The sequence below is a fragment of the Pelodiscus sinensis genome, chromosome 8, assembly GCF_049634645.1.
Source record: "Pelodiscus sinensis isolate JC-2024 chromosome 8, ASM4963464v1, whole genome shotgun sequence".
NCBI lineage: Eukaryota > Metazoa > Chordata > Testudines > Trionychidae > Pelodiscus > Pelodiscus sinensis.
In genome coordinates, this window is record NC_134718.1 from 43,782,249 (window position 1) to 44,358,964 (window position 576,716).

The 576,716-nt window shown below is 42.4% G+C and overlaps 2 protein-coding genes and 2 long non-coding RNA genes across 12 annotated transcripts; 3 read left to right on the forward strand and 1 right to left on the reverse strand.

Moving 5' to 3' along the window:
• The first annotated feature begins 11,535 nt into the window (after window positions 1–11,535).
• Window positions 11,536–203,018, forward strand: DNTT (DNA nucleotidylexotransferase). 6 transcript variants are annotated; one of them, XM_075935207.1, is made up of 13 exons: window positions 11,536–11,604; window positions 26,746–26,808; window positions 27,148–27,384; window positions 42,661–42,835; window positions 59,847–59,975; window positions 80,609–80,779; window positions 82,237–82,308; window positions 90,270–90,393; window positions 93,162–93,294; window positions 153,861–153,963; window positions 162,321–162,584; window positions 168,948–169,031; window positions 202,466–203,018. In XM_075935207.1, the coding sequence occupies exons 2-13, from the start codon at window positions 26,771–26,773 to the stop codon at window positions 202,550–202,552; spliced, it is 1,617 nt and encodes a 538-aa protein (XP_075791322.1). In that variant the 5' UTR covers window positions 11,536–11,604; window positions 26,746–26,770; the 3' UTR covers window positions 202,553–203,018. The 6 variants fall into 6 exon arrangements, with proteins under 6 accessions (XP_075791322.1, XP_014437311.2, XP_075791321.1 ...); XM_075935206.1 differs by lacking the exon at window positions 11,536–11,604 and adding an exon at window positions 16,716–16,883; XM_014581825.3 differs by lacking the exon at window positions 27,148–27,384 and having other exon boundaries at window positions 202,466–203,014.
• Window positions 199,289–236,503, reverse strand: LOC142830421 (uncharacterized). The gene is made up of 4 exons (XR_012905642.1): window positions 236,388–236,503; window positions 209,901–209,966; window positions 201,925–201,979; window positions 199,289–199,423 (listed from the first exon to the last, which is right to left on the reverse strand). It is a non-coding gene; the product is annotated as an uncharacterized LOC142830421 (long non-coding RNA).
• A 1,690-nt stretch (window positions 236,504–238,193) lies between these two features.
• On the forward strand, window positions 238,194–369,481 carry LOC112544130 (uncharacterized). 2 transcript variants are annotated; one of them, XR_012905643.1, is made up of 4 exons: window positions 238,194–238,528; window positions 356,723–356,870; window positions 359,256–359,392; window positions 360,972–362,133. It is a non-coding gene; the product is annotated as an uncharacterized LOC112544130 (long non-coding RNA). The 2 variants fall into 2 exon arrangements; XR_003087451.2 differs by lacking the exon at window positions 360,972–362,133 and adding an exon at window positions 365,856–369,481 and having other exon boundaries at window positions 238,196–238,528.
• An 84,587-nt stretch (window positions 369,482–454,068) lies between these two features.
• Window positions 454,069–556,274, forward strand: LOC102460581 (heparan sulfate glucosamine 3-O-sulfotransferase 1-like). 3 transcript variants are annotated; one of them, XM_075935209.1, is made up of 2 exons: window positions 454,069–455,051; window positions 554,075–556,274. In XM_075935209.1, the coding sequence occupies exon 2, from the start codon at window positions 554,179–554,181 to the stop codon at window positions 555,121–555,123; it is 945 nt and encodes a 314-aa protein (XP_075791324.1). In that variant the 5' UTR covers window positions 454,069–455,051; window positions 554,075–554,178; the 3' UTR covers window positions 555,124–556,274. The 3 variants fall into 3 exon arrangements, with proteins under 3 accessions (XP_075791324.1, XP_006121083.2, XP_025039386.2); XM_006121021.4 differs by having other exon boundaries at window positions 454,070–455,042; XM_025183601.2 differs by lacking the exon at window positions 454,069–455,051 and adding an exon at window positions 455,583–455,726.
• Window positions 556,275–576,716: the final 20,442 nt, after the last annotated feature.

Consider the following 576,716-nt stretch of genomic DNA (forward strand, 5'->3'; position numbering starts at 1 on the left):
CTTCTGGCAAGTCACTCAAGGGATACTGGCTAGCCTTAAAATGTATATTCTTTCTTTGTTACTAACTCTGTAGAGAGAGACAGACCCCTGTCAGGACTTCTGGGCTCTATCTCAGCTCTGGAAAGGGAGTCTAGTGGGATATAGAAAGGGGGGCAGATACATTTTAGCTCTTTATAAGAACATCAGAATGGAAATATTGGGTTAGACCCAGTGGTGAAGGTAAATGGGTGCACATTGGTACACAGCTCCAGCAAGAGCTGGCTGAGTTGTGGCAAAAGCCAGCAGGGAGCTAGTTAAAGAGCTGACAGGGATCTGGGTTGCAATAGGAAAGTAGCTGTAAGAAATGTTAAGTTACTTTCACCACTGGTCAGACCAAAGGTCTTTCTAACTCAGTATCCTATCTTCCATCAGTGGCCAGTGCCATGTGGTTCAGAAAGAATAAACAGAAGAGGCTGTCATCATGATCCATTCCCAGCTTCTGGGAAAGAAGTGATGGACACCATCTCTGATTATTGTGGCTAGTAGCCATTGATGCACCATGACCTTATTGGAACCCTGTTATGGTTTGGGCCTTTCCACCATCTCCTGGCAAAGAGTTCCACAAATGGATTGTGGAAAGAAATAATGTATTTAGTTTGTTCTAAATCTGCTGCCTGTAAATTTAATTGGGTCAGTTTCTTGTGTTATGATAGTGAAAGAATAAATAACATTGCCTTATTCTATTTTTCCACAGCATTCATGATTTCCTAGACATCTAACATATCCCCACACCCATTAGCCATTTCTTTTCCAAGCTTAAAGGTCCCAGTGTTGTTAATCTCTCCTCATAGAGTGTGTCTAGATTACAGGGTTTTTTTTTTTTTTTAAAGTGACCTTTTTTTAAAAAAAACTTCACCTGTGTCTAGACTGCTGCCATGTTCCTTCGAAATTAAATCAAAAGAATGCATCAGTTTTTTCAAACCCAGAAAAGCTCATTTTACGAGGAATAATGCCTTTTTGAAAAAAGGCATTATTGAACGCAAACAGGGCTTTTTCGAAAGAGAGCATCCAGACTGCATGGGTGCTCTCTTTTGAAAAAGCAGTTCTCATTTTTAAAAAACTGGTTGCTGTCTAGAAGATCTCTTCAAAAGAAGCTTTTTCGAAATATTCTTCGAAAAAGCCTCTTTCGAAAGAGGCTTGTTGTCTAGACGTAGCCCTAGGGAAGCTGTTCCTTACCCCTAATTTCTGTTGCCCCTTCTGTACGTTTTCCAAATCCAATATATCTTTTTTTTTTTAGATGGGGTGGCCAGATCTGCATAATGTATTCAAGATGTGGGCATACAATAACTTTATATAGGGGCAATATGGTATTTTGTCTTATGTATGATTCCCAGTAGTGTTAGCTTTTTAGTTTTTAGACCACTACTGCACATTGAACAGATTTTCAGGGAACTATCCACAAGGATTCCAAGATCTCTTTCTGGAGTGGTAACTGCTATTTTAGACCCTATCATTTTTGTATTTATAATTAGGATTATATTTTTCTATGTGCATTACTTCAGGCTTATCAACACTGAATTCCACCTGCCCTTGTGCTGCCCTATCACCACCCAGTTTTGTGAAATCCCTTTATAACTCTTTGCAGTCATCTTTGGATTAGTCCCTGTTCTCCCCTTTTTGAAGAACATTTATAAGTTAACACAGTGATCCAAATGCAAATCCCAGAAGCACAACAGTCATTCCTTCTCTTTCCCTCCTATCTTTTATTTAAATGGAGTACCCTGCAATGTTTCCAGGATGATCTAATGATCCTTTAACCACTTGAATGACAAGTCTTGACTCACTCTGCCTCCCTCTTTTTGTAACAAACTCTCTGCCCCGAAGGCAAAGCTTCAAACAGCTGAAACTCTGTTGCACTGAAGAACTGCCTCTGGAGTCAGAGCATGGGCTTTAAGCAAACCTCAAGCATGAAATCCAGAGGTTCCAATTTCAGGGGGGCTACTATCCCTCTATCCCACCATAAATGGCACCCTTGTCTCAGACATGTAAATTCTTCCTACTCTGAGATTCTTTCCCTTTTCAAACACAGGTCTGCCTTCTCAGTTTTAGATTGGCACGTGTGTTCTTCCTCACTCACCTGCTTTCCTTCAAACATATACTAGCCCTTTATTTCCACCCTGCAAAAAACAAACAAAAACACAGAAAAAGACTCTTTCAAACTTATTTAGAAAGTTCATTTAACTGTTTTCAGTACATGTTCATTATTTATTAATGTTTTTCTCCAGCTCTTTCAGTTAGCACACTGTTCGATTTATGCAAGAAAGGCTATGATAATATTGGCCTGGAACTTTATCTGCTAGACCCCTGAAATGGGAGCAATGGTCCCACAGCCTTCACCTAAAAGATTAAGGAGCAATATATCCAGGATGCATCTAGACCCAAATGGCAGAGAAATACATTAATGGTAAACCACCGGGCCTGCAATAAATTTTACTTGTGGCACTTTTAGCTTTATTTTTAATGATGCATGAAAACATGCCATAGAGAATTAATGCTTCCAGTGTCCCTCCTCTTCAGGAGGTACAACCAATTTACTTAGGTATTTAAGACACCTACGCAATGTAATAGATTGGTCAGTTATTGCAAATCATCCATTAGCTAGCAAATCATATTTTTCTAGATAATCTAATTAAAATGGAGTACATGGCATAAAATTATAACATTTAATTTAGTCACGTGGGTTTCCTAGGACAGGTAGCTTAGGCTGTATGTGTGTTTTCTATTTCAACTCCCATTCTAGAAACCAATTCAGAAGTGATACTGGATTTGTGTGTGTTAAGGGTTTTGTTTGGTTTGTGGTTATTTTTCTATTTGAGAATATTTTCCATTTTCAAATTAAGAATTATTGCATTGGCCAATTTGTTAAAAATATCAATATAAAAGAGAAATTCAAATGCTGCTCCCAACAAATTTTTTTTAAAAAATCCTAAAGCATTGAAAATATCAAAATATATGAAATAATATTACTAACCATGTAGTAATAATCCAATAGACTGTAATAGTGATGAAACCAAGAAGGATCTATAAAGAAGGCTCTACAAACTTGTATTTAATACAAAATGATAGTTGTCTCATAGGCTATGTCAAGACTACAGGATTTTTTTGAAAAAATTGCCCTTATTTAGAAAAAACTTCACCTGCATCTAGACTGCCACTGTGTTCTTTTGAAATTAAATCAAAAGAATATAGCCTTTTTTTCAACAGTGGTTAACCTCATTTTACGACGTATAACACCTTTTTCGAAAGGCGTGTGTGGATGTGGGGGAGCCAGTTTTTTCGGGAGGGGAAAGGCCTCCAGGAAAAAGCTCTAGTGGACACTCCATTGCCACTAAACACCCTTGTTGTTCCTGTCCTGTCAGGTGAGTGCTGTGAGGTTGCCACACACACAGGGCGGGGAGGTGGGAGCACAGGGGATGGGACATGATCTTCATGTGTCATGTTTGGCTTGGACAGCGTGCAGCTGTCCGTGCACGTGCAGTCCCAGGGCACACATGGGCAGCTGCTCACAGCCTGGGGAGGGCCCCACACATGTCTGACCCCAGGAAGGGCCGTCCTTCCCCTGCCAGGCACTGCAGGAAGCAGGCTGGGCACAAGGGCGTACGCATGACACCACACAGACTGACAATGTCGCACGTAGCATTCGGCCATGTGTGCACGTGCAACACAACAACCGCTCCCGCAGACAGTGCTGCCACGTGAAGGGTGTGGGGGACGTCCCTGGGAGGGCCAAGCTGCTCCAGGCCTCTCTCCAACACCTGGGAACCCACCGTGGCTGGACACTTCCCTGGGCTGCTTGGCTGTGGTGGTTGTGGTGGTGGAGAGGGGGGTAGGATGTTGCCCTGGACACCGGGGCTGCTGGCCAGGCCACACGTGGGCTCACTGTCAGAACATTGATGTCTCTTGTTCCAAGGACAGTTACTCATTGCTCACAAGCAGTGACAGTGTGTGCATGCATGACTGACCACTTCTCCCTCCTGTCCTCCACAGCCGGACCGGCTGTCCCTGACCGGCGAGCAACACCTGTCCCACCACCCAGCCAGGCCCATGGAAGCCACAGACACTGGCGTGTTTATCAAGACCTCATGTATCAGCACATTTGGGTCCTCGAAAGACTGGAGGAGACCATAGCCAAGAGGACATGGGCAGAGGCTTTGTGGCATGACTGCTTGCTGGACAAGCTCATCCAGCAGCAGACAACAAACAGTGTCACAATCTGGGAGGTCATGGCCTTCCCAGATCCTGTCCCCATTGCCGCTTCTCCTGCTCAACCTGCTCCTGCCCCCCCCCCGCCCCTCCGTTCCCCCTCACTCCCTGCCCCCCCCACTCCTCCCACCCCCTGCCATCGCAAATTCAGCTGCAGCCCACCCGCACCCAGCCCCCTACTGTCCCAGGCCCCACTCAACCCCGATCACATCTAGGTCCACAGACCTCAGGTGGCAGGACTTTGCAGTCCAGGCGATGCCTTCTGCCCTGAGCCTCCCTCCACCCATCCCATCCTCCGCAGTTAAAGAAACATTTTTATATTTAAAACAAAGTTTATTTTTGAAACCAGCACTGTGCTTTTGTTATTTACATTGCTTGTTCTTTAATGCAGTTTATTTTTCAAACAAAACCTGGTGTCTGTGTTTAATGTCCTGAAAGTGGGGCATGGATGGGTTGTGGGGGGAAAGGTATTGGGGGGGGCAGGCCCCAACGCCCATTGGGGAGGCCCTGGAGAGAGTCATTCAGCTCCTTCTGAGAATCTCTCACTCAGGGCCTCCCGGATGCGCATTCTGGACTGGTGTGACTGGGGGATGGCAGCTGTCCGGGGCTATTCGAACTGCCTCCCCACAACATCAGTCCATGTCCCCCACCCTGGGAGGAAGGCCCTCCCTTTCCTCTCCACCAGGTTGCGGAGCACGCAACATGCAGCCACCACCTCGGGGATGTTGTGTTCCCCCACGTCTATGTGAGTGAGCAGTCACCTGAACCTTACCTTTAGATGCTCGATGGCACATTCAACCTGCAAGTGAGCCTAGTTCAGATGCGCATTAAATTGTTCTCTGCTCGCATCCAGGTGGCCAGTGTAGGGCTTCATGAACCAGGGCATAAGGGGATACACCCAGTGGCGGATTTAGGGCAGGGCGAGCGGGGCGGCTGCCCCGGGCCCCGCGCTTCCTGAGGCCTTGCGCATGCGCCTTGGCACCACGGCGCATGCGCTGTGTCAAGGGGGGGGGTCCCCGCAAAATTTTGCTGCCCGGGGCCCCGCGGCGCTACCCTGAGCCCCGCGGCACTCTCATCCGCCCCTGGATACACCGCATCAGCCACGATGCACATCGGCATCTGTGTGTCCCCCAACCACAAAGTTGCGCTGCAAGAAGAATGTTCCAGCCTGCAGGTACAGGTGGGAGTTACAGAAGATGCAGGCATCACGTGTCTGGCCTGACCACCTGACACAAATGTCTGTAAACTGTCCCCGGTGGTCGACCAGGGCCTGCAGCACCATGGAGAAGTAGCCCTTTCTGTTTATGTACTGGGCTGCTCAATGGGGCAGTGCGGGATCGGGTTGTGAGTCCCATCAAGCGCAGCTCCGCAGATTGGGAATCATAGCCCAGCAAAGTCGGCCATGATGGTGTCCAGGTCTCCAAGGCGAACAATCCTGTGCAGCAGTTCTGAGTTGATGACCCTCACCACCAGCAGAGACAAATAGAAACACACAAAACTGGAAATTAGAGGGTGTGCCTGAGCCCCTCCTCACACAGCCCCCCCAGCAGCAGGGCAGGGAGAGGTCAGGATGCCGCCCCCACTCCCTCTGCCCTTTCCTGACAGTCCCCCTTTTCCAGCACCGCAACCCCACAGGGACTGTCCCCCAAGAGTGACTTACCTCCATCAAGGCAGCACCGACAGTAGATCTCCCCACGCCAAACTTGTGTCCCACCGAGCGGTAGCTGTTGGGGGTTGCCAGCTTCTACAGGGCAATAGCGACCCGCTTCTCCAGGGGGATGGCGGACGGCAAGTGGGAGTCCTGTCGTATGGCAGGGGCGATCCAGGTACACAGCTCCTGGAATGTGGCCTTCTGCATACAGAAGTTTCGGATCCAACGCTGGTTGTCTCACCACTCCATGATGAGATGGTCCCACCAGTCAGAACTGGTGTCCAGCCTCCTAAAGCGCCTCTCCACGAGGAAGCTCGGTGGCAAGGCCCTTGGTGCAGTACTCTGGGCGAGGGACTCCAGGCTGGGTTCTGAATCCAGATGGGGCAGGAGCATCATGATGGTGTCATGGAGGTGCAGCAGAATTTCCAGCATGGCAGCGTGGGGCCATCATCTGCCCAGGGGCAACTCTGGCTCCCTGGCGAAAAAGAGATGCAAAACCAGAAAAACCAACAAAAAACCAAACTGCTATGGTGTCCAAGGAAGCAGGGCAACCACAGCACACACTGCAGAAGCTTTGCTGTCTCTCTGAGAGGTAGGCAAGCCAGCTGCAGCAGCAGAGAAATGGCTGTCAGGGAGATCCCTTTAAGCACGTGTCTCTGCAAAGGGCATGTAGCAGCACCCAGAAGTAAATGCTGCTCCCATATCTTGGCCAGAAGTGGTTCTGGGTGCCCTTTTTTTTCTATCTGCTTTATGTAGTTTGGATGCTCTCTTTCAAAATCTTCTTTTGAAAGAAGTGTGTAGTCTAGACCTACCCTTAGGATATAAGCTTTCCTAAGAAATAGAGTGTTATGTCTGGGTTTTTTTAAGGGAGCCTAGGGGAACTGAGCATCTTTGAAAATACCTGAATTTTGTCTAGCTTAGTTTAAACATTCTGTGCAAAAATTATATTCTATTAAATTCTATAGACCTTTTTCTGACATATACTTAGGAACTCATTATAGCATGAGGGCAGAAATCCTCACGGGAATAAGCATAGTTAAAATAAAATTGTCAGATATCCTACATTTGAGCAAAGGCATATACTAAAATCAATCTTTTCATCCAAGGAGGTATTTAGCATTTCAGGAAGCCAATCCTTTTAAACGGGAGCAGCTACATTTTATTGTATGAAAATCACCAGTATAGCTACCAGAACTAATAACAGAAATCAACTTGATGATATTTTTCTATACCATGAAGATGTGTTTATCCTACTCCATAATTCAATAATCAAACTTTAAGAGTTTTCTTATTGCTAACAAAAGAACTAAAAATCTACCTCCCTAAAACAGTTTTCTGAAACACTACTTTTGCTTTATTGCATAGTGTTTTCTATAGGTGAGTTCAGAACTGTCTTATATTTATATGTGAACTAAAATTTGATTGCCTAATGTTTAATTTGTTTGCTCTGTTCTGGCTGTGCCATCCATTTTATTACCTGACTAGGATTTTTCTGACCACAGCCTACACGTCATTGGGGTGCTTAGGTTCTTCTCCTGCTTCTAAAGTGTGTCTTGTATTACTACGTCTATCATAATACCTCTAAAATTGTCTGTCTCTGTGGCTAACCTACTAATTCACCTCCTCCTCCTTGCTCTTCTTGACACATATTTTGGATGGCCAGGAGTCAGACAAATGCTAGTATCAAATTCATAGCAGTTGGGCATTGTTATGAACATGTCATCCATCTTCAGAAGACCATCACTTCATTGCCCTATATGTTATGTTCAAGCTTCTTAAACAATGAGATTTACCATGGGTCTCCACATGACAGGCTGACTGATTAATGAGAGATTGTAATGGAGAAATGTTACTATTTTTATATCTTCCCTGATAGTTTGTAGAATAAATAAATGGCAGAGATGACTCTCAGTCTTTGGATAACTATCAAGAAACATATACCAGCAATGCATGTGAAGGAGAATTTCTCTGAAATCTGAACCACCGTTTGAGATCAGGTGTTGGACAGTGCAAGTTGTGTGTAATCTTTTCTGGTGTTTGAAAAGTAGGATGGGCCAGCCCAGCTTAGATTCACTGGAGATAACTTCAGTAGGCAGAGTGACTGCAGCATTTGAAGATGTATCTAAGCTAGCTTTGACCTAGTTAGCTGGAATACTACTACTACTACGAATTAATAGTAAGTATAGGTCACTTGTGGTAGCAATTGGGAGGTGCACCCCCCCCCCCATGCTCTTGCCAAAATTGTAATTGCTAAATGGGGTGACTCCACATACACTTTCTCTGTCCCTGTGGGTGGCCCTCCCTGCACCCCCTTGTCTTGTAGACACCAGTTGCCTCTGATAATAATGAAGTTGCAACTGGGCTCTACTACTATTGTTGCTGAAGTTAGCTAGCAAAGCTAGTACATGTGCTGCAATCCTGCCTCTGACTGCAGTGTAGTCTTTCCTGGGACTTAGATTTGAAAATGGGTATTAAAAACAAAAAAAATCTTTCATGCAGGAGTTCTCAGCTTTTGTGTTCAATGGCCACAACAGATATTACGGACCCAAAGACAAGATTATCTTCTGTCTTATTAGTGTAAAAAACAGACTGTGGTTGATTTAAACTGTTCTCTATAATTTATGCCACTAATGTGTTTCGGCATTTCTTTCTCCTCTTGATGCCAGTTGGGAATTTCAATGGATTGTATGACTCATCATATTTCAACCAAGAGCAAAGGAAAAAATCACTTTTGCTGACTTATGAACATATCCATATTAAACCCATGAAAACATGTTAAGTCAAAATGTATCTAAAGTATAAGCATGTACGGTAGTGAATTATTTGAGTTTAAACTAGATATATTTGCTAGTTTTAAATGTATTCATACTCTCACACTCTTCAAAAGATGTTAATAATCATTGTAATTAGGAATATGGGAATCTTTAACACTAAAAGCCAAAATGTGACAGGAAACCAAATTTTTCATTTGTGCATGATATCCAAGTCTCTTATTGATTCTTAACTACAGAATAGACACCATGTTATGAGTGTTGTGAGCGAGACATGAAAAGTCCTTCTTCTGCTCTACTCTGCACTGATTGGTGCTCAGTTCTGGGCACCACATTTCAAGAAAGATGTGGAAAAATTGGTGAAGGTTCAGAGAAGAGTAACAAAAATGAAGGGAATGAAAGTGCCATATAAAGTCACCTATGACAGGTCCCACAAGACTTGGTTGCTTTAAAACAGAAGTGATCTTCTAATAAAGGTGAAATAGAATACGTGTGCTGGTGGTGATTGGGGGTACCAATCCCAACACAGGCTATGAAAAGGCTCATAGCCTTTCTGGAGATAGGACTTACGAGAAGTATTAAGTCTAGGTTTTAATGTTGCAGGATCTGGCTGACAGAAGTTCCTGTCTCTAGGAAATAGAGTATATAATTTAAAGTTTGGAATGTTAGTTCATGTTCTACATTTCAGAGAGGAACTTTCAAAACAAATGTAATAAGAAAGACTGTTTACAATGCTGAACTTATTTAATACTCAGTTTAGGATGAAATTAAACTCTGGGACACATTTTGAGTTAACATGGAAGAGGAATTTCCAGGGCTTTGAGAAATAAATTAATGTTTAATGGACTTTTTTTTAAAAAAAAAAAATGAGTTTTCAGTGTAGCAAAAGGTAGAACTAAAAGCTGCATGGCAAAATAAATTATTTAAAAATATTTCATAATGCCACAGGTAGTTACAAACTGAAGATGAAGTTGGATAGAAATCAGAAAGAAATGGCTCGTTGGAGATATTGTGCTCTGTGGATATAAAGGAGGAATGGCTTTGGGTTCAAAAATATCCAGCTGAATAAATCAAACACTTTCTCACTCTGGGTACTTGCACAGCTATGTTTCTTTGACTTGACAGATAGTTCTGAAGTAACTGAATGCAGTACTTCACTAAATCAAAGGACTGAGAATTCTGAGCAATAGCAGTCAAGTAAGCCATAGAAATTAGGAAAGTGACCTTAATAGCTCATTTTCTGAGAAGCCTTTTGGAAGGATGGTTGTTTTTGCCCTACACTGTGTTTTCGGACTTCCTTTAGTTCATTGTGTTTACAGAATGAAAAAGACACCTAATTGATTTTTTCATCCACCTAGAAACCTCACATTGCATTGTTCAGATGAACAGCTGTTATGTTTTTCTCTCCAGAGGTAGTGAGAAGATGTGTGTAATCTCCATTTGCAGAAGTTCTTTCAACTTCTTTGTTGCTGGTTTCAGTCTTTTTTTCTGCAGCTTGTATCAATGGGGAGTACAGAACAAGCACTATTCCTCAGAACACATGGTATTAACCATAAACTGTCAGTTTTGCTTAGTAGCCGGAAAGATAAAATCTTTATGCAATTGACATAACCTGCTATAGGAAAAAAGAATAAGCAAAAGTCTTGCTTCCTCTTCCTTAGTTACTGATATTCTAGAAAAAATTCTTTTAAAACTGTAATGTACATAAGAGAAACTTGTTCTTTCAGCTAGGGACTTGGCTACCTGGTGGTTTAGGTCACAGCGACCTGACATGCACTAGGTAGTGTGCAAAATATATAGTGCCCACATAGGACAGTGGTGCCTCTTTCAAGTCATATTGTGTACATATAACAGGAGCTTGGTATGCACTAAGTGCATGGCATTCTGGGAGGCTATTCTACAATCATTTGCTCTGCTGGACTACTCTTGCTGTGGCTTGTGGGACGCAGAAGCTAGGTGGAAGCCAGATAAATGATGGGACTTGTAGTCAAATTAAAAAAAAAGCCTACAAATCCACTCACAGCATGGAGCCAGCAATGCTCTGTGCTGCTTTGCTGGCAACTGTGAATATGCAGAGGCTGTTTGGGTTCTATCCAAGTTCTGTCTGGAAAACTTCTTGTCTTTTCCCCTGTCTGACCTAAAAAACAACCTCCAGTTCTATGTACAGTGAGTCCTCGCTACTTCGCGGTTCGACCATCGCGGATTCACGACTTCGCGGACTTTTTTCAAAGCCTCGGGGGAAGCCGGCGGGGGGGCATCCCAGGCGCGCCTGGGCTGCTCCCCCGCCGGAGCCCCTCCGCGGCTTTCAAAGCCTTGGGGGAAGCCGGCGGGGGGGCATCCCAGGCGCGCCTGGGCTGCTCCCCCGCCGGAGCCCCTCCGCGGCTTTCAAAGCCTACTTCGCGGATTTTCAGCTATCGCGGTCGGGTTTGGAACCTATCTACCGCGATAAACGAGGGTTCACTGTATAACCTTTCTACCAGCTTGAGCTAACAGCTCAATATCCAGAGATTCCTCTCCATCCATCCATCCAACACAGGACTGGCTCAAGCCCCCACTTAGTAACCTGGGAAATTCATACACCACCCATGGGTGCCTCTGAGAGGCAATTTTTTCACAAGCACAGAGTCTGAGCATAGAAAAGAAACTTTTAATAAAAGGGAGGAAAGTAACTTGGCATTAATTTGGGAAAGCCCCACAATCAGTGTTCATAAACAATGTCCTTTTCCTCTCAGGTTCTTAAATCCAGCAATCTAAATGTCCCCTTCACATGCCCAATCCTTCTCTGTACCCCACCTAGGGTCTCTCCCCACGTTCAGTTAGCTGTAAGGGATGCATTCCTTCATATGCTGCTTACATATTTGTTTTTGTTTTGTTTTTGAAGGAACCTGCAATAAGGTCTTCAAACATCTCAACCCAAGTTCTCAGTTTCTTCCCTCTCAGGTGAGCCAGTCACTCAGTCTTTGTTAATGAAACAAAAGACAGAACTATGTAGCACTTTAAAGACTAACAAGATGGTTTATTAGGTGATGAGCTTTCGTGGGCCAGACCCACTTCCTCAGATCTTTGTTAATGGCACAGTCCTGGAGAGTCTAGTCACTTCAGGTGTCATAGCTGGGAAAATATGAGAAAAAACTCAAATAGTAGTTGTTCACATTCCAAAGAGCCTACAGTGGTATTTTAAACATGTTTCTGATTTCCCCTGCCTGAGATTGTTCAGTCTTGGGGAGACATTAGAGATGAATGTGTATCTATGTAATGCTAGTGGTATATGCTTGGGATTTTGGGGCATGCAAGATTAGCTGTTGGGGTTTGCAGTTGTGCTTTGGAGGTTGGTGGAGGAGGTCCTAGCAATTACGTTCCCAGTTTAGCTTTGTCACTTACGTTGTGACTTGCAGGTGTTTATCTTTGTTAGGAGGAGTAAAGGGAGGTCATCTGAGGGTAGGCTGGATAGTAATTCCCTGGGCATCCCATTTAGGCTGCCCATAGTCTTGATGAGATTATACTGATGTAGGTAAGTAGAAGGCAAAAAATGGACTTTTTTAAAAATGGAAAGGGCAGATTAGCAAGACACAATGGGAAGTTATTCACTGAGATGGTCCTGTCCTCCCCCTGCCCAAAAGTGCTGCAGGAGTAGAAGTGAGTTGCAAACTATACTGCAGCAACGATCCCTCCAGAATACAACTGAGAACTTTCTTGGTTTTGATTCTGCTTTATCTCCCCTGCACACTGCTGAGAGTGCAGAGAATAGTCTGGGTTCCACACACATTGTTTGAAGCCTTAGCTGCTCTCAGACTTTCTGTACATAAGCCTGTGAAAAGCCATTAGAGCTGTATAGATATGCTGTCTCTAAAGCAAACTTATTTTCCTGTACAGATGTGAAAACAGTCAGTCAATGGTCAGGGCTTTAGCATGCAACAAAAGCCAATTGCCCAGCCAGTTTAGCTGCCATCTTGAAATTTGTGGCGGCAGTGGGGCTGAATGAAAGGCAGAGTGTATCCCAGGGAGTTGGGGACTGGAGATTCCGAATGCTCCTAGCTCACATCCATCAAAAATGGCTGCAACCGTGGGGTCTCCCAAACAGAAGCTAGTACGGCAATACAGTATAATAATACATTAAAATGGTAGTTACGTGCCAGAGTTTTCTTGATAGGATATGCCTCATGAGTCCCGACTTTTTCTTCCTTCAGGGTGCTGGATGCCTTCAGGGTACTGAGTCCTGAAGAGAGCCTGGCTTTCCTGGTAGAGCTCTTCATTGCTCTTCTTGTGTTCCTCCTCTAAAGACTCTTGCCATTTGTCCTTGGGGCGGGGGAGGGAGGGCCATGCAGTGGGAGTGGGACTGCAGGTCCACGACCTCCTTGGGTTCAGAAATGGTGTGTCTGTAGTGACATGGTCAGATCTCAGGGCTGCTACAGAGTGTAGGAAAGGTAGCCCAAAAAGGGAAAAATGCCTGCTAAGTAGGGATGGAGGGCTGCAGAGCAATTAGGAGCAGCTGGCAGAGAGCTGGTTCAGGCATATTGGGGCCAGCTGACTCCACTTCAGGCCTGCTTGGGGGCCTTTAAAAGCCTCCCCAGTTAGAAGGTGGGGAGAGAGTGAGAAGACAGAAGGAAAGATAAGAGGAGGGACAGAGAGTAAGAGACTGAGATTAAGGCTATGTCTAGACTGCAGGCTTCTTTTGGAAGAAACTTTTCTGGAAGAGACCTTCCAAGAAAAGTCTTCCTAAAGAGAGCGTCTACACAGCAAAAGAGCATTGAAAAAGCAATGAGCTTTTTCAAAAGATAGCGTCCACACTAAATGAATGCTCTCTCGCATTTAAGCTATGATTACTATGGATGGGGTGACCATCAGGGCACCTGTGCTTTTTCTTCTTTCCTCTCCTTTTGAAAGAACTCCCTCTTCCCCATCCACACACGCCTTTTTCCGAAAGAGTTCTTTTGGAAAAAAGCTTCTTCCTCATAGAAGGAGGTTTACCAATCTCAGAAAAACCCCTGTGGTCTTTTGATTTTCTTTTGAAAGAATGTGATTGTGATGTGGATGAAAGTGAATTTTTTTTTTGGAAAAACAGCTGTTTTTCTGAAAAAACTCTACAGTATAGACATACCCTAAGCTATAGCAGCAGTGGAAGGAGTCCCAGGAGGATTGACTGGGCTCCTTACTCCAAAAACCAACTGAAAGCTCCAACTCCTGGAAAAGGGGGAAGGTTGGTGGCCCAAATACTGGCTAGGGAAAGAGTGACCCTTGCCATACTGCATAATATCTTGTCTGGCTCCTAAAAATATTTACGTGTTATATGTTTGCAGCTGGCATTCCTGGTTTTAATGTAAATCCTACCAAGCTTTTGTTCTTTATCCAGCACTGCCAGTGTCCTACTTGGGATCCCTTCTGGTGGCTTGCTGCACCACTGCTTCTCTACAGATGACAAGGAAAGCTAACACCTCTGCATGGCCCCAAGTGGCTGCTCAAGGCATGTCCTAAAGGCTGTGTGCGTAATATTGGAACAGTTCTGATATAGTTGAATTCAGAAACAAATGGGCTGATTCTGCCTCTGTGCCAGTCAGTAAATGGGGGAAGGACCACCTGGTAAACTTGTTCCCCAAACTGTAGAAGGTACGTCGGTAAATAGACAGATTGGTCATGGATGCCCGCAAAGCATCTGGATGCCTTTTTTGTATACCTATTAGATTCCAGTCTGCTTGTTGCAGCAACTTACACAAATTGCATGATATTTTTTAGTTTATAAAGCTTTTATTATTTCTCTGATCTTAAATATATTCAAGATAAGTAATTTTAACTTCCCGGAAGATCCTTCTGCATGTTCAGTAACATTTAGTAAACTGCAGTTAGACATCTGTGGTAGGTCTGTGCCCTCTGACTTGTGCTTGCTGGACTCAGGCTGAACGGCTGCTTAATTGTGGTATAAACATTTGGGTTTGGGCTGTAGCCTGAGCTCTGGGACCCTCTTTCCTTGCAGGGTCCTAGGTATGTCTACACAGCAGTGTTATTTTGGAATAATGGCAAGCTGGAGGACTTCTTACTCTGACTCCTGAAACCCTCATTTCACAAGGAGTAAGGGAAGTTGAAGGAAGAGTGTTCTTCCTTCGAATTCTTGCTGTGTAGACAGCACCAAAAGCTGAATTAAGCTATTTCGACTTCAGTTACGCAATTTACATAGTTGAGTAGTTGTGTAGACGTGCCTCTGGAGCCCTAGTTCCAGCCTGAGTCCAAATTTCAATTAAATAGCTCCTTGCCTTGTGTCAAATAGCCAGAATCACCTGGCATAGCCAGCACCAAGTTTTTTTTTAGTTGTAGAGCGCATGTACCTTGAATTTGATTCACAGAATTCATTAAAATTGTGCTGGGAGTAGGAAAGGGTCCACCACTGTAATGTCTTTCTAACGTGCACAAATATAAAATGTAACCCCCAAGGAGATTACTTGGATTCCTGGGGCCTTGTCTGCTGGCAGGTCAGGGTGAGGCTCTGAGTTTGCCTTGGCTCCCCCTCCCTACGAGGGCCAGAGTCTGCCCGGCAACCCATGGGGAGTGAGATGCCCCCCCAGGGGGAAGGAGAGACCATTGTTGAGGGGAGTCTGGAGCCAGCCAGGGCAAGGGCAGGACTGGCTGTGTGGGAGCTAGTAAGCCCCAGGCCTGCATGCAGGGTTCCCCCTGAGAACTAGCCTCTAGGGACCTGAAGGCAGGATCCCTCAGCTGGGTTTATGTCTCCACTGTTGATTCCCAGTTGTGGAGTTTGCTGGGAGGTTTCCCCAGCAAGGCTGAGTTGGCTCCAGCTCCCTGGGTGAGACGAGTCACCGCATGGTCAGTTCGGCTCTAGCAGCAAGTTCAGGGCTGCTGCCTGCTGTGTGGGTCTGAATGCTGGGCTGGGAGGCTATACAGTGAACCCTCGTTTATCGCGGTAGATAGGTTCCAAACCCGACCGCGATAGATGAAAATCCGCGAAGTAGGATCCTCAAAGCCTCGGGGGAAGCCGGCCGGGGGGCATCCCAGGCGCGCCTGGGCTGCTCCCCCGCCGGAGCCCCTCCGCGGCTTTCAAAGCCTCGGGGGAAGCCGGCGGGGGGGCATCCCAGGCGCGCCTGGGCTGCTCCCCCGCCGGAGCCCCTCCGCGGCTTTCATCCCTCCGGGATGCCCCCCGGCCGGCTTCCCCCGAGGCTTTGAAAGCCGCGGAGGGGCTCCGGCGGGGGAGCAGCCCAGGCGCGCCTGGGATGCCCCCCCGCCGGCTTCCCCCGAGGCTTTGAAAGCCGCGGAGGGGCTCCGGCGGGGGAGCAGCCCAGGCGCGCCTGGGATGCCCCCCCGCCGGCTTCCCCCGAGGCTTTCAAAGCCGCGGAGGGGCTCCGGCGGGGGAGCAGCCCAGGCGCGCCTGGGATGCCCCCCGGCCGGCTTCCCCCGAGGCTTTGAAAGCCGCGGAGGGGCTCCGGCGGGGGAACAGCCCAGGCGCGCCTGGGATGCCCCCCCGCCGGCTTCCCCCGAGGCTTTGAAAGCCGCGGAGGGGCTCCGGCGGGGGAGCAGCCCAGGCGCGCCTGGGATGCCCCCCGGCCGGCTTCCCCCGAGGCTTTGAAAGCCGCGGAGGGGCTCCGGCGGGGGAGCAGCCCAGGCGCGCCTGGGATGCCCCCCCGCCGGCTTCCCCCGAGGCTTTCAAAGCCGCGGAGGGGCTCCGGCGGGGGAGCAGCCCAGGCGTGCCTGGGATGCCCCCCGGCCGGCTTCCCCCGAGGCTTTGAAAGCCGCGGAGGGGCTCCGGCGGGGGAACAGCCCAGGCGCGCCTGGGATGCCCCCCGGCCGGCTTCCCCCGAGGCTTTGAAAGCCGCGGAGGGGCTCCGGCGGGGGAGCAGCCCAGGCGCGCCTGGGATGCCCCCCCGCCGGCTTCCCCCGAGGCTTTTTAAAGTTTTGGTAAGGATCAATTTTATGTTCACAGTACAGTGAACCCTCGCTACTTCGCGGTTCGACCATCGCGGATTCACGTATATACATAATGTAATGAAAAAAGTCCGCGAAGTCGTGAATCCGCGATGGTCGAACCGCGAAGTAGCGAGGGTTCACTGTAGTTTGAATTTTGGTGCAGTTGTGTGGCCTGCACCTTGAGCCCTGCGCCCCTTCGCAGTGAGGGGAAATTCTAGGACTGAAGCAGCCTGATTCCTGCCTGAAGAGGATCCCTGTGAGAAGAGAGCAGCCCTTTGCAGAGACTGAGTCATCTCTCAACATTCATGGAGTGTGTGAGTGCACCAATTTTTAGTTAGGCAGGCAGGGAATTTGTTTGGGGATTTTATTACCTGCTGTACATTAAACCTGTGGAGGGATTTACTGCCTTCTCCCATTTGTGAGTCCTTTGGGCTGTACTGGACCTAGTCAGCCCCACTGCTAAACTACTGCAGAGAAGGATTTTGTGGTCAACAGTCATCAAGGGCCCCATCAAAGTACGCGTACCAATGGGACACTAACCTCACAGTTGCTGGGCACCGGTGACCCTAAAAATAGTGTTTTACCCTGTTCTGTTATAATTGTCTCTTGTTTAATATAATTGTGTTTATTATAGTGTATGTGTTTGTGCTATTTTCTGGGAGTCTCCAACTATCTGGCAAATATGTGGGGATTACCCTGGGCTAGAATTTTCCTCCCAAGCTGCCCTGGTGACCCTGCTAGGAAGGAGTGAGGGGGGTGGAGGCACCGCCAAGTACATCAATCAGAAAGATTAAAATTGAGTGGGTGGCGGGATCCAGAAGAACCCAGACCTATCCATCCAAACCTGAAAGGGAGATTGGCTTTAAAAAAAAAGGTAATCAGGTGGAGAGGGGGCGCCACAAAAATAACCAAAATAATTGAAGCTACAACACAGAAATAAAAAATCAGTCCAATAGAACTGGCTTTGAGGGAGCACTTTTGTGTGTGATTGTTTATTGCCCCAAAATGTAGTTTTGATTTACATGGAACTATTTGTGAATGTAAATGGACAATTTTGAACTTGCAGGACCATGTTTCAGGGTTAGCAAACTTTGTGTACATGTCTTCTCTCTGTCTGATTTTCTCTGTCTTGTCTACCAGGAGACTACCTTAATCGCTCGACTATAGTAGCACCTTAATAGGGTTACCAGGTAGCTTCAGAAAAAATACCAGATACACTTGATCAGGGGGAGGGAAGGGAGGAACTGGCTGGGAGGGGAGCAGGGCTAGCCAGGAGGAGGGGAGGGACAGGAAGCAGAGCTGGCGGTGGGGGGCAGGAGGGTCAGGGGCAGCGGGGATGGCTGGCAGAGATTGGGGGGGGCAGCAGAAAGCAGAGCTGGTTGGGGGTGGGGGCAGGGCAGCGGGGCTGGCCAGGGGAGATGGGGGGAGTCAGAGGGAGCGGGACTAGATGGCAGAGATCAGGAAGAGGAGAACTGGCCGGCAAGAAGCAGGGCTGGCCAGGAGAGGGTTGGGGGGGAGCAGGACTGGTCGGGGGGAAGGGTCCGGGGGGAGCGGGGCTGGCCAGGGGAGGAGTGGTGGGGAGAGAATCGGCCAGTGGGAAGCGAGACTGACTTGGGCACATGCAGATCCCAGGGCGCTGCCTGTCCCACGCTCGGTCCCAGCAAAGCACGAGCGAGTCCGCCTATGGTTCCACAACGCGCTTGAACAGTGCTCAGGAGCAAGGACAGGGCTTCTCCTCCTCCCCAAGGCGTCACTCCTACATCAGATGCAACCAGAGGCTCCCAGTGCCAATCACGCCCGGCCTCCCAGCCACTCTTCCCGCCCCCGCCAGGCTTCCATCGGGAGCTCAGCTGAAAAACCAGAAAATATCGGCCATCACACATGGCCGGTATTTTCTGAATTTTTTTTTACCAGACAGAGGGCCCAAAAACCAGAGTGTCTGGTTAAATACCAGATACATGGCAACCCTACACCTTAAAGAAAACAAAACATGTAGATGTTAGTCTTTAAGGTGCTACTAGTCTATTTTGTTTTTTAAGTTTTTCCTGTTACAGACTAACTCAGCTACCCCTCTGAAGCTTTTAATCACTAGAGTCCTCCTCACTCTCTCTTTGTTATAATGAATACTTAATTATTTATGCTAAATGGAATAGCTTCAGCAGGAAAGACTGAGAATAATCTACCCCAGGATAGCTAATAGTCTATGGCTGTGTCTAGTTGCTTTTGCGGAAAAACTTGCCAGCTGTCTACACTGGCCGCTTGAATTTCTGCAAGAACACTGACTTCCTACTGTCTGAAATCAGTGCTTCTTGCGGAAATACTATGCTGCTCCCATTCGGGCAAAAGTCCTTTTGCGCAAAGCTTTTGCGCAAAAGGGCCAGTGTAGACAGCTCAGATTTGTTTTGCACAAAAAAGCACCAATCGCGAAAATGGCGATCGGGGCTTTTTTGTGGAAAAGCGCATCTAGATTGGCACGGACACTTTTCCGCAAAAAGTGCTTTTGCGGAAAAGCGTCCGTGCCAATCTAGACGCTCTTTTCCGCAAATGCTTTTAACGGAAAACTTTTCCATTAAAAGCATTTGTGGAAAATCATGCCAGTCTAGATATAGCCGCTGTGTGTGTGTGGGGGGGGGGGGGGGGGGGAGAGATTTGATTTTACAACTCTGCTCCATTGGAGGAGTTCAAACCAGTGTTTCCTGCAAGCCAAACAAGTGCCATATCTATAGGTTTTAAAAGGACAAAAACATATGATTCACTTGCTTGAAGTGAACATTTTCATTTGCTGACAGCTTATGAACACTTTGGAAAGGAACCAAAAATTTTCACTGACTTCTTAGTTTGTTATCTAAACCAAAAAGTCAATTATTCCCCGGTTCTAATCACAACAAAAAGCAGCAGAAACCATTTGCAATATGGTAGAGTTACCGTGTATGTGAAAACAATCTTTAGTGAACAATTACAAGGTTTGTCATGCACCCACAGAAGACAGAGCATTACTGGAGTTGAGAGTGGCCTGGGAAAAAAGGTCTTTGTGGGGTAGAGCTGAGTCAGTGTGGAAAGGGAAGTAATCTCTTCCAGTTATAGGGCTGATACTGATGAATTTTTTTCCTGGAGCAAGTGGAGAATGAATATGAATATTGTCTTGCTCTCTGAATCACTCTATATCCCCAGTCTTGTATAAATTCTTGCAGTAGACTTAAAAAAAGAGCATTTTTCTAAATTACAAAGAAAGCAGTTCGTGTAAAGAAACCTCAAACTAAACCTCAAATGGAAGTGAATTATTCCAGGATCTCTTGAGGCATCTAGATAGACCTATGTGTAGTGCTGGGGAGGAGATGGTGGTCGTGGTACATATAAATACCAATGACATAGGGAAGGATAGCAGAGATGTCCTTGGGGCCAAATTTAGGCTGTTAGGAAAGAGACTGAAATCCAGGACTTCTATGGTGGCATTCTCAGAAATGCTTCCAGTTCCACAAGCAGGGCCAGGCAGGCAGACAGAGCTTCAGAGTCTCAATGGTGGATGAGATGATGGTGTAGGGAGGAGGGGGTTAGCTTTATAAGGAACTGGGGAAACTTTTGGGACAGGGGGAGCCTATACAGGAAGGATGGACTCCACCTAAACCAAAGTGGATCGAGACTGCTGGCACTTAACATTAAAAAGGTTGCAGAACAGTTTTTAAACTAAGAGAGGAGGGAAAGCTGATTGGTGCAGAGGAGCATGTGGTTCGGACAGAGACGTCTCTTAGAGGAGAGTCTATTGATAGAGATTCTCTAGGTTTTAGTCAGAAGGAGAGGATGGAAGAGGATAAAGTATGGGCCAGATCAGACGAAAAACATTCACATAAAAAAGAATCTGACACATCAGAAAAGGACAGACAAATAAACAGAGACAAGGAAGGACAGAACAGGTCGTGTGGGTGGGGGAGTGGCACTATATGTGAAAGAAAATTTAGAATCAAATGAAGTAAAAATCTTAAATGAACCAAACATGTTCTATAGAATCACTATGGATAGTAATTCCCTGCTCTAATAGGAATATAACAGTAGGGATCTATTATTGACCACCTGATCAGGACAGTAATAGTGACTATGATATCCTAAGGGAGATTAGGGAGGCTATCAAAATAAAGAACTCAATAATAGTGGGGGATTTCAACTATCCCCATATTGACTGGGTACATGTCACCTCAGGACAAGATGCAGAGACAAAATTTCTTCATACCTTAAATGACTGTTTCTTGGAACAGCTGCTACAGCCGTGGTCCCCAACATGGTGCCCGCGGGGGCATTCGTGTGCGCCCGCCACGTGCTCGGGGCTGGCCTGGCCCCGGGCACGTGGCGCATGCACAGTGCCGGAGCCGGCTCCAGGCGCATGGTGAACGCCGGCCCCGGGGGGGCGCCGGTGCTGGGGGGGAGGGGGCGCCGGCCCCGGGCGCTTGGAGGAGGGGGGGGCGCCGACCCCGGCCCCCAGCACTTGGAGGAGGGGGGGCGCCGGCCCCGGGCGCACGGAGCTTGGGGAGGAGGGGGCGCCGGCCCCGGGCGCACGGAGCTTGGGGGGGGGCGCCAGCCCCGGCCCCCGGCGCTTGGAGGAGGGGGGGCGCCAGCCCCGGCCCCCGGCGCTTGGAGGAGGGTGGGGCGCCGACCCCGGCCCCCGGCGCTCGGAGGAGGGGGGGCGCCGGCCCCGGGCGCGCGGCCCTTGGAGGTGGCCCCAGGCACTTGGAGGAGGGGCGGGGGGCGCCGGCCCCGGGCGTGGCTATGGGGGGGCGCGGCTATGAGGGGCCCCGCCTCCGTCCCCGCCCCCTGACACCCGGCGGGCGAACGGCCACGCCCCCTGGCGCCCGGCAACCTCCACAGGTTGGGGACCACTGTGCTACAGGAACCCACAAGGGGAGAGGCAATTCTCAATTTAGTCCTGAGTGGCGTGCAGGATCTGGTCCAAGAGGTAACTATAACAGGACTGCTTGGAAATAGTGACCATAATATAATAACATTTAACATTCCTGTGGTGGGAAGAACACTTCAGCAGCCCAGCACTGTGGCATTTAATTTAAAAAAGGGGAACTATGCAAAAATAAGGAGGTTAGTTAAAGAGAAATGAAAAGGTACAGTGACTAATGTAAAATCCCTGCAAGCTGCATGGACACTTTTCAAAGACACCATAATAGAGGCTCAACTTAAATGTATACTCCAAAATTAAAAACATAGTAGAAGAACTAAAAAAGATCCACCGTGGTTTAACAACCAAGTAGAAGAAGCAGTGAGAGATAAAAAGGCATCTTTTAAAAAATGGAAGTCAAATCCTAGTGAGGTAAATAGAAAGGAGCATAAACACTGCCAAATTAAATGTAAAAACATAATAAGAAAAGCCAAAAAGGAGTTTGAAGAACAGCTAGCCAAAACTTCAAAAGGTAATAACAAAATGTTTTTTAAGTACATCAGAAGCAGGAAGCCTGCTAAACAACCAATGGGGCCCCTGGATGATCGAGATACAAAAGGAGCACTTAAAGATGATAAAGTCATTGCGGAGAAACTAAATGAATTTTTTGCTTTAGTCTTCACAGCTGAGGATGTCAGGGAGATTCCCAAACCTGACCCTTTCCTTGTAGGTGACAAATCTGAGGACTTGTCACAGATTGAAGTGTCATTAGAGGAGGTTTTAGAATTAATTGATAAACTTAACAGTAACAAGTTACCACCCAGGTGGCATTCACCCAAGAGTTCTGAAAGAACTCAAATGTGAAATTGTGGAACTATTAACTATGGTTTGTAACCTATCCTTTAAATCAGCTTCTGTACCCAGTGACTGGAAGATAACTAATGTAATGCCAATATTTAAAAAGGGCTCTAGAGGTGATCCTGGCAATTACAGACTGGTAAGTCTAATGTCAGTTCCAGATAAATTAGTTGAAACAATAGTAAAGAATAAAATTGTCAGACACGTAGAAGAACATAATTTGTTGGGCAAAAGTCAACATGGTTTCTGTAAAGGGAAATCATGTCTTACTAATTTATTAGTAGGGATCAACAAACATGTGGACGAGGGGGATCCAGGAGATATAGTGTACTTAGATTTCCAAAAAGCCTTTGACAAGGTCCCTGAACACAGGCTCTTACGTAAATTAAGTTGTCATGGGATAAGAGGGAAGATCCTTTCATGGACAGAGAACTGGTTAAAAAGATAGGAAACAAAGGGTAGGAATATATGGTAAATTTTCAGAATGGAGAGGGGTAACTAGTGGTCTTCCCCAAGGGTCAGTCCTAGGACCAATCCTATTCAACTTATTCATAAATGATCTGGAGAAAGGGGTAAACAGTGAGGTAACAAAGTTTGCAGACGATACTAAACTGCTCAAGGTAGTTAAGACCAAAACAGACTGTGAAGAACTTCAAAAAGATCTCACCAAACTAAGTGACTGGGCAACAAAATGGCAAATTAAATTGAATTTGGATAAATGTAAAGTAATGCACATTGGAAAAAATAACCCCAACTATCCATATAATATGATGGGGGCTAGTTTAGCTACAACTAATCAGGAAAGAGATCTTGGAGTCATCATGGATAGTTCTCTGAAGACATCCACGCAGAGTGCAGTGGCAGGCAAAAAAGCAAACAGGATGTTAGGAATCATTAAAAAAGGATAGAAAATAAGACGGAAAATAGCTTATTGCCCTTAAATAAATCCATGGTGTGCCCACATCTTGAATACTGCGTACAGATGTGGTCTTCTCATCTCAAAAAAGATATACTGGCATTGGAAAAAGCTTCAGAGAAGGGCAACTAAAATGATTAGGGGGTTTGGAACGGGTCCCATATGAGGAGAGATTAAAGAGACTGGGACTTTTCAGCTTGGAAAAGAGGAGACTAAGGGGGGATATGATAGAGGTATATAAAATCATGAGTGGTATGGAGAAAGTGAATAAGGAAAAGTTATTTACTTGTTCCCATAATATAAGAACTTGGGGCCACCAAATGAAACTAATGGGCAGCAGGTTTAAAACAAATAAAAGGAAGTTCTTCTTCACACAGCGCATAGTCAATCTGTGGAACTCCTTGCCTGAGGAGGTTGTGAAGGCTAGGACTATAACAGGGTTTAAAGGAGAACTAGATAAATGCATGGAGGTTAAGTCCATAAATGGCTATTAGCCAGTATGGGTAAGGAATGGTGTCCCTAGCCTCTGTTTGTCAGAGGGTGGAGATGGATGGCATGAGAGAGATCGATTGATCATTTTCTGTTCGATTCACTCCCTCTGGGACATCTGGCATTGTCCACTGTCGGCAGACCGGTACTGGGCTGGATGGACCTTTGTTCTGACCCAGTATGGCCATTCTTATGTTCTTATGATTCTTTGTGGGTATATTTTGAACATCAGAGATAAGAGGTTAAAAAAAATAAATAAAAATAATTAAAAAAAAAGGTTGATGAATTCATTCTCAGGCTATGTCTAGACTGCAAGCCTCTTTCGAAAGAGAGCGTCTAGACTGCACGCGGAATTTCGAAAAAGCAAGCCGCTTTTTCGAAAGAAAGCACCCAGTGAGTCTGGATGCTCTCTTTCTAAAAAGCCTGTTTGCTTTCAAGAACGCCTTCTTTCGAAAGAGCACTTTCGAAAGAAGGCGTTCTTCCTCGTGGAATTAGGTTTACCACCATCGAAAGAAAAGCCGCATTCTTTCGATTTAATTTCGAAAGAACGCGGCTGCAGTCTAGACGCAGGTGAAGTTTTTTCGAAAAAAGGCTACTTTTTCCGAAAAAACCCCTGAGTCTGGACACAGCCACATTGTGCAGTTTTCTTTCTATTTATGCAGTGTTGACATACTTTTTAAGAAGTCTTTCTACTTGTATACCACTCATATTTTAGGCACTTTATGACATACGTATAAGATTTTTGTCTCCTTTATAATCCTTCCTTATTTTACAGTCCAAATACCACAATATAACTAAGCACAGTCAGGGCATACTATCAATTCATCGCTTTCTCCACTAATTCTAATCTCTCTTTGCAAAATTACTGATATTAGGGATAAATGAAAGAACCTTAGTTAAAAACTCACATTTCTCATGTGAAAACTTGAACATGAACATAAGATAAGTAAGTAAATTCAGTTGCTGATGCAAGTGAAAACTAAGGACATGTCTATACTAGGAAACTATCTCAAAATTACTAAATTTGACTTTAAAACTTCCCATTTAATATGTTCAAACTAGCGTGTCCACACTACGGGGAAGCCTCGAAATTAGTCTGAGGCAGGCTCCGTTAATATGGACAAGCTACCTCAGACTTAGATCCCCAAGAAGCACTGGGGAGTAATTAGTTTGAATTAGCAACACCGGAGTGTCCACACTACCATTATTTCGGAATTAATGTTACTCCTGATGAAAAGCAGGAGTACAGACTTCAAATTACACGTCCCGTTATTTCGAATTAATGGGCTTGGTAATGTGGATGCTCCGCTTATAAATTATAATGTGGATGCTCCGCTTATAAATAACCTTGGAAGGGTTATTTCAAAATGAAGTCCTAGTGTAGACGAGGGTTAAAGGGGCATGGATATTGCTGTAAGTGAACTGATTTATAATTATTCACAAGAATTCCACATGCAATAAGGCAAAGTGACCTCTCTCCAAGTGTGATATGAAGGAACTACTACACTCTGCTTGGTGGGTGAGCTAAGGCAGCACCATCCCCTGTGTCAGAAACAGAGGGGAGGCACAGGAAGTATAAGACTCAGGCCCTTCAGCTCAGTTGGGTACTGGGCAGCTGACCGACTTGTCAGGCCGTGGGCATGGTGTGGAGTCCAGTTCTGATCTCCAGAAGATATGGGGCTTTGGGCAAAAGGGGCAGTGCTGGGAGCAAGCTTCCTTTAGTCAGCCCTTTTGCACCACTTGGTGCTTTGTCTGCCATTTAAAAGGTCTGGGGCTTTGGCCATGGCCATAGCCACGGTAGCGGTGGATGGAACTTCTGGGTTCTTTTAAATGGCCAAGCCCCAGGGCACCTGTCCCCTCTGCTTCTCCCTCCAGTCGGTGGGCCTGGTTGGGCCCAAATCAGATTAGCCTCCCTCTGTACTTGAGACTAAGCATGGTTACACCTGGAATATATTTTGCAGGATTTGCCCATCTTTAATATTATCCCACCTATTCTAAACCCAGAGGTCTACATGATGCCCTGGGAGACTATCTCTGTTTGCAAATAACCTGAATTATTTTATTTTATCCATTTTCTACAATAACTGTGGAAAAATTTACAAAGATATTGGCTTCAGAAATAGCTTCAGATGAAATATATTTAAACAATGGCTGCTGCTGTCCAGAACCTCTCATCAGAGTTCCAGCTGTCATTTTAAATGAGCTTCAGGCCAGAAGGGAGCATCACAACATCACATTTGACCTCTTGAATATCACAGGCCATGGATGCAACATCTGCATGCTAAATCCAAAAATGAAAACTAGACTGAAGAATTATAGACCACATGAGGTGAGACTAATATGTGCCACAGACAACAAATAAGAGAGACCAAGTTGCACCAGTGCCTGAAGTTGCACCATTTATGGTGGGTAAATGACGAAGTGAGATACCAGATATTTTACCATTTGGTTCAAATGCAATGGAAACATTTTGCTGCAGTCTGGGCCTGCCTATTTAATAATGACACCATCTACAACTAATTAACAACCTATTTAGATACAGCCTAAACAGAATATGAACAGAAGCATGAAGCTATAGTGACAATCAAAGCAGATAACTGAAATGTAGTAAAATGGAAAATACTATAAAAATACCAATTTTATCATTTTATGTTCTTAGTAGAAAAATATGAAAAAGGAGACTTTTTAAAGGTACATCTTATTAGGTCTTACACTTTGGTTATATATGTGCTGTTTTATGCTTTTGCACTGTTCAAATGTAAAATAGAAAAAAAGAACCATATCACAAATGCATTTCAAAATGTGTTCGGATTTTAAATCTATTCCAGAGAAACTTTACTAGAAGAAGAAGGGAAAAACCTTTATTCTAAAACATCTTCACCTATTATTTCTAAACATTTTAGAAATAGCAGTGACAGAAAATAGAATATTCAGGAGTGAATAAGCACCCCCTCCCAAACAACAATTCACAGCAACCTCTTAAGAAAAACAAAGATCAAAAGGTTTTGTTTTTGTGTTTTTTGTTTTTAAAAAGCCAGAGGTATCATCAGGACTGAAAAATGCTGAAATTCTGTCCAAGTTCCATCACCTGGCAAAGGTAACACATTTTAAACACTTCCTTATGCCACTGTACAAAGCTAATCCTTGGTGTGTGTGTGGGTTATTTTTTTTTTTTTTTTTTTTGCCAAACTATGGTGGAAAGGTCATTGTGTGTATATATATTGCTACTGGGAAAAAAATAAAAATTGCCCAGATTGTGGGTGTGTTTGTGTGTGGGTGTGTGCGTGCGTGTGCGCGTGCATATGTTACATATAATTTTTTTTAGCATGTATATGTTTGTCTGTCTGTGAGTCCATTTGTTCAAGAACTTCTCCTAAGTGGTAAGAGGTATGGTCACCAAATTTGATATGCAGCTTCCTTTTCTCCTTACTTAAAGCGTGGTCAGCGTCCAGTTGTGCCAGGACACCCAGAAGCCTAAGGAAAAGGAGATTTCCCCCCATAATATACAAAGGGAAGAGTTGCTGTTCCAAGGGATGCTAAATATGAGAGTGGTCACTGGGGCCAGTGAGCACAGAGGAGAGCAGTCTTGCAGAGTGACCACTGGGGGTAGCCATACCAAGAAGGGAGCATCCAGCAAGGCTGGCACTCTGCCATCTTGCCTGCCAGCACACCAGTAAGTAGCCCTCTGCCCCAAACTCTTCGCCCCCAGCCATTGACCGCTGTCTTGGAGGGGAGAGAGAACAGGTCCCTCATGGCTGGGTGGGATGTGACTGGGGTGGAGGAAGAACAGGTCCCTGGCTTCCAGCGTCCTGCACCTCTTCATATATATCCCCAAGGCCCTGCCCTGAAGGACCCAGACAATACTGAGTATGACTTCTAGTAGTTAATAGTTTAAAAGTGCTGCCCATTTGAATTTCTTTCCACTGTACTTTGAGGGCTGCAACTATTCACTAAAATCATCTGATAGCACTTTCTTGGCCTTAATATAAGAAAGCTAGATGGAATGTGCCACAATATTCCATAAAAATATTTTAAAATCTAGTTTGTGCAAACAAACTGCTGAAAATACTAGATAAAGCACAATGAAATTATACATTAATACAGAGATAAAGTGGAACTGAACAAGCACTTCCTTGCTTTACAGAAGCCAGCTGCTCCTGCTCTTTTTCTCCAGGCCTAACTCCCATTGCTCTTAGAGCTGCATAAGGAGTGCAGGATCATACTGAGTACTGCTTGCAGACTATTTCTGTTACTATGATTGATACAAGCAGTGTAACACACTGGCACTTGTAGGACAATCATTTAAATATTAAACAATGTTTGTGACTGTCTCATTCACACTGTGGCCTTGATCCCCTTCTGATGCTGTTTCTGTAGAAAAGGGTGGAAATGTTATTCCAAAAATCCTAAAAGATTGTGTTTCCATATTACACTTGCCAAACAGTTCTCTCAAGTGAAATGCAGAGTGCCATGCTCTTGGGGAACAGTACATAAAAGAGGAATTGCACTTAGTTGAAAACAGTGCTGTGGGTTCTGTGGTTTTTATGCCACTAACCATGGGTAGTGAAGAGTAAGAAGTTACATATGGTATCATGACTCAGATAACGGGACATCTTTCTCCTGAAACTACGGCTCCTATTCAGTATAAATCACTAGTCATATGGCTGTTACTATGGTAGAAAGCCATCTTCCAGTTGTCCATTGTTCTGATGAAAAATAAAATATGACAAACTAACGTTTGTGTCGACTTTTCACCAGATGAATACAGTTGTGAATCAGGCCACCCATTCTTTTTATTGAACATATAGTTCATTGCAGTATGGTTTGTGGTAATACCTTTTGGATGGTCAATGAATCAGTCACTTCCAAAGTATCAGAAGTCAAGTACAAAAAGAAGTTAGACTGGTTCTTTAGACAACATGCTTATGTGTAACCTGCACCAGAGCAACAGAGTAAGTTACTCCTTTTCTTAAATAGAATTCAGCATATTGACCTGAAACTGGACTTTCAGTTATGTGAAAATGACAAAACTGGTGTTTAATTTTGGGGCTATATTATATTCACAACAGGGTCGGACCCAGGTAGGCGCTTCCATTTTTTGTGAAAACTCAAATGTTTCAGTGGAAAACTTAGACAAAAATGAAATTTGTTTTAATGAAAAACAAGGTGAAGTAGGAAAATGGGAGGGCATTTTCTGACAATCTCTAGTCTAGATGGTGAAATGCTCAGGAATTTTTTTGCTACACTGAAGTGTCTGTGTTCCCTGATTAGTATCTTTACTAGTATAGCTTTTTTAACTACTTCATACGAATTGTTAGTTCACTGCAAACACTGTGAAAAAAACCCTGTTGAATCTGAGGCCTGGTGTATATTAGGAAATTAGGTCAGTATTGTTATGTCAGTCCAAGGTGTGAAAAATCCGGATCTATGAGCAATGCAGTTAAATCGTTCTCAATGCCTGTGTCCACAGCATTCTGCCAGCAACCTGGCCCTTCTTCTCAGGAATGTGGATTACTTACGCAGTGAAGAAGCCCTCCTTTTGCATCAATAGTATCTATATTGAAATGCTAAAGCTCCCTGCCCACAGGGGCTGCTGCTGCCCCATGTTGTGTCTGCAGTTTTTAAACTGGCTCCCCACACAGACCAGCTCCGCCTGCCACCCCATGCTATTGCCTCTACCACAATCTGGAAATGGCTGTTTTAGGGGGATGACATTTAACTACAACTTTGCTTTAGCAACTCATGAAATTAAATCCTTGCTGCTTTGTTCTCTTTTGGCAAAGTAACCACAAATGTGACTGCCAGCCAGATTGTTTTTTGCATACTCCAAGTATATATTCCACCTCCTGAGTTGTTGTCAACAAATATTTTTATTGTAAAATTGTGGGAGAATGAAAATTCAAGTGGGAGGTGAAAAGCCAATTATATTCAGAAGTTATGTCTGGTAAAATTGGATCATTGACTGAGACCTTTACAGAACATCCATGCTGTGCTTATTGGAAAATAAATATGTTTCCATTAGGTTCAAAGAACACCTGTAGAAAAAACAACTTTTGAAATTCTCATTGGGATTCTATCTGAATCTCCAGGCATGCTAAATACCTTTGAAAATTTGTCTCAAGGTTTATTAAGGGGAACAAAGGTCTAATGTAAAAACTATTCATCCCAGAAGAGTTGTTTACTGGCACTGGGCATCTTGGTGCTGCCCCGAGAATAATTATCTTTGCATGTTCAAGAGCACTGAATTCATTACAACATAACATAAGACTTTAATTTAGATGTAACTCTATTTTCAAATATATTATTCTTTGTAGGAAATTGAGGGATACGTGAAGTGCCAAGATTGGGAATGTGGTAAATAGGGAGATTTCCAATGCTTTAAGGTTCAGGATCAGGAGACTGGCAAAGAGTAGTGATGCCATCGTAACAGATTGCCTAGCACCTTAATGCCAAGATCATCATCCTTTTTCCCACTTTGCTGCAATTTTTTTACATATAACCTTTTAAAGTCATTTTTTTCCACTTATCTATCACTGTTAAACTTTCAAAATAGTTTAAAAAGAACAAATTATTTGTTTTGTTAAAATTTATGCTACAAATAGTAAACAGGAGTATTGCTGCTATTTTGGCCATTGGGTTATCCTCAGGCTATGGAAGAAATGACTGCTGTTTAGCTTATGAACGAAAATGTGTGTGTTTCTATCACGGACTGAGAGACGCTCCAGAGCTGAAAAAGCTAGTTTAATTTTTGATGTCTCATTTTTATTTTAGAAATAACTTTTAAAAAATATTTGTGACAACTCAGTTGATGCAGCAAGGTTGGGCAACGCTGGGAAAAATGTCAATTTTTCATAATTAAACTTTAAATAACTGCAGAAAAGTCTTTATTCTGTAACAACATGGTTGTATACATGGTGACAAAGTGACCATTCAACATTTGGGGATTGTATCAATAAGGTCTGATTTTCCTGCGTCCTTTCTCTCACTGGTATGATTGCTGAGATACTCAAGCCAGGACGTTTATAATAATTTCCTGCATAACTGGTGAAATTAGAGTTTCCAATTATTGAATAAAGATTGTCTTTTCACCCAAATGTTTTCACGTTTCACAGCAAAGTAGGAAAAGCCCTGGTGTGTGCTTTATTTAATTTCACGCCTACAATGGACTCTATGCTTCAGCATGGCTCAACTCAAAAAGCCCATTTTGACATGCTCCCCATGTTATGGGGATGCAACTTGCTTTGGTGAAATAACAATGTCTGTGTGTGTGGTGGACCTGATTCTACACTCGCAGCCCATGTCTATAATACTAGGAAGTGGTGTGATTTCCAGCTTATGTATGTATTCTTGTGCTAGTGTTCAGCAAGCTAGGGGGCACTAAAATAGTGTAGCCATGGTAGTGTGGGCAGTAACAGTCATGGCACATAGCACAGCCACCCCAAGTATAAACCAATCTGAGCTCCCTGAGGTAATATTTGGGGCACTTAGTCCATGATGCTATTGCCTGTGCTAGCACAGCTACACTACAATTTTTAGTTCTTAGCTCAGCTGAGAAGCAGTGTGAGTTAGGGTATGTAAGCAAGGATTCACTACTTAGTTTGTAGTGTAGCAGTAGTCTCATTTTGCGCTGGCATAGATGACTGCAAAAGGTACAGGGTTACATAGCGTGTCCATAAGGGTATGTCTACACTACCCTCCTAGTTTGAACTAGGAGGGTAATGTACGCATACCGCACTTGCAAATGAAGCCCGGGATTTGAATTTCCCGGGCTTCATTTGCATAAGCGGGGCTCCGCCATTTTTAAATCCCCGCTCGTTCGAACCCTGTGCCGCGCGGCTACACGCGGCACGAACTAGGTAGTTCGAACTAGGCTTCCTAGTTCGAACTACTGTTACTCCTCATTCCACGAGGAGTAACGGTAGTTTGAACTAGGAAGCCTAGTTCGAACTACCTAGTTCGTGCCGCGTGTAGCCGCGCGGCACAGGTTTCGAACGAGCGGGGATTTAAAAATGGCGGAGCCCCGCTTATGCAAATGAAGCCCGGGAAATTCAAATCCCGGGCTTCATTTGCAAGTGCGGTATGCCTACATTACCCCGCTAGTTCGAACTAGCGAGGTAGTGTAGACATACCCAAAGTTTGTTGAGATCTGGTAGCTCCACCTCTGCACATAGTTGATAGGAAGTGCAGAGACAGTTCAGTTCTCCAAAGTAAATACTGCAGTGTCTTTCACCAGCAATTTACAGGCAGATTTAAAGAGTCTGTATTTAACCACTCTCAGGTTTTGCTCATTTGTTTCCTTCAAATTTAAATTACCAAGGGATTAATTGTATTTGATAGTGTTTCAAAGTGCGTTTCTTTTTTAAAAACATTCTTTTTATGTCAAAGTTTTATGAAGTTAAGAACATAGCCCCAGGAAACAATTGCACAAAATACATAAGCCAGAACAAGCCCCAAAGTGAATTGAATAGAAATAACAATATAAGCCACAATCACAAGAAATTAGTTAAACCTTTCCCCAGAAGAAGTTTTGTAAGTAAAAACAAGAATAATGATTTTAAATTTTCTTTGTAAGTTTGAGAAAGTGTATGTGACCACAAAATGGTGAAATTGAGGGGGAAAAAAAGTCAATGGAGCTATGCCAGATTCTACCAGCTGAAGATCTGGCACACATTTAAATAATTTGCTATGAATAATAATATTATCTGGATCAAGTCATTAGAGGCAGTGGCCACATTCAATACCAATTCATTTCAATGCATATGCACCTGTCTGATGTAGTTAAAAGTCTTCTCACATGTAAGTTCAAAGAAGTATTCATAGTCATTGTAAAGCAACTAATATTTCTGTTCCTGTAGATTCTGTTTCTGATTTCAGAAGAGAAACAGAAGAAAATAACATCAATGGGTGGTGACATCAGATACAGCTATTGGCTGGCAGTCTGAATGTAAACTCACATGTAGATAGTCAAGCTGAAAAAATACTAACTTGCATCATGGATAAGACTAGAACTCCAAGTCTGTTCCCCCAAAGGAAAAAACAGAAAGGGATGCATCCTGCAGTTTCTCTCAGCAGTTGCAAAGTAAAGTTCAATGAATTAGTCATTTTTATTATGGAGAGGAAAATGGGGGTTACTAGAAGGACATTCTTGACGCAGCTGGCAAGAAGAAAAGGTTTCAGGGTAGAAAATGAGTTAAGGTAGGAAAATCTTTATGTGAGCAGAAATCATATGTCGTGATGATGCTTAAAAACTTGCGGATTACCTTAAATAACTAAATAAGATATACTGACAGCTAACCTTAGTATGTGCTGTAGTTAAGGTATTTCCTATGACAAAGCTTATGGAGTTACACAGGAGTACTCCAGTTCTGTAGTAATCTGGTAAAATTGTCAAGTTTTTCTGTAGTATCTTTAATCTGTACTGCAAAAATGATGATAAATGCATTTGTTCAAGTGACTGCGCTTAACATTTTTATGTATTTGATTTATATTTTTTATTATATTTAGTATTATTATTTAATATTTAGAAGATAAATTCATGTTACCTTAAGGAAAAAAAGGCCTAAGAGACAATAGGCCACATACAGACATAGGCAAATATTCTTGTCTTTGACCTCCAAGATCCGTGGTTCAAATTTGTCTTAATGTGTCATGCTTAATAAATTTGGACTTCTCAATGGATTTCTCCCCTATGAAAAATCAAATAAATTTAGGATATCATCCTACAAGTGTTACTCATGAGACTTATTCTTACTCATTTGTATAGTTTCATTGTCATCAATGAAACTGACATTCAGTGAGTGCTGATGTTGAGTTATGCTGATTTACACTAACTAGTGATTTGCTATTTCATGTTTTAGCCAATGAATTCCAGTTATCGTTTGGAATGAATTTAAATGTATTCCTATGTCTGAAAAGGAAGATACTGATATGCCTCTGCAGAAACTGCAAAAGTTTGGCAGGGAAATATTTCTCTTCAGTAGTTCTGGTATTCCATTAAGTAATTCTTCCTACTTGACCTGTCCTACTGAGCAACACTTGGGAAACATTAGATATTGGCACATGATTTGGGACAATTTCCATCTCTGTGTAGAAAGGCCCAGTGCTAGAGAAGCAGGGATGTTGCATCTGAACATTAAGGTGTATGGTCATTGCCAAATTTATGTAGGGGGTTTCACATAGCATCTTTTCCTCTTGCACTGTGCCTGTTTTTAGTTAGTGCAATCAGCCTCTCAATTTCATGAACATTTAAGTTAAAGAAAACTTATTGTTGTTGGTGTTTGAATGAAATGTCTGTAAAACAGAATAAGTATGGAAGAATAAGTCTGGGGTTTCCCTATTCCAGCTCCCAAATATCCCTTGTGACACCCAGTCTTGCAAACATTTCTGACCTTGTAACTTTGAAAGGCAGAATCAGAAAAGAAGAAAACCTGTGGATGTAAACAGTTGTTACAAAACAAGATACACGCAGGTATGGTGTGGAATTATGCAGTTAATGTCTGATCCAAAACCCACTGAAGTGAATAAAAAAACTTACTTTCATTTAAAAGGATCAGGACTGTTTTTGGCAGCTGAGACAGAGATATTTTTTTCTCAGAGTTTCAGACTTTCTGAGAGGACACCCATGGAACTCCTGTGGATGATAGGAGAGGGATCACATGCTGATTACCTGTTGTGTTCCCTCCCTCTGGGGCATCTGGTTTTGGCTACTGTCAGCAGACAGGATACTGGGCTATATGGACCTTTGGTCTGACCCAGTATGGCCAATCTTATGCTCTTATGACACAGCTTTTGTCAGGAATAGGTTAGTGTGATTAAATTCAGTCTAGCTGCAACTGGAAAAACAGAACTATAACTGTTGATTTTTGTTGTTGTCAAGAATGCTAGAGGAAACTCTAAATTTGTTACATTTTCTGCCAAGAATCAAGCACAGCTGTAGAGGTACAAGAGGAAACTGGTGCACAGCAACTAAACTGCTGCTGTGAGTATAATGATGGCAGAGTTCCCAGATCTGCAGCTTGATATAAATACATTAAATATGAATATTTTATATAAAGTGAAATAAACCACAGGAAGCAGAAGTTCTGTGTCTCTAACTGAATTTTTGTACACAAGTAAAAACATAAGTTTTAATTAAAGTAGCACCTAACGAGTTTATATAATAAAAACAATATTGCCCACGCCCCAATAGACTCACCTAGGTTTGTCATAGGCAACTTTTCTGATGCTGTGCTCTTCAAGCTGTGTGATGTGACAAAAAGGGATTTTCTTCCACCATGGAATCTTTTAATTACTCTTTCAAAACACAGCACCCTGTACAATTAATGCATCGAAATAATAACAGTATTTAGAGGGTGGAAATGCAGGCTTTATGCACAGGACCAGCCCACTGAACTTCATGAAGTCAATGGCTTACTGATGTGAATAAGGGCCATAAGACTTGAATCATATTTAAGGTTGTGGCATGCTAATCTCCAAAAAAATTTTTATGGAATCTTGCTCTGTGCTGAAACATATGATGTCTTGAGTTGGAAGTGTGCACTCTCTACCCTTGTTTGAGAAATAAATGAAGCTAGTACTTGTGTAAAGGTGCCTGCCTGTCTGAACTGGAGAGAATCATGTTTTATTTTTCCATTGTCTTAACAATTTCAGATTTCAGTCTACAGCTTTGCAGTGTACTAACCTGTCAAGTGATTATATTTCAGTGGAGCTTTAGAGTGGTTGCCCTTACAATTTTCTACTAGTTTATAGATATTTCCTCTACATAATAAAGAATCCTAGCAGGCCTGGTAGAGAGCCCTTATGTGTTTAGGGTATATATAGCATGTAAAGCAATTTTTTCCTAAGCAACTAGAGATCATATTTTGGTCCTTCTCCAAGGCATTCCTACACTTTTCCCTGTTCATCCTGTTCAAAGGGAACAGTTCATCCCAACCAGACTTTCTCAGTTTACCTGATGACAACCAGAGGTGACACATGAAGGGACCCATGGGGAAGAGGGGCAATGGACTAGCAGCTGGTGAGCAGGACTGTCCCATCCTGTGGATGGTTTGTGCAGTTGCCCATGGCTCCACACTTTGGCCCAGGGAACTAGTGGGTCCTGGCACCAGCATCAGGGGTTGACCTTTCCATCCCACACTTACTGGCTCTGCTTCCCCAACTGCTCGCTGAGTTACTCTGCCTTCCCCCGCTGGTGAAGTTGGAGAGCAGTATCACCCCTTTTCCCTAGCTTCTGTCCCAATGACAACCTGGGGGATAAGTAGAGGGTCTAGTGCAGACTGCAGGGGTTGGGGGCAATCCCTAGCCTGCTCTGCTCCCTTGGCTCCTCACCGCATTGCTTGGAGGAGGAGATTGAATTGCTCCCACAGTCACTGGCAGTAGGAAGCAGAATGATGTGGCTGGGAAAGGGGAGTAGACTGGGACCAGGTTCCTCCATTTCCCCACTCCCAGTGAGTGTGAGGGGGAGTGACCCCTGCTGCCAGTATCAGGCCAGTGCTAGTTCCTTGGGTCACACCGCTTGGGGGAGGAGGATTGGGGCTTGAAGTGCAATAGGGCAGAGAGGGAGAGGGGGCAGAGCAGGGACAGGACTGGGAGGAGGGGTGGAGTGGGGATGAGGTGGGGGTATGAAGAGGTGAGGACCTCCCTTGAGCTAGGAATGGTGCAGGGAAGAGTTACATGGGGAATAGTAACCTGAACGCTGTTGCTGTTGTGTTCCTTCCTTTATAGTATCCTCAATATTGGATAGTGACAAGCATGCAGGGTTAGTTGAGGAACATCATATCCCAAATCTCCAATGTCTTATTGAGTTTTAGACAATTTGTATGGTCAAGCCTTTTTTATTAGTCGTACCCATTATTACTGTCTCCCAGGATATTCAAGAAGATGTGAAAATACTTGTACTGATGTTTATGAGAGATGGGAACTTCAACAAAAGAGGAAATATCAGGAAACAGCTGGGGACTGGGAGGAGGGCAAGAGAGAGAATGATTTAAGCAAAAACCAGGGACCTAAGAAGACAAGTGCCTGACTCCATCATTCAATTTCTTCTTGCTCTCTTTACCTTCACTTTTGCTTGTTCTTCATTTTGATTGTGAGTTTTGCAGGGTTAGTCATGAAATAGCTGATGTCAAAGTGCTTAGCATGCTGCTACTGGTGCTACACAGATAATCACAGTTGATTATCTGGTTGGATAAGCATGGGATCAACAGGAAAGTATGCTGCCGAGAGTGACTTCTTCCCTGCTCTGACCCTACCCACCTTCAGCAGTGTTTTTTTTTTAGGACAGCAGGCTTTAGATGACAGGTATATAGACTGTAAGTAGTATTATAGCTGTGTCAGTCTCAGGATTTGAGATACACTCTGAATACCTTTCCCAAACCTGAAGAAAGGTCTGGATAACCTGTCTCAATGATAGAAAATGGTCCAGTAAAAGATATTACCTGACCCACAGTGTATAATAGCTAAAGGAACTGCTTCTGTATCTTCATATGTATTGCTGGAGAGGCAAAGGAGAAACAGAAGGTCATCAAGCATAGGCAGTGTGACATAACTGGAGAAAATCCAACTTAGTGGGGACTGTCATCTTGCCCTGCATCTGTGGGTGCCTTCTATGCTTTTGCTGTAGTTTCCACATTGGCTGCTCACAAACAGGCTTTCAATATGCAAGCCACACCTTGAGTGTATGTGCTGTCAGCCACACACGGGCTTTCACCAGCCTTGGATGTACTGCAAGTGACCCCAACATCCTCCCAGTCCTGGATCTTCCTTCAGAAGTGCATGTCCTATACTGTCCAGTCTTCTCTTGGACAGTACAAGTACATTAAGTCTGTTATTCATTTAAGGGAATAACATGCCAGTTAACTTAAAAACAGACTGTATTTGATAAAGTAGTAAAACAAGTTTATTAACTGCAAAGAAAGATTTTATATGAGTACAAGTAATGAGACAGAAAAATAAAGATTAAAATGCATATTAGTACATAAACATAAGAAACTAAATTAGTTGCAAAGCAAACTTTTTCACCTCATGCTCCAACAAAATACTGAGCAAACTCTCAGATTGGGATCCCTGCTCCAGGGTTCAACACCTGTTTCCCTTTGCCTTCTCGGGTACAAAAATGAGATGGGCAGAGGGCAAGAGACAGGTATCATGGGTGTTTGCCTCTGCTTTTTATAGTTCTGGATCCCCCTTGGAAAAACATTTCCAACAGAGAACCAAGAGTAAAAGAGTCTGTGTGGAAGGATGTTCTTTGTTGGCATTTCTTCACTTGTTTGAGCTCTCTTTCTGCTGAAGGGAAACAAATTTATAAATTTTCAAATGATATATTAGAAGGAATGCTTTGTACTAAGATGATTATGATAGTGTGCAAATATAGTGGTGCATATTGTCAGAAAACCATTTGTTGATGAGAATGACTGAGTGGCCCATCTGCTAGATTTTGCATCACATTTTAACAAGTTTATTCAGAGCTTCTGTGATCTACTTAACAATTTGTACAACCTTGATTGAATATATTATGTACTAGCTATTTATGCTAAATTATCTTTTCAATCTTATATTTGGTTGTGACACTGAGTGGCTGTGTCTACACTGGCAAGTTATTCCGGAAAATCAGCCGCTTTTCCAGAAAAAACTTGCCAGCTGTCTACACTGGCCGCTTGAATTTCCGGAAAAGCTCTGACGATCTAATGTAAAATCATCAGTGCTTTTCCGGAAAAACTATTCTGTTCCCGTTCGGGCAAAAGTCTTTTTCCGGAAAACTGTTCCGGAAAAGGGCCAGTGTAGACAGCACAGTAGTGTTTTCCGCAAAAAAGCCCCGATCGCGAAAATGACGATTGGGGCTTTTTTGCGGAAAAGCGCGTCTAGATTGGCCATGGACGCTTTTCCGGAAAATCATGCCAGTGTAGACATAGCCAGTATGTTTCCCAGAACTGAAGAAGAGCCCTGTGTAACTTGAAAGCTTACCTTGTTCATCAAGAAAGTGGGTCCAATAAAAGACATTGCCTCATCCAGATAAAAAGTTTTTCATCTAAAATACAAAGCAATTAATAAACCAAATATATTTGTTTTGGCAAATACTAATAGTCAAATATAATGAAAGCTGAGAATATAGACATTGAAAATCCATTCTTATTTTTTGTAAGCAACTAATCAAGTTGTAAGAATTTGATAAGCTGTGAAGATATATAAATAGTTTCTTTTCAAAGGTCAGGAATAACAAGCTGTACAAGCATTTGCCATCTGGGTGTTTTACTTATAAAAGTCTTAATGCTCTTCTAAAGTTGGAAAAAAACCTTTCCAACATAGCTTTAAAGTAGGGAGCATTCAGAATTAAGGCAATTTGCTGACCTCAGAGAAGCAAATATGTAAATCCAGCATATAAATAGTTCTATATAAGTTAAATGCACCTTCTCCTTGCAATTGTTTTGAGTTATATGTAGCAGTTTGGAATTCAAATGATTATAGTAAAAAAAGTTTAGATAAGATGTTTCCTGAGTTTCAAAAGCATCAGTTGGAAAGTGTGTTTTGAACTTCCCATGAATCTTGTTGGATTCAGCAACTGAACTAATTTAATTTTTCTCTATACTTTTTAAAATTGTACCAATAACTGCCAATATCCTTGAATAAGGGACACTTATATGTCACTTGGCTTTCTCTTGCTCTTTTTTTCCTGAGGTTCATGTGCAACTAGTGCCGACACCTCTAAAACTTGGCAAACGTATGTTGCCTTTAATGACTTAGCTCTGTCTTACAAATCTCCTTAACACAAAATCTATTATCTTACATCTTGATTTGAAGAATATCAAATTTCACTTCTGTTAATTCAAATACATCATTGTAAAAACAAAACAGAAACAAAGTGAAAATCATGGAGCATGGTCAGAAAACCCTGGCTGAGGAAGAAGACTGAGCATGGCAGTCTGGTAGATTTTTTGCACCACATATTTGAAGAATTCAATCAGACCTTCTCTGCTCTGCTTAACAGGTTGATTGTTACTAATATCAGGAAAAGCAGCCAAGCATTCTATTTCACTACCATTCTTGGTCACATAATACAGCACAATCAAAAGCTGGGACTTTCTGGCAATATCTGAAGTTTTCTCAAGCAAACTAGCAAGAAAAGTTTGTACCGCTAGCTCTGTTGTATCATGAATGATTCAGCTGTACACTTGCATGCCTTAGCTACTTTTTTCTGATGTGCAGCCAGCCAGGAAATCAGCTGCCTGAAGATTCATATTGCCTAGGCAACATGATGCAACTTAAAGTACTGCGTGCCCTGCTAGCACAACAAAAAGACAGCCAAACGTGAACAGATTGATTACATGCAGGGCTTTTGTATGCTTCTAGCATAAAACATTTCGTTGTGAATTCTGGGGCATACAATACATGTATTGCATATATACATATATGGCATTGCACTGACTCCTGGACCTTGATTTTTACTCTGTAGAGCTCTGTCAGGGCACATCTACACAGCAGGGCTAAACTCGAAATAAGCAACCAATTTGAGCTATGCTAATTGCCCAGCTTATTTTGACTTTCGGCTCTGTCTATGCAGCAGTTACTTCAAGAAGGAGCGTTCTTTCCCCAACTTCCCTTATGTCTCATACAATGAGGGTTACAAGAGTTGGAGTAAGCAGTTCTCCAGCTCAACATTATTTTGACATTGTCAAAATAACTGCTTGTGTGTAGACATAGACTATGTTATTTCAGAATAATGTCAGTTATTCCAAAATAACGTTGCTGTGTAGACAAAGACTCAGTGCCATGTTCTGGTGAAGAAATATTCTCCTGAGCTGTGGAAAGAGAGAAAATGCCAAATTTCCACATGCTGTAGGGAATAGCCACTTAGCTGGCTCACCTCCACTCACGGGAACAGAAGAGACAATTGAGTACTCTGTTAACATCTATGCATTATATTTTGATGGGAACTTATGATAGTTCCTTATGTGATGAAAAAATTGGCATCTCCTTCATGCTCAGAACCATAGACAGAACTACAGTTGACTAAGCACTGTTATGTTTTTAAAAGTTAATTACAGTGTTATCTGGCATGCTTGGGGATTAGGACGTTCCGGTTATCTAAAAATTCAGGTTATCTGAATGTCCCCATCAACCTAGGAAAAAACAATGGACAATAATAGTAAAACTCAGGCTTTTAATATTGGTAGTTTTGTAATGTGATGCAGTGGGTCTCACATTTCTATTTTGAGTTGAAGATGATTAGTACTTCTTAAATAAAAAATTAAGCCAATCATGGTAAACCAAGCCAGGCCTGTGCACCTGAAGATGTGACAGTATTGTGCTTGTGGCCAATGCCAGTTAACAGAGTACAGGATAACAAAGGTTTCACTGTATACGATTTTTTGTCTTTTTGTTGCCTTACATGCAGTAAAAACATAACCGTGTAAGGATAGTGATAGAGATATAGCCGTGTTAGTCTGGGGTAGCTGAAGCAAAATGCAGGACAATGTAGCACTTTAAAGACTAACAAGATGGTTTATTAGATGATGAGCTTTCGTGGGCCAGACCCACTTAAAGTGAGTCTTAAAGTGGGTCTGGCCCACGAAAGCTCATCATCTAATAAACCATCTTGTTAGTCTTTAAAGTGCTACATTGTCCTGCATTTTGCTTCTGTGTAAGGATAGAATGGCTGAATAGAACATAAAATCTCTAGAAGCTGAGGTGTATAGTCATTCTTCATACAATGTCTAATAATTCTTTATCACATATTTCAGGTACGGAAAGTAAAATGTTATTGTATTGTCTTTTCTGGTCCCACATTTCTATGACAATCTAAAAATAACTATCATATGGTATATTAGTGATATATTGTACAATCTGCAGAGCAGTTGTAGCCATGTCAGTGCCAGGATATTAGAGACAAGATAAGGTGAGGTAATATAGTATATTGAACGAACTTCTGTTTGGTTCAGAAAAGCTTTCAAGCTACACAGGTTAACTTATCTCTCTCACCAACAGAAGTTGGTCTAATAAAAGATATTACCTCACTCACCTTGTCTCTCTTACATTAAGCTGTCAGTTTTAAGATAAACTAAACCTAGATAGGTTTAAGAAACTACAGCTTGAACCTCTCTTGTCTGGCACTCTTGGGACCTGACAGGTGCCAAACCAGAGAGTTTTCAGAACCACAGGAGGTCAATAGTGTCTAGCAGCATTACCAACACTTCCTCTGCCAACTGGGCTCTTAGAAAACAATTAGATTTTAAATTAGAGCTAAATAACAGCACAGAACACTGAGAGCCAGGACTGGTGGCTGTAAACAAACTTATGAGACTGTGGGAAACTTGGCCATATCCGTGATAAGTGGATATTAGGCTAATTAAAATCATGCCAGACCACAGATTATGCTGGACTAGAGACTTTCAACCTATAATATATTAACAACCAGGAAGTGGCCTTCTGACAAGATTGATAATTCATAAGATTGCTGTCATATACACAATTGCTAATGTCCTTTAAGTACCTTATTTAGGTACAGAAGATATAATTTTATAAAAAAATATTAGCAACTGTGGAACTTTAAGAGGATGTTATTACAAAGTTCTCATTCTTTAACCTGGAATTTTATTTTTCCCAGGGCTGGCAGGTAACATAAAACAGCTCTTCATTATAACATTGGTTGTGTAATATCTTTCAAGTGGCAAAAAATAAATGTAACAGAAGAGCGTCTCACAGAAGGTAAATGATGCTGAAAGGACCAAAGTGCTGCATTTATAAAAGATGCCATGCTAATTTTTTCTTAAGCTAGGTTCATTGAATGGAAAACATATTTTGTGATATGAAAACATGACACATTTCCTGCTTCCTGACATATGATACATATGACAATTTTCAGGGAGTGTATATCAAGACTGAAATAGCAGCACTGTAGCTATCTAGAATTGGATTCAAAAAAATAAAACTTCATCTTAATTTTTCCTCTTTATAGTGATTCTGTCACTCACATTGTGGCAGAGAACAATTCTTATGCTGAAGTTCTGGAATGGCTGAGAGGACACAAGATGAGGGACAGCTCAAGGTTCAAACTCCTTGATATCTCTTGGTTCACGGCTTGCATGGAAGCTGGAAAACCAGTGGATTCAGAGAAAAAATACCAACTTATTGTAAGTTAGATATTTCAGTATGAGTGCAGGCTGTTTGACAATAAGCTTAAAAGTTAGACTAATCAGGCAACTTTCACTGTGCTTTGGTGTAAAGTTGATGTTGTAGAGCATTTTCATTTAAATATATGAATGTCTATTTTAAATGCTTTCTTGAAAAAATACATAAATTAAAAGGAAAATCCTTTTAGAGATAGTAATCTGATATATCCTTTCAGAGATAGTAATCTGAGAGTAGTGATCTGATATATTAGTATTGAAATAATATTAATAATTAATATAAATTTGGTGACATTAAAAGAAAACCTTACTTCACTCAAGCATTTATCTTGGCTATATGTGTTAAGTACCTCAGACAGCATGGTAAATGTAACTAAGCTGGGTGATACATATCCCATTTTAATGACTCCTGGAATATTTCCCATTTTCAGCATAATATACAAATGTTAAAATCTGTATTGTTTCAAGTTGATTTTCATGCCCTGAGAGTCTATGAAGGGACTGGTAATGTAATCTCTGTGTAAAAGGGTAGTCATTGTTCCTTACTATTATTACAGATTTGTTACGTGTGAGGAAAAACGTGGTAGTGGAACTTGGATAATACACTACAATAATACATGTATCACAACAGGATCTGTACTGAAGACGATACTATAGTATCCCCTATTATGTGATCCTTAATGTTGTGAAAAGTAACATAAGTAAACCACTCTTAGAACTGCATTGTAGATGATGAGGTAATACTGCAGTTTGGGTTTCAGATTAAATAGTGTTATTCTGTAGTACCACTTCAGGCTGCACTCTGTGAAACTACCCCTACAAGCTATGCACTCTAGATGGTTGCTTAGTACCACTGTAAGATTTGCAGCAGTAAACACTCAGATCTCAGTGGTTCAGAGTGAAATTAGCAATCCACATTACTCAAAAGAGCCACAGTAGTGTGAATTCATTGTTTCATGTACTGTACTGCTATAAACAATATCACAGAGGAAAAATTTGTGCACCCCCCACCCCCCAAAAATGACTGACCAAGTATTATTACAACATAGTCAAAAAAATCTGTCAGCAGAGCTAGTGGCCTGATCCAGATCCCTTTGAAATCAATAAGATATCAATTGACTTCAAAGGTCTTGGATTAGATAACTGTAGAACCATTGTAGAGCTATATTAAAGAAAATGATGGACAGTGGGACCACTACAAAGATCTGCAGTGTATAGCTTAATAATATAGGGTATGTCTACACTACCCCGCTAGTTCGAACTAGCGGGGTAATGTATGCATACCGAACGTGCAAATGAAGCCCGGGATTTGAATTTCCCGGGCTTCATTTGCATAAGCCGGCCGGCGCCATTTTTAAATGCCGGCTTGTTCGAACCCCGTGCTGCGCGGCTACACGCGGCACGGGATAGATAGTTCGAATTAGCAAGCCATTCCGAACTATTTGTACGCCTAGTTCGAACTATCTAGCCCGTGCCGCGTGTAGCCGCGCGGCACGGGGTTCGAACAAGCCGGCATTTAACAATGGCGCCGGCCGGCTTATGCAAATGAAGCCCAGGAAATTCAAATCCCGGGCTTCATTTGCACGTTCGGTATGCATACATTACCCCGCTAGTTCGAACTAGCGGGGTAGTGTAGACATACCCATATATAGTATCTAAAAATGAACCAGCAATGTCTGTCTTATTTTTCTTCTTGATTATTAAAATATGAAGAATGATCTATTTATTAAACACTCCTGAAATATTGTGGTTCCTGGGTCACTTTCCAATGCCAGACTCCAAAATCTGATATAGAATCTAGACTCTGATGAGATTTAAGATGTTTAGTAAGATTTTAAAAAATGAGTGCACCAGATGGCACTATTGCTCTCAGGCTCAGAATAATACCGTAGCATGTATTTATATGTTCAATACTCCTTTGCCACTGAGCCTGAAGAAGGGAGAATGTAAAATACATTTATACTGTTCAGAAATAAAAACAAAATCCCGTATAATTAAAACATTATGCAATCTCTCAGAGAGGCTGGTCACAAAGATATGAATTCTGGATTACTTTCAAACTTAACTTAACTGAAATTTTCCCAAAAACTTAGCCTTCAAATTTGGTTGAGAATTTAACTGAGAGATACAGTTTTAAATCAAAAGCTCTCTTATTCACTTTCATTTTTTAATTTTGGCAATTTCTAAATCTCCACAGCTTCAGATTTTCAAGAAAATATGCTTATATGAGCTGTGATTTTTAAGGGCATTCAAATATACCTGGGAATACTTGTGCAAGAGGGCTTATCCCTGAGCGGGAGCATCAGAGTATTTGTGCAAGAAGCACTGATTTTGTACATTACAACATCAGTGTTCTTGCGCAAATACTCGTGGCCAGTGTAGACAGGCGTCAAGATTTTGCGCACAAGCACCTGCTTTTGCACAAAATTTTGCCAATGTAGACACAGCCCAGGTAATAAATTAAATAAAACCTCTTTAAAATACTGTTTTCTCTGGTTGTGAATACCTTATAAGGTACTCTGATACTTTCTGAAGTGACGGATACAATAGAAAAACCAGAACTAAGCTGATCGGAGCTCTCAGCTTTCCATACAGTAATAATTAGCATTTGTGGCTGCAAGTTGCAGTCACATTTTCTAGGCTCTTCTGTTGGACTGATTAAGCCTTATCTGAAAAGGAAAAATAAAAATATTTCTCAGTTTTGTAAACTACTTATTAGGCCTTCTGCTGCATCTACAGTAAAGAAATCCTCAATGCACCCCACATGATCATCCTGTTTAAATAAGTTTTGTTGACAAAGGCATCAATGAGGTTCTCAGGTTAGCCTTCTCAGATGTTCTAATGCAAGTGGGGGGTCCTCAAATGTTGGGATGTAGTGTTGTTTTCTGGCTAATGTCAATAAAACACATAAGATAGTGAGGAAGCTTTAAAGACAAAGAGGATAAGAAGAAAAATAAGACTGTCATGAGGCATAGTAAATGGAACGGAAGAAATATTTCATGTGCTGCTGACAGACAGCATCCCCCAAAACAAAAGGAAACCTGAAAACTAGCCTGAGGGGCCAATCCCAATCTTCCCCTCTTCCCTCCCACTCATACAGCTCTGGAAGTAAGCAGAGCTTGTTAGTATGAGTTTTCCATCTCGATCTGTGCAGCCTGGATCAACATAGCTAATAAAAATGTGTCAGGCTGACCTTGCTGCTGAATTATCTGGCCTGCCATAAGGTCAACAATATCTGTAACTTCTGATTATTTGGGGGGGAATTTAGTCGTTAGTTGGCAAAGTTTCAGCACTTATTTGCAGTAACTTAATTTGAGAGATTTAGCTTGGACTGTGGTAGACTTCATGGTGTACTGCAGTCCTGTAAAGATGGAGAGCAGTAAAGTGGTTATAAAAGGATTAACTGGGATACTCAAAGTATTATGGGTTGGAGTCATGCACCACTCTTCCTTTATTTCCAGTTTAGTTAATGTCTGTCTTCACCCCCTCTGTTGCAATATAGTTGAATAAAGCAACAGATTCCTGGGCTGCTATCCTCTGCACTGAGCATTCCCTTTACTAAAGAAAGGTACGAGCATATCCTCACAAATAACACAAAAGTATCCATGGTTAAGCTAAGCCACACCTATCATGGACGCTACTCAGAAATTAGGGTAAATTTAGAGATGATTTAATATTTAAGAAGCTCCCTTGCTCTTTGCAGCACATTGTAAATTGCAGCTTTACCCATTACATTTACTCAAGGTTAGCGCTCTCTTATGTCTTTCCTTTTTGAACCAATATTGTAAGATCTCTAACATGGCACTACATTTGCAAAAAACGGTAAAAACTGTTGTGTTGCTGTTTTGAACAGTAAATATGTTGAATCTGAGGAGATCAGCCAGAAGAAATGGAGGATTTTCAAAATCACTATTGAGATTTGGATGTCTGAATCTGATTAAAGTGATTATCTAAATCTCTTAGGTGGATCTGGAAAATTTCAGCCATACTATCCATATTGTATGAAATGTCCAGGCATTGGTGCTGATCAATAACTGACTGCAATGTGTTCAGACTCTAGATAACCCAAGACTTGAAGACAGAAGATAGAAAGTGAAAGACATAATAGAAAGCATCCAACTGAGCATGGTCACTCTTCAGTTTAAATACAGTGACCAGCAGAGCTTAAGGTTGTGTGTCTAGTGGTTATCTTCACTTGAAAGAGACTGAAATGAAATCATTCATGTATAACATATAAAAACTGTTATTGTATTAAATCAATGAACAAGTTGCACTCATTCTACTAGTACATTCTTGCATAAGAGTTGTAAATGTACTCCTTACTCCACAGCACACTCTTACCATTACAGTACAACTTGGCTTATGTTCACACAATACACTGTGTATAAAAATTTGAAATCTTTTTGGGTACATCTACACTTGCCCCCTAGTTCAAACTAGGGAAGCAAATGAAGGTGACCAAAGTTGCTAATGAAGCGCGGGATTTAAATATCCCGTGCTTGATTAGCATAGTAGCGGCCGGTCGCCATTTTGGAAATTGACTAGCCCGATTTAACTTGCCATGTATAGATGCGATACTCTGAGAAAAACCCCTTAACTCGAATTAACTGGTACCCCTCATTGTATAAGTATCTAAATCTCTTAGGTGTGAGAAGTACCAGTCCTTGTAGGAGGAGTACCAGTTAATTCGAGTTAAGGGGTTTTTCTTGGAGTACTGCCTCTATATGCAGCAATTTAAATCGGGCTAGTCAATTTCCAAAATGGCGACTGGCCACAACTCAGTTAATCAAGCGCCGGATAGTTAAATCCCATGCTTCATTAGCAACTTCGGTCGCCTTCATTTGCCTCCCTAGTTCGAACTAGAAGACAAGTGTAGATGTACCCTCTTTCTTTCTCTCGCTCTCTCTCGCTCTCTCTAATATTCTGCTTTACTTTGTGCAGATATTCTGCTTTACTTTGTGTGTCTCTTTGGGCACATCTAGACTACAGGCTTTTGTCAACAGAGGCTTTGTTGACAGATACTGTCAACAAAGCCTCTGTCAAAAAAGAGCATCTAGACTGCATTACACGGATCAAAAAAGCGATCCGCTTTGTTGACAAAAACCATCCAGACTGCTGGATGCTCTATTGACAAAAGAAGGCACCCGGAAGTGCTTCTGGCAGGTCACAGGGGCAGCCTTAGGGTATGTCTAGACTGCATCCCTCTGTTGGCAGAGGGATGCAGATTAGGCAGGTCTACATTGCAAATGAAGTGTGGATTTAAATATCCCATGCTTCATTTGCATTAAAATGGCCACTGCTTTTTGCCCATGCGGCACTTTGTCAGCAAAAAGCGGCAGTCTAGTGGGGGATCTGTTGAGAAAGACAGCCTTTTCGACAAATCTCTTATGCCTCCTCCAAGGAGGTTTACAGGATCTGTCGAAAAAGACTTTCTTTCTCGACAGATCCCCCTCTAGACTGCCGCTTTTTGCTGACAAAATGCCATGTCATCAAAAAGCGGTGGCCATTTTAATGCAAGTGAAGCACGGGATATTTAAATCCCCACTTCATTTGCAATGTCAACCTGCCTAATCTGCATTCTTCTGCCGACAGAGGGATGCAGTCTAGGCATACCCTTAAAGTCCAGGTGCTGCTGCATGCTCTTTGCAGAGACGCGTGCTTAAAGGGATCCTCCTGGACAGCTGTTGTTCTGCTCCTGCTTCTGGCTTGCCTACCTCCTAGAGGGAAAGCAAAGCTGCTGCCATTTTTGCTGTGGTTGCCCTGTTTTCCCGGACACCACAGCAGTTTATTTTCAGGTTTGTTTTTTTGCTGTGGGGCCTGAAGAGCCTCCTTCTCAGACCAGAGCTCCAAGAGGACTTTTATCTTGGGCCCAGACCAGAAGGATGCCTGGTGTTTGGCGCCCCGGCTTCCTGTGGGCATGTGTCCTTGGAAGGGCCAGGGAAGTCTTGGGGGGCTTGTCCCTGGGACATGGCTCCGAGTTACCTGACCAGAAAGGGCAGCGCAGTCTCAGGGTCTTGGCTGCAGCTGGGTTGCTGCCAGAATGCTAATCCTGGGTGCCTGTGCCTTTTAAAGATGGCTACAGGCAGGAACAATAGAGCTGAAAGCTGTGGCAGGAGTGTCCACCAGAGCTTCTTCCTTGAGGCCTTTATTGTAAACATAAATTCTTCCTTGCATCCACACTTAACTTTTGTCGACAGAACTCTGTTGACAAAGGTGTTATTCCTCGTAGAATGAGGTTTACTGCCGTCAACAAAACTGCTGCGTTCTGTCGACTTACTGTCGACAGAATGCGGCGGTAGTGTAGATGCAAGTATAGTTTTGTCGACAAAAGTGGACTTTTGTTGACAAAACCCTGTAGTCCAGATACACTCGTGGTATCTGAGTAATTAAAAAAAAAAAAATAGAACAAAATAGGTCTTTCCAAGGCCAGCCATGAACCAAGGACTCTTTCACATGATAACCAATTGCAGTGAGACCAAGCCATTCTTTGGCTCAAGATACACTGAAAATATCACGGTAAAAGGAATGACCGTGAGTTCCTCTGTTCTGTATGCGGCCATCCCTAATGATTCACTTCTGCTACATGGGCTTATAGGGTCAAATTCAGCTGAATTTTTCTCTCTTTCGGAAAAAAAGACGGAAAATGAGAGCAGCATTAACTTGTACTTATTTTGGGGAAAACCTGAAGACTCAAAGTGGGCTTCTCTAGTTAGATATTTTATATTTTATATAAAGAATCAGGAGTTCAGTATTTATACTTCTGTAAAAGAGGAAAGGAAAGTATGATGGGCTGGCATTCTTCCCATACATAGAAGCAACAAGCACCATAGCAGGGAAATTTAAGGAGAAGACACAGAGCTTTCATAGATTTAAAACCCTTTTCTCACATGCACCCTAATGGAAAATATTTGTAAATATTCTGTAGCAGTTGCATAGATATTATATCAAAGCAACCAGGAGAACTACATACTAGAGCATTTTCAAATTGTTTTGGCCTATATTTAATTGACCATAACCTGCATTTTATGGGCAAGAGAGATCTGGCTATGGAACAGAGATTAATAGATACTCTTCATTCTTATGGGTAGCCGTTTCTTCACATTACAGTAAATTGGCTGGCAGTGACAAGGCAAAATGTGTGAGGTTGGGGAACTGCAGTGTAATTGTTGCTGGACAGAGATATTTGGATTTCTCCTATAATCTGTATAAACAATAATCTCCCATCTGTTCTCCCCACTAAAAAGCAATATAAATCCTGCTTTTATGTTTCGTTGATGATAGGAGACAATTTCTTTAGTATTCATGCTGGCACCTTAATAGTCCCTACAAATCAGACTACAGTAATTATAGTTGCATACTTTTTTCTACTGATTTCTGTCCCAGGTTTGTTCTGTTAATTGTATAAGCAGGTCTTGTTAATTAAAAACATAACCTTTGTGGATACTAAAGATGGGGAAAAAGCTCAAATAATTTTCCAGAGGCAGGAAGAGGATGTTTATGTGCCAGCTTACCATTCTCTTAGGGTACATCTACACTGCACGGCTAACAAGCTGCTCTTTATTTCAAAATATTTTTCAAAATAACAGGTGCACTATTTCTCCATCCTGGTAAATCTTGTTGCACAAAGGATAAGGGATGGCTTGAAATAGCGTGTTATTTTGAAATTTGGTGCTGTGAAGATGCACCAAATTTTTAAATAAGCTATTTTGAAATAAGTTTTGAAATAAGATACGCAATTTGCGTAGCACAAATTGGGTATCTTATTTTGAGTTTAGGATGCTGTGTAGATGCACCCTTAGATACTCAGAAAGAGTTTCTTCTTTATTATCAATCCCAGTATGCTCTCAATCTACCTGCCTGCTACCTGGATTCAGCTGCACTATGAATTATTCTTCTCAGGACTATAGTTCTTGGAGAGCTGTCTTTATAGCAGGGGTGAGCAAGAGGTGGCAAGCAGGCCAGTTCCGACCCACTAAGCTGCTGGATCTGGCCCGCGGCCATCTTGCCCGCACCCTTACTCCATAGTAGCTCATGCTGCTGGCTTCTAATAGCTCTGGATGGCTGGGGAGGAAGAAGGGTAGCTTTGCACACTGTACCCACCCCCTAGCAAAATTCCTCTGCTCCCATTGGTCAGGATCTGTCCATAGGAGCTGAGAAATTTTGCTGGAGGCAGAGGCAGCAAGCGAAGCCTCCCTCCCACCTCCCCGTGCTGGAGCAGAACCACATGGAGCAGTCAGCCCAGTAAACAAGCATAAAGCCTGTCTCAGGTTCCTGCAGAGCTGCTGGCTGGAGCCACCAAGTTTTGCACCTCCCACCCAGAGCCTGCCTCTGCCACCCTATCTCCCCCCTAAACTTTCTGCCCCAGGTCAACACCTAAATCCTCTATATCTCCTCTCCCCACATCCTCCAGGTCACAAGTCCCTCCCAGACCCTGCACTCCCTCCTATCATCCTTCCCCAAGCCAGAATCCTCTGCTGGACCCATAGCCCTTCCTGGACCTCAAGCCCCTGCCCCAGATCATAACCCCCTTCTTCATCCAAAGTCCCTCTCAGACTCCACACTCCCTCCTGCACTCCAGTCCTCTATCCTGAGCTCCCTTTTACACCCCACCCACCGTTCTAGACCTCACATCCCCTCCATAGTAGTGTGGCCCTTGACCACTTACCCCATTACAAATTATTGCCCACCCCTGCTTTACAACCTAATAAAGCTGATGCCTTCTTATATATTCCATTCAGTAACATTCTTTTTGTTCACAACCTTCCCAATGGTATTGTAGTGCAGGCAGTATATTGGCTATAATCAATCACAGTGCTTATGATTTTAAAATCAGTTTTAAAGTATCATTCGTGAAAGTATGCAAGAGTAGCAGAGAAATGCTGCTGACCCTCACTGAAACCCTTCGCTATTCACTAGAATAGCTTCAGACAGACAGACAATAACTTCCTTTCAAAATAGACAGCGAAAATTGTCAGTAAATTCTCTTTTTCTTCAGTAGCATGAAAATCACCTTGAGTTGCTGAGAGTATCATTACATAACTACATTAATCCTTAGTCTCCACTGGCTCAGATCCTATGACAGCTTTTACATGAAATAAAAAATATATATGAAAGCTTACTTAGTGTGGATGAAATTGTCCCTGCCTATATGCATTACAGAGAAAGTGGTCATCTTTCCATAGTTCAGGTGGAAGCAAGCTTCCCATTATAAGCCTAATTTTTGTCTTCCTCTCACTTCTCCAATGTTAACCCAGTTCAGCTTGTATGTGAGGAATGACTGTCCATTTTCTTTCAATCTTAACGTTAAAAAAAAAGAAATTCTAGTTTGGGAAACTTGCTTCAGTAACAAAGGAAGCAGTGGCATTTAGCTCCTTTCTACTGGAGATAGCACAGCAGTCTAGATGCTTCCTATATTGATGGAATGGCTTTCTCCATCCATGTAGATAGTCTGCATTCCTGAGTGGCAGTAGGTAAGCCAAATAATTCTTTTATCAACCTTGCTGCATCTACTCTGAAGGTTAGGTTTGTGTAACTACAGTTATACTTGTAGAAATAGAACTAGCAGAGTCTTGTTAGGGTGATAAGGCAATATGCCACGTTTATTGTAAAGGCAGAATTCATTTACTATTGCTAATTACTAAAATTACCTGGCACTCATACATACAGGAGGCCCCTGACTTGCAACTGACCGAGTTCCGACCCCCCACACTTACAACCATTTTTGTAAGTGCAGAAGGGGTGGAAACTTACGTCTTTGGCCCACATTTACGATGATGCATGGCACCTATCATAAATAAGGGTTCGAGTTACAACACCCCCGACTTGTGACGCTTCCCCTGGAACCAATTGCGTTGCAAGTCAAGGGCCTCTTGTACACAGTTCTACAGATGGAATATAATTATCAGCCTCAGTTGCTCATGCTGTTCCACTGGCCAGACTGTCTAGACATGAGGAGGGAAGCTAGGTCGTGTCAGTGTGCACTGATGCTCCTGGAGGGTAACTGTAGAACAAAAAGACCCAATTCTATAATTTTGCTCCCATCTTTTATTATGTTTTAGTCCATGGAACCTGTCCTGTTCCACTGTCCCAGGACACTGTAGCACCATGAGTCATCAGTTAATGGCAGAGGGAACTTTGATCTTTACTTGATGGAGATTTTGTCTCGCTTTCTCTCTCTCTTTCTTGGGTGGTTTTTTTGGCAGGCCTCACTTGCACTGTTCTTCATCCATCAAGGTAGTGCTGGCAGCTGGGCTCCAGACAGGCTGGCTTCAGGGACTGATTTCTTTACATACACATCCCACATTCACACTTTTGCATAGACTAGCGGTGGGCAAGATTGTGTCCATGGGCCAGATCTGGCTCACCAAGCTGGTTGATCTGGCCCACAGCTACTCTACTGCTTCCCCATCCCCAGGTCAATTGAGACTTGGGGATGGGGGAGCATACAGTCTCCTCCCCCCTCCCACCAGAGGTGCACAGCACCATAGGAGCCACACACCTCTGGCAGGGTGGGGAGCATCAGATTTTGCGTGCTTCCTTGCCCCAGGCTCTCATTGGCCTGTGAGCAGGGGGAGCACACAAAGTCTCCTCTCCCTGCCAAGGATGCACGGTACCAGAGGAAACCATGTGTCCTTGGTAGGGCAGAGAGGGGAGTGAGAGACTTCACCCCAAGGCCCTTCCCATTGGCTGGGAGGCAAGGTGAGGAGCCTCCCAAACAAAGGGAAAAGCCTCCCTTTGGCTCCTTCCTGATGCAGCTTCTGGGCCGCCAGCACTCCACCCCCGAAAGGACTGCCCAGAGGGAGTACGTCTGGGAGGAGAGAAAGAGAGAGAGAGAGAATATTTCCCTAAAGTCCTTCTGTCCCCCCTCTCCCTCCACTCCGCCATCAGTTTTTGTTTCTTTCTTTGTGTGATTCTTTGTCTCTTTCTTGATGGGGCGTGGGAGGAGACTTCATGGCTCTCCTGTCCCAGGCCCTCATTGGCTTGGGGATGTGGGGAGAATGCTCTAATCCTCCTCATGCTACCAGGGACGTGCAGCGCCTAGAGCAGTAGTCTCCAACCTTTTTAAGCATGAGATCACTTTTTGAATTTAAGCCAGTCCAGGATCTACCTCTGTCACAGCTCAATCCCCCAAACTGATACTCTGCGTGCAGAGATGGGGGGCCTGCTAGCAGAATAAACACCGCAAAACCTGTCTCTGTGATTCCCAGAGACAAACTTATTCAATCTCAGTCCCCCTGAGATGAATAAAAAGAAAAAGAAAAGACTGGTTCCGTGCTGCCAAACACATTTTAAAGTGATTAAAAATATATAAAATAAAAACCTTTCTTTCAGGGAGAGAGATCACTTGGGAATCTTTTCCACTAAGGTAAAGCTCTCCCTCCTGCCCCAATCTCTGTTTTGCTTGGAGTGGGGAAAACAGAGGGAATCCACAGAGAACAATGGACTCTGCCCTAGCAACTAGGCACTTAATCCTAAGGACCCAACAATCAACCAATACCAGTTAATTAAAATAAAAAGAAAACTCCTTTATCATCAAAACAAAACTACTGTTGCAAGTACAGAAAATTGGTTAGGTGGTAAATAGCCACAATTGGTATAGACTCAGGGAAAGTCCCTGGGCTGTAATCGTTAGTTACAAAAGAGAAAAACAATTAGCCAACTCAGACACGATTTCCAAACCCCCAAACAAAGAAACCAATAAACCCAATGGACTATCTAAATCAGGCATGTCCAAAGTCCGGCCCGCGGGCCAATTGCGGCCCGTGTTCCGATTTAATACGGCCCCCGCTTCCTCCCCCTCTCCTGGCTCCCCGGCGCTCTTTTGAACTGGCACGCCCAGCGCGCCGCTTCCGGCCGCGCCGCCGCCGCCGCCCATGGCCTCCGCGGTCCTAGAGCCTGCCCTGTAGGGCACGTCCGCAGCCCCGCTCCCCCGCTCGGCTGCGGGTTTGCCCTGCCCCCGGGCCGCCATGAGGCCGGCGTGCCCTGCGCTCTCCGCCCGCCTCCGACCCGGCCCTCACGCATGTTCACTTCTTCAAATCTGGCCCTCTTTGAAAAAAGTTTGGACACCCCTGATCTAAATGTTTCCCTACTTACACATTTCAAGAAGTCCATTCTTGGAGAGAGAAAGTATGTCCCATCTCCCTCAATATCTGGGAGAAACTGCTCTGATCTTAAACAAAGAAGAGAGAGAGAAAAACCCCTCTTTTCCCATTTGAAATTCCTACCTGCATTTTTATTGGCTAATTGCCTGAACCGCCCCCCTGGCTGACACCTTTGTTAGGTACCTGAGCTAGCCCTTAGTCACCGGGTGTTGATCAGCACTCCTTCTGATCATTACAACCTCAAACCCAAATATCCCTACCCTGTTCCTTCTCTGAGGCCCTGCCCGTACCCCAGCCCTTTGTCAAGGCCCCACCCTTCTCACTCTGTGAAGATGAGGTACAGGGGAGGGGGCCAGAGTGACATCAATGCCCCCCTACCTCTGTCTCCCCCACCCAGCAAGACAGTTGGGGAGGAGCAGCTGAAGTGCCAGCACTTGATAGTCTCCCAGCCAAACCAGTCAGGATCACTTGTCAGAGGCTCCAAGATCTACCGATAGGTCCTGATCTACTGGTTGGTGCCCACTGGTCTAGAGGCAACTGCCAACTGTTCAAAACAGTTGGCGGATCTCTCTATGCACTGCATAACGCTAGCAGGACAGGGGCCGTGGGCAAAGACTTCATGCACTCCCCCACTCTCAGGCCAATCAAGGCCTGGTGGGTGGGAGAGCACTTGAATTCTCCTGCCCATACCCCTTTTGCCCAAGGCTTTCCCCTTTCTGTGGTGACCCACAGACACTTCTGAAACTTGCAAAGTGACCCCCCTTCAGAAATTATTGCCCACCTTTGACATAGACACACACCTAATTTTAAAGAGAGTTAAGGCAGTGCAAAGTTTAAAATGGTGTTACATTTACAATGTCAAAAAAAAGTTCCAGAAAAGAAAAGTTACAACAACAGATTCTCCAAAGGCAATTCTTAACAGGTTACTAACAAATCCCAAATCCCATTCCTAAAAACTGGGCTGCAATTCATGAGGTTACATACATAATGTCACACTGGTAGATATAATGTATTAAAAGGGTGATTTCATGCTGCAGTCCTACATTGTCCTCCTTTTGACCCTTCAACTTTTATAAGTTGAATGGGTCACTTTAATACATAATCACCTTAGCAAATGCAGCATAGTACCAATACAATAAGCAAAGGGTGATACATAATAGTATGCCCTTGGGAGACCAACCTGTGAAAATATTGTACCAATGATATACAGTGATTTTTTTTTTTAGATTTAGCAATTTTTAACGTTTCCATTTTCATGCAGTATTTTAATGACACATTTCCCTACAACTTGTTGTGTCTGTTGTAAAAACTGAATTATCTGTGTTTCTTTAAGTGAGTGATTAGTCAAATCATGTCAGTCCAAAACAAAGTTAACAGAAAACTTAACTGAATTGGTAGCCATTGTTCTCCATACTTTTTTAATGTTGGTAAGAAGTCAGTGTGGTTGCTCACATACAGCACACTGGCATTGCATCTACATTCTTCCATCTTTACATTTTCCCAGGAAGTATTTTGTAACACATACATACTAACACTGTTCATTATATAAAGCTCATGTTACATATTTTTAATTTATTCCATGTATATGTTCCCAGTGACATATTTATACTACATGGTTCTGTGGTAACACCCACTTCTGAGGGCTCCTCCGAGTATCCAATAGTTTATTTTCTTTCCCAGCCCACTGATTTATAACCTGAGGTAGCCAAAAAGATCCCACGGTCATTTATGGGAGTGGGCTTATCTTCCATAGCTCTGTCTGCACAGACTGTTGGTGAGCAATTAACAGCAATTTCACTTAGGCTGTGTCCAGACTCAGGGGTTTTTTCGAAAAAAGTAGCCTTTTTTTGAAAAAACTTCCCCTGCGTCCAGACTCAAGCCGCGTTCTTTCGAAATTAATTCGAAAGAACGCGGCTTTTCTTTCGATGGCGGTAAACCTCAATTTACGAGGAAGAACGCCTTCTTTCGAAAGTTCCTCTTTCGAAAGAAGGCGTTCTTCAATGTAAATAGGGCTTCTTCAAAAGAGAGCATCCAGACTCACTGGATGCTTTCTTTCGAAAAAGCAAGCCGCTTTTTCGAAATTTCTCCGTGCAGTCTAGACGCTCTCTTTCGAAAGAGGCTCTTTCGAAAGATGCTTTCGAAAGAGCCTCTTTCGAAAGAGGCTTGCAGTCTAGACATAGCCTTACTAACAAGTCAGGTTTTACCATGTTAGATATATACTGCATCCATTCGTATCTATATGTGTTCAATAATGATCTTTTCCCTTATTTTAGTGCATGTGCTAATACCATCACATCTCCAGATATCACTCAATATATTTTATGTTCAAGTGTTGCCAAGCTGAGGATTTGCATTTCTGTCTATTGCAGTTTTATCCCCTAATTCCATTTGTATTTTATGTAACAGCCAGCTAGAAATGTTTAGCCACTGCCACATATTCCATGTAGCTTTCAGGCTTTTCCAAATCCATATTGGCATGTGCCTGCTTCAGAATGAGGCTGTCTTGAAATTGTGATAGGGAGTTTATCTTATTTTGTATTACCTCTACATCCATGGTATTTATAATTCCTGTGTTAAAACCAATTTCTCACAATATTTTGACTATAACAAAATTCCTTAGATAGGTCATAGGAGGCCTTCACATGCAGCATCTAATTCTCTGTGTAGGGTTTTTTTTATACAGTATGGACCCTTATTTTAAAGGCACAACATATATATGACGCAGAATAGCGAGAGGAATAGGCACACGCAGAGTGAACTCTTGTAATACTTACAAACAAGCAGAACAATGAGGGATCTAACAGCAGTATGAATTCCTGCCTCACCTCACAGAAACTCCACCTAGGGATAGAAGCGTGCAGAGTTAATTCCTGATGTGCTGAGAGAGAGAAAGGCAGCAGCACACAAACCGTGCCCACAAGCAACAAAAAACAGAAAAAGGGCTATGAGGGCACGCAGTGCAGACACCTACTATGCACACAAGCACATTTAAAACAGCAAAGGGCTATGAAAGCATACAGTCCAACAATAAATCCAGAAGAATTCCTGAATAAAAAGGTTACCTAAGAGTCAATTTGCTATACTACTGGTGTCTCTCTCTCTCTCTCTCTCTTTTTTTTTTTTTTTTAAATCTCTTAGGCTATGTCTGCACCGCAAGGTTTTTGCGTAAAAATGGCTGTTTTTGCAGAAAAACCTACAGAGCATCCACACCTCAAATGTACTTTTGCGCAAGTAAATCAGCAGTAAAATGGCAGAACAGAAGGCTTTTGTCGGTGTATGTAAACCTCCTTCTACCAGGCATAACTCCCTTTTGCACTACAGCTATTGCACAAAAAGGCAAGTGTGGACACTCCAGAGAGAAAAAGCACAGGTGCTCTGATGGCCATTCTGCGACTGGCCATCAGAGCACCTGTGCTTTTTCTCTCTGGAGTGCGAATGGCCATCAGAGCTTTCTTGCGCAAGAACGTCCATGCAGTATGGATGCTCTCTTGCGCAAAAGCACATTGCTTTTGCGTTGCGCTTTGAGGTGTGGACGTGTGTTTGCACAAGAACTCGTCTGCAAAAGACTTCTTGCGCGAAAACCTTGTAGTGTAGACGTAGCCTTAATGGTGTGTGCACCAGGTTCAAAGAAATCAAGACATATACCAATATTCCCCTCACCCGTCTGTAATTCTCCACCAAAAATGGTATGGTTACATGGGATCTTTTACAGGGGGGAAAGGCAATATGCTGTGTTTATTGGAAGTACAAAATGAAAAGCACAAAATGAAATGCATTCACACATACAGGTCCTGCAGAAGGTATATAGTTACCAGTCTGTGGTGGCTCAAATCAGTCTTACTAGCCAGGCAAGATTGACTGAGTGAGGAGTTGAGGTTTAGTCCTGCAAGCCAAACCTCAGAGGAGCCTCAGATTGTGACTGATGAACCCCAACTCCTCACGTAGTCAACCTTGCCTGTCCAGTAAGACTGATTTGAGCCACCACAGACTGGTAACTACCATCTGCCCTGTGTGTGTGTGTGAATGCATATGCTGCTTTTCATTTTGTATTTTCAATAAACATTGTGTATTGCCTTTCCCTCTGTAAAAGATCCTGTATGCTTCTTTTAAGCATAACACAGTGCACAGGGATGTGAATTTTTCATATGCTTCAGCAAGATAGCTATGTCCACTAAATTTTAAGCAAAAACCAAGGCCTTCATGTTTACAGTGAATGTGTATATTTTATTCCAACTCTGCTACTGTCCTTCTATGCAATTGTGTGAAAATTGTTTAAATTGTTTCCCTTTTGGAAATTAAGGATAATAATATTTACTTGTTAATATTTTAATGGGGGCAGAGAGATCTCTGAAGGTATTTTATATCTCTTGCTTCTATTAGGCGGTGGGGAGGGAGGAGGAAAAGTGGGGGAAAGTTTCATGAGATAGAAGAAGAACCATCACATTTTTCCAGGTCAAGCATTGACTTTATATGTAAAGTGTTTTGATATTCTTGGACATAAATCATAGGTAAGTGTAAAGTAATGTTAATAAAAATATATGTATGGCAGCAACTAGACTCTAAGCTGATTTAAGCCATTGCTTAATGGCTTGCCATTACAGTATTTGTCTTCTCTGCAATATCACTGTAATCCAGCGTTGGTTGATTTGAATGATCCATAGTTTTCAAGTAATCTCTACCAAGTAGAAATCTCTGTCTCTGCAGAAATTGAACACTCAAAATAATTGCCACAGACTCAGTTTTCTTGGCAGACTGTAGGAAAGTGATTTCTTTTCCAGGAACATGTTAAGTTAAAGTATTGCAAATGAAATTAATGGACGATTTCACTTTTCTGTTGATCTGGTAGCATATTTTTGGTGTTCCAGACAATTTGACAGACTCAGCAGTTTTTTTCCCCTCCCTTCTTTTTTCAGGTACAACAGACTTATCCTGCTACTTCGTATACACCTGAATTAGAAACTTCATCATTTGTTGCAGGCAGAGTTTCCCAGTATGCATGTCAAAGAAGGACCACCTTAAATAACTGCAACAAAAAATTCACGGTAATAGTTTTTCCATGAAACCTACAGCTGAGGAGAGTACACTAACATAGTTCTTGTGTCAATGTCATCCACATTACAGTTGGCAAATTCACAAGTGAAATGTACAACACGAGGAGTGGAATATATATATATAATTATAAACCTGACATGTCTAAAGTCAAATTGCTCTTACGTGTCAGAAGTGAGGCTCTTCAGACACCCTACTAATAGCTTGCAATTGCCCATGTAAACACATTACTTTCAATATACTGTTTTTGCAATACATTTAATATTCTTTTGACCTTTCATTACACTGTCAGAGGCTAGAACAAGGGTCCAGCTATAAAATTCGGTTTTAGGACCTTTTAACTAAAATGGATTGGTCTTGGCCAATCAGAATGCAAAGATACTGTGGAATTTCTGTATTTTTTCCATTATGCAATTCCATGTATTCTGGTTGTGGACCTCTTATTTTCATAGTAATTTGAGATATGAGTGATCACTTGAGCATATCTTAATTTATCTAAACATTTGATGATAAGAAAATAAATTGAATTACTTTCTAGTTAAATAGGCATCTCAAAAAAGATTATATGGTTTACTTACCTTCTTAATATTATAGATTTGCATGCCTTCCTGTGTGCTCTATGTATTTACATATGTGTAACTAGAAAACATATCTAACTGCAGTTCTATTAATAGTAATAGACACTTACATTATAAATATTGTATTTATTAGATCCAGATAAAATATGTTAAAATTGAACTAAGATTGAGAATATATACACATTATTTAAGAGTAAAAACACTATCGTGAAGTTGTATCTAATAAAAAATCAAGAATTACAATATTTAATTTAAAAGAAATCCAAATATTTTCTTGTCTGTAAATGCAATTAGGCTACCTTAACAATCTTATAGCCTTCCTATATTGATGTTATGCAACAATCATATGATTATGATTAGTACATAATAGTGTTTGTGGTCCTAGATAAGATTGTACAAACTTTAAGGATACATTCTTTTTCATTTTTCTCTCTCTTAGCATCATGACTAAGTGGTGTTTGAGTTAATGTTCTTTCTTGTTCTTCTTCATAACTGAGAGATACTTTTTGAGCAGAAATTAATGAACAACAGTTTTCTATGGAGAATATTAAAAAACTTGCTCTTTCAAAAAGACTACTACCTTCTATTTTGACCCTCAGTGCTACTCATAAGCAGATATCCTCGTTCAAAATGATCACTGTCTTCCACTGTCCCTAGCAGGAGTGAGTCCAAGATGTGCTAAGGGAAGTTTGCAGGTCCTTATGTTGTCAGGACCTGTAATCTCCCTCAAGGGCATTGGGAGCAATGGTGGTCATTCTGAAAAAGAGTGCCTTACTGGCCATAGTGTCACACTCATTAAAAGCAACAGCAATCATTTTCAAAGATGCAATCCATGGAGTGTTCTGTGGGATAACTTTTGCCAGACCATCCTCAAGGAGAAAATTCCAGTTAAGAATAATTGCAAAAAATGACCATTAATTTTCAAGTGCACAAGATTTTAGAGAATTTTAAGTATCTGGGAGGTGTTATTTTATCATTAAAATATTCAGGACAAAAAGATCGGGCAGAAGATGCTTAATTTTTTTAAATGATACATTTGAAAATGGTCCCTTTACTCTTATATTTTAAATTTCGTTCAGCAACTAGTGATAGCTTTCTTGGCAATACTGATTTTTTGCTTTTCCTACTACTAGGTGGTATAGGACAAATGAATTATATTTGTTTATGGAAACTTGAACGAGCTAAGGAATTCTTCCTTTACCTCTGTCTCGTTAGGCCTTAGGATCTCATTTTAAGTTCCTGTTTTGGAAGCGTGATTGCTGAGTAGAGACAATTAAAGGTGACATCTCTTATACTACCTATCAGAGCAAGAAAACTGATGTTTTGTTAACATGGCAATGGTATGAATGTTATGAAGCTTAGGCTATGGTTTCTTAGGACTTATGGCCCTTGGGCCTGGTCTGCACTACATGGAAAGGTTGAAGTAAGATACACAACCCCAGCTACATAAACTATATAGCTGGAGTCGACATATCTTACGTTGCATTTCCGCTCCTCCAACGCAGCAGGAGGCTGATGGGAGCAGGAGTACTGGTATCAAAGGGGGCATCCTTTGAGTTTTATCTAGTGGATCTAAACTACATCTGCTAAATCAAACCCCAGAAGATTGACCACAGCAGTGCTGATCTTACATGTAGAGTAGATGTGCCCTTGGTAACTTCTTTCTAGGTAGTAAAAGTTTATTAGTTTGAATACTGAATCTCAACCCATATGCACTTAGCAATGTAGATCTCATTTATTAAAAATGGATGTCAAATATTTTGATTTGATCTTACAGAGGCAATTCTTGGCATAGTGTAGGCCATGTGCAATAGATATGCTTGACTATCTCATATTTCCTTGTTATTGTATGAGCCAATGACTTTTGGTTCTCCTTTCTGTAAATTGTTCAGCTAGGTTTTTATATAGGATTTTTCTGGAAACCTGGGTTAGTGGCATAGAGGTGTAGAATCATAGGTGTTTTATTTGATTTACTGCTGCTTCACCAATCAAGATTTTCTGATATTTTAGAAGCAATTTGGTCACTTTTTTCCTCTCATTATCAACACAATGATTGTGTGCTTAATTGTCTGGCACAAAACATTTTGCACATTAATCACCACCTTTATATGTTCTTTCATACCAGCAACTGTCTAGCACCCCCAACCAACTTATTTGGCCATATTTTACCACTCTTATACATGTATTATGTTTGATTCTCTAATATCCTATAGAAAGGGAAGGCACCATGATTCTCAGCTGCCTGCTCTCAGAACAAGTTACAGCTGTAGGGGAGCAACTTTAATTTTTACAACTGATATAAGATCCCTCAGTACCCACTCCACCCTGCCTCTTCCCCTTCCTGAGGGAGTAAAAGGGATTTAGTAGCACCCCTTAAACTTCTGCACAGACTACCCACATCTTGGGGCCAGGTGTACAGGTAAAAGTACTTCCATAATCCTATTTATCCTACCATCAAGCAGATGTAGGGGAGGGGAAAGAAAGATCAGGAGTGGGGTATGGTGAGAGTCTTGGTTTTGCATCACCATACATGAGTCCAATGATGGGTATTGTTTTTTTATTCATGGCTTCTACTAGCAGCCAACTACTACTTCCTCAGGAGCTGGGGACAAGCAGCAATGAAATTATGGCTCCAATCAGCATGTGAGGCCAAATGCCTATTAGGACTACCTTGGACAGTTTAATTATTATCCATTGCTGAAATCTGTGCCTAAAGACATAAACTATCTCATAATATATCACAGACAGGAGACATGAACATTTTTTAATTTGCAGAAAATGGAAGAAAAAGAAGGGGGGGAATGTACTATCAAATCCATGAAATGATGTGATTGCCAGACAATCAGCGGAGCTAGTATATATACTACAGATTAGTAGAGAGTGTCATGATTTCCTTTACTTATTCAGACAATTAAAGGCCTGATCTTGTAACCATGACTCCTTCCGCAGTCCTGTAGTCTAATTGTGTGAATATGGATAATTCAGACAAACAAGGCTGCAGGATTGCAAGATGGCATGTTTGACTAGAGGATTTGTTTAATACATTTTCTTTGGTTCTGTCTTAATCATTCATATAATGACAGAATAAAATAGCAAAGTATTGTTCTAAAATTAATGTCTGAATAGTTAGTTACCTTCCTTTTCCCTCTAACACTGTACCTGGGAGACTACATCTTATTTTTATGTGGCAAAATAAATAGTCATTTGGTTTTGCCTAAGAGGGAGTGTTGATTTGAATAGTAATAGTGGGCAGCAATAGAACTCAAGATAGACATTTTTCTTACAGAATAACATGATGTAATTCTTCCAGAAGAGGCAAATAGTTCTGTGCTTCTGAGATTTGTTGTTGGATAGCTTCAGAGGGGTACCCGAGTGGGTTGTGCCCACGAAAGCTCATGATACCATCTACATGTTTTGTTAGTCTTTAAGGTGCTACTAGACTATTTGTGGATTTTGTTGTTGTTGGATGTTACTCAGCTCTGGCTGTTATTTCTGAATAAAAAAATGTGAAAGTGTAGCATGGAGAACACCTGTAGAACTTAAGGTCAGAATGGACTGTCTAACTTCCTGCACATTGCACCTCACCAACTGTCTGTCTTTCCATTTTATTAGTGGAAAAAAAATGGTTGTTTAATTTTCTTTTCTGGTCCTTTTGTATATGATTATTGTGACTAAAGAATACATTACAAAAGTTAGCTGTCTCAGTGACTCTAGTAGCTTAATACATTTTTAAATTATATTTTAAATCAGTCTAAAAAGGTCTTAGCTTTAATTTTATAATGAACTTTGGGTTCTTGTAGGTGGAAATACTTTACATTAGACATATGTCCCAAAACATCTTCTGGCTCCTAAAAACATAACATTTTTAGAAGAAAACCTTCAGGCAATGTGTCAAAATAGCAACACAAGTTATGCTCTCTGTGTACCTAACTAAACCGAGTAGGTAACTTGCTCAGATGAGGAAATATCTCTTGTTTGTTTTTGAAAATAATTTGGAGGAAGAATCCTATCTAGAACACAGCTAGGATATAAAATACTTTTAGACCTTTCAGCAATTGCAATTCATACCCTGCCTCTGAATTTATGCTACTTCCTCTGGCAATATACTTAGTACATGTGATTTCCTTAGTGTAAGTGATTTCCTTTTAGTATTTTGTGTTTTACATTGTAGTATACACTTTCAGCTGCACAGTCAATAACCAAAATCAATACAAACAACAGTGCTGATGCTTTTACAGCATTGTCATGCTCTCAGTGGTCTCTGTCCTGAGTGCCTGTTTGACCTCCTCTACAACTGTTCTTCCATACTACATGGAACTTTGTGAGGCCACTGTTTTGTCCTTCAAGTTTTTCTCAAGATCTACTACTACTGTTATAGCTAGATGAAAACAAGCTTCGACTTTTGAAAATAGAGTCTTGTGCCACCTTAGAGACTAACAAAAATATATAGTATCATAAATTTCCATGAGCAAAACCTACTTCCTTGGAGCATGGCCAAGAAAGCTGATGATACTATATATTTATGTTAGTTTCTGAAGTGCCACAGGACTACACCACTTTTAAAAGTTTCAGACTAACACGGCCACCTCCTGATATCTAATTTTGATTTATTTGAGTGCTGATATTTATTTATAATAAAAAGTGTAAATGATTCAGATCCATCTGTTACAGCTACCCACATCATCTCTCCCCACCCCCTTCTATATATTGCTTTAAAATTAGGGTGTAAGCACTTCGGAGCTCTTCCTAGATGTTTGCACAATGCCTGGTACAAAGGGCCACTTCTTATGACCAAGGCATCTGACTGCTACCTTGATACTAATAAATAAAATTACAATCCTGGTTAGTTTCTGTGAATATCAATGCATTATTTATGACCATTCAAAATTGCAGGGTCTGATAAAGTATGATTATTTAGTAAAATCAAAATTACTTGTTAGGATTAATATATATATACATATTTTGCTTGAGTCTCCTAATTGACTCATGGTATAAGGAATGATGTACATTCTAAATCCTATTTCATTTGTATCTATTTTCATTGGATAAAAACATAAGAATGGAAAATACCAATGATCCATCTAGTATCCTGTCCTCAGAAAGTGGCTGGTGCCAGATACTTTGGAGGGAATGAACAGGATAGGAAAATTTATTAAATAATCCATACCCTTTTGTCTAGCCCCAGCTTTTGCCAGCTGGAGATTTAGAGACACCTGGAACATGGGCATACTTAACAGATCCATATGCAACATTTTCTAAAGGGGCTCTCCAAAAGCTATTAAGTTATATGAGGTGTGGCTAAAGTAATATATATGTATTGCCCTTACACAATAATGACTCTTCATAATAGCTGACTCACAAGAATAGTCAAATGATTGTCCTACTGCCATTTAGTGTAGTCTTTCATAGAATCATAGAATCATAGAATACTAGGACTGGAAGAGACCTCGAGAGGTCATTGAGTCCAGTCCCCTGCCCTCGTGGCAGGACCAGATACTGTCTAGACCATCCCTGATAGACATTTATCTAACCTACTCTTAAATATCTCCAGAGATGGAGAGTTCACAATCTCCCTGAGCAATTTATTCCAGTGTTTGACTACCCTGACAGTTAGGAACTTTTTCCTAATGTCCAACCTAAACCTCCCTTGCTGCAGTTTAAGCCCATTGCTTCTTGTTCTATCATCAGAGGCCAAAATGAACAAGTTTTTTTCCCTCCTCCTTATGATACTCTTTTAGATACCTGAAAACTGCTATCATGTCCCCCCTCAATCTTCTCTTTTCTAAACTAAACAAACCCAATTCTTTCAGCCTTCCTTCATAGGTCATTTTCTCTAGACCTTTAATCATTCTTGTTGCTGTCCAATTTCTCCACATCTTTCTTGAAATGCAGTGCCCAGAATTGGACACAATACTCCAACTGAGGCCTAACCAGCGTAGAGTAGAGCGGAAGAATGACTTCTCACAACACACCTGTTAATTCAAAAGGTGTTGCTGAGTTAGTGACCTATGACTTAAAGATCCATATTTTTTCAGTGCCCATATTTGGAGTTTCATGCATCAAGCTAGTATGATGATCTATTAGAGTGGTTCATGAGAAAGAGCGCTTCCTTTGATGTAAGATCAAGTATGTGTACCAATAGCATCACTGTATATTGTGCTGTGAATTTCTGTTCTGTTTTGTTCATGGACCTTGGCTTATTTTAATCCAGCCTGAGAGGAAGAGAACAGTATGGGCTATTGTGCATACTTTACATGGATCCTGTTCTACTAGGAAGAGGAAAGTAGAAGACTTTGGGCCTTCTTGTGGGATTTCAATTTTTTGTTTTGATTGAAGGATGGACTGTGTTAGAAACAGCACACTCTATGAAGAAACTATGATTGTGTATTGTTAAAAGAAGAGGGGGCTGCTGGGGAATTGGCCTTGAAAAAAAGTGAGTCTCTGATTTTAGGCCAGCATAAAGAGCCTACGTTAGAAGCAAATAGTTAATCCTTAATGACTGGTGATTGTCAAGAGAACCAGACAGTGAGTAGGTCATTCTAATTCATTGATTGTCATTGGTAGAAGACAGAAAATTCAGGCAGCAAGTAATGCTAGAATTTAAAAATCTAGAGCAAAGTGATATTTATAACTAAGAAAGGTGACAGAAGGAACTATTTCCAAAAGTCTCAAGAAAATATTTACTTAAACTGAATTTACAGAGCTATTATGTGGCTCCAAAGTCTATTCAGTTGTGCTTGTAGGTAACACTCCAGCTGACTGTTTAGAGTGGTTGCTACACTGTTGGGGATTTTAAAACTGAATACCAAAGGATAGGAGACACAAATGAATGTAATCTTTGGCCAAATGAGGTGAGCTCTGTCACAACTGCTAAATCTCTTCTTCATGTGGGAAAGCCACCAAGAATGACACAATTGTCTCAGGCTGTGTCTTGACATAGTGAAATAGGTGACACGTCATTTCTACATCAGAAGTTTGAGAGGAATCCAGAGCAGTCATGCAAGATCTTTTCACATATTTTACATATAATGCAAAAGTGGACCAATTTTTATTAGTTTTAACTAAACTTTAAAGCTTCTCCCCAATACTTTCCACCCCTTATCTTTCCACATAGCATAGTGAAATGTGTCTGTGCTTTTATGTCAGAGCAGAGTGGGTCAAAAAAATCAACAGGTGAAATTCACTTGCAGCAACTTTCTTTCACTTTCTGAATTTTACCCATGTCACCAGCATGTACTAGACAGCAGACTGGGTAAGGAAATGAAATTCTGCAACGAAAGCATTTCACAAAGTGAAGAGATGAAATTTTGCCCAGCTTTCTTTCACATTTGATTAAAACTGCATCCCCTAGAGAATACCCTGGAGGTGATGAAAGTCCTAAATCTATTAGCGTTCTCTGGACAATTGGTTTTTCACTAAACTATTTTTATTTTAAAAAATCAAGGTGTATTTTTTTATCAATAACCAGGATTGGATACATAAGCCTTTTAAGTGAAGAAGCCCTGAAGGTTTAAAATTGGTCAGTGGCTAGTAACATTTTCCTGATTATATCAGTGCACACAGATTTCATCAGTGGTATCCTACTAGACTGCAAGCTTCTTTTGATTCAATTTAAGAAAATAAAAATCTGTTAATTCAGAACTGTTTCATACCTTTCCCCTCCCCACTTCTCAGGAATATTATCCAGTGCAGACAGATTATATTGAACAGGTAGCTACTATTCTTGGAAATCAATTGCTTATTTAAAAAGTAGAATAATTTTATATAAAAATCTAGTTTTATGTAAGTAGACTGGTCTATAATTAATTGCACTATTTGCAGGCAATGTTTTGTATGGAGAAAAATGCATATTCAACGCTAGTTTAACTGTTTATTTAAAAGGGCTTAATGAGCTCTGCAAGGGCAGGAAAGCACTGAATAATGCAAAGTAGACTGAAAGAAAGTGCTTTGATAACTTTTTCTCATTGATTGTCAACAACCCTTGACTAAAATGCTACATCTGACTGTTGTCTTAAATAAAGTTGGTGACACAGCTTTTCCAAGAGCTGTCCACCTACTAGCAGAAAGCAGTAACTACCTACTTAAAATAGAAGTGCTATTGTTTTATATATAGATACATTTATCATGATAGCTGATGCCAGCTCAGTCTGAAATTCTGTGGAAAATGTATCTATTAAAATGTTCAGGTGAGAGCTTGCTATTTGAAGTAAGAAGAAATATATTTAGACTTGATTAGCTTGTAAGTCAAAGGAGCAAGAAAACTCCTTTAGTCATCACAATATGGGTTCTGCCCTCTAAGTACTTTTTGGTGGCTAGGGGTTGTACTGCAGGGCTGTTTTCATACTCCTAGTGCCTTGTGCAGGTTGCTAGCTGACATTGTTTCTCTTTAGTACCTTGGTCCTCCAGACAAATCACAGAGCAAATGAATCCCTTCCAGGGTAATAGAGTCCAGTAAATGAACAGATTTGTTGCCCTTGCAAAGGTCTTCAGCCCTAGCTCTAAGTCCTTTAAATTCAGTCCTTTGTTTGGATTTCAAATAAGCCCTGTTCCCCTCTTGAGGTTTATGCCACTGTGGGTATGTCTATGCTGCAGAGTTTTCCGGAAAAACTTCACTGATGTCCACACTGCAATTGTGCTCTTTCGACAGAAAGTCGAAAGAACGGAGGGTTTTTTTCGACAGCGGTAAACCTCTTTCTATGAGGAAGAAGCCTTTTTCAGAAAGAGCTCTTTCAGAAAAAGGTGTATGTAGACAGGGAAGAGGATGTTTTTCGAAAGAAGAGGCCTCTAGGAAAAAGCACAGGTGCCCTGGTGGCCACTCTGTCTACAGCAATCAGAACTTAAATGCAAGATAGCGTCCAATGAATGTGGATGCTATCTTTCGAAAAAGCACATCACTTTTTTGTTGTGCTTTTGCTGTGTAGACACTTTCTTTCTACAGAAATTTTTCTGGAAAATCTCTTCCAGAAAAGCTTCTTCCGAAAGAAGCCTGCAGTCTAGATATAACCTGTGACTGGTAAGGGAACCTACTACTCTGGGTTTCAACTCTGGAACCTTATAAATAGTAGCTAGGCTCTGCTTGATGCCAGTTCATTGATGCTTTTATTCCCCTAGGCTTCTTCCTACTTGACTTTTTTCGCTTCACACTTTACCATAGGATTAAATTTTTTAGGTCCTCACTCTCCCTGCAAACCCAGACTAAGCAAATGCTGCCAGAAACAAATTTGAGCTATCCCTTATGTTTCTTTGGACAGAGAGCAGCACCCTGCTCTGCCCCTCTGCTTTCAAGCCCTTTAGCTCCTTTTTCTGAGGCCGCTGGGTGCTGATTGGCTGCTTTAACTATAGCGAGGCTTCTCTAGGCTGGTTCTAAGGACCTTCTGTCATTGCATCTTTCCTGTCAACTTTTGCTGCTTCCTGGGCCTGGTTATAGTTGGAGCATGGGGCCTCCTGTAGGGAGTTGCAAAAGCTAGGTGCATCCTATCATAGTCATGTAAAATAATGATGCAGTATACAGCAATTACCTGCTGAGATTGTTTTCTACCTATAGCTGTCTGTCTAGTTCCCAAAAAGGGGGGGGGCATGAAGAAATTCCAGGTAGAGCGCGAGGCGACCCAACCCCTCCCCCCCCCCATCAAGTTTTGCTGCCCTGGTAAGTTCCTTTTTTTTTTTTTTTTTTTTGCTTAACAGGTTTTGCTGCTATTTTGGGGGGGGGGGGGCTTGAGGGTTTTTCAAAAATGAAAAAGGGGGCGTGATGCCAAAAAGTCTGGGAACCACTGGTCTAATTTACCTACTTCACAAGCAGCAGGAAGCCATACCTTTAGGTTCTGTTCTCTGCGTAAATCTGTTGGGGTTAATCATAAACAAAATTATCTCGCCAAGCAAGCCTTTATGTAAGCTATATTCTAGAGTGTTAATGATCACAGCCTGAATTGAGTAAAAAAATGGGGGTGAGGCAGAGGGCCTGGTCATGTCATTGCTTTGGCAGACCATCCTTTACTGAAACTCCCCTTGCTAGTGTTATCCTTGCCCCTACCTGATTCCCAGCATAACAATTCCAGTGTTGCCAATTCTTGAGATTTTACTGTGAGCTTCATGATGCTTGCACTGGTCCTGCAGTTAAGTGATTACATGATACTCTCAGGTTTAATTACAAATGAAACAATAGGATTTTAGTAGAGCTGTCTGGAGAACAGGTTATTTAATTAATGGAGATGTTTGACTTTTTGTCAAAACAAGAAAACACTCTCCACAAAATTTTTCATTTAGTCAAAAACTCAATTTTCTTTCTAACAGTTTTGACATAACTCTTTCTACTAGCTTTAGTTCTGACTCCTCATTGTTGAGGAAAAACACTTATTTCACATTTTCATTCTGTCCTAAACAGTTGGAAACCAGAGGGCAAATAAAAAAAGCATATTTTTAATCTCATGTTTTTTAAGCCATATTCATAACTTTTGAGAACCTGACTCATGATATTTGAATGGCTAGGAGTGGCAATACAGTAATACCCAGCCTCACAGTGGCTAGTTTCCTATCCAGTACAACCTTCAGGTTTAACTTCTATACTTGGCCAATTGCTGTACTTGTGGGGAAAAGGACAAAATTCTTCCCTTAGGGTACGTCTACACTGCAGGCTTATTTCAGAATAAGCTATTTTGAATTTGTTTATTTCAAAATAGATCATCCATGCAGCAAATATCTGTTGAAATAGCACTGAGCACCTCCAGGAGGCCCTGAGGGAGAGTTTCAGCCAGGACCAGCTGTGAAGGCTGAGAGAGGAGCATGCAGCAGCTCCTCACCATCCACTGGTTCCACCTGTGTGTGTCTAGGAAAACTATTGGAACTCACCTGATGGGCATTCCCCGGCTTTGGACACAGCCAGGGAGACATCCTGGGATGGAGGTACAGGCCCCATGGTGAGCATGACTTCCTGGCTGGTGGGCTGGCCTCATCCAGCTCCTCCTTCACACTCTCTCTGCCCCCCAGGAGGGCGACGATGGGTGTCTCCCACCCAGAGTCTACAACAAGGTGAGGGGAGGTACTGACCCCCCCTCCAGGATATGGTAGAGCTGATCATAATAGGAGTCAGAGTGGGGTGCTGCCCCAGAACAGTAGCTGAACTCCCTTACCTTGGCATAGGCTTGCCTGAGCTCCTTGATCGTCATGCGCACCTGCTCCTGGGTACACACATGGCCATTGTGGCCCAGGCTGTCGGCCATCCGACCTTAGATATCGGCGTTCCTGCATCTAGTGCGGAGATCCTGGAGGTTTGTCTCCTCTCCCCAGATCTCAATGAAGCCCAGGATCTCTGCACCAGATCAGGAAAGCGTGTGCTTCTTTCATCCCCAGGCAGAGTCCTGGGAGATGGCTGCCTGCTCAGCTGCAGCCATGGTGGGCTCGGGCGAAGCACAGGAGTGACTCAACGTGGCAGCAAAAGCTGTGAAGGCTGCTGCAATGTAGAACAGGGCTGGCAGGGTCTGTGTTGTGCCACAAGCCCTTTCCCCTGTGGCTGTGGCTTTAAGAGTTCTCTGGCTAGCACTTGGAGGCCCCTTATTCTGAAATAACTTCAGCTGCCCTGACTACACACACCCTATTTTGAAATAGCTATTTCAAAAGAGACGTTATTGCTCGTAAATGGGAGTTACAGATTTTGGAATGAGGTGCCCATTATTTCAATATTATTCTGAAATAATGGGCTTGCTGTGTAGATGCTCACTTTATTTCAAAATAATGCTAGTTATTTCAAAATAACACTGCTGTGTAGACGTGCCCTAAGTGACACACAGAGAGACTGGCTTAAATCTAAGTTTCTTTACCCATCCCCCTCTACTTTCTGCCGCTTGATGGTCATGATTCTACTTTTGTTCAGTGCTAATTCTAACTTTAATATTGATTTTTTTCTTAGTTTACCACTTTGTTTTATATTTTAAACCAAGTAACAGAAACTCTTGGCAGAAAATCCTTTGACCTCATTAACAGGCTCACTGGTATAGAAATTTCACCCAGACAGAGGCTGCAGTGGTGTAATACCCCGCAGCTTCCATCAAAGGAACTACAGGAAGTAATAACTGTAAAATGGTTATGATGGGCTGGTGAGAGGTTTGGCTAAGGATGCATGGAGTCAGTGGCCTACCCTGGAGTTCCCAGAAGAGGTTAAAACTTTTTTCTCCTGGTGTGAAACTAGAAAATAGTGATGGAAACTAGCAGTGACTGTGAATTTAACAAAACCAAAACTTTAATTGATATTTATTGCTTAACACAGAAGTTTTGTTGGCAAGGTTTCTTAGGTCCAGAATGCACTTGATGAGAGAGCATGAATCCAGAATGGCCAACAGCCTAGTGATTAGGGCACTCATACATAAGACCCAGGTGCAAGTCCATAATCTGCCTGCTTTGTAACAGAGATTTGCACTGGGATCTGTCATGTCCCAGGTCAATATCCTGATCACTGGACCATTCTAGAGGGGGCATTCTCTGGTTTTGATCTGAAATTCCTTCCTGGACTTCCCAAAGAAAACATTGATAAAACTGATATCAAGGTTTTAAGAGGAGTGCTCTGCTTGATTTGGCTGAAAACCTGAAATGGATATACCACATTAGTGCTCGAATTACCAAGCTATTAGTTAATTCTATCTCATATACACTGTATCTCTCTCATCCCAAAAATCTCAACCTTTTTCATGAAACAGGATTCTTGTTTTCCAGCCTGTCTAATGAAAACCCCTCCTACCCATCTCACCCCAATTTGGGCTGAATCTCCTTCCAGCTGCCAAAACCCCACTGGTATGTGAAGGTGCTATATATGCCCTCCCTCACAATAACTAGAGTGTGACCTCCCATTTTTTAATATGCACAAATGGGATGTGTCCCCTTTTCTAGGTTAGTTTTCTATATATATATATAGTTTCCTTTAAAAATCATGTATATAACTTGCAGCCTGTTTGTTAAAAACATATGTTAAGAAATGAAAAAAACCAAGAAATTGAATTGAATTGAAATGAAATGAATGAAAGTGTAATGAATGAAGTGATTTCTCTGATTAGAAATTAGCTTTACAGCTTTAGAGAAGGCTAATAGGAAATTACAATTTTGTGAATTGCTTTAATAGACTGTCTTCTCAGAAAAAAAAATCTCCCCCTCCCTGTGAATTTTTATACCGGAGGGTTAACTAATGATAAATAGTTACAGAGGCTACCAAATCAAACATCTTCCTAAACAGCTCCCTATCTCAAGAGGTCTTTCATGAAATGTTCTGAAAACAGAAGAGTGCAATGCTTATTAGTCTGGGTAGCTGGAGCTGGTAAAAATATATAGGTAGAAATAGGATTCCTCTGGTGAGATGGATTAAAGGTGACTAAGCTTTAGGGAGAGCAAGGAATAAGGTTACCGGGCAGAAAAGATATATAGCAAACAAAATTATTTGTAACAAGATGATGCCCTGATAAGTTTGTATTATAAGAAGCTTGTGCTTGAAAACAATAGCGGAAACAATGAGAGATTCAAGAGGGAATTTGTTCTGGACCTATTGTGAGAGAATGCTATTAGCTAAATAAAGAAGGCTTCAGGAAAGCAGGAAGACTGTTAACATTCAATCCAGCATATCAGACACACAAAAAGGCTACAATGTGCTTCATAGAATTTTCCTTAGTGGTAGATTTAGGGCTATATGTCTATAATAAGGTTAAACATGGTCTCCTCATGGAACAGTGTCATGACCTGGCCTATAGATGGGACCTTTATGCCCACGCAGAGCCCCATTGACTTTCACAGGCTGTATATGAACTTGTAGATCCAACCATACACAAATGAATGCATTATTGGAGCCTTGGAAGGTAAATCAATTTGTTGGAATCCTCTTGATTCCAGAGAAGAAAAAGAAGGCAGAACAGTACCAAGTGGTTCTTTCCTGAATTAGATAATAATTTCATTTAATGTAAAGGAGGCTGGACACTAAATAAAACTATTTTTGAATTGGAGACTATTTCAGTGAAGTCCTGAATTATGGTATTATACAGGAGGTCAGATAAGATGATCGTTATGGTCGCTTCTGGCCTTATTATCTATAAATCCATGATTGGGTCTAACTGGAGTGAAACCAATGCCTGATTAAACAAAAGGACAGAAAGAACCAGAGATAGCAGAGCAAATACTATTAAATCAGAATGTACCCCCTGAGCAAAAAATCTGCCATCACAGTCTCTGAGTTAGAAAACATGAACAGGTGTTCAATGAACAAAAAGCAAGGCAAAGGAGAAAAAGCTTTTACTCAATAAAAGGATTTTACAAATTCTAAAGTCAAAGGAAGTGTTTCAATAACTTAAAGAAAATGCAGTGAAAATAATTATTTTCTTTCACTTTAAACTCATCCCTGCTTTTGTTTGCATCCCTATCACTATGTCATTCTAACTAATCTATTGTTCAAGCTGAATGAAGTGTGAAATGTAATCAATAGTAATTGAAATATGAAATTAATTTTGAAAAATTCTTTCAGTTTTAATAAAGTAAATTATTAGAGTCCAGCTAGGGACATCTTTTTAAAAAACTTCTAATTTTTAAAAATTGGACTTTGTACTGAGTCAAATTCAGTTCTTTACTCTGTTGTAAAATAAGATTAACTCTGTATTTATCATGGTGCAAATCAGTGGGGCTGAGAACGGGCACAGTATATGTGGGAATATTAAGCAGGTAGAATTTAAGATGTAAGAGTCATTATGCTTTAATTTGATTTTTATCTCTATGTTGAATTTTTTATATATCAATCTAAAATTAAAACGCAAAGCAAATTTAAAGTTCCTTTTAATACTAATTAATTATCAGTAGTTCCCTACAAAATTCAAGGTCCACTTTTGTCAAATTCATGGTCATAGGATTTTAAAAATTGTAATTTTCATGATTTCATATATTTAAATCTGAAATTTCACAATGTTGTAATTAGAGGGCTCTTGACCCAAAAAGGAGTTGTGGGGGATTAACAAAATTATTGTAGGGAAAAGGCTACAGTCCTGCTATCCTTATTGCTGTGCTGTTGCTGGTGGTGACACTGCCTTCAGTGGGCATTTTCTGGCCACCCAGCTCTGAAGTAGGTGCAGAAGTAAAGATGACAATACCACAATTCTCCTATAATAACCTTTTTGCCCCCTACTGGGCATCATGAGAGCTGCACTAATATACAGGGGGTGGGGAAAATCTTGTTCTTCCTTATTCTCAAGGTGCCTCCTGCCTTCTGAAGACACTTTGAATTAGAGAACAGTGGAATTTAATTGGCAGCTCCCTGAACCTGAATGATGACAGCCACTCCTTCATTTTTCTCCGAAAACTTAGTGAGCAATGGATTAATAGAGGAAGGAGCAGAAAGAAAGGAGTTAGGTTACTGCTATGTGAAGACAAGAAAAATAAGTAGTGAGGGTTGCCAACATTTGAAGGATTAGGGCTTGAGCAATTATCAGTAACACAAAGTATACAAATTCTTACCTGTCACCTTAGATCTCCCCAAACACCCTTCTCTGAGATTTTGAGTAGGGTCTCAAGAAGCATTCATACAGATTGGCTGCTAATCATCACTAAGCCTTCAGAAGTTTTTAAGGTTATTTGGCTTCAGATACTATTATAGAGCTTGTTTTCCTCTGAAACTCAGACGTTCTATATTAGAAAAGATTGTCATCAAGAGAACATGACCTACGAAGGAAGACTGAAAGAATTGGTCTTGTTTAGTTTGGAAAGAAGACTGAGAGGGGACTTGATAGCGGTTTTCAGGTATCTAAGGCTACGTCTAGACTATGGGGTTTTTCCAGGATACCATAAAAACCCTGGCACGTTCAGGGAGCATGTTTGCTCTTCCTCTTTTTTTCGCAGAAGAGCAAATGTGCTCTTTCAGGGAGCCCTGTATACCTCATTCCACGAGGAATAAGGACTCTGATGAAAGAGGAGGCTTTTCTGCCATTTGGCCCAGTCTAGACAGGGCCAAATGGTGGAAAAGCCTCTTTCAGAAAAACGATCGGAAAAAGCAATGCAAATTGCAGAGTACAATTTGCGTAGCTTTTTCAGATAAAGCCCCACACTGTAGACCTAGCCTAAAAGGGTGTCATAAGGAGGAGAGAGAAAAATTGTTCTCCTTGGCCTCTGAGGATAGGACAAGAAGCAATGGGCTTAAATTGCAGCAAGATAGGTTTAGGTTGGACATTAGGAAAAACTTCCTGTCAGGGTAGTTAAACACTGTAATAAGTTGCCTTGGGAGGTTGTGGAATCTCCATCTTTGGAGATATTTAAGAGCAGGTTAGATAGACAGCTATCAGGGATGGTCTAGATCAGTGGTCCCCAACCTTTTGAGGTTGTCGGGCGCCAGGGGGCGTGGTCGTTTGCCCGCCGGGCGCCAGGGTGCGGGGACACTAGCGCGCCCGGGGGCGGGCCCCCCCCCAGCTGCGCATCCGGGGGCGGGGCCCCCTCCAAGGGCCGCGCGCCCGGGGCCAGTGCTCCACCCCCCGCCGCCGAGTGCCGTGCAGCCGGGGCCGGCACTCCCCCCCCCGCCAAGTGCCGCGTGCCCGGGGCTGGCACTCCCCCCCTCCCGCCGAGTGCCGCGCGCCCGGCGCTCCCCCCCCGCCGAGTGCCACGCGCCCGGCGCTCCCCCCTCCCCGCCGAGGGCCGCGCGCCCGGCGCTCCCCCCCTCCCGCCGAGTGCCACGCGCCCGGGGCCGGCGCTCCCCCCCACCGCATGCCCGGGGCCGGCGCTCCCCCCGCCGCGTGCCCGGGGCCGGCGCCCGCCCCCGCCGAGTGCCGCGCGCCCGGCGCTCCCCCCGCCAAGGCACTCCCCCCGCAAGTGCCCGTGCGCCATGTGCCCGGGGCCAGGCCAGCCCCGAGCACCTGGCCGGCGCATTGAAATGCCCCAGCGGGCACCATGGCGCCCGCGGGCACCATGTTGGGGACCACGGGTCTAGATAGTACTGGGTCCTGCCATGAGGGCAAGGGACTGGACTCAATGACCTCTTGAGGTCCCTTCCAGTTCTAGTGTTCTATGATTCTATGATTCTTGAATTCTCTCAGGATCTGGTCCCTACATTTCATTTTTTAAATAATTTTGCTGTTTTTAAAGAATCAACACTGTTTTCTCAAAGCTGTGCAAATTATATGTGGATAGTAACCACCACTATCCTGTCAAGCAGCTTGTCAATGCAGGAGCTTCAGTAAAGCAAACCAAGAATATGTGAAGAGTCATTAAAGAATGCCTTTCCCCCTTTGTATGGGCTGAAAAGTTGAGAAGGAGGGGCAAGTTCTGTTACTTGAGCTAGCTGATAGAAATGTTGCTGCAAGTTGAAAAAAGAAAATGAACTTTTGGGGCTGCTGGGACTGCTACAGACTTTTCTTTGATTATACCCGAGAAACAAAGATGTCATATGGTGACATGTTAAACAAAGTACATTTGGGCATATTTTTAAAACTTGCAGAAGCAATTTCACCTTGTCAGGCTCTGGAGAATTTTCTTAACTACATGGAAATGGTTAAATCATCTCTATAACTCAAGTACCTTATGGCAGTTCACTGTCAGGTTGCTTATTAAGCACACATATGAAAGTATGCGCCTCTAGGTCCTTCACCCTGTGTGGAGGACAGAAATTCCATTTAGTAAAGGATTTTGAATTTTGGTTTCATTCTGAATTGGACTGAAACTCAAACTTAAAATTCTCTGAAGGAAAATGTTAAATTAGTTTAAACACTTTGTTTTAATTTTTATATTATATTATTAAAATAAAAATATATCCAAAAACATCAAAATGTTTGGTTTAAAAACACCAAAATGGGACATTTTGTCATTGTCAAGACTTTTTTATCTCCTCAATGCTCTTTTCTCAAAATTTATACAGTTTCATAAAGTGTTTTTAATTTTGATTAAACTGCAAACTCCAGCTGAAATGGTTCTGTCAAAATGTTTCAAGCCAGCTTTACTGTTTGTGTGCCATAGTAGAGAGAAATCAGTTGTGAATCAGTTTGCAAACTGTAAGGGTCATTTCTAAGGGACATTGTCGAGGGTTGTCCTATCCTTGGAGGCCCCTCGAGTCTAGTCCCCTTTAAGGGTGGGACTTTTCCCAAGACTGGAAGCAAGCCCCAAGAATAAGGGTTAACATGGCCTGGTGGTCAGAATCTATATATACATCCCCTTTCTTAGGGGAATTACAGCCCCGAGGCCTAGTCCGAACTCCCGGCGCCTCTACTAGGGCTAATATGGCCTAGCGGCCAGAATCCATATGCCCATCCCCTTCACTAGGGATTATATGGCCCAGACGCCTGGCCCACAGATGAATCTTCTTCACTAGGGATAATATGGCCTAGAGGCTTAGTCCATAGGTGGGTCCCCTCTACTAGGGATGATATGGCCCAGAGGCCTAGTCCATATATAAGTCTCTTCTACTAGAGATAATACATCCCAGGGGTCTAGTCCATAGGTGAGCCGGAAAACTTCCCCCACAGATTAGATAGGGGAAGGTAGGAGGATCTGGACCCTATTGGCGCCCAGAGCCCTGTTGGAGGTGGTGCAATCCACTGCCTGCTCAGCGGAGAATCCTACTGCAACTTGTTGAACACCCAGAGAACAATTCCCCACCCTGGGCTACTTCCTAACATCCCTTGTTTGCCGAACTCTCCCGTTGTCTCGCTTAGGTGGTGTGGCTCTTTGGGTTGCCTCTCTCGCCCCGGCTGCTACTAGTTGGTCCGGCCGTGTCTACTCCCCTTGATCTGGAGCTCTCCCTGCACTTCCTTCTTCTTCTTCCACAGTCAGCCCAGCCTGAGCTTCTACAAAGGCTATTATAGTCTGCCTCCCCTGAGAGCATGCCCAGCAGGGCTGTGGTGGTGGGGCCATTTCAGTCAGCTGGATCAAGACAACTCCATGATCCCCAGTTCTATTGGGGTCTGGAAAGTGGGTGGGCGTTAGCCTGCCCACATCTAAAGGATCCTCCCCCAGCCTACAGGAGGATCCAAAAAGCCCTGGACATCAAGTGATTCCAGGGGACAAAGAAAAAGAAAAAACAGAGACTGGTATGAGGTTCAAAGGGCTAAAACAAGGTAACTGGATGGGGACACCAAGCAGAGAATCCTGGACAGTGCCCAGTGCCCCCTCCAAAGTCTCGAGAGAGCCAGCAAATGCCTCCCAGTGGAACTGTGCCCAGATGTGTGAACGGATAAAGAAGTAGAAATAGGCCCCACAGTCGCAGGCCCCTCCCTCAGCCACCACTCTCTGATTTGTAAATTGCCATCTTTGGCTATAGCCAGGAGGAAGTTGACCAGGAGGTCCTGCAACTTTGTGGGGACACTGATGGGGTGTGCACAGATTAATAGGTGAGGGTAGAAGTGCAGCCAGAATCTCAACAAGAGGTTCTGGAGGAGCCGAAAGAGGGGCTGTAACCTGGCGCACTCAAGATAAATGCGCACCAGGATTTCCCTTACATCACAGAAGGGGCAAGTGTTGGGGACAGAGGTGAACCATGCCAACTACACATTCATACTCACAGTGCCACGGAAGATTCTCCAGCTGATGTTCCTGTCAGGCAGGGGTGGATATAGGGCAGGGCAAACGGGGCGGCCGCCTCGGGCTCTGCGCTTCAAGAAGCCCCGCGCATGTGCATGGCGCCACTGTGCATGCACTGTGTCAAAGGGGGGGCCCCGCGAAATTGTCATCTGCCCCTGCTGTCAGGCCATGGAACCAAGGTGGAATAGAGACTGGCTCACTGGGGCTCCTCACCCTCTATTGGTGGTAGGAGGTCCTGCCACTTGGTACCTGGGAGAGACATGAGAGTGGGGAAGTGGAGAGTGCAAAGCATGAGTGTGTACAGATGACTCTTTGATGCGGTTTGAAAGGAGACTGGCTACAACGCATGCAGCTGGCTCAGGTGATGAGGGGGCAGGTGATTGGGAAGATACGCAGGGCAGGGAGCTGATGGAGAGATCAGGAGGACCGGGGTCCCTGATCCTCAGTAAGGGGTTGATACATCCCATCACACACATCTAGAAAATTTAAGCTTTTATTAACTTTGGGGGTTTTTTAGTATATATATTTTTTTACCCCAGGATGCTTTTGAGATATTGGCTGGAAATTATGAATTCAAAGAAAATGCAGTACTCTGCCTTGCATTTATGAGAGCAGCCTCGGTGCTGAAATCCCTTCCATTTACTATACTCAGAATGCATGACCTAGAAGGACTGCCCTGCATGGGAGATGAAATCAGAGCTGTCATTGAGGTAATGTTACAATGCATTCCTTGCTGGATGTTTCTTTTACAGATCTAATTTTTGTAGGGGTCAAGTGGGTGAAGATGTTTGTCAGTGGGGATAACTCTGTATATCTCCCGATTAGAGAGATTAGAATTGTTATCCTCTATTATTAAAGAGTCAGAGATTTCTGCATATCTTTTATAATGATCTGACCCGTAATGCATTCCTTAAATTGACAATAAACTTCTGTTACAGAAACACATTCCTAATGAATTAAGGTAATTTAAGACCGAATAGTGAGAGACCATGTATGGTGTGACACTTTAAAAGACATTTTCTCAGTTAGATGACTTAATATCTCTGTCTGTGTGACTTCTTCTGCACAGTACTTAACCACATCATTTTGTTTGTTTAATGCTTTATTACAAATATTATTTTGACAAACTGGTAAATATTGTAGTAATTTAGGCCCAGATTCAAAGAGGTACTTTGGTGCTTAAATCACATTTATACCTAAATAGTTTTGTTAATCTGGGCCTTCATATTAATCTTTTCCTTTCTCTTTTTTTGAGGAGTAATGTTAGTTTGAACCAAGGGGTTTGATTCGAACTAACATGGCCCGGAGCGCACTTTCACTTTTGAATCAGATGGCATTCAGAATAGCACGCGGCTGAGATTATGCTAATGAAGCGTGGGATATTTAAATCCCGGCTTCATTGACTATTTTGAATGCTTACATTTGCATCCCTATTTTGAACTAGGGTGCCAGTGTAGAGATACCCTTACTTACAAAACCCCCTTTTCCCCAGGTGAGGTGTAAACTCCACATTCTGATTGTAGCCTTGTGAATTCCCTACATTTTTCATTGTTTTAGTTTTTGGCACTTTCAGGACCCCATATTTCCACCACTATTATTTCAGGCAACAACAGAGCAGAATATCTTTGTTATCTGTAGAGGTCACTGCAAATATTGTGATTCACTCTTTTCCCCTTTTCTTCACGGGGTGAGAATATTGCCTCCACAGTGCTCTTAGCTTTTGCTGGCTTGGGGTATGGGAATTCAATTCTGACCTCCTGCACAATAGAATAGAAATTTTATCTCTTGTTACACTGAGCAAAAATATATCCATTGCCACAGTGCTTCTGGGTCTGTTTGATTGAAATAAACTGAGTCAAATGCTGAAATATGATTTTTAGAACAGCTCAATTAAGCATGTGACATAATTGCAGTCCAATTGACAATGAGTGAATAATCCCATCCCCAGTTGCTAATAATATGGAGTATTTTATGTGGGCCAAATCTTGACTCCATTCTTGAGTTAAAGGAAATTTTGCTTAAGTAAGGTTTGTAGTATTTGGTCCTCTGGGAATAAAACAAGTGTGCATGCTCTCTCTTTCTTTGCTGATAAGAGTTCCTATAGGACTGTTGTAATACAGCTGAAATAATTTCAGAAGTAATCAGTAACCTATTATTGTATGTACAGGAGATTATTGATGAAGGAGAGAGTTCTAGAGTTAAAGACGTGTTAACTGATGGACGATACCAATCATTTAAAGTAAGTATGTTTTAGCCTTAGTTTTGTAGTTGCTTAAAAGTGTGTGTGATCACTTTTTTCATGAGCTCTCGATGTCACAATGTCTAAATATTTAAAGGAGCATCACAAGTATTACATTTTATTTAATTCGGAGAAAAATCATCACTACATAGACCATGATAAAGTAAGAGGGAATAATTCTGAATCGGTTACCCATCATCTTTTAATTAATGTGATACAATGTACTTTGCTGTTGAACTGCAATTTTTCTCCCCAAACTGATGACTTTTTTTTGCCTGAGATTTAACCCAATTTACTTTTGGTTGATTAGTCATGGTTATGGCACCACACAGCCTTATTCTGATTTTATGGAAATGTCAGTCTGAGGATAAGGACTAAGATCTCTTTTTCATTCTGCTGAAACATGCCTCACAGTAAGAGCAGGCAGGCATGGAGGGAAGGCTTTGTTAGCAGGCATGTTCAAGACTCAGAGCTATGATGAGAATGCAGCTACAACTAAAAAGTAGTTCAGAATCAGGGAGGTAGTAGAACAGTTCCCGTTTTAGTGAACTTTCAGTACATTCTGCACCAGAGAAGCTCTCCATTTCAATATTTTATCTCTGAGAATTTTAATTTGGCGGGTGTGTTTCCATGCATAGCAATCTTTGGTTTCACAAACCAAAGGGAACAGTGGTTTTTTTGCTAAGATCTATCTCAGCCTGTTCCCGCAAACTTTAAGTTAAGGCAATAATACAAGGAGACAGATGAAGAAGATAAGCTGTACTTATGTGGCCATTACTTGTCACAATACAGTTTGTCAATACTTCAATTAGACACCCATGGCTGGCCCATAATAGATGACTCAGGCTTGCAAGGCTTGGGATGTGGAGTAGTTTAATTCTGGTGTAGATCAGGGGTGGGGAATAATTTTTGACCAGGGGCCACTCCAAGAATTTGGAAAGTGGTCGAGGGCTGCACTTTTCCATGATATTAATGGAGCAGGTGCGGGGTCTGGGATGGAGGTTGGGTGCAGAAGGGAGTTCTGGGGAAGGCAGGGAATTTTGGTGAAGGAGGCAGTTGTGACCTGGGGCACTGGACTGGGGTATAGAGGGTTAGATTGTGACCTATGGAAAGGAATTGGAGTACAGGAGTGCAGGGGTTTGGGTTGTGAGCTAGGGCAGGAGGGGAATGTAATCTGGGGCAGGGGATTGGGGTACCATATGTGGGAGGAGGTATGGGTGCAGAAGGGAGACAGAGGATTTGGGTGTGTGGAATAGGGGGCCGGAGTGGGGGGGGCAGAGTTTTGGGGAAGAGAGGGGCTGGGGTGCCAGAGGCAGGCTCTGTCCAGGAGACTTACCAGCCAGCAGCCTGTTCCTGAATCAGCCTCCCTGCCTGCCCAGCCCCCTGCACTGGCTGTAGCCATGTGCTCTGTGAATAACTACAGCCCCTTGTGCTTCGTGGCTGCCTATTATTGAAACAGGCAGCTCCCTTTGGCCAGTTTCTGGCCAGAAGCTGGTCAATGGGATTGTTCTGGGAGAGGGAGTAGCTCCTAATGCTTCCTCCCTCCCCTCTGGGATCAGTTTTTAAAGTGAAATTGCCTCACAGCCACGTTTCTGAGTAGCATGCAGGTGGGGAAAGGCAAGCAGGAAGCCTGCTGGGGATTCCTGCAACATCTACGGGCCAGATCTGGTGGCTTGGTGGGCCAGATCCAGCCATATTTCTCCCAGCTGTGGTGTAGATTGGGCGGAGAACCATTTTTGGGTCGGGGCTACTGACTCACAGAAAAATGAGAAGCAGAAGGACACTCCCTATATTCCCCTTGCACACCAGAGCCTAGGAGGGCCCAGTTTGAACTATATCAGTGTACACTAAATTGCAGCACTGTAACATGCCCATGTAGGTTCTGCAGGTGCAAACGAAAAAGTTCCCAGTTTCTGTGAATGTAATCCTGGCTGAAGAACTATGGCCAACTATGACCAAACTTCCCAGCCTACACTGCTCTGCTAGTGTACCTCAGTCCTGCCCTGCACTCCCACTGTAACTATAATGCTGCTCCTCACTTGCACACAGACTATCAGTCATTCTGAATGATTCCAACAATAATAGGAATACCACTTTTTTACTTAAATATTTTAGATGTTGTATACATTTCCAAACATGCTGATTTCAATTACAATACATAATACAAAGTGCTCACTTTATATTTGTTTTTATTTACAAACATACACACTGTAAAAACAAAATAAATAATATTTTTCAGTTCCCCCATTACAAATATTGCAGTTCAACCTCTTTGTCATGAAAGTTGAATTTACACACATATATTATGTAAAAAAAACTTGAGGAAGAACGGCTCTTGCGCAAAAGGGGTTTTTTGTGCAAAAAGGAGCTGTCTACACAGCTCTTTTTTGCGCAAACTCCTCTTGTGCAAAAGAGGTCCGAAGAAGAAATGCAAATGCAAGCACGACATATGCAAATGAGCGCTCCATTTGCATTTCCTCCTGCAGAAAAGTCTTGCAGTATAGACATAGCCCAAATGCTATGAATGACCCATTTCCACCCTGACTTGGCCCTGGTCTAATACTAGGTAGTTATTTTGAAATAACTCCGCTTATTTTGAAATAACAAGGTGAGCATCCACACTACCAAGCCACTTATTTAAAAATAAGGGACTGGTTATTTTGAAATAATAACTCCTGCTTTCCACGAGGAATAACGCTTATTTCAAAATAGTAATTTCAAAACAGCAGTAGCGTGGTCATTCCAGTGCTGTTATTTCAAAATAACTACTCTCCAGGGTCATTCAGAGTAATTACTCCTCATTGCTTCCTGGGACTCTGTGTCAAGGTAGCATATCCTCATTAAGGGAGCCTGCCTTGGACTAATTTCAAGGCTTCCCTGTAGTGTGGCTGTGCTATTTCAAAACAGATATTTTGGGAGTTATTATTTCAAAATAAATTATTTTTAAAATAATTTCCTATGTAAACATGCCCTAGATTAGCTTCATTAACACAAGTAACTTCTTCCTTTTATATACCCCTGTTTCGGTAATTATTTTTAAAATAATTTCCTATGTAAACATGCCCTAGATTAGCTTCATTAACACAAGTAACTTCTTCCTTTTATATACCCCTGTTTCGGTAACTTACACTCAAGTCATCTGAATAAGTGCTTTTTATCCATGAAAGCTTAATCTGGTGGGGTATGTCTATACTACCCTCCTAATTCGAACTAGGAGGGTAATGTAGGCATACCGCACTTGCAAATGAAGCCCGGGATTTGAATTTCGTGGAATGAGGAGTACAGCTAGTTCAGATTAGGAAGCCTAATCCGAACTATCTACTCCGTGCCGCGTGTAGCCGCGCGGCACGGGGTTCGAACTGCCGACATTTAAAAATGGTGCCGGCCGGCTTCATGCAAATGAAGCCCGGGAAATTCAAATCCCAGGCTTCATTTGCAAGTGCGGTATGCCTACATTACCCTCCTAGTTCGAATTAGGAGGGTAGTGTAGACATACCCTTAGTCTCTAATGTGCCACAGGATTCCTCATTGTTTGTGCAAATAATTGTAATTCAAAACAATAAAAAGTGAGCACCGTACACTTTATATTGTGTGTTACAACTGAATCAATATATTTGAAAATGTAGAAAAACACCTAAAATATTTAATAAGCAATATGATTAAAACTGCAATTAATTGTGATTTTTTTCTAGTTAATCATAGGAGTTAAGTGTGATAATCAACAGCCCTAATTCCAACCTGTGTGATAATTTTGTGAGGCATGCAAATTTCCACTGCAAAGTAGGATGAGACAACAAAACTCCTGGACAAACTCTGTTTTCAAATTCATTTGATTGAAACCTGACTTGTAAGCTAGGTTTGTAGTGTTGCCTACCCCGCAGCCAATGCTTCCATTAATATTGGGCTTGCCCCACCCTGGACTAGCGGAGAATGAATTCAGACAAAGGGTTAACAAGAACAGTTCTGAAAGTTGTTTATTGATGTAAATTCTTAAGAGCGCGGTAATACTCACACATGCATTACACTCATACTAGCAGTCTGGAGGCAGGCTACAGGTATGGCGTAGGTTTCTTCTGATTTCACAGGTGGATGGAGCTAGCCAGGCAACAGCTTCCTGGAGATCGACTGCAAGGCCACAGTGATCCCTGGAGATCCCTTTGGATGTATGGGAGGATTTCCTTCTTTGGGACAGTCTCAGGTTTCTGCTGTGATGTTACATTTTGTCTGGAGAGAGAGAGCAAGAGAGAGCGAGCCCTGGCCACTCGTCACATTAACTTATATACCTGCAGAGTCCTTCCTTGCCTTAAAAGGTCACAGAGTTGGACTGCCTTGTGATTGGATGTTTCTCATTCACACTTCCTCACTCATTCCATAGATTTCATGCATATTCATAAGCAAGAATACAATTGCAAAACGTTTAACATTATAGAGACCTTTTGACATGACAGGAAGCTGCTTAAGCCACATTTGCTTAGCTAGAGAAGTTGTCTAAACTGCATCAGCTTAACATCTTCAAAAACAAGTGCCTAGCTTCAACAGGAAACTTGATTAACAGAATCTGTCTAGACTGTATCTGCTGACACAAGTCAAGTTTTAGCTGAGAGAGCTAGAGACACAAACAAGGCATTTTGTGTCCAGCCAGCCATCGCTTCAATTGGAGGGCCATGTGTCCAGCTGACAACATGTAGTGTGAAAACTGGTGCACGCTAAGCTCAGGGGCTACCCATGTATTTTTTTATTCCCAACAAACCAAGTCATATATAAATATGATTTTTTTACAGTTACAAAATTGCAAGAATGTTATGTGGCTATTTTTTTAGCAACTCAGGCTGCATAGCATGTATTTTAGCTATGCTGTAGAGGAATGACAATACATTTTATTGACACTAATTCTTGTCAATACTAAAATTAACTGTGGTACAGCAAGAGTCAATGTACAATGACTTTTACCAACAGAAGCTCAGTACTGACCACATATACAACAGTGAAATAGGAATATTTATAACCCAAAAGATCCTCAGGGAGTAAACTTTATGTATCTAACTTCAGGGAAGTCTAAAGAACTGCAGCTTGCAGAGAATAAAATGTTAATTTTGTTTTCCTTCACTGACAATGATATTGAGTCCACTTCCTACTGATCTCTAACCAATGCACAGTGTTAATAGTTTTTTGGCATCATTCTACAGCCGCTAACAGTCCCTTTTGAAAATGCAGTACTAGCAAAACATTAAAAGATAAGAATCTAAATGATTTTTAAAATGAGATTTAAATGCAATCACATTCCCCTACAACCACACATGTTTTAGACAAAGAATAGGTAATCTTACCCATTGTATGCAACATGTAGTATAATTCCTATTTAAAATTATCCAGTTTTTCATCCTTCCCCTTTTTTTACCTAATTCCAAATAATTAATCTCATTAGAAAAACACAAGATAAAATTAGCATGGCTTGAAGTCAAAGATTATAGATTCCATAGAAAAAGACAATTGTGTGGCCAATCATGAAATCTATGATTGTGCAATGAAACTACTCAGAGATACAATATTGGCACAGTATTCACAGCTCTGTTTTATAGGCATCGAGATCCATTTCCATTCCCTTAGTCCTTAAAGAGTCAAATGTTCTCACCGAGTGTCAAGTGGCACAAGCATTTCTCTCTCTGGGATCCCTTGAATCGAGTAAGATTTCCCTTGGATGCCTATAATTGATGAGTGCGAAATCAGAAATTAGGCCAATTCTGGCAAGGAACACTCTCTGGCAGTGGCAGTGCCGTGAGGTCTCTATCGCCATCGGCACCAACACCAGTGGTGCTGATGTCGGCCTAGGCACACTCCTTATGTTGGGCTCTGATCATCTTCATAGAGATGACACTTAGGGTATGTCTAGACTGCAGCAGTCTAGACGCAGATCGGTCGACAAGGGGTTTACAGAAGCGGTCGACAAAGGCTTCCCTTGTCGACTGATCCGTATCTAGGCTGCTGCGCTGAGCCAGATCACCTGATTGTCGGCACAGAGCAGCGGCCATTTTTATTTTAATGAAGCGGGGATTATTTAAATCCCCACTTTACTGACTATGTCGGGTAAACTAGTTTACATGGCTCTGTCGACGGAACCATGTAGTCTAGATATACCCTTAATCTCAAAGGGTGTGTCTAGACTACAGGGTTTTGTCAACAAAACTATATCTGCGTCTACACTGCCGCTGAGTTCTGTCGACATAACGTCGACATAACTCAGCAGATTTGTAGACAGCTGTAAACCTCATTCTATGAGGAATAATGCCTTTTGTCGACAGAATTCTGTTGACAGAAGGAATTATTGCATCTACACTGTCCTTTGCATCTACGCTGTCATGTCGACAAAGCGGCTTGCTTTGTCGACAGAACTGGATGTAGTCTAGACGCTCTTTGTTGACAGAAGCAGTATCTGTCGACAAAAGCATGTAATCTAGACATACCTAAAGTATCAGGCACCCTTCTTGATGGTGTTTCTCCAAGTTATCCGACCCTCCACCTGCCTCTCCCAGGTGTCAGCATCAATGTTGCACTTTGCCAACGTGTTCTTAAGGATGTCTCTTTAGCGCTTCCTCTGCCTGCCATGAAACCTCATCCTGGTCCTCAGCTGAGCATAGAAAATCTGTTTAGGCAAACGTGTCAGGCATACTGACCACCTGTCCAGACCATCATAGCTGCCTGTGGGTGATTATTGCCTCGGTGCTGCAGGAATCAGCCTCTGTGAGGATACTAACATTGTTCCATCTGCCCTGCTATGTGATGCTCGATATTGTCCTTTGGTGCCTTTGGTGGAATTTCTCCAGATCTTTAATATGACATCTATGGGGAGTCCAGGCTTCAGCTTCATATAGCAATGTTGGAATGACTACAGGATTGTAGACGTCGATCTTGGCCTGCATCTTGATGTCGTGGTCATCAAAGACTTGCCTCTGTAAATATCCATCAGCTGCACTGGCACTGGAGATCCAGTGACAGAGTTCATCATCAATGTCAGCATTGCTGGACAGATAGCTTCCGAGATAGGTTGACATTCTCCAGCACTTGGTCGTCTGCTGTGATGGTTTGTTTGGGTAACAGTATAGGGGGGTGTTGGCTAAAAGAGAACCTTGGTCTTTTGTGTATTGAGAGTCAGTCCCAACTTGTGGTAGGCTGTGGCAAAAATGTCAAGAATTGCTTGGAGATCATCTTCCGAGGTGGCACTGACTTTGGCATCATCAGTGTACTGAAGTTCTACCACTGACGTTGTTGTGGTCTTGATCTTGGCTCTGAAGCAGCCCAGATTGAAGAGAATACCATCCATTCTGTAGGTGATATTCACTCTGCTTGGGAGATCATCATCAATAACCTGGAGCATGGCTGCCAAAAAGATATTAAATAGTGCTATTACACAGCCTTTACTTGACTTCAGTCCTTACATCAATTAGAAGATATACAAGCATGTAGCTTGTAGTTCAGAAACAGTAAAATCAGGATGTCACATGCAATGTGGTGGGAGTTCTTCTCCTTTATGCTAGGAAGTCAATGCAGTTATTTGAAAGAGGGTTTTTAAAAATTGAAATAAAAGATTATTATTACTTAAGCAGTTAGTTGGGTGAAAAAATATAGATGCTTAGTATTACAGAAAATCCTACATATTTAGTTAAATCATGCCAAGATGCTGAGATGCTGCTGCATGGGGTTTTTTTAGATTTCATGTTAATGAAAATGTTTCTGGTATAATAACCATTTGACTTCATAGGGTAATTATGGAGAAAAAAGAGAGAGAGAGAGGGAGGCCACCACCATATAGCAAATCCGAAGATGAATTTTGGTCTTTGTTTTAGTTAGTCACCTAACCCTTGTTTTTTTTTCTGTTAATCCATTTTTCTTTTGAAATCAGCCCTGTGTTGTCTCAGCAGATGCCTGAAGTTACACTGAAATGTGTGTTGTTCTGTTTGCTTTAGGAATTTAGTTCTGTTTTTGGAGTGGGATTGAAGACATCAGAAAAATGGTATAGAATGGGTTTTCGGACACTAGAAGATGTAAAAGCTGACAAGACCCTGAAGCTATCAAGGATGCAGAAAGCAGGTAAACCATCCACTAAAAGGTCTATTTCAGTGCTTTAATACATTGAAAACAGCATCAATTACAGCAGTGGTTCTCGGCCTTTCCAGACTACAGTACCCTTTCAGGAGTCTGATTTGTCTTGCATAGTTAGTTCTCTATAAATCATGCCAGAAGTGAAGCGCAGCCTTAGAAAGGAGGTTGTGATCACAAGTGTCTCAGGGCAGGAGCTTGAGTCCAGGACTGAAGGCAAGGAAAAATCCTTAGGGAAAAGGACTCAGAGGTCTAGGATCTATAGTGAGAAGCTGAGGGCTTAAGGAAGCATTCTACAATCAAAGTACAACTCGAAGAAAAGAAGGATGTAGATATAGGTGCCATCTTCTTCAGCTGGGGAGGGGGCGTGTTCTTGACATCCCCATTTAATCCCTTTCCCCAAGCTTCCACCTCTGCCCCGCCTCCTTCCCTGAGCATGTCCATCCCCTCCTGCCCCTCTCTCCTAGCTGAGTGCACTGGGAGGCAGTGCTGGGAGGACAGGGCAGGAGTTAGTCAGCAGGGATGTCATGGAAGAGAGGTGCAAGGTAGGCAAGGAAGGAAGCAGAAGTGGAAGCTTGGCTGCTGGTGCTCAGCACCCACTAATTTTGGAGCACTCACGAGTCAGCACCCATGACCAGGGGCAAATGGTCAGGAAAAACCACTGGCCACATGACCCCCACCCGAGCTCAGGAACAGACCAGAACAACCCTCTTCCATCCAGACCCCTGCACTACCTGCTTCTACTCTGCCCCCGCCTTGCTCTTCCCCCTGCTGTGGGAACCCGAGGGATTAGAGGAGCTGGTGATGGCAGCAACAGTTCCCCACCACCACCACACACACACTCATCGGCAGCAGCAGAGGAAGTGGGGGAAGGCAACTCTGCTGCTTTGGTCTCCCAGCGAACATGTTGCTTCACTTTCCACTGGGGAAGCTATGGGAGGGAAAGACCATGAGTCTGAGATAAGGTACAGACAGCTCAGTTACGCAGGGTTCTAGCTGAAGGTAAATGTGAGTTTCTCCCTATGTAAGCAGCGTACTGGGGTGTAGATCAGCCCTTGCTCTTAATGGTGAGGAAGCAAAGAGTGTATGGAGTCCATGGGTGGGTGGAAATTGAGCACAGGAAAAAAAGAGCCAAGACTTTGAGCAACAGGACAGAGAGAACCATCATAGTTGGGGGAAACTGAGGTACAGTGACAGGGATCATGTACTGGGATTGCTACATGGTTCATATACCAAACACCCCATTTCTTAACACACACAGATGTGTGATTCTTCCCCTCCCACAACTATCTTAACCTTCCTCCAATTCTCATTCTGTTTGTGGGTCTGTGTTCTTAGTTTCAGTGGCAATTTCAGTACTTCTGACTTGGAATTAGTCACGTTTTCTAACTAAACCAGAAAATGTTTTAGTATGTCTGTTCCTTATGGACTGCAAATAAACTTTATTTAGATTTGTGAGTTTGCTAAGGAAATTTTTAAGGGAACTTCCTTATTGGAAGGTTGTTGCAAACTCAGTCAAGCCAATTTTAACATTGTTTTTGTTTGTTTCTGCAGAAAAGCTCCTAATTCTCCCTTGAAATGGAAAAATGTATACCCAGTTGTATTTATGCCAGAGGTGTAGCCTCTGGAATTTCAAAATAAATCTTGGTTTGGTTTTAAAAATACACTGCATATCCTCGTTATCCACGTCTCTGTAGCCATCTGTCCTTTAGCTTGTGTGGCAGAGTCCTGAGCATTTGTTGCTCTATATCCTGAGTTTAACTCCTCCTCACTGATGATTTTGGTGTTGGCCTGAGTTCATGATAAACAGTAGCAATTTTTGAGAAAACTAAACTGTATTCTCCTTTAAAACTGGCTGTCAAAATGCTCTAACTGGGGAATGCAGGATGCTTTCAAATTCTTCGCATAAATACAACTTTTTTCCCCAGGTAGCAGAAATGTATTATTTATCTGGATATACTCTTTTTCTCCATTCCCGGTGAAGTGAAGAGCTTTTTCTCCATGTACTTCCTTTTATCTCAAGTGGTAGGAGCTTCTGTTTTCATTGCCAAAGTTTCCAGCCAGGTTTGATCATCTAGGGTAGTTCTAGACTACAGGCTTTTTTCGACAGAGGCTTTGTCGAAAGATACTGTCGACAAAGCCTCTGTCGAAAAAGAGCATCTAGACTACAACCAGTTCTGTCAAAAAAGCAAGCTGCTTTTTCAAAAGAGAGTATAGATGCTCTCTTTTGAAAAAGCACAGTGTGGATGCAATAGTGCCTTTTTTTGACAGAACTTACTGTCGACAGAACGCGGTGGTAGTGTAAACGCAGGTATAGTTTTGTCAACAAAATCCACTTTTGTCGACAAAACCCTGTAGTCTAGACACACCCCTACTGGCTATGTTCATTAGGCAACTTTCAGTTTGTTCCATCCTAAATATTGCTTTGCCTCTTGCATTTAAATTTATAAAAAGTGTTTTCAGTTCATAAGGGGCAGATCACACTCATAGGTTTGCTGTGTTAAAGAGGCCACCAGTACCAAAGTTTTGAGACCCACTATCCTACATCAAGATCATATCTTCTGGTTGAAGTAGTAAAACACATATTTTAGAAAGACATCCAGTCTTAATTAGGGTCAGATTAAGAATCCCATGCTCTTCACACAATGTAAGAGTTTTTGATGCCCTGCTGAATAAGTTATTAGCAGCCTTATCTTGAACTTGTTTAATGCTGTGTATTTTTTTATATTTGATTTTTATTTATATAAAATTACTTTTAGGTTTTCTCCACTATGAAGACCTCATTAGCTACGTATCTAAGGTAGAAGCAGATGCAGTAAGCGTGATTGTTGAGGATGCTGTACGGACATTTTTACCAGATGCTTTAGTGACCATAACTGGTGGCTTCAGAAGGTAAATGGAATAAATAATGTTTGTCTTCACTCCCCCTTACCCCTGTAAATAAACAAAATGCTCATTTCTGAGCTGTCGAACAAGCAAAGAACCTAAATGGGAGAGCATGAAAGCTTATTACTGTTCATCATTAATCCTGTAAAAAATCTATATGGACAAATCCTAGGAAGCCAGTCTTCCTTTTTCTGACCACATTTCCAAGGGTTTAGATTCTGAAAAGTATGGATTCTTTTTTTATCATTTTAAAAATCAAATGAACAACATAAATATAAGTTATGTTTGGATTTTACATTATGGTATCACATAGGTGGTCTGCTGCACCCATATAGCGCACGTTGGGAGTCATCATGGGACTTCACACATCCACCTGTTTGTTACCCATTACAGGATCAGGCCTAAAATTGCTTACAGGTTACCAGTATGCACCCACAGGGTTCTATCTCTTTGATTGTGATGAGTATATTTCATCACTCTTGTGCTATCTCCTGATCCCTTTAATAATTATTCCCTACCTTCGTAATGCTAACAATATGTAGCTATCTAGTACATATTTTAATATGTATGGTATAATGTAAAGATGGCCAAAGTGTGGCTTATGGGACAAATGTAAACCATGATCAAGATGCATCAACAAGATAGGGTGTTACATTCTGGGATCTCAAGTAATCTTCCTGCTGCATCTCCATTTTTAAGATGATTGTGACTGCAGTCTGGTCAGTTTGATGCCAATTAATCATGGACCTTGTGTTCCTGGTATGCTTTGTTTTCTTAGGCATAAACTGATTAACATGTGCACTTGTTAGGGCAGAATTATGAATATGGAACCATCATCACACTCATAACAATCATGGTTTCTTCTGATGTGATGTGTACTTAGGGCTTATTGGTAACCTAGATATTTGCAATGGGTGAGTCTGACATTCAAATACAGACCTGTTTTGCTGTTCTTTCTTTACGGAGCTCTTTTCTGCTTTTGTAATTGCCATTAGACTTTAGCTAGCTAGCTAGCTATAAAAGTTTTTCCTGTGGGACAGAGTGACATCATCATGTCACTCTGCATCCTGCAGCCCCTCCTGGCTCAGCCTCCTCCTTGATAATGGGGTGGATGGCAGCCATGTAGCTTCCATGGTCTCCCTGGAGCTCCAGGAGGCAGGGTTGGGTCTGGCCTTGCCTTTTGGTGTCCTGGCAGCTGGGGGGAGAGCTGGGACAGGCCAGGGCAGGCACACCTCAGCCTGGCCCTCTTGGGTGGTCGGGAGGGTGGGGAGTTGGGTCTGCCTACCCCCAGACAAAGGGGAATTGGTGAGCATAGAGAGCAGGGGGCACTGCCCCTTAGTATCTTAACATGGTTATATAAAGATCTGCAGGTGACACATTCAGAAAAGTATGTAGTGGAGTCTTAAGAAAGCAATCCTATATAACACTGATGCCAGAAGGGCACAGGAGCACAACCTCCCCCTCATAAACAGTAGCCAAACTGCAGGGAATAAATGACAGATTGCAGGATCTTTGAACACTAGCTCATGTGGGCTCTGAGATTAGGTACTGGGAGTGTTTTATCAGTATAGAGAATTGAGAAGATTAGATGTTGTTTCTGGAATGTCAGAAAATTCTTTTCTGCTAGGCACACTTTTTTGGATAAGTTTGAAATACAAATTGCAGTGCTGAAATTCAAGGATAAATTTAGAAACAGAGCAGCTGTACTTACAGAATTAATCAGTTATACTTCCACACATGGTGTCTATAGGAATGCGTTTTCTAGTCTAACTAGTGAGTGCTACACAGCTCAGTGTTGATGAAGCTGATAACACCATATTAAGAACATCATAAAATGTGTTACAGGAAGGACTTGGGTTTGTGGTACAACATCTCTGAATTAGCATAACATTATAATAATAAGAAAATGGTCATGAATAATATAGTTTTGATTAAATGTTCTACACATATAAAACAATTTTGTTGCTCTGTTATCTTGAAATCTAATCTGAGAGGACTTAAGCACCCTCTGTTCTGATTGATTGCAGTGGGAATTTAAAGTGTTTAACTCCTCTCAGAATTTGACTGTACATTAAAACATCATATGCTATTGGGGTCGGGACAGGGAATATAAGTTACAGTGAAATGATATTGTAAGAGTGATTTAGTTTTAAGTGTGTGCATCTTGAATACCTGCTAAGAATAGAGCAGTACATAAACTTGGTGGGTGTACATCATCACACATTTTAAGTGATACTTACAACTGAATTCCTTATACATTGTAATTGCTGTGGTCATTACAAATTCCACTTCTCCTTATTTAGAGAATTTTGTTTGTAATACTGTATCTCATATATAACATGAGATAGTATAACTTGAGTAATGAGATGCTACTATTGGCGGTATAGGTGTTTGTGCTATAATGAGCTAATGCTATTAACACAAGATTTATTAAAAATGAGATTTTTAATGATCACAAGGTGCTCATATTTAGGTCTCAAACAAAAATTCCAGAAGCACAGTGTCCAATATTTGTTCAACAATGTCTCAGAAAAAGTTGTCATGTGGTGAATCACTAACACCATATACTGCAGCATCCTGGATTTTCATTGATTTGATTTAGCTGATGAAATCGGATGATTTCACAACCAAAGGTTTTATAGCTTCAGGCTACCTAGGAGCAAGAATACTTGCTGAAGGAAATTTCTAATAGGTGGATCGATGCTTCACTTTTTGGGTAGATAATTTGTAACTAACACCAAAATATTTTTTTAACCAGAATTAAAGTGACTTAAAATTAGATCTGGAAAATAAAATCACGCTGTTCATATAGTATCTGCCAATGCAGTGTTACTTCTCACTATATAGTCTCAGTGCTTTGGCTAGATTAGTTGTACATTACTTGAGATGGGGCTTCAGATATCATTAATTCTGTGCAGTGTACTTAGAGCATGGGGGAGGGGTGGATAAGGGAGAAATAATGGCCCGTGAGCCAGATCCAAATTGCCAAACTGCTGGATTTGCCCTGTGGAAGTAGCAGGAGCCTCAGCCTGGCTTCCTGCCTGCCCTGCCTCAACATGCTGCTTAGAGCAACTTTCTGAATGCTGCAAGCCCAGGGGAAGATGAGGGGAGAGGCATCATCCTCTGCCCCTGCCCCTAGCCAGGCAGTGTGTGAAGGACCCTTCACCCCATGCTTGCACATTCAGAGCAGCACAAATGGCCCCCACCTTGATGAGGAACCTGCTGGGCAAGGATGCTGGGCAGGAGTTGCTCAGGTAAGTGCCTCCCAGCCTGAGCCTCCCACTGACACTTCAGCCCCACTTTCTCCCAAACCTCTGCTTTCCTCCTGGACCCTACCCCATGTAGCCCAAAACCTCTGCACCTCCCTCTCCTGCACACTTACCCCTTCCCAGACCATGCACCCCACATCCACCCCTCTTCCAGGTCACAACCATTTCCCAGAACTTGCACCAGAATGTTCTAATCCCAGTCACAACCCAAATCCCCGCATCCCCTAATGGATTTCTGACCCACAACCCCTTCCCCCACCCACTCTGCATTAGGATCCAAATACTTATTCTGTTTTTACTCAGTCAAATTTCCACTGACTGGAATTTGCCTGAATGTGAACTGAGTAAAAATAGACTAAAGGCTCAGGAGTAGAGCTAAAATTTGAGAAGGATGGTTCAGTCTCAGAGTTGGGTGACCTTCCCTTGTCTGCTACAGTCTTAGATAAACCACCTAGGTCTTTATTGGACCTGGGAAGTCGGCTTAAGGTATGTAAATAACATAGCTGGAGTCAACATATTTTAAGCTGAGCTTGGCACCGTCTTCACAGTGGAAGGTCCATGTCAGGAAATGCTCCCGTCAGCTTCCCTTACTCTTTGCAAATCGAGGAGTATCGGCAGTGACCGGGGGCACCCTAAGTGTTCAATTTAGCAGGTCCTTACTAGACCTGCTAAATCCAATGCCAGAATATCAATCTCTGGCACAGCAAGTGGAAATGTGGCCTTAGTCTTGCTTAGCCTCAAAACCCACAAGAATAACAGCACTTCTGTACCTAACAAGGATATTTCTATGATAAATACCTTAAAGGCTGTGAGGTGTTCAATGCTGGGCAAAAGGGGTTCATAAAAGTACTAGCTAGGAATATAAGTGCTAGATAGGGTAAAAGCAAGCAGATTTTAACAAATTCAGAGAATTGGTAGGTAAAGTCCAATGGGGATGAAAAATCTAAAGGATACAGGAGGTCAGGAACACCAGCATTATAGTATTAAAGCAGAAGTGGGAAATAATTTTTGACCGGGAGGGCCATTCCAAGAATTTGGAAAGTGGTTGAGGGCCGCATTCTTCCATGATATTAATGGAGCAGGTGTAGGGTCTGGGGTGGTGGTTGGGTGCAGAAGGGAGCTTGGGGTAAGGGAGGGAGTTTAGGTGAAGGTGGCAGTTGTGCCCTGGCACACTGGACTGGTGTGCAGGGAGTTAGACTGTGACTTAGGGCAGGGAATTGGGGTAGGAGAGAGGGTTCAGGGAATTGGGTTGTGAGCTAGGGCAGGAGGGAACTGTGATATGGGACAGGGGATTGGGATGCCACATCTGGGAGGAAATACGGGTGCAGGAGGGGGACAGAGGATTTGGGTATGTGGAGTAGGGAGGCTGGAGTGGGGGGGCAGAGTGTTGGGGAAGGGAGAAGCTGGGGTGCCAGAGGCAGGCTCCGTCCAGGAAACTTACCAGCCAGAAGCCGGTTCCTAAATGAGCCTCCCTACCTGCCCAGCTCACCACACAGGCTACTGCCATGAGCTCTGTGAATAACTATGAGTCCTTTGTGCTTTGTTATTGAAACAGGAAGCTCCCATTGGCCAGTTTCCAACCAGAAGCCAGCCAGTGGGTTTGTGCTGGGGGCAGGAGCAGCTCCTAAAGTATCTCCCCTCCCTTTGGGCTCAGTTTTTAAAGTGAAACCACCCTGCCACCATGTTTCTGAGCAGCATGCGAGTGGGGCGAGGCACGCGGGGAGCCTGCATGGGGCCCCCTGCAGTGTCTGTGGGCCAGATATGGTGACTTGGTGGACCATATTTTGCCCAGGCCTGTATTAAAGCCATTACTGGAAATTAACCCTGTGAGAAGGAAGAATCAGAATAAATGTAAGAGGCCAGTACATCTTTGTCCACAGCTTTTTAATCAGCTGAAAACCAAAAACTTGGAAACACAGATGAATTGCTAAGGAGGAGTACAAAAGACTAGCACAAGGAGGGACAAAATCAGAAATGTTAGACCCAAAATAAGTTACATCTACCAAAGGGCATAAAAGGCAATAATGGGGTTTTTTAAATACACTAGGAACAAGGAAAAGATAAAGAAAAGTATAGCTCTTCTATTTAGAGGGGACAGTGAATTAATAACAGATGACATCAGGAAGGCTGAGGTATTTAATGCCTATTTTGCTTCTGTTTTCATAAAAAAGATTAATTATGACAAGATAAGCAGCACAATTAATAGTAATATCAAGAGGGAAGGAATGCAAGCCAAAATAGAGAATGAACAGTTAAAGAATATTTAGATAATTAGATGTATTCAAGTCTGCAGGTCCTGATGAAATTGATCCTGAGCTACCTAAGGAACTAGCTGAATCAACGTTGGAACTATTAGCAAGTCTCTTCGTTTTTTGAGGAGTAACGTTAGTTCGAACAAAGGGGTTTGGTTCAAACTAACGTGTCCCAGCACGCACTTTCACTTTCGAAACAGCTGTTGATAGGAGTAACGCGCCAGCGAGATCATGCTAATGAAGTGTGGGATATTTAAATCCCCTCTTCATTGACTATTTCGAATGCCTACATTTGCATCCCTAGTTTGAACTAGGGTGCAAGTGTAGACATACCCTTCAAGAATAATGAAGCATGGGTGAGGTTCCAAGGGACTGGAAAAGGGCATATGCATTGCCTATCTTTAAAAAGGAGAACAAAGAAGACCCAGAAAAATCCAGAGAATTACAGACCAGTTAGCCTAACTTTGATACCTGGAAAGATAATCAAACAAATTCTTAAACAACCAATTACAATTAAACAGTTACAGGCCAGTAAGTCTCACTACAGTAAAGAACAGAATTATCAGACACACAGATTCCCTGATTTGTTGGGGAAAGAGTCTGTCATGGCTCCTTCCCCACTCTGGCATGATAAATGCAGAAGTGGGGGCCAGCAAGTGTACCCCAAAGCCTTATCTACCAGGCTTTGGTATAAAACTTCCCCCAAAATTTTAACAACCTAGATCTTGGGAACAAAACTTCCGCTGCCACCACCCAAATGTTGATAAAGAAATCAGGGGGAAGATCATTTGGGAAATCTCACCCCTAAGATAAAAATCAAGGAACACAATTAACCACTGCCAGGTTAATAAAAAGAAAAGAAAGAACTTTTATTATTACAACAATATTCCTGTTGCAAACATAGGGTATGTCTACACTACCCCGCTAGTGCGAACTAGCGGGGTAATGTATGCATACCGAACATGCAAATGAAGCCCGGGATTTGAATTTCCCGGGCTTTATTTGCATAAGCCGGCCGGCGCCATTTTTAAATGCCAGCTTGTTCGAACCCCGTGCCGCGCGGCTACACGCGGCACGGGCTAGATAGTTCGGACTAGCAAGCCATTCCGAACTATCTGTACACCTCGTTCCGCGGCACGGGGTTCGAACAAGCCGGCATTTAAAAATGGCGCCAGCCGGCTTATGCAAATAAAGCCCGGGAAATTCAAATCCCGGGCTTCATTTGCACATTTGGTATGCATACATTACCCCGCTAGTTCGCACTAGCGGGGTAGTGTAGACATACCCATAATGACTAGATAGGGAAGTAACAAAATATACTCATGGAGAAACTCCATGGTTCTAGAACTTAGTTACAAAGAAAAGCCAAAACATCTTTTAAGCAGTGCCAGATCTCAGATCCCATACCCAATCCTTAAAACAATAAAACCTAACGAAACTACCTAAGCTTTACCCTACTTACAGAAAATGAAGAATGGTGTCTTGGAGAGAGAGAGAGACATGCTTGTCCCTCTCTGTAGCTGCAGAGAACTCTCACAGAGAGACAAAAGGAGAAAGGAAAAAAACCCAAATTCCTTTGTCCCAGGTTGAAAGTCCCACCTACATTCCTACTGGTCACTCCACCTGGCTAGGTGCAGTTAACCCCTTAATCCCCAGGCTGCTGGCTAACCCTCATAATCATGACAGAGTCAACATGGTTTTTGTAAAGGAAAATCATGCCTCATCAGTCTACTACAAGGGAGTCAACAAGTATATGGACAAGGGTGATCCACTATGATATAGTATACTTAGAGTTTCAGAAAATCTTTAATAAAGTCATTCACCAAATGCTATCAAGCAGAATAAGCTGTCATGAGAAAAGAAGGAAGGTACAGAAAAGGGTAAGAAAAATGAATATGGACATGACGGGGTGTACCAATCTTGCACTGGGGATTAACACTGACCACTAGGCCTTGCCATCCTGAGGGAAGGGGGCAATTACTGACTCTGTGTGCTGGGCCTTACTATCCAGATATTGGAAAAAGGGTGTAGTGAGAGGAGCTGGGCCCCAGAGACTGAGACATTCACAGAGTGGAGCATGCTTTGAGAGGCCTGAAAGGCCTACAGCCCTGCCTCAGAAGGCGCCAGGAACATCCACCCTGTGACAATGGGTCTGGAACCCTGTTCTGTGCCACTGCATGCTGAGTCCTAGAGAGAGAGAGGGGTTGGTGGTGAGAGCAAACAGAAGTGGGTGTCAGAGCTGGATGGAGCTAATCCTCTGAGCAGCCAAGAGGAGGCATCCTAACAGTAAAATAACCCTGTGTCAAAAACATTTCTATGAAATCTAAATTATGAAGCTGTTAGCACCTTATCTTAATATAACCTTTATAGCCCGGTGATGTAGTTACTACAAAGGCTATCAGGGAGTCCTCTGAGGTACTGAATCCTTTGGTAATATCATGAATATCAGTACTTCTGCCTCTGGCTGGTCACACATTTTACCTACATGATCCACATTCATAAAGTACACCACCTCATCCTCCCTCATCTGCCTTATCCATGGAATGGATGTACCCTCAGAAACAATGCCCTGCAAACTGGCTTTTAAAAAGCATATGAAAGCAAGAAAATAATATTATTTAAATCCACGTTAACGTAAGTATTTTGGTTTCTGCCAGAAATGTTTCTTTGCTTCTTAGCTTAAAATGAGTGTCTTGTGGCATTCAGTTTAAGCCTTGTGCCTAAAGCAGCAAGGAGCTCAAATAAAATGGTATAAACCTAGTGAACAAATCTATTGGTGTGTATCATCTGGATTTAAGGGATTCTTCAGCTTTGCTGAAGTTTTTGATGCATTTCAATAGATCTTAGTGGGGGCAAAAAAAAGATTATAGGCCTACATAGTCTGGGACATATTTGCTACATATGAAGGAAGTATTTTGGAGGCTTTTTTTAAAAAATCAGATATTTCTGATTTTTGGCCACAAATAAAATAGAATAATTGTGTTAAAATACTTTCACTAATGGTGTTGCAACATTATGTAATGTTGATTTAGCTAATGTTTTTGTGGCAAGGGTGCCTATGACTTTTTAGAAATGGAACTGCTAGGAGGGTCCTGTTATTCCAACAGTGTTACTTTAGTAGTGGTTTCTCATAAAAGGAACAATATATTTTATAATGTATTCGGTATGAGAGAGAATATATGAAGTATACAAATACTCTTCAATCTATCTTCAACACATTTATGGTTGGATGAACTGAATCACTTGTTGGATCTCAAAGTATATTCCTTGATAAAGCCTGATAAAAAGGAAGCTCTGTTTGATTCTCTGTGTAGATGATAAAAGCATGTGTTATACAGCATTAGTGCATGAGATGGTCTTACCTGAAAACTCAGGTTCAAATCCTGGTTAAATTATTAATATAGACTGTGCAGTGTCTTTCTAATTGCTATATTTTCTTTCTGCTTTGGAGAGGTGTAGGAATGCAATGGTATTAGATTTTTGGATTGATACACTAAGGAGGAAAAACTGCTTTAATTAAGTTTTCAGTCAAGATGCAGGGGTTCTTTATTCTACTCAAATCTTAGCAATATAAAATGTATTGGGAAGTAGCATTGTACCTTAGACCTACTCATTTCTTTATGTCTTTTCAGTCTAAAACGTTAGTTATAAATCAGGAAGATGTAACGTGTATCCAGATGCTCAAGTCCAATTACATTAGTTTCTGCTTGCTTTCTCCCAGTGAAGTTAAAGGGAGGACAAATGTTTTATCTGCTGTTATTTCTCATTTTGTCAAGGACAAATGTGCTTTAGGGTAGCTTTGAGGCAATCTGCTCACTAAGCATTTAGTTGACCAAACAGTTTGCACATTTTCTAATTTAAACGTATCCTAGGTACATTTGGCAGCAACATACTGAAGAAAACATTTTGACATTATTGAAAAACTCAGGTTTGCCTTTAGTAAACTTTATTTTGCCGTAGATGAGGTTTAAAACTAGAGATGAGCCAATCTATTCCGATCAAATATCCTTGGCTTACAGGATTCCTTTCTTCCTCAAAGCTTCCCTGACACTTAAATTATCAGTAAGCAAAGGAAGAAACTCCTTTCCTGATTAACTACGCAATCAGCTGAATAAGTTGCAATGGGCAATGTTGGTGTCTCTGATGGTATCACTCAGAACTCAGACTGTTTTTTATGGCACCCATCACAAATCACTTGTAAGCCAGGATAAGCTGTTAGGGTGAAGCCGAGGAAGAAAGTATTTGGGAGCCACAGTTTCAATATGGACAAAATATTTTCTTAATATCACACCAGACCTTTCAGAGAGTGGTTAGTTGGAAACAGACATCATTCCCTCAAAGCCTTCTGGAACCTATCCAGTTCCACCAGTATGCTAAGTAGATTATTAAACAGATCCTTCACCCTAACTACATGAGAGTGTCAGAGCATTAGACTGGAGGTGGTCACTGCATAACAGTGTTATAATCTCCATATTCTCCAAAGCTATTCTAAACACTAGATCCAGAGTAGTGTCAGTAATGGGATCAGGATTTTACTCTTTATGTAGAGCCAGAAATCCTATGGTTGCTATTGTAGCTTTGGCCTCATGAGTCAGTCCAGAAGGAGCATTGTCATGCACCTTAAAGTCACTGACTGCTATCACTGCCACCACAGTGAGGAATATGAGAAACTGAGCTATAGGCTCTGTGGTGTGTAGAGGAAGAATTTATGCAGAAATGTATTAACTTCAATGTAATGTAATTCCAAATTTTATTCATCCACTAGACACTGTTTCTACAATCACAGGTGCAACAGCAGTTATTTTTTAATTCATTTGAAAGAAAGACTATGCAATCCCAAAACGGAAACAGATAGCTTTTGTTTTCAAAGAAAGTACTATATGAAATCTTGGTTGTCCATTGACACATAACCTAATGTATTCTCAGTTTAATCCTACATTTTTTATTATATTATAAACAGATGAAAAATACAATGGACTAAAACAGGACTACTCAACACGTGGTCTATGGGCCACGTGTGACCCATGGCCTGTTTATTTGCGGCCCGTGGTTTAGTTTGGGTTTATGCGGGGCTCAACACATGGCCAGTGGGAAGGAGCCAAAACAAAAAAGTAGTCAATATAATGGTCTCTTCTGTTGATATGCATTTTAGTAGTTAAATTCCTGGACTGTCATTGCTCATTAAAATAAGTTATATGAGTGGAAATTGGGAAAATATAGCATTTTATTAATATCAGCAGAACTGACTTAAATGGGGCCTGCGTGTTGTGTAGTCTTGCCTTAATGTTTGAATTCGTGCCCGTCAGTGTGAAAGAAGGTGTTTGCATATATTTACATATATATTTGCATATATATGCAGCCACAATTAAGTTGAGGACCTCGTCATGTGCTGTGAGTATCATTGTGGCCCCTGGAGCTTCCAAAGTTGAGTAGCCCTGGACTAAAGTCTTAAATGCCTCTGCAAGTAAGTGTAATATTATTATAAATATTTCTCAAGTTATGTTGTCAACTTGCAAAGGTAAAATAGTAAAGATAGTAGTAGCACAGGTGACTTGCTAAGAGTAACATTATCTATTGACTTAATGAATTATTTCTTTAGTAATTAAATCTATTATTATATAAAAAAATCATATTCAGAAACATTGTCTGCATTTAATACATCTGGTTTGAATAGAATCCTGAGATGCTAATAGTTCAGCTGTCTGTTAATGGTAATTGGTGAGAGTTGTGTACAAATACACCACACTGGTACAAAGCTACAGATGAGGTTCAAGCGAAAGCCAACATGTGCTCAATTAGTATAAAATACCTAGGGCTTTTTAATGAAGATATCACCATTTCTGACTAAAATGCATGTCATGGCAATTGTTCTTGATCATGTACAACAGGTGGTTTGTCTACTTCTCCACAAAATTATCCTAAAATAATGTAAGAGGGGGCATTTCTGAATAACCATATACTTCTAAATATATACTACTAGTTTGGCAATTATCAGATGCAGAATTGCCTTGGTAGAGTTTCATTAAGTATCTCAAAGCTGGCTGCTGCTGGTGGAGCAAGTAGAGCTAAAGGAGAAGGCTTATTGGCATGTGAATAATGTATTATATGTCTCTATATATCTATATCTATATCTATATCTATACATATAAATATAAATATATACAGAGAGAAAGATTTTTTTAAAGTGTATGCATCCGCAGAGTCCATCAGATCTCCATGGGATTCAAAAGTTGTTTACATTTGATTCTTTTTATGATTTGCCACTCATAGTCACATTTAGTAATTTTTCTATATAAGACTCATGCACTTGATAAAATTTGGGATTCTGTGTTATACGGCTATATTTTTAGAATGCCTACTGGTTCATAAAACTGAACTGTTAATGGCTTTACTAAGTCAAATTAAATTTTAATGGCCTTAGTTTAATTTTTCCTCTAGCCTGTTCACATCCTTTTAAATAGCATTAAATGTGATTCAATTGTCTTCTAATATATCAGCTGACCTGAAGAGCCTTTTCAGTTAGCATTTTCAAATGCAGCAAATCTGATACATTTTAAATAAATATATTTTTGATTGATTAAATGCTGATATTTACAACTCATTTAGTTCATTTATTGAGAAGCAATGTCAAAAGAACAACAGGATGCACAGAGACAGGACAGAAATTATCATGGTTTCTCTGCCACTTTATAAGTGAATAGATTTAAGAAGAAGAATTTCCATCTGTTCTATTTAAAAATCAAAAGAAACAGATACATTGTTAGGTAATATCAAAGAAAATGATTTGCTATGCAATTATATACATCAAACCCATTTTAAGATGCATTAAGTGGGGAAAAGTAGCAAGTTAACAATGCAGAGCTCTTATGAGTTTATTTTCACACCTTGAATTGGTCTGATCTCAAAACAGTGTAAGAATATCCCCTGTGGTCTTTAAATCCATTTATTCTATGTTAATGTAATTTGAAGAAATATAATCTTTTCATGGCCAATTTAAGTGCTTATAAAATTATATGCTTATTACTTATATGAAGTAATAGAATTCTGATTCTAGTTTTAGAATTGCTGCACAACTGGAGTACATGCAAAAGCATTTTTTGATGTGTTCATAATGAAGTTGTTTGATTATTTTAAATGTTGATGACCATTTCTAAAATAATTTCTCCACAAATCGTTGACCCCTTTTAAAATAAAACCTCCATTGTACCTGGGGATGAATGTGCGAAAATACTCTTAGCTGAATACACAGCATGATATTCAACCAAAGCCATCAGTATGTTTATCACATAGGTATACTGGAAAGATGCAACAAGAATAGTTTGCTACACAAAAGATGGGAATCATTTCCTATTGCTTTGGTCAACTAAGTATTTCAAAATTGGTATTGTCTTTATTAGTTAGTGTTGTTTTCATGATTGACTCAATTTTTCCACTCTAGGGGTACGTCTACACTAGCTCATTAGTTTGAGCTAGGTAGGGTAATTAGGGCAAGTGGAGTTGCAAATGAAGCCCGGGATTTAAATATCCCAGACTACATTTGCATATTCCCGGGCACCGCCATTTTTAAATCCCCCTTTGTCCGAATTCCGTGCCCGCGGCTACAGAGTAGGTAGTTCGAATTAAAGATCCTAATTCAAACTACCATTTGCAATTCTGCTTGCTCTAATTACCCTACCTAGACGTACCCTAGATTCTTTAGAGGAGTATCTGATTGTAGGTATGTTTACTTTACCTGTTTGACCTGCTTGTGAAACAGGTGCCTATGTACCATGATGATAAGCTCTCAAGAAATACCTACATAGAAAGACATGCCACCATTTTGAATGGCATCTTCCCAAATTTGAAACTTTCAGTTGTTTATGCTTTAACACTCTTTTAAAAAAATCTGTGACGGGATGTGGTCACAGAAGACCCCTTGGGCTTTTCCCCGGTGTGCTGATTATGCCACTTGAAGACACCTTCCTGCTTTCTGGGGCTCCTCACCACCCTGTCCTGCTGGGCTAGAATCTCTGGTCTTTCCAAGACAAGGCACAGAGTTGGTGTTACTGCCTTCCTGAGGTGCAATGTAGACTACAGCTCTTGGGAAGATGTAATTCTAGGACACAGCACCAAGGAAACCAACCATCAAAAGGGATCGAAATAATTCAGGCTTTTTGTGAGTAAAAGTTTTACACAAAGAAAGCTCATGAGGATGTTTGCCCTCTTTATCAATGAAAGAGAAATGCACATTGATTCCCCTCCCCCCCACACACCAGTTATTTACAATAAACAAAAGTGTTTTTATTAAGTATAGACAGTAGGATTTAAGTGGTAGCAAGTGAAAACAGACAGATCAAAGTTAGTTACTAAGTATAAAATGAAAAGAAAACACATAGTTAGGTCTAATTCACTAATGACTGTATTGCAAGAAGATCCTTACCCTAAAGAGCTGTTCTTACTTCAGGCAAGACTTCAAATCAAAGATCTTTTACTCTGACTTGGGTGTCTGGTATTCTTTGTTTCCAAGCCAGCCAAAGACAGAGACCTGATAACTTTCCCTTACTTAGTTTTCTCCCCAGGATGGGAATTTTTTCTTCTATATTTCCCCTTCCATGGAAAATTATTTGTGTCAAAAATGAAATATCAGTACCAGGTAGTATGGTCATATGTCTTACCAGTTCAATCACCTTTAAACAGCCTTGTTGAGTTGATCACCCAGTCATTAAGGTTTCCAGAGCACCATTAATGGCTCTCATTAGCACATTTAAAATGATACACAATCTCATACTACATATTTCTGCATTTACATAAAATGATACATGCACCAAAATAGGATATATAGATCTAGCAGGTTATGCTATTAAAATTGATAGATTACATTAGATATTTTGTCCAAAGCATATTTTGAGTTATGCATATATATCTATTTATAAACTAATTTTTTCATAAAGAATGGGGGAACACCGCAGTGTAGTTAGGATATTTTTAGCATTTAGAAAAATATATTTTTTCACTCTTCTGTTGCTCAAAATGTTACAGGGGATTTTGTTTATTTTAAAGCAAAGATAAGTTTTAGAAATGTTAACCCAAACGTGAATGATTAAGACAGATAAACCAGGGATTATAATGAAAACTCATTTAAAGAGAGATTGGCTCTTCCCCACTTGTGACCCAGTTAACTCACTTTCTTGGTGGTGAGAAGCAGTAAAGTTGCATGATTTGTGGGCCATGTGATTTAGTTGGGTCTCATAGGAATGTTTAAACTGTAGCTGGGAGCAAGGTTCTTGGCCTTATTAGGCTTCAGCTGGCATGTTACAAATGATAGTGTGTACATAGTGAGTCCAACAGAAACTTGGCTTGTCGAGTTCGGGCCTTGAACCCAAACCCAAACTGTCACCCACACCATGTCCACGCTGCTATTTTTAGCATGCTAGCTCCAGCCTGCTGATTTAAGATTGTCTGCTCATGCTGGGAGGCTTGCACCCAGCTTCAGTGTAGACATATCGTTAGGGAAAGACAAGAGGGCTTAGGACAGGAGTAGGGAATCTAAGGCCCGGGGGCCAGATGCAGCCCCTGGGTTGCCTGGATCTGGCCCCTGAGGCTTAGGGCCTTCCCCAGTATTAGGGAGCCAATGCTGGCACTCCAACCCCCCCTGCCACCTCCCTGCAGCCCCTGGCTCAAAAAAATGAGGTTTTCAGGCTCTTGCGCAAAAGGGGGTTTTTTTCTGACAAATGGCCCTGTCTACACGGGGCTTTTTATTGCAAAAACCTCTTCTGCAAAAAGGATTGGAAGAAGATATGCAAATGAGAGCATGAGATATGCGAATGAGAACCCCATTTGCATTTCCTCTTCAGCAAAAAACACACAGTGTAGATTTATCAGTGGCCACTGACTCAAAAAAGGTTTCCCACTCCTGGCTTAGGGAAAGGCAAAGGGTCTTTCTCTTCAGGGGGCAAAGTCCCATGCAAGTGAGTTGTTGGTAGGTAAAAGAGCAGTAAGACAAACCAGACCCTCAGGACATAGGGACTCAGTCCTGTTTTGAGACTGGGATTTAGTCAGTGAGGATTTTTTTTGTTTGTCTTTTAAGTGACTTGGTTGGAGAGCCATGTAACTGGAGTTGCCAAACCAGATTCTGGTGGTGCTGGCCTTTTTTCAGAGAAACTCTGGAAAGGGGAAAATGAGGCAGGGCACCCTTAATACTATCACTAATAGTATGTGAAACCTGGGACTTATTTAGTAAGTTAATGCATTCATTACTATAGTCTTATAATCTTATCTTTGTACAGTTGGATCTGAAAGATTCAGCAGTTCCACTATGCTAGATTAATTCAGGGCTATTTGTTTCAGACCAGTGAACTTGCACAGATACTAAACAGAACTATATATTATTAAGCTGTTTTCTTAAAGTATTCTGGGCATGAAACATCAAGTTTAGTGATGGCCCAGACCAAAGATAGTAAAGTGAAATTGTGGAACCTCTCCATTCTACAGCAGTGGAGAGTCCTCACTAGTGTTTAGCCTGTTCTAGAAAAGACTTTCTTGAAGAGTGAAATTCACCCTAGTGTTGAGGGAAAAGCAAAAGATCTGTGCACTGTGTACTTTCCACATCATGCCTATTGCATGGTGTGTAGGGCTTGTGCTGGCTGTCTGGACAAGGATGAATATCATTCAAACATTTTTTTTCTTTTGTTAGTGAAAGCTAGTTGCCTTAGGCACTAGCAGAACACACAGTATGTTGCGCCATCATTCTGCGGATTTTGCCACCACAGTGCATGCCAATAGCACTAAAATTGAACTATCTTGATGATTTTATGAATTGGAAGATCTATTTCCTACATAATGATGATTCACTGCTCTTGAAATGTTTTGGTAATGTGTGAGCATGTGACTACATGACAGGAATCACAACACTATAAAAACCTTCGTAATTAAAAGGAAATTGTATAAATAATCGGTGTCTGCTGTTAACATGAAAGGTTGTGTACACAATATAAAGTGTATTTTCAAAATCTATAGAAAGAATGTCAAATAATTCTTTGCACAGACACCTCCAACAAGATCAATGATAACCACATTTGAACTGTTTTGTAGCAGTTACAACATATGGTTTGCTGGTAATTGGAAGGGTATAAAGTGATGTGTGTTAGTCTACAATTTTGTGAATCCTTTCCTTTGCATGCTGCTGGCAGCTGGTGAACTGTTTTAAAATAAAAACATGGCATAATCAATTACCTTGGCATCCCTAAATGAATAGTGATAAAAGTCAAGCATATCATGAAAATGAAACAACTAAAAGATTGCTTATTTGTTTAGTTTTCATGATGTACTTGATTTTATCACATTTTATTTGTTGAAAGAAAGTTGAAAATCATCAAGATTTTGGTTAATTGTACCTAGAATTTTCCTGATCTTGGCCCTTTTTTCTGTGATTGTCATGAATAGCGAAAAGAGCAGCTATAGAAACCATTCTGTAGAAGGGGCATGATGAGGGCAATAATTAGAATTATTTATTGAAAGAACAAAGCATCAGAAATATTTTTCAGTTCCATTGCCTCTCTGCTTCCCAGTTCTATGACATAAAATTGTTCATAATGAGTTAAAAGAACAAATCAATCATCATAAATGATGTAATTAAGTTTTCATGTGCAACAAGAAAACCAGGGAATAAAATAGGGAGTGAACGAATAAGTGAGGCTGATTGAAAAACTTTCTATTAAAACTGATTCACTTCACTTCTGAAATACTTTCCCCATTTCTTGTTGAAACTGTTTATTCACATAAAATTGATTTTTTACTAAATGCACTCTTTTTGTTGTGTTGATTTTCTGTGGAAAACTTCATATTTTCATTGAAAAACTGAACTGAATTATTTAGATTCTGAAATGCCACTAAGATGCCTCAAGAGAATTGTAGATTCCTGAGGCTTCCATTCTATATTCTGGGTGGGGCTACCATACTCATTTCTAATTATGTACATCTTTCATACAGCTGCTATGAGACCTAACCTCACGAAAAGAGGAGACCATGGGACATGATAGGATATGCAGTTTAATGGGAGAATGCATCTATGCAGAAGAATGGGAGTCAGGGAAACTTGTCTGCCCCCCTCGCGGCCCCGGACCCCTTAAAGGGGCACGGGCTGGCTACGGTGCCCGTGCCAGGTGCAAGCCTGCCAGCACCCAGCTAGCAGACCCTGCACCTGGCACTGCTCGAGTCAGCCACCCAATGCCCCCCAGCCCTCCCCCTCTTCCCGGGACCAGGATGGCGGCTCCCGGGAGCTTGCCCGGGACCGCAAGAGGCGGGCACCTGCCTGGTCTAGTGCGGACATCGTGGACCTCGTCCATGACCTCCGCACTAGGCACAGGAAAGTGGCCGTCTAGGGCAGGAGTGCTGCCAGCCTGGCCACCCAGGAGCAGGTATGCATGAAAATCAAGGTGGTCCACTGAGACTCCCGACCCTGAGCCCTGAGCTTAGAATGGCCGTACTGGGTCAGACCAAAGGTCCATCTAGCCCAGTAGCCTGTCTGCCGACAGCGGCCAACCCTAGGGACCCTGGAGGGGATGGACCAAAGACAGTGACCAAGCCATTTGTCTCGTGCCATCCCTCTCCAGCCTTCCACAAACTTTGGGTAGGGACACCACTCCTACCCTCTGGCTAATAGCACTCCATGGACCCAACCTCCATCACTTTATCTCACTTCTCTTTAAACTCTGTTCTAGTTGTAGCCTTCACAGCCTCCTGCAGCAAGGAGTTCCACAGGTTGACTCTTTGCTTTGTGAAGAACAACTTTCTGTTACTAGTTTGAAGCCTGCTACCCATTCCTTTCCTTTGGTGTCCTCTAGTCCTTCTATTATGGGAACTAATGAAGAACTTTTCTTTATGCACCCTCTCCACCCCACTCATGCTTTTATAGACCTCTATCCTATCCCCCCTCAGTCTCCTCTTTTCTAAACTGAAAAGTCCCAGTCTCTTTAGCCTCTCTTCATATGAGACCTGTTTCAAACCTCTGATCATTTTAGTTGCCGTCCCCTCTCCCACCCTCTCTCTTCCCCTCTCCCACCTCTTTTTCCTAGTGTCCCCGAGTTTTGTTCAATAAAGAGAGATTCTATTTTTGACCACACATTTTCTTTATTTTGTACATCAGGAAGGGGGGCTAGGGAAGGGTAAGTGGAAGGAGGTGAGGGAGGAATAGGGTACGAGCCCCCGATGGGGAGGACTGGGCTGGCTCTGCGGGCTTCTGGGGGTGGAAGCTCTCCTGCAGTCCCCCAATTGGCCCCTCTCCCCAGATGGCAGCCTGCGGCAAGTGCAGCTGGTCTGATGGCCGAGTGCTGTGATGTGCCCAGTGTGGGCACTCAGGGCACTCTAAGCCAGGACTGCTTTGCAAGCGGGGCACCCCTGAGAACTGTCTGTCCGGGTTGGGGGTTGGGTCCCTTTAAGCACAGCCCTCGGCTAGCCTGAGGTAGCAGCTCCACACTCTTAAGTCCTCATCTGATGCCCTGCTGGCACTGCTTCCGGCCATCCTTAACCCCGGTTCAGGGTCCACTTAATGTGGACATGCTAGTTCGAATTAGCAAAACGCTAATTCGAACTAGTTTTTTAGTCTGGATCCGTTAGTTTGAATTAGCTTAGTTCGAATTAACTAATTCGAATAAATTAGTTCGAATTAGCGCTGTAGTGTAGACATACCCAGAGTGACCTGGACATATTAGAGGATTGTGCCAAAAGAAATCTGATGAGGTTCAACAAGGATAAGTGTAGAGTCCTGCAGTTGGGATGGAAGAATCCCAAGCATTGTTACAGGATGGGGACCAAATGGCTAACTAGCAGTTCTGCAGAAAAGGTCCTGGGGATTATAGTGGATGAGAAGCTAGATATGAGTCAACAGCATGCCCTTGTAGCCAAAAGGGCTAATGGCATATTAGGTTGCATTAGGAGGAGCATTGCCAGCAGATCCAGAGAAGTGATTATTCCCCTTTATTCGGCTCTGGTGAGGCCACATCTGGAATATTCTGTCCAGTTCTGGGCCCCCCATTATAGAAAGGATGTGGACACATTGGAGAGGGTCCAGCGGAGGGTGACCAAATTGATTAGGGGGCTGGAGCATATTACCTATGAGGAGAGAATAAGGGATTTGGGCTTGTTTAGTCTGCAGAAGAGAAGAGTGAGGGGGATTTGATAGCAGCCTTCAACTTCCTGAAGGGAGGTTCCAGAGAGGATGGAGAAAGGCTGTTCACAGTAGTGACGAATGGCAGAACAAGGCACAATGGTCTCAGGTTACATGGGAGAGGTCCAGGTTGGATATTAGGAAAAACTATATCAGTAGGATAGTAAAGCACTGGATTGGGGTACCTAAGGAGGTGGTAGAATCTCCATCCCCAGAGGTTTTTAAGTCCTGGCTTGACAAAGTCCTAGTTGGATTGATTTAGTTGGGATTGGTCCTGTGTTGGCCAGGGGGTTGGACTTGATGACCTCCTGAGGTCTCTTCCAGCTCTATGATTCTATGATTCTAAGCTATTTTGGAGGAAATAATCTAAAATATCTTATTTTGAAATAGAGCATCTATGCAGCAAATGCTCATCAAAATAGTGTGGAGCTATTTTAAAATAGAGAGTCCACTCTCATTGGACACTGAATTGCATTTAAGGCCACCCAGAAGCACTTCAGGCAGGGCATCAGGGCAGCAGTCACTTCCCATTGTTGCTGCCTGAGGCTATCTAAGGCTCATGTTTAAAGCCCTGTATAGCTGTGTCTCGGGCTCTTCTCCTTTGCCTACCTCATTTTCTCTGCCTGCTCTGGTTGCCCTTGCGGACATCTCAGCTATGGAGCCGGACCTGCCTCCAAGCAGTCGATAGCTCTTATATGACTTGCTGCCCTTTCTGCTGCAGTTTCTGCGGGCTGCCTTCTTGGCTCTGCAGGAATAGAACCTCCACCTCATTATGCAGCAATTCCTCACCTCTCTCTGGGTGCTGCTCATGCAGCTCCACCCCATCTGCAACATCCACCCCTGCACATCGTATACCACTACTCCTGGCAACTGGACACTAGCTCCGACTGGTGGGAACAGATTGTCCTGGAGCGGTGGGACGACTAGCAGTGGTCCAGAATTTCCGTATATGGATGGACACCTTCATGGAGCTGTGTGAGTGGCTTGCCCCTGCCCTTATGTGACAGGACACCCACCTGAGACCTTCCATGCCCCTGCCATCGCCCTCTGGAAGCTTGTGGGGCCCCAGGGTGGCCAGGCTTCCTTTCATGCTGTGCACATGCTGGGTCCTGCCGTGGCAGCGTCCCACAGGAAGAGGATTTGTATCCCTGCCTGCTAGAGGAGAGGGGGACAGGATTTTGGGGAGACGTGTATGTGAGCGGTAGATGCTCCTGCACCTTGCTGTTCACGGGAGCGGGTGTTGCGTCGAGAGGGCGGGTATGCCCAAGTGCCGTATGCAGTACTGCTGTGTGAGTATGTCTCCATGTCCACAGCCTCCTTCTAGTGTGGGTTTGTGGTGTAAGGGTGTCCCACCCCAGTGTCAGAAGTATGGCAGACCTCTCCAGACACCCTGTGAGCAAGGGTATGTCTACACTACAAAGTTAATTCGAAATAACAACACTTATTTTGAATTTACTTTAATAGCGTCTACACAGGCAAACCGCTATTTCGAAATAAATTTGAAATAGTGGAGCACTTATTTCGAATTTGGTAAACCTCATTTTACGAGGAGTAACACCAAATTCGAAATAGCTATTTTGAATTAAGTGCTGTGTAGACACTTAATTCGAAATAGGGGGCCTCCAGCGCTTCCCAGGGAGCTCTGGTGGCCACTCTGGGCACAACCAGGAAAGCTTACTCTCCTTTCCCCCAGCCCTGGAGACATTAAAGGGGTAGACCCTGGCCACAGTGCCTATGCCAGCTCCAAGCCTGCTAGCCCAGATCCAGCAGTGGCCACCGGGGCCCCTGACCCAGTGGCCCCAAAACATGAGCCAGCAATCCACTGGAAGCCAGCCCTCCACCACTCCCCAGGAGCAGTCTGCCAGCTTGCAGGAGCCTGACAAGGGCTGGAGAAGGTGGGCGCCTTCCTGGCCCAGGGTGGAGATCATGGACCTTACTCAGGTTTGGGGGGATGCCCCAAATGTCCATGATCTACGCACTAGACGGAGGAATGCAGCAGTCTATGGCAGGATGCCTGCCAGCCTGGCCACCAAAGGCCACATGCAAACCCAGGAGCAGGTTAGCATGAAAGTCATGTTGGTCCGGCGAGACCCCCAACCCTGAGCCCTGAGCTTCCCCTCCCACTTCTTCTCTTTTCTTCCCCCTTCCAGCTCCCTCCTCCCAGGTTTCCCCCTCCCCTCTCCCACCCTCTCTCTTCCCCTCTCCCACCTCCTTTTCCCAGTCTCCCCAGAGGTCCATCCCCTCCCCTAGTTTTGTTCAATAAACCCAGTTTCTATTTTTTAACATACATGGCTTTTATTTGACATCAGGAAGGGGGGGCTAAGGAGGAGGAAGTGGAAGGACGTGAGGGAGGAATGGGGCATGAGCCCATGGTGGGGAGGACCAGGGAAGCTCTGAGGGCTCCTCGGGGTGGACGCTCTCCCTCAGGGCCTCCTGGATCCTGACAGCCCCCCGATTGACCCTCCGGATAGCAGCCTGCAGCAAGTGCAGCCGGGCTGATGGCAACGACCCCCACGGGATGCACTGGCATGCTCAGAGGCAGCTCTGGCTCCATGTGGCCGAGTGCTGTGGTGTCCTGAGTGTGGGCACTCAGGGCACTCCAAGAAAGGACTGCTTTGCTGTCCCTCATCGAGGTAGACAAGCAAGCGGGGAACCCTGAGAACTGTCTGTCCAGGGTGGGGGTAGGGTCCCTTTAAGCATGGAGCTCAGTTAGCCTCAGGCAGCAGCCCCCACACACTAAGTCCTAGCCTGATGCCCTGCCGGCACTGGTTCCGACCAGCCTTAACTTCTGTTCAGGGTCCACTCATTTTGAAATAGTTTTTGTGTATAGATGCGTTATTTCAAATTAGCTTAATTCGAATTAATTATTTTGAATTAAGTTAATTTGAAATAGTGCTGTAGTGTAAACATACCCCAAGAGCACAAGGATCCTCTGTTGATGCCCCTGGGGCTGCGTGCCCTGGACTGGCGCTCCACATGCACTCACGTGCATAGGCTGATGCACGAGTTGAGCAAAGACCACAAAGCATCCTCTCGCCACCCACTACCTCCAACCGTGTGTGTCTAGGGAAAGTATTGGCACTCACTTACCTGATGGGCCTTCCCTGGTGCTACCCTCGTCTGGCTCCTCCTTGTCCTCATTGGCTGTGCCTCCTGGGAGGGCAACGATGGGCATCTCCAGCCCTGAGCCCACAATGAGGCAGGGGAAAGGGACTGACCCACCCCTAGAAAGTGGTAGAGCTGTGTGTAGTATGGGCAGTCCTGCGGTGCCATCCCAGAGTGACAGCTGTGCTCCTTGGCCTTGACATACATCTGCCTTAGTTCCTTTTCCTTCATGTGCACCTGCTCCAGGGTGTACAAGTGGCCCTTGGTGGCCAGGCTGTTTGCTGTCTGGCCATACACATCCACATTTCTGTGTCTGGTGAGATCCTGGACGCCTGCCTTCTCTCCCCAGAGCTCAATGAAGTCCAGGAGCTCCACACCTGCCAATGAAAGCACATGCCTCTTTCATCCCCGGGCAAGGTCCTAGGAGCTGGCTGCTGGAGGCCACTTATTTTGAAATAACTCCAGCTGCCTGTATACACACGCCCTATTCCAAAATAGCTACTTCAGAATAGCTGTTGTTCCTCATTCAGGTATGTCTACACTTGCACCTCTTTCGAGAGAGGGATGCAAATGAAGACATTTAAAATTGCAAATGAAGCTGGGATTTAAATATCCTGTGCTTCATTTGCATATTTGCATTATGACGCTATTTCAAAATAGAAGTATTTTGAAATAGCGCCATAATGTGAATATGCAAATGAAGTGTGGGATATTTAAATCCCGGCTTTATTTGCAATTTTGAATGTCTTCATTTGCATCCCTCTCTCAAAAGAGGGTACAAATGTAGACATACCCTCAGTAAGGGTACGTCTACACTACAGCGCTAGTTCGAACTAACTTAGTTCGAATTAGTTAATTCGAACTAAGCTAGTTCGAACTAACGCATCTAGAACTAAAAACTAGTTCGAACTAGCGTTTTGCTAGTTCGAACTAGTAAGTCCACATTGAGTGGACTCTGAACAGGGCTTAATGATGGCCGGAAGCAGTGCCGGCAGGGCATAAAAGGAGGACTTAGAGCATGGAGATACTGTCTCAGGCTAGCCGAGGGCTGCGCTTAAAGGGTCCCGACCCCCACCCCGGACACACAGTTCTAAGGGGTGCCCCGCTTGCAAAGAAGTTCTGGCTTGGAGTGCCCTGAGTGCCCACACTGGGCACATCACACCACTCGGCCATCAGCCCGGCTGCACTTGCCGCAGGCTGCCATCTGGGGAGAGGGAGTAATTGGGGGGCTGCAGGAGAGCTTCCACCCCCAGAAGCCCGCAGAGCCAGCCCAGTCCTCCCCATCGGGGGCTCGTACCCCATTCCTCCCTCACCTCCTTCCACTTGCCCTTCCCTAGCCCCCCTTCTTATTGATGTACAAAATAAAGATAACGTTTCTTCCAACATTGACTCTGTCTTTATTGAAAAAAACTGGGGGAGACTGGGAAAAGGAGGTGGGAGAGGGGAAGAGAAAGGCTGGGAGAGGGGAGGGCAACTAACATGATCAGGGGTTGGGAACAGGTCCCAGATGAAGAGAGGCTACAGAGACTGGGACTGTTCAGCTTAGAAAAGAGGAGACGGAGGGGGGACAGGATAGAGGTCTCTAAAAGCAGGGGTTGGGTGGAGAGGGTGCATTCAGAAAAGTTCTTCCTGAGTTCCCATAAAGAAGGACTAGAGGACACCAAAGGAAAGGAATGGGTATCAGGCTTGAAACTAGTAAGAGAAAGTTGTTGTTGTTGTTGACAAAGCAAATAGTTAACCTGTGGAACTCCTTGCTGCAGGAGGCTGTGAAGGCTACAACTAGAACAGAGTTTAAAGGGAAGTGAGATCAAGTCATGGAGGTTGGGTCCATGGAGTCCTATTAGCCAGAGGGTAGGAGTGGTGTCCCTGCCCAAAGTTTGTGGAAGGCTGGAGAGGGATGGCACGAGACAAATGGCTTGGTCATTGTCTTCGGTCCATCCCCTCCAGGGTCCCTAGGGTTGGCCGCTGTGGGCAGACAGGCTACTGGGCTAGATGGACCTTTGGTCTGACCCAGGACGGCCATTGTAAGCTCAGGGCTCAGTGTCGGGGGTCTCAGTGGACCCCCTTGATTTTCATGCACACCTGGTCCTGGGTGGCCAGGCTGGCAGCTCTCCTGCCCTAGACGGCCACTTTCCTGTGCCTAGTACGGAGATCGTGGACGAGGTCCACGATGTCCGCACTAGCCCAGGAAGGTGCCCGCCTCTTGCGGTCCAGGGCAAGCTCCCGGGAGCCGCCAGCCTGGTCCCGGCAAGAGGGGGTGGGCTGGGGGGCATCGGGTGGGTGGCTCTGTGCCGTGCCAGGTGCAGGGTCTGCTAGCTGGGTGCTGGCAGGCTTGCACCTGGCACGGGCACCGTAGCCAGCCCGTGCCCCTTTAAGGGGTCCGGGGCCGGGAGGGGGGCATAGAGTTTCCCTGGTGTTGGTCAGAGTGGCCACCAGGGAAACCTGGGGAGGGCTAGCCTCCCACTAGTTCGAACTAAAGGGCTACACAGCCCTTAGTTCGAACTAGCTAGTTCGAACTAGGCGTTAGTCCTCGTAAAATGAGGTTTACCTAGTTCGAACTAAGCGCTCCGCTAGTTCGATTCAAATTCGAACTAGCGGAGCGCTAGTGTAGCGCATAGGAAAGTTAGTTCGAACTAACGTCCGTTAGTTCGAACTAACTTTCTTGTGTAGACATACCCATAGGGTCATAGAATCCAGAATAAGACACCTGTTATTTCGATATTATTTCAAAAAACCAGGCTTGGTGTGTAGACACTCGTATAGTTATTTTGGGATAATGTCTGTTATTCTGGAATAACGGTGCTGTGAGATGTGCCCTTACTGAATCTCATCAGAATATATGTTAGAAAAACACAAGGAGCTTGGGGATTTAGAGTTGTAAAGTAAGAGTGGAGGGTAGGTTTTTTAAAGACATAGAGGAGATAAATTAATATGTGCCCAAGGGTTATATGTACCATCATAAAATAAATAGATGAAAAGTAAAATATATCCACTATGGAATGGAAAAATGTAAATGAAAACTTTAAACATGTTCTAAAACATTAGGAAACCAGAAGAATTGTAAAGATATAACAGAAAATAAGGCAAAAATATAAAACATAATACAAGAAAATAAAGGGAAGATAGAAGATTTCAAGTACAGTGAAGAGATACAAGAATGTAAGGAACAAGAAATCAGATAAAGGAGACTGTGTGGCCTTGAAAAGATGGGAAAGATTATTTACTATATAGAGAAAATCCAAGGCAGCATGAAAGCCATAAAATAGCCTCCTTAGGGTTTACCTCCTGAAGATCTGAATCATAAATTAACACAGTAACTCAAAGTAGGAATAGAATAAAAGAAAACTGTTTAGAACAATTTAAATTCTTTCCTGTGTTTTGAAAAAGACTATATATAATACCAAAGGCTTACTAAGGGTGTTGGTGTTGAAGTGAAAGCTACAAAGTACACGTCTCTTGTGGGAACACTTTTTAACTGTGTTCTGTCTTTGAAAAATAGCCATTGGCTTTATCTCACAGAGTTTTCTTTTCCTTCTTTCCAGGAGGAGATGATGTGGCTTTGGTTTGGACACTGTGAAAAAGTCAGGAGTTCCACCTCCTTGACTTACAGATGTCTGTTTTGCCCACTTCGGCTATCTCTACACTTCTAGGTTATTTCAAAATAAGTTAGTTTGAAATAACTCCCAAAATAACTATTTTGAAATAAGCTTATTCTTCACAAACGGGAGTTATTTCAAACTAACAAACTCATTCTTTTGAAATAACAGGCTTGGTAGTGTGGTTGCTCGCCTTGTTATTTGTAAACAAGGGGAGTTACTTCGAAATAACTCTGTAGTGTAGACATGTCCTTTGGTACCTAGCCCCATTAGCTGTTCCCTGCCCCCTGGGCAGCATGGTTCCTTTGTTACTCTCCCTGTAAGCCTTAGGGGATAGATGTATGTATGTGTGTGTGTATGTCTAGCAATGAGATAAAAGCATTAGAAATGAATACAGTCTTGGATAGCATTAACTTCTACTGATTCCCTCTGCGAATTATGGAAGGTCAGAGTTTGTAAGAGCCAAGTACTTCCTCTGCCCATATTTTCCTCTTTCCCTCCCTCCAATTCTGCAGATCATGGAGCATCAATTAAATGGATTTGGTAAGGTTGGCACACAGACTCACACAGTTTTACAGGTAGTATTTGCACTCTAGTTCGTGATTGGTTTGTAGGAGGGGAAACTTGAATGGAAGAGAAGTATCACAAGATGTCTCTGGAGAAATACATAGTATTTCATTGCATGCTCAACTCTTAGTTTAACATGTGTAGAGGTTTTTTTTTTAATTATTTGGTTTTAGAAACAAGGACACACATTTGAGGGTTGGAGTTGTGGAAAAGAGAGAAGAAAAATCCTTCTTTAAAATATGGAAAATTCAAAGTAGGATTGAAATGGGAACATGACCAATTAGCCATCTGGGATACCATAGAGAAAATGGTATTCCTCTCTCTATGCATTTACAAGATGTGCTGCTCCCTACAAAGGAGAATAGTAACTACAGAATCTTTCTAGCAGATGTGGTAATTTCTGGCTCCAACTCAGAGGCTTCAAGGAAGAATTAGTGGCAACCAAACACTGGCCTGCCATATTCCAAAGGAGAACATATTCTTCCCTTATGCCTTTACTAGAGTGTATGTTTGGTATACATGATATATGAGCAAATATACGTATACAGATGCATCAGCAGACACAAGACCCTGCAGAGGTTCCTCTTTAACTCTGCTCTTGTGGCCTGCAGTTTTGTAACATGGAGCAGTTGCCACAGAACGTATCACCTTGTGTAAAGCAATGGAGTTGGGATCCTGCCAGCACTAGTGGCTTAAGCTCCTAGAAATAAAGCCAACATTAATGTAGTACTCACTGCAGTGCTTAGTAACTAGGACTGATTAAGATACTTAATTGATTTATTAAGAGAGAGCAAAGGCAATAATTTTTAGCTCTCACTGTGACATGTCTAAAAGAACTTGCTGGTACCTTAAAAATGTTTTAAAATATAGTTTACTGTTTCATATTATTTATATAGCTAGTGTAGTTTTGGTTTAGAGTTAAGCGAATTAGATAAAATTCTACTATATTTTCTGCCTTTCCCTTGCCATATTTATTATTAGAAAATAGGTCTGAAAAAGGATCTTTGTGGCTATTTCTGTTTATTATCTGATAATTAGTTGCTGTAAAGATAGTTTGACATCACAAGCTGAGAATTATGATTGTGTGAGAGAAATAATCATGAGGAGAAAAACTTGTAAGCACCAATGATCTTGTGATCATGTTTAGCCCAGAATAACACACAGTTTGGTTCAGGCTATGTGGTGTACAGCTTCATAAGTCAGAATGACTGTAATGTATTTAAGCCTGACATCAGAAGAGTGATGAAGAAATCTTTATGTGTGAAGGACAGGAACTGAGTGCTAACTAACTTTAACGAGTTGGTAGCAACATGGAAAAAATATTCCTGAAGGTTGTTAAATAGTCTGAAAGAGTTGCAAGTGCAAGCACTGCTGTAGTTATGGGGATGCCTTAAAAAGGATCACTCTCTCTAGAGAAAGTAAAAGAAGCACTGAAGAAGATATAGAAAAGTAAAGCAGCTCGTGGAGAAGAGGAAACTTCTAATATAATCAGGGCGATTGGAGATAGTAATTGTGGAGGGAGAATCTGACAAAAGGTAGATAATATTTAGCTAGATTTTTTTATAGGCTGTTACTCACAAATGACACTTCTGCATGTAGTAGGGTGGACTGGCTGAATGTGAAACTGCTTTCCAGGATCTGAAAGCTGCCCTTTGTAGTGAGTCCATTCTGTTCAGCCCAGACTTCTCCCGACCATTCATCGTCTAGACAGATACATCTGACTGTGGGCTAGGAGCAGTGCTATCCCAGGAGGTGGAGGGAGAAGAGCACCCAGTGCTGTATGTCAGCCTTGGTGAGCTTAAACACAAAAAGGTAGATTACAAGAAGTGGAAAATTGGACAGATGACTAGGGAGGAGTATAAATATATTGCTCGAGAATGCAGTGGAGTTATCAGGAAGGTGAAAGTGCAGTTGGAATTGTAGCTGGCAAGGGATGTGAAGGATAACAACAAAGGTTTCTACAGACATGTTATCAATAAGAGGGTGATCAGAGAGTGTGTGGGGCCCCTACTGGATGAGGGAGGTAACCTAGTGACAGATGATGTGGGAAAAGCTGAAGTACTCAATACTTTCTTTGCCTGTGTCTTCACGGACAAGGTCAGCTCCCAGACAAATGCACTAGGCAACACAGAATGGGAAGAAGGTGGACAGTCCTTGGTGGGGAAAGAAGAAATTAAGAACTATTTAGAAAGGCTAAACGTACACAAATCCCTGGGCCCAGATTTAATGTATCCAAGGGCACTGACGGAGTTGGCAAATGTCATTGTGGAGCCTTTGGCTATCATCTTTGAAAACTCGTGGAGATCGGGAGAGATCCCAGATGATTGGAAAAAGGCAAATGTAGTACCCATCTTTAAAAAAGGAAAGAAGGACGATCCAGGGAACTACAGACCAATCAGCTTTACCTCAGTCCCTGGAAAAAACATGGAAGGGATCCTCAAGGAATCCATTTTGAAGCACTTGGAAGAGGGGAAAGTGATCAGGAATAGTCAACATGGATTCATGAAGGGCAAGTCGTGTCCTGACCAATCTGATTAGCTTCTATGATGACATAACTGGCTCTGTGCATATGGGGAAGTCAGTGGATGTGGAGAGGTCTAGGTTGGATATTAGGAAAAACTAGGAGGGTGGTGAAGCACTGGAATGGGTTACCTAGGGAGGTGGTGGAATCTCCATCCCTAGTGGTTTTTAAGTGTCAGCTTGAGAAAGCCCTGGCTGGGTTGATTTAGTTGGGATTGGTCCTGTATTGAGCAGGGGGCTGGACTTGATGACCTCCTGAGGTCTTTTCCAGCTCTATGATTCTATGATATCATCGAGAGCCTTTTATAATCTTGGAGACAATCCCCTCCTCCCAGCATGTCTCAGTCGGGAACTGATCCCAGGGAGGGCACTTCTGGCAAGTTCACATTTTTTATCTTGCTAAAAGTGGGTTAAGGCATTTGGGTGTGATTTGTGGCAACCACTGTGCCTACAGAGAAGGGGGTCCCCAGAACAGTTTGTTAACATGTCTGGAGATGGAGCAGGACTCCTCCCTGCACATCTTCATAAAGCTCTTTTAGAGGAACTTTTAAATCCTTCTCACAAGTTGTCTAGGGAGGCCTGCCTTATTCCATCCTCCATGATAGGACACCTTTCCACATCAAGCCATTAGTAAGTGGTCTGGCGTCATTGCAGCACAAAGCATTGCAGCATAAAGTCCACGTTTCTGGCTACATTCAGTCAGCGTCTGCCCCTTATCATTCTGTGTGATTTGGAGAAGACTGATGCTGTGCATGGCAATCTGGATGAAGCAGGGGTAACATTTAGTTGATGCCCCTGCAGTAAACCAGAGTTTGCTGATCCCTAATGAAGCATGGTTTGAGCCCTTCCCCTGCCCTGCCTCCATGCCCAGACCCCTACCTCCCACTATCCCCTCTTCCTCCCACTCTCAGGCTCCTGCATGAAGGGAAAGTTGCATTCTTCTAGCAAATAGGGGATGCTGAACACACGGGTGCTGTGTGAGCCCCTGCCCTGCTGCCACACCCAGACCCCCTCCCACATCCTGCCCACTCCTGCAGGAAGAGAAAGTTTCATTCTCCAAGCAAATGGGTTGCCAAACACACGGGCACCACATGAGCCCCTGCCCTGCTCTGCTGCCATACCTGGGCCCCCTTCCCATGCTATACCAGACTGTCCCTTATCATGCCTGCCACCAAACTGAGTCCAGATGCTCTCCTGAGAACTCTAAGGTGTACCTGTTACATAGTGGCCACTTAAAAGCATAACTATGGGGGCTCGTCTACACTGGCCCCTTTTCCGAAAGGGGCATGGTAATTTCAGAGATTGTAATAGGGAAATCCGCGGGGGATTTAAATATCCCCCGCGGCATTTAAATAAAAATGTCCGCCGCTTTTTTCCGGCTTTTAGAAAAGCCGGAAAAGAGCGTCTACACTGGCCCCGATCCTCTGGAAAAAGCGCCCTTTTCCGGAGGATCTTATTCCTACTTTGATTTCCCTATTACGATCTCTGAAATTACCATGCCCCTTTCGGAAAAGGGGCCAGTGTAGACGTAGCCTGGCTGTGTACAGAACACATTCCTTTTGTCTTTGGACAGACTTCCCTTTATGCTGAGAGATTAGGTTTTATGCTCCAGAATGTATCCCCTGTGAAGTCAGCCCTTTACTTTTTGCTACAGTGGGTACAACAGTGAGTCTGCTGCCCACTATCCCAGCTCCAGCTCCAGCTCCAGCTCCTACAGCTGTTGGGCTATCACTCATCTGAAGGCAAAAAGCATGCTAGGGATGACATGTTCCATTAACAAATATAATCCACCCACTTGGACAGGGCGAGTTTAAGTGAGTGGAGGAAAACACTGCTGCAGGAGATGCAAATGGCACATGAGGATAGGACAGTATGCACAGAATGTGAATTGAAGACACAGGAAATTGTCTTGATGGTCATGGCAGATCTCATGACAGATATGGTGGACTCACAAGGCAGCCAGATTCACAAGCACCCTCTCCTGTCCATACGGACCCACATTCCCTCCTCACCAAGCTCCATAGTCTCAGCTCCCAGGGGCTTTAGAATGTGGAGAGGAGAAGGAGACATCAAGGGAAGTCTCACACTACACCCCCATGGATATGTCCCAGAACAAAAGGCTATCATTGTCACACTTGTCTGATTGCTAAACAGGGGGACTGTACTATGACTTTTTGCCTTTTCCTCTCCCCTCCTAAAGCTCGCACTCTGAACTACTTTTCTGTCCCTGCCTTCTTGTGTTCCCCAAATAAAAATACATTATGTCTCAACAACATTATCTTTACTGCTTGTGTTGCATGGAGTTGGGGGGTTTATAGGCAAGCACACTTAGTGGAGGGACACCTCGTTAAGAGCAACATCCATGACTATCTTGCTGTCTACAGATTTGCAGTGCCACTTAGTGTGCTCTCCTGATTGCCTTGGTGTCTGCTCATAATTAGTGACTAGGCACCATGCCTCAGCAAGCCATCCTGGCATAAATTCCCCCTTTCTTTCACAAATATTATGGAACACACAATAGGTTGCCACAACAATGGGGATGTTGCTTTCTCTGAGCAATAAACTTCAGAACTGTTTTAAAGCACATTCTACCACCATTCTGCACTTGTTCAGCCTATAGTTGAACTTCTCCTTGCTGTGGTCGAGTTTGCTTATGTATAGCTTCATGACTCATGGGAGCAAGGGGTAGGCTGGGTCTCCAAGGATCACTATTAGCATTTCAATGCTTTCAATGGTAATTTTCTGGTCTGGGAAAAAAGATCCATCTCACAGCATTTTGAAAAGGCAAGAGTTCCTAAAGATGCATATATCATGTGCCTTTCCCAACCATCCCACGCTGATGTCAATAAAATGTCCCTTGTAATCCACCAGCACCTACGATGCCATCGAGAAGTATATCTTGTGGTTTGTATGCTCTTTCGCAAGGTGGTTGGGTGCCAAGATAGGGATGTGCGTTCCATTTATTGTCTCACCACAGTTAGGAAACTCTATCATGGCAAAACCCTCCACTGTATGTTTCTGAGTCACTACCCTCCATAGCAGAAGGGTATTGATTGCCTTGGCTACTTTGATCACAACAGCCCTCACTGTAGATTTCCCCACTCCTAATTGATTCCCAGCTGACTGGTAGCTGTCTGGCATTGCAAGCTTCCACAGGGATATTTCCACTTGCTTCTCCACTATCAGAGTGGGTCTCATTCTTGTATTCTAGGGCTGTGTCTAGACTGCACCCCTTTTGCGGAAAAGGGATGCAGATTAGACACAGCGCAATTGCAAATGAAGCGGGGATTTAAATCTCCCCCGCTTCATTTGCATGAACATGGCTGCTGCTTTTTTCCGGCTCGGGGCTTTGCCGGCAAAAAGCGCCAGTCTAGATGGGGATCTTTCAGAAAATAAAGCCTTTTCCGAAAGAGCCCTTCTTCCTGATTTTAAGAGGAATAAGGGATCTTTCAGAAAAGGTTTTATTTTCTGAAAGATTCCCGTCTAGACTGGCACTTTTTGCCGGCAAAGCCCCGAGCTGGAAAAAAGCGGCAGCCATGTTCATGCAAATGAAGCGGGGGATATTTAAATCCCTGCTTCATTTGCAATTGCTCTGTGTCTAATCTGCATCCCTTTTCCGCAAAAGGGGTGCAGTCTAGACACAGCCTAGCACTTTAGGGTGGGGGGAAAAACAATTCACAAACTTCCATGAAAGTGGCCTTACACATATGAAAGTTTTGTAGCCACTGCTGATCATCCCATAGCCACATAACTATGCAGTCCCACCAGTCTGTGCTTGTCTGATGGCACCATAACCAGTATTCCACTGTGTTTAGAAGATCAAATGCCGGTGGCATTGGCCATTCATTCAACTCAAGTGCTTTGTAGAAAAGTATGTTCATTACCTCTCAAGAATTGTTCTCATTCCCTGTAGACCCTGGATATGCTCTGGACATACTTCAGCATTAGGCACACCAAGGTTAAAATCATCATTATAATGCTTTGATCCTCAATGGGATCCATGTTGGGTTCCATGCTTTTACTGCTATGGGATCTATGCAGCTAGCCAAGGGAAAAAAGGGCGCAAAAAAGACTGTTTGCTATTGCTGTCAAGTGGGGGGGGGGGGGAGGGGGAGGGAGGAAATGAGTGTATTATGGGATGCTGACAACATGTATCCAGAACCACCCACTGCAGAATGTTGGTCCCAGCATGCATTGGGAACATAACCCAGAATGAAATGGGGAACAGGCACTGTTAGGTAGCTACTCACAGTGCATCACTCTCAAAGTTGATGGTAGCTACCCTCCTGAGGTGCCCTACTTTGATCTACAATGAATTCTTGTTCACAGTGGGGACACACACTTTAGACTTTACATAATCTAAAATCAACCTTAATAAATTCAATCTTATCTTGTAGTGTAGAAATGGCTTAAGTATCCTTAATTAATGTTGACAGGAAAATCAAAGAGGGAACCATTGATTAGTAGCTTACTGATACATTCTGGCTTAAAGTCAATGAAACTCCTGTCATTGATTTCAGTAGGAACGTGACCATATATATTCCCATCAATGTATGAAAGAATTTTCATGTGCAATTTTTGATGCTACAATTATACATATCTCCAGATGTAGGCCAGGGATGCCAACAGTAAGGTTAAAACAAAATAAATGCTGTTATACAAATTTTCTAGATTCTATAGACCAAATGAGGTTCAGAAAAGGGCAACAAAAATGATTAGGAGTTTGGAATGGGTCCCATATAAAGAGAGGTTAAAAAGACTTGGACTTCTCATCATAGAAAAGAGGAGATTAAGGGGGGATATGATAGAGGTCTATAAAATCATGACTGGTGTGGAAAAAGTGAATAAGGAAAAGTTATTTACTTGTTCCCACAATATAAGAACTAGGGGTCACCAAGGCTGTGTCTAGACTATATCCCTCTGTGGGCAGAGGGATGTAAATGAGGTACTTCGAAAGTGCAAATGAAGCAGAGATTTAAATATCTCATGTTTCATTTGCATAATTGCTTCATGGCGCTCTTTCGAAAAAGCACCATTTTGAAAGTAAAACTGCGGTCTAGACACGGTTCTTCCGAAAACAGCAGGCTTTTTTGAAAGATTCTGTACTCCTTAAAAAATGAAGTTTACAGGATCTTTCGAAAAAGCCTGCCATTTTCGAAAGAACTGCGTCTTTTGAAAGTCATTTTACTTTAGAAATGGCGCTTTTTCAAAGGAGCGCCATGACGCATTTATGCAAATGAAGCATGGGATATTCAAATCCCTGCTTCATTTGCACTTTCAAAGTGCCTCATTTACATCCCTCTGCTGACAGAGGATGTAGTCTAGACACAGCCCAAATGAAATTAATAAGCAGCAGGTTTAAAACAAACAAAAGGAAGTTTTTCTTCATTCAGTGCACAGTAAACCTCTGGAATTCCTTGCCAGAGGATGTGGTGAATTCTAGGACTTTAACAGGATTCAAAAAAGAGCTAGATAGATTCATGGAGGTAAGGTCCATCAATAGCTATTAGCCAGGATGGGTGGGAATTGTGTCCCTAACCTCTGTTTCTCTGGAGATGAGTGATGGTGGGGGGAGGGGAATCACTTGAGGATTACTGTTGTGTTCCCTCCCGCAGGGGCATCTGGTATTGGTCACTGTTGGCAGGGGCAGACAGGATACTGGGCTGGAATGACCATTGGTCTGACCCAGTATGGTCATTCTTATGTTCTTAATGAGATCTCAAAAACAATTCAGCTTCATTGTCTTCAGATTTGCTTCTGTGACACTTTTCCATACCCATTATTTTCACCCAATATACATAGGGACAGCTGATTAGAGATTATTTGCACCTGTCCTGTAAACACTTACGTGTATGCTCGGTTTCAAATATGTAAGTATTGCTATTGACTTTAATGGCATTGCACACATGCTTACAGATAAACAAGCTCATAAGCAGGGCTCACCGAACCGCGGCGAGCCCCTCTCGCCAGCCACGCTGTCCAGTGATCTGCGCATGCACAGATCGTTCTGCGCATGCACAGATCGCCCGAACCTGGCTCTTCCGGGTTACAATCTACTCGCTCATGGTGAGTAGATTGTATTATTTGTCGAGCCCTGCTCATAAGTATCTGCAAAAATGGAATCTTGACAACTTTTATTGCATTAATGCACAAGAAGGAATGGACTAAAGCTCACTGTTTTAGAGCTGCATTGTGTCTGTAATGATATCAAGAGCAATGGAAAAATCTATAAATTAAGCAAATATGGCTCTGATGCACACGGAAGAAACTTGAGAAATAAATTATAATTTTTACACAGTCACCTTTTGGAGTAGAACTACAATTTAGATCTCTGGTTCCTTCACCTTCCTCCTACCCACCTTGCCCCCCCCCCCAAATATTAGAGACCACATAAAGATAGATGGATAATTGGCAATATCACATCTAAAAGTTTTGCTAGGAATACAACAGTAGAAGATCTCATTTCAAGTTCATGAGAAGTTCTGGCCATCTGAAGTTGGGTTTTGATAGTCCCCCGAATAGTCACTGAATTCAAGCTTCTATCAATGTACAATACTATTAATCAAAAGAATAATCTCCTTGAAGTCACTTAAGACAGAAAGGTCGTTTTTTATCGCTAAATAAAAAAGGAAGGCTAAATCTTTTCTTAAACTTAAACTCAGAAACAAACTAGGAAAAACAAGACAAATTAGCTTTCCAAGACATATTTTTTTCATGTCTTCCGGACTTCACCACATGTGTGACCAGCAGTCTGCTCCTCTCAGCTATTGCTACACTATCTCACGTGGAAGAGACTGGATACCATTTTACATCAAAAGACTGTCCAACAGTTTTTTCTTCTTCATCATCATTTGTTTGAATCTAAGAAATCCAGGTCTCATTTCAAGGAGTGCTACTGGCAAAGCTTTCACTTTTACACAACTTTGGGCTTGTCTATGGTGGACTGATGCTGCATCAATTGTACTCTAAGCTCTCTCCCCTCAGCTTTGGTACTTCTCCAGGATGAGAAGAGTAGCCGGAGTCAATGGGAGAGCATCCCCATGTGACCTTACTGCATGGAAGACACTGCAGTAAGTACGTCAACTTCAGCTACGCTATTTGCCTAACTAAGTTGTGTAAGTTAGATTGATGGGTGATGTTAGTGTACACTAGGCCTTCAAGTAGAGCTGAGCAAGAAGCTAGTAGCAACCTTTCTTTTCATGGTGATTTAATTCTGCAGATTGTCCCATCAATGCCCAAGGAAGTGAACCTCTAGCCCGAACATTTCATATCTTTCTGACTCCTTTGAAAATGTGCATGGGTCCTTTCCTACTAGTATTGATGTTGTCTTTTAAATTGCTCAAAGTGAATGTTTTGATTTTAGAAATGCTGAAATGATAAACATCGGAAAAGAACATTTTGTTAGAAGTTTCAATGCTAAATATAACAAAGAAATAATACATTTAAAACACTCAACAGAGTTATCTAGAGAGAATTAAATTGGGTACAGATTAAAAGCACATTTATTTCAGCTGTGCTATCAGAAAGTGTTAGCCCAAAAAATATGGTGCCATTAAGCCATTTGTTAATTTTATTACAGTTTCAGTAAAGAAAAATATTGTCTTCTCCTTTCCTTCAAAATAAAATATAATCTCTCAAACATATTAGTTTATATATATTAATGAGATTCTGAGCAAGTAGAATAGGAACATAATTTGAAACCAAACAACTCTCTTTTGGATAATAAAAATCTAAACTAGTAAATGGAAACTGCATGAGCCACAAAATCTTTTTTCCTGTTAAAAAATATAAGTGCAAGAAATAGCTTCATAATGACATTTTTTGAAATATAAAGCTTTCATAATTAATAACCTAGACTCTTGTCTACTTATTTCAGTAAATAATTTGAATGCAGCTGACCTTTCTCTTTTTCCCCTGCTACATTATTAATGAAGCTGAAGAGATCACTGGGTTATTGTTCTAGCAAATATATCTAGCTTAGCTGCAGCTTGGGTTTTCCACTAATGCTTTTTAAAATATGGCAGCTGGGTAGTTTATGTGCCAGCAGGGATGGAAGAAATAAACAGAAAAGTTTTTGACTCTACAAACTTGGAATGTCAAGGCATTTCACAAGTTCAGCTTAAATCTCTGACATTTTGGACAAAAATATCTTTTGGAATTAAGTGTTGAATATCTGCATTTAAAATAAACAGATATTTAAAAATAGTTCATAGTGGGTAAAATTTACCCCTGAGCAGAATACCAGAAAAAGGCCTTTGCACCACTTCAATCTATTTAGTCAGGAGAATGTTGATATAATCTCTTCACCCCCTGATGGCCTAAGTTTCTTTTTATGAGGGCAGATCTCTACTGGATCACTTCCTGAGTTCTGATCATCTGCAATTCTCATTTAAGTCAGTCAGGAGTTGTCATGGGTTATACCACTCAGGATTGGGTCTAATGAAGGGGTGGGCAATAGTTTTTGATGGGGGGGCCACTTCAGAAATTTTTGAAGTGTCCCCAGGCTACCCTGGAAGACCCCAGGCCACTTCCGCACTCCCCCCCCCCCGATTAGTCTGGGTGAGGGAGTGTGCAAAGTCTTTGCCCAGCATGGGAGGAGACTCAGGGCCAGCCCAAGCCATTTGTGCACCTCGGGCCCCAAGAGCACGACGCCATCCCCGGGAGTGCGGCGCATGCTCGGCCCGGCCCTGCGCGGCACCCCCAGCGCATGCACGGCCCTGCCCCAGGGCACCAGCGTATGCACGGCCGCACCCCCAGGGCACCAGCGCATGCGCGGCCCTGCCCCTGCCCAGTACGGCAGCCCCGCACAGCGCCCCCTACAATGGGGCGCCCCGGATGGTAGCCCAGTCAGCCCATAGCTTGGGCCGGCTCTGAGGAGACTTTGTGTGCTGCCCCCAGGTCAATCAGGGCCTGGAGAGGGAGAACTTGTGAAGTCTCTAGCTCCATGCCCCCACCCTGCAAGGGAGCGCCATGCTTAGAGTAAACCACCAGCTGAGCAGTAGCTGGTGGTTGACTTTAACTGCTGAGCCCCTTGTGTGGTGGGAGGAGACTTCATGAACTCTCCCCGCCCCAATCCCTGATTGGCCTGGGGCGGGGGGAGCACGTGAGGTCTCCTCCCATCCTGCAAGAAGCATGTGGCACTTAAAAGCACCACGCCCCTTGCAGGATGGGAGGAGACTTCACGTGTTCCCCCCACCCCCAGGGCAAATCCGGGATTGGGAGTGGGGGGGGGCACATGAAGTCTCTTCCCACCCTGCCAGGAGTATGCAGTGCTTCCAAGTTCCGTTTGCTCCTGCCCCCAGGCCCTGATTAGCCTGGGGGGCTGGGGGAGTGGCAGGACCTCCATGGGCCAGATCAATTTGCTTGGCGGGCCAAATTCAGCCCGCAGAGGTCCTTTTGCCCACCCCTGGTCTAATGTGAGTTTTTCCTGGGTAAGGACTGAATTAAGATTTTTCAGGATTTCATCCTACTTTTTATAATCCTACCTCAGCTTTTTGTTGCAGAAAATATGTTACAACATTATATTAGTTTATTCCTGAATAAGTCATAAATATGGGAGTTCAGCTTAACAGTGTGATAGAATTTTGGAACCTTTTGGTCCTTTGCAGTGTTCTTTACAAGCACAAATCACTTAAGAATTTCCCCACCTTTTTACCTTTGTTAAAATAATGCTATTAATATGAAAATGTCTTTGTTAATGCTTGCGTTAGGCCTAAGATGTAGGCCAGCACAAACTAATTCTTTACAGACATCTGAACAGATTTTGTCTGAGATTAATGTTCTTGCAAGTAACAAAATCCAGTGTCTTCTCTCCAGGCAAATTTGTATCTTGAGGGCTCACTATTACAACTAATCACTCTTTTGCATGTATCAATATATATAAAACATAATAATTCTGGATAACCAAACCTCCAGTGCCATTGTCATGCAGAATATTTCTCAAGAGTGAAGACATTTGCTGTATGTTTTTGTAAAATACGCTGACTGTTTAGTTTGTGCGGCAAAACCAGATAGATGTTTTAAGACTAAAGTTATCATCATCTGCATATTCTTTCATTTCAGCTGAGTTCATCAGACCCCAAATCCACATCAATACTCATTGGAGTGTATATCTTTTTTGAACAGTGTAGAAGGGTTTTTGCTTCAGCATTGATTGGCACTTAAGCAAATTTATGCATGCAGGAAGTTGCTATGATGTCATTTGAAATGCTTGATTGAAATGGAATGTAATTTACAAGATTTGCCAAGACAGCAAAAGGAAGCCTTGAGCAATGTATTTTATGACTAAATAAAATTGTGGCGGATTGGTATGGTACATTTCATAAGCTTTAAAAGCTTGAAATTATGTGGACAGCTTCCAGGTAGAGTTGCATTATTTACATGAAATTGAGACTAAGCTACCAGTGATTCAGAGCTTAAGCATAGTTTTGTTTTGGATGGTGAAGTAGTGGATTTATTTCAGATATAGAATTCATTGAGTCTGGAGCTATTAGTACTAGAAAATCATTTTGCACCAAAGCTAAGATAGGGGCAATCTTCAGCATCAGGATGCAGTTAAAACAGCTAAATTCACCACAACCTTCTGCCCCAGCTTGATGAAAGTGAGTGAAGATGAGCAAGAGAGGGAGGACTGAGTGAGCAGGGGTGTGGCTTCAGAGAAGGGGAGGGACGGAGGTGGGGCAAGGGTATTTATATTTGAAGTAGATCTTGGATTGCACTTAAATTCAGAAAGTGATCTCGTGCTTAAAAACGTTGGAGACCCCTGTATTAGCCTGTCCCTCTCCCACTTTGCAATTGACCAGGAGTTGGTTTACTAACACTTTTAAGCATCTCTTTTTATGGTACCATTAATTTAAAATGAATGTGTTGTAATTATTTATTTCCATGGAGAGCTTAATACATTTCAATGTATTATGTGGGAATTTAACTTTTTTCCTTTTTGCAAAATATTTACTGTGAGATTAATCCAGTTGTTAGTGTTTTGTTGTTGTTAGAGTTTTTTTTTGCTGTTTTTCTTTTTTACTAAGGTACATTACCTTTACTGGTTCTGCAAATGTCTCATTACTAATGGCAGATAATGTTAATATTTCCTTTGGTAATATAAACTAATGCAGAATATAGTTCTGTGAAATTCTTGTGATTAAACATATAGGGCACATCTGCACAGCTCAAGCTGAAATAAACTACGCAACTTCAGCTATGTCAATTGCATAGTTTAAGTCAAAATATCTTATTTCAGCTTTTGGCATTGTCTACACAGCAGGAAGTTCGAGTTAGAGCACTCTTCCTCAGAGTTCCCTTACTCTTTATAAAATTAGGGTTACAGGAGTCGGAGTAAGAAATTCTCCAGCTTGACATTATTTTGACATTATGTGTAGATGCAGACTGTTATTTCGGAATAATGCTGCTGAGTAGACACAGCCATATTGAATAAAACATGTACAGGAAATGAAGATTGATAATCCAATGTTCTGAACTTCTAAAAAAAGAAAAGTGAACTTCAATATTTGCCTTGCATAAGGCCCCCTCAAAAATCAAAAACAAAAAATGAAATAATCACTTGCAAACACAAAGACTCACAGCAAACTACACAGTTAAAAAAAATGTATGTGTTGTTAGTAGAGTGACTTTGTTTCCTGATTCAGGAAAGAAAAGTTTTCTGCAACTACAAATCTTCTATTATTGACTTGGGTTAAATTCCCCAGATTATTGCATATCACAACAGCATGCTTTTCATTGTGCCCATGTATAAAAGAGGCCTCACACTGATTTAAGTTTTCAAATCTTCACTGAGCATGCTCTGAAAAAAGTGATATAAACACATGGGTAAAGTTTCACAAAAATTGACACACAAAGTCTATGTGGACAAGGGCCCTTAAAGGCAGGCCCACCAACAGGGGAGGAGAAAGGGGGCAATTTCCCTGGAGCATAGCGACTCAAAGGGAATTAGGGCACCTGGCTGCCAGGATTTCAATGGTTAAATGATTGCAGGTACCATGCAATTTAATTCCCCCCTAGTACTATGGGGAATTAAATATATATATCTTATATATGTGATTCTGAAATGTGCTTACAGTGACTGCCTCAGGTTTTTTAAATGGCCCTAGAGTTTATGAGGGATTTACATGATCCTGTAGAGGTCCTGGGTAAATACCTGATAATATAATTCATATAAATTACTAGAATGAAGAGTGATCCTTCCTGCTATATCAGGTGGCATGTATTTATCCTGGATTGACACAAGAAAGACCATTTTTAAAATAACACTTTATTCTGAATTCTAATTTTCAAAAGCATAACTCTTCCCCCCCCTTTTTTTGCACCTCTCAAAATTGGCACTCTCTTGTCAGACCATGGATGCTTCTGGATCAGAGAGCCTGTGGGGGGGGGGGGGGAGGGGGAGGGGGCCTAGCAGCAAGAAGGCTGGAAGCGTGGGACTGGAACCCCCGACAGCCCCTGACATCATGGGGCCAGGTCCAGAGCCCCGGCAGCCTGGAGCTGGGGCTGGAACCCCCAGCCGCCTGGCTAGCATAGGAGTCAGAGGAAGCAGGGTGGCAGACTGGCCAGGACAAGTGGTAGTGGGGACTGGAAGCAGGAGTGGACAACTGGGACCGTAGTGGGGCCAGTAACATTGAGGGGCAGTGGGCTGGAGGGCCAGTGGCAGGGGACATCCCCTGATCCAACAAATTCCCTCGTTCAGCACATGTCAGGTCCCGAGAGTGCCAGACCAGACAGGTCCAATCTGTGCTATGCTCTGAAATGACTGATATCCTGCTCTGTTGGATGATAAACAGTGTATATAGTATAAGTAAAGTTTCTGTTCCTAAAAGGGATTTTCTGTGTCTCAGAGTTGAATTAACTTTAAATATAAAATAAATACCTTCCACAGACATGTGAAATGAGTGAATCAGAATTAGTGTACCCCTGAATCAGAATTAGTGTTCCACTGGATGAGAAGAGTAGCATTACCATTAAATCTCCACCCTCATGTAACTCTTTGGAGATTACTGAGTTTTGTTGAGGAAATTAATGTTGACATGCAGAAGTTGCCAAAAGTCACCAAAGCGTATTTACATTTGCTCCCTCTGTCAACAGATTGTGTCCACATTTAAGTTCCCCTGTCAAAAGGGGGAGCAATGCACTGTGGGTAGGTACCCCACAGTGCCTGATGGCACCATCTGTCATTAGGTGTTGTGGGACCTCAGAAGAGAGTGTGAAGCATCTTGGGGCCATGAGAAACATCCCATCAGGCAACGCTTTGTTCAGGGTCTGATGGTGTCTTTCACACCTTTTTTTCTAACCACCATTCCTGGCTGTGCACTCTGGAATTACAGCAAGAAAGAACAGATTCTACAGTTCTCTCACATGCTGTTAACTGTCATTAGGACCTCACACATAGCAGTAGAGATTATCTTGAAATTACTGACAGAGGAAGACAACTTGGAGGAACTTGACAGTGTGCATATTGACAGTGGCAACCTGTCATTACATTTGACACTCATAGAGCAGCTGTACAGGGTAGACTGTCACTTCTGGGCTAGGGATATGAGCACTGATTGGTGGGATTGCATCATCATGTAGGTGTGGGAGGAAGACCAGTGGCTACAGAACCTTAAAATGCCTAAAGCAACCTTTGTGGAGCTGTGTGCTAGGCTGGCCCTTGATCTGTGGCACAAGGTTACCAGAATGAAAGCTGCCCTCTTGATGGAGAAGCATGTGGCAATTGCTGTTCGAAAGCTGGTGGTTCCCAATTGCTATTGGTCAGCTGAAAATCAGTTTGGAGTGGAGAAGTCTACCGTTGGATCTGTACAGCTGCAACTGGGCAGGGCAATAAATCGCATTCTGCTGCAGGAAACCATGACTCTGAGAAATGTGCATGACATAATGGCTGGGTTTGTGGGCATAGGATTTCCCAACTGTGTGTGTGGGAGGAGCATAGATGGCACACATATTCTGATTTTAGCACAAGCACACCTTGCCACCGGGAACATCAACAGGAAGGGGTACTTCTTGATGGTGCTGCAGGCACTTGTGGATCATTGTAGGCATTTCGCAGATATCAACGCAGAATGGTCATATCTTCAGGAACACTGGCCTGTAGAAAAAGCATCAGGTGAGGACTGTCTTTTCTGACCGCAAGATTACAGTGGGGATGTGGAAATGCCCATTGTGATCCTAGGAGACTGGCCTCCCCTTGCCGCCCTGCCTCGTGAAACCATACATGGGGCACCTGGACAGAAGTAACAAGCATTTTAAAGCAGGTGTCACAAGTGGTCGAATGTGCCTTTAGAAGATTGAAGATGAGATGGGAAGTGTCTCTATGGCAGGCTGGACTTTACTGAGGGCAATATTCCCATGGTTATCACGACAACATATATTGCAGCTAGGGCTAGAAAATTCCCTTTTCAGGAACAAATGTAGTCCTAATTATACTGTCATTGTCCACGGGTAGATAATTTGGTAGCAGACATCTCCCTGCTCAGAGTAAACAAGGAAATGAGGGCACACATTTTCTGGGCTTGTGGCTTTTACCCTGCTCTTTATGCAGTCCAGCTATGCTCTGCTTTGGATCCTGCACAAGTGATTGATGAATGGTACAGGCAAGTCTCCTACAACCAGGGAGGGGACAAAGCATCACTGTCATGGAATCTTAAGCAGAAAATGTACAAATACCTCTCTAAAAGTTTCACTAGTCTCTCTCTTCGGGATTCCATTGAGATCAACATGCTGCTCAGCCATATGAAGTAGCTACACAAGGATACATGCAGCTCACAAAAATACAACCAGCCTCCCACTTTTACAAGCCCTCAGCCCTGCACTCTGCAAATCACTGCCACTCACCATTCCTTGCTTCCTGGTCCCTGGAAAGCAGTCGCTCAGACCAGCTACGTCCATAAGCAGTGGAGAACAGTTCTTGGCTGCCAGACACAGCTGACATCCCCAGAGGGAGGCCCTGGTCCTCATCTATCTTGACTTCTTCATCTACAATTTCATCCTTTGGGTTAGATCCTTGATGCATTGCTCCATGCCCTCTAAAGTATACACAAGGAGTTGGTGGTAGAGGGTGGGCGGGGGGGGGGTCTCCTCTAATGATTGTATCCAGCTCCTTATAGAAATGGCAGGTCTTTGGTGAAACACCAGAGTATCGGTTCACCTCATATGCTTCTGAAAATCAAGCCCAGTCTGAAAAACTGAAATCTGAATCACCCATAATCAGAGGTCATTTTCAAAATGTTGGCCTACGTATCATACTTAAAATCACATTTCCTATTTTAGCAGACATTGTATATAATATCATCATCACTCCCACGCTGGGGGAGAGGAGGTGACCGGTCAAAGTGCCAGCAATGTTCCCTCTAATTTTTCCCTTTGTGTGCAGAATACATTTTGTTCTGTGCACCAAGGCATTTGCAGATATGCACCAGCAGTAGAAATACATGCTACCAGCTTTGGGCAGTCTGCTAATCAGCCAAGCGGCATTGGAATCTCTCGTGGGTGGCCTCTCAAACGCTCAGCTTACAGGGAACATTGGTGCCAAGCAGTGAATCGGGCAATTAGGTCCCTAGTCCCCAAAGCAAAGTGTAGGGGCACACACTGGACCAAAGAACTTTTCTGCACCTTGATGAGACAAAGTAGGCATGATTCTTTTCCTCATTTCCCATAAGTCTGTTATTTTATTTTGATTCTTGAGAATTAAATGGATAACATTTATTTGCTTTTCCTAAAGCAATAAATGCTATGTGCTTTAGTCAAATGGAGACTATATGGTGAACAGAATCTTAAGCATAGGGAGGCTGACATATCTTTGAGCTAAATTATGTGCTTGCATATGCAAATATAAGGTTACTTGTCTCTGTGTCCTCCTGTTTACATTTCCAATAGTGCAATGGAAGTCTTCCCTGAGTTAGGGGTCTAACATGGACTTTGTGTGATTTGGATAGCTACCACACTTAAAATGTTTATTTTACTTCACTTTTGACATGATGAACTGTCTATGTTTGCCTTCTGACCATATGACTTGATGAATTACAAAGGAGTGTCTTGTTTCTGGCTTCCTCGTCTATTCTGTATCTTTGTCCCTGTTCGTGGATAAAGGTTTAAAGACCATACGGTAGTTTGCACGTGAACTTGGTGCAAAGCTTACATGATTAAGTACCTGGGATTTCTTCTTGTTGAACACACTCTCCTTTCACTTTAATTTTGTTAACAAAGGGAAGAGACATTGCACAGCATAGATCAAACCTGAAAATGGTAACATTTGCACTCTGCTCTTTTTGAGTTTTCCCCCATGTTGGTGTTTTTTGGGCTATTAACTTCAGTTCACTTCAATGAGCCCTTCTTTTCCTTCTACCTTTCTGGTGTGTATGTGAGCCAACATTGAATCGACATTCTTGAATCTACATGCAGTCTTGAAAAATGCAAAGCTGACATGAATATTAATAGGAACTCCTGAGCTAAAACTGACACTGATTTGAAGAATGGCTTATGTATGGTATCTAGGGTTTCGCTTGTCATTTGTGTTAGAAATGTACCAGTATAATAATTATGTTGCCACTGAGGCTGTTAACATTTAGTATGGGGTTGATCAGATTATCTAGTTTACATTTTTTGATGAAATGACCTTTTTGGCATGAAATCACAAAAAAGTATTTTATTACAAACTGCAAAATATTTGTATTATTGCTAATTTGTGTGCTTTCCTGTTTCCCTCACTGTAAATGCTGGGACACATTCCTTTTATTCAAAAAAGCTCTTTGGCATAAAACTTCCATCATGAATTCATCCTCACACATGAATTATTCTGTCTGGAAAGCACCTAGTTCACTGTTGGCACTGAACTAATAATAATAATAAATATCCAGCAAAATCAATAGTCTTTCTAGTCCCTTGGGTCCAGATTCTTTGGTGTTGCTGCCAATGGTGAAAGTAACTTAACATTTCTTACAGATACTGTCCTATTGCAGCCTGGGTCCCTGCTAGCTCTTTAAATATCTCCCTGCTGGCTTTTACTGCAGCTCAGCCAGCTTTTACCGGAGCTATGAACCTGGGTTTACCCACTTACTTTCTCCTGTGCTGCAATTAGTGTTGCAATGCTCAACTGATGTAGGCATCTAAATCTCATTTTCAAAAGGGATTGAGTCATGTAGAAGCCGAAATCTCATCAGCTGTCAGTGGGATTTTGTCTTCCGAGCAGAACATCAAAATACCCTTTTTAAAACCAGGGCCTGAAGCAGGTCTGGATGATCTCTTCTGGGGGCCCACAGCTATTACATTTTGTGAGGCCCATGAGGCTCTGGGGTTGGGCCAAAAATGAGGTGTTCAGTGTGAGGGAGGGGACTGCAGATAGGAGCAGGAGGGTGAGTACAGGAGGGGGTGAGGATTCTGACTGGGGTTACAAGCTGTGGGATGGGTCTGGGAATGAGACATTTGTGCTGCAGTAGGGAAGGGGCTCCCAGGCTGGGGCTAAAGGGTTTAGAGCCAGGAGTAGGCTCAGGACAGGAAGTTGGGGAGGGGGTGTGGATGCTGGGTGGGAGTTAGAGTGCAAGAGGGGGCTCAGCGCAAGGGATCAGGGGTTGGGGTGTGGGATATTTACCTGGGGCAGGTCCTCTTTGGAGGTGATGGGGAACAGGTGGGTTCCATGTGGCTTGTGCTGCTCAGTGCTCACCTGCAGGCACCACCCCCTACAGCTCCCATTGGCCACAATTTCCAATATTGAAGGGGCATTGAAGAAGGCTTAATGGGAGAGCATCTGAGAAGGGTGTGAATGTATATGTGTGTAATTATTACGTATGTATCCTTACCCATGAACACTGACGATACTTTAATGTGAATGTACATGTTTAATTTAACAACAATAATATGTATTGTATGGTGTCAGCAAATGAGTCAGTTGTCATATATAAAAGTAACTCCTGCCTACAAAATTTGTTTGCCACTTAAACAAAAAGTGTTTGTACTGTACCTAAATTTATTAGTTCCATGAATCACTTTTCAATGTTCGTTCCCTTTCCCATTGTCAGATTATCACAACTTTAGGAATTGTGCTTGGTTTTCATAGACCATTATTCATGTGGTTATCTATATTCAGGGGATTATATAGGTGGCATCAGACATTTTCATGCCACTTGAGGATGTCTCTGTCTATAACTCTCCTCCTTGCTTTTCCCAAAGAAGGGACATGCACTTAATTTAACATACAGTAAATTCCCATATTTCTTCCCACAATTACAGAAAGTAAAATTAGCACTTTCTTTTGTATCTGCTGGCAGCATCTCAGTTGGAGTCCTGGTCACATTACAAATGACTTTCAGCAGGATTCATTTTAATTTAAGTTCTTTGAGAGTTTTTTTAAATCTTGTGATATTGTGTTCACACACTCCATATGCTATCCTAAATCCATGCTCTATGCAGTTCTGCACTGAGATTCCTCTTTACTAGTTATCCCAGCTTTCCCTATCAGAAAATGATTAAACAAGAAAAGGACTGGAGGTTTTAAGAATTCTCTCTCTCTGTGTATATGTATATGCATATGCATATGTGTGTGTATAATGTATGTGTATTTATAGATATATGTGTATATATATTTAGAGAGAGAGAAAGAGAGAGAGAAAGAGACTCTGTATTGTTTTGTAACAATTCCTGATAGGGTGATTGTTGCACTGTCTTTCCTGATAGCAATCATTTTTGATAGCTATTACACAGCTGAAGTTTCTTCTTACTCAATGAAAATGCAGGGAAATTATATGGATAAAAATACCCATTAGCATTTTATACAGTTTGAATGTGTGTGAAATGCGAATATATTATAAATGCAACTCTACTATTTTGGTAAGTATGGTCCAGTTCTCTCAAATTGTAAATTCAGAACATTATCTAATATCCAATGCTTATTAGTTCATGTACCCACCTCCAAAAACTGTTTTTCTCTTAATTTTAGCTGAGAAAGGAAAGTCTAGTGAAAGAGCAAGAAAACTGACATTGTACATTCTAAATATTTCTGAAGTCTATTTCTATTTTCTATTATTCCTTCCTATAAAACATTACTATGACATACATTAGACAAAGTCTTTCAGGCATGTTAATGGTATCTTATTTTGTTGAATGAATGTGATATTTGATGCTTGATAGTCTATTATGTAATGGACCCTTATTTCATTCACTGGGACATTGATCAGTTTATCATCTTTGTCATGTAATGCTGTTTACCAGATATTGAAAATGGCTAGCTGGTATTCTCATAGGCTGTGATTCTAGAAGCTCTTATACACATGCTTAATAATATGCACATGAATAATCTATTGGAACACAGTTGGAATACTCACACGTGTAAATAAAGCATGTGCATAAGCAAATACAGGATTGGGCCTTAACAGATCACATTCAGCATTTATAATGCTACCGTGCTGTCAATGACAGTTTTGCCTGAGTATGGCGTAGGTAATGTTTACTGAATAGACAGTCACTTGGCTGTGATATGAATGTTGCAAACTGAACAATTTTTAAAATGAAACTGTTCCATCTGTTTCTCTGAGAAACATATATAGAAAATGGCTGGCCTGCCTTTAATCTAGGTGTTGAGGATTTAGAACCAGTGGGTCAAATTCATCCTTGGTGATTTGTCGCAGCAACTACCTGAAAAATCTTTCTACTCTTAAATACCGAGTGCCTTTTTTTCTCTAGTGAGAACATTCTAGTGCCCTTCACAAGATGTATTTGAGAGCTGGTTAAATTACAGTATATGGCAGCTCTGAGGAAAGATTTCTTTGACTGGCCTGAAAACACTATTAGTAAATCACATTCCTGCCCCAAAACTTCCAAACAGCAGAACAGCATTTGCTGGCTTTCTAATTATAAATCAGTCAAAAAATCTGCTCTCTCATAGAGAGGGACAGGTCTGAGGTGAATGTATATCAATTCATATACACTTCCTTCATATACAAATAAAATCAAGCAGGGTCTTGCCTAAGAAGGATTTGTGTAAAAACCCAAACCCTGTAATAATCCAATCATCAATTAAATATGTGCCCAAAAGATTATTTAAAAAAAATTGACTATAGAGAATTACCAAGTGCTGACATCATATAACTTAAAAATAAACTGAATACCTATTGCTCACAGAATCGTAGATTTTAAAACCAGAAGGGACATTTATGATATTTTAGTCTGACCTCATCTATAATAGAGGCCATAAAATTTCACCCAGTGGTGTTTTCATCAAGCTCATAATTTCTGATTGAGCCAGAGAATAACTTTTAGATATCTTAATTTTAAAGACTTCAGGTGATAGTGAATCCACACACCCCGAAGTAAATTATTCGAGCAGTTAATTAATCTGACTTGTTTTAGATAGCAGGGGTGGGGAACCTTTTTAGAGCTGGGGACTGCTGACCCAAAGATAAATCCCCAAGCCCCAAACCCTCAGGGTATGTCTACACTACCCTCCTAGTTCGAACTAGGAGGGTAATGTAGGCATACCGCACTTGCAAATGAAGCCCGGGATTTGCATTTCCCGGGCTTCATTTGCATAAGCAGGGAGCCGCCATTTTTAAAACCCCGCTGGTTCGAACCCCGTGCAGCGCGGCTACACGGGGCTCGAACTCGGTAGTTCGGACTAGGATTCCTGTTCCGAACTACCGGTACACCTCGTTCCACTCCCCTCGCAGAGAAGAGCCTGGGGGGAGGGGACAAGCTAGTTGATTTTGTATGCTCCAGACCCACAGAAAAACAGTGGGAGGGCTGGAGAGCCAGTGTGGGCTCCCCAATGCTAGGGGGAGCCCTAAGTCTTGGGGGTCAGATTCAGGCAAGCTGGGGACTACACCCAGCCTCTGGTCTTTAGGTTCCCCAGTCCTGGTTTAAAGGAGCTTTTAATAGGTAATCTGGTCAATATTTTTTCCAACTTCAAGGCAGGACTGATTTGGTTTCCTCATTCCTAAACTACCCTTGACTCTTTAAGATGATTCTTAAGAAAGTTTTGGGTACATTATGGAGGATTCTTAAAACACTGATTTGTGGTTGGGGCAGAAGTTTGTATTTAGTTCCTGATTCAGTAAAGCTCTTAAGGTTACTATGTTTTACATAATAGTCTTTTATGCAAGTCCTGACCAATAGTAATAGGCTGTGTCTACACTGGCATCCCTTTCCGGAAAAGGGATGCTAATGAGACACATCGCAATTGCAAATCCGCGGGGGATTTAAATATCCCCCGCGGCATTTGCATTTACATGGCTGCCGCTTTTTTCCGGCTTGGGGATAAGTCGGAGAAAAGCGCCAGTCTAGACGTGATTCTCCGGAAAATAAGCCCTTTTCCGGAGGATCTCTTATTCCTACTTGAAAAGGGCATATTTTCCAGAGAATCACGTCTAGACTGGCGCTTTTCTCCGGCTTATCCCCAAGCCGGAAAAAAGCGGCAACCATGTAAATGCAAATGCTGCGGGGGATATTTAAATCCCCCGCGGATTTGCAATTGCGATGTGTCTCATTAGCATCCCTTTTCCGGAAAGGGATGCCAATGTAGACACAGCCATACTGTTTTGATTGCCAACATAGATCACTCAGGTTTGTTCCACAACATACAACAATATGTCTTGACCAAACAGGAAATATCTATGGAGATTGGAACAAGTTTCAGAAATATCAAAACAATTATGTACATTTTGAAAGATTGTCAGGGGAATCAGAGAGAGCTAGGACCAAGAAAAAAATGTACAAGTAGGAAAGGATACTTCAACATTAATGTAAAGACAAATCTCAATGGAGAAAACATCTGTTTTTTTCACAGCAATAGCGCTCAGAATGGTTCAAAATAGAAAGTGATTAGTAGCTAAAGTGTGCAAAAAAAGCAGAGTACCACATCTAATGTAATAATTCCTAACAGAAAAGTAAAGGTGGATGAAGCCAGTGAGAGAAAGAAACAATATGGCAAAGAGAGATGGAAATCATTGGGCTGTGTGTATGAAAAATCTAGAAAGGAATTGTAGCAAGGCAGAGTGGCTTCCATTTAAGCCAGTGGAGAGGAACCACCCTCTGCTTCACAGTGAGCAAAGCCAGGCAAGGCCCGCCCCGTGCACTGGAAGCTGAGAGATGGGAAAGAAAATATGAGGCAGGGCCCCTGGCTCAATTGGGCCAGAGTGAGGGGAGGAGACAGATGTTTCTGCTGTAGGCCTCTGTCTGTGCTACTGAGTCAGTGTGATCCTAGAGGAGAGTGTGTGCAGAGGGGAGCTGCTAGCAGGCTGCTGAATACCACAAGGAGATGGGAAGTCCTTGTACATTCCCCAGAATGTGGTGGGAAATAGTCCTCGAGAACCAGACTTTAGTGAGATTTTGCTGTTAGAACATAATTTTGCTGTTGTTTCGATGAGATCCCTGTTGACACAGAGGTGGAACTCTCTGTCGCTGTCATTGCCCTGGGTTGCGACCCAATAGAGTAGGGTGGGCCCAGGTCCTCCTATTCGCTGCTTCTTCATTCCTCTTTCCCCTGCATACACATTTGGGGGTGGCAGCCTCTCCACCTGAGGATGAATGGCCTGTGCTTATTTGTGGTCTGCACAGCCAGAGAGCTGAGCCCTAAATGGCTTCATGTTCTGCCCAGCCCAGAGCCTTTAAAGTGCTTAGTGTCCTACTTCACCCAAAGGGCCAGGGCTCATTTCCCTTGTGCTTCACTGTGATTACTGTGATGTAATGAGGCAGAGTGACGTCCCACCGAGCCAGAGGAGGAAGCACATCTTGCAACCCAGTACAAGAATAATGAAATAGAGAGTTAGATGATACCAGAAATAGTCAGCAAGAGACTTGGTAACCAACAGGAGCACCAAGGAGATGGTGAGAATGATGGTGATGGAAGAATGTATCAGTCAGAAGAAAGCTTTGGAAGGCAGTAACTATGTCTTCCTTTTTTAGTGACTAGTGTGTGTAGCACATTGTGGGCTCTGCTGAGATGCTAACAATAGATAATCACATTTAAGCACAACAGAATATCTCTTTAAAGGCTATGATTTGGTTCTAGTCTAAAGCCATTCAAAACTGTATCAGCTCTATCTGAAGATATTATATAGTATTTGATTTTACGTTCCTATTGTTCTGACAATCATAAGATGTTGCTGTTTGTTCTGTGTTTCATGCTGCAAGGGCATGAAAGGTTAAGATAAGCTTATATTTTACCTAAAGGGAGCACAGAAATGGAAATCTAATATCTTCCTCCATATCCATTTGAACTCTATATAAGCATAAAGATTACTAAATGGTTTCCAGAGTTTGACACATTACTCTTCTCTGCAAAAAGGTTGTTCAAGCCATTCCATTAGTGGACCTTTTGTATATTAGCAAAATGCCATTCTGTCTAACCTTAATAAAATTCAGCAACAGCGTGCTCCATTCTTTGAATTGAATTAAAAACAACTAGTTGTCAGGATCAGTGTTGATATGACATAGTCATTAAAGTGAAATAAAGAGGTCTCAAAATATACTTTACATGTAACTCAAAGTATTGTATATGTTGTCTTTATTGAAACATATCATTTGAGGTGTCTATTACATTATACTTTCATCAATATTATTCAATGTTCCATAATGATGCTATACCAGAATGGTGACTTGAAATCTAGATTTTATATCTTTTTAAAAAAAGCAAATCTCAGTAACCAAAAATTAACTGAATAGTAAGAAACACTTATCAACATTACGTAAGGTTAGCATGACAAGAACTGAATACGTATTTAAGCATTCTGCCTTTTATATTCTTACAGCTTGCCTTCATATCAGCACAGATGATTAGGACAGTCCTCATTAGTGTGTGTTCAATCTTGTAACATGCTCTGCACTATAGCCTCAATCCAGAAAAGTATTGGAGCACAGGTTTAGCTTTAAATCTTGAAGTCTCAATGGGAATATGCACATGCATAAAATGAAGCAGTGCATAAGTGCATTGTTAAGTTGGGACCAGAGTGCTTAGCAGCAGGAGTTTTATTTGCTGTGGAGCAAAGAGGGGTGGTTCTCCCTGCCCTGACTTTGGTTTGCTCCTTTCACAGACTTTGAGTAGATACATATGCCCCAGACTTTGGGTCTGATCCTTAGGAAAGCAATAATTGCCCAGTTTTTTCCTCATTTGTGGTGCTATTTGGGACAGAAAATGTTCTGTGTTGCTGGCACAACACTGCCTCACCACCCAGTTATTCTGAAATGAGATCTCTACTCAGCATCTTGCACAATCAAGCCACATATGCACCAGCTGTACACTGCCAGAAACTCCCATTGCCCCATATCAATTTTATGGGTGAAAATCTGACCCTCTTTAATCTATGGCATAATTTTCATTGGCTTTAGGATGTCATCACTTAAGCACTTTACTGAGCCCGTGTGCATAATTTTATAGGCCTTAAAAATTTATTAATCTTAAACACGCTATGCAAAATTTGAGCCTACTAAATTATTTTCCTATTTTGAGGGAGGAACAGCAAACAAGTGTAGAATGAAATACATTCTTTGGCAAATATTGTAGAAGGAAGTTAGCCTCAGAGTCATAGTAGTGTGATGTTCCCTCTAATTTTTTCAATCCATATGTGGAATACATCTTGTTATGTGCACCAAGGCACATGCGGATGTGTACCCCTAGTAGAAACATGGGCTGTTGGCTGTGGGCACTGTGAGTTCTCTGCAAATCTCCTGGGCAACATTTGAATCTCTCCTGGACAGCTGCCCCCCAAGCACTCAGCTAACAGGGGAACAATGCAGTAGTAACTTGACTATGTCAAAAAGAGGGTAAATCCACTGAGAGTTTATTTGCTGGTATAACAGTAACTTGTATCTTCCATAGCTTAAGTTGTTCCCATAAAATATATCACTTTTCCTATCTTGTCTCTCTAATAACAATCATAGTAATTTTATTTTTTTATTTTGTGTTTTTATAGTAGACCTAACAACTATAACATCATGTGTGATAAAGCATTTTAATAAGTACTCTGTGTCTGGCAAGATAGGAAAGGTAATATATTTTATGGGAACAACTTATGCTATGGAAGATACAAGTTATTGTTATACCAGCAAATAAACTCTCAGTGGATTTACCCTTTTTTTTGACATAGTCAAGTCACGTAATATATTACCGTGGTATCCTCCATTGACCTCCCTTATTTCTTGTGACCCGGTGGAGTCGATAGCAGTGTGATCAGCGGTCACTCTAGCATGTCTTTAATAGACCTGCTAAATTGACCCCCAAGAGATCAATCTCTGCAGCATTGATCTCCCAGTAAGTGAAGACAAAGCCTGTGCCAGTGCATACATTGGGATAACAGCAATGGAGAAATGGTTTCAGTCCCATAGTTTGTCATAAGTAGAGAAAAGAGTAAGGTTCTTACCTCTCAATTCCCTGCACAGAACATTGTTATGCAAAAATAATGAGTTCCCTTAATGATATTCAAAGGGAGGAAATATGGACTGATGGCTAGGGCATGGACAGTAGTCAGGAGACCTCATCTCTGTTCCTGGCTCTTCAATGACTGGTGTGTATGACATTGGGCAAGTCATCTTTCCTCTCTGTGCCTCACCTTCCACTTCTCTAAAATTGGGAAAGCCTCCTCTGAAAAGCATTTTGAGATATTAAATGAAAAGTTCTATATATAACTCTGCACAATTATAGTTTGCAATGTTGTTGAAATCATATTGGTCCCATGATATGAGAGTGACAAGACCTTTTATTGGACCAACTAAAAGAGAAGTCTCTGAGCTCCACTGTGTTGGTGTGACATGAAAATGAGCTTTGTGGAGTTGAAAAGCTTTGTATGTTTCACCAAAGAAATTGGGCCAATATTACCTCACGCACCCTGTCTCTCTCTGTATAATAATAGTAATTTGAAATGTAATGGATTCCATCTTACAACATACACTAAAGTCTTTTGCATGGAATATTTTAAAGTTATTTTAACTTCTCAAGATTTGAACGGCTGTTCTGGCTTAGTGCCTAGACTCATGCTTTATTTTAAATTTATTTTTAAATCATTTCCACCCACTTAAGAGATTTTGACTTAGTTTGTGCAGCCACTGCACAATAGTTGCATTATTGTAAGTTAGACTGCTTGTCAAATGTAAAACTGGTTTTAATTTCCTTATAGTTCTCTGCTCTAGCATCTTGCCTATCATAAATGATTTTCTGTCATATGGATGTCAGTTGACATGCCTGTCAGCCATATCAAATACTCCAGGTTTAAGGAAATCTGAATCAGTGTCATAGCACTGTAGGAGACAGGAATATTTGGTTAAATCATTACACTAGCTCCCACACATTTCAAATGAAAATCTTTTCTCTTGGATATTTCCAATTTTCAAATGTAATGTGCGATAATTATTTCACATTGTTTGTTTCCTCGAGGTCTGTCAGTTTACTTTTGAATGAATCATTTCTCCATGGTTTCATTGAACTGATTGCCTTGAAGCTTTAATGTGATTTAGAAGGAAAAAATTCTCTTTACAATGTGCCACAGGAACCTGGACGCCAGCTGGGAATAGTGCAGAACTGAAAATCACACCTCAATAATATATGGAAGTTCCATACTGTAAACTATATAATCTGTAAAGTATTAAATATGAATGCTTCCAGAATATAATTCACATATCTTGCACCATGTTAATAAGGCTCTCTGTGGATGATGCTATACTTAGGAGGTAAAATCTACCCCTTCAGCCCAGTGCCAGGATTTAGGGCTTCAGTAAATTGCACTCCACCCAGTTGCTACTATGCCAGGGTATGAGATAGAGAATAATGATTCCAGCTGCCCTGTACTATCAGCACAGATATGGGGGCCACTAGATCTATTGTCAGTACAGATCATATGACTTCTGAGCCCCTACCTGCCTCATCACAGACCTTTGAGATGTCCTAGGAAGGGACTATGTGGAGATGTGCAAGCAAGCCCTGTGGCAGAGTTTAAGCTGGAATGAATACCTCATGCGGGTTAGGGATGTCAAAGGTTAACCAGTTACCCATTAAGCATTAGTCTTACCAGCATGCTTCCTTGGTAACCAATTAACCAGAGGGGGTGGGATGCAGCCTCCCTCCCGCTGTAGCCTGACAGGACCCCAGCCAACCAGAGCAGTTCCCCACCTGTGGTATCACAGGACCCCAGCTGGCTGGAACAGCCCATGGTGCAGCAGAACCATGGCTGGCCAGAGCAGCCCTTCCCTTTGCCCTCCCCAGCACAGCGAGACCCCTGCTGGCTGGAGTAGCACTCCTGCCCTCAGCGCAGCGAGACCCCAGGCAGCCAGAGCAGTCCCGCTGCTTGTGGAAGGCTGTAGGAGCAGGTTGGCTGGATCTCGGTTAACTGGTTAAATGATTAAAATGATATTGTTTAACTGGTTAATTTTTAAAGGGGTATTTAGAGCCCTAATGTGGGTTCTATTCTCCACAAGTGACTGTCACTATCAAATATGTTACTGAATTTTCAGATGCTTTAACAAATACCTTAAGATGACCTCCATATATCTTATTCTTTATCTGCTAACACCAGTGAAGCTCATTGTGTTCAACAAGGACATTACTGGGCCCTTATTTGGCACAAGTATAGTTCTTTTACTCTCCAAAACTCATTTATAAATATTACTTTATTAATCCTCCCAAAAGACCTTCAGAGAGATGGCATGTTCTAGTTCATGCTTATTACCCCTTGTTATGTGGAGTTGTTTTGATACATTAGCCTTTCACGTTTACACCATAGTATGCACTTGCCAAAGTGAATCAAACTTGAATGTGTATAGAACAAGCTGGACACTTGAATTAAGGCAAGAAAGACAAGAGACCGTTACATGGGATTCTTTTTCCATCTAAATACGATTCCAGTTAAACACCATTAATGTGACAGATTTCAGAGAGGTAGCAGTATAAGTATGTTTTAGCAAAAACAAATAGACCAATGGCACCCTATGCCATAATAAAATTGTTAGTCTCTAAGGCTATGTCTAGACTGCAGGCTTCTTTCGAAAGAGGCTCTTTCAAAAGCATCTTTCGAAAGAGCCTCTTTCGAAAGATCGCGACTAGACTGCAGGCGGATCTTTCGAAAGAGCAATCCGCTTTTTCGAAAGAGAGCACCCAGCGAGTCTGGATGCTCTCTTTCGAGGAAGCCCTATTTACATTGAAGAACGCCTTCTTTCGAAAGAGGAACTTTCGAAAGAAGGCATTCTTCCTCGTGAAACGAGGTTTACCGCCATCGAAAGAAAAGCCGCGTTCTTTCAAAATAATTTCGAAAGAACGCGGCTTGAGTCTGGACGCAGGGGAAGTTTTTTCGGGAAAAGGCTACTTTTCCCGAAAAAACCCCTGAGTCTGGACACAGCCCAAGGGTGTGTCTAGACTACATGCCTCCGTCGACGGAGGCATGTAGATTAGCCAGATCGGCAGAGGGAAATGAAGCCGCAATTAAAATAATCGCGGCTTCATTTAAATTTAAATGGCTGCCCCGCTCTGCCGATCAGCTGTTTGTCGGCAGATCGGGGCAGTCTGGACGCGCCGTGCCGACAAAGAAGCCTTTCTTGATCGGCACAGGTATGCCTCGTGAAACCAGGTTTACCTGTGCTGATCAAGAAAAGCTTCTTTGTCGGCGCGGCGCGTCCAGACTGCCCCGATCTGCCGACAAACAGCTGATCGGCAGAGCGGGGCAGCCATTTAAATTTAAATGAAGCCGCGATTATTTTAATCACGGCTTCATTTCCCTCTGCTGATCTGGCTAATCTACATGCCTCCGTCGACGGAGGCATGTAGTTTAGACGTACCCTAAGGGTACATCTACAAAGCAGTGTTATTTTGAACTAACTGATGTTATTCCAAAATAACATAGTCAGTGTCTACATAGCAAGCCATTATTTCAACATAATATCAAAATACTGTTGAGCTGGAGAAGTTCTTACTCTGATTCCTGTAACCCTCATTTAATGAGGAGTAAGGGAAGTCAAAGGGAGAGTGCTCTTTCTCAGACTTCCTGCTATGTAGATGTAACTTTTGGTTGGGCTAGACTTCACTGCTGTTCTCCAGTGTCTAAAATAAAGAAAACCCCTTCACTCCCATAGAAAGTAACTGCAGACCCAGAGTTCAGTCTAAGAAATTTCAGCAAGTAGTGCACAGTGTCACATTCAAGTGCTAAAAGAAACGAAAGAAATGAATTTAATTAAATAACCTTATAAAATCTTATGATAAACAAATAATCTAATGTTTACAACATAACAACCATTGTCTTCACAGTTACAATGAACATAAAAAAAAAAGAAAACCAAAGTAAGATTTGAACAGTTCAGTCCACACGAAACACAAGAAGAAGAAACTGGGAGAGCCCAAAAGCTTAGATTTAGTTCACCAAAGTCTCAGTTTATGTGTCTCATCATCAAATCTGTACCATATGCTGTGTCTGAACCATCTCTCCACTTTCTTGTAGGGATCCTCAGTTGGAGTCCAGGCGGACTCTTCCTCTGCTGTGGATCACTGCTAGACAGACAGCTAACTGATTAACTAGTCAGTTAACTCACAAGTGAACGTATTTAAAGAAAATCCTGTTACAAGAAAATACAAAAACTGAGAATAACAAATGAGAAATTACTTTTTTTTCCATTACTACATTTAAAGAGGAGATGAAGAATCATACTGACAGAGAAAGTGAACTAAAACAGTTTGGCTAAAATCAAAACAGCATTTAAAGCATGCAGTTAACACAGAAGATGTTATTTTCCCCTCCCAGTTTTCCCTTGATATAATTAACATTGCCCATGTGCTCTACTGGAGGGTTAACTGCAAAGTGCTTCAGAGTGAGGAACAGCCTGCTCTCTGCTCCTGGCTCAGCTACTCCCAGCTCACACAGGGCACAAGGCCCTTAGAAAAGCAGCTGCCTGGCTTGCTTGCTCATGGAGTCTGACCCCAGCAACAGAGACAGAATCTACTGGGACAGACCCAAACTACCACACCCATTTCCAGAAGCTTCCGTGTGTGGAGTGCTAAATCTGCCTTGCAACAATGACCTAAACATAACTCACTCCTACCTCCCCACCCAGGGGTCTCTCAGGCTACGTCTACACTGCAACGCTATTTTGGGATACTGGAGTATCCTGAAATAGCTATCCTGCGTCTTCACAGCAAGTCTGTTATTTTGGGTTCGCTATTCTGACATTCCTGTAAACCTCATTCAATGAGGAGTAAGGCACATTTTGGGATAGCTCTTTATTTCGAAATTTGGCGCTGTGTAGACAGCGCCAAAAGACAAAATAGGCTATTTTGAAATAGCATCAAAATAAGGTATGCAATTTGGAGAGCGCAAATTGCATATCTTATTTTGATGTAAGGGTGCTGTGTAGATGCACCCGTAAAGAGATATCTCCCTGTTAGGTACATGGGTTACATAGACAGTGCCAAAAGCCAAGATAAGCTATTTTGACTTAACTACGCAATTGACGTAGCTCAAGCTGCATAGTTTATTTTGGCTTTTGCCATGCTGTGAAGACATGACTTAAGATGCCACTGGACTCCTTGTTGTTTTCTCCATTAATATGAGGCCTGATTGTAGAATCCTTATTCACTGCAGTAAACAATCATATGTTAAAACAATTTATATTCTGTTAAAACAAAACACAAAGATCTTAAATAAAAGAAATGTCTTACATGCAGATATTTTATTTCCTTCATAATAGGGAGGAATAAAATTACCTGTAATCACACTTTTTGTTAATTTAAAATGTTCCATCAAAATTTAAAGAATGTTAATCTACAGCAGTTAGATTGGCAAGTTTATCAGCTGTTACTGTCTGGATTCATAATATGTACTATTATGTCCTGATTATGATTTCCTCCAAAATGACTGAAACCTTCCTTTCTAAGATTTGAAGAGAGTGATTTAACATCTCAGATTACCAAAAGAAGCTGTATTATCTAGTTTGAACAACAGAAGAAATACATCAAATACTGTAAATTATTGCTTAACAAAGAACAGTGACAGGCCAGATAAAAGAAATAGATTCCATTTTGATTATGTTTGAAGAAACACTGCTATCATTTTATCCTGCAAACTCTCCTTATAATGCAGCAAAATATTCTCTTTGAAAGTAAGACTGAAATCAGCAGGAGCTTCATTATTTTGTTCTTCTATCTATTTATTATTGCTAGGGGTAAAAAGATTGGACATGATGTCGATTTTCTAATCACCAGTCCAGAGCTAAGAGAAGAGGAAGAAGTTTTACACAGAGTGATTGACTTATGGAAAAAGCAGGTATGTAGCAAAATAACATTTGGATACAAAAGATTGTCATTAATAGCACTGGATTCAGCTCTGTAAGCTGATATAGACATTGGTGACGAGTGGCTTAGAAATACATATGACACTAATATTTAACTCTCAAGGAAGGATTTGAATATTAGATAGTGCAGGTGCCTTAAACAAGTTTAGCTCAATAAATAAGTTCCCCCAGGAATAATCAATCTGCTACTTCCTACATTCATTGCTAGTAAAAATATCTCCATACAATTAATTTCTGTAATATTTAAGTGATTTGATTACAAGTCAGACATATTCTTTGTTGTCTTTCATATGAAATGTAATAATGACATACATATGGCTTTGGGTCATTTTTCTTGGCATTGAATTAGAAATCATTTTGCTTCATGTAAAAGAGCAACTTTCATTGTGGGGTGAGTTATCAAAAGCCCAGAAGCCTAAGCAAGATTGGCTGTCTGTTCAGATGGCTGGAAGAGGGTAATTTTAAATCAGTTCAGGAATCATATGTCTTTTTCAATGTGTTCATGAGAAATAGACATCAAACTATTCAATGGTTTGGAAAAGCCTTCAAATAGACAGATAACTCTGAACTAACTTCACGGTTTGCGATCAGACCAAACACCATCGTACCAACTTTCTCAGTAGATCCTGGCTCTTTTTCCATGGGCAAATCATATAGGCATAGCTCCCTTCCTCCAGTCCGCTTCCAATCTCCGAAGAAATTCCAAGCCTCCCTTCTGAGGCCTGAGCTTCCACCTTAGTTATGCACAGGCAGATCCTCAGCAGGTGTAAAATGTCATAGCTCCACAGAAATCAGTGGAGGATCTGCGCTGTTATTATTGTTGTGATTTATTTAAAGCTTCTTTCATGGGCACCCCGCTCACTTTATACCAGGCAAAGTACATTGTCTTCAGTCACCACACAAGTAGGCCATGCAGTTCACCCTGTGCTGCTTTATTTAAACTAAGAGATAAGGAAGTGAAAAATAGAAAACTATTTTTTAAAAGTGAAATAACTAGTCAGATGAAGCTGCAGTGAGAAAAGAGGGGATGGTAAGTAACAAGAAAGTGTTGATAAATGGATTAGGCTTGAGTTGGGAAAGCCACGATAGTGAAGAGATGGAAGAAATGGCAAGTAGAGACAAGTAGAGGAAGAATGTAATCTGGCAAAAAAATCCAAGCCTAAATATACAGGGAGTTATGGTGCTAAGCAAAGGGTCCCCTTCCCTTCTCCCCTTCTAAAGAATCCTTGGTGGTTATAGCATATAAACCTTCTGCCTGCATTGATGTTTATGCTGCTATGTCACTTCTAATATGCATATTCCTACCATCAATGCTGGAGAAATTGGCTGCCAGCAAAATCAAAATGCAAAAACAAAGAGAGAAATTATACTTCTCCTGATTTTCTTATTTCCTTCGATTTAGAAAAAAAATTGTAAAGCACTTTCATACTTTTTGACAGTGAACCTGTCTGCCTTCTTGCTGCTTTTCTGCTTTTGTGCTCCTGCTTCAAAGCTCAGATGCATCAAAGAACATCACTAAGGTCATGATGTTGACTTTCTTTCAACTGCTTTTAGTGAAAGATTCTGCGATGTTTAACTTGTAAACTAAGAAAAAATGAATTTAAATAGTTTAGAAGAAGCTTTTTTGTTGTTGAAAAGTTTAGTGTTGCAGAATCTTTCTTCTGAGAGCTGATGGAAAAACTAAGTGGGTAAGTCAACACCGTAGTGCTCTTTGATGCAGCAGTACCACAGATAAGTGGGTCTAGAAACAGAAGACATGTCTCCTCTGAGCTTCAAAGTGGAATGGTAAAATGGAAAAGCTGCAATGCGGTAGACAAGTTATCTTTTAATAGTTCACTAGTACTTCATTTTTAAAGCAAGTGTGCTTCAAAGGCCGGGTAAAATGACTTCCCCTGTGGGCTGCATTTTAGAAGTCTTGGGGCTAGTAGTTTCTTAGTCATATGTGTCCATACAACTTTTTAATGCATCTAGACTGTATATTGCTTTCATTTTTATTTTTGTAGAAGCATATCTAAATACATGTTGTTAAATATATACCAGAGATAACATTGCTGTAAGAATTTTAACTTTTGAATTATCTCACATAACATTTCTAATTGTACACACTTAACACTGCGTTAACACAGCTTGGCTCTAATTTCCTTGTTGATATTTTTAAGAAAGAGAAAGTATAACCAGCCTGTTCTGAACAATCTTAGCATTTAAATGGTCCTAATCATTCTCTATCATTCACAACTCATTGGGAGGAATGGATGGGAGAAGAGAAGTCTCATTGAGGTGAATGGCAGGGAGCTAAATGATAGCACTAAGTCACAACTGAAGACAGTTCTATGCAGATTTGATTTTTAAAGAGCAGCAGCACATTTATTACCCTGTGATGCCTGTATCTTGGCAATAGAAAAAATAGCTTGGTTGAAATGAAAGTTCAAAAATTACATATCTTGTAACTTTCCCATACCAATAATTTTCTCCAACTTTTGAAGATAAGGCTGTTAATTTTTACTCTGTGTCCATGTGTCCGTGTGTGTGTGTGTGTGTGTATATGTATGTACTGCTGAGACAATTATAATCTCTCCCATGCAAACTGTTTTAGCAGAAGATGAAACTATGTCTCCACTAAGCAACTTTTAGTTACAAGGCAAAGACAGCGCATGTGAATAATATTTGTTAGTAGCTTTACAAACAAAATGCTTCTAGCCCCCATGAGCAGCTTTCAATTTGACCGCATGAGAGCTGTTCTGCCAACAAAGCAGCATTCACATTTGTCCTTGCAGTGGGAAAACTTCTATGGTGTATGTGTATATGGTGTAAGCATCCATGAACAACAAAAGTTTTGTGATCACTTGCAAATGTAGATAAACCTCAGAACAGCAGCACTTTCAGGCTTGGAAAGAAGAATGTGTTGTCAGATCCTTAACTGGTATACAGGCAGTCCCCGAGTTATGTCGGATCCGCAGTTACAAACAGGGTTTGCTCTGCGTCTCCCTGGTCTGCTGGAAACCAGCAGACCAGGGAGACGTGGAGCAAAGCCGTGGAGCACGCGGGCTGGTCGGTTTCAGCAGCGGCTGAATCTGGATGCCAGTTCCGACTTACATACAGATTCAACTTAAGAACAAACCTACAGTCCCTATCTTGTACATAACCCGGGGACTGCCTGTATACTGGCCTAGTTCATCTTCAATAGAATGCCAATTTCTACCACCTTCAAATCATGTCTATGTGATGTCACAAACGTGGTCGGACTTCATTAAAGTCCTGCTTAAAATCAATCTACGTGTCTACAGTGCATGTTCAGAAGAGATACATATATTATTGTCCCAAACTTCTGGATTTACTCCAAAATTAAAACTTCTTTTGACATGCCAAAATTCATGTTTAAAAAAATAATACCACACTTATTTTAAGAAGGAAAATTGTTCTACCCATAGTCTTACTACACCTTTCCACAAAATCCCCACTTGTTCTGACAGTGCAGAATATCTGTGTGATAAAATGTCTTTTAATCTTCATTTAATAATTGAAACCTGTAAGTAAAGACTAAAGGGCTGTGTCTAGACTGCATCCCTTTTTCAGAAAAGGGATGCAAATTAGACATATCGCAATTGCAAATGAAGCGGGGATTTAACCCCCCCCCCCCTGGCTTCATTAGCATAAAAATGGCTGCCGCTTTTTTTCTGGCTCGGAGCTTTGCTGGAAAAAAGCACCAGTCTAGACGCAGATCTTTCAGAAAATAAAGCCTTAACCTCATTTAAAGAGGTATTGGCCATTAGGTATTGGCCATTGCCATTGCTCCATTAAAAAATGCAGGTGAAACAGCACATCTCTAAGTTCAAAAACAAACAAACAAAGACTGTTAAAGAGTGCAGTCAGCCATGAAGTTCTAGTAGAGCTCTGGATACTACTGGTTTAAGACAGCACATTTGCATTACACAATATAAATTAGTGCATGTGCAGTTTTCTGCAAACCCCAGGGCTGTGTCTAGACTGCATCCCTCAGTCTCCTCTTTTCTAAACTGAAAAGTCCCAGTCTCTTTAGCCTTTCTTCATATGGGACCTGTTCCAAACCCCTGATCATTTTAGTTGCCCTCCCCTCTCCCACCCTCTCTCTTCTCCTCTCCCACCTCCTTTTTCCAGTCTCCCCCAGTTTTGTTCAATAAAGAGAGATTCTATTTTTGACCACACGTTTTCTTTATTTTGTACATCAGGAAGGGGGGCTAGGGAAGGGTAAGTGGAAGGAGGTGAGGGAGGAATGGGGTACGAGCCCCCGATGGGGAGGACTGGGCTGGCTCTGCGGGCTTCTGGGGGTGGAAGCTCTCCTGCAGCCCCCCAATTGGCCCCTCTCCCCAGATGGCAGCCTGCGGCAAGTGCAGCCGGTCTGATGGCCGAGTGCTGTGATGTGCCCAGTGTGGGCACTCAGGGCACTGCAAGCCAGGACTGCTTTGCAAGCGTGGCACCCCTGAGAACTGTGTGTCCAGGGTGGGGGTCGGGACCCTTTAAGCACAGCCCTCGGCTAGCCTGAGGCAGCAGCTGCACACTCTAAGCCCTCATCTGATGCCCTGCTGGCACTGCTTCCGGCCATCCTTAACCCCGGTTCAGGGTCCACTTAATGTAGACATGCTAGTTCGAATTAGCAAAACGCTAATTCAAACTAGTTTTTTAGTCTGGATACGTTAGTTCGAATTAGCTTAGTTCGAATTAACTAAGCTAAGTTAGTTTGAATTAGCGCTGTAGTGTAGACATGCCCTTGGTGTTCACACCTCTACATCAGCTGCTAGAATTGGGCCTCACCCTCCTTGACTGAATTAATCTCATTATCTCTAGCCTGCATATTTACACCTGCCTCTGGAAATTTCCACTACATGCATCTGACGAAGTGGGTCTTTGCCCATTAAAGCTTATGCTCCAATACATTTGTTAGTCTATTAAGTGCCACAGGATTCCTTGTCGCTTTAATATATAATCCAGAGATTCAGTCCTGAAATGGATAGTAGGTGTGATTAGGAGGTCAACACTATCCGTAGATACTTGTTCACCCGATGATATACTCCAGGGGTGGGAAACCTAAGGTCTGGGACCTGGATGCAGCCCCTGGTTTGCCTGGATCTGGACTCTGAGGCTCAGGGCTCCGCCCCCCAGCCCGCCATGGCATTCCAACTCCCCTGCCATCCCTCCCCCGATGCAGTCCTTCAGCAAGGAAAAGGCCAGGGTGCTCTACTATAGCAGAGCTCCAAGAATGAATTACAGCTCTACGATTGCATGATGGAAACCAAAATGAGCTGAAAAATGTTTTCTTCAAATACCTAACATGAAAATAGGACAGGGGTTCTCAGACTTCATTGTACTGCAACACACTTCTGACAACAAAAATTACTACACAGCCCCAGGAGGGGAAGGGGAGCAAAAAGCTCCACTACCCCGAGCTGTGTGTGTCAAAACAGAATCCCAAGGGCCTCAGACCCAGGCACGGGGCCTGCAAACTGAGCCCCGCCATGCAGGGCTGAAGCCTTGGGCTTTTGGTTTCTGTCCTGAGCCATGGAGCTCAGGCTTTGGGCCCACCAGCTTTGGTGACAGTTTCCCTCTAATTTCTGATGTCCATGCACAGAATGAATTTTGTTGTGTGCACCAATATAGAGGTGATGTGTGACACGTAGTGTCCATATTGGTGCACATAACAAAATTCATTCCACATAGGGATGTTGTGTGCTGGGATGGGACAGCAGGGTTTGGAATTTGGGAGGGGTCTCATGGCTGGGGCAGAGGTTTGAGGTGCGGGAGTAGGGGCGAGGGCTCTGGCTGGGTCTTTGGGTGGAGCTATGAATGAAAGGCTTGAGGTGCAAGCTGACATGGGTAGAGAGGACTATCCCCAGCCCTGTCTCACTGCAGCAGCTTGGGGGCAGATGAAAGGTGCCTCTTCACAGCTGCAGGAGCACCAGTAGGGCTGGGCCAGGAGAGGGTTGCATTTGCCCTGGCTGCAGTAGGTCTATGCTGGGGCTGGATTAGGTTTGGGGAAGAAGCACCTCTTCTCTGTCTGTGGCAAGGCCAGGTCAGGTCTGTGCTGGGGCCAGCAAGGAGATGTGCTGATCCCTGCCGCAGCAGTTCTGGGGCTTGGAGAGAGGTATTTCTTTCTGCTGCAGCCATGAGCCCCTGCGCAGGGCTTAATAGACCACTGTGTGGCCATTCAACTGTGCATTTTGGAGGGAACTTAGGCTAGCAACCCCCAATCCACAGTTTGAGAACCACTGAAATACAAAGCAGACGATCAGACAAGAAAGACCCCTCCCTTAAATTGTAGGCGGTAGCTGTACTTACAGGACTTTTCCCCATTTTTCAGAACAGTTTGGGAGCCTTCTATTGAGGCTACATCTAAACTACACTCCTCTGTCAGCAAAGGGATGTAAATTAAACGTATCGAAAGTGCAAATGAAGCTGGGATTTAAATATCCTGTGCTTCATTTGCATAATGACGGCTGCCACTTTTTTTCTAAACGTGGTTTTTTGAAAAACCCCTGGCAGAATAGACGGGGCATAGAATCATAGAATAATAGGACTGGAAGGGACCTCAAGAGGTCATCGAGTCCAGCCCCCCGCCCTCAAGGCAGGACCAAGCTCCGTCTACACCATCCCTGACAGATGTCTATCTAACCTTTTCTTAAATATCTCCAGAGAGGGAGATTCCACCACCTCCCTTGGCAATTTATTCCAATATTTGACCACCCTGACAGTTAGGAATTTTTTCCTAATGTCCAATCTAAACCTCCCCTGCTGAACTTTAAGCTCCTTGTCCTGTCCTCAGAAACCAAGAGGAACAAATTTTCTCCTTCCTCCTTGTGACACCCTTTTAGATATTTGAAAACCGCTATCATGTCCCCCCTTAATCTTCTTTTTTCCAAACTAAACAAGCCCAGTTCATGAAGCCTGGCTTCATAGGTCATGTTCTCTAAACCTTTAATCATTCTTGTCGCTCTTCTCTGTACCCTTTCCAATTTCTCCACATCTTTCTTGAAATGTGGCGCCCAGAACTGGACACAGTACTCCAGCTGAGGCCTAACTAGTGCAGAGTAGAGCGGCAGAATTACTTCACGAGTTTTGCTTACAACACACCTGTTGATACAACCTAGAATCATACAGGATGAGAACAGGATCTTTCAAACTGGGGCATTTCTGTCAAAAATGCCCCGTTTAAACTACCATTTTGTTTTTGTTTTCGAAAAGCCCATTTTGAAAAAAAAGTGGTGGCCACCATTATGCAAATGAAGCATGGGATACTTAAATTCCGGCTTCATTTCCACTTTTGATACGTCTAATTTACATCCCTCTGCCAATAGAGGGATGTAGTTTAGACGTAGCCTTAAAGAGCTACTAGAAATTCTTCTCCAGAAAACTGAGGGTACAGGTTAGACTTACATTTCAGAACCTAGAAAGCAAAGTTGAAATCCTAGCAAATAAACTCACTATGATAGATAATAAACTGGGATGAATGGAAATTAAAACTAAATGAAAATTTATGGAGGTCAGAAAAAATACAGCAATGTAGGTCATTGCTAGAATGAAAGTGATGATAAAATGGGGAACATGGGATAATCACAGGACAAAGGAACTTAAAAACCAAACTCATGCAAAGAACACTAGAATTATGAGCATGTGTCTGAGCTTTGTCAGATTGTGGAACGTCTCTCAGAAAATGGAATTACTAATAGCTGGGTATGATTGCTAAAGATAACTGGATGTGTATGATGCAGTACTATAGTAGCATAGGTTGTGCATCATTTCCTTTCTGAAAACCCTAGCAGGTATGGAAAAAAACAGGACTAGACCCCCCTGAAGCTCCTAGCAGGTATGAGAACTCTCCATCTCCCAATTTAACAGCTCTGTTTGGAAATTGTCAGTTAGGACTAGACCCTGGACAGTGCAGACTTAATCAGTATTCCTTTATGCATAGCAAATGGGGATGCACCAATCCCCAATTAGGAGTAACTGTGTGACATCAACTGCAAAATGTTTGAGGGAGAGGTTAGAGTAGTAAACATTGCCTCCTGATCACAGAGCAGAGTCTGTCAGCCACTGAATAGTGCATGGTCATTACTAATGATCTCCCTCTCATGATCTGCTAAGCTCTCCCCAATACCTATGCAGCCCAATTAATAAGAGCTGGTCTGCTGGGCTTCATGTGCTCAATATACTGGGGTTTAGCCTCTGATGTACAGTCCTGTTAGAACTATAATGACTATAAGGTGTGAGTTTATATTAATATAAGACTATCTGGAAACTCTGAATTTCTCGCAAAATCAAAACCAGTAATTTACTGTAAGCAGTGCTTTCTCTTTTTTAGGGCGTGCTTTTGTATTATGATCTTGTTGAATCAACATTTGAGCAGGCAAAATTACCAAGCCGAAAAGTTGATGCTTTTGATCACTACCAGAAATGCTTTGCAATTTTAAAATGTCCTCAGCAAAGAGTGGACACCAGCAATTGTGATACATCAAAAGAATCTGATAAGGCAGAAGCCAAAGCTTGGAAGGCAATCCGCGTGGATCTGGTTGTAAGCCCCTTTGAACAGTATGCATATGCTCTGTTAGGTTGGACTGGCTCCAGGGTAAGTAACCTTAAGAGCCTACATATTTTCTTTGAGTTACTAACCTATTTTTGGTGTTGCCAAATTATTCAGAGTTGGTGGACTTTTAGAAATGTTCCTCTCTCCACATTTTTCTATTATCTTCTTTTTAACCAGTCATTAACCCATTATCCTATCTTATGGCATCACTGACATTTATATATTATTTCCTTAATAAAAGAGTTAACAATTTTGTTCTTTGAAGTTTAATTTATAGGTGCATCTACAGCCCTCATTTTCCACTCCAAAATTGCAGAAGGTTTAACTTGCCAGTTGGGCTAAGGGGAATTCCTTAGGTGCCAAAAATGTTAGGGCTTAATAATTATTTAATAGCTTTAAAATAAAATTATTTATTAGGGTATTGGTAGTTGATCTTGTGGTTGGTAGTTACTTTGCTAATTGGTAACTAGGACTGTGATTGGTGGTATAATTAGGATAATACAATTTTTTAAAATAATGAATTAAAATAAATATAAAATTCAAAATGAAAATGTTATTTCAAAACTAAAAATCAAAATGTAACATTCTGGGAAGGTTTCAAAAATATTTAGTTTTTTAAATTAAATTTTACCAAAATCAATATGTTCCAACACAATGTCATTTTCTGAGGGAAACGTGTTCCATTGGAAAGCATTTGACTAACTCTGAACTTCATTACTGCCCTCTGATGTCACTTATACTAGTGTCTTGAAAAGAGCCCGATTCAGCATGTCTGTATCCACATTTGGCACTCTAGTTCACACAACTTATTATTTATACTTCTAGCATTTGTATATACACACCTTAAAAACTTGTCACTTTTTAGCTGTCTGCCATTACATCAGGGATGGGCAACACCATGGCAGCACTTCACCAGGTTAGCCTTGGTGGGCTGTGCTACTATATTTACCTGAACGGCTGCTGGTACTGGCAATCGCAGCTTCTGTTGGCTGCAGATTGCTGTTCCCAGTCAATGGGAGTGGCAGGAAGTGGCCCAGAGAGGAACACCACTTCTCGCAGCTCCCATGACTGGGAATGGCAATCCGCTGCCCACGGGAGCAACAGTTGTAAGTACCTGCAGCCGTGCAGGTAAATATAGCAGTAGGGACCTGCCAGGAGCTAACCCTGGTGGACCGGATCCATCCCACAGGCCAGTATTTGCCCATCCCTATATTACATGATGTTATTGAATTCAACTCTTTTTCATTTGATTGTCTCTCCTAAGATCCCACCCATATTTTACCATCTTCCATCATCTTCTACTTATTAGGACATCTCTATTAACAGATCCTTCCTAAGGGAAAATGCTGCCATGAAAGTCCTGGACTTCAGTCTCTCACCTAGCGGCCTAAATTGGCCTCCTGGACCTCTTTGCCTAAACCAGGTGCTCTTCCGCACTTGTTGATTTTCCCTCCAGCCCCATGGATAGTGGGTATTATAGGCTGGGGGAGACTGCACCTCTCCAAACAGCCAAGTGTGGCCTCACCCACACTCCACCCTCAGACCTCCATGTGCAATGGACCTGGCTTGGGCTGGGGCTGTACCATCCTCCCTCCCTGCGTCCTGGAGTGGGATGTAAGGCTGGGGACATGTAACTACCCTCTTGGTGCTCTGGGGTAGGGGGTACCGGGGCCATGCCCCCTCCCTCTTGGCACTCTGGGGCTGGAGCCATGCCATCCACTCTTTTGGTGTTCTGGGGATGAGGGAACTGGGATTGCAGTGCCCATGAACTTGGTGCTCCAGGGTTAAGGAGACTGGGACCATGCTGCCCGCCAACTGAGCACTTCAGGTCTGTAGTCATGCCAACTGCCCTTCCAGCAGCCTATGTATCTCTCTCTCTTTCTCTTAGTTCATCCAGTTCAGCCACTCTGGTCTCCAAAGCCTGTACACGGTCCCTGAGGGCCAGGAGCTCCTTGCACCAAATGCACTTGCCACCTGCCCATATTATCTCAATTTTACTTCTGTAACTCTGTCAATGTAGTAGGTGCTAAGCTGGATTAAGAGTGTTCCAGAATCCTGTAGATATGTGATGTATTAACTTACTTTTTCTGTCTAATAGAAATTCAGTGCAGAGATAATTTCACCATAGAAAATACTTACTTTTCCCTTCCACAGCAATGTTTTTCACTTAAGAGCCTATTGTGCTCCTATGTAAAACACAAAAAGAAATCCAGTTGTTTAGTAAAGAAAGAGAAGACTGACTAATAGGTTTCCCCTTCCGTTTACCATTTTACAAACCTTTTCAGAAAAGGCATTTGGAACACCAAATTGTTTACCTTGCCCTCTTGTAAATCTCTATATTTTTAATTTCCTAACCTTCTGTATCCAATCCTTGAGATCTTAAATTAATCCTCTGGTTTGGGTTTATAAATTGTATTTCATAGTTTCATAGATTTCACAGCCAGAAGGAACCAGCATGATTAAATCATCTGAGCTCCTGTATAACACAGGCCACAGAACTTCCCCAAACTAATCCTAGAGCAAAAAAGTCTTGATTTAAAAATTGTCAGTGATGGAGAATCCACTGTGACCCTTGATAAATTGTTCCAGTGGTTAATTACTCTCCCTGTTAAAAATTTATGCCTCATTTCCAGTCTGAATTTGTCTAGCTTCAATTTCTAGATATAGACTACAAATAGATACAGACTAACATGGCTACCCCTCTGAAATGCCATTGGATCATGTTATATCTTTCTCTACACAACTGAAGAGCCCATTTTTAAGTATTTGTCCCCCTCTGTAATTACTTACAGGCTATATCCAAGTCACCCCTGAATGTTGTTTTTTCTAACTTGTGTCAGACCCTGCAGACTCAGACTCTCTCCTACCCTGGAATATTTGCCATGTGGGAAAGGTCTCTTTCCCCTCTCTCCCCAGGAATGATGCTCCTACACCACATTGCACCAAGCACATATTTTTGTCAATCAGCATAAACCTCCTTAGGCAGGAACCCAAGTTCTCTCTACGGGTGCATTTACACTGCACCATAAATCAAAATAAGCTATGCAAATTGTGTATCTTATTTTGATGCTATTTTGAAATACAGGCAGTCCCCGACTTACGTCGGATCCGCACTTACGAACGGGGCTTTTCTCGCCCTGGAGCTCGCGGGCGGCGGGAGCACCCAGAGCACAGCGGTCCCGCCACAGTGTCCTCCGGGGCGAGAAAAGCTGCTCCGGGTCTCCCTGGTGTGCTGGGAGCACAGCAGGGAGACAGGAGCAAAGCCGCAGAGGCGGGGGACCCCGCCGCCTGTGCGGCTTTGCTCCGGGGCAAAGGAGCAAAGCCGCACAGGCAGTGGGGTCCCGCCGCCTGTGCAGCTTTGCTCGGGTCTCCCTGCTGTGCTGGGGGGGACTCCCCCCCAGCACAGCAGGGAGACAGGAGCAAAGCTGCAGAGGCGGGGGTCCCCGTCGCCTGTGCGGCTTTGCTCGGGTCTCCCTGCTGTGCTGGGGGGGACTCCCCCAGCACAGCAGGGAGACAGGAGCAAAGCCGCAGAGGCGGCGGGACCTCTGCGCCTCCACGACTTTGCTTGGATCTCCCTGGTCTTCTGGGGGGGGAGGGGGCACAGCTAGTGCGCCCCCCCCCCAGCAGACCAGGCTTTTGTTGCGGGACGCCTGGGGTAGAGCAGCTGGGGTGCTGCCAGGTTGGTCCTGCGGGGACCTACCCGGCAGTGCCCCAGCTGTTCTGTCCCAGGAGTCCAGATTCAGCCGCTGTTGAAACTGATCAGTGGCTGATTCCAGGAAGCCAGGGGCAGAGCAACTCTGCCTAGGGCTTCCTGTAGTCAGCCGCTGATCAGTTTCAACAGCGGCTGAATCTGGAGCCAGTTCCGACTTACATACAAATTCAACTTAAGAACAAACCTATAGTCCCTATCTTGTACGTAACCCGGGGACTGCCTGTAGCTTATTTTGTTATTTGTTGCTGTTTACACAACACCAAATTTCAAAATAAAACACTATTCCAAAACATCCCTTACTCCTCGTAAAATGATGTTTACAGGGACATCGGAATAGTGAGCTTGAAATAACAGACATGCTGTGAAGATGCGGGATAGCTATTTCAGGCCATTCTGATATCCCAAAATAGTGTTGCAGTATATATGTACCCTAAAGCTTTGTCTACACTGCACATTGTTGTGCAAGAAGATATGCAAATGAGGTGGAGTGATGAATATCACCATGCCTTATTTGCATACCTAATGAGCCACCATTTTGTGGAACGGGCTTTTGTGCAAGAAGGAGCTGTCTACACTGCTCCTTCTTGCGCAAAAAAACCCTCTTGTGCAGGAGCCGTTCTTCCTGAAAAGAAGTAGCAGAACGGCTCCTGTGCAAGCGGGGATTTTTGCGCAAGAAGTAGCCATGTAGATGGTGCCTTCTTGCGCAAAAGCTCCTTCCATAAAAATGGCAGCTCATTAGGTATGCAAATGAGGCATGGTGACATTCATTGCCACACCTCATTCGCGTATCTTCTTGCGCAACAACGCGCAGTGTAGACGTAGCCTAAATGTCGCTATACCACTAAAAAAGCCTCCAAGTGTCAAGCCTTTCTTGAGTTAGAAAAAGTGGGTTATTTGAAAACAAACTGTGGGAGTCCAGTACATGCTTAATAAAAGCTATTTCTTGTTACAGTGCTATACCTTTACTAAGGCAACTAGTTTCAGGCAAACTTAATATGATGCAGTATTGTATGTCAAAATAATATGCCTGTGAGTGTTCATTCTATATGGAACAACCATGAGACTTAGAACCAGTAAGGCTACATCCAAACTACACCCCTCTGTTGGCAGAGGGATGTAAATTAGACGTTTCGAAAGTGCAAATGAAGTGGGATTTAAATATCCCACACTTCATTTGCATAATCGCATTCTGGTGCTGTTTCGAACAAGCACCATTTTGAAATTGAAACCGCGGTTTAGATCCGAGGAGTACAGGATCTTTCGAAAAATCACCCCATTGTTGGAGAAACCATGTCTAAACCACGGTTTCAGTTTCGAAATGGCACTTGTTCCAAACAGTGCCAGAACACGATTATGCAAATGAAACACTGGATATTTAAATACCCGCTTCATTTGCACTTTTGAAAAATCTAATTTACATCCCTTTGCCGACAGAGGAGTGTAGTTTAGACGTAGCCTAAATGAAAGGTGATGTACACATGAATACCAATTCAAATTTCTGTATGTTGCATGTACAATAATATTGGCCTGAAAAACTTCCTTGTAAATGGTGAGTAGGCATTTTCATATACTCACTTGTTTTAAAAGTAATTTTAAATGTATCTAACTTACCTGGTACATCAGTTGGTAAGAATATAAATCTTTGTGCAGCCTCTGAAAACATTCATGTTATGAAAGTCTTGTTAAGCTATAGTGACTCTGTCCAGAATATGTGTTTTAGCAGAAGATTGTTGTGAATCATGCCATTTTAAAATCCATTCATTTATAAATTGCATTGGTATTCTAAAACTTACCCATATTAAGCAACAAAGTAGGTACTCACTTGGATAAAGGATAGGTATGTAACTCAGGGATCAGCAAACTACGACACACCTGCCACAAGTGGCACGCGAGCCAATTTTCATTGGCACGTGAGGTGAGAGCTCAGCCCTGCCTCTCCTCCCTCGTGCAGCCGGGAGTTCCCTTAACATGCTATTGTTCCCTTATCATGCATGCCTATGCAGCGACACACACAAAATTCTAATCTAAGCCCGCCACCTCCACAGCAGCACTCACTTTCCTCCTGCTTCTGGAAGGTGAATGTTATAGCTGCTCCTACGGGCAGGGATGGGGATGGAGACAGCCCGGGGCTCCGTTGGGGAGTGGTTGCTTGGGTGGCCGCTCTGGCAGCCATGGCCACGTTGGGGGCCAGCTTCCGCTGGGGCTGAGGCTGCATTGTAGGGTGGCTGCCGCCTGCGTTTCAGGCCTAAAATACGTGTCGGGTAGACAGGTTGCTGCTACGGTGTGTTGAAACTGCGGGTGGGCGGGTTGCTGCTGCCGGGGGTTGGAGCTGTGGGTGGGTGGGCCGGAGACGGGGATGGGCTGTGGCTGCATTGGGGGTGGCTTCTCGGGTGGCCGCTCTGGTGTGCCATAGATTGCCGAACTCTGACTCAGAGGCTTGAGTGCTGCATAAAGTGTCAAACTACAAGACTGAGGTCGGAGAACTCAGCAAGGCAAAGAAGGCCAGAAATCACATTAAATGGTAAGATCTGCATCTTAATTGATTATTAATGAAGCTGCTGTAAGTAGGACTATTATTGACTTTAAAAAGTATCACCGGCATGCTGACCCATAAATACAAGTGTATAAGTTAAATCTTGGCACACCAGTTCTGAAAGGTTGCTGACCGCTGATGCAACTTATGTTTTGTACAGCAATTTGAGCGTGACCTACGAAGATATGCCACTCATGAAAGGAAGATGATGTTGGATAACCATGCCTTATATGATAAGACTAAGGTACAGTTTGCTCTTTGAAGTGAAGCAACAGTGTCATAATTTATAAGGATGTATTTTTAGTTTGTTTATGCTATCTCAGTGCAGTGAAATTCAGCTTGCAGTGAATTTAAGCTTCAGCCCATTATTTGAGGAACAAAAAGTTCCCTTTCCACAGAACCTTCTTTCATATTCATTGCCACATAAGCATACAGGTTCCTTGGCTATGGCCAAATTATGGATGGCTCAGTTCAAGATTTTAGGGTATTAAAGCTGCTTTAACTTTCACAGGTGTCTAAATATACCAAAAGCACATACATCAGCAAGAACATATCAGTGGAGACCTTTAGCCAGGCCTCCTTTTCCTTGTGGAACTCCCTTAAATGGATCAAAGTGGACATCTGGGATCAAAGTCACTGTGCAATAGTCTATTCCAGTACAGGAGATTTCAGACACATTGCCACTTTTTCACAGTGCTGTGGCACAAAGCAGACACAGCATAGACCAGAATCAGAATATTTTGTTCTGATTGTTGTGCATGTAGATTGGGATCTACTGGTAGATCTTGGAGCCTTTGACAGGTGATCCTGACTGGTTTGGCCAGAAGACTATCAAGTGCCAGCACTTCATTTGCCCCTCTCAGCACTGCCATGCTGCTCCTGCCCTCTGCCTTGGTGCTGCCTCCCAGCCCAGGGAGCCTCTTGCTCCCTGTGCAGGGCTCAGGAAGAAGAAAGGGGGGAGTGCTGATGTCAGAGTGCTCCTTCCCCCACACTGTACCCCATCTCCACAGAGCGAGGGGGGGGGGCAAAGATGGAGAGTGATTGCTGGCTGTTTTGGGGAATGGTACAGGGTTAAACCTGCCTTAGTCCTCTGCACTACCACCCAGAAGCTACTTGTGATAAGTGATGCACAGCTGGAGCTTGCATTCCAAACCCCGGCCACAGTCCTGAATTCCTTCTGCACCCCAAATTCCTGCCCTAGCCCTGAGTCCCCCTTCCCAGAGCCTTCACCCTGAACCCTTTTCTGCACCTCAGCTCCTTGCCCCAGGCTCAGCTCAGAATCCCTCCCACACTACAAACCCTTTAGCCCAAAATTAGAGTCTACACTTTGCTCCCCTGCATCCCTAGCCTGATAAAAGTGAGGGAGGATGGGGAAGGGAGGATGGAGTGAGCAGTGGTAGGGCCCCGGAGAATGGGCAGGAAGGAGGTGGGGCAAGAGTGTTTGAGTTTGAGGTAGATCCTGAATCGCACTTACATTCTAAAAGTGATCTCATGCTTAAAAAGGTTGGAGACCACTGACGTAGAGAGTGTGTGGGATGGAGGGGGTGGAAGGGCCATGCAGAGTCAAGCTAATTATGGATCTCTGTATTTTTGATGAACACCAAACCGACAAAATCCCTTTCTTTGAAAACACTTACCTATGTTAAGTTTTTAAAAACTCGTACAATATTGCAAATATTGTACAAATATATTGTGATTTCTAAATAAACACAAGAGTGCTTAGAAGATATGGAGAATATTTGAATCAATTTCTTATTAAAGGCAGTACTTTCCCACTCTATTCTTCATATAGCGTTAGATAGCTGTGCTTTATTTTTCATTAATATTCATGAACACTTTGATACTGGAGAGTCTATTGTGGCCCTTTGCCTGAAATATGAGCCATGTCAGAGTCCTGTTTTCCAATATAAAGAGGTTATGTCGGGGTGAACACTGTATACTTTAATATATTTCCAAAGAGACTTTGACAGTAAAAGGCAGCATTAACATGTCAGTCATTAATCAATTACATAGCTTTGCAGATGGGAACAAAAAGTACAGATATTTCCTCCGGGGTCTCATTACAAAGTTACACTCTGAAATTATTCCTCCGACTAGATTTTTCAAGTGAATGCATGTCCATACTGTACAACTCATTTCTGTATGCATATGTCTATTGAAAGATATTGTGCAATTGTAAAATCACTGAATTTTTTATTTTTCTCAAAATTTTTGGTGGTGTTTACTGAATCTATCATGAGTATGAGAAATTTCCAAATGAAAAATCAGAATTCCATAAATTTTACTGGTATCAGAAATGTGTATTGAAGGGAAGAGGATTTTAAATGATAATGATAGAAAGAAGATGAGTAAATATTCAAACCTCTCATTAAACCAGCTGAAGGGACAGATCCTAAATGGATATAAATGGACTTAATTTTGTTGGCTTTGAAAATGAACTTTGATATCTGGAACTACAGTGATTTACAGTAGTGGAAAACTGAGTCAACAATGTTGAGGTCCCATTTTCAGCCTCAGGGAAGCAAAGGTTTCTTTGGCACATAACCAGGGAGGACAAGATACAACATATGCTCAATGTTTTACAATATATCTTCTGTTGCTGCATCAGTTACAAATTGTGCATACACTTATAAACTGTGCCAATAACATCCTAAGCATAAAACTTGATTTATAAATCCTTCCTCTGTATTTTGACAGTGTGTGGTGGATTAGTAAATTGGGGCTTATTAACCCAGCCATTTTGATTTTTGTTTAGTTTCACTTTCTTATGTAAATTGCAGATCAGGTTAACTATGCTGTATCTTATTCTTCAGAAAACTTTAGGTTGAAATGAGCTTAGCGAAATGTGGCATTATTGTAAAATGGGTGTCACTTTTATTCTGGAACAGGCAACATTACTTAAAAGTGCTCCCACAGATTGCTGAAAGTCCTGTATGGCTATGATTAATGTCTTTTCTACTTCATCTCTCTGCCATCAGAGCTGCACCTTTAACCTTAACTTTTTTGTATATTGTAGACGCTTATCTATGCACTTCTTTTATGTCTTTAATAACTGTTCTCTGTACTGATTGGGTAACCTCATAACTATCTCTTGTTCCTGTAGCTCTATGGATATGTCTACAGTGGAACTGGAGGTATAATTTCAAGTATGGATAGACATACCTGCGCTAGTTCTGATTGCGCTAATGTGCTAAAAATAGCTGTGTGTAGCTGAGGCTCCATATATGACAGGATGGGCTAGCCACACTGAGTACAATCCCATCTGAAATCCTACATATGTATCTGGGAATGACAAAAACCTTTATGTTTAAGTGACAGTGAATATGAAAGGTGGTTTTGTATGAAATGGACTTTTCATTTTTTTCAAATAATGGGCATGTGCAAGCCCCCTTCTGGCTGAATGTGATATTGCAGGAACTCCATGCTTCAACTCCCCATCATGTGGGTTTTCTCTCTCCTGGAGTTTCGCATGGCTCACCCTGCAACTGGGACACTCTAAGTTCAGTTTCCTTTAGTGGCAATAAAAGTCCAAATAAAACCACAAATGCTTTTATTGCACTGCAGTTCAATATTTGGGCTGAGTTTTTGATTGGTTGAGTGGTTTAATGGGAGCCAAGATCAGGAGCTATCATGCAAGCCTAAGCTTTGGAAAAACTAGTCTGTCATGAGAGTTAGTTTAGCTACAGGACTCCTCCAACGTTGGAAGATTTAGTCAGCCTGGGATTAAAGTTAGCCTAGAAGCCAGGTTTAAAGAGATATTGATGCTATCCTTGAAAGACTGAGTTTAGCCTGGAAGCCTGGCAAACAGCCACGCCTGCCTAGAAGATTTTGATTAATCTGACCAACGTCTTGTCCTAGCTTCGGGAACATTTTCAGTCGTGAGGAGCTACATTATTCTGAAGTTTTAATAGCTTATTTCAATTCTTTTAGGACCTAAAAGTATAAGTATATTTTTCTTATATATTTAGTGCTCTAGAATTTGCTTCTGCCCCTTTTCTCATTTATGGTAGCTGGGTCTAAAATCCAGAGTTCACACTTGTCAGACTGGCATTGCTGTATAATGATACTCTGCTAACTCCTCGTTCATTTTAAGACCCAGTCTAAAGCCTCCTTACTTGTGTTTTAAGAGTCCGATGACTTGATTCACCATACTTCTGCATCCTCCATTCATTAGCCTCCTCTGAGTGCTGCTTCATCATACAATCATTGGAGTTCAATGGCCTTCTCCCTTGTTTCTACATTTGGCTAACATGTATGATTGTTTTAGATGATGGCATATTTATGTTATTAGTATCTGATATGTGTTTGTACTGATGGTGGTGGCTAAATGTACACTGTGAACAAGAGGTGTGATTCCCCTGTTCTAGTACACATTCTTCCAATAGCTTGATAAGGGCCAATATGTCTGTAAATAGCAGTGTAGCTAGAGCACCAGTGGAGGCATGGATAAGCCAGGCCAAGTGTAAACCCATGTAAAGCCAGTGGATATATACTTGGTATTCCTCAGCTGTGCCTTTATTGCCTCTCACCTGAGTTACCACAGCTACAGTACTATTTATATTCATACTAACTTTCACTGAGCTACCACAAGGATGTGTACATAAGCAGAAGACACACACACCTTGATTGTAATGTGGAAATAGCTTTTGTATTTATGACCTACTTTTCTTGTAGACAATCCTGGCACATGCTCTCATTCTTATGTGAAGGGATTATAGTGTAGATAATCTAAAATATTTACAGAAAAGTTCATGCCTTTCTGCACAATCAACAAGAATATTTTTTGCAAAGGGTGCTGTTCTACCAAAAAAAAAAGTCATATATTATTTTTGGAGCCCCAAGAGCTATGTCAAACCAAAACTTCAGGCTTATCACCAGAAATGCACAGCAAAGCAACTTAAAACCTTGTGTCCTTATGTGGAAGGTTTTGCAGATGCTGCTGCCACGCTAGTCAGCAAAGAGAGAAAAGCTTTTGACATATGGGGAAGGTATTCATATGCAGACTGGTAAAATCTCTGGAGAGCATCAACTTTACTTGTTCCTGCTTTCATTCTGCACCAAACCCACCATTGATTTGTATATGTATCTGTCTGATCAGTTTGTAATTGGTCACAATGCCTTGCTGGCAGATTGGGATGAGTTGGCAACCACAACATTATGCATGTGCGTCAAGTGTGTGGCATTGCAGGAAGCAATCCCAGGTGGAATAGTTAACTCTTAGAGTTCATCTTAATTAACTGTAATTAATAGGCTGTGCCACCAGTGTTCTCTGATCAAACTCTAGATTGGATTAGGATTTAAAAAGAACACTGTAAAGAGGAAAGAAGATAAATGATTTATGCACTTGAAAAGGAGTGAGCATTGCATGAAGTGAGGCCAGTATAAACTGTAGTAAGCAGGATTGGAAAAAAAGGATGGTCCAGTGATTTGGGCAGTAGCCTTGAGGTTGGGAGCCCTTTGCTTCACCTCAGACTTTATATGTGATCTTGACCACGTAGTCTCTCAGTGCCTCAGTTCCCCACCTATAAAATGGGGATAGCAATATTTCTCTCCCTTCCAGAGGTGTTGTGAAAATAAGTACTAAACCTGTGTGGAGAAAGATAATTAATTCTCAGTGGATTTGATATGTCAACACTTGGTTTCATTCCAATTCAGAACAATTCACCCAAATATTGAAATTCTCCTTGAAAGAGAAAGCTTGAGTGTCCCCAAGTCTGAGAATGTTCCCATGAAAGGCTGTCCAAGTGCTGAAGACCTGGAGTCCCCAACTGGAGACAGTTCATCTAGCTGGTGACCTGGAAGGCCACACTGCTCAGCAATTCACTGAGCTGACAGGAAATGAGGCAGGTTTCAAAGCTGCTTTGTTTCCAGAGGAACTTTGTCAAACTCTGTTTCTGTGGAATTTTACAATTTTGATAAATTGGCAAGTTCTGACCAAAAAAAAAAAAAAAAAGCCCTGTTTGTATCAGATTTTTTCCACCCAGCTCTAATTACTATATTTAAGATTCTGACTTGCTCAATTTCTATGGTAAAGGGGGCCATATCATAGAATCATAGAATACTAGGACTGGAAGGGACCTCAAGAGGTCATCGAGTCCAGTCCCAGGGGCAGATGACTGTTTTGCGGAGCCCTGGGCAGTGTAACTCTGCGGGGCCCCCCTTTGCCACGGCACATGCGCCGTGATGCCATGTGCATGCGCAGTGGCGCCACGGCGCATGCGCGGGGCTTTTTTAAGTGCGGGGCCCGGGGTGGCCGCCCCGTTTGCCCTGCCCTATATCCGCCCCGTCCAGTCCCCTACCCTCATGGCAGGACCAAATACTGTCTAGACCATCCCTGATAGACATTTATCTAACCTACTCTTAAATATCTCCAGAGATGGAGATTCCACAACCTCCCTGGGCAATTTATTCCAGTGTTTGACTACCCTGACAGGAAGTTTTTCCTAATGTCCAACCTAAACCTCCCTTGCTGCAGTTTAAGCCCATTGTTCCTTGTTCTATCCCCAGAGGCCAAGATGAACAAGTTTTCTACCTCCTCCTTATGACACCCTTTTAGATATCTGAAAACTGCCATCATGTCTCCCCTCAATCTTCTCTTTTCTAAACTAAACAAACCTAATTCCTTCAGCCTTCCCTCATAGGACATGTTCTCTAGACCTTTAGTCATGCTCGTTGCTCTTCTCTGGACCCTCTCCAATTACTCCACAATACTCCAATTGAGGCCTAACCAGCGCAGAGTAGAGCAGAACATAGATCTAACATAGATTGTCCCCCGTCATTTTCTTCACTCTGGCTGTCATATGGAATTACATTCCACTTATCTTTTCACTGTGAAGTTCAGCTAGTGCAACCCATATTACATGTCCGTCTGTGGAGCTAAGTACTAGGAACAAATTGTTCCTAGGGTGGGATTTACACTGTATGCACCCTTAAGCACAGTATTTTCAGTGCCCCTTCCCTGCCTCAGCTGCCTTTTTGTGTTTTCAATAAAAACATATCTGAAAAGTAATAGAAACAATAATTTAAAAATTGTAGAACCTCAAAGATGTGAACACCAGAGTTATGGACTTATTGGGGACACCTTATGAGACTGGAAACTATTAAGCAGGTGACAGTACACAGAAAAAAAGCAAACAATCCCCCCACATACTGTAAGCCTCGAGGCTCAGAGTTTAAGCCATGGGGCGCTAGCATAGCAGCCAGAAGATAAGGGAGGGGGTAGGGATCAGGGCTCTGAGCGTCTGAATCTCATGAGCACTAGGACTCAGGGCTTTAGACAGGGCGAGGAAGCACTGGGGCTTGCAATTTCAGCCCCATGGTGGATGCTGGGGCTCAGGGCTTTAGCGACAAGGGCAGTACCGATTTCAGTCCAGCACTTCTCCCATAACCCCAAACTCTGGCATCCCATGCAAGGCTAAAACTGGTAGTGGACAGTCCTGAAGTGCTGAGCCCCAGTGCTCCTGAAGGGCAGAAACTCTGAGCCCCACATCCAGAACCCCAGCTTTCTTAGAATGAGAGGCACCAAATGCCCATCCAGCCCAGAGCCCTGACTCTACCTGTGCTTCAGCCCTATCCCCCCATTTCCAAGATGCCAGTTACTCTGAGGTTCTACTGTATTAACATTTAAGCCACATTTAACGTTCAGGTGTCCCTAGAATGTACACCAAGGCATGCACCTACTGTGTCTAGTTGGAAATTGGGTCCTGATTGTACCCCAACATCTGCAGCTGCAGAGCGATACTTAGGAGTATCATTGGTGCCATTCCACAGCATAAGGCAGGGCTACTCAACTTTGGAATTCCCGGGGGTCACAATGATACTCACAGCACATGCCGAGGGCTGCAACTTAAGTGTGGTTGCATCTACATGGAAATATATATGCAAATAGCTTATTTCACGCTGATGGGCCAGTGTGAGCCTGTCAGCACCTCTCAGGCTCTGCCCACAAGGCTAAGCAGCCTGCACTTTCCACAATGCCCCAGTGCTCCTGACACCTCCCTCCCTGGGGGCTAGAAACACTGACATCTTGTACCTGTCTGTTCCAGCCAGCCCATCCACTTGTGTCTTTCAGTGCTCACTCCACCTGGGAGCCGCCTTGTTGTTGCGGAGCGTGTGTTCCTAGTGGAGGCCATGTTCAAAGGATTCCACCTGCGGGCCGCATGTTGAGCCCTGCATAAACCCAAGTTGCACTGTGGGCTGCAAACAAACGGATCTGCGGGCCATGTGTTGAGTAGCTCTGCATAAGGTGTAAGATTTGGTGGACAGGAGTAAAGCATCCACTGTGCAGTTCAGAGTCCAGCTTCACAAATGCTATCTGTGTCACAGTGGCTAAGGGTTATATACCAATTGTGAAGGATGCAACCAAAGGAAGGGGCAAAAGGATTCACTGCTGCATGAATTTTCCAGCCCTTTCCTCCTTGCCTCCTAGAGAGAGCATATTAAGACTGGAGTGACTTGTGTGGAACAGCTCCACTGATGTATTGTGATTGGGTGAGGGGAGAAGGATTCTTCTCACTCAGCCAAGATCCTCAAGCTGGGTGCTGAGGGCTGTATTCACCCTGTAACAATTACAATTTGACTCATGTATTTCCCTATATTGTCAAAGTGACTTGTCTGACAATCACCTATAAATCCATTCATTACTTTCTGCAATTACAGAAAGTGGAATAAAATACTGGAAATAATTAAAATTGCATTTTTGTAAGAGAGCAGATGGGGTTCCTAATGGATAGCATACAATAAACTGGTTAAATCATTATCATGTTAATGTTCCTGCGGCTAACATTGTAAAGTTTTTCCCCCCAAGCTCAGAGCTGTTTTAAAAAGTCACTGAAGTAGAAAACAGTTATTAGTTTTATGTCCTGTGAAAATTTTTAAGATGTGGAATAGCAGCCTTAATGATTTCTATTGTTAAAGAAATATTGGGGGAAAATGATACTCTATGCAGAGCACTAGATATGATTGATGACAGTTATGTATTTAAAAACTATTGTGTGATTCTGAATTGCATAAAATGTTATTAGTTTCTGAATAACTAGGAGGAGGTGTACATAACTACCATGAATAGCAAAATCACAAGATGTCTTGAGAACCCTTTAATGGGCGCAGTCCAATGAAATTCTGAATGCTAAGCATCCTCAATAAGAACTAACCACAGTAAGAATGATTTGTGGCTAAGTGGCAAACTAATATAAATATGAAAGAGGGGAAGTATTTTTTTCCAAGTTGCAAAGATAGTGCATGCAGTAACTGCTATGAATGCACACATAACTTTATTTGTGAAAACCCCAATTTTGGAATGTATCCCTATTCAGGAAAGTGCTTAATTGCTTTTTTGAATAGGGCCTAAACAATCTTTTTTCATTTTAGTTCTCTTCTCTCTCTAACAGTTTGATAGAAACCACATTTATGTGATTGGTATAATCCACCTAAATAAAATGAATCTTGTGTGAGATAAAAAGGAATGCTCCCCTACTAGAAAAAATTCTAAAAGAATGTGAGCGCCATATGTGATCACTGTATCCCAGATAGTAATGACTGATGCAACTTATGGTCTAAGTAATCTCTTATTATTTAACTTTTGAGGGTGACCTTAATCAGCTTTGGCTTGTTTCCCCTTAAAGAATAAAACTTAAAGAAAATCCCTGTAATAGCTGTGCATGCTAAAAGTCTGCCCATAGAAAACTGAATGATCTAAATCTAAATAATTATCTAAAATGTTTGTTGTTTCCCAAACTGTCCATAATTATTGTTAAGGAATGGAGTTCTGGATACTATTGTGTGCCTGCTGTAGTGTGTAGGCCAATATTGTTGACTATAGAACTTTATCAAAATGAATTTTTAAAATATTATATCCTAGTATTAAAGCTTCATCTTTTTCCAATCTGCTTGTTGGAAGAGGTTTATGTGAAAGACAGGAATAAACAATGGGGCATAATAGAAAGTTATAGTATGTTTCTGTCATGACACCTGATGAGCCTTAACTTTTTTGCAGCTGGTGAACCTGACAGAAGGCAACCAGAAGCACTTTTAGTTATTTTCTCTCTATTTTCTAAAGCCAAATTTCCACTGCAAACATTTTCCCTTTTGTGCTTTCCTCTTCCTCCCACTGTATTTGTTTTGTTGTGTTTTGTTTCTTTGGATGTCATGATTTGAGATAAATTGGATGAGAAGGTATTTCCTCCCTTGGGTTTTATATTTACTTGGGTAAAATACTCTCCCATTTAAAGTAAAAATGGGAGTTTTGCCATTAATTTCAGTGGGACCAGGATTTCATCCCAAATGTTTTTCTTCCATTTTTCAAATCTCTGCCTATCACTACAATTGGGGAAAACTGAGACATTTTGGAAGCTTCTAAGGGAGAAGCAGCGTGAGGACAGTTTAGCCCAGTTTAGCCAATCTGAATGATTTGGGAATAGTCAGCTGGTTATATATATATAAAAAAGTAAATCAGTGTCATAGCATACTTGTATTTCTATACTCGTTCTTGTGCAAAATACCAGCTAACTTTTATCACATGTCATTGGAAAGATCTCAGAAGAAAGATGTGTATGCTACTATATATTCATTTTATTACATAAATATATACAGCATGCACACGTGTGTTTAGCTATAATGTTAAACAGCTATATTTTAAGTCAATTTTCTTGGTATAGCATCTGAAAATATTTATTTCATGCCCTCTTTTATTACAGGGAATGTCTGCAGTAGTTTACTTGCAAAGTTAAACAGATATTTTTTATGATTCTTTAAAAACTGGATGTTATAGTCTTATGTTGGCAGATGCTATGCTAAAATTATGAGGATATAACAGTAAGACAGTCAGCCTTGAGAACATCTTGATGAATTAAACATGCTACAGCTGCAAAGTTTGCTTTAGATGTTTGCAATAATGACTTGAATTAAAGATAAAGTAAACATAAAGATCCAGAGTTTATATTGATTTCCAATGTGATCGGTGTTGTTCACTTCGTCATTGCTACAATTGAACACTGAATAATTGTAAACAGATGCACATACTTTCATTTACTAAATGCTTCCCATTCTTTTATCTCTTTTGGCAAAGAAGCAATTACACGTGTGACTCTGGGGATTAGTTTTTCTGTGCACCTGGTCTTTTTTAGAAATTAAGATCTAAAATCTCTTTCTTTCTTCCTGAGAGATCATGCATTTTCTCCCACAAAAGTGCCCTTTAAACAATATTTCCTTGTTAGTTTAAAAGTTTAATATATCACATAAGTCACATTTATAAGCCATTGTGCAAATACACTTGCATACAAAACTAATCAAGATATTGTGTAAACAGTATTATAGGCATTTAGCCACTGACTGCATGTCCAACATTAAAGATAAATATGGGTCCTAAACACGGTCTCCTTTTGCCTGGTGTGTTTTCCGAGTAGCATAATGAATCTTGAGTTAATACTGAGAAGAAATGGCTTTTAAGTTATACAAATAATTGCTCAACCCAAACTTTTTTACTGTTTTTCTTTACTAATGCTAACTTGTAGTGCTAATTTTGTGCTGTGACAGTTCAGTTATTAATTGATAACGTGCACGCTCAGTTAAATGTATAATAATATAAACTGAAAAAATCTATATTGCATAAAATTCAGACATCCATCTATGTAACTTTCTGTTAGTCATTCAGATGAGACTTTATTAAAACAAATAGACTATGTCAATCCAACAGTGCTTGACAAAACAGGGCTACTGTAAATATTATATTAGTCAGGCAAAACAAGAAAAATACTAAATTGAAAGACCAAGTAATAGCTAATAATCAATGTCAATGCCTTTTTGATAGAGAATAGATTGTCAGAGAACTATATGGGGATGTAAGTGAGCACTGCCTGGTATTTATAATGGAAATTGTATTCTTCCTGTACAACAGTTTCCTATTCAACATGCTAAAACTTAATTCTGGGTGTCAGCTGGAAATTTACAACTTTCCACTTCCTCATTGATTGCCCACAAATAAACTTTAAATGTTCTCTTCCTCCAGATGCTAATTCATAACTGAATTTCTGCTTTTGTTATACAGTGTTTTTAATTGTAAAAGCTCTATGAGGTGGACATGAATTCTTGTTCCTTATGTTAAAACTAGACATATATATTGCATCAATATTTTGATTTTATGCAGAATTTTTTTTATTTAGTACATAACAGTTGTTTTCAAACAAAATTTAATGCAAATGAAAATTGCTTTCATTTATGTGTGTGGATAATATTAATTTTTTCTTGGAATTGTTGGGATTTTGTGGTTCCCAGAGAGTCAGGTGCTGGGCAGAATCAAGTGTCTTCAATTCAATTCAATTCAATTCAATTCAATTCAATTCAATTCAATGTGCACAAAGGGAGAGCCCCTGGTACTAAAATCAGCCAGAGCCCCTCGAGCAAGGAGCCCCTCCCCTTGCTGTTTTATAGCACATGGTTACAGGTTACATAACACAAACTTCTAAACCAATCAGATTCAACCTTTCCATATATGGCTTTGTTTGTCACATGCTTGTACTTCTCCACTCCACATGTTGAGTTCACTCCCCTCCCCTTGGCCTTTTCTAGGCTGTTGCTAGGGTGGCGAGCCACAGCATGCTTCTTTATGCATACCTACTTTCCAAACCACATTTTGTTTAAAATGAACACATGCATACCCTTCAGAATATTATCTCATTTTTTCTGCCATGTGACAGAATGATGTCATCCGGCCCTCTGAAAAGGGGGCATTTCACTACAAGTACATATTTTTTTATGTAGACATACTGGCTACGTCTACACTGGCCCCTTTTCCGAAAGGGGCATGTTAATTTCACAGGTCGTAATAGGGAAATCCGCGGGGGATTTAAATATCCCCCGCGGCATTTAAATAAAAATGTCCGCCGCTTTTTTCCGGCTTTTAGAAAAGCCGGAAAAGAGCGTCTACACTGGCCCCGATCCTCCGGAAAAAAAAGCCCTTTTTCGGAGGATCTTATTCCTTATTGTAGGAATAAGATCCTCCGGAAAAGGGCTTTTTTTCCGGAGGATCGGGGCCAGTGTAGACGCTCTTTTCCGGCTTTTCTAAAAGCCGGAAAAAAGCGGCGGACATTTTTATTTAAATGCCGCGGGGGATATTTAAATCCCCCGCGGATTTCCCTATTACGACCTGTGAAATTAACATGCCCCTTTCGGAAAAGGGGCCAGTGTAGACGAGCCTACTATGTGTGCATACAGGAAAGGGAGAAGAGATGATACCTTAGGTATGCAGCTATTTTGTTAATTTGGGTTTTAAAATACAGTAACAGGACAAGTATCTGGTACATTCCAATATTAGCATGATTAATCTGTTCTAGACAGTGAAAGTACTTCTTTTGACTATTCAAAAATTTAATACTAACACATCTGTTCCTGTAGCCCTGGACAAAATCTTTCAGCTGTAGTATTTCTGACTGAGAATAGAAGATATGTCCGATGGTAAAATGAAATAAGAATTTATCATATCATGTTCTCTTACTTTCAAAATTAATTCATGCCTGGAATTATGAGAATAACTTTTTACTGCAGTATTTTGCATCAATACCATTATGCATAATTTTGCCTGTGGGCATTGAGCTAATAGGTAATGCTTGCAATACTGCTTTTTCAATCATGGCTTATTATGATGTCATTTCAAAGAGTCATTTTCCCCCCTTTGATTTATTTGTCATCTCATTTATAGCTGTATTAGGAATAGATTAGTTCTTATTTTGGAGCAGGCATAGTGATGTGAATATTACCTCCAAAATATCAGTTAAACATGGAATGTACATTCCTACCATAATATAAAGTAAAATACACTTCTGATGGTTTGCCAAAGGAAGTTTTTATGCTATTATCAGAGAGATAATGCACAGCACATAGATAGTGCTGTGGGATATTACCATTTTGCTTAGTGAAATACTTCACATAAGCAATACAATTAGTTCCATGATAATATAATTAGTACTGTGATGGTTATAGTTTATAATTATCATGCAACTATATGTAGGCATGATGGTCTGATTATTCATAAATATATGTAAGATTAAGAATTAAATATGTTTATTAATGGAAATTCACACTTAATAATTGTTTAGGGCCCAATCTTGGCACATTTTTCTCACTAAATAATAGCTTGCTGTGAAGTTATCTCACTAACTATTAGTGAAGTATGGTATTGTACAGGAAGTCCCCGGGTTACATACAAGATAGGGACTGTAGGTTTGTTCTTAAGTTGAATCTGTATGTAAGTCGGAACTGGCGTCAGCCGCTGCTGAAACTGATCAGTTTCAACCGCGGCTGAATCTGGACGCCAGTTCTGACTTACATACAGATTCAACTTAAGAAACCCAGGCATCCCCAAGTCAGCTGCTGCTGAAACTGATCAGCGGCTGATTCCAGGAGGGCTGGGGCAGAGCCTCGGGCTTCCTGTAGTCAGCCGCTGGTCAGTTTCAGCAGCGGCTGACTTGGGGACATCTGACAGCTGGGGTGCTGCTGTGTTGCTCCAGTAGCGCGGCTCCTCGGTGCTACTGGAGCAACCCAGCAGCACCCCAGCTGCTCTGCCCCAAGCGTCCTGATTCAGCCGCTGCTGAAACTGACCAGCAGCGGCTGAATCAGGACGCCTGGGGCAAAGCAGCTGGGGTGCTGCCGGGTTGGTCCGGAGCGGCGCTATGGGACCAACCCGGCAGCCCCCAGCTGCTCTACCCCAGGGGTAGGCAAGAAAAGCCTGGTCTGCTGGGGGGGGGCACTAGCTGCACCCCCCCCCCCAGCAGACCAGGGAGACGGGGGTGGCGGGACCGCCCAAGTCCTCCACGGCTTTGCTCCGTCTCCCTGGTCTGCTGACTTGGGAGACGCGGAGCAAAGCCGCAGAGCACGCGGGCAGCGGGACAGTCCAGGCGCGCTGCGGCTGTCCCACTGCTGGCGTGCTCCGAGGCTTTGCTCCCCATCTCCCTGGTCTGCTGGTCACTACAGGCCAGGGATCAGGACAGCACTCTCTTCTTGGAGCTGCTGCCTGAGGCTATCTGAGGCTCCAGCTTAAAGGGACGCCCCTGTACTGCTGTGTCTCAGGCTCTTCTTCTCCTTTGCCTACCTCATTGAGGGACAGCAATGTCTTGTCTTTGCCTGCTGTAGTTGTCCTTGTGGACACCTCAGCCATGGAGCAGGACCTGCCTCCAAACAGTCAATGGCTCTTATATGTCTTGCTGAACCTCCTGCTGCAATTTCTGTGCACTGCCTTCCTGGCCCTACAGGAACAGGACCCCCAGCTCCTTGTGGGGCAATTCCTCACCTCTCTCTGGGTGCTGCTCATGCAGCTCGATTCTACCCACCCTCCCCAGCACATTGTACACTGCTGCTTCTGGCAACTGGACACCAGCTCTGACTGGTGGGACCAGATTGTCCTGGAATGGTGAGATGACCAGCAGTAGCTTCAGAATTTCCAATATGCATAACTTTCTGGAGCTGTGTGGGTGGCTCGCCCCTGCCTTCCAGTGATGACACATCCACATAAGACCCGCCATCCCCTTCTAGAAGCAGGTCACCATCACCCTCTGGAAGCTCACCATGTTGGACAGCTACCAATTCATTGGGAGCCAGTTTGGCATGGGGAGATTGATTGTTGGGGCCCTGGTCATGCAGGTATGATGCTCTCATGCTATTGTCCCAGGAGGTTGGTGAGCTGAACTGCTGGGGTGGGGTTCCCTAGGGAAGGGGTGGTAGTGGTGGAAGCCCTGGGAGGTTTTTCAATTTTGCCTTTACAAAGCCCTAATGGGGGATGAGGAAAGTCAGGGTTATTCCTGGTGTGTGGGGGAGATAGGAAGTCAGACTCAGGACCCTCCTGAGGGCACTGGCAACCCTGTGATTCTCTGTTTGTCTCCTTTTACGGGTGGTGAGGGCCATCAACACTGTCCTGGGCTTGTATCCTTGCCTGACTGAGGAGACGGGGGCAGGGTCTTATGGGGAGATGTGTGTGATCGGCAGATGCTCCTCCACCTCGTCACACTGTCCCCAGCAGTGGATGCTGTCCTGACAGTGTGGACATGTCTGTGTGCCATTTGTGGCATTCCTGAGTGTATGTTGTGTATGTATGTATGGGTCCATGTCCCCTGCACTCACGATCCCCACATGCACCCGCAATCCCCAGGCCGAGGAGTGCACAGCTGCCTCTCACTGCCCACCACCTTCACCCGTGTGTGCCTAGGGTAAGTAATGGCACTCACCTGAGGGGCCTTCTTCGGCTTCAGATGATGCCCAGGAGACATCCTGCAGAGGGATTGGGGGGGGGGGACTTATTGGATCCAGGGTGAGCATGACCTGGCTGGCAGGCATTGAGCTGGTGCTGGCCTCTTCTAGTTCCTCCTCCTTCTCCTCACCAGCTCTGTTCCCCCTATCCCCCCCCCCCCGTCTCCAGCCCTGAGTCCACAATGCTGGAGGGGAGGGACTGACCCACCCCCTATGATATGGTGGAGCTAGGTGTAGTAAGGGAGCAAGCCTGTGGTGCTGCGGTGGAGCAGGAGCTGCACTCCCTGGACTTGGCATAGGCCTGCCAGAACTCTTTTACTTTCATGAGCACCCGCTCCTGGGTGTGCATATGGCCCTAAGTGGCCAGGATATCGCCCATCCATCCGTAGACGTCTGCATTTCTATGTCTACTGCAGAGATCCTGGAGGTTTGCCTCACCTCCCCAGACCTCAATGAGGTCCAGGATCTCTGCACCAGACTAGGAAAGCACATGCCTCTTCCATCCCCGGGCCGTATGTTGACCTTTTGGGTTAGGAAAATATCAATTTAGTTATAAACTTGCTGCAATACATAATTGGTGAACAAAGTCTTCCCCCTTTATATAATTCACTGTCTAGCATTTTACAGTTATAATACTCTGCTCTAATGTGGCTTCTTTTAAGATATGTGTGTTTGAACTTTCAGAGCTGTTGCACAGGTGCAGCTGATGCCTTAGTTACCAATTCACAGGTGTCAGTGAGGGCATTGTTTGGTTGCAGGATGTTATTAGTGATGACACGCCAGAAGCAAAGCTCAGCCTGATGCTTGGATCCCAGAGGCTAAGTCTAGACAGCTGCTTTTTTTGGAAAAAGGTACACAAATTGTGCTCCGTAATTTCTGTACCTTTTTCCGATTCTTTTTTCGGAAGAGGCTTTTCCGACCTGTCTACACTGGGCCAAATTTCGGAAAAACTTCCTCTTTTGGAAGAGCCCTTCTTCCTCATAAAATGAGGAATACAGGGCTTCCAAAAGAGCGCGTCTGCTCTTCTGAAAAAAAATTCGGAAGAGCAGCCACGTTCCCTGGATGCGGCGTTTTTCCTGGATACCTCTGATACACCAGAAAAACTCCATAGTCTAGACATAGCCAGAGTGATTATGTAGGGATGTATGCAGTGTTGTAACAGTGTTTGTCCCTGGATATTAAAGACAAGGTGGATGAGGTCATGTCTTTTATTGGACCAACTTCTGTTGGAAATAGAGAGTAGGTTTGGGGCTTACAGAGAGCTTTTCAAGTCTGGGAAGTAAGAGAAAAAAACATCTTGTATAATAAGCATATTGGAGTTGGAAAAGATTGAGACACAATAAGCCTACAACCCCAGAGTGCTATTTTAACAGTCACTTTGCCGAGCTGAACCATGCATGTATCCCTTTCTCTAGGAACTGATGAACCCATTCGCGTAGAATATACAGCAGCCTGAATCTTCCGTTCAATCTGTAACAGAACCCTTCCTAAAATAAGAAGTTTGGCTATCTTTTCCCCACTTTCCTCCCCATAATTTATTGTGTGCACTCCTTCATTTCTTGGTTTCAGCTGGAAGCAGAGGCAGACATGCTAACGTTAGTGCTGTGAATGTCCAGCCTCATGAGATTCCAGCCTGATCTTACACATTGTTGAGCCAAAGAGTTGGGAAACCTCTAAGTGAATATCTAAAACTTCTGACGTTAGACTATCTTCTCTATTTCCTGTAATCTTATTTCCTCAGCTCACTCTGGCTACGTCTATATTGGCAAGATTTTGCGCAAATACTCTTTAACGCAAGAGTTTTTGCGTTAGAGTATTTGAGTAAGAGAGCGTCTACACTGGCATGTGCCTTTGCGCAATAGATTTGCTTTTGCGCAAGAGCATCCATGCCAGTGTAGACGCTCTCTTGCTCAAGAAAGCTCCGATGGCCATTTTAAACATCGGGCTTTCTTGAGCAAGAAAATACACTGGCCTCTTGCGCAAGAACAGTTGCACAAGAGGGCTTATCCCTGAGCGGGAGCATCAGAGTATTTGCGCAAGAAGCACAGATTTTATACATTGGAACATCAGTGTTCTTGCACAAGTACTTGTGGCCAGTGTAGACAGGTGGCAAGATTTTGAGCAAAAGCGGCTGCTTTTGTGCAAAATCTTGCCAATGTAGATGTAGCCTCTGTGTTTCACTTGCTTGTGAAAAGATACGGCAACAACTAAAGGAGCCAATAATTATTTTTAGCATGATAAAATGTGATGTATATCAAAAACACCACCTCTTTATGCTTTCTTTGGTGGGCTCTCTCTTAAACAGTTATATATGATTTCCTTTTTGCCACAGCTGTGCACTATGATTTTACAGATAATCTGTTCCCCAGTATTGTTTTATTCAATCCAAATGTTTTCCTATTGTGTTCTCTTACTAACATTCTCTCTGTTTGAACTTTTCATCACTATTGTTTTTTCTTAAGTGCTTTTTGGGGTGGAGGGGAGCAAAAGCCAATTTCCCTAGGCTCCTGAGTCTACAATAAGCTTAATTGAAATGAAAAGTGACAAGAAAATAATCATTTCAAAGTGCTATTTTGAAACTTGTAAAACTTGAATGTCAGTAAATAAAATGTCCAATCATTTGTGCTGTGGCCTTTGTTTAGTTAACATTTCATCACTCAGTCCGCATAGCCTGATTGCCTCTGTTCCAAGTGACCCTTCTCTGGGAAGAGAAAATGTGTGCAGCTGATATTGAACATATGTTCGCTTTACGCTTCCTTTTCTCTCCTAGGTACCCCGTCAGAGTCATTGTGTTTGACTGTGGTGCTTGCCTCCTCATATCTAAAGCCTCCTAATCCAGGGGTCTCAAACTCAATTTACTGTAGGGCCACTGCCAGTCCTTAAATCCTCCTAGTGGGCCAGCAGGCAGCCCAATCTGGCTGGGCCCCTCCATCCAAACTGGGCCATTTAATCCCCCACCCTCCAACACTCCCCCTCCACCACAACAGCAGCGTAATGGGACTAGAGTGGCTTCTGACTGCTACCTCCGCACTGCTGCTAGCATATCCCTGTGGCCCAAGGGAGGTGTGCGCAGAGCTGTCCAGTTCATAGGCTGGTTCAGGGTGGCTGCTGCAGGATCCCTGTGGTGGCTGTTCCAATCGTCCTATGGACAGGATGGTCCCCCATATTCAAGTTAACCTATCCATGGCCCCACTGGCTGTGGCCGACAGAAGCGGTTACCCCCCGGCCACATTCATCACAGTAGCAGGAGCCACAGTGAGTGCAGAGGGCTTCAGTTCCTACTGCTGCCCTATGCCAGACCCCCCCCCCCCCAGTAGTCCCCAAGGCTGTGTCCCTCACAGTAGGGGGTTTGAGGGAAGGGGTGCAATGTGGGGGAGAGGGCAAGGAAAACATGAGATAGGGTTGGAGCAGGGCTGGCCTTGGGGGGGAGGGTACAGATGGTCACCCTACCAGGGCCACAGAGACTCATGGGCCGGCAGCCACGTGTAGGCTGGATTGTAGAACTGCTCAGGTTGTAGATGGACTGTTGGTGATGAATTTGAGACCCCTGTCCTAGTCAGCTCTGTGCATTGATCTGGCTTGGAATGTTACCTTTTATTTGAAGGAACACCATTCTTGCCAGAGGTTGACTTTTCTGTCACCTCAATATTTAATGGTTTTCCTTCTTGCATTTGGTAATGAGCCTAATGGGGGCTTGTAATGCAGAACAGGCCTCCCAGCTGAGCAGCACAAATTTTGCTTACAGCTTCTGGGAGGCTTGTTTGCTAGGATTCACCAAAAAGCTATGCCATTCACTGTAGTCTAAAGAAAACATTTTCCCGAGTTGATTAGCTTTTAATTATTTTGCAATGACAAAACATAGGTACTCGTCGGGCAGTGTAACTTTTGGTTTCCTTTCTATAAGTGTTTACAAGGAGCACAGCTATCTGAGATGACATGTGTCATGCATTTTTAACAATTTGGTGTTATCTGCATCTTTTGGAATTTTTTCACCAATGGACAAAATAGTCAATATCAATTCCTTCTCTCATGGATATATATATGCTGGCCTAGTTTGTCTCACTAGAAAAGTGACCTGATTTATTTTTTCTTAAAAATTAGGAATTAAAATATTCATACATAGTTTAAAGCACAGAATGTTGAAAATGTCTACCACAGCCAAATTCATGTATAAGCTTTTCTCATTTTCTTCTCCAACTTCCCCTTATGTACATCTTGCTACAGTCTTGCCCATGGTAGGCCACTGCATTATTATAACAGTTCCATTCTCACTGTTGTTTTCAAAGTCATCCAGCAATGTGTTCCATTTGTGAATCTCTCTCCAAACAGAAAGACATCTAAATCAAGATCTTTTTCCTTTCAGCTCCCAAAACATAATTTCTACATGAGAGAGCATTTTGCACTGCTTAGTAGCATATTGTTTTTACTTTACTCTTTCTCTCTGCCTAGTGGATTTATATATTGTCAAGCATGGGAAATTCATTTGGATCTCAAAATGTGAAATAACAGTAATTGTATTAGTATAATTGGTTTATGAACACAGTGTGTGTTTGTGTGTTTTGTATATACATATGCACACACACACACACACACCAAAAACTGTTTCTAATTTCTGTTAGGTAGAAATCCTCCCAGCAAAATGGAACCTTCAAATTATTTGTTTTCACAAAGGGGGCCAAAAGAACGTTGGTTTAATTTTATATGTGAAACTTTTCATGCACTTTGGTTAACTGCTAAGATAATAAAAAAAACGTCTATTTCTTGTTCTGTTTTTCACTATTACCCTCCAGCAAATTTCATCTGTGTTTTTGCAGAATTTGATATGTAAGCCTAATACTCTTTCTTCCTTGAAAGTCTGATAAATGAAAAAGGGACTAAATTCAGGCTTTTGAGAAACTGTTTATTTATTTATTTCTCAATCTTTGCCATGTTAAAAGAAATGGCTTTAGGCTAATGTCACATATTACATTTAATAACAATAGATCAAGCAAAAATGTATGAACTGCAGTTATGTTTAAGAAAAAATGTGACAGTGGCTGTCTTCTCAGTTCTTTTAGATAAATACACTGATAATGGTGACTCTTATACCTACTGAAGCTTTCTTTCTCATGTCCATTATTGTTATATCTAAGATTTTTACAAATGTTAAGTGGTATAAGGAAGCCACTTTGTTGCCATAACCTTACTCTGAGCTTGGTAAAATGTAATTACTGGATACTCTGAAGAAAGCTGCAGCGATTTTATAAAAATACTAGGAGAAAGTTGCAACCCAACATAAAGACTTCAGTGCTTGTTTTGAAGACAAGCTATTTTCCTCATACTTTGCCTGCAAAATAAATAAATGAAAGAATTTTTATTTTAGTTAAAGATCTGTATTCCTTTGAGGTGATTTTCAGGAAGGTGAATGTGGATGGTATGAAATTAATTACATTATTAAATATATGTTTTTAAAAATCTCTGTATCAAGTAAAGAATTTATAGGCTTGCACACACTGTTCAAGTATTAAGTTAATCTTTTATCTGGAATAAAAAAGAACATTCACAGGAGAAAAAAAGCTGGTGCCCAAACAAATTACTTATTTCACTATGATCTTTTCTTCAGCAAATACATTTCACATGTCCTGAAATGAGCTAAGTATATTTTTTTGCCAGTTAGACTATGATTGTAGTATAAAACTGATCATTTCTTGATCGCCTTTGTTCAGAATGAGGTGTAACAGTTAATCTGAACTAAGGACTTAGTTCGGATTAACTTTAAACTGCCGTGTGTAGCCACGGGCAGTTCGTTCGAACTAAGGGGGATTTAAAATGGTGGCCAGACGGGAACATGCAAATAAAGCCCGGGATATTTAAATTCCGGGCTTAATTTGCAACTCTGGTTGCCTGATTTGCCTACCTAACTCGAATTAACGAGCTAGTGTAGACATACCCTAACAGATTTTTTGGAGCATAAGCTTTCGTGGGTAAAGACCCACTTCGTAAGATGCATGTATTGGAAATTCCAGAGGCAGGTATAAATAATGCTCCACTTATTTTTCTTCATCTATGGTCATAAGAACATAAAAAAGGCCATACTGTGTCAGACCAATGGTCCATCTAGCCTAGTATCCTGTCTGCTGACCTTGTAATGTACCAGATGCTTCAGAGGGAATGAATAGAAAAGAACAATTATTGAATGATCCGTCCCCTCTTGTACAATTCCAGTCTGACAGTCAGAGGTTTAGGGACAGCCAGAGAATGGGGTAGCCCTGACAATGTGGACTAATTGCCATTGATGCACCCAACCTTCATGAATGTTTATAATGTTTTTTAACTCATTATAGTTTTGGCATTCACGATGCAATAAGCTCTATAGGTTGACTCCATGATATGTAAAGAAGCATTTATGTTTGTTTTAATCCTGCTGGCTGTTAATTTCATGGGATGAGCCCTGACTCATGTATTATATAAAAGGGTAAATAACACTTCCTTAATAACACTTCCTTCCTTCACATATAGACCCCTGTCATATCTGCTAATGGTCATCTCTTATCTAAGCTGAACAATCCCAGTCTTTTTAGTCTTTCATCATATGGAAGCTATTCCACACCCCTTTTTTTTGTTGCTATTCTCTGCGCTTTTTCCATTTCTAATACAGGTTTGACCTCCCTGGTCCAGCACCCTTGGGACTTGACCGGTCTCAAACGAGGGGATTTGCCAGACCAGGGGAGGTCCCTCCCCTCCTGGCCCATGCTAAACCTCTCTTCCTCCTTCCCTCCCCCCCCCCCCCCGCACTAGGGCTCCAGCCCTTCCCCTTCCCACCCACCCTCCTCCTGCTGCTGCCTGCCCAGCTATTGCTCCCTGAGCTGCAGTTCTCCAGCTCCCACTGGCCCCACTGCTGCAGGGGCCAGAGCTGTGCAGCCGGAACCAAAGCTCCCTGGCTGACACCGGGCCTGGAGCTGCACAGCCCCCTGCTACTGCCTAACTGCTGGGGCTAGATCTCCCTACTGCACCATCTTTCTCCCCCTGCTCCATGGGGCTCCCAGCTGAGTTGCCACCCTCTCCTCCCCTTACCTCCCCTCTGTGCTATGCTCCTGCCCCATGGCCAGACCTCTCTATACCTGGACTCTGTGGTTCAGGAACATCTGTGGTTCTGCTGGACCGCGAGTGTTGGCAGACCAAAGTCCTGATTAAGGGAGGTACATCTTTTTCTGAGATGGGGCAACCAGAACTGCAGTATTTAAAGAGTGAGTAAGCCATGGACTTATACAGTAGCATGATATTTTCTGACTTATTATCTATCTCTTCCTTAATGGTTCCTATGAAGGAGCCTAGCCTTTCTGACTTCCGCTAAGCATTGAGCTGATGTTTTCAGACAATGATCTATAATTACTCCAATTCCCAGACTCCAGTTTTTATGAGGACATCTTGATTGATTCCACCGGATGACTGTGCTTTGTTTTATGTAGCTGTACTGCATTTATATGAGAATTACAGTGAGTGAATAGATAATTTGTAGATATTTGTAATTCTGTCAGTGGTGAGAATGCTATTTGTACAAGGAAGTGGGGGGGGGCACAGAAAGTACAACTAACCAAACAATCTTGCACTTTTGTGCTATCACTAAATCACGGTCTAATGTTGAAACTGTAGATCTCTGAAGATGGGTGTGTGTGTTACTCCTCTAACTTGCCATTTAATGCACTAGCCTTTCACATCTGGATAACTAGTTTCAAATCTCAAAGATTGCAGGCTCTTTTTTAAAGTTCTGAACAGAGATTATAAAGGGATAAACTGGCACAGTGACTTGAAGTGAAGACAGTGCAAATTGTTGTGCAAAATCTATTTGAGGTGCATTATAGTATCTCTCATTGTGCATGGTTTTGCTGCTGCTGTTGTCTTCTCACTTTCATCAGGGCAAATTCACCTACAAAACTGATTTGAAAATAGCTCATTTCCAGGCACCCCAAGCAGTAGACTCCCAGGTGAGCAAATGCCAGTCCATCCACTTCTTTTTCTATATATTTATTTGTCACAGTCTTGCCTACTCACACTGTAAGAACTTGAATAGTGCTGGAGCTATATAGGCATACAGTCTGCCTGCTGTTTATCATCCAATATATTGAAAATCTTGTAAAAATAGTAATAATTATACTGCTAATTAAATTTTACTTTGTAATAATTTTTAAATAAAAGGAAAAAGTGTACTACTGTAATTAAGTTAATGTAGGTGATGTCTCTCACCACACTCTACATGAAAATGAATGAATACTGTACAAATCAAATGTAAATGAGAAAATCACTAAGAATGCTATACATGAGAGTTTATCATTTAAAAATATGCAAGCATTTTGGGATTCAAAGGAAAGACTGAAATGAATACAGGGATGACATTCTCTAATACAAACCTAAAAATTAATGCCAGCCAAATACTGCATATTTTCTTTGATATTCCCAAAAATATTTTATCTGCTTTCCTTCCACAATCTGCTTTGTGAAAATAAGTATGTGAGAACCAGATATTTTATAGGCCTTAAAGCTTAGGGCCTCAAAAGGTCTTAATTCCCAGGTGCCATTCTGTCTCCAACAAGTACATGATTATAGATTCCATGAGATAATGAAACCCAATAGTGTGCCCACTGCATTTTTTCAGGACTAATAATTGCAGCAGCTAAACAGCTTATTGTACCGTAATGGAAGGAACATGAGGTATAGGACCGGATGCTTCACTCTCCAAAAGATTTTGGCTATATTAGCCAGAGAAAGATAAAGTGTGAGCCTCCAAATTAATGTTTAAGGGTAGTGGTAAAAAGCAGTACGTATAGTGGAAAATGAGAGCTGATGGCTTTTTGGTGGCCTATGTGAATGAAATTGGTGGTCTTAGTCTGCTATTTCCTAAGGAACTAGGGTCTAATCCTAATTGCAGATGGCAGTGTCATCTTCATTAGCAGTAGCACTTGACAACCCAGTGATTTAAATAACAAATATAGACAAAAAATGGAACAGCTTATCCTTCCACCTGTTCAGGATTAAAGAATGTAAGGGCATGTCTACACTAGGAAATAATTTTGAAATAACTTATTTTGAAATAACTCCCTAAATAACTGTTTCGAAATAGCATGTCCATACTACAGGGAAGCCTTGAAATTAGTCAGAGGCAGGCTCCCATGATATGGTGAATTAGAACCCCAAGAAGCAGTTGGGGGTAATTACTTTGATTCTGGGGAGTAGTTATTTTGAAATGGCTGCAGTGGAACATCTACACTACTGCTATTTTGAAATAAGTGTTATTCCTCATGGAAAGCAGGAGTTATTATTTTGAAATACCCAGTCTGTTATTTTGAAATGATGGGCTTGGTAGTGTGGACGCTTTGCTTGTTATTTCTGATATAGGGTGTTATTTCAAAAGAACTCCCTAGCATAGACCAGAACTAAATGAGAAATGTGTGAGGGCCTGCTCTGAGGACCTCACTTTCCCGTGCGGTTAGTTTGACATCTTTTGCAAGCACTACATTCACTTTTATTAATTAAATGATATCCTTTGAGTGCTATGGAATTTCAAGTGCTAAGTGGGTATTTCAGAGTTAAGTCATGGCTTCTAAGCCTGGGAACTGCTGAAGTGGAAACAATCTGAAGTAAAGCCTATAGGGAGGGATCTATAGCTTATATAACGTTTCCTAATATCTCATTTGCTCCATTTAGTATTTTTACTTTGTTATTTATAATTATATTGAGATATAGTAGTAGGTTTGCAAGGAACACGTGAATTTGAGTCTATTTTGAATGATGAGTTGGTGAAACTGAAATTGCAGGGTTCCTTAAACACTAGACCTGTTGGACCATATCTACTGGCTAGTGTTCATTTGCACATTTTAGAAAGGCCTTGGCTTTTTATTTGTTTAAAAAAATTCCACTTGGTGGTGCTCGTCAATCTCTGCTTTCTTTGGGCTGTCTTACCCTTCTACAGGTATTGGGTGAGGAAATAGCCAAAGGTGTATTGTCCCTTACATGCCGAGGAACTAGCAGGTCTTTATATGTTGTTGCCTAGTCAAAAGAGTAGAAAAAAAAGGCAGGTTTAATGTTACACACAAAGGTGCTATGTAAAAATGGAGAAGGAAACCTGTGAGTCACATGCCTGCAAAGAACCAGAATGCTTTATAACTCTTCATGTTATTTAAATGATACATATAACCCACCACAAAAATTGCCTCTCACTCCAATGCATGCTGGATTGGCCCATCCTGATTTAACTAATACTAGAATTCTTATTTAGATATTAATGTTTTTGTCTAGCTCAGCAGTTCTCAAATTTTAACAACCCAAGGACTCCCATTACAATTTAAAAATGTTCAAGGACATTTTTGTTTTGTCCTTCTTTGGGGCCTTGACTCTGCTCATTCCATCCCACTGCTGTGTGTTGCTCACTTTGCCCCGCACTCACTCACTTTCACTTGGAATTGAGATACAGGTTTCAGGACTGGATCTGTGGGCTCTGGGGTGGGGTTGGGAATGAGGAGTTTGGGGTATGGAAGGGGTCTCTGGGCTGGCACAGGGGTTTGGTGTGTACAAGGGAGGTGAGGGGGTCCAGCGGAGGGGGCAGGCTCTGCATTGGGACCTGCCATGAGGGGTTTTGGAAACAGGAGGGGGCTCCAGGCTAGGACACGGGGTTGGAATGGGGGAGGGAGTGAGCGGGTCCTGGCCGTGCTTACCATGGCTCCCAGGACAGAGCTGCCAGGTCCCTATGGCCCCTCGGTGCAAAGTTCCTGGCCAGTGGGAGCTACAGAGCTGGTACTTGGGCAGGAGTAATGTGAAGAACCTTACTGGCTGCCCATGAGCCTGTGGGCCTTAAGGATCTGATGGCTGCTTTCAGGAGTTGTGTTTGTAGGTAGCCTGCCTCAGCTCCAGGAAGGGAGGAGTTGACCAGCGGGGCATGTGAACCCCAGTTTGAGAAATGTTGGTCTAGCTGGCTCCATAGAATTGAATGAGTTTAAACAAACTAACAGTAAAAATAACATGCTATCTGATTGAACTTTGGGAATAGTAATAGGAAATCATCAAATAGTGCTAGCTGAGTGAGTTGGCTCTCTTCTTCACTTTTATTAAAGATAATTAATGCCACAATGAAAATAAGAAGTAGCAATTCATGCAAGAAAACATTTGGAAGGCAGATGATCTATATTAAGTGTACTTAATGGTCATTTTTTCAACCATGAATTTAATCTTTCCGTACACTGAAATAACAGATTTGATCAGATGGGATAAGAGGCAGGAAATACCAGTTGCTACAACCCACTGTTTTTTGTAAGTGTAATCAATAATGATGATTGGAAATGCATCTTGGTTCTGTTGAATATTGGTAAGGAGCTTTAAAAACTTCACAAGGAAGCAGGCAGTTCATTATTTACTTTTCTTCTTAAGCAAAAAGGAGTGGGGAAAAACCCGAGGTGGGTGAGGTAGGGAAACAAAAAGGAAAAGAACAGTGTTGATTGCTGATTGTAATAATCAAATATGAGTCATAGTATTAGTTGTACAGATTGACAAAGAAGCAGCATAATAGGTTATGATTTACATTAATACCAGTCATACAGCTAAAGTATTTGGCAGGTGCCAGCTAGAGATTCATTTAGAGACATAGGTTGTAGCTACTGAAAAGAGTTGTCAGCATCAACTCCTTGTATTAGAAAATTCCTGTCAAGCAAATGAGATGAGTAGTACTCACAGAAATAGCATCTCTATACGTGGGAACAAAAGTGGGATTCTATTGTGTAACAGAAATGCGAAATAGTTTGAGGTTCAGAAGACGTGAAATGCTTCCAATAAAGAGCATCCGTAACAGATGGCCATACATTTAGGAACGCATTTCAGGTTTCTGCAATGATTCATGCATGCTAACAAAATCATCCAAGTCCTGTCCTCCCACATGGAGCAGTGGATATCGTTGTATCAACTGCTTTTTGATTTTTTAATTGGATGATTTTAACAGTTTATTAAACTGAAAAATCGTTATTATACAATCAAACCAAAGCACACTCCACCTACGTTGACACAGCAGTGTTATTCCGAAATAACATAGTTCACATCTACACTACAAGCAATTATTTCAACATCATGTCAAAATAATTTGAAGCTGCAGGATTTCTTACTCCGACTCCTGTAACTCTCATTTTGTGAGGAGTAAGGAAAGTTGGAGGAAGAGTGCTCTGCCCCAGACTTCCTGCTCTGTAGGCAGCGCCAAAAGCCTAAATAAGCTATTTTGAATTAAGCTACACAATTGATGTGGCTCAAGTTGCATAGCTTATTTCGGCTTTAGCCCTGCTGTATAGATATGCCCTCAGTGTTAACAGAAAATTAATGTCTGATCATCTTCATCTACTGTGCTGCACATATGCCATGATCCATTCATGTTTTGCTTCCTATTATTATCCAGAAGTGAGTGACACAATTCTGCTTGCATTTTAAAAATAACTCAATAAAGGAAAAGTAATGAGGAATCTGGTGGCACCTTAGGGTACGTCTACACTAAAAGCTTCTTTCGGAAAAAGCTATTCCAGAAGATATCTTCCGGAAGAGCTTATTTCGAAATAGAGCACCCACAGTACAGGGAAGTCTCAAAATTAGTGTGAGGCAGGTTCCCCGAATGTGGTTGCCCCAGGAGGCACTCGGGAGGAATGACTTAGAATGGCCCTGGTGAGGAGCTATTTCGACATAGCAGCAGTGGAGCATTCTCACACACCCTCTTCCAAAAGAACTTTTTCCGGAAGAGGTGTTATTCCTCATGGAATCAGGTTTACCAATGTCAGAAAAAGCCCTCCAATATTTCGATTTTCTTTCAAAATAACGCAATTGTTGCGTGGACAGTAGTATTGTTTTTCCAGAATAAGTCATTATTCCAGAATAACAGTGCAATGCAGATGCACCCTTAAAGATTAACAAGTTCATTTGGGCATAAGCTTTTGTGGGTTGCAGCTCATTTCATCAGACACATGAAGTGGAATCTTCATTTGGCATGGATTTATACATACATACAAAGATGGAAGTGCTAATGAGGCTAATTTAATTAAGGTGGACACTTGAGCAAAAAAAACTTTCAAAAACAGCCTTCAGCTTGAAACTGCAGAGCTGGAATTCATATGAAAACTTGACATCATCAGACTAAGTATGAATAGGGACTGGGAATCCTTTTTTACCACTGGTCCTCCATATAATGTAATGTAATGGGGCTCCTGGTTATTTTTTCTTAAACAGACTAACACTGCTCTCCCTCTGAAACTTGTCTCAATAAACAAAGAGAGAGAAGAAAAGTAGGCTTTGGAAAATGGGAGTCCTTCCAATTACCCTGGTGATCATAATACTGAGTTGGTTACCCCCAGCCATTCTGAATAGTAGTGGATGATGGGGGCCACTAGGTTTTTTATATTATTCCCAGAAGCACTGCACCTGCCCAGAAAGCAGTGATACTGCTTGCAAATGTGTTGCAGTTTTGGAAAGCTGTGCCCAGCTGATGTTTTGTACCTCAGTTGCAGTGTATCATTCTATGGAGGATAAATATCCGGAATGCCATTATAGTGCTGGGTAGAGATTTAAGGGATATGTGTGGGTATTCTCATTTTTCTGTCTTCTTAGATTTGTCTTTTCTGGCATGCCTACATTTCTCCCTATGTAGAAAAAAATATCTTTTTCTAATGAGATTTTTTTGTATCCCTCTCTTATTTCAGAACATAGCATTTAAACTAAATTGAAAAAGTAATGGAACATAATGGGCTGGTGTTTGAAACCTCTGTTACTGCAGATATAATTTGTAACTTACAATTAATAGTTGATGCAAGATAATTGCAGCTAATTCATACTGTCAAAAATACATTTCCAACTCTGTGACCTGTGGGCGCCTTGCCAGAGTTTGGATGCTTTATATGCTATAAATTTCACATGGAAAGATTGGAGATTGGATGATCTCCCTTTTAAAAAGTAGAGCTCCATACTTGCTCTACAATTACTAAAGAAAAATTGAGTGTCAAGTTTATTTCATTTGGAGTGAAATAAATCTCTGAATGAGTGGGCCAAATTCTACCCTTGAGTTTTAACTTGGCTTGTTTGTAATGGAATCTCCTTAGCCACACAGACATAGCTATGTAACAATTCTACATTGTGATGTTTTGCTACTATTATGTACAAGTGATGTACCATCAATAGCCATAGTACCAGGTTTAAACTTGGAGAAGCATTATTGAAATCAATAGATCCAGAGCAAGTAGAAAGACTGCTATTATCATCAATGGGCGTAAGATCAGGCCCATAGTGCAGTACGGTTGGTACACAAAATTTCCCAGCAGCAAACCTGTGGCATATAAATTCCAAATAATTGGGTTGTAAGATCTAACCAAACAGCTCCCATGTCTTGTAGGAAACCAGTGTAGGCAGGCCGCTCTATGGAAGCAGAGAGAGACAATAGGTATGTGCGTTGGCTATAAAATTTAGTGCAGTTTCTAAAATTATCTTTATATTCAAAGTTATAGTTAATTCAGAATAAATACTAATGTTAATTAGATTTTTTTATACAGAGCACTTGCACATTAAGGGTTCATGCCACTGGGTCAGAAAAATGTTAAACACACTATTACACAACATAGCAGTAATTTGCTGAAAGAGAAATGACTTAGGCATGTTGAATGCATTCAACTGCATATTGGGTGAGCTTTATGTAACTACTTCATGAGCAAGTTGATAATTTTGAAACAGTGAAATGGAAATCATATATCTTTCCCCAACGATCTGGTCCAAGAGATAAATGTAACTGGACTGCTTGGAAATAATGACCATAATATAATAAAATTTAATATCCCTGTGGTGGGAAAAACTTCTCAGCAGTCCAACACCATGGCATTTAATTTCAGAAAGGGGAACTACACAAAAACAAGGAGGATAATTAAACTGGAATTAAAATATACAGCAACAAAAGTAAAACCCCTGCAAGATGCCTGGACACTTTTCAAAGAGACCATAATAGAAGCCCAACTTAAATGTATACCCCAAATTAAAAAACACAGTACAGGCAGTCCCCGGGTTACGTACAAGATAGGGACTGTAGGTTTGTTCTTAAGTTGAATCTGTATGTAAGTCGGAACTGGAGTCCAGATTCAGCCGCTGCTGAAACTGACCGCCAGTTCTGACTTACATACAGATTCAACTTAAGAACCCCAAGCTTCCCCAAGTCAGCTGCTGCTGAAACTGATCAGCGCTGATTCCAGGAAGCCTGGGGCAGAGTAACTCTGCCTCGGGCTTCCTGTAGTCAGCGCTGGTCAGTTTCAGCAGCGGCTAACTTGGGGACGCTTGGGGCAGAGCAGCTGGGGTGCTGCTGGGTTGCTCCAGTAGCACCGCTCCTCGGCGCTACTGGACCAACCCAGCAGCACCCCAGCTGCTCTGCCCCAGGCGTCCTGATTCAGCCACTGCTGAAACTGACCAGCAGCGGCTGAATCAGGACACCTGGGGCAGAGCAGCTGGGGTGCTGCAGGGTTGGTCCAGTAGTGCCCAGAGCGGGTGCTGCAGGACCAATCCGCAGTGCCCCAGCTGCTCTGCTCCAGGGTCCAAAACAAAAGCCTGGTCTGCTGGGGGGCGGGCACACTATCCACGCCCCCCCCCCCCCAGCAGACCAGGGACACGGGGAGCAGAGCAGCAGCGGCAGCGGGGTGCCGCGCCCCTGAGGCTTTGCTCTGGCAAAGTCTCAGAGGCGTGGGACCCCCCCGCCCCCGCGGCTGCGGCTTCAGTCCCGGTGCCTGTGGTCTGCTGGGGACGGTCCCCAGCAGACCACAGGCACCCGGTCTCAAGCGGCAGCAGCGGCGGATCCCGCGCTTCTGAGGCTTTGCTCTGGCAAAGCCTCAGAAGCCCGGGAACCCGCCCGCTGCTGCCGCTTGAGTCCCGGAGCCTGTGGTCTGCTGGGGACGGTCCCCAGCAGACCACAGGCACCCGGTCTCAAGCGGCAGCAGCGGCGGTTCCCGCGCTCCTGAGGCTTTGCTCTGGCAAAGCCTCAGAAGCGCGGGAACCCGCCCGGTGCCCCTGGTCTGCTGCAGACGGTCTCCAGCAGACCAGGGGCACCGGAGCAGCTTACGAACGGGGCTTTCTCGCCCCGGAGCTCGCAGGTAGCAATCCGCTACCTCGACCTCCGGGGCGAGAGCCCCGTTCGTAAGTACGGATCCGACATAAGTCGGGGACTGCCTGTAAAAGACTAAAAAAAGTGCCAATGAGGCTTAACATCCAAGTAAAAGAAACAGTGAGAGATAAAAAGGCATAATTTAAAAAGTGGATGTTAAATCTTCGTGAGGAAAATAGAAAGGAACATAAACTCTGTCAGATTAAGAGTACGGCTACACTGTGGGGGTTTTTTTTGGAAGAGGTATGCAACTAGTGCTCGCATTTGCATACCTTCTTCCGTGCTTTTTTCCAGAAGAGGTTTTTCTGCCATTTAGCCCCGTCTACATGGGGCCAAATGTCGGGAAAAAAATCCCTCTTTAGAAAGGCCCTGTAAACCTCGTTTGGGCCCTCCTAATGGGACCCTAGTTTGATGTCTTTTAGATCTGGGGTTCTGGTTGTAGCACATCTAATCTATGCAGGACTCTCGGGTGATAGTGGTTAACTTCTGAACAACTGTCTTACTTCCAAACTTCGCCAAATGGTAGGCTCCACAGTTTGCAAGCTTTGTATCTTTAACTGATATTGCACCACGCTTGTGAAAGTGGTTGGTAACTAATAAAAGTGAATGCTTTACCATACCACTTAGTTGTCACATTGTCTGGTTTTGTTTCTTTTTTAAAAGTAAATGTTGCTCCTAGTTTTTGTGCCACCATGTTACAACACCGTATAAAGTACCCACGTGTAAAAACAAATGTGAATTTTACTGTAAAAAGTTTACTGGGGAAAAATTGTAACTATACCTTCCTGGTCCCACAAAATTTCCAATCCAGTTTTCCAGGCACATGAAATTTCTTTCTGTAAGACATAGAAATTAGGGGAGCTCTAATATTGCTGAGTTTTGCCCATAAATAATTAGCGTAACTGTGTGGAATTGGCTTGAAAATGTCTTTGAGAACATGTCACATTCATATACATATGACATTGATGAACTTGTTAGGAAAGTCAACCCTGGAGGAAAACATGAACTTCTATTTAAAAATATTAAGCCCTAATACCTGTGCAGTTAGCCTGGGAATGTAAATCAGTATGAAAATATGTAAACTAGTCATGGGAGCTGAGTGGAACAAGCAGACTGGTCCACTTCTATAACATAAGGAATCATTTTGCTTACCATCTCCCAGAGGTAATCACTCTGCATATGGATGTGGTAAAGGGAAAATGAGTCACTTATGGGAGTCAGAGTGGACTAGTCAAAAAATGACTAGCTTAAGTTTCAAATAGCAAGAACATTAATTCAAATAATCTTCAATGCTCAAATTAACCTTTTTTCTCCCTTTGCAGAGGATATTTCTCAAAGCCAAAAGCGAGGATGAAATTTTTGCACATCTTGGCTTGGATTACCTTGAACCCTGGGAAAGGAATGCGTAAAAATATGCTTTCTTCAGTACACAGCTTTGGTATATCTTTGTGTTTGTATTAGCGTATTATCTTTGTGTTTGTAGTATCCTTTTGAATTAGATATCTAAGTTAAAAGCATCAAATGTCTTTATTTATAAAGACAATTACCAAATAAAATATTAGTTAGAATTCACTATAGATGTTGATGTTTTATGTGCTCCTAGAATAAAGATCTATTGTAGCCCTGCAAACTTCTGTGCTTAAGTCATGCGCGCAAAATGTGAGTCTCCACGGTATTACTCCAGTTTTATGCTGATGGAGTTAAACTACAACTATCGGACTAAAACTATAAAGTGTTGCAGCGTGAATCAGAATGAAAATATATACTTGGTTGAGCTTGTGGTGGACTTACACTGAACTCTCCTACATGTCGCTGTTTGTCTTTGACTCAATATATTTTGAATGCCACATCCGCTCAATTCCAACATTTCAGATAATGTTCTAGGTATCAGTGGCCTGAACCCTATTGATTTTGGGGGAAAATTAGAAAACCAAAAGGGAAAAAAATAAGGGAGCCCTTAGGAGTAAAAAGAAACACCAGGAGTTACTGGTACATTGCAAAAACCCTGTCTGCCCCAGGCTAAGTAGGGAAGGGTGGCAGGTGGCTCTGGGCCCCTAGACTGCTTCAGCTAGCCCAATAGTGGCAACCAGGAGCTCTGAGACTGCAGCAATGGCAGCCAAGAGCTTCTGGGTTCAGGCAGCAATTTGAAGGGCCCAGGGCTCTGGCCACCGCTGCTGCAATAGTGACAGGCAGGAGCACCAGGATCTTTTCAATCACCAGACCCTGTGGCAACTGCCCTTTTGTGTCCCTCACCCCCGTCATCAGTCCTGCCAGTAGGGCCCAGCAGCAATTGTCTGTAGGTCAATAGCTCTTTCCATCTTAACACCTCTCATCATCTTCCAGCATGACAATACTCCACCTCACCCCTGCCTATGCTCCCAATAAAGTTTAATGTATTGACATTCTGAACGATTTTTCTGCCAGGTAAGTCTGCTTCCTCCCTCACAAGTCTGCTTTCTGCATTATGCTGATTCATGAAGCACCCTTCCATTGTGTTTTGCATTGTGATACTGACTCTTAAGCAGCAATGGAGATTTTTCAATCCTAGTGCAATAGAATAAAAGCTACAGTTGCTCATCTAAATACAATGCTTAATTCAGGGCAAAAATAATCAGAAATTAAACTTTAGGATTGTGCCATTTCTGCATACTTCATACCATAGCGGAATTAATTAACATCCTGGTGTCCGCATAAACTACTTGCATCTTATAACTCCCATCTTGCCTGCAAATACATTTCTCTCAGTTATGTCACCTGAAAAAGTATATGACAAATATAGTTATACTAGTCAGCTACCCTAACACTGGAGAAAACATAGCATCATTTTTATCTCATTTTTCTGTCACTTTTTCTCAGACTTTTTTATTATTTGGCACATGGAAAATGAATATATTTCTTGCAAAAAAATGACAAGGTGAAATAACTAAGATTCACAGAGAATTCATGAGTTACAAAAATTACTATTATTGAGTGAGGTTCTAATTCCTGGGAGAGGTTTTCTGATTTGAGTTATACTGGAATCAAACTAGATCTGGGTGGGAAACCTTTGGACTGGGGCCATTGACCCACAGAAAAATTGGGCGGGGGCCACACATAAATAAGAAGCAAAAAACCCAAATAAAACCTCAGACATGGCCTCCAGGTGGTAAGCAGAAATAATTTTTAAAAAGTTACACTCACCTCACTTATGTATCTCGGGGCACCAAAGTTCCCCTCACACTCCAGCCCTGCGAGGAGGCGCCAATCCCCAAGGGCCAGATTAACTCTTCTGGGGATCCTGGCTATTGGATTTTATGGGCCCACCCTAGGCTATGGCATATGGCCAAAATCAGGGGTTTGGTGTGTGGGTGGAGGCTTCCAGGGAGCGGGCTGAGGGTGGGGTTGCAGGTTCTGGGTGAAGGTAGGGTGCAGAAGTGAAATGGGGGTTCAGGGTGTGAGTGGGAGCTAGGGTCTGGGTGGGAGGTAGGGTGCAGGAGAAGACTGGAGTGCAGGGTGAGGTGAGGGTTCAGGGTCTGGGCAGCAGTAGAAGTGCAGGATCAGGCTAGAGTGAAAGAGGTCTGATTGGGAGCGGGATGCTGAGTCTGAGCAAGAGGAAAGAGGCGCAGAAGAAGTGAGTTACAAAGGACCTCGGGCAATGAGTAGGCTCAGCAAATAAGACAAATAGAAGCAAAGTCAGAAGATAAAGTATGTGTTGTTTTCTTGTACAGCCTTTGCTAACAAGAACAAGCTGTATAATTATGAAGCAAGAACAAAGTACAGGTACACTACTCCATTGGAAAGACGCCAGCAGATGGCAAGGAGAAGATGGAAATGCTTCACAGTTACTCTGCTTCAGCATTCACTAAACAGTTATCAATTATAACAGGATGCTTATTGCATTAATAGAGGCCAAGCCAACAAGGTGTGGAGTTTCCTATTGATTTCAAAAGCACTTGAAAGGGCTCAGCACCCTACAGGATTGGCCCCTCAATTAAGAAAGGGAGAGGTCCTGAGGGGGACTTAGGATGGAGCAGGTTAAGGAAAACAAAATCTAAATCACATATTGTAATCAAGACAACCTGCTACAATCCCCTAAAGTGTTAGTGAGACTGCCAGAGCTACTGGTAATAATTCTTGTGAACTCAAGAGGAGAGGTGAGGCCCAGGGGATTGGGAAAGGAGAAAGTGTAAAAAGGGCAGACCTGTGTTTATGAAGGGAGGAGGCTAAGCCAGAATTTCAGATCAGTAATCGTAATATGTAATACGTTGCTGGGATGATTAATAGACTTTATTTTTTTAAAGCACCTAGAGGAAAATAAAGTGATAAATCATGGGTAACATAGGCTCATCAAAAACAAATCATACCAAACTAATCAAGTGTTGGAGTCCCTAGAGGTTGTTTTAAAAATGTTCCTGCTGCCATGCCAAAGCAATTTGGTAAAGGGTGGGGAGAGGAGAGCATAGTAATTTTTAATAAGCTTCTGAGGTCTAACAGTTGATTGGTGACTCCGCCTTTGGGAAAACCAGAAGCCTTTACAAAGTAAGAGTAAAAATCACAATATGCTTAATATTTTTCATATAATTCAGATAATTTTCAATGGCTATCAAATATCCAGGAATATCTGGTGTCATGTTTACGAGCAATAAACAGGTTTTCATTTCCCACATTCTTTAGGCATTGTTCTGTTTTAGTGACAGATGAAGAAAAAAAATGGTAAAGAAAATTATTGCTCCAGACTGTCTCTTTCAATCCCTTTAAAGCTATCCTAACAGCAATGAGCAATGTCAGGGCATGCCTTACTTAGGCTGTAGATAACAGCACCAGTGGACCTGAATGACTCTCCACAGAATTTTGATAACAAACAGCGTAGCTCTTTGCACAGATTGCATTATGTATAAATAAACTCAGCAGTGCCCAAGGTTTCTGATGCTGAGATTGCTCTGCGAACTTGTCAGAAACCTGAGATCTATCTGTAATTTGTGTGTGGATATGGATACACACACACCATTTAAAAAAAAATGAAAATCAGCATATTTCTCTGTATTGTCTTTCTGAGCTCTGTAAAGTTGTGTTTTACATTGCACACAAACCCTGATTTTACTTCTGCCAAAACTGCTGGACATTATACTTTTAGGTTATGTGAGTTTTCTTGTTATTCACAGAGTTCTGTGCCAGTGTGAAATGGACTCTCCCACCTAGAGTATTCTCCCCATGACATACTTTGTTCCATCAGCAACAATTTAACATAATATACTCCTGGGACAAAAAACATTCAGGCTGTGTCTAGACTGGCAAGTTTTTCCGGAAAATCAGCCGCTTTTCTGGAAAAACTTGCCAGCTGTCTACACTGGCTGCTTGAATTTCCGGAAAAGCACTGACGATCTCATGTAAGATCGTCAGTGATTTTCCGGAAATACTATGCTGCTCCCGTTTGGGCAAAAGTCTTTTTCCGAACAGCACAGTACTGTTTTCCGCAAAAAAGCCCCGATCGCGAAAATGGCGATCGGGGCTTTTTTGCAGAAAAGCGCGTCTAGATTGGCCACGGACGCTTTTCCACAAAAAGTGCTTATCCAGAAAAGCGTCCTGCCAATCTAGATGCAGTTTTCTGAAAATTCTTTTAACAGAAAACTTTTCCGTTAAAAGCATTTCCGGAAAATCATGCCAGTGTAGACGTAGCCTCAGTGAGGAAAATGAAGAGTTCCATAAAAAAAATGAACACTGAGACCTTGGATAGTTTTGCAGGACCAACAGACTTCTGTCTGAATGACTGTTGGTGCAATAACATTCCAATATGAGCATTGCCACTGGTTTTGCTTGCTGGCAGGAAGTGACTTGAAATTTGGAAACAGGGTAACCAACGAGCGGAGGTGCAATCATTGTAATAAGATGGACCAACTAGTGTTTACCCAGCTGCATTTATGCATTAGATCTTAGTCTTTCCTGTACTTTGCTGCAAACGTGGCTGCTATCCTTGCCTACCAATTGCCCTTGTTTCCAAATCTTTGTTCATCAGACATCTTTTATTGTGATCAGTTAACACCAGACACACTGTGTCTTAGCTGATTAGATAGTGCCTCAAGGAACAGCACCACTTGATAAGTTCCCCCATCCCCGCATCCAACCAATACACTGTCCTGACATCTACCCACATGCATTTGCAATTTATCTTGTACAAGCTGTTGTGTGGAAGGAACTATATGTTCCCTTTATCAGACTCTCAGTTTAATCCGTTTCAGTCGTAACCTTTGTAGTTTGGAATGATATGGATCTCAAGGTACCCAGAATCTCTACCTGGGCTCTGTTCCAACTCTGAGGCAGTTCCTATTCAAACAGTTCCCTTGTGTGCTGGCTCCCTTCCCCATCTTCTTCACAAAAGTGATGCTCTCACCCGGAGGCTTGGATTCTTGTTCTCTTTTTCCCACTTCATATCTTCTGTCCCTTTTCAAGCACATTAGATATTTGATATTACAGTTCTTGCCATTCAGTAAAGTAGGGCACTCTATCATTCCAGTGCCACTCCTTAAGTTAGTGGACAATAGGATAAACAGCAAAACCAGGAATGTTATTGGCTGAACAGATCATCCTTTATTTCTCCTCCTTGATACTCACGCCACCCTTTCGGCTCTGTCCCCAGCCAGATGCCACTGACACCCTTTACTTCTTTCTGTGAAGAGGTGTTCCTGGTAGTTCCTCTCATTGAAGGCTTTCTGAGTGGATCATTCTGAGAATCTGTCGAATATGGGTAGGGGCGGGGCGGGGCAGGGCATTCTCACAAGTTGCATAGTGCTTACAACTCCTACTAATTACTAATTTGTCTTAGAGTGTTAAATACACAAAGACATCTATCCTAGCCCCTTTACTCACACAAAGTGGCTCTAACCCCAGATGATCGCCACTATGTAGAGAAATCTAGATATACCACAAAACTGCTATAGTGGCTTCTCCGCATCCCCTGTTCCCCATGACTCCACTGGAGATATTTAAGAGCAGGTTGGACAGATATCTATCAGGGATGATCTAGATGGTGTTTGGTCCTGCCGTAAGGGCAGGGGACTGGACTTGATGATCTCTCAAGGTCCCTTCCAGTTCTAGTATTCTATGATCCTATGAATGAGGATCTCATGTGCCCTAGCAATCCTTGGCTGTATCTAGACTGGCCAGTTTTTCCAGAAAATCAGCAGCTTTCCCGGAAAAACTTGCCAGCTGATTACACTGGCCGCTTGAATTTCCGGAAAAGCACTGACCGTCTCATGTAAGATTGTCAGCGTTCTTGCGGAAATACTATGCTGCTCCCATTCGGGCAAAAGTCCTTTTGCGCAAAACTTTTGTGCAAAAGGGCCAGTGTAGACAGCACAGATTTGTTTTCCGCAAAAAAGCCTCGATCGCGAAAATGGTGATCGGGGCTTTTTTGCAGAAAAGCGCGTCTAGATTGGCACGGATGCTTTTCTGCAAAAAGTGCTTAAAAGCATTTCTGGAAAATCATGCCAGTCTAGACGTAGCCCTTGACTTCTGTAACAGGACCTTGAGGCTATTCACAGTCCTGTGAAGAGCTTCCTTCAGGACCAAAAAAATGACAAGGGCATCTTTGTTCCCCCTTGCCTTCAGCTGCACCAACCACTCCTTGGGAACAGCATCAATTTGTTTTCAAAATTGTATCCAGATTGCTCTTGAGGGAATACAGCTGCTTCAACTTGGCCCTTGTTGTGTGGTGAATGCAGAAGATCAAACTAGTGATCCATTAAGTCTGGTATGTTGTCCAAGGCTGCAATTAACACCTGATTCTTGGAAAAAATGGGAACCTCCCCCCAACAGTGTCCCTTCATAAATTTCAAATCCAGTTATGCTATTTAACACAAGAGGCTCGTATTGCCTGGTGAATGAGAAAGAGTTAATAAAAAATCCTTTATTATATAAAACAACATCCCCCGTCCTCTTAGCTCGTACTCAAGGAGTTGCCTAATCACTCACAACACAGATCAATCCATAATATGTTTTGGCCTAAGGCTGTTTACTAAAGTCAAATTGTGTCTGTTCCAATATCACCTCACTCAATGTCAAAGCACTACTAGAAAAGGTTCCGCTCTATTCAGTCCTTTTTAAAATCCCACATTAAACAAAAATTTAAAAAAAAAACTTTCTTCGGTCCATATGTGTAAAACGCTAGCCAAAAAACCCCAATCCTTAAATTCAGCCTTTAATCCAATACTTTCCAATCCAAACATTAAGATTTTTTTTTTATTTTAACTGGTTACATGGACAATCTACATTGCCTGCCTCAAGATTACTACTAAACTACATATCCCATGGGCTCATTGGGTGGAAGTCAAAGATCAGAGTATTCCTCAGCTAAAACCCCTCAGTGTGCAGCCAGTCACTGTCATTAGTGAGAGAGGGCCAGCAGTGAGGATACCATGTGTGCTACTTAGGTTACCATGTGTGCTACTACTTTCACTTGCTCCTGTTAGTATTAGCAAACAAAGTAATTTGACAAATAAAAAGCCACAACCTAAACTAGAACTTGGCTCACCAATCTAGCACAAGCTTTGTTAGAGCACACTGGTCTGCTCAAAACAACATGAAGGTTCAAAAGGATTGCTCGAAGCAATAAGCTTTTGAATGCCTTTCCCATTCAACTTCCACATCCTGAGGGACAAATGTTCACATAAAGACATGTCAAAGGCATTCATTACAACAAACAAACAAATGCCACTCACCAGCTGGGGTTAGGAGAACTCCTTCACTTGCCCACTGGTATATATGCAAGTACTTGACACATACCTCTTGTGTGTTGATTTTCCTCTAATTGCTTCAGTCCTTCATTGCTAGGAGGTTATTCATTAACACCTAAAAGAAAGAAAATAGCAGACAAGGCAATTTCAAATGAATACATTACATCTATATTCCTGTTGTAATGGAGCTCAGTACTACTACTTTAATGTCAGTTATGGGCTGGAAAATGGATGATGTATAATATAGCAAAAAAAAAAAAACCCAGTGCCAACTGTTTGAAGATTCATCAATCAACCTGTATAGAGTATATGTCAATATTTGAAGTGTATCTTCCATAACAGGGATAGGTAAAAATTTTTATTGGGGGCCATACTGAGATTTGGGTAAGTGGTCAAGAAGGGCCAAACTTTTATGCCTTCTTCTACACCCCCGCAAAATCTCTCAGCTTCTATTAGCAGGAAACCAGCCAATAGGAGCTGAGAAATTGCTACAGCATCCCACATCCTTAGCAAAATCTTTTGACTCCTAATGGCCAGTTTCCAGCCAACAGGAGCTGAGAGATTTGCTGGAAACAGGGGCCGTGCATAAAGCCTCACCTTGCAGCACAGAGAACTGCAGGGAACAGCTAGCTGTTTTGAGTGGTGCTGCTCCATGGTGCAGACTGGGGATATAGAGTAAAAGTCTTGGCAGGCTGGATCCAGCCCACTTCTGTTCTATAAGTGTGCTTCCCTTCCTGAACTATTTTTATGCTTGTATAACAATAAGAAGTTCAATGGTATTATGCTTTATTTATACCATTGTAACCAAAAGTAGAATCCTGTGTTAAATTTAGGCCCTAACCTTCAATCTGATCTATATGGAGTGATCCTTGAACCTGGATGAAGCCCTACTGATGTTAGTTGGACTCCACATGGATACAAATTTCCACTACAGGGATCCAATTACAGGATTAGGCTCCTGAGAGCCTATGTTCCTGGTGGCAGAAATTGTGTCTTCTGTGTTTCTTCTAGTACAAAGCCAATAAGCAAATAATATAATCAAACATGGGACATAACTTATAGCTTAAGACCTCTTACTTCAAATGCATGAGATGCAGAGAAGGTAACCTAATTTTTGTAGTAGTGAAAACATGAACCAGGGTTGCAAATAGGTCATGGGTATAGTCAACAAGTTGAGCTTTTTGAAAATACTACAAGGTGCTCTGCCACGTGATTGTATGCAGGGCAAGAATCTAAGAAAGGCACCAAAATGAGGCAGACTCTGGATGAGTGGGCCTCTTAACTAAGACTGTTAGCAACAGATGGCTGCTTTGACAATTGGGATGGCATGCTAAAAGAGTGAATTTAAATGCCTACACAACCCAAATAAGTGCAAGAAAGTGCCTACATGAAGGAACTTTATATTTGGACTCATTTTGAAAGGCCATGTGAAATCATTAGCAAACAAAGCATTACAATGTGTTAAAAAGAAGACAGGATAAACCAAAAAGAAATAGCCTTTAGAAAAATCAAAACCCACACATGTAACCAATCAGCCGTGGAGTTAATATTGCACTAATACCTGTCCAAAAGAAAACACAGGAAGAGCCTCTGAGAGATGCAATATGTCATTTGGTAAGAGTAGGTAGTTCCCTATGCTCAACAACATGCGTTTACAATGTGATTCGTCATTGTTATTGCAGATGCAGACTAACTCAGCTACCCCTCTGAGACTTGTCAACATGATTTTAGTTTGTGGCACATAAAGCCACTATGTAAAGCCTAGAAGAACTGATCAGCAGTGATGTAAAGTGTTGGACAAATTAGCCACAGGCAAATGGATGAGAATAGCGAAGACAAATGATGATGAGCTATTATTAGTTGCACATGTCAAAGATCAGGGTGTAATATTTGTAAAACACTAATTGATGTCTGCTGCATGGGTTGTTTTAAAAGCACATTTGGGAGTTCAAATAAACTGCATTACATTACTGGAGTTCAAGAAAAATAAATGGAATAAAATCTCACTGCATGATGAAAGAGCTCTCTAAATGGGCCTGTGGAGGAGAGTATGAATCCTGCACCAGGCAGGAAGGAAGGGTTAAGGAGTTACTCTGGGCTGAATGGCCTTCTCTGTTGCCTCTGCAAGTCATGTCAGCAGGGGAGGAAGAATTCTAAAGGGGGAGAAGCTCAACTCAAAGACAGTCAGCCCTACAGGAAGATTATGCTGTCAATCATACCAGCTCCCAGGAGAAGTTTGACAGAGGACAGAGCCTTCTCCCTCGCCTAGAAAAAGACCCAGACTCCCTGAGGCAAAAGTGGATTGGATCATATTCCTTCAGGGAACAAATCAGCAGACTTGGAGAAAAACTAGGCCTGTTCAAGGCCTCCCTGAAGGAGGAGACACTTAGGGTTGCCAGGTGTCCGGTATTGAACTGGACAGTCCAGTATTTTCACCTCCTGTCTGGTAAAAAAAAATTCAGAAAATACCGGACACCTAAAATGTCTGATATATTCTGATTTTTTCCCTGGCCAGGAGGCGAAAATCCTGGGTGCTTACCGGGTTCCACAGGGGAGCTATCCGGCCCAGCGTAGGGAGGCAAGATGGTGAGTGGCCACCAGCAGCCTGTTAGGGCCAAAAAGCCTCAAAAGTGTTTCTTAAAGGGGCCACACTTTTTTTTTAAATTTATTTATTTGTTTATTTATTTTGCTTAACTCTCAAGATCCTTTTTTTTTTCTAAAGAATTTTTTCCCTGGTAGTTTTTTTTGGGGGGGGAGGAGGAGTCAGTATTTTTGGTTAAACCATCTGGCAGCCCTAGAGAAACTGGCACTGACTTCTCATTTCCTTTTCCTTTACTTATTTTTCTGCTCCTACTTTGTGGCTGTGTCTACATTGGCCCCTATTCCGTAATAGGGATGCTAATGTAGCACTTGGGAATAGGCAAATCTGCGGGGGATTTAAATATCCCCCGCGGGATTTGCATTTTCATGGTTGCCGCTTTTTTCCGGCTTGTAGATAAGCCGGAGAAAAGCGCCAGTCTGGACGCGATCCTCCGGAAAATAAGCTCTTTTCCCACTTTCAAGCTGGAAAAAAGCCGGAAAAAAGCGGCAGCCATGAAAATGCAAATCCTGCGGGGGATATTTAAATTCCCCGCGGATTTTCCTATTCCCAAGTGCTATATTAGCATCCCTATTATGGAATAGGGGCCAATGTAGACGTAGCCTGTTAGTTTCCCTTCTGGGATCCTAGAGAAAGTACACATTCAGAGAGACATGGCTGGGGGGCTGAGACTCTTTCCCTGTGACAAGACTATTGTGTATCTCCATCTAAGGGTATGTCTATACAACAGCATTATTTTGGAGTAACTGACCTTATTTCAAAATAACAAAATGCGCGTCTACACAGTAAGCCATTATTTTGAAATAATATCAAGCTGGAGGACTCCTTGCTCCAGCTTCTGTAACCCTCATCTCATGAGGAGTAAGGGAAATCAAATAAAGAGCATTTTTCCTTCAACTTCCTGCTGTGTAGACAGTGCCAAAAGCCAAGTTAAGCTATTTCAACTTCAGCTATGCAATTGACACAGCTGAAGTTGCGCAGCTTATTTAGACTTTTGCCCTGCAGTGTAGACGTGCCCTAAGTAACTTGTGATACCCCAAGCATAGAAATACTGGAACCCTGACAGAGTGATTAGTGTGTAATTGTCATCACAAGGTATTGTCATAGAATCATAGAACTATAGAGCTGGAAGAGACCTCAGAAGGTCATCAAGTCCAGCCCCCTGCCCTAGGCAGGACCAATCCCAACTTAATCAACCCAGCCAGGGCTTTGTTAAGCTGAGACTTAAAAATCTCTAGGGATGGAGACTCCACTACTTCCCTAGGTAAACCATTCCAGTGCTTCACCACACTCCTAGTGAAATAGTTTTTCCTAATATCCAACCTGAACCTCTCTCACCGCAACTTGAGACCATTGTTCCTTGTTCTGCCATCCGTCACTACTGCGAACACCTTTCTCCAGCTTCTTTGGAACCTCCCGTCAGGAGTTGAAGGCTGCTATCAAATCCCCCCTCACTCTTCGCTTCTGCAGACTAAACAGACCCAACTCCCTCAGCCTCTCCTCATAAGTCATATGCTCCAGCCCCCTAATCTTTTTGGTTGCCCTCCTCTGGACCCTCTCCAATGCATCCACATTCTTTTTGTAGTGGGGGGCCCAGAACTGGACACAACACTCGAGATGTGGCCTCACCAGAGCCAAATAAAGGGGAATAATCACATCTCTGGATCTGCTGGCAATGCTCCTCCTAATGCAACCCAATATGTCATTAGCCTTCTTGGCTACAAGGGCACACTGTTGACTCATATCCAGCTTCTCATCCACTGTAACCCTCAGGTCCTTTTCTGCAGAACTAGTACTTAGCTGGTTGGTCCCAAGCCTGTAACAATGCTTGGGATTCTTCCGTCCCAAGTACAGGACTCTGCACTTGTCTTTGTTGAACCTCATCAGATTTCTTGTGGCCCAAACCTCCAATTTGTCTAAGTCACTCTGGACCAGTGGTTCCCAAACTTTTCAGCATCACGCCCCCTTTTGCTCAGCAAAACTTGTTAAGCAAAAAAAAAAAAAAAAAAAAAAGGAACTGACCGGAGCTGAAAAACAAAAATAGCACCAAAACTTGGGGGGGGAACACCAAAACTTGGGGGGGGAGGGTTCAATTATATGGGGGGGGTGAGCTGGATCACCTCGAACCCCCCCTGGAATTTTTTCATGCCCCCCCAGGGGGGCACATGCCCCAGTATGGGAACCCATACTCTGGACCCTGTCTCTGTCCTCGAGTATATCTACCTCTCCCCCTAGTTTAATGTCATCTGCAAACTTGCTGAGGGTGCAATCCATCCCCTCATCCAGGTCATTAATAAAGATATTGAACAAAGTCGGTCCTAGAACTGAACCTTGGGGCACTCCACTAGAAACCGACCGCCATCCTGACATCGAGCCATTGGACCCGACCTTCTAGCTAGCTTTCTATCTATCTTACTGTCCCTTTATCCAAACCACATTCCCTTAACTTGCTGGCAAGAATATTGTGGGAGACCGTATCAAAAGCCTTGCTAAAGTCAAGGTATATCACATCCACTGACATTCCCATGACTACAGAGCCATTTACCTCATCATAGAAGCTAATCAGATTGGTCAGGCAGGACTTGCCCTTTGTGAATCCATTCTGACTATTCTTGATCACTTTCCTCTCTTCCAAGTGCCTCAAAATGGATTCCTTAAGGATCCCTTCCATGATTTTTCCAGGAACCGAGGTAAGACTTACTGGCCTATAGTTCCCTGGATCGTCCTTCTTCCCTTTTTTGAAGATGGGCACTACATTTGCCTTTTTCCAATCATCCGGGATCTCTCCTGATCTCCACGACTTTTCAAAGATAAGGGCCAAAGGCTCCTCAATGACATTTGCCAACTCCCTCAGTACCCTCGGATGCATTAAGTCCAGACCCATGGATTTGTGTACGTTTAGCTTTTCTAAATAGTTCCTAACCTGTTCTTTACCCACCAAGGGCTGTCCATCTTCATCCCATCTTACGTCACTTAGCACATTAGTCTGGGAGCTGACCTTATCCATGAAGACAGGGGCAAAGAAAGCATTGAGTACTTCAGTTTTCCCCACATTATCTGTCACTAGGTTACCTCCTTCATCCAGTAGGGGCCCCACACCTTCTCTAATCACCTTGGGTATGTCTACACTACCCTCCTAGTTCGAACTAGGAGGGTAATGTATGCATACCGCACTTGCTAATGAAGCCCGGGATTTGAATTTCCCGGGCTTCATTAGCATAAGCGGGGAGCCGCCATTTTTAAATCCCCGCTGCTTCGAACCCCGTGTAGCGCGGCTACACGGGGCTCGAACTAGGTAGTTCGGACTAGGGTGCCTATTCCGAACTACCGGTACTCCTCGTTTCACGAGGAGTAACGGTAGTTCGGAATAGGACCCTAGTCTGAACTACCTAGTTCGAGCCCCGTGTAGCCGCGCTACACGGGGTTCGAAGCAGCGGGGATTTAAAAATGGCGGCTCCCCGCTTATGCTAATGAAGCCCGGGAAATTCAAATCCCGGGCTTCATTAGCAAGTGCGGTATGCATACATTACCCTCCTAGTTCGAACTAGGAGGGTAGTGTAGACATACCCCTTCTTCTTGCTAACATGCCTGTAGAAACCTTTCTTGTTATCCTTCACATCCTTTGCCAGTCACAATTCCAATTGCACTTTCATCTTCCTGATAACCCTCCGGCATTCTCAAGCTATACATTCATAGTTCTCCCCGGTCATTTGTCCAAGTTTCCACTTTTTGTAAGTTCCCTTTTTGTGCTTAAGTTCACCAAGGATTTCCCCTGTAAGCTAATCCAGTCTCCTGCCATGTTTGCTTCTCTTGCTATGCATCGGGATGGTTTCTTTCTGTGCTTTCAACAAGGCTTTAAAATACTGCCAGCTCTCTTGGACTCCTTTCCCCTTCATGTTAGCATCCCAGGGGATTCTGCCCATCAGGTCTCTGAGGGAGTCAAAATCTGCTTTTTTGAAGTCCAAGGTGTGTATTTTAATACTCTTTTTTCTTCCTTTGGTCAGGATCCTGAAATCTACCATCTCATGATCACTGCTTCCCAGGTTGTCACCCACCTCTACTTCCCCTGTTAGTTTTTCCCTGTTTGTGAGCAGAAGGTCAAGCTGAGCACGGCCCCTGGTCAGATCCTTCAGCACTTGTGTCAAGAAGTTATCCCCAACATTCTCCAAAAATTTCCTGGATTGCCTGTGTACTGCTGTATTGGGCTCTCAACAGATGTCAGTGTGATTAAAGTCCCCCACGAGAACCAGGGCTTGCAATCTGGAAGCTTCTCTCAATTGTCCAAAGAAAGCCTCATCTACCTCATCCACCTGATTCAGTGGCCTATAGTAGACACCAACCACAACATCACTGCTGTTGTTTGCACCTCTAAACTTAACCCATGGACTCTCAACAGGCTTTTCTCCCTCTATATACTAGAGTTCTGAGCAATCATAGTGCTCTCTTACATATAGTGCAACTCCTCCTTATCTCCCCTGCCTGTTCTTCCACAGTTTATACCCTTCCATGATAGCGCTCCAGTCATGCGAGTCATTCCACCAAGTCTCTGTTATACCAATTAAATCATATTTCTTGGACTGGGCCAGGGCCTCCAATTCTTCCTGTTTGTTGCCCAGGCTTCTCGCATTGGTGTACAATCACCTCAGATTACCAACTGATTGCCCTACCTTTTCCATTAAAATCAGGAGTTCTCCTTTGTTGCTCGTACCTCTTTGCATTTCTTCCCAGTACCTGACTTTCCCACTCCCCTCAGGGTTTTGGTCACCGTTCCCCAGCAAACCTAGTTTAAAGCCCTCCTCGCTAGAAGTGCAAGCCTGCCCACGAAAATGCTCCTTTCTTTCTTTGTTAGGTGGATCCCATCTCTTCTTAACAATCCATGTGCCCAGAACAGAGTCCCATGGTCGAAGAAACCAAAGCCCTCTCTCCGACACCACCGGCACAACCACGCATTTACTTCCTCAATTCGACGATCCCTGCCCAGTCCTTCCCCTTCAACAGGGAGGATGGACGAGAACACCACTTGCGCTCCGAATTCTTTGATCCTTCTTCTCAGGGCTACATAATTTGCAGTAACCAGCTCAAGGTCATTCTTGGCCGTATCGTTAGTTCCCACATGGAGAAGCAGGAAGTGGTAGTGATCTGAAGGTTTGATCAGTTTTGTAAGACTCTCAGTCACATCCTGAATTCAAGCTCCCGGTAAGCAGCACACCTCTCGAGATTCCAGGTCCGGACGGCAGAGAGATGGCTCAGTCCCTCTTAGGAGGGAGTCCCCGACCACCACCATCTGTCATCTTCTTTTGGGGGTGGTGGTTGTGGAACCCCCATCCCTAGGACTACGCATCCCATGCCTTCCAGTAGATGGTGTTCCCTTCCAGTTTCTTCCTTGTGAGGTCCCTTCCAAAGCATTCACAACTGCAGAGCCTGTGGAGAGAGCCTGAAAGCGATTACTTACCTCTATAGCATTGGGGGATTCCTGTGCTGGCCTTTTCCCCCTTCTAGAAATTACATGCTGCCAGTTCTCTTCCTGGTTCTGTACTGTCCTCTCTGGCTCTTCTTCCTGCTGTGCTTGCAGGATTAAATGCTGCCTTCTATCGAGGAAGTCTTCATCCTCTCTGATCGAACGTAGGGTCAACACTTGGGCCTCCAGTTCTCTCATTTTTTCTTCCAAAATGGCTACCAGCTTGCACTTAGTGCAGATGAAATCCGTTCTTTCTTTTGGGAGGAAGACAAACATGGCACATGCTGTGCAGGTAACAACAGCAGACCTATCACCATCCATACCTGCTGTCCTGAAAAAAGGATTTAAAAGAAAGGCAAGAGAACCTCACCCCCTTCAATCTCCCCTTCCAAACTCCCTCTCTAAACTCCCTGTCATTACAGGACAAGTCTAGGATTCTGGCAGAGACTTGCCACACATGCACATACTTTCAAATGAATAATGATGACCCCTTAGAAAAGTTGCTAACAGCCTTGCCAACACAGAAATCTAAATTAAAGTATAGGCTTGGTAAAAGCTAGTGGGAGTTGTTTAAAAAGGATTTAGGAAATTTGAGTGTCTGGTGAGACCTTGATGAAGAGTGAATATTGCAAATTGGTGACATTAGAGGGCAGGTCATAATTAATGTGGGGGGGGGGGGGCACTGTGTGCAGCAGTATAGCTACAGAGTCAGGTTAAAGAGAAATTAGGATGAAAAAGCAGCTATATCACAATAGTCAAATACAGCATATGGCAGCAGCATTAGATTTTTTGACTGCTCTTCAGCATAGTCTTGACACAGAAAATTGTATAGCAAAGGGCACACAGAGCATCTAATAGCTTTAGAGATTTACAGCGTTGCACAGCACCACACAGAAGTTTCATGGCAATCAGCTGGTCATCTAAAAGCAAGAAGACAACAGACAAGGTGATCTCAAATGCATACATCAGCGTTTGACACTCACCTTGTATATGAATTATTTGAACGCTACTTTCTTTGAATGTAACTTTCCACTGCTGATTCTTGTCCATGCCAGTGATAGTTCATGTTCTTGTTATCCCATGCAGTAATTACCAAAATAGGGTCAGGAACAAGTTTTTGTGTTAATTTTTGGGTTCCATATACGTCTTATCCACAGAGTACTGTATATTTTAGAAATGTGAGACTTGCCATACCAGGCTGGTGGTATTCCTAGGACAGAAACTTTTCTCCACGTTCTAGATTTTCATACCTTATAAGAGACAACCTGAATTCTATAGGGCTTAAAAAATTATGACATGGTCTTGACTGTGTAAAAAGAATATGGGGGGAGCTGAGCAGGGAAGTAGTAATTCCATGATTCACAAAGTTTCATGTCACCTAGCTGCTGCCTGGTAATGAGCTATGGGTGATTTGTTTGTGTGATGAGTTTTTTGTTCCCATTTACACAGCATGATGCAGACATTATGCTTGAGTGTCAGAAGGATTAATGCTGCTCTAATTTATGATGGCATCGCCCCAGCATAACTCCATTGTCTTCAGTGTCACACTTCCTCACTTATGCTTGAAAAAGTGTTGAATGAGACCCAGAATGCCAGTGTGGAGTGAATACCATATAGGAAATAACCTACAGTTATTTAGTTTCTTGAAATGAGGGGAAGTATGCAAGGGATGTATACAAGATCAGCAAAGAAATTCAAACAGAATTCAGTTATATGAAGATGAACGAGCACTTTGATACCATAGGGATGAGCAAGGTACAAAACCCTGCATATAATAGAGTGCATATTCTATAGGAATTCAGGATACTTTGTATTGGCTTTTAGATTTTAAAATACCAAACTAAAGAGCATGTTAATAAAAGCTGTGATCATTCTCAGAAAAAAAAGAGTAATTCTTTGTTCAACTGTAATCCAGATCTAATAGTCAAGGTATTGTCTTTATAATGGACAGTAGAGTATCATGCTGTCAGACATCAATGCACTTAGGCCTGGTCTACACTACGACCTTAGTCTGAAATAAGCCCCCCCAAAGCTGATTTTGTAAGTGATATTTCCAAACTACCAAGCCCGTTATTCTGAAATAAGGGGCCATGGAATTCAAACTCTGTAGTCCTGCTTTTCATGAGGAATAACACTATTCCTAAACTCATAAGTCCAAAATAGTGTTAGTGTGGATACTCCAGTACCACTAATTCAAACTAATTGGCTCCCCGCAACTCCCCAGAGTGCTTCCTGGGACTCTGAGTCTGAGGTAGCACATTCACATTAACGGAGCCTGGCTCAGACGAAATTCAATTCTTCCCTGTAGTGAGAACACAGAACTTCGCATTTGTAAAAGCGGGTGCCCAGAAGTAAAACTTAGTAAATTCAAAATCATCTCCTCGTGTAGACATGGCCTTATGCTGGAATGAGCTGCATGGGGAAATTAACGTCATTTCTCTTCTCTGAGAAGAACTAGAGTGGGCAGGAAATTCTTTTGAAAAAACATTTTTTCAGTGGAAAAACTTTTTCATTTCATTGAAAGTGAAACTTTTTGCGGAGACATACTGGTTTAGATGAAACTTTTGTTGGGAAGATTCCTCCAGTCCCTGAAGCCATTTCAGGTCACACCCAGAGAGAGACCCGTCCAGAACAGTCCATAGCATTCCACAAGGAATTGCTCTTCCAAGTCAGAGTAGAGATCTGAATATGGATCTTTCACATCTCAGACAAGTTCCTCAATCACTGCAGAGTCAGTCTCTTCTTTTGGGGGCTTTTCCACTTTGTATAAATAATTAAATATTCATTGGACCAAACAGACAGTGAGCGGACACTTTAATAGTCTTGAGGGGCACATTTAGGGATCTGGGGGAAATCTGTAAGGGATAGTACTTGGTCCTGTTGTGACTGGACTCAATGACCTTTCAAGGTCCCTTCCAGTTCTATGAGATAGGGCTCTAGAGGACTTGAAACTAAGGCTCTGACATCCCAGCTGAGTGCTCTAACTACTGAGCCATACCTAAGGGTCTAGACATACCTAAGGGTTTATCTAGACTGCATCTCTCTGTCGGCAGAGGGATGCAGATTAGGCAAGTTGACATTGCAAATGAAGCAGGGATTTAAATATCCCATGCCTAATTTGCATAAATATGGCCACCGCATTTTTCCGACTCAGCACTTTGTTGGCAAAAAGCGGCAATCTAGAGTGGGATCTGTCGAGAAATAAAGCCTTTTTCAACAGATCCCTTATGCCTCCTGCAAGGAGGTTTACAGGATCTGTTGAAAAATGCTTTCTTTCATGACAGATCCCCTTTTAGATTGCCACTTTTTGCCGACAAAGTGCTGAGTTGGCAAAACGCGGTGGCCATTTTTATGCAAATTAGGCATGGGATATTTAAATCCCTGCCTCATTTGCAATGTCGACCTGCCTAATCTGCATCCCTCTGCCAACAGATATCCTAAGAGAGACGATGGCTTTCTTTTGTGAATATTTTTTAAAAGGCCTAATTTTCCCTCAATGTGAAACAAAAACAAATGATAAAACTTTGAATTTTTTCACAAAACAGTATTTTCTTTTTTTTTTTTTTGGACAGCCCTAGTCACAGCATAAGACTGATTTTGAAATATCTTTTGAAAACAATTTCTGTCTTCTAAACTGTTAAGGATGTTGGCTACTTAACAAATGAAAACAGAATAATCACACATATGTTAAATGAACGTGAAAACAAAAATGCTCCATTTTTTTGTCCACTATTTTACTGCAGGTATTGGGCTAAATTCTGCCTTGAAGTATGCTCAGGCATCTGAAAGCAGAATTTGGTCCAATGACTGCATTAACTTAGTTTTATGAAGATGCTAAAAGGGATTATACTTCCATTGCTTTTGCTATTAAAAATGTCTTAGCTAAACACAAAAGTGAGTTTACAAAATGCATTAGCATTCATGACTGATAATGCAAATGTGAATTATGTCACGGTACACTCAGTATACCATCTGCTCCACAAAGAAAAACAGCTGCTGGTAAATGTAAACTGCAGAGCTGACGTGGTACACAATATGTTTAAATGCTATATGGAATAAATAAATTAGATGTTGACAATTTATTCTGTTAAAAGTATTCAACTACTTTCTTAAGTCTGCAAAAGGAAGAGCTCAGCTGTAAGTATTTTTTGAGATGATGGAGAAAATTATTATTCCATGTCCCAACCAGATGGCTTTTGCTGAAGCCAGCCATTGACAGGTTGCTGCAGTCATCATAGATGCTTCAGAAGCATGGACATAGATGAATGTTCTGTTCTATAGGAGAGGCTTCTGTGCTTGAATTGTCATGATTCTGATGACACTGCATTATGTGTTGACATTAAAAAAACTGGTTGAAAAATGTTGCTTAAATATTTGCTGATTTTTTGATCACACACTTCTGAACTCTGATGTTGTAAAAGCTAGTGTAATGGAAGTCTATAGGTTAATGAGTAATGTTAAGTGTAAATCACACGAATGGTGTATTTTTGTGTAAGGTAGGACAAAATAAAAATAAGAAAGGTAGTCTTGCTTTTCTATGTTTAAATATTTGGATAAATGATTCAAGAAGGGCAACATTATGTTCCGTTTGGCAGCATTTGAACAAGCTGTTATTCTTCTATTTATATTGCCATATAATGATGACAAAGCATTACATTTCGGATGTATGAATGATATAAAAGAGTTTTGCATCCCAATTGTTCTCAATATTTAAATGTATATTGAATTTTACATTTTCAAAGGACTACACTAACAAATTTTCAAAACAAGACACTAATACAATTCTGGCAATGTTTTTAAATGAAAAAGACCATGCAAACAATCTTGAATTTAATGCTTTTGTATCGAGAGTAGCCAGATCCTGTCAGATAATTTAGCTTAAACAGGGTATTGGACTTCACTGAATTAATTTGTCTGACCAGACCTGACTAGACCATCACAATGGCCCCATCTGGCCCTTATAAACTATGAGATCTTTAAAATCCAACCGCTGTGCCTGGTGTCTCCAGCAAAGAAGGATTTTGTTTTTGGCTTGCAATTCACCTTAAACTTCAAATTCATACTACAGTTCTCATACTTTCTCATAGAGAAGGATGCTAGTGACAACATTTATGGCCCAGGCATGTAGTCTTTTGAGGTCTTTCATCCCCGTATTGACAGACAGTCCATCCCTGCTTATCTTGTGAAAAAAGACAGCACACAGCAGAAAAAAGGTAATATTCCAGTTATTAAAATCAAATATAGAAAATTCTTGTAAAAATTGAGGATTTTAGTTTTAAATTAAATTGTAAATTGTAATTATTCATTTAGTATTATTAGAAAGGAATTTACCATATATTCTCTGTCTAATCAAAGATAAACTATTACTGCTAGTGATGTGTTGGAGATTCACTTTGAATAAGCCTCTAAGATTGTTAATGCTTTTTTCTCACTAGAGCACTTCAGTAGCCTGCAGGTCAAATTGCCAAGTAGCCTTTCAGACTCCTACTTGCTTCTTTTCCATCAGCCCTCCAATATGTCCTTGTTCACTTTCAGTTTATATCTAGAGCCAAGCAGACTCTGAAAAGATATATTTGAATGTATATTCATTCAATTAAAAACTATGAATTCTCATCAGTGCTATTTGAAACCTTCTTTATAAATTTTTTCTCTCATGTTTGTGTGAGTAAAACTTTTCTTTTGGATTGTTAACAAGAAATGTGGGTGGAAAGTGAAAGTCTACCGAACACTATGGGGATGTGGGTGCAGCAGACAATACAAGTGCCAGTATCTGGACAAAGAATAGAAATTATAACATATGACTGATCATGTGACATGAACAACAAATTATTAATGACAATTGCTCAAAGTAGTAGATGTTGCTCAAATAAAGTTTTGCACCCTGGGGCATGTGCTTGACTATATAGTACATCTAAAAGCAATATAAGCTTAAAGATATTTATCCCTCCTCTGAACAAATACTAATAAACTACACTGGTGAACATAAATAGAATACAAAATAACAGGGATATTATAGGCAGCAAAATTTTAGATTAGCTGAAATTTGCCAGTAAAGAGCTTAGGAAATACAACCAGCTTTTGCAGTGATCTTGTTTAAGTATTAAAAACATAGACTCAAGGTATCAATAGCTGATATCCAGATAACAGAAAAAGTGAACTTTTTCCTTAGTAGAACTGGTTGGTCATAGAAAGAACATGAGTCTCAACTATCAATTCTACATCCAAAAATGTGCCTTTGTTTTAATACTTGGACTGCATAAAAGATATAGCACTGACCACATACTAAAGAACAAAAAAGATAATAGACTTAACATAGCCAGTAGCCCATAAGGAACGCTTTTGTTTTTTCTGCCAAATTTAGATGCAAAATATTGCAACTCATCCAACATCAGAGATCAGACAAACAAAGCATCAAAAATGCAAATGCCTCGGAGACAGAAGGTGTTAAAGAAAGATATAGCTGGGTGGCAACATTAATGTAGGCATCACACAATGCCAGGGAATTAGGCCTCATAGTGCCAGCATATAGATAGGAATATTGCTGGGCCAACAATGGAACCCTCTAGGGAACATCAGAGCTGGGCTTATGTTCTGCAGAAAAATAAACCAATACAAGGTCATAAACTGACTGAACTACAGTCTATACTGAAACTCAACAAGGCTAGTGTAGCAAATGGGGCAAGAATTTGAGCCAAGAATTCCCCAAGAATTTTAATCTGCTCATTTGTATCCCAAGATCAAAAGCAGCAATCATATCTAAAAGAACATGCACAATGAGAGAAAGAAAGAAAAATGCTAAATCATGATGAAGTTCAGAGGGAATCAACAGGTCTCTTGTAATTTTGATACAGGGATTGTACAGTGGTGTAAAGAGACTAGAAAGCTTATAGCAGATCTAGGTAAAATAAGTCAGTCCTGGTTCTTGAGACGAAGACGAAAGAAAGTTTCAGTAAAAGTGAAGTGAAACTGCAGATGCCTTGAAAGCCAATTCAAAATGGCAGTTACCTTCCATTACTTTCACAAACTAAATATGAGTCAGTGTAACACTGTTTCAAAAAAGCAAATATCACTCTGGAATGTATGAGGAGGAGTGTGGTAAGTAAGACATGAGTGGTAATTTTTCTGCTGTTTTAACCAGATTAGGCCTGAGCTGTCCTGTTTTGGGTGACATATTTCAGGAAATGTGGACAAATTGGAGAAAGTCTAGAGAAGAGCAACAAAAATTATTAAGATTAAGATTAGAGAACATGGTCTATGAGAGAACATGAAAAAACCTGAGGTTTGTTTAGTCTGGAGAAAACGGACTTGGAACATAACAGTTTTCAAATACATGAAAGGTTGTTACAAGGAAGAGAGAGAAAAATTGTTCACCTTAACTTCTGAGGATAGAACAAGAAGCAATGGACTTGTATTGCAGCAAGGGTGCAGAAGGAGACTGAAAGCGAGGAGGTATTTGGGATTATTGTTGGTATCAGATAAACAAATTAAAATTGTGGTTCTGAGATAAAAATAGGCACAAATGGTTTTACCTTTTTTTACTATATTGCTCACATTGTGCATTTGTGAACCTTAAATAATTGTTTGCATTTCACAGTAAACGTGGAAGCTGTCCTAATATATACCGGTCCCTACAATGACAATACAATATAAAATCAGATCATTGTTGTAGTGGGGTACCCCTCCCCCTTTGTTATGGGGTACTCCCCCTTCCCATCACCCACGGGGTCGTTAGTTCAAACCCCTTCTCGCGGTCGCCTATGTGTGTCCCAACTAATTAGGTCATAATTCGCCGGGTCTCCCCGAGACGTCGGCTGAGCGGTTTCCTCCTGGTGGGGAGAGAGGGGTCTGGGCCCGCCCCCTCTCATGGACCCCAGCCCAGGGCCCTAAGGACTCAGACGGAACTTTCGTCCGGTCTGGCTGACGGGGCCGTAGCCACAACTCGTCAGCCCGCAGGCACCCTTTGCCCGCCCTGGGCTGCTTCCTCTCCCCACTCCGGTTCACTCTGCTGAGCAAGGATTACCCCTTCGGCTTCGGGCCCCTCCACTTAACGGCCCCGGGGAGGGAGGCCATTCCCGGCCTGCTTCCTCTCACTCCCACCCTGCCGGTGGCGTTTAAATCCCCCGGTGTGGCGTGGTGACGTCTTCCGCCGGCGGCCAGAGTAGCGCGATGGTGTCATCCGCCTGGCCGCCTCCCTGAGGTCCTCCGGCATTTCTAGCTGGAAGGCCACCGCCGCAGCCACCGCCAAACAGCTGACGCAGTGGTTGGTGGGGCGTGCAGGGGCTGCGCGGGCGGCTGTTCACGGCGCGCCCCGCTCGGGGCTCCCAGCCTGACCCTTGAGAAGTGCCGCGTATGCGGTCGGGCGGGTCATCGCAGTGCGGGGCACCCCTGCCCCGTACCACACATTTCCCCCTTTAAGGGTCCCTTTACCCCTGGGTCCGGGTTTCCTTCGGGGCCGTCTTTTCGGGAGAAGAAGTCTGTGTTCATGTGCCTGGATCCGGTGTGGTGCACCACGTCGAATGCGTACGGCTGCAAAGACAAATACCAGCGCATAATCCTGGTGTTAGAGTCTTTCATACTTTGTAGCCACCACAATGGGGCATGGTCTGTCATTACCGTAAATCGGTTGCCCCACAAATAATATCGGAGCGTTTCTATAGCCCATTTTACTGCCAGGGCTTCTTTCTCTATGGTTGAGTATTTACACTCGTGAGGGAACAGTTTGCGGCTTATGTACATTACCAGATGCTCCGTTTCTCCCCGTCCTTGGGACAAGACCGCCCCCAGCCCTTCCTATGATGCGTCTGTTTGGACGATAAATGGCTTATCAAAGTCTGGCTGCGTCAGGACCGGGGCCCCGGTCAAACAACTTTTCAGAGCCCGGAATGTGGTCTCGCAGCGTCCGTCCACAGCACCTTAGTAGAGCGGGCTTTCTGGGTTAAGTCCGTTAGTGGGGCTGCTAGTGATGCAAAATGGGGTACGAATCGTCTATAATAACTGGCTAGCCCCAAGAATTGCTGTACCTGTCTCTTAGTTTTCGGGGGTGGATAATTTCGGAGTGTCTCTACTTTATCGACGAGAGGCCTTACCTGCCCTCGTCCTACAGTGTAACCGAGGTAGGTCACTTCTCGTTCTCCGAACCGGCACTTATTGGGGTTCGCCGTAAGGCCTGCCTCCTTCAAGGTTTTCAGGACGGCCCGGAGCCTTTCCAGGTGTTCCTCCCAGGTTTGGCTGTATACCACAATGTTGTCGATATATGCAGTGGTGTACGAACTGTGGTCTTTTAGCACATTATATACTAGCCGCTGAAATGTGGCTGCCGCCCCATGTAAGCCGAATGGCATGCGTACGAATTGGTACAATCCAAAGGGGGTCGAGAAGGCTGTTTTCTCTTTCGCCGCCGTGGTGAGGAGAATTTGCCAATATCCTTTGCTGAGGTCTATTGTGGACAAATATCGGGCATAGCCCAAGCGGTCCAATAATTCATCGACCCTCGGCATCGGATAAGCGTCGAACCGGGAGATACTGTTAATCTTCCGAAAGTCGATGCAGAATCGTACTGCGCCGGCGGACTTCGGGACTAACACGATGGGGCTCCGCCAGGCACTGCGGGACTCCTCGATCACTCCCCACTGGAGCATCTTCTGGATCTCCTCTCGTACTGTCCCCCAAACCTTCCTCGGCAGGGGCCAGATTGGATCTCTTATCGTTTTTCTGGGTTCCGTATCTATATGGTGGTGGGTGTGGGTTGTACACCCTGGCCGGTCAGTCAACACTTCTTGGTAGGCCCTGAGCAGCTGCTCTAGGTCCTTCTCCTGGTTAGGGGTCAATTCCTGGCCTACCTTAGGCTTTGGGGCTGTGGCGGAGGTCCTCCCCTCAGGGCCCAAGTCCACGTCGGCCTCGAGGCTGTCCCCGATCAGGCTTTTAAGAGGTTGACGTGATAAATTCTCATCTCCCTCCGTGGCCCAGCCAGGCGTACTTCATAGTCGACGTTGCCCACCCGTCGAACCACCTCAAAGGGTCCTTGCCACTTCGCCAATAGCTTCGAGTCCTGTGTGGGTAACAGAAGCAAAACCCGATCTCCGGGTTCAAAGGTTCTTAAGCGGGCCCCGACATTGTAATGGGTGATCTGTCGGGCCTGGGCCTCCTGTTGGTGTAGTTGGGCAAAATCCCCCAAGGTTTTTAACTTCTGCCGGAGTTCTAAGATATAGGGTATTGATCCCCTCACTCTCGTCTCCTGGGTCTCCCAGTCCCCCTTCACGATGTCGAGGATCCCATGGGGGTGTCTCCCATAAAGGAGCTCGAAGGGCGAGAACCCGGTGGAAGCCTGGGGGACTTCCCTTACTGCAAACATCAGGGCTGGTAACAGCCGGTCCCAGGCTCGGGGGTCTCTCTCGGCAAATTTCCTTAGCATACTTCTTAAGGTTCTATTAAAACGCTCGACCAACCCGTCCATCTGGGGATGGTAGGCGGACATCCGTAGGGTACGGATTTGCAATAGCCGGCATAGCTCTGCCAGGAGGCGGGACATAAAATTTGTTCCTTGGTCCGTGAGTATCTCCTTAGGGATACCCACTCGGGCAAAGATCTTCACCAACTCGGCTGCTAATACTTGGGCAGTCGCCGTTCTCAAAGGGATCGCCTCCGGGTACTGAGTGGCATAGTCCATGACCACCAAAATATATTGGCACCCGCAGGTTGTCTTTTCTAGGGGGCCGACTATATCCATGGCCACCCGCTCAAAGGGGACGCCTATAACTGGTAGGGGCACCAGCGGTGCCTTTGGGAACCCCCTCGGGCTCACCCGTTGGCATTCGGGGCAGGATAGACAGAAATCCTTGACCTCCCGGTACACGCCTGGCCAATAAAACAGTTGGAGAATCCTACGCATGGTTTTTTCGTAGCCCATGTGCCCAGACCACGGGTTCGCATGGGCCAGCCCCATCAGTGGGCGGCGGTACCACGTCGGGACTAGCAACTGTCTAAGGGTCCCATATTCCTCCACCCCCTGCGTCACCCGGTTCACCCGGTCTCGGCATACCTCAAAAAAGGGCCTTGCTGCCAGGGGGTGTCTCCTTCTCGGGGCTCGCCGGCCACCTCCCAGGCATGTTGCAAGGTAGGATCCTCCCTCTGATGCTGGAGGAAGTCGCCGCCCCAGAGGTCATGTTCGTCGAGCGGCGGGTCCTCCCCGTCCCGGGGGTTCTCGGCCCCCATTTCTCTGCTCTGTTCTCGGCGGGGTGGTCTCCGTCCTCCCCCAACAGGCCTTCGGTGCTCCTTGCCCGTGGCGGCCGGCTCCACTCGGCCACCACGTGACCAAACCCTTCCCAGTCGCGCCCCAGGAGGGCGGGATAAACCAGCTTCGGGGCTACCACCACAAAGACCCAACTCTCATGGGCCCCATCCACTATCTGTGCCCACGCTGTTGCATATGGGTGCACATCGCCGTGAACGCATTGGACCATCACCGGGGGTCCGCGGGGTCCCTGGGTCCCTATCAAGTCTTCCCGGATGATGGTTTGGCTGCACCCGGAGTATATTAGGGCCTCCACCGGCTGGCCGTCGATCCGCACCTGCTTCGTGATCCGGGCCGTCGCTCTTCCCTCCTGTGTGGAGCCTCCGGTCAAGGCCTGAGCGTGGGGGCAATCCATATAGGGATACTCCCGTTGGACCTGCCCCTCCTCTCTGCAGCGAGAGCCGGCCCCCTCGGGTGGGGCGGCCTCTCTCGGGGCCTCCTCCCTCGGGACCAACTGTGGAGGTTGTCTAGGCGGGGGTTGCCTTCCCGGCATCACCCAGGCCGGAGCCAGCTGCCGCGTTTTTGTCCCTCCGGCCCGCCATACCGGGGTCTCCTCGGGGTGGCCCCGGGGCCGGGCATTCAAAATTTGTTCCCTCCACCGGACCTGCTGTGCCTCGAATCGCTCTGTCAGGTCTTGAGCGGTTTCCTCCTGGTGGGGAGAGGGGGGTCCGGGCCCGCCCCCTCTCATGGACCCCAGCCCAGGGCCCTAAGGACTCAGACGGAACTTTCGTCCGGTCCGGCTGACGGGGCCGTAGCCGCAACTCGTCAGCCCGCAGGCACCCTTCGCCCGCCCTGGGCTGCTTCCTCTCCCCACTCCGGTTCACCCTGCTGAGCAAGGCTTACCCCTTCGGCTTCGGGCCCCTCCACCTAACGGCCCCGGGGAGGGAGGCCATTCCCGGCCTGCTTTCTTTCACTCCCTCCCTGACGGCGGTGTTTAAATCTCCCGGTTCTGCTCCGCCGCCGCAGCCCCACCCGGTGTGGCGTGGTGACGTCTCCCACCGGCGGCTGGAGTAGCGCGATGGCATCATCCGCCTGGCCGCCTCCCTGAGGTCCTCCGGCATTTCTAACCGGAAGGCCGCCGCCGCCGCAGTCGCCGCCGAATGGCTGACACAGCGGTTGGCGGGGCGTGCAGGGGCCACGCGGGTGGCTGTTCGCGGCGCGCCCCGCTCGGGGCTCCCGGCCTGACCCTCGAGAACCACCGCGTACGCGGTCGGGTGGGTCGTCTCAGTGCGGGGCGCCCCTGCCCTGTCACAATTGTATATTTGTATAATCTGATAGAAATCTTGTTTGACAGACATTAAAATAAAGGAAAATATGTGGAGAAAATAGGCAAGGGAATGGAATCAAAGTGGCAAGAGTGATTTGGAGGAGAGAGAGAGGCAGTATTAGAATTCACAAAAAGCTGATCTCCTCTGAGAGAGAATGGAATTGCTGGCAGTTGACAGACCAAGATAAAGGGCTGTCTGACATGCCTGATAGTAGTAGAAACAAAGACATGGGTAGGCTGAGGAACATGGGTTTGAAAAATAACATTCTGGTGCATAATGCCTAGAAAAAGGAAGTGGGTATAAAGTTAAATTATACAAAAGAGGAAAAAAGGATTAAGTAAATGAAATGTGTGTCAGGAATAATAGCAGTGGCAGTGATTTTTCCAGATTTCAATCCAAGGTCCATGCAGTGCAGATGTGAAAAGGACATAGGGGTAGATATCCAGGAAAATGTTTTCTTCCCATTATAGGGTTAGATTAACAAAGGAGTTTGTCTTATTAACGAAGGCTCTGCTGTGATCAATAGAATCAGAAAAGAGAATGATCTGATGATGTTACACAGCAAAATCAAAATGCATCTGAAAGCATGAGTGGTGGATATAAAAGGTAAGGGGGCAGCAATGCCTTCCCTTAGTCCTAGGGTGTGTCTAGACTATGCTGTTTTTTCGAAAAAAGGTGTCTTTTTTCTAAAAAACTTTACCCGTGTCTAGACTATCGCCACATTCTTTCAACAGTAAATTGAAAGAACGCAGCAGTTTTGTCAACAGCAGTAAACCTCATTTTATGAGGAATAACGCCTTTTTCGACAGAGATCTGTCAAAAAAAGGCGTGTGTGGACATGGGGATGGGAGGGGGGGGGTCGAAAAAACAGACCTCCAGGGTAAAACACCCTGGTGGACACTCCATCTGCAGGAAAACCCTCTATAGTTCCTGTCTGTAGCTATGTCTTAAAGGCACAGGCACCCTGGGCAGACATTGTGGCAGGAGGGCACCCAGAGGAAGCCTCTGACCATATGGCTCTCCCTGCCTGTCTACTAAAGAAGCATGGCACAAGCCCAAGACACCCGAGGTCCCCAAGGACCTTCCAGGGAGCCATCCCACAAGGCTTCTGGGGGCACCAAGAGGCGAGCTCCAGCCTGGTCAGGGCCAGAGGTCCTGACACTTTTAGAACTTTGGGGAGAGGAGAACCGCTGCAGACGCTGCATTCCCGACACCGCAATGCAGACATTTACACCCGCATGGCCAAGGGGCTGGCCAAAAAAGGACACCGCCCCAGAACCTTGGACCAGGTGCAGGCCAAGATAAAGCAATGGAGGCAGGCCTATGCCAGGGTCCGCGAGCGCAGCTCCACCTCAGGGGAAGCGCCTCACCACTGCGCGTATTTCCAGGAGCTGGACAGACTCCTGGGTGGTGAGGAACCCCTCTCTGCCCCAGTTCTTGTGCAGTCCAGGTTGCAGACACCGGTGCAGCAGTGCCAGGAGGGGGCTGAGGACAACCCGGAGGAGCAGCTGCAGGATGAAGAGTTGGAGGAGGTCCCCAACCAGAGTCTGGTCACCCTGACCCTGGAACCGGTCCCCCAGACCCAGGAGACCTTATAGGCATTCTCTGATGCTGGTGAGGGAACATCAGGTGAGTGCGGTCAGGGTCACACACACAGAATGGGGGAGGTGGAAACACAAGGGATGTGGGCCAATCTGGACTTGTCATGTTCTTCCTGGACAGCTTGCACCTCTCTGTGCATGTGCAAGCATGTTCATTCCCAGGGCACACATGGGCAGGTGCTCACAGCTCGGGGAGGGCCCCACACATGTCTGACCCCAGGGAGGGCTGTCCTCCCCCCGCCAGGAACTGTGGGAAGCAGGCTTGTCACAAGGGCGCACGCACGACAGCACAGACCACAAGTATCATACCTAGCACTTGGGCATGTATGCACAAGCGACACAACAATCGCTCCTGCAGACAGTGCTGCCATGGGTAGGTGGTGTGTGTGTGTGGGGGGGGGGGGGGGCCTGGGAGACCCAAGGTGCTACATGCCCCTGTCCTGCATCTTGTGACCCATTGTGGCTGGACACTTCCCTGGGTTGTATGGCCATGGTGGGGGGTAGGACGGGACATGGCCCTAGTCACGCTGGGACCCCTGTGAAGCCGGGGCTGCTGGCCAGGCCTGACGTGGGTTTGCAGTGAGAACATTCCCATCCCTTGTTCTAAGGACTTACTCACTGATCACAAGCAGGGACAGTATGTGCATTCATAAAACTGACCACTTCTCCCTCTTCTCCTCCACAGCTGGACCTGCCGGATCAGAGCGACATGCGACACCTGTACCACCACCCACCCGGTCCTACAGAAGCCTCAGGCACTGGCGGGTCTATAATGACCTCATGCGGAGGCATGCAGAGGTCCTTGAATGGATGGAAGAGTCCATGGCTGAAAGGGCACGGGAAGAGACTCGGTGACACAACTGCTTGCTGGAGGATTTCCTCCCGCAGTGGATGGCAATGTGTGGGAGTATCAGTGAGGCCCTGGGTGTCCCAGGTCCTATCCCTATTGCCACTCCTCCTGCTCAATCTGCTCTGGCCCCCTCTGCCCCCCCCTTCCTGCCCCTCAGCCCCTGCCTCCCTTCCTCCCCCTCATCCTCTGCCCCCCCTTCATCCCCTGCTATCGCAGACCCAGCTGCAGCCGCTCCCACACACTGTCCCAGGCCCCACTCAACCCCGAACACATTTAGGGCCACGGACCCCTTTTGCGGGCCAGGCGACACTCTAAGCCCTAAACTGCCTGCCCTCCCTCTCTCCTCCAGGTTTACATCCCCCCTCCTCCCCAGTTTTAAAAAAACGTGACTAGTTGAACAAGAAAGTTTATTTTTGAAAACATTTTGCACGCAGTTTTATTTTGTTACAAAAAGTTAATTCTTTGCACATTGTTTGATAATAAACATAACATTTTGATATAAAACATAGTGTGTGTGTGTGTGTGTGTGTGTGTGTGTGTGTGTGTGTGTGTGTGTGTGTGTGTGTGTGTGTGTTAACTGTCCGGAGACTGGTGCAGAGATGGGTTGTGGGAGGAAAGGTCTTGGGGCTAGGAGCCCAGGCCAACAGGTCCCATTGGGGAGGGCCTGAAGAGAGTCATTGGGCTCCTGCTGAGAATCTCTCATGCAGAGCCTCCCGGATGTGGACCCCCACCTGATGGGCTTGGCGGATGGCAGCTGTCTGGGGCTGCTCGAACCGCTTCCCCTCGACAACCCGTGTCTCTCACCCTGGGAGGAAGGCCTCCCCTTTGCTCTCCTCCAGGTTGTGACTCACGCAACATGCAGCCACCACCTCAGGGATATTGCGTTCCGCCGTGTTGAGGCAAGTGAGCAGGCACCTAAACCTTCCCTTCCGCCGGCCAAAGGAGCATTTGACCTGCAAGCAAGCCTGTGTCAGGTGTGCATTAAATTGTTCCCTGTTTGCGTTCAGATGCCCAGTGTACGGCTTCATAAGCCAGGGGGTACGCCACATTGGCCACAATGCAGATTGGCATCTCCACATCCCCAACAGCAAAGTTTTACTGTGGGAAGAATGTTCCAGCCTGCAGCCTGTGGTAAAGGTAGGAATTTCTGAAGATCCGAGCATCATGTGCCCGGCCTGACCACTCCACACAAATGTCAGTGAATTGTCCATGGTGGTCATCCAGGGCCTGCAGCACCATGGAGAAGTAGCCTTTTCTGTTGATGTACTGGGCTGCTTGATGGGGCGGTGCACAGATTGCGATGTGAGTTCCATTGAGTGCTCCTCCACAGTTCGGGAATCCCAGTCCAGCAAAGCCAGCCATGATGGTATCCAGATTTCCAAGGGGACAATGCTGTTCAGCAGCTCCGAGTTGCTGGCCCTCACCACCTGCAGAAATAGACACATACGAACACACAGAATAGGAAGTTAGAGGGGTTGCCCGAGTCCTTGGGAGGTGCCCCCTCTTTCTCCCCCCCCAAAAAAAATCCCAGGAGCCCCCCCCTCAGGCAGCTGCTCCCAGCAGTAGGGCAGAGTGAGGCCAGGAGCCCCTTCACTCCCACTCCATTGCCCCCCCGCCCTTTCCTGTTACACTCCCCCTACTCTGCATGGATTGTCCCCCCAGAAGGACTTACCTTCATCAACATGGCGCCAACAGTAGATCTTCCCACGCCAAACTGGTGTCCCACTGAATGCTAGCTGTCGGGGGTGGCCAGCTTCCAGAGGGCAATAGCCACCCTCTTCTCCAGGGGGATGGCAGGGCGCAGGTTGGTGTCCTGTTGTTGCAGGGCAGGGGCAAGCCAGGTACACAGCTCCTAGAAGGTTTCCTTACATATCCTGAAGTTTTGGAGCCAAGCCTGGTCATCCCACTGCTCTATGATGAGCCAGTTCCACCAGTCTGAACTTGTCTCCAGCCTACAAAATTGCTTCTCGTGGTACAAGTTTGGTGGCAAGAACAGTGTTGCTGCATCCTAAACGAGGGGCTGAAGGCTGGGGTCAGAAGCCAGACCTGGCATGAACACCATGAAGGTCTCGGAGCTGCAGCAGAACTTGAAGCACTACAGAGTGGGGCCATCGCCTGCAATGGGGCAGCTCCGGCTCCATGGCAGAAAAACAATTCAAAGCATGAAAACCAATGAGGAAAATAAATGCTGTGGTATCCCAGAAAGCAGGGCACTCAAAGCAAGCACTGCAGAAGCTTTGCTGTCCGTGTAGGTCCAGGAGGTAGGCAAGCCAGCTGCAGGAGCCAAGGAATGGCTGTTCAGGGGGGCCTCTTTAAGCACGTGTCTCTGCAAAGAGCACACTGCAGGACCCGGAAGTAAAGGCTGCCCCCATGCCCTGGCAGAAGTGCTTCCAGGTGCCCTTTTTTTGAAAAAGCAGCTCACTTTTTCGATCTGCTTAGTGCAGTGGTCTCCAACCTTTTTACACCCAAGATCACTTTTTAAATCTCAGAACAGGCAAAGATCTACCGCCCCGCCCCTTCCTTGAAGCTCCGCCCATTCCTTGAAGCCCCGCCCTCTCTATTCTCCTCCTGTCCATCACTTGCTATCCCCAGCCCTCACTTACACACTCTGATCAACAGTTTATTTTTAAATTATGCGATACATACAATTAAAATCACATGTTCATAGTTATGAAATAAATGGTCTGTTTTGTATTCATGCTATTTAAATCTAAAATGAAGCATTTATAATGATACATTTTGTGGGGACAGAGTACTGTGGCTGGGGGCAGGGGAGAGGGGACAGGGTGCTGGGAGGGCAGAGGACAGGGTGCTAGTGGGGACAGGGTTCTGCAGCTGGGGACAGGGTGCCAGTGGGGAAGGAGTTCGGGGAGTGGGGACAGGAATAGGGACAGAGTTCTGTAGCTGGGGACAGGAGAGTGGGGACAGCATTCTGTGACTCGGGAGAGGGGGCTGGGGAGTGGGGTGCCAGTGGACGCAGAGAGTCCCCTGCATCTCCCTTCTCCCAGCATACTCCCCCCCGGCAGGGAAACCAGCGCACGCCTGCCCTGGGGCCAACCCCTCCGTCCCCCCCGCACAGGGAAGCCCCGCGTGCGCGCCTGCCTCGGGGCCGACCCCCCTGTGCAGGGAAGCCCCGCGCGCGCCTGCCCAGGGGCAGCCCTCCCCTCCCCTGAAGGGAAGCCCCCCGCGGAGCCGGCCCAGGGAGCCAACCCTCCCACCGCGCAGTGAAGCCGCGCGCACGCCTGCCCCGCGGCCAGCACTGCCCCCCATGCAGGGAAGCCCCGCGCATGCCTGCCTCGGAGCCAACTCCCCCCCCCGCCCCCATGCAGGAAAGCCCCGCGTGCGCGCCTGCCCATGGGGCCAACTCCCCCTCCCCCCGCGCCGGGAAGCCCCACGCGAACACCTGCCCCGGGGCCAACCTCCCGCGCCCGCCGGAAACCCTCTGCGCACCTCCCACAGGGCTGACTCACCCTCCTGTGCGGTGCAGGGGGCCAGCAGAGCAGCTAGCGCACTTCTGGCATTGCCGGAAGTGGCGCTAAGCCATGGGATTTCTGAAGCCGACACTACCTCTTGAGGTAAGTAGTGGGGCTTCTGGGGGGTGGGAGGGAAATGGGGGCGGGGCAAACAGGACGCCTCGCGAGCTACTGGTCGAGGCCTCGAGATCGACCAGTAGCTCGCAATCGACCTGTTGGTGACCACGGGCTTAGTGCAATCTAGACTCTTTTTCAAAAGAGGCTTTTTCTAAAGTATATTTCGAAAAAGCCTCTTTAGAAAAAGGCGTGTAGACTAGATGTACCCCTGGTGCTCAACCTCTCTCCTCTTCCTATCTCTATTCTGACTGTTCCTGAAGGCTCTCACAGCAGGCTGTTGCTGCTTGCTAGTCTACCTCCCCCCGCAGTGGATCTGTTAACTTAAAAGTGAAAAGCCTTCCAGCTAGCCAGGACTATTAGCATAACATCAAACCTGTGAAAGAACCATTAAGTGGTAATGAAAACATTTAACAGGAATGTGCCGAGCCTGAATTTACTAACAAACACAATTGTGCATTACTATGTCTACAGGACCTTAATTTAAAATTTGCTTTAAATATTCATTAGTTTGTTGCTGAAGATTATACAATCACATTTCCAAAAAAATCTGTGCATAGATACTTGGATGCACAAGCTGAGTATTCAGCTTTAGCCTTAAATGCTTGGCTCTTCAGATATATGGGGTTTTAATAAATTATTCAAAACACCTCCCTTATCTAAAATACACATTTTCATTTTAATTACTATAGTACAAAAACTTGCTTCCTAACTCTTGCTGTCCTTTTTATCCACCTCTGCTTTCTCTTCACCCCCATGTTGAAGAGAGCTCTTAAAGGGACAACATTACTTTTCTTCCAGATATCTGGTTAAATAAGTTTCCCTTTCTTCTATTTGATGAACTAGTTTTAAGAGAATCCTCCACCAAAATCAGTACCTTACTAAGATATAAAATCCTTTGTTATGTCTAAAATCTTTGGAAACATATTTTTAACATAAACGTAGTGTGAAATTTCATAAACATCTCTTGTTATGAAAATCACAAATTAATGTTTCCTTTTTCTAAAAGCAATGAACTTTGTTATGAGCACACTACACTACTCCAACTGATTAATTTAAAACAATGTCTTTGTTTCAGTGAGTTTAAATATGTAGTAATCTGGATGATTATTTTATGAAGGTGTAAGAGCATATTTAAAATATAAAATCATCTTAGAAATACCGATGAAGAAAATGTAAAACAAAAGAAGGGCTGCATCATGTATTCCATAATATTTAATGGTGTTTTTGGCAGGACAACTGGCTTTCTCTCACACTAAAGCTTTTGGAAACACATCTCTGACAAACTTCAGGGTATATAAAAAGCCTATGACTGACATTTTTATTCCCAAATTTAGTGCTTTTAATTAGGTACCTTCTGCATGCCCAGTCTTCACAAACTGACATGCAATTAAAATATCCTCCATTTTCTTTAGAAAGAAATTTCAGAAGAGTGTTTTTTCCAAATATCATTTGCTACATTTAGATTTGGAGATTTGACTGGAATGGGTAGGTAGAGAAAAGAGGGAGACAGTGGGGAAGGAGTGGAGCCCAGGTAAAGCAGGGGTGTAGTATTGGCAGTACTCTATGTCTGGAATGTTCGAATGGGGAGTTTAACCCACACCAGCCTTGAAAGGGTTAATGAGGCAGCGATGAGGGCCGATTAACTTGTAGGCCACACCTGAAGGAATTAGGCTAGACAAGCAGCCCCTGATTGGGAACAGAGCCCAACTGAGAAGGATCAGGCAACACTAAAATACAGCCAGGAAATTAGTAGTAGAAGTAAGTCTCTAGTCGCTATCCTGGTGTTAAAATTAAAGGAGGAAATCCAAGGGAGAGGGGCTATCCTGGTCCTGAAGGAAGAATGTATTAAGGGGGAAAAATAGGTGGCTAGGAGTGTTGGTCTGTGTTCCCCTAGCACTGCTGGGGAAGTGGTAGTTGTGGAATTGAACATTTCTTGGTTAGTCACCTGGCTGGAGGCCCAAAACATGAAGAGGATGCATGCTGAGTCCCACAGAGCAAGAGGATGGGAGAGGAGACACCAGGTAAGGGCTAATTGCCCCCTCCCCTACCCCACCCCTTGCCTGAGCAGCTACAAGAAGGTACCATCTCCGGTGAGCAAACCCATTTGCAAGTGCACAAGAGTATTCCTTAGTAAAGGTAAATTTCAGTTATTAAAATATGCTGAATGAAATTAATCAGTATCATGCAGTTTTCCTCTTATTGTAAAGTGCTACCAGACCATTTGTTGTTTTGTAAATGTTTTTAATGTTAGTTTCATTTTGCTGCTGAAAATACTTCATGATTTATAGTATGCATAGAACCTCTGAGGCTTCTGAAGTGCCTTTTCCAAAAAAAAAAAGGCATCATTGCATTGCATTTCTCAGTAGCATGTCACCAGCCAGAACTACACTTCTGAGTGCCTCTACCTGGTCTGTTTGTACCCAGATTACATCTAGGATTTTCAGATTAATCGGTATTTTAAGAGACTGTTATAAATTAAAACATAAAAAATGATAAAATTAAAGGTGAAAGGTGAGCAACATGTCAAAACTGTACATTTTAATACACACAGCAGTTAAATTCACCAGGGTATGAGTTGTTTTTTCCATTCTGAATAAGGACAATACTGTGGCTTCTGGTTCTAGTAAATACTGTGGTGTGGTGAATGGTGTCCGTAATACAGACTTCTCTCTGCCATTGCCTATCACCCTGCTCTTATTTCCTCTTCCTGCCCCCTCTTAATCCCTACAATCTGCCCATGCTTCTATCCTGACTGCTAGTTCCTGTATCAGAGTTAATTGCCTTCACTGCCATTTCAGATTATAAACTCTTCCTGTCTCAAGTTTCTAATAACAAATCCCCATATTTTTATTGCTTAAACAATTGTAATAGTCTGCTACCATTGGCTTATGTTCTGAGCTAGCCACTTCCTTCACTCCCTTCTCAGGCTTTTTTTTACCACATCAGTTTGTGCTCCTAATACGGTCTCAAATTCATCCAAATGTCATCTAATTCAGGGGTGGCCAACCTTTGGCTCTTTGCTCACAGAAATGCGCTTCTCAGGGTTACGGCTTGTTTGGAGCCACATACCTGCTTTGTGCATGTGCCCCAGTTCCTGGAGAGAGAAGTGCGTGGCTGTGGCATCTCCTGTGAGACCCAGGCATTGGGTTAGAATGGGAGGAGTCTGGGGCAGCCTGGCTCTGGGGAGGGCATTGGGTTAGTATGGGGGGGAACTGGAGGGGCCTGGGTCTGGGGCAGGGATGTGTGACTCTTTGCACTATTATCCACAGCTCTTTTGGCTCTTTCAAATCTTCCATCGCTTGTGCATGTTCCATAACTGTCTGACAGGCCGGGGGATGAGGAGGGGAGGCATGACTTCTCATGTTCTCTGTGTATTAAAAAAGCTTTAAAGAATTCAACCCATTATAATGAATCAAATATTTTAAGTGTTGCTGTGGTCTTTGGATTGTTAAGGAATTGAATGAATTACACTCTGGACAGCAAACAACATCTTTGAGATTATAAAGAATTTAAAGTAAATAGGCAAAGTAGTATCTAAAACCTCCTATTTTTAAATGATTTTTTTCCATGTAGAAAGAGTTTAGGTGGCATGGGTTGAAAATCTGGCTCTGATGTCAAGAAGAGTTTGTTGTTCACTCAATAGGGTCAGGCTTTCATCCCTTTAATCCAAGTCTTATATTAGTTACTAAAACTAAGGAATAATAAAATGCTATCTGGGATTTACTTGTGACTTTCACAGGTGAAGGTTAGCTAACAAATTATTTAAAGGAATGAGCAGGTTTCCTTCTTGTTACAAAGTTTAGCCAGTGTTCATTAACACTCTGGCTACATCTACACTGGCGGCTTCTTGAGCAAGAACTCTTTTGCAGAAGAGTCCTTGTGCAAAAAGTCTTCCACAAGAGTGTGTCCATGCTGCCATGTGCTTTTGCACAAGAGCATCAGTGGCAGTGTGGATGCTGTCTTGCGCAAGAAAGCTCTATTAGCCATTTTAATCATAAGGGCTTCTTGCACAAGAAATTCATGTTGCCTGTCTACACTGCCTTCTTGTGGAAGAGATCTTGCTCAAGAGGGCTTATTCCTCATGGGGAGGGGAATAACTCTTCTGGAAGAAGCCCTGTTTCACAACACTATATTGTAAATTTACTAGCGCAAGAACGCTCGTGCAGTGTAGACAGCAGGCAAGTTTTCTGCACAAGAACAACTATTCTTGTGCAAGAAGCTGCCAGTGTAGACCTAGAGGGCAGATAGGGTTGGTCCTCTCCCCCACTTGGTGCTTGGCTTATACAGAAGTTGCTCAGTAACATTGCTGAATCCTCTGTCCTCAGTCCACCCCCCCCCCTTGCCCCATGATCTCACTCTCTTCCCCTCCCATCACATACACAGGTTGCCCCCCACTAAAATCTGAAATGGAGCCGTTGACCGCCACCGGTTAAGGCAGACTCTCCAGTCTCCTCCAGCAATGGCAGAGCTGGGCTTTCAGCCCACAGCTAAACCACACAGACACTGAGATCAACTCAGCTCTGGTAAGACTCAAAGGGACTTGACACAACACCCACATGCACTTCTCCTATGGGACCAGAATCCCAGACAAATTCATTTTATTTTGCATAAAGTTTATATAAAGCAAGCTCTCAACTTTTCTCCCCCCTTCTCAGTGAGAGTTGCATACCTGTTGCCCCACTGAGGTAACCTTGTTGATTAGTGATGAACCAGAGGTTCGAGGATTGTCTAGGGGTAGTTTTTTGTGGCAAGGGACTGGGGCTGCGAAGGAGGAAGGCCCAAGACTTAAATGCACTTAACCAATTACAAACTTTATTAACTGCAATTTGATTGTTAAATCACTGTCTCTGATTAGTCTTAGACAGCGCAGCATGCAAAAAAGAATATAACAAATAAAACTAATACAGCAATAATAAAAACTCCTCCTGTAGCCAATCCTTCTATGGTTATCTTTGAACAGCTGGTGGAGTTAATCATTAATCTACATATACTTAACAACCGCTAAATATGAAATGGTTAATACAATATAGTAAGCAATACTCACAAGCCCAGAAACGATTACGATGCACAGACACAAAACGTGTAGCATGCTCCAGATTTGTACACCCTTTTGTGATTCAGTGGGTGGGAGGCGACCTTGGGTGATCAACCCCTCAGCCAGGATGGACGAGACGTGCCTTCTATTTTTTTGATACAGAACCTTCTCCAGCTTAGTGCTCAGAGTGCTATACTATAATTTTGACATCCGGTGCCATATTACGGTTCAGCTTTAGTTGATACTATGATTTGATATCCGGTATCATATTAGGGTTCCTTCCTAATATGACGTCTGCCTCAAGGTATTGTGGTCAGTGCCTGATGCTGACATGACTGGCACACGTGAAAGCTAGCTATGTTTTTTCTTGCCCTGTTCCAGGTGCTTGTTAACTGGTGTATTATGACAGCTCATTTCCCTTATTCCTATCTTGTCCTGTTTTTAGTGCTTGTTAACCTAACTTTTTTTCCCTACTCTTATCTTCCTGGCTTGGGTGCTTGCCAAGTCCAGTTCAGTTTACTGAGAACTGTGCTGAGCATCCAAGGGAATTCAAGCTCTGTCTCTGGATCCGCCTCAGCGGCCTGTGTTTTCCTTGTGAGGGGCTTTTGTGTGGCAGTATGGGCAATAAGCGCGAGGCCGTGGTCAAAAGGACTTGCTACACGACAGTTAGTAAACCCAGTATAAATAAGTATTAAAAAATAGGATTGAAGTAGCTGCAAGTGATAGCAGTCAGGTCAAAGTAAGTCACTAAACAAACACACCAGCTAAGCTTAGTACACTAAACATTTTTGCATGTAACATCTCACCCTCAAATGCTTCTAATTAGTTTTTTTTCACAGATTTGGCCTGTCCAGGCCCAATCCTCCTTAATGTTCAGTTCCAGGTTTTTGCAGAAGAGATCTTAGATGGTAAACAGGGATGCTGGAATCTGGCAGCAGCAGAGCTATGCAGAAGACTTCAATATATTTTGCTGAAGGTGGGAATCCTTTGTGTGCTATTCAAACTTATCTCACCTTCTGTGGAAAAGTACAGAATCCAAAATGGGTTCTAGCGTCATGTGACCTAGCCACATGCCTTGGCAGAGCCAACCATAGTTTACAGCAAAAGCAAGATTATTCATATATAATAGTCCCAAGTACCAGGCCATTAATCTCCTTGAGTACTACTAATGGCCTTCATTTAGCATATCTAAATTAGTAAACAGGTTTATACTTCATATTTCTAACTTCAAATACAAGAATGATAGGTAGATGCAAATATACACATCCAGCACATAACTTTTTAAATGTTACAAACTATTCTGCATAAAGCATACTGAGTTGAATTATATGCTTATGAATAGGAACACTTCCATAAAAAATATGGGGTGCTACGTGTCACACTTGTTTCCTGAATGAGCCATCACAAGTAAATCTTTCCATGGAGTGTCTTGAAGTATAACAGATTGTAGTTTTTCCCCATTGAAAGTCCTCGTCCAAAGGAGAATGATATGCAAGGGACAAGAGCAATTTTGGCCGCCTCATTTGCTCATTAAGTCCTTGGGATGACTCCTGACATTAATAATAATAATAATTAATAATAAAAAGAGTGCCCTCACTTCAAAGGGAAACACTAATGTGGGATATCTCTACACAAATGACATTGGTCTGAGATATGGGAAATGAATATTCAGACTTTGATTGCTTTAAGGTCTGTGACAGTCTTGAGGACTAAGATCTAGTGGGTTGTTAGGAGAAGAAATGGACTTGTCTTACTGGAATGTTGAGACTGCCCCATGTTCAGTGGCCCCAAGCTTTCACTTCTAACTCTGGACAATAGATAGGTACTATGTTGCGTTGGATGTTGTGTTCATAAAAGGGGTTTCTGAAATCTCTATATTTCCCCCCCCCCCCCCCAAGGCTGTGTGACTGGATTTATAGTACAAACAGACCATGGCTTTAACGATAGAAATGTAAAAGAATACTGTAACATTTTTAAAATACTTTAAGAACTGCTTTTTAAAATGTGGCTTTTAGTGAATTATTCACAAGCCTTCCACTACTGCAGAGCTGTGCTCTAGAATCCAAGTTTTTGTTTTTTAAAAAGGAGGGGAAAAAAGCAGCAACATTTCTTAGCTTGTGGTTGTATAAAGTCACTCATGTGAGCTAGTCATGAGCTTTTGAATCTACATCCTTCCAGTCTCATGTTAATGAGCTCCTCACTCATCAAAGCTTCTATCTTCCCTTGGAGCACAATGTGATTTACAGCTTGCATAGATAAGGACTTTGTCTAATATGATAAATGTGAGGAGATCCTGTACAACTACCATTGATTTTTGTGTTCCATTGTTTACTCCCTGTTCAGTGCTAGAACTTCAGGTGGGGCCCTTTGACCCTGCATATATAGCTGGGCTCCCTGCTGCAAAATTCGCCTCTACTGGAAATCATTTTTCTTTTATAAAGAAGAAAACCCCAGCTGCCTAGTCTGGGAAACTAACCCACAGTGGAATGTGGGTTGCCTATATGCCCATAAATAATTGTGGATCACAGGTTAAAAATTAAAAATGATGGTAACTCATCTGAAGCTTTATCATGCTCCAGCAAAATTGCTTAAACACATGAATTAAAATGCAAAATACGTGAGCACTGTGACAAATACTTTTTATTTGTGCTTTCTGTCCATCTTCAGAATCTGCACTTGTAAATCCAATCTGTTAGGAATTATCCAAAATGTTGTTAAAAATTTAATAGCGCTTTTAATGAACATGTAATTTGTTTCTTCAAATGTAAACAAACATCAATAGGCTTGGGGCGGGGGAGTCCATGAGAACTTTTAAATCAAGATTGGGTGGGTGGGGGGGGGGGGTTGTTCTCAGGTTCCTAAATTTGAGAACCACTGTTATGAGTTCTTAAATTTCTGTAGGATCAACTGAAGTGGCATTTACAAGAACAAAGCATATTTTTAAACCACATATTGTTTCCTGTATCAGAATGCATGGTGTAATCTTGAAAGATCTAAATCATGTTTGTTCTTCATATGTTTCATGCTCATCGGTACCTGCGTGGATGATCATTTTCTATTCTGTAAATATTAACAATGTTGGCTTTTTTTTTTGAGATGATCCTGTTGACTATAAGTAGTGGCTCTTAGTACACTTAAATGAGAGATGATCATTGACTACATCCCTGTCATCCAATGCCATTTTAACATTTTTACAGTTAACCTGTTATAACAAATCCCTTGAAAGTACTGCTTTTACAGTCTTGCTACTAGCCAGCATGTTAGAGGGTAGCAAAAACACAGCTCTGAGTGTGGTTGGGGGTTGGGAGGTGGAACCTGTTATACTGAATGACTGTTCGGCAGCACTGGTTATTTTAACAGATGGATTGTTTAGTATAAAAACTTTCACCATCTATCATGGGTCTAACTATATAAAGGCAAAAAAAATTCAAAAGCATATCCTAAAGAAAATATAATCTCTGTATTTGTTCCATGCCTCTGTTCTCCTTTGCATTTCCCCCATTTTATGTATTAAAGTGTGTAGTGACTCCTTCATAGCAAATACACAAGGTTACATCTACACGGCAGCATTATTTCAGAATACTGATGTTATTCCAAAATAACATGAAGGTGTTTAGTGTCAATGGATGCTATTTCAAAATGTCAAGCTGGAGGACTTCTTAATCTGACTCATGGTAGCCCTCACTTCACGAGGATTAAGGGAACTCAAGGGAAGAGTTGTTCTTCTTTCCACTTCCTGCTGTGTAGACAGTGCCAAAAGCTGAAATAAGCTATGTCAATTGCGTAGTTTAATTTAACTTTAGCCCTGCTGTGTAAATGTACCCCAAGAGATTAATTTTGCTATATGGGAGGGAAGGGGGAAAGTGGTGCTGACCTCCTTTTGTGAGGGTCTTTGAGATCCCTATAAAAAGGGGTGGTGGTGGTATTACCTGGATAGTTTATATTATTTCTAGAGATCCTAAAGTTCTTTTAGGTGCTGAGATCAGTGTCAGATGCTAGAAAAGGGTGAGAAGGATGGATTGCCTACAAAGCAGCAGAGAAAAATGTGAAGTTACCACAACCAACAGCTAGGAAAATCTTCTTCATGCTTTTCTGTATTTAAATCCAGCCCCATCTATACAGTAGCTTTTAGCCTTTATGGAGGCATGTTTATCTGTACAAAAAACTACTTGTGCTGAACACTTAGGCTATGTCTAGACTGCAAGCCTCTTTCGAAAGAGGCTTTTTCGAAAAAGAGCATCTAGACTGCAAGTGGAACTTTCGAAAAAGCAAGCCGCTTTTTCGAAAGAGCACCCAGGCAGTCTGGATGCTCTCTTTCGAAAACGCCCTGTTTGCAATCAAGGACGCCTTTTTTTCGAAAGAACACTTTCGAAAAAAGGTGTTCTTCCTCGTGAAATTAGGTTTACCGCCATCGAAAGAAAAGCCGTGTTCTTTTGACTTAATTTCGAAAGAACGCGGCTGCAGTCTAGACTCAGGTGAAGTTTTTTCGAAAAAAACCCTGAGTCTGGACACAGCCTTAGAAGGAAGTAGACTGAACAGTCAAGTCTACTCTTGTCTCCCAGCTAGACTGTTACTCTGAACTCATTGAACCTGGGCTGGAAATTAACCCTTGAAGTTTCAAGTTTTTTCAAGTGGTGTCCCTGGGGGTGCTCCACTTAGGGTCTTGGTGCATCCTCACCCTGCTGATCAGAGGTTTTTGGTAATCAGTGCCCCTTGTACCATGCCCCAGCGTCTTGCGCTCCTTCTGTTTGCTGAGTGCACGTGCGACGCAAGTCCCCTCCGTTCGTTTTCTACCATTCTCTGATGAAGACCGAGTCAGAGCAGTGCTCTTCTTTCTGACAGAAAAACAAAGGAATACCATAGATAGCTTAGAATTTCTTCATAGTTTAGTCAATTAATGACAGTTTTCAATGGTTACCTAAAAGAGTGAGAGAAGTGCCGCTGCTGCAGCTTTTTTTCCTTCAACATGCTGGACTCTTCTGGTTTTAAGAAATATGACTCAATGCCTGTTTCGGATGGACATGAATCCTGCATTAAAGGTCTTGGAGAGACCCATGCAGCACAGGACTAACACGGCTACATCTCTATTATTTTCCTCTAATTCAGGATATCGAATTATGCAGCCCTCTTAGCTAACTATGGTCATGTGAACTATGCTAAATCACAGGAGCTGGCACAAGACCTTCCTGAGAATGAGACCACACTTCCAATCCATTATTAAGGTGGGGGGTCTCCGCAAACTGCCCTCCAGGCTGCAATGGATGTCATTGACACAGTGTCCAGGGCCACAGTTACAGCAATTGTAACATGGAGAGCTGCATGGCTGCAATCATCAGGGGTCCCAAAAGAACTGCAATCTAAGGTGGAGGATCTCCCTTTGTTCACCACAATGACAGATGGAGTCCTACACTCCTATGAAGGACTTCCGTACCACACTCCGGGGATGTACACTCCACCTACAAGAGACACAAATATGTTCCCTACCAAAGGCTAAGGGACTATAACTATTACAGACAGAGGCCATACAACATGCCTAAGCAGCACTCCAACAGAAGGAGGATGCAACAGAACCAGTCCTTCAACACTCAATCAACTTCACACAAGCAACAAATTTGAAGTCTTGGATGAGCGACCACCCCACGGATCCAGTGCATTCAAATGTCATCTTCCATCACCACCTGAGATCTGTCTACCAACAATGGGCCCACATCCCTACCGATAAGTGGGTCCTGGAAATTATCAAATTGGCTTACACAATCCCCTTCACATCCATATACCCTACCCCTCTTCAGGGACCCATCACACGAGCCCCTACTACAAGAAGAGGTACAAAAGTTACTCACCCAAGGGGCAGTAGAACCTGTTCCCACAGAATATCGAGGAAGATGCTTCTACTCCCATTATTCCCTAACTGCCCTCTTCCCCCCGCCTACCCCCCTCCAAAAAACAAAACAGGGGGATAGAGACTAATCTTGGATCTCAGGAAACTCAAGTTTATCCTTAACACAATTCAGAATGGTCACTCTTGCAACTATCATAACCGCACTGGACAAAGGGGACTGTTCTCACCCCTCAACCTTCAAGACACATATTATGTAACCATCCACCCTGCCCAGAGGAGACTTCTCAGATTCATCATAGAGGCATACCACCAGCAAGTTCACTGCTGTCTTCCAAGGCCAAGGAGGCCTTGACATGTGAGTGCTATCGCTGTCCCCTTGGCTACGTCTACACTGGCCCCTTTTCTGAAAGGGGCATGCTAATTTTCAACTTCGGAATAGGGAAATCCGCGGGGGATTTAAATATCCCCCGCGGGATTTAAATAAAGATGTCCGCCGCTTTTTTCCGGCTTGGGGGAAAAGCCGGAAAAAAGCATCTAGACTGGCCCGATCCTCCGGAATAAAGCCCTATTCCTGAGGATCTCTTATTCCTACTTCAAAGTAGGAATAAGAGATCCTCCGGAATAGGGCTTTATTCCGGATCGGGCCAGTCTAGATGCTTTTTTCCGGCTTTTCCCCAAGCCGGAAAAAAGCGGCGGACATCTTTATTTAAATCCCCCGTGGATTTCCCTATTCCGAAGTTGAAAATTAGCATGCCCCTTTCGGAAAAGGGACCAGTGTAGACGTAGCCCTTATGCATGGTGGGAGCTCAGAGACTGCGCGTGTGGGCCTTGCTGACCACGGATCACGCAGCAACCTGTGCATGTGCCGTGCCAGCCGGGGCATGTGGCCCCAGCTAGCTGCAACACAGGGGCCCTGACCCATTACCCAAATGTATGTATGAAGGCACATGACATGCTCTGTACCCCAGGGAGGGACACTGCACAATGTCCTCCCACCATAAGCCCCCTTTACGCAGAGGCAGGCCACATCCTTTGCCCCCCTCCCCACACACTATATACAGCACAGGGGCATGGGTACAGTCCTGGGCCAGAACACAGTCCTGGGATAGCAGGACATGATGGTGGGGAGACCTGCTGTCCTCACCTTGCAGAGGGGGGCTGGGCTTCATCCACTGTGTCCCCAGGGAGAAGTGACCACCTGTCTGGCTTCTCCACAGCTGCACCAGCTGTGAGTGTAGGGAGCACTGCCTCACCCGGAACATCCTCCTGCACCCGGGCCAGCAGGCGCACCCAGAACCAGGAGGGATACCAGCAGCAGCACCTGGGGTTACTGCAAAGGCAGGTCCACAGCCGGGAGCACTGGGTGCAGGAAGACCTCCAGCTGCTGCGGGAGAGCTTGCAGGAGCTGTATGACCAGGGCCGTACCATTCGCAACCACCTGCAGACCATGGCACAGAGATTGCTGTCTTCTGACACTCCAGCTATCATTCCTCCTGACATTCCTGCTCCCCCTCATGCTCCTTCCTCCCCCCCACCCCTCTTCCATGACCGTTCCCACCTCCTCCCTCCCCTGGGGATACCAAGACCCCTACACCTGCAGTGCTGGGAGACAGGTGGGCTGGCAAGACCCCCAACCCTGAGCTTCTCCTCCCCCTTCCTTCCCTTGCCTCCTGCTCCCAGGTTTCCCCCTCCCCTCTCCCACCCGCATCCCCCCGCACTCCAGTTATGGTGAATAAACCAAGGGTTTTTTGGCAACACGTATTTTTATTTGACATCAGGAAGGGGGGTTAGGAAAGGGAAAGTGGAAGGACGTGAGGGTGGAATAAGGCACAAGGCCCCAGTGGGGCACACCAGGGAGACTTTACTCCTCCACTGTCTGGAAGCTCTCCCCCAGGGCCTCCCAGATACCAGTAGCCCCCCCCCCCCCAATGGGCCTTCCAACTGGCAGCCGTGCGAGGCAGCATGTACAGGCCAGCCAAGTGGTTGGCCTCTGCCATCCAGGCTGGCAGAAAAGCCTCCCCCTTCCTCTCACACAAATTGTGCAGCACACAGCATGCTGCCACTATGTGTGGAATATTCCTCTTGGAGAGGTTGAGGCAGGTGAGGAGGCATCAAAATCGGGCCTTCACCCGGCCGAAGGCCCCCTCCACCACAATGCGGTCCCTGTTGAGCCTGGAATTAAAGGCCTCCTGGGAGGGGTTAAGGTGTCCTGTGTAGGGCTTGCATGAACTAGGGTAGTAATGGGTAGGCTGCATCCCCCACTAGGCATACAGGCATGTCCACGTTCCCAACACTGATGTGGTGGTCAGGGAAGAAGGTCCCAGCATGCAGCCTCTGGCACACAGAGGAGTTGCGGTACACCTGCGTGTCATCTGCTTTGCCAGACCAGCCCACACTGATGTCCAGGAAGTGGCCCCAGTGGTCAGACACGGCCTGCAGGATGACCAAGAAGTACCCCTTCCGGTTAATGTAGAGGGAGGCCTGGTGTTCAGGGGCACAGATGGGGATGTGTGGTACGTTGCCAGTGGCCAGTCTGCTGAGAAAGGCATAATTGGTATATTTTGCTGGTATGTCAATTTGTTCATCTGGATCTCTAGCATGAGAGAGAGCATAATCTCATCAGAAATCCCTGCTGCATTAAAACTAAGAAACTTTCTTTTTTAAATTCAGAACACTAGGAATCTTGGTCACACTCACTTTCTTAGTTCACAGGTGTCCCTTTAGCACTACTGAACATAGCTGATAAAATCCTTCCAAATGCTAGTTGGTGTCTCGTATATACATTATATTTGGTATCTGTTTTCATGCAAAAAATTCTCTCTCTGCTCCTGTCACATTCTTTGTTTTTAACTGTTTTGTCTTAATATAGCTGGCTTTTGAGAGGTGTCTTTTTTATTAAGTTTCTTCCTCTCCCCTCCATCTTTCACTATTAGTGGCTTGCAAACCCTGATCTTGGAATGTGAGTAACTTTTGAACCCATAGTTCTCAACAATTTTGAAATTATGCAAAATTTTGTTATCCTTTGTCTAAAAATAGATTTAATGATAGCTACCTAATTTGAAAGAACTTCTCAAGCGATATTAGTATTTTGAATTAAAGTACTTCTATTTTATAATATTCTAGAATGATTTTAGAAATTTCTGTGATCAGATCACATTTTTTTTCAGTAGAACAACCACAAAGTAGGGTCACTGGCTTCTTCTTAAATTGTTTATAGTAGGAATTATTTAAACTGTAACAAACGACTGTGTTAGTGACCAAAAGAGTTTGAGTCTCCTACCAGATGAGATTCTTCATTGGATGACTTCTGTAACACGTATTGCTAACTGCAAAAGAGAAATACTCCAACCAGGTCCCATTGAATTGCATACTTAACTCTAATGAAACGTCATAGATTGATGGTAGATAAGGCATAAGGGACCACAGTGATCCTATATTCTGCCCTCCTGTATGACACAGGCCATAGGACTTTCCTGAATTAATTTCTGTTTGAACTAGAGCTTTCTTTTTAGAAAAACATCCAGCACTATAGTCATTAAAGTCAGAAGAGAGGTTTTAGATCTAGATTGGCCTGTAGTATACCACAGGCCATTAAATTTCACCCAGATAACCATATATTAAACCAGAAAACTTGATGTAGACTAGAGAACTTCATTTCTTAGGAAATGAAGCTCTTTACTATGCACATAGAACAAGAGACCAAATTATTACCAATGCTTGAGGTCCCTGCAATGGCAGGGAACTGACTACATGAGATGCCTCAATAATAGCATCAAAAATCTAACCTTGATTTAAAAGTGTTCAGTGATGTTTTGAGGCGACTTGACCCTTGGTAAGTTCTCATGGTTAATTTTTATCACTATTTTTAAAAAATGCCCCTTTTTATTTCCAGGCTGAATGTGTCCTCGATTCAAACTCTAATGGCAGAAGCTATATAAATTTTCATTCCCGATTTGATCATCTTTCTGTAAAGCTAAATAGATTGAGCCCTTCATGGTAGGTCTTATTTACTAGCCCATTCATCATTCTTGGGGCTCTGCTCTGAACCTTCTCTAGCTTATCAAGATCCTTCACAAATTGTGCATGATGAACTGGTCACAGTTCCAGTACTAAATGCATAAATATAACCACTGTATTTCTACTCATGATTCCCTTGTATATCTGTTTAAGGATCACATTGTCACTTTTGGACATAATGTCACATTAGAAGCTTCTGTTCAGCTAAACGTCCCTTTCAGTCTTTCAAATTCCTGAAGGTGAAGGGGGGGCTCTTCCCTTGGAGAAACAGTATGTCAGATTTGCTTTGATTCTAGAGATATAATTTTAACTTTGACCATGTTGACCTGCACTGTTAAGGCTTTTGAGTTGAGCTGTTAGCCAAATTAGGGATGTTGCAGGTTTTTGCAGGTATGAGGACAAAGTGATAATTCCATCAGACAATGGGAATAAAGAAGATACAACTAGGAAAGTACTACTTCCTTGAAGCTCTTCCCCCGCCCCCCCATTGGGTTCCTCCAGCATTCTTTTGATATAGTCCTCCAAGTCTCTTTAGAAAACACCAGGCCCTGTGACTTGTCTTAGGGTATGTCTACACTACCCCGCTAGTTCGAACTAGCGGGGTAGTGTAGGCATACCGCAATTGCAAATGAAGCCCAGGATTTGAATTTCCCGGGCTTCATTTGCATAAGCGGGGCGCCGCCATTTTTAAATCCCCACTCGTTCGAACCCCGTGCCGCGCGGCTACACGCGGCACAAACTAGGTAGTTCAAACTAGGCTTCCTAGTTCGAACTACCGTTACTCCTCGTGGAATGAGGAGTAACGGTAGTTCGAACTAGGAAGCCTAGTTCGAACTACCTAGTTCGTGCCGCGTGTAGCCGCGCGGCACGGGGTTCGAACGAGCGGGGATTTAAAAATGGCGGCGCCCCGCTTATGCAAATGAAGCCCGGGAAACTCAAATCCCGGGCTTCATTTGCAATTGTGGTATGCCTACATTACCCCGCTAGTTCGAACTAGCGGGGTAGTGTAGACATACCCTTAGGGACTATATACCATGCTTTTCCAGACTGCATGACTGTTTCTCTCTCTCTCTCCTTGAGTCTGCATGTGCTGATGTCTACTGCTTTTCTTGCCCCATTCCATGCCCACTCACATCCGGGTATTATCTGACCAGAAAACACTGCAGTTCATGTCTCTCAAATTACCGGGCACCTTTTGTGTTTAGCTTCTGTTTTTTGGATGGGGACTTGTGCTTGTGTTGAACGTGGCAACTATTATTTCAGTCTTTTCTTTTTTTTTTTCCATGAAGGAAAAGTCTGAGGCTATATCCTACCAATACAAGAAAGTTTAATTTCACCCACAACATATCACTTGCTTGTGCTCATCTTGCCGAATAATCCAATCTCTCATCTGCAAACTTGATGAGTAACATTTTTGTTTCTTACCCTAGATCAATTTTAAAAATGTTAAATAGTGCAGGGCCAAGAACACATTAGTTGCTCCTTTATTTTGGCTAGAATCAGGCCAAAAATTATTTGCATCCCCTCTAGCCTCTTAAAATATTAGCACAATTGCTTTCTTTGAGCTTATGGAAATATCTTGATGGGCATATTTGGCTTTGATGCACTGGGGAGCACCAGAGATACTGCAACTGTGGTGGAGGGAACGGTTACCACTTCCTTGCCCAAAAGACCCTCCTTAATTTAGATTGCCTGTTTCATACCTGGGAGTAGATTTGTATTTGTCCTTGAATCCTAAACTATGGGGAAGTGCCTCTATCAACAACAGAGGCTGCTTCACCATAAAACTTTGTTCACATAATGCATGAGTCTCACCAAAACAGATTGCTACTGGAGACATGGATCTCCCTGACCCAACCTGGTTCACACATTTGGCTAGATGGAGGCCAAGGCATTAATATGATGATGGACACCTCTCTTAAAAACTACATTCAAGAACTGTTTTGGGATATCTCTCACCTTGGAAACTGTTCCCATTATAGAAAGCTTCACTCTCAAGAGTAATGCTTGTAGCCAAATAATCCATATTAATGGAAGAGAGAACTGTCTCCAGGGATAGAAATGTGGCACAGACCTGGCTGATCGTAAGCCAAAAACCAGGTAGTCTTTCAGAGACACATCTACTGACAAATCGACACTCTTGAAATCTTTGATTAGTTCCTAGTGGATGGAAACCAAGGTGTCTTTTTTTTTTCTCTCTCTCTTGTTCCCTACCCCCATTCATTTATTTGTTCTTTCCCCTCCCTTTTTTGGGGGGGAGGAGACTCTTTGCACTATGTCTTCCGTACCATGACTCCCATTACAACAGAAGACTCTTTCAGGCTCTCCCGCCTGTGCTTTGGAAAGGGGTGTTAGTGTTTGTCTTCCATCTAATTAAAAAGCTTATTACAATACTCTGATCCACCCAAGGAGAACCCATGCTCTATCATCATGTTTTCTTTTATCTCTCCTCTAAGCAGTGCCAATCTTTTTCAACAGGTCTTTCCAGGGTTCTGGCCAAAGAAAGCTTTAGCAAAAATATACAAGGCTCATAAATGAGCAAAGAACAAAATGTCATAAACATTGGACAAAGCGTCATCTCAGTTATTAATCAGTTCTGTTGGAACTTTTGGTGCTGGTTTTTTGTTTTTAAAATTGGACTCAAAGTTCTTTTTAGTTATTGCCCTTTGAAGTTTAATATTAAAATTTACTTCCAGGTATTAATTGTAGGCTCTTCTATCTTGTTGTTGAAGCTTGTGTGAAAGGACAAGATGAGTTAAATTCTTTATATCTAGTCCTAAAGCATTTTTGTTTGCTATTTCTTCACCTTCATTCTTTTCTATAGTATCTCCTTTTAAGGACAATTATTAGGCTAGTGAGCCATGCATCATGATTATATTATAGGAGAGAAGTAATAACTTTATTAACATGACAATATATACCTATTAGCCCAATAATGCCTTTTTAAAATAACCTTACAGCTAATTTTTTGAATGTGAATTTTATAAAACACCAATAAAATCTTCATAAAAGATTATAATGATGACATATTACACCTTTAATTGATGTGAACATTTGATTTAGTTGCTTTTAATGAAATATATTTTCTTACTATCATTTGAAAATCATTAAAGTTTTCAAATGATTTTTAAACATTTCAATATCCTATAGAATTTTTGGTTACACACAATTATTAAACTGTCCCCTTCTTGAAATTTATGTACCTTCAAATTCTTTCTAAATTGGCATTTACAGCTTGACTACCTTTATATTCTGAGTTCATATGTCTCCGAGATCCAGGTGATAGAAATATTTACAGAATCTCTTTGATTTAGGATTAATTAAATCACTTTTGAGGTTTAACTTAATGGGGGGAGGGTTAGCATGTGCTTGTGCTTGGATGTATTCAGTCTTATTCTTCATTTTCTCTCAGTTAATGTGTGATCTGATCACTTATTTAGCACTGAATAATAGGTTTGTGTGATTGCTCTTGGTTGTGCCTCAGGGTTTACTGTAGAGCACTCCAGCTGATTAATACCTGCCCAATGAAAAGCACAAATATTTTTCTACTGAAGAAATAAGTAAGTTGTGTAACTTTTTGAAGGACTTTTATTTGAAATAGTTCTCATCATATTGTTGCCATTAAAATCATTCCCTTGGTACTGACAAAGTAGTCTGCAAAATAATTTATGTTCAATGGAATTGCTTTTTTATTGTGTTTGTGGGCTCTTGGCAGAGCCCTCAAAATGAACATGTCATGCCCAGCAAAATCCGTTTCTCTTCCAGTCACTGCACTTGACAGTGGAACCTCTTCTTCATGAATGGCTAGAATAACTCATTTTAGAGTCCGTGCTGATCCTGGTCTGTGCAATGAGTGTCAGAAAGTGGCATGAAGCTACCCTTCCTTGTAAGAGAGAGAAACATACCACCTCGACTCAGCTACCAGACAACTGAAAAATTATTCAAATGTTTTCTAAAATTAAGCAGACGTTACTGTAAAGAAGCATGGATTAATGGGGTCTTTTCTAGATTCACGCCATTTTAAAATATGTACCATGAATAGTATGTTCACGTATTTTTACCAAAAAATAGTGGCATATTTAAGTACCTATCTATCCACTTTACTCAGTGACATTCCTGATTTCTCTGCATACCACACCTTAATCTGATTGCTCTGGAGGTTATCGAGGTAAAGAGAATCTATTTGTAATTCTCTATTGTGCAAGTTGGCTACATGCACCGTTTTTGGTGGGGGGGAGAAGGAGGCATGGGGAAGAGGAAAGGGAAAAGCTTGCTCTCAGCTGACTTGTCAGTCTGTGGGGAAGGGTGATGTAGTCCCACAAATGAAGGGCCAGAAACCCAAGTAAATGGCAGTATGGCCTGAAGCATCCATGGAGTTGCAATAGCTTCCAAGCCTGCTGCTTCTGCCTCTTGCATGAGCGATTTGGACAATAAACATATATAACTGTAAGCCACCTTTGCCCCCACCTCCTCATCAATAGGCACAGCATGGTGTTTCAGAGGTGAGCAACTCTGTATCCCTGTTCCAGTGCCAAGATGTTACAAAGCTCTTCTCTGTAGCATTCGCATGGGCCGGTCACCAGTACACACTACTTTTCAAATCTTCTGTAATTGCTCACAGGGACAAGATTTGGCCCAAAAACGTATCTGAGAAAGTTAAAAGCACCTGAAGGAGATTAGAATGGAAACAGCATCTCAGTCCTGTGTCCAATGTTCTATGCTTGAGTCCTTTAACTCAATTTTGTTAAATAAAAGGAAAACATACATCCTTGATTGACATAAAAAATAGTGCTTTTAAGAAGTTAATTTTTAATAGGAATTCCATTGACTGTATTTTTCCCTTCATCCCTATTAAACTCTTATTTGCTGTTAGTTTTCTTTGATTAAAAAATAGTCAAATTTTGTTTTCCAATAACGTTGTCTTCTAGCATTCAAACTTAAAGCATTGATTTAGCTGTGCCAGCATGGGCCACTACTCCATTTCTTTGCTTCTCAAACTTTACAGAAAAGAGAGAACCCAGATTCATCCTATTTTTCTGGCTCCTCTTGGTTCGATCTCGTTCAACATTCACTTACAACAGTATTGTGGATTGTACTTGATTTGGTGAATCTTTGTTGGGTTTTACTAGGAGCAATCCCATTCCAGGCATATCCCATTTTCCTGACATGACCAAACCATTACATTGCTTTGTCATAAGAGGAAGCTGTATTCTGAATCTTGCCCTTTAGGAGGAATTCTTGATCAAACATACAAACTCTCTAAAACATATGATTAATATGGGAGATCGTGCATCCTTCAAGGATAGTACTATGACTTCTGTATCTGATTCATTCACTTGTAATCATGTGTTAAGAAGAATGTGCCACTAGCTGTCTCATTAGAACATATCTTGGGTTCAGGGATGACCCTGGAGTTCACAAGGTTTGGATGTGCTTCTATTAAAAATAGATATTGTTGCTGGCTAAAAGAATCATTAAAATGTGAGTAGCTTGTTGGTAAAATATGTACAGTAAAATTCATGAAAGTTACTTTTGGTGTACGCAATTCTGTTCTTTCGTATAAAGTATGGCTCGGGTACGATGAGGTGGGGGAGATATACATATGTTACTCTTTAGAAGCCAAAAGTATTACCTGACTCTCTTCAGTGAAAGGCCTGAAGTAAGGCAGCTTGATTCACCAATGACAGGAGGCTGTGAATTGTTTGGCTAGGAAATTGGGCATCTTCTGGACACTTAGTACAGACTGAAGCTTCAGAGAGTCCTAGATTTTGGTCCTGCTGGACCACAGATATTATGGGATCAGAGAGCTCCAGCACCCTGGAGTGCAAACCAGCCGGGAGCCCCGGCCAGCAGGACTGGAGAGGCCTGTCCTGGGAATTGCAAGTGGTGCGTGGGAAAAAGTGGGGCAGCTGGGAAGCCCCGTGCTCAGCCAGAGCTCCCTGAGGAGGAGAGAAGCAGGGTTGCAGTGGCGGGGAACTCCTTCCCTGGGGAGCTCCAGCAGGCCAGAGCCCAAGTCCAAGACTGGAGTCCACTAGCAGTGTGTCTGGAGTGGTGCACGCTGCAGGGAGGGAGATCGGCCTCCCAGGACAGTAGCAGGGCATCTCCTCTGATCTGGCAAATTCCCTCATTTGGGATGGGTCAGGTCCTGTGGGTGCCGACAAGGGAGGTACAACCTGTACGTGTATCTAAAATGCTACAGCAATACTTCTCTATTTCAGAGAGAGGTAAAGTGTTACCTACTCAAGCCCATTATTTAGATACCTCATTCACAAAGTGGCAAGCCATTGACCTTAAAAACAACTCCCTCTGTCCCCGCCAAAACAAGCCCAGCAAAACTGTCAGTGGGTATTAAGATATATTTATACTGATTACTTTTGTAACTACTTAAACATGAATGACTGAATTTAATCAGTCCATCTTTTACTACCTCTAAAAGTGTGATTCAAATTTTTTCATGCCTGTTTTTTTTTTTTAATAAGGTTAGGCTGTTCTTGATTTAATTCTGCTTCAGATTAAAGAGCTACTAAACACAGGAATAAATACTTTTACCTTTAGTACCCATAAATGGGAGGATTACTCATCTATTTAATTAGATATATCTTATTCTTTGAAACGTAGATGTGTTCCATTTAAAATAGTCCATGTTGTTCAAGACCTTTAAGGACTAATTCTGCTTTTCGGAAATGGCAGATATAATGGAGAAAATAGCTGGTACTCAGACAGATGTCTGAGTTCACTTATCGTTTTTAGTACAAAAGAATCCTCTAAGCTCTTTCCATAATACCCAGAGCTAGCAAAGGGTTACTGACTTATTAAGTTTCAAAACAGAGCAATTTGCTGCTGAACATGCTGAGAAAATCACAGCTTTGAACATGAAACATGTTATGGCAAGGCAAATGCTGCAACTTTCGGTAACACTTATAGTTCATACTTGTGTAGCAAGCTTTCACACTGCAGTTTTATAGTTATGTATTTTGATAGTTTTAAGCTAGTATTAGTTCAGAATAGAGAACTTTTATACATAGTTGATATATCCATGTGAAATATTAAATTGCTGCTTTCACAGGCTATAGTCGTTTGGCAGGAGGTTTATGAATTGGAAATATCTGACAATCCCCGCTTGCTTTTATATAAAGATGGATCAAGCAGGCAGGGTTTGGGTCAAAGGATGAATCAGGGCTAATGTTAATGAACAGAAATGATCCCAAAAATATATGAGCTGGTTTCATGAGATTACATCTCCAAATGGCAGGAATCGGATGTCTAAGACTTTTGTCACTTCTGAAACAGAACGGAATATGGGCCACATCTGGTTTGGGTCCAGTGTAAAACCAAACCATAAGGTCAGGTTCAGATCTGGAGAACTGAACTGATACAGTCCCTCCTCCTATCAAATTCAAAGGTGTTTGGTTCCACTGATGGACTTGCATATATTAAAATATAAATGTCTGACAGGCCAATGAAGAATGAGAATTAAATTTTTTCTTCAAATTCCACTGAATGTTTTTACTACATTAAGTGCTGAACATTCTAGCCTAGTCCACAGATATGCTTACCATAGGCTCACATTGTGAAGTTTAAACATGCAAATGTGCTTTACTGGGCACTTGGCAGGATTGACTTAGTCAGAAATCATGACTATCTCAGAGATGATCACTAGAGCCACATCCCTCCTGTAACTAGTGACTAATAACTATGAGCTTGTTTTGCAGGTATGTATACTTTAGGAGAATGGAGGAGTTCTCGTGGGTGTGGGTGTGGGGGGGGGGTGATATTAGCACAGCAGCAGGACTTCTGCTAGAAATACCAGCTCTAAACTACAATTGATCCTTCATAAAAGCCCTGCAGATGGAAGCAGAGGTGCGGGTGCTCTGAATCCAAGCATCTCTCAAGCTGCGCCTGTGCCCTTCCCCCCCCACCTTCACCACACCCCACCACCCCTGCATGAAATGTCTTTTTTTGGGGATGAGCTGGCTGACACTCAGATTTTTGGGAATGATGGTGGATAAGAACAGAGAATCCCCTGACTGCCTGAGCACTGAGTTGCTAGATTGTTCTGGGGCTGGCTGATACCTCATATGTGACAGAAAAATTTTAAAGGGACTATGTAGATAGTCCCATTAAACAAATAGATATTAGATTGGACATTACTCAAATGAGATAAAGGAGGCACTGGGCTGAATATCTCTCCATCTGCAGCCCTTACAGGAGCCTAATATAAGGATTACCACAACTTGCAAAGCTCTGGGCCAAACAGGATTATGGGGAGAGAACAGTTAGTTGCTACAACTAAAAGACCTCTAGTTAGGCGATAATCATAGCTCACATACATCCCAAAAGCTTGTACTATACTTTGATTAGGTAGAGCCCATGCATAGTGTCAGTGGGATTATTTCATCTACCATTTATCTAATTTTATGTACAGTCATTTTAACATTTTTAAGTGAACTTTTTAAAAAAGGCTCATTCTACCAAAAGCTGCAATAGAAAAATGCAGCTTTCTATATTTGATACTTTGATAGAGATTGGTATATAATGTAGGTTAAGTATTTGTCTGCTTTATAATTATTTTGTTAATTTTTATCCAGAGCACCCTCTAGCCAGTATCTGTCAATGTTCTACCAGAGAAATTATTGACAATGAAATTCCCTTTGCTTTTCAGTCAGGTTTATAATTTAGCAATTTCAGTGGTCTGTCAAAAGTTGTATTCCCCTCCACGTTCTTCAAGCCTCAATTACAAAGTACCTGCTTATTTGTAAGAATGTTATTTTGTACTTTAGTTTAAATAAGAATGTTAAAGAATGAAGTACTTGAACCTTTTCACTGCTATAGCATCATGGGAAAGAGTCAAATATAGCAATTGAATCACTAAGTCAAGTACACATTGTAATCCAAACTTGGTCTTTCAAAGATAGACTTCTCACTTGCTTTTCTTCATTTTTCCATGTTATAATAAGTATTTACTGGGGTTCAAAGAAGGCATGTTGGCCAGTTTCCTCCAGCTACAATCAGAAGTTACTGGTGTTTGGCATCATTTTAAAAAATGAGAAGCAAAAATGACAGGGGATTTTTTTTTTCAAGTTTGGGAATCTCCATGTGTTGGAAAGCAAAGTCCCCTAGTATAAAATAGTAGCTTATTAAAACTGGGTAATAAGAACTTCTATACCTGAACTATAAATAAGTAAAATGATTTGTGACTAACTGCAGGATGTACTTGAGTGATAGCTCTCAGCAGAATACTGAGTTTGGCAACACTACCAGAGTATAGGAGAGGTAGTATTCTACATTCTTTTTCTTTATTTTTGTGTGCAGGGAGTTCATACCTTTAAACAATATGCATTTTTAGAACAGTCTAGACAGGCTATGATCAAGAGACTGTGTACAGGAACAATTTGTATCTTACAACTTTATCTGATTACATGGATAATGACTAAAAAAATCTGACAATTTTGAATGATTAGAAAAGTGATATTCATTCAGACTTCTCCATGTTTCCAAATGGAATGGGATTCCTGTCATCTACTGCATATCATTTATTTCCAAAGTTTGCTCAGTACCTCTTTCTTTCAGCTGCCAAGTAATCTCAGATTCTCTAAGCATGTAGCTATTCTGCTGTTTTGACAGGTATAGACATCTCAAAATAATGTATTAGCCATTTTTCCACACTACTGAACCTGTGTAAAGAGCAAGAGGCCTAGAAACCTAAGGGATAAAATGGGGGATGGGATTCTGATGGCATGAGATATATTTACACAAAAATGAATTTCTTAGGGTGCCCCTCTATATTGACATAAGCACTTCAATTTTCTTGTATGCTGTGTGAATTACCATCTTACATGGAACCCTTCTCTCCCATATTATGTAATAATTTAAATGATTGTTGGTGTTCTGGCTCTACCTAAACAGTTATTCTGACATGTAATAGTGAGTCTCTTGGGTTTGCCAGCACAGAGCTGGTTTGAAGGGGAAAAAACCCACCATTTTCTGACCAGCTGTATTTGACAGAAAGCTGGTGAAAGAGTAGAATACTGCGATGAGGTGCTTGTGGTGGCCAGTGATGCTAAGCAGGTAGATTGCAATATTCTGAACCACTTTCAGGAAGTAGTAGAGTTGCTCCAGGATAGGTCTTGAGATCAAACTTAATGGCTACGTCTACACTGGCCCCTCTTCCGGAAGGGGCATGTAAATTTCACGAGTCGTCGTAGGGAAATCCGCGGGGGATTTAAATATCCCCCGCGGCATTTAAATAAAAATGTCCGCCGCTTTTTTCCGGCTTTTAAAAAAGCCGGAAAAGAGCGTCTAGACTGGCCCCGATCCTCTGGAAAAAGTGCCCTTTTCCAGAGGGTCTTATTCCTACTTTTCCGGAGGGCACTTTTTCCGGAGGATCGGGGCCAGTCTAGATGCTCTTTTCCGGCTTTTTTAAAAGCCGGAAAAAAGCGGCGGACATTTTTATTTAAATGCCGCGGGGGATATTTAAATCCCCCGCGGATTTCCCTACGACGACTCGTGAAATTTACATGCCCCTTCCGGAAGAGGGGCCAGTGTAGACGTAGCCAATATGTTCACTAATGAATTTTGCATAAAGTGGGAATATGCTAATGAAACTTGCAAAAGGGCACTTTTTCCAGAGGATCAGGGCCAGTCTAGACGCTCTTTTCCGGCTTTTTTAAAAGCCGGAAAAAAGCGGCGGACATTTTTATTTAAATGCCGCGGGGGATATTTAAATCCCCCGCGGATTTCCCTACGACGACTCGTGAAATTTACATGCCCCTTCCGGAAGAGGGGCCAGTGTAGACGTAGCCAATATGTTCACTAATGAATTTTGCATAAAGTGGGAATATGCTAATGAAACTTGCAAATGAGACGATGCTGGGAGAGAGTGACATTATGGAGGACAACCAGAAAATCCTAAAAGAATATCTGGATAACCTAGAAAATTGGAGTAATAGAAATGGGATGAAATTTAATAGTACAAAGTCACAAACTTGGGGATTAACATTAATAATTTTTGCTATTAAGCTGGGAGCTTGCTAGCTGGAAGTGATAGAGGAGAAGAGTCGACACTGATCTTGCTGTGCAAAAATGGCTAATAAATCACCTCAGATGACAATCCTAGAATTGTATTTCTTGTAGATGAGGGCGTGTTAGTACTGTAATACAAGACTATGGTGAGCCCTCATCTGGAATATTATGTGCAATTCTGGTCTCCATCTTAAAAATGACTTCAAACTAGAACAAATGCAGGGAAGGGCAACTAGGATGATCAGAGGAATGAAGAGATTGTTTCATGAAAAGAGACTTAAGGAGCTTAGTTTGTTTATCTTATTCAAACACGGTCTGAGGGGAGATATTTGCTCTCTAAATACAGTCAACAGAGAAACACCAAGGAGGGAGAGGATTAAAGACAGGGCATGTCTACATTGGGGAGTTTATTTTGAAATAAGGTGAGCATCCACACTACCAAACCTGTTCCAAGATAATAGGCTTGTTGTTTCAAAATAATAACTCATGCTTATTCCTCATCACAAGCAGATTTCAAAATAGTTATTTGGGGAGTTATTATTTTTAAATAATCTGGTAGTATAGACAAAGCCTGGTAGTGTAGACAAAGTGCAGTGTGGGCACAAGAAGAAATGGATGCAACCCTGACCTCTGAATCCAGGCTTAAAATTAGATGAAAGCTTCTAACAGTCAGAGATGTGAAATTCTGGGATACCTTTGAGAGAGATGGGACAAAACTTAACCGACTTCAAGACTGATAAGTTTATGGTGGGGGGGGGGCGAGGTGGGGAGAGGGATACAAGATGAGGTTGGTTACTATGACCTATCCAGGACTGCTATTGGCAAGTATTTCCAATGGCTGGAGATGAACACCAGATAGGAGGGCTCTGAGTTACTACAGAGAATTTTTCCCAGGTGTCTGTCTAGTGGGGTCTCGCTCAGATGTTCAGGGTCCACCTGGTCCCAAATATTTGGGGTAAGAAAGGAATTTCTCCTGAGTCCCTCACCTACACCTGCTACATTCTTTACACCTCCCCACAATCTTGCCAATATTTGACAGCTGCTGCCTTTGTAGCTCCTGTGTACCTGGATTGGATTGTAGTGGAGATACAGATTGAAGAGAGCCTGAATTACTTCAAATTCAGTTCAAAATATAGCTTTAGCCCTTGTCTATAACTTTGAATTCCTTTTCATTGAACTGAGCCTGACAGCAGGTGTAACTTAGAACCTGTTTGATGTAAGTTGTAGTCTTCAGAGAAGATACTAATATATAATGAGTAGTACTGAGTCTAGACCCCCATGATGCTTTTTATATAATACTCTGTGTGTGTGTGTGTGTGTGTGTGTGTGTGTGTGTGTGTGTGTGTGTATATACACACACACACAAACAGCTTTAGTTTTCATAGTATCATTCATCCTAATTTATATCCAAAAATACTTCATAGAATAAAATAGAGTAGATAATAAACGGTGTAACAACAGAAAGACAGGAGGAAGGATATTGAACAGTGAATGTTTAAGTATTCAATCATTAAGCAGGCAAAGAAAAATTCGATAGTGGAGTACTTCAGTATTGAGCCAGGACTAGAATCTGTAAAAGAACTAAAAGTACAGCCAAGGAAAAATTGGAGCAGGGGGAGATTTATTTAATCACTTCATGAGTTATGCTGGATGTTGATATGAACTCTCCATATCCGCTAAAAACAGCTGCCAATAGACTGCTAAACAGTTCAAGAAATTCTAGCATTTTGGGGTATACTGGAGACAAAAGACTCTAGTCACTAGATTACATGTATAGTAATAGGGGTGAAACCTGAGAGAGCCAGACTCTCAAAGAATTAGAATTGGGGGCCTTGGGACCAGCTGATATACTGCAGCTTTGGAACCTTTCTGACATGCTGAAACACATCAAAATCCTGGTTGTGCTTCCTTCTCCCTTCCCCATACATACCACTGAATGTTTTAAAGGGCAGAGATTTGACACATTAGGATCAGATGGCAATGCCTAACTTTGAGAAACAAGTTACAGCAATAGAAATAATTCATGTACTTGATCATAACCGAGGAGATAAATTATAATGGTGCATTTGTAGCTAGGTAGAAGAATTTCAGCACCATTTCCAGCTTTTTTTAAAATAGTGCCCACAAGGGAGCCATGTTCATTTTACAGAAGTTGGGTCGTATAGTGTTGAGTAGATCCAAATACTCCTGTCCTTTTGGATATGACATATACTGTGTAATCACAATGATATATGGATCCCTTTCCTTTCCTGGGTGAGAATTCTTCCTAATACTAATACTGTTAAAGAGTGCTACACAGGTGCAGAATAACAAATGGGAACTGGCATGATCCCCAGATGCACTTCTGTGCCCCTCTTCACATCCCAGTATATTTCATCTGAAAAGTATATTTCTTCTATTCGGGTGCATCCACATAGCAGGGCTTAGCTCAATTTGTGTAGCTTATTTTGAGTTCTGTCAATTGTGTAGCTTATTTCAAAATGGGGAGCATCTACACAGCACTTATTTTGAAATAGAGCACTCTTCCTCTGACTTCCCTTATTCCTCATACAATGACAGTTGCAGGAGTCAGAGTAAGAAGTCCTCCAGCTTGACAGTATTTCAAAATCACTAGTGTTATTTCAAAATAACTTAGTCTGCGTCTACACACCAGGCAGTTATTTTGAGGTAATGTTGCTGTGTAGACGTACCCATAGAGTTCTAAGTTCCTTTTTCTGAAAGTAGAATGATCTAATGGTTAGTATGATACATTAAGCAGCAGACTCAAATTTTATGCAACCACTCAATGCTTTACTTTTCTTTTGCATGATTCTGCTCCTGAAAATTTTAGAACAAGGGAAACCCACTCCCTCACTAAATAACATACTCTAACACTAGTCTGAGGTGAGGTAATACCAACCAGTGCAGGTTGAGGGAAGCACAGATTATAAAGATCCACTCAGCAACATATGTGGTCCAATACGCAATGGGTGCTCCTGGGTTGGAGAGGGAGTAGCTTGGGTCCCTCTCTCAGGAACTCTTCCCCTGCCCTCCAAGAGTTTCCAGAATGCTGCAAATAACTTATTTGTGGCATTCAGGTTCGGTGAGGTAGGAGCAGGGATGGGGGAACACTGTGGAGAAGAGGAAATTGGCTGCAGAACTCCATGGACAGGAGATGGGAGTGCAGTCTGGTGGCTACAGGTCTCAGTGTGGTCCCACAGAACTGCACTACAAGGCTTCATAGCCACATTGCTTCTTCCCCTGCCAGTCTCCACTCAGTCAGTGCTGGCCCCTTTGCTGTCACCAGAGTGAAGCCCTACAGCCAGTGGCAGTAGAGGGGCCAGCATTGACCTTCCTGGGCCAGCAGATTCTCTGGGTCAAGATGTGTCAGGTCTCAAGGATGCTGGACCAGGGAGGCAAAATCTTTTCATTTTAATTTCCCCTGTAGGGAGGAGTATGAGAGCTCCAGTTTTCAAATATTTTAGCATTTGTCACCCATTTAGAAATTGGAGGAAAGAATAAAACCTTCCTGCTCTTTCCAGCATAAGGAAATGTTCCAATCAGGCATTGCTTACAATTACAGCTAACCACAAAAGTAGCATTTCCATAATTTCTTTATGGAGGCTGCACATTTTGTTATCTTGATAAATTTTATAATAGCTTGGCTGTATGTAGTAATTTTGCTTTCAGTTTATTTTCCTAGGGATGCTTCATCATAGAGACTGGTGTTGACTTGTTTTACTCAATCTAGTCTTTGAGCTTCATATTTCTTTTGCTTTTTAGCTTATGCTTCTTCTTCGCATGGTGCTATATTTACCTGTTTTGTTTGATCAATCTCTCCATATGCAGACAGTCACTCTGTCATGTTTGCATCTAGGAAAACACATTCTCAGTGGTAATAAAAAGAACATCTCCTTCTCTGTTCATCTGATTCTGCATGGACCCCTGCCGCCAGCCTCATTTTAATTTTTTTTGTTTTAAAATGAGAGGAGGGGAATTACCCAAAAGGGAAGACTGTACAAAGATAAATACCTTTTTAGGAATACTTTTCCTGAGTGATCCAGTAATATACCAAGAGGGACTTACATTTATGGGCTGTGTCTACACTGCACCCCTCTTCCGGAAAAGGGATGCAGATTAGACACTTTGGAATAGCAAAATCCGCAGGGGATTTAAATATCCCCCGCGGTATTTGCATTAACATGGCTGCCGCTTTTTTCCGGCTTGGGGATAAGCTGGAGAAAAGCGCCAGTCTAGACGTGATTCTCCGGAAAATAAGCCCTTTTCCGGAGGATCTCTTATTCCTTGAAAGTAGGAATAAGAGATCCTCCGGAAAAGGGCTTATTTTCCAGAGAATCACATCTAGACTGGCGCTTTTCTCCGGCTTATCCCCAAGCCAGAAAAAAGCGGCAGCCATGTTAATGCAAATACCGCGGGGGATATTTAAATCCCCTGCGGATTTTGCTATTCCAATGTGCTACATTAGCATCCCTTTTCCGGAAGGGATGCCAGTGTAGACACAGCCCTGAGGTGTTGCTGAGGGCCCTTAATCAAGCCAGGCAGAACAGAACACAGTAACTGGCTCTACCTTCATTAACGCCTTGGTTCCTGGGCCTGCAATGGATATATCCAGGCCATGAAAAGCACCTTTCTAAGTTTATTTTCAAACAAGTGATTAAGGTAAGAAGGATAGGGTATATAGTTGACTGATAATGAAATTCTACAGAATTTTTTAAAAATGAAGGATTGCATGGCTTCCTATTTAACATTTGCATTGCCGAGGACATCTCTTTTTTTTCCAGAGGCTGAAAGACTTGGGCCTAGATGCCAACTTCATATAAATGGGCATATTTCCAGGTCCTGGGCAGCTCTACCGTAGCTATGGCTTCCATAGAGCCATATGCTGGCCCATCCTTTGTTAGTTTTTTAGGGCTTCTTTTTCTCCCCTCCCCAAATCCTGGGGCTTTTTATAAAAGTAGGGTGTGATGGGTTATTTGTTTTTTGTTTTTGTAAAGATCACAAGATTGGCCAACTTAGAAACAAATTGTCTTGACTGGCTGGCTTTCCCTAACTTGTCTGTCTAGAAAATAATTACATCATTCTTGATAAATTGTGTAGAATTGAGTATGAAGTGAAAAGCCCTTGTATTCCTTCTTCCTCCTTTTGAAAAGTAACTTTATGGATGTTAGGATCCATCTTCTTTCAAAGATGTAATGACATGTTTTCCTCTTATCTTTGCTTAAGACATTAAATCTTTTATATGAATTGGTTGACAGTTTTTGAAGGATAACCTTTTCAATATCATAAAATAAATGCAGGCGGTGAAGGATTTAGATGCTAAATGCTTTCCATACACTAATAATTTGAGCATTGCTATCATTTTTCTAAAATGGCAGTAGATAAATCTTAGTCTTCCAGCAAATTCCTTTGAAAAGACTCACCTTTAAAAGGTGATGCCACAAAACCGCTTTGAAATGTAATTGTGTGGTATTTGAAATGTTCTCTTGGCAGAGTCCATTCTTAATGACTCATTATGAATATTTGTACATTGATTCTGGTGCTCTTCTTTTAAGAACATTTACAAGGTTGTAATTTTTCACTCACAGTAAAACCTAGTGCTCAGCAACTTTTGCTGTTTCAGATCAGCAGGATGGGGTCCTTATGTGAAAGGAAATTGTTCATAATCCTTCCAAAACTCCTTGTTTGGTTTGAATTAATATTACCATAATTTCTGTCAAGACATTAAACTACAGAATCTCCTCATTTGAACACTGCTTAGCTAATTTGATTCTATACAAAACATTCTGAAAGTGACTACAGCTTTTGAGACCCTGTAGGATTTCTGTTTGTGATCATGTTTCTATGCAAGTGGCATGAATCATACCATTCATTAATGTGAGATGCCTTTTTGTAATGAATGTCTCTTTATAATTGCTAGGGATGCAAGTTCATTGTTTTCCTATTTAACTGCTGTCTGAGGGGACAAATACACACTTAGCCTTGTGAAAGGGGACTTCAAGCAAGATATAGTGCATCTATCTTCATAATTTGGAAATCAGAAATAACTGACTTTACAAAATTATGTTTGTAAGCAAGGTTTTCACAAAGGGCAAAAACCTCCAGATATTACCAAATGACTTAAAAATGGTAGTGTTTTTTAATTAAATTTCAGATAAATGACTTATTTTCCAGATGATGATCTAGATCACTGCTGCTAGTTACTGTACAGTATATAATCCATTCTGTCTGCTTATTTTCTGGGAGTGCTTTTTAATTTACCATCTTTCTTCTAATGGCAACATGCACCTATCATGTAATGGGGATGGCATTCGCTTTTTACGAGCACCTCATCGGGTTGCATACATGTTGCAGTCTCTCTACCTAAGTCTTTTTGGCAGCTCAGCCCTCCATCCAAATTGCACCCTGTGTGTGTACCTTTGAAAGGATTTGTGATTCACCTAACGGGGCCTATCTCAGTGCCCTCTGCTAGTGTCCTTCGGTCTGTTCCCTCACTCTGAAGAGAGTGGTGCCCCTAAGGCTTCCCTTCCTAGGGGCAGCATCCTTGAGCTTGCCTCAGGGCTTTATCGCCAAGTCCCAGCACTATCCAGCAGACTCTAACCGGTTCTCCCCATGGAGCTCTGTGTGATGCTGCCTCTCTCAGCCAGACAGTTTCATGGTCTTTACACCTTGAAGCTTTCAAACACACTGACCTCTGTTCTGGTCTCTAGCTCCTTTTAGAGGCCTGAATGGCTAGTTCCTGCACCCACTAGCTGGCTTGGGGGACAGCTCTGACTCTTTTCAGGGGTGGGGTGTGGCAAGGCCACAAGCCTCCAGTGGGGGGCTTCAGGACCTGGTCTGCCCCATCACAGTCCAGTTGCATTTTCTATCTCCTTACTGGTCTTTAGCATCATGTCCGCATAGTCCTCAAAGATGTCTTGATTATAAGATGTGGTCAGTAATACATTGCAATGGATACAGACACATTCAGGAAAATCTCTGAGTGGTGAATTATTTTTCCTTTTTCTCAACAATAGCAAAAACGCTAAAGAAATCTATCCACTTTACCTGTCTCATTGTGATTTGCAAAAAAAAATAAATAAAAAAAAAAATCTCACTGCAGTAGTCTTACATTAAATTAAATGAAAAGTTTCCTGAATGGGCTACCTTAAAGTTGAGAGACATCCATAAGTCAGCACCTCTTACTGAAAGAATCCCAAATCTGAGAAATGCCAATATAGCTGGAAACAATGTGGGTGTTGGGTGAACTGGACCACTAAAAAGGACAGCAGAGCTGCCTTAACATTCATTTTTGTGAACCAGATTTCTGCTTGCTGGAATACCTGAAACAAATATATGAAAAGTAGTATATATGAAACACAGCTGGCCAATAAGTGCAAGCAGCATGTTTTTCCTTGACTTTGATTTCACATTTGTAACTTGTTATGATCAATCTTAAGATAATTGAATGGATTGTAAGGAATGTAACGCAACCAGAAAGTCATCAGTATGGTGGTATTCCAGGTGCCTGGAACATCACTGATGCTAGAGTACATATTCGATTAACTAAAACCTGAGTCTCTAGATACTACAGTGTATTGAATTGAGTCTTGAAATGTCTGACTGAATTGAGACTGAGACTGTTCACACCTTTCTTTGGCAGACAGAAAACATTTGGTGAAGGTTTTTTTTTTGTTTGTTTTTTGGCAAGTCTGACTGTGTAAAGTCCTTTTTTTTTTTTTTTTTTTTTTTTTCTTTTTCTCAAACAGTACTCATCATTCACTTAGAGCTTCACCATGTCATCAGAATAAATATGAGCACTTAACCACGTCGTTTCAATTAGACTTGGAGGAAATGAAAAATTGCAAGAATTTGGAAGCAAATAGGCCAATTACCTGTATTGTGTGGCTCATACACACTTTGAAAATAACAGAAAAATTAGCTGCACTAATTTTAAAGCAATGCAAAGGCAGTTTTTACTTGTTACTCATTTTTTCAATTTAATGAGTGAAGGTCTGACATATAGTAATATTGAGGAGACAGTTCACAGAAATGAACTCTTCTTGAACAACTTCTCCTATGAATTGCGCATAAACAAGTTTCCTTGAACATCAGGCAGTTTTACACTTATTACATTACATTCTTCTCCAAATATAGTAGCAGTGGGATTCTCTTTGTAAAGCAATATCTGCTCTTTCCTTATTATGTGCTCTACAGGGATTTCCTCCATTCTGATGAGCCCATTATTATGGTATTATCTTCATCTGTTGGCTGTTACTAAGTTCGAAACTTCACTGAGGGTGAGAATAACCCTGCATATAGTTTGACTTCATAGATAAAGGAAAGTGTGCAGAACAGATTTTTAACCTTGTTCCTGTTGACCCTGCATAGACAAATTTGGTAGAATACAGTTTGCTAGCTGGAGGTCTGTGTTGCGGGCAAGCATAGTGACTCTGAACACTGTATAAAGGTGGACTTGAGGAGAGAGACTTCCAGGAGCAAATCTCCCCGTTTCTGGAGAAGAGAGAGACATTATACCTGTACTTACTTTTCTGTCAGGGGGTGCTCACCTGGGTCCTGGAGCAATATCTGGTGAGGGATGAGTGAAGGAATATGGTCAGAAGAACATGGCTCTACATATCTATCTTTGTTCTATCTGACCCAAAATTGGCAACTGCCAATAATGTAGTACAGTACTGTGCTCACAGAAGACTGTGGAAGAGTTGCTGGCCTCTGGTGATCTCATCTGTAGCCTCTGAGAGCTCGAGTTTGTAATTGGGCTGCGACTCCTTGGCTGTGTCTAGACTGCAGGGTTTTTTCGAAAAAAGTAGCCTTTTTTCAAAAAAATCTTCACCTGCGTGTAGACTACAGCCGCGTTCTTTCAAAATTAAATCAAAAGAACGCGGCTTTTCTTTCAACAGAGGTACTCCTCATTTCACAAGGAAGAACGCCTTTTTTCGAAAGTGCTCTCTCAAAAAAAGGCGTTCTTGAATGCAAACAGGGCTTTTTCAAAAGAGAGCATCCAGACTGCCTGGGTGCTCTCTTTCGAAAAAGCGGCTCACTTTTTCAAAAGAAGAGGTTGCAGTCTAGACGCACTCTTTCGAAAGAGGCTTCTAGTCTAGATGTACCCATTGTTTCCTGTTTCATTTTGGGGGTCTGCATTGAAGGACAGTCTAGCTCTTACTTTACCATTTTAACCACATTGAAACAAACCAAACTTTAGCTGCAAGACCTTAATGTTATGGTATTTGAACTGAGGTAATATAATTACTGTTGTGGATGACCTTACTTGTGCTAAACACCTGCACAAGGAAAAATCAACTACTGAGGAAACTTAAAATATAAAATTCATGGGTTTCAATGTGTTTTAGCTGGTGAATGAAAGGGATTTAATGGCTGCAGGTTTGCACCAAGGGGACAATGGGGAGTTCAGAGTATGTAGGCCGCCAATGCTTGCGTCCTTGTCACAGCCTTTATTTCATTGAACAGGGGAGAAGCTAGGAGCAAGACATCACTCCTCTGTCCAGACAATCAACCACATTAAAGATCAGTGCATTGAACTACATTGAAAACATACTGTATTGAATATTTCAAACAGGAGTGTGCATCCCTATTTAGGAAGGTGCAAATGACAATGAAGGGTTTTAGCTATAACTAGGTGTGCACTTTCAGAAAAATTCTTTATCTGCATATTACTTTGCATTACAAACCTGAGTACAATTCATTTTGTGGAAAATGGTGTAGTTTCAACTTTTAGGCATGTACGAATGGTCTTTCGGTCATTCTAAAGCTTCTCATTGGGTAGAATGTAAATTTATGCAGATTACAAATGGCTCGAGAGTTAGTGTACTGAAGTTCATCCTGTTTCCTAGGCTGGTATTGCTTGGCATGCAACTGTGGGGGCGAGGGGGTGGGGAAGGAAGAATCCCACTATATGCTCATCAATAGTGTTCAAAGAGTGCTCCAAACATTTCAAAAAATCCTCATTGCACCAGATTTTTATTCCACTGTATGTTGGCCAACCTCTACTTTTTGTTTCATGTTGCCTAAATAGTAAATATTTAATACTAATGCTGATTTGTTTTAATCAGAGCATATTTGATTGTGAATTGTTTATATTTTAGTTTTATTTGAAATAAAGATGCTTATAAGCTGATGTTCTTTACCATTTCAACCTTATTCTATGTTTCGCAAATTAGCAAGACGTATTTTCAATGCTTCAGTCTTACAAAATAGGTGGCATTGCAATACCAGAAGCAAGTGTTACCAGCAGGTTTCTATTTCAAAAGCTGACTATATTAGCAGTTCTATTTGTTCCGTTATACACAATATGGCTGTCTGAGAAAAATTACAACCTGAGAAGGTGTTTTCATTGGGGACTTCAACTAGAACTAGAAACCCTTTGAAATTCAAAGCACCTTCATTTGAAGCATAATATATTTCTGAGTTCTAAGCCCTCTTGGAGATGTGGACAGACCTCTATTGATCTGTCAGGAGTCTGATGAATGGATCTTTTTTAAGGTCAGAGATACAGTACCGTCCCTCCTTTTTATTGCCACACAGAAACAAGGAATAACTAAGACAGTGCATGCACAAGCTAGTGTCCCCCAAGAATAATCTCATGAATGGGAAGCTGTTTGGCATGATTTACCTGGAAGTAACAGAGAACTCTTGTTGTGTGGATATTGCTCAGTCAGCTTTGTCTGTTCTTATTCCCATTGAAAACAGAAAACCCCTTGGACAGAAATGCAGGCCACACTCTTTGCTGCCCCCTTTTGTCCATTGATGTAGAGTGTGTGGGAAGACCTTTCACCAAAATTGGCTACGTACCTACCATAGGTATTGCTGAAGTGAAGCACTTATTTCTTACTTCTCTACCTCCCCCCCGCCCCCCCCCCCCCCCACACATGCAAAGGGGGGAAAATTCCAGTGTCCTGGTCCATGTTTCGATACTGCTGTATTGAGCAGGGTAAAAAAGCCAGACTATAATGTTCTTACTGGAATCTTCCCCTCTCTTGCTTCTAGTGGAAGATGGCCTTATCTAAAAACAACTGGCTACATCCTTGTGCTATGATGGTAAAGTAAGGCAAGTCTGGCACCCATGTAACTTATGCCACTCAAACTGAATAAACAGACAAAAGAATTCAGGAGAAATCCTGAATTTGCCCCACAGTGGTAAACTATGGCATGCTGGCAAATAAGGGGGGGGGAGGGAGAAAGGGAGGATTGTCAAAATGGAATCTGCTGCCTTGCAATCTGCTGCCTGTGTAGCATATTCAATGCTCATAACCCAGTAAACAAGAAATATCAATGAGTCTGTGTGCCACAGACATGTAAGGTTATGTTTTGCAAATGTTTTGAAATTGTTGCATGTTACATTAACATATACAGCACTATATGTTACATTAACATTTCACATATACAGCACTATACTAACTTAGCAGCCCTTGCTCACTTGTCTCTGAACATTGCCTTTATTTTGTGATGTAGGGTTGGTTAGCCCATGACAAACATGCTTGCTCTCTGCTTTTGGGAGTGAGTGTTATGAAGCTCTCTAAGGTCTCAAAAGCTGACTGTGGCGGGGTGAGGCAACCCCGTCACTGTCTCCAGCAGAGGGATCCAAGCACGGCTGGGGGAGGCGCGGACCTGCCGCAAGCAGGGGCGGGCCGAATATCGCCGGGCGCCCTCGAGACAGGCGAATCTGCGCAGCACAGCAGCGCATCAGCCGAGAAGCAGGGAGGCGTGTGAACAGCCGCCCCACCCATTGACATCACCTGATGTCATCAGCGCGATGGGAGGAGGCGGAGCTTGGGAACCGGCGGGGAAGCCGGCACGGGAGACATCACCCGCGGAGGTAGGGAAGGCGGGGCATATAGAAGTGGGAGGGGGAAAGCAGACAGGTGAAGGAGCAATGGCGGCAGGTAATGGGGGCTCAGGGGAAGTGGTGTGAGAGAAGCTTCCGCTAGGGGAAGGCCGGAAGGAACTCCGGTGGCAGAGCTGAATGTGGCCCAGGGTGGGGTTGTGTAGCCTGTGAACAGGCGAGTTTAGGGGTAAACCCCCACCTGTTCCCACTGGGAATGTTGTTCCTGGTGTTAGGGCCCTGGGCCGGGGTCTGGGAGCGAGGGTGGGCCCGGATCCCCCTCTGCCACCAGTCCACGTGTGCAGTACCGCAAACGAAGGTGGCGGCCTTGTCTTGCGGGAGTCGCTTTGCGAATTGGTTTGGGTGGGGAGCGTAGCCTGGAGTAATTGGGTCATGATAAATGTATAAACTATCTGGTTTAATCACTGAATAAAACAATGGACATGTAACACGTGGTGGAGAATGTGGGCATAACGGTCCCTGCCCTGTGATAAGGGCTGTAGGGGCAATCACGCGAGGATGTTTGTCATTTGAAGGAGTGTAACCATGGACGTGAATAAACTCCTGGAATGGGTGATGGACAACCAGCGGCAACTGCAACAACAACAGACAGAGGTGCTGCAGCAAATTGCTGCTGAATTTCAGAAACAGCAATGCCAGCTGGTCAGCGAACTGAAGGAAGTGGGTGCAGGGAGTCCACGACCCATGGGATTGGAGCCCCGGGCCCCTAGGTGGGGATGAAGAGGGAGAGGTAAGCACCCAACTCCCAATTAGATTATCAAAGTTAGGGCCCGAAGATGATGCAGAAGCCTTTCTCATGACCTTCGAGAGGGTGGCCACGGCTGCTAGGTGGCCACAGGAGCATTGGGTCACGCTGCTCGCACCCTACCTATTGGGCCCGGTGCAGGTGGCATACCGTAGCATGTCCGAATGGGACACATTGTGAGGAGGTTGGTCTTAGCCCAAGAGTCACGTCCAGCTGAGGAACAGAATGGCGGCTGGCCCCTGTATGGTGCTGCCCAGAGGCGAAGGATGGGGAAGCAGCGCGGAGCCCAGAGGAAAGACACCCAGAGGTCAAAGTCCCAGCACCAACAAAGTTAACATACTACCAATGCGGGTAAGAAGGCCACTTTCGGAGGGAGTGTCCCATGATGGACTGGACCTTCGGACAGGCTACGCCAGGGAGAAGCCCCAGGAAAGAGGTAAACGGCGCCAGATTACGCGCAGAGTACGAATGAACAGAAGAGTGGTGGAGGCGGTGTTGGACTCCGGGTGCGGTCAAACGCTAGTCAGGGCTGACATCTTGGGACCTCGGGTGCCCTGCAGCTCCCCGGTATGGATCCAGTGTGTGCACAGGGACACACGCCCGTACCCGACTGCTCGGGTAGACATGCACGACGGGCAAGTAGGCGGCCTGGTAAGAGTAGCAGTAGCTGACCAGCTGCCATACCCAATACTATTGGGATGGGATTGGCCCGGATTTTCACTCCCCCTGCAAGCAAAAGGGGAGACCCGAGGGAAGGGAAGCAAAGCAGTATGGGCAGCTCAGAGGGAAAGGAGCCCCAGCCACGCCCGCCCAAGAGGAGAGGAGCCAAGGAGGCCACCACCGCCTCCGGCATTAGAGCTGGACATCGGTGACTTTGTAACCTTGCAACGGGAAGATCCAACACTCCGTCACACATGGGAAAGCGCTCAGTCAGTAAGGGGGAGCGAGGAAAGACTAGACCACAGGGTCAGCCAAGGACCTCACTTTGAGATCCAGCAGGACAGGCTTTATCGGGTTGTAAAAGGGGGTGAGGAACAAGAGGAGGAAGCCCAGCTGGTAGTACCATGGGCTTACCGGTGGCAGGTGATGGAACTGGCCAATGATAACCCATGGGCAGGACACTTGGGGGTCAAGAAAACACAACCGTGGGTATTACAAAGATTTTACTGGCTGGGGGTATACAAGGACATCAAAGATTTTTGCACCTCCTGCCTCCAGTGTCAGCTGACATCGGGGGCAAGGGTACCCAGGGCCCCGCTAGTACCCCTCCCCATGGTTGGTGAACCATTTGAGAGGATTGGGCTAGACCTAGTGGGGCCCCTAGAGCGGACACGGAGGGGCCATCAGTACGTTCTCGTGGTGGTGGATTACACCACACACTACCCCGAGGCAGTTCCCCTCCGTAGGACAACCTCCCTGATCTTAGCAGACGAACTGATGAAAATGCTTGCGAGGTCCAGGTTGAGGGGAAGAGACGACGGAGCCAGATTTATCACGTAAATCTGTTTTTTAAAAAAATGGGTGCCCTGAGAAGCACCACCAGAAGTGGCTCTAACCACGGAGGTAGAATTTGGACCTTGGTGGGAGGACGAGGTTACCTGGTCAGCGAGTCAGATGGGTGAAGCCTTGACCCCCCCCCCCCCCCCACCCAGCGGGATGAACTATAAAGGGTACTGAAACAGGCTGTGGAGGGGTTGACAAATTGACCGGGAAGAACGCCCCTCGTGAGCTACACCATCATCACTGACCCAGGACAAAAGGCCTTTGCGACCCCCTTTGATCTGTACCCATTTGCACTGGAGTTGCAAGAAAAAACGGCCTTTGCGACCCCCTTTGATCTGTACCAGTTTGTGACCATGCAGTTCGGACTCCACGGAGCTGCAGCTACATTTTAACGGTTGACGAATCGCGTCCTCAATGAACACTGCTGCTACGCAGTTGCCTATATTGATGATGTCATCGTTTTTCGCGTATCCTGGGAAGAACACCTGCGACACCTAGGCGTGGTGCTAAAAGTGCTGATCCAGGCAGGACTTACAGGCAAACCGAAAAAATGTCACTTTGGTAAGCAGGAGGTGTCGTATCCAGGGTATATGGTGGGCAACGGCCAACTAAAGCCATTAGTGGACAAGGTCCAAGCCATTTGGGACTACCCATGTCTCAATACGAAAAGACAGGTATGGCAATTCTTGGGACTGGCCGTATACTACTGATGGTTCATAACACACTTTGCCTTGTTGGCAGCACCCTTAACCGATCTGATGAGGAAGGGGCAGCTGCAGCGGGTAGTATGGACCCCTCGAGAGATACACGCTTTCGAGTTATTACGAAAGTGCTTGATAACGGCCCCCGTGTTACGCCAACCAGACTTTGACAGGCCATTTATCCTACAGACAGATGCATCGGAAGTGGGACTCAGGGCGCTACTGGTGCAAGAAGAGGGAGGAGCTGAGTGCCCGGTGTTGTATCTGAATCGGAAGTTATTCCTGAGAGAGAAAAACTATGCCACAATAGAGAAAGAGGCATTGGCCATCAAGTGGACTGTCGATACTTGACGCTACTTTCTTATAGGAAACCACTTCACGCTGGTGACGGATCACCTGCCCTTAAAATGGATCCAGACGATGAAGAACATGACTACCCGAATACTATGGTGGTATCTGAGTTTACAGCCCTACCATTTCGACATCCTTCATAGATCAGGCAAAGAAAACCATAATGTCGATTGCCTTTCGAGAATGCCGGAAGCTGAGCTTGAAGCAGCGGCAAGTATAGGGGCTGATTTAAGGGGGCAGGTGTGTGGCAGGGTAAGGCAACCCTGTCACTGTCTCCAGGGGGGGGATCCCAGCGCAGCCGGGCGAGGCGCGGACCTGCCGCAAATGGGGGCGGGCCAAACATTGCCGGGCGTCCTCGAGATGGGGGCAAATCCGTGCAGCACGGCAGTGCATCAGCAGGGAAGCAGGGAGGCATGCGAACAGCCGCCCCACCCGTTGACATCACCTGATGTCATCAGAGTGACGGGAGGGAGCGGGGCTCGGGAACTGGCAGGGCAGCTGGGACAGGAGACGTCACCCATGGAGGTAGGGAAGGTGGGGCATATAAAAGTGGGAGGGGGAAAGCAGATGGGGGAAGGAGCAAGGGCGGCAGGTAATGGGGACTCGGGGGAAGTGGTGTGGGAAGGCCGGAAGGAAATCCGGGGGCAGAGCTGAATATGGCCCATGGTGGGGTTGTGTAGCCCATGAACAGGCGAGTTTAGGGGTAAACCCCCACCTGTTACCACTGGGAGAGTTGTTCCTGGTTTTAGGGCCCTGGGCCAGGGTCTGGGAGCGAGGGTGGGCCCGGATCCCCCCTCTGCCATCGGTCCACGTGTGCAGTACCGCAAACGGAGGTGGCGGCCTTGTCTTGCGGGAGCCGCTTTGTGAATTGGTTCGGGTGGGGAGTGTAGCCCTGAGTAATTGGGTCATGATAAACGTATAAATAATCTGGTCTAATCACCGAATAAAACAATGGACACGTAACACTGACAATACCTAAGTATTTCAGAACATTTTGCACTAGCTCTGAATGAGCCCAATCTAGCCATGTGAAGTCAGTCGAGTTACACCGTAGATAAATTTGCCTTCATATGTCCGCCAGTGCAAAGGATAAACAGGGAGGGAAACCATTAATCTCAGAATAGGCCTCTATTTGATTGATGTTAACTATGTGGAAGTACTGGACACTTTTTTGAACCTCCTTTTTGTGACAAAGATCTATAAAATGAGTCATGACCTACCTGGGGATAAAACCACGGCTTCTGGCTGCTGTCTAAAATGTTCTGACAGCTGTGCTAGGAGTCCCACTAGATTTTAATGCCAAGTGAACCATTGTGTAGAAATTTCTTTTTATAATTTCACAGCAGAGATTTATCATAAAATCTGGGCATCAAAAGGGGCATTTTTACCTGTGGGTATTCTGAGCTGCTGAGCACCAAGACTGCAACACTTTGATCCTGTCATGTTCTTCTGCAAGCCTGCCGGAACCAATGCACTCAGCTTCCTGGCTTGAAGAAAGCAGAAGGGAATTATTTGAAAGAGGAAAGGGGTAGCTGCACACTTTCTCAGTTGTGCTCTTAAAACTGCATGAATCTACACGTTGGCATTTTTTTAAGGTACCTGTTACTGGTATTTGAGCAGATATTAAATATCCTTTCCTACTGCTAGGTGAATCTTGGTCAAGACTGGAGTTTTGAGCTGTACAGCACTGTCCTGGAGAAGGTGTGCATGAGTCACACTCAAGTGGCTTTTAAGACCTGAGTATTAGTTATTTAACACTCTTATTAAGATGGTGCTGAGAAGCCAACCACGGCTAGCCCCCAATATGTTAAGTGCTGTACAACTATCCACTGGGCCTGTGGATCTCTTCCCCTGTTCTTCTCTCTTCTCTTGCTTTTAACTGGGAATTGATCACGTTTGGCTTGTGGGATGGCTCAGCTCTATTGAACCTTTTTTTCCCCCTCTTCAGATTAGTTGTATATTTGGTCTGGTATTGGTATAGTAATTTAAATGCATTGTTCTGAGTTTAGTATGCAATTATTAGTACCTATCCGTGTGTTCCTCTATGAATACACACACTAAATCCTTCACATGCAAAAAAATTCCATTCATTTTAACAAAACTGTAAAGCTAAAGGTCAGAAAATGAAAATGCAAAGTTGCCAGCAGCCTTAAAACAGTATCAGTGCACATCTTTTATATATTGCAGCACACATTTGATGATCTTAGCAGCAACATATTGAAAGATGCATTTAATTTTAAAAAAAACCCAGAAAATACGTATGTTCTACTTGGTCAGGCTAATATTGTGGTGGGAACAGTCACTTTTGCAATGGGAAAATGTTTTTTAGTCTCCCATCATTCAAAAATGGCTGATGGATTTTTTTTTCAGACAGTACATAAAGAAAATATTATCCCAAAAGAGGAAAGCTTCAGAAAATTTGAAGCTTGTGATGGAAAGAGGGGTATGAGGCAGGGTGGCTTTTTACTGATTTTTATACCTCTGTCTCTTTAGCTATGTAGCTGTTTCTACATGCATCTAGCATAATTTAAACAAATATTTTTCTGTACAATTAAGATAGTATCCTAGGATACTGAGGACTTAAGAATTGTATCATTCTGATAATCATAATGTCCTTACTCCTTTTCATTGGTTATGTATATTGTATATGTTTAATTTACAGAACGGAGAACAATAGAACTGGAATAACAGCTCTATAGTCTCTTACCTTTAAGAAAACATGATTTGCTGAACTACTACATTATCAATGGAATAATAGACTGCAAGCAGATGGTGTGTGTTCAGAATGGGAAGCGATTGTCTAGGAAGGAGTACTGCAGAAAGGGCTCATAGTGTAACACAAGCTAAATAGTTTCAGAGGAGTAACCAACTTAGTCTGTAACTGGAAAAATGTAAACAACGAATAGTCTAACAGCACCTTAAAGACTAACAAAACATGTAGGTGGTATCATGAGTTTTCGTGGGTACAACCCACTTCAGGCAAATTGAATATTAAAAGTCCAGTTCCAAAATAAATAGGGGATGGACCCAACCACATCAGCCACTACATCAGGGGCTCATTTAATTGCATATCCACTAATGCGATCTATGCCATTAAATGCCAGCAAAGCCCCACTGCCACATATATTGGCCAAACTGGATAGTCTCTCTACAGGAAAGATTTAATGGATGCAAATCAGATATCTGAAAAGGCAGCACACAGAAACCTGTTGGCGAACACTTTAACCTGCCCGGGCACTCATTAATGGATCTCAAAGTCACTGTGTTTCAGGCCAATTCCACAAGCCAAATCCACAGAGAAGCATTCGAACTTAGCTTCCTTTACAAGTTTGGGAGCCATCACAAAGGTATGAATAAAGACATTACCTCCCTAGCACATGACCTTCCACATCTTAATGACTTAACAAAACAAACAATGGGTACTTAAGAACAATTTGCACCTTCTCTAAGTCACTATTTTTTCCTTCAGCTAGAGGGCAGAACAGAAAGTTTATTAGTTGACAGGGACACAGCATAGAACAGCCTTGTCAGCACAAAAACCAGGGCTCTGGCCTTCCCCCTACCTACGCAGTCAGCTGAGACTCATTCCCAGGTCCTGGTCCCAGCCTCCTCCTGGGGCCTTTGTCCTGCTTCCCCGGCTTCCCTGGCAAAAGGTGTCACTGGGTTACATCCCTTCCCAGGCACAGGATATGAAGGGCCATTGTATATACCAAAATTCCCATAATCATCTAGGTATTAGTACAGTGCACAGGGAAAGTAAGGCATGCACACGTGGTTACTATAGGGCCACAAAACTCCCATAAAACACAAGGTAAATAAAACTCCCACTTTGTCACACATGCATTCCCATGGCTCTCCAGCCCTAGATGCAAGCAGGACAAAGAACTGAAATCTCTCTAGGATATCATATGCTTATAGTTCTGAAATCATTTTAAATGTCTTGTTGTTTTGCACCAGTTCCTTATTGGAGCTGACCTGCTTGTGTAATTGACTGCAATATTTATCTTTGTCTACCCATCATACTGTCCTTTAATTTGCTCTCAATACATTACAAAAATAAAAAAAATATGAAACCCACCAGTAACACAATGTTTTATAGAAGCAAGTTATAACATGAAATTCTGCCTATGTCAGTTCTCAAACTAGCCATCCTCATCTTCTCCTCTGTGATGACAAAATAGGTGCTTAGGTCTGATTTTATTCTGATGTTTAATAAAGGTAGCGTCCACATAAATTACACTTCAGGTGAGATTATTTGTCCAGTCATGTAATTTGCTCCAAGGTCTGTGGCCTCTTTGCTCCACACACAGTCTCTTTAAACCCTTCACTATTTTTTTAAATACAAAGACTGTGCAGAATCATCAGGAAGATAGGAGGGTACTCTATCTGATTCATGCTTCAGCTGGACTTTTCAGGGGCAGACAGCTGAGTTTTAAAAAATGTTTGCATGAAGTACTTGCAGTGCCACCTTCCGTGAGCATCTTGGAACTGGCCATTATGGCTTCCTAAGGCTGGCATGACTCGGGTATGATGCTCTTTCCTATTTAATGGACTGTTGGGTTGATGGGGCGGCCACAGACAGGGATCATAGGTTCAAGCATCGTTCAAGAAACTCAACTTTTCACATTCTCATTGACTTCTAGCATATTTGCCACCTCCATCCCATCGCCTGTGATACTTTATGTATTGGCAGCATGCAAGGCTCCATCCTAAGAGTACCTACCATGGGCTTCCCAAATCGGTGCCTAATAAACTGGTGATTTATCTGGGGCAGTGAGCTTTCACGAGTAATTGACATGCTCTCTTCTGTGGTGAATGGAGCTCTCAACCTAGCTGTCTGGAGCAATGGATTCCAGGTGCTTTCTTTCTGTCCTTCTCCCATCCCCCATTCTGCAGGTCTGTAGCTACAGCTGTTTGCTATCCAAGATCTAGAAAATAACTTGTCTAGTCATGGACCAAAAACATCTATATTCCAAACTTAATTCAAAAGTAATGGATTGATTCAGTTACTCTAGGGCACGGGGTCATGTTTCTTGGTCACTGAGTACAGGCAGTCCCCGGGTTAAGTACAAGATAGGGACTGTAGGTTTGTTCTTAAGTTGAATTTGTATGCAAGTCAGAACTGGTATATATTGTAGGGGATACTCTAGCCAAACATTTCTCCAGAGCTCAGTTTTATTCTCCCACACCTCACTTCCCTCAGTCCTTTATTCTCAAGCTGAGGTGTCTGCTGAGAAAAGCCGCTCCACGTCTCCCTGGCCTGCTGGGGGGGGGGGGGGGTGCTAGCTTCGCGTCTCCCTGGTCTGCTGGGGGGAAGCAGCTAGTGCGGGGTTGCCTCACCCCGTTTGTAAGTAGGGATCCGATGTAAGTCGGATCCATGTAACCCGGGGACTGCCTGTAGTAGCTTGAATTGCCTTCATTACTGGTTATTTGTCTGTCTGCAAATATTACCCTTCACCACTTTTCGCAGGCCATCTGAAATGGCTGACTATTTTTCAGGTGCTCCAGAATAAAATTGTACATTGTAGCAAACAACTAGCACAGACTTTCATTCTGGCCTCCTTGTTGAGTTTGCTTCCCAAGGAAAGTTGATCTATTTCTGTGTGCTATGGAAGTTTGACTTGTTCTCCCACAATTCTCTTAGGTGTCCTAGAAGGCCTCTTACCAAGCCTGATTCAGTTAGTTGTGCCAGGAATCCTGAGTTGGGTATGGCAAAGGAAAGTGATCCTTATAAAAGTTTATAAGGATCCTGGGTGTTGATCATGGGCAGAAGTGACTTTGAAATAGAAAGCCTACTTCAGATTCTCTGCACAGCTGCATTTTTGTACCAGTGCAGTCCTAACTGTCTAATTGCCAATAGTTCAGTTTGCAACTGTCAACACATCTGCAGGGCTTGATTATACTCCCAGCAGTTTTCACTCCACTAACTTTAGTGTAGATATGGAGTGGCTTCACTGGTGGGACATTGAGTGTAATCAAGTCCTTAGTAGAGGCTTGATTTTAATAGTATTTTCTGTGATTTTTAGAAGCCTTGTTCAGGAAGCAGAGTTGTTAAGTCTTGGCAATTTTTTTAAAATTGTGAAAAAGGTGTACCTTTTCATTTCCCACTCCATAGCTGGGAGTGATGAACGTGCAGGATTTAGAAGGTGTGGATGAATGCTATGGCTAAAGGATGCTTCACAGTCTGTTTCTGCTCTTCATCACCTTCCGCTGCTTTGATATAATTAAAACCAAACCTATGATGATTTTTAGCTACAAACTTTCCATCTTGTCAGATTTTTTTTTTTTGCTACTCAGCAGTAATCTATGCAAGTTCTCTCCAGTTGAAGCAAATAGATTTAGACACATTTCTGCAGATCTATAAATAGCCACCTCAGTCTTACCCAGTTTAAATAATACCATTTACTCTCCCTATTTATTTTATTATATTTAAATACATATTCTAAATTTAATTCTAAGGTTAGCAAAAACCTTCTGAAGGGTTCGTCTCCTCCCCAAAGCATATCTGAAAAGTATGCAATGTAAAGACAAGTCACATGTTTATGTAATAGTTTGAGAGCATTAAGTGTAACCGTTCTGATTAGGTAAGGAAACCTATTTCTCTTAACCAGTGCTAAGAACAAATCAAAATGACTACACTACAAGTAAATGCAGTTTCAGAGCACATGCATATCAGGACTAAATAGCTGACAATGGTCAATAGCCCAAAAATGAAAGGTGACACAATTCAGTTCATACCTAATGGAGTATGTACATCTCAGAATTACAGCACGTCTTTCAATGACTTAATAATCTATTTTTCAGGCTCACAGACATAGAACACCCAAACTTATGTTCATATATAGGAGACATCATTTGTCAGATTCTGAAGAAAATTAAACCTCAAATTATAGCATAATGAAATATTCTCCTGGCATACTATCTGAAAGCAATTAAAAGCAGGTGATGGACTAACTTCTTGATTGATCAGATCAAAACAAGAATGTCTAACAAAAGATTTTTCAGGATTTTCCCAATTGACTTTAATAAATCAACCTTTCCAAGTCTTTTAGGTGCTGTCTGAAATTGCAGAGCAATAAGACAACGAGAAGAAAGATAGATGATGTGTTTCCCCATCCATTCTTCAGCAGTAATACTTTAAATAGTAAAGTGACTTCTTTTGATTGATTTTCTCCTGTGTATTTTGCTTAGAAGTTCTATACAATTATCTTATTTAAAACCTATTGCTGGACAGAGAATGGTAAAACATTCTATGCACATTGCAGTATTTTCTATATTAACATTTCTTGACTCCTAAAATTTTCAAGTTCAAATAACTCTGACATAAACTACACAACTCTGCCCATAGTGAGTATAAAATATTTTGTTTTATAGACAGTAGTTGGAAAATCTCATTTATTTATGGTATTGGTATTTCTCAACTATTGGAAAGGCAAACTATAATCTGAGCCTTTTCTTTCATTTTACATAAAGTAATGAACAACTCAACCTCTTTACTCTTTAGCATAATCTTTTATTTCTGTTAACTGGAGATGGAGTCTCAGGAAAGTGATTGGGAAATAGTGTTTGTGTGATCCTGTCACACTTTGAGATTTTGGAAGAAGGGCTTTATCGTGATAGTTCTGTGGACCATTAAACATGTGCAGGAATAAATTCTAGCTAGAGCTGGGATTTTTTTTTAACTAGTCTTTGAGGGTATGTCTAGACTACATGACTCCGTTGACAGAGCCATGTAGATGAGTTTACTAGACATAGGAAAATGAAGCGGCGATTTAAATAATCGCCGCTTCATTTATATCAAAATGGCCGCCACACTGTGCCAATCAGCTATTTGGCGGCACAGCAGGGCAGTCTGGACGCGCTGCGGTCAACAAGGGAAGCCTTTGTCGACCGCTCCGGTATGCCTCATGAAATAAGGTTTACCAGAGCAGTCAACAAAGGTTTCCGTTGTCGACCACGGGCGCATCCAGACTGCCCCGCTAAGCCGCGAAACAGCTGATCGGCACAGCGCAGCGGCCATTTTGATGTAAATGAAGCAGCAATTATTTAAATCGCCGCTTAATTTTCCTATGTCTAGTAAACTCATCTATATGGCTTCGTCGATGGAGCCATGTCGTCTAGACACACCCTGAGAGAGACCATTTCATTTAAAGCTGGACCAAAGGAAAACAGAGGCTAGTGGACCAGTCATGCTGCCTCCTCCAGGATGGCTCTCCAGGAAGGATCATCCCACTGAATCTGTAAATAGACTAAGACAACAACAGCTATATAAAATGTGAACTGTTTGTAATGCTTTCAATAGTATGATATCTTTAAAAGCTTTATTAAGACCAATGTTATTGTTTAACAGAATGATCTGGCTACTCTGGAATTGTTAGGAAGCTCTGTTCAAACATCACTATAGATCTTCCAACTGGCCTATTAATGGCTTGGATACTTAAATGATAGCTCAGTATGGTCATTTGGTTTGGAAAAGTTGACCTGGAGGTGTACAGCATGATTTAGGTGTTTGTTCTAAGCCACTTAATGCCTGATTATAGAAAGACTTTGAGAGGACACCAGAATTTGATTTTGACTTTTTCCCGCCAGTTTTGCTCTGCCTTCATTGTTAGGAGAACCCCGTGGAACTATAAAATTGGTTTTCTAAATAGTTCCATGGTTCCAACTGGTGGTATTTTGTCCTGTTCAGTACTTGTATTGATTTCTTGATCCCAGACTTCACTCTTTCATGGCTGAATTTGAACTAATTATTCTACCAAATCTAATAGTATATTTTATTATTGAGTGTCTTGTGACTTTTTTAAAGGGTAAAGTAGGCTGTGTATTGTACACAAGCATGGTTATCTATATTGGTCTTTTTCTCTCCCTGAATTTTGCGATATATATGTGTTGTGCTGTTCCACCTAGTGGCACCTAGACCATTTACTGAGAGAAGGAGCCTGCTCTACAAGTCTTAGCTGAGAGCCAGCTGCTTGTCACTCAAGCTGTAGAGGCTCACGGTTCCGACTGTGTGTTACATATGTATGTTGCCACTCAACTTCAGGAACAAGGTGCAAGGGAGGTACTTGCCAAATAGTTGACCAAGATGATTTCTGTTTGGGCAGTTGTCAAGATTTTAAACGAAATTGATATCCTCCTTCTACGACCACATAATATTTGAGAGACTGCTATTTTGCCTATTTATCTGGAGGGGTTCAGAATGATAAATTGGTAGTTTTGACTAAGAGGTGTGATGGATCGAGCATGCGACTGGGAGTCTGGATATCTGACACTGTCATGTTCTGACATTGAAATGGAAGCTCTCAGGATCTGGTGCCAGTATAAGATACTGCTAAAAGGTGTATGGAACATTCTGTGGACTGCTGGATTGTCTCTAGTCTGGGTAAGCTTCCCAGTGCATTGTGTATGGTGGGGATTGAGGAGTAGGGCCTTACATCCATTCTGTACAAATTAGCATTGTCCAGTACTCCAGTGCAATATTCCAGGTCAGATTCTACATTCCTTTGACTTATGCTGACTTACTAGCTATGGTCACTGTTTCCAACACACCATACTTTCTTTCTGTTGAAAGGCATGTTGCAGTGCACAATGGTCGGTCCTTTTAAAAAATCATTGTCTATATTTGTCCTCTCCTGGACATTTAACCACAGATGGGTATGTTCTACCCACATATGTTTCCTCTATATGACATTAGAAAAGAGCAGGGAAGAATTGTGGCTTAACAAGTAAATGCTCACTAATACTGCAACCTACAAAGGGTTATTTCATATCTTGGCTCATTTTCTTTGTGCTCCAAAATGCTAAACATCACTTTTCAATCCTTAATTATTTGTGTCCATTATGTTTACCGTATATACTCGAGTATAAGCCGAGTTTTTCAGCACAGTTTTTGTGCTGAAAAATGCCCCCCTCGGCTTATACTCGAGTCAGCATCTCGAGAACTGAGGCGGGCGGGCTCAGCGCATCTCTGCCGCCGGCCGGGTCTAGCCACGTGAGCCCGGAGCTCCGGCCCCGGTAACCGAGGCACTCGGGGCGGGGGGGCGCTGCCGGGAGCGGGCTGGGCTCCATGTGTCGGGGGGCCATCGCTGCGCGGGGCGCTCGGAGCCTCTGACGGCCGCTTGGGTTGCGGGTGCGCCCGCACGTGCTGCTTGGAGCCAGCGGCCTCGCCCCGGGTCTAGCCGCGTGAGCTGGTGCTGGGCGCTTTCTTGCAGGCGGCCCTTCAGGGGCTCATTGGATTGGCGGGAGGACTTTGAGGACTGTGTTGTGATCTTCTAATATTTAACATTACTGGTATTTATTTATTTATTTCTCCTACCAAGAATTCTTAAGCACTTGCACTGAATTTGTCCTAAAAGGTAAAACCCTGCATGTAAAGTTTATTGTCCAGTGAGATCTATTAGATGATCATTAATTAATATGCAATCTCTCTCAACTTATGACGCTGAGCTGTATACTCCTTACACAATATGTGGAATACAGGGGATGGAGTGGGTGGATTCTATAAGGAGTGGGGCTTATGAGAAGTAAGAGGGGTCAAAAAGGAGGGACGGGGCCTGGCGCCCCCCCATCCTAAAAATTCTTTTTTTTATCCTGTTAGAAATGGATCCCAATATTGGTACTTCTAATCCTGGACCAAAACAAAAACGCAGGTCATACGAAGCTGGTTTAAAACTTAAGGTTGTGTCAAGAGCAGAAGAAAGCAATAACAGTATTGCAAGTAGGGAATTTAGTGTTGACGAAAAACAAGTAAGGGAGTGGCGGAAAATGAAAGCTGACTTGGAAAAGATTCCAAAGGCAAAAAAAGCTCGACGTGGTTTAACGACTTCATATGGGGCTCTAGAGACTGAATTGCATAAATGGGTTATGGAGTGTCGTCAAAATGGTTACTGTGTAACACGCATGGGAATTCGCTTACGTGCCCTTCAAATGGCTAAAGATGACAAATTTAAAGCACCAGGCATTGAAAATTTTGTTGCATCAGCAGGATGGTGTACCCGCTTCATGAAGAGGTTTGCCCTATGTTTGCGGCAAAGAACGAAGATTTCACAGAAGCTGCCAAAAGACCTTGATGAAAAAGTGGTGTCATTCCATTCATTCATCATAAAACAAAGAAGGATCCATAACTATGACCTGGGAGATATTGGGAATATGGATGAAACGCCTATGACCTTTGATCTTCCAAGCAACAGAACTGTGGCAAGTTTGGGAGACAAAACTATTTTACTAAGAACCACAGGAAATTAAAAAAACCATTTCACAGTCGTTCTGTCATGTTTGGCTAATGGAACTAAGCTGCGGCCTGTCATTATTTTTAAAAGAAAGACCTTGCCTAAAAAGGTCAAATTCCCACCACGAATTATAGTGCGTGCACATATTAAAGGCTGGATGGATGAAGACAGAACAAAAAAATGGCTGGAAGAAATTTGGAACGGACGACCAGGAGCAACCTTAAAGAAAAAACCATCATTGCTAGTTTGGGATATGTTCAGAGCCCACACATCTGATGACATAAAAAAATTGGCAAAGTCTTCTCAAGTTACTTTGGCAGTTATTCCAGGTGGGCTTACATCTGTATTGCAGCCCCTAGATGTGTGTTTAAATAAACCTTTCAAAGACCGTGTGCGAAAGATGTGGCATGAATGGATGTCATCTGGTCAAGCTCGACTGACAAAAGTTGGAAATCTGAGGAAGCCAGACATAGAATTGATAGCACAGTGGGTTCGTGATGCATGGGAAGAGATTCCAGAGGACCTGGTGCAACGCGCCTTCAAGAAATGTGGCATTAGTAATGCTATGGATGGCAGTGAAGACAGCGCTTTGTATGAGAACGACAGCAGTGATGGTGATGACTGTGAACTCAGTGATGATGACAATGTCTATGCTGATAACCTCACACCAGCTGAAGCTCTGTTTGGACATACAGATGATGAGGAGGAGAACTCCAGTTTTGAAGGATTTTAGCTCTTGTGTGTTAGCTTGGTTGCTGATTGAGCTAAGGCTGTTGTACTTTTAAAGTTATGGTATTTTTGATACCATATTGTTTTTGTTGACCCCCTTTTGCACTTACAGAGCTAGGTTATTGTTTTTCTTTGAAATAAATATTCATGTAATTTTATTGGTATCTATCTTCATTTTTTACATTTACCAGTAGCTGCCTCATTTCCTACCCTAGGCTTATACTCGAGTCAATAGTTTTTCCCAGTTCTTTGTGGTAAAATTAGGTGCCTCGGCTTATATTCGGGTCGACTTATACTCGAGTATATGCGGTAATTGGTTTAGTTTTAGGTCAACATGTGGCTGATAAAGGTGAAGACCTATCTTCTTAAAAAGTAGACTATCCAGAGAAGAGAAATTCCCTCTCAGGAGAATCTTCTGAAAGAGGGTACAGTTACCCTAAAAAAGTCAAAGAAAAGTTTCTTAGTTCCTACCATATGTACTTGTTTCATTTTGTCTGTTTTTTCATAGCTAGCAAGAAGCTATTCATCATAGACAAAGAATGACATTTTGTCCAAATTTCTATTGCTTTATTGGGTACATCATGGAGGATTTCTCCTTTGTTGTAAAGAGGGTTTTATTTTTTTCCCCCAGAGTGCTATTCCATGGTTCACTGATGCTGGCAATATACTATGTGCCTACCTTTAGTTTTCTTTAAGTGTTGTAAACTGAATATGTTTTCAAAAAGTCTTTTTTGCTTTCATTTTGAGCACCTACTCAGTCACTAATGTATCTGTTCTGTTTATTCATGTGAAACTTTTTAAAAATGGTTATACATGCCCATTATCCTCAAGCTATATATTTTAATAGGTTTGGTTTGACTAGCATGGATATTTATTGATATTTTTGTTTTGTTACCATGTTGTGTATAATACTGCAGGTTTAAGAAATATTCTTTTAGGTCTGGAGGCTTTTTTACATTGCAAACAATAAATATTAATATGGTTCTTTTCCCATATTAAAAATAGCAAACATTATCTGAATCCATGGATTGTTTCACACTTTATGCTTTAGTAAGCGGTTCAAATTACTTTTGCAAAATCACTTTTAATTTTCCTAGTTTTGATTCAGTCTCCAGGTGCCAACTGCCTGGCATAGTCAGCAACTGAGCTGGTTACATTATTAGTTAGCCTTTTTCTCCTCATTTAGTATTTGGTGCAATCCCATTGTGACTTATGATTGTATTCATTAGTCACATGTAATCATTACCATACAGTTTTGATGAACAATTTTCAGCCAATGGACTATTTAAGCTTCACTTTGAATATTCACTACATGTGATGTCTGGTCTCAACTCATATGGTGGTGTTTCTGTTCCCTGATTGGCTGAAGCTCATCAAGTAGATAATGACTAGTGAATAGCAAATGCTTTTCCTTTTGCATGAATGCATATGTTGTACTAAGAACAGACTTCTTGTCATCATCTGGATGAATAAAAATCCTGTCTGAATAGTTAATAAAAAGGAGGTAAAATATTGCCAAACCAGAGCTATTTACAAAACATTTTTCCAACTGTTTAGAGCTGAGTATGCACAGTGAGTAGAATGGAATGGATATTTAATTACTTTTTCATTGTCTTAAAAATATATTTTTAAGACCCACAGAAGAGGAGTGTTCTTTGATCAGCCAATGTTCCTTTAAATACTTGCATTGCCTATCGCAGTATCCTCATCATTATGGACATTTTGTAATCTGACTACTAATGGAATACAATTTGCAAGCATTTGTAAATCCATAGTGACTAGAAATATTTAAAGTTGATATATCTAAAGTTAATAAATTATATATATTTTATATATTAAAAATACTGGAAAACTTGTCCCAGAAGTCTTCTGTAGCCACAATAACTAGCATCTCCTCATCTGGGACAGTGAGCAGGTAAGACGCTATGAATGGACCTAGGAATTGTGCTGGCCAGTGTGAAAATTGGTTTTGATGTTCCATTGGAGCGGTCAAGTAATTAAATAAAAGCTGAGTGGCACAGCACACAGTAGCAAGGTGCCTCTGGAAGCTGATGTCTGGGACGACTGCCCTGAGTACCTATTTCCTACAACCAACCATGCAAGAAGTACTGAAATAGTTTTAAATCCTTCATATAATGATGCATTAAAATCAATCGATTTGTAAATCTCCTTTTCTTCCCAGATTACTCAGCAGGCACACTCACCTGGGTACCCAGGTGTCTGATGCTGGTCACAGTAAAGAAATTCCTGAGTATTCTGGTGGTGATGTTGGATGGGTGAGAAATATCTTCTGCCCCTGTTCTGTGGGCATTTTACTTATAAAGGAAACTAGAAGATTTACCCAGTGTTGATGGGTCCTTAACTCAAACTTTGTTTTTCTTCATTTAAATCATTCTTCTAATGTGGTGCTGGGGATGAGGGGTTCAGTTTGCAGGCTGTCCTGTGGAGAGAGGCCAACTCCAGTCCTCTCACAGTACCAGCTTGGGGCCAGGTGAGAAGCACTTGTCTATGGCTACTGCTACAGCAAGTGCAGCCAAACAAGGGGACAGACACACAGACAAACTCTCTGAAATATATTAGATAGCTGTCTTTCTCCCCCTGACTCCTGCTGGCCCAGTGGGGTTATAGCTGTCCTGGTCTTCATATCTGGCTCCTTTCTGTTCCCTGTGGTCAGTATAACTGTCCCTCCTATCAGACCGCTCCCTTTCCATTTTTATCAGAAACAATCGAATTCTGGGCACATCCCATTGTCCTGACACAACCAAACTCTTACCTTGCTTAAGTTATGACAAGAGGAAGCTGCATGCCAAATTTGGTAGTCCTAGCTCTTATCATTTAGGAGTTCTTGAACAAATGGGCTCTTGGACAGACATACAGGTACACATTTCTAAAATATATAGTAAGATTAGTCTACATGGTGCCTCCAGCTGATAAGGCCATGTGTGTACACATATTTGAAGACCTTAGGGAGCCTCCAGGAATAAATTTCGGCTAAAGTATTTGAAGTACTTATTATAAATAAACTAACCTCCAATTTAAGCATTAACACACCTTTCCTTAACAATTCAGAAAAAACCTATAACACTGAGATCAATTAAAATGTCACAACCACTTTAAATCAATAGAGGGCTCCAGTAAAGCAATAAATAAGTGCAGTTTACAGTAATAAAATTTAACCAACATTCATTTATAATGGCACTCTTTATCCTGCCCCTGAGCATGTACTCTGAATTTCAAAGTTTAGGGCTGGAAGATCATGAAGCTGGGACAGTACTCAATTGGTCCAGTAAAGTATACTAGCCAATGTAGAGCAATTCTAACATATAGGATTATTCCAAGTTTACACAATCTTAGAAGATTGGAGTTGTTATAACCAGCATTCAGTAACCCTGGGTCCTGGTTAGATAAGACTGCTTCTTCTCTCTGGGAAACCCTGTCATGACTCCTTCCTCCCTCTGGCATGATAAATGCAGAGGTGGGGGCCAGCAACTGTACCCCAAAGTCTTATCTACCAGGCTTTGGTATAAAACTTCCCCCAAAATCTTAAAAACCTAGTGTGACGGGGTGAAGCAACCCTGTCGTCAGCCGTGGACGGAGGGATCGTCCACAGCTGAGGAAGCCATGGGTTCAGCCCCGGCAGCATGGGGGAGCCCGATGCCAGACAGCTCCCTTACGGGGCCGTGGGGAGCAGTGGCCGGCCGGCTGGAGAGCAGGGTAAACGTCGCACGGCGACGCCTGCTGATGGTATCGCCCGACATCACCAGCGCACCAGGGAGGAGAGGGGGCGGGTACCTGGAAGCTGGAGAGGACGGCATGGGGAGGGATAAAGAGGGCCGGGCGAGCGAGGGAACGGGAGAGGATGCGGAAGGAAAGGACGGACAGGTAACGGAGGCCCCGAGGGAGCTGGGGTGCAGAGAACCCCGGGCCGGCCACACCAGGGTAGAGAGAGGATTGGGCCCACTGCTGGCAGGGTTGTAAGGCCCAGGAAGGGTCGCGGAGCCCATGAGTAGGCGAGTTTTGGGGCAACCCCCCACCTGCTTCCATCGGGAGCTGAGCTCCTGGTGTTAGGGCCCTGGGCCGGGGTCCGGGAGTGAGGGAGGGCCCAGACCCCACCCTGCCAGTGGGGGTTACAGCCGCGCCTTGAACGGCTTCAGAGCAGTGTTGACGAGGCCCACGCGGGCTATGCGTGACACCTATATTTTGGGAATAAAACTTCCGCTGCCACCACCCAAATATTAATAACGAGATTAGGAGAAAGATCATTTGGAAAATCTCACTCCTATTATAAAGATCAGGAGACACAGTAACCAATGCCAGGTTAATAAAAAGAAAGGAGAAAACTTTTATTATTACAACAATATTCCTGTTGCAAGCATAAGGATCAGATGGAAAGGTAACAAAATATGCTCATGGAGGAATTACACCATCGGCTAGAACTTAGTTAAAAAGAAAAGCCAAGCATCTCTTAAGCAGTGCCAGATATCAGATCCCATACCCAACCCTTAAAACAATAAAGCCTAACGAAACTACCTAAACTTTACCCTACTTACAGAAAGTCAAGAATTGTTTCTTGGAGAGAGAGAGAGACATGTTTGTCCCTCCCTGTAGCTGCAGAGGACTCACCCAGAGAGACCAAAAAAAGGGCAAAAAACCCAAATTCCTTTGTCCCAGTTTGAAAGTCCTACCTACATTCCTATTGGCCACTCCACCTGGCTAGGTGTAGTTAACCCCTTACTCCTCAGGCTGCTGGCTAACCCTCATAATCATGACAAACCCCTTTAAACAGCAGTTCCGAAATTGTGAATTGCTCCATTATAAAATGGGCTTACAGCACTCCTGAATGTGTGGAGGAGCCTTTTGTTGCATGAAGGCTGCCATCTTGCTTTATACATGACCTTGCACATAAGGTGCATGTGAGGTCATGATGCATGGAGAAAGGCATCCTCTACATTATTTGGGGTTGCAGAAAACAATCCATGTTAAAATGGGGTCATGCAGGAAGAATATTTGCGATCTCTTTGTGATGTCTTTTTCCTAAAACATGGTGGTGGTTACCCTGCCAGTAACACAAGCCAGCTTCAGTGAGCAATGGGCATAGCAAGTCTCTGCTCTGGGTCAGTAGCCTTTCCAGCTCTCTGTTTGGCCAAATCCCAAGCAGTTTCTCAGCAGCAGCTTCTGGCTTGGACAGCTCTCCACACAGCTATCTTCCAATTCCTGACCAGAATTTCAGCTCCACCTCTGTATCTACAGCCGAAAAATGAGGCTGCCTGCACCCTGCAATTCAAATCTTTTCTCCAAAGCATCCTCGGAGTTGTCCACAAGGCTAGATTATAGCACTCAAGATCTTCCTGATCAGAAACTGAATTAGGTCTAATAGAGAGTGCCTGTCGGTTTTAAAGTTAATGCAAAGATCTTCAAATTTCATTACAGGCAAAATTCCATAAACCATACTGGTGACTTTGGTGGTGGTGGTTACCATATTTCATATGTCCAGGATATAGAGCACACTGCGTTTGGCCTCCTTCAGTCCCTCTTGGGGTGCACCTTTGGGAAGCAGGTCTGGCTTCAAATACCTTTCTCTGGATGGATGGTCCAATTGCTCTGCGACTGGAGCTGTAGTCTGCAGTTTCCTCTTCACCATGTTAATTCAACAAGACTGTCTGTGTTGTAAGCCTTCTTTCCTTGGGTACCTGTCACCAGCAAGTTGAAGATGCTGGTTTTGAATCTCTTAAATCAAAGCAAGCACTATGTATCTATTTTCCAAAAAGGTACAAAGCATGTAGAGTGCAGGTAAAAACAATTTTAAAAACCCCATGTGTGGGTATTATTTAATTTTTTCCTGACAGTTTTTGTAAGTTTCCAACAGCTCAGCTATCTCTGGCTGGGAGAAGCAGTCTGTCAAGCTTGCATCATCCTCTGTCTTTTCTCTTGCCACTCTAGCTTTCGCTGCTGCTCCCAGGGCAGCCTCTCTTAGTTCACCCAAATAGCTCCATAGGTGTATGCAGCACATTTCATTAAGGTGTGCACCCAAAGAATTATTTTTAAAATGTACTCTTTCACCCCCGTTAGCCACACCTTGACCCCTGTTAACCAAGCCCCTGTTAGCTGGTGGCTGGTGCAGTGAGTGGTCTGTGAGCCCTATCACACACCCGAGTCTTCAACTGCTAGGACAGAGTCCCTTTGCAGTGGGCAGCTGGGGAGGCTGACGGGCACCCCAGGAGTTTGCCCCGTGGAGGCGTCATGACTCAATGCTCAGTTCTTACTACGTTTACCCCTGACTGGCTGTGATTCTTTTAATTGTGTCTGGTTCTGTTACAGCAACAGGAGGAGTCAGGTTGAAAGTTAAACAGTTATTTTTTACTGTTACAAGGCAAGCTTAGCTGTCAAATGTTACTGCTATGTTACAGATGACACAGCCACTACAAAAGGGCAAGACAGAAATTACAATAAAAAGTCACTTACAGGTACCATGAAACCCTTTTGGTTCTCTGAGCTCTTATTAAATGCGCACAAACAGACACCTAGCAGGTATATTCTCACCCTTGCTATCTTTACTCCGGCAAAGCCAGTATTTCTCTCAATCCCAATGGGAAACAGTCAGTACGAGACCAAGGCGTTCCTAAAGTCTCGGGGGTCCAAGACCGCCTGACCAGCAGGCATATGGGTGGATCTCCAATTAGAGTGGGGCACAGGACCCTATTTTATACCCCTGTGGTCACGTAGACACTTCTCTTGTCATTGAAATGCCAGTTAAGTTGGAATGTCTTTGTGATGCCCATTCCCACAGTGGGTCCAAAGCTTAATTTGCACCTGTGAGGTAGAGGTAACTAAATCATTAGGGCCAGACATCCTTTTTCTGATGGGGCAGCAGATTCCTCTTCTGGGACGGTGTGTAGGCGTATCAATTATTAGTACCAGCCAAAGGTAGCCCAAAGCCCCGATCACCTGCTGGCCCAATTGCCGTTATCTTGTTCCTGGGGCCATTGTTATTCCAGCACCTCTGAAGGCCTTGGAGCCTTTGAAGACAGAGTTTCACTCTCAAGGATTTCTTTTCTTGAGAAAGAGGGGGGTGGCTTTCTGTCTGGCTACATTCCCTGGCCCCCATTGGCCACACCTCTGGAGGTAACACTCTCTGGGCATGATGGACACATGACCAGAAGTAAAAGGTGTCATGTGACCCCTCTCTAAGGACTTTTCCCCACCATCCTCCTACCAATAGGGATTAGTTTGGCCCCCACCAAACCGTCCTTATGCAACTCTCCTGCAATTGCATTAACCCAATGTGTGTGACATTAACTCGGGGGCGGAGAGGCTGGGGAAAGTGTTCCTTCTAAGAGATTCCTCCCATGAGCAGAATAATTTTGTGTTGTGCACCAGTACTGAGTTTATGTGGCTTGTTTGGATGTGCCACTGTGGCACCCGAGTTATTTATAAATATCTTATAAACCTCTATCTTTTCCCTCTGCTGCCATGTCTCCCCTTGCTTCATCAACTACCCTGGTGCCTGCTGCCCCCCAAACCCTTACCCTCCTCTGCTGTCCTGATCCCTGCCCTTCTCACTGCCTTCAGCCTTCCTGAGACCTGCCCCCATCCACCAGCCCTTCTCTCCCCTCTGTGCCCACTCCTCCAGTAGCCCCACTCTGATCATGTGAGCTACCCCGCCCCATCACCTCTCCTAACACCTCCCTCTACAAACCTACCGTGACTCTCTCTTCTGGTGCTCCCCCTCCCTCCTCTAATCCCCAATGCCTTTACCCTCTCCTCTCCCAGCATCACCCTGTCCCCCCCTCCCACTGACACTGCCCCTCCTGCCCTTTTCCTCATTGGCTCCACTTGGCCCCCTGGCATTTGTCTCTTCTCTACCCTACCCCTTGGTGCCTCCCCCTCTCTTCTCCTGACCTGCCCTCCTCCCCTCAGCACAAGCCTCTTCCTGTCCCACCCGAGTCCCCTATTTTTCCCCCTTCCCTTCTCTTTCCTTCAGCTAAACCGGCTTCTGCCTCCCACTTTGCGGGCCTGGAGTCAGTGCGGGCCGGGCTGGGCGGGACTGGTGCTGGGGCTGAGGATGAGGATGGGGTCCCCGGTGCAGAAAGGGCGCCACACATAGTGGCCGGGCGGGATCCGGGGTGCAAAAATGGCTCAGGCTGGCATCTGTGGTCGGGCCCCAGCTGCTTCCACCACACATGCACTCTCCCTGCCCCAAAATGCCTCGTAGATGGCCGTGGGGAAAGTGAGGGGCTGCGGCTCCCCGTCTCAAATCCCTCTCCTCCTCCAGCAGCCGCTAGCCAGCCCGAGATAAGAGGGTGTGCCTGGGCACACCCAGCACGCCCCATGCGCACGTCTATGAATAGCTCCCTGTATAAATGTCAGATTGTGTAATGGTTTATTGCGCTCTTTGATAGTTCTATATACAATTAATAAATTGTAATATATAATAATCCAAAGGAGCACTAAACTCTCTTCTCCCCTCCCTCCATAATATCACCAAAGTTGGGAGCTAGGAGTTGCCTCTTTAGAGTTTCAAACCTAGCTTGTGTGTATGTATGGTGGGAAAGGATGCTTGTTACCTCTAAGCCATTGTTTTACCTTTCCTGCCTGTATGTAACTCCATACCAAGTAGCCTATCATAAACACACAGGCATGCGTTCTATTTATAGAAAATACAAATATTTCCCAGTCCATTGCTTCATGCTTCAATAGGTTGTCCATTTAATTTCTTTTCTAAAAGTGTTAATTCATTCAGTACAACTTCCATTAGTCTTTACTAAAAAGACTTGTCTTTACGATTTACCTTTACCGCTAGCTGTTGTGCAGCAGCACATTCTTGTGCAGCCCCAGCGAAAGTTCCAGTTCTGCAAAGCTGTTTGCTTGGATAGACCTTCACACCAGCACAGAGTCTAATTGAAGTCAGTATGACACTGTGGGAGTAAAGGTCCATCTGTGTGGATTGCTTCTCAATACCAGAGCTTAAAATACTTTACGTACTTCATATACCTCAAGGCTGTAGTTGAAGTCAAACAAAATCTGTAGATTTTTCCTGTTGTGGGAACAAAAGGAATCCAATTAACTTTTTATGAGCACTGCAGCAGAACTCAATACTATTAAACAGACATTTAGACCAAACACGCACAAGAAGAAAAAAAATACTTTCCTTGACTAGTCTTTTAAAAGTGATGGGGAGCAATGGACATATGCCTTCAGGGAAGTCTTCAATACACTACTACTACATTGCCAGTGAATTTAATAAGATGGAGCAAAAACCTTTTGAGTTATACTAGCCTCTATTTTGTTAGTAACTCCTGTATGAAATAACTTTGAATATTGTCATGCTCACTTCATCTTTTTTTTTTAAGTGTGATTGAAAAATGACTAGGATTTACAGAGCACATAAAGTTTGCAGTTTGATTACAAATCTTCTCAGGAAAGAGTTCACACATCGCAGAAACACAACTGGCTCTGAGGTGTAAGGCGGTAGCCTTCAAGCAGCACAAACATCTCTTCCTAACTGTTCAGTTTAAAAATCAAGAAAAATCTTCACTGGTTCAAACAGCTGGTGAATTTCAAATAGGCAGAATAAAATTACCTATGTTACCATCTTGTTATCATCACTACCTTTGGAGGGAAAAAATGCCACTGGATTTTTCAATAAGCACAACTGGCCTGCATCTCAATTTCATATCTAATATGAAAAATAATACCTCCAGTAGCATAATGACCCCAGTTCTGTGATGGGTCATTGTTTTGTAACTGTCACGGAGCAAGGAGTGCTGCCACCAGTTTAAATCACTAACGGCACTTCATGCAGCAAGTTCTGAGTGGGGTTTAATGTTGTGTACACTGGGAACTCCGAGGGGCTATGGCTGCGGGAAATCTCTCCTCTAGGGAAAAGAATGGAAAAGAGATTCCATAGAAAACAGCAAAGGCAAAGTTAAGAGCAGAAAACTGCCTACACAAAACTGCTGGGGGCAGAGGAGGGAAAGATCCAAGCCCAAACTATACCAAGTTATAACAGGGATGGGCAATTTTTAATGCGGGGGGCCCACTCCAAGATTTTGGTAAGTGGTGAAGGGCCACACTTCCATTGATGGGGTGGGGGGTCTGGGACGGTGGGTGTGTTGTAGAATGGAACTTGGGATAGAGGACTGGGATATAGGAGGGAGTGTGGGGTCTGAGGGAGTTTGGGTGAAGGAGGGATTATAATCTGGGATAGAGGTTTGGGGTCCAGGGTCCAGGAAAGGATTCTGGCCTGCGGGAGGGGTGTAGGAAGGAGTGCAGGGTCTGGGAGCGTGTTGTGACCTGGAGGAGGTAGGGAGAGGGGATACAGAGGGCTTGGGTTGTGGCCTGGGGCAGGTAGCTGTGGGGTGCCAGAGGCATGCTCTGGCTGGGAAATACTTACCTAGGTGACTCCCAGACAGCAGCTCTGCAGACTCCCTACCTGTGGGCTGCTCCAAGTGGCTCTGTTCCAGTTCAGGCAGGGGGGGAGAGGGAGGAGGCTTCATTCACTGCCCTTGCCTTCAGCAAAATTTCTCAGTGCCTATTGGCTGGAAACTGGCCAATGGAAGTCTTGGGATTTTGCTATAAGGCGGGGACAGCACACAAAACTTACTCCTCTCTTCCCAGCTTGCAGAGCAATTAGCAGCCTCCTGTTTAAAGGGGCTGCAGCTCCTCTAGGATAAGGATGGTAGCGAGGCAGCCACAGTCTGGATCTGGCAGCTTAGGGGCTAGATCTGGCCCACTAGTTGCCTCTTGCCCACCTCTGCTTTATAACGATTGAGATTAGATGGACTCTCTGCTAATTTAACCACAGAATGGACACATTATTGTAAGTTTTTTACATTCTGTCCCTATACAAAAGAAAAGGTAGTTCGACCACTCCAGTAGTCTGTAGTTCAACTGGAGTATGTCTTTTTACAAATACTACTTAACATTAGATTGTAAAAACCTCCAATTATTCTCTTCACTGGTACCCAATTATCATGAGAATTGAGCCTATATGCTTTGAGCTATTCAGTATCCCAACAAGTTTATTTTGAACCCTTAGGGTATGTCTAGACTGCATCCCTCTGTTGGCAGAGGGATGCAGATTAGGCAGGTCGACATTGCAAATGAGGCATGGATTTAAATATTCCGCACCTAATTTGCATAAAATGGCCACTGCATTTTGCTGACTCAGCACATTGTCAGCAAAAAGTGGCAGTCTAGAGGGGGATCTGTCAAGAACGAAAGACTTTTTCGACAGATCCCTTATGGAGGCATAAGGAGGCATAAGGGATCCGTCGAAAAAGGTTTTCTTTCTCGACAGATCCCCTCTAGACTGCCACTTTTTGCTGACAAAGTCCTGAGTCAGCAAAACACGGTGGCCATTTTTATGCAAATTAGGCACAGGATATTTAAATCCCTGCCTCGTTTTCAATGTTGACCTGCCTAATCTGCATACCTCTGCTAACAGAGGGATGCAGTCTGCACATACCTCTAGTGACTACCTCTGTTCTAACTGTCTCATAGGCAGCTTATTTGAAACACTGATTTCCTCCAGAATGTACTGCAGTCTTGTGAATGTATAGGCCCTTCTCAGTGACTCAGTATAACCACTCATTTTTTTAAAACTATGAAAATTGCTTCCAAGCACTTTTCCCACAAAAATCCCAATGATGGCTCTGAAAGAGGTGAATATTCTTTCAAAGCCTATATTTTACCCTTTTGCCTATAACACTAGGTGCAGCAAAGTCTAATTTCATAGAAGTAAAAAACCTTTAACTATTGTCTGAGGTTCCCTGAATCTGCCTGGTTCAGTCTCCTCTTTATGACAAGGACTATAATTGCACCAGCCCCTGTTCTTCATTCAACTTTTACATGGGCACAATCCCACTAACTCTACTGAGAGTAGAAGCTGTGAGAAAACTGAGTATTTTATTGCCTTGTCCCATCAGATTCCACATGAAAGGATCAGAGAAATAAATTTCATCTCTAGTTTTACCAACAAATCATTCCTCAAGCTTTTGGTTGTCAGAGTATGGAGGTATGAAACCTCTTGTGCTCATGGATACAAGGGGGTGAAGGAAAAGGGTTCCAGACCTGTGGATACAGGAACTTTCTGTGTGGAGACAGCTGCTCCACCTGGTCTTACTGTCTGGCAGTATGTCTCTTTCAGGAGCTGTGTTGCTTTCACTGAGTACCTCCCAGTGTCACTCCATAGCCATGGAAGAGAAACACCCACAAGAGTTAATACTGCACTAAGCCTGTGGCAGAGGTTCTTCTGCATCTTGTTTTTGAGAGGGTGGGGAAGTATCTGCGGACCACTTCCTATAATCCTTACTCAAAGAATGGTCAAATGCCCATATTTTCATAAACGATTATTGTTTTTATCCTTCAACTTGGACTTTAGAATCAAGCTTTAGACTTTCCTTTTTGACTACTTTTATTGGATAGCTTTTCATTTCAAAAGAAGGTCAATACTTTCCAAGCCATTTTCCCTCACCCACCAATTAGTAACATGGATTTCACCTTCTTCCTTAACATCCTTCTTTTACAGTAAAATTGTCATTTGCTATTATCTATCAGTGCATGACAGTTTCTCAAAGAGCATCCCTCCTTCCATACTATGCCCAGTCCTTCAATTAAATCTCTATCAAAGGTAACAGCCTATTTTCCAACTCCATCACAGATTATATGCTGCAATGCACATTATTCATAAAAAGGAGAGAAGAAAGAAATGATTTGACTTTCCCCAGCACTAACAAACTACATATTATCTGTGCATATAGAGCTAGTGCATTCCAGCTGTCTAATATTTTCTGCTTCCAGCATTCCATTAAAAAAAGGTTCACAAGAAAAGAGTGATTCTACGAACTGTTCAGATATTTTACCTTCAAAATATACTGAGGCAAAAGGTCATTTAAGTCTTTTGAATACATCTCATAAAAAGTTCCTAGGTTTCTTGGATTAGGATGACACTTATTCAACATTAAATCTTTCTAGACCTTCTCCTCTCTGAACTGCTAACTGTGTGACTGTGTTTAAAACTCTTTAACACACTCCAAGGTGCACTTGGCTATATTTATTAAAAAGCTAAAAAGTTCTCCTAATTGTGAATCATTTTCGAGCATTACTTGTAGTTCTGTAGAAAAGTCTACTTGGAACAAAGATGATAACATAAAAGATAAATAGGACTATGGCTGTTTTAAAGGCACATATTCTTAGCAACCAGAAGCCTCATGTGACATTACTATTTGGGAACACCAAAGATCTTGCCAAAGTCCTTGAGCAAAGAAAAGGAAGTAAAAAATAGAGATTACCCTTTTTTAAAAAAAAAGCTAAAGCGCAATATTTTCATGTAAAAGGCTTGAGGCATCTCCTTTATCATAAAGGAGTAGCAAAAACCCATTTTCTTCCCCTTTGCTATATAGGTTACCATTGATAATTAGTCATTGTTACATTTTTACCTAGCATAATAGAGATTTTAATTGGTTTTTCGCTTCCATTAAGAAACATTTTAATTGCTAATGAGTGGGAGTAGTCTATGTTATTTGTAACTTGTAATTCAACTATTAATGCTAATAGCAATACCTTTTTTCACATTTCTCTGTTTGAAGCCACTTAGGCAGCCAAGGGTCAGTCTCCCCTCCCATTTAATCTCCTAAAATAGCTGAAGTTCAGGTTGCATTATCATCTGACAACAGGGGTCAGACTCTGCCAGATCAAAGTCAGTTAACAATCATCTCTTCCAACTCTTGTAGTTTAAAAGAAAAGTGTTCTGAGACCTCAATTCTGCAATTGGGTGGGCTCAGATTGGGGTCCATATGAAAATCTGTACAGGGTTGTTTTACTGAATTTTCAGACAGAGACAGAAATAACCTAGGGAGAGTCCCCCACCCCCCAATTAATTTCAGGACTATATTATTTCTGAAGTCGAATGCTGATGATTTAAATGGTTACTTTATGAACTACTTAATGGTGAACTCTTTGTCAGGAACATTCAGCCACTCTGGGGGTTGTAGGTTGAACTCCTGAATTGGGATCCAGGGGCTTCTGCTTCCTTCTCTGCCCAGAAACTGAGGTAATCTTATTGCTCAAAATATTTACAATGCCCAATATTTCAAATTCTAATATTACTTTATGTGAGAGATGCCCACTAGACTAGGTTGTGAAGTCTATTAAAAGGAATTTAGATATGCCTGTACTTTATAGGGTGATGCTAGCCTAACATTTAACTTCAAATCTTCTGTTTCCCTAGAAAAATGCCATGTTTGTATGCTGCAACTTTATTGACAAGGTCAGAAAACTGGTGTTTACAAAACACATACAATAACTTAGTTTGGCTAAAGACAACATACAAGAAGTTCAGCTACAAAGGAAACAAAGAAACAGCATGCAATTTGCTTTTTATTTGCTATTTTAGAATTAGCTTTTCCAAATAAAAAAGCACATTTAATATAATGTAGGAGTGGGGGTGGGGGAATACTTTTAATAAACTAGGACTAGCAATATAAGGAAGTGGGTGTGAGAATAGGAGCAGCCTGATATTATCAATGAGAGAGAGAATGAATATAAGGATAAACAAGTAGAATATTCACAAGAAGGAAATAGCTAGGTCCCTGATGTTCTGTTGGATTGCTGCATTATAGAAACCCTCTCTTAATTTTTATAAAGTGGCAAATTTCATTCAGGGAGATAGTCAGATCACCTTCAGGAAACCGAGTAAATAGAAACTTAGGAAGAAAGTCCAAACATAATTGCATCACTCACTGTTATGGCTTAGTTTTCTTAATTTCTTTAACTGAATCTATGGTGAAACTAGATATATTAAATGCATGGTCCTCCTCTCAACAAAGTTAATTTGTAACATGTCATTGATTTAAACAGTGAGAAAGATTGGGTCTATTGTTGATAAACTAAATGGTTACAAACTCATCCTTAGCCTGCCTTCATCTCACCTTTCATTGGCAAATCACTTGTCTCTGCCTAGTACTCTGGAGGAAAAACAGGCTCAGCAAACTGCCTTGGTAATATAAGATGTGACCCTGTCTAGTGGAGAAGAAAGTGTTACTATGTGCTTTCATCCATGGGTTGGAGTAATAAAAGGCTGTCAATAAATTCTTCTTCCTGAATGCTTGGAACAGCACCCCAAATAGAGTTAGTTAATTATTCTCTCACCTCATGTTTAACATGAGAAGTGTCCTGTGTTCTATACAGCTTGCTTGCTATAAATCTCCAGTCTGTAGGGTTTTTTCTGGATAGTTTTGTATTTATCCCTGACTGTGGTGTGAGAATGCAAGCTCCTTGTGGGAAAGACTCTTTATTTCTCCCATGTACACTTATCCCTCCAGCCTTCTGCAATCCATGAAGTCAATGTTAGGAGAGTGGGGAGGTGTAACCCTCTCCACGGTGCTCCCCAAACTGTGAGGTGCTGTCACCCTCTTGCATCAAGAAGAGAGAGGTTTGCTGGGGTGACTGTCTCAGCTCCTTGCCCTCCTCGTCTGTTCATCTCACCTGCAAACTCCATGAGAATCTCTCCATCTTAACTTTGCCTTGCAGGTAACCATTAGTGAACCCCATGTTCCAAGCTTATGCAGATACATGTCTCTTCACAGTGTCTAGTGTCCCTCATGGGGCGCTTATTGAAACTGTGGTTGCTTCCTCCAAAGAGCTTAAATGTGAGCCTGTTAGAATAAGTTTTTATTAAGAAAAAAATAGTTTTTTGACTAAGCAAAGGTAACAGAAACAGAAAACAATTGCAAGCAAAACAAAAAAACCACCACATTTTCTTAAGTGCATCTAACTTAATTCTAGCAGGCCTAAAGCAGGCTTATGTCATGTTACCAATATCTCTGGGCAAAACAATCCAACATTCATAGAATAGTCTCCCCTTTGTCTCCAAAGTCATGTATATTAAATAGTTCTCATCTCTTATTTGAAAAGTAAACCCGTAACAAAGTTATTTTTCCCTGTTGCCCGTCCTATGGGGTATAGGTCCAAATTTCCTATTAATCTTCTGATCAGTTTGCTGTTTGATTGGCTTAATTACTTTTGTTTACCTTAGATGCAAATGTATTTTCATTGTCAGATAGATATAGATGAGAGAGATCTAGCCTCTGGACAGATTACTTTTTAACTTTACACCTGTTTTGATTACCTTATCAGTGACTGTTGAGTTAGATTAGGATTTCTCTAAATTAATATGGCTGTGCTTGTGAAAGGTATTTGAGATTAGTTTCCTATTCTGCATTGCTACAAATTCATTACAGTGGGACTTTCTTGTTTTGTTTACTTTAAATTCAAACAACTGGACCTAGTTCTCTTAGATTCATTTTCCTCAGCTCCCTTGGGGAGCTCCCCAAGGTCATATAGTTAGACTGAACTGATTGTGCTGAAATGGAAAATTCTGCCTGCACTAGCTTACACTTATTCCTAAAACATGCTGTGTGGAAACATGCCTACTTATACATCAAGAATCTGATACAGTGCATCTTACTGATACTGGGGCTCTGAAATAGTCAAAATGCAAATCTAGTCAGATAGTTCTAATTAAAAACTCTATTTCACCGATAATGAGTTTCATCTCACTACTTTTTTTTTTTATAAAGACCTGAACATAAAATATTTCCTTAATGGGTTTGCTTTTTATTTTAACCTTCAGATTTTTTTTTCACTGCTTATCTTAGGTGTTAACTTTTGAAGTTATCACTTAAATAAATGCATGAAGATTTCCTTAGAGGTTTTGTTCTGTTTAAATAAATTGAATAAGATTGATTTAGGATTCGTATTATAATCTGTTAAATTTATCCAGGCTGTTGGGGGATATAATGTTATAGGGATTTATTATGAATTACAAAGAAGGGGGAAATGACAACTGCTCAGCAGGTTGCTTTGACAACAATTCATCATTTAGGTAACATACGTAACACAATCACTTTAAAACAAAAATCTAGATCATGTTTAATTAAGCTATTACTTAACATTCAATTGATGATACACTGTGGAACTTAAGTTAAAATAATCAAAGAACCTTTAAAAGCGTCCTTTCTTATTCGGATCCCTTTTTACTCTTTAAATTCTCACTGAATAACTACAAAATAAGCCTTGAATGCTCAGCTATGTTTCTAAGATCTTGCATAGAACATTATATTGTAGACCTATGTTTTTTGGGGGTATTTCTAAGTTTTAGAGTTCACCATTGCTTCATTTTTTCCTAATGCACATATAGATTTGTGCATCTTTAAGTTAGTGTAACTGCTGTGTGTGGTGGAATAGGAGTTCAGTTTAAAGAAGCACTTCTGATTTCCATGAGTGTCGGCAGTCTTCTCTGACTCAGGGTATGTCTACACTTGCACCCTAGTTCGAACTAGGGATGGAAATGTAGGCATCCAAAATATTTAAAACCCTGCTTCATTGACTATCCCGCTCTTCATTAGCATGATCTCACCGGCGCGTTACTCTGATCAACAGCTGTTTCAAAAGTGAAAGTGTGCACCGGGACATGTTATTTCGAACCAAACCCCTTGGTTCGAACTGATGTTACTCTTCCATTTTTTGAGGAGTAATGTCAGTTCGAACCAAGGGGTTTGGTTCGAACTAACGCGTCCCGGTGCACACTTTCACTTTCGAAACAGCAGTTGATCGGCATAACATGCCGGCTAGATCATGCTAATGAAGAGCAGGATATTTAAATCCCCGCTTCATTGTCTATTTTGAATGCCTGCATTTGCATTCCTAGTTTGAACTAGGGTGCAAGTGTAGACGTACCATCAGAACATTTTAAAAAAGCTGCCCTTCATATTAAACATTAGCTAGTAATGTTAAACATTTTTAAAATCATCAAGTCCAGATAACTTGCATCCAAGAGTTCTAAAAGATGTGGCTGAAGAAGTCTCTGGACCACTAATATTGCTTTTTCAATAAGTATTGATCACTTGTGAAGTTTGAGAGAATTGGAAGAAATTTAATATTTTAAAAGGGTAAATGGAGCAATCTGGGCAGTTTATAGGCTCGTCAATTGAACTTGAAGTCCAGGCATAATAATGAAATTACTGATTTAGGACTTGTTCCTTTAAAGAATTGAGAGGTCAATATAACTGATGCCAATCAACATGTTTATCTTGAAAATAGATCTTATCAAACTAATTTATATATATATTTATTGAGGTTACAGATTTGGTTGATACTGGAAATAGTGTTGATATAATAAACTTAGACTGTTGTAAAGTATTTTACTTGGTATTGCATGAGATTTTGATTAAGGAATTAGAATGATACATTCAAATAGCACTTAGTAAATGGATTAAAAACTGATTAAATGGTGCACCTCAAAGTAAATGGGGAATCATTGCTGAGCAGTTCTATTCCTGCCTGAATTTTAGACCCTAAGCTATTTAGCTTTTTTCCACCAATGATCTAGAAGAAAATCAAATATAACTGATGAAATGTGAATGATCTCAATCATTTGATATTCTGGGCACAAGCAGATAATGGATATTTCAGGATAGCCAAATGTAAATTTGGAAAATAGCTTGAGTTTAAAAGGGTGCATTTCATTGGGGCCAAAGGTAGAGTTACACATCTAGGAACAAAGAATATAGGCTATCATTGCAGGATGGAAGATGCTATCCTGAGAAACTGTGTCTCTAAAAACAGACTTGAAGGTCTTTATAGAATAGATAATCAACTAACTTTAAGCTCCTAATGTGATAGTAACCAAAACAGCTAAGATGATCTTTGGATGAACAGGAGACTATCTGGTAGGAATAGAAAGGTTAGGTTGCTGTGTATGTGATTAGTAGTGGAATATTGTCCAATTTTGATGTTCACAATTTAAGAAGGATGTTGGAAAAACCTGCAGAGGTTTTAGGGGAAAAAATTTGAATGATTATCGGATTACAAAAGCATGCCTCAGTGAGACTCAATGAGCTTGATTTATGTTGTTTAACAAAGAGACGGTTGGGGTGGTTCCATCAGTCTGCTCCGTCCTACATGGGTAAAAAGATTCTATGGCTAAATGTTGAAGCCAGACAAATTCAGAATGGAAATAAGGGATGTATTTTTAATAGTGGGTGTAATTAGACATTAGATCAGTTTATCAAGAATTGTGGTGAATGCTCAATCACTGGACATTTTAAAATCAAGATTGGATGTTTTGCTTAAAATAAAAAAGCTTTAATACACAGAGGAGTTAATTCTGTGAAGACCTATCGCCTGTGTTATGCAAGTGGTCAAAGTAGATAATCACAATAATTTATTTCAAGAATTATATTAATTATTCTTGTGTTGACCAATAACCTTTAGCACATTCATCAAAAGCCCTTAAGAACCAGATCCCAGATACTTAACTATGATACACACATTTTAGATTAAATGTAAACATTTAAGATGACTACTTTTTAATAGAATGATAGATAAACATTCTTAATTTGTTAGAAAAATCCCAGATCAGACCATCTTTAAATCTTTTACTTGATCTAATTTTATAGTTTTGTTGTTGCTTCTGCTGATGCAACAGCTTTTTACTCAGTTTGGTTTTTTTAAATCTCATTTAAGCTAAATAAATGTAAAGAATGTTTGTCTCCAGGATATTCTTGATGGTGTCATTCTGATGATATATTACAACAATCTATTATCACAGCAATTGTACTGATAGTGTACTGTATTAGAACAATAAATCACTGGTATAATCCTAAAAACTGGCATGTTTTGTAAGTTTTATTTAGGGTGTGAGTGAGGGACAGTATGAACTTGAAGGAAAGAGAAGAACTTGAGTAAAGGAGGAAAGATTTCAAAGAGCTGTGGTCATAAGCCACAGTGTATACATATACAGTTTTTTACTACTGTAGTACAGTGGAAAGGAACAATTAATACAATCCACAGATCTGGTACTGTTCAATGTACATCAGTGGCATTATACATCAATGTGGGGTATATTTAGTTGATAGGCACCATTTCATTTTTGTTTCTATATATTAGGCACTTACATCACCACATTTTCACAATATATTACAAAATTTTAAAATTTAAATGTAGCTGTCCTAACACCCCTGTGAGGTACAGAAAAGTCACCCAAACAGTCTATGGCAGAGCAAGAACATGAACCTGTGGTTTCCATTTGCTAGACTAATGCCCTACCCAGCAAACCTTCCTGTGAGCTTCTGCTTTTTCTGCATGTTTTTGTTCTTGGCAAAAAATTATTTATGAAACTATTTCCTGATAAGGCTGTAGGGATCATAGTGGATAACCAACTGGATACGAGCTAAGAGGACTAACATGGTCTTTGGATATTAAATCTTTGCAATTTACAAATGATATTGGAAAGAATTCAGAAAAGAGCTATAAGAGTGGTTAAGGTCCAGAAAACTTGCTTCACAGTGAAAGTAGAACCTCTGTCTATTTAGTTTATCAAAGGGAAAGTTAAGAGATGACTTGATCAGTCTGTTCATACATGCCTCTGATGGTGATAATTTCTGAGGGAGAGCTCTTTAAACTACCAGAGAGGCAAAACAACATCTAATAGCTAAAAACTAAAGTTAGACAAATCAGATTAGTAATGAAATATACTTTTTTCAGCAAATCACTGGAAAATCTTACCTAGAGAATATGGTGGATTCTCTAACACTTGAAGTCTTTAAATAAAGATTGGATGTTTTTTATATTTTACAGGCAGTCCTCCGACTTTCTCGCCCCGGAGGTCGAGATGGCGGATTGCTACCTGCGAGCTCTGGGGCGAGAGAGCCCCGTTCGTAAGCTACTCCGGTGCCCCTGGTCTGCTGGAGACCATCTCCAGCAGACCAGGGGCACCGGGCGGGTTCCCGCGCTTCTGAGGCTTTGCCAGAGCAAAGCCTCAGAAGAGCGGGGACCCGCAGCTGCTGCCGCTTCAGTCCCGGTGCCTGTGGTCTGCTGGGGACCGTCCCCAGCAGACCACAGTCACCGGGACTGAAGCGGCAGCAGCGGCGGGTCCCGCGCCTCTGAGGCTTTGCCAAAGCAAAGCCTCAGAGGCGCGGCACCCCGCTGCCGCTGCGGCTCCGCTCCCCGTGTCCCTGGTCTGCAGGGGGGGGGGGGGCGCAGCTAGTGTGCCCCCCCCCAGCAGACCAGGCTTTTGTTTTGGACCCTGGGGCAGAGCAGCTGGGGCGCTGCCGATTGGTCCTGCAGCGCCGCTCTGGGCACTACTGGACCAACCCGGCAGCACCCCAGCTGCTCTGCCCCAGGTCCTGATTCAGCCGCTGCTGGTCAGTTTCAGCAGCGGCTGAATCAGGACGCCTGGGGCAGAGCAGATGGGGTGTTGCTGGGTTGGTCCAGTAGCACCGAGTAACGGCGCTACTGGAGCAACCCAGCAGCACCCCAGCTGCTCTGCCCCAGGCGTCCCCAAGTCAGCTTCTGCTGAAACTGACCAGTGCTGACTACAGGAAGCCCGAGGCAGAGTTGCTCTGCCCCGGGCTTCCTGGAATCAGCTGCTGAACAGTTTCAGCAGCAGCTGACTTGGGGACACCTGGGCTTCTTAAGTTGATTCTGTATGTAAGTCAGAACTGGCGGTCAGTTTCAGCAGCCGCTGAATCTGGACGCCAGTTCCGACTTACATACAGATTCAACTTAAGAACAAACCTACAGTCCCTATCTTGTACGTAACCCGGGGACTGCCTGTAGTTTGACCAGAAATAATGAGCTTGCTGCAAGAAATGATATTCTAAGGCCTGTATGATGCAAATCAGACTAATAACTGTAGTGGTTCTTTAGGGTATATTGTATTGAATTATTTTGTATATATTGTGGATGGGGATTATATGCAGGGCTTGACAAATCCGCTTATCTACTCTCCTGTGGTGAGTAGATTTCAGCCGGTTGCCCCGTTCACCGGTGGTGTGCGGGTGCGCAGTGAGGGTCTGGCGCATGCGCAGAGCGGGGCTGGCTAATGGGTTTTCACTGCGGTTGTCGAGCCCTGACTATATGTAACCCTTTTGTGGGGATTGATGGGGGTAGTTGTGATAGACATGAGACCTGGAAGGTCAAAGGACTATACTGAACTCTGTGGCAGACGAGAATGTACTTTCAGAGGGAAAAGTGTTACATGAGTTTCCTATGGATTTTCAAGGGGGAAGTACATGCAAATTCCCCACCTCCAGTTATGCAAAAAACAAACCTTTTGAAGCTACACACTGAGGAGGGGGCTATTGTATGATGATTACCTATTATATGAAGCCAAGATCAAAGGCCCAAACTGTATAAAGGAAAGAGTGAACTATGCATGGTTTTGAATCTGAGAGCCTTTTGAACATATTATCAAGGGAAAAAGCCAGCTGAGGTTGGAGCTGGGCTGATTTCTGGTAAGCTTTTTATCATGCATATAGGTTCTCTTATTGTTTATAATGGTTTTTATGTTATACTTTCACCTTAGGAAGAAATGTGCTTGCTTATAACGACGTGTGGTAATTTTGTAGCTACTGACAGTTGGACTGTTTTTAGCCTTCAGAGAGAAAACAAAGTGGAAATGCTGCCCTGTTTATGCAGACTGGCCTGTTGGGGATATTACAGCGTAGGCAGGGAACTGTGCAGACTGGAAAAACCCCTATCAGGAGGGAGAGAAACATGAGTCTTTAGTAAAGAGAGATGACAGCTGAGGAGTGAGGACCACAGAATGGGAATATAGTGCCATTGCCCTAAACAAAGATGGGTTTCTTCTTACAAACAACAAATTCATGGATTTATTACAGTAGTCCCTAGAGGACAAGACAAAATTTTGGGCTTCATCATGCTAGGCACTCTACAGATACATAATCAAAACATTGTCCCTACCCCCACAGAACTTGCAGTCTAAGTGATGATTAATGACCAGGAGTCATGGATTCAGTTAAATATTGTAGGGAGTTCATGCATGCCTGAAATTTTAGCAAACCACTTATCTGTGGAGACAGATGTGATGAGTGTTCCAGTTGGTAGTTTGACAGTTCCATCTGCAAGAAAGAGTAGTGATAGCAGGCATCTGAATTGCCTCGATCAGAGTGATAAGATTTTTTTAAGAGTATAGGAGCTCTTATCAGTGCAATGCTGAACTATTTCTTTCTTCATTTAGATTAATTTCAGAATGATCTCCTTTAATAGGACTGGTAGGTTTGATGTTTCCCTGAATTGTTCATCCCAAAACTACTTTTTCCTCAGCTTGAACGCTCACACAGCCTCATTTTCAAATTTGTAACATCAGGCATGCCAAGATAGCCAGCAACTTTTATAGCCACCTCCTTCATTTAGCTCTGCTAATATTTCACTCCTTCTTTAGGGTATCCCTCATTAAATCATTGGCTCTGATGAATAGTGATTGTGAAATCAGTTGTGTGATAGTTTTGTTATATACACAAATAGAGGCTGGGATGATGTCAGATTCCAAATGTGATTGAACCCAGGTTTCTAGAAGTAAAACGGAGAGTTCTCTAATCCACTCTGACATGCACCTTCCTATCCCTAGTCAGACCTACACATGCTCATTACCACTACATAAGATTAAAGCTTGCCTTACTATTGCATGCTTATTGAAGATAACAAAGACACTTTACTCATTTACATATGAAAACACATGGCTAATTATTTGTTTTCAAAATATTGATGGTGAAATAGTTTAATTTATCAAATACATCACAATGATGTGTCCTTAAGTGACACAGTACAGGAAAAACTTAAACAACAAATAGTCTAGTATCACCTTAAAGACTAACAAAACATGTAGATGGTATCATGAGTTTTTGTGGACACAACCCACTAAGTGGGTTGTGCTCATGGGCTTTCGTTGTGCCCAAGAAAGCTCATGATGCCATCTACATGGTTTGTTAGTCCTTAAGGTGCTACTAGACTATTTGTTTTTTTTTAAGTTTTTCCAGTTACAGACTAATTCAGCTACTCACTGAAGCTTTTGAACATAGCACAGTATGAATCTGTTTAATGTGTTCTGTGGGTTCTCCAGTGAACTAAAGATTGTTTCAGTTCCTTAAATACCATCACCTCAATCTGCAAATAACACCATTGGGAGACAGCAACTCCTCCTCTTTAAGTAGAGGTGCTCTTTTATGGTTTCTGTGTAGTAAAGAACGTTATAATTCACCAGTGGTGAAATCCACACATTTGCAAAGGATTTATGCTCCCATCTAAGTCCCATTTGAGTCCCATTTTGAAGGTGTGGAAAATGAGGGAGTTGCGTAGTGGTTCTGCTTTACAAATATCCTAACCTGAGGGCCTTATCTGTTGGTGATTAATGAGGAGTTAAATCAAGAGATTAAGGGAAAATAGAAAACAAATCAATGGCTCCTGAAGGGCTGTCACAATTTACTCTTCCCAAAGCTGAAAGCCTAGGATCAGAGAACCCTAACCATTAAAGCAAAATGCAGGACAATGTAGCACTTTAAAGACTAACAAGATGGTTTATTAGATGATGAGCTTTCGTGGGCCAGACCCACTTCCTCAGATCAAATAGTGGAAGAAAGTAGTCACAACCATATATACCAAAGGATACAATTTTAAAAAAATGAACAAATATGAAAAGGACAAATCACATTGCAGAACAGAAGGGGGATGCGGGGGGGGTGGGAAGGGGGAGGAAGGAAGGTAAGTGTCTGTGAATTGCTGATATTAAAGGTAGGGAGAGTGGGATGTTTGTGAGTTAATGGTATTACAGGTGATAATTGGGGAAACTGTCTTGGTAATGGGTGAGAAAGTTCAAAGACTTGTTAAGTCCTTGTTGGTAAGTGTCGAATTTTAACATGAATGACAGTTCAGAGGATTCCCTTTCAAGTGCAGATGTAAAAGGTCTTTGTAGCAGAATGCAGGTGGCTAAGTCATTTAGAGAGTGTCCTTTCTGGTTAAAGTGGCAAGAAACTACAATAGAACACCACTTGTCATCACCTACAACCCCCAACTTAAACCTGTCCAACACATTATCAATAAACTACAGCCTATATTGGAACAGGATACCATACTCAAAGAGGCTCTGGGAGACAGACCCATAGTCTCCTATAGACAACCACCTAACCTCAAGATGATTCTTACCAACCACCACAGGACATACCACACTAATACCAACCCTGGTACCTTCCCTTGCAACAAACCCCGTTGCCAGCTTTGTCCACATATTCATTCTGCTGATACCATTATTGGACCTAACCAAGTGAGTTATAAGATCAAGAACACATATTCCTGCGCATCCAGAAATATAATCTACGCTATCATGTGCCGAAAGTGTCCGTCTGCTATGTACATTGGACAAACATCTCAGACACTTCGCCAAAGGATTAATGCCCACAAAACAGATATCAGACAAGATCACAAAGAGAAAACAGTTTCTTGCCACTTTAACCAGAAAGGACACTCTCTAAATGACTTAGCCACCTGCATTCTGCTACAAAGACCTTTTACATCTGCACTTGAAAGGGAATCCTCTGAACTGTCATTCATGTTAAAATTCGACACTTACCAACAAGGACTTAACAAGTCTTTGAACTTTCTCACCCATTACCAAGACAGTTTCCCCAATTATCACCTGTAATACCATTAACTCACAAACATCCCACTCTCCCTACCTTTAATATCAGCAATTCACAGACACTTACCTTCCTTCCTCCCCCTTCCCACCCCCCCGCATCCCCCTTCTGTTCTGCAATGTGATTTGTCCTTTTCATATTTGTTCATTTTTTTTAAATTGTATCCTTTGGTATATATGGTTGTGACTACTTTCTTCCACTATTTGATCTGAGGAAGTGGGTCTGGCCCACGAAAGCTCATCATCTAATAAACCATCTTGTTAGTCTTTAAAGTGCTACATTGTCCTGCATTTTGCTTCAACTACCCCAGACTAACACGGCTACATTTCTATCACTAACCATTAAAGATTTTGCTGAGGAGCAATGGTGAGCGCTGATAGGCTGGCAAGGAGTCTCACAGACAAAGATGAATAAAAGGAGAATACACTGCTTCTCTCATCCAGAGCTGGGAGTTAGCTGAGCTGAGGGAGCTTACAAATGCTTGAAAAGAAAGGTTAAAATTTAGGTGTCTAGGGCCTTGTCTACACTAAAAAGAAGATTCCCATTCCTTCCAGAGTTTGATTAATTGAGTCTAGTTAAGACTTACTAAATTGATCTCAGATGGCACTTCTGCCAGAATCCAGTCCTCCTTTTGCAAGGAGTAAGGGAAGCTGATGGGAACATTTACTCCCATCGACCTCCCACTGAGGGGATGCTGTCAAGCTTAGCTTAAGATAAGTCGACTCCAGCTACATATTCTACATAGCTGGAGAAGTTGTGTACCTTAAGCCAAGCTGCCAGCGTCTAGTGTAGACAAGGCCTAGGACACTCAGGGCATGTCTACACAGCAGGGCTAAATCCAAAATAAGCTACGCAACTTGAGCTATGTCAATTGCATTGCTTAAGTCCTAATAGCTTGTTTCAGCTTTTGGCATTGTCTATGCAACAGGAAGTCCAAGAAAGAGCACTCTTCCTTCAACTTCCCTTACTCTTTGTTAAATGCAGGTTACAGCAGTCAGACTAAGAAGTCCTCCAGCTTGCCGTTATTTTTAAATAATGTTTTGCTGTGTAGTCGCACTCTTTGGCTATGTCTACACTGCCGACTTTTGCAGGCAGGGAGTATGCAAATGAAGCACTTTGTCATGCTTCATTGCATAATCCATTCTGAGCCATTTTTGTACAAGGGATTTTTGCACAAAAACAAGCAGTACAGATGTTTTCTTTTTGCACAAAACCCCCAGGGAAGTAAAAGGGAAATGTTTTGTGCAAAAAATAAATGTCCATACTGCTTGTTTTTGCGCAAAAACCCCTTGTGAAAAAACGGCTCGGAATAGATTATGCAAATGAAGCGAGACAAAATGCTAATCAGCGCTTCATTTGCATACTCTCTGCTGGCAAAAGCCATAGTGTAGACAAAGCCTGTTGCTTCAAAATCTCAGTTATTCCAAAATAACGCTGCTGTGTAAACATAGCCTGAAGTAGAAAAAGCGTATTATCTCTCTTTACTGTGCTACTGACTTAAAGATTTCCCAAAGGTCTCTCTGTCTGTGGCAAACTAGGGACTAAAATCTAGTGGTCTCTATCCAAAGCTGGTTCCTTACTCCCTGAACCAACTCACTTTTCTTCTCTCAGCACAATAAAAAGTTTTTAGAATAAGAATAATTTGAGAGAATTCTCTAACTCTGACTGAATCCACTCATATATTGACCTAGTACCATCATCTTGCAGCTATTGTAAAAAAAAAAAAAAAAAAAAAAATGCAGGAGGTACAGTTTGAATTTTAAATACAATAGAAACTGCAATGACAAGCAATTCTACTGCTCCACAATAAAAGGAATTTGAGTTTCATTGTAACTGGCATTATCAAAGATATACTTTCTATTATGGAAAAATAGCTTTTTCATACATTTATAGAAATTAGAGATAGAAAAGACCTATTGGGTCACCATCTTTCTATCAGTGCAGAAGGTTCCCATTTATTTGCAACCTCAGGCATATTTTCCTTATTACAAAGATGCATGTATGCCATGTAATTATCTCATCCCAACCCCTAGGCTTCTATCAGTGGCTCTGACAGTTACATCTACAAATGTTAAGGATAATAACTGGGGGAAGGTTGATTGTCAGATTAGAAATCCTTTAAAGGGGTCTGACAACATTAACCTTAGGGACAGTAGGTTTCTATGCTAATGGAACATTAGAGAAAAAATATGAACTCCTGTTGGCCTGCTTGCATGCAAATGTTCACAGTGTCCCTAGCTATAAAAGCTACAGTTTTTACTGTATGAACCAATAAAACCTGAAAAAAGCCATTCTTAACTTAACAGTAGAATCGTGCAAAATATTCATTGTTTGGTTTTTTTCAGTGAAATTTGACTTTTGTCTCATGAAACTTTTTCCAGAAATTTCTAAAATGGCTCGATTTTAGGAAATGTTCAACATTTAGTGCAAAATTATTTGTTACCATCTGGAAGCTTTTGAAAAAGCCATTTTAACATGAAAATTGGTACTTGGGAAGAGCCTGAAAGAGGAGGAAGAGACAGCTCCCCTGAAAGTCACATGATTTCTCTTATAGCTGGGTTAAACATAGCGCAAGGATCCAGGAAGGCTGGGTAGTATCAATTTTTGATGCTGGCTGACCTTTTTAATACTTTCTCATTTATATATTTGAGAGAGTTTGTCTGTGTGTATATGTGTGTGTTTGTTCAAGAACTCCTACTAAACAGCAAATTTGGTGATATTCAGTCCAGGAGAATGGGATATGCCTCGGATTGCTTCTCATAAATCCATGCAGAAGAGACAATCACCAAGCATGTGAAAGGGACTGGCCCCCGCTCCATCTGGGACTGCCCCAGTCACAAGCCTCCTACTCTCAGGTACCCTTTAGGGAGAGTGAGGAGGCTGTTCCTTTTTGTCAGGGAGCAAGGGGAAAGTGCATAGTTTGCTGCATTCCTTACTCTGGCTGGGGAGCGTAGAGAGGCAGACAAACCTGGACTTGCCCCAGCTGGGGGACATGCAGCCTTCCCCCAGCTGTGCCTACTGGAGCTTCCGCAACCATGGAATAGTGTTTCTGACTGGAGCAGTGAGAGAGCTAGGATAGACTTCTATGCCTAGGGCAACCAGCATACTGAACCCCTCAACCTCAATCCCACCTCACCCCAGAGCAATGATTCAAATGAAGCATGTTCATAAATTTCATTACCCCCCCCCCCAAAAAAAGTCAGTTAAAGACCCGAACAATGCCAAGTAAACCTTCCAGTTTACGATAAAGCTTTGGATTTCTTCAGGGAAAAGCTACTGGTACTTTACCACTAAGGCAGGTCTCTAGGCTTTTTCTCCATTTCCTGTTTTTTATGGATAAAAGCCAGCAAAGTATGCCATCCCTTCCTAATCAAGTGAGCTGGCTACTTCTGCATCAAAGTAACTAAAATATTCCCCCAATCCCAGTGGGTGACTTTGGCATTAATAGAGAAGTGGAAGACAAAATGTAGGAAAATGTTTAAAGCCTGTTGTGAGGAAGAAAGGTATGATTTGACCTGTTTTTGAAATTTTGTTATGAGTTGGTCACACAACTTGTAGATGGCTGTCAGTTCTCACAGGTTTTCTCTCCGAAAATAAATGGGAGACTCAGAATCCCGTAGATTTTCCTGCAAGCTTCTAATGTTATCATCAATATAAATCATCTGTTTATGATAACCATAGCTGGGATTTGGAATTTGTCAATACTTTGTAACTGATTATAGTTATAAAATCCCTTTTTCACATATACTGCTTAATAGCAACACAGCATGAATACACCATGAAAATAGGGAAATACCGTAAATGTCATGAATTGGGAGGTACATCTGGCTATTGTGTGAATCTATCCTTTATGTATATAATTATTTATATAAATTTGTGTGCCTGTATGTAATGATTGTTGTGCCACTATCATCTTGATGACTTAATTTGTAGTACATTTTTAAATTTTGATTACTTCTGTCTCCTGTCTTGATTGCAAAGTGGTTGGGAAGGGAGGCATGTCCATCTGTGCCACATTCTCTCCAAACTTTTACTTGGAGAGCAAAAAAGCTGGTGGAGAGGAGGAATTTGAATGCACTGTAAAGTTACAATGGAAATAACTTTCTAGTATATTGAAATTCCTCCTCTCCACTAGCTCTTTTGCACTCTGAGTAAAAGCTTGGTGAGAATGTGGCACAGGTTGATATGCTGCTACCTTCCAATTCACTTTTCCATCAAGATTTGGCATGTTATGGCTTCTGACCCACTGAGCAATAAGCATAAGAAGAACTATGTATTGCTGACCACTCAGTTACAAAGCTGGGCTAGCAAGACATTCAGTGGAAGCATGGCTTAAATAGGTTTAATAATTGATATATTTATAATAGGTATGTTTATAAAAATGTTTTGTTTACTGAAATATTAAAAGTAATTCATAAAGCAGGAACAACATAGTCATTTTCTAATTTATCTGGGTAGCACATCACTATCATCCTCCTTTAATTACTCAGTGTATTTTTTAGGTGACTGAGTTGCAAAACAATGTTACAGTATTTGCTGAAATTATTACAAAAAGTCTAGGAAAAAAATACTTTAAAGCAGAGAAATACAATCATAAATTATTCTCTTCACTTTATTACCTTTGTATGATTTGTCTGGTTTTCAAAGAGATGAAACAAAACTATTGTTAAAATCCACTGGGATTTTCAAGTTAGCAAAGGCCTGCGAGGTGGATTAGAAGAGACAGATTATATGATGGGGTCAGATGAAGGCCATTTGATACATGTAGTGAAACGAGGCCCGGATAAAATGCAGAATGTTACTCTTTGTGGAGACCTGTAGTACCAGGCAAGATCATCTGCAGTTGACATAAAGAATTCTTTAAGGAAGGCTCTTATCAGGTTGCAAATGCACTTTAACACTAAGGCGAAAATGGATAATATGCTTTTGATTTTGACCGTCCTTATTTAGAAATGGGTATATTTATTGAAAGGCTGTCCCAACATTATAAATTATTCATTCAACATTATAAATTATCCATTCTTTTGTTTTTTAAAAATAGTCATAGTTCTGGTTTTTTGCTTTTCTTTTAAAGTTGACAAATTCATCTTTCATGAAGGAGGAGGAGTTCATGGGGGAGATAAAATAAAAGTTAAAACATAAATAGGCAAAAAATGGCCTACCTAACTTTTTCAATTACATAAAGAGTCCTAGTTTTCTTCAGCTCTACAGAAGGGAGGTGGAAATCAAGAAGTGAATGAACATGAGATAGTAATGCTAAACTGTGACACTAAGCAACAGCCGTGTGTGTGTTGTGGTTCTCTTGAAAAATATTTAAGTAAAGGGAAAAACAGATGACTCTTTTGCAAATTAGAATACTAAAATGCCATGATGAGTAAATTTAATGAAAGACATATTAACAAATGTAATCAAGGTTAAAGGTGAAAATGGAATCCAAAGATAAAATAGAGTGAGGCAAAAAAACAGAAATCCATAACAGAATGGATGGAGCTACAGATATAATAAATGTGAACATGCTGAAATTCATATCCAGTACTAATATTGATAATTGATAAATAATCAAATGCTTTGTGATAGGCTTAGAAAATAAACTACATTATTGTCAACAAAACACTATCTATATTAAAATGTAGGGTAGTTCAGTGAAATAATATTGTTTCATCTTGAAGGGAATGTGATTAACACACTTGTATTGATATTCTAGATAGATTGAATTCTTTATGGTATTTTTACATGGCTATGATGTCACTGTCATATAATGGACTAGATTTTCCACACCTGCTTCCTCTGTGTGTTTTATATTCATACAAGCAATGTTGTGTTGCTCAATAAAATTAACCTATTCATTTAGTACATTGTTCTATTGATCTGCCTATTTAGAAAATGCAGTGGAGTTCTACCATCAATCACCCTGTGTGAAATCACAGTTCTGAGCTCTCACTGCATAAAACCCTTAATCTCAATAGACTCTAAGTAAAATAACATGGTGCATTATTCACAGTAAATATTCCACAATGCTTCACTATATTGATCTAGTCTTACAAAATACTTAGGCCCAAATTTGTAAAGGTATCCAAGCATTGTTGTGCTTAGTCTTACAATGCCTAACTGATTTAGAAGTCTAAATCTAATTTTCAGAAGAGGTTTAGCTCAGATCCTCACCTAATATGAATTGGTGTAATGCCATTAACTTCAGTGGAGTAATGCCACTTTATATCTGCTGAGAATCTCAATCCAAGAAAACTTGTTTTGGTCTATATGGTATAACCCTTCCTCTAGGTGAAGCCAGCAGCAGCCAGGGCCAGGTTCAATATCTAGGGCAGGAGTGGGGAACCTATTTTTTGTGATGGACTGCTGACCCACAGAAAAATAATTCGGGGGGCTGGGAGCTGCAGTGAGGTAGCAGGGAAGCTGGAGTGCCAACATGGGCTTCCCAATGCTGGGGAAGCCCCTAAACCCTGGGGGCCAGATCCAGGCAACCCAGGGGCCGGATATGGCCCCGGACCTTAAATTCCCTATCCTTAATCTAGGGGTTCTTTCCCCTTGACCCAAGACAAAACTAGTTCGAGCCCCCACCCAGTAATCTGGGAATTTCACACATGACCTCTGGATGTCATTGAGAGGCAGTACTTTCCTACTCACAGGCACAATCTGAGTGTAGAATGAAAATTTGTCATAAAAGGGAGGGAAGTAACTTGGCATGAATTTGGAAAAACCCTGCGAACAGTAAAAGTCCCATCTCAAGTAGGCTGGGCAGTATTCTTTTTCTTCTCGAGTTCTTAAGTCCAACAATCAAAGGTGAAAGTAAGCTGGTGCGTCGTGGTGCAGTGCGCCAGTAGGAAAGGTTGGCTTGTGACTATATATAAGGCTATTGCTGAAAATGAAATAGTAATTCACAACTCATTCAAAAACTATTTAAAATTTGAAATCTTACTATGATATTTGCTTCCTTCCTAGAAAAACTGATAATTACCCCCTGAAATCTTGGTTTAGGACTTTAAACACCCTCTTTCTGGCCTCACCGAGCCCTGTTAAAAAATTCAATTACATTTTATGGTTTCGTAACTCAGCAGTCAGAATTGCTTCAAGAAATAATAAACTGCAATACTACGTGAGAGCTGTGTTTTCAGAAGGGCAGATCTGCTAATATTTTTTTTGGCTTCTTTTTCTATTTGTGATATGCCTTTTACCATGATATCAATGCTCAAATTTACTTAGTACAAAGTTTTAAAGTATGTTCACAATGCAAAATGTATTATATCTTGACTCTATTACAAGCTAGATTCTGATATCCGTTATAAAAATGTAAATCTGGAGTAATGCCATTAAAGCCAACTGCATTGATTTGTGGCTTATGGGAACTAAGCTGGTGGTCTTGGTCCATCTTCAGATGGGAAAGAATACACACCACTAAAATCATTATTGTTGACCCATTCTAGTCTGTCTCTATAAAGGAACTAAATACTGTCTGGGTACTCCCCCTCTTAGTATAATTTCCTTTTTAAGGACTCAGTCCAATACTGATAGAAGTCAATAGAAAGATCCCTACTGATTTGAGTGGGCATTGGACTGGATCCTAAAACACAAGTAACTCTTGTAACTAACTGCACAATCTGATGTAAAGAATCAAAGACCTTTTATGAAACACAGAGCCTGTCTGAGTCACAACAGCTACTAGAAAATTTCAAACTTCCCTTTCATACAGCAGCTACTGAAGCTGCTGAAATCATTCAGAGCTGCTCATTGTGTGATTGCTTCACCTTCACCTCCTTAGTGTGTACTTTGAGATGAATTGAGGTTTTACCAGGAGGAGAAAAAGAAAGGAAAAGAGGACGGATTGATGAATTCCCAGAAGCCTGCTTAGTCTGCTTTTTTCCCCTATAAATGTTATTTTGATGTATGTATCTGTGATTGAACTAGTCAAATATGTGAGGGACTGTGCACTTAATATTGGTTAAAAAAATGGTACATGGATATATGTTTTTTGTCATACCTTGTCAAAAGACACTTTGTCAGCTTTGACCCGGTGTAATTAGCATGGTTATTTCAATACTTTTGCAATAGAAAGGGATGCTAATTCACATGAAAAATATAAAGCAGATGCAATACTGCTCACCAGTGTTAAAATATGCTTTGAAAAGTTTTCCAGATGTCAAAGTGCTGTAACTTGTTTTAAAAAGTGACTCACTTTAAATGTTGCCCCTGCAAAGCTTGAATAACTCAAAAAAAATGTCTCGGAGCATAACATTTGCCATATTTATCATTGCATGGGACTCTTGTTCAACTTTCTATATTCATCTTGCTTTGTCAAACATATTTTTTCTTAGCAGAATAAACTGTTGCCCTAGCAATCCACTCTCTTTACAGTGAATGTCTCTCAACTTCCATTGAATTTCTGCAGAGTCATCCAAAACATCCTTTCTTCCTTCTGCCCCTGACTGCATTCAGTTTGTGCATGAGGCATGTGTTTATACATTCTTATTTATCAGGCTTCAATTATTGTGATAAATATTTTAAAATCAGGGAAAAAAGCCTGTTCTGCTGTTTTCCTGGGACAGGGCACATAAATTTTGTGCCCTATAAAAAGGGAGACATACAGAGAGGAAATGTAATGCAAGGCAATATAAGAAATGCAAACAAGAATTTCTGAAGAAAATCAGTCCAAAACACAGATGCTCAACACGAAGAAGGTTGTGGGAAAGAGTTTTATATTGAAAGAGTTCTGGGAAAGAAGCACCTAACAATCTGAAGATTATATAAAAACTTGTAATTTGTTGGCAAAATGTAGCTGGTGGCTTTTCTCTTTTGGAGCTGGGTTTTCTTGTACAGATAAAACATCACAGACCAAGGAGATGTCCTTTACTGGGGAGACTGCTCCAACTGATAGAACACTGCACGCTGTGTCAGAACTGACATCGAACAACAGTTCTGCATACCTGGTATCAGAAAGGAGTCAAATTATATAGACAACTCAGAAAATGTAACAGAGTTTATTTCTGCATGGCAGGAAAGGAATAAACCTGGTGTCTCTTCACTTCGCTTTTTATGGGGTTTTATTTCTTGTTTGTCACTGTCATACAATAATTTGTGAAGGGACTCGTTGTCTAGGCTGTCTGAGTGATGGGGGATGGTGGTAGATGCACATTCCAAAAATGTCATTTAATTTCCTTTGCACTGCCCAGTATGGTGCGCAGCACAAGGTGAAAGACTGTTTTGCATAAGCTGCCATTTGTTCCCAGAGCTATTCCATCAGGTAGATCAGATGGACACAGGAGTGGCCTGGGTTCCCCTCCTTTTCCCAATCATATGTTCACTTCTGCAAGCTGGGGGTGTCTGTGTGCCACCTGAGAATTTCCCTTTGCAGGTAATGTAAGACTAGCACTGCAGAGAATTGGGGCCAAAGTTTTCTCTTGGACTGTGGGATTGGGACTCCAGAGATGTGGGGTCTGTTTCAGGCTCTGCCACTTGCCTTCTGGCTGATCATGAGCAAGTCCCTTCCTTTCCCTATGCCACACTCTCCCCGTCTGTAAAATGGGGATGATAATACTGACCACCTTTGAAAAGTGCTTTAAGAGCTACTTAAAGTAAAATTATTGTTTGTTTGGTTGGTTTTTAAAATGTTGCATTTAGCTAATTTTATATAGGCTATTTTTTCATTCACACGTAATGCCATGCTCTATTTTGCACTCATAGCACACTGTGTTAGGGCTTTATGCATTGTATTTCTCCAAGCTCTGAATTTAGGAAAACCAATAGATTCCCAGTGTACAGGATCTGGGTTCCACTTACAAACACACTTATCTACACTTGGGTTTGGTACCCATATAACTATGTCATTCAATGTAAATTCTAGTTTGAGCACACACTAGCCCTGATCAAGCTAGTGCACTACAATTAGTGCATAGTTGGGGTGGTGTGAGTAGCAAGAGGGACTAGTGGTCTCACCTTTGAGATGTGAGCAAAATACTCAGGTGGCTATGGCTCGGACAGTAATTTAGACAGTGAAAACTGTAGACAGAAGGGCTGTGTCTACGCTGGCCTCCCTTTCGGAAAAGGGATGCTAATGTAGCACTTTGGAATAGGCAAATCCGCGGGGAGATAAGCCGGAGAAAAGCGCCAGTCTAGACGTGATTCTCCGGAAAATAAAGCCTTTGAAAGTAGGAATAAGAGAGCCTCCGGAAGGCTTTATTTTCCGGAGAATCACGTCTAGACTGGCGCTTTTCTCTGGCTTATCTCCAAGCCGGAAAAAAGTGGCAGCCATGTTAATGCAAATACCGCGGGGGATATTTAAATCCCCCGTGGATTTGCCTATTCCAAAGTGCTATATTAGCATCCCTTTTGTGAAAGGGAGGCCAGTATAGACACAGCCAAGTGGTATGGGATGTACTGCTCTAACTGTACGGCTACGTCTACATTGGCAAGATTTTGCGCAAATACTATTAACGCAAGAGTTTTTGTGTTAAAGTATTTGTGCAAGAGAGTGTCTACACTGGCATGTGCTTTTGCACAAGAGATGTGCTTTTGTGCAAGAGCATCCGTGCCAATATAGATGCTCTCTTGCACAAGAAAGCGCCGATGGCCATTTTAGCCATCGGGCTTTCTTGCTCAAGAAATTCATGTTGCCTGTCTAGACTGGCCTCTTGCGCAAGAACAGTTGCACAAAAGGGCTTATTCCTGAGCGGGAGCATCATAGTTCTTGCACAAGAAGCACTGATTTCACACATTAGAACATCAGAGTTCTTGCGCAAGAACTCCCCGCCAGTGTAGACAGACAGCATGTTTTTGCGCAAAATGTTTTCTGATGTGTTTGGAAAAACCCATTGAAGTTACTTCTGTAAGCAGACTCAACAAGTCACTGTAGCTCTCGGACCTGGCAATGTCAAAGGGGCCCAGGGCTCCTGGCTGCTGCTACTGTGGCCCTTTAAACCACTGCAGGAGCACTGTGGCTTTGTGGTGCTCTAAGTGTTTAGGGTTGCCAGATGGTTGAAACAAAAATACCGAACACTTCCCCGCAAAAAACACAGAGAAAATTCTGTTGATGGGGAAAAAAAGGGGGGGAGACTAAAGTTGCTGAGCAAAGTTTCTGAGCATTGCTTCCCCAGGTCTTTTGGCCGGCAGCCATTTTGTGCCAGCAGCCTTGGGGACCCAGGTAAGCAGGGAGGCTCGGGGGGGTTGGGGGGAGAGGCTGGGCGCTGAGTGTTTGTAGGGTTGCCAGGTGCCCAGCATTTTCACCTCCTAGCTGGGGAAAAATTCAGAAAATACCGGACATCTCAGGTGTCCGGTATTCTCTGAATTTTTTACCGGACAGGAGGTAAAAATACCAGACTGCCCAGGTGAATACTGGACACCTGGCAACCCTATAAGTGATTGGGGGGCAGAACAGGATGGTGCACTCCGGATAGCTGAGGCCAATGTCCTGCTCCTTCTGGTAGTGCAGAGCTGGGTCATTTCCCCCACCACCACCTTGCCCATGGGCCCACACAGCCTCCAAGACCTTCTCAGAGGAAACACCACACTCTCTGTTATTGAAATGTTTAGATACAGGTGTGATATAATATTATTTATGGATATTTTATTCAGAAATCTTCACAAATTATGCATTATTAGGTTCTGTATGCTGGATGAGTAACAAATATACAATTTGTCAGATAACTCTTTTGAAAACTGTCACACAATGTGTCCTATATGTTAATTGTTGGGTATTACTCAGCCAGATAAGGTTATGATAGAAAGTCCTAGAATCCCTCACTGAATTTATTTGATTGTAAAGCACTGTTACCTATAGAGATTGGATAACACTAGAAAGTCAGTATTCATACAATAGTATTTATGACACTAATGGTTCTCTACACATTAATATAAGAGGCTAGAGGATTTCCAGGGCACAGTATTGAAGCTTAACAGACTTTAACTCCACTCAGGAATTGCAAGTGTCTCCTAAAATGGCCTATAGATATTGTTACTATTGTGAAAGAGAAAGTATCGCTGAAATGGGGACGGAAGTTGCATAGACACTATTCGTATGCCTCTTACATTGACAATTGAAATTATTAATACAGGTCATTCCTGCTATAAGTCTTTTCGGTATACATTCATTCCACACCAAAGTCATTGGTGCTTGTAGGAACTGATGCATTATAAGTCCTCCTATTCCCCACTCTTAAGTTGTACCAAAAAAAAAAACCACCTGAATTTGCACTAATGGAAGTCAGCCATGGGGAAAAAATTCCCTGCTTTAAGTTGTTTCACTATAAGTCCAAGTTTTTGGAACGTATCTTGGACTTATAGTGAGGATGGCCTGCAGTCAAAACTCTGAAACTATATAAAAGTTTTAGTATGCATACATACATACAAGAATATTCCAAATATGATCATATGTTGAAAATGTACTTTTCTATATACTTTTAATAGAACAATACCCATATACTATTTTTGCTATGCTGTCTCCAGTTTCCAACATTTCTGTGCTTTATTTTTTTTAATACAACATTGTTTTGGTCTTTTTCTGCATTGCAATAATGACATTTACTGTATTGGATGACTCCCCTTGCACAGTGTAATTAATTGCCTCAGCACTGCTGTCAAAGATGCTGTTTCACAGCTGAGTCTGGCTTTGTGCCAAGCTCTGAAGACAGTTGTGTTAGTGGTTTTTGTAGATGTTTGCTTAATGGTTACACTTAAAACAGACAGACAGTTTAGGCTGCTTTGTCCCCTTGACTCTAATTTTCTTTGAACTTACCACTGAGCCAGTGGAATTTGTTTATGTATTATTGGAGAATTACCAGTGTATCAACACCTGCCTACTGTCACTGTCACAGGTATGTCTATGAAAATTCACTAGGTTATGTGCAACTTGATATGACAAAAAAGTAACAGCAGTAGTAGCAGCAGGAAGCTATTTGCTCCCGTAAAACGTGGTGTGTCAACTTACAAAGGTATTAAGGTGTGTAGTGTGAAAAAATTTGCCCTACTATATTAATAAAGTGGGTGAGGGCGGTCAGATCCTCTGACTGGTTAAATTTTCATTGCCCTATTGTTTGTAAGTATGTTTATTTTCATTGTATGGGGATCTAGCTGTTTTATTTCTTTAGTACCAACCTTAAATTGAATATAGCCTCAGTAACTCTTTGAACCATCTCTTGCTTACAGGGTCATGTGACCTCTTGACCAATACCTGAGTTCTAGTTGGCTGGGTTCTAAGCTGCCATTTTGGATCAATGTTAGTGAAAAATATTCTATGTGTACAGTTTTCTCACGTTAAATTTTACATCTTTATTTTCACTTGGAACCTACTCTACAAGTATAATGGACAATTAAACCTCTTTTTGTGTGTCCTTCCCTGAATCCTATGTGGACAGCATTATGGGATGAGTTATTTGCTGATTCAACTGGCAGCAAGAACAGGTGGATCTTATTTATTTATGGCTGCTGAAGAAAGTACAGGAGTCCGTATCTCTGAGGTACGGATTGAAGAAAAACAGGCTCAAAAACTTCGGCTATGCTGCACTGTATAAATAGCTGAGAACATAAAAAGACTGAGGCTACTATTTCAGAGCAGAGCCAGAAAGATAGACTGTTTGCTACACATAACTTTTTTTCAGCACAGCAATTGAAAGAGATGTCATTTTAATTTGAGTAGGCGCCACATCTATACCTGTTTTCTCTGATTGTTGAGTTAAGCTTGTTCATAGGATTTATACATTAATGTTGCTTAGTTTTGTACAACATCTGTAGCTTTTATAGATCTGTGAATTTGTTTGAAAAGTCTCCATGATATTTAACCCACATTAGTGTAAGGTAAATTATCTGCATTTCTATTCATATTTTTCCCACAATTGCAATTGTGAATCATGAATGAAATCAGGCATTTAAATGTTATACCAACCACTGTGCTATAAATACTGGATTTATTTTTTGTATCTTGTACCTTCTGCAATTTTTAGATGAGCTGTTGACTGCGTGCATTTTACAGTTTAATTACATTGGCACTATTCACACCATTATGTTTAAGTCTCAGCTAGCATTTTCATGTTAAATCTATTTACAAGGTATTAGCTTAGCCATAAAAAAATTCAGGACTCATTCAAAACTAACACAGAAGAGCTAGTCTAATGTATTTTATTTTATAGTTTTAAACACTGTGGCCTCATCTACACTGGTAGCTTCTTGCACAAGAACTCTTTTGCGGAAGAGTTCTTGTGCAAAAACTCTTCCAGAAGAGAGCATCTACACTGGCATGTGCTTTTGCTCAAGAAATGTGCTTTTGCGCAAGAGCATCCTTGCCAGTGTAGATGCTCTATTGCGCAAGAAAGCTCTGATGCCCATTTTAACCATTGGGCTTTCTTGTGCAAGAAATTCATGTTGCCTGCCTACACTGGCCTCCTGCGCAAGAACAGTTGCACAAAAGGGCTTATTCCTGAGTGGGAGTGTCAGAGTTCTGGCACGAGATGACCTGATTTCATACATTAGAACGTCAGTTTACTGGTGCAAGAACACACGGCCAGTGTAGACAGGCAGCAAGTTTTTGCGCAAGAGCGGCTGCTTTTGCACAAGATCGTGCCAGTGTAGACACTGCCTGTGCTTTTAAAAAATGACAATTAAAAAAATACAAATAACTGTTTTATGTTGTCCAAATTAATGATGACTTAGTTTTGGCAAATGGAAGTTGAATAAGTAATTTCACCAGAATAAGGACTAAATTCCTTCATTCTTTTTAACAAAGCATGTAGTTGTTTTTATTCTTTAAGCATGTTTTTTCCTTTCTCAGTTTTTCATATTAAGTTTGACAGAACAGGAGTTTGCCCAGTTATAGCTATTAAACTCCCTTGTGCAATTTTGTTTGATCTTCTCAACACCTTACTAATGTGTACACCATAATTATTTACAGCTTTAGTTTCTCCTCCTCAGTTCTTTGCCAACAAAAGGCCAGAAATTTCTCTTCTTAAATCCATTCTGACTCTAATCTAGTTCCTGTGCTTGCTCCTGCCTCTTTCCTGTGCACTTCCTTCATATGCTATCTTACCTATTTGCTCATTATTCCTTCCTCAGTCTGTTCTAAGTCACTAATTAGGTCCTTTCAGCTCCACCCTGAGGGGAACTATTGGTGTTCAAGTGACCAGAGTGCCCACTCAGTTATATCACATGGAATGAGATGATCTCTCAGGTAACTTGAGCCAAACATAGATAGGACTTAGAAGGTGAATACTGAAACCTTGAATTTTGTCTAGTAATCCAAAAGCAGCCAGAGCATTTGGATGATGTTCTCATCTTAGTGTCCTGTGTTGCTGAGCTACTGTGGTCTGAACCAGTTATGGCTTTAAGATCAGCAATTTCATTCCTGCCTGCAATAATCAAGCCTGTAAAATAAGAATGTATGGATCACCATGGCTGAGTCCAAATCCAAGAACAAAGGGCACCCTTCTTTCCAACAGTATACATAAAGGTGCATTTTTCATGTCCTTATCAGCCTAAGTATCCCAGAGCAGCTACGAGTACTGGTAAACATTTAAGAGTATATTTATCAAAATCAGTGGAGCAACTTATGAACACAAGTCCTATTCATTTTTTCTGGGACTTTGAAAAAATAGTAAGTGTTCGTGTAAGTAATGGATCATAATGTGTATGCAGAAAAGGGGATCAAATTTAAAGTTGCACCAGCAGCCTTAATTTTGGCATTTCCTAACTTTTGAGTGCTTGACCCTTTAACATAGTATTTCTAATATACTTTAAGTTTAGTCTAGCCCTGCTTTGCTTAGAAACTTCTCTCCCATTTTTAAAGAAAAGTTGTTTGCAGTTGAACTTTTTTGTCTGATTTCCTGTCCTTTGCTATATGGAACATGTATTTATTTTGAGAGGTCTTAAATTTAATATTATTCACATATCTATCTTTTTCTATTACCATCTATAGCTCTTTTTGTATATTACCTGAAAAATGTTGTTCTTTTAATGCTTTTCAGCATTCAAAGGTCTAATTTTATCTGGATAATGTTACTGAATTTTATTGTTGATCTGCTATCTTCTTTGTCCTTCCATTTTTACACTGTAACAAATTTCTGCCTTTCTTCTATTAGCATAGCCAACAAGGAGAAAATTAATCTTCAAAATATGCACAATTGCTTCCCTTTTTTGCTAGTGATTGCTTATTTGATCTGTCAGTCATGACACCAATTTCAAACACAGTTAGAAACAAAAAGTAAGACTAAAGGAAACATGTTAAGATGCTCACATTTTTACCACTAATACCATTCAAGAAAAGCCTACCAATATAAATTAGACTTCTATTTGTCACCTTTATCACAAAAATATATTCTTTTCATTTTGGGAGATTGCATTAAACACAGATGAAAATATCTTTATGCATAATTTAACAACTGAAGGATGCTAAATTTGGAATATACTAAGTCAAGTGCAAATGCAGCAAAGCAGATATTGGTAAATAGGAGGTGCCTATGTTTATTTTAGATGGACAGTATATCTTAATGTTTTCAGAGGGCATTTTTCACGCTTTTCTTAAAACAGTGGTTTAGCTTAGTTGGACCCTATTCCTGCAAAGGTTTGCACATATGCTTAATTTTATGCATATGGATGGTGCCACTGAAGTTAACGGGCGTACTAACATCCTTAAATAAATGTATATTAACAAGAACTGGGGCTAAAATGAGTGATTTTTTTTGGATAGTTATAGGAATTTTTGTAATCAATAAGTAATATTTAAAGACAAGATGTTATTTTTAACATATGTCTCCACCTTCCTGAGTTATGGTTGCATATTCATTTTTGTGCTATATCTCCATACTTTCATTTATTTATTTTTCTAAAATCTGTGGACCTATTTTTAGCCATTTTTATGATGATTCCATGACTGATTTGGATAAGTTGTACTCCTGAGCTCTGTTTAATAGTCTTCTTCTTGATCCCCCATTAAAACCTTCTAATGGACCTATATCAGAACTCAATGGAAGGACTCCTGCTTGCTTCAAAAGATTTTGGATTGGCTCAATATCATATCTCTCCTGAAGAACATCCTCTTGATCAACCTTGGTTCTTTAATCTTGGTGTGAAAGATGTACAAATATATTATTGGTAACAGTGGTGCCATTGTGGTCTCATAAATAAACCTTACTGCTCCAATAAGCAATTGGTATATATTATGCTAATTTGACTTATTATGGATAAGAAATTACTGCATACATAATTATGGGGTCACCGGCAGAAAGGAAATCTACAAAATAATTAAAATCAGCAGATGTCTGGTGGTGGTCATGACATTTCATCATGTGATGATGGGGAATCCTAGTACAGAAAGAGAGATAATTGGCTGAAATGAAGCAAAAAGTTTAGTTGTATACTGAAACTCCCATTTACCCTTGCTATTCATAATATTCATTACCTCAAAATACATGTAATGCCTTTAAAAAAGCTAATATTTGATTATAGAAAGGAAAATGAATGGCTCTATTTTGTTTCATATTTCAGACACAACCAAAACCTCAGCATGTTCCAATTAGTCAGGTTTGGCCCATTTTAGAGAGAGGCTAATAATCAAGTTTGGACTGGAATTTCAATTTTTAAACTCTGACTTTGTCTTCCTCAAAGTTCAGTGCTCTGCAGACTCAGATTTCGTTATGGATCCATCTCCATTTTATTGCGGTATCATAAGAAAGACAATAAAAAAAACTTGAACTATTGCGCAAGTAGGCATAATATAGGGTATCAAATAATCATCTGAAAACTCCAGTAACTTCTGCCATTCATTTTCAGTATGCAAGTCATATCATACACCATGATGGCCCTTCACTACACCTGCATACTAAGAATATTACCAACCAAATATTATGAATATAAAGTTGGCTGTTTGTATATTATTTCAAGCAACTGTATGTATTTAGAGCACATATCCTGCAATCACTGCAGTGATTCTGTGATGAAATACAATATGTGATTAATTCATTTTACATCTCAGACACATTTGTGGATTACGGATCTATGAGTTTTTCTGAAATATAGATCCATCACATGAAATATGCAGTAAAAATACTTATGAAAAATAGTCATTACACCTAGACAAGGTAGCCCTGTTTATACTTCATTATTTCAGCTATTTAAATTTTTCCTAAATACCAAAACCACCAAATCTACACACATAGATTACTGGTTTATACCATTTATAACACAAAACTGTTTAATGTGACTCAGCTGCTAGGAACTTAGACTTGGGTGTTAAAAAATAAACTTTGCAATGTATATTTTTATACACATTTCTGAAATCATCCACACTTTTCATGAACCACTGTGTGCCAAGTTTCGTACTAGAGAAAATATTTAGAACTGAATTATAAATACCTGAAATTACCTCTCCATAATGGGAATTCTAATGGCCCCGTTACAGTAGTTTCAAATGCTGGTGGCACTACGACATCTTTATAGAAAATATAGGCTCAATTTATAAAAATCATCTCTGGCTCCAGATATTAATTACTTCCAAGTTTACTGGTGTCTGCTTATGAAGTTTTAGTTCATTTCAAGATAGGGATCATTTTAAAAAGTTGGATCCCAACTTGGGTTCATATTTTGAACATCTCCAGGATTTTGATTTGGCTCTATCTCTCTGTGGGGTCACAATGGTTTCAGAGTGCTGATAACTCCCAGCTTCATAAACTCATCTCCTGTGAGATGTAGGAAAAACTTCTCCAATGTCTAGCTAGCTGCATGAGACTCATCTCAAACAAAATGGAGGCAATAGTTATTGGCTAGGGAAAGCAACCAGAGGAAAGAGTAGAAGATATATCTGCATGTCTAATTGATGCCTGGTGTTTGTTTCTAATAATCATGTTGGAGCCCCAAGTACAGCTGGGTATCCACTAAGCTGTGCTGCTTATCGTCAGTACTGTGCAACAGAGCAAGTCCTTCTCTTTCAAAGACAGATCTCACTATAGTTTTGCCATCTGTAGATTACATTATTGTAACATACTATATATGTTTCTACATACTAACCACATTCAGAAATCACAGAATGCAGCAGCCTGTTTATGTAGTCTTTCCCACCAGGAGCACATATTACCTGTCTTCTATAAACAATACCATCTGCCAATTAATTTCCTGGTGAAATTCCAGCTGTTGGCTTATCCTATAAATCACCACGTACTTTGGAGCTGTATACCTGAGACTGTCTTGCATGATATCATGGCGGTTGTGCTCATCTGAGGAGGATGAGTAACAGCCTGCTATTACAAGGAGATGGATGGTGGCAGGGCATTTTCAGTGAGAAGCCAGTAGCTCTGGATTGATGTTTTGCATCCTTTTCCCAAGAAGAGGGTTTAAGAGGTTGGTAATGGTTGCAGCTGGGAAGGGTTTTTTTCACTTTGCATAAAGGTTTTTTTCACTTTTTTCACTTTGCTCATTTATCTCTCTCTCTTTCTCTCTCTCTCTCTCTCTAGAGAGAGAGAGAGAGTTTTTCCTGACAGGCAACAGAATTATGTCATCACTCTCTGACTGCGAAAGCGTAATGGTTCCTGCATTTGAGAGCAATAGAATAAAAGTCTAAATAAATAATCTTCATTCTATAAAAACACAAAACTGGGGAACTTATTAACAAAATATCAATGTTTCATAGTTTAAAACTTTGTTTAGTAGAGTGTTGAACTGATATACAACTGTAGTGGCATGTACTATGCCTAAGCCACTGTCGATAAATCATCAATCTAAAATTCCTCTTCAAAAATTTCACCTAAGTGTCAGTTTTCATATAAGCACATGAAAAGCATTTCAGTTACTAGCAATCCTTCTTTGGCAATGTTGTACCTCTGGGGGAAGCAAATAGTTGCCTCTTAAAAATAGCAAAACAAGACTACAGAAATTTTCCCAATATGATACCATCCTTGCTGGAGAGCAAAGAAGCAATTCTTATTTACAGAGGGCTCCTTTAAATTGTCCCACTGCTTGAAAGATTCTATTAGGTCTAATAAAATTCTGTGTTTTGAAGACAGATAATATATCTTTATCTTCAGGCTCTTTTGGATCAATGGTACTTCCTCAAGGGTGCCCCGTAGCTGTCCCGTGACATCACTATGACCTAGTCCTTCTGCCAGATGGTATTTTTATGTTCCTTTTAAAGTTGATCATGCCAGTTAACTTATAAACCATGTATATATGTAATTTACAAATTCTGGGCAAGATGCCCAGGTAGACAGTTGGCTGTGAAGAGAGGTGTGTGAAAGTCTTTCCCCTTGATTTTGGACCATATTTCACTTTGAATTTTGACCCTAAAATATTAAGATTCACATCAAAACCATGTGAAAACATAAGCTTTATGTGATTTCGATGCCAAATTTTGAACTAGCCATGTTCCCATAAGAGGAATGTAAATATTATTCAAAAACTAACTTGTTCTCATTTTGTACCACATCTGCACCCCAGGCAATCTTTGTGTATATTTGAGAGTATGGAGGGGCAGAGAGAGGACCATTTTGCATAGCCCATATGAGCTCGATCAAAAATGCACTGGCATGACTAGAGAGGCTTCTTGGACATCAGTGGGCTGTGGATCAGGCCAGTGCTTTTAGCTATTAAAATCAGATATCTATTCAAAATGTGTAAATGGAGATTTTTTCAAACAGCTCATCCCAGACACCAAAGGCCACCACATCAAATTGGAAGTTCCTATCCAAAGCATAAAGGCAGTAGAGCATTTCAAGATTTTTTTAGCATGGGACAAACAGTATTTTCCCCTAGCCCTGTTCTTGGAAACAGCTGAACCATTTTGCTGTAATGAAAAAAATCAAATAAAATCCTCTTGAGGCAGACACTTACCATGGAAAATGATTAATTTCTGCAAGGTTATGAGCAACTGAAAGCAGGAAAACAGGAAGGAAGAAAGGTTTTTGAAGTAAATCATGAATGAAGATAGGACACTGTACAGATTAAATAGTGCCAGACACTGGCAGTGTTGCACTATGTCTTGTGCAATCATGATATGACAACCTAGAAACCACAGAATTGTGTCACTGGGAACAAGTACAGTGAACCACATAACCAAAGGGGACAATGAGGGACAGTAAAAGAAAATCAATTGTCTAAATATGTATTCTCTCTCTCTCTCTCTCTCTCTCTCTCTCTCTCTCTCTCTCTCTCTCTCTCTCTCTCTCTCTCTCTATATATATATATATATATATATATATATATATATATATATATATATATATATATATATATATATATATATATATATAAAAGAAGCAAAACAGAAATTTAAAATCATTGGGTCACCATCTGTCACTAGTTTTCCAGCACAACTCTCAAATGATTTAAAGAAGTTCTTAAAACATTGATGTTGTCCACTTTTGGATTGGGGTGGAGGGAAGGAAACTTGAATACTGCCATTCCTTCCTGCTTCTGACATTTACATCACCCTGACTACTATTTCATCACTTTCAGGCTAGAGTTGAGTAGGAACTGGGGTTTTATTTCCTATGAAAACCTGCTGTTTCAAAGATTTTTCTGTTCTGAAGCTAATTCAAATTTCCTTCAAAACTAAATTTGAGGGAAAATGTTTTGGGTCAAATTGTTCTGATTTTCTTTTTTTTTCTTCATTATACACTATAAATGAAAATTGAACTAGATATTTCAAAACAGAAAATCAAAATGTTCCCTTAAGAAAAAAGTTGAAACAGAATCTTTTGACCTTATTGAAACATACTCTCAATTTTCTTTCTGAAGTGTCAAAAAAGGCAAGTCTCTGTCAGTGAATTAGCATTTTCTGACACAAACTTTTTAGGAAAATTTCCAGTTTCTTCTGCTGTAGGTTTTGCCTCACCAAAGCCTTCCCTCTGGTTTAGAAAGTTAATTCTAGCTCTGTGGTGTTCTTCAGTCCAGATCTGGGTTCTGGCTAGATGTTTCTTCCTCTAACAGCTGAACATCATACTCCCCATTCTGCATTGAGGAGCAAGCCATACATTTAAGCTTAATTCATATATATCTAACACATTAATAGCTCTGCCTATTTACCCCTGGTCAGAACAGATTATAGCAAGTATAGCTTTTTTTAAAAAAATCCATTTTGAAGAAATAATGAAAACTGACTTTTCTCTATTATTGTTGGCATTACAGTATCTCTTCAAAACTCTGGGCAGGAATGGGCCCTGTTTTGCTAGGTGCTCTATCTAAACAATTAGGAAGACATGGTACCTGCTCCAAAGAGCTTCCACTAGTAATGGGAGAGGCAAGATGCCACATCTTTAAGAAACAAAAGAAGAGAGATTGGAGATAAAAAGAAGGTGATTAAAAGAATATGACATATGGATTAAAAAGCATTGTGTGGTGATATTCTGTTACAAGCAGGGGGAGGGAAGAAATTGTTAGGAAAAGGCAAGGAAGAAAGGCTGTTTTGCATTGTAGTTAAATGAAAAGCAAAATTATTACCCATAAGAAAAGATGGCTATTCTTTAATGGCACTGGTTACAATAGTTTAAAGTGGGGCAGATGTGTGAAAAAGATGAAAATATTCCTGGTGCCTCATAATCAGCAGTTACTGCATACAGAATATTTTGACTGTTATTTTGTTAGATTACTATGGCTTCTGCAGTGTATTAAGTGCAGCAGTGTTTTCCCATGGTTCTCTAGTTTGTCTGGAGCGTGGATTTGGACACCTTTGGAAAATTAAATTGAAATGGTTTGAACAAGAATGACAGAAGCAGCTGATGTTGGAGTTTTTGTATAAAGCCATCCATGCTCATTTTCAAGGAAGGTGAACAGCACATAAAAAAATAAGACAGAAGACAAATGGATTGCCTGTTTGGTCATGTGGAGCCCAGAGCTTCTGTTTCAGATGTATTTGCACACTATCCCATGTTAGCTGAAGTTAAGGAGATGTGGGTAAGAGCTGAAGGAGAAGAAAATAGTTACAGTAAAACTCCAATTGTCCGGCATCCAGTGGTCTGGCACTCCTGATAGTCCGGCACCAACTGGAACCTGGAAGTGCTCCAGTCAGCCGGACAATTACAGCTACCCAGAGGCGGTGGCGGAGATTATCGGAAGTCTACTGTATATAAAAATATACAGTATAGCATGGCTGTTAAGACACACATACAATCTAGACCTCATGACACTTGTTCCTATTTCTCTCCTTGTTAGGTGTTACTGTCACTCATTGTGTCACCTCTAAAGTTACATTGTAAATTCTAATTTGTTTTGGAAAATGCCAGCAGTCTTAAGGTTCTGTACAACAATGCCCCTAGATCTAATGTTGCTTAGATGTGATACTTTGATACAGTTGACAGCATGCATTTAGTTTAATAACATTAGAAATAATTTTGACTATTTTAACTATTTCCATTGGCTTCCCTTGTGCCTTTCTACAGGCTGACTTATACATATGATACTGCACTGGTGCTGCTGCACCGATGTTTGGTGAAGATGCTCTGTGACAGTAGAAGAGAGCTCCCTCATCAGCATGATAAAACCACCTTCATGGGAGGCAATAGCTATGTGGGTGGGAGAAACTCTCCTGCTGACATACCACTGTCCATACTGGTGCTTATGTGGGTGTAACTTATGTTACTCTGGGAGGTGGTTTATTCACACCACTGAGTGACATAAGTTGTGTTGACATCAGCTGTAGTATAGACATTTGTCTGAGACTTTTACGCAGCTTTTAGCAATATGGCTGTATCGACACAGTGGCATTACTAAAGTGGCATTTTACTAAAAGTCAGGCAGTGTAACTGCTATCTGTTGGCTCTTTTGCTGATAAAATATTTCACCCTAATAAGTGGTGTTTGCATTGTAGGCAGGAGTGCTCTTCCATTGACAACAACGTGCTGTTCACGCCAGCACTTGCCGCAGCAACACTCTTGCCTTTCAGGGGGGTGGTATTAGCACATCTGGACAACAAAAGTTTTGTCATTCAGTTTCCAATGCAGACATAACATAAAGGCTTGTCTTCATTATGAGATGGATCGATGCTGCAGCAATCGATCCATGGGTGGTCGATTTATCGCAGTGGTCCTCAACCTTTTGGGGCTGCCGGGCGGGGGCAGAGCCGTGCATGCACCAGGCGCCCGGAGCCTAGGGCGCAAGAATGGCTCGGGCTGGGCCTGGTCACTAGGCGGCCTCACATAAATGCCCTGGTGGGCACCACGGTGTGGAGTGCCAGAGTGGAGAGTAGCCGGCTGGCTGTGATCTGCACTCAGTCACATGCTCAGAGCAGCCAGCAGGCCGCACTTTATTCTTTTATAAAAATGTAGGGGCAGGCTGCAAAAAACTTCAATTGGGCCGCGTGCAGTCCTCCAGATGCCTGTTTGACATGCCTGCCCTAGCTATATCTTCCAGCTACATCTCTCCCGAAGTTCATACTTGGGGTTTAACCTTATAAGGAGCACAGGAAGGTGCAGGTTCTGAGTACCTCTCTGGATGTGCTCAGTAACTCACAGGATCTGACCTTTCTCACTTATTGAGACAAGCTCCAAATGAAATCAAGGCATGAAAAGCCTGTGGGGTGCTAGACACTTGCAGTTATGATGGATTGCAGTGGGAATTGCATATGTTCAGGAGCTCTTGGGATTTGGCTAAATGGGAGGATTTTCTGAATAAGAATGTGAAGAATTTAGTTCCTTTTATCTTCCATTGACTTCTGTTGGAGTTGAGAAGTGTTCATTGGGAGTTCTCAAGAGGCATTTAACATTGTGAAGGATCAGCACCTTTGACAGGAGTGAAAAGCCTAAATAAAGGTGAGATAAAGAAATTCTCTAAAATGGTATTTTGTTGGTAGTTAATCACTTAGTACCAGGGTCTACTGGGCACCTTCAGCATTTGAGTTAGCAGCTCCTTAGCAGACCAGGAATTGAACCCTGGAAGATCAATCTTTGGCATGCTGATCTCTGTGTAAGAGTAGACAAGGCCTTAGTGCTGAATGCAGATACTTGTACAATACATCCAAACATTCTCCCTTCATGTGGAGACTTGCTACCACTGATACTGCCCTCATAGTATCACTTAGGGCATGACTACACTACAAAATAATTTTAAAATAAGTAAAATTGAAATAACTCCTGAAATAACAAAGTCGAAATAGCGTGTCCCCACTATGAGGGATCATCGAAATAGCTCAGAAAATTATTTTGAAATAGCACATTCACACTGATTGGCACCTGCATTGGATTTAAAAAGTCCCTGGAAGCACACTTCCTGTGGCTGCTTGCCGAGGCTGGCTGAGACGTGTTTGCAGTGGCTCCTCTCCACAGCTGCATCTCACACACCGCTCCTCCAAGAGAGGGATGGAGCTGGGACTGGCACCTGCCTCAGGTAACTTGGGGGGTAACTTCAGCTACTCAAGAGGTCCTACCACCATGTGTTATGGGGCCTGGTTGCCCCTGGGGGGGGTCTAGGAAGGGAAGCTAAGCGGGGGGTAGAAACTGGAAGGTGGCTACTGACCACCTTCATGCACGTAGTCATGCACTTCATCACAGAGGTGGCCTTCCCTTGCTCCCAGTCAGCCCGACAAGTCTCTCAGAGCTCCTCATTGAGCCCCCAGACAAGGGACTAGAGGCAGATCATCTGCTGCCTCATTAGGTCTTCCTTGGTTTGCTTTCTCTGGCAGATAGGGAAGATGGCAGAGGAGGATGTGGATATGGCATGCTCACAGCTGGCCCAGCTATGAAGAAAAGTTAAAAGGGCAGTCATCCCAGGAGACTCTGTTTATGAAGCCTAGCCCTAATCTCTGTGCCAGCACCAAAGGTCTCAGTTCAGACCAGGGATGTAAGCAAATAGTCGAGTAGTCAAGTCGATTACTCGACTACTCACATTTCCGCCACCACCACCCGTTGCTGCCTCTGTATCAGTGCTGGGGAGAGCTGGGGCAGAGGGGAACAGGGAAGGCTGCCACAAAACAGCCTCTCCCCACGGCGGGCCCAGGCTCACTGCTGGCAGAGGCTACTCTGCCTCCTGCGGAGAAGCCCCTGTCCATGAGGAGTCTCAGCTCCTCACTGGAACCCCTGTGGACAGAGGCTGCTGCCATGAAGCAGCCCCTATCCATGGTGGCCATGGCTGGCTGCAAACAGAGGCTGCTCTGGCAATAACCTTCTGTAGTCAGGGGCTGCTGAACCTGGCACAAGCTGAGAACTGGAACCTACCCTCACTGCAGGTCTGCAGTTTAAATGTAGCAGTTTCTCTCAACCACTGGTACAAGTACCCTAGGGGTGCTTGAGAGAAGTTGGGGGGGGGGGGGTACGTCAACACAACTGAAATTTGGAGAAAACTGAATTTTTGTTTTAAGTTTTACAGCGTTTTATTATTTTTGTACTTTTTACACCCAAAAATTTCATCATCTATCTGGCTACAATTAAGTTGTTTAAACAAATGTGTTGCAATGGTAGAAAAATATTGTGTGTCTGTAAACTGTAGGTACTGGGGGTACTTATAATTTTTTTTAAAGGAGTACTTTATAAAAAAAGGTTGAGAAACACTGAAATGTAGTAGGAGACGGGCTGCCTGTTCACCCGGCTCTCATTACATTTAAACTGCAGAGCTGCAGCAGGGGTTAGCTCCTGGATCTGGCTCAAGCTGGGACTGAGGCTTTCTCCCTCATCAGTGAATTGTGTAGTTGATGGAAATTGTATCGACTACACGATTAGCTAATTACTCGCTTTCTAGCATCCCCAGTTCAGAGGATGGTGATGTGCTTCGAGCAAGACCATCCATTGCCTAGACGATGAGCACTTTTCTGCAGGGGCATGGACATCCTGGGGCGCGTCACTACTCTGGAGACAAGCAGGCATGGGAAGGTGCTGGCCAGGTCAGGAGCCTGCAGGCCAGCAGGGGAGCAGATAAGGCAGCTCAACTTTTTTCCGTGTCCCTCACAGGCCGGGTCCGGCACTGGCAGTGTCCCACAGCCAGAGAGCTTCCTTCGCTGCCCACTGGCGGAAAGGGGTGGATGTTGGGGGAGGTGTGTATGCAGAAGAGGCTATTTACCAAAAAGAGTGCTCCTGGGATCTCCTCTTCCTCCCCCTGGCAGGTTCCTATGCACAGTATCTGTATCCTCTGCATCGCCATGCTTCCCCAGGAGTGGATGCTGCCTGAGCGTGGGCATGAGCCTGTGCCATGTACAGCACTACTGTGTGGTTGCATGACCCAACCTCCTTAGTGGCGCCTTGTAGTGGCCACCGTGGAGGCCAAAGTAAGGAAGGCCTCTCCAGGAACCTTGTGAGAAGGAAAGAGGGGTTCCCGTTAAGGGTGTTAAAATGTGATTATCTGGCTAATCATATAATGGATACAATTTAGATCGACTATACGATCAGTCGATAAGCGTCGCTCTGTAGCGCCTCAGTGGGGATAGCTGCAGGAGCCGACTCGAGTCGGGACTGAGCAGTCCAGGCTCGTGCTGGCTCTGGAGCCACCTGCGCTGCAGCTCTTACTATATTTAAAATGCAGAGGTGCAGTGATCAGTCCTGGCTCACACTGAATCCAGCAGCACCCATTTGTAGTGGACAGCCCTGTTAGCCACAAACAGAGGCTGGTGCTGGAGCAGCTTCTGTTTGCAGCGGCCAGGGGTTACTTGGCGGCAACAGCCCCTGTCTTGAGCGGACGGGAGGAGCAGCTCTCCACTAGGACCCCTGTGAACAAGGCATGCTTCTCAGCAGTGTCCCTTATCTCCACTCCACTGCTTCTAATAGAGGCGGGGGGGGGGGGGGAGGGGGAAGGCCACGGGGGCCAGGTGGCACCTCAGAGACAATGAGGGGGGGAACCAGCTTTTAAGCCAGCTCCCCCAACACCAGCTCCTGTCCCTGTCCCCTGCTGCCTCTCATAGACTGTTTGAGTCCCTGCTCGCCCCATGCTCCCTGCACAGCACTTCTGCTTTTGAAATGTGCAAGAGCCCCGCAGTGGGAATTGGTGCAAATGGGCACTCCTACTCCCCCCCTCCATTGTTGCCTCTCTCTGATAGGAGAAGCAAGGGAGGGGGGAGAGACTAATTGAGTTGCTACTTGACTATCCAATCAGCATTTGCTGATTGGATAGCTCACTATTCGCTTACATCCTTAGTTCCTGTGTGAGGGCATTAGGGAATTGAATGCTTCAGACAGGGAGCGCTGGGGTCTGACATGGCTCCTGGGATGGGTGCTGTGCAGCACAGGGCTGTGAAAGGTCCACATGTGCTACAAGTCCCTTTCCTTCAGCCTGCAGCTTTAAGCTCTGAAGGAGAAGGGGAGCAGTGGAGATGTCAGGAATGGCCAGAGTTGGCACAAGTGCATCTGTGAGAAGACTCTGGAGACCAAATTATTTCAAAATAGCAGCATCTGAGTGTCCACACTCATGCTATTTCAAAACAATTTTGAAATAAAAGTTATTCCTCATGGAAAACAGGCTTATTTCAAAATAAGCACAAAATAGTGTGGACACTTTATTTCGAAATAACTCCCTAGTGTAGACCTGGGTTCAGAGAGCTGCTACATTGTCAGAGTCATTGATTCTATGACAGAACTTTGCACTAGTTCTGGGGAAAAGAGCTTTCCAGAAAATAAAGTTAGAGCCAGAAGACTCATCTCTGAATTGCAGATCGAATGATTCTGGTCTGTCCAGTATCCACATTGACCATCAGAGATCTCACAGAAGAAAGAAAATAAATAGAATAATTTAATCTTTGGAACAACTTACCAAGAGTTTTGGTGGACTCTCCATTGCCGACCATTTCTAAATCAAGACTGGAAGTTTTTCTAAATGATGTGGTCTAAGAATAATTTGTGAACTTTCTATGACCTGTGTTATACAGGAGATCAAACTAAATGATCACAGTCGTCCCTTGTGGCCTTGCAATCCATGAATCTGTGAAAATGGACTAGAAGCCAAGAAGGAAGTTGGAAGTGTCAGGAGTATTACACAAGTTAGACACATATGGGATTGTTTTCTTTTCTTCTTAAATTTACATCAATTATTTACATTTTCAGGAATCCTACATTGAGCCAGGTGAAATAGCAGGTTTTATGCTAACCAGTCATGTTCAGGGAATTAGTCCATTCCCCCCATGTTGAATCTTGAAAAATGTTGTCACCAATGATCAGTAAAGCTATTACTAATTTCCAGAGATATTATAGTTCTCATTCATCAAAGACTTCAGATAGCTGAAAGAATGCAATTGCTCCAGGATGCATTGTCAACTCAGTTGCTCTCTGTAAAGTACTACTTACTTTGATTTTTTTCTATATTCATATTAAGGCCAAAATGAGGAGCAGCTATAATTATTCTTGCATTAGAATTTTGTACGTAGAGCCCTACAAATTTACCAATATTTGCGGTTCATTTTTGCTGATACAGATTCAGATGTGGATACAAATTTTGTATCTAGAACCCTGCAAATTTTCAAGCATCCACCTTATATGTGCAGGTATCCGCATCCGCAGATGTGGATGAGAATATACAGGGACCATTTTTGCAAATGCGGATACCAATTTTGGATTCACGCAGTTCTCGATCTGTATGGAACTTTGCAATCTCAATGAAAACTAGTGTTCTGCATGACTCATGGTAATGTCATCACATGATGTACTCTGCCTTTGAAAAACAGCATGTTTCTTATGCTGTTCACTCCCTGCACTCAGTTTTACTGTTTTTAGTATAACTTGGCGTCCCGCGCACAAGGGAAAAATCAGAAAGAGTAATGTTCCATTACAACTTTGTTTGTCCCTCCTCTCTTTCCAAAGCAATTTTCTATTTTGGTGGAACTCCAAAGTAATGTGGGTTAACTCTTGTACTGGTTTTGAGTGGACATGGGTCTAGGTTATGAAATTAGACTCCCAGTTTTTGTATTCAAATCTAAATACCTCCACATTTGTATTGGATTGGATGATGTTGCATGCCTCAACTAGGGTTGCCAGGTGTCCAATTTTCACCCAGACAATCTGGTAATCACATCTTCTGTCCGGTAAAAAAAAACCCAGAAAATGTAAAATGTCAGCATTATCCCCGCCATGTTCGGGTTTTTTTGTGAAAGTATCTGGCAACCCTAGCCCCAACACAACATCTTGTATGAATACCAATTCATGTCCAAATTTTAGAGATATTAAGATGCTCTAGTCTGGAACCATCTCCAATTCTCCGGTAATAAATTTCTGAAATAGTAAAAGTTAGTCTAACAGCCTTACTTTCTCACTCTCCGGAAGATGCATTCATCGTTACAATCCTGAAAAGGGTCATTTTTCTTACCTCTAGTTTTGAGTGGGTCCGAGGTCCAATAGAAATATATTGTCTAGCTCTCCTTACGATGAAATTCTAGTGTATGCAAGCACTAGAGGCTGTTGGAAGCTGAATAGACATTGATATTTATCCAAAATAAATAGAGATGGGACTTAATATAATACCAAATATGAGTCCTTCTCCCATCAAACCTTTGGGGAATGTGGACCAAATCTGGATCTATGCTTCAGTTGTGGTCCAGATTAGTTCCCATATTTTTCTGAACCATTTTGCCCATCCCTATATTGTGTTTACTAAGGACATTGCACTGTTGTGTATGGATATTGCAACACAAAGTTCTGACATGAAAAGTTCACGTCTCAGAAAATTTTGTTCTTCAGGAAGAAAAGTTGCAAACCATCCAGGTTTATCCTGGAGTTCCCAGGAATTAAAGATAATATTTTCAATCTAAATTGTCAACCCTCAGCTTGACAGCATCCCTAGGTCCAGCACCAGTGTGATACTAAACATTTGATAAATCTTTGCTAGGATACCCAACAGAGGATTTTGCTATACACAAAACTATTTTCCAACACTAGTGGTCCATTTCCCCTGAATGTGATGGTTTTACTAGGATTGAAATGTGTCATAAATGTTGATTATTTACTGATGTAATAGGATTATAAACACATCCTGGCCTGAAATAGTAACAACAAACAGCAAAAATGTGTTTTCCATTACCACCACCTCCACTATAAAAATAGTTCCAGAACCCCTGCAATTCTCTGTGTTAATTTGACTGCAGCTCCACTTGACTTCAGCTTGCTGTTTGCTGTATATTAACTTCTTCCACATAACTATGTGTGTGTCGACACAGCAAACCATTATTTCTAAATAATGACAAGTTGGAAGACTTCTTACTCTGACTCTTGTAAGCCTCGACTTCCCTACAAGGAGTAAGGGAAGTCGAAGGAAGAGTGTTCTTCTTTTGACTTCCTGCTGTGTGATCAGCGCCAAAAGCCAAATTAAGCTATTTCGACTTCAGCTATGCAACGGACATAGCTGAAGTTGCGTAGTTTAATTAAACTTTTTCCCTGCTGTGTAGACATGCCCTATGATATCTGAAATTTCAAGTTTATTAGGTGATTATGGAAACTCTTCCTCAGGTGGTTAGTCCCATTGATTTTAATGGGACTAAAGATTACTCAGTAAGGATTTGTAGGATTGGGCCCACAGGATTCATGAGCATTTGTACAGATAAGAAGCAAATGCCTGAACATTAACGCCTTTGGAACAATACCTTCCAGCTCTCATTATTGCTCTTCTTTTTTATATTTCTCAACCAGTTCTTAATCCATCCTCTTGTCTGATCTAGGATTCTTTTAGCTAATAGAAGTTTGCCATAAGAAATTTCATCAAAGGCTTTCAGAAAATATAAATAAATAATGTCATCTGCCATTGCAAGACGTTTGTAACTTCTAAAATATCAAGGAAGCGAGACTGGCAGAATTCGTCACATTCTGTACTATGCTAGTTATCCCTTATTAAATTATTGCTTGTCCTTGGAGATATGCTAGTTTCTGAAATATCTTCTACCTACTTATTCTTTTAATCCCATTTCTCATTGCTAATTACCTGGGAAAAGTTAGGTGACATCTGAACTATGTATTATGAATAGCAGAGATGTTTTTCTAGTCTTTAAAAAGTAACTGGTAATTTTCTTTTGATTGTTGTAGAGTCTCATGTAAGACAAGATGGCTAAAAGGCTAGACACACCATGGGCCAGAGCTGCTTAGGCTATTATGCAGGACTCAAAGCTTACTTCCTTTTCCTATTGTCCACAGACTAATCAGGGTCCAAACCAGCTCCCAGCACAACCTACTGCAGCTGAAGATGACCAAGGATCACCCAACTACAAATACTGGTCAGGGATGGTCTAGAGATGGCAAAAACGACGAGGAGTCCTGTGGCACCTTATAAACTAACAGATTTATTGGAGCATAAGTTTTCATGGGCAAAGACCCACTTCGTCAGATGCATGTAGTGGGAATCCCAGAGGCAGGTATAAATATATAGGCATAAGAAAAGAGTACCAATCAAGAATAAGGCTAGAGATAACGAGGTTAATTCAGTCAAGGAGGATGAGGCCCATTTTTAGCAGCTGATGTGGAATTGTGAACACGAAGAGAGGAGAAACTGCTTTTGTAGTTGACTAGCCATTCACAGTTGGCTAGCCAAACATGGACAGTCCCTACGTAAAAGAATAAATGGACACAAATCAAATATCAGGAATGGTAATATAAAAAAACCTGTAGGAAAACACTTCAATCTTCCTGGACACACAATAGCAGATTTAAAGGTAGCCACCTGCAACAAAAGAACGTCAAGAACAGACTTCAAAGAGAAACTGCTGAGCTACAGTTCATCTACAAATTTGACACCATCAGTTTAGGATTAAACAAAGACTGTGAATGGCTAGCCAAGTACAAAAGCAGTTTCTCTTCTCTTCGTGTTCACACTTCCACATCAGCTGCTAGAAGTGGGCCCCATCCTCCCTGACTGAATTATCCTCATTACCTCTAGCCTTACTCTTGATTGGTACTCTTTTCTTATGCCTGTATATTTATACCTGACTCTGGAATTTCCACTACATGCATCTGACAAAGTGGGTCTTTGCCCACGAAAGCTTACGCTCCAATAAATTTATTATTGAAAAGTGATCTTTCAATAGTATATAAAAATTATAAAGGTATTTTTAATTACACAAGTTCAATAAAAAATGAAATATACAATATAGTTGCTTGATCTCAATTGTTTTTAAGAATTTAAAATAGTGTTGTCTTCAATGCCACAGGACTCCTTATTTTTCTTTGTCTGGTTTGGACCCTGGCCAATTCAGAGACTGCTTCTCTTTCCTCTAGGCTATTGCAGCAGTGGAGATGAGCATGGAGGGAAAGGAAGAGTTTTGCTAACATTCAGTAACTGAATTGTCTGGGTATGGAGATATATTATCAGTAAAGAGACATCAGACTTCTGAGCTCCAAGACAGCCACAATCTATTGATCTTCTGACAGAATATATGGTCCATCAGCACTTTTCTCTGTGGTGTTGCCATGCTAGTGAATTGTGGGCTGACCATGAGAGGGCTCCTTCAGTTCAGGGGGATCCTGCAGTTTCATGGAGCTCAAGTAGTATCTCCTAAACTGTGTTGCTATTTATAACATGCCTGCACTCTGTTCTCTTCTTGTATTGGCTATTGTCAGCCAAAGGTTGTTTTAAGTTACATTGGGGGACCAGTAGCTCACATACCTAGCTAACCCAGCATCTTGAGGGGTACAAAGTCAAACTTTGCATTTCCCTTTTTGACCTGTGCCATTCGGTACTATAGCTGTCACTGAAAAATCAGGGTCCTTGTATTTACATAGGCTTTTGCCTGAATGGAGAGTGGGACAGGTACATACATTGTAGTTTTATTTGTAACTTATTTTATGCTGGGTACATGAGATAAAATATCAAAATAAAACATAGTCCCTGATCATCTCTGCTGGGAAAAAACAAAATGATGAAAAATTGTGTTCTCTGTCCTTCTATCTATTTCCGGGCACCATTAAGTTCCATTCCTGTGAGGAAGGAAGTGTATGAGAACAAGGAAAACATTTTAAATGACAAAAAAACAAAATGATATATGACTTAGTGATTAAGGAGTGTTTGTTTGGGGAGAATGCCTGGGACACCTGTTCTTTCCAGCTCAATGAGATGTTACTTAATGCACACTGCATTGGATTTAGCATCATTGAAACAGATTAGCCCCAAAATAATACTTTCCCCAGCATATGCAGCATTAGGAATGGGTATATCTATACCATAAAACGTATTAGTAATTCACAAGTTCTGGCAATATAGTTAAACTTTGACAAGCATCATGTGATCCTTAACAGATGTCTGCATCTTTGGATGAGACTGCCTAAATATATTGCTGTAATGCGCAGTACAAGGTTGAAATGTATTCTTATGCTGTGAACATATTTACATCCTCTTATATGGAAAAATTGAAATTATACTCATTAAATATATGAACATGACATTTTATAAAAGGATAACTCTGGATCCATCCTTTATTTCTCTGAGTTATAGATGACCTCATAACTTGTGAGTGATGGAGCAAAGCAGAGCTAGAAGTGAATTATGAAAGGTCATCAGTGTATTCAGAATCAGCCCACACTAAGTTCTGATTTTGCAATACCAATTTTAGCTGTAGTTTATATGAAGTGCTGGAGCACCATGTGTATCTTGGTTGAAATGTGGTGTCACTGGTTGTATTGCAGTTCTTTTGAAAGCAGAAAATGAGCAAGCATGTAAAGAGAAGTAGGGGCTATATTATAAGAGCAGCCATTGCCACGGATCCTTCCAGTGATATAAAAGAAAAGAAGATCACTGGAAGGTGATTAGCAGATTTTTTTTAAAATTGTGAATAAATTCAATAGATCAGGACCTGCTCCCAGGAGTCTCGTGTAGGGCTTCTCCACACATGAATATCAGCTTTTCTGCTTAGCAGAGGACTTGGGAACTGCCCCTGTCCCAGAACTTGCGAAGACTCCTCTGTGTGAACAAGGGGAGGAGACGAGGAAAGGTAGAAGGAGTAAGGGTGAGGCTTGGGAGTGCCTGGCAATTTCTATTTTTGCATTTTGGAATTGTCTGGAAAAGAATGCAGTCTGAAGGATACCAAGGAATTCAAATATGCAGTTGTATGTCTTTCATATTAACAGTTACAAACTTTTCCTGTGTTTACAATGTTTTTTCTGTATCAAATAATTTGCGAGGGTAAACAGGTCACATTCCAGTGGAGTCTTAAAAAAAGATTTAGGGATTATACTGGACAAGCAATTTAACATTTATTTCCAGTGGTATGCTGTGACAATAAGGCCATGTCTACACTAGGAAACTATTTCAAAATAACTAAATTTGACTTAACTCCCAATTTTACAAAATTGAAATAGCATGTCCCCACTACAGGGAAGCCTCAAAATTAGCACAAGGCAGGCTCTGTTAATGTGGACATGCTACCTCAACTTAGAGCACTAGGAAGCACTGGGAAGTATTTAGTTTAAGGGAAGCATACATGCTAACACTATTTTGAAAGTAGCATTATTCCCTAAGAAAAGCAGGATTACAGATTTCAAAATAAGCATCCCCTTATTTCAAAATAATGAGCTTGGTAGTGTCGATGTTCCATTTATAAATTTGACCTAAGGGAGGTTATTGCAGAATAAAGCGCTAGTGTAGACGAGGGCTAAAAGCCAAACTGATGCTTCCCTAAACAAAGAAGTAGTGAGTAGGAATAGTGGTAGAGTAGGAATAGGTAGGTGATTTTACCTCTGTATGTGGAACTGGTGAAGCTGAACTGGAATACTTCATATGGTCTAGGTGTCAACATTTCATAAAGGATGTTGAAAAATTGAAGACAGTGCAGAAAAAAAGTGACAAAATAATTTGAGGACTGGAGAAAATGCCTTACTGTGAGAGACTTGAGGAACTCAATCTGTTTAACTTATCAAAAAGAAGAGAGATGACTTGATTACAATGTACAAGTACCTTCAGTGAGAAAACACTGGACACTAAAGGACATTTTAATTTGGTAGAGAAAGCCTAGGAAGAAGGCTTAAAACTGAAGTCCAATTCCATTTAGAAAAAAGGCATTTTTTTAAGCAATGACAGTAACTAATCACTGGAACAAACTACCAAGGAAGCTGGTAGATTTACCATCTCTTCATGTCTTCACACCTTTCTGGAAGGTGAGCTTTAACTAAGCACAAATTATGCTTTAGTCATGCACAAATTACCAGGCTTAATATAGGGGTAACTGGGTTACATTTAATGGTTTGTGATATATGAAGTTCACACTCTCTATTGAAACTCTCAGTTGCCTGTTTTTAAAGTTGGTCTATGTACAGTCATATATATTTGGCTTTACTTTCAACTTTTTATCTTATTTACTAATGCACAGAAGTGCATAGGTCTCAGTAACACCAGACAATTCACTTATCTTTCAGTATTGTCTCTAGGGATGAAATAGTGTCACTGATTAACAGATTAACCAATAAGCAAAATTTACAGGTTAATACTATAGACTACACACACATCCCCACCCCCCACTCCCTAGTAAATTTTTAGCAGGCTAGCCAGCAGCCCCGGCTCAGTCTTGGTTTGTGCCAGGTCTGGGACCTACCCCTGCTGACATTTTGCATTTAAAGTGTATTAGGAGCCAGGTGGGCTGGCAGCCCAGTTTAGTTCTGGCTTGTGCTGGGTCTGGAAGCTCATCCCCACCCACCCTGGACTGGGGCTGCTGCCATACTACGCTGCTGCCTCTGTATCAAAGGCAGCAGTGCGGAGTGACAGGCACCCAGGCCAAGAGGGGAGCCATTTTAAAAAACAGTTCCCCTCACAGACTGGCTGCCTGTTGCTCCATGCTGCTGTCTCAGTACCAGGGAGTGGCAGGAGAGTTGTAGGGGGCTCCATAGGAGTAGGGTCACAGGCAGCTGGTCTGCAAGGGGAGCTAGTTTTTAAACTGGCTCCCCTCACAGGTGCTCCCACCTGGCATCCCGAACTGATGCCTTTGATACAGAGACAGCAGTTCAGAGTGGCAGAGGGCTCCTTGGGTGTGGATCAGAATACACTGGCTGCCGGCCCCACCCCCAGGCACTATAGAATAGTCGAGTAGCTGATAAGAATTCATCAGGTTAATCGACTATTTATTTAACTGGTATTTAACATCCCTAATTGTCTTAACTATTTTGAAATGCCCTTTTTGTTGTTGGTTAGTACCACACCAATGTCCTCTTTGTTGTTGGTTAGTACCGCATTAGAGTTTTGAATGTCTAATTAATTCAGATGATATGATTCATACATCTTCATCTCTGTGCCTCTCCTCCTCTGTCTCACTGGTAATTATAGGGTTGGGTAATTAGAGGAATTACCCACCCTTACAGTCTTATTATTTTTTACCTTCCTTCCCTCGTCTCATCTTTAAGCAGAAGTTTATTCTCATGTCTTCTCTTTGCCCCGGAGGTCTGTACAATGTCCCTAGTGCTATCTTTATTTTTAGCCTTGTCTAGTTGCTTAATCCCAAATCGATTCATTATATTTCTCTGAGGTTCACTATTGCAATTTTTCAGCTCCAATTTTTTCTCCTGATACACAGCTCCATTTCTTCCTCTGTCTCGTACTTTTGTCTTCCAGAAACTCCCGAAGCCCTGTACACAGAATTAATACCCTGCCTTGGGAATAAATCTGTTTCTCATGTAACTGCTACAGTAACATGAATTTTGATTAACAGATGCTTGATGTTTGAATATTGTACTTCTGTAGAAGTGTCCCTAAAAGTAGTGTCATAGTTGCAAACTAGATGAAGATGGATGCCATGAATATTTTATAATTCAGTTCATGGATGGTGCTTCTAAAGTATAGATTTCATATTTCCATTCCATGGGGAATCAGCAACACTGTTGCTAGATTCACATTACTTTTATTAATAGTTCCACTAGTCTGATCCTCAATTTTAATTATTACAATATCATAGAATTTTAGGACTGAAAGGGTATGTCTAGACTGCATCCCTCTGTCGGCAGAGGGATGCAGATTAGGCAGGTCAACATTGAAAATGAGGCAGGGATTTAAATATTCCATGCCTAATTTGCATAAAAATGGCCACCACATTTTGCCGACTCAGCACTTTGTCAGCAAAAAGTAGTAGTCTAGAGGGGGATCTGTCGAGAAAGAAAGTCTTTTTTGACAGATCCCTTATGCCTCCTGCAAGGAGGTTTATAGGATCTGTCAAAAAAGGCTTTCTTTCTCGAAAGATCCCCCTCTAGACTGCTGCTTTTTGCCAACAAATTGCTGAGTTGGCACAACGCGGCAGCCATTTTTATGCAAATTACGTGCAGGATATTTAAATCCCTGCCTCATTTGCAATGTCGACCTGCCTAATCTGCATTCCTTTGCTGACAGAGAGATGCAGTCTAGACATACCGAAAGAGACCTTGAGAGGTCATCCAGTCTCCTGCACTCCTGGCAGGATTAAGTATTATCTAGACACCTGCAACAGGTGTATGTGCTCTTAAAAATCTCCAGTGATGGAGAGTCTGCACCTCCATAAATGTATGCTGCATGTCTGTACTGTGTTAATTGCACATCTGCTTGCGAGGGACCTTGAAGGCAAAGTTCGTTTTGGGATCTGATCATCCTCAATGATTGAGGTGTGGAGATCCATAGTTTGGGAATGCAAGGACTGCAATACAGGATCTAGAGCTAGCCAAAACTTGGGATTTCAATTTTATGAGTAATTCCAGAATTGAATGGACACTTGTCAGCCAACGGTCAGGGCAGTGTGTGTGTGTGTGTGTGTGTTAGTGTTACCGGGAAAAGGTTTAACGTCCGTGACTTTACCGCTAGGACCGGGGTTCCGTCGCGGAGGGCAGCCAACAGGCTGACGGACGCCCCAGGGTTTATAGGAAGAGCTTATTACATCTCAGATTTCAGCTGCTGGGATACAGGATCCCTTCGCAGTGGGCAGTCTAGGGAAGACTAAGAGATCTGTCACCTGGGAGTGACATGATCCAAAACGCCCAAGCTCTTCCTATACCTGTCCCTTATGACCGGCTGAAGTTCTTTTAAATTATGCTTGGTTCTGTTACAGCAACTGAAGGAGTCAGGTTAAAGCTTAAACAGTTACAGGTTTATTGTTACAGGGTAAACTTAGCTGTTAAATGCTACTGCTGTGTTACAGATAACACAGCCACTACAAAGGACAGGACAGAAATTACACTAATAAGTCACTTACAGGAACCATGAAACCCTTTTGGTTCTCTGAGCTCTTATTAAATGCATGCAAAATAGACACCTGGCAGGTATATATCCTCACCCCTGTGTTCCAGACTTGGCGTGGCCAGCGTCTTTCTCTCAATCCCTCGGGAAGAAGTAGGGTGACGTTGGGTGTCCCACAGACCTCAGGAGACAATCAATACCTGCCAGCAGACAATGCAGACAATGGGCACCTCTGGTATGTGATGGGCGAAGATTCCTCTCCTGGGACAGTGCAGGCATGTCAATTATTGGTACTAGCCATCAGGGTGATGGGAGGCCTCCCAGTCATCAGCTAGCCCATTTACTGTCTAGTTTCTGTTTATGGTAGAGTCAGGGACAGGCAGCACACCTGTGTTCCCAGAGCATCAAAGGCTGACTGCCTTCCTCTTGCTCTCTGGGGGGGGGGGGGGACAAGATGGGGTTCATGTCTGGCTATAACACTGGAGGTACATCTGCATAGCAGCATTATTCAGGAATAACATCTACACTACAAGCCTTTTTTTTTTTTTTTCAAAAAGACCTCAAGCTAGAGGACTTCTTACTCTTACTCCTGGTAATCCTCATGTCACAGGGAGTAAAGAAAGTCGAAGGAAGAAAGCTCTTCCTTCAACTTCCTGCTGTGTAGACAGCGCCTAAAGCAGAATTAAGCTATTTCGACTTAAGCTACACAATTGACATAGCTGAAGTTCTGTAGCTTAATTTGACTTTAGCCCTGCTGTGTAGACATATCCTGGAAGTCCATCCCAGCATCTCTAGGCTACCGGCCACACAATGGTGAGCTTGAACATCCTGAGAGCTCTTAGGGTTTCCAGGCTGTCTGTTGCTGAACTAGATACCTAGACTGTCCTGAGCTGGGTCTTTAGAGCTTCTATGCTGCCATCTTCATAGCTAGGGGACAGAAAGCCCGGAAAGACTGGGTCAAAATGAGGTTCTCAAGGCTTCCAAGCTCCTTGCTGCAGAGCCAGCAGCTAAGTTCTTTCAAGGGCTCTCGGGTTGCTCCTCTTGGAAACTATACCACTTGCCTAGGAGGAGGGGAAATTCTGGGTAAGAGATGGAGTAATTAAATATAGAGCCATGACACCAATGGGGGAAAAAAGATGTTTCTTAGCAAGTTATGAATTTCTGGTACTTAGCAAAAGAAGCGGGGAATGGGGGAGAGAGAACATGTTTCTTTTTATTTTGGTAATTTTCTGCCATTTCCCACAGGAAACTTTCTACATAGTTAAAAATGCTCCAACAAAACCACACTGTAATTTTCTCCTTAAAATAAATGAGTTCAAACACTGAATTTACAAGCAGAAAGTACTTGGTGGTTTTCTAGTCTCCATTTGTTTATCACCCCCTGTGACGGCGCGTCAGGTTTTTCCCATCTCCTGCACCCCTGTAATGGCACGGACAGACTCCACCAGCCAGTAGAATAGAGGAAGTTTATTGCTTCTCCAGGATACAACACAGCACAGATGTAATCTGGCTACTGGACAGGCCTAGGATGCCTCAGCCCCCCTTGAGATGGGGGAGACTGGGCCCCTAAATTCCAGCCCCTTTCCCTAGGCTGTCTCCTCCATGCTCCCAGACAGAAACTAACTCACTCTTCCAGCCCTGCCCCCAGCCAGGGCTCCACTCCGCCTTCTTCCCATTGTTCCGCTCCCTGGGAGATAGCTGGTCAGACAGGTTTGGAGCCCCCTTGCATAATGACTCATCCCCTGCCCTGCTGGGCCATGCTACAGACAGCAGCCAGTGGAGGTCACCCACAGCCCACTGCCCAGCATAGCAACCAGTAAGGTACCCATACTACGTCACACCACCAAACAGTATTTATAATTTGGCATCATTCAGGTTAGGAAGTTATTATTGGAGAAGGGCCTGAAACTGTTGTAAGTCAGGGTTGAGGTGCATTATGTCAAAGGAATTGTCCAGACTTTGCCAGTCTGGTGTCCCAGCTCAAGCAGTATGTGATAATACTCACTAAAATCACTCACAAGTTTAAAGAGAAGGTAAAAAAAAAAGTTCTGGGAAGTAATTTTTCCTTCAATGAAAATAGAAATAAAAATGATGTTTAGAGACGGAGTATGTGATGCTTATAATCATGGTTGTAACTCTTCCAAAAACTGTATTTGCCTATAATGTTGAAAGTTGCATTTCCCCTCCATGCCATTGTGCATCTTTATTACTTTTATTTTCCCATAGCCAGAGACCTCCTATCCCAATCTTAACTAAAACTACCCACTAGAGCTGCATTAGCTATCATTTTGATATTGTTTGTTCAGTATTGATGCAAAGTTAATGTTTTAAAGTCAGGCTGAAATCTTCCCTAATGCAGTTTTGCAAGTTACAATTTGAGGTTTTAGCCATCCATTCTTTCTCTGGTTTGTATTCTCCTGGGAAGTTTATGGCCTACTTCTGGAATGCTGAATGAATATTAAGAAAATGCTGTTGGCTTTAGGACATGGGAAACTTGAGAAATGCTCTAAACATTGAAATTCTGTAAAAGAGGTGTGTTCTCTGATCAATCTGTGTGCGTAATTCCCATTGGCTGGGAACTGGAAGCACACAGCAAGAGCACAGAATTTCCAGTATAATATGTACTTAAAGAAAAACTAACATAATTAATGATAAGTAAGATTTGGTACTATATTTTCATTACTTCTTCAAACAGATGTCTCTATATTCACAGATCTGACTTGGCAAATCGTGTTTGGGAGGGACCAGTTAGCGTTTGAGGGCAAGGGGCTCTGTACAACAGGTTTCCCTTCTCATCTATGGGCCCAGTAGCACAGAGAAAGTGGTGTTCCTGTTGCACTATAGAATCTTCATGATGGAAGGTGAGCGCACAGTGAATAAAGGCCCTGAGAATGTGTGCATTTTCCTTATGCTGCTTACAGAAATGTAACAAAAAAGTGCTATTTTGTACCACTTTCTAGTTATGTTGTTGAATGTATAGAAATGCCTCATAGGGTTAATTAATACAAAAATAATCCACATGATAATGTGGTTGTGAGTATTAAAGCACTTCGAAGAGGAAAAGTGTCATCATGATGCTAAATATTATTGAATACTTAATTATCCACAGGTTCTCTGTTACCCATTTGGGTTATTTTCTTATTGGGGTGCATAAACTCTGAGCTGTCCATTCTAAAAATCAAACATTGAATTTCTGAACAGCGGAAGACATTTTAAATACTATTGATTTCAAAAACTGTTCTCTCCAAAGGCTTGAATCCGGTGCCATTGAAGTCAGTAGCAAAAGTCCTATTGACTCCTGTGAAGCAGGAATAATCCCAGGTCCAGACTTCTTTCATAATTATTATTTATATAGCATTATATATAATTTACAATAGTATCCTTAGGGTTTCCTCTTTGCATCTAAAGGTACCCTTTTTTTTTTAAAGGAAGACTTTATTTATAATTATAAAACATTTTAAAATGTATTGTTAGGGGGCTTGGGAGCACTTTCTCATTTTTCCCACTTAGCATCCATTTTCTTTCCCCCTTCGGCAGGCCTCTTCCTTCTAATGTCCACATTTCTATGAGTTTAATACTATCCTGATGTTTTTATGATCTCTTTCCCTTGAAGATAATATCTATCTCTGTTCATCCCTTCCTACCCACAGCCCTGAGTTCACTAGTTAAAGCAGTCATATCATGTAAACAACTTGAGGAAAAGGAAAGGCAGATGGATTTGAACCCTACCATCAGAAGATGGCTTCCTCCTCTTTGCTCCCCCTCCCCCATACACATCAGAAGCACTTGATATAAGTACCTTACCTGTCCCAGGTATTTCAGCTGCTGCTTCATCCAGGGCAAGGGAACAATATCCAGGGCAAGGGGACACAGGAGACCTTCAAACCAGGCTCTTAGGGAAGTGCATTCAATGATGTTACAGTAGTGTTCATAATTGAGTCCTCTCTAAGTTAAAAGATGACATCCCAACATGAGCTCATTTAAAATTGACCTTTTTAATATGTTACAGCAGCATATTATCTTAAGCTTTTAGCCATGTTGGCTCTTAAATCAGGGTCTAGATGTAAAAGGCCATTACAGAGTCCTTGACTTACATATTTCACAAGAGACCATTTCAAATGTTTTCATGGTTAATGCTCAGAGCATTCAGGGCTATTTAGAGGAGAGATCAAGAAAGCTGGTGACAATTCAGTGTCTTTGCATGCTGTATTCCACTGGCTACAAATATTCAGTAATGTGAGAATAAGCAAAGTTAAATAAATAATGGTTAAAATGTAATGCTATGAAATTAAAAACTGTGATTTTTTTGCTGTGAAATGAAATGTAAATCTTTTTTTTTAGTTCAAGATAAATTTTTGACCTGTGTGTCAGATATTCATTAATTACTAAATTTCATTATAAGTTTATAGTTTTATGCTTCTAAAATATTCTTTCCTATAGGAAAACATGAGATATTTTATTGTTTTTCAGAAAATTGTGGAAATAATGACTCGTCTTTTCAATAATTTACACAGGATAACTTCTTGATAAGTATCAGAGGGGTAGCCGTGTTAGTCTGAATCTGCAAAAGCGACGAGGAATCCTGTGGCACCTTATAGACTAACACACATGCATCTGACGAAGTGGGTCTTTGCCCACGAAAGCTTATGCTCCTACACTTCAGTTAGTCTATAAGGTGCCACAGGACTCCTCGTCGCTTTTTCTTGATAAGAAGATTCAGCATGGCCTTTCCGCCATTCCCTCCCCCCTCTTTGAATAAAAAGGATTTGGACATTTTGGATACTCAGAAAGCAAGGGAACTTTTCAAAGCAGAACACAGACAATGCTTATTAAGTGCTGCTATACCACCTGTATTAGGTGTTGTAGTTCTCTTGACCATATAAAGGTTTTTAAGGAGGAGGTAGAAAAATTGTTCTCCTTGGATTCTGAGGATAGGACAAGAAGCAATGGGCTTAAATTGCAGCAAGGGAGGGTTAGGTTGGACATCAGGAAAAACTTCCGGCCTGTCAGGATGATTAAACACTGGAATAAATTGCCTAGGCGGGTAGTGGAATCTCCATCACCGGAGATACTTAAGAGCAGATTAGACAGACACCAGTCAGGGATGATCCAGACAGTGCTTGGCCCTGCCATGAGGGCAGGGGACCAGGGACTCTCAAGGTCCCTTCCAGTTCTAGTGTTCTATGACTTTATGATTTAAAGCCTGAGTTTGGTGCCTCACTTTTGTATGATTCTGTTCTCTCCAGACACTGCTGTTCTCCATGTTTCTAAAGTTCAGAGTGCCCTGCAACTCAAATCATTCAAGACACTTCCCTAGTCCTTGGAGAGAGATTTATGGCCAAACAGCGTTGGGACACTTCCCTCACCACCGCTTAAACTAAAGGTGAGCAAATACCAGCCTGTGGGATGGATCCAGTTCACCAAGGTTAGCCTCAGTCGGCTGCCACCACTATATTTATCTGCATCTCTGCAAGTATGGATGGTTGCAGCTCCCATTGGCCATGAATGGCAATCTGCAGCTATTGTTAGCTGCAATCACCTGTACCTGTGGAGGCTCAGGTAAATATAGTGGTGGTGGCCCACCAGGAGCTAATCCTGGTCAACCACCGCTAGTTTATTGCCACACCTGGCTTAAACTGAAAGATTGAAAATACATTTGGGGGACAAGGAGTGGATAGACAAAGATTTTAAAAATGTGATTTCTAACAACTTTACATATCTGTGTTTGAATATTGCAACTGTGCGATAGGAAGCAAATCTTTATCTAACCTAGACATTTATTTTTATCTGTTGGAGGGGAAGTTGAGGGAGAGAAGTCCAGTTTGTATAACTCTGTGAGAGCATTCCATCCTACTCTTGTGGAACTCTGATTCTTGAGGAGCTAAGGATTGGTTTAGTCTATATTAGAGAACTATCACAGGGTGATGGCACTTTGAGAGGAAATGGGAGCCAGTGCACAGTTGATCTTAGTGGAAGATACCAGGACCTTAAGGGTATGTCTAGACTATATTCCTCTGTCGCCAGAGGGATGTAAATTAGACATACTGAAATTGCTAATGAAGCGGGGATTTAAATATCCCGCGCTTTGTTAGAATAAAAATGGCCACCACTTTTTGCTGTCAGTCGACAAGGAAAGCCTTTTCCGACCGATCCTGTAAACCTTGTTGGCACGAGGCATAAGGGATCGGTCAGAAAAGGCTTTCCTTGACAACCGATCCCCATCTAGACTGCCGCTTTTTGCCGGAAAATTGCCGCATCTGCAAAAAGTGGCGGCCATTTTTATTCTAACGAAGAGCAGGATATTTAAATCCCCTCTTCATTAGCAATTTTGATATGTCTAATTTACATCCCTCTGGCGACAGAGGGATGTAGTCTAGACATACCCCAAAAAGGCAGAGTCAGAAGCAGGTGAGGTAGGCTTCCCTCCTACCTCTTGAAACCACAAGAAGGAAGTGCGCTTCTAGACTAGAGGAAGCTGTGGTAGATCAGGAGGCTTCTAAGGAGAACCCTGAGTAATGGGGGAAGGCCAGGAAAGCAGCAGAGGTGATTTGCCTGCTGACCTCTTTAAGTCAGGGAAGATATGTCCACACAGCATCTGGGAGTGAGCTTCCCAGTTGAAGTCCACAGGTTTGTTGTGAGTGGGGCTAGTGCTAGCATGCTAAAAATAGCTGTGTGGATGTCACTCCGAAGCTGGTGGTGGGCTTGAGGCCAAGGTTCAATTTGAGCTTTTGTTTTGGTGGTGATGGACTTCATTTTGAGGACTATTTTGACCTGTTTATGTTGTTAAATTAGCCCCAAGCAGGGGTGGTGGTAGACACAACAAAACATGCATGAAGTTTACTACATAGCCCTAAGAGAAGGGGAAACAGTCCTTTGCAGAGCCAACCCAAGCCACATGGCTATGCTAGGGAGATGATGCACCCTGTTACATGGACTCTTTGGTTACTCCAATTCATGTCTAGGTGACCACACCCCCAGAAGCTAGAAGAGCTGAAGTGCAATAGTGCCTTTGTGTTGCCGCTTTGCTTTTGTTACATCCCGTATGCCAGAACTGAGAGAGAGGATGGCCCAGAGTCACTTTAGCAGCTTTAAGCCCCCAGAATAGTTCCAGGTAAAACACCATCAAAACTATTGTTAAATCATGTCAGATAGTATGGATTTAAAAATATTTCTTACAGATTTGCTGATACGCACAACAGAACTTTGACTGTGAAAAGAATCCAGCAAATATTTTGTTGCTAAAAATTAGAATAGGGTCTTGTTCAGACAATCACATAACTTGACGTCCAGTGTAATGAATATGTTAAATAAATAGCCACAAGACGCAGAAAATACATGAAACATATTACCTGGAATCTGCTATGACACTGAATTTTTCTTTTGGGCATTTCTAATTTAAAGTTTATTCTAGTATATGTGTACCCCTCTATCCTAGTTAAGAAAAAAATGTGTACCTATGAATAAAAAGTAGTAACAATAAAAGCACATTTGAAAATTATAAACGTAAAAAGCATACTCCTCGACTGCAGAATATTCTAAATGTTTGAGGCAATTGAATAACACATGCCTGGCTATGCCATACCTGAGTAATGCAGTTGCCCTGTACTTGTGCTATTAGAAATTGTAATAATGGCATCATATGAACACATTACATTAGGGATTAATTTGGCCCAAAGCATTCCATTACAAAACAGAGTAGGATTCAATGTGTATGTTCAAATGAAACATCCAGCATCTGCTATATGTATCTAGAATGAGCCCTAGCTATTACCATATATTTTCCTTGTTAAAATGATTTTTGAACTTTTCATGACATTGCTGCTGGAAGTGATACCAGACCATATTTAATAGTCAATGCTCATTTTAGTATTGCTTATTTTTATTACAAATTCTGATTTGTAAAATGCATAAGACACTATGAAGGTATTATAGTACTACTTGAATACTTGCTGCTATTTAATATCTACCTTATAGTTGTACTGACTATAGTTTCATTGTGTCAGCCATTGTAGGAAGACATGGTTCCTGATCTAAAGAGTTTAGTCTAAGTGTAAATTTACCTGATCTTTGTCTCTATGCTGTAAAGTCAGGCAAAACCTGTTAAATTGTCTAGAAATTAATTAACTTTTCTTCATGTGTTAATTCTTAATTATAAAGCACCCAAAAATATGCAGTAATTCAGTTTGCTCCATTGACTCAATATCTTGGCCTCAATTCATGCAGTGGAATATTTAAGGGATTATTTCTTTGGGGTATTTTATTTAGAGCAACTTCAACGTGCTCAGCACTCCTATAACATCTTGTGGTTTCACATACATCAAAGACTTTATTCTCATGACATTTCTAGAAGCATTATCCTCATTTTACAAATCAGGACCCCAGAGGCAGCTAGTGAAAACCAATCTCCTCAAAAGCTGCTATTGGGTTTGGGTCCCAAATTGAGCTACAGGTGTCTCATGTTGGGCAAACAAAAAGAGCCACCCACAATTCTAACATTTTAACATGAGTTAAGGCCTACCTACATGGGGATATAAAGGAATATTAATCTGAATGGTTTAAAAAAATAGATTACTTGTCATAGATTACATTTGAAAGTTTTGACAGAGCTGTGAGTAAATCCCAGGTCTCCTCTTACGGAATCTTGCTAGTTAAAGGAATGGAGGGAAGGGGGACTTTTCTTTTAATTAATATTTTATTTTTAAAACAAAATTAAGTTTTACAAAATCTGTGAGCATTCTTCAGTATGTATTGATATATAGCAACAGCTGCTGCATATAATTTTTGCTTAGAGAGTGAACTTCATTTTTTGTTTGATATTAATGGCTCCTGTGAGTAGGGCCAGCCTGACCTTATAGGCAAATTAGGTGTTCGCCCAGGACTCCAGGCTTTAAAGGATGCCAAATTAGACTGAAGTACATTTTTGTCTCTATTTAAAAAATATATGAATATAGTATCTCTTATGAACAAAAGTATCCAGTATGGTATTTGTAATCAGTGCATCATGTCAGAAGCTGAGTTATATTATTTATTTCACATTGTGGAGAATGGTTGTGTATGTAAATACAATTAAAATGTGTCATGGCATAGTTTCAAAAGAGCACCCCCAAGATTTGCTGCATGGGAGCAGGGTCTGGCAGCTCCTCTTAATGAAGGCCGGTCTGTGACCTGCAACAGCTGTTCTGCCACGTGATACCTCTGTGTCCATACGGTTGTATTGAATTGTACGTGAAAAATGTGATGAGAGTTTTAACAAGATTGTAAAAGGAAATTCACAGGTATTTGTAAGTTTAAGATTGCGTATTTATTGTAGACTATTGTTAAAGTAATAGTAAAGCCCTGATTTTTGAACATCTGACCATTAACAAACACCACTCAACATATACATTTCTTTCCATTTTAATTGAAATGGTGTTTGATGATAATAGAAATTCTGATCCTCTGTTTAATTTTTTTAATACAGGTTGGACCTCCTTGGTCCAACATCCTCGGGACCTGACCAGTCCTGGATGATGGATTTTGCTGGACCAGGGAAGGTCATTCTGCCCCATCCCCTTGTTACTGCCCCCTCAGCCATGGCCTTGATGCCAGCCTCCCAGCTGGCTTCCCCCTGCCCCCTCCACATTCAGGGCTCCTGGCCCCATCGTGTAGCCCTGCTGCTGGCATGCACAGCCCCACTGCTGAGCTCACAGCACAGCCCTCCTGCTGGGGTCTAGCTGTGCTGCCGGGCGACAGCCCCACTTTGGCTTTGGCCTCACCGCCCCGCAGCCTCACCGGGCAGCTCTGCAGGTGGCATTGGAGCTGCTGGGCTTTTTGCTGTGCTGCCAGGCAACAGCCCCTCTCCCAGGTTCCTGGCCCCACCGCCAGACTGCCCCGTGGTCAGGTTCTTGGCCCTGCAGGGCAGTGATGCTGCATCCTAAACTTGGGCAGCTGTGCCACTTGGCAGTAGCAGGGATGCTGGGCTCCTGGTTGTGCTGCTGGGTGGCCCCTCTGCTTCCTGCCCCTACCCTCCACAGTGTCACCACTGGGCAGCAGCCCTACTGCAGGGCTCCTGTTTTGCTGCCACAGGGCATCCCCAGTACTAGGCTCTAGCCTCAGTGCAGAGCTCCTAGCCTTCATGGGGACTCTCTGGTCCTAGGACATCTTTGGTCCTGGCAGACCAGGGATCTTGCCGGACCAAAGAGTCCCAGTTGAGAGTTTCAACCTGTAGTTGTAAGTGAACATTGAAATTCTCTTTATATTTTTCAGAGTTTGTCTGTCTGTGTTTGTTCAAAAACTCCTCCTAAATGGTAACAGCTAGGACCACCAAATTGAGTATTAGCGTGTTAAGATTAGTCGACTATATGATAAACAAATGCTTATTGAATAGTCAGTCAACTAGTTGATTTCCTCCTCCCCCCCCCCCCCCCCGCCTTGCTGCCTCTATCAGATAGAGGCAACAAAGCGGGGGGGAGAGCTGAGTCAGGATCAGCTGTGCAGCGCTGTTCCTTTGAAACACCACCTCAGTGTTTCAAAGCAGCAGTGCCGTCTGGAGCCCAGGGTCAGCTGGGGACTCCCCAGCTGATCCCGGGCTCCATACGGTATTTCCGTGGAACCCAGGATCAGCTGGGGGTCAGCTGAGGAGTCACGGAACCCATGGTCAGCTGGAGAGTCCCCAGATGATCCTGGGTTCTGTGTGGCATTTCTTTGGAACCCAGGATGTGCTGGGGAGTCCCCAGCAGACCCCAGGCTCCATGTGGCATTTCAAATCAGCAGCATAACATGGAGCCCGGGGTCAGCTGACCCTGGGGACTCTGACCCTGGGCTCCATGAGAGTGCTTCTGCTTTGAAATGCACAAGAGCCCCCACTGGGGACTCTTATACATTTCAAAGCTGGCTCCTGTGCAGTGGGACTTCCCGCTGGCCCCAGGCTGCATGCGGTGTTTCGCATTCCTCCTTTGAAATGTACAAGAGCCCCGAAGAGGCTTTTGTATCCACTGGAGCTGCAGCAGCTATGAAGAGGTACTTCTCACCTGGCCCCAAGCTGCTGCGGTAGTCCTCTCTCCCTGGGGCAGCCTGCATATTGAACCCTAATCTGCAGCCCCATCCCAGAGCAATGATTTACATGAAGAAAAACAAAAATTAATTGAGTTAAGAACCTGAGCAATGACAGGTAAATCTTTAGTGATAAAATAAATTAAAATTTACCAGATTTATGTTACTATGGTTTCATTGGATACAGGGATATTCTTAGGATTTATAGTGCCCTACCCATTACTATTAAACTGGTGGCCTTATGCTCAATGGCACACTAATGAAGTATTTTTTAAACAAATTTTAAATAAAGGTCCCGTGTACTAACACAGTAAATTCAGAAACTGACAGTATATACCTGGGGTTGGCAAATGCCCGTTAAATAGATTCATTGCCACTTGAATGGCTCTTTCATGGGTTAAATATCTGCTTACAGGTCTGGCAGGCTTTTTCAATTTTAGGTTATCTAGATTTTTTTTGAGGAAGCAGAGCCACAGAACAGGAATAAAAAGAGGTGAATGGATGGATGTTAAGACCCAATGGTGTCCCAGATTATCAGGTGCCCTATGCAGCTGCCTAGTGTGCATATGTGTAAGGACAGCTCTGATCGCATGTGCAGGAAAAAATTTCAATAGACAGAGAGCTAAATGCTCTAGTGTCCATGGCATTTCAAATTCATAATTTTTCCCTTTCCATGCATTATTTACTCCACATTTAACTATTCTTACTATTCATTTTGATTCATTTACCTTTTAGTTTGACATAAAGGATATTCTACTTTACTATCATTCTCTATTTTGATAATTTAGTTGAAACGGTTGCTTAAAATTTTTCAGAAAATCAACATTGTGGCAGATCAAAAGAATCTATCTGGAGCTCAGTATCGTAAAAAGGAAAGCTGAGCTGACAAAAGAGCAAGCAAAGCAAAAAGGTTCCTTCTCCAAATAGCTTCAATTTGACAAACACCAAGATGGAAGCAGTTCACAGCATTAAGATGGAGGCAACTTACAGCATCAAACTAACACTGAAGTTGAGCAGATGTGTTCATCTGCAGACACTTGTGCCAATGTTGAGGTAAAAAAAAAAAGATAAGAAGGGAGCAGAAGGTAGATTTGTGGAAGATGAACTTGCAAGCAATTTACAATACAGAGACCCTGCAATGTGGCCTACAAGTGATGTTCATGTATGACGAATTCTAATGGAACTTGGACCTGAACAAGTTCAAAAAATTCTTTTCCTGAAAGATGGACTTAAAATTCTCTGCACACCACTATAAGACAGAATTTGCCAATAGGGAAGAAAAACCTTGACAGAGGTTATAATATTCAGTGTCAAAAGACTCAGGGTTTTGCTTCGGCTGCAAACAGTTTAGCAGTTATGCAATTGGTACCCCACTTACTGAAAATGGTTCAAAGAATTGAAAAAACATGTCTTCAGTTCTGTATTCTCATGAAAAAGGTCCTGGACTTTTGAAAAATTTACAAAATTGGAAAGAACTTGTACATGATTGAAAAAACAGAAGACGAAAATAAGAGCAACTGGTTTCTTTTGTGAATTCTCTGTGAGCAAAACCTGGCATTTCACGGAACAGATGAAAAATGGTAATAGCAACTCATTGAATACCTATCTTTGTTTGATCCAGACATGAAGGCGCATCTGCATAAAATAAATAACCATGAAACTCGTGTTCATTACCTTGGAAAAACTTTGCAGAATGAACTGATTCAACTCCTAGCAAAAGCTATTAACGAGAAAATCTTAAAAGATGACCATTGCACAAAATACTTCTCATTAATTCTGGATTGCACAACAGATAAGAGTCATATTGCTTTGTAGATGTGTCAGAATCTGCAGTTGAGGCTAATGCTGAAGTGATCCTAAAGGAACATTTTGGGGGTTGTATTGAGGAAGAAGATGACTGTGCTTTAATGACTGAACATATTCTATGAGATCTTGAAGGACTGTCATTATCTACTGAGAACTTACTGTATATACTTGTTCATAAGCTGCCTTTTTGGGAAAAAAAATCCTACTGTGAAGAGCGGGGGTCAGCTTATGAACAGGTTTGTCATTTTTTCCACTGGGGAGAGGGTTTGGCAAACTTCCCACAGCTCCCATTGGCTAATGGGACCCTACCCACTGGTCTTCTACCTTAGCTTCATGTAGCTCAGCCATACAGTCTGCCCTGCCCACCTGCCACTGTGATCTTAGTGGTGGCTGCAGGCATGGAGCCTCTCAGCTCCCATCCAATGGGAGCTAAGAGTCTCCATGTCTGCAGTGAGCACATCCCTCAGCCCATGCTGCTTCTTGAGCCATGGGAAGCAGGGCGGGCTGAGAAACAAGCTGGCTGCCAGCATGGAGCCTCACAGCAACCAATGGCTGGGGGCTGAAATGCTCTGTGCCTGTAGCCAGCATGTTCCTCAGCTGGCGCTGATACTGTTGAGCTGGGACTGGGAGTCTGTACGTTAGAGTTGGCTTATAAATGGGTCATTGACTTTTTAACATTTTTTTCCTGTGAGTTTGGGGGGGGTCGGCTTATGAACAAATGGGTTTATGTTCGAGTATATACACTATGTAGCCAAAGCTATGACATTGGGAGTAAAGTCAATGGTGTACAAAAGAGAATAATAGAAATGTGTCCTAGGATGTTTTTGTTCCTTACAATTGTAACACTGGCAGACCCCAGTTGTGTGCGGATGTAACCGAGCCTGACATGTCTGCAACATAATGTATAAGCTTCTTCCCCATGAGCTAAAAGCCAACTGGCTCTCAGCTAAGGCTGTACAGCAGACTCATTATCCTCTTTGTAAGTGGTCTTAGTGCCACTAGATGGGACAGAAAAGCACACCGAGAAGCTTCAGAACCTTCTCAGTTGAAATTCTGGATAAGCCCCCACTTGCAACACCAGCAGACCTATGTTTTAGCTCATGCCATAGAGACTCATGCTTTAAGCTCTAGAGATTCCAGATTCAATTCCACCAACAGTTGACTGGGGTCTGCTGCCATTACCCAATACACATTCCCTGAATATGGTTGTCAGAGATGCTGCCAGATGTTTGGTGTCAAATAGTTTATTTGACCTAGTGCAATGCGTATATGTGGTTGGTTTTAAGTTTAATGTGCCATTGGGACATTTTTCATGCCCATCTGCATTCTCTACTCTGAAACCATTGGGTCACACAAGGTGGGAGAGTCGAATTGATGCCTTGAAGCCTCTTCTGTCTGATTCTATGATACACTAACTGAAATTTCTGATGATACTACCCTAATAGGATCATCTGATTAGACAGCGCATGCAGATGCTATTGCAAATGGCATTTCCGATTTCAAATTTGTAGTTTCACTCATTTTGTGGCATGGTATCTTGTTTGAGATTAACCTTCCCAGTAAGAAACTTGGACATACATTCTGCTATACAATAGCTGCTACTGATTAAGAAGTTTTTGGAGAAATGCAGGCAGGATGAAGCATTTGAAAAGACACTAGTAGATGCTCATGATCTTGCTGAGGAATTTGAACTCCCAACATACTTCAAACCAGAACAAGCCCATATTCAGAGAAAGAAGCAACAGTTCACATATGAGGCAAAAGATGAATCAGTTCAGGATCCAAAACAAAAATTCAAAGTAAATTTCTGCTTTTCAGTCTTAGATACTGCAATCCAGTCAAAGAACGATTGGAACAGATGCAGCAGCTTGAGTCAATATTTGGTTTCCTCAACGATGTGCACTGTTTGCAAAATAAGACTTCAAAACAGATATTAGAACATTGCTTGAAGCCAGAGTTGGCATTACAACATGGAAATTCAAAAGATGTTGATGCAGTAGATTTGTACAGTGAACTGAAGGCTATTTCACAACAACTTCCAAGATATTTTACACCTTATGTTGTACTGAAGTTTATTTCAGAACACAGACTTACAGACAGTTTTCCCAACATCTTCATTGCTCTTTGAATTCTCTTGACACTTCTAGTTTCTGTTCCTAGTGAGGTGGGTAGCTTTTCAAAGTTAAAATTGATAAAGACAGACCTTTGTTCTTCCATGCTGAAAGAAAGATTTGTTGAACCTCACTAGAACACAAAATACCTTCAAAACTTTATTTCAAACCTTGTGCCCAATTTGCAAAAGCAAAACCACAAAAAGCAAAGTTCTAAATGTTTTCAAAAGTTGATGGCCCAGTGTAAAAGGCTTACAACTCAAACACAGACTTCATACAATATCAAGGCATAAAGATTTTCATAGCTTCCCAACAATCAGTTCCTTTGGAAGGAAGACAGTTGCAACTTGAAATGCAAATGTTTACAGTGCTGACCAGGAACCCTGTGTACAACTCAAAATGGTTAAAAACTTCAAAGTGTCAGCTACCGGCCAGTTTACCTTATTCTGTATAATTGTATTAGGATTAATGAAAAGTAGAAAAAAAATCAATAAAAAAATTATTTTTACATTGTTAATTTTGAATGCCAAGTAACTAATGGTAAAATTCCATTCTAGATTTCTCATTTTTTCTCTATATTGAATGTTGAAGGTGGGCATGCCAAAGTCATAGTTCACCTAAGATGCCAAAAACCACTGACCCAGCCCTGACTGTGAGTAATAGTGTGGGGAGAAATAAAAATCATGGCTTCACTTACTGACGTATATATATGCAAAAAAGAGCTAGAATAATAAATATTAAGGTGATACTACTACTGCAAAGAGAATAGCAAGGGTAGACTCTACACCCATGTGGTGCCTGTCCATACAGTTCTCTTTACAGGATCAAGACAGATTAAATGCTGAAAAGTCAGGACATTCAAAAGGAATACAGTGGAGTGGAATATTTAGTTCTTTAAATGCTGTAAAAGGAGACATAAATTATAACAAGTATCTCAATTTCTTTAAAATGAGCTTGTTTGACAAAGGGAGAAATGAAATGTAATTGACTCACTTTATGAAGCTTATGGAAAATTCTGAACAAGAGGCATGAATATAAGATATAAAGCAATTTTTTCAAATGTGAATTAGGAGCCTATGTGCCACTGAACTCAATAGTGAGATTCCTAAATCACTGACACTTTTACTTCTGCTATCAAAAATGCAGGTTGCACCTCTAAAAACCAGCATTCTCTGGTCCTGGACCAGAGAGCCCAGGAGCAACTAAGGGCAGAAGGGACAACAGGGGCTGAGGAAAATGGGGTCAGAACGAAGCTACAGGCACCACAGGACTGGGGCTGAAGCCACTGTAGCCTGCAGCAGCAGGCTATCTGGTTTCAAGATTAAACTAGATGGGTTTATGAAGGAGATGGTTTGATGAGATAACATGATCTTGGTAACTAATTGACCATTCATTATCAATGGGAAATAGGTCAATGGAAGGATGATAGGAGTTACTATAGAGAACTTTCTGGGTGTCTGGCTGGTGAGTCTTGCCCACATGCTCAGGGTTTAGCTGATCGCCATATTTGGGGTCGGGAAGGAATTTTACTCCAGGGTGGATTGGCAGAGGCCCTGGAGGTTTTTCGCCTTCCTCTGTAGCATGGGGTACAGATCACAGCTGGAGGATCTCTGCATCTTGGGGCCTTCAAAGTATTTGAAGACTTCAATATCTGAGATATAGGTGAGAGGATTATTCTAGGAGGGGTGGGTGAGATTCTGTGGCCTGCACTGTGCAGGGGGTCAGATTTGATGATCATAATGGTTCCTTCTGACCTTAAAGTCTATGAGTCTATAAGCATGGGGCCAGAGCTGAAGACCTCTAGAGCTCCATGGCAGCTCGGGGCCAGAGTCTCCTGTTAATCCCCATGACAGCGGGGCCAGAGCCCTGCAGCAGTCCCCTGGAGCATGGAGCTGGGACTAGAGCCCCGCAGGACCCCCTAGAAACATGGGGCCAGGTTGGAGCCCTGCAGCAGCACAGATTTGGGGCTGGGGCTGGAGTCTCTGGGTACCTCATGTCAGCACAGGGCCAAAGCCCTGCAGCAGTCCCAGGGAACATGGAGCTGAGACTGAAGCCTCGGGGCAGACCCTGGGACCACAGGGGTGGGCCAGAGTAGAAGCCAGAGCCTGTGTCATTCGGAATCCAGCAGTAACTGGGAAAGCAGCCCAGCCAGTTTGGTGGGGGAGAGAGTGGCATAGTGCCTGCTTGGCTGCCTGCCAGTGGCAGATCTCCTTTGGTCCAGCAAATTATCTTCTTCAGGACTGGTCAGGTCCCCAGGGTGCCAGACAAGGGAGGTCCAACCTATATTTAATTCTTGAAAGTGTGGTGTGCCATGTTTTCCAAGCCTGTCACAGAAGACAATAGAGACATTTTAGATTTTGTCTCCTTTGAAGTCATTATGGTCTAGAATGCAAAAAATATACTTTTAAAATCTGTAATATTTGAGGTGTTTATCATCTGCTATGAGGAAGATCAACAGGGCAATTCTCTCTGTTTCAAGGGCATTATTTACTAGCTATTTACTAGAATTTAGTAGCTCAGAGCCACTGTAAGTGCCCAACATCTTATCCATGTCTGTATGAAGCCATTGGTATGTTAGTCATACAGGAATGTGAATTTAAAAAGATATAACGTAAAATCATAATGTGAATGCTGCAGATAGTTGTATAAAACTTGATACTTTTATGATGAACTAGAGCTGCATTTCTCAAATTGTGGGTCCCAACCCCCCAGGGGGTCACGAACAACTTAGAGGGGGGGTCACGGTATCACAAAGTTTGAGAACCCCTGAACTAGGGAGTTTAGAATTATTTCATCTGCATATGTTTCAGTTAATACAACCGTGACTTTTTAGTTTACTTCCTTTCCTCATAAAATTAGAATGCAATAAACTATTTTCTTAACATTCTTAACAGAAAAATTCATTTTAAAAAAGTTGCAATACTGTTCTGTGCAGTGATAACAAATCCAATACACACCAATTTTCAGCCTACAGGAAATTTTGTAACCAAGAGGTAAACAACTAGCTAGAAAAGAAATGCTGACAGTGACAGGTCTGTAACTATGCTGATGGTAACTTATGCTGCTGGAATAGTACCAACCGTGAAAAGTTTCTAAAACTGCCCTACTATTTCTGTCTTGTGTAATTACAGTACATACAAAAGCATTTCTCAACATAGAAAAAAGGCTAAACTTAGCTGCAGCAGACCTGTCATTTTGTCTCTTTTTCAGCATTCCTACTTTTCTTGGAGGTCATTTTTAATGAGTGCATAGCACCTGAAAAATCAGGTGCATAAATTAACTACCAATTAGAGCAGTAAAAAAAGAGGAAAAAATAATTAGTAGTTTCTATATTTAAGTCTACTCATTAGTATGCAGTACATCTGCATGTTTATCACATGGTAGTTACTAAAGCTCCAAAGAAAAGTGATGCTTTCATTTTGTTGTAGCCCTGAAACTGTACAATATATGTAGCGAAATCTGCTTTCAACTTTGTCAGTTGACACAGTAGAAAGAATATTATCACATTTTTAATAGAAAAGGTGCTTAATTATTTCTGTTAAACATCCCTCCCCACCATTTATTATCATCTGTCTGGAGCGACTGTTGACCTAGTTTTCAATTAATTTCAATGCTAATTCAAAATTGACTTTAAAGCAGTGAATTTCTTCACTGGGTTACCTGTGATGGCTCATCTGAAACGATGAATTCATAATTAATAAGCTGTATCAACAATGAAATGGCATCAGAGCACAAAACCTTACTCCACACTATGGCATCAGAAAACATGCAGCGTAGAAAACAGGATTGCATAGGATACATACCATTTAGCCACAGGATGGGGAGTGGGAATGAAATATACACATAATCAGAATTCAAGATGTGAATTACCTCACACATTCTGGTCAGCAGTTAGGCATCTATTTTATGTAGTTTTGCTGCAGTTCAACTAAAGGAGCATCGTTCAGCCCCATAGTCATGAAGCTAAAGAGTAAATGATTTCCTTCAGCCTCCAAAGAACAGAAATAAGATAAAGTAAGAACCTAGAGAAGAAAAAATTGGCCATTTGCTCCAAACCATCTTACTCTAATGGATCAAATCTACAACCCAGCTTATCTAAAACAGTCAGGCCATGGTTTAAAGTGAAGACGACAGAGTCAATAAACTGTATGTGGTGAAACTATACATGTTTGGTGAGATTTTTGTCCATATCAGCTGGACTTGGGGGAGAGTCTCACGTCTGTTATTAGGAAAGATGAAGAGGTAATTCTTCAATAAAGTTCAATTCTTACACTAAGAGCCACCTGCTCCTTCTGTATGTCTGGATATCATTGATTCCTATTCCAGATAAGATCCTCCAAAGAGAGGCCTTGACTATGTTAGAAAAGGTTCACTGCTACTGTTGTAACTAAACTGATTTTAAGTCAGTGTTGTTAGAGTAATACAAACTCAAGATGAAGATGTGCTGCACTTATGCAAAATGGACTTAGTAATTAAAGCCATGCTAGCTTTACCCTGGTGTAACTACATCAGTTTTAAATCAATTTGGTTACATCAAAGCAACTCCTCTAATACAGAGAAAAAACCTATAGAAGTAGTATGAAGTCAGCAGGTGGCAAATACACAGTTGAGTGGTGGATACCTAAGAACACATCTACTTGAAGGACATTTCTCAACCATTTTTCAAAGCAAGCAGATCAGGGAGCAAATGGATTGTAAATTGATTGTTGTTGTTGGCATCTCAGATTTCAAACTAGCTGAATATAATTTCAGTAATGTGCAAACTGCAGCACACAGCATTACAGACATTTTACTGCGAGTATTCAGCACCATAATTGCTATGGATTGTGTTAAAAAATAGCTTTCCAAATTAGTGTCAGGGAACACACAACTAACACTGAGTTACCATTTCATTATTTTCCATCATACTTTGTTGTAGCACATAAGCCTATACTATAATACAAAATGAGTCATTGTAAAGTAATGTTATCAGCCAAATTCTCCTCTTTTGCATTTGGTCAACTGGAGTTGCAGCACTGTAATGTGGGAGCATAATTTAACTCAATAACTGAAAGTTAAAAGAAATCACACTGCTTTGTATATTGCATTTTTACAATTTGGACTTCCAGTTGGTTGCATTTTAGTAGCCCCTGTACACTTAATATGAATTATGTACAGTACAGTAATGACAGGGGTTATTGATGTCATTATTAACATTAACATACAGTGCCTCATGTGCTAGTGATTTCTAATTATCATGCCATTTATTAGTTCCTATAAAATTCCTATTAAGCATGCAGTTCAGGCATGTCAACACTTTCATCCTCATCCATGGAGAGTTTATCATCTACAAACACACACAAATTATTCAGGGCCTAATTCGTTTAGAAATTATTCGTTGAGTTGTACACGGGTTTTTAGTCCAGCCATTTTTCGTGTGAACTGATGTGCTGATATGAGCAATTTGGAAAAGAAAGACTGTAGATGGACCTATGTGAGAAACCCATCTTAATTAAATGGGAACCAAAATAGAGGTATGTACAGACAAGAGGGACTGATTGCAAGATCATAACTGAAACATGTCTGCAGGATTTCATTCACTAGCATGAGCTACCATCGCCTGCATTTCGCTGCTGGACTAAACAACTGTTCAGAAGGGCATAGAAGCCACACCTTCACAATGCCCATGCCTGGTCTTATTGGTTAACATTCACATGTAGGCTCCCTCCTCACCCCTGGGGAGCCAGCTGCCACCCTGCACTTCTGCTTCTGTATCGGAGTTCTGACCAATGGGGTGTGTAGCTGGTGCTGGGGGTGGAAGAAGCCATTCCTGGAGCCTTTTCCCTGCTGTCTAGGAGCTGAACCTGCTAGCTGTTTCCAGGACGTTGCACGGAGCCCCAGAACAGGTAAGGAATAGCCTGCCTTGACTCTACATTACCACCAACCAGGTTTTTAGTGACCCAGTTGGTGGTGCAGACCAGAGCCACCAGGATCCCTTTTCAGGCAGGCATTTTGGTCAAAATCTGGACACGTAATCACCCTACGTTAACACACAGCCATGTTCAGGCCCTACTTCTCAACTCAGTTTTTCAGAATTTAAAAATACCTACCGGTAATTTGTTCCTCCATCTCCATCTGCTCCATGTGAAAAGCAAACAATTCAAATTCATTTCAAACCTTATGTTTGTTTTCTTAATAGGATTTCCAGAACTCTCTTTGTTTGAGGATGACTGGGTTTTATCAGAACATCTGGCTAGGGAGTGGCTAAGAATATCATATAAGGATGTATAAAGGAAAGGAACAGAGAGGAAGGCTGGCAATGACCTATACAAACAGGACTACATTATTCCCTTCACCTACACAGGTAGAAATTATGTAAACCTGATGGGTCCGGGTGGGGAAGGGTAGTGGGTGATATCATTAACACCATGCCCTGCTATCCCTTGACCCCATATGCCTGTATATGGGGGCTGTGCTGAGGGACTAGGATGTGTGTAGGAGGAATTGCAGTCAGTCTTCAGGCACCGTGTATTGTATCCCATCTGCTCTTTGGGCCTTTAGCCAGTAAATAGAAGGTTTAGAAGCATTTAGGTACCCATTTCCTCTCCCATCATTCCTCCTATATGCAGTGTCTGAAAGATGAAATGCTGGTAAAGGACCAATGGGAACCAGAAGCCAGTACAGAGATATGGGGCCTTGTTATGGGGCGGGCATACCCTGTACTAGAATGGAAGGAGTGAAAACCCTATGGGTGGAGAAAGTCCTGCCCCTCCAACTCCTGGGGAGGTATAAAAGGCGAGGGAGCAGCTCAGTCTGGGCTGGCCAGTGAAGGAGAAGGATCTCTAGGCAGAGCTCCACCACTGTTACAGCCTGCGGTCCAGACAGAGGGAGCTGAAGGGACAGAAGGCAGCAACTGCTCAATCTCTACTGAGCCTCAGGGAGAAACCACAGCCCGGGAACAGGGAGACCCAACAGCTACATGGGACGATGCCCCGATGGGACTGGTAGGAAGCAACCCGGGGTGGGAGATGCGGCTCCTGCATCCTCCCAGGTACACTGGGCATGTTTTGGCCAGATTTCCCAAGGGAGCGGCAGATGTTACTGATGCTCACAGGCCCCTGGGTTGGGACCTGATGGAGCAGGATGGGCCCAGGTCTCCTTACCAGGTCATTAGCCCCAACATTATTGACTCTAGCCAGTGTGCTGTGCTGCCCTGAACTGAGGGCTCTTTATGGATTCTGGTCATTGGGCCCTACTGTCCTGCAACCAGGGGCACACATTGACTAGGCTATCAGGCCCTACCACCCTCAAGTGAGGGACTCTCTCTGACTCTGACCATTAGGCCCTAATAACCTGATGTCAGACATTTATTGACTTCGGTCAGTAGGCTGTTAGCCCTGTGAAGCAGACTCCTTATGGACTGAAAGTTCTGCATGGGGCAAGTGAGTTATGGACTAGCGAGTTGTCTGTTGGTCCAGTGACCAATCAAGTGGTGACCACTTTTCGGGATAGCCATAGACCTGTGATGGGGTGGACATACAAATTAAAAGGAATATTTTTCCTTTTATGTAAGGATCCTGCATATAGTTACCACTTGTTCTTTAAGCAATGACCAATGACTAGGAACAATTCATGATTCAGCAATGAGAATATGAGGGCCCAAGACAGAAGCCAATGGGCTTTTAGCAGTTTCTGACTGAAACAGTAACACAAAGCAGAGGATCCTTCACTCAGAGTTTTGCATTTTTTCAGTTTTTTGCAATTTTGGGAAATTTGTATCTACTTTCTAAAATCTGGCATTTTTCCTCTGTAACAAGGCTATTTATTATGTAATTGTTATTATTATTATCTTATTTGATAGAATGAGTCCATTTTCATCCGAAGATTGCTTCCCATTTGGAATCCAAACCTTTATTATTTAAATGTTCCGTTCTTAGCTTAACAAAGGAGATTTTCGTTAAAATTTCTGAAATTTCATATAGTTCAACATGGACTAGACTTTAAAAAAATCTCAAAAATTCTGTGTCAAGAACAAAAAGACAAATTTTATAATCAGTGGGGAAAGGCTCTTGTTATTTCTGCCCAGTGGTATCCTGTCATTAGTTTACATGCAGCACTCAAGTTTAGTGGCGGTGATTGCTATAATAAACAGTGAAGATATTAAATTTTAGAGAAAAAAGTAACTTTTTGATGTAAAAGTTGAACGACATGTTTTGATAAATACTGCACTGTTTCCAGGCCACTGATCATGGAAAGACTTCCACACGTGCTCAACGTTAATGCACAAGTAGTCCTATTGAAATCTGTTGTATATTGGGTTGTAGATATAGATCTTGTTGTTATAGTAACTGAGTTAGGTCATTAGGGATAAGCTCAGTTGGTATAGGCTGGTTCTAGTTAGTTCTGTGTTATGAAATAAAATGGACACTTGCAACTGTTCAAGCTCTCTGTGTTCCCACTGATTTTATTTTCAGTTTGCACTGTTAGTATAGCAGTCAGTTCTTACTCCCACCTTCCAGAACAGAAAAAAGTTTTGTTTTGTTACATTCACTTCTACTTCTTCTGTTGCTGGAGGCAGCACAAGTATCCCACCCTCATTGCCACTTCGTTATATTGTGTGGAGTTCCACAGTTTAGGAAGAAATCAGTGGAAACACAGAGAGCTTGAACAGTTGCAAGTGACCATTTTATTTCATAACACAGTACTAACTAGAACCAGCCTAAACTGGCTGGGCTGACCTGTAGTGACTTAACTCAGTTACTATAACAAGATCTCTATCTACAAACCAATACCCAACAAAATCCAAGGGTCCAATACTGCAAATGGTTACTCATGCAAGTAGGTCTATTGACATCAAGTCAGCAAATGCTGATAGGGATGAGCAAAGATTTGCTAATCTGGTATTGTACATCTGGACCTGGCATTGTACTGGACAGACAGCAGCTTCTCCTTAACTTTCCAGTGAATTTAGAACACTTTAAAAACAACAGTAGCTATAATTACACAGCTAGCTCTGTTACAAGTACTAATTAAAAAGTGAAGAAAAAAGTTGTTCTAAGCCATAGTTTGTGGAGGAGGAATGGAATGGAATCCATAATACCATGCCCTATAACAGCAGTTCTCAAAGTGTGGTCGACCATTTTGTAGATGGTTTTGGGGCTTCCTCCCCTGCAGCTGGTAGCTGCACAGGTGCTCCAGCCCTGCAGTGTCACTACTGCGGCGGAGGGGAACTCTGCAAACTGCTGCTTCCCCTGTACTCCCCCAGCTGGAGGAATGGCAGCACAGGAAACTGGGTGCCACTGCTCTCATTACCACCACCCCCACACACCTTCCTGCACCCATTTTGTTATCATGGGTGGTTGGCTGGTGGTCCTTGGAAAGGTCTGCATAAAGCAGGGTAGGCTGTAGGCCAAAAAGTTTGTGTATCACTGTTTTAGAATATTGGAAACACTGAGAAGAGTTAGAGTTACGTGCCAGAAGAGATCATTAGACTCATCTAGTCAGATCTGCTGTATATCACAGTCTCTTACCTTTCATGCAGCTACCTCACCATTGAATTGAATAACTTGTATATTTGAATAAAACATAACTAGTGTTTGGCTAAAGCATACTTCCAGCCATCCAGCCTTGGCATGAAGACACTTAGGATGGTGACTCCATCGCTTCTGCTAAAAGTTTGTTCCATTGGTTAATTACCCTCACTGTGAGCATTTCCAGTTTCTCCTACTTGTTACCCAGATGTTTCGCAATTGCTATGTAAGTAATAACAATTTCCTTATTTACATTCTTTGTCACATTGGTTCAACTTGTTCATGATGTGCTGAATTAGAGTTTGTAATGCATTTGTCTTTTTGGCACCCTCGCCTGGTACTAATGCCCTCCTGGCTGCTCCAGCTAGCCTTTAACAGAGACGATTAACTCTCCTTCCTGTGAAATACAGTCTGTCCCATTCATACAAGCCTTTTTCCCACTGGAACATGGCCCAGTCTTCCACAAAACCAAATCCTCCAGTCACACAGCCAAAGCCTTCAGATATATACCAGTCACATAATGACTGGTGACGCTCTTGTATTTCTAGTGATGGACAGAATCCTATAAACTAACTGGTAGTATTTTCATTACCTCTCATGAAATGAAATACAAATCTGTTCACTTCATAATAACTCTCTCAAAACCATTTCAGATACAGATAGGCCAGTCTGGTTTGGAAACCTTTGAATATGGAGGTACCCAGCACTGATAGGTCACTGAGACAGAGAGCAACGAGAGACGAAAGCTTAAAAATAATGCACTGATGCACAGATGTGCAGTGATATTTGAAAAAAATGCACTGACCTTTTAAAAATGTACACATTGTTTAAAACAAAAATCTAAAGTCCTTCACTCTTTGACTCTATCATATAATGTATCACAACTTTTTTATTACAACATTCAATTCCAAACCTCTACCTTTTTTAACTGCTTCATGTTCCTTTCAAACATGCTAGCTGTGACTGACTGGTATATTCCTCCTTTCTTGCCAAACATGTCATGACATTCTATTCATTTCAATATCTATTTTGTTTGAAAATGGCATTTTAAGATGTTCAGCAGAGAAAAGGTTAATCCATTGTTCATGACCACCCAGATCCCATGGCTTTACCATTTCCTTTCTAGCACTTGTATTTTATTGAATGCTGCCTTGAGTAGACACATCATCAATGTGTCCATCTCATCATGCTCTGTTTCTCTTCACAATAATTTCAGACCTCATCTGGAGTCTGGAGAAAGCAGTGAATTTTATTCATTGATAACTATTTGCAGTAGTTTCTAGTCTGTTCTGATGCCAAGAATTAGTGAAACTATATAAAAAAGCACCATCATTGTTAAAACAATATTTCATAAATTTTAAAAATCATATTTCTCAATTTTAGGTGTGTGATTAATAAAACTGTAGAATCTGGTAATTGAAATCTGATTTCAGACTGAATTTGATGTTCTCCATTTATTGTGTGTAACTTTTTAATTCTGAACAGTTCTTAAAATTCTTATTTTCTCTTCACAAGTCCAGCAGCTTATCCATCATGCCCAGTTCAAATTTCTTTCCAAGCTCCAGTTATCCCTCCTTGCCTCCGTATGGCCCATTTCTGAAATGCTTCAGGGTTCCAGGCTTACCAGTGTAGGATATCTACAGAGAGTTTCACTATGCTTCTTTATTTCTGGGAGCCAGATCCAAAGCCCATGATGCCAGTGGAAAGATTCCAATTGGTTCCAATGGACTTTGTATCTAGCCCTAGAAAAGCAGAATATTCACCAAAAAGCTTTTCCATCAAGCCTATAATTTACCCTCATCAAATACCAAGACTACTGTAAGGGTAGCCTGTCAGTGTCAAAAAAATTCCTTGGGAGCCAGACAGTTTCCTTGACAGAACATCTGGGGGGAAAACTCAAGTTAAACTCTAACAAAACCTCATTCTGATATTCTTTGAGTTCCAGCAGTGAAGATACAGTACCTGTCCTGACATACTTCCTCTCTGCAAGACTGGCAAGTTAAGACAAGAGAGTTAACTTAGCACTTCTGTGCGTGTGTGTGTGCGCACGTGCATGCTTGCGTGTGTATGTGTAATTTTAGAATCCCTTTATACATGACTCTTGTTCATGTAAAGAAGGCATGGTAGGCATTGTGGCTGTGAGAGGATCCTGTTTAAACAGTATTTAGGTGCCATCAGGCCAGAATGAAAGGTACTGTTCAAATAGGTTTGAATCATGCAAGGTGCAGTATGTCCTGATCCATCCACGTTGTTAAGCATGGGAACTATTTGATTAAATATAATGGGACTACATATGTGTAAAGTTAAGCATTGTGCTTAGATGGCTTGATGAATTGGGGTCAGCGTCTTCAGTACCTTGCCAAACTTAGAGGATAAGTAAATTAGATCCTAATTTTGCCACAAATATTCATTTGCTATTCCAACAGTATTTCTTATATTTGAAAATATTTAGGTCTTTTTTGTAATAATTGGAATACATTATTTTTAACTGTGCTAATATCTTTGCAAACTTAGAAGATCACATCCTTTCTGATCTTCAGTCAAAGGAGCTATGTGGGAAGACTTATCTCTGACAAATGCCAAATTATACAGAATCTCCACCATCTAATTGCACATCATGTACAGTGACTTTTTAAAATGTATTTTTAGTCCCTATGAGTCTTACTAACCTTTACAAATTGCTTAGTCCACTTGCTCTTCCATCTCCTATCACCTGTTTAATTTTTGTCTTGTGGTCTTTAAGAAAAAAAAATCTTGTCTTCTTACTGTGTATGGTAAATATATAAACAGATGCACAAGTCCATCTTAAGATATGTGCTCTCAGGCCAGATAATCACATTGACAGTGGCTGGTGCCATGCACACCCATGGCTTGAAGAGTGTGCCAAACTCATATGCACCAACTCCACAGGTGCTTCAGGAAGAGCAGAGTCACTCATAGAAAAGTGGATGCTCAGACCCCACTGACAACCCCACCAATCAGCTCCTCCTCCTCTCACTGCCCCCCTCCCCTGTGTTCAGTAGAGTGCAGGAGGTGGGGGGAGGAGCAGGGACAGGAAGGGGAGGGGAGGAGGTGGAATGGAGTCATGAATAAGTGGGACAGGTGGGGGGTTGGGAGAAGGGGTGGAGTGGGGAAATGGCCTGGCAAAGTGGGATTTGAGCACCTCTGGGAACTCAGAAAGTCGATAGCTCTGGCTGAGCTACAATGTGGGAAACATCTATGGTCCAAACCAACCCCTTCACTTTGTTCTTTCATGTGAGACTTTCTTTTGAGTTTTCTTCTGGACAGTTACATAGCTTCACTGTTTGGGTGAACTCTTACACTCATGGAGATCACCCTGCAGGATTGGGGCTTATATAAATATTCAGCATAATCCATGTATCTATTTTGCCACTATTTAAAAAGTGTTAAATATAAGTGCTTCTATGAAAATAAATGCATTGAAATTTAAGGAAGTATGTAGTGGAAGGAAATAATCTCTTTAGTAAGCATAAAATCATTGACAGGGGTTTTCTAACAGACCCAACTGACATTAAATTTCAGTGGGAATTGAGTTTATAACTATAAAGTCCCATCCATTGTCTCTATTGCTTTTGTATTGGGACAAGAATGCTGCCTTAACTTTAAAGAAAAAAAACCTAGAAATTAAAATTATTTTGCTGCATTTTAAAAACTCAACAGTTTATTTTCTTGAAACATGAAGCCTACCTGTAGAAATAAAATGTTCAGAATCAGAGGAAAAATCATGTATTTTTCCAACTAATTTAATTTGACCTGCTGCTGTTTCACTTCATTATTTTGTCCAACTATGATTTGTTCCTCTTCAGTCCTGTGGGTACTGTGCAATGACCAGGTCAGACTCTGCAATACTGTAGCTATGTGTTGTTAACTATGGAATCCTGAAAGATTTGCCTGGAAGAGTTTATCAATCTACACAGGATACGACTGCAAGAATATCACTCCCAAACTTAAACGCATTCAAGAAACTGTTTTTGAATACATAACTTGTCATTTGGGCCTGGAAAATGTGCAGAATGGTGTGAGAACTAGAAGAAAAAAGGTTTGACAGCTCAAACCATAATCCCTAAAAATGCTTCATCTACAATAATTCTCCCTTACTCTTGTGCTTTAGGATCAATAGAACTTAATTCTGTTTCTTTTTTCTTATATAGATGGCATTCTTCAATTCAGTTTTAACAGGAATACAAATACTTAAACAAGTCTGTAATTTTTTGTGGGTTTTAACCTTTAAAAACTTTTGCTGTTTATACTTAAACCAAGCAGAAGACCATGATGCTATCACACTATCTGGAGAGAAAGAATGACATGTAAGGTATATCGAAAATTCAGCTAAGGGTGATTTTGTTGTTTGTTTTTAATATTACAAAAGAGCAAAATAAATACAGATTGAACCTCTGTAATCCAGGATTCCCTCGTCTGGTAACATCCCTCATCCGGCAGGACCACAGAGGTTCCAGGACCAAAGAGTCCCAGTGGAGGGCTGGCAGCTGGGCTGCCCATCTCCCCACAGCTGGGTTGTTCGGTGTGCCACATCTAGGCAGCCAGGCACAACCCAACAGGGCTGCCTGGTGGGACCAGGAGCTCGATGTACAGCAGCGGGGCTGTCCGGAGGGGGCAGGAACCCAATATGCAGGGAGCATACAGCAGGACTGCCCGGCATAGCAAGGAAGGAGGTGGGGGGAGTAGCAGAACAGTGAGGCTGGTGGCAAGGGGGAGTCTCCCAGGAGGCTGGGGGGACCCCATAGCAGGGGAACCAGATATGACCTCCCCTGGTCCAGAAAAATCCCTCATCTGGGATTGGTCGGGTGCCGAACCAGGGAGTTTCAGTAACTCAGGTTATGTCTATACTACAGAGTTTTTCTGGGATACTCCACCATGTCCAGGGAATGCGTCTGCTCTTCCAACACTTTTTGTGACAAAGGAGACGTGCTCTTTCAGAAGCCCTGTCTTTCTCATTCCACGAGGAATAAGGGCTCTGCCAAAAGAGGAGGTTTTTCCAAAATTTGGCCCAGTGTAGAAGGAGCCAAATTTCAGAAAACCCTCCTCCGAAAAAATGATTGGAAAAAGCTATGCAAATTGCGGAGCACAATTTGCATTCCTTTTTCTGAAAAAAAAAAAGCAGCAATCTAGCCCCAGACACACTGGGGATAACTGAGTAAACTTTTCTTCCTAAAATGCAATGCTGTAATCTAACGTTAGCATATGGGGCTGTAATTTTAAAAAAAAAATCTTAACATTAGTTAGGCCTACACCTGTGGGAAGTTCTTCCCCACACTCTTGGTTTTTAGAATATTTAATAGTTATAAAAAGACTCACAACCAGGTATATAGCAATTGTAATTTTTTAGAATTTGAGAGTTTGGCTCTTTCCATTATGCAGGCATTCACCAAAGGCCCAGGGGAAAAACCTGTCATTTTATGGAAGGTTGGGAACAGAAGAGTTTTAGAAGTGAGTTCCATACTCACACCAAGGTGTCCTTGTTCTGAATGCTACTATTTAGCAGTATTTCATTCCAAAATACTGATATATTGGTAATGTGAAAACCAAACCTTTGCCCTTTAAAGACCATGTAAGGAGTAAATAAAGTTGGTGTGATGAGGGCAATGCATCTCACTATATGCATGACTGAGAAACACATATAAGGCATGTAGGAGTGTCCATGATAAACTTCAGAATCCCTGACTCATGGTTTCCCCAGTGGCTTGAGATGTGGCTTGTTTCTGGCTCACGTTCACAGCAAGGGATAGTGAGTATTGGTGCCTTTCTTTTCCACCTCTCTGAAGCTTCCTCTGATGTCCCCCACTCCACAAAATACCAGCGGGTTTAGGGGAAGTCTGTCCCAAATCTTAACAATGTTCTAAAAGATACAAGATTAAGGATCAAGCTAATCAATCACCCTCAAAGATCCAAGAATGGGGTTGTGTTCCTGTCAGAAAAGCCTTGGTGGGAAGGAGATAGTGGAGGGAAACAGGCAATCTGGGAGAGAACAATAATCTGCTTACCTAAAGGGATCCAGGATGGAGAGAACTGAATAGGTATGAATGGATATTTCTTAAGCCTCCTTCCCCCCCAGAATCTGTGAATGAGTATTAGGTCCTGGGCACAAATCTGCATTATTCCAAAGACATATTCTTTGATCCTGTTCATTTTAGTGTGGTTTGTTGTGGCCAAAGAAGTATGGATACCAGTTGGGTTACCTGTTTGTATGTAGAGTGACGTAGCAGAATTCATAGATATTTGATATCCTCTGTTAACACCTCTTTTTTTTAGATCATTAAACCTCATCCCTAAAATTCCAAAGTGGGTAAAAGAAAAAACATTGTGTAAGGTAGATGTACAAAGGGCAAGTTAGTGGCAGGTGTCAGAAGGGCTCTCCTTGTTGCTCAGCCTAGTTCTGCTCTGTTCCACTTTTCCTGTCTTAGAGCTCTTCTATCTTGCACCAGACTTTTATGATCAACAAGAGCCAAAAATGGATTCCAGGATCATGCCCTTAGGCATAAGGGCACCCTATCCATACCTGTTTCCTTCCACTACACTAGCAGCAGGGAATCCTGAAATCAGCTCTGTGCCTTTGCAGGATCACTTTTGCAGTGGGATGATTCTTCCTGTGCCAGATGTAGTGAAATTTCTTATACATCTTAAAGATTTATTAGACTCTAGGAAAGGATTTTCTTTCCATGTTCTCCTAGGGCAGCGTTTCTGAAACTGTGGGTTGCAACCCCCAGGGGGGGTCATGAGAAGCTTAGAAGGGGGTCGCAGCTGGATTCGTTTTTTCACTTGTGACCCCTCTCCCCTGGGCCACGAAGAGCGGCAGGCAGCCACCGGTGAGCCATGCAGCATGACCAGGGCCGCAGGACTCCAGGAGCGTAGCTCAGCTGCAGGAGGAGGCAAGGTGGCAGGAGAGTGAGGCCAGTGCATGGTTGCCAGGCAACCAAACATTTCCTCAGCTGGGAGAGGGCGGGGTCCCTCAAGCAGTGGGCTGGGGGATTGGATCAGGGCAGAAGACCTGAAGGTAAATGAGGGCACGTGGGGGGTCAAAGGAGGAGGCAGAGGAGAGGAGAGAGAAATAGAAAGAGAAACAAACAAACAAACAAAAAAAACCCAAATAGACGTGGAGCAGAAAAGAGGCACAGAGGAGAAAGAGACGGGGGGAAGGAGCCTACAGGGGGGAAGGGCGTTGGGGACCACAAATGCCTTGAAGGAACCCCAGGAGGGCAAGTAGTCTGGTGAGAAGGGGGGAGGAAGCGACCCAGGGCAGTGAGGGTGGGGTGGGGAGGTCACACAAATTCATTTAGCGTTTTAGGGGGTCATGGTATCACAAAGTTTGAGAACCCCTGTCCTAGGGGAAACCTTTGTCCATAGATCCCAGATTCTTAAGTCTTGAGGATCCTTTCAGAATGGCTGGTACTCTAAATTCACGCTTCCCTCCTCTGTCAAGTCAACTATAGAGGACTAAATGTGAATAATTACAAAACTTGTCAATAAGACTCCTTAATTGACGAAAGCAAGTTACTTCTTTCCTTTGGAGGAAAGTCGCCTCTGCCAAAACCTACCTGCTCATAGACAAAGAAAGGGCATTCAGCATTCTTTTGAAAAGCTAATGCCACACTCATGCTATATAATACACAGAAGCATAGTTTCCTCTAACTCTTTGCTTCATTTGCAGAATAGTCCTTTCTCACTAAGATTATACTAGTTTCTGGTCCCTTAAGAATTTTATTCTGTTTCATTAGCATGGCAGTGAATTCAAATTTTGCAAACAATGGACTGTTACATCTCTGCAAACCAGGCTGTAATGCTCTTAAACTGAGTAGTGCTTTATTCTTGGAGCAGCTCCTTGATTTTGAGCAAGAGCATTAGAATCCAGTCTACAACGGAAACTGATTGATAAACATGTTCTGTGTCCACAGGAATATCATAGTTCTTACAGCATTAGGAAGGGAACTGTAGTAAACATATCTGATAATAAAGGGTCTGATCCTGAAAGACGCTGCTCCTACAACTCCTATTGATGCCTGTAAACTCCAGGGCACTTTGGAAGAATGTGATATTTTTGTTCATTTTTTAAATAGTGGCCATATATCTGGAAAAACCAAATATCAGTCTCCAGAGGCAAATGGGCTGTGATTTAGTCAAAAGGGCTAGAATTTCCTATGTTAGGTCCTGAAATATTATTTTGAAGTGGTTTGTTTTGTAAGAAACATCTAAAATTCTATGTATAAACTGCTTAGCTCTTCAGAACAGCATACAGATTCTGCAGCTGCTGTGTGGCAGAGGCATCATGAGATTTTTTTTCTGTTCAACCCACACAAGTTAAGTCCAACAGCATTTCAGATTTATACACATTTGGCAAAATATTTGATTGAAAAAAGCAATAGCTTTATATCAGCTTGCTGTTTCTTAAGAAACATAGTGCTGAACATTTATATGGCAGGAGTTAATAAATGATGGCAAATTTCTTAAGGCATAATCAAATTTTGTGAATTTGTGCAACTGTTCAAATATTTATTAGCTGCGGTCTTTTCCTGCTGGATGATTTTTCTTTTCATTTATTGCTCTAGGCCTTACTGTACAATGCTAAGGTGACACTCTTGGGCTTATGTCCCCGAAGAAAGGCAACCATTATGAAATATTCAGCTTCAAAATGACAGGTTGCCTATGTCTTATTGTTTAGTATTATTTCTTTAAACTGCCACACAATTTAATTAAGTTTTCCAGTGCATTTACTTGACCTATATTAAAACTAACCAGAAACAAAATTTCATTATCTATGCTGATTACAGACACTAATTCATTGATGTGATCTTTTAAGCTTTTCACTCTTGTATTAAAGCTATTCTCACTATTCTAGTTTGTTTAAATAAAAAAATGGGTAATTCTGATTTGTTTCTTTGGCATCGATATTTGCCATCGTACTTAGGCTTTGCTTTGTGTTGTGGTGGTCTGTTACAAATTGGCTGGCTGCACAAATGTCCTATGGCACTAAACTATTTGTGCAGTTCTGGATCTTGCTAGGGCACCAGTGAAGGTCATGAAAGAGAAAAGGTAGTCAAAATTGTTTTGAAATTTTGGTGAAAACAGGAAAAGGCCCTACCTCAGTATGATTCCCCCATCACTAATACACTATACCACCAGCAAAGCTGATGAACATGGCACTTTGTTACAATCCAATCATTTGAAGTCAGCCAAAGGGAGCAAGCAAGTGCTTGGTACAAATGGGACAAGGACTGTGTTAGAGCTGGCCTCCAATAACTCTGTTTGATGTGGCTAGGCTATGAGCCCTTAGATTATGAGCCCATGAAGGGCAATGTCTTTTCCTGTTGCAGTGTATATAATACCCTTAAGGCTGCGTCTAGACTGGCATGATTTTGCAGAAATACTTTTAACAGAAAAGTTTTTCTGTTAAAAGTATTTCCACAAAAGAGCGTCTAGATTGGCCTGGATGCTTTTGAGCAAAAAGTGCTTTTCCGCAAAAGCATCTATGCCCACTATAGACGCACTTTTGCACAAGAAAGCTCCGATGGCCATTTTAGCCATTGGGCTTTCTTGCGCAAAAAAATAAAGTTCCTGTCTACACTGGCCTTCTTGCACAAGAGGGCTTATCATTGAGTGGGAGCGTCAAAGTATTTGCGCAAGAAGCACTGAATTCTTACATTAAAACGTCAGTGCTCTTGCACAAATTCAAGCGGCCAGTATAGACAGTTGGCAAGTTTTTGTGCAAAAGCACTTGCTTTTGCGCAAAATCTTGCTAGTCTAGATGCACCCCTCGTGTTTATAGTCTTCTGTTAGAACCACAAGCGAGCTGTATTAACATATTATTGCAGAAGCCAAACAAATAGACAGAAGCAGAATCCTTCTGAGGTGAGGGTTACGAGAGCTCACATTTCGTAGACAGTGAATGGGAGAGAATCTCAGGAGAGGACTAAGACAAAACACTTGTACAATATATTTGTTTAGATTTATACAGACAGACAAAAAGATAAGCTCCTTGACAATTATTTAAAAGCTGTCTGCAGGCCCTCGGGATTAATGAAGTACTGTGCCAGCCAAGGTAACCCTTTGGGGCAGTATTTGGTTTACTAAAGCCTGCCTATTACTGGTGTAAAGACAGCTCCTTAGGCTGAGACATACATATTACTCTGACCCCTTATCCACTGTTATAGTTCACTGCGTTATTTTCTCCTCTTGCACTCTGCAATTTACATACCTTTTTCCAACAGTTTTTTCAGAAGAGGTTTTTCCAAAATTTGGTCTGTCTACAATGAGCTAAATTTCGGAAAAACCTCCTCTTTCAGAAGTGCACTTCTTCCTCATGGGAGGAGGAAGATAGGGCTTCCAAAAGTGCGTGTTTTCTCTTCCTCAAAAAAAAGTGGAAGAGCAGACGCATTCCCTGGATGAGGAGGAGTTTTTCCAGAAAACTTCCTGTATCCTGGAAAAACCCTGTAGTGTAGACATAGCCTGAGGTTCTTGCAGGAACGTCACTAGGAATTTTATAATGTCACCATGTCAGCATGTCTTGATTTTATATTGAGACTCCTACCCATTCCATGATGGTTGGGTGACTTAGACAATGCAGTTCAGTACAGAAAGGGTTTTAGAAGTCACTTAACAGAATGGTACTTCTCTCCATTTTTCAAGCATCATAAAAGGATTTTATTTTAATCATTTGTTTTGTTAGGTGTCTAATTAATAGAGGTGACCAAATAATTGACTTCTTTTTGGTTCAATGGCTGAAATGAAAAAAACCCTCTTTTTGAGACAGATCTGTTTTTTTGGGGGGGGGGGGGGAAGGTCTTACTCAAACAAAAAAAAAAACCCAAAAGTTCAGATTCAACTAAACATTTCAAATATTGTTTCAAACTGATTTTTTAAAATAAAAGATCAAATCAATTCATTTTGAAAATGCCAACACAACATATTTTGATGTTTCTGGGAAAAAATCAAGCTGAGGGCAAAACTGTTGGCCAAATTTAACCCAAATTTGCAAATAATTTTGGATTGCTGAAAAACAATTTTTGGTGAATTTACTATTGACTAAAAATAAACAAAAATGGCACACAGCTCTAAGAATGACTTACCAGATAAGTGCCAATTTACCAAATCATATAGAACTACAGAAAGGGGGAGGAAGAAGAGGTGTTCAAGTTATTATAATATTATTTAAAATGCTTTTAATCTCACTAACGACTATCACAGTCGTCCCTCACAATGCTGAGTCAGCTCTCCCGTAGGCACTACTTCTAGAGTTTCCAACTGAACCCAGCAGGGGACTGAAATCTCATTCCCCATAAAGGAAGAAAGATTGAAATTAACCCCATTATGCATTATGGAAGAAAGAACTATGTACAGAAAGAGCTGAATCAACACAGGCAGCAGACACTGTATATTTCTGCATAATTCAAGTTACCCTACCCCCTTCAAATCCAAGCATTAACTGGGTTTATCTTTTCTTTTCTGTTCCTCAGTGACTGCTAAGCTATGTTCAGTTACAAATCTCAACTCAGGTAGTGCTATGTGGTATGTTGCCATAATAGGTGATTTAGGGTGCATCTACACTGCACTGTTATTTCAGAATAATGGCTGTTATTTCAAAATAACAATGTGAACATCTACACAGCAATTGTGTTATTTTGAAATAATTTTGAAATAATGGATGGCTTATTCCAACTTCTGTAAACCTCATTCTGGCTATATCTAGACTGCAGGCTTCTTTCAGAAGAAGCTTTTCTGGAAGAGAAAACCAGCGTCCACACTGCAAAAGTGCATCAAAAAAGCAATCTGCTTTTTCGAAAGATAGTGTCCACACTGAATGGACGCTATCTCGCATTTCAGCTGTGATTACTATGGGTGGAATGGCCACCAAGGTACCTGTGCTTTTTCCTCTTTCCTCTTCTCTCAAAAGAACTCCCTCTTCCCTGTCCACACATGCCTTTTTCCAAAAGCGCTCTTTTGGAAAAGGGCTTCTTTCTCCTAGAATGAGGATTACCAATGTAAGAAAACCCCCTCTGTTCTTTTGATTTTCTTTCAGAAGAACGCGATTGCAGTGTGAATGTAATTGAAGTTTTTTCAGAAGGCCTCGATCTTACTTACTTGGGGGCGGATCTTACCTTTTCCCACTGTGTACCCCAAATAGGAGACCTCCTGTTGGCCAAAATGGCATTTGGATGGGTTTGCCGTCAGTCCCGCTTCCCACAACGAGGACAGTATAGCTCTTACTCGCTTCAAATGTTCGGGCCAGGTCTGGCTGTATATGATTATGTCGTCTATATAAGCGGCGGCGTAATCTTCGTGGAGGCGTAGTACACGGTCCATTAGACGCTGGAAGGTGGCTGCGGCTCCCTGAAGCCCGAATGGCATCTTTACAAATTGGTACAAGCCGAAGGGTGTTGAAAAGGACGTTTTTTCTCGGGACTCGCGTGTTAGTGGTATTTGCCAATACCCTTTGGCTAGATCGAGGGTGGATAAATACCTGGCCGTCCTGAGTCGTTCTAACAATTCATCTACGCGAAGCATGGGATAAGCATCGAACTGCGATACCACGTTGACCTTGCGGAAGTCGATACAAAAACGGATAGAGCCATCAGACTTAGGGACCAGCACGATAGGGCTCCTCCAGGCACTTTGTGATTCTTCCACCACTCCCCACTGTAGCATCTTGTCCACTTCCTCCCTGACGGTCGGCCACAGTTTTTGGGGTAGAGGTTGTATCGGGTCGAGGATCGTGCAGCCGGGTTCGGTCTTGATGTGATGACAAGCCACCTTCGTATGTCCGGGTAACTCTGTTAACACCTGTGGGAACTCATTTAGAAGGTTTAGGATTTCCCCCTTTTGTGCCTCTGTTAATTCAGATCCTACCTGGAACTCCCTGACCACCCCTCCCTCGAGTCCCATCAGGCTCTCCTGAGCCCGCCATTCCTTCAGGAGGTTAACATGATAGGTGTTCGTTGTTTTCCTCCTCCCTGGCATCCTAACTTCATAGTTTACGTCCCCTACTCTACGGACGATTTCAAAGGGCCCTTGCCACCGTGCCAATAACTTAGACGACTGCTCAGGTAGCAGGAGGAGTACCCTATCACCTGGCTGGAAGGTCCGCAGCCTGGCCCTGTGGTCGTAATATAGGGCTTGCCGTTCTTGAGCGCCGAGGAGGTTTTGTTTGGCGAATTCCCCCACCCGTTGTAGCCTCTCTCGCAGCTTGAGAATATAGGGTACAGTCCCGACTGCCTGTGTCACCTGGTCATCCCAGGTCTCCCGAATTACGTCTAAAATCCCCCTGGATTGTCGACCGTATAATAGTTCAAAAGGGGAGAATCCTGTGGAGGCTTGCGGTACCTCCCTTACGGCAAACATCAGGGCCGGTAGTGCCCGATCCCATCCGCTGGGATCTTCCTGAATAAATTTTCTAAGCATACCTTTGAAGGTGCGGTTAAATCTCTCAACTAAACCATCCATCTGTGGGTGATACACGGACGTCCTCAGGGCCTTGACTCGGAACAGATGGCACAATTCTTTCATTAGGTTGGATGTGAAATTCGTACTTTGGTCGGTAAGGATCTCTTCCGGCAAACCCACCCTCGCGAATACCTTAACCAATTCCTCAGTGACTGTCAAGGCGGTTGTAATCCGTAGGGGTACAGCCTCCGGGTAGCGGGTAGCATAGTCTATAACTACTAAGATGTATTGAAAACGACTTTTCGTTGATTCTAAGGGTCCCACTAAGTCCATGGCTATCCTCTGGAAGGGGACCTCTATTATAGGGAGAGGTACTAAGGGTGTCCATGGTACCCGCCCTGGTCCAGTCTTCTGACATTCGGGAAAGGACTCACAAAAGTCGCGGGTGGCTCGGTAGATACCGGGCCAGTAAAACCTTTGGAGGAGGCGGCTAATCGTTTTTTCGTAACCTAGGTGGCCAGCCCAGGGGTTACTGTGGGCCAGCCTTAGTAGCTGTCGATGGTGCTGTGTGGGCACCAATAGCTGGGTGATGACTTCCCCCGGCTCCTTCCCTTCCGTCATCCTATACAACCGGTCACCCTGAATCTCAAATCTGGGGAAAATTTGGGCTATCCTCTGCCTGTCCTGCTCCCCCGTATTTCTAGCGGTTTGTTCCCAGGCTTGCTGTAGCAGGGGGGTCCTCCCTCTGCTCCCTCATAAAGTCAGAAGGGATCTCATCCTCTTCCTCACTGCCCCTTGAGGCCGTTTTAGGGTCTTGTTCACTTCCTCCCCTCTCCGCCCCGGTCACTCTCGTAGGGCTTGTTCAAAACCCTTCCAGTCTCGTCCTAGCAAGACGGGGTATATCAACCCGGGTACGAGGGCCACATAGACCCACCCTTCCTGGGCCCCATCCTTGAGGTGCACCCAGGTTGTGGGGTATGCTTCTACTCGCCCATGTACACATTGAACGTGGACCGGGGGGCCCTTTGGGCTTCCTTCCCCCACCAGGTCTGCTCTTACCAGGGTTTGGCCACACCCTGAATCCACCAGGGCAGTGACTTGTTGTCCCTCCACCTCAACTTCCCGTAAGATTTTCCCCCGGCCCCCCACCTCCAACGTAGCCGCTCGCCTCGTTACCTGACCATATGAGCAGTCCATAAATGGGCAGTCCCTTTTGAAGTGCCCCTCTTGTCCACACTGATAACACCCTCCGGTTGGCCCCCGAGCTTGGGGGGGATTGTCCGAGCGCCCCTCCCGGGGTAAAGGTCGGGGCATGGGTTCCGTTGTCATCGGCTGATTCCACACAGGCGCCAGACGTCTTCCGCTGCTTCTGTTGGGACTGGGGGCGTGTAGGGGTTTCACCCTGGAGGGAGGGGCTTACGTCCGCCCCCCTCAGTTCTTATGGCCGTTTGAGGCCGTGTGCGCCTGGCTTTGCTCCGCTCAGCTCGGCCGGTTGGGGGAATAGGCCGGGCCCGCCCTCGCTCCGGACCCCGACCCAGGGCCCTAAGGTCAGGGAAAGAGGTTCCCCACCTAGCGGGGGGGGGGGGGTCGAGAACCCTAAACTCCCCCGCTCTCAGGGTCCACGTCCCCGCCCTGGGCCACTTCTTCCCCCAAGTTAAATCACTTCACCTGGCGGCCTCCCCTCCGGTCCCGCCCAGGGTCTCCAGTACCTGGCTTCCTCCGCTCGCCCCCGGGGTGGGTCCCTCGCCTCGGCATCCCCCCTTCTCGCTGGACCACGGTGCCCTTTTGAATTGCCCGCCGGTCGCAGGCAGATGACGTCACCCCCTTCGTCGGCCGCCGCCCCCCCCCCCGGGTCGGCCTCCCCATGATGTCACTTCTGTGACCTCCTTTCCCCACCCCCTCTCCGTGCTGTCGGCCAGCCCCGGCTCGTCACCCGGCCGGTGCGCCGGCCCCCCTGCTTGGGGGGAGTGGACGGCTATGCACGCCGTGCCGGGGAGTGCTCCTTTCCCCCGCGGCCGCGGCGCACCGGCGGCCTCCGGGAGGGGTGGGGCTACCCCGCCACAGGGGGGTTCCCCCTCCCCCTCTCTCTCCGAGCCGTGGGGGCGCCTGGGTGACTCCTCTACCGCCCCCTCCATGAGGGTCCTTTCATCCCCCGCTACCCCGTTCACCACCCTCGGCAGCCATATAATCTTCCACTAGCGTAACCACTTCTCCTAACAAAGTGGGATGATGACGGCGAACCCAGCGCTGACTCTCGCCCGGTAGGATGTTAATAAATTGTTCGCGTACTACTTTCTTGGCTACCTGCGGTCCGGTCTGTTGTTCCGGTTCCAGCCAGCGCCATCCAGCCTCCCTTAATTTTGGAGCGACTGCCCGAGGCCTTGCCCCGTGGGGGTATTTCTCCTGTCTAAACCTTTGCAGGTAAGATTCTGGGGTGACCCCCAGCTGATCAAGTATCGCTTCTTTCACTTTAAAATAATGTAGGGGTTCCCGAGGGTCTAGACTCCGGTAGGCCAACTGGGCGGGGCCCGTAAGGTACGGAGCTAGTATTGTTGCCCAGTGTTGTTCTGGCCACCTGGCGGCTGTGGCCACCCTCTCAAAAGTGACCAGGAAAGCCTCTGGATCATCTAGGGGCCCAATCTTGGCTAAACTTACTGGTAGCTGGGTGAGGGCCCCTCCCTCCGCCATATCACCCCCCTGCCCTAGGGGTTGTCCCCTTCCCATACCTCCCCATTGTCTTACCCAGTGTTCCTGATTGGTTTTATATTGTTCCGCTACCTCTGTGAGGAGCTGCCTCTGTTGGTCCTGGTGCTGAGCTGCGAGTTGCTGCAGGAGGGCCGTTTGTTGCTGGTGTTGTTGCCTCTGATTTTCAGTTAACCATTTAAACATTTCCGTGGTCTCCATGCTCCGCTCGGCTAGGGGGGGCTGGTTGTACCCCTACGTCTCCTTCTATCAATTCCGCCTTTGTCAGTCTTTTCCTTTTCTTCTTTTCCAGGGTGAGGTGCTACCTGATACTCCTAGATCGTGTGCCACACACACACAAAAACCAACGGACCTCCCTGCACCCTCCCGCTGAGTCTATTGCAACTCCCCCCCCCAAATTTTTTTTTAACGGCACCCTTTGGGGTTCAGTCTGCCCACATTCTCCACCACGTGTGGGGGTCTGGTCCCGCCCCGTTCTCTTTCCCTTGTCTTTTTACACTCCCTAGCTGCTGAATGGCAGCTGCTTTTAAAGTTTGTTCTGCTGGGTGTGCGGGGTGGGGGGTCTGGGCCCGCCCTCACTCCCAGACCCCAGCCCAGGGCCCTAAAGACAGAGTCTTCTCAACCTGTCCCACCAGAGGGGGTATGTCCCCTTAACCCACCGGTGCGCCGGCTCCGTGCCCTGCCCTGGGCTGCTTCCACCCCGCCTCCTTCGTGCCTCTTTTATAACTGTCCTCTCCGCTTCCTGCTTCTGTCTCTCTCCCCCCTTTCCTCTTCTGTCTCTCTCCCCTCTTTCCTCGGGGCTTTTATCCTCCTCCCTTTGCCCTCCCTCCTGGGTGTCTCACGTCACTTCCGCCCCTGCCGTCACTTCCGGCCGCCATTACCCTGCGGCCGTGCGATCCTCATTGCTTAGGAATGGCCGCCGGCCCGCCGTTCAGCCAACGAGTGGTGGCGCTACACAGCCCGGAAGTGATCAGCTCCCACTGTGTTGCCCCCACGAGCGAGAGGGCAATCGCGGGGTCAGTACGGGGAGGACCTGTTTCAGTGGGGTAGGCGGGTCTCACCCCGTCACAGAGACAAACAAACAAAACAGAGAATCACAAGGGTGCCATAGTCCTTGAGAGGTCAACGAGCCCCTCTTGCCCTCCACTCCCCACCACACCAGGAACCACCCCCTATGTAGCCCCCTCGCCCCCCGGCACAGCTGCATGAGGGCAGGACTGGAGAAACACCTGGGGAAGGGGGCTTTCACTTCTCACTCACCCTATCCCCACCGCTCTTTCCCTAGGGTTCCCCTTTCCAGACTTACCCACTCCTCCTAAAACTGCAGCCTGAGAGCATTATACCTGCATTATGAGGGCCCCAATAGTCAACTTCCCCACACCAAACTGATTCCTGATGGATTGGTACCTGTTCAGCATGGCGAGCTTCCAAATAGTAATGGTGACCTGCTTCTCCAAGGGGATGGTGGGTCGAATCAGGGTGTCCTGTTGCCTGAGGGCAGGGGGAAGCCAGGCACACAGCTCCAGAAAGGTCTCCTTCCTCATGTGGAAATTCTGGCTCCACTACTGGTTGTCCCACTGCCCCAAAATGATTAGGGGGCTGGAGCATATGACTTATGAGGAGAGGCTGAGGGAGTTGGCTCTGTTTAGTCTGCAGAAGCGAAGAGTGAGGGGGGATTTGATAGCAGCCTTCAACTTCCTGAAGGGAGGTTCCAAAGAGGATGGAGAAAGGCTGTTCTCAGTAGTAACAGATGGCAGAACAAGGAGCAGTGGTCTCAAGTTGTGGTGGGAGAGGTCCAGGTTGGATATTAAGAAAACTATTTCACTAGGAAAGTGGTGAAGCACTGGAATGGGTTACCTAGGGAAGTAGTAGAGTCTCCGTCCGTAGAGGTGTTTAAGTCTCAGCTTGACAAAGCCCCGGCTGGGTTGATTTAGTTGGGATTGGTCCTGCCTAGAGCAGGGGGCTGGACTTGATGACCTTCTGAGGTCTCTTCCAGTTCTATGAGTCTATGATTCTATGAAAGCACTATTTTGACGTGCTTTTTGTGTGTAGACATGCTATTTTGAAGTAAGCTATTCCAGAAAATAAATTCCAGAATAGCTTATTCCAAAATAAACATGCAGTGTAGACATACCCTAAAACACTTCTACTTGTGGGATAGGAGCAAATCATCCTGACATGGTGAAATCAAGGTACAATATACACTTCATACAGTGCATTGAAATATGAAGTAAGATTACTTGTATTACAATTAGTATTGCTGTGTTAAACTCTCTTATAAGAATAATCTTAATATATTCTTTGGACATGGCATCTGTGTGGTTCCCTGGGCTGTTGTAATTGCAGGCTATGAAGAAGCCAATCCCACAAAGTAGGCTCCTGTCTGGATCAGTGACTGAAGGATGGTGACTAGGGTCACTCATTATTGCAGCCATTCACTGAAGGAAACTAGGGCTGTGGTAGGCAGGTTTGTTTTATATCATTTTTTTTTTCTTTTCCCTCCTTCCCAATCTGTGGCTGGAACATTTTTGTGTTTCATTTAGGTGTTTGTTTTGTTAATAATTATACTATAGGTCTATGAGGCATTAGGGCCTGATCCAACTCTCACTGTCTTTATGGGTACGGCAGCAAGTCATTAGAGAGTGTCTCTTTGCATGAGGGTTTTCATTTTTTTTTCATGTATTGCTTTAGAATGTCTGAGGTGAAAGGGGAAGTGACAGTTTCCATTCCTGCTTTGTTTCATTTTGTTGTGATTGTGAACAAGAGAAAACGAATAACTATTCGCTGTATAATATCTAGTTAACTGACTGTACCACTCGTGCTATGGTGGAGTTTAAAATGTACATTTAATTGGACTTTTTGATTCTGCAGTGACAGTGTCACTTGTACATACCATTAGCTGGTATATACAGAAGAATCTCAACATTCTTGCGCATCAAAGATGAAGAATTATTTAAAACTTCTGGAAATCCATGACTCTAAACTAATTTGAAGATAACCAGATGGTGGAAAAACAAAGGGCTTGTCTTCATCAACAGGTCTACAGCAGTGCAGCTGCACCAGTGCAGTGAAGAGGCTACTGTGCTGATGGGAGAAGTTTCTCCCTTAGATGTAATTAATCAGTCTTGCTAATAGGCAGTAGTAAAGTTGACAGGAAAAGCTCTTCTGTTGACATAGCATTCTTTTCAGGAAGTGTGAGGAGGTAGAGGAGCTGCTAGGTCAATATAGCTACATCGCTCAGGGATGTGAATTTTTCACATCCCAGAGCAACATACTGTAGTTATATCAATTTATAGATCTGTTGTGTAAACCTGACCAAAATGTTAAAGAAAAATTATTAACCTTGTTTTTATTGTATCAATAGCTGGATCTGGATCTGCACAGATGCAGAATAACAGGCTTTATGGGAGCTTTGTTAAGGTTATTAGGAAGTATCACATTGCTCTAGATGCTTGTAGTGTCAAAGCTGTTTAAGGCCAATGAAGTCAATGGAGCTTATCAATTAACACGCAGTGAAGATCTGGCCCATTGTCTTTTAAAGTCCCCCCAATCCCTAACTCAGGAAGTTATGTGGATAAAATGCTTTTCTCTAATCAGTAAAAGGGAGAGTAACTTTCACATAAATGGAATATTACATCATTCTGTCTAAGAGTCTGTGAAGTGTACACATATAGGGCAGTTTTACACTGGGGGGGGAAGTTGATCTAAGCCACGCAACTTGAGTTAAGTTAGTAGTATAACTCAAGTTGACGTAGCTTAGATATTAGGCTATGTCTAGACTGCCGAGAAAAGTTGGAAAAAAATATGAAATTGCAAACTTCAATTTGCGTATGTTTTTCTGCTTTTTTTTTCCAATAGAGGCTTTTCCAAAATTTGGCCTGTCTACATAGGGCCAAATTTTGAAGAAAAAAAAGTCCTCTTTCGGAATATCCGTTATTCCTCTCACTGAGAAGAATACAGGGATTCTAAAAGAACATGTCCGCTTTTTCGGAAACTGTTCTAAAAAAGCAGACACGTTCCTTGGACATGGCAGAGCTTTTCCGGGATATCTCTGAAGTCTAGACATGGCCTTAGTTGATGAGAGAGCCTCCTGTTGACTCCCTTTATTCATCTCATTGAAGTAGTAGAGTCAATGGAGAATGATTGGCAATTTAACAAGTCTTCACTACACTCGCTAAATTGATCGCCAGTGGATCAATTGCCACAGCGTCCATCCCAGCTATAGAGGAGACAAACCTATAGATTCTGATTATTTGTGTTTTGGTTTTGTCTGTCTATAAACCTAGTTAGCTGCAATACATGCAGCATCATGGTAGGGAGCTTTCAGAGCGCCTTGTAGAACTAAATACTCCATGTGAGTGATCTATTTAGAATTGAATTTTTGCTTTTTTCTTTCACCATACTCAGAGGTAGGAAATATTAGTGAGAACAGGTTTTGTGCCCTATTCTTGCTCTTCCTTCTTCTGGCCTCCTCCATTCTGTGGGCAGGCTCGGTGTAATGTGAGTAACATCTGTTATGCCTCTCAGTGTGAGTGGGCAAGGCTGTGTCCGAGATATATCTTGCACTGTATTCTGATGATGATCTGGATTTGCCTTTGGGTGAAACCCTTCTTTCAAAGATGCAATTATTCTTAGAATAGTTTGAATTTTAATAGGAATATGAGAAATTTTTCTATATTCACCTTAAAGCTATTATCATATGTTATTCTGAAAACTTCAGAGAATTGATTTCAAGATTTCAAAGACTATTGTCAGCTGCTGAAACCCCTAACATACCAGTTTACTTCTGAGACTTGGCTAAGATTTGTGAAACTAGCTGTGAAATACATGCTTGTCAAATTGAAATAAAGTCTGATTCTGCTGTCTTGATTTGATTTCTTTTTCCAAGGTTGCTCTGGCTATCAAACACAAACAGCCTAAGGCATGTTATGGGTGCCTTTCTCTGTTTGTTATCATTTCAGACACTACAACTAGGGAGTCTGCTTAAGTGTTAAGGATTATGAGGGAGATTTTCAAAGGCACAAATTGCAGTAGGTGCCTGACTCCCACTGAAAGTTTCAATTGAAATGTACAAGAGCTTCTCTTATTTTATAGAAATTGTTAAAATCATCACTACTAATAAAAATGCAAATAAATGTATTTCGATTTTAACTTGCAATATGAACTAGTGGTTCATATTGCAAGTTAATGTAGCTGAAGAAAAAATGATTGCACCTCAGTAACAGACTTTATTTTCTCTAAAATTATAATATAGATATATCTATTACCATAACATGCTGCTGTTGTTGTCTTTTCATTTATGTGCATTATAGTGATATTGAGCACCACTTTGAATTTTAAATCTCATCTCTCATATGCTGTTAACCTTTCAAAATGAAAAGACTAATGACTGTGATATATAAATGAATGTTAACAGCAATATAGTGTAATAGTATATATAGAACTGGCCTAAAATTATTCATGGATGTGAACCCATATTTGCATTTTGTACTCATTTCCTGGGAACATTCTGTTCGCAAATCAGTTACATATAGAGCAACACTCCCCTGTTTGCTTTGATTGGACTTTAGCCTGACAAAGCAGGGGAAGTCACCTGAGGGAGCAGAATTCAGTTCTGCCTCCTTCCCACTCCAACCTCCTCTTGGCACTTGCCAAACTAGGCTTCTACACCTCCAGGAGGAGGATGCTAGACAGGGCTGTGCTCTGAAACTGCGGGACCTATTTCCATTCCTCCCCTGTCTTACATATCCAGTCAGAGTTCCTCTGCGTGGCATCCACTGGCTCCCTAGACAGTTTTGAGGAGCACTGGGTGCTGTCCAAGGTTCTCTGCTCAATCTCCCCCACTAGATCCCTAGTTTTGTATCTGTGGCCTCCACTCTCTGCTCTATTTCTTATTTGTCCCCTATATTTAGGTGAGTCCCAGGTCCAGGGACTCCTCCCCTTTGGATGTAGATGGGCTTGCACCTGATCGCTTCCTGGAATTTCAATAAAGCTTCACTACAGTCACCTACAAAGTATACCTCCTATTCACAATTCCCATGAACGCAAATGATTAAGTGAGAATTAGCCAGAAATGTTTAATGAACTCCTAAAAACATCAGGAGAGGAGCCCCACAATTTTCAGAAAAGCATGTTCAGTACTAAGATCCTTGGAATAGAATTATGTTCTACTGACTTATAACCTCCTCCCCACTCATTCAGTGGTGAGACTGCACTGTGCTCACAACACTGTCAAGGTACTTAGGATAGTTAATATTTCCTTGCCATAGAAAAGCTGAGCTTCAAAGGAAGAAGCATCTAACTAGGTAGATAAAGAGACATTGCACAATTTGAATTGGTTCATCAGAAATACTAGCTCATGCAGAAGTCAAAATAATTGAGAGGGCCCCAGGAAGCTTAGCAAAAATGGGGTAATGCATTAGCTGCCTTCCATTCTGATCACCTTTCTGTTTCTCTTTCAAAAATGCCTCCCAGTTCCCCTATTATTTGCATGTACATTTTCAGAGGGTGGCATATATCAAATTGTGTTTTGGGGTTTTTTTTCTGTTGTACAATTTTCCAAATTTGAGTTTATGGTTAGAAATGCAAATGTTTATGAGGGTAACTTTATGCACATGTAATTTCTCTTGGCCTGAGCCTTTGTCTCTATCTGCATGAGTTAAAATGCAACGTGGGTGTTAAAAAGAGGCCTTTCTGATCTGAGTGTGTTTTATATCCACTTTGCACTGGTGTAAATGACTTCAACAGGGCAACATAAAATTAGATCCTCTGATGTCTGGTCTATAATACGAGCCTATATCAGAATAAACATGACTCCACAGCATGAAAAATCCATACTCCTGAGTAACGATGTATCCTGGGCCTCCCCGTCCTTGAGACAATGCTGTTAGTGGGAGAGCTTCTCCTGCTAACACAGCTATTTCCTCCCAGGGAGGTGAATTTGCCTATCTGCATAGCAAATTTTCATTAAAGAACTACAGCAGCACAGCTGCAACAGTGCAGTGGCACCAATGCAGCATTTTAAGTTGAGATGTGATCTGAGTCAATGGGAGACTTGTGAGCAAGTATTTTCAAGGTCAGTGTCTCTGCTAGCTTAAACTGAGGCGACAGCACCAACACTGCCATCAATGTTTCATTCTTCTTAGAATATCTTCTATAAAGCTAAGAAACGCTATCACAACTAGCTATGAGTGCAAATGTGGATTTTTATAATTGGGAGAAGAACAATAGCTTTAAACAAAGGGCATATAATTACAAGGAGATTTATAATGAGAGTCATGAGTACTCACACTGTTACAACAAAAACCAGTGAACTTGATGGTACAGAAGTCTTATGATAGGGTTACTTTTTTAATAATTCTGTGATAAAAGAAATTACTTCCCCTTATTGTCTTTTGTGACCTTAGATCATTTTCTTCCATTAATGTTTCATATAATCTCTTGATTGCTCTTTATTGTCAATAGAACATTCTTCTTTTCTAGCTTATGGAATTATGATTGGTTCTTTAAAAAATATAGATCATAGTATTGCAGAAAGAAATACATGGGCACCCAAGGTAAAACCAGAAGCTCCAATCTGTAATAGACTGGCATTTTCCAAATTGTGTCTCTTGGAGATAAATCAAAATTTTCTTGCAAATTAAGGTTCCACCCAGAGTACCATTGGGAGTTTGTTTCCTTCTCCCTGAAATTAAATTAAATTAAATTAAATTAAGATTTGTGCATCAATATTTTTGGTTTAGTCTCAAGAAAGAGTAGATGGTTTTTAAAATTTGAAGTAAATTGATTGAAATATCAAGCTAATCAGTTACCTGAAATATTAATGTTGTCTAGTTTTCTAAAATACTCAGCATGACGTGCATCATCTTATCTCATTTTATCTAATTTATTATTATATCTAAGTGAAATTACATTAGTTCCAGTTATAAAATGCAAATTCTACTCTCAGCACTTATTGGCTGTACTGACCTTAAATTAACACATTAGATATATTTTCCATTCAGTGTATGCACATAAATCTTAGATATATAATGCCATTTCTGGTAATTTTAGAAAGATCTCTAAATAATGATTCAAGCAATATAAGTTTCTATTCTGCTACACAGAACAACAGAATGAGTCCTGATAATTCAGGCAACGGTCCTTCATGATCCGCCATGGGGCCAATTCCAGCTGACTTATGGAAGACAGAGGCAGCACAGTGCCCCAACATCCCTCCCCCATGCTTTGGCTGGCCAGGGGAAAGCAGGGAGACATGCTGCCCCAGGCTCCCTCCCCCATGCTCTGGCCAGCCAGGGAAGGCTGGGGCTGTTTCCCCCTTTCCTCACTCAGGAATGAGGCCGGGAGCGGGGCGGGGCTGGACCATAGAGGGGAGGGCAGCCAACAGACATTCCCACACCTCGCACTCTCCCCCACCGAAATTCCTGCAACAGGCAAGAACTCTTGCATTAAAGAGTATTTGTGCAAGATCATGCCAATGTAGATATAGCCTAATGGAATATGATAACTTTCTACCTTTTCAAATGTTTTATTACATCACAGAATACTTCTTTTTTTTTTTTACAAATATTTGCACTGTAAAAAAGAATATTTTTCAGTTCTCCCATTATGAGTACATGAAAGTTGAACTTACAAATGTAGAATTATTTACAAAATATAACTTTATTGAAAAATAAAAAATTTAAAACTTTAGAGGCAAGAAACTAGTCAGTCCTACTTCTTGTCCACTCAGACAAACAAGTTAGTTTACATTTGCAAGAAATAATCCTCCAGCTTCTTGTTTACAATGTCACCTGAAAGTGAAAACAGTTTGCATAACATTGTTGTAGCAAGCATTGCAAAATATTTACATGCCAGATGTGCTAACCATTTCTTTGTCCCTTCACACTTCAACCACCATTTCAGAGGATATGTGTCCACGCTGCTAATGTGTTCTGCTCAATGTCTATCGAAAGGAGTGTGGAACAGCACCTGTTTGTTTTCATCATCTGAGTCAGATTGCAGCAGCAGAAACAGAGGAAACCCATGATCTGAGGGGGAGGAAAGGTAAGAAGGGGGGGCAAAGTGAGGGCACCTGGCTTCAGCAATTGAAATCTAGGACACATACCCCTTCTTCCTCCCTCCTTCCCCTCCGCGTCCTCTCACACCCATTGCTTATGAGCAGAAGGTTGATCTTTTTGGTGTTCCAGGTTCGGTAGTTTCTGCATCAAAGTGTTGCTCTCAAGATTTTGGAAGGCACTCAAGATTGCTCACTGACATCTGCAGCACTTGACCCAAAGTTTAAAAATCTAATGTTGTTACTTTCTTTGAATTGTGTCAAATCTGCAGTTTTAAGAGTTCCTAAAACAAACAACATGTGCTGAAACTGTTATATATGAAATATATAGCAAAGTGTGTGTAAAACACAGAGCAAGAGACATATAATTCTTCCCTATGGAATTGAGACACAAATTTAATTAATACATTATTTTTAATGAGCATCATCAGCATTGAAGCATGTCCTCTGGGATGGTGGCAGAAGCATCAAGGGGCATATGAATGTTTAGAATATCTGGCATGTAAATACCTTGCAATTCCTGATAACATGTCATGGGAATGCCTATTCTCACTTCCATTGCAAGTGACATGGTAAATAAGAAGCGGGCAACATTATCTCCTGCAAATGTAAACAAACTTGGTTTTCTTAGTGATTGGGTGAACAAGAACTAGGACTGACTGGACTTGTGAGCTCTAAAATTTTATATTGTTTTGTTTTTTAGTTCAATCTAAATTTGTAAATTGCACTTAAATAGAAAAAGATTGCATTACGATACTTGCATGAGGTAAATTGAAAAATACAGTTTCTTTTGTTTTCATTTTTAATGTAAATATTTGTAATAAAAATGTAAAGTGAGCATTGTAGAGTTTGCATGCTGTTGTAATTGAAAATGTAGAAACTAATCCAAAAATATTTAATACATTTCACTTGGTACTCTATTGTTTAGCAGTGTGATTTAAAATGTGATTAATTACAATTCATTTTTAATCGTGATTAATTTTTTGAGTTAATCACATGAATTGACTGAGATTAATCAACAGCCCTAGTCATTTCCTAACTCTGGGTATGTCTACACTACAAAGTTAATTTGAACTAACAGATGTTAGTTCGAATTAACTTTGATAGGCGCTACACATGCAAACCGCTAGTTCGAACTTAATTCGAACTAGCGGAGCGCTTAATTCAAACTAGGTAAACCTCATTCTACGAGGACTAACGCCTAGTTCGAATTAACTAATTCGAATTAAGGGCTGTGTAGCCACTTAATTCGAACTAGTGGGAGGCTAGCCCTCCCCAGCTTTCCCTGGTGGCCACTCTGGCCAACACCAGGGAAACTCTTCTGCCCCCCTTCCGGCCCCGGAGCCCTTAAAGGGGCACGGGCTGGCTACGGTGCCCGTGCCAGGTGCAAGCCTGCCAGCACCCAGCCAGCAGACCCTGCACCTGGCACGGATCGAGCCGGCCACCCACTGCCACCCAGCCCTCCCCCTCTTCCCGGGACCAGGCTGGCGGCTCCCGGGAGCCTGCCCAGGTCCGCAAGAGGCGGGCTCCCGCCTGGTCTAGTGCAGACATCGTGGACCTCATCCACGACCTCTGCACTAGGCACAGGAAAGTGGCCGTCTAGGACAGGATAGCTGCCAGCCTGGCTACCCAGGAGCAGGTGTGCATGAAAATCAAGGTGGTCCACTGAGACCCCCGACCCTGAGCCCTGAGCTTAGAATGGCCGTACTGGGTCAGACCAAAGGTCCATCTAGCCCAGTAGCCTGTCTGCCAACAGCGGCCACCACTAGGTACCCTGGAGGGGATGGACCGAAGACAATGACCAAGCCATTTGTCTCGTGCCATCCATCTCCAGCCTTCCACAAACAGAGGCCAGGGACATCATTCCTACCCCCTGGCTAATACCACTCCATGGACCCAACTTCTATGACCTTATCTCACTTCCCTTTAAACTCTGTTCCAGTTCTAGCCTTCACAGCCTCCTGCAGCAAGGAGTTCCACAGGCTGACTCTTTGCTTTGTGAAGAAGAACTTTCTGTTACTAGTTTGAAGCCTGCTACCCATTCCTTTCCTTTGGTGTCCTCTGGTCCTTCTTTATGGGAACTAATGAAGAACTTTTCTGTATGCACCGTCTCCACCCAACTCCTGCTTTTAGAGACCTCGATCCTGTCCCCCCTCCATCTCCTCTTTTCTAAGCTGAAAAGTCCCAGTCTCTTTAGCCTCTCTTCATATGGGACCTGTTCCCAACCCCTGATCATTTTAGTTGCCCTCCCCTCTCCCAGCTTCTCTCTTCCGCTCTCCCACCTCCTTTTTCCAGTCTCCCCCAGTTTTGTTCAATAAAGACAGATTCTATTTTGGAAGACACGTTATCTTTATTTTGTACATCAAAAAGAGGGGCTAGGGAAGGGTAAGTGGAAGGAGATGAGGGAGGAATGGGGCACGAGCCCCCGATGAGGAGGACTGGGCTGGCTCTGTGGGCTTCTGGGGGTGGAAGCTCTCCTGCAGCCCCCCAATTGCCCCCTCTCCCCAGATGGCAGCCTGCGGCAAGTGCAGCCGGGCTGATGGCCGAGTGCTGTGATGTGCCGAGTGTGGGCACTCAGGGCACTCCAAGCCAGGACTGCTTTGCAAGCGGGGCACCCCTGAGAACTGTCTGTCCGGGGTCGGGGTCGGGTCCCTTTAAGCACAGCCCTCGGCTAGCCTGAAGCAGCAGCTCCACACTCTAAGTCCTCCTCTGATGCCCTGCCGGCACTGCTTCCGGCCATCCTTAACCCCGCTTCAGGGTCCACTTAATGTGGACACGCTAGTTCGAATTAGCAAAACGCTAATTTGAACTAGTTTTTAGTTCTAGATGCGTTAGTTCGAATTAGCTTAGTTCGAATTAACTAATTCGAACTAAGTTAGTTCGAATTAGCGCTGTAGTGTAGACATACCCTGAGGGAGGAATGGGGTACGAGCCCCCGATGGGGAGGACTGGGCTGGCTCTGCGGGCTCCTTGGGGTGGAAACTCTCCTGAAGCCCCTTGATTGACCCCCCTCCGGATGGCAGCCTGCAGCAAGTGCAGCCGGGCTGATGGCCGAGTGCTGTGATGTGCCGAGTGTGGGCACTCAGGGCACTCCAAGCCAAGACTGCTTTGCAAGCAGGGAACCCCTGAGAACTGTCTGTCCGGGGTGGGGGTCGGGTCCCTTTAAGCACAGCCCTCGGCTAGCCTGAAGCAGCAGCTCCACACTCTAAGTCCTAATCTGATGCCCTGCAGGCACTGCTTCCGGCCATCCTTAACTTCAGTTCAGGGTCCACTCAGTGTGGACATGCTAGTTCGAATTAGCAAAACGCTAATTCGAACTAGTTTTTAAGTCTAGATGCGCTAATTCGAATTAGCTTAGTTCGAATTAACTAATTCGAACTAAGTTAGTTCGAATTAGTGCTGTAGTGTAGACATACCCTCTGACTATAAAGCTTTTTCCCACTCCTTTGTCCACTACTTTGGAGGAGCACTTCACCTCATGAAATCCCCTTTATTCTAATTTAAATCAAAGCTTTGGAACAGTTTTTTTCTGTATATTTTCTTCTTAATTCACTCTGAAATAATTGCCTTGCAGCTTGTAAGTACCTTTCCTAAATTTGCAATCAAGTGGGGATTTTCACATTCCCCCCTTTGCTATCCATGGCTTCAATTATATGAAATCTTTGGGGAAGGATTCTAATTTGAGGTTTTGTAAATGGTCCAAAAAAACTCCAAAAGCAGTAGAGTACGTAATATAAAGGCAAATTAAATGGCAAATAAGATTAATAAAACCGTCATGCTTTATTCAGCAGCAGGATGCCTTCTGTATTGTTGTGGAGGGTTATGGATTTGGCTTCTAAACTTGGCAGAACTAATGCATAGAAGCCAGACCTGGCTTAAAAAGCCTATCTGAGGTCTTCTGTGTGTTCAGAGTTCCTGAAGAAAACCATTCAAGAATGGAGACTTCATTAAAATCATTTAGCCAGGCCTTTTTTTATTGGTCCCCTTCAGAGCTGTCTTATTCAAAGGGTATGAGGATGATAATTGACCTTCTGGATACAAAATGACATTTTAAAAATATAAATGCAAGAAAAAATTAGCCTGCTTATAAAAAAACAAACCCTACCCAGTATAAGATATTCCTTGTTTTTGTTCTTTCTTACTTGGAGTGAAATCCTAGATGCACTGAAATCTACGGGAGTTTTGCCAATGATGTCAATAGAGACAGGCTTTCATCCTGGATCTCCCACATTCAGAGGGTCTCTCCCCTTTGGAGCGTGATTAAGATTCAACCTTGTTCATCAGGACATTTTCAACAAAACAGTTTTTTGTCAAGACTAAAATTTTTCTTAGGAATGTACCAGATTTTGACTAAACTATTGTTTGGTTTCTAAGTTCCAGGATGGAATTTCTGGTCAAAATCAGAGGGATAGAACTACACTAACTGCCTGGTGATTAGCATACTCACCTGCGAGATTAGGGACTTGAAACTAGGTCTTCTACATCTAACTACCCTAACCACCAGGGTACAGAGCTCATTTCAGTTTCTCTTCATCCCACTGATTGAAGCTATTCCACTTTTTATAAAGAAGTAAATGTTTATTGAGCCAGAGAGAGAGAGAGACTGAAATCAGTGATTGGACCACACCCCTTGTGTTAGGCCCTGTACACACATGTAGAGGAAAGACAGTCTTCGACTTACCAGATGGATGTAACAAAACACTTGAGGAGGCATGCAGTTACAAACACTCTAAATGAGATAACGGACAAGCAGGTTTTTTTCCCCCCAAAACTAGCTGTGTTCACAATTAGTCTGTACAGACTTAGAAAATACATATTCCACCTGTATCTATTGGATTCTGGTGATGCTCCCAGTGCATTCTGGGACCAAAACTGTGCAGAAGGATTCTGAGTATACGTCGTCAACATTCCACAATGCATTCGTTTCCTCTTCCCTGTTTGAAAGTAACAGCAAACAGTCTTTTTGTGCTCTTATTTTCCCAGGGTTATCTGTGCACACTCCATAGCAGGGTAAGCTTGGAATCCATCATAGTTACTTCAGCAACAAAGTACTATCGTAGTCATATTAACTGTCATGTGCCTTATGCTGGAGTATATCCAGAGCGTGTCCAGCACCTGCCGGAATGAGGAAGAATTTCGGGAGGCTAAGAACATATTCTTAGGGGAAGCACTTGAATTGAGTGACTGGCAAATCCTGGGGCATTTGATCCTCTGGACACAGTAGAATGCCAGTTCTGGTGCCATCAAACAAGCACAGACTGGTAGGACCACATAGTTATGTGGATATGGGATGATCAGCAGTGGCACTTTTGCATGTGTAAGGCCACTTTCATGGAAGTTTGCGAATTGTTTTCCCATGCCCTGAAGTACAAGAATACCGGAATGAGACCTTCTCTGACAGTTGAGAAGTGAGTGTCAATAGTCCTGTAGACGCTTGCAGTGTCAGACAGCTACCAGTCTGTTGGGAATCTATTTGGAGTGAGGAAATCTACAGTGGGGGCTGGTGTTATACAAGTAGACAAAGCAATCTGCTACAAAGGATAGTGACTCTGAAAAATGTGCAGGTCATAGTGGAGGTCTTCGGGATAATGGGATTCCCTAACAGTGGTGGCACCCAACCACCTTGCAAAAGAGTATGTAAACTGCAACTCTGCTCATCTGAGGAAGTGGGTTTTGCCCATGGAAGCTCATGATACTATAGATATATTTTTGTGAGTCTCTAAGGTGCTACAGGACTACTTGTTGTTTTTAAAATTATAGATTAACACGGCTACCCCTCTGAGTCTAATAAAGAGACTGTTGATCAGAAATCATGCATTTTTATTTAGGGAACACAGGAAAGTAGGGACAGAAAAGCTGTTCAAAGCAGGATTTTCAGGAGTGGAGGGATCACAGGTTGGAGAAGGACAGCCTTTTGTTCTGGGATGTAACCATGGGGGTTGAATGGGAGGCTGCCCGTGCCTTTCTCCCCTTCCCCCCTTGTTCTAGGGCCCCTGGGAGAGGAGGCTGTAGAACCTGGTGAGGAGGGAATGTGGTACCATAACGGCTGGAGGGGGTGCTTGTGCATCTGGCTCTTCTGAAAGGCTGCTGACTGTCAAGGCTCTCCTGCTTCTTCACTTTGAGTTCCCTGCATACTCTCCTGTCTCATGCTCCACTTGCAGCTCCTGCAGCAGCATATTCCTCCACTCACTTAATCGTTCTCTCTCCAAGTGGGCAGATTGCATTTGCTCCTTGAATATGTCATCCCTACTACAGTTGGCCTTTGGATTTGTGCTAGCCGGACAGCTTTTGGAGCCAGAGGGAGTGGGCAGCAGGCTTCCTGCTGCACCGGCTGTAACGAAAAGTGAAGGGTAGATTTTACAGGAGTTAAATTGTCAAGCATAAAACCTAACAGCTTCACACAAAGGAAGGCCTATCTAAAGACAATGGAGTGTGTTATGTACAAGACCACAGGTATGGTTTTAAATGCCCTCTATGCAAATACAGGGGAGCAGCCAGACTCGGTTTGGTGGCAGGAATGGTAAGGGATAGGCCAGGGCTCAAGCCTATGGGGGAGAAAGATGGTTCAGAAGTGATGGCAGGACAGAAGCTCACACAATGACTGTGTGGTCAACATCCCCCATTTGCTGGGAGAGTGTAACTTGCCCTTCCTGCAGGAGCATGCAAGTGGGAGGGGTAAGGGAGTCTGGGTGTGGTGGCAAGGGATGGAAGAGCAGGGGCTCATGCAGTAACTATGTGTTCCACACACCGGCTGTGTCTAGACTGGCAAGTTTTTCCACAAAAGCAGCTGCTTTTGCAGAAAAACTTGCCAGCTGTCTACACTGGCCGCTTGAATTTCCGCAAGAACACTGACTTCCTACTGTCTGAAATCAGTGCTTCTTGCGGAAATACTATGCTGCTCTCATTCGGGCAAACGTCCTTTTGCGCAAAGCTTTTGCACAAAAGGGCCAGTGTAGACAGCTCAGATTTGTTTTGCGCAAAAAAGCCCCGATCGCGAAAATGGTGAGCGGGGCTTTTTTGCGCAAAAGCGCGTCTAGATTGGCATAGATGCTTTTCCGCAAAAAGTGCTTTTGCGGAAAAGTGTCCGTGCCAATCTAGACGCTCTTTTCCACAAATGCTTTTAACGGAAACTTTTCCGTTAAAAGCATTTGCAGAAAATCATGCCAGTCTAGATGTAGCCACCCTGTTTTCTGGGAGAGTGCAACTTTCTCTTCCTGCAAGAGCACATGGGCAGGAATGGAGAGGGAGTGTGGGTACAGCAGAAGGGCAGGGATTCATGTGGACACTGAGGAGCCTCCAGGTGCAACGGGGGCCAAGCATGGCAGGGGCTCAAGCCATGTTTCTCTGGAGATGAAGAAATGGAGGCTTACTGCAAACTACATCAATGCATAGCTTCCCCTCCTTCATCCAGGTTGCCATGTGTGGTATCAGTCTTCTCTCAATCACACAGAGTGCCACAGAGCCAATGCTGAGTGAATGTGGCCAGAAACCTGGCCCTTATTCTGCAGTGTTTTGTGCTGCAAAGACACCAGACCACTTAGGGTGTGTCTAGACTACAGGGTTTCTTCAAAAAAAGTGGTCTTTTTTTGAAAAAACTTCCCCTGTGTCTAGACTGCTGCTGCATTCTTTTGAAAGTAAATCGAAAGAACGCAGCAGTTTTTTCGACCACAGAAAACCTCATTTTATGAGGAATAATGCCTTTCTTCGAAAGCGCTCTTTCAAAAAAAGGCACTATGTAATGCAAACTGTGCTTTTTCGAAAGAGAGCATCCAGATTGCCTGGATGATCTCTTTCAAAAAAGCAGCTTGCTTTTACGAAAGTACTAGTTGTAGTCTAGACGCTCTTTTTCAAAAGAGGCTTGCAGTCTAAGTGTAGCCTTACTGCTGTCATAGTGTGGAAAGGTGTCCTACCATGGAAGGTAGAATAAGGCAGGGCTCCCTAGACACCTTGCGAGAATGATGAAAGAGTTCCTCTACGAGAGCTCTGTGGAGATGTGCAGAGAGGATTCCCACTCCATCTCCAGACACATTAACAAGCTATTCCGGGGAGCATCCACTGTGTAGGCAGAGTGGCCATCATAGCTAACACTCAATTGCCATAACTCACTTGTAGCATGATAAAAAATGTGAACTTGCAAGAAGTCTTCCCCGCCATCTGAGTCTGGCAGCGAGACTGCTGCCTCCCCCCGGCACAGCTTTTCATTGAGTTGTGTAACTACACACCTTAGTATACAGGTACTCATTGGGTATGTCTACACTACCCTCCTATTTCGAAATAGGAGGGTAATGTAGGCATACCGCAATTGCAAATGAAGCCCAGGATTTGAATTTCCCGGGCTTCATTTGCATAAGCCGGGCACCGCCATTTTTAAATCCCGGCTGATTCGAACCCCGTGCCGCGCGGCTACACGCGGCACGAACTAGGTAGTTCGAACTAGGCTTCCTAGTTCGAACTACCGTTACTCCTCATTCCACGAGGAGTAACGGTAGTTCGAACTAGGAAGCCTAGTTCAAACTACCTAGTTCATGCCGCGTGTAGCCGCGCGGCACGGGGTTCGAACCAGCTGGGATTTAAAAATGGCGGCGCCCGGCTTATGCAAATGAAGCCCGGGAAATTCAAATCCCGGGCTTCATTAGCAAGTGCGGTATGCCTACATTACCCCGCTAGTTCGAAATAGCGGGGTAGTGTAGACATACCCATTGTCACCTAACACTGAACTACTTCCATTATGTCTATGCATACGTGGAAAATTTTACAGACGCTACAAACAAACTCATTTTCCTTTCCGAGCAGATGAGTAGAAGAGATCCTCCTATTATGAGGTGCTCACCTAAGGAATAACAAGGCCCTAATCCTGCAGTTAAAGTTGTATTGACAGACCTTATGCCCACACAGTCTAGCTAAAGTCAGAGCTCCTAGGTCAGATTCCCCTGCTCCATGAGTTTTCATTTTCCACCAGAGAGGAAGGAGGAAGAGCTCTGGAGAGCCAGCACTACCTCTAGCCAAGTAGAGAATCGAGGGGGGGGGTGACTTTCCCTGCATTCCCTCTTTCTTGAACCTTTGGAATGTTTTGAGCTTGTGCTTAGGAAGAGCAAAATGTATGTGATTTCTGTGCTAACTCCTAAATCAACCCATTGAAAGGTTCATAAGTTCTAGTAAGCCTGGCTGCCTTGGTTTTAAAGGTGGTTATAAAACCAGAAAATAAGTGTGTTTCTTGTTATTTTAAGGTTTTATTGCGAAGATTTTGCACTATTCAGGTTTCAATTACTTGAAGACTGTGTTTCTTCAAGAAAGTTATGAAACCAAGTCAGTAATATTTCATAGTAGTACAGGAGGGATATGTTCAGAATTCCTGTTAACAAACCATCAGAATTATATTCCTTCTGTGGATTGCTTTTAAAGTGCACCATTCAATAACTGGTTTTAGCTATGTAGGTGAGAAATCCTGGGTGCTTGCCATTATAAAAAAAAGGCATTTCTCTGAAAGTTGGATTCAATTTTTCTAAGAATTTTTCCAAAAGAATGGATTTTCGATATAACATGTTAATCACGTGTACACTACAGTTAAATGAGAGATGCAATTTGTGCTGTACACACAAACCGTTTCTGTTGCCAGGTGGGTGGTGAAATTGCAGTCACACAACCATAATGTGTTAAATGTCAGTGTGTTTAATTTGGCATTTGTTCAATCTGATATTTCAATGACATAATGTGACCATATTAGACTCACTTATGTTGATCAGCATGACTTAGCTATATTAAACTTTTTTCAGAGACCTATGGGGTTATTAAGCCTTTCTATATCACCGCCTATAGAGAGACTTGTAATACCATTAATTTCTGGCATGCGAATTCTGCTTATCTATGGCAAAGGAAGATTTATTTTCCTAGTCTCCATTATAAATTCAGGAAGATTAAAAAAATGGCTATTTTTTCCCCTTGAATAGACTTATTTTAGTGAATACTGTGCCAACTCAGTAATGTTACTTGCAAAATTTTACAACCATTTAATTTATGCTGTCCTTGCTTGTTACAAAAACTGCCATGAGTTTTGTAGGCTTGTAAATGAAAGAGTGTAGTGCTTCCTTTCACCCTGAGGGTATGTCTACACTACCACCCTAGTTCGAACTAGGGTGGTAATGTAGGCAACCGGAGTTGCAAATGAAGCCCGGGATTTGAATTTCCCGGGCTTCATTTGCATAAAGCCGGGCGCCGCCATTTTTAAATGTCCGCTAGTGCGGACTCCGTGCCGCGCGGCTACACGCGGCACGGACTAGGTAGTTCGGACTAGGCTTCCTAGTTTCACGAGGAGTAATGGTAGTTCGGACTAGGCTTCCTAGTCCGAACTACCTAGTCCGTGCGGCGTGTAGCCGCGCGGCACGGAGTCCGCACTAGCGGACATTTAAAAATGGCGGCGCCTGGCTTTATGCAAATGAAGCCCGGGAAATTCAAATCCCGGGCTTCATTTGCAACTCCGGTTGCCTACTTTACCACCCTAGTTCGAACTAGGGTGGTAGTGTAGACATACCCTTACTTAGCTCCTTTCTCTTCAGTATCTTTAAAAAGGCTCAGAGAAAATATGTGGTGATCTCCCCATGTAGAAATCTGTATTTTGCTATACTCTGCAAATAGCATTAACTGTTCCTGCTACACTTTCCTCTAGACTATACTCATTCACTAAGTTGATTCTTCTGAATAAACTGTGTGCCTACGTCTACACTACAAGGTTTTTGCGCAAAAACCCACAGAGCGTCCACACCTCAAGCATGTTTTTGCACAAGAAAATCTACAGAACAGAGGGCTTTTTGTGGTATAGGTACAGCTCCTTCTATGAGGCATAGCTCCTTTTCCTGCTATAGCTCTTGCACAAAAAGGCATGTGTGGACGCTCAGCAGGGGTTCCTTGTGCAAAAAAGAGCCTATCCGAAAAAGCAAAGGTGCTCTGATTGCCATTCACAGAATGGCAATCAGAGCTTTCTTGTGCAAGAGCGTCCATGCAGTGTGGACACTCTCTTGCACAAAAGTGCATCACAAAAGCAATGTGCTTTGAGGTGTGGACGTGCTTTTGCTCAAGAAGTTTTTGTGCAAGAACTCTTCCTCAAGAGACTTCTTGCACAAAAACCCTGCAGTGTAGACATAGCCTGTCTGAGCTATGCTAGTGCAAGAACTGTTCATATTTTTAAGGTTGCTGCATCCACTGCACCGGTTGTGCAGGGAACCTTCCTCCTTTGCTGAAACTATATATGTTGATGACAAATTTGCTGGGTGGAAATTTTAAAGGTTTCATTTCAATAATTAAACTATCTGACATTGACTAGAAAAAAACTATTCTTTTTTCAACTTGAGTTTAATTATATCAAGAATACACAGTGCACAAATACAGGCTCTTAAACTGGAAAAGTCTTTGCTTTCTACATGTACCACTGAAGAAGAATAGGACAAAACAAGTACTGATTTAATCAGTTTCACACTTCTAATAAGCCATGATATAGCAATAATCAGTGTATGCAGGGAAAAATTATCAGTGGAAAAATTCTGACCCTGATTTTTCCATTGCCTTCCTCCTCATACAGCTGGTCACACCAGTACGATATGAGTATTAAATGTTACCATTCTGTTCTGAGTTGATCCATCAGCCACCAACCAGCACAGTTTAATAAAGTGAGTTCTGCAGATCAAGAGATCATTGTGTCTAATCCCATCGTTGCCACTGATTTGCTGTTTGCTCTTAGGCAAGTCTCTATGAACCAGATTTGTAAAGGTGCCTAAAGATGCAGTTAAGTGCCTAGGATACTCCAAAGCTACCATGTGCCTAACTCCCATTGATTTGGAATATCCTACTAGAAACTTATGTGCATCTGTAAGCATGCAAATATTGTTTAAGACCTGGCCCTTTACCTCTCTTGTTTTTACTTCTCCCCATATAACTTTCCAGTTAACACAGTTAGTAGTACCACATAAAATCCTATGTAATAATCTGCCTAAGGATGGTGTTGTGAGGATGTTTGAATAATATAAAGCATTCAGTAAGTGTTAAGAATAATCATGAACAATATTAAACATGTTTGAGGAGGATAGGGAGAGATTGGGCTAGGTGACATTATTCAGTTCTGTTCAGACCAGTTAGCAGGATACATTCCATCAGAGGTTTATTGCCAGCTCTGGTAGATCTAAACACAGCAGCACCTACTGAGCTAGCATGCTCAATACAACAGTGCAGCTGCAGCAGCACAAGGAGTGGCTTGCCCAAGTAGATTGAGTAGCAGCCCTGTCTCGGAGATCCTTGGCACAGGTACATATTCACCACACTACTGTTAAGGGAAAGGTCAGAGCATCTGGCTGAGCTGACATTACCTGGGGCAGAATTCCTTCATGAAGACTGTTTTGTATTTTGCTGATCTAGAGTGTAAAAGGACAATCTTGCTGTGTGTGTGTAATGTTTAACATGGGTATGATGTGTAGAATGTAGATTAGGAACTTGTTGGTGCAAGGTTTTATACAGTACTGGGCAAAATTTGCTAATGGATGCAAACATCAGTAATCACAATGAAAAATCTGCACAGTAAACAGTGGATTTTACATAGCTCTGTCACCAACTTAAACTAGAAAACAACATAATTAAAGAGAGACTATCAAGTATTTCAAAATGTGACCAAAAATGTGACTTGCCATAAAATTAGAATTATGCCCCTTTGATTTCCAAACACATTTACCCCAAAAACCCAGCCTTTTCGAGAAATTAAAGAAAAAACAATTGACACTGACCATATTGTAGCTAAACTGTATTGGCTTGACACCTTTTTCAAGCTAATGAAGCCCTTACTCACTTTATAATACATTTCCATTCTAGCATCCCCCTTGCTTAATTATATACTAATTACTGCCTTTATATAGAAATATAGTATCATCTTATTCACTTCAGAAGAAGCTGACAAGCTCACATTTCTGCATTTGGCCTTTTCGCCTGAAGCAGTTTTAAAAATAGATATGACAATGAATGTTCATTTTTCAACCTTCTCTTTCTTCCACTATAAATTGTCCATTTAAAATCAGAGGCATGCATTCACCTTTTTGGTGACAAAACCTGGAGAGCGTTCACACTGCAACATGAAAAAAGTCGCAACAAAATGCCTAGTGTTGGTGACCAAAACCTTCCACCTCCGTGAGAGATTTTTGTTGCTCCTCCTCACTTCACTGTCAGAAATCATGTAGTGTGTACTACAGTATAAAAGTATAGGGTTGAAAAAGAACGTACAACATCCACAGATGGAAGATTATTATGTGATATCAGTAATCCGATTTGCTGATCTAGGATTGACTTAGTTGCTCACCAACAGCATCACAGAAAATGAGAACTGTCGATCAAAGGCTCAGTCAGTAAACACATACTAAAGTAGATGATTTTCTGAGTTTATTGAACTCCAGTATGTTTCCCACAATGCCCAATTAGCCACTTTGGCCAGTGCTTTGAACTCTGCTGCTCTGCAGCCATGTAAACAAGTAAACAGATGCACTCCTCCCACTTGCAAACCCTAAGAACTTTAAAATCCATTTCCTGCTGTTAGGCTCATTGTGTAGTTGTCAAGGCATCTTGTCAAGGAAACTGGAGCTTGGAGCACCCCAAAGCTTTTAGATCTTATCAGCATGTGGGGTGAAGAATAGGCGCAATCACAGCTACGAGTGATCTGTAGGAACTGGGACGTATTTCTGGAGCCCTTTGTGTGAAGGGGTATGATCAAGACACCCTACAATGCAGGGCCAAGATAAAGGAACTCTGGCAGGTGTATCAGAAGGCAAAGGAGACAAACACACATTCTGGTGCTGTACCCAAAACATGCCATTTTTATAAAGAACTGGATGCAATTCTGGGTGGGGACCCCAAGTCCACAGCCAAGGAGAATGTGGACACTTCCAATTGCACATGGAAGCGAACAAGGAGGAGGGGCTCTTTCAAGTAACAACGTGTGTGCCAGGCAGAGAGTAAATTGCTCTCAAGTCCTGAGGTTTATGAGGTCTCTCAGGAACTGGATGTAGAGCATGAAGCAAGGGAAGAGACACAGGGTAAGTTGCTATATTGCAGGTGGGCGGTGGCTTGGGGTTGTAAGTTGCTGTGTATTGGTGGAGGGGGCAGGCAGTGTGGGAAGTTACTCTTGTAGCCGGGGGCAGTGGGAGGGGGCAACTGGAGGCTGTATTTCTGTGAGCTGGCTAAGCCTTGCCTAGGTCTCTGTTATGTCCAGGCAGAGCACTGATGTACACACGTGGCAAGACTTTGATGACAGGACTTCTGTTTCCCCACCACGGTATGACACTTTCCCAAACCATTCCTCAAACTGTGCTTCCACAACCAAGGTGGCACACAATTGGGCTGCATAAGGTGTGAGGCGCTGCCCCACTCACATTGAGAAGCAGAGCCCAGGTTTGCCTGTTAACCTTCAACATAGATAGGTCAGCCAGAGCCTGTGGACAAGTGTAGGATTCTTACAAATTATTTCCATGTACACCTGCCGCACAATCACAGACTGTACTTTCTTTGGACTCAATGCCCAACCTTCCTTCCCCTCACCATGATCAGAATGTCTGGAGAGATTTGTGTTTGCCTCTAGGGTAACAGGAAAAGTGTTCGATTTTGTTCTGAGATGGGCATGTTAGTGAAATGTTACAATCTTTATCAGGAACAGTGCAGTTACTCTGTTATTAATGATTACTTTTCCAGAGCAGACATTGAGAAGTCAGGCATGCTTCCGCATGGACAAACTCCATCAACTAAGGAAAAAACCTTAGAGGACAAGAGAGGATCTGGTCATGGATGTTTTGCTGCATTCAATACTTCAAACAGAAAAAGGGGAGCAAAAGAGGGCTAGGGAGATGAAAGTCTATGGAGATGAATAAAAGCACTGAGTTCATGCTAAAGCTCATTGAAGACCAAAATGAGATGCTGAAGTGTCTTATCAAGATACAGAATAAACAGAACAAAGTGTCTCCCAGTAGCCTCCATGGCAGTACATGCAGAATTCTTTAAATGACGACCCTTCCTCTATGCCCACATACTTATTTTCACAGTCAGGCAATTTTTTTCCAGCATATCCACTCTTCGTCACAACAGCAGTGAATTTGACAGCTGGTCATTAAGGGTATGTCTACACTAGCCACTCTAGTTCGAACTAGGGTGGTTAATGTAGTCATTCGAACTTGCAAATGAAGCCCAGGATTTAAATATCCTTTATTTGCATGTTCCCAGGTGCCGCCACTTTTAAATGCCCTGTAGTTTGAACTACCTGCCCACGGCTACCCGCGGCACAGGCTAGGTAGTTCAAATTAAAGCTCCTAATTTGAACTACCATTATTCCTCCTGCAATGAGGAATGTGTTGCGTGTTGCCGTGGGCAGGTAGTTCAAACTACGGGGCATTTAAAAGTGGTGGCGCCTGGGAACATGCAAATAAAGCCTGGGATATTTAAATCCTGGGCTTCATTTGCATGTTCAAATGACTATATTAGCCACCCTAGTTCGAACTAGGGTGGCAATATAGACATACCCTAACACAATTGTGAGGCTTTCCAATAATCCTTACTGTCCCTTACCACCAAGTATTCACTCTATGTGTGTGACTGTGATTGAAATAGATCAATAAAGTCAAATGTGATGCAGGTTTCCAGGAGATTCTTTTGTGATACACAACCCACATCAATTGCTCTGGCTCCTGTGGAAGCCTGTAATATTCCCTGGTTTCATGGAAATGCCTTACACGGGATGAGCAAAGGGATGAGGCAGGGAAGCAATCCCAACACAGAGAAATGATAGTATCCCTTTCAAAGTGTTTCCTCAGTCTCCCTGATATGATGGCCACCTTATGGGCTCCTCTGACAGCACGTGTCTGGCTGTTCAAACTGTGCATCCAGGTGCTGTGTCTCATTGTTCCATTCATGGCCAAATGCTTCATCATTACTCTCACACAAATTATGTAAGCAACAGCATGTGGCCATCATCCTGGGGCTATGATTCTCCAAAATGTCCAGCCTACCCTCAAGATACCTCCATCTCCCTTTCAATCTGCCAAAGGCACACTCAACAACCATGTGGCACTGGCTTAGCCTGTTGTGGAACTATTCCTTACTGCTGTCCAGGTGCCCCCTGTAAGGCTTCATGAGCCAGGTATCTAAGGGGTAAGCCACACCACCTAGGATCATCATGGCATTTCCACATCTCCCACCATGATTTTCTGATTTGGAAAAAAAGTCCCAGCCTACAGCTTTCTGTACAGGCCACTGGCCATGAAGATGCATAAATCATGCTCTTTCTAGACAACTCCACATTTATGTCTGTGAAATGCCAACAGTGATCCACAAGTGCTGGAATCTCCATGAAGAAATACTCCTTCCGGTTTCTGTACTTCGAGACAAGGTGGAGTGGCACAATAATGGGATTATATATGCCATCGATTACCCTACTTTGTAAAGCCCATTTCAGCAAAGCCAACCATCATGTCATCCACATTTCACAGCATCACAGTCCTTCATAGCAAAATAACTTGCATAAGTGCTGCCCTGATGGTAAACTTCCCCACTCCAAACTGATTTGCAACTCAACAGTAACAACCAGGAGTTACCAGCTTCCACAAAGTAACCACAACACGCTTCTCTACTGAGACAGCAGCTCTCATTTGGGTGTCCTTGCACCACAGTTCAGGGCCAGCTCAGCACCAGGAAGGTTGTTTTACGTATCCAAAAGTTCTGTAGTCACTGCTCTTGTGACAATGTGATCTCACTACTCAGTGCAGTTTCTCTAGCACAAAAGCAATGTTTTGCTCTGCACAGCTTTTCTGTGACAGCCCAATTCAGTGCCAAGTTGCTGTTATCTCTGTCACTCACATTGTTGTCCACATCTGAGGCTTCTTCCTCTGATGTGAAGTACATAAGTAGCTCTGCTGCAATATGTGATGTCCTAAACACGTTGAATACAACATGGGAGAAAAGTCTGGGATCCGTGATTTCTCACGGTAGATACTGGAGTGCTCAGCAAGAACTGTCATTCAAGTGGTGCAAAAGTAAAACAAGAACCCCCAGGAGGACTGGGAAGCAAATAAGTAGCTAATGGGATGTTTTTCACGTTTCTAAAATGCCTAGTGTTATGTTGTGTGTCCCCCAGTGCTTAATGACTGAAGGTGGCACCATGCCCTGGGGGATTCATACCCACATTGCTTTGCTCTTTCTGTCAATTGGGACGCTAACAATGTGGTCATGATATGTCGGAAGATGGCAGTGCAAACATGATTTGGTGACTTTCTTTTTGGCGAATTGTGAATGTCAGCCTTACTTTTGGTGCCAAATCTTTCCAGTGCAGACATAGCCTAAGTTAGATAGTTATTAGGGAATATATTGTTTCCATTAACCACAGCAGCCTAGTACTATTGTAAACAATGAAAATATTAATGGCTCACTCCTGCACCCACTGATGTCAAGCTCCTTATTGAATGTAGGATTAAGCCCTAATTGTTCAGTCCTCTTCTGTAGATGCCCAGCCCAAGTATAGATGAGCTATACTAAAATGCTTATTAAATACTTTAAAATGTTAAGGTTTTGATTCTAACAAGAATGGCCACACTCCTCGGTTCACCTTGATTAGCCACCATGATGTGTTATATCTAAAATGTAGGGAAAAACTGAAGCCAGGAAGCTGTTTAAATGTAGGCTCTCTTGCTTAAATCAGGGCCTCAAGGTACATCAAAGCCTGCAGAGGTCCAGAGCTCTGTAAGTACAAGAATGGATCTCTGACATGATACATCATAAACATTTTGGGGGATAGACTTGACCTTTTTTAAAAGAAGCAGTTATTCGCCTTGGGCAGTAATAATGCTTCTTTGTAACAATGCTTCTTTACGATGTGTATCTCTAGTGGTGCTCCAATGTAGGTGTCTGCATGCATATGATTGGAGAATTTTGGTAGTAGTGTTCATTGGGCACATACACTCTCTCTCCTCATGTTGTATCGCACGGCCAGCTAGCCCATGTGAGCTAAACATCCTCAGTTCCTTCTCTTCCACAGAGTCATAGCGAGAACTCCAAAGTAGAGGGGAGGTGGATGGGGAGTAGAACATCCCTAAGGACACGCATCTCAAAGAACCATAATTATTGCACAAAGTGAGTTACTTTTCCTTCTTCAAGTAGTGTCCCCATTGGTTGTTCCTGAGCAGTGTTGGAGAGCTGAGACTTTGGAGTCTGGTTACTCACAGATGATAGTACTGTGGAGCCAAAGATGATATCAGCAGCAAAATTTCTGGTGATCATGTAATGTTCTGAATAAGTGTTGACTGACACCCATGTCGCTGTTCTGCAGATCTCTGAGATGGGGACATCCTTAAAGAAAGTGATAGATGAGAAAGATCCTGTGGAAAGTGTACGGACTGAGTCCTGACGGGTCATGTTACAAATTTGGTAGCATTGTCTGATGCAATTTGAGATTCACTTGGAGAGTCATTGGGCTGATATCACTGAGCCCTTAGACCTTTCTGCCATAGAAAGAAGTAGTCAAGGGGATTTCTGGAAGACCTTTGTCTTATCGGGGTAAAATGCAAGGGTTCTCCTAAAGTCCATAGTATGAAGTATGGCTTCCCTATTGTCTTGGTGATGCTTGTGGGAAAAAATTGGAAGGAGAATAGACTAATTTATATGAAACAAGGAGGTCACTTTAAGGATGAATGTTGGATGCAGCCTGAGTGTAACCTTATCTGGGAAGAACATTGTGTTTAGGGGATTCACCATCCGAGTTGCTATTTCCCCTGTTCTTCTAGACAAGGTAATTGCAATAAAAAAACCATTTTCATCTATAGGTGTGCTAGCGAACAGGTGGTCATAGTACTAAAAGAGGGCCTAGTCACTCCTTTTAGCACTAACTTTAGATCTTGAACTTCTGAACTTTGACAGACTTGTTGAGAGCTGTAAGGTCCAATGCCGCATGGGTCAGTGTTCCTGCTGGTACCAATATCAGCATCTTAGGGCATTTGCCCTTATCTTTCTGTACTGAAGATTTGGTGCCCTCATCCAAAGGGTCCATGGGCCTGTCAACAGTACCAGACACCAATGGTTGTTGTGAGGCATAAGTGCCGAACATTCTTGGTGCCAAGCCTACCAAGCAAGATGGCGATTATTTCTACTGTCCCTAGATTCTCTGAGGGGATAGTCTGCTCTCCTTTCTGGCTCGTGAGAGAAGTTCCCAGACCATTTTTTTTCAACACACTATCCTTCAAAGTCAAAGATTGAAGGAAAGACTCTCACCAACGAGAGGACTGTGATTGGAGAGCTGCTTCCATAAACATGATGTTCTGGTGGAACTCTCTGTCTTTGCAGGATGTCGGTTGGAGCTGTTGGTGTAGGGCACACTTTTGTTGGATGTGGCCCTTGCTGAGGCAGCGAATGCATTGGGAGTGCTTGTCTGTGACCAGGATCACTTTGCTGCCAATACAATACTTCCTGAAACCCAGAGAGCCAGGCCTACCCTTCTTCAGGAGTGTCCCATTCCCACATCTGGGCATCGACACAAAAACAAAGTCTTGTCTTCCTTTTTTTCCATTTCTTTTTTCTAAGGCTACGTCTACATTGGCCCCTTCTCCGGAAGAGGCATGTTAATTTCCAACTTCAGAATAGGGAAATCCGCGGGGGATTTAAATATCCCCCGCGGGATTTAAATAAACATGGCCGCCGCTTTTTTTCCGGCTTGGGGAAAAGCCGGAAAAAAGCGTCTAGACTGGCGCGATCGTCCGGAATAAAGCCCTTTTCCGGAGCATCTCTTATTCCTACTTGAAAGTACTTGAAAGTAGGAATAAGAGATCCTCCGGAAAAGGGCTTTATTCCGGAGGATCGTGCCAGTCTAGATGCTTTTTTCCGACTTTTCCCCAAGCTGGAAAAAAAGCGGCAGCCATGTTTATTTAAATCCCGCGGGGGATATTTAAATCCCCCGCGGATTTCCCTATTCTGAAGTTGGAAATTAACATGCCTCTTCCGGAGAAGGGGCCAGTGTAGACGTAGCCTAAAGCTTTGTCTACACTTGCAGAGATTTTTCCCCTCACAGTTTTGCCGATGATAGAAAAGCACTAATTTGTGTTCACATTGTTTTCCAAAGGCCTCAGAGCATATTCACATATGCAGCATTTGCATCATGAAGAGAGGAGCACACTGTGGTAGCTATCCCACTACACACTGCTGTGGGACACAAAGCAAAGCATTCTTGTGGCAGGGGTGGATATGTGTGTGTGACGGCTGCCAGAAACAACCAGTTGTGGGGGAGAGGGAGACCCCAACCTCACCCCCTCACCTTTTTCCCTGACTCTCACACCACACATTCTGTCGGCCTGCCTCTGTTCATGCTGTGAGAGGCAGCAGGAGAATTTCACAATAAAGAATTGTTTTGTGTCCTGGAGCAGTGACAGCATTAGCTGTCAGAACAGAGCTAAAACAGAAAGGTGTGTATTTGCAGGCAGGACTGCTGAATTTCAAAGAGTCGCAACTCCTGCTCTGTATGGTGCTCCGGAGAGAAATTAGGTCTGTAAAAGCAATCAAACATCTTCACTGGCACACCAGTGCAAAAAATCAAAAACTCTCTGGGGCAGTTTTATTATCCAAAATGTGAATTTCCAGTGAAGATGCTAGCATGTTTTTTGTGCAAAACCTAACTTTTTGCACTAGAACTGGTGACATTTGAAATTGCAAATGAAGCCGGGATTTAAATATTTCAAAATAACAAACGCTGTTAAGACACGGTTATTTAGCGAGAAAACCCTTCTTTTGAAATAACTAGTAAACCTCATTATAGGAGGAATAAGGGTTATTTCGAGAGAAGGGTTTTCTCACGAAATAACCATGTTTTAACAGCGTCTGTTATTTTGAAATAGCACTATTTTGAAATAGCGCCATAATGTGAATATGCAAATGAAGCATGGGATATTTAAATCCCAGCTTCATTTGAAATTTTGAATGTGTTCATTTGCGTCCCTCTCACAAAAGAGGGTGCAAGTGTAGACATACCCAAAAAGGGGGTTAATAATCTGTTAATGGACAGCTAAAGTCTCTGTCTGTAGCTGGGGTGGTTGCCACTAATGTGGTATATGCCATCAAGTGCCAGCAATGCCTCTCTGCATGTATATTGGCCAAACTGGACAGTCTCTATGACAAAGGATTAATGGACACAAATCAGATATTCAAAATGGCAACACAGAAACCCCTTCGGGTACATTTTTACTTGCCTGGGCACTCATTAATGGATCTAAAAGTGACTATCCTTTTACAAAGAGAGTCTGTGGAACTGGCCTTCATATGCAAATTTGACACTATCTCTCATGGCTTGAACAAAGACATTAACTGGATGGACCATTATATTCAACACCCAAATCTAGCATGGACACTTTAATTGACATTTTTCCCCTACCTCCTTCCCTCTTTTTCTGCTTTATATTTGAGCCTCTGTGCCTCTTGTTCCATATTTGTCATCTGAAGAAGTGGGTTGTGCCCATGAAAGCTCATGATACTATCTGTGTATATTTTTGGTTAGCCTCTAGGGTGATACAGGATCATTGTTGTTTTTTAAGTTTTTTTAGTTACAAACTAACATAGCTATCCCTCTGGGACCTAAGGATAGTTACTCCCCCGGCACTCACTAGCCTCCTGGTGCAGCATGGGGAGAGACAGTGCATGTGCTGGTCCAACGGACACTGATACAAAAGTTATCTGGTAAGCAGTGGGGGGATGGAGACATACCTACAGTGCAGCACCTATAGGGGCACTACTCAAAGAAGAAACCCCATTTCCCAACTCCTTTGTGGCAGCATCCCCAAAATCACCAGGCTAGATTCCTGGCCATACAGTGTGCAAAGGGGCATTTAATGGTATGAGTATCTGAGACAGGCAGAAAAGTGGTTAATAAACATCTTAGAAAGACATGGAACTGCCCTGGAGGTAGAAGCTGATAGCTGAGTCTTGTTAAGGAAGTAGACCTTTAAAAGGAAGATCTTCTGACCTTCTAAGAGCTACATGTGCTTTTCTAGGTGGAGACAGAAAGTACCTTATTTATAGGGCTTGGAACTGAACAGCATATAAGATGAGAGACTCTGAGCTTCGACTTCTTGTGAACTCTGACTTAGAGCATTCTCTGAAGAACCATGATAGAAATGTAGCCGTGTTAGTCTGGGGTAGCTGAAGCAAAATGCAGGACAATGTAGCACTTTAAAGACTAACAAGATGGTTTATTAGATGATGAGCTTTCGTGGGCCAGACCCACTTCCTCAGATCAAATAGTGGAAGAAAATAGTCACAACCATATATACCAAAGGATACAATTAAAAAAAATGAACACATATGAAAAGGACAAATCACATTTCAGAACAGGAGGGGGATGGGGGGGGAAGGAAGGAAGGTAAGTGTCTGTGAATTGATGATATTAGAGGTGGGGAGAGTGGGATGTTTGTGAGTTAATGGTATTAGAGGTGATAATTGGGGAAGCTATCTTGGTAATGGGTAAGATAGCCTGAGTGTTTGTTCATTCCTTTTTGGAGAGTGTCGAATTTTAACATGAATGACAGTTCAGAGGATTCCCTTTCAAGTGCAGATGTAAAAGGTCTTTGTAGCAGAATGCAGGTGGGGAATAGAATAGTTTCTTGCCATTTTAACCAGAAAGGACACTCTCTTAATGACTTAACCACCTGCATTCTGCTACAAAGACCTTTTACATCTGCATCCATTAAGATCAACATACTACACTGACTACAGTGAAAGACTCTGCCTCACACTATCTAAGAAATTAAGAAATCACCTGATAAGTATTTTATACAAGAAACAGAAAACCATCAAGAATGACATTTCTAACTTAGATCATCTCATCTCAAGACAAACATCCACACCAACTGACTCCTTGCAAGACTTTTGTTCCACCAGACAAGAAATCTACTATACACACTTCTATTCCCTACAACAAAGAAAAGACAATAAATTTTCTAACCTGCTCCATATCACTGGCTACAACAGCAACTGCCTCAACCCACCGGATAATATTATTAACCTCTCCAGCTACAAACTCAATCCAGCAGAAGAGTCTGTCTTGTCCCGGGGTCTCTCTTTCTGCCCCACGTCCCCCACAAACTGGATACAATTTTGTGGTGACCTTGAGGCTTTTTTTCGCCACCTCCGCCTCCGAGAATATTTCCAAACCACCAATGAACATCAATCTGACCTACCAGATCCCCCCTATCAACACCAAAGGAAAAATAATTCTATATGTTAGTCTTTAAAGTGCTACATTGTCCTGCATTTTGCTTCTGAAGAACCAGGCATGGTTTGTAGTGGAACAACCATCCCAGGGAAACACCCAAATTAAGGTGTGTAGTTATGGTGTATGTCTAGCAATCGTCTAAATACCAGTGATCCTGCAAGACTGATAAAGACTTGGACTGAAGCTGCAACTATTATTTTTTTTCTTTCATTGGCCAACTTTCAGGAATCATCATAGATAAGGGGAGTTCCTCCTCTTTTGGGGGGCAAATGCTTTCAATTAACCAGTTATCATCCATTCTTCCCCTCGCAATTTTCAGCTCAAACAACATAGCTTCATTGTTTTAAAAAATGCATACCAGGGTCTTCTACATATCCTATAGTAACTATAAGATATGTTAAAGTGTATCATGTCAATAATCCATAATATGGAGCTATTGCAATGTTAAACATGGAAATCAATGGTATGAAAAAAACACAAATTATTATAAAAAATGTAGAGATGTTAAATTAGGCAGTTAAAAAGTACAGGTTTTCAAAACAAAGTCAACAGAAATTGTAAAAAATTCTGTATTTTGCTCTTCACTAGCTACAGAACTGATCATAAAAAAAAAATTATACCTGAGCTGGGAACTTGTAATGTACTAGATATAACAAATCTCATCCCAGAGCAATTTTCAGGGATGAAATTTCAGCAATTTTCTTAGGATAAAAAAAAATTGTACTAAAAATCCTGACAGAACCTTGACTACAGCATTGGTAGAGTTTTCCCTATAATATTGTCAACCTAGCAATACTGCAAAAAATGTCTTTTTGTGTTTTTGTCTAAGGGATGAGGTGAAATCTGACTGTTATTTAGCTACTTAGATTATATTGGTATTTCTTTGTTACTCTATATAGTACATCAACTTAATTCCTAAGAACCAAAACTTTGACTAGTCTTTGAAATAAAAGCTTACTGATGTCGTTGAAAAAGTTAGAATGTTTTAAATGTTTCTGGTTTTGATGTAAACAAAGGTTTAATGCGGTACAAAAATCTCCTGGCATATAGATTACATTGACCCCTGTCCCAAGGAAAAAATGTTTTTAAAAATGAATATTTCTGTTTCTGCAAGAATTAATATAGTTTATTTTCCTCAGGACAATGAAAGGGCACATTATTCTGGAAGTGAAAAACTTTACTGAAAACAAAAATACAAAGAGCAGGATACATGAACGTCTTTAAAATGTCTGATTATCTCTTATACTTCAGCAAGAACATGTCAAAGCCTGCAGTACATTATTATGGTAATCTATAGAAGCACCATCCAACACTGGCTAAATTATGCTAGCCTTTATACAAACATATACTGTAGTAAGAGACAGTCTATATCAGGAGAGTTTACAATTTAAACTGACAAAGAAGAAGAAAGGGAGGATTATTAATCCCATTTACAGTTGGGGAACTGAGGCAGAGAAAGATGAAGTGACTTGTCCAAGCTCACACTAGACGTAGGCAGGGTAGGAAATGAACCTAGACCTCTTACATCTTCATCAAGTGGCTTAATCACAAAACCCTCCTTCTAAAGCATGTTGATAATTTAAATGCTTACTTACTTGAAGTGATTCACAAACTTTAGCATGGGGAATGAATAACAATGATATAAAAATGGATTATAAATTGAGTAAAAACCTGGGCCCACTGAAATCGATGGCAGTCTTGTCCTAAACTTGAGTGAGGCCAGGATTTCAGCCATTATATTCATCACAAACTTTCATTAAATATGAATTATTTTCTTTTAAAAGAAAACACAAAGCCTTCCAAGGTAGAATCAGGATGGTTTGAAAGCTTTATGAGGTGTTCTTGTTAGAATTATGCTTTGTCTAAAACACTGGCTTTAGACAATACAGGAATGTTCTCATCTGGAACTGAAATTTTTGTCAATCCTGTTTACAGGTCCTTCTTGAACTTTCAGGCACAATATGAATTACAGCTGCTAGGATGTATAGATTCACAGGAGTTAAAATCTACTTTGGACACAGACCCCCTCTTCCAACAATGAGTGTAAGAGTCCTGAGAACTTCAAAGTTTTAGTACTATGTAGGTTGATTCTTCCTTGCATGTGCATTTCTTTCAAAGGTGTGCACTTCCAGAGTGCTGAAGCCAAATAAGTTTATATAGCAGTACTCATCAGGGCAATACATGCTCCCTACCCCTCATTTTGGCACCTGCCCCAGTGCCACCCTGGACTCAGTTCCTTCTCATCATCCATAGCCTGAGTCAGAGCTTCCCATATATATTTTCACTTGTGGTTACTGTGGCACAGTGAAATGGTTCTGTGTGCTTTAGTAAATAACTAGTAGTACCTTTTAATTAGACTTAGCACTTAATTGGTTCTTTAGTAATTAGCCTGTTACTATACCCTCACCAGCTTTTAAACTCTGTCCTTCCTGTAGGATGGCTATCCTGAATAATGACCTCCACGTTTGGTGTTCATTATGTCTGGAGAGGGGTACATGAAAGAAAAGTGTTGCATCTGTAGATCATTCAAAAAGAAACCATGGGTTGCCAGAGATTCATACCTGAAGCATGGAATAAGCCATGGGACCCACTTTGTCTCAGGACCTCAGATTGCCTGGCCTCTCTGACCACTTTGGAACCAGCACTAACCACCAGACTTGCCTTCTTTTCCAAAGAGAAGGGCGCATTCTTCTTGCTCTGGTCCTCAGAGGAAGAAAATTCATTGATTGGAGCCATTTCAGGGCTAGGAGAGATTATTTCTCTTCTTCTCTGAGGAGTGCTTGCATCACCCACATTCCTTGGAAGCCCAAGATAAAGTGTGATCCCTGGTACTGAGATGAGAACAGATGAGCATTATACCCTTGACTCCAGAAACCCAGCACCGATGATATCTAGCCCATAGACTTATCAAGCAGCAGTTGATTGACAGTTGCAACTTCTTTGGAGGATAGGGACATAATTCAAAATGACCTTAGCAAGTTAGAGAAATGGTCAGAGGTAAACAGGATGAGGTTTAATAAAGAGAAATGCAAAGTGCTCCACTTAGGAAGGAACAATCAGTTCCATACATACAAGATGGGAAGCGACTGTCTAGGAAGGAGCATGGCGGAAAGGGAGCTAGGGGTCATAGTGGACCACAAGTTGAATATGAGTCAACAGTGTGATGCTGTTGCAAAAAAGCAAATATGATTCTAGGTTGTATCAACAGGTGTGTTGTAAGCAAAACTCGTGAAGTCATTCTGCCGCTCTACTCTGCACTAGTTAGGCCTCAGCTGGAGTACTGTGTCCAGTTCTGGGCACCACATTTCAAGAAAGATGTGGAGAAATTGGAAAGGGTACAGAGAAGAGCGACAAGAATGATTAAAGGTTTAGAGAACATGACCTATGAAGCCAGGCTTCATGAACTGGGCTTGTTTAGTTTGGAAAAAAGAAGATTAAGGGGGGACATGATAGCGGTTTTCAAATATCTAAAAGGGTGTCACAAGGAGGAAGGCGAAAATTTGTTCCTCTTGGTTTCTGAGGACAGGACAAGGAGTAATGGGCTTAAAGTGCAGCAGGGGAGGTTTAGATTGGACAGTAGGAAAAAATTCCTAACTGTCAGGGTGGTCAAATATTGGAATAAATTGCCAAGGGAGGTGGTGGAATCTCCCTCTCTGGAGATATTTAAGAACAGGTTAGATAGACATCTGTCAGGGATGGTGTAGACGGAGCGTGGTCCTGCCTTGAGGGCGGGGGGCTGGACTCGATGACCTCTTGAGGTCCCTTCCAGTCCTATTATTCTATGATTCTATGATTTACTCTGCCTTTCTGTCATAGACTCTCCTCTGAAACAACAGTCCTCAGCTGTGGTAGTGTTCCTGGTAGCCCTGAGACAGTGAAGGTTGGTTGCTTTGAACTATGATTTTTCCAGCATCTTCCTTGGTATTAATAAACTTACTAAACAAGTGAATCTGGTCCTGTCATCAGCACCAAGATATACTTCTTTGGTATGGATAACATCTTTGATTCCAGTGAAAATGCTAACTTGAGCCTCCAAACTTTTGGTATTGACATATTCTTCATAGATGGTACCAAATTCTGCTCTGGTACCAATGGCCATTCTGATACCAAATTTTAGTGTGTCTTCAATTTCCCAACTGGTACTCTCAATACTGACTACTGTGCCATTCTTAGTATCAATGTGGTTTTCTCACTTGTTCTCAGAGCATGATATTGGATGTCCCTGACAGATTTGGCCCACCAATTGTCTGAAGACCATTTGCAGAGTTCCTCATACTTGGGGCAGAGTTATCTTCTACTTCTGTGTCTTCTTCCAGATACCAATCTCAGAAATCCTTTTAACTGCCTCTGCAGGTGGCTAAGAGGTTAGATGTAATGGGGAGACAAATTTGTTCTATATTGTCATTAGAGATGCATACGACTAATCTGAAGGTACTTTTATTTAAATAAGATTTTATAAATGGGATCTTGAAGTCCAAATTTATGGATGAATTGCTTAAAGATGCCAAGAAAGAGTTTAAGTCATTCTTGGCAGAAGGCCAACTAATGGCCAATCAGTGATCATTGTGGCAGATGTGGCTGCTAAGGCCATGGCCTTAGCTAAAAGAATTACAAGGGCTTCTTGGTTACAGCACTTGGGGATGTCTTCTGATGCCTGACAGAATATAAAAGATCTCTCTTTTGATACAGTTCTTTTTTTTTTTTTAATAAAAGCAATGATAACCTGAATTTTTAAAGGACTTTCAAGCCACTTTGCAGTCATTGGAAGTCTATCCCAAACTTTGACATTAGCATAACAACGGGCAGAAACAATATGGATAATAGTTTTTCAGACAGCTGGCTTATTCCTCCAGACTGCAAGACTTCTCCAAGAGAAGGGACAAATCACAGCAGAGAAAGTCCTCTGGTTTCAACCTTAAACAACTGGTCTATCCCTTGTCAGAATTTGGCTTCAGTTGTGTTTCTCAGGGATGTTCCCTTATTGGATATATGCAGGGACACTACGCGGTCCTCGGTTCATTCTTCTATGAAGAACTATGATATAATGAAGGCCAATCAACATGTGGCCCACATGCGGCCCACGGCCTGTTTGTTTGTGGCCCACGGCGCAGTTTGGGTTTATGTGGGGCTCAACAAGTGACCAAAACAAAAAAATAGTCAATATAATGGTCTTCTGTTGATATGCATTTTAGTAGTTAAAATCCTAGACTGTCATTGCTCATTAAAAGAGCTGTCATATGGGTGGAAATAGGGTAAATATTGCCTTTTATTAATATCATCAGAACTGATTTAAAGGGGCCTGCATGTTGTGTAATCTTGCCTTAACCTTTGTATTCATGCCCATCAGTGTGAAAGAAGCTATTAGCATATATTTGCATATATATTTGTATGTATATGCAACCACATTTATGTTGCAGCCCCTGGCATGTGCTTTGAGTATCACTGTGGCCCTTGGGGCTTCCAAAGTAGAGTAGCCCTGATCTAATGACTCCTTCTAGGTTGGATGCAAGCTTTGGAAGCACAGTTCTACAGTAACTATTTAAATAGACTCCAAGACCCACTTCTTTCTGTTACTGCTTGTGAGTGGATACTCCTCAGCCACCCAAAGAGGATAAAATGTTTACTCACCTGTCCTGTAACTGTTGTTCTTTCAGACATGGATACAGACATGTATTCTACAAAACATCACCTGTCCCATCTGCACATGAGTCTTCACACATGAATGCAAAAGAACTGAGGGGTTCAGGATGGTGCTGCTCTGAAATAGTCTTGGGACAGGCCATGAGAAGGCATAAGGTGCATGCACCATCCTGGGTGCTTCTATGCGAAGTACTCCATCTTTGATATGCAAGGTCTGTGTACACTTGAGTGGCATGTATACCTTGAAGTACAATCGTTACAGTACAGGTAAATAATTGTTTCCTCTGTTATATGCACTCCATGGACCAAATGTGTCTCAGAATTCTGAATCCCAGAACTGACATTTGAAGAGTCACATAGACTGAAGCAGCTCAGAGAGAATCATGAACCAAGCCTACAGACAGCTTGCTTTAGGGAAATGAAAGTTAGCATGAAACGAGGGGAGAATCAGAGAAATGTAGGGTTGAAAGGGACCTCTAGAAGTACATTCTCCTGAGGCCATTTCTGGCAGGTGTTTGTTTAACTTGTTCCATTGGTATTACTCACGGTTTTAATTTTTTTCTTTTAATGCTGAAATCCAGTTATTGGAGGAGTCAATTCACCTTGTCTGAATTTTGCTGGCATGCAAAGTTTTCCCTGTTGAAAGTGCTTTGGTCTAGACTTTTCTTTTAGAAAAGTGCTCACTTTTTAAATTATTTTGCCCAATGGGCTCATATTAAGATTTCTTTGTCAAAACCAGCTTGAATATGAATTAGTTAAGGCAATTCACAGCTGTATTCCTGTAGTGACAAAGGTTGAGATGGTATGACCATATGACAGCCACAAATCTTAGCTTTCTCCCCCACATGCGAGTCACAACTCCATGAATCATCTTTTTTGCAGTATCCAGGGATACCCTACCCTGCCCCTCAGCAGACAAGAGAAAGGCAGTTCATAAAGGGCCCACAAATGTGTCCCCAGGGAATGATCTGGGCTCTAGTTATTTGGAAATGCTTCATTTTCCCCTATCTGTTCAAATGCAATTTGATCACTGGTATAAAATATGCTTTGAGCATGTCAGTGATAAAAGGCTCCTTTCAGATTCTGTAAATAGACAAGAGCCCATGCTAATTATGCAGATTTTGAAGTCTTAAATTAAATAACCAATGCATTTTCTGCATTCTTGTTTTCTATGATTATCCCTGCAATTGCCATATTTGCTATTGTATTCAGTGCACTATATTAGTATTCAAATAATCAGTGTTTCACTGAAAATGTCATAATTGTATCCATTGAGTAAAAGTCAATGAAAAGTGTATGTGGTTTGCATGATAATGGGCATATCCTGTCCCAAGAGAACATATAGCTTTACATCATGCTATCTTAACAGAACATTTTATTTTTGAAGACCTATTTTAAATATTTGTTTAGATTAGGAAGTTTGTTTTAATTATGAAGGCAGAGAATGTGAATGAGTTGAACAAGTAGGCTGTGTCTAGACTGGAAAGTTTTTCCGCAAAATCATCTGCTTTTGCGGAAAAACTTGCCAGCTGTCTACACTGGCCGCTTGAATTTCCGCAAAAGCACTGACGATCTCATGTAAGATTGTCAGTGCTTTTGCGGAAATACTATGCTGCTCCCGTTCGGGCAAAAGTCTTTTTCCGAAAAATTTTTGCACAAAAGGGCCAGTGTAGACAGCAGAGATTTGTTTTCCGCAAAAAAGTCCCGATCACGAAAATGGAGATCGGGGCTTTTTTGCGGAAAAGCACGTCTAGATTGGCCACGGACACTTTTCTGCCAAAAGTGCTTTTGCGGAAAAGCGTCCTGCCAATCTAGACGCGCTTTTCCGAAAATGCTTTTAACAGAAAACTTTTCTGTTAAAAGCATTTCCGGAAAATCATGCCAGTGTAGCCGTAGCCGTATAATATACTTGCAAACTACCTTATATCCAGAAGAATTGCAAAGTATTTTACAAATTAGGGACTAGTTTCTTATATGCTTACTCACACTGAGGGTATGTCTACACTTGATTCCTCCTTCGAGAGAGGAATGAAAATATAGATATTCAAAATTGCAAATGAAGCAGGGATTAAAATATCCAGAGCTTCATTTGCATAATCGCGGACTGCTGCTTTTCTGCAATAGCGCTATTTCAATAGCATTGAACTCGGTCCCCGTGGGCTTATTTCGAGAGAAACCCCTTCCCTCGAAATAACCCTTAAACCACATTTTTTGAGGAGTAAGGGTTATTTCAAGGGAAAGGTTTTCTCTCGAAATAACCCCATGGGGACTGAGTTTAATGTCCCGAAATAGCACTATTGCGGAAAAGCATCAGTCCGCAATTATGCAAATGAAGTGCAGGGTATTTTAATCCCCGCTTCATTTGCAATTTCGGATGTCTACATTTGCATTTCTCCCTTGAAGGAGGAATCAAGTGTAGACATACCCTGAGTAAGCTCAGAGAGAATTGTGATACTCGAGTAGTTTCATTGCAGAGAACAAGACTTCTCAGATTAAGGTACATTTCACAAAAGAAAGGGTATGAGAATCTGGCCTTGCTAAACTGAAATACACAAACCATGGTCTGGAGTGAAACATAACCACTGCTATATAGCCCAAAATAACATTCATAGCCAGTTAGGATAGAAAGTGAAGAGTATTTTACCCATTTGAAACTACAGGAATAAATTAGTAAGGAACATTTTAATTATCTATGTTGGAATTTGACCAGGACATTTGACCCTGGTCTACACTAGGACTTTATTTTGAAATAATGCCCCTCCCCACAAGGTCAAATTTATAAGCAGAGTGTCCATACTACCAAATCCATTATTTTGAAGTGAAGGACTTTGGAATTTGAAGTCTGTACTCTTGCTTTTTTCTTCAGGAGTAACGCTAATTCCAAAATAGTTATTTTGAAATAAGGGTAGTGTGGATGCTCAGTTGCCACAATTTTGAAATAATTACTCCCCAGAGTAATTTGAACTAATTACTGCCCAGTGCTTCCTGGGGCTCTAAGTCCGAGATAGCACGTCCACATTAATGCGGCTTCAAGGGGTAGCCGACTTAGTCTGTTACAGAAAAAAACAACAAATTATCTGGTAGCACTTTATAGACTAATGAAACATGTAGATGGTATCATGAGCTTTCATGGGCACAGCCCACTTCTTCAGATGACCGGAATTATGAGTAAGGGATATGAAAACTATATGGGGATATGAAATAGGAGAAGGGAATGGAGGGGGGTAGAGAAAGATATTCTGTCTCCCACCCCCCTTCCTGATTACTGGAGAATGAGTGTTAGACCAAAGCAGATAAAAATTAAGCCCAGTAGCATGTGAATTGAATTTGTGTATGAAATGTAATTCCAGGCTTTCCCTGTGTATTTGGCTTGAGGAGCTGTGAATTTGGCCAGCTCCTCAAGCCAAATACACAGGGAAAACCTGGAATTATATTACATACACAAATTCAGTTCACATGCTACTGGGCTTGATCGAGACTTGGGATGGTGGGGACTTTATCACTGAGGTGCTAACAGCTTTCTGAATGGTATCCTTCCTGCCTTAGCAATCTATCTACTGACTTTGATTTTTATCTGCTTTGGTCTAACACCCATTCTCCAGTAAACAGGAAGGGGGGTGGGAGACAGAACATCTTTCTCTATCCCTCCCCCCATCCCTTCTCCTATTTATTTCAAGTTTTCATATCCCCTACTCATAACTCCGGTCATCTGAAGTAGTTGGCTGTGCCCACGAAAACTCATACCATATACATGTTTTGTTAGTCTATAAAGTGCTACCAGACCATTTGTTGTTTTTCATATTAATGGGGTCTGCCTTGTACTAATTTTGAAGGTTTCCCATAATGTGGACATGCTAGTTCGAATTTATTATATATGGCGTTATTAAGCTGAATTTGCTAATTTTGAAATAGTTTCCTAGTGTAGACAAGGCCTTGGAGTGAATATCTCTATTTCTGCAGAAAGTACCCAGATGACAGTCACATAGTACACAGAAAAATAATTCTTGGGCTCCTGACAAACACGCCAATTGTTATTGTTATTAAAGTCTGAGTTAAGGTTCCCTTCTATTTTAAATTGCATTATTTGGTTTTGTGATATGCTCAGAATTCCTGTGCCCAATCTTACAGTGCAATTATTAAACATCCACTCAAGTCCATGAGACTTTTGCATGTAGAAAGACTAAAAGATTGTGCTCCTCTAGTACAGAGGACAAGTTAATCCTCTCAAAACACTAAAATATCTAGGCACAGCAATATGAATTAAGCCTTTACTTCAAATTGCCTCACTTTTGTGGATTTATTTGATCCTTAATGTTGTTTTAACACAAGGCTCAGTGTTGTAATTGATTCACAGGCAAAATTCCATTGACTTCACTAGCATTTCTGCATAAAATCAATACCATAGAAAGCCCATAGATCTAATTTATTGCTCTCTATTTCTTCTAGAGTAGCCATTGGTTTAGTAGAAGTTGATGTTACAGCAAAGTTAATACGGCATATCTTGAAGGAAGTTGATTTGTGTACCAATGTTTTGGTGCCTCCATTTTCAATCTTCATTTACAAAGTAACTCCAAATGAGATTTAAATGCTTATGTTTTTTGTAGAGGATTGATCACAATGATTGTTGGTGTGTCTTCTAGAAAGCAAACCTGATTTGAAGGTACTTTAGCACTACTGTCCCTTTTCATGCTATTCACAAGGAACAAAACTGGACTAAGGAGTGACTGAAAATATTTTTTTAGTTTTCCCCAATATGTAATGTTTTTGTTCTGCAGTGTATCAAAAGACCAATGGTTTGAACTAAGGATGTTAAAAATTGTGTAATAAGGTAACCGCGTAACTGCTGAAAATCTCAGTTACATGGTTACACATGCTGCGGGCTCTGCAATATAAAGCTAAGCTTTATGCTACAGAGCCCACAGCGAAGCCTCCTCTGGAGCAGGACTGCCAGTTCCTGCTGGCCTGACTCCCAAGGAGGAAGTTTCACTGCAGCAGCAAAATCATGTCCCTGTGAACAGGGTGGACAGCCCTTGCCTGTTCTGCTCCCGGTGAGGAGGCTTCGCTGCCCTGCAAAGTGTAACTGACACCATCAACCAATAAGCATCCACTTATCAGTTAAACAGTTAGTTGTGTACACGCTAACATCCCTAGTTTGGAGTGGGAATAGTGTGTGAAAAATTGGTCATAAGTTTTTTTAATAGTTCTATAGAACAAAATGTTCATAAGTGGGCTCTGATTGGGGGTGCCTCAACTTTTGTGTGTCCACTTTGAGAGAACTTGAGGCTCACTTTTCAAAAGGGCTGAACATCCATAGATTCCATTGGAACTCTTATTGCTTCTCAACTCTCAGACTGGAGGTGTCCACAGTTGTCAAAACTGAGTCATGTTTTTTTTTAAATGTTGATATTTATCCATTAACCATAGGGTGACTAGACTAGTAAAGCTATCTACCAAAAATCCTAATAGAAAAGGCTTCCTTCTTTAAGCATGAATCTGTACTATAGCTTTATCCTATAAAATGTTTCAATGTCAGAAGGTTTTTTCCCTTCTGTTTTCACTTTTTGGAACACTATGTAAAGTCTAAAACAACAGGAAAATGTTTATTATTGAGTTGGAGGGGGAAATCTAATTAAACCAGTCTTCATTGTTGCCGCTACTGCTGTGAGACAATTGACTGTGACATGAGTTATGCATTCGAAGCTAAAGATGAGATTTGTGTTGTAGAAGTCTAGTTTATTATATCACAGCAGTACCCATAACAATAGAGTATTATGATTAGAAGAGTATAGATACAATTATCACTTTATTGTTTTAGTATTTCTCCTGTGACAAGTGTGTCAAATCATTCTCTTAAGGAACCACAATTCTGGGATTAACGTATAAATTAAAAGTTTCAGCGGGGTAGCCATGTTAGTCTGTAACTGGAAAAACTTGAAAAACAACAAATCGTCTTGCACAGGTGTAGGAAAAGGGCCCTTTGCAGGCCAGATCTGGTCCACAGCCACCCTACCACTCCTCCACTCCCCTAGACCAATCAGTGCCCGTGGATGGGGAAGCACGCAAAGTCTCGTCAGTTTTAAAACTGCCGGCGTGTCTTTCTAGCCACCATGCACTCTTACCAAAAAAAACCCATTCGGTATTATTTAATATTTATATACTGTCAGACACCGTCCTGCACAGGCAAGAGAACAAACTGAATAACCCAACAACTGCCCTTTTCCATCTCTAATTTCTTTGGGGCTTTCACTCCCCATGTGTATAACTTGGTTAATAATTTTACTATAGTCAGTCTTGTCTGATTAGATATAAGTTCTTCAGGGCAGATATTGTGTTTTTACTGTGAGTTTCTACAGTGCCATATACAATAAGACCCCAACCTTGTTTCAGGTCTTTAAGCAGTATCATAATGCAAATATTAAACATTTATGTTCTGCACCTAATGACTTTATTCTGTTCCCACTGAAGTCAATGACAAACCTTGAATAATTTGTATAGCTGCAGCATTGGGTGGTAGGTGCCCTTTTCATAAAAGGTGCCCAATAGTTACTTAAACAAATGAGTATAGTTTCCTCAGTGGGATGGGAGTTTGATGATCTGGAAATATGCAACTGAAATCCCTGCTTATAAAGAGAACTTTGACAACCCAGTCTCCCAGGTGCAAGTAGAAAACAAAATCCATCAGGTATTTTAACCCAGAGTTCAATGATGTTTAACCAACCCATTAAGAGGTGTTACTTGTTTCATAATATTATATTTAGAACCTGTCACATTTTTCCCATTCATCAAATGAATGTGTACACAAGCAGGAATAGAAGCCAAACTGGCTTTACACATTAAATTCAATCATTTGCATTTTAGATACATTTCTTTCTTTTTAACCCCAAGCATTTTATTTGAAACATTTTTCTTTTTGAGACTGATCCTGCTTCCAAGCCTTTTCTTTTGTCAGAAAACTTCAAGTTTCAGCCTGTAGATCAAAACCATTAAATAAATAAATAAATAAATAATTGCTAACCCAACCATACAGATAATGGGGGAAGCTGAAATGCTTTTATGGCTTGAAACTTTACATACATGAAAAGATAAATAGGTGGAGGTAATAAAAGCTGGAGTGAATAAGTTAAAGCTATGTGATTTGATTCTTTCATTGTGAATGTAATCATTTATCAGTTAACCTTTGTTTCATTATGCTGATTGATATGACTTCACATTCTCCTTTTGAAAATAATTGGGTTTTGCCTGTATTCTGCATTTCTCTCTTCTGTATCTATCACTGTCATCTGTTAAACCATAATGAATATTTTACTTGATAAAGAGGATAATGATCATTCCCCAATGTCTGGATAAATAAAATCCCCTTCTCAGATTTTCTCAGCACCTAGATGAATAAAGCTAGATTAACTGCAGCTTTCAGAAACTGGAGAATATATTTATATAGTATTAGCCCTGGACCTATTTCTCTGCTCATAAAAGGAAGGAGGGGAAAAAATTGCCCATTGCCAAGAGATATATTTACATTTAGGCCTAGTTTGTGATTGGCTCTTTTGTGGTAAGGCTACAAAGAGCTTTACTTCCTTTACAGCTCTTGAACAAGAGCTAAGCAGTGTTACAGACTCTGTGCTCCACTCATTTTAGGGACTACTCCTTTTCAACATTCTGTGGGTCTCTAGGCATCTGTGGACATGGAGGAGATGGAGACTTGGTGTACACTAGGGCTATGTCTAGACTGGCATGACTTTCCGCAAATGCTTTTCACGGAAAAGTTTTTCCGTTAAAAGCATTTGTGGAAAAGAGTGTCTAGATTGGCATGGATGCTTTTCCGCAAAAGCACTTTTTGCGGAAAAGCGTCCATGCCAATCTAGACCTGGTTTTGTGCAAGAAAGCCCCAATCGCCATTTTCGCGATTGGGGCTTTTTTGCACAAAACAATACCGTGTTGTCTACACTGGCCCTCTTGCGCAAAAGCATTTGCGCAAGAGGGCTTTTGCCCGAATGGGAGCAGCATAGTATTTCCACAAGAACACTGACAATCTTACATGAGATCGTCAGTATTCTTGAGGAAATTCAAATGGCCAGTGTAGACAGCTGGCAAGTTTTTCTGCAATAGCCAGTCTAGATGCAGCCTAGAAGTTTAGGTTGCATTTAGCTATATAAGATTAATGTTCTAAATGATGTGTCCATACTACCAAGCTTGTTCCATTAACTTAAAGGGCCACTGAAGTCAATTTTGGTACTCCTGCTTTTTATAAGGAATACCGCAATTTTTGACCTAGCCTGATAGAATTTACGGTAGTATAGATGCAGTGTTGCAAAAATCTATGTTCTTAGCCTCAGGGAGGCAGCCCTCTGTGACCTGTTCTGGCCACTCTACTGCTCTGCAAGTGAACAGGAAAAGCCCCAGGAAAGTTTGAATTTCATTTTCCATGTTATGAGCATTGGAAGAACAGCTCAGAGCAGGCAGTACACCTGAGCAGCACACATGTCCATGTTGTCTACCATGACTTCAAGTCCCATGATGTCCAGTACCCAGAGGTTCAAAAGAGTTCCAGCATGGAGTGTGCAGATCTTGGACCTCACTGAGGCATGGAGAGAAGAATCCATTCTCTCTGCACTCTGAAACAGCAAAAGAAATGCTAATATCTACATGAAGATTGCAAAGTGCCTGGTGGACAAAGGATACTCTAGGGATGCCCAGCAGTGCTGAGTTAAAATAAAGGAGCTAAGGAAGTCCTATCACAAAACAAAGGAGGCAAATGGATGGTGTGGTGCATCGCCACAAACATGCCACTTCTATGACCAACTGCATACAATTCTAGGAGAAGACCTGACCGGCTTCCCAAGCCAGATCATGGAGTCCTCTCAAGACACTCCAGGCAGCAGTATGGAGGACAGTGCGGTGGCAGGGGGAAGAGGAGGATGAGGAGCATGGCCAGTCAATAGCTGGCAAGAGCCATGAACTTTTTATAACGTTGGAGATAATCCCCTCCTCCCAGGACATCTCCTAGTCAAGAACTAATTCCAGGGAAGGCACTACTGCTGAGTTCACAATATTTTTCTTTCTACAAGTGGGTTAGGCAATTGGGTGTGATATGTGGTGTATTCTGTGCCTATGTGGCATGAGGGCCTGAACCAGCTTGTTAATGTGGCTGGAGATTGAGCATGAATCCTCCCTGTATATCTAAGAGCTTCATGGAGATAGGAACTCTAATCCTTCTCACAAGGTTCAATCAAAACCAAAGCCAAAAAGGTTGATACATTTCATTCTTGATCAAATGAAGAATTTCATCTCACCCAAAGCTAATGTTTCATTTTGTTTCTGGGCATTTTTAACTTCCCCTGCTTTAAATAAAAGGCTGAGGTAGATTTAAAAAACAGGAGATGTGCAGGACTTCTCCTCCACTGATATCCTTACCATTGGGTAAAGCCTGAGCTCATTCGTTAACCTTCACAGTTATATGCAGCCCCTTGCTGCTGCCTCTGTATTAGAGGCAGCAGTATGAAAGGAGAGGTAGGCAGGTATGCATTTATGGGGGTGGGGAGATAAGATAGATCCACAGGAGCTGATGCATGCAAGGAGCTGGCTTTTAAGCAGGCTTTCTGCGTGTACTGGCTCTGGGGAGTTTCCTGCCCCACCTCCCCGCTGCTGCCTCTGACACAGAAACAGCAGCATAGTGGGGGCAGGGGGCTCCTATGGATCCACCTTTCCCCTCCCCCACAAATGTGTACTTGATCAAAATTTCAGCGAGTACACATTTATCAAAATAAATGAATTTTAATATCCCTACCCAAAGGTTAGGGCACTCATCTGGGATGTGTAATACCTAGATCTGAATTCACTACTCTGGAACAGAGACTTAAACTCTGAGTCTGCTACTCTCCTTAATGAGTGCTCTAGCCACCAGGCTATAGAGTAGCCTCAAGCTCTTCTTTTGAAGCTATTCCACTTCAACTCAATAAAATAATCTTTGGGGTAATAAAAACAATAAGAAGACACCAGGACCAGAGGGCAGTCACCTAAGAATACTGAAGGAACTCAAATGTGAAATTGCAGAAGTACTAACTTTAGTCTGTAACTTAACATTTAAATCAGCTTCTGTAACAAAGGATTGGAATATAGCTACTGTGACACCGATTTTTAAAAAGGACTCCAGAGATCGTCCCAGCAATTACAGCCAGTAAACTTGAATTCAGTATTGACCAAACTGGTTGAAACTATAGTAAAGAACAAAATTGTCAGACACACAGGTGAACATCATTTGTTGGGGAAGAGTTAATATGGTTTTTGTAAAGGGAAATCATGCCTCACTAATCTATTAGAATTCTTTGAGGAAATCAAACATGTAAACAAGGGGAATCCAAAGGATATAGTGTACTTAGATTTTCAGAAAGCCTTCTAAAAAGTCCCTCAAAGGCTCTTAAAGTAAGCTGGGTTAAAGAGGGGTGTTCTTCTCATGGGGTGTGTCTAGACTACATGGCTCCGTCAACAGAGCCATGTAAAGTAGTTTACCCAACATAGTCAATGAAGAGGGGATTTAAATAATCGCCGCTTCATTAAAATAAAAATGGCCACCGCGCTGTGCCGACAATCAGCTGATCTGGCACAGCGCAGCAGTCTAGATGCGGATCGGTTGACAAGGGAAGCCTTTGTCGACCACTCCTGTAAACCCTCGTTTTACGAGGCATAAGGGAGTGGTCGACAAAGGCTTCCCTTGTTGACCGATCCGCATCTAGACTGCCGTGCTGTGCCGGATCAGTTGATTGTCAGCATAGTGCGGTGGCCATTTTTATTTTAATGGAGCGGGGATTATTTAAATCTCCGCTTCATTGACTATGTCAGGTAAACTACTTTACATGGCTCCGACGACGGGACCATGTAGTCTAGACACACCAATGGATTGGTAATTGGTTAAAAGATAGGAGGATAGAAATCAATGGTCAGTTTTCACAATGGAGAGAGGTTACTAGTGGTATTCCCCCAGGGACCTCTACTGGGATCAGTCCTATTCAACATATTCATAGATGATCCGGGAAAAGGTGACAAAACTTGCAGATGATACACAACTACTCAAGACTATTAAGTTCCAGGCACACTGCAAAGAACTACAGAAAGATTTCTCAAAACTTGGGTAACTGAGCAACAAAATGGCAGATGAAACTTAGCGTTGATAAATGCAAAGTAATTCACATTGGAAAACATAATGCCAACTATACTTATAAAATGATGGGGTTTACTATTGAGGAATGAAATCTTTGACTTACTGTGGATAGTTCTCTGAAAACATCCAATCAATGTGCATTGGCAGTCAAAAAAAATGGAATAGAATGCTTAAATCATTACGATTGATAAGACAGAAAATAGCTCAGTGCCTCTATATAAATCCATAGTATGTTCACATTGTGAATACTGTATGAAGATGCAGATTGTCCCGCTCAAAAAAAAAAACCTCTCTCTCTCTCTATATATATATATATGAGAATGAATGAATGAACTGGAAAAGGTTCAGAAAAGGGCAACAATTATGAGGGGTATGGAACAGCTGCCATGTGAGGAGAGCTTAAGTCTGGGACTTTTCAGCTTGGAAAAGAGGCAGCTAAGGTGAGATATGATTGAGATCTATAAAATCATGGCTAGTGTGGAGAAAGTAGATAAGGAAATGTTATTTAATTCCTCTTATAAGAACTAGGGTTCATCAAATGAAATTAATAGGCTGCAGCTTTAAAACAAACAAAAAGTATTTCTTCACACAATGCGCAGTCAACCTGTGGAACCCTTTGCCAGAATATGCTGTGAAGGCTAAGACTATAACAGATCAAAAAAAGAAACTGATGGAGGATAGGTCCATCAACGGCCATTAGCCAGGATGGGCAGGGATGGTAACCCTAGACTCTGTTTGCCAGATGCTGGGAATCAATCACTCAGGTGAGTCTATACAGCAGGGGTTAACTCAGAAATAAGTGATGCAAATTGAGCTATGTCAATTGTGTAGCTTATTTCGAAATGGCTTATTTTGAAATTGGGAGCATCTACACAACACTCTTTCTCCAACTTCCCTTACTCATCGTACAATAAGGGTTACTCCTTGTATAATAAAGGTTATAAGAGTCTGAGTAAGAAGTCTTCCAGCTTGAGAGTATTTTGAAATAACTGCCTGCAGTGTAGATGCAGACTACATTATTTCGAAATGATGTTGCTATGTAGGTGGTGTATCCTTAACGAGTACCTGTTCTGTTCATTCCCTTTGGAGCACCTGGCATTGGCTACTATTGGAAGACAGGATACTGAGCTGAGAAGACAGGTCTGACCCATTATGACTGTTCTTATATTCTTATGGGATAGGGATTTGAATTTGGGTCTCCCACATCCCAGGAGAGTACCACAAGGTACATCACTGTTTGTTTTGTGATTGACTGCTAAGCTTTCTTGTGAATCTAGCCCAAAACTGTGTCTAAATTTAGCAAATGTTGATGGACCTGAAACTATTTTTCAGTGAATAATATTTGTTTGAAAAAAATTCACACAGCACTAGGTCCTTTTCCTGACTATTGAAAATGGAAATGAGTCAATTTCTTCCTTATTTTAAAAATCTTCCCAGAATTACAGTATTATAAATAATAGGCAACTGAGAGGGAAAAAAAGGAGTAAATATATTGAGGGGTTGTGTTGACACATTGTTGAAGTCCATAAGAGTTTTGCCATTTACTTCAGTGGAGTCAAGCTTTCACTCTCATCACATTTATTCATCTTTTTCCTAGATCTCTTCCCAGTTACCTTTCTCCTCTTCCTATTCTCTCTTTAATTCTCCTTACTTCCCTTTCATTCTTGCTCTGTCTGCTACATCTGCCAAGCAGTTAAATTTTAAAATAGATTTTTTTTCTTTTGAAGTGCTAATACTAGCACTGATGTTTCTATAGTGTTTAACTTTGCTGGCTGTTGTGCTTCACTTTTATTCTTTGTTTTATGTGTGTGTATTTTCTTAGTAATCAGAAATAGAAACCCTCTGACAGCGTGTTGGGGGTTCCCCACCTCCTGCACCCCCGAAATGGCACGAACAGACTCTGCCAGCCAGTAGAATAGAGGTGGTTTATTGCTTCTCCAGTATACAGCACAGCACAAATGTCATCAGGTTACAGGGCAGGCCTAGGATGCCTCAGCACCCCTTGATATGGGGAAGGGGGTCTCAGCTTCTAAACCCCCCAGCCTGTTGCTGAGGCTGCTTCCTCCATGCTCTCAGACAGAAACAAAACTAACTCACTCTCTTTCAGCCCTGCCCCCCCCCCTCACCCCCCGGCCAGGGCAGCATTCCACCTTCCTTTGTTTCTCTCCTTGGGGGATAGCTGGTCGGACCGGTTGAGAGGGCCTCTTTGCATAATGTCTCACTCCCTGTCCTTCTGGTCTGTGATACCGGCAGCAGCCAGTGGGGTTACCACAGAGCCAGCATAGAAAGCAGCCTGATACCCCCCACTACGTCACACCCTCCTAATTAAGATTTCTAGATAAAAGTTAAATCCCAGCAGCCATACAACCTCAGGCTGTGATCTTGTCAGATCTCACAAACTAAGCAGGTTGGCATTGGTTAATAATTGGCTAGGAGACCTCCAAGAAAAACCCAGGATACCACTGGAAAGAGTGCTAGAGAGTCAACAGTTGCCCCTCTTCCTTCTTTCTGGGTCATTGCATATAATAGTCTCCTTTATTCACTATCTTACATTAGTGTGTAGTGTTTTTGTGAGCTCTTAAAACAACTGCCACCATCCATCTCACTGATGATTGCTTTTCAGTACTGAACAAAATTACTCCGTAAACATCCTGGGAACATTTAAAATATATGTTATTACTATTATTTGTATTATAATAGTGCTTAGAACCCCCAAAAGGGTTGGGACCCCATCTGTGCAAAATATTCAATGGACATATAAAAGACAATCTCTGCCCCCACATTCTTTTTCTATTTAGTTAACGTGTGTGTGTGTATCTCATCATAGGAAGTGATTTGGGATCCTTATGGGTGAACTATAAGCATGAAGTATTATTATAGGAACCATCATGTGTAAATTATACATACATTGTAATAAAGTTAACAATGGTTACCATTTTAGCTAGGCAAATGAGTGTGCTATATATAGTATTACATTTTGGCATTTTCTGATTTTTCCAGCTTAAAACAAATTATGATCAACTAACAGTAAAGCCATCAGTTACGTTGCAGAAAATTTACCACAGAATACTGGGTCTGCTAATTATCCAACATTACCTGTGTTGTGATCTCCCAGTAAATGCATTGCTGAACTATTACATTTCCTGGTAGAAGCAGACTTTCCACTTATGAGCACCGTGTCGCCCCCCCACCCCAATGGGGGTTGCCACCCTCCTCCGGGGCATCATCCAACCAGCTTGGGCCTCGGCCCGAAGCGTGGTGCCCCCTTTTTGGGGAAATACAGCCTCCCGGCCTAGTCCAAAGTTCACTGCCCCTGCGGTAGGGGAAATACGACCTCCCAGCCTAGTCCAAAGTTCTTTATCCCAGCCCCCACTCGCTGGGGTCTTGGGCAGCAGGAGTAGGGGGGCCTGGGCCCTCCCTCTCCACCGGGCCCCGACCCAGGGCCCTATTAGTGGCGGGTGGTTCCCACCACTGGCTCGGCGGGGGCTCCTCCCCGCAACGCCCCGAGTCCTCAGGGGCTTTCCTAGCTCCCTGCCCTGGTCGCTTCCTACCCCTTGCCCCCGGCCCGCCGGGGTCCCACTTGTTGGCGTGGGTCGGGTGGCTGTACCGGTACTTCCCCAGTCACCGTCAGAGTTGGCAGTGTCCGGTCTGGTGCTCGGGTCCCGTGGGGGTCGGTCGGCGGCTCCGGCGTTGGGGCCGGGCCCGGCAGTGGTGCGTTCAGCCCTTTTGGCGGCTCCCTCTCTGGCTGGTGGGTGCTAGCTCTAGCTCGGGCCGCTGTCTGCCCCTTCTGAGCATGCCAGCAGCCTTTTATACCTGTGCTCCCCTTGGAGCATGTCCAGTAGGGCTGCGTGGGTGGGGCCCTCTCCGCCCCCAGCGCCAGGTGGTTTCCCTGGTCTTGAGTGCGGGGCAGGGTCGCCCCGTCACAAATCCCCCCCCCCTTAAGTGGGTACCTGCCCCCTCGCTCGTTCCCGTCTCCTCTTCCCACACCCGGGAAAGGAAATCGGCATTCTTGTGCGCCTTCCCTGGGCGATGGGTTATACTGAAATTGTACGGCTGTAAAGACAGATACCATCGCATTAAATGGGGGTTAGTCTCTTTCATGCTATTTAACCATTTCAGGGGGGCATGATCCATTACCACCTGAAATGTGTTTCCCAATAAATAGTATCTTAGGGCGTCTATAGCCCACTTTATTGCCAGTGCTTCCTTTTCTATGGTAGCATAGTTCTGTTCTCACGGGAAGAGCTTACGGCTCAGACTATCGGGTGCTCCCCTCCCTCTGCCTGCTGGGACAGCACTGCCCCCAAGCTCCTTTCTGAGGCATCCATTTGCAGTAGAAAGGGCTTTGGGAAATCTGGGTGGAACAAGATGGGGGCTTTCGTAAGCTTGTCCTTCAGGGTCCTGAAAAGCCCCCTTGCAGTCTGCTGACCATTGTACCCTATTTGGCTGGGTACTTTTCGTGAGGTCAGATAGAGGGGCTGCAATGTCCGCAAAACCTGGGATAAACCGGCGATAGTACCCCGCAAGCCCCAAGAACTGGCGTACCTGCTTTTTGGTTGTAGGTGTCTTACACTCCTGCACGGCTTTCACTTTGTCCACTAGTGGTCATACTGTCCCTTCCCCGACAGTATATCCCAAGTAGGTCACTTCCCGGCATCCCAGCTGACATTTTCGTGGGTTGGTGGTGAGGCCAGCCTCCTTCAGGGATTTCAATACGGCTTCTACATGCTGTAGATGGGCCGTCCACGTTGGGCTATAGATCACCACGTCATCTATATATGCGGCTGCGTACCCATGATGGGGCTGCAACAATCAGTCCATTAATCGCTGGAACATGGCCGCCGCCCCATGCAGTCCAAACGGCATAGTCACGAATTGAAACAGGCCAAAGGGTGTAGGGAAGGCCGTTTTCTCCTTAGAAGCTGGTGTTAGGGGGATCTGCCAATACCCCTTCGTCATGTCCAGGATGGAGAAGTATTCCGCTTGGCCGAGCTGTTCTAGGAGCTCCTCAGTCCGGGGCATCGGGTAGGCATCGAACTGCGAGATGGCGTTAACTTTGCGGAAATCGATGCAAAACCGCGTCGTACCGTCCAGTTTTGGGACTAGAACTATGGAACTCCTCCACTCACTACGGGATTCCTCCACAACTCCCATCTCTAGCATTGTCTGGAGTTCCCGCTGGACCGTTTCCCACATCTTCCTAGGTAGGGGCCTGTGTTGGTCCCGTACTTTATGGCCCGGCCAGGAAGCGATGTGGTGATGTGTGGTATGGATGCGGCCAGGTTGTGTGGAGAAAAACGGTGCGAACCTCTGGACCACCCGCTGCAATTCTCACTGCTGTATCAGATTTAATTCCGGGCTCACTGTTACCTGTGCATCCCCCTGGAGGTCTTCTACAGCCAGCCCGAGTTCTGTATCTGGGGGATATGGAGTGACCAGTAGTCCTTCGGCCATCTTCCACTCCTTCAGGAGGTATATTCGTACCTCTCTCCTCCTCCCCGGCAGCCTCACTTCATAGTCCACGGTTCCTATTCGCCGGACCACCTCAAAGGGGCCTTGCCATCGGGCCAGTAGCTTGGACTCCTGGGATGGCAGTAGGACGAGTACATGGTCCACTGGTTCAAAAGAGCGGAGTTTGGCCCCTCGGTTGTAATACTGGGCTTGGATTTCCTGCGCCTGTAGGAGGTTAGCCTTGGCAGATTCCCCTACCTTCCACAGGCGCTCCCACAGCTGTAAGATATAGGGTACCGTTCCTTGGACTCGTGATTCCTGTCCTTCCCAACTTTCTCTTAATAGGTCGAGTATGCCCCTCGGTTGATGTCCATAGAGGAGTTCAAATGGGGAGAACCCCGTCAACGACTGGGGGACCTCCCGAACAACAAACAACAGGGCTGGTAGGAGCTTGTCCCAGTGTCGAGGGTCCTCAGTCACAAACTTGCGCAACATCGTCTTTAACGTTTGATTAAAACGCTCCACCAGGCTGTCTGTCTGGGGATGGTAAACTGTCGTCCTTAGAGGGTGGATGTTCAGTAGCCGAGATAGTTCTGCCATCAATTGGGATGACACATTGGTCCCCTGGTCAGTCAGAACCTCTTTTGGTATCCCTACTCATGCAAATAGTTTTAAAAAGTTCCTCCACGAGGGTGCGGGCGGTGGTATTGCGTAGTGGCACCACTTCCGGGTAACGCGTGGCATAGTCCACTACCACCATGATATACTGACAGCCCGAACTGGCCTTCTCTAGGGGTCCCATCAGGTCCAACCCGATCCTTTCGAAGGGGATTCCTATCACGGGCAATGCCACCAGTGGGGCTTTCGGCACCCCCTTCTTACTGGCGAGTTGACACTCGGGACAGGATTCACAGAAGGCTCGCACTGCGTGGTGTATGCCCGGCCAGAAAAACCTCATCCCTATCGTTGCAGGGTCTTTTCTTGCCCGAGGTGGCCAGCCCAAGGAAGCCGGTGCGCCAGCTGGAGTACAGCATTCCTAAATTTGCGGGGGACCAGGAGCTGCCAGATGTCTTCCCCCGTCTGAGGGTCCCGGACTACCCTATATAGCCAATCCGCCCTCACGCAAAACCATGGGCCTTGGAGCTTACGGGGGTCTTGGCTTGTCTCCTCTCCTGGGTCTTGTACCTGCTCCCAAGCCCGACTCAAGGTCTGGTCCTCCCTCTGCTCTCTCATGAAGTCGCCCTCCACCTCCAGGGTTTCGACTTCATCCTCCCAGGCCGGGTGATCTCCCCTGGTCGGTGGCAGGTCCATCGCTTGGCCTCTCCTCCCTCCCTAGACTCTTGCCTTGGGCGGCCTCCTCCAGGTCGGGTGGAGGGGTGCCAAGCCCTGGCACTGATTGCTGACCCCACTCTCGCAACACCCTGCCTAGGCATCTCCAGTCTCGGCCTAATATCACGGGGTAGGCTAACGTTGGGACCAACCCCACGCTGTAGACCCCAACATCCCGGCCATCATCTAGCCGTACCCATGCTGTCGGATACGCCCGTACATCCCCATGTACACACAACAACTAGATGGGGGCCCCTGCTGGCTCTGCCTCGGATATTAGGTAGGCCCTAACTAGGGTCTGGCTGCACCCTGAGTCTACCAGTGCCACTGTGGGGTTCCCTTCCACCCTGAGTCTCACCATCATTTTAGCGGGGTCCGTTGGCCCCATTCCAGGCTCTGCCGTCAGGGCTTGCCCAAAGGGGCAGACCCTGCGGGGCCCCGCTCTTCCCTGGGCCCACAACTGGCCCGCGACCTCCCGCTCCCAGCGGTCCTGTCACTCTCGTAACCCTGCCAACTGCCTCTGCAGTTTGGTCAGATATCTTTCTTGCTGCTGTTGCCAGGTCAACAACCCCCTCCTCTGTCTCCGGAGCCCTTTTTACCCTGGTTTACCAACCCCCTTTTCCAGCCCCTCTGCCCAGGGGCGGGGACGATTGCCCACATTCTCCACCACGTGTCGGGTCCCCCCCCCCCCTTGACAGGGGTTACCACCCTCCTCCGGGGCATCATCCAACCAGCTTGGGCCTCGGCCCGAAGCGTGGTGCCTCCTTTTGGGGGAAATACGGCCTCACGGCCTAGTCCAAAGTTCTTTATCCCAGCCCCCACTCGCCAGGGTCTTGGGCAGCAGGGGTAGGGGGGCCCGGGCCCTCCCTCTCCACCGGGCCCCGACCCAGGGCCCTATTAGTGGCGGGTGGTTCCCACCACTGGTTCGGCGGGGGCTCCTCCCCGCAACGCCCCAAGTCCTCAGGGGCTTTTCCAGCTCCCAGCCCGCCGTGGTTCCACCTGTTGGCGTGGGTCGGGTGGCTGTACCGGTACTTCCCCAGTCACTGTCAGAGTTGGCAGTGTCCGGTCCGGTGCTCGGGTCCCGGGGGGGTCGGTCGGCGGCTCCGGCGTTGGGGCCGAGGCCAGCTGAGGCCTGGCAGTGGTGCGTTCAGCCCTTTTGGTGGCTCCCTCTCTGGCCGGTGGGTGCTAGCTCTAGCTCAGGTCGCTGTCTGCCCCTTCTGAGTAGGACAGCAGCCTTTTATACCTGTGCTCCCCTTGGAGCATGCTCAGTAGGGCTGCGTGGGTGGGGCCCTCTCCGCCCCCGGCGCCAGTTGGTTTCCCTGGGCTTGAGTGCGGGGTGGGGCCGTCCCATCACACACCTGCACTACTATTGACAGCTAATCTGAAGAAGAGGTATTTGCCCACAAAAGCTCATGATACTATATATATTTTGTTAGTCTCTAAGGTGCCAGAGGACTACTTATTGTTTTATAACTAATTAGTTATTTGTTGGCCTGTCTGGTAAAAGTAAACAAGAGAAGAGCAGGGAGAGAAATGAGGGTGCAAGTGAGAGAGAAGGAAGGGAGGGGCGGTGAGAAATAAGGAGAGTATTGCTGCCCTGACACTTTCAGCAATGATTCAACAAATTGAAATATTAAGTTATTGCACAAGGATCATCAGATACTTGACTATATAACATTATTCTAAAGTTCACTTTTGCAAGATAATTTGAGATGTTTGACATGCAGGAAGTAAGAGCCTTTATATCCATATAACTGGATATTATCAATGCCACCATAAATACTGTTCCAAACTATCATTCAGTTAAAGACTCTGAGCCAGCTACCCAATCCCCAATAAATTCTTTCTGTGCTGCAGAGTGGCACAGGGAAATCCTTATGTAGGCTATCACCTCCCACATCAAGCACTGGCACAGGGGCTGTGTCTGGTTAGTAAGGGCATGGACTACAGTACATTGCACACCAACTATCCTTGGCTATTTGAGGTAATAGACTCAAGAGGTTGTTAAGAGTCAGTGTAATTTATAACAGCCTTATGGCTACTCTTACTTATTTCAGAGGCTAGAATTGACCCCTGGATACGTGCATGAGCAGAAGAGTGCAATGGTAGCTTTAATCCCTCTTTATTCAGTTTCTGCCCTGGTCCTGCTCAAACACAGTTCAGCAAGACCCAAAGATCTGAAGTAATTTTTTAAAATCTTTCATTAGTCCATACCAACTCCAGTTGTTCACCCATCCCAATTTCTCATCTTCAGTTCAATTTCTCAGATACAACTCCCTACAGTGCAGTTGCTAAAAGAGTGAGTTGATTTCAAATGGGAAACAGAATAAGTAATATCTGTGAGGCAGTTTTAGAAATTATCTTTTCTCAATAGGAATACCCTCATTAGCCACTGAAGAGTGATATGATCACCCATTTTTATGAAAAGAAATTTCAATATACTTAGACTAACACTGACATAATCAAACTCACTTGTCTGTCACTTTAACATTAATAAAAATGTCTAGCTGTCTTAGGACGTCAGTGAGAAAAGTCATTTCATTATAATTAAGAGTTCATGGATTACAATACCCAATTACCAAATAAATATTCGAGAAGATGCACTTCTCTGGAGTCTTTCAAAGGTTAGCACTGTATGAATACCAGATGCAGCAGATGTCAAGCCCTGAGGTCTAATACTATGGAGTTCCTGTGAGTTTTATGCAAATTTAAATCCATACTTGTCTGAATAATCTCACTTTATTATACTAATGTGAAGAACATTTCTTAGGTAAGTGATGAAACCTTGGGCCAATGGTGTCAAAAAACCTTTAAATTTAATATTAAATATAAATATATATACAATTAACATTTTGCTATAGCAAGTCAAAACAAATAAAAAAGATTGCAGATGAAATCAACATATTCCTAAGTAATATTTCACTTTTGATGAAAGTGTATTTTTAGATATGAAAATTCTCAAAAAATTCCCTGGCCACGGATATGTGCAGAGCATTACCGATAAGTCAAAATTAGAACTGATCTCAAAATTACATGGAAAATGAAATTTATATGAAAAAATTAATATTTCAAACAAATTATTTTAATCTCTCATCACAATGTTAGTCAGGGAGCCAGGCTGGTAGTTTCAGCACCCAGAAACAGAAGTAGCCATCTATTTGAATCACCTTGCTCAAGCTGAATTAGGTTGTGGCAAATAATGGTATATAGTTGCATGGTTAAAAGTTCATAACTGGTTTGCCTGAGATATACAGTACGCATGTTGTTTATTGGAACATTTGTGGTTAAAACAACAGCAATCCCAAATATGAGGGATAGGGTAACAGGACAGAAAGGGAACATTTAAAAAATTTTCTTCTGCAAATATTAATATAAAACTAAGAAAATACAACTGTCCTTTGAAGTATTACTGTTCAAAACTTAGACTAAATTCATTCAGTCACGTATGAAACATAGGCTGCGTTAAGCCCAAACTACATTGCAACGTCATTTGTGGAATTGCTAGTGATACTCCTTTTTATGTAGCTAAGGCATAAAAATCTACAACCCCCTTCTCCCCCCCACCCCCAAAAAACACCCTATGCCATGTGCATTGTTCTTCCAAGAGCAGTTTTCCTTCTTGCCTTTTGTTCTCTTTTCTCAAACTTTGTCCTCATTGAGCATAATGTGGGCCATAGTGCTGCCCCGTTTCCGTGGTGTAACCAGGTGGTCCTGAGGTTTTGATTCTGCAAATCCTGGGGAAAGCCGTGTGCCCACCCGGAGCCCCATTCAAATCTTTGCAGGATTAGGACGCTCATTTGTAAATTTCTAGGCGGCAAAGTCGCTGTGTCTATTCACCAGCCAGAAAGGCTCCTTGAACGCCAGAGGACTCCAGTGGGGTCACCGAAGTCAGTGGGGGTCATTCCCCCACAGGCTTTGGCCGCTAGAGACTATTGGCTCCAGGCTTTCGCCCAGCCTCCCCAAACCTGGGCATTCAAAGGCGCTGCTGGATTCAGCCGGTCCGCCCTGCGGCTCCCTGCCCACCTGCGTCCCTCGCCCGACCCCCCGCGGACTAGCCCGGCGCACTCGGGGCGGGGCGAGGCGGCGGGAAGGGGGTGCGCTGGGTGCCCCGGCGCCCCTGCTCTGCGCTGGGGGGGGGGGGGGGTGACAGCTGCCCCCGCCCCTCACTCCGAGCAGCGCCAGGAGCCCAGCCCATGGGCGCGCAGGGGAGCGGTCCCGAGGCAGAGTAAGGAGGCGCCTGCTGGCTGGTCCCCTGCCCAGGCTCCTCCCCTCTCTCGGACCCCGCGGGGAGGCAGCGCCGCGCTGCCGCCTGAGCTGCTCCCTCCCCCGGCCGGGCAGCCCAGGGTCCCCTCAGGAGCTCGGGGGTGTCCGCCCGCGCCGCGTCTCCCGCCCTGGTCACCGCGCTGATTAATTAGTCATGATGGGGCTGCTGCTCCGGCGTTTATCTGGGGCGGACCGTGCCACCGGCTGGAGCCTCAGCACTGCGGGGTGAAGAGCGCGCCCCGGCTCCAGCGCCGAGCCCGCCGCCAGCCCAGCAAACCCGCACACCGAGGCAGCGTCGCTCTCTATGGCTCCGGAGGAGGTAACGAGAGTAAGGGCTTGTTGTACTGGCCGCATCCCTGGCCCCCGTATCCAGCAGCAGCCAGGCGACAGGGCTGGGTTTGGGGGGCAGGTTAAGGGTGTGCACCAGTAACTGCTGCGTTTGTTATTAGCAATCCCGGGGTAGCCTAGGAAGTAGCCTGGCGTGTGAGCTTGATGTCCTTAATCCTTTCAGTAGTTAGGAACTGGCTCTCCCTGCATAACTGTGCATGTTCCACTCCTACTTCTACCGCTCTTGATGCGGTCAAAACAGCTGTAACTTAACCCCCCAGACTTCCAGGTCATTTGAAAAGATAAGAAATGTTAAACACATCCAGTGCGTTAGCTTTATAATGTTCTGGCTACACCCGACTAATGAAGAAATGCTAATTAATTTACATACTAGGAAATTGTCTCGTGGGAAGTGGGAACCACACCCCATTGCACCTGGTTCCTCGAGATTTGTCATCAGATTCTAGGGAACCGCTATAAATCATGTAAAGTGGTTGCCTGAGATTATGCTAGTGAGATCTGTGGCATTATGAATCCAGGTGCTGAATTTAAATTTTCTACTAGGAAAAGATAAAGCATTGAAGTTCAGGTCAGATCCAAAGTAACTCATTTCATTTAAGGCTAAGCTGCAGTTATTTACTGTAATTCTGAAGCAAGCACTCTGATAAAAATACAGGTAATCTTTTTAGGGTTGGTAATACTGGGTACATTTTTAAACTGTGATATTTCTCAGAGCCTCAAAAGTGGGTAACTAAGGATTATGTCTTCCACTTAAATTCATCCTTTTATTTTGACACTTCTCAATGATAAAAAGAGAATCATTGCGGGCTATATTAAATTTCTCTGTCAAAATTGTGGAAAGTAGGCATGCAAAATCATGTTCTCCAAGCTATATCATGACTGAAAACTTGACTAGAAAAGCTGTAGCTCCTAGTAAAATGATTGACTTTCTTTTTCTCTTTAAAAAGAACAGTCTATATCAAATGTATATAGACTCCCTCAATCCTCTGAATCACTCTTTTAAAATTGTAATAAACTTCATTTTCTGTGGATTTTTTGACTTCTTCTCCAAGTGAAACACTTTTAAATAGTTTTTGGTTCATGAGAATGAAATGAGATTAGCCAATATTTTATTACCCCCTTTTTTTTTTAACGGGATTGAATGTGACCACTATTTATAGAAATGCTTTATCAATATGACTGATATTGATTCACTAACTGGGCAATTTGATTATAGATTCATATAATTCTAGCAAAGCATGTGTTTCATGTTGTAGTAACTTTAAAATGGAAAAAATGTAGATTTTTGTAGTTGTGACAGCAGCTAAGCTATGCATTTTATTAGTCATACTTGCAGATTTAAACAACTGATTTGTGTCATTACATATGCAAATAATTATATTAAGTTAATATTATCAATCTATAATTTAATAATTATGATTCCTATATTTAAATCTCATGGCAAGAAATGGTAAGAGTAGCATAAAATGCAATTGTGCAAAAATCCTGATGTCCCTTCTGTAAGGACAAATTGTTATGGTTTGCAGGTTGACTTCAATTACTATTTTGCTTTACTTGAATCATAATGACTGAAGGAAGGTGGACTGTTATAATGGCAGTGGTGAACTTTCATAACTTGCATGTTTAATGAAGAGAGTCTGTTGTAAATTAGTGAAAGGGAGGCTTCTATTAAAATATTTGAAAAATCCAGGTAAGTTAGAACTAACAAAAATAATCACAAATGATCTTACTATTGGACACCCTAGTCTTAAAACCAAAAATGGTTGCACTAATTGTCTCATCAGAATTCAGCACTAGAACTAAAGCATGAAGAAATCAAAACCAACCATACAAGATTTATAAAGAGGTCAAAATATTTTTAAAAAAATTGTAAACTGTGGGCTTTCCGTCATACCCAGTCACTCAAGAATTGACTCAGTACAGGATATATATAATCAAATATATAGCCATGCATAGGAGTTAATAACAAGAAGGTTTTTTTTAAAAAAAATTTTAATAAGCCAGTCAACAAGGCCTGGAATCAAGTATAGAGGGGGGGGGGGGGGAGAAAGCTGGGGTCAAACCACTTTATTGATGACTTAGTTAGCTTGAATATTTGCAGAGGCAATTGGAAGGCAGTTTTTCTTCTTAAAAGCATGATTCTGCTACCCGTATCAATGGCATGCTCAAAATTGTCACTAACAATGGAACATCCCAGATGTTCAAAGCATACATTTAAGTGGTGAGCAACTTTGATAATAACAGTTTTTATGTTTGGTTGGGGTTTATAGAAATAGGGAGGTTAGCACCACAGTTAATTTTTAGATTTTGGATATGTCAAAATGTCTTCCATTATATGTTAACTAATTTAAAAAATTATCAATAATACTCTTTCACTGATATAAAAGCTGGTGTTTTGCCTTAATACATTGCTGGATGTGGCAGGAAAGCTCTGAAAAAGAAATATGATGATGCCAGAGCTACCATCACAGTTTACGATTAGTATCCATATAAAGCTGAATTAGAATATATGATGGGCTACTGAAGCCTGGATCAAATTATGTTGGAAATCATAATTTGCTTCCATTTTGATCAGAATGGGAAATCACAAAGAAGGTACAAGCATCATTCTTTTCGTCTCAGACTATATTGACCCTGTTGGTTTAGTGATTCCAGGGCTCAGTGCCTTGAATAAATGACAGTCCCATATGGTTGCAACAGGTTGAGTGTTACTTTTCTTAAAAGCATTAGTACTCCCTGCTTCTTGGTGACACCTGGTTTAAAAGGAGTGGGGCAGAGCTGGCTGACTGCAGAATTTGCTCTGCATGCTATAAGTGACCTATATTTCACTATTTGACTACTGGCTCATATCTGGGTAATGTGAGCATGCCCTCCTTACTGTCTAATAGCTTGTTTTTCAATCACATGATATTCTCTAGTCCTTGGCATCATAAAACTGTTTAACAGAATGTCTGGAGATATCAGAGGGATATTACACCCATACATTTTAAAAGTGGTTGCTATGAAATATTTACATGTCAGTATAAGTCTAGAGTGTACAATGCTGACAGCATAGGCCTGTACGAATGAGCAATTCACTATCCAGTTGCTATTCTTGTTTTATACATGTCTCTCTATCTTGTGCTTCGGAAAGGTTGTGGTGCTTTTGGGTTCAAAACAAGTTGGTCAAAACTGGGAGGAGTTACATAGTCTTTAGGAGTGGAATGAGAGAGGTTGTCAATTACAGGCTAGTGGTGGGTAGTAGTAATTTAGGGACATAAAACCATACTGAGAGATGCGCACACACAAAGACCTAGGAAATTAGAGACTTGTAGAAATTCTTTCACTGTTGATTGGAGAAATGGTAATTTTCTTATGAACCTGTCTGAGAGGCAATACCATTCCAGGCATTAGTTTGTTCAGTAAAATCTCCAGCCTCTGTTTGAATCTTTTCTTCAAATCAAGTTAGCTTTGAAAATGTAAAAGGATATGAACAAATCACTAGGGGTTAAAGCTTGGAGTTGCTCTTTTCCTAAACATCATGGGTAATTAACAGTCATTCAGGTTTAGGACTTAGTCTCCAGAAAAAAACATAACTCCAGGTTTTTGGGGTTATAGGTTGGTATATTTTTGTGGGAGGAGGAGAAATTAGAATAGTGTGAAGGCCACATTCCAAATTTATGGTTGCAATGAGTGTCTCTCAAACTATTGCTGAAGCTCCATAATAGTTGGCTGCCTGAGTCACTGCCTCTGTTGAGCACCCATCATAGCCTGTGATCACAAGGAAGGGCAACTTGGTAGTATGAAAGCTGATGTGGTCTAGTGGACTAATCCAAGGACTGAAAGCAAGGAACTAATCCCAGCTCAGACACGGACTGTATCTGTGGCCTTTGTAAAGTCACATCAGCCAGGTATTTCAAGTTTGTGTGCCCCTCCTCCCCTCTCCCCCCCAAAAAAAGTTAGGCACCCAAAGAGGAGATGGAATACGCACATCCCAAGTTCACCCTTGTGTCTACTCTCTCTACAATGTTTTTCTATCACATTCACTAGCCATTTTAGAGCTGGCTGGGAAATACTTTTTCATAAGAACTAAACATAATTAAAACGTTTATCTTTCATCAAGATTTTTCATCAAAAGTTTTAAAGATTCAGGTTTTAATTGAGAACCCCAGACTAGCTTGTTCATTTTTGTCCAAAAATTAATTGAAAACAGATTTCCAAGTTGATAAAAGCCATTTTTCATATAAAAAATTTGAAATGAAAAATTTTGACCTGCTCTTATTAGTCCCTCTTTGTACTTTTGCCACTATCACACTATATTCTCAGTGCTCACTTTTGACACAAAGGTTGAGAGGAGATGCAGGAACATCTAGCATTGGCCACTGTTGGAAGATATTATACTTTGCTAAATAAACTTTTGGTCCAACCCAGAATGGCTGTTTTATTTTTTTTCCTTATAGCAGCTCACAGTTTTAATCAGTGATTGCCTGCCGGTGCGCATGAGGTTGCACTTCTTCTAGGATCACCATTTACAGAGACCAGAACCTTGTACTTTGTATGGATCTGACACTGATCTTGTCAACATTTGAAACTTTTACTAGTATAACAGTTTTTGGTTAAATATATTTGGTTTTTATTCCTATAGCTGTGACTGTGGAAGTCCTAGTATAAACTGGTAAAACTTTACTTATGCCAATACAAGTTATATCAGTTTGCTGATAGTAAATGTTTTGCTGGCGTATTGACTAAGAATGTGCAAAGAACCCCTCATGCCTATGCTTGACAGAGTTAGGTCAACCTAAGTCCTACTATAGATAGTTGTAGTGGCAAAGTCTGTTAGCTGGTGTAGCTTATTTTGTTTGGGAACTGGAGTAAGCTACATCATTGAAAGAACTTTTTGCGGGTAGAAACTATATCTTCAGTGGGAAGTTTTGCCAGGATGGTTGTACCAGTAAACTGTTTCCATTGCAAATTGTGATATCAGCAAAGCCTTCTACATGTAGACTGTACCTCTGTGTAGGAGAGAATTGTCATAAAGATTGCTTGTTGAGAGGCTTCCTTGGGGCAAAAGGACAGCATAATTTATTCTAGATGTGGGGTAGTCCTTGAAGTGTTGACCCATCCTATTGTTTGTTTTAACCAGCTCAGCTGGCCTGTGGCTACCTCAGGTGACAGTTCTCCTAGTACTGACAAAAACCATGAGACAGCACTCTGGTTTTTTAACTGACAGGGACAGCCCTAAAAAAGGAAGTAGTTGAGCTTCTAACAACAACAAAAGGACTGTAATTAAAATCTGCTACTATACGGAATTCTGGGAAATGACAGTTCAGTAAGCAATATATTTGTACCCGGTAAATTGGATGAAATAATAATTTAAAAATAGAAAATCATGGTACAGTAGCAATTAATAGACATGGCTTCTGCAATAGAAAATTGTCCCTTAGCAATCTGTTAGAATTCCTTGTCAGGTCAATAAAATAGTGGATAGAAAAAGAACCAGTTGACATTTGTTTGGAGTTCTAAAAAAGGCCTTTGACAAAGTCTCTCATGAGAATCTACTAAAGAAACAAAGTAGTCATTGTGAGGTGCAGGGATAAAATGCTATAATAGATCCGAAACTAGTAACAGACAGAAATCAAAGACAATGAATAAAAGGTCAGTTTTCGTTATGCTAAAGGTGAACGGAGGGGTGTGCTTGTGTGTATATGTACAAGACCTTATGCCAGTATTGGTCTTATCCCATATATTATTGGATTGTGAAAGGCAATCCAATTGTGAGATAACAAAATTATAACACAAAATTATTCTTCTTACAAAAAAACAACACAGCATGCTATGAAACAGAAGGGGCAAATTCAAAACCATAAAAGCAAATGCTTTTTCACACAGTTCAAACTAGCTTATGAAATGTTATTACTCAGTGACATTTTGTGGCATGTCTACACTGTAATAGAAGACTCATGGCTGGCCAGTGTCAGTTGACTTGGGCTAGCGAGGCTGTAAAATATCAGCATAGACATTTGGCCTTGCATTGGAGCCCAGGCTCTGAGACCATCCCTCTTCATGGGGTCTCAGGTTCCAGGCTTCAGCCAAAGTCTGAATGCTGGCAATTTTGTAGCCTCACAGAGAGCCATGAGAGCTGAGTTAGCTGATCTGGCCTGTGAGACTTAGTGCCATGATTTGGGGGTTGTTGTTGTTTTTTTTAAATCACAATGTTGATGCATCCACTGAGGACTTAATTGAACTAAATGTTTTCAGTGATAAAAGGATCATCTATAGTTATAATAGCAAATATTCGGATGAATAAAAATGTACAACTTAAATACATCCAAGTTTTGGAAAAAAAATATAGAAAAATGTTCAGGAATGGAAATTACGCTGTTATAGGATTTGCAGTGTTTCAGGTCATAGCTGTTTGTTGCAGAGGACAACCTCTTAGTCATTCTGTCAGAAATTTGCACATCTCTGCCTTCCAGAAAGGGCTAGTCTGCCATACAGAGAAAGCACTTTATTTTTTCTGTAAGGCACCTTAAGTACAAGTACCCTAAAGATATAACATTGGATAGAGTAAATGCTTTTGTTTTTATTTGCTTCTCTTCTTGCTTGCTTAAACAACGTCTTGTTTATATGTAATTGGGGAGCCCAGTGGCACATTTTTTTTGATTATTTAATTTCTTTTCATTTTTCACAACCAAATTTAACCAAAAGGTTCTATTCACGGAGGGTTAACCACTAGGTAACGTTAGAGGGTGGGCAGGGTATGTTTGTCATCTTTATATTATTTGGGATCCAAAAAACTTATGCTTTTTCATTTTACTGTTTTTCTCCCTTTTTAAAAACAAACAAACAATTTTTTCTTACACTCTAAATAAATCCCAAACTAGCAACATTTTCTTCTGGCATGAGACCAATGATAGAAAGCTTCAGGCCCCAAAATATTTTTATACAACTTGGGTTTGCAATGGAACGTCGCATGGTATGTAGCCAAAATGGCAGCTGTTACTGCTGTCCAGTTGTGATACTCCAAAGTACTGTATAAAGACAAATGGAAGGTAGGAAGCTGTATAGGTCTTATTGACTAGCAAAATGAATATAGTCAGTTTTTCAAACTTGAGTAGCTAAAGTTTAAAGCAATCAGAACTCTCTGAGCAGAGCTTAAGACATATTTATGGCGGAGAGAAATTGGACTAGTTATGGTCCCTGTCATAATAACTTAACATTTATATACAGTGCTTTCTGTGTTCAAAGAACTTGGCAAACATTAATATCCTTAACGTCCCTGTGAAGCATGTAGATATATTTGTTTTACAGATGGACAGTTGAAGGTCAACAAGTTTTAGACATGGGACCTTAAAGTTAGGCTTGGTGTTCTCCCTTCCATCCCTCAGAGGTAATGGTTTGGGTTAGTATGCCCTGTCTATTGTGCTTCCCTTATACATAATCTCTCCCACTCCAATGGAAGCCTCCTAGCCTCTCTGCCAATGCCTCAATGTTCTGTTTTCATCCTCATTTTCCAACTTTTCTGCAGCCTTCCTTAGAAAGTGAGCAGTTGAGGAGGTCTGCCTGACGGGATGATGAGGCCAGCAGAGTGATTCGGTATTCCTTTCGATATTCTTCTCCACACTGACACAATTATTAGATGAGTCCTTAAATTTCATTGCCTCCCACTCTGTGTTCACAAGCTAGGAATTGGTGAACAAAGGTTAGAGTTTTCTGTTTATGCTTAATGCCAACATTTTTTAAAAAATGTCTTAATTTACAAACAGCTTGTCTGATATAACTTCAGTTGCTTTTTTCAATGACAAGTACCTTTTGTCTTTATTTGATGTATTGAAGTCAAACTCTGCAAGCAAAAGATCTAAGGATTGACTTTAAAAACTATAAAATTTGCCTTTTCTTTGGCATGGTAAGGTGGAGCTAACGTCATGTTTACAATGGAAATTCATTTGCAACCTTTAATTCTGATGTGGATGCCAACTCTTTGTAGCCAGTGAAGCCAAAGAAAGACTCCATAGTCTTCAGCAATGCTATTCGCATACTTAAATATAAGCATGTGTTTAAATGCTTTCCTGGATCAACCCAGAGTGCTTGAAAATCTGCAAGATTGACCTGACTTTGCATGCTATTTTCACAAAGGTGGAATAAAAGAAATATAACTTGAAATCTAGTTACATGATTTTTTTTTGTATACTCATGTTTACAGACTTCTATTTTTTACTGTTTTGATTTTTCACCACATTATTAAATGCTGACCTATCTTGACACTAGTTTTGATAACCTGTTGTATGACTGATACTTTCTGGCTGTATTATTTTTTATCTCTCTGGGATACTACATTAATGAAGTCTCTCTGCAATGTATAGCCTCCTGTGTACTTCTAGGGGTTTGTAAGTTCAGAAACTGACATGTGCACTGGAGAATGAAGAAAAAGAAAAGTCTTATTATTTTCATACTCTACTGCATGCTCATGGTAGCTCTTAGTTTCTGGATCTTAAAGTTAGATCCAGGTGCTTATATTGCAGAAAACAAGAAATTGAGTCAAGATAACAGGCCAGAGGTCTGAGTTTTCATTGTGTTTCCAACTCCCTTTCCCCTTCCCCTTCCCCTATTAATCAAATTATATAAGTTGAATATGTCTGTCTGTCTTGACTTTTGCTGGCTATTTTCTCATGAACACTTGCTTTATAGGCTCAGTGAAGTAATGGCAGTTCAAACAATATGTCGGTGATACAAAAAATAACTTTTCAAGCTAGATACTTTTTCCTGGAGAAAAGGGATGGGGAGGAAGATTAGTTCTGTTTTTGTAGAACTGCCTGTATTATAAATCTCTGCTAGATGAAGAGCCAAACATTCTAAATCATCAAAATATCAATAAAATCCAATCCTGATGCCCAGGTATTCCAGTAAGAATATTGCACTTTTTTCATCCTTGCATAGTAATACACATAGAAAATTATGCTTTAATACTCAAAGGAATTGTTCTACTTTACTTCTATAATGAAGCAGTTTCCTTTAATCAAGTGAAAGCCAATGGGGATACACAAACATCTAACATGGTTTTATTTTGCCCACTGGGAGATATTTGGATTAGTGCTGGCTTGCACTAGAAGGAAATCCTGTAAAAGCATTTTTATACTCCCAAAAGGAAAAATATGCTGTTGCGCACCCTGCCCCTCCCCCAGAAGTTATTGTATACTTATCATTGTTTTTTAAATGTTCAATCATATTCTAGATTACATTTTAGTGTCCAGATAATCTATTGGCATTCTAGTACCAAAAATACATTGTGCTAATCTACTCATTTGTACATACCGATGATATTTTTTCTACAGTGTATGAAACATCAGAAACTGAGAATCTGACCTCAGGAATTCCTAGTGCCTGATACACTATCAACTTGTTTGCAGTTTTATAGTGTGTCAAAGGGGCTTGTCCTTCTCTGTAAAATAGGGATTTATCAGTCTTGCCTGCCCCACAGGGATTTTGGAAGGATAAGTATATCAACCACTATTTAAGTTCTAAGAATGGTTATTTCTTAGAGATGATTTTCCTTTCTTTATAATGTATTCTAAATACAAATCAGTTCCATACACAAATCTATGTGAAAAGAATGTTTTAGATTTCAAAGAGAATAAAGAATAGGAAAGACCAGATTTAAGTATGTCCACACAACGCCTAGCATGTTGATATTATGATGTAGCCTTTAACGTCACAGCTACATACTATATTCCCATAAGACTCCTCCCTTAGTTGTGCACATATAATACAATGAATGCTTGGCTCTTATGTAACATGCTTTGTAGCTTTTACAGTGCTTTAGGAACTCCCATTTTACAGACTGTGAAGCAAGTTGTGCAAGGTCACAAGGCAGATTGGAGACAAAAATGGGTACAGAACCAAAGTATAGGACTTTTTTTGCAATGCATGTGGTATCTGTTGAGTACTTCTATCTTTACTGTTCAGTGGATGATTGTGGGCCTCATTACTACAAACCTTGGGTTATTCACTATGCAGCTAGTGTGCTGAAGTAAGCAGGGATCCTTTGGGGAAAGTATGGCATGTGACCATGTACTGGAGTATTAAGGCTGAATTGTAATGTGCATGCATAATGAGGCACAATTAATGCAACGGAAGCTTCAGATTTTCATCATCCAAAAAATGTGTATAAGAAGGCACCCTGGGATAGGTTTGAAGGAGTGCAGAGGGTGATATCAGATGTAGATAATGTCTCTGCATAGACTCTCAAAAAAGGTTTGGATCCTGTTATTGAAAGTTCTAATATATCAAATCCCATTTCAGAAAAGAGTATATGGCATGGTATGGTATTGCCACCCTTACTCCTGCGCTGATGCCTGCAGAACTGGGCCCTTAGTCAATTAGTACTGTGAGAACCTACAAGGAAAATCCTATGGAAAGACAAAGTGCTTGCAAATGTTTACTAGTTAAGCCTCACAGCAAAGAGGCTTAGTATTGTCAGCACAGAAAAGTATTGTCTCCAATTTATAGATGGCTAGGATCCTACCAAATTCATGGTCCATTTTGGTCAATTTTGCAGTCAAATTTGTTTTTTAAATGGTAATTTTCATTATTTCAGATATTTAATCTGAGATGTCATGGTGTTGTAATTTTAGGTTCCTGACCCAAAAAGAGTAGTGTGGGTCACACTGTTACTGTATTCGGGTTGCAATATTGCTATTCTTACTTTTGTGCAGCTGCTTGCGGCAGCTTTGCCTTCAGAGCAGGATTCCTGGCCAGCAGCCACCCCTTTCCAGCTGCAAAGGTAATGCTGTTGCCAGCAGCTATGCAGAAGGCTGGCATGGTTTGGTATTACCACCCTTACTCTTGCGCTGCTGCCTGCAGAACTGGGTCCTTAGTCAGCAATCGCCACTTTCTGGACACAGAGCTCTGAAGAGACCAGTAAAGATTCAAGGGCAACATGGTTATAGTATTACCACCCTTACTCCTCACTGCTACTGGCAGGGTGCTTCCTTCAGAACTGGGCACTCAGCCAACATTACAACCACGCGGCTTCAGTTGCCAGCTCTGAAGGCAGTGTAGAATAAGGTTGGCAATACCATGACCCTCCTAGAATGATCTTGTGATTCCCTGCAACTCCCTTTTCGGTAAGGACTGCCAATTTGAGAAACCCTAGTTTTCCCCCATGAAATCTGGATAGCATACAGAAGTGTTTCTCAAAATGATCTGTGGAACCACTTTGAGATCCACAAAGACTGGCCATGCTGGTTTGTTTACTTACCAGCACTGTGGCCATGGAGCCTCGCAGCTCCCATTGGCTCCAGTTTGTAGCCAAGAGGAGCTGTGGGAAGTGGCGGCCCTGCCCCCACTGGTTCCCATGGTTCCCCTTGGCTGCAAACAGTGAACTGGAGCCAATGGGAGCCATGAGGCTATGTGGTTGTGGTGCCGGTGCTCAAACAAACCAGCGTGGCCAATTAGCATGTTTCTCAAAGTGGTTTCATGAACCACTTTGAGAAACACTAGTATAGAGTAAAAGTACACAGCCAGATTTCACACGAGGACACTACATTTCATGGTCTGTGACATATTTTGAATAGCTGTGAATTTTAGGCCCTATAGTTAGGGAAAGGATAGTGTTGAGATTGAAACTGACTTGCATAGGAAAAACCTGCTCCAGTCTTTTTTTTTTTTTTTGCTATGGTGATGGATAAAGGTGGCCTGATGAGTTTTGTTTTGTTAGGGTTTTTTGTTTTTTTTAATTTCTGCTAATATTTTTTTACATTTGAATTTCAGGTCTTGTCCATGCTAATCCAGACAGCTGAATGACAAGTTTAAAACTTGGTTATGATGTGCGGTGGAGAGAGGGGGTTAAACTTCAGTCTAGCCCTTCAATAAGTGGTGCTGAACAAAAGGAAGTCTGTTAATTCAACATGTGCATATCTTTGACTAAGGTGTTAGCGCTCATAATAAGCATGTTTTCAGACTGTTGAAAGGAAAACTAAATACGACCAGACTTGACATTGCTGATTTTTCTTAAGTGGAGAATGGGGGGGAAGCTCAGGCTGTCTTTATAAATAAATAAAAGATGCAAAAAAAGCCCCCCCCCCCCCCATTAAAGCCTTTGCAATCACCTTTAAGTGATTTAACCAACCCCTCACACAGGAATTTATAGCAGAATCAGGAATCACATAAAAATTTCAGAACTTCCTCCCCTGTAAAGAAGAGAATTGGAAGAATTATTTTCTAGTTAAAGTATAATATAGGTACTTGATATTAACATTTACTTTCTATGTGTTTAAATGTGTAGTTACATTTTAATAGATATTGCATTGAGTAAATACTTTGAGGGAATATTTTCAATGTAGTAAATTGACCATGGTATTGACCATTGTCTGTTTCCAGTTGTATTGTTTTGACACTTTTCTAAACTGTTTCCCTTTCTTGTTTATTTGCTGTTGTTTATAGTTTCATCTTTATCCAGCTCATCACTTTGGTGTACTTTAATACAAGGTGTTACAGCTTTTGTTGTTGTTCTTACTTTAGTCACTTGACTACTATTTGTGCTTTGTTTCCTGTGCTTTTTTTTTTTTTTTTAAATGTCTCTTTGTGCTTCACTGTACATTTCTTCTTTGGATACCCTGTTGCCATCCTTCACTCTCTTCATCTCCCAGTTTGTGTCATATAGGAGGTCAGTCATGATTATCAAAATAGTCCCTCTGGCTTTATAATCTTTAAGCTCCTAAATACCTTAAATCAGGCTGCTAGGTTACTTCCATCTCGTAGTTTACTTCCACCTGGGTTTTTCAGCCACATAAAATAATAATGTCCCTGCAGTAATTTGTTGAAAATACCACCATAGGCTTTTACACTCTTCTGTTAGACTTCAAAGGAAAAAACTAATAGTATTGTAGGCCATTCCAGAAGATGTGCGCGCACAATGAAAAGCAAAGGAAAAGGCAGTTTATTGTCCATTTCAGTGGATTTGCAAAATGTAATAGGGAAGCAGATAGGCCCAGAGTCACAAAGGGACTTAAGCATTGCAACACTCATTGTTGCAACACCTTGCAGCCTGGTAGAATCCACAAACCCTAACTTAAGAGCTCCATATATAACTCAAATGGGGGGAGGACGTGAGCCTAAGAATGAGACTCTCAAAAAGATGTGTGAGCGGGTGGAAGCACAAAAGCTAACCAATAGCAGATGCTGAGAAAAGGAGTCCTAAGCCTCCCCTAACCTGAGGTGAGTCTAGGTTGGAAGGAGGCATCTATCCTCAGTTGTGATCCACATAGGTTGCCAGATGGTTTCAACAAAAATAGCGGACACACTTGACATTACATTACATATTATTTAGAAAATACTGGACATTTATATTTTCTCAATTTGTTTCCGGAACAGAAAGCTCAAATACTGGACTGTCCAGTTCAAAACTGGACACCTGGCAACCCTAGATCTGCAGCAAGGAAACGTCTTCTGGAGTTAGGCATTGAAGCCATTTCTTGCCAGAAACTCAAGTGGTTGCTCACTTAATTACATGCAAAAGGCAAGGGGTAGAGAGGAACTCTTTTTAACCTTTAGCCTTATGGTTAGGGCACTCAACCAGGCCTGGTTCAGTTCCCTCCTCAACATGAGGAGAAGGGAGTTTTACTTCTCAGGTGACTGTCCTGACTACTAGGCTACAGGGTCAGTCTCACTATCTCTGTCCCAATTTGGGATGTAAAATCCTGTTTACACTTAAATGATTAACCAGTTAATGTCTAACCAGTAAACTGATTTAAAGGGGGGGGGGGGGTGGATGGAGGTGGTGCTCCAGCCTTGCTGGGCCTGGAGTGACCTGCCTGCCTACCCACCCACCCCTTGTTGCCAACAGGATCTGCTCAGCCAAGCTGGAGCACTCCCCCACACCTGCAGCTGGCTCCATGGGCTAAAGCACCTCTGCTCAAGGCAGGTGTGGGCTGCTGCAGCCCACACTGGTTAACTGATTAACAAGTTAACCATTCACATCCCTAGTCCAATGTATATGTAATTACTTATCCATCATGGAAGAGCTTCAGCAAGAGAAATTGAGGAAGATCCACATCAGAATATCCCAGAGCCTGTGTTCAAATAAGGTAGCTTACTGTATCTTTCTCCTGTCCTCTTCCCCAGCCATTTTATGTGGAGTTAGGCATGCTTTGAGAATGCTTGCCAGAGGGGGGCCTGCAGGTGAGATATAGAGCGGGGGGGAGAGAAGAAACCTGTCTTCACCTGGTTTGAGAATTCCCCCTGGGGCTTAGATGAGAGAGGTGCCTAAACTGAGATGCTGTGTGTTTGCCCAATAGCAAGGGCAGAAACATAGTGGAATTTTCTGGTAAAAATTTGTGCTGAGGGACTTTGTGCCTCTAGAATTGGGGGCAACTCTGCAGGAGTTTTGAATCATGCCTGAAGTGGGAGTTATGTTAGTCTGTGGATCTGGGCCTATTTTTTTAAAAAATTACTACTTTTACAGACTGAGCAATTTAATGTTGACTTTGGGAACATACTTGACAAAAGTAGAATTGGACATTTGCAAAAGCAGTGTAAGAACTATCAAAGATCTGATGAACTATTTGAACTGCCTAACAGTATTACCATTAGAATAGAACAAGATTGTAAACATCTTGGCCTAATATTTTCAAAAGTGACTCATGATTTTTTTGGATGATTCAGTTTTGGGGTACCAACTGCCACCTTAATGGGGCCTGACCTGCTGAAGTATTAAGCACTAGTTCTCAGCAAATCAGGACTGTAAGGTGTCTGAAGTTGGGAGCCCAAAATCCCAAATATTTTTGCAAATGTGGCCTTATAAGTACATATCTTAAGTTTTGTTTTTAAATTGATATTGGACTTTTTGATTTTTCTAACATGTTTTTGGTAGACTTGTCAGCTACAAGTAAATAGCAGAAATTACTTAATGTTGTACCCCTGTCCATTGCTTTAGTGAAGTAAGGCTTAGACCCCTCTTTACATTTGTAATTGAAGTGCAATCATTAATTAATAAACATCTGATTTCATGAGGTTTTTTAAGCACATGAATAAAATTATTCATGTGCTTAAATTTATACACTTCATAGGACTGATGCTGCAATTATTTGAAACAAATTTTGATTGCTTTCTATAAAGGTTTAAGTGAGAAATGTACTACTGTGGAAAAATAAAAGGATGGCACATCAAAATAAAAAAAATCTTCAAAATCTTTTTGGGCTGGGAGTAATCTAGCAGTGACTCTATTGGCTTTTAATAACTTTCAGGTGAAGTTTGACTTGAAAGAAATTTGGAGGAACAATGTGGTCACATTTTGAACAAAAGAACTTAGGCCAGTTAAAGTGTATATGCTAAGAGCTATCAGATATGGAATAGAATGACTCTTGGATCAAAATTTAAAAATGGAAAAAATTGAAATGGAAGATATTAGAGCGTACTAACCAGAAGAAAGATGTGAAGGCTCAGTAGAAAAATCCCTACTGTATTAAGTATTATTTCACTACAGCTCTATGGTGATGGGGAAATGCCTAGTAGAATATGTTGGAAATAAATGGCTATTAAGATGATGAGCCAGGGCATGTTTACATGGTGATGCTCAGGAAAGTTGCACCAAATATACTTAAAGTGAAATTTTATAGTGAATTAAACCCCTCTGTGGACTCTTGCACGTTCACAAATAAAGCAGTTGTAACTCACTTTTGCTTAAATTACAAAGTGGCCACTTTACTTCCAAATGAGAGCATCTACATGTGGATTTAATGCACTTTAACAAATGCACTTCACATCTTTACTTATGTTAACTTATTTTTCCTGAGTGGCCCTGTATAGACATGCCCTCAGACCTTAACTAACCACCTACAGTGCTAGAAACTGTCATTATGTGTTTGAGTAGTTAGTTAATTTAGGCATCAAATCACTCAAGTCAATTCACTAATGCTGCAAGAGGAGATAATTTAGTGGTACCTCCTTAACCCAAAAGCAAAGTTGGCCCACTGTGTGTAATACCTTTTGAAAAGGTGAAATGGACAGTAAATCAAGTAATATATATAATAAAGTGCACTGGTCTATCTGTGAGGTGAAGCTTTTTCTGTGATTTCATACTGAACAAATCATTTTCTTGCATTAAGTTTTGATGTTTTAATAGTGTCTAGCTAAAACCAGTGACAAGAATTAACCCAGAATGTCTAGTTATGTAGGTTCCAACCCTGCTCTGACCTAAATATAAACACACTCAGTTTGATTCTTTGTACCAATCCAGCTATTTTAGGTCATATTAATGAGAGGACCTTCGGCTATGTCTGCATGGCAAGCAGGGGCATGATGCTTAGCGCAGGTTGATAGACTTGAGCTAGTAGGGCTTGAGCTAGCATGTTAAGAATAGCAGTGTGGGAGCTGCACTTTGGGTGACAGCTTGCGTTCTCTAGCCCACTCGAAACCCAAGGTCTGAGCTCAAGTGGGTAGCCTGAGTCTGTGCTGGAGCTGCAGTGTCCACTCTCTTTTTAGCAAGCTAGCTCAAGCGCCACCTGTCAGAGTCTGCGTATTAGGCTGAGTGGCTTGCAATCAGCTGAAATGGTGACGTACCCTCTCTGGCTGGCACAAAGCAGGCATAAGGGTTCTGCATCTATCTCCCGGAGTCCCCAGCCCAGCAGGAGTGACCAGAGCATGCTACACTCCTCCTGCTTTATGGTTCCCATGGCCTCCTTAGCCCTCCCAATATTTCTATGGGGAAATTGAGAATCGGGGCCTCTGTTTTGAGACCAGCTCGCTTTCTCTGGTGCCTGCCTTTACTGGTAAATCCAAGCCCAAGCTTGGCTAGTTCTTTTAAAAGAACTTGGATTAGACATGCTGGACAGGAAGGCTGGTGCTATAGGGGGATAGTGGTGATGATGATGATGGATTATCTCTGCCTGAGTCAGTACTGACTGAGTAACTTAGCAGGGATCTTAGAGGTCAGGGCACTGCTAGGAATCCATAAATTCCCTGGCTACATTTTGGTTCAGGTAACTATATTATGTCTGTCTAAACTATCATTTTTCTGTATTCAGTAAACTGGGAAGAAGGAATAAAAAAACCTACCAACTGTACAGGGTACACAAAAGCAATTCAATTGTAGTATTCTTAGTAATAAGTAAAATGTAAAGAAACCTATCTGATCCTGCTTCATTTCTGCATTGCTTTTTATTGCAAATGGTTTACTGTTTTATGGTGGCTTGTCACATCAGAGCTCATTGATGTTATTGTCCCCTTTGTCTCTGCTCTGCACTTGTTGGGATCTTGAATAATTTCTATATTAAGCACTCTAATGCTGGTTACCGGAAACAACATATCTCTGTCTTTGAAGCTCCTGTTCTTTGTTTTTGAATGAAGTGGCTAGGGATGTAAACATGTGGTTAAAAATGTAACTGTTAAAAATCATAGTGGTTATATGGTTTCACATGCAGTGGGCTTTGCAGTATAAAACTGACATGAGCTTTATACTGCAGAGCCCCCAGTGAAGCCTCCCCAGGAGCAAGGCTGGCAGACCCTTCCATGCCTCGTTCTGGGGAAACTTTGCTATGGGCTCTACAACTGGCTCCCTGAGAGTGGGCCTGGCAGCTCCTGATGGGGAGCCAGAATGTAACCTGTGGTGGGGGAGGGCCCAGGGAGGAAAAGGGTAGCCAGGTTTGTCATGGATAGGGGCTGCTGTAGAAGGCCCCATGGAGCTAGAGCAGCCCCTTACCCTCAGTGGGCAGAGAGTTGCTCCAGCCCCTGCTGGTTAACTGCAACCAGTAAAGCCTCACCATTAAGGTTTACATCCCTAGAAGTGGCTGAACCCCAGCAAAAGGGAAACTGCACTTCGAAAGACTGGTGGGGGGGGGGGGAGTTTCACCTAATGAATGACATCAATATCTCACTGTATGTGCATTTGCAATAAAAAGCCAAAACTGACAGTCATTTGTGTCACAAAACACTACAGTAGGGGTGTGTTTAGACTACATGCCTCCGTCGACAGAGGCATGTAGATTAGACAGATCGGCAAAGGGAAATGAAGCTGCGATTTAAATAATCGCAGCTTCGTTTAAATTAACATGGCTGCCGCGCTGAGCTGACAAACAGCTAATCAGCTGTTTGTCGGCTCAGCGCGCTAGTCTGGACGCTCCGTGCCGACCTGAAAGCCTTTTATCGACATCCCCCTTATGCCTCGTAGGATGAGGTTTACGGGGGATGTCGATAAAAGGCTTTCATTTCTACAGGGGAGCGTTCAGACTAGTGCGCTGAGCCGACAAATAGCTGATCAGCTGTTTGTCGGCTCAGCGCGGCAGCCATGTAAATTTAAATGAAGCCGCGATTATTTAAATCGCGGCTTCATTTCCCTTTGCCAAATAAACAAATCTACATGGCTCCGTCGACAGAGCCATGTAGTTTAGACGTACCCTAAGATTTGGTGCTCTGATATTGTGGTAGTGGGGGGCAAAATAAGTAGCTAGATGGACAGACAGATGATATTTTCTGTAGGCATCAACACTCTACATTAAAACTTTAAACAATGGAATGAAAAACTGAGCAAAAATTTTTTTAAGTGCTAATATAGAAAGGCTGCAGTGATAATCACTCTAATTATTCCAGAATATTTATCCATGATTTTCCCAATATTCTCTTTCTTGAGACTTTCCCCATTCTTTGTAATTTTGCTCTTTATGGCCTACATTAAACCAGCATGCAAGCTGGTTCACATCTCAATGATACTGAAAAGTATTTTAAACAAGGAATAATATTCCATAGACATGGTGTGTCTTTCTGATAAATTTCTCTCCTCCAGATTGAGTTAAAGATATAGCAGCTCTTGAAATTAATACTAACTTTTAAATTGGGAGATTTCCAGACCCAGCATCTGAGCACATTCACGTGGGTGGGGAAAATCTCAAATTATAGTTGAGCTTGAGAAAATAACAAGTACCAGCTTTTTTATGCTACAGTAAGCAAGATAACTAAAGAAACAAGTTCAGAGCTGGAACAGTTCAAAGAGGTGAGAATCTAAACAATTGTCTCTAGAGAACCTACAAACACTATCTACAAAAACAGTTTAGGAGGCATCCTTAGGGCCCAAGGGTTACTTCAGCTTATTGGGAGGAAAGTTATGTTAAAACTTGCTATGGCAATTTTAGTAGTTTTTGAAGGACCTGTTCCCACTGACAGAGATGGGAGTCTAGCTATGCACTTGAATGGAATTAAGACAGAGTCCCTTATTCCTGAATTGTTGCCACACAGGCTACATCTACACTGCAGGCTTTTGCCGGCAGAGAGTATGCTAATGAAGCGCTCATTAGCATTTGTCGCACTGTCACTTGCATATTCTCTGCCTGAGGCTTTTTGCAAAGAGGCTTTTGCACAAAAACAAGCAGTGTAAACAAGTCCGTTTTGTGCAAAAAACCCGCCTTTTGCGCAAGATCCTTATGCCTCTAAAAAGGAGGTATACAGATCTTTGTGCAAAAGAGGGGTTTTTTTGTGCAAAACGGACCCATCTACAATGCTTGTTCTTGTGCAAAATCCTCTTGCAAAAAAAGCCTTGGACAGAGAATATGTAAATGACAGCGCGACAAATGCTAATGAGTGCTTCATTAGCATGCTCTCTGCCAGCAAAAGCCTTCAGTGTAGACTTAGCCCCAATGTGTAGCAGAAACCATTACTCTGGCAATAACCAGCCAAGAAAACCCACACATGTTGAAAGTGTTAAGAAATGACTTCTTTCCCAACTAGATGCCACTTTGACATATGTTCTGTGACTGAATCAGATAGCTATGATGAAGGCACAGCTGAAATCCATTCCCGCTAATCTTTGGTAACAAGTGAGAGCTTTTCAAATCTGTTCTGTAAGTGGTATGCATAATAATAATGTGCATCAACCAAACTTTTCATTCTGCTTTCTGTATGTGTTGATGGGTAAAATTAGTTTAAAATTAGTCTGAAAAATCATCTCTGTCTGGTCCTTTTTCTTCTCCAGTTGTATTAATTTTCTTTTCCCTACACCCAAAGAATTCTATTAGGAATATATGCTAATTTCAAGATCAATCACTTTAAGTGCCTTCCTGTTTTTACATATGTAAAACTTGTTCCCGATACATCTCATAACTTTAGTTTCTTGATGAGCAGTTCTAGCAGAAATAGGAAACTTTTCACAAATCCAAAGGGGAATTCAGATTTAACTATCTTCTGAGGAATGGAATGTTCAGAAAAAAATATTTCTGTCCTGGTTCACTGATCAGCAATCATCAATACCAGGAAATCCTCTATCATTAATGGCAGGAAGCCTAATTCAGATCATAGACATTTAAGTATTCTATCACTCTTATAATAAAAGGCACATTTCACTATGGCACGTTTTGTGATTCTGCTGCTGTAAAGACAGTAAAACCCCTGCATTTTACCCTCTTTTCTTTAATGTTGTTGTGTGCATCCAAGTGACCTGTCTGTTTTGAAGAACTGCTTTTCTAGTTCCCAAAAATCTAGGATAGGCAGTGTGTGTCAAACACAGAACTGATGTATGAGACTATAATAATTTATTGGATTTCCACATTTTTACTCTGAAAGGACTGAATCTGGGCCAATATTTTGTTAGTGCCGAGAGAGCGAGAGAGAGAGAGCGAGAGAGAGCGAGAGACACTGACTGACTGACTGACTGACTGACCGACCTTAGCTTAACTATTGGTCCTAGAGAATATTCTTCTAGCTGGCTTTCATTTACATGAAAATAGTACGTAGCTGAAGCATGAAATATATCCTCATTTTATTTGGAAGTTGCTTTCAACCATGGAGTTTAATTCTTTATGGCACAGTGTGATGATATGCATGGGGGTACCACAGTGTTTACACTGTAATTCTGCACCAGGAAAGGGCCAAATGGAGCCAATATTTGAATTAATGTTAAAGATGTTTGTTGTTTTTTGTTTTTTTTTAATTTGCTAGTAACTAGTAAACTCCCTCATATGACGTCCTCCATAATATTTGAAGAAAAGTCTACAAGAAAATAAAATTGTGGGTCTTTTTAGAAGGAAATTGGTTTACGTAATTTGAGTTATTCACACAACATATAATGGGGGATATATATAGGTAGCTTCCTTTCACAGGTAGAGGAGACTAAATCATAGTTTATTTAGCTGTGCTTTATGAACATACATCTTCCAAACAATCCTATTTAATTACACGTTAGATACATCCCAGCACCATTGGGATGAGGGATTTTGTCAGATTAGGGGAGGTCATTTTTTTTTCTGGCCCCCCCCAGCTGCCAAATCTACCTCCTGCCTTGCCACCCCCGGGTTTCCTGGCTGCCCCTGCAGCTCAACTGAACCATGTGCCGGCCCCCCCCTCCCTCCCTCCCTCCCTCCCTCGCACAGCCCTGCTGAGCTGTGTCCCAGGCTTCCCAGCACTCTCCCTCTCCCTGCAGCCCAGCTGGGTTGCATGTCGCCCATCCCCACACATCACACTGGTTCCACCCCCAGCAGCGAACCAGGACTTTCTGATCCTGAAACATCCAAAGTCCTTCTGGACCACAGATGTTGCCAGACCAGACAGTTCAGGTTTATGAAGGTGCAACCTGTAGTAGATTCCTTGCTCTGACAATGCAGAGTTGATATGTAAAGTGCTAATGATCCATTGCAGTTTGGCTCGACAGGCAGTCCCCGACTTACGCGGATCCGACTTATGTCGGATCCGCACTTACGAACGGGGCTTTCTCGCCACGGAGGTCGGGGCGAGAGCCCCATTCGTAAGCTGCTCCGGTGCCCCTGGTCTGCTGGAGACCGTCTCCAGCAGACCAGGGGCACCGGGCGGGTTCCCGCGCTTCTGAGGCTTTGCCAGAGCAAAGCCTCAGAGGCGAGGGGAACCGCCGCTGCTGCCGCTTCAGTCTGGGTGCCTGTGGTCTGCTGGGGACGGTCCCCAGCAGACCACAGGCACCCGGACTGAAGCCGCAGCCGCGGGGGGGGTCCCTAGCAAAGTATCTAGAGTCTAGCCATTAGCCCCCGCGGGGGGGTCTCTGGCAAAGCCTCAGAGGCGCGGGACCCCCCCGCGGCTGCGGCTTCAGTCCGGGTGCCTGTGGTCTGCTGGGGACCGTCCCCAGCAGACCACAGGCACCCAGACTGAAGCGGCAGCAGCGGCAGTTCCCCGCACCTCTGAGGCTTTGCTCTGGCAAAGCCTCAGAGGCGTGGGACCCCGCTGCCGCTGCGGCTCTGCTCCCCGTGTCCCTGGTCTGCTGGGGGGGGGGCGCAGCTAGTGTCCTCCCCCCCCCAGCAGACCAGGCTTTTGTTTTGGACTCTGGGGCAGAGCAGCTGGGGCGCTGCCGATTGGTCCTGCAGCGCCCGCTCTGGGCACTACTGGACCAACCTGGCAGCACCCCAGCTGCTCTGCCCCAGGCGTCCCCAAGTCAGCTTCTGCTGAAACTGACCAGCGCTGACTACAGGAAGCCCCAGGCAGAGTTGCTCTGCCCCGGGCTTCCTGGAATCAGCTGCTGATCAGTTTCAGCAGCAGCTGACTTGGGGACGCCTGGGGTTCTTAAGTTGATTCTGTATGTAAGTCAGAACTGGCGGTCAGTTTCAGCAGTGTCTGAATCTGGACGCCAGTTCCGACTTACATACAGATTCAACTTAAGAACAAACCTACAGTCCCTATCTTGTACGTAACCCGGGGACTGCCTGTACTGTAAAGCAAGTCTCAAATATCAATAATTCTCTTTTTTTTTTTTTCTTGGAGAAGGTTAAGTGATAGCAGATAAAGCAATTTCTTAATGGCCGTTACACTACTATAAAAAAGACACTTCTGTCCTACGTGACTTATTGTGTTGAAACCAGAGAGTTCTAGAATCACACAGAATGTCTTGTATACAAAGCCCTACAGAAGAGCTCTATAAGCACTAAAGCTTGGTCTAATTTTGTGGCAAAGTAGTCACTAGGCCAGCAGAACCAGGGCCCCAGCCAATTGGAAGGACCTTGAGAGAATGGACGCTCCCACCCATTCTGCACTGCCCCTTCTCTCTCTTCCCTTCCCCCCCCCCCCCTCTCCGCAGAGGAACAGGATCAGGATGATGTGGCTTGTCCTGCTTTGGCTGCCCAGCACTCCTGCTGGAGAAATGGGGTCAGGGTGTGGGGCTTGGGAGCACTTGGCAGAGCACGGCATCATACCCTAACCCTGCTTCCTGGCAGGAGCACTGGGTGGGTAGAGTGGGGCAAGCCCCCCATGTCCCAACCCTAATCCCCAGCTGGAGTGTTAGGGATTGGGAGCAGGACTGGAAAAGGGCCTCCACTCCTTCTGGCCTAGGGTCCTGAAAAATTGCAGTCCACCTCTGGGTCCAATAAAAATAATAGCAGATCCATGTTGTCACTCCTGTGTATATGTAACCGCCACCGGGTGGATTTGAACCTGGGACCTCTGAAGCAGAGTATAGGAGCCTCTACTCTCGGAGTTAAAAGCCAGCTGGCTCCCAACCCATCCTATAGAGGTCTCTTGGTCTTAACTGTTATTGTGGTCTAGGTACCACTTGCATTGCTCAGTAACCACACTAGGGCTATGTCTACACACGTGGCTTCTTGCGCAAGTATGGCCATTCTTGCACAAGAATCCGCAGAGCGTCCACACTGCCTGCCTGCTCTTGCGCAAGGAAATGTACAGTACGGCGTGGTAAGAGAGGGCTTCTTGTGCAAGAGCTATGCTCTTTTTAACAGGTGTTACCCTCTTGCGCAGGAGCTCTTGCGCAAGCGGGCAGTGTGGATGCTCAGCAGGGATTTCTTGTGCAAGAAAGTCCTATGGCTAAAATGGCCATCATAATTTTCTTGCGCAAGAGCGTCCACGCTGCCATGGATGCTCTTACGCAAAAGCACATCTCCCACGTGGCAGTGTGGACATTTTCTTGCGCAAGAAGCCGCCAGTGTAGACATAGCCTAGGTGTGTGGGTTATGTATATGTAAAGAGGCAGCCAAAAATGTAGCATAGTGGGGTAAGTCCTTTTTACACTTGCTCAGTTTTACTTGTTTTTACAATAACAGGAAAACTAGTGAAAGTGCTTCATCTTCCTTCCCATCTGGACATGTTGAAAGCATTAAGCCAATTGACCTATCAAGTCATAGGATTGCTAGCACTCTTTCATTGTGGAAAACTGGAGACTCCTGTCCTGCCTCTTCCCCTCCTCTACCTCCTTTCCTTTCCTATTGCTTGTTTCTCCCTCCCCCGGGACTCCCCTACCACTGCAGAGCTGGAGTTGCAGGAGCTGATGTGGAGCCTGCCTGTGCTTTTGGGTGGGGAGGCACATTGCAGTTACTCTGGTCACCAGAATTTGTGTCTGGTCAGCAGTGACCAGACACTGCCAGGTTCCCTTTTCAATCAGTTTTTCCAACTGAAAACTGGATGCCAAGTAACCCTAATTTTTTTTTTAAGAAAATCAGCAGTTTTCACAACGAAGAACAAGTACAAGAATCTTATACAAAGTCTTGTCTTAGAAATGGAGTTTTCTGTTTTTGTTTTTTGTTTTGTTTCTTGTACATGCTTATTGTCAACAGTGGAGCAGAATGTGATATTCCACCAACCATTTCTTCTTTGGGGGGTCTTTGTAATGCAGAATGTAGGTGGCTCAAAATGCAATCTGTTTGGCTCCAACCTTCTATTTTAGAGCAACCTTTACTTAGTAACAACCAATGTGTCAGCTTTTCGTATCGCATAGATTTTGCTGCAAGGCTGTGAGCTTTTTCTGTAGTTTGACATAATAAAAGATGACATACTGTAAAATGACATAAATTCCAACCCAATGATACTACAGTACTGCAAATTTTTATATTATGACTTTGAGTCAAACTGAATCTTGTGTTTAGTACAAAACAAAAACCCCCTCTTTGCAAGTCTCAACAGAAAAAAATGGGATATTTACAGCAAGGGAAATATGAGCTCCAATAGGTATGAGCCTAGATGAGCTAGAAATATCTCTCTACTTTCTAGCTTACACAGCACAGTTACATCACTGCAGGAGCGCTTGTATAGCCATGTTATGCTGACCGGAGAGACCACGCCCGTTATCATAATAAAGCCAGCTCAGAGGTGGTGGTAGCTATATTGGTGGTAAAATGATTCCAGCAATCTAGTGCTGCTCATGTGCCCCCTTATGCTGGCAAAACTTAAGTTGCTCAGGAGTGAGGAGTTATTTTTACATCCCTGAGGCTAGGTCTACACTACAGAGTTTTTGCGCAAAAACTCACGGAGTATCCATATCTCAAGCGCGTTTTTGCGTAAGTAAAATGAAAGAACAGAGGGTTTTTTCTCGTGTAGGTATTCCTTCTTCTGCAAGGAATAACTCCTTTTTGTGCAAGTATTCTTATGCAAAAAGGTGTATGTGGACAGGGAACAGGGGTTTTTTGTGTGCAAAAAAGAGGCAATTGAAAAAAGCCCAGGTGCCCTGGTGGCCATTCTGTAAATATCAATCAGAGTTTCCTTTCGAGAGCAAAATGCAGGACAATGTAGCACTTTAAAGACTAACAAGATGGTTTATTAGATGATGAGCTTTCGTGGGCCAGACCCACTTCCTCAGATCAAATAGTGGAAGAAAGTAGTCACAACCATGACTCTCCTTTCGAGAGAGCATCCATGCAGTCTGGACACACTTTCTCACAAGCGCATCATTTTTTCGATGTGCTTTTGCAGTGTGAACACGCTCTTGAACAAAATGTTTTTGCAGAAGATCTCTTCCGCAAAAAGCTTCTTGCACAAGAAGCCTGCAGTGTAGACAGCCTGAGTAACAAAAGTTTTTGCCACCATAAGTGTTAGCGTAGACTTGGCCCCAGAGCTGGCCCAAGCTAAGGGCTGACCAGGTTTCCACCCAGGGCACCCCATTGTAGGGGGCACCGTGCGAGGCTGCCGGGCCAGGCATGGGCAGCAACACGCATGCGCCCAGGGCCTGGGGGTGGGGCCGTGCATGCGCTGGGTGCCTGAGGTGGGGAGGGTGCCGTGCGCCCATGGGCGGGGCTGCGCATGCATTGCACTCCCAAGGGCGACGCCACGCTCCCGGAGCCCGGGACACATGAATGGCTCGGGCCAGCCCTGCTTGGCCCTTGATTTGTATTGTTTCCTGTAAGTAAAAAATGTCTCCATCTAAAATGATGGAATCAGCCAGCAAGTAACAGGTTATGCTTTTAATATCTATTCTAAAAGAAACACATTATCTTTTTGGAAGGGTGAGCTGATCCCCCTACTCCATGTATTGTTGAAATCTTTAGGGATTTTTCCACTGAATTCAAAAGGGCCAAGATTTCCCCATAAGCTAAACAATTCATGCAACCCTGATTATATATTAAAGAATTCCCAGATGACAAAGAAATGTGATACAGGTGAATGTATCCTGACTGAATGGTATCTAAAATAATGCTGGAAATGTTATGTTGTTTCAGCTATGAATTAATAGAGAAGGCATTTTACTCACTATCTACAAGTATTGAGAATAACAAGAATAAAAGGCCTTTTTTCTGCGTTTCCTCTCACTTGTGAGGGTAGATCTATTTACTGCTAGAATTCACTGGATGTGATTCATAATCAATTATTCCTTTTAAATTTATTTAAAAAGTGAAACATGGCTTCCATAGAACCCTTTTTGGCTGTCATTTTGGATAAGGTTCATGGATTTTCAAAAGCAAGCTGGGAAGATTCCAAATTTAAAGGTGTTTATAATGAAGATTTAAATGGATAGATTAAAACTTTAAAGAATCTATCTCTGGGAGAGAAACAGTTTTCTGTTTCAGGCTTCCATGTTAAATATTTAGCCATAAAAGCCTAGTTAGGCACCTTTTCTTTCATATATTGGCTTGGAACTTCATTCGGTTACCAAAAACCATGGGAGGCCTATGTGAGATGTCCCAAAATGCATAAACAAATTAGAGCTCTTTTTAGATTGGACAGTTCATGACTTCTTGATAACTCAGACACCACAAGAAATTAGAACTCTAAGCTATGTCTATACTCGTGGCTTCTTGAGCAAGTATGGCCGTTCTTGCGCAAGAATCTGCAGAGCATCCACACTGCCCCCCCGCTCTTGTGCAAGGAAATTTACAGTACGGCGTAGTAAGAGAGGGCTCCTTGCGCAAGAGCTATGCTCCTTTTTTTTAACAGGTGTAACCCCTCTTGCGCAGGAGCTCTTGCGCAAGCGGGCAGTGTGGACGCTCGGTAAGGATTTCTTGCGCAAGAAAGCCCTATGGCTAAAATGGCCTCCAGAGCTTTCTTGCGCAAGAGAGTGTCCACGCTGCCATGGGCGCTCTTGCATAAAAGCACAGCTTGCACATGGCAGTGTGGACATTTTCTTGCGCAAGACTTCTTGCACAAGAACCCTTGTGCAAGATGTTCTTGCGCAAGAAGCTGCGAGTGTAGACATAGCCCTACTGTTTTACGTGTTGTAGGAATAGGGAAAGAGAGAGGAAATCAAGTTGGCTAACAATCTGATTATAAGGAAGCCTCACTCAGGACAGATATTCCACAAACTGTCTTTTATGGGATCCCTGCAGACAGATTTATTTCATTTGAAGACAAACAATAAAAAGAGAGGCTAAAAACACTTCTGAGATTCCTGTGCAAAGCGGCTTTTAAGAGGAGATGTCTTCTCAAGCCATTGGGCATGACCTCAGTGCCTAAGCATCACTTCTTCCTTTGGACAGTTGTTAGCAAATGTAATCAAAAATCATTCAGTGTGAAGGCTGTTGATCTTACCCCAGCTCCTAAGTCATGGTTCAGCTCAGTTCTATAATTATTGATAAATTTCTGCATGGTCTTGAGGAAAAACTAGGCATCACAGCTCAGATGCAGGGAGAAAAGAAGGAAAACTCTGCATTGAAAGATTTTCTGATGCTAGCACATGTGCTTTGGAAATTCCTTACTAAATACAGGTTTTTGAGAACAAATTGTCAGACTTGCTTTAAAATTGCGAGATGTGCCTCAGGTAGATCATGCTGTAGGATTCATAGGGACTTTGTTTTGTGGGCCTGGTCAAAGTCAGGCAATAAAAATTCCCTTTGGAAGTTAAACTTCTAAGCCTTGATCATTTGGCGAGCAAGGTGGCAGATGGTTAATCTGCTGCCACCATTATATCTCTGCTCTTGCTTTTGTTTTCCCTCAGGGTGAAAATAACTAGAGAATCTGGCATGCTAGATAGATTTTCCTCCTTTAGCCAAAATAGTGTAATGCTCAGTACGATTACTTTAGGGCTATTAGTGTTTTTCTAAATCATTTAGTTGTTACACACGTTTGTAAACTCTCCATCACCATAATGAGTTTTTTTAAGTTGTAATGTCTTTGAGGCAGGGATTGTGTTTTTATGTATACCAAGCACTAAAACCACTAAATATGGTTGCGGTTTTCATAGTCTAGGTCATTGACAAGTCACAGTTTCCACCAAATACGTAGCTTATACTTCACAAGCCTATACAAAATGGAGCCAATTACATGGAGAGGATCAGAGATTAAATTACATTTTTCATAAAGTGCTTAAATAACATTGTCTTGAAAGTCAGTGGGACTCCAAAGAGACAAGATGGGTGATATGTAGTATCTTCAATAGGACCAGCTTCTGTTGGTGAGAGAGACAAGCGATCATTCTTCATCTAACCTATTGGTCCTCATCCTTAAAGGAAACCTGCACAATACTTTGAAAAGGCAAGCCTGGGAACATTCATAACTTTGCTAGACATGGACCAAATAGACACTGGATTTATGGCTTATTACAACAAGCTGCAATGGAATTTTAGTTGAGGTTGGTCCTGATTTCAGCAGGGAGTTGCACTCCTGACCTCCTGAGGTCTCTTTCAGCCCTATGATTCTGTAATACTCCACCTTTCTCATTCATTTTTTCCCCCCTATGACTGGAGAGATAACTGGCCACCTCGCCATTCCTCGAAATATGTTAATTACAATGTTCCACCTTGTTTTTAGCTGTGACATTGTGAATTAATTTCCTAGACCTGAAGAAGATCTGTGTGTAAACTCAAAAGTTTGTTTTTCTCACCAACAAAAGTCGGTCCAATAAAAGATATTTCCTCGCCCATCTTGTGTCTCTAATGTTTTGGGACCAGTACTGAATATAACAATGGGACTCCAGAGTCATTTAGGAACTTCGAAAATGTTACCGTTGGCCTCCAACAAATCATTTTATAGCATTGGGATAAAGCTGCCAAATTGGCTTGTCTCTTAGCCTTATTTAGATCCACTAGGATATGTGAAGTGACTCTCCTAAAAACAAATAATCCCTATCTGAAGAAAAATCTGGAAGAGTATGAGCAACTTATCTCTGGGAAGACTTAAAATATCAACAAAATTGTAAGCCTTCTTTGCTTTCTCTTGATGCAGATGAACAAGATAGAGCCTGTATTCCTTCTTATCTTTAGAAATACATTGAGCTGTGAGAGCAGCACAGGATTGTATATACAATAATGGACTTAATTGCATTCCACATGTGAAACACAGGGTTAGATCTGTGTACTAGAAGGCGCTTTCTCCCGTCAGTAGAAAAATGGAGTTACTTTCTGAGGCATAAAAAGATTATTTTTAATTTTTAGCAAGTGTTTAGGAGACTGCAAATTTTCATCATTCTTTTCTAATCTAAGAGGCATGAATCCAATGTGACAGTCTTTTTATCTTAATAAAACCTCGTCTGATGTCACTTGCCGAACAATTGCTTTGGGACTTGATATTTCAGGTCCTTATTTCCCTTGTAGTCAGGGGTAGCTAGATTGATGGAAGAATTCTCCTGTCGGTCTACTGGTGTCTTCACTGACACCTACATGTCTTGGAGAGGAGTGAATTTTTTAGACTTCTGAGTGTCATAGTTAGGTCAACCGAACTGCAGTGGGGCATAAGAACATAAGAATGGCCGTACTGGCTCAGATCAAAGGACCATCTAGCCCAGTATCCTGTCTGCCGACAGTGGCTAGTACCAGGTGCCCCAGAGGAGTGAACCAAAGACAATGATCAAGCAATTTGTCTCCTGCCATCCATCTCCAGCCTTTGACAAACAGAGGCCAGGGGCACCTTTCCTTACCCCCTGGCTAATAGCCTTTTATGGACCTAACCTCCATGAATTTAGCTCTTCATTAAACTCTGTTATAGTCCTAGCTTTCACAGCCTCCTCTGGCAAGGAGCCTTCTCCTGCCCTGCCAAGAGCATGTGGTGCTCAAATCACTGCTCTGGTGACATGTTGGATTTCTTGGAGCTAGAGAAAATGGCAGCCCCACCATTACTCTTCAGATTTCACAGAATTGACTCCAAAAAAGTGGTCCAAATAGTCTCACAGTGAGCAGCAGTTTTAGTCCCTGAGCCAAAAACTGGTTGTATCCTCGGCTTCCAGTGAAATAGGGGACCTGCAATCTGGATCCAGTGGTACAGACACTGGGACATCTTTTGTCCTGTATTTTTTTTTCTGCCCCTGAGACCACAGGTTTGTCTTCAGCTCTTTCTATTTGTAATCTTTGCCTTAATGAGGTGCAGTTTGCTCAGTTCTCTGATGATGGGTGTATGGAACTTGCTACATTGCTTACCCTTAAAGGAAATCTTTTGCACTGCTTTAGAGACCGTTACTGAACAAACCTGTAAATATCTCATTTAGATACCAGTCTGGGTCCTTCTAAGTGCCCCATCCTCCTTTCCTCTCTGCATGTGAGCAGAAACAAGATGATTGATTTTCTTTAGTCTAAAGAGAGCAGAAAGGCAGTTGGGAGAAGACATGGATTTTTAATCAATCAGTGCAGTACAAGAATGTGAGTTACATAAGCAGATGGTGTTGAAAACTGACATGGCATATTGAGATCCATTAATGTGATAACAATGAGTCCTGTGCTCCTTGCTAGTGACTAATATAGACATTGATAGAGCCTTGTTTGAAAAGAAGAGCTCTGGCAGCGACTGTGACAGTCAGTAACCCTTACCTACTACTCATCCACAGAAAGAGTGGAGGAAAAGATGCAAATTTCCTGGGGTGGCCTTTTGAAAAGCTAAAATGTAACGAGTTTAGGGTTGTTTTTTTGGTCGTAACTCCAGAATTAAAGCATGTATGTAAGAATATTTTGCTGCTAGAAAACTTACAAATATTCAAGCAAACCTGATGATTCACTGTCTTGCATTAAAAGCATCACTGTATCACCCATTTTCTCCTAGTACCATTTAAAATCTCCTCAATTATTTTTCACATTTTTATCACTTATTTATAAAGATGAACTTACAGTCTTTTTGAGTTGACACATTTACCCGATGTTGCTTATATTAATGATACAATTTAAATCACAACATACAAAGGCAGTAGAATTCATAAACCTAAGCAAATGAGTAATTTTGATTACAAAGTTTGCTTCTAAAATGATTCACTGATATTAATGTTGGTAAAACATAAGAGTTAGGTCAATAGCTAATGGCTAGACTCTAGATACTTCATAGTAATTATATAATCTCTCCATACTTAAAAAGCTTTTGAATTAAATTATAGTATACTGATAAAGTTAGATGAGTATTTCACTTCTGGTATACAGTAACTTTTGTGGTGATTTAATGTAGGATGAGGTAGGATAAGTGTATTTCTTGGATTCCTTGGATTCTCAAGTTATCTTTTTGTCTCTTCTAGCCTGTGATAGACATGTATGTATGTAGTTATTGCTCAGGTGTGAGAGTAGTTTTGAGACATTTATTTGGAATCCCACCCAGAAAACCAGGCACAACTGTAAAGATACAATAAGTCACTACTCTAATTCTGTTAGAAAGACACAGTAGGGTGAGGTAATATCTTTTCATGGACCAATATCTGATGGTGAAAGAGAGAAGACAGAGAGACTAACCAAAGTAGGTCCAGTAAAATATCAGTTCTTGTCTCCCTAATATCCTGGAACCAAAACTGTATATGAATCTGTTGTAATTTTGAAACAGTATACAGATATGCTTATAGCATATTTTGTAGGATCTCAGTTATAGGTGGGTTATCCCTAATTCAGCAATCTATAAGGCTAGTAATTTTTAATTTTATTTAAAGACTTCAATACAATATGAATAATTTATATAACAGATGTCTTATTATAAGCTGCTCTGTGAAACCTCTGATGTTTTTACCTCTTATAACTTTGATCTCTGATGAAACCAACTAATATTAACAATTGTTTTCTGAATTTCTTGCTGCTTTATAAATTTTCCCAAGCAGAAGCATCAAAGGATAAAAAGAAATCAGTATTCATACAACCTTATGAAAATACTGTTAATTTCACTGCAGTGTACCATCCATTAAGAAACTATGCTTATGAAAAAGAACTAAATAGACAGTACAAAAAATCTGTTTAAATAATGCTAAAAACCTAAGCAAAGCCAACACAAGCACAGAATTTCCAAGTTCAAGTCCAACTCCAATCTAGCTACTTTGCTGAAGTTTCCCAACGGTGGTGTTTTTTCATGCTTTCCTTCCCAACTTGCCTTCCACACCAACCTGAAAATGTTCACAGTGTTTATAGGGCTCTTTTCCCCATCCCCCACCCCCAGTTTTAGACCTCAGTCCTGGAATAAATGCAGACTCTTGTGCATACATCCCCACTGTGTGGGTACCAGATCTGGAACTTCAAATATTAGTCACTGGATTTTGAGAATAATTTTGGTACATTATTATTTTGAAAATCTATTCTATAATTTAGAGTGTCTGTTCAAGAATTCCTAAATGGTAAGAGCTAGGAGCACTAAAATTGGTATGCAGGAGCGTGGCGGTGATCACGGAGACTCAGCCCTAAGGATCCCTGGCCAAGCTGGCAGCAGCAGGGATGGCAGCAGCCAAGGATTCCCAGGGTTGAGGCTCCCCAGTTTTTGTTGGCTATGCTGCCCCCAGCCTGGCTGGGGATCCCTAGACCAGGACTCCCATTGGCCTCTGGCTGCGCACCCTGGCTCTTTGGTCAGGCCGGACCAGAGAGTCCCAGATTTGAGAGGTTGAACCTGTAACCAAGTTTTCTGTGGTCTCATAAAGTGTTCTGTGCTCTTATTTAGCTCTAATTTACCTCTCAATGTCTTCTAAGAGCCTAGTAAGCAGTAGAAGTGTTTGATAATACTGCTTTAACATATTGGCCTCTTGAGGTTTGGCACTGGTCAGGTCACGAGGGTGCTGGACTAGAGAGGCTCAACCTGTACTTAATAAATATGAATAAACATACAGGGCTCCCACTATAGACAGTGAATCAGACGGCCTCTTCTACTATATATTTTAAAGAGTTTGTCTTTCTGTTTGTCCTAGAACAGAAAGACAAATGGTAGGAACTAGGACCACCAAATTCAGTATACAGATTAATCCTACCATAACTTAAAACAGCATAAGGATTTTGTTGTTCCAGGAAAAGGGGATTCTTCGCTGTGCTGGCAGCAGAAAGTCTGGCAACAGCTGGGGATCCCCAGTAGGGATGTAAAAATTCAGTTAAAAATGTAACCATTAAAAATCATACTCTATGGGCTCTACGTGTAGCATAAAGCATGGGCTGGGAGATAGCAGACTCTCGCAGGGCCAGAAGCAGCAGCCTCTCCCCCTTGGTTCCGGCCACGCATGAGGTTGCTGACTCCCAGCCCATAAGTCTTAATGGGCTAGGAGCCAGCACCCCCACAGGGCTGGAACAGCCCTCCGCCTGTGGCAGGCTGCTCCCAAGTAATGGTGATCCTTACTGGGTAACCCGTTACCTGTTCACATCGCTAGTTGCATTATCATGCACTTTAAGAAATGTGACCGTTCCTGTTGCAGAGAATTTAGTCTGTAATGTAATATATGTATCTTTGACTTCATCCACAAATATGTTTGTTTTAAATGCGAATGTTATAACCAGATGTACAGACATTCTTTTTCTTAATCTGTTATGTAATTTTTAACATTAGCTTTAATACATTTTTGTTGCACATATGAAAGTCTACTGTTTAAGTAAAACTACTCTAAAACTTGTCACCTTTATATTTACTTTTGTCCATAGTATAGTGTAGGTGGTTGGTCTTTTCAAACCCACTCTCTTCAATGCCCGAAGATAGAATGTGTAGCTTTAACATAACAGTCAGGGAAGTTCCCATTACAGTATTTGGGGGGAGAGAATTATTGAGGGAATTACCCCAGCCATGTAATTAGGGCTGGAAGATATGAGTGACTCCCCAGGATTGCAAACATGCAGTGGTGTTTCTGGGACATCTTTAAATAGTGGAAGAAGAGTTGTACGCAGGCTTCAGGGTCACTTTTCCTGAACCCAAATTCGGCAGCTCCAGACACTTGTGCCTGCAGTGAGTGGAGGGATGAGCCCTGTGGTAGATTAGCCAATGGACTGATGGGACCCTGGTCAGTTGGGGTCCCTGTTTTATAAGGTCCCCAAACAATGACTCTGTTCCCAGGCAGAAACTCTGGGTGGGGAGGGAACCCAACTCAGTCCCTGCTGCAGTCCCAGAACTGGAGGACCTTTAGCTCCCTGCAAGGACTCCGGGTCAGAGCAGCTATCACTCCCTGATGCAGATGTGGCAAAGGGACAGAGCTTTTTGGGTTCCGGGCTGGGAGGGAGGAAAGGGACAGAAAGGAGCAAAGACCATAATGGGGGTGAATGTGGGCAGGACTGATGGAATGGGGAGGGACCCCCCCCATTTGCTCTGGCTCAGGTCCCATGAAACCTTAATCTACCTCTGGAGGAGCCCCACTCTCTCTTTTCCTTTCTAAAAAATATATACCCAGGTTTGTGAGGACACTCAGTGTATCTCAACTATATAGAGTACTACCTGAAACCACCTTTCCTGACACAGAAGAGCAGGAATAAAGGGGACATCCAGATTCAAAACTTTCTCTTTCTTTGCAGATGACACCATCCCCCATACAGCCACTTCAGCACAAATCTTGGGATAGGACAACATGTTTGATTATAGGAGAACAAAAAAGATGAGGGTGAACAAAGGGAAACGAAGAATATGGGGCGAGATTTTGTGACAGGGAGGAGGATAACAAATAGCTGAAAATAAAGGGATAAGAGCTCAAAATAGGAGAAGCAGAGACAGAAAATCTATATTGTAAGAAATATTTGTCAGTTGTGGGCATGAAAACAGTGCTTCTAGAAAAGCCAATTAAGGTATTGTGAAATGGCTGGAACAGTAGGGAACCCTAACTCCCCTGATCTGGGGGGAAAAAGTAGGTGGGGTGGGGGGAAGGAAGATTTTAAAATGATTAGTGGAAAGTAATTTAAAGCTAAAGCTGTTGAAACCTGTTTGTTATCTTTGTGTTTGGTTGTGCGTTTTAATTGTTTTGGTTGGAACTGAATTCACAGGCTCTGAGTTTTCAATCAGATTTTCTAGTACCCTAATCCAGGGGTAGTCAATAGGTGAACTGTGGGCCAAATCCAGATTACCCGATGCTTTTAAACATACCCCAAAATCTTTGTATTTACTATTACTTATGTTGGCTTTTTATTATTATTTTCTCTGGGTTTTGAGCCTTGACTATACCTTGACCAAGGAATTTGGACCTTGATAAAAAAATAATTGACTATCCCTGCATCTGATTGCAAACACCGTAGGCAAGGCTCATGGTGGAGAAATTTGCTTTACTCATATGGGTTTGCTGGAAGTGGGAATAGCCTCACCTATAATTCAACGAATCTTCCACCATTATTATGCAAGTCCAAATTTAATAATGGCAGTACCTACTTAACTAGGAGAAGTAAAGGTTTTTGTGTTCTAGACCACTACTTGTTACATTTTGATAGACCCTCCTTCCAACTGGGATCAGTTATAATGCATACCTCACTATATCCTTCCTATTTCTTCTTTTGAGAAATCAAGTTAAATGGCTTCTGCTGAGTGGACTTTTCTGTTCATGTAGGGCAGTTTTGGGGCCAGATAAGAATGCTGAAGAAATACCATATTCTATTCCCATATATCAAATCCACCCCCACTCAAAAGTCCAACAGTTCACAGATAATCAGATACCGCAAACAGTTTCATGAAAAGCTTTGGAATACTTTTATGGATGTTCCACAGGCTTATTTGTAGATATTCAATAGTTTGTCAAACCTTTGGCATAGTTCTATTAGAAATGCTTCCAGCATTAATTTATATTTCATGTTTTTTCAGGGGGCTCTCAGAACCCTCCATTTTACACTGACTTTTGGGACTTAATTTCAACACATTTAACTCTTCTGCTGATGTCTCTTCTTACCCCACCCCTGAGTAAACAAACCACGTCTAATACTTCCTTTCCCTGATAGGAGTTAGTTCACACTTTCCTTTAGTCTATGCCAGGAACTATTGACCAAAAGTCTGTAATGAATTAATGATTTTCTTTTAAATTGACAAGTATGAATTATTTTTGATAAAATTGTAGTATAATACCAGATCCCTGGATCTTTATAATTTTGTTGTATAAACATAATTGTTTTGTTACTATGTTATCTCTGTTGTTGTGCTCATGCAGTATAAATACAAATAGTAACAGCATATAATAGCTTTTGTTTCATTTATATTCATTTGCTTTAATACACATTCCATGGAGGACAACAGTGGTAATCAACAAAATATGCAAAATTGCTATAAGCAATCATGGGATGCTACAGATGCAGCATATAAAATTAAACAAATACTTTTCATAGACAGAATGGCATATTTATAATTTTTGTGACACTTGTTCTTGATTAATCATAATTCTTTACTAAAGAAACTAATTAGCTAACTACAGTATATGACATGATGTCCCACATGCCTTAAATTTCCAGCTTGATAATCAAGCAGGAAACATACTAGAACAAGGAACTCGTTGAATGCAAATGATGTTTGATTTTTACCACCTTCATGATTTATCACATACTCATAAATTGATCCCGGTAGTGCTGATCTCCTGGTAAGTGTACAGACAAGGCCTTAGATATGAATCTCTTACTGTGGGACCATCTTTTGTTGTTTTTATATGCTACTTTTCATTTCGAAGCACCACTGTGCTGCCACAAAATATAAACAAGAAATGAGATTTGAGCTCACTTCAGTTTGTAGCTAGTCAAACTAGGCAAGTTACCATTGGGCACCTTCCCCACTTTCCTTCAGAGATGTCTTATGATCCACTTCCAATAATGGTTTTAGCAGAGAACCTCTGTTGATCGATTACCTGCACTGGGTACCTGCTAAATTTTAAAATTATTTTTTTATTGCAGCCTAACCTACCCACCAGCTCCGTGGGCTGCTGAGAGGAAAGTTTAAAAATCCACCTTATCCTGGCTAGTCTGTCAGTGAGGAGAAATTATTTCCTAGCCCCAACAGGCAACAAGCATGACAGCCACTGCAAGGCCCCAACACCTACTTTAAACCCAAAGGGGGAGCATTTCTTCCTGAGCAGGATAGCCTGCTGTCTTGATGGGGGAGGGGAGTTTTAATTACAAATACTCCCACTACGTGCACTGGGAGGCAATAGGTAGGGGACAAAGTCATAGCAAAGCTTATCAGCTTGAAGTCCTGCTCTTTGCCTCAAGACTATGAGGGAGGCTGAATGTCCAAAAAGAAGTGAGTGGCATACTCATTTAAAAGGTTATAAGTGCTTTCTTTGCTGTAATGGTCCTGACCTCTGAGGCCATGGGGCAGAGGCTTCCTGTGATTTCAGTACCCATTACTGTGACTGACCCTTTGAATAGTATTTTGATTGATTTTATTCCTTAAAAATAATGTACAGGCAGTCCCCGGGTTACGTACAAGATAGGGACTATAGGTTTGTTCTTAAGTTGAATTTGTATGTAAGTCGGAACTGGCTCCAGATTCAGCTGCTGCCACTGAAACTGACCAGGGGATGACTACAGGAAGCCAGAGGCAGAGTTGCTCTGCCCCCAGCTTCCTGGAATCAGCCTGATCAGTTTCAACAGCTGCTGAATCTGGAGCCTGGGACAGAACAGCTGGGGCGTTGCCCGGTAGTTTCCCACAGGACCAACCCGGCAGCACACCAGCTGCTCTACCCGAGGCATCCCGCAACAAAAGCCTGGTCTGCTGGGGGGGGGAGGGCGCACTAGCTGCGCCCCTTCCTCCCCCCCCCCAGCAGACCAGGGAGACCCGAGCAAAGCTGCCCAAGCGGCGGGACCCCCGCCACCTGGGCGGCTTTGCTCCTGTCCCCCTGGTCTGCTGGGGGGGTCCAGCGGCTTTGCTGGACCCCCCCAGCAGACCAGGGAGACCGGGAGAAGCTTTTTTCGCCCCGGAGGACACGGGTGGCAACCCGCCGCCCGTGAGCTCCGGGGCGAGAAAAGCCCCGTTCGTAAGTGCGGATCCGACGTAAGTCGGGGACTGCCTGTATTTGGTTTCCACGTGCTGAAAGAACTCAAATGTGACATTGAGGAACGATTAACTGTGGTTTGTAAACCAGCTTCTGTATCTAATGACTGGAAGATAGCTAATGTGACACCAATATTTGAAAAGGGTTCCAGAACCGATCCTGACAATTACAGAGTGGTGACTCTAACACCAGTACCTATAGTAAAGAATAAAATTGTCAGAAACATAGATGAACATAATTTGTTGGGGGAAAAGTCAACATGGTTTCGGTAAAGGGAAATCACCCCTTACTAATCGGCTAGAGTTATTTGAGGGGGGTCAACAAATATGTGGACAAGGAGGATCCAGTGGATATAGTGTGCTTAGATTTCCAGAAAGCCTTTGACAAGGTCCCTCTCCATAGGCTCTTAAGTAAAGTAAGTTGTCATGGGATAAGAGGGAAGAGCCTTTCATGGATTGATAACTGGTTAAGACAGGAAACAAAGAGTAGGAATAAATGGTAAGTTTACAAAATGGAGAGGGGTAACTGGTGGGGTCCCGCAAGAGTCTGTCCTGGGACCAAGCCTATTTAACTTACTTATAAATTATCTGGAGAAAGGAGTAAACAGTGAGATGGCAAAATTTGCAGATGATACTCAACTGCTCAAAATAGTTAAGACCAAAATAGACTGTGAAGTGCTTCAAAAAGATCTCACCAAACTAAGTGATTGGGCAACCAAATGGCAAATGAAATTTCATGTTGATAAATGTAAAATAATCCCAACTATACATCCAATATGATGGGTACTAATTTAGTTATAACTACTCGAGAGAGATCTTGGAGTCATTGTGGATAGTTCTCTGAAAATATCCACTTTGTTTGCTTTTTTGACTGCTACTGCACACTGTTAGGAATCATTTTAAAAAATGATAGCGAATAAGACAGAGAATATTTTATTGCCTCTCTATAAAATCATGGTATGCCCACATCTGCGTACTGTGTACAGATGTAGTCACCTCATCTCAAAGATATACTGGCATTGGAAAAGGTTCAGAAAAGGATAACAAGTCTTCAGAATTTCTTTCAATATGCCAGTCACTGGCAGCATGCCATCAATGTTCCAGGTCAAGTAATGTTCTATTTATTGTACATATATTCAGAAACCCAATCAGGTACATTTTTAAAAATCACTATGACATGAATTGTGTATATCTATTAAAAATTTCAAAGAAATCACTCACAGTGGAAATATTAAATCTAATAGAACCAAAGTAGGTGAGGTTTTGTGGCTTGTTTAGTTGGTTTGGCCAGGTGAAACTTTTTAATGCTCTCTAATTCGTTTTGCAAGACTTCTCATGCAAGATCTTGATTTCATGAAACCTAGACCATATTTTTTGGTTTAAATCTATATCATGACCTCTCCAGATATTTTAGCAGCTTGACCTCATGTACTGTTTTCTTTAAATAAACCGCAGGGTAAAGAGAAAACTACATTTATATGCTTCATATGTTTTCCTGATTATCTTCTTATCTAGTTTTTTTCCCAGGCGATCTTTATTGTATTACTAATGAAGAAATTCTGTATCTGGGAAATCTTTCCCTATGAGGATTGGCATCAATCATATATAATGTTGCTTGCTACAGTTTAACTGGCCTTTCCTGAAAAGGATTCTGCTAATAGTTTAATCTTCAGTTTACCTTCACTATAGTACCTGCTTAGTTGTCAGATACTATAGATTCCTGGCTCTCCCAACCTTGAATATTCTGTTCAATTGGGATTAATTGGGAATGGCTTTTGTTACTATTGCTTTATGTTAATAATAATTGGCTGTGCAAAACCTACAGTTATCGGGGGGGGGGGGGGGGGAGTTGTTTGTATTATCTTATCATCTTGGAGCCCAAGTCATGGACCAGAGCCCCTTTGTGCTAGGTGCTATATAAACAAAGAATAAAAAGCTTTATTCTGCCCCAGAGAGCGTACAGCCAAAGTATAAGCTAAGAGACAACAGATACATACAAACAAATGAGGGAATATAAGGAAACAGTGATACAAATTGGTCATCTTGATAGGTGGGGCTCTAATCAGGGGAGGGTGAAATGGGACGAGCAGGGCAGCCATCTGCAGGAGCGGAAAAGCCTCAGGGATGGAGCCAGAATAGAGAAAAATGAAGCCAGAATAGATCACGTGGCTGGGAATATAAGACCTTCTGATTTTGTTTTGATTGTATCCCTAACCCCAATCCAGCCATGTAGTGAGCTGCACCCCTTCCAGTAACTTTATATAGTGCCCTATTCCACTATCAACAGTTATGTATCACCTCTGAGGCTATGTCTAGACTACAGGCTTCTTTTGGAAGCAGCTTTTCTTGAAGAGATCTTCTGGAAAAACTTCTTCCGAAAGAGAGAGTCCACGCTGCAAAAGTGCATTGAAAAAGCAATTTGCTTTTTCAAAAGATAGGGTCTATTCAGACTGCACGCTATCTTGCATTTCAGCTGTGATTATTGTGGATGGAGCGGCCACCAGAGCACCTGTGCTTTTTCCTCTTTTGAAAGACCTCCCTCTTCCCCGTCCACACATGCCTTTTTCCAAAAGAGCTGTTTCGGAAAAAGGCTTCTTCCTTATAGAGCAAGGATTACCAATGTCAGAAAAAACTCTGTTCTTTCGATTTTTCTTTAGAAGAAAGCGATTGCATTATAGACATTTTTTTTTAAATGGCTGTTTTTCCAAAAAAAACTCTGTAGTGTAGACATACCCTAAATAGGATTAAAAAAATGGGGGGAAAAACAATAGGGAGTGCAAATATACTTGCTTGATCCAGGCATTAAAATGCCTAGTTACAGATGTGATGATAAGCAAGATTCTCAGCATGCACATAGCTTACCTGTTAAGTGTGTTTGTTTTTTTTATAGGCATCACTGCAAAAAAGAATTTTGGGGGGGATTTTGAAGCAGGAAAATGACATTGTTTTGTGGGTGTTTACAAGGAGTTCCTTCCAAGTATGAGGGGCAGCACGAGAGAAAGAATAAGATTGCTTATGTGAAAACTTAATAAGTGAGCAATGGAAGCTGATATCATGGACGGGTAAGAATCAACATTACAGAAGCAAATGTGAGATGATAGGACAGGAATAGGCTTTCAAATGAAGTGCTGAAAGTGAAGACAAGAAAGTAAAGACAAAGCAGGACTTCAGCTAAAAGTTGTTTGATAGCTTCAACATTTTTTAATTCTTCTTTCTTTACAGAATTGATTGCATTACACTAAAGTTCCAGCAGAGGAGAGACCTTCGTTGTACTGTATGTTAGAGTTCAGTAATAAAAAAAAGTCATCCAATGTGTGTGTTAAGCTGTTACAGATATTTTTAAGTTGCCGTGACGACAGAATCCAAACAATCTATTCATAGACTAGAGCCTTCTGAAGGCACATCTGATTTTTTTCCCCCTGCTTTTGTGCACCTTGAATGGCTACTGCCATGCTTAATTAACAAACACATAATATGAGAAACTACTTCACCAACTGTGACCAGCAGGTATAGACAGGAAAGCCACATAAACTTTACAAAAGATAGTGTGTGTACTTAAAACACCAGAATAAAATGTGGTCAGTTTCCCAGAGGTATTCAGCTTGTTAGATTGGATAGCAGCTTTAGCTGGAGATCTAGGTACAGGGCTGGCAAGTATGCTAAAATGTATTGCTAATGCTCTAGGTTTTTGGGATTTTTTTTTTTTTAAACAAAATCTTATCAATGCTATATAGTTAATACTTAAAACTTAATGGATTAAAAATAATTTCCTGGAAAGAGTCCCCAATTTTTTTTTCAAAATACTTTCTGGTCACTTAGCAATTTTGTGTCTCTCTTGGGCATTGGCACAGAAGCCTTGGAGCAGTAACATTCACCTAACAGCAACACTCTTTGGTGCCTTCCACTTTTGAAATTTTACCTGACCGCTTAACTTTCTGAGAGAGGAAAAAAAAATCTTGTTTCCTATGGTAGAAGCAGTAAAATCCAATAGTAATTTAATAGAAAGACCTGTACCTTTAGCTGATAAATGTAAAATTCTGCTGGATTTTTTTATATGGTTTGTATAGAATAAAATCTACATTCTAATGAGAGATGAAAAGCAACCCATCTTATATTTTCCAAACTGTGTTTATTAAGATAGTCTTGTTCTGTACCTAGTTAAATCCTCATTTATGTTGTCAACAAAATCTGTGAGTGACGTGGTTGTAGAGCTGAACCAGAATTTTGGCCTTATTGAAGAAATGCATTCGATATCTCAGGTTTGGCCTTTACAAAATTATTCAAGTCTTCTGAAAAAGTTGGCCTAAGGGTCCTATAAGAGTCTTGAAATCTAATTTGAAAGCTATTTCTAAATACTCTTAAAGGAGACTATGATCTTAATCCTTCATGGTACTAAGCACTCTTAGGCAGCCATCAAGCAATATTTAAAAGTGTGCTTAACTTCAAGCATATGAGTAATTCCACTAAGTTCAGTTGTATTACCATCACACTGAACGTTAAGCATGAGGCCAGAGTGCTTGCAGGATCCAGCCCCAAAATACCCCATAACTTTTTCTAGGTGAAAATATTCTAATCCTTGACTTTCCGAAGATACACAATATGAAGAAGAGATGTCAGGAAATACACTGTGATGTGGATATATCTTTGTATATGGCATCTTATTATAGATGAATTTTACTATAACAAAATAATGCCCTGATTCAGGACTTAAGCACTTGCTTCTGACTTCAGTGGAACCTAAGCAGATACTTAATTTTAAGCATATGCTTAAGAGCTGTCCTCTGGAGTGTTTGCCTACATGTGGGCCAAAGTTTGGTTCTTCAAAGTTGGATACAAATATTTGGGTCTAAAAACTGACAGAAATATGCTTTTTTTAAATTGCTTTGAATAATATCAAAACAGCAGTATTCAGGACCATGTGTTCTAGATATTTTTAAATTTATTTTAGGGTTTTTTTTTGTACACTCTCATAATACTGGATAATTCATGTTGATTTAGCCTTTTCAGTATCAGTAGTTCTGCATTTTCAATCACAGCACCCTGCAAGAGAATATTACATACAGTGTAGTTTTAAACCGCATGAACGATCCCATAAGCAGTTTGATGTTATTTATAAAGATGCACGCTACTGACATTTTAATTCTACCAAATGAAGACTACATGCTGACATTCTAGGAGGGAAATCACTGAATACTTGTATTGTTTCTACGTGCTAAAGTACCTTACATTTTAATAATAATAATAAATAATATAAATTATTATTATTAGAGATGGCCTTCATTTTTAGTCAAGCTTTACTTTCATGATCGACTACTATATTTAATAGCTCACTTCACTAGTTGTATTTATTTGGTACATCTCAATGTTTTGTAGTTGGAAAATTTAGTCAAATGTACTGATGAACCATGTTTAGTAATGTACTGATAATCAGATACAAAATTTGAATGGCATTATTTGAAATAATACAGTAGTTTAATTTTAGGGAACTGTGTAGTCCTATTTAACTTCAAATGAACTTTAATTAGTTTTATTTTTCAATTCAGGCGAGCACTTCTGGGATAGGATAAGTGAAGAAGCAATCTACAAAGATTTGTTTTTCTTCATTATAGTGTGAACTTCCTAAGTGTTCCATTTATATTTGGCAGAAATGTTGAGCAGGGTTAAAGAGATTCAAAATTGGAGAAAGTGTCTGAGTTTGAGCAGGAGGATTACAGAAATCCCTGTGGGGATTTATTATACAGTTTCCCAGAAGATGTTTAAAGACATTGTATTTAATTATTTTCTCCCTTCCCTGGAAAACCCCGTTACTGAATTAGAGCAAATATACTTCCAGTTAGTGTAGCAAAACCCCTGGGAGTCTACAAAACCTTGGGTGTATAACTCTGAGAGTCTACAGAAAATTACACTAAATTGTTTGCGGTAGTATTTACATTCAGGTCTTTATGATTTGTAAATTGTGAATCAAAATCCAGAGATTGGTTTCAATATTCTTATGCTAATATACAGTCAGATTTAGTTTCATTGTCTGAAAAGCCCTGTACTAGAAACATTCACTTGTGAGTTTATACTACTGGAGATATGCTCATTAAATTCATACAGAAACAAAACATTCTACACAAGTTCTGAGTAATACTGAAGCCTCAGACCAGGAGTGGAATATAAGGAAAGCTCTATGCCTTGGATGAGTAGAGGCAAATGTAAATTACCTTTTGTTAAATACAAATATTCAAATCCTGTATTATGGCCTTAAAGCTGAGATGAAATCCTGGCCTCAGTGAAGTCAGTGGCAAAACTTCCAATAACTTTATTGGGGCTAGGATTTCCACTGCTGTTGTATTGGCTGCATCGTCTAAAAACACAGTTAGTGAAGCAAAGTATCATGCTGCCTGGGGGAACACAGAAAAGGATAGAATCTCTCCCCGCTCTACTTGGTTGTTGCAGCTTTGGGCATTAGGAGACTGTATTGATGCAGCGATGTTTCCAGAATCTGTGGACAGCTTCAAATAATGGCAGAGGTGTGAATGTTAGCTCTGTGATGACGCTTCAGTGTCCATGTTAGAGCTGGGCAGAAAACAGAATTTCCCTCCCATGAAAAAATTGGTATTTGTCAAACATTCAAAACAATTCCACCAAAGGAAACATTCTGAAAAATTCTTTTGGTAATGAAAACAGAATTACTATGCTTGCTCCCAGCCACCAGACTTCCCAGGCAGCTGCCTCCCCATGAAGTGTGTCAGAACTGTAGAATCAGCATTTTGAGAGCTGAAATTTTCCATGGTGCATACCTGTCTTAAGCTGAACTTTATGGAAAGTTTCTGCTAAAAATGGTTCTGCTGTTTTGAAAAATGAGGTTAGGAAAAAGATAGGCCCTGTTAAATTCTTACACTTTTTCCATTTAGAAGCTCTAGCTTCCTTACTTTTGAAGGGAAAGTGGTGGATGAAAGTGGCTGTGCCCTAAATAAACAGACTGAGGACGCCTCCTGAGTTGAATTCCAGGATCTGTAGAGGCATGAGCTCCAGGGTAGGGGTCTGCTGTGGTCTAACTGTGACGTCCAACCTAAGCCTGACCTGAACCCAAGTGTTGAGAAAAATCACTTCTGACATGACCCAAACCCAGCACTTGTAATCAGATCCCAGGAGGCTCTGATTGGCTGACAGTTGTAGTCAGGATATTCTTTGCTGTTCTGTAGCAGTGTTGGGGATCTTGAAGAGAAGTCATCCATGCCCTCTTCCTTGGTGGTGGAAGTGGGTCTTTCCCCCTGACTGTACCAGGTGGAGGAAAGAGGCCCCTTGGCTTCTTTGAATCCCCAGTCCTGGGACCCGCACTGTAGCTTACCACTCACACAAAGTAATGGAGTTTGCCCCAGAAGCCAGCCCTCTGTTAGGCAGCTGGTGGGGTCTGACATCTGGCAGAGGGACTTAGGGAGAAGGAGGAGGAGCGTTGGGGGTGAAGGGCTCAGGCTGGCTCACTCATTTTGGGAGGCAGCAGGGCCATCAGGTCAGTGTTGCTGGGAGGATTGCCCTGGCAGGCCTTGAACACAGTGAGTGCTGGAGAGGCTGGCACCCATATCAGTCTCTGCCCGCCATGACTCTGTTGCTCACTCAGTAGCAATTCATGGAGCTTTTTGGTTTATTTATATATGCGACTTTTTTGGGTCCTTTTCCAGAGAACATGGAATTCAATGAAAAGAGGCTCACTGAATTCAACGGGCTTTGCATCAGGCTCTTATTGCAAAAATACTACTTCATCTCAACAAAAGCATGTCTTCAGTCTATGGGACTTATCAGGCATAGAACTGTTTGCTCATCTTTCACTGTGAAATCATTTAAGATGGAAGAGACCCTTAGAGAATTATGCCAGTCCATTTCCCTGTATCATAGGACTAATTTCATTAGTTCTGAAATAGATAGCTGTTTCAGCCAGTCTTGAATACCTCTAATGATGATGATTGTAAATTTCAGCAAAACCCTCCACTTCTTTGATTAACAAGAAAAGAAGGCTTCAACCAATCAGTATAGGAAGATACAGCTATTTTTCCTACAAACCTTGTACATCTAACTGGCCACCTGCCTAAAAACAATAAGTAGTCCTGTAGCATCTTAGCCCTGACCTACACTAAGGAGTTATTTTGAAATAACTCCCCTTATTTTGAAATAATAAATGGAGTGTCTACACTACCAAGCCCATTAGTTTGAAATAACCGGCTGGTTATTTCAAAATAACTACAGTTTTCCACAAGGAATAGTTATTTTGAAATAGCAGTAGAGCAGACACTCAGTGCCACTATTTCAAAATAACTACTCCCCAGAGTAGTTTAAACTAATTACTCCACAGTGCTTTCTGGAGCTCGAACTCGATGTAGTGCATGCACACTAATGGAGCCTGCCTCAGACTAATTTTGACGCTTTCACGCAGTGTGGACATGCTATTTTGAAGTTATAATTTTGGGAGTTCTTTCAAAGTAACTTATTTTGAAATAATTTCCTAATGTAGACATGCCCTTAGACTAATAATGAACTTTCATGAGTAAAACCCCCTTCATCAGGAATCTTTTGAAATGGTTTGCCTCCCATACAGAGTGGGTTCTTATAAAGGAGGTGAATCTCTCTCGAGAGCCAGGCTCTTCTTCACTTTACATGAGCCCAACCAATAGTAGCTTTTCTGTCTATCAGCCATTGTTCAGTTATACCATGGGTTCAGTTAGTGCTGCAGAAAAGTTATTGCCTTGCAGAATGGGGGATAGAAGACATCATAGAATACTAGATCTGGAAGGGATTTTGAGAGGTCATAAAGTCCTATCCCCTGTCCTCACAGCAGGACCAAGTACCGTCTAGATCATCTCTGGTAGAAGTCTATCCCAACCTGCTCTTAAATATCTCCAGTGATGAAGATTCTACAGCCTCCCTAGGCAATTTATTCCAGTGTTTAACCACCCTGACAGGAAGTTTTTCCTAATGTCCAACCTAAACCTCCCTTGCTACAGTTTAAGCCAATTCCTTCTTGTCCTGTCCTCACAGGCCAAGGAGAACAATTGATATTCCATTCCAGCTTTCATGTATAGTATGTTTCAGAAATGTATGGCATAGGAAAAAGGCTAGTGAAATAAACCCCATTTTAGAAAACATGAAAGTGATGAAAGATATAAATAATCAGGACATCTTAATACTCCGCAATATAACTAGCATGTCTGAGAAACGTGTTCCTGTTAGGCCAGGGTGACCTGACAGCAAGTATGAAAAAAACAAGACAGGGAATAGGGGGGGCTAATAGGCATCCATATATAAGAAAACCCTGAATATCAGGACTGCTTCTATAAAATCAGGACATCTGGTCACCCTAGTTCGAGCAATATAGCCAGCATCTCAAGAAAATTGATGAATATTCTGTTGAAAAGAATTTCTAAGGAACTTGTATGTTTCAACTGATCTGAGGGTATCTAAAAAATCCCTTTGAAATGCTTTGAAATTAACACCACCATTTAGGTGAATAGAAACCATTACTGCTATTGTTTATTTTTACAACTGATCATTCTTTAATATATTCCCTGTATGTTTTCACACAACCGTTTTCATTTGTTGTTAAATTTTATGAAGTATTTTGGAATGTAGCTTGTGTAGGAGACTATGGGTTTAACCTCTCTAATTCGGCACCCTGACGTGCTGAACCAAAGAATTTGCTGAACCATTGGTGGTCAGTATTGTCTCCCAATACTTCCACTGCTTACTGGGCTCTTCATAGACATTTAGGGGTATATTAGAGATAAATAACAGCACAGATCACTGAAAGCCAGGGCTGGTGGCTATAAACAAACTTCATGGGACCACAGGAAACTTGGCCACACTCCTAAGTAGACATCCAGCTAACTAAAATTGGGTTGGACTATGGATTTTGCTGACCAGAGTGTGCTGAGTTAGAGAAGTTCAACCTGTATGTAATCCTTCTGCCAGGTAGCACCAACAGCAGCCAGGGCTGGGTTCAATATCTAGGGATTCCTTTTCATCCATTCAACATGGAACTGTCTTGAGCCCCACCCAGTAACTTAGGAAATTCGCACACAGTCTGGGCGCCTCTGAGAGGCAATGCTTCCCCATTCGCAAGCAGAATCTGAGCATGGAAAAGAAACTTTTAATGAAAGAGGGAGAGAAGTAACGTGGCAAAAACTGGGGAAAACACCACAGAGTTCATAACAAACCACAAGTAAACATCCCAGCTCAAGTAGATTGGGCAGTGTCCTTTGCCTCTCAGGCTCACAAGTCCTGTCCCATTCACATGTCCAACCCTTCTCTGCAACCTACTCACAGTTGCGGTCCTTGGTCAGGATAGACCAGAGTTCAGAGGTGAACTGCAGAGCTTGCCTCTGAACGTGAGAGGGGCAGGGGAGAAGAGGAGGCATATCACCCATTTCGCTGATCACTCGCCATCCACCTGCTTGCTGCTTTCTGGCACCACCTTGCTGGCCACTCGCTACTGCTCCTGCTGGCTGCCTGCCAGCTATCCTGCCTGCTGCTCCTGCCGGCCTGCCTGCTGCTTCTGCCAACTGCCCCATTGGCATCCTGCCAGGCACTGTTCTTGCCAGCCACCCTGCTGGCCGTCTGCCACCCCCGTGATGTGTTTGGCTTTAGGCCAAACCTAGTGATTTCAGCTCTTTATGACATCAGTTTCTCGGTGATTTCAGCTCTTGGCCCACAAAGCAGGGCAGCCAAAAAGATTCCAACATCCCTTGGAATAACTATTTTAAAATAATAGACTCCTTATGGTGTCTATTTTAGTTCTATCATTAGATGGGAGGGAAGTGAGAGAAACAGGTTGAACCAGACTTAGAGCTCATGCCTGGGGGGCATGTAGCCTGCTGGTTCAGAGTTCTGCTGTCCCCCCCCCCCCCCCCACGCCCCCGCCCCCCAATTGACTTCAAGTCAGGAAAGGAAAGCCTTGTCCATGTGAGATTCTTTACAATGACGGTGTCTCTCCTGTAAACATTGGTGGTCATATTTTCCAATTCCTACAGTTAAGGTTAACATGATTTGTGACCCTACAATAGCCAAATTTGTTACAACAGGCAAAATACCATTGTAACAATTGACTATCAGGCCTATAGCACGGACTGAACTGTATTTACATAACCACACCCAGGATTTCTTTCCCATTCCAGCATGAACTGTATTGGATGCATTGATTCAGACCCTGATTACATTTATAAAGAAGAGTTCTATTGTACAGATCACCATCTAACTTACTGGAACAATTCTGCACTGGTTACAATGGGGAAGTCTATTTGGACAGCAGTAATAGGACTGGTGGAAAAAGTCCATCAAAAGTGATTATTGACCAAAAATGGTTTTTCAACTAAAAAAACTTGTCTAATTTAATTTTTTAGTAAATATAATAATTTTTCCATGCAAAGCATTTTGCCCACAAAAATAAACCTGTTTTCAGTATTTGGATGAAAAGTCAGAATTTTCCATGAAAGCAAAAAAAAAAAATCGGTTATAATTAACTTTAGTTTATTTTCTTTACAGGAAAACGTTAATGCTATACCAAAAAAGAGCAAATACTTTTAAATCAAATTCAGAAAGGACCCCTATTCTGGGATGGTTGATTTACTTGTCTTATTTCCCACTGGCCTTGATATTAAAGTCTTGGTTTCTTTAAAGGGCAATGCAGTACTTTAACTTTCCCTATTAATTTGCTGCTACTTATATGTTCTGTCTTCTCACTACATCTTTAGTCTGCGAACCAGACAGGTAGGCAGGCATTTTTAGTGTCCTTTGGAGCCCTTCTAAAAGTCAGTAGCTCTTGCTTATGCTTTTATTGTAAATCATGAACTATATGCTTTAATTAACAAGTTTCTTGTCTTTCCAATATTTATGACTAGTTAATGAAATATGAAAAGCTTTGCTTTGAACAGTGATATGAGAATTCTTCTAAGCTGTTCAGAAAAAAACCCTGAGAAGACAATAAAGAACAAATAAACCCTAACCTGTTAAGGAATTCATGTTTTAGTTAGATACAGGTATCTTGATTTTTAATAAAAGAACACTGAATCTTTGAATTATATTTTTTTAAATTAAGATTGTATTGAGCCACTCCCAGGTATTATGATCACAGAAATATAGTCTTATGTGTTCAATTGAATTTCACTTTTAACTTCCTATGAATCCACTTCAGTTTTATAATGGGTACTTCCTTACTTAAGGATATTTTTATTTTATTGTATTTCAGATTCCTTTACTGCCTTTCCTTTTTGTCTTTTTTTGTTTTTTGTGGATATACTTGGGTTTTGGGGGCTTTCGTGGGGTTTTGGTTTTTATTTTGCTTTTGGATGAATCTTCAATTATATTCTGTGACATTGAGTTCCACAAATGAGCATTTTTATCAGCTTTAAATGTTGTTGCCTTTCCATTTCACTGAGTGTCCACTAGTTCAGGTCTTATGAGAGATTAATAGAAGATGATTTTTTTTTCTCACTAACATAGATTATTTTATGTGCTTTTTTCCTAAACTAAGCAGTACAAGTCTTTTGAATCTCTTATAGCATGAACATGGGTCTTTGCCTGTAATATTGTACTTTGTTTACTTCAAAACATTTCCTATTTTTGCTATATCTTTTTGAGATAAATTGACCAGAACTGAGCAGTCAATCTGGATGGTTAACTTACAAAATGATGACATAGCTCTGGTATTTTCTGTCACATTGCTTTTGCATACTTATTATTTGTTTGCCTTCTGACCACACTCTGTATTGAGCTGAATTTTTCATTGAACTTTCCACAAAGAAACCTATGGTTGGGACTCTGTAAGAAGTCAAAGACATTAGGTGCTATTTCCTGTTGAAATTCATATTCAGTAGAAATACAGAAACTCCAACAGAGTATATCGACATTTCCAAAGACGACCTATGGGAACAAGTTTCAGAGCCCAGGTCAGCTGGCTTGGGTTCACACCTAGGAAATTAAAAATAGCAGCATAAGCATTCAAATTCAGTCTGGACCTGGACTCAGACCCACTTGCCTCTCCAGGTTTTGCAGCCTGGCCCCTGAAACACAGCGAAAGGAGTGAATATTGATCTTGGGCTCCAGCTTGAGCTAACACAGCTATTTTCAGTACTCTAGTGCAAGCCCAAGTCAAATGCCCCGGGCTCTGAGACCTGCTGCTGCGGGTCTTTTTTGCAGTATTGACAGAACCTTGGGTTCTTTTGCAAATCTCAGCATATGCCTGTTTCCTGAACAATTGCAATTAATTTAGACCCCAGCTATGCATATGCTGAAAATTTACTGTTCATTCCTACTGTGTTTTCAATACTTTAGTCAGCTTTCTAATCAATGATGGAATTTTTCTTCTTACCCCAAAACTGGTTAGTTTCTTTTCATGTAAAAGACTTTGTCAGATACTGTTTGAAAGGACCAAAAAGTTACACCAGCTGGTTCTGTTCTCTTTGCTTAGCTGACATGCTCAAGGAATAATACATGAGAAAGGTAGACAATGTGTGTCTGTCGGATTATGTGGTAGTGGTGGTCGGTATATCAGTATGTAGATTTGGCCTTCTGGCATGTTTGTTTATGGTATAGAATTCTGTTACTTCAACCAATTTACCTGGTTCTCATGACCACTCTTAATGCATTTCATAAAGACACATATGTTAGCTTTTCATCCATTTTTGTATGTGAATTCCTTTAGAACTCGTGTATCTGTTCTCACCTAGTCTTGGTGATTCATCATTTTCTATATAGTTCTACTGTAGCAATGCACAACAGTACTGCCTATTTTTCTTCCCCTTATCTTGCCCCTCTCCCATCCCCACTCACACATAAGGACATTTTCCAAATATGTTTGGCTTTATCTTCACAACACACTAGTGTAGTTAGTATTCTTATCCTTTAGATGGGGAATGGAGTCAGATTAGAGGTAGGAATTTCAAAATGGCCCAGCGTTGGCTTAATTCTGCTCCCTGTGAAACAAGTACAACACTTTTAGTGGGAGCAAAGTTAGGTACTTACGCAGAAGCTCATACAGGAAGGAGAGTTTACTGCAGATCTCTTCAGTTCCACTGAATATACAGTTAGCTGTATGCATTACAGCTTTATAATCTGCAATTATCAGCATCAATTACATTTGCTTAGGAACTCAAGTAATTTAATTCTTGTGAGTCTAACTATATTATTCTCCATTATTTCCCATCTTTACCTACTTTGTATAATCTAAAGATTGAGATCACACAAATGGACTTATTCAGATATGAAAACTGATGCTAAACTAAACTTTAACTGTAAATGCATAGCTAGCAGATGCAGCTATGTATTCTATGTAGGTGAGAGCATGCCCAGTTCAGTGGTACCTGAGAACTTTGCCTAGAAGGGCGGCACTCATGCCCTGCTGCCCTGGCTCTTCCACTGGTCATATATGGGTAGCACCATCCAAGAGCCCCAGGTCCTCCTTGCTGCCCATGACTAGAGCTGGAATTGTGTGTGGTATTTTTTCACCACCTGCTTTTGGTCTCCATTGCTGAGAGAAAATTCTTGTGTATATAGTTGTACTTTTAGGTTACTTTTATGATTAATAAAATATTAGAGTAGGTGGATGCCTGTTGCAATGCCCTCATAAGGGTCTAAGCATTGTCCATTGTGTAATGGAGCCATCCCCAGCAGCAACTCCCACACAAGGTTCTGTTGTGTCTCAATGAAGGGCACATGCAAGAGCATCATTCCATCTACACGTCAGGTTTACAAAGAACTCTGGTGATAAGAGACGTATAGCTGAAGCAGCACCTACTGGAGCAGATCATGAGACCTGCTTCAGCATAGAAGCTCTTGTCTCATTGTCAGTAGCCTTCAGATGTGGTGTTTGCCGCAAGAGGCAGAGGGATCATTCTTCCTCCTCCTGAGAAAGAGGTACCATAAAATGAATCTGGACTATTCCAGTACTTGGAGAGACTTCTTATCTTCTCAGAGGAATGCTGAATGGCACTGTACTCCCTTTATAGGATGCAAGATAGAACACATCTGTCTAACCGCTCCATGGTACTGTGCTGAGAACAAACATAACCCATACTGTTGACTTCAGTTCTGGCCATCCAATGAATCTGATACCAATGACATCAGTGCCAACTGTTCCCAGACTGGCAACAAATCTGACAGCATCAGACCTGATTTGCCTCTGAGTCCTGAACACTCCACTTGTTAAAGAGTTTGCTGGTTCCATGGCTTCTGCTGCTGTACCCTCCATTGTGCCCTTGAGGTTTCCTGGCCATATTGCAGAGTTACTGGGCTCACTAGCCCCACAGCTTATTCCACCTGGGCCTCAGACTGTGGAGGTAAGGCCCACGCTGGCCTCCAATCCCCCCTAGATGTTGGTGCATCCTTCCACACCATCGTCTTGGCTGCAACTACTTTCATCAAGCTTGGTACTTCCTTTTGCCTAGGTACGAGTGCCTCTCTGGAAATTGGGTTGGGAGAGTCTTTCATTCAGTGCTGCTGGTGTTAATCCCCCATTCCTATTCAGAATTGATGCTGACCCTGTATTTGGGTTTCAGAGAACTCTATTTATTTGCTCTCCCACTGTCAAGAGAGTACCTCTGGGACTTCTCAAGATCCAGGTCAGGCTCATCCTCATCCTCAGACGGGCATACGAGATATGTCCTGACTGCAGGATTGAGGACAAAGCTACTGGTCCAGTGCCTACTAGCTCCCAGTGCCTTATCCATATGTTCACTCTCCTCAGAATCCTTGGGATGCTCCTCACTCTGGATGCAAGTTCTCTGACTTGCTCCAGAGTGAGAGAACCCATACTGGTGGTAGCTTCCATTCTCAAACCATCTCACCAACAACTGCTGAGCCCATTCCTCTTGGACGTCCATGTCTATTCAAGAACAGGACTCATAGTCAGGGCAGCAAATGGCTTCTTCATTCCCTCAGATGACTCTAGAATGCCAGAATTTTTTCTGTCTTGGTGGTGGAGGACATTAAGTGTATCAGGACCTCCTGAGGCGCATGGCCCCTACCTTGGGTATCGAGGCTGAATTCCTGGTGGAGAATATGCATAAATTGCTTTATATTCTTCAGTCATTACTTCTAGGAAGAGTAGCCCTCCTGATAAATGATGGCGCCTACAAAAGCTTTCTAGAATACTCTAGTTTTGTTGATTCCCATAGCAAAGTATTTGGAAAAGTGGTACTTTGTTCCAATGCAGGGTTTCTGAGATTTGTACTCCCACCTGGCCCCTATCTCTCTGGTGGTGACTGCAGCAAATGACAGGGCTTGGCAGGGCAGGTATAAATCCACATCTAATGACAAAGAATAAACGAGTGGAGAGGACTTCTTTTTTTATATCCTCTGTTATAAAAATGTGTATTAAGATAGCAGGTGCTGCTCTTTCTACAAATGAATTTGTCAGTTGAGTGACCATGTCTCAGGTCACAGACAAGTTGTGGGAGCCATTCAGGGATGAGTTTCTGGCATTCATTGTGGATGGTTATATTCATTGCAATCAGATCTGGATATAGGGGCTACTATGGCCAGAATTATGGTTTCTGTGATGACCATGAGGAGGGCCTCATGGCTCCAAAATTGGGCATTTTTCCCAATATATAGCAGAACCTTGAGGATTTACTGTTTTGATGGCCAGGTTTTGTTTTCAGAAACAAATGATGGAAAAAAAAAAAGACACCTGAACATTCTTTAGGAGCGTATATACTCTAGCCACGAAGAGATGCCACTACAATACTCAGCAGCAACAACAGCAATACTGAGTTCAGCATTTTATTTTATTTTATTTTTATTTTATTTTATTTTTTATTTTATTTTTCCTCTCTTCCTGCAAGACAGCAGGACTACTCCTGGAAAGATCACCAGTCCAAAGGGAGGAGATCCTCCAGCCAAATCATTTCTCCATACACTTGGTCATCCAGCAAGGATCTATATTGACCTTGTGTGTCCAGGACAATGATCAAATGACCACTTCTTTGTCCCCTCTGTTCAGAGGCAGACTGTTTTTGTAATGTTTTGAGACTTGATTATCACAGACAACTGGGTCCTGAGCACCCTCAGATCAGGTTATGCATTCAGTTCCTCTCCATCCTTCCTCCCCATCCTATCCCACTTCCGGTATTCCTTACAGAAGATGCTGCTCATTGAGCAGGGTCAGTCTCTATTAGCTTTGGCAGCTGTAGAGAAATCACCCTACAGCACTGGGGATAAGGATTCTACTCCCAATATTTCCTGGTTCATAAAACTGAGGGATGAGGCCTCTCAACCTCTGTAATCTCAACAAACACATCAGATATGTGAGATTCTGTATGGACACCTTCACAACTAAGGAATTTGTAGGTTTCACAGGTGTTTTGCGGGTACATTAATTTTAGAATTTCCCCCTTGATAAAAAAAGTTCTGGAGGAAATATAAGCTGTTCTTAACACTAACATTTCTTTTGGTTGGATCATTTACTTATTCTTTGGGTTTCTATCAATATACATTTTATATATGAGCATGAAAATATTTTAGCTGAAAAAATAGTGCTAGGGTTTGTGTTTAAGATGAAAATACAGCATTTGAAAATAAATAGTACAGGATTACCATTTCTAGATTAAAATACTGTCCTTTCTCAAGAGGAAAAGCTAGTGCCATTTTTTTAAGAGGAAAAGTGCTGGCATCAGTAATTGATAGCTTGCATTGCTCATTTTTATTGCTTTTTTTAGTATGTTATGAATAGAAATAACATTTCCATATTTGTATAGTTCCCAATTAAATTTCAAATCTAAATTTATTGTCCCCTGGGATACATTTCTTAGGTAAAAAGAACTAAACATTTATAATCAATAATTCAGAAAAGGTTATTCTTTGCAGCAGCAAAATTTAACATGACATAATTGTAATGAGTAAACGTTTTTCTCACCAGACTGGACTGAAATGTTGAAATTGTATTCTGTGGAGTTTACAAAGTGCTTTGTGTATAAATGACTAAACAGTGAGGGAATAAAAATTCATTGAAGGTAAGAAGAGCAGACATGATATGATCAATGATACTAGGATTTCGGTGCAGATGCTTTTTTTACCTAAGTAGATGTCACATTAATCTTTCCAAACAAGTGTGTTTTCTTGTTGTCTAAAACTATTAAAAGGCTATTACAGAGCTCAGCAGTATTTTGAAATATGTCACTAACTGCAAAAAATTAGTCCTCAATATTTTCACACATAGCATGTACACATTTTCTGCATGTCACATACATCTTAGTAAGTGTGAGAACTACACTGGTGAGTAGGTCTCCTACTATAAAAACAAGGTGGGTGAGTTAATTTCTTTTGGTGAGGTGAGAAAAAGAGAAGCTTTTGAGCCACAAGGAGTTCTTCTTCAGGTCTGGAAGTGGTGTTGTGAGCATCACAGCTAAATGCCAGATGAAACAGAGTGGTTATCCCAATCAATAGTTAGCAAATATTGTAAGGGACTCTACAGAGTACAGTGGTGTGTTAACGCTTCCACATTCATAAGTCAAAAGGGGGGTTAGTAGGTTATGTATTGCTTATAATAAGCCAGAAATTCAGTGTATCTGTTCAGTCCTGCTTTTTAGGGTTTAGCGGAGTTATGAATTTAAGATCCTAGGCTAATCTTTTGAAGGTGTTGTGCAAGTTTCCTTGAGGACAAAGACCAATAGGTCAAAGGGTTGTGCAAAGTGTTCACCCACAAGTGAATTGGTGGGGTTTTTTCTATCATTTTTCTAGGTAAGCTCACTGGAGACAGTAATAATTGTGTATTTGTTTTACGACACATTTATTGTTGGAGCATTTAGCACACTGGATGAAGTACACCATATGCTGTGATAGGCATGTGTAGGATCAGTGGATCTTGAAAGGTATGTAGAGGAGGGTTTGGGGTCACTGTAGTGCTAGAGCTATGTCTACAGGTTTTGCATCTGTTTTGGCTGGGTCTAGTGCTGCTTTGAGTTGGTGTGTACTTGTTCTGTGGGGAGCTTGCTTCTGACAATGAGCTTGGTGAGGTTAGAGCAAGGGTGAGCAATAATTTTTTTCCGGGGGCTGCTCCCAGAAGGGGCGGGGCCTCAAAAGGAAGGGGCAGGGCCAGGATACTTCAGGCTTCCCCACCTTGACACGACCCAATCTGGGCCTGGGAGCAGGGGAGTTTGTGAAGCCGCCTCCTGCCCTGCCAGGAGCACACGGCACTTCTATGTACCGCACACTCCTGGTAGGGCGGAGGAAACTTCACGCGCTCCTCCTGCCCCCAGGCCACGTGCTCCTCCTGTCCCAGGCCAATCAGGGTTTTGGGGGTAGGGGAGCATGCAAAGCCTCCTTCCACTTTGCCAGGAGTGCATGGAACTTCCGAGTGCCGCGTGCTCCTGGCAGGGCAGAGGAAACTTCATGTGCTTCCCCCACCCCAGACCCTAATTCGCCTGGGGCAGGGGAGCAGCAGGGCTTCCTCGGGATGGATCAATCTACTTGGCAGGCCAGATCTGGCCCCTGGGTTAGAGAGTTGTTTGAGGGCCAGAATGGGGTCCCCATTGAATATGGATTGTAGTTGTTTATGCCCCCAATATGGGTTCTAGCATAGGGTGGTAGATGACAACTAAGAATGTGCGATTGGAAAAGATTTTATTTGTGTATTAAGCAGAGTCTGTCAAGGCATTTGGGTATCCCATTCTATAATGTAATCCACTTCTCTGGTGGAGTGTCCTTGTCTGGTGAAGGTGCTTTTTAAACCTGATAAGGTGCATATCCTGAACTTTCTCTTTTTAGAGCATGTCTTGTGTCTTCCAGCAACAGAAATTGTTCTCACCCACCTTGTCTCTTTTTGTTATCCTGGGATCAGCACAGCTACAACTACACTGCATCCACATATAAAAATATACTGTATGCTGTAATGGTTTTTGGCCATCCAAAATGATGCACAAGTACATCCATTGATAAATAACTTTGCAGTTTGTTTGCATTTTTAAAGCAAATTTGTATATGGGATGTCATCTTCTGAATGTAAAGCAAAACCGTTCATGAACTCTTCCTGGAAGTTGTCGGACTACCTAGAAGGAGTTAGGGAAAAGCTAAGTGAATTTACAGGAAGACACCGGACTGTGGTTTGTTGCAAGGATTCATGTATTCCTGAAACATACATAAATCAAGAATGCTTGTCCTTTTTTTGCTTTTATATTTCACTTTGCTACATAGACTTTTTTAGTCTTATTCTTTGCTTGCCAGTTGCCTCTTTTTATTTAACTCCTTAACTGACCCCATTGTTTTTCTAGCAAACACCTCTGTGATCTCAACCTGTCCACTCCTTCAGTTCAGCTTTGATTTCTTCTGTCTTTTATCAACAGATACAATGTTGCTTTTGGTTAACTAGCAGATGTCTTTGACCTTATTGCTCCTCTGCACTTCTTAACTTTCAGCCTAGCTCTTCTATTAAATAGTTGACCTAAAACTTGTTAATTTTTTTTCTGCTGGCAGCCTGGCCACAATTTAGTTGAGGTGGATTTCATCCCTTCTGAATAGATTCTCATTTCCCAATGCTGAATGAACTTCAGCCCTTCCTCTCCAAACTCCCTTTGCATCCATGAATTTCAGAGCTTCCAAGTTTCCCCTGTGTAGCTGGTCTGAATGTGGAATCAAAAGCCTTTCAGAGAAGACAAGAGACTCTCTTGTTTTCTTGGTCCTCTAAATTTAGCTTCCAGGACTCTCCTCTCTTGTGCCTTCCATTGATACCAAATCTGATACCGATTTGTACCATGACATTTGGCTCCTCCTCAGTATTCATTAGAAATGCACCAAGAAAGCAAGTAAGATCTGCCACTTTGCCAGAATGGGGAGAGAATTGTTGGGTTACTTTAGATTTTGTTTGAGAAGAGGAAATATTAGCATTTTAAAATGTCTCATCCTCACCCTGGCTATGGTGAAGTAGTTAGAAATTATTTAAAAAGTCTTCATACTGCCTATATGGGAAAGTACTTTGTAATAAGGAGTTAGCTATCAGCAATAGCGAGTTTATATACAATAATTGTGCTGACAAATGCAACAGTTCACCCTCAGCGAATAGCTCACATGACATCTGAGATATTGGAATCTGTTTTAATGTAAGAGAGAATATGAATTGGGAGGAAACCAGGATTATCTAATTCTCTTTTTGAAAGTGAAGCGACTTCCAACTGAGTAGCCACCAGAGATAGGATCTCCATTTAATAGCAAGGAACTTCACTTGTAACAGACCACTTCCCCCTCTTGGTGCTACACTATGAAGTCCAGTACTGACATATACTCAGTCCTAGAATCCATATTTAAGAGGTCCAAAATTGCAATTAAACCTATTGTTTCAGGTTCAGCATTAATAGAAATAAATACTCCCTACCAATTATTATTGTAAGAAATCAGACTGCCGGGTAGCCATCTAAGGTGCATGCTTTTTAATATAACAACCATACGCTACAAAAGTCTGTTTTCCCAAGAATTACTTGAACAGGAACTATATATAGTAGTTCTTTACCCTTTGCTATTTACTATAGGTTAATGTTACCTCTGATAATGGTTTCCACAGAAATCTTTACTTACCAGCTCTTCATGCTGGTATGGGTGAGCTTTTTCCAGTGAGCAGACATTGCTCCCAGCAACCGTAATTGTTTAAAGAAAAGTCAACTAAACCTACTGAAACTTTGACTTTTTAAAAATAAATTTCCCAAAGAGTCAAATTAAGTACGCTTATTTGAAATTGTTAGTGTAAAGATTGGGCCACTATTTACAGATATGGATGCCTACTCATATTTAAGCCATAAAAGTTTCAGATGTTCGGCATTTATAAAAGCCAGTTCACTTTTGTTCAGGAGCTTTTAAATATGAACTAGCTTCTGCCACTTTTACCTAACTCCATTTTCTTTAATGGGATTACTTCTAGAATAAGGCACTACTCAATATGAGTAAAGGAGGCAGAATTTCTCCCTGATGATGCAAGTACCCAGCTTTAGACACTCAGCCTGATTTGGAAATGTTGGTCTTGTGCTTTTCTTTCTGTCTCACCAAGCTTTGAAATTAACTGCCATTCACCTGTTGGCCTCTACTCTTTTTAAGTCTGAAAGTAACTATTAGGCAGGTGATGAAGAGTGACACCACAAACATGCTGAAAATAGCTCTGCCAGCCCTCCAGGAAAACTCCGATTACTTTGAGAACATGAGGGAAATGACCTGCAGAAAGGTAACATGCAGAATGAGATGACACACTTCAAGGATAGCATTAACATGGGGCATGTTATTCTGATTATGGGGTGAGAGGGATAAGTTGTATATTTAAAAGTGCAAAAATAAAACCTATAACCTTTTTTTTTCCATTTCACATGGGAAGGCTTCAATAGTAAAGGGAAAAATGGCTATAAAGAGAAGCAGCAGCTGATCTTCAAAATAAATCTTTTAATTTTCTTGTTCTTGGAAAAACTAGGGGAAGACCAAAAAGGGGAGGAAATGCTTAGCTTGAGAGCTATACAATAAGAAAAATTGAAGTTCCATTCCTCATTTTATTCCCAATGAAACTGAAAGAATGATTACTAACTTACACTTCAGCTTTTTCTAATATCTTATATTCTGTTTTATTTGAAAACTGAGAGCAAAGTAGGGTAGATGCTGGATTAGAAGGTTCGGCACTTTCTATCCTCTGTCTTCACACTCTGCCCCAGAGATTGTTACTCTCCATGACTGGTGTTATATGTAATAGTCTTGTTGGTTTCAAACAGAAATAAAACATTTTAGTGCTTTGATTTTGTTTTTGTCTTGCTTTGACAGTGTTGCCAACTTTACTTCACTATGAAAAATGCTATAAAATTGTGTTACCCAAGTATGAATATTTTTCTAATATATCATCATGTCCAGTGTTTGCTATTTGGGCATTTTCTAGATGTCCGATCAATATGGTGTCCATCTGACATTTTATTATGGTACCATTTTTGTGGTGGTGAATGTATGCACGCAAATTCTAAGTGTTTTTTTTTTTAATATATGGGTTAAATGGATTTAGGTATTCTGTAAACTGCTGGTAACATAACAAACATGACAGCTACTTTTTTGCAGATTAATTAGAGTGGTATTTATCAAAACTTGATCACCTGTGACCCATCTAAACCGCTCACTTTTTCCCCCCTGCTAATCTTGTGTATAATGTCTCAGGTTTCCATCTCGCAGAATATTTTGCACTGTTTAAAGAAAATAAATGAGTTAAAGTTCACTGTGACTGTGTAGAGCCAAAGTAGCATGTAATTTCACATCTGAAACAACTATAATATGAAATTGTTGTGACAGGCACGTTCCCCAATATTCAAGTATATGGCAGCTATTTCAGTGCTGGAGGTTATCTTGCTTGCTCATCTCCCCATCTGCTATGCCTCATCCCTTAATTCCTTCATTTTCTTGGCCACTTCTGCCAACTCTTGCTGTTTTTATCTTGTCTCCCCATACTTTAGGTTTTTCTGAAAGCCCCTGTTCCTGTGATTAGGAGAGTATCCGAGATTTCATTTAAAAATAATGTCCTTATTCCTCATGGTTGCAGAGGAAAGCTTAAAATTTCAACCCAAAATTCACCCTAAAACCTCAGAAACCAGAAGACTGTTTTTTTTAATCCCTGGGATTGGCAATACAGCCCACTGAAAGAGGCTTGCAATTAAAAAGACCAAGGGCCAGGTCCTAAACTGGCATAACTTAATTGAAATGATGATTTACACTAATTGACAATTTGGTTCCATTTGTTCATTTGCTCATGTAAATTTTATCCAGGCAAGAACACTGGGAGGCAGGGTTGGGCTCTTCTGGAGAACAGAGCTGGCAAGGAATAGAGCTGGCCAGGAATTTTCCAAAAAATCAGAGTTGCTAGGAAAATGCCAGTTCACGTAACAAGAAGGTGTTTTATGGGAGTGTGTTTAGTTCAAACTTCTGACAAACGAGGAAGGTTCTCAGTTTTCTGGCAAGCTTCTGAGAACTCCAGACTTCCCAGGTTTTGCAGCACCAGGGAGGATTGCCCCCAGAGGTCCAAAACTCCTGGGCTTTGCAGAGGTGGAAGCTCTGGGAGCTCCAGCTTTAGCATGCGATAGGCTCCTGGCTCCATTGCAGTGATCCTGGAAGCTCTGAGAACCTGGCTGGGATCAGAGCTTCCAAATTTCCTGCCCTAGATCTGGGAGACACTGGTGATGAATTATATATCTGTAAGCAGGGTCAGGATAAGCTCTACCCTGACATCTGGGGGTAAACTGTGGCAAGTGATGCATAAAGACTTCAGGGGCTGATTCATTTGCATAGGCATGACCACCCTGCCTAGTATGTGCTCTCAGCAGCCAAATGGTCACTTTGGCCACTGTGGGATCTCAAGTTTGTCTGTTATTGAGGCAGGGGGGATAAAGTGTTGTTACCCTGATTATGTGAATCAAATAGTGGAACTGTTTCGCCATAAACTAAGTAGCACTCGCTAGACAAGGGGCATGGGTTCCAAACCCAGTCAGACTGAGAGAGGCTGGGGACAAGTCTTTGTACCTGGTTGTGGGAGCCCTGTCTGAGGGCCCAAAACACACGGATTGCACCTACTCCTCTCTTGCTGGCTTCACGGTGGACCAATGGTGCACATGCACTGAGGCTCTTCTGCTATGAGCTGAACTTACTGAAGAGCTGAAATCACTGTGTTCTGAGAGGAGCCTGGTGCCATACTGCTGAAGATCTGAAATCACTGTTGCTGAGCTACTAGCAGAGCAGATAGTGGGATGGCTAGCAGAGCAGTTTGTGGGGCGACTGGTGGATGCAGGCGAGTAGCTGGCAGGGACAACTGACGGGCGGCCAGTGGAGCAGCTACAGCTACAGGACCTACCAGCTGGTGGCCGGGGAGCATGGACTGAGGCGGGCTGGCGGAGCAGACACTGCTCCGTGGAACGGCTGGAGCAGGTGGAATGTGGTGGAGTGATTTGTGTCAATGGCGGCAGCAGAAACCTACAGAGAGGAGGAGCCGCCGGTGGACCACGTAAGGTGTATCAACCCCTACCCCCTCCATTGCACCCAAGTTGGGATGGTAAAACCCTGACCTGGGACAGAGACTTTTAGGATGTCAGACTTTGGGACTTTGGGTGATTTGTGGCTCGGGGGGGTGGGTCTTTGCTCATGTCTGGTTTATAAATCTGAGTTGTGGTGTTTTCCCACTTCAATGCTGATGTCGGTTACCTTGTGGTGTTAAAGATTTGCTGCTATACCAAGGCTCTGTGCTTGTGAGAGGGGAAGAATTGCCTCTTTGAGGCACCCAGGGGTGTGTGTAAGATTTCCCAGGTCACTGGGTGGGGGCTCGAGCTGGCGTTGTATTATATTGTGGGAGGAGACCCCTAGATATTGAACCCGGCCCTTGTTGCAATTAACTTCTCCTGGCAGAAGGGTTACATATCTAATTGCTATTGGCAGTAAATTCGACTTGGGTTCCTACCTCCCTCAGACTCTCTTGAAAATCCCAGTTTAAATTCTTGGATTTATTTTTAAAAGAAAGCTTGCTCACAATGTGCATACGTTTATGCACATGCTTGATTTATTTATGTATGTGTACCCATTATCTTCAGTAGACTATTTATATGCCTAACTTTAACCATGTACTTAAATATTTGCAGGATCTGGGCCGAGAAAGATTTCCTAAATTTGGGGGGGGGGGTCCCCTTTCACACCATACTTTTCTGCCCATGCAAGGTGCAGTCAAGCGTCATTCAAAATAAACCATAGATGGAGCTATGTTTTATATCACCTGGGTACCAAACATGTATTCTTTGCCATTTATGAGTATAGGTGTATTCTTTGCTGCTCTTGATTCACATCTGGAGTTTTTAGGTGAAGGGAACCTTTCTTCTCTATATATAGGAGACAGGGTACCTCAAGTGGGAAACTACAGTTATCATGGGACAATTTAGAGGTTTCTCATCAAATGCTCATCCCCCATCAAATTGGCTTTAATAACAAGCAAAACAACTACCTTCACCTTAACAATATGATAGAGAAATTTCTTGTGAATAATATGCCTTAGATGTAGTCTGAAGCTAAGAATATTCATACTTTCCACTCAAAAGTTGAGAAGTCAGAGTCAGCAGAAAGGTTTGTCAAAGCTCAGAGTTAACAAACTCTAATTATGTGGCACCCAGCAGTGTTGCTGCAAGTACTGGTCTGTCAGTATCTCCATTTATAAAACAGTGCTTTGGAGGGATTTAGAAAGCCAATATTTGAATTCAAACTTGGCTGAACTTTGGCACGTAAAATAGCCCAGATGCCAATTGTGTTAAACAAAATTTAAAATTCTAAATGCAGCAACATACTTCAGTGGTTTTAGATCCTAACTTCCTTTCCTCTAGTTTAAAACTCTGCCTTCTGTCTAAATTTCCTTCTTTCCTACTGTTTTTTTTAACTTCATGTTGTTTCTGCAATTACATTTCTCTCTCATCTTATATCACAGTATTTAACAGGGCCTCAGAGAAAAGAATAGTACCTGAAATTACTTTAACTGTTTTTGAGTGTAATTCTCTAGATCAAATTGATAGCTTTTAAAATTAAACTTTTTAAAGTAATTCCAGAGGTCATTTGCTATTTTGATCATTTTATTATTCTGATCATTTTACAATATCTAACTGAATACTGCAAACTATATCGGGCTTGCATGGTACTTAATTTATTAGCTTAGGTACTTTACTAATATGGCCCTCAAACATTGTAACATCTGTTACCAGATTTGCTGTTGCTTTGGGGTATGCTCATTTATTGGGGTTACTCTTCAGAGGGAGGGTTGATAATTGTATCAGTGTGCTACTTGTGATCTCATATGGAGCTTTACTTCTCCCTTCTGCCAATTCCCTCCCAAAGGAGCTCTCCTGCAGGATCTAGGTTCCCCAGCACTAGGTTATTCCCATCCTAGAATCAGATGAATACTCTCACACTACCAGAGCATGTCTGAAAGGACCAATTAATCTGCACTCACAAACTGACCCCTTATATTCCCCTGGACTCAGTAGGCTAGGTTGTCCAGCAATGCCAAGCTATCACCCTCATGTGCCCTTGGACTCAGTGGGCTTGTTTAAACAACTCTTTAAGTTGCCACCCTCATACGCTCCCCCCCAGGTTTAGTATCTCCCTAACCCCATTGTCATGCCACAACCGTTCTGCTAGTAACTTACTTGATGAGCAAACCCCACAGGATTTTTGGGCGATACAAGGATCTTTAGCTTAGGTATAAGGAGTGTTGCTGCAGACTAACATCCCCAAGAGGTGGAGGAGAAAAGGGAGGGGAGAGAAAGAGAGAAGCAACAATGAAAGTTATTTATTTCTAGGTAGTAATCATATAAGGGGAGCCAAACAAAACAGTTACAATATTAAATCTAACTTAAATCTCATTACAAACTTTAGGGCTAGCTAACCATAACTGATCACATGTGGCAGGGTCAGGAGGCTATACATAGAGAGAGAAAGGAGGGGGAGAGAGAGAGAGAGATCTCACCACTCCATCAGGCTTGAACTGATTGGGATTCCCAGGTAATGATGGTAGCTGGGTTCCAGAGTGTTGAAGGAAGGCAAAGCAGAGACCCCTTTTTCCCCAGCATGATCAGTGCAGAGAAGATGGAAGTTCCCATGGAACTGCTGTAGCATTTAGATCCAGGCATCAGAACACTTTACTTGAGCAAGAGTAGCAGTTTTTGTAGAGAAACAACAATGGTTCAAGGTGGACACTAGATTTGTTTATGGGTAAACAGATGGTTCAAGGGAGTATTCTACAGTTGTTTTGTTTAGGTTAGAAACAATAGAAACTGATCATTCCAGACTGTCAGTGTTCCTTCCTGGAAGCTCATAGGCTACGACTACATTGTGCTCTCTTGCACAAGAACATATGCAAATAAGGCATGGCGATGAATATTGCTGTGCCTCACTTGCATACTTAATGAGCCATCATTTTTGCACAAGAGGCTTTTGCGCAAGGAGCAGTCTACACTGCTCCTTCTTGCACAAAAATGGTGGCTCATTTGCATATGTTCTTGCGCAAGAGAGCACAATGTAGATGTAGCCATAATGTAATTACGCAGTTTCAGTATTTTGAAGGATTTAGTACTCTAATTTGTCTGATGATTACTGACCTGGGTGTGGGCAGGCCTGGCTTCATTATCAGCTGGAGCAGAGATTTCCCACTGAGCAATGCTTTCCTGCTTTCTGTATCCCACAGTTCATTGTGGTTCTTGTTTTGAAAGTGCTGTTCTCTATTTTGTATGCTAATGTAGATGTCTGTCTGATCTATCTTTGATACTGATGAAGCTTAAGCTTAAGGTTTAAGTGTGTTATCTCCTGTTTTCTCGCTGCTTTAGTTTTGGGTCAAGCAGAGATGAGATGAGGGGAGATCTTCCATGAGTACTATGTCTTGGTTCCCCAAAAAACACAGAGCTGGTACATAAAACATCTGAGCACCTTCAACTCCCTGTGAGACAGGGCACTGCTATTTCCATCTGTAAAATAGCAGTGGATAAACTTAGGCAAAGAGGGGATAAGTGATTTGCCCAAACCACACATTCCTAACTCCAAATGCCTAACTCCAAATGAATTAATTGGGCTCTTAGTAGTAGGGACGTGAACAAGTAGTTGAGTAGATGATTAACTGATAAGTCTAGGCTGATACAGAGGCAGCAACGCAGCGTGACTGGGGGCTCCCCAAGAGTGGGCCAAAGTGCACTGGCTGCCAGCCCCGCCCCCAGGGACCATAGAATAGTCGACTAACCGCTAAGAATTCAGGCGGTTAATCAACTATTTCCTACTTAGTAGTATTATTGAGTGACGGATAATGCTCTCTCATGTCAGTGTAAATACCGGATCATGACAGTAATGTTACAAATCTTGTTTGATAAAATGACAGAAGCAAAGAAATTCCAAATTAAGAAAAACTGTTTTTCCCTATTCAGAATCATTGAGCTACACCCTCTTGATTTTATCTTGTCTCAAGATAATACGTCCATGGAAAGACTGTGTTTTATCCTGTTCTGTGATAGGAGCCATGTGAGGGGAAAGTAGGATGTGATCTCATAATTAAAGACTTTTTCATAATGGATGCTGATATGGGGTACAGTTTAAGGTTGCACTGGTAATCTTAACTCTGGCATTTCCTGTCCTTTGAGTCATGGACCCTATAATCTTAACATTCTCTTACCATTTCTTTTAATATACATTTCTTATTTTTCTATAAAAACTGAAAAAATAGTATTTCCGTCATGTTGAACCATATACTGACCCCCAGCTTGGGTCATCGGTAAGGTTTGCACCTTTAGATCCATGGTACAGACTCTGCTATTTAAGAGAATGGAGCAGGCTGATTGTAGATAGTAGTAGTAGTAGTAGTAGTAGCAGGCTGAGCAAGTAGAGCAGATACCAGAGGGGTATCAGGCTTTTTCAGCTGTCTGCTCACAAATGAATGCTGAGGCTCAGGAATAAGACTCCTAGATTTCATTCCAGGTTCTGGAGGGGAGTGTCAAGTCTAATCCCCTGCCCCATCTAGGCCTGTCCCAAGCATCCTGCTCCTTTCTCATTTCTTCCTCTGGTCCTGCTAAACCACCCTGCCACATCATTGTCCCCATCTTCTACCAGCACTACTGTCGACCACGGTTTTCCTTTTGCCTGCATCCCCACTGGCTGTCTCCCTATCCCCCTCACTGCCCTACATTCTAAAGCAGGTTGCAGTCTTCTTGCTATTTGGACATCAGCAGGCAGAGCTTTGAGAACACAAGAGAGAATCTACCTATCTTCATTTCTGCCCCGGGTAATGACAGGAAAAGTCCTGCAAAGACCCGAGATGGAGCATGCAAATCCACCTTGTGCAAACAGAATTTCTCTGCCAAAATCTAGTAACTCTATTGAGCATGCATGATCTCTGAGATTTCACACAGCTGCCATATGAGGATAGTATTTCACAGGGGTGGGAAAAGGCACATCCCTGCCTCCAGGATAACCCCCCTGCCAAATTTTAAGTCCATGTGCCAAACCAGAGCAATATTGGAGCTTCTAAATAATAATAGTTGTTAATAATGTCACCGCCAATTCATCAATATGGGCAAAACTGTTCTATTTCTTTTAAGTTTTTCGCAAGAAGACTAAACTATTTTTGCTGAAACTTACTCTACAATTCAGCCTGAGGCAGACACTAAGCATGAAAAACTTCAGCATGAACAGTTAACATTTGACAAAGTTATAAGCAGCTGAATACAAGGCCTTATAATAGGAAGAGTCAGTCAACAGTAACTATTTGTCACTTTCTGTACTACCTATAATAATGCATGAACATGTGTATAAATGCTTCAAGAATCCCTTATGTAGCCAATATAGTTACAGGTATGTTGCAGGATTTAGGAAGTTTGAGTACCCCAAAGTGTGTGAAATAATTTGTACTGATACAGTCTAGAAATCTTATAAAACATCATTTTAGGATTTTAACTGATTATGACAATATAACTGATGACAGGGAACTTTATCTTCAGTGTCATGTCTTACAATAAATGAGACATGTCATATATGTACATTCTGTCTTGAGGTGTTCCTTGATATTTTTTTTCTTATATATGCATAACATTATAATTAGGTAAATTAATTCATCTGCTAGAACTCTTAAAAGAAATACAGGCAGTAGCAATAATACAAAATATTTCAGGGCAAAGATGATGCAGCAAAGCCTCTGGGTTTTTCTGTTTAACTTGCTATATTTTTCTAGCAGAAAAGCCGTTTTCTGAATATAGCCGAACATCTGAAATATTGATCTTTTTTTCTTTAAAGTCCTGTGTATTCTCTTGTCTGTTCACTCACACTAGTCTACAAGGTATGCATCAGCATCTCCTTCATCTTAGTCAGTTAAAATTGACAACTGAGTGATAGGCCAATGCTCCACTGAGACACAAATCACAACCTTTGTGGGACTTCAGGTTCAGTTAAGGAGCCAAATATTTTTCCACAGAACATCCATGGAGCTCAGCCTCAACACTTGACTTCTACAAGGCAAGAAGTGAGCCATCCATCAGTTGCTATATACTGATGATGGGCTACACCAAGAATATGGTGTGGACTCATCAGATTGGGATCTGAAGAGAACACATCCGTTGGCATTGGAAAAGGTTCAGAAAAGAGCAACAAAAATGATTAGGGGTTTAGAACAGGTCCCATATGAAGAAAGATTAAAAAGACTTGGACTTTTCAGCTTAGAAAAGAGGAAACTAAGGAGGGGATATGACAGAAGTCTATAAAATCATGACTGGTGTGGAAAGAGTGAATAAGGAAAAGTTATTTACTTATTCCCACAATATAAGAACTAGGGGTCACCAAATGAAATGAATAGGCAGCAGATTTAAAACGAACAAAAAGAAGTTTTCTTCACTCAGCGCACAGTCAACCTGTGGAACTCCTTGCCAGAGGATGTGGTGAAGGCTAGAACTTTAACAGGGTTCAAACAAGAGCTAGATAGATTCATGGAAGTTAGGTCCATCAATGACTATTAGCCAAGATGTGTAGGAATGGTGTCCCTAGCATCTTTGTCTGGAAGTGGGTGACAGTGGAGGGATCATGTGAGGATTACCTGTTGTGATCCCTCCCTCTGGGGCATCTGTTATTGGCCACTGTCAGCAGTCAGGATACTGGGCAAGATGGACTTTGGACTGACCCAGTATGGCTGTTCTTATGTAAACATCCAAGGGAAAACTCTAATTCAGGCATCCAATTGTTTCCCATTTTCAGCAACAGGATCTAGAAATTTGTTGCTACTGACTTTCAACTGATGCACTCTATGAACGAATGAGATGGAGAGTAAAGGGTCAGAGATAGCAAGCAGTGGGATCCAATAATGAATATATAGGTCTTGCTACTAATTTCTAAAATGCTTATTCAGTGGACTGCAGAAAACAGCCGCCTTTGCCATCCTAGGACTCCGAAGATGTAGGGTGGATGAGAGTATCCCAGTATTACGAGTTAAAAAGGGGACGGATTTCACCCCCACTCTGTCTGGGAGCTGAGAATCATGGTGTTCAGTGTCCCATAAGAAGATAGCTAAACAGCATGTCTACACTGAGGAGTTATTTCAAAATAACTCCCCTTATTTTGAAATAACGCGAGGGTCCACACTACCAAGCCTGTCATACATCTGACTAAGTGGGTCTTTGCCCACGAAAGCTTATGCTCCAGTACTTCAGTTAGTGTATAAGGTGCCACAGGACTCCTTGACGCTTTTGCAGATTCAGACTAACATGGCTTCCCCTCTGATACTTGACTACCAAGCCTATTATTTTGAAATAACTACTGCTCGGGAAGAGGAATAAGCTTATTTTGAAATAGAAGTGGTACTGTAGCTATAGTCCAAGAGAGTTAGTGAGTGATAGATGGCGGGGGGGGAGGGAACATGTTGCTTTGTTGGTACTGGAATGCCTGGAACCTATTGGGAGGATGAAATAGTTTGTGCGGAGGGAAAACAAAGTCCCACCTGGTTTAACCTGCTTCTTTTCCTGACGGGGACCTTCCTGCCCCTTCTGGACTAGTGGGTGATCTTTACTCCCAAAAACCTAAGGGAAGGGAGCTTTTAGGGGAAGTGGGCCAGGGAAGATAAATTGTCCAGCCAATGTGAGCTCAAATGGGAACTGCTGACCAGACTGAGCCAGACAGAACTAAGGATGCTAACTGCTATTTCCATCTGCTGCTCTTGAATACTGCTTGCACAAATATTAGCCCAGCTTATTCTGAAGTATTTGGTTCAGTCAATGTGACTGATTCATATTTAGTTAACATATTAATTATTTTATTTGCTCCTTTGTGTTCTCTACAATAGGTTCTGGTTGCAGTATTGGAGTTAGGCCAGGAAGACTAGGATCAATATTGGTTGGTGGAAAGGAATCATCCTGAAACAATAAATCTGCACATCAGCTTTTATTTCTGAACCACACGTCATCCAAGGTCTAGGGATAGAAACACTAGCAAATAATTATTTTCTTACATGTTTTTACCCAGTTCTCTTTTTTTATTATTTCTCTTCCAGTAGTGTTTATTCCTTTTTACTCAGCCTTGGTTATAGCCAACGTCTACCCATTTCTGAAAAGTCCAGGACCTCCCTTCCAGAAACTTCTCTGAGGCTTGCCCAGTGATGTCACAGAATTCCCAGCAGTTTGGAGCAATGAAAGTGTGTTCACCTCTCTTCTTTTCCTAGGAGCTGAGGCCTTTTCAAATGTCTCTATTGGTAACCTTGGAGGTCTTCAGTTTCATAGGTTTGGGGAGGAGGCCTATTGAGTGCTTGATGTTCTGTAGTCCTCTGGGGCTGAGGTGGCCTCTTCTTGTAAGTGACTGACACCCTTTTGTGATTCTAATAATTATTTATACTTTGAATTGCAGAGTATATCATATGCTTCCTGCACAGCATATCTTTTCTCCAGGAAAACTTGGGAGTATCAAAGTGCCCTTTGTATTTGTTCAGAATGAGGGAGTGTGAATATAATTAATTTATACCACTGGTAGAATGACCTTTGCTCAGTGAGAGGTTGCCTATGTAAGAACTACAGAACTGGACACTAAACAAATAGCCAGTGTGTAGCTGAATAGTGCCACATCTTGACTGCAGGCTATAATATATTAAGAGGTTTTTTTTATCACCTCTTAGAGCCAATGAAGACATGTTTTATAGTTGCATGATTATGTGGCATTAAACACATTAAGGGGATTTACCAAGAATAGAATACAATAAAACATACATGAAAAAGTTACTTTTTCATCTTCAAAATACCGTAGTGTGTGGGTTCTCAAACTGTGGGTCGAGATCCCATTTTAATGGGGTTGCCAAGGCCCTGGGCCTCAACAAGTCCCAAACCCAAGTCCCACTGCCCAGGGCTAAGGTCACATGCCCAGAGCAGAAGTCCTTGGGCCTTAACTTTTGTCCCCACTCCCTCCTGCACCTTTACCCAGGGTGGTGGGATTTGAGCAGATGGGCTCAGTCCTCGATATCCTATCCTGGGGACATGTAGTAATTTTTATTGTCAGAATGGGGTCATGGTGCAAGGAAGTTTGAAAACCACTGCTAAAGTGACCTAAAAAGCAGTAGGTTATAAAAGATATATTTAATATATGTAGTTTACAGCCATAATCTCATCAGGCAATTTTGCAAGTTAAATTATCAGAAATAGGAATTAGAAGAAAGTAATTCTAGTCTCAGGGAAGTAAACTTTTTAAAACTCCAATCTGCTAACATAACCTATCAGCTATTTAACGTATGTATAGTTTGTCAACCTCTATAGCTTTACTTTTAATTCATCATAGTCTGTGTACCTGGTAGGAGGGAAGTCTGCAGTCAATTGCAATTACTTTGCAGCTCCTAGCTGTAGCCATGAAATAGCTATTTTATATTTCATTTCTGGAAGGTAAGTGATTGTGAGATGTTTTGGAATTACAGCTTCATTAACAAACAAAAATCCAACCAAATAAATTCACTGTTAACTTTAGAACTTGTAAATGTTTAGTTCTTTACCCTGCTCCATGTGTTTGTTTATTTTTTTATATATATATATATATATAAACGTATTTATTTAAATAATTTATTCTCTCTCTCGGAAATGCACCATTTCAGAAAATGTTTTATTAATGTTTTCCCCATCTCCCTTAATTTAAATACATGTTCTAATTTAAGTAACATGAAATTTATGATGGTATGCAGTTGTATTCCAGATTATTAATATCCATTGGCAGTGGTGTGGCCTTCTGCGATCTGACTCTTACTCTGAATATCACAGTGATCTGCAGTCCTTGGTAATTATCTTGTCCTGTATTCCTGGTATAACTCAAACAGAATAGGGGTTTTGTGGAGATTTAGGAAAGCAGCTTCAGGTCCAAAGTTAGAAAATTACTCCATTAGCAAGAGCTACATGGCCTTTTTCCTGGTCAGTACTTTCATTCATTCCACAATTGACACTGATATTGAAGGAATAGGAGTTTAAAAAACTCATGCATATAAGGCTTTTTTCCTATCCATGTCTATATAATTTTCAATGAAAATGAGAATAACCTCAGAATTATAATAAAGCTCAGCAATGGTATAGTTGGGGAAAAAAGCAATGAAATCTATTAAGGATGTTAAGTACCAGGTAATTGATTAATCAAATAGTCGATGCATTATTGCATCGACGATTCAATTAGTCGATAGGGTGGCTCTGCCTTTGAATGTAGCAGTAGTCTTAAGACTGTTGCTACATTTCAAAGGTGAAAGTGCCAAAGCCCGGGGTCAGCTGGGGGCTCCTTGCCGCATTTCAAAGCATCAGCACCACTTGGAGCCCAGGATCAGCTGGGGACTCAGCTGATCTCCGGCTCCATGTGGCATTTCAAAGCAGCAGTGCTGCACGGAGCCCATGGTCAGCTGGGGACTCCTCAGCTCCAAGCGGTGCTGCCGCTTTGAAATGCCACAAGGAGCCCAGAGCCCAGGATCAGCTGGAGTCCCCAGCTGATCCCAGGCTCCACACATGGCATTTGAAAATGGCAGCACTGCACAGAGCCTCAGCTGATCCTGGGGTCCCTGCTGCATTTCCCTGGAGCAGCTGACCCCAGGCTCCATGCAACACTACCACTTTGAAGTACTCCCGTCTTCTCTCCCCACCTTTGCTGCCTCTATTTGATCCTCAGAGATATTATAAAGCACCTAGCTCTCATTGGTGTGAGTGGATAGACGGCGCCTTTGATGATCTTTGGCTGTAGCTATCATCATTTCATGCTCAAAAAGATGTGCTGGTGTGAAGACTGTGCCCCTCTTTTTAGCTTCATGAAATAGTTGGGTTTAAAAATTTATTAACGTTCACCATTTTCTCTCTCTCCCGTGGTATTCTTCTGAAGAAATTATGCTTTGTTTAGAATGTTGCAACACTGACTTCAGCTTCACCTGTCTAGCTCTGTCATGTATTCCTTTCTGTAACTCTAGTATGAGACTATCTTTAAAGCAAGGGTGGGGAGCCACTGCCCCACAGAAAAAAGTTGGGGGCCACACACAGCCCCATGGGGGGGTGGAGGCTCTAGGTTCCAGGATAGGGGCAGAAATGGGGGGCTCAGGGTGCAAGAGGGGAATATGAGCTGAGGCAGGGGGTTGAGGTGTGGAGGGAATGGAGGGCTCTGGCTAGAGGTGTGGACTCTGGGCTGGGGCTTGGGATGCAGGAAGGGGCTCTGGGCTGGGGCAAGTGATTAGGGTATGGGAGGGTGTATGGGCTCAAGCTGAGGGTGTGGGCTCTGGGGTGGGGCTGAGTTGGGTGTAGGAGAAGGTTCAGGAGGGAGGTTAGATGGGAGACTTAGAGCTGAGATGCAGGATATGGGAGGAAGTTAGGGTGTGGGTGGGGGGTTCTGATCTGGGGCAGGAGGTGAGGATTCAGGAGAATGTACAGGGTGTGGGTTCCAGCTAGGCAGCACTTACCTGAGACCAGTGGTTTTCAAACTTTTTTTTTCTCATGACCCATTTGAAGAAAATTGTTGATGCCCATGGCCCAACATAATTTGATTAAAGTGTGAACTCTGGGGTGGGGTTGAGGATGAACACTTTGAGAACTAGGAGGGAGCTCTGACTTGGGGGGGGCGGGGGGGCAGGAGGAGCTTATCTCGAATGGCTCCTGGACAGCAGTGCAGTGGGGGTGCTAAAGCAGGCTTCCTGCCTGTCCTGGCACCGCAGGCCATGCCGCACCACGGAAGCAGCTAGCAGCAGGTTCCCAGCCAATGGACGTTCAGAGCTAATGCTCAGGGCAGGGGCAGTGTGTGGAGCCCTATGCACTCTTCCCCACCACCCTATTCTCCCCACCTCCCATGAGCTGATCATGTTACTAGCCACTTCTGAAGTGCAGCACAGAAGGGCAGGAAGCCTGCTTCAGCACCCCCACTGATCACTCGGCAGCAATGAGACCCAGTGCTGACATTCCATGACCTGTAGTTTGAAAACCACTGCTTTAGGCAGCTCCTGGTCAGCGGCACAGCAGATTTAAGGCAGGCTGTCCACCTGCCTGCTTGACCTGGCTCTACATTGCTTCCAAAAGTGGTCACTGTGTCTGGGTCCTAGCTGGAGGAACCAAGTGGTGATGTGCAGTGCAGTGCAGTGCATGCTGCCTGCATCCACAGGGACCACCCAGCAGCTCCCACAGGCCATGGTTTCTGAGCAATGGAATCTGTAGAGCCAGGCTCCTGCACCCAGGGCCAGACTAAGGGGTGGGCTAGCCGAGCAGCTGCCCAAAGCACCAACCTACGGAGGGCTCCCGGCGGGCTGCAATGGCTGCCCGGGACAGGGGCCCTGTTAACCCCCGCAGCGCCGGCCAGCAGTGCCCTTCCCCCCACCCCCCACGGCCGCAGGGCCTTGCACAGCTAGGCGCAGCCCACCCTGGGAGGCCGAGGGCTGCACACCATCGGCGGTGGCTGGGCCGACTGGGCAGCACATGTGCTGTGCGTCCGCCCACGTGTCCCGGGAGCGGCCCCGCGCATGCGTCGTGCACCCGGAGGCGGTGCCACATGTCCCGCGGGCAGGCCTGAGCATGCATTGTGCGTCCGGAGGCGATGCTGCGCGCGTGGGGCCCGGGGCGCCAAAATGGCTCAGGCCAGCCCTGCCTGCACCTAGATGCCACAGGGTCATGTGAGGAAGCAAAAGCTCACATTTCCATCCCCAGGAGAGTGGGGGTTGCCAGGTTCGGAGCTTCCAGCATGTAGTGCAGAGACTTGTTGTAGGCTGGATGAAATTAAGCAGGGGGCTAGCCTGAGGGCAGCAGATTCCTCACCCCTGTTTTTGAGCTTCCATGTTGTTCTTGTATTTTACTAGTCCACTCCCTGCCACTGCTCAAATTACACTGTCCTGCATCTGTTCCTAAAACCTCCTTTGTTTAAACACATCCTGCTATATTGGTTGGTTGGTTTGTTTGTTTTAGATTATGTGGCTGAATACACAGCTGGTTGTGTCAGTGAGCACAATTAGTTCTTACCAAATTACATCCCTATGCTACTTTTCCCTCTGCTTCAGCATTTAATTTTCACTAAACAAAAACCAAAAAAAAGGGGGGGGGGGCAGAGAGACAGAGAGAGCCAGCAACTCTACTGATTTTCCTTTTAGGATCTATTCAACTTTTTTTTTTTTATTCAGGCAAAACTCTCAATGAGGCCAATGGGAATCTTGCACAAATAAAGCAAGCTGGATTTGTATCTTAAAATCATTTAAAGGTACTTCAGAGGTGCTGGAATAATTTTTATAGTGGGTGTGCTGATGAACGAAACTATGTATTTGGCATTTGTTATCACTAATTCAGATTAGGGAATGCGACAGCACTACATTTGGACTAGAACACCCAGTCAAAAAGGGACCCTAGCAGCTCTGGTCAGTACTGCTGACTGTATGGTTGGCAGCACCACTGCACCATACAGCAGGGCTGGCAGGCTTCTGCTAGCTGCTATGCTGCATGGCTCCCAAGTTAAGAAGCAACCAGAACATCTGGCTTCTATCCTTAAATGTGACCAAGAGGGGTCCACAGGCACAGCTCCCATTGGCTGAAGCAGGGGAGGAAAAAGATTGCACAACTCGAGTGCTGAGCTATTGAGGGATTGTGGAGCAGGCACCTCCCCTGCGGCTGCCCAGCCCTCATTTCCTCATGTTTCTTGTGTGGCTGGGCTTAAGCTGTGGTGTGTATGCTGTGGCAAACCACTGTGTGTCTTTTGCCCCATTGCTGCCATGCAGGAGCTTAAGGTGTGTGTATCTTCATCTCCCAGCACTGAGAATGGGCTGCCCCCTATTCCCCATCACAGCATCCTCCTCATCCCACCCCCTTCCTCTTAACTGCATCCTCTTCGTTGTAGGCAGTGAACTCCAACCTTTTGAAGCATAAGATCACTTTTTTAATTTAAGTACAATCAGCAATGTACCTCAAACCCAAATGCCCTGGCCCTGCCCCTGCCCCTGCTTGCTCCATCCTGCCTCTCTTGCCCATTCTCATTCACTTTCATCAGGCTGGGGCAGAGGGTTGGGGTGCAGGCTCTGGTCTTGTATTAAGGGATCTGGAGTGTGAAGGGGCTCTGAGCTGCTCTTGGGGCAGGCAGTTGGGATGCTGGAGGGGTTCTAGGTGCAGTCTCTGGGATGACGTTTGGATGCAGGGGTGCTTGGGCTGCAGGAGGGGGTTCATGACTGGGGTAAGAGTTTGGTGGTGTAGTGGGGCTAAGGCAGTCTCACTCCCGAAAGCAACCAGCAAACTCCATTCCAAGTCCTGTTGTACCCCCTCTCTGCTCTGTGGAGACAGGATACAGAGTGGGAGGGGGCACCTTGACATCAGCACACCACCTCTCTTTCCCTTGCCCTGCACAGAAAGCAGGAAGCTCCCCAGAGGGAGTGGCAGCTCCAAGGCAAAGGGCAGGAGATATGCAGCAGTGGAGGGAGGGGAGGGGCAGTTGAAGTGCTGACGCTTGATAGCCTCTTGGCCAAACCAGTCAAGATCACCTGTCAGAGGCTCCCAGATCGGGATCTACTGGTTGGTGACCACAGTAGTAAGGTATCCATACTGAAACTTGCTTGTAAGTCCATCTTCTGCATATCTACTTTCTGCTCCCTTGTTTTCTTTTTTTTACCTCCAACCTCGGCAAGTCTCTGCAGCTGAATACATTTTCTAACCTTTAGTGTTGACTTGATACTGTGAGCTGCCCCACCTTGTCCTGCCCCCAACAGCTACCCATCCTAGCTCTGTGCCCCTTACAGAACTCTCCCATCCATCCTTTCCACCTCCATGTCCCTCAGCCCCCATAGCCTTGCACCCCATGCACTTCATACGCTGCTGCGCTCCCATTATATCCCTGTACACTCCTGTGCCCTGCACATGCTCCTGCACCTGTAGCCTTCTACCTCCCTCTGCATGCCTATCCACCCCACATGCTTCCATATACCTCTCATCCTTCACTGCTCTCTCACCCCCATCCTGTACCTGTCCTTGGCCTCTTCCCTCCCCATATTTTCCCCTTCCGTTCACCTCCCCCCCGAGTGATTTAATCAGTCCCTGGGAAAATGTAGGAAAAAGTGTCTTTGTGGAGGCAAGTGTGTGCAGGCACGTCTCTTACACACATACAATACTTGGGGTCATGTGTAGAGAGCTGTGTGTATTGCCGTATACCTGTGTGACTAAAATTTGCAGCCTAACTCTTTGGTTTTTATTCTTTTTGTTGTCTTGTGCACCAAATTTAACACAAAATACATGTGTATTCACTTCCTAACAAGTTTTTAGAAGAGAAGAAAACTCTATAAGCAATAATTCATTTCTTTTAAAGTGAATGTTGTTCACTAGTAATTGCTGCAGAGCCAATGTACCACACATCTCCCTCCACCTTTGTCTTGCCACACTATAAATTCTTTGTTGCAGACTCTTTTTGTGTGTGTGTGTGTGTCTGTCTAGCACTTACCACCGTGGAGTGGTTCTGATCTTAGTTGGGGATTCTAGACATTAAACAACAATTGTATTAAATAATGTGGCAGTACATCTGTTAGTGTATGCTAGATGTGAGCACATTAATTATATCTGCATGTAGGATGGGGGTTAGTTTCTACAGATTTATTTAGGTATCTGGGCAGGTATGCATTTCTGTAGTTATTTCTCTGTGGATTTGTATTTGGGCTTCGAGTGGGCCTTTAATTACAGCTGTGATAATGTGTGGTCCCAATTCCACATATAAAATTAAAATAATTTTAGTGAACAAAAATTTGGAGCTGTTTACAAGAAATGGGATGATTGGAAGAAAAAAATCAGGTGCCATCATACTGTTTGTTATTTTTGCAGAAATATACTCACATGGCTACCTCTCTTAAAGTTATGCTAGCATTAAAGTTCTCTCACTCAAAACTATTAACAAAAACAAAAATCCAAAACAGAAACCAAATGAGATTTATCTGGTTTGCCATTCTGTTGTAAATATGAAGCCTCGAGCTATGTTCTTAGAAAAGTGTGAACTTGGATCTGCTTTTGAACAAAATTAGAGCAGTTTCTGGATTTGCACTGAAATCCTCTGATGATTGCAATTGCAAACGAGTTGAGATATAACACCTGCTGAAAGTTTCTATTCCACTTAACAGTTTCATTGAGACTTAAATAAAATTTAAGACACAAGTTTACATGAATTAAAATTGAAAAGACTTGACCAAATTCTTATTTCAATTTATCAGTATATAAATTACCAGTAATTCCATTGTTTATACTAGAATTAAAATTTGCTATTAACTTTTTTCATTTGGAAAACATTGCCAAAGTGTGACTATAAGCCTTTCCTTTCCTTTCCTTTTCTTTTCTTTTCCTTCCTCTTCCTCTTACTCTTCCTCTTCTGTGACTGGACTGGACATCTCTGAGCTATATATATAAGAATAGCCTAATTTAAGAATTGAAAGAATCAACCCAAAATAAGCACTCTTTACTGTAACAATTTCACATATGCTGAGTATTTAAGAAGTGTCTTAAATTATTCTACAGAGGGAGATTAAGGCATTACAGTGATGGCTTTTGATGGTCCCATTGCTAAGAATTAAAAGATTTATTCCTCCTTTTATTGGATTTGAATAAATTCATATACTAAGCAATGGGTCTTATGTGCATTAGATTATTGTGTTGCTATTATATTGAAATGGATCAAAAATATTAAGTGGAAAATAGATTTGCATTTATTATCTAATGTAACTAGCTCCACTTTCACCACTGCAAAATCAGCCCAAATATTAATGTGGCAATGTAATTTACCTCTTTGGTTGATGCACATTTGGCTTAGCACCCCGGAGCCAACTCAGCAGAAAGTTAATATATTTACCCCTGCATACCAGCATCTATGATAACTTGTGCACTCTACACAGTTTGTCCAACTCTAATTTTGTTAGGCATTTGTGGGATTTTTAATTTAAAGACAAGGAAATATTTTGGTTTATTTCCCATTAAGAAATAGTTTCTCTACTTTGCCTGTGATATCAGATGTTACTGACCACTTTTCCTTCTCCCAAAGCTCGCTCACATCTACCATGCCTACAAAACACTTGGTGATGGCTAGACATCTGACGTGCTGTGACCACTGTCTGTTAGAATAATCATACTTGTCTTGCTGAAACCTGGTGGCTACAAGTCTGTTTGTTGTGTCCACCTGCTGCCGGGTGTCTCACATTTTAAAATCAGTGGGGCCAACAGCCTCACAGAGCTCTCTGGGCAAGGCAGAGGAGAGGGACCTGTTCCATGTCCCTGGAAGGGGCAGGGCTTCAGGGGTAAGGCTCGGCCCTCAACACCACTCAACTGTAACGGGTTTCCCCACCCCAGTCCTCTGTGCTGCCCACAGGGTGGAGTGCTTTGGCAGCAATTTAAAGGACCTGTGGCTCTAGTTGCCACAGTTGCAGCAGCTGAGAGCTCTTGGCCCTTGTTTATTTCTGGACCCCAGGGCAGCTGCCCCCTTTGTTTTTCCCCACGCTCTTTCAGTGAGCCTGCTTAGATTGCAAATTCTTTAGCATGGAGACTGTTTTCTGATTGTGGGGTCCTGATCTTCATTAAGGTTACTGCAATACACATAATGGCATAAGCAATTGGCAAAGGGAGTTCACCCATTCAAATACATACCAAAAAATAGTGTTCTTCCTCTGGTCCTACTCCAATCCCCAGGAAAACGTTTGATTTTTGTTGCTGCTTGCTTGTTTTTTTGTTTGTTTTGGGTTTTTTTTGTTTTTGCTAGAGTTTCTGCAGAACTCTTACAGACTAAAAGCCTAAAGCCAAATATTATTATTTTTTGCCTTTCCAACTAAAATATATATAGCCAGCTTTTGTAGCAGAATTGGCTGCTAGCCTCAGATAATGAGTCTTTTATCTCAATTTCAACATAAAACTTCTGTTGCCATAAGAGAGGGAGCAAGTGTCATGTAACAGCATGAAAACTGAAATCGGAATCCCTGGGGTCTGTTATGGTTCTGCCACACCCTTGCTATACAGCTTTGTTTCTAATTCATCAAAGTATTTAAGCACAGGCCTCAATTTCCCTGTGTAAAATGGTGAATGATAACACCTACTGCACCTCTCTGGGGTGCAGTGAGTTAATTCATGCATGTCAAATGCTTTGGAATCCTCACATTGAAAGCACTACAGAAATGGAAAGTAATATTATTAATTACAATGTTACGACTATGGTTAAACTGACCCTATAATACTTATTTAGGACTGAAACGAGATAAGTTATAAACTCCCTAAGAAACTGGTTTTATAGGACTTCAACTAGACACTTCACTGCTCCATGCTCAACTAAATTAATATGATTTTTGAACCAATTTATTAGACCCTTTAGTAAATGTCATCACTAAAATTTAAAAAATTTAAAAATACACCTGGTTTCTCAGCAGCATGAATTTCCTTCTAAACTTCACCTCCATCAAATATATACCAAGTCTGCTGATGTTACTAAGCAACGCCAACATTACCAAATAATAGAAAACATAACATACAATGATGCTATAATTTTGATGCTGTAATATGGGGTTATATTTTTAATTATGTACCATAAAGCTAATAGGAATGTGCTGAAATTCAGGAAATTGTTTCTGCTGTAATTTAAAATGTATTATTTTCATTATACAAAACAGTTTATATTGCCTTCTAAAAATAAGCATTTAATTGCACTAAGACAGCAAAATAGAAAATTACTGAAGTAATGTATTTCAATTGAAATCCTTTAAATCCTGTTTGTTTGTTTGTTTTTCATATATATGTAGCTGTTAAAGCCTAACCACAGGATCTAACCTCATAGAGCTTCATCAAAATCAATCAAATTTCTTAAGGCTGATCCTGGAATGTTCTGATGTAATTGCTCCCAACGGCAATTTTGATCTATTTAGACATCAGTTTTGCAGCATATTCTGAGTTAGATTATCTCTAGTAATATTTTCAAGGTAATGTTTTGTTTTAGCAATAAGTCTAAGAAATGTCCATAATGTAAAATAATAACTGTAAACTAGCTAAACTGAAATATTTGTTGTGCTCAAAGATGTTATTAATACTATAAGAAACTGAAGAATCTGTTTCATTTGCGTGTGTCGTCATAACTGTTGATTTCAAACAGTAGGCAAATCAATCCCTGAAAATCCTTTGTGATGACATTTCAGGGATACAAGCTTTTTATATTACTGATTATTTGTTTTTCAATTTCTGGATTCTCTTAAATCACAATACATGTGACTGAATCTATGAATGAATGAAACCAGATACTTGTCACTTACTCATGGGATATAGGGGTAACTAGGTAAAATAAAATAAAAATTGAGTGGAGACAGTTTGGGCTTCTCTGTGCCTGTGGTCAGAACTGGGAAGAAACTAACCAGGATTCAGATTCTAGTAATCTTTCTACCTTACAAAACCATTCCAACCTGAAAGAATTTTCTAGATACTTTGAAACAGATTGGAATCAAAAGGTAAAATTATATCAAATGGCAAAAATTTGAAAAAAGTTGTTTAGCAATCTAACTTAGCTAGTCTAAATGGCAGTTTTCAGCGACTCTTTTAAAACATGTTCCTCAACCACACAAAGATGATGGTTAAGCCATGTTGCCTGACAATTTTTAGAAACCAATTTATGAACTATTTCAAGATTGGGGATTTTATTCAGTTTTTATTCATTATTTATGGTAGCACCTCAGTGTACTAAGTGCTTTCCAGGTATTTAATAAAGGACAGTCCATCTTCCTAGGAGCTTAGAGTCTAAGGCATGGATTTCCAAACTGGGGTGTGTGCCCCCCTAGGGGGCATGAAGAAATTCCAGGGGGGGGAGAGGGCGTAAGGCGACCCAGCCTCTTCTACCCCCCCCACCTCCCATCAAGTTTTGCTGCCCCGCTCAGTTCCTCTTTTTTTCCCCAACAAGTTTTGCTGGGTTTTTTTTGTTTTGGGGGGGGGTTTGGCGGGGGGGGGGCGTGAGGGTTTTTTCAAAAATCAAGAAGGGGGACGTGATGCCGAAAAGTTTGGGAACCACTGGTCTAAGGTCTAGAAACAGGTTAAAATAAGTTGAGAAAAGGATTTGAGTTTTAAAAGAAAATCCATATTTATTTCAACTGCTGTTCTGTATGAGGTTTTTTTTTATACTGCCTCCATCCCTGTAGTGTATGAATGCCTTCCAGGAGTTTAAGCAATGTAACCAACAACTGAAACAATTTGTTTCACTCTAGGCAGGATGGGATATGGAGGACTTCAAAGGGGACTTAAACATGGACAGGATATGGGCCTTGTAATTGGAGTCATGTTATGCATAAGAGACTAAGTGGAATCAGGCATCACTGGGTATGAGAATCACTGGAGGGATAGCCACTGGTAGTGGCATGATCAAATCAGCAGGTGAAGAAGATATTTTGGCTTTAGCAGGTGGATTTTTTTAAACTGGCTAAAATGGCCAACATGTATATTTTGGGAGGCCACAGAGGAGGCAGTAGACAATGTGGGATATAATGATGGCCTGAAGAAGGCATTTGGTTGAAGTTGGTAAGAAAAAGACTGGATTGAGCCTCATTGAGCCTCATTTCATTCTTATAACGTTCTTTGAAGGTAAACCAAATAGCTCTGGCAAATACTGTTTTAAGTATTTGGATTTTCCAAATATGTAGCATAAGGGCTTCATAGTGCTCTTAATTAAAATGTGACCCATGGTAGGGGATGATGTGAACATTGTCCCAGCAGTGTCTCCTAGAAGGATTGCACCTCAGGCAGGAATAGGGCTTCCAAAATCAGAAGCGTATAGCTCCTGCTCTGCTCTGTGGTCTTGGAAATGGTTAATTTATGCTGGGTTTTTTTCCTTGTGTTGTACCAATCCTGCTGATTTTGTGGAACACTGGCTGGGCCATAGGCCCTCTCCAATCTTTTGAGGAGTCTAGCTTTGCAACAGTGATATACAGGCAGTCCCCGGGTTACATAGATCCGACTTACATCAGATCCCTACTTACAAACAGGGTGAGGCAACCCCGCACTAGCTGCTTCCCCCCAGCAGACCAGGGAGACGCGAAGCTAGCGCCCCGCCCCCCAGCAGACCAGAGAGATGCGGAGCGGCTTTTCTCAGCAGACACCTCAGCTTGAGAATAAAGGACTGAGGGAAGTGAGGTGTGGGAGAATAAAACTGAGCTCCGGAGAAATGTAGGGAAAACTCTAGCCAAACAATATGTACCAGTTCCGACTTACATACAAATTCAACTTAAGAACAAACCTACAGTCCCTATCTTGTACGTAACCCGGGGACTGCCTGTACCTGGTAGCCCTTATGCTCAAAGGGAATTATGATTGTCTGTGTATGGATTAAGGAGTATCCTTCCCTTCCTGCCACTGCAATATCCAGTGCAGACTTCAAGCAAAGCAGAGTTCTTCACATATGTAAATGTATTTGAAAAATTTAAGTGAAAATACCTAAGGGCAAATAACTGAGCACATATGCTAGTAATCTGCTATGTTTGACTGCCTGTGATGTCTTGGCAATAGTGCAAAACTCTTTCCTGGCACATACTTTCTCTAAACAGTTAGATATAGATTCTTATACTGAAGAGGAAATCTCTAAGGAGAGAGTCAGTAGCTATGGTTATTGCTATGGTCCTACACTACATATTCTAGGACAGTGGTTCCCAAACTTTTCGGCATCACGCCCCCTTTATGATTTTTTGAGGAAACCCTCACGCCTCCGCACCTCTTCTTTACTATCATCCAACTCTCCTTTTAACATAAAATTCAATTAGTAATTTAAAATAAAAAATAAACAATCTTGCTATAAAAATTTGTATTTAAAATTAAAAATAAGCACAAATAGTTTTCTTGGCGCAAAAATTTAATAAAAATGTAATTTAACATAAGAAATAGCAGGCACAAAACAAATTTAATGTGAAGGATGATACTGCATTTTCTTCTTAGGTTTGAAAGATTAAAGTGCGCAACACAAATAGTTTTCAACATCTAGTCAATTTCTTTGTTTTGTTTTTAATATGACTAAACTTGAAAAGTTTAGGTGCAAGTTTCGAGAAGGAATTTGGGTGCAGGAGGAGGTGGAGAAGGGGCTGCTGGCTCAGGGCGGGGGCTCGACACTGGAGAGTTTTGGGGTCAGGTGGAAGGTTGGAATACTGAGCAAACTACGGGCTTGTGGATGTGAGGGTGCAGAAGTTCAGGTTGGAGGGTTGGGAGTATGATGGGCTCAGGACACAGATTTGCAGTATGTGGATTGTGCAGTAGTGTTGTGACAGAAGACTGGGGGTTTGAGAGGCTCAGGACATGGGGTTCTGGTGTATGAGAGGCTCAGGGTTGGGGTTTGTGCAGGGATGTGGTGGTGTTATGATGCTGCGGCCAGATGAGGGGGCTTGTTGGCCAGGCTTAATTTTTAATTAAAAAAAGTCCAACACAAATGTTTCAGCATTGTCTTTATTTATGGGAGGGGCGGGAAACCTGTTTTGGGTCAAGGGTCACTGACCCACAGAAAAATCAGTCGGGGACCACACAAGTGAGATGCAAAAAAAAAATCCCAAGGCCTCCCAAGCCTCACCGATGTGGCCCCAACTGAGACACCTTTCTACCCTGGCACCCCAGACCCATGGGGGGAGGGTAGATAGGACTGAGGTTCAACGCCTTAGGCTAGATTAACTCTCCTAGGGTTCCGAGGGTAGTGGAATTTGTGGGCCCCTCTGTACTCTGAGGTGGAGCCAAAAATGAGGGATCTAGTATGCGGGACAGGGGATCCAGAGTGCCAGTGAGTGGGATAGGGAAGGAGTGCAGAATCTGGATGGAAAATAGGATACAGGAGCAAGCTGAAGGCAGGTGTATGGCCAGGAGGGAGGGGGCAGGTGTAGGGTGCTGGTGGGTGTCTGGGAAGGGTGCTGGTGGGACCCTGTGCAGGGTGCAGGTGGGAGTCTGGCCAGTGGGCAGGGTGCTGGTGGGGCCAAGGGCAGGTTGCTGGTGGAGCCCTGGGCAGAGGACTTGTGGGGGTTTGGGCAGGGGGACTGGGTACTCATGGGAGTCTGGGCAGGGCGAGGGGACAGGGACAGCTCGGCTGGTACTTGGGTGTCACACAGCTGCCTGCCGGGTCCGAGTCTCAGGAACCACATGTGCTGCTTTCCTCCTCCCCAACCAACCGGCACATTTCCTGAGCAGCTGGGTCTGTCGTGCTGCCAGGGACTTCCTGCGTGGTAGGAGGGAGGGAGGGAGAGAGGGAGGAGTCCTGGGACCATGCCAGCTCCAATTGCTCAGGCAGCGTGTGGCTGCTGTGGGAAGTGGAGGAGTAGGGCATGCACTGCCTGAGCAGTTGGAGCTGGCACAGTCCTGGGACTCCTACTCTTCTCCTCCCTCCCACCCCCACCCTGTACAGGAAAGCAGCAGGGGACGGAAATGAACCAGCTGTTTGGGGGAGAGTAAGCAGTGCACGTGCTTCCTGGGATGCATGCAGCTGTGGGACTTGCCCCCCTCACCTTCCCATGCTGCAGGAAGCCAGTGCTACCTCCATTTTCACAGGAGGTAGTGCCAACATGGGCTTTTTCAGTGGGGGGAATGGCAGAGGGGCTGGGTTGCCTCGTGCCTCCCTTGGAATTTCTTCATGCTCCCCGTGGGGCACACCCCTCAGTTTGGGAACCAATGTTCTAGGACATAAGTCAAGATGGTTTCTAATACTGTTATAGTGCTGCTGCATTAACTGGTACTTGTGGAACTCTGCAAGGAAAAAAATCTTAAAGTTAGCAGTGGGAAAACCTGATATGTTTTAGATGCTACACACAGCTTACTTGAGCTTTACCACAAGCAATTAGAAACTTGTGCAGAACTAATCCCAGACACACATAGGATCATAAAATCATAGAATACTAGAACTGGAAGGGACCTCGAGAGTTCATCCAGTCCCCTGCCCTCATGGCAGGACCAACACAGTCTATATAATCCCTGACAGGTGTCTGTCTAACCTGCTCTTAAAATATCTCCAGTGATGGAGGTTCCACAACCGCCCTAAGTAATTTATTCTAGTGTTTAACCACCCAGACAGTTAGGAAGTTTTCCTGATGTCCAACATAAACCTCCTTTGCTGCAATTTAAGCCCCCTGCTGCTTGTCCTATCCTCCGAGATGACTGAGCTATCCTTTCTATGATGGGAGTATGGCTATGAGACAGGGAATGTGGCCAGAACACCGCTGCACTCTAGTGGTTTGAAGTTACTGGAAGGGGCTGATGCATCTATGAGCAACTTAAATCCATCCTCAGGCTCCAGGTTACACTTTGTCGAGCCTCACAATGGAGGGAAACATAAATGTCACCTAAAGTCCTTGGAGCAAATTACCTAGCTATGAAGTATGCCTGCCCCACCTACCAACATGTAGAACACAGAGGACAGATGGAGATAGGGGCAGCAAAAACTGATTGCAGAATTGTCACATGAAATAGATTCCCCAAGATAGGATATACATCAGCTGTGAATTCACAGGGCATTGTTCAGGATACTACATTGCAAAGAATGGAGCCTGTTTGTGCTCAGGTTAATGACTGTAGTACAGGGCCCTGTAACTAAATGCCATGACAGATGTACAGCACAAGTTGTTGTCCAATTGTAGAAGACGACTTTGAGCCAGACTCTGAGCTCTGTTATATTGGTTTAAATCCAAAGTAATTTCATTGAAGTCATACAGTTATTACAGACTTACTCCCATGTAGCTGAGATTATTAGCTTGCCATTTTTGCAACACTTCTTTTTTTACTGTTTCTGATATTTTTTAAACAGCATACAGTTTTCTTCAGTCACAGATGGAAATGCAGATTGTGGATGTAGTACAGCAGAATTAAGCCTTCGGTTTTCTCACCTGAGTTTGCTATAAAACCTGTATATCAAAACAAATGTAATAATTCTGAACTCTGTTCAATTTAAACATTACATACTTTATATAAACATGAGCACTGCTCTGAGTATTATCTATTTGCAGGTGTCACTTGGAACTTCTTTTCTGTATTAAATGAGCAATCATCATTAGAAACATAAAATGTAGCTATGTTTGAAGGTTTCCCAAAATTTGTTTTAGAACTGTCAGCATGTGGGGAAAAAATAGCCCAGATTTCAATTTACTCTACATTTTTCTGGTATGCCAAATCCTGATAGTCAACTGTTTTTTCTGTTCTGTAATGTTTTGCCTTTATATAGTGTTAATTAGGACTCTTTGAAACTATCTGGGTACGTCTAGACTACAGGTTTTTGTCAACAGAGGCTTTGTCGACAGATACTTCCTATCTGTCGACAAAGAGCGTCTAGACTGCATTATGCAGATCAAAAAATCAATCAGCTTTGTCGACACACAGCGTCTAGACTGGTGGAGACACTATTGACAAAAGAAGGCACCCGGAACCACTTCTGGCGCAGGGCGTGGAGGCAGCATTTACTTCCTGGTGCTGCTGCCTGCCCTTTGCAGAGACGCTTGCTTAAAGGGAGCCCCCTGAATAGCCATTGCTCTGCTCTTGCAGCTACCTTGCTTACCTCCTAGAGGGTCAGCAAATGCAGCCTAGATGCTCTTTTTTGACAAAGGCTTTGCTGTGAGTGCCCTGCTTCCTGGGACACCACAGCAGTTTGTGTTTTGTTTTTTTTGGAGGTTTCCCATTTTGATCCCTTTTTTTGCCATGGAGCCAGAGCTGCCCTGGGCAGGCGATGGCCCCACACCATCATTCTGCAAGTTCTGCTGCATCTGCATGACACAGCCATGATACTCCTTCCCCATCTGGACCCGGACCAGAGATTTGAAAGTTTTGCCCAGGATGCAGAACTAATGCCCTTGCCTCCAAACTTCTTCCTGGAGAGGTGTTTTTTGGAGGTTTGACGCCAGCTCTGACTGGTGGGACCAGCTTGTTGTGGAGTTGTGGGACGACCAGCAGTGGCTCCGCACCTTCTGGATGCGGAAGGCCATGTTCCAGGAGCTGTATGCCTAGCTCGCCCCTGCTCTCCAACATCAGGACACGCACCTGCGCCCCACCATCTCCCTGGAAAAGAGAGTCACTATTGCTCTTTGGAAGCTCACAACGCCCAACAGCTACCACTCCATGAGACACCAGTTTGGCTTGGGCAGATCTATGGTTGGGGCCATGTGGATGGAAGTAAGTCATTCTAGGGGGACAGTCACTGCTGGGGGTGTGTGAAAAAGGGGGACTGTCAGGAAAGGGCAAGGAGGAGTCGTGGTTGGGGTGGAGTGAAAGTGGGAGGGAGCTCCTCCATTCACCCTGTGCTGCTCTGGGGGGAGGGAGGTCCTGAGGAGTGGATTTCCAGGGTGTTTGGGGGAGCAGGTTGGGGATGTGCTCCTCCCAAGAGTTCAGGCACCCTGTCTAACATTTTTCATGTCTGTCTATTTCTCTTAAATAAGCAACATTGTCTGTAACTGGAGTGGTGGGGGTGCTTAGAACCTGGAGGGGGTTCAGGTGGGACGGTGCTTCCCTGCTTGCAAGCTCCTGCCACCTCGCATGTGGGGACCACCATGGCCTCGGTGTTGGGTGGGGCGACTAACAGAGTGCTGGACAGGAGAGGAGAGGCGCACTTGGGTCTGGGAGGGCCAGGTGGAGAGGAGGACTGGGGGGAGAGGATGGTTGGAGGAGAGAGAGATGCAAAGGGAGACGGTGGTGGTGGGGCAGGGTCATGGCGTGCTGGAGGAGCGGTACCAGGGACAGGAGCAGGCAAGCCACAGACTTCATAGATTGTGGCACAAATTGAAGTGCGTTGCTGTACAAGCTCTTCCAGCAGACTATCATGCCACAGAGCTTCTGCCTCTGTCCTCTCTTTCAGGGTCTTGTTGAGATCCTGCTGGGCTGCCACATGCGTCTTCAGAACCTCTGTATAAGCACGCCACTGCCTGCGTCTCCTGGGTACCCGAGATGGAGGTGAAGTGGGGGTGCTGCAGCCCTCTTGCACAGGTGGTCCAGCTGTGGAGGAAAAGAGGAAGAGACAATCAGTCATGCGTGCAACAGCTGTCCCCGAGGGCATTCCCTCTCTATAAGGGACTCTCCTTCAGACAGGGGACTCAGAGGTTCTAAAAGTAACACCATGTGTAAGCTGGGCATCAGCCTGAGCATCACAGGGGGCCCCAAAGTGCCAGTGGTACAATATGCCCCCCTCAAACTGCCAACCCACCTGTGTGTGTGGTGGAAATGGCTTCTTGCACCACGTGGCACACACCCACGTGGCACGCACACACCCACGTGGCACACTCTATCACTGCATGTGTTTGCCAGCTGCATGATGTCCAGGCTGAGCATGACACGTGTCCCTTGTGCATCACCCACTGTGCACCCACCTCCCCCCACCCTGTGTGTGGCACAACCTCACCGCATTCCCCTGCTGGTTCTTCCCTGATGTCCGAAGACACCTGGGAGACCTCTGGGGTCTGGGTGACTGGCTCCAGGGTGAGGGTCATAGTGGTGTCGTCGTCCTCCTCCTCCTCCAGCAACAGGTCTCGCTCTCCATATTCCCTGGACTGCTCCTGCTCTGGTTCATCCACCACAGGCTCCGATAACCCAGACTGCACAAGACACAGTTGTTTCCGGGCTTCCCCACCAACGAGAATGTGTGCCAGTTCCGCGTAGTACGGGCAGTAGTGTGGGGTTGCTCCAGAGCGGGAGCTCTCATCTCGGGCCTTCACATACCCCTGGTGCAACTCTTTAACTTTAGCCCACACTTGTGCGGGGGTGGTGCCCTCTCCTGGCCAGTCCCTGGGCCATGTGGCTATAAATTTCTGCATTCCTGCAGCGTGTGTGGAGAGCTTGTAAGGATTCCTCCTTGGACCACACCTCGAGGAGGCTCTTTATTTCTGTCCCAGACCATGACCGTGCCCGGCATTTGGAGCCCCTGGGTGGGTCCTCAGATGGTGTCCCTGGAAGGGCCAGGAAGGTCTTGGAGCTGGAACATGCCTGTGATCCTGTGGGACAGGAATGGCTGTGTGCTGTGGCTGGTTTCCTGCCACTAATGGCTTGCAGAGTGCCTATCCCTTTAAAAGATAGCTGCAGACAGGTACAATAGAGGTGCAAGGCATGCAGATGGACTGGTCACCAGGACTTCTTCCTGGAGGCCTTTTTTGTCAACAAAACTGGCTCCCTGCACCCACATACACACCTTTTTGTCGACAGAACTCTGTCGACAAAGGCATTATTCCTCATAGAATGAGGTTTACCTCTGTCAACAAAACTGCTACGTTCTGTCGACTTATTGTCAACAGAACGTGGCAGTAGCGTAGACGCAGGTATCGTTTTGTCGACAAAAGGCCACTTTTGGCAACAAAACCCTGTAGTCTAGACACACCCCTTATGTGCTTTTCCTCCATTTTTTTCTTTTAAAGTCAGCTGAGTGAATGAAAATCTATTTGGAAATCTGGACCTTTTTTTAAAAAATCCACGTTATTTCTATTTCAAAGTTTGTTTCCCTTTTTCAGCGTAAGTATGTAAACTTCAAGAAGCACAACCTGATGATTCTTTCTATGACAGTATGGCATTCTCTGTGCACGCTTGAAAGCTAGTCAGCTTTTACCTATAGCTGTCTTATCTTTTGTCTTATGTCTTCAGAGGTACAGTTTCAACCTGACCTGCTGAAATTGAAAATGTAACCTTCCCAAAATAACAGATGAGGGTTTCTTTGAGCTGACATTTTGCATGGGTCTGAATCGGGGAATCTGTAACCTAAAGCATGAAAAACATTGTAGCCTTCTAAGAGGCTATAGCAATTGAACTTTGTTGTTTATGTTATCTCTGATCATAGTAGTTGTAAATAATAGGACAGTTTTAACAACAGAATGCACCTAATTGTCCTTAATGTGACTTTTTGACAATTTAACCCCATTTATAGCTTTTTTTCCACACTGAATCAAAATAACTTCAAGACCAAACAAAGCTGCTCTCCCAGGGCCTGGGCACAATAAATAAATATCTTGAGCACAGTTAATCCCACAGTGGTTTGTTCTTATATCTACAAAATCTAAAAGAGTTAATTAAGCATTCTGTCAGGCTGGGATAGTTTTATATGTACATTTGTCTTACAAAAATAATATAAAGAAGTGAGATGCAATAGACAGGTTATTTTAAATCAAGGCTGGGATTTTTCAGTGGAGCCTGTGGGAGAGAGATGGCTGACTCCCATTGTAATTAATTAAAAATCATGCCTATTGGAGCCTTGTTCTATTTTTGAATATGGATGCAGAGAAGTTCACTTGTGCATTTCTGTTTGCAGAATCAAGATCTAGATGTTACAGCATGAATCGGAGCATTTGTGTGTTAATTCACCAGTCCGGTGGGGATTTTAACACCTTCCCCTTTTTTTGAATAGTTTGCCTGGTGTGCCTATGTTAAAACAGTACATAAGAATAGGCTATGTCTACACTGTTTGTTTTTTGCGGAAGAGGAAATGCAGATGAAGTGCTAATTTGCAAATCTTGCACACTCATTTCCGCAAAAAGGAATGGAAGAGAATATGCAAGATGTTTGTGCAAAAAAAACCCCACAGTGTAGATGGGGCCATTTTTTGGGGAAAAAAAGCCTTTTTGTGAAAGATCCTGTAAATCTCACTTTTTGAGATCCACAAAAACCTCTTCCACAAAAAGATCAGAAGAAAATATGCAAATGAGAGCGCAAGATTTGCAAATGCGAGCTTCATTTTCCTCTTCTGCAAAAAAACAGTGTAGATGTAGTCTAAAACTTTTCTTAATTAAATTTTCATTTTTAGGTCACTTTAATTATGATTTACTTGAAAAATATTAAAGAACACATTAAATATCCTAGCAATATTTTGTAAAGAATATCAGAAAAAGAATAATTTAAACCCATTTCCAGCCCCTGACGTTTAAAACAGGCTAGGGATACCATTCCTCGTTACTTAATCAGAAGACATACCAGAAAAGTTTATCTAAGTAAGGAGGAATCAGACTCAGACTGACTATTAACTGATTATGACAGTGGATATTTATTGCAAGTGAGAATATTTAGTTCTCCTATGCTCTTGCTTATAGCTGACCTTTTTATAGGAGACCCCAACATTCTGTGAGGTTTTCCTATGCTTTTCATTTAGCTCCCATGGAAAAAGTTTCTACTCATATGTCAACAGACGAGAAAGACCAATTAATAATTTTAACAGTGGCAATCTCCAGTTTGCATAATCAGCCAATATGCCATTTACTTCTCCAGTTTGCATAATCAGCCAATATGCCATTTACTTACCCCTTTAAGTAACGAGGAATGGTATCCCTAGCAATAAGTGGGGTTGGTGTGCATGTATGTGGAGGGAATTTTTCTCAAATCTTCAATGCAGATGATAAAAACACTCAGACTTAAATAGCCTAATTATCAATAAATTTCAAAGCATTTGGCAAAGGAGCTGTATCATTATCCATGTTTTATTGATGGGGAAACTGAGTCAAGGAGCACTGACGTGCTTTGAGCAGGCCAGTGGCAGAGTTGGGAATTGAAAATAGGTCACCTGAGTCCCCAGGCCAATGTTCTACCTTCAGGCTATATTGCTTATCTGATGTAACTTTATACTGGAAGGCAATTACCACATGTGATACTAAAACTTTGACTACGTAGCCGAAATATTTTGGGAAAGACAGTCTGTAGCCGGTATTTGCTTATGGTAGGAATATCCACTTGCATATGTGGTGATGAAGAAATACGGGAGCAGTTTATAGTCAGAGGCATGGGAAGTAGGAATGCAGGAGGTGCTGCAACACCCCCAAGATGAGGGCTATCTCTGCACTCACTCTTAAAGGGGACATGTTGTGTTAATGCTGTTTTGTTTTGTTTTATTTTATTTTATTTTTTGCATAAGTCTTGGAGTCCAACTTTGTTCTCCCCCCCCCCTTTTCTTTTCTTCATCAGAATTTTGTCCCAGTGTTTCTTTTGAGGGGTGGGGGGGCGGGCATTCGGTATTTTTGTTTCAACCATCTGGCAACCATATGTGGGGTCCCGGCTGTCAGTGCCAGACCTAGAAGGTGGTGAGATGCACGGACAGAAGTAAGGGAAAGGGAATGCATCTTAGCACCCCTCCTCTAAAAAGTGTTCCAGACTAGCACCGTTGTTTATAGTTGAATTAAACACTGAGATAATCACCTTTGAGGTACAGGAGTCTTAGGGCATGTCTGTGCTGCAGTTAAGCACTGGTGGCTGGCTTGTGACAGATGATTCAGCCTCATGGGGCTATTTAATTGCAGTGTAAATATTCAGGCTCAGGCTGTAGCCTGAGCTCTGAGAGCTTGTGGGCGGAGAGGGTCCCAGAACTTGGGCTCCAGCTTGAGACCAAATGTCTATACTGCAGTTATACAGCCCATAACTCAAGTCCCTCAAGCCCAAATCGGTTGCATGGGCCAGCTGCCAGTGTTTAACTGCAGTGTAGACATACCTTTATAGGACAAGAATGACATCATTTTGCAATGATTAATTTTTTTTTCTCCCATTGCCCTCCCTATTTTCTCTCCACCCTTTTCTGTTGCTGTTGCCAGCCCTCTCTTTATTTCTTAATGTTAACGACTGCCTGGGGCATCTGTAGTAGTACTAGGAGGGGAATATTCATACTGAATGCTGAAATTCTGGTAAAGGGTACGCAGCCCAAGTTAGCAGGTTGTGTGTTGAGAATAATAGGAGTGAGGGGTGAAGAATAGGATCCCAGCATTAACTTATAATATCAGGCACACCCATACTATAAGTCTTCTGACTCAGAAGATGGTGGAAGTAGTGGAAACAGCATGATTTTTTGGTGAATGACTGCCCAATTAATGAATGCACAGGCCATGACCCCTCCTCCAGCTCACTAACAAAGCCCACCTTGGTGTTAATGGGCCCATGATGAAACTATATTCCACAATGCACTGCACGTTTGTGGAGTCTCTCTGTAGACAAGCCTCCTCCTGTGTAGCTGAGTATGAGATTTGTTACGCTCCTTGCCTGCACTGACTCTAGGCAGGAAGCTAGAAGAAAGCAGCATTTCATGTTTTATACCTGCCTAGTTCTAAAGACAAGACTAAGCCTAGGCATGACAGGGTTGATTTTAATTTCCATCACATTTTCATTTACAATTACAATGTTTTAATGTGTTCTTATTCCCATTACATCTTTAAACCAAAAAGTATATCTAAGGTGTGTGTATATATATGTCATGGCATTTCTGTTTGTGATTTTCATAAAGAGAGATTTAAAAAAAATAGAATTGGCTTCATAACTGTGCAAAGCATTCAGAATTATTGAGCCACAGATGTAAGTTGGAAATTCGTAGACTGTAGCATCTGACTTGCATTCAAATCCTATGGATAAAATTTTCATAAGGAACCTCTGTTTTAGCTATCTCAATTTTGAGAGCTCTACATAAAGTGCTTTCAGAACTTTTTGAAAAATCTGTGCAGTTTTAGGTGCTTAGTACTAGGTCCAAGCTTTCTCAAGATGGGCACCCCAAAAATAGCTATTTTTGAAAATGTGGCTACAAATTACTCAAGGGGTATGTGCACATCATAGTGGTGATTTAAAAAAAAAAAAACACCTTGCATTTGTTGTCCCCTAAATAGGGTTGCCGGGTATCTCGTTTTTTAATGGCCCATCTGATCAAAAATGGATCGGTGCTGCTGATCCAGACCATTGGAACTCCAGTCAGTGGTGAAGCAGGCCTAAGACAGGCTCCCTACTTGATCTGGCTGTAGGCCAAGAAATCAGCTGGCATTTCCTTCCCATGATAACTTAAGTCCTAGGCAGAGGTGCAGCCACAGGGGCTCCATATACTATCCCTGACCCCAACTGCTGTCTCTAAAGCTCCCGTTGACTGAAAACTGTGGCCAATGGGGGCTGCCTTAGATAAGCATCACATGGAGCTGTACCCCAAACCTAGCCCCAAGCCTACACCTTAACAAACTGCCCCAGCGTGGAGCCCCCCCCTCCACCCTAATCCTTTGCCCCAGCCCAGAGGTCCCCACACACTCTACCTCTTGTCTAAAATGTTCCAGAATTAAAATAAATCTTGAGTGGAAAACTCATAATAAAATATGTATACGACCCTTTAAACAGAAGTTTTCTTTCAACTGGTAAAACTATAACAATATTTAATCTGGTTGTGACTAGAGGCATTCTGTTTTGGACTCTTCTCTTGGGTTTGTTTTGGCTTAAAATTCAATTTATATTTTCAGAGTAGGTTAAAGACTGGATTTTTCTAGTATTAAAATGTATCTATCCATGCCTATGTTTATATATCTGTCCCTCCTTTTGAATAGGCTGCTGCTTCTGGGGTCTTTTGCTGGCAGCTCTGGGGGTATGTCTACACTACCACCCTAGTTCGAACTAGGGTGGTAATGTAGGCAACCGGAGTTGCAAATGAAGCCCGGGATTTGAATTTCCCGGGCTTCATTTGCATCTCACCAGGCACCGACATTTTTAAATGTCCGCTAGTGCGGACTCTGTGCCGCGCGGCTACACGCGGCACGGACTAGGTATTTCGGACTAGGCTTCCTATTCTGAACTACCGTTACTCCTCGTTTGCTCCTGGGGTATGCTTCAATGTGGATAGTGTCTTGTGGGCAGTTAGTTCCACAGGAGGAAGCAATATTTTTAAGTAAAATTAAAGTTGTAGATATAGTCAGCAAGCTTTTGGGATTGGCTGATTAATATTGCTTATAATTTGTCAGATCAAATTGACTTTAGAGTCAATGGGAATCTTTCCATTGATTTGAAAGGCAGTTGGATTTGGCCCTTTATTAGATTTAGAATTGTTATTTAGTGAATTTGAAGCTTTACTTATCCAATATTAGGAACTATCATAAAATTTTGACAATATTATCATGATAACTTAAGCCTTTAAGCTGCCAATAATTCATGCTAAACAATTGCTGAAAGGAATATAATGAAGGGAGGCTGTGTATCCTCTTCAGAGCCATGACAAATAGAATGTGTCTACTTTATTTGAGGTACTAAATAAGAGGTTATTAATGAACTAATGTGGTAAATGTTTTTTAAAAAAAAAAAATCTGAAAAGAGCTATAATTGCAATAACTGAAACCATTTTAAAATCCAAGAGTAAGATAGAGGTTTAAAATAGAATTGAAATAGGTGGTTCTTGTTTTAAGTGACTGTTCCTTCATTGTATAGCATAACTTCACTATTTATAGCCAGAGCTTGTCAAATAGACTAGTTTTCACACTAGCTTTTATTAGGATTAAAAATAAATCCTGTTAAGAAAAATATTGTGAGTCTACTACACACGCTTGTTACCAATTAAAATCATCTTGCTGCCCAGAAATGGAGCAAAATCCAGAAGTCCTTCCCCTGTGAATTTTGCTTCAGGAAGGACTTAAAGGATTGAACATCCAGTTCACAACATTCAAGCATAGTTATCTTGGTGCAGATAGATGTTGTAGTTTTTTTAATTATTTTTTCAATGTTGCTGTGATGTTATAGCTAAGTTTCCAAATAGCATATAGAGGAGTTTCACACAGAGTATAGTTTGAATATTAGTAAAACAGTAGGAATTTTGTTTAAAGTCTATTTTGTGGGTGGATATGGTCCTAGCTGGGACCTGCATCCCCCTTAGCAACGTGGGAAGGGCAGGATAGTTGCAACTGACAGAATGAAAATCCCTGCTCTCTCTTAATATCTAGTTTTCCTCTGTTTGAGGCTGAATTAATAGTAAATAGAGCCCAGATCCATCCAAACTTCCCCCCATGCCCCAAGCAAATCTTTGAGTCCCCTGAATATATTCTAGTTATCTCTTGGAAATAAACTTTAGCTTTGCTTGGAGAGACTAAGGATTCTACTCCCCTCCTAAGTCGCTTGCAGCAACCCCCAACTCAGCTACACATGTGAGCATGCACACAATATACTACTTTGACCTTTCATAACAAATCCATTCATAGTAGTTTACTCTCTCACTTCACATTGTTGACACAGACTCCATCTCTCTTGCTGTAACACAGGGCTACTCAACTTTGTAAGCCCCAGAGACCACAATGATACAGCACATGCTGAGGGCTGTAACGTAAGTGTGGTTGCATACACAGGCAAATGTATATGCAAATAGCTTCTTTCACACTGATGGGCATGAATACAATGATTAAGGCAAGACTACACAAAATGCAGGCCCCATTTAAGTCAGATCTGCTGCTATTAATAAAATGCAATAATTGCCCAATTTCCACCCATATGACATCACTTTAAATGAGCAATGAAGTCCAGGAATTTAACTACTAAAACACATAGCAACAGAAGTCCATTATATTGACTTGCCATTGAGGAGCGTGTTGCCAGTGGAGGCCATGTTCAAAGGATCCCACCTGTGGGCCACATGTTGAGCCCAGAGTAAACCCAAACCTCATCACAGGCTGCAAACAAACAGGCCGCGTATGGAGTAGCCCTGCTCAACACATTTGTTGTGTCCATCTCCTTACTGATCCAAAGGGCTTGCATCCCAAGCTTCATGCCTTAATTCACTCCTTCTCTTGCTAGATACATATTTTTCTGTGCTACAAGTCAAGGCTTCATCCCATAGCCCATTGGAGAATGAATTAAAGCATCAACTTGATGTTTTTATCCTAGCAGTGAATTTGGGGAGATGCATTGATCCTCCAGAATATCATGGAATCATTATTATCGGCATGTCTTAAATAGCAAGATGTAAAAAGCCTAGTCTAGTGTTTGAGTTGTCAAATATTCTCCTGGATTAATCATAGCTCTGAACAAGAAAATGTCAATTTTCTGTTTTACTGTCCTGAAAAAACCGAGTGGGAGGGATGGAGTAAATGGCTTTAGATAACTTTTCTCCTCTGTAGTTAATACTAGGTAGAAGTCTGAGTTCACCTATGATGCATTCATGCGCATGTACAGTGATAGTAATTAGTCTTATTTTATTTTGCAGATGCTTCAGAAACTTGTTTGTTCGCCCCCTGTTCTGTCAACCAACTCCTCAAGAAGGGAATCACCTATTATTTCGCTACCCAAGCATAACCAAATTTTGAACTAATGATTCTTCTCCACATGGCCTTCCTCCTGGTGTCAGCTTATCTTTTGCTGACTCACACTCAGGGTGCTCCTGTAGAGAATGGGGCCCTGCTGGAGACTCTGAAGTCACAAATAGGATTTTTCAGTAATAAAAGTGAACACTATTCTGCACAGGTGAGACCTCCTGGCACAAACCGACGAATACCTCAGACAATCATTATTGGAGTTCGTAAAGGAGGAACCAGGGCCTTATTGGAAATGTTGGATATTCATCCTAATATTGTGGTAGCAACCACAGAAGTCCACTTCTTTGATTGGGATGAGAATTATGTTAAAGGAATAGACTGGTATAGGAGTTTGATGCCGTTTTCTTATGAAAATCAAATTACTATTGAGAAAACACCAGGCTATTTTACCTCACCACAGGCTCCAGAAAGAATTCATGACATGAATAGCTCTATTAAACTGCTGCTCATTCTCAGAGACCCCACTGAGAGAGTAATATCTGATTATACCCAAGTATATTACAACAGACTAGAAAGCCACAAGCGTGTTCAGCCCTTTGAAGAAATTGTTATTAAAAATGGAGCACTTAATACCAAATACAAGGCTATTCAGAGAAGTCTTTATGATATCCATATGGAAAAGTGGCTTAAGCACTTCAACTTAGATCAGATTCACATAGTGGATGGCGATACTTTAATCAAGGACCCTCTTCCTGAGTTACAAAAAGTGGAAATGTTTCTTAATCTTCCTTCCAGAATTGTTTCTTCTAATTTTTATTTTAACCAAACCAAGGGGTTCTATTGCATTCGAAGTGATGGAAGAGAGAGATGCTTACATGAATCCAAAGGGCGCCCCCACCCTGTTGTCAACAACACTGTTTTAGAGCAACTTTATTCCTTCTTCAGAGAGCACAATGCAAAATTTTACAGAATGGTTAATCATTCATTTGACTGGCATTAATACATTTGGAATAAACATTTCTTAAAATGTCCTGAAATAAATTATTTTCAAAGTTACCTTTATAAACTCTCTGGGGTTGCTCAGACTGAAAACTCAAGAAGTGGTTATTTTGGAAACAATTTGTCTATTTGCAGCACTGGTGCCCTTTAAACATGGGAGAAATAAGTTGGATTATACTTGTGTACAACTATTCTGGGCCAGAATTAGACCTTCGTTTTACTGCTGCAAATCCATTACTTTCAATGGAGTGACTTTAGATTTACATATGTATGATTAGCATTTGAGTCCCTTTGGGAAAATGACTGCTTTCAGTAGTGTACAAAATACAAATAGTTGAAGTTGTATCATTCTAACTGTTCTGTCATTTTTGTTGGTAGTATTTTTTTATATCGTGCCAAAATAATGGCATTGATTTCTAGAACTTTCATACAGTACTATAATGACATGTGTTAATACTGGGGATTCCGAAAGTGCTTCCTTAATTTAAAATCTGTTGAAGTAGCTATTTATTGTAAAGTACTTCCTACTTAAATAACTAACATATAATAAAGGGGCTCCAGTCCAACTATGGTTTTGAATACCTACCAGCTGTGTTGAAGCTCCTTTTTATATAGGATGTTAATATTAAACCACTCACTCATTCATTACTTGGATGCAATATCTTCAAACTACTGAAGAAAATTAACAATTTGAGGAACTTACTATTTTGGGGTTCAGGAAGCAAATAGATGAGGATCCAAAACATCCTTGGTTTATATAATATCGATCTGCATAATAAATACATCTGTAAACAAATTTCTTATTAGATGGTGACAATTGTACAACTGTTCATACTTTTAAAGAGAAAACAATTTTTCATTAATACTATCTTGTTTGTATTTCTGTGGCTAATTGTTCTATTGCTCTTTTAGATTTAGTTTACGTATCTAATTTGACATATTCTTTACTGAAAAAATATTAATTGCCTGCTCTCCAAAGCATGGAATAACTTTTTCTTTGTAGTTCCTATTTGCAGATCATGAGATGTACTCAGAGTTGAAAGTAATTTCATGTAATAAGTATATATTATGGTATAGCACTCACAAGGTATCAAATTCAAGATATCAATTATGATTTACTCAGATTTCTATAAAGTCTATATTCATGAATAAGGAATTGTTTGTTCATTATCATTTCAACAGCATTATGCTGGTCTCTTTTTAGGTTCCAGCTCTTCTCATGTGTATCAATATTGAAAAAAGAAAATTTAGTCTAATCATTCTGGCAGGAGCTATTTTGCCAGTTATAGTTATCCTGAGAAATGTACTAACATTTACATTTAGGTTTTGGTCTTAATTATCATAGTATGAAAAGTCTCTTAAAAATCACCCATCAATGTACAAATAAGAATATTTCGTGGGATTTAACACATACCTGCTGTATCTACCAAAAGACTTGGCCCCAGTGAGGTAGGAGAGAAGAAGAAAATATAGTTTTCATGATCTGTTGGAACATTGCTTGTCAGTAACTCCAGTTTTACAGTGATAGGTGGTGAGACAGCCACATTAGTCTCACTGGTACGAGCGGGAGTTCTGCTACTCATCCAATAAACTGGGAGGTGTTATCTGCTAGCTGTACCCATTACTGATAGTTTGTACCACACCACAGCTAGGGTGTGTCTAAACTACATGGCTCCATTGATGGAGCCATGTATATTAGGCTGATTGGCAAAGGGAAATGAAGCCGCGATTTAAATAATCGCAGCTTCATTTAAATTTACATGGCTGCCGCGCTAAGCCGACAAACAGCTGATCAGCTATTTGTTGGCTCAGCGTGCTAGTCTGGACGCTCCGCACTGACCTGAAAGCCTTTTATCGACATCCCTGCTATGCCTCGTAGGACAAGGTTTACCGGGGATGTCGATAAAAGACTTTCATTTCGACAGGGGAGCGTCCAGACTAGCACGCTGAGCCAACAAATAGCTGATCAGCTGTTTGTCGGCTCAGCGGGGCAGCCATGTAAATTTAAATGAAGCGGCGATTATTTAAATTGCGGCTTCGTTTCCCTTTGCCAAACAAACAAATCTACATGGCTCCGTCGACGGAGCCATGTAGTTTAGACGTACCCCTAGTGACCACAAATCTCTGCTCTGTGAGAAATGTTGACTACTGAGTAGTAACAGTGGCTGCCTTCTCTGGAAAAGATAGTTTATGATTAAATTTTAAGTCTGTTATATAGGAAGACAGAGTAGCTGATCTTAAAGTCACTTCTGGCCCTAACATCTGTGAATCCAGTACTTTCTGCACTGGGCTTGTATGTATCTTGAAATTCAGCCAAAGTAAATGGGAACTGAAGCTATTCAATCCTTCCACCATGGGTTATCATTTTCTTACATCTGCAGCCAACTCCTCTTGAGGTTCAGTAGAATCATCCCCACACAGAATTAATGGAAAATATATCCTTAATCAAAACCTCTCAAATATAAAAGCAGAATGTTAAATATTGTGCAGAGCCACTTGTATTTTCAGACTAATATTTAAATTACCTACTTTTGCTATGTATGTGTATATAAAACAGATTTCAGTAATAAGAGCCAATCACACACTCACCATTCAGTGAGCTTTTCCAATTATTCTACTTTTCTGGAGTATCCTTATTTAGTAAATCTCTGATTTGTAAGTGTGGGTAAGTACATCTGAAATAGAGGAATAAATAACTATAGTCCAACTTTGGTTTAAAAAAAAGTCAGAATTGTATCTTTCTAATGAAAGGTCTCAGTGGAGTAAGAGTCTGATTAGTGTCTCCCACTGTAGTCAAACAAATAGTAAACACCATATTGCAGAAGAGGTCATTCCATTAACTTATAGCATTAATCATTCCCCAGTATTACTTTCCATTACATATGCCTTCTAACATTTTGACTGTACCATTTTTCACACTTTAGGCAAGGTTTTATTGAGGTTAGGTCTATTTAATTGTATCAAGCAAGTGTAATTTTTTTTCCTTAGTGAAAGATGTAAGTTGAAGACAAAGGCTTGCTTATAGCAGTTGCCAATAACAGAAGATCTTACAAGTCTGTATCAAGTTCCTTTATAGGCTTCTCAAAGAAAGCAAATATCTTTCTATACATTTGCCTGCAGGCATCAATACAGATTTTTTTCCATTTTTTTTCACTGAGGTTTACAGATAATCTTTAAGCGACTAGTATTCAGGAACCACCAGTTGGCTCAAAACCTGTGTGCATCTGTGAAAATGTTACTCTGTTTCTGAAATTTACATTTCAAGGAGTGCTGATCTGTATGGATTAGTGATGCATAAATCTACCTGATTTGTCAGCAAACTCTTCATCCATTTCTGCTCAGCAGTTCTGGGAAGAACAGTTAAGGGACTGAATTCAATGAGCTCCTTACAATTTACTAATACTGGGAGAAATATTTTATGCATAGTATAATGTTGTTGATCAACTTTTGTGTTTAAACCCCTCTGAAGTTTGGATTTGGGAATCCATTTTAAAAGATGCAGCTTAACCTTTGAAATTATAGTTGCAACCTTCACCACAACCTTTTCTGCCTAGTGAATACTGAACTTCAATTATAGACTCCATTTCAGTCTCTGAAACATTCTCCTGCAGGGCTGATTTTTTCCATACATCGACTCAGTCAAAAGGTGACCTCCCCCCCCCCCCCATACATATAATAGAAAATCTATGTAGCCATCTTTTAGCTATATAAAACTAAACATAATAATTTTACCTGGTAAGGTAATTTATTTTTTAAATATGTAACTAAAAATAGTTGAATTTTGAAACCTGCCGTTTAAATAATGCTTCTTGAGGGTGTATACATACCATCAAGTTGGAGAATTTTTAAATGTCAGGAATGACAAATATCAGTTCTTAGCAGAAATTGTTGAAGCATTCCTGCCCTCCCTCCACCAAAAAAACCCAAAACCTCTCAGGTCATCGAAATGCTCATTCTTCTGACATGGGCTGCCAGCCTGAGGAACTGCTTCAAAAACCATTTTCACAAGAGAGAATGTTTGCAAGATTGTGCAGAAATTGTTTCAAACCCTGCCAGTAATATCTGACACACAAGAGGTTGTCGTAGGTATAAAATATTTCAGAGATGGAGGATTTCAGAAGCTCTCTAGCATTTGGCAACATCCTGCAAATTTTAAGCTTTCGCTTTAAATAGTGTTTCAGTTGGCAAGATACAGCTGTTTATGTTTTAATAGCTTTGCTGTTGTGTTTTCCTACACAGCCTTAAGGAGAATTGATACCAGCCAATCAGCAGCAGCCACAACAGTGTGAATTTTTTTTCTTCTTTTCCCCATACGTGCCCCCTATTCATTCCCAAATAAGAGATTTTATTTTACAGCCTAACTGTACAGATTGGACCTCACTGGTCCAGTTTCTGTGGGATCTGGGTGGTCCCGAATTAGGGGATTTGCCAGACATGGGAAGGTCCCTCTTCTTCTGACCCATGCTGCCACTGGGTTAGGGTGCCAGCCTGTCCCCAGCCTCTCTAGGTGCTGCTGGGGCCAGAGCACCATGGCCAGAACTCCGCAGCGAAATCAGAGCTTTGCAGCCATCTGGCTCTGTGACTGGGGCCAGAGCTCCTTGGCCGCCATTGGGGCAGAGGTATTTTTGGCAGAAAAGCCTGAAGAGTTTTTCTTAGAGGCGGACCAAGTGTAGCTACAATAGAGTAGAATATGATACAGGCTGGGTGAAAACAGATAGAAAAATGACATTTTTCCACTCAATAATACAGCTGAGTAATCAAGTATTTTTGTCCTGCACAGGAAAACACTACTGTGAGCTTTTGGAAAAACTAGATCTCAGATTTCAAATGAAATAGCAAAGGTGTAAGGTAAATCAATCTCTGAAACATACATAAGCTGCATCAGACTGTTCTCTACAGATGGAAGGTTTCAAAAGTACCTTTGTGACTTTGAAAATTCCACTCTCCTCTTCCAAGGCATACCAGGAAGGGCTAAAAATAAAGTTTTCAAATGTCGTCTTAGGGCTAGAGTCACAAGGAGGACATGGGTCTCTTCCCAGATGGCAGCCAGTGAAGCAAGGCCCTTCCTAAGGATTGACAGGTACTTAGGGCCCAGCTCCTAATGCATAACTTCTATTGGATGCTGACTGACACATGGGAGGGAGGTGCCTCTCTTCTATACTGAGTCTCAACTGAGAGCTCTTTCCTAGAAGTCAGTCCCTAATCCAGAGCAGCCCCCTTTCTCACCAAAAAAAAAAAAAAGTCTTGAGCAAGGTTATTATCCGATAGTCAGGAGGAGAGCAACTAAACACCTGGTGGCTACGTCTACACTGGCATGATTTTGCACAAGAACTCTTTTGCGGAAGAGTTCTTGTGCAAAAACTCTTCCAGAAGAGAGCGTCTACACTGGCATGTGCCTTTGCGCAAGGGCTGTGCTTTTGCGCAAGAGCATTAATGCCAGTGTAGACGCTCTCTTGCATAAGAAAGCTCTGATGGCCATTTTAACCATAGGGCTTTCTTGCGCAAGAAATTCATGTTGCCTGTCTACACTGGCCTCTTGCGCAAGAACAGTTGCACAAGAGGGTTTATTCCTGAGCGGGAGCATCATAGTCCTTGCACAAGAAGCACTGATTTCATACATTGGAATATCAGTGTTCTTGCACAAGAACTCGTGGCCAGTGTAGACAGGCAGCAAGTTTTGGCGCAAAAGCGGCTGCTTTTGCGCAAGATCGCACCAATGTAGACACAGCCCTGGGCTATGTCTACACTGGTGGCTTCTTGTGCAAGCACTCTTTTGCGAAAGTTCTTGTGCAAAAAATCTTCCACAAGAGCATGTCCACACTGCCATCTGCTTTTGCACAAGAGAGGCTATGGCAGTGTGGATGCTCTCTTGTGCAAGAAAGCTCTGATGGCCATTTTAACCATAGGGGCTTCTTGCACAAGAAATTCATGTTGCCTGTCTACACTGCCCTCTTGTGGAAGAGCTCTTGCGCAAGAGGGCTTATTCCTCGTACGCAGAGGAATAACTCGTCTGGAAGAAGCCCTGTTTTACAATGCTAGACTGCAAATTTACTTGCGCAAAAACGCTTGTGCAGTGTAGATAGCAGGCAAGTTGTTGCACAAGAAGCTGCCAGTGTAGACATAGCCCTGCAGTAGGCCTGCTTCCACGGACACAGGTCTTGGGCTGTAGGACTGCCAGGAGGAGGGTTCCATAGCCTGGGTCCAGCCCAAGTCTGCAGGTATAGGCTGCAATTAAATAGCCCTAGCCAGCCTCAGGTGTTTATGTGCAATGGAGACAGGGTGGCTGTGTCTAGACTGGCAAGTTTTTCCACAAAAGCAGCTGCTTTTGCAGAAAAACTTGCCAGCTGTCTACACTGGCCGCTTGAATTTCTGCAAGAACACTGACCATCTCATGTAAGAAATCAGTGCTTCTTGCGGAAATACTGTGCTGCTCCCATTTGGGCAAGTCCTTTTGCGCAAGAGGGCCAGTGTAGACAGCTCAGATTTGTTTTGCACAAAAAAGCCCTGAGCTGGAAGAGTCCATTTATATGGGCTGTCCTTTTACAGGCAACTCTGCCCCTGCCATCTACAGAAATGCACATTTTCTTTTGTTTATGAAGTTGGCTAATCTTTTCCTCCATATTGGAAGCAAGACCCTTGTCATTTCACAGCTGGAAACCCACACACACTTTATGCTGGAGGGCGCAGCAAGTTTTTATTCTATCCTCTTGCTAGGAAATTGTCCTTCTATTGGAGTAATTATTACACACACAAGAAGGATTTAATTTGTGAGTCCCCTTAGGTTGTGAGTGTTGTAGAGCTAATGGCTTTGTGAATTGTAACTGCTTTACAACCTACTAATTTATCACCACAGGCTCTTAACTTGTGCTACTGCCTCCCCTCTATCCATGGCCTAGGTAACAATTACCCGCCTTTTCAGATAATGACAGGCTTGGCTTTGCAGTTAGACTCCTAAATCGCTTAGGATTAGATTCACATAAAGACACTTTGGCATTTCAGGGCCTCAGCCCTAGGCATCATGTTGTCCTGCAGGCTCCTTACGCATTATAGGGGGAGAGTTATGTAGTGAGCACCCCTAAACATTTCCTACTGGCTAGTTTAAGTAGCTGTCTGCTCAGCCAGCTACGATTTGGGAATCACATTCTCAGATGTTTAACTCCCCAGCCATTGCATTGGCAGGCACTAGCTCAGGATTGTGGATTTCTCTAGGCAGCAAGGCCTCTGAAATGAGGCTCAAAATTGCACTGCCTAAGTCTGCTTTGTGGAGCTTGCCCTAAATGTTGAATCAGCTTTCTGCAGCTTCTAGTTTCAATGGGCCAGTAGCCACAGAGGCCCATCTTACCATGATGCATTAGTCTTTTCCAAAACAAGTAAGAACTGTCCCACATGTTCAAGATTTTATGAACCCTTCTCTTGATTTCCTGTGTATTATGATCAAAGGGAGGAGGAATACATTACTTAGCTTAATATTAAAGCCTAAGGTATTTATTTTACATAAGCCCATCTTCACTGTCACTCACCAACTATCTTTGATTTCCCTCGCTTTTTTCTAGCTTCTTCTCTGTGCTTTTAAATTTTGAATGAATCCTAACTTTACTAATTCATGGAATAAATAGTTTTGACCTTTAAATTGCACCTCCCTGGGCAGAGAGAAGTAAAACCAGAAACAGTTCGCTTTTCTGTAGCTTTCACAACTGAACAGTGTTAGAGCTATGTTGGATTAGTGTCGCAGGAGACCAGATATGTAAACCGGAAAACAATTAAAACAAAATCAAAATATCCTTCCCTAACAGTCAGATCAAACAAAGCAATTGGGTTGTTATTGTAAAATAAGTAGAAAAGCCAATTAATCTCCAATTTTTATATACAACACAATAAAACAGACAGCTGCTGTAAATTGGCATAGCCTCACTGTCTTTAGTGGATGTTTCCCCAAATATTTATTATAGCTCTGGCAGATGTGTTATGGAATGTTGAGAAGGAAGAGGTACATTACAGTCACTGGTACGTCAGTGCGTGCAAAAAACATACTTTCTGGGTGCCAGGTGGAATGACTGTATTTTCTAAAATACAAATATAGTATCTCTTAATGTATGAATTAAACATATGATAGCAATGTTAATGATAATATGTAAGCCATTTCTCTCTCAATTTAATTTATCAGTAGAATTAAGTCAGTGAATGACAAGCAATAAACTGTGTTTTCTAACTTCACATATAAATGAGTATATTTACTGCTAGGAGGGGGAAAAGTTTCCTTTATTTGCATCTCTGGCCTCATTCTGTCAACATATCACACAGATTGCTGGATACACACAGAGATGCACTCTGGCAATGCTAGAGAAGGGTCCTCCTTTTCCTGCTGTCTCTTTCAACTTATTAATAATAGGATGATGCTTCTGGCACATATAAAATAAATTAATATTGAATTAATTCAATTCTGACAAGATTTCAGGAAAACACATTGCAGATTCCACAGACATGAGATCAGTCCATTTAAAAAAAAAGAGTAAGAATGTCATTATGTTTATATCTGTATCTATATCTATAAATTGCCTAAAGCTGAGCTAAATGATAGAGCATATTCCACATTCTCCAACATGCCTTCAAAGATGAGCCACCAGTTTATAAAACAGAAATATAGTATTTGCAACACTTACAGTCACACTGAGGAATACTTTCAAACAGCTATTTATTTTTACTTTAGATAATTTGTTATTTGAGCTATCAAAGCAACTTCTTGTAGCTGCCGTTTCAAAATTATGCTCAGTGGCAATTCCTTTGTTGTTTAATGGTGATAATTTAATTTTAATATAAAGCTTCTAGACCTGAAAATCTAGATTAATTTTTGCAAATGCTAATTCAATGAACCCAGAAACCCAGTGGCTACGTCTAGACTGGCATGATTTTCCACAAATGCTTTTAACGGTAAATTTTTCCATTAAAAGCATTTGTGGAAAAGAGCGTCTAGATTGGCATGGACGCTTTTCCACAAAAGCACTTTTTGTGGAAAAGCGTCCGTGCCAATCTAGACACGGTTTTGCACAAGAAAGCCCCAATTGCCATTTTCGCCATCGGGGCTTTTTTGCGCAAAATAGTTTTTAGCTGTCTACACTGGCCCTCTTGCGCAAAAACCTTTTCAGAAAAGGGCTTTTTCCCGAATGGGAACGTCAAAGCATTTGCGCAAGAAGCACTGATTTCGGACAGTAGAACGTCAGTACTTTTGCGCAAAATCAAGCGGCCAGCGTAGACAGCTGGCAAGTTTTTGCGCTAAAGCAGTCGCTTTTGCGGAAAAACTTGCCAGTCTAGACGCAGCCAGTGTGTATGCCAAACTTAACACAATTCATTTTAAGTGTAGTGTTCTTTACTTCCTTTATTTGCTTGTTTGCAGAATTTTATGGATGACAAGCATATATCCACATAATCTAGGTGTGTTAAATTCTATCTCGTGGTTTTGATGTTAAAAACATAGTACGCCTGAATAAATATTGTAGCCTGTACAGTATGAATGCTGTCAATGAATAGATCAAAGTAGACAGTACAAACTAGGTGACTGATTCTGGAGCCCATGAAACTCCCACAGAATGTAATATAGTGATAGAAATGTAGCCGTGTTAGTCTGGTGTAGCTGAAACAAAAAACAGGACTATGTAGCACTTTAAAGACTAACAAGATGGTTTATTAGGAGATGAGCTTTTGTGGGCCAGACCTACTTCCTCAGATCAAATAGTGGAAGAAAATTGGTATTTATGGTTGTGACAAAGGAGACAATTAAAAAAATGAACACATATGAAAAGGACAAAATCAAATTTCAGAACAGAAGGGGGATGGAAGGGGGGAAGGTAAATGCCTGTGAGATAATCAAGACAGACCCAAGAAAAACAACAATAGAACACCACTTGTCATCACCCACAGCCCCCAACTTAAATCTGTCCAACACATTATCAATAAACTACAGCCTATATGGGAACAGGATACTAAACTCCAAGAGGCTCTGAGAGACAGACCCAGTCTCCTATAGACAACCACCTAACCTCAAGATAATTCTTACCAACAACCACAGGACATACCACACTAATACCAACCCTGGTACCTTCCCTTGCAACAAACCCCGTTGCCAGCTTTGTCCATATATTCACTCTGCTGATACCATTATTGGACCTAACCAAGTGAGTTATAAGATCAAGAACACATATTCCTGCGCATCCAGAAATATAATTTATGCTATCATATGCCGAAAGTGTCCGTCTGCTATGTACATTGGACAAACATCTCAGACACTTCGCCAAAGGATCAATGCCCACAAAACAGATATTAGACAGGATCACAAAGAAAAAACAGTTTCTTGCCATTTCAACCAGAAAGGACATTGTCTCAACGACTTTACCTGCATCCTGCTTCAAAAGCCTTTTAAAATGGCACTTGAAAGGGAATCCTCTGAACTGTTATTCATGCTAAAATTCGACACTTTACACCGCGGTCTTAACAAAGACTCTAGTTATCTTACCCATTACAAAGATAGCTTCCCAAATTACCACCTCTAATATCACTATCTCACAGACATTTACCTTCCCCTCCCCCCATCCCTCTTCTGTTCTGAAATTTGATTTGTCCTTTTCATATGTGTTCATTTTTTTTAATTGTATTCTTTGGTATACCGTATTTTCCAGCGTATAAGACGACTTTTGATGCTAAAAAACATCTCCCAAAAATCGGGGGTCATCTTATACGCCGGGTATACAGGCGGTGGGGCAGCCCAGGCACGCCTGGGATGCCCTGCCACCGGCTTCCCCCAAGGCTTTGCAAAGCCGCGGAGGGGCTCCGGCGGCGTGGCAGCCCAGGCGCGCCGGGGCTGTCCCGCTGCTGGGGCGTCCTCAGAGGCTTTGCTCCCGGTGTCCCTGGTCTGCTGGAGACGGTCCCCAGCAGACCAGAGGCACCAGGAGCAAAGCTGAAGCGGCGGCGGGGTGCCGCGCTTCTGAGGCTTTGGCCTCTGGTCTGCTGGGGACCGTCTCCAGCAGACCAGGGACACCGGGAGCAAAGCCGGGGAGGCGGAGGGGCGCTGGGGTATAAGACGAAAACCTAACTAAAAAATTAGGGGGTCGTCTTATACGCCCAGTAGCCTTATACACCGGAAAATATGGTATATGGTTGTGACTATTTTCTTCCACTATTTGATCTGAAGAAGTGGGTCTGGCCCACGAAAGCTCATCACCTAATAAACCATCTTGTTAGTCTTTAAAGTGCTACATAGTCCTGTTTTTTGTTACAGAATGTAATGTAATTGGTGTTTTGCCTGACACAAGGGCTTGTCTACATGCTGCACAAAAGTGCACCAATGGGACCCTAAATTCGAGTTTGTCCCAGTATGTTGCGCATTAACTGTCTGTGAAACAGGATGATGACATCACTGCACAATAGGAAACTTTTAGTGAGTAGCAGGAGGATCCACACAATCAGTTTGTGTGCAACTTTCATCACAACATCTCTAGAAACAGTTAAACAAAATGATTATAGTGCAGGGCGCTCACATGTTTCTGAATGCTGCTGTATAGCCCTTTTATATACCAATTTATAAGTGGTCTCAGCTCTGACTGGAAGGAAGGCATTCCCACAGACCTAGAACTCCACAGGCAAATGTACCACCTCTGCTTTCTCCCTCACTAAAAGCCTTCAGGTCAAAAAGCTGTCTTTGCCTCCAACCTCAGAGGCTGGGATAGAACACAGGGCATTAGAAGCGCAGAGGGACCCTTGGGGTGCAACCCATTTGGGGCTTTAAATATTAACATTAAAAATGTTAACCTTGGTCCTTGGGCTATGAGCCAACTGAGCTAGATAGCAAGACAGTGAACAGTCAGATTCTGTTAATCTCCCCCTGCAGCACTCAGATTGAACTAGCTGCAGGCAGCAGACCGCTTACTTAGGTTGCCCAATATGTAGCACATTATGGTAATCCTAATAGTAATACAAATTCCCAAAGATATGGGTTATGATTACCACTGGGGAATTCAAGAGTGTCACAATTTGAGGGACAGTCTTAACATCCTAAAGTAACAGCCCTTACCATAGTTGACTCCAGATATCCTCAACTCAAGCCTTTGGTCATTGATCACATTGCACCCTAGGCTGGTCTGGAGAAGCCACTCCTCTTTCTCATTCAGATGGCCTAGGGAAATGACACATCCTTCACATCACCTGCCTGAGCCAATCTGCATTCAGTTTTAGCCAATCTCTGGTCAGTATATTAATTGGACACCAAAGTTCTCCCTGACAACACACACACACACACACACACACACACACACACACACACACACACAGTCTTTTATCTCCTGTATATGGTAATCCAATTTATCATTCTGAAAAGGCCACCTGTAGCCACTTACATTAGTGCCAAAAACCACTGATGGAGTGGGCGGAGGTGGGGCAGCACACTGTAGCCTAGAATTCTCTCGTAATTGGCTGGGAATATCTTGTCACACATGCCGGAAACCACTGTGTTACAGTCTGACCATACCAAATCTGCCGCTATAATACAGTTGTGTCCTAAGACCAAAAATGAAAATCTTCCTGTAGGTCTAGATTGTCTTGCCCCAAATGCATGGGCCTGCACCAACACTGTTTACATTGTGTAGAATAAAACCAAACTAGAGAAAGAATAGAGTTAACACAGTGACTACTACAGTGTTGTGATCGTCCATCGCTCTTTTAGCATCCCTTATGTTGTAATGGTAGAGATTACTTCCCCTTAGTATCTTCCTAGATGTCTTGTAGCTAGGAAATTCTTTGGGAAAATATGTAACATTCTTTGGGAGAATATGTAACTGACATAGTTTAAGGACTAAAATACTGTGCTGAAATAAAGACCATAAAATAAAACCCTAGTGCTGATACTCAAGCTTGATTCAGATACACATCGACATCCCAAGTGTACTGTGGGCCAAAGCCTAAGGCAGAGTTCCCACCTCCCTCCCACCGAGGAAAAAAAATGGAATGAGGTGAGTGGGTGTATTTGGGGGAGGGAGAAACTCAGACGCCCCATCACAGGTGTTTCTCCTAGCATATGAAAATGGAAAGGGGCTGGCCAGGAATTTCTTCTCGCTGCAGAAATAAGAAAACGTTCAACAATAAACAGTATAGAATATGGTAGAGGTTGTATGCTCCAAGGATCCTGACCATTCCACTTTCAAATCCTGGAAACCTGGCACCAGGACTTTCCCCTACCCTTATGGAGGAGACTAGAAAAGTATTTCTGTTTATTTTCTGCAACTGTAACGCTGATTATGGAGGCAAGTTTCATTCATGTTGTTATGGGCGATTTAGCTCCTTTGTTTTCTTATACCAGTAGCGGGGCCTCCACTGAGTTCAGGGGGTTTGGGGACATGGTTTTGTGGGGGCTACCACTATCACCTTTCAGTTCTTCCCCAGTTTCTGCCACTTAAGTGCAAGGAGGACCCTGTATGTGTGATTCCTCAGGGACTGAACTCTTCCCCTCACTTGTAGAAGTTCCACTAAAACAGAATAGAAGCCCTGAAGATTTAGGCCAGTGATCACAATTCAATTTTGCCTCCTTTGATATTACTAGCAGCTGATTCTAAATTAATGCATACACACACAGGCTTTCTTTTAGTGGATTCCATGTGAGTATTAATCTAGCTACATTCATAGGTATATAGTAGTGGTGTAGACATGTAGGTCCCAGGATATTACAAAGACAAGGTGGATAAGGATATCTTTTATTGGACCAACTTCGGTTGGTTAAAGAGACAAGCTTACACAGAGTTCTTCTACTACTCCAGATAGTGAACAAATTGTGAGTCAAGCCCCAAAGAATCATATGATTGATTGGTTTTAAACAAAGATTTTTTTTAAAAAATAGAGAACTACATTTGGGTCTTTTTATTTGGCTTCTTGTTTTTAAATCTGTCTGGTTACACTCAAGTTATATTTTCACACTTTCTTCTGTAATTATGAGATTGTTTATTTCATTTAAAGCAGATACATAAGTGGAGACTCTCATGTGTTCACCAGTTCCAGCAACTAGCACTTTAAGACTAATTATCTTGAGACTTGCACTCAAACACAAGAGCTGGCAATACTGCATCAGTCTTCACCAAAGAGAGTGTTGGGACATTTATCACGGATCTACTCTTTTCAGTTCAGAAGATGAGGAACTGCCTGGGACTGAACAAGTATCCAGGAAGTGATGCAACAAAGTGATAAACTAAACAACAACAAGCCAGTGGGATCAAATGGCATTTGCCCAAGCACGCTGGAGGAATGTAAGTGTGTAAGGCCCAATCCAGAGCCATCAGATGTTCAGATGGATGGAAAGGTCAAATCAAATTTTGTTTTAGGCCATTATTTGCAGTGTTTGGCATAAATTATTTTGTTGATAACATGTAGTGACGTTCTTCTGATTTTATCCTTACATTTTTTAAGTTGAAAAACACCATTGTTAAAGAAGGCTGATGGGACATTCTGTATAACAGAAAACGCCACATTTTTCACTTTTTGTTTTTAAGAGCACTTATGGCAAGTAGCGCCTTAAAAACTTTAATGGTTCTGCAAGATCATTGTATTTTGCTATTCATTCACCAGGAAATATTTCCTCATAATTATGTACAAAGTGGTTATGCCCATAAGAAAATAGCTTGCAATGTTGCACCAATTTTACATTAAGCACCAAATTACTAATCTCTTATAAATTCAGTACATGTGCATTTTCTTGCTAAACACTCTCAATCATTATTCCCAGAAGACAGCTTCTTTTTAATAGGTCTGATGTCAATGGAAATGATGTCAGTATTGCTTTCATTAAAGATCTTTCACTAATAAATGCAAACTCAATTCACATGGAGGAACTGTTGGTTTTTAAAACAAAAAGTCCTGAGAAGCAAGAATTTGTGGATTCTTGTGTACTTGCTTGTCTATCCAGAGCCAAAGACTGGTACTAGGGCACCTACTAAGCAATCCTAACTTTAGAGATTTCCTCTTTTCACTTGGAAAATGTAGCACACTGATCAATATATTATAGCATACTGATGGCTTCTAATCCTTTCCCTCTCCCATGAAAGATGTATTTCAGTTCATCCATGCCTCATTCACTGTACCCAGGTCATTGATGAAAGACAGGATAATTTTCCAAAACTTTTTGCAGAAGAGAGGGAGCAGAATCCTCCTTTGAGACTTCAGGATCATAGACCAACTATTTATTCAGTAACCCTCTTCAGAAGCAGTTGAATTGGACATATTTTGTTAAACTGAGAGGCTCTCCTCATCACTGTAGTAGGACAAAAAGGTGTAGAAGACTGTTTGGACATTCTATTACATGATGCAATACCTAACATATGCTGAGTAACATCATTGTTTTCAGAGATTCACCAGTAACACAGGGATATCAATGTGCCGCCTTATCATAAGAAATACCACTATGAATATCACAATAATGAACCACAGTCTTGTTTACCTTTTGGAGCTGATCAAATTAGAGTAATTTTCAGGCATATTAAAATATATGATTCAGATTCTTTGTCTCTAAAAATATGTCTCAGTTACACACAACTAGTCCAAACAAATACTGCTGCAATTGTATTCTCTTTACAAATGCCTATACTGCTATGGTAATAACTCTCATTTTCTGTAAAGTCACTATCCTAAAATGCAGGAAAAGAAAATTGCTTCCTCCTTTATTGAAGATGACACAATATTATAGTCCAACATTGTTATACTTGGAAAATATCCGGGTTTGAACAATTTAGCTATATTGCAAATGCAAAGTGGGTCTTAATCTTGAAAATCCAATTTGTTCAAATTGATTTGTGCATGTAAACTCTATTACCTTTGCCTGTAAGTGTCAGTACTTAAAAATACATGTGAAAATGTTTGTGTGTGCATTTACCGAGTCTAGCCTTTTAATATTTAACCCATGGAGTTGGAAGAAGGGACTCTGAAATTACATCTGGAATTACAAGTGTGTACCAGGAGTGCTTCTTCCCCGCCCCCTCCTCCCCCGATAGGGGAAGTCTTAAGAATAGTGATCTGTATTCAGATGAATAGAGAGATTCTACTCTATGTACCTTTAGAGGCTTTTCCAATATATTTATTTCAAATGCATGCGTGTTTTTCACTGTATATATAAGTGTTCCTCTAAATGTTTCAAACTCTTCATAAGAATTCTTTCATTCAGATCACCTTTCAATTTTCAATTTACTTTATTAAAATCTCAATAAATCATCATATTGCCAACTTCTTTAACTGAAACTCATTAAAATATGAGAAGATAATTTATCAGTCACATCTCATATATTGCTTCTCATATATCAATTTGTCATTTTTCTGCTTTCATTTGCCTTTTGTAGAACCTAAGGAATTCTTATCTTATTTCAAATGTGTATTAATGAGGAACTAAGTATAAATGTTAACTATTTTAACTCATCCAAAAGCTTAAATTAACTAAATTTAAATGTGCCCAGTCTCTTTTTTCTTTCATTTGATGAATTAAAACATATTTTAAAACTTTTAAATAATTTTGCTGCCATGGCAACAGTAGCAATGAAACATATCCAGTGAATTTTTATATAAGTATTTATATACATTAGATCAGGGGTGCCCAAACTTTTTTCAAAGAGGGCCAGATTTGATGAAGTGAACAAGCGTGAGGGCCGACCATTTTGCCTGACATTCTTTGAACCATTAAAATTAAATGCAAATTAACTATTTTATGCAAAGTTTATTGCAAACGGCATACTTTTCATTTCGTCACATGGATGACAAATCTAAACAGGTGTTAAATCACTCTGCCTTTCATATCTGAAGGCCAGATGAAAAAAAAATCCAGGAAGCTGAAATATATGTCAGGAACATTGTAAAGTACATTACATATTATTGGTAATAAAGGTTGTCTGTCAACTTTTAAGTTCAAAAAATATGAACAGGAACATAACACCAAGTATACATGTTGTGTCCAAATATATTTATAACTGATTTAGACCAACTGACATTAACTGAGATTTTACAATGTATTCATCTCAATACATATGGATTCGTTGGGGGCCATAAAAGATAGATATTGCCAAATTACCTGTGGGGCCGTATTAAACCAGAACACGGGCCGCAATTGGCCCGCGGGCCGGACTTTGGACATGCCTGCATTAGATATTTTGTATGGTATGAAACTCTTCATAGAAAGGATTAAGCTTAAGCCCTTCTTACACTAACAAAAAAAATTTCCACAATCATAGAACTGGAAGGGATATCAAGAGGTCTTCTAGTCCAGTTTCCTGCACTCAAGGCAGGATTAAGTGTTATCGCTAGACCAGGGGTGGCCAACCAGTTAGGGTATGTCTACACTACAGCGCTAATTTGAACTAATTAGTTAATTCGAACTAAGCTAATTTGAACGAACGCATCCAGACTAAAACACTAGTTCGAATTAGCGTTTTGCTAATTCGAACTAGCATGTCCACATTAAGTGGACCCTGAACCGGGGTTAAGGATGGCCGGAAGCAGTGCCGGCAGGGCATCAGATGAGGACTTAGAGCGTGGAGCTGCTGTCTCAGGCTAGCCAAGGGCTGTGCTTAAAGGGACCCGACCCCCAACCTGGACAGACAGGTCTCAGGGGTGCCCCGCTTGCAAAGCAGTCCTGGCTTGGATTGCCCGGAGTACCCACACTGGGCACATCACAGCACTCGGCCATCAGACCGGCTGCACTTGCCGCAGGCTGCCATCTGGGGAGAGGGGGATATTGGGGGGGCTGCAGGAGAGCTTCCACCCCCAGAAGCCCGCAGAGCCAGCCCGGTCCTTCCCATCGGGGGCTCGTGCCCCATTCCTCCCTCACCTCCTTCCACTTACCCTTCCCTAGCCCCCCTTCCTGATGTACAAAATAAAGAAAACATGTGGTCAAAAATAGAATCTCTCTTTATTGAAAAAAACTCGGGGAGACTGGGAAAAGGAGGTGGGAGAGGGGAAGAGAGAGGGTGGGAGAGGGGAGGGCAACTAAAATGATCAGGAGTTTGGGACAGGTCCCATATGAAGAGAGGCTAAAGAGACTGGGACTTTTCAGTTTAGAAAAGAGGAGACTGAGGGGGGATAGGATAGAGGTCTGTAAAAGCATGAGTGGGGTGGAGAGGGTGCATCAAGAAAAGTTCTTCATTAGTTCCCATAATAGAAGGACTAAAGGACACCAAAGGAAAGGAATGGGTAGCAGGCTTCAAACTAGTAACAGAAAGTTGTTCTTCACAAAGCAAAGAGTCAACCTGTGGAACTCCTTGCTGCAGGAGGCTGTGAAGGCTAGAACTGGAACAGAATTTAAAGAGAAGTGAGATAAAGTGATGGAGGTTGGGTCCATGGAGTGGTATTAGCCAGGGGGTAGGAGTGTGTCCCTGCCCAAAGTTTGTGGAAGGCTGGAGAGGGATGGCACGAGACAAATGGCTTGGTCACTGTCTTCGGTCCATCCCCTCCAGGGCCCCTAGGGTTGGCCGCTGTTGGCAGACAGGCTACTGGGCTAGATGGACCTTTGGTCTGACCCAGGACGGCCATTGTAAGCTCAGGGCTCTGGGTAGTGGGTCTCTGTGGACCACCTTGATTTTCATGCACACCTGCTCCTGGGTGGCCAGGCTGGCAGCTCTCCTGCCCTAGACGGCCACTTTCCTGTGCCTAGTGCGGAGGTCATGGACGAGGTCCACGATGTCCGCACTAGACCAGGCGGGTGCCCGCCTCTTGCAGTCCCGGGCAAGCTCCCAGGAGCTGCCAACCTGGTCCCGGGAAGAGGGGGAGGGCTGGGGGGCATCGGGTGGCTGGCTCGAGCCGTGTCAAGCACAGGGTCTTCTAGCTGGGTGCTGGCAGGCTTGCACCTGGCACGGGCACCGTAGCCAACCCATGCCCCTTTAAGGGGTCTGGGGCTGGGAGGGGGGCAGACGAGTTTCCCTGGTGTTGGCCAGAGTGGCCACCAGGGAAAGCTGGGGAAGGCTAGTCTCCCACTAGTTCGAATTAAGGGGGTTAGTCCTCGTAAAATGTGGTTTACCTAGTTCGAATTAAGCACTCCGCTAGTTCGAATTAAGTTCGAACTAGCGGAGCACTAGTGTAGCGCCTATCAAAGTTAATTCGAACTAATGTCTGTTAGTTCGAATTAACTTTGTAGTGTAGACATACCCTTAGAGACTAAGAGCCAAAATAGCTGTGGATAGTAGTGCAAAGAGCCATATACGATATATTTATTTTTATATATCTATAACCCTAAGGCATCCCCCCCCCAGGCCTCAACTCCATGCATTTTTCCCTCCAGGCGCTGGAGCGTGTGCACAGAGCAGCCGTGAACTGTCCAGGCACACTGCTCTGAAAGACAGTCGAATGTTCCCTTGAAGACAGGTGTCCTCTCCCCGAATTCCAGACATTTTTTGTGTTTTAAAAAAATGGGATGGATTGCAATTTAACATGGGAAAACAAAGACATATCCAGGAAAAACCGGACATATGGTAACCCTAAGGAGAGCCACATTTCTATAAGCAAAGTCCTGCATGCAGCTCGAGAGCCGCAGATTGGCCACCTCTGCTCTAGACATTTCTTGACAGGTATTTGTCAACCCTGCTCTTAAAAATCTCCAATGAGATTCCTGAACCTCTTAGGCAATTTATTCCAGTGCTTAACAACCCCCATAGGATTTTTTTTCCCTAATGTCCAACCAAACTACCCTTGCTGCAATTTAAGCCTATTGCTTCTTGTCCTATTTCCAGAGGTTAAAGAGAACAATTTTTCTCTCTCTCCCTTATAACAAACTCTTATGAACATGAAAACTTTTATCATGTCCTCCCTCAGTTTTCTGTTCTCCACATTAATCAAACCTATTTTTTTCAATGTTTCCCCTTAGACCATGTTCTCTAGACCTCTAATTGCTTTTGTTGCTCTTTTCTGGACTTTCTCCAATTTGTCCACATCTTTCTTGAAATGTGGTGCCCAGAACTGAACACAAAACTCCAGCTGAAGCCTAATCAGAGCAAAGTAGAATGGAAGAATTACATCTTGTATCTTGCCTACCCCACTCCTCCTAATACATCTCAGAATAATGCTTCCCCTTTTGTTTTAATAGTTTTATGTGATTGACTCATATTTAGTTTGTGAGCCACTGTGACCCCCCAGATCTCTTCCCACACGTCTCCACCCTAGACAGTCATTTCCCATTTTGTCTGTGTTGCCATTGTATAGCAATGGCTAACATCAGTTCATCTCTTCCACTAGTAGGAATATTGGAAGCACTTCAGGTAGCTGGAATGTTGGCTGACTTCCTGTCTGACATCAGACAAGTCACTTAGGTCTTTCTATGAGTCAATCTATACTAGAGGGCACTATCAACCTAAGGGACACAATTCCAGCTACATAAAAAGAGTAGCTGGATTTGATGTACCATCGATGGAGTTGCCGTGGGGTCTCCACAGTGGGGCGTCAATGGAAGAAACTCTCCTAGCAACGTCCCTTATGCTTCTCGTTCTAGTGGAGTGCTGGAGTCAACCCTACTGGAGTCAGGGTTTGTCTACATAAGGAGACTGACCATAATAGTAATTCTGTGTGGGGAAGTTATTCCAGAATAGGCTACAGTGTGAATTTATAGCATAATAGCTATTCCACATAAGCTTCGTATCTGGGCAGAATAAAAGTATCTACAGGGAGCTCTTCCAGAATAGCTATTGCATCATAATTCACACCCAAGCTTATTCTGGATTAATTTCTCTATGTAGACAAACTGTCAAGTCCTCATCTAAAACACCGAGGGCTTGTCTACACCACAGAAAATAATCGCCACTGCCACAGTGGATCTTCTGGGGTTTGAATTAACAGGTCTAATGAAGACCCACTAATTCAAACAGAGAGGGCTCCCTGCTGGTGCCACTAGTCCTGCTCCTCACAAGGAGTAAGGGAAGTTGATGGGAGTGTGTGCTCCCATCAACCTTCCATTGTGTAGACCACATGAAAACCTGATTTGAGATACTTTGATTCCAGCTGCATAATTGAGGGTATGTCTACACTGCCACCCTACTTCGAACTAGGGTGGTTAATGTAGGCAACCAAAGTTGCAAATGAAGCCCAGGATTTGAATTTCCTGGGCTTCATTTGCATCTTGCCGGGCACCGCCATTTTTAAATGTCCGCTAGTTTGGACTCCGTGCCCGCGGCTACACGCGGCACGGACTAGGTAGTTCGGATTAGGCTTCCTATTCCGAACTACCGGTACACCTCGTTCCACGGGTGTGTAGATGGCCGCGGGGAATTTAAAGTGAGAGTTTGCGGCGCTCCGTCACAAATCCGTCTCCTCCTCCAGCAGCCGCTAGCCGGCCTGAGACATTAGGGTGTGCCTGGGCACACCCAGCATACCCTGTGCACACGCCTAAGCATGTGACTCTGAAGTATGGACGTCCTCATGCCAGAGTGTAGAGGAACAACCAATGGGGATGATTGCAAGAGAGACACCTAGGATTAGGCTAAATGCAGCTTTTCTTGTTACAGTGGCCTTATCTTTGCTGTATACAAAAAAGTTGTGTTCTTAACTCAAGTTAATTAATGAATTAACTAACTCACAGCAAAATCCAATGAAGATAAAGCAGTC

Excerpts from the sequence above, each read along its gene's own strand:
- DNTT (XM_075935207.1), top strand. The coding sequence starts at position 26,771 with ATGCTGAAATTCTGTCCAAGTTCCATCACCTGGCAAAG. Across the intron at positions 26,809-27,147 it reads AGTTCCATCACCTGGCAAAG|CGTGGTCAGCGTCCAGTTGT; the intron begins GTAACACATTTT and ends CCTTACTTAAAG. Across the intron at positions 90,394-93,161 it reads ATCAAGGATGCAGAAAGCAG|GTTTTCTCCACTATGAAGAC; the intron begins GTAAACCATCCA and ends AATTACTTTTAG.
- LOC102460581 (XM_075935209.1), top strand. The coding sequence starts at position 554,179 with ATGATTCTTCTCCACATGGCCTTCCTCCTGGTGTCAGCTTATCTTTTG.